This window comes from Urocitellus parryii, chromosome 5 (assembly GCF_045843805.1).
Source record: "Urocitellus parryii isolate mUroPar1 chromosome 5, mUroPar1.hap1, whole genome shotgun sequence".
In the NCBI taxonomy this organism is placed as follows: Eukaryota; Metazoa; Chordata; class Mammalia; order Rodentia; family Sciuridae; genus Urocitellus; species Urocitellus parryii.
In genome coordinates this window covers 140609070-141185785 of record NC_135535.1, presented here as the reverse complement: position 1 = coordinate 141185785, position 576716 = coordinate 140609070, and the positions used below count along the sequence as shown (strand labels likewise).

Here is a 576716-nt window from a genome sequence, read left to right as displayed (position 1 = left end):
GCTACAGTAGTGAAGTACTAGAAATAGTATCTGGGTGACTGTTTGGGCTCTTGGAACTTAATTATCTCTCAGAGCCCATAAAAAATGCAAAGAAAGAACTATATAAAAATAAACTTGGATAGCCAAAATTAAGAAGGTTATAAGGAGGGTGGATTCAACCAAAGCATGTTATATGCATGTATGGAAATATCACAATGAAACCCATTAATTTGTACAATAAGTATACACTCAAAACTAATTTGTTTAAAACAAAAATATTCTTTGGTTTTAAGGAAGAGATCAAGATTGCACAGTAATAAGTTGTCCCTGTCAAGGGAATATTTCATTTGCTTTCATCTGTTCATTTAATACAGGTATTTTATGTGCATCTTGTGTACAACAGGCTCTGTGCTATACTCTGGTATAATGACTGGTCTCTGGTCTCTATAGTCACTGATCTCATATAACTTACAATTTGGTGATGCACACAGATATGTAGAGATGATGTTAACACATTGTAATGAGTGCCGTTATAGAGACAATTATAAAAATGGACACTAAAGGGGTGTTCAATGCACATTTGAACAAACCAGGAAGGCTTCTAGAGAAAGGTGATTCCTCAGCTTGAGAATAAAGAACATGGAGGAGTTAGCAATGAATGTTTTTAAAGGGTTGAAAAAGATGAATGTTTTCAATAAAAGGATACAGAAAGTGCTTTGAGAAAAATGTAGGGTGTTCAGTAAACTCCCTTGTAGTAGAATTCACCTTCTATATTCATAAGTTCCAAATCCTTGAATTCAATCAACCACAAATAAACAATCATTTTAAAGAGAGAGTGTCAGTTCTGAACATATAGACTTCCAATTTTATTCCCTGAACAATACAGAGTTACAACTTCTTGCATAGCATTTACATTTCATTGAAAATTATAAGTAATCTAGTGATGATATAATGTATATGGGAAATGTGCATACATTTTATGCAAATACTATATAATTTTATATGAAAGTCTTGTGCTTATGTACATTTTGCTATCTGCTGGGTCCTGGAACCAGCCCTTTATTACATGAGGGTTTCTTTATTTAAGTATAATGTGTGAGAGATGAGGCTGCAGAGATAAGTGAGAATTGAGCCAAGAAGAGCCTAACTTCATTATAAAAGGATAAGGTCCTCAAAAGAGTTTATAAAATGTACAAAATGATTTTATTTGTGAATTATAGGGCTCACTTAACATTAAAGAGATTCAACAAGATAGACTGGAGGCAAGGAAGCAAGTCAGCCTACCACAGAAGCTAGAAAAGCAAGGGAAAGAGAACTGTTATCTGATTTAAAATAATGACAGTTAAAGGGTAAAAAGGAGTAGGCAAACTCAATATGTATATAGTCATTTATAGTAAAGTGAAGATGGTAGACACCAAGACTGTCAGTCATGGTTACAGTTTTGGCACCATTATGGATCTGCAGGCTTGTTCATTCATAGATGACCACAGAACTACAGACAAGTGTACAGAACTGTGGAATTAATACAGAGTGCACAAAATCTTTGAAGTCTAACCAGGAAAGAAATATATGTTCTCTTGATCCCTTAGACAATTTGTTGATTTCAAAATACAGAGAAAAAAGAACAAGAGACACAGTCCATCTCCATGGTTTCTATTTACCTGTTTCCTTTCTATGTCAGCTGCAGGAGGCAGCATGAGGGGCAGTCAAGTGAATATACTATTGAGTCAGAATGCCAGTGCCTGAAATATGCTATGGATTATTTTGAACCAGGTACTTAACTTCTTTACTTATAAAGTAGGTAAAATAGCTTTCTTCCTAGTGTTATAAAAGAAGCCATATAATACGTATGAGTGAAAGTGTTAAAGCATTTAGCACAAGTTCTAGAAGTGTGTTATAAATGCTATCACCATGTTATAAATGTTAGCACCATATATACTGTGCTAAAGCCTGGCCTTGAGGGAATTTGTTGAAAGTTTACATGCACACAGATCCATGCAAGTTTATTACCACTTTGGAAATGATTCCCATGGCATTCTTTGATGATAACACATTACAGTCTTTACCTGTAGCTCGACATACGAATATTTCAGAAACCAGTTGTTTATGAGAAGACTCTTCTCCTCTGAGGCAAAGAAGGAATTATAATAAATTATACTAATTTTTGTCCTTGCTAATTGACTTTCATTTTGCCTATCTGAGAAAGTATTTATAAATAAGATACATTTCAGAATAAATATTTTATAATTATAATTGGTATGATTTATAAATACCACCATAGGGACAGCATAATGAAAGGCAAGTAAAACAAGATTTTGAGTGCTAACCACCTTGCTTGTGCTGCACATGCATCATCTGTATTACATGTCAGGAGATTGTAAGATAAGACAGTTATCAGAATTTTATAAATAAATATATTGAGGCTTAAAATGTTATGTTAGTTGTCCAAACATATACAGTTAAAACAATGATGAAATTCATAACCCACTTGAATCAAAAAGTGTAATATGATGTATTAAGAACTATGTAATGTTTTGAACAACCAATAATAAAATTTAAAAAAAAGAAATAAATAAAAAAAAAGAAAAGGTGTTTTTGTACTTTACCACTAATATAGGAATTGTAGAAAACCTGTATTTAATCATCAATTCATAAATCTGGCCTACTTCTTAGAATCCTAACATCAATAAATGAACTTTAGAAAAGTTAAAAAAAAAAAACAATGATAAAATTAGATGATCTGTCATGCTTCTAAATGAAGTTTAGGTTAGAATTATAATTAATTTTTTCAACTTTTGTGCAGAATTGTAATTGTTGGCATTAAATGTTAATGAAATATTAATTAAATAAGTAGCATAAATAGTTCAATGATGACTTAATTGCTACAAAACAGCTTGAATTCTGCATAATAAACTTACTCTTATACCAAATAATTGAAAAACAAGTATCATAAGACATTCTGTTCTTTTAGTAGCCCAATCCCAAATGTGCCTAATATTTTTAAAAAACTTTTCCAAGATAATAATTTGTAGATTTTTTTAAAGTTACGGAAACATTAGAATAAGTTAATTTTTTATTGTTTTACATATGACAAGGTTAGACATATTGTATAAACCATTCAAAGAAATTCAGCTGCATTTTCAATTTTTTTAAGAATTTGTTTCATTAACAAAAAGCTAGAAACTGTCAACATTCAATATTTAGTTGACAGTTCTGTGATCTATAGAATATTACAGGACTTAGTATTCTGATATTTGTATCTTTAGAAATATTTATATATTGTTTTCTGGTTTGCTTATAAATGATATATTTCCAAGGTATCAAAGAAATACCTATAGATTATATTTGGTTCATCAATATCTAAATGTACAATGTTCTTTTTATATGCTTCAAGGTCTTACCGTGTTCATCATGACCTGTCTGGAGAATCTGCAGTGTGCTCACTGCTGCCTTGGGGATTTTTATTAGTTGGTTAGATTTTAAATGTGTGGTCATCACATGAACAACCGGGCAAAATACCTTCATATAGGTGATTCAATGATCTGAAAGACACTGAATTGGTGGTATTAGCACAGGATTTCACACAGGAATCACCAGTTTTTGTTCTGACCCTGATATTCCTGAGTCTCCTCAGGCAAATCACTCAATCTTTTTGGAGCCAATTTTTCCTTTCTGTGAAAAAGGGATTGATTTCAGTCTACTATTTTCTTCACTTCTAAGAATACAAGCTTTGGTGCCTGTTTAGACCTTTATTTCTAAGATTTCTTCTATTTGAAAAATCAGGATATCATTGTAAAGAGATATGTTTAGTAGGTATTTTTTACCATACTATTCCATGAGCAGTACAAATAGCATATTTGTTATTGCCAATTTTTTTTCAATCTGAATAAATTTCCATTTCTTTGTATTTCTGATAACAATATGTTTTCTTTGTCAAAAATCTCTGTTCAGATTAGTTGTTTGAAAGCAGTTTATAATTAAGTATATTTTCTTGCTAGCTTTCAAATTATCATAACTGCTTAATTATTTGATCAAAGCAACTCTACAGTTACATTTAAAATAGCTAAATACATAATACCTTATAAAATCAATTGTGACATCTGATAATCATATATATATATATATATATATATATATATATATATATACAAATTTATTACTTAGAATTTCTGTTTGTAGATTTCCTGTAAATTTATAGTCATATTTTCATATATGACAATATTTATGTGTTCCTTGTTTACTTGGAGATAATAAAATGATAATATAATGACAAACTATTTAAAGATATCCTTTCAATAACTTGTGATATTATTTTCTATATTATCTTGAGAATTTGAGAGACTTCTAATGAACTGAAGACAGGATGGTAGTCTAATATTAAATGTGCAGGCAAATAATTAAAACACTTATTTTACAAAGTACATTAGGTAGAACTGAAGTGTTAACAATAAAAGAAAGTAAAATTTTGAAATTTAGTTGGAGAACTTGTATCTAATTGTTATTGTTTTGAGAGAGAGAGAGAGAGAACAAATGAACAAATGCAAAAGAACAGAAAAAGAATCCCAGGAATCTTTCCATTTTCTCTCTAATTCTTTCTTCATTGTTTAACCAAATGTTTTTCAGTCCTAACACAGTTTTTGAAGCTTTTCTCTTCTCAGGCATAGGGTGTTTGGTTTGTTTTTGTCTGGCAATATTTTGTTTGATATGGTTCTAAATATCCCCTTAAAACGAAATTTCCACTATTATGATTTTATTTTCTTAGCACTCTCCAGTTAAAGGTATGTTTGACATCTGTCTGAGCACATCTCAAAAAGCATTTTCCTTTGCACTCACTTTATGTCAGTCCTTTCTTTACTTATCATTTGCTGGCTTTTAATCACTTCACGACCATTACCTAAAACTCATGCATACAAATTCTGCATAATGCAAAGAAAGCCACTTCACTCGGTCTACCTGTCCCCAGCATTCCAGTGAAACTCAGTTCTACACAATTATGCAGTAGTCTTATTTCCCCATATCTCTTAATCAATAATTTTATTCATTCTAAAACAGTTCAAGAGAAGGTTATGCAGTTTATTTTAGAACTTAGTCTTTAAAGTGTACAAAGAATTTATGAACTTATTTATACTACGATGAATTTACCATCTGGCCATTCTTCTCCTCCTCTGCCTCTGCCTATGTGCTCCTCTGCATGAACACCTGTCCACTGCTCTCCAGCCTCCCACTCATCCTCTGAAATTGTGTCTAGGTCTCCCCTCTTCCTGGAAGATTCTCTTGAACTGTGTCTTCCTGATTATAACACACTGTGATTATTGCTATCACTGATATGTATGTTTTGTTTTTTATTTTTCTGGGTTTGTGTAGATCTTATTTATTATGAACTTCTTGAGAGTTTGTATTCCTATGGCACTGGCTGATACATATTACAATTACTTTCTGTTTCTTGCACAGACTTTTTTTTTTAACATAGTGGCTTTTTTGGCTAGTGCTTGAGGGTACATGAGTTGAAAGAATATATAACCTTTGATATCTTGGCAAATTTTCTTCACAGCTAAAATTACAACTATTAAACATAATAAAAATTAAGTGAAAAATTTTAATAGACCTAACATCAGGTAACTGAAGTAACCGATTTCCCTGAAGTAACCGATTTCCTAAATTGATTTTTTGGCATGATTTTTTTTTTTATAACAGCAACCAAATGCCATTTTTTTTTAGTTTCATGTTATATAGCTCAGGAAACACATGTTAGTGTAAAACATTTTATAGAATCTGACCTAAATATATTCTGGGTTTTTAAAAAAATAGTTCACATTTTTTTTAATTCCTTTTGGTATCAATGCTTAAGCACGGAACAACATCTCCAGCGCTTTTTGTTTTATATTTTGGGACAAGATCTCACCAAGTTGCAGAGTCTGGCTTTGAACTGGCAATCCTCCTGCTTCAGCCTCCAGAATCATTGTAATTACAGGGGTGTGCCTTCATGCCTGAGAATTTTATGACATTTTTCAAGAGATAAGTATAACTTCATACTTTTGTGAGTGATTCTTCTTTTTCTCTCTGTCATTAAATTTGGAAAGTTGTGTGCATGATTTCACTGGCTTAATACTGAAAAATAATTTGGTATATTATGAATTTGGTTGTTTTGTAAAAATCGTGTTTTATTTTCTGTGCTGCAGTTGAATGATTTTTTTTTAAGTAAGAAACAAAATGAGTGTCTCTTTGGAAACAAATGTTTAGTAATACATGCCATCTTACTTAAAAAGAAATATTTTGCAAATTTTCCATAACACATCTTATTGTTTTATAAAATTAAATATTTTAAATTTATGAATCTAGGAAATCTTCAATCGCATTCGATTTATTGTTTCCAACACGAATTATAAATATAACTGTCCATTATTTTATTGTACCTTATTTTTTCTCATTAACATGTGGCATACATATTTTATAGCCAACAAATTTATTTCTAAAAGAAAAATAAACTTTAAAATAATAGTTTTAGCTCTTACTTTAATAAATCAGCCACTTGTTAAATGCCTACTGTGTGCCAAAAGTATAAAATCTTTCATCAAATGTTTCAAATTTTTAAAAAAGTAGATTTGAATAGCTGCTCACATAAAGAAAAATGTCATATGGCATTGCATAATTGTTCAATAAATATATGGGAAATGATTGCCATATTAGTTGAACAAAAGAACTAGTTAAATTGGAATACACTGGGGGTTCTTTGTAGGATAAATGTAATATATGATAAATAAATAAAGAGGTAAACAAAGAATATTATGGAAAAATACAGTTTCATCAGCTCTAGGGGTACAGAGGCAAGAAAAGAAAAAGTAGGCTTTTGTGGCCTAAATCAGAGCATATTAACCCGTAAACCTTGTATGGTAATCTCAGTAGCCCCCCTCCAAAATAAATGTAGGGCCACCTCTCTCACTTAAAATAGTAAAACATTTCTTTTAACCATTTTTGTCTGTCTTTTTGTGACAAATATAATCCTGTCTAAGCAAAAGTGAATTAGGTTACTTCCATTTAAAATAGATAGATAGATAGATAGATAGATAGATAGATAGATACATAGATATTTAACTTTGAAAATAAGGTCAAGCTAGAAGGATGACATGATTTTTTAATATACTGGGGCATGACTTAAGAGGCTTGTAAAAGGATTATTGAACATATGGGATAATGTACCTATGTGTAGCCACTTAGTATTTGATTACAGTCCAGGTACTAAATGTATATGTAAATTAATGTTTACTTATAGGTTTCTGTCCAATTGAGACAATAATCCAATAGGTTGTTGTAATTACTATTCATAAAATTTTATATGAAATTGTGTTTCATTCAGATATCTTGATATGTTTACTTAAAAAGTTCACATTAAGATCCAGTTCTTCTAAATGCTTTTCAAGTAAAATAACCAGATACATCATCTTACTACTTAATTTTATTAATTAGTTAACAAATCAGTGTTAAATCTCAAGGCTGAAACCCCCCATATACTGTTTTCTGATCCCAAAGAAAGAACTTGGAGAACTCACCAGAGAGGTTTAGATATTTTATTCCTCACTGCACAATGGAGGGAAACAAAGGGAATAGATAGGAAAAGTTGCATTCCCATTATGCAAGTGGACGTCTTCAGGTATTTTAAGACTACATTCTTTTACTTTAAAACCATCCTCATTCTGGTTTGAGTCTCACCTAAAGATAGAGATAAAGGAGTGGCCAGCTCCCCCCACACCCTCCATTTCCTCTCTTATCACATTGTTTTGATTCTCCTTTTCTTATTAGGTATAACTACAGGTTTCCCAGGCACTGAACCCAACAATCAGTCACATAGATTCATTTTATATTTACATAAGCACCTGTTTGGAACTCCTTGAAAATGTAATTTGGCACTCTTCACTGTTAAAATCTCCCTTTTATGGCAGTCATTTCCATCTCCACCCAGCTGTGCCTTTATTGCACTTCATTCAGTTTGCAAGTAAGAAAGAGAGTAAATTTCAGTAATATTCAGATGCAACTGAGATAGACTTCTGGTTGTACTCAGATCTCAGAGAACTTTGCAAAAGCTTCCACAGACTTGCTGTACTCTGAACCCAGTGTGATCAGTTCCTGTGGATACTAGACAGGGCACATGGGGCTATCACCTGGCAAAAGGCTACGTTTTCTACTCTGTCACCATTCCTTGCCCAGAATCTCCTCCCACACTGTCTATAGTTTCCCTTACATCCAAAAACCCATTACCTAGGTATGTCAAGGGCTTTCTTGACACATTCTGGTATCACTTACCATTATTTTCTGCCTTAAATATTCTTCACCCAGAATCTGGTCCTTCCATAACTGCAAGACAGAGTTTGAATGTCTCTTCATTTATAAAGCCTTCCTTCTCCAGTTCAGTGTTTTCTCAGCACTTTGCCATAAAACAGCAAAGCCCATTAGGTAAGCGATAGTTTGGGAGGTGCTTGGAATAAAAAGTCAAATAAGATATAGTCCTTGACCTTGACATTCTCCCAGTATGGCCAAAAGCTTATTGTCTGGTGGAAGTGTTTATGCCTCCCTTACAATTGTCAGTTTTATTGAAAGACTGTGTTTACTTGGTTCTCCACTAGAAGATATCGAGACTTTCCTGGCAAGAATTTGGCATGTAGTTTGTAAACAAATTCAGAGGCTTTTTAAAGCAAAGATTCTGTGGTCAGACCAGCCCAATTCAACTCCAGACTTTCTAACCTACCTATCATCCCTGTGTCTTAGGTTTCTCACTAATAGGTAGTAGCTATTCTTTTCCTGTCTTACTATTAAAATTGGTACAAGGTGAATATTATTAATATGAGTTTGAATTGTAAACAACATTTAGTGTTAGATTATAGGGATTAAAATTTGCCCTAGTAGTAAATGGAAGTCATTATAAAATGTAAAATGAAATTAGTAAGATCAAATCAATATTTCAATACATTTCTGCATGAACATTTATGATTTATATTCAATGTAGTAAACTTTCATCTGTAAATCCTTTCTTTGCAATATGTTTTTGTAATTCTCTTTAGTGGATGAATAGAGTTGAACATGTGTCTCTTCCTGTTTATTGAACATACACCCAATAAGCATTTGATGTGCAGTTTCAGCTTCGATAAAATAGGATCTCATTCTATGTATGTTCTGATATGGCTAGCTGATCTTTTAACAATTTTAGTTTATTTTCTATTAATACTCAATACATTTGGAAGATATTTAGGATTATTTTATGTTTGATATGAGTTTTAAAATGCTCTAAAATCATTTTAATGCTTTATGAGAAAGATAAAAATTCAACATGCACTGAAGTATAAGAAGATGAAGAGCATGAGTTAATATAAGCATCCAATATATAGCACTACCAGGATTTACAAATAGGAGCTGAGTAACATAGGTGCAAAGAGGTTTCTAAAAGACATGTATTCAGATGGAGGGAAAATGGGCATTACCAAAGCTCAATAAACATATACCTAATATGCAGCCAATGTGCAGTTTCAATTTGGATTAGATAGGATCTCATTATATATGTTTATGTTTTCTTCCAGAAAGTAGGATGTAAATTCTAACTGCAGTAGTTTAGCTCATTAAAAACCAACTTCATAGAAAGTTCTGACACTTGCCAACTTTGCTATGAAATGTTATACATACTGAGATTTCTAAGATTCTGAAAATCAACTACTAGATATATATGACAAAATCTAACTGCAGTAGTTTAGCTCGTTAAAAACCAATTTATATTGAGTTGTCTCTTATATTAAGAGACATCTAGATAAGATTATTCTACTCAATTTATGTTCCATGTTTATCTATTAAGCAATCTACTGTGTAACAGAATAGTTACCATTTTTCTGAGGCGGGGAGGAGTTCCAGGAATTGAACTCAGGTTCACTCAACCTCTGAGCCATATCCTCAACACTATTTTGTATTTTATTTAGAGACAGGGTCTCACTGAATTGCTTAGAACCTCGCTTTTGCTGAAACTGGCTTTGAACTTGCAATCCTCCTGCCCCAGCCTCCCGAGCAACTGGGATTACATGTGTGTGCCACCACACAAGACTGCTGCCATTTTTTAAAGTTATTATACATCAGTCAGTAGACTATGAATTTTACATTGGCTAAATTGATTAATTCTTACCATAGTCCTCTGAGGAAGGTTCTGAGTTTTTATTGGTTTTATTTTACCATGAAGACATAAATTCACAGAGTTTAAAAATCTTGCTCAACTCTTAACCAGTATCTAACATTGCATAAGGGTAGGATAATCACACAGTCCCCCATCTATTCAATATGTTTCTTTGACTTTTGTTCCTATGTATGTTTATAAAGCCATCAGACGGTTTGAATAGTCTAGATTTAAGGTCATAAACCCAAGAGATGGTCTGATCACAATTTGAATTAATACCTGGAACTTAAACCTCACATGGAGAAAGCCATATGGATGTGATTAGTAGTGGTGCTATGAACTTCCACTCCCTTTTTTGCTAATGTGCAAAAATCCTCAAAAAGATAGAGAAAAAACAGATGTGATCTGGTATCCCCAAAATATAGGCTATCACATACAAATTCTTTCCCGAGTTAATTAGGTAGCATTTAGTGTTAAAGTACCCTAAATATGTACTAATTCTCTGTAGAAGAATAATTGCTAGAAGATACTGCCAGGCATTACATTTTATCTTTTTATTTATTCATTTCGCAGTTTATGAATAGAATTGAAAATGTTTTTTCAATATTGCTTCTGAAATGCATAGCTGAGCATGAATGCCACTGGCTATTATTTTGTCATTCTTACAACAGGTGATGTTAAGTAGCAATTTCATGTTATAACATCATGTAAGTAATGAAATAATAATTTATAAAAGAAGTCATTTAGGCATTTTGTATCTGTTATTCAGGTACTGCTATACCTGGTATTGATTCAAAATATGTTCCTCTATGATTTAAGTATACATTTTCTCTTAGAAATGTGTTTTCCAGTAAATGTTGATGATTATATTTGGCTAGAAATGTGTGTGAAACCTATTTAGTAGGCCCCCCTTGGCTTTCTCAAGTGCACTTAAAGCTCAGTTGTTCAAAATTCACATCATTTTTCAACCTATTCCCTAAGTAAAAAATTGATTTTCCTCTGGTTTCCTTATTTCATTAAATGTCACTATCATCTATCTAGTTCCTCAAGTCAGACAGATGGCAGTCATTTCTGATATCTCCCATTTCCTCATTCCCTACATTAAAAGCATAACGACATATTGTTTATTATTATCACTATGTGTATCCCTGTGCTTCTTTGTTAATCCTCTGCCACAACAAGGATTCAAGCACTATGCTTTCGTTTGCTTCTTTCTGGCACTTTTGTATTCTCCTGTATTAGCATCTTCATCTGTCTCCTTGCATATATATAAGGAGTGCTGTTATTTTAACTGTTGGCTCTACATCTGCAGATTCAACCAATCACAGGTTGAAAATATGTACAACTTGCATTCACACTAAAGAAGTACAGACTTTTTCTTATCATTGTTCTCTAACCAGTACATTAAAACAATTAGTTAGGGGCTATAAGGGTGAAGTGCTGGCGAGTGATATTGCCCAAATTATATTATTATATTGTTTGCATGCATGAATATGTAACAACCAATCCCATCATTATGTACAACTAAAATGCACCAATTTAAAATGTGCAAAGAAAAACTAAAACAATTATTTACATAACATATCTTATTAGGTATTTTAAGAACCTAGAGAAGATTTAAAGTATACAAGAGAATGTGTATAAGTTTTCTTAAAATATTACACTATTTTGAATGAAAGACTTCAGCATTGCAGGGCATGATGTAACGTGGGGCATGTTGCATCAGAAAAGAGGAAACTTAACTTGATGGCTGCTACCTGCTTCCCAGTCCTGGGGCCACAGTGGCTAAGAGAGCACCTAGCGATTAGCCAGAAGGCATTGCCATGGGTTGTGATGAAGAATTGGACCACCTCTAGGATAGGCTCAGAACCCTTCTGCCCTCATAGACAGCTGGACAGCTTGTGTCTCCCATTACTGTAAATTCTCCCCATCCTGCTGACCTTTACCCTGATTGGTTCCTGTACATTATATTAGCTGTGTGTGTTTTCTCATTAAACAAGATCCTGCTTTGACTGTTCTCCCTGGCGATCTGATTGTCCTCCTGCTGGGTGTGGGCTGCAACTTTTACCTTTCTTGCTTCGTCCTGGTCGGGGCCTGTTCCTCCAATATCTCCCACAGGTCAGGAGGGAACCAGGGCCAAAAACCTGGACACAGCATCAGTGATATCTAAGAGTAGTCTTGGGACCAATATCCATGAATACCAAGGAAAGATAGTATTCTACTTTCCTCCTAACTCTCCTAAAACTGTTTCTAGAGTGATGTTTAAAACCTGAAATATAATATTTTAATTACTTTTCAAGTACTTCAATGGTCCATTGCCCCAATTCAAAGTTTTTTTTAAATATTTTTAACAATTATTATTTGAACTCTCTAACAAACTATTAAGCTCATTAGTATGAGAACCACATCTTATTTACAACCCAACAATTGAAACCAGGTATACAGGAATTGTTCAGCAAACATCTCTTGAAGACATGAATGAATGAATCTAGTCTAAAAAAATCACAATTCCCTAACAATTCACTGTGGAATTATGAATATCTTACTGGGCTACTTCATATCCCTATTTATTTCTCTGTTTTAGTTTAACTGCCTCAATATTGAGATTGGACTACATTATTTCTTCTTTGTTTTTAATGCTTATAATACACAAAGTAAAAGTAAATGAAGATAGCTAAACCCATAGTCAATAATGGTCATAAAATGTCTAAAAGTATTAACAGTATTTTATCTACATAAAATATATTGTAGCTATCAATTAGGGATAATTCAAAACTTTCTGTATGAGAATATCACTGAAGAAAGAATTTAGTCCTAAATCTGCTTTTGTAGTGCTTATGTAACATTATAGAATCTCAGTTTTTTCATCTAATATTGGAGTAGATTTAATGATTTCCATCTAATACTAAAATCATGATTTTTTTAATATTTAATTTTTAGTTGTACACAATACCTTTATTTTGTTTATTTATGATTAAATATAAAAATTATTCTTAGGAAATTTTTTTTATATTTCTATGACTTCTATACTATTGAACAACATTATTACTAGGGATGTGGTGGGGGACAGGATAGAAATTAGGGAATGAATTATAGCAAAAGTACTTCCTATGAGAAAATAATATTTTTAAGAGCAGGAAATTTTGCTTCAGAAATTGTTTTTGCTGGGAACTGTGAGATACCCCTGTAATCTCATTAACTCTGAAGGCTGAGACAGGAGAATCATAAATTCAAAGCCAGCCTCAGCAACTTAATGTGGCCCTAAGCAACTCAGAAAGATGCTGTTTAAAAATAATAATAAAATAAAATAAAGGGTTGGAAATGTGGCTCAATTTTGAGGGCACCTTGTTTTAATCCCTAGTACTAAAAAGGAAAAAAAAAGAAAAAAAAAAGTATTCTTAATCTTTTGATCACACTATTTATTGAGTTCAAGTACTAAACTAAGTTTTGAAGAGGGGCATGTATGGTGCATATCTGCCATCCTAGAGTAAGGTCATGCCTATAATTTTAAGCAATTAAAAGCATGAGATATTCTCTTACAGGTGTTTTTCTTCTATGTAATTAGTATATACTTTATTTTTTTAAATTTTTTTATTAGTTGCTCAAAACATTACAAGGATCGCATTACTTCCATGTGATTCCCCTTCTCTCTTCCATTCCCACGAACCCCTTGTCCCTATTTAATGGTAATCTTCTTCTCATGCTCTTCCTCCCTGCTCTGTTTTGAGTAGCCCCCCTTATAACAAAGAAGACATTCGGCATTTGTTTTTTAGGGACTGGCTAGCTTCACTCAGCATAATCTGCTCTAATACCACCCATTTCCCTGCAAATGTCATGATTTTTGTTATTTTTTAGTGCTGAGTAATATTCCATTGTGTATAAATGCCACATTTTTAAATCCATTCATCTATTGAAAGACATCTGGATTGGTTCCATAGTCTAGCTATTGTGAATTGTGCTGCTATGAACATTGATGTAGCTGTGTCCCTGTAGTATGCTCTTTTAAGGTCTTTTGGGTATAGTCCGAAAAGGGGAATAGCTGGGTCAAATGGTGATTCCATTCCCAGCTTTCCAAGAAGTAGAGAAGATTCACTCTGTAAACATTAGAGAGGATGTTATAAAAAAGATGCCATTTGAACAAACTGTCTGAAGCTAAATAGAAGTTAGAGAGCCTAACAGGTGGAGGAAAAGACAAAAAGAGCCATAAATGGATATTGAATGGATCTTAAGTATTAGGTTTTGAGACTGAGTGAACTATATATGAAGAAGAGAACTTGTGTTAGGTTAGATTGTGAATGGCTCTTTATATCAAGCCAGATATTTAATGTTAATGCTAAAGGCAGAATGGTATTATTTAAGTTTTCTAAGCACTACATTTGCATGTTTGGAATTTTTAAAGAAGATAATTCTTATGGTAGCATGGAAGGAAGGAATTCTCCATGAACTAAGCACTGCTGTTGGACCTAACTTCATGTCTGTCATTAATTACAAGGAAACAAATGGAGAGTCTAGAGAGTAAACATCAAGATTAGGTATCTAAAAGTAAAAAGGAACAGAGTCTGCAACTCCAATAAAAGAAAAACATATGGGAAGACACATCCTTTAAATAACAGAAGTACATATAAACACATATAAGAAGTGCACATGGTATTCTCAAACTAAAGTGTCATTTGGCAGTAACTACCATATGCATGCTTTCATGAAAGCAGAATGTGAGTTTCATTGTTATTCAGTGGCCATTGATATATGGTAACAACATCCTGTATACAGCCCAGACTATGTGCATTGGGACAGGAATATTGTATTATGTTTGTGCATAAAACAGTGCTGAATGCATTGTAGAAACACGATACATAGGTTTTATAGACATTGTTGGGTATTTGAGAACTTTTGTATTGCTTTTTTCCCTGTAGCATATACTTTCATGTTTATAATTATCATTTTGATACTACTTCATTTTATGTGCTTACAACTATGATTTATCATTAAAGTTTAAGTATATTTTTTAAATGCTGTTTAGCATTCTTAGATTCGGTTATATAATTTCCATGCCTAGAATTTTTCCATGGAAACACATTGCAAATTAGTTTTCATTTAGCAGATGAAAAAATAAAATTTTAGATAAACCATTTTTCTTTAAACAGAAGCTGCTAGCAATAGCAGGTGGTCCAAACACTGGGGAATATCTGATAACATTCTAACTGTGAGACAGGAAATTCTGAAATGGTGCAGCAGGAAGAATGGTACTTGAAGGATTAGGAGAACTATGATTTTCAACTTTCAAGTTCATCTGTTTCTGAAAAGAAAAAAAAGACACAAAGTTAGCTGAAGAATAAAATATCCAAAGGTATGAGAAAGAACAGGACAGCATTAAGTCCTCGGCCAACACCCATTACACTATATTATGGGTTTCAATCTTCCTAATATTACTGATTGTTTAGTTGTTACTGTTTGTCAGTAAAATAGCGCATGTATTTGTGAGGAAGGCTGACTTTGATAGCTTGTTTTCTTGTCACTTTGACAGCTGGAGTTGAAATTAGTCATCTGCAATAGATTGTTTTGTACTGTGCACAATGTCATGGTCTGAATTACCTGCTAGATTCATGATTTATATAAGTCTTTGCCAGGCTGATTTATACTTTATTATTCTTACCTTGACTTGAATTGCATCACTATGAAATAAAAGCTGAAAAAGATATGAACAAAAATTGTCAAAGCATACTGAAATGTTTCAAAATAATGAAATGCAGCCTAGATATCCTTGCAAAGTATTACTTGAAAGGGTCAGAAGACAAAAGAAAAGCAAATGGATTGTAAATGGCTCGCTGTTCAGTTAGAATTATGCTTGAGTGCTTTCTGTGTAAAAAGCAAGAAGGTATAGTTTTGACATAAATATGTATTTTTTTTACTGTGAAAGGATAGGCTAGTAATAAAACACAACATTTAACCATATATGTCCAAGTATGTCTATGAATGTACACACTTAAAAAGTTACTTCAAGCAATCATTCATAGGAATATCTTAACCTTAGTGAATAAGATTCTGAATATATTAAATAAGAAAGACTGCTTTTAAACAGTTTAAAATATGATTATGTGCTGTTGTCTTTTCTGTGTTTCATGCTTTATAATTTGAGATTCTATATCTCTAATATGAATTTTTATTTTTTCACATACAGATGAAAATATCTATTTAAATAAAAAGCTAGATTTACATAATGAAGAGTAGAGAGACTAAATGTTGAGCGTATTGAAGTGTTACAATAAAATCCTACATTTTATATAAATTATAAGATGAATACATTCAAACAAGAAATATCACATATTAATATATTTGATGTTATACATGTAGTACATGCCATTTAAAAAATATGTTTAATTACCCACAGATCCTCTTTATAAGATATAAATGAAAATCAATGATATTATTTCACAATACTAAAAAATAAGTATTGTTTTGTTTGGTTGATGTTTGCTTATTTTTTATCTATTTTTAATTATATATGACAGCAGAATGCATTATAATTCTTATTACACATATAGAGCACAATTTTTTATAGATCTAGTTGTATACAAAGTATATCCACACCAATTTGTGTCTTCATACCTGTACTTTGGATAATAATGATCCTCACATTCCACCATCATTAATAACCCCATTCCCCCTCTCTTTCCCTCCCACCCCTCTGCCCTATCTAGAGTTTATCTATTCCTTCCATGTTCCCTCTCCCTCTCCCACTATGAGTCAGCCTTCTTATATCTAAGAAAACATTCAGCATTTGTTTTTATGGCATTGGCTAACTTCACTTAGCATTATCTTCTCTAACTCCATCCATTTACTTGCAAATGCCATGATTTAATTCTCTTTTATTGCTGAGTAATATTCCATTGTGTATATATACCACATTTTTTTTTTGTATCCATTCATCCATTGAAGAACATCTAGGCTGGTTCCACAGTATAGCTATTGTGTATTTATTGTGAATTGTGTTGCTATTAATGTTGATGTGGCTGTGTTCTTGTAGTATGCTGTTTTTAAGTCTTTTGGGTATAAACTGAGGAGAGGGATAGCTGGGTCAAATTCCCAATTTTACATTCCCAATTTTCCAATAAATCTCTATACAGCTTTCCATATTGGCTCCACCAATTTGCTGTTCCACCACCAGTGTATGAGTATACCTTTTCCCCCACATCCTTGCCAGTACTTATTGTTGTTTGTATGCATAATAGCTGCCACTCTGACTGGAGTGATATGAAATCTTAAAAGTGGTTTTGATTTGCATTTCTCTAATTGCTAGTGATGATCAACATTTTTTTATATATTTGTTAACTGATTTTACATCATCTTCTGAGTAATGTCTGTTCAGGTCCTTGGCCCATTTATTGGTTGGGTTATTTGTTTTGTTTTTTCTTTTTCTTTTTCTTTTCATTTCTTTTCTTTTCTTTTTCTTTCTTTCTTTTTCTTTCTTTTTTTTTTTTTTTTTTGGTGCTTAGCTTTTTGAGTTCTTTATGTGCCCTAGAGTTTAGTGCTCTATCTGATGTGTGAGGAGTAAAGATTTGCTCCCAAGATGTAGGCTCTGTATTCACCTCACAGATTGTTTCTTTTGCTGAAAAGAATGTATTTAGTTTGAGTCCATTCCATTTATTGATTCTTGATTTTAATTTTTGCACCACAGGAATCTTATTAAGGAAGTTGGGGCCTAATCCCACATGATAGAAATTAGGGCCTATTTTTTCTTCTATTAGACACAGAGTCTCTGGTCCTATTCCTAATTCCTTGGTCCATTATAAGTTGAGTTTTGTGCATGGTGAAATATAGGGGTTTAATCTCCTTTTGTTGCATATGGATTTCCAGTTTTCCCAGCACCATATGTTGAAGAGGCTATCTTTATTTTACTTTGTCTAATATAAGATAATTGTAATTTTGTTTGTTAGTCTCTGTGTCCTCTATTCTGCATCATTGGTCTACCTGTCTGTTTTGGTGCCAATACCATGCTGATTTTGTTACTATTGCTCTGTAGTATAGTTTAACTTCTGATATAGTGATGCCACCTGCTTCACTCTTCCTGCTAAGGATTGCTTTAGCTATTCTGGGTCACTTATTTTTCCAGATGAATTTCATGATTGCTTTTTCTTTTTCTATGAGAAATGTCATTGGAATTTTGATTGGAATTGCATTAAATCTGTATAGTGCTTTTAGTAATATGGTCATTTTGGTAATAATAATTCTGCCTATCCAAGAGCAAGGTAGATCTTTCCATCTTCTAAGGTCTTCTTTGATTTCTTTCTTTAGGGTTCTGTAATTTTCATTATATAGATCTTTCAACTCTTTCATTAAGTTGATTCCCACATATTTTTGAGGCTATTAAAAATTGTGCAGTTTTCCTCATTTTCCTTTCTGAGGGTTTGTCACTGATATACATAAATGCCTTTGACATATAGGTGTTGATTTTATATCCTGCAACGTTGATGAATTCATTTACTAATTCTAGAACTTTTTCTGGTGGAACATTTAGAGTCTTCTAGGTATACAATCATATCATCAGCAAATAGTGCCAATTTGAGTTCTTCTATTCCTATGTATATCCTTTTAATTTCTTTTGTTTATCTAATTGCTCTGGCCAGTGTTTCAAGAACTATGTTAAATATGCCTTTAATTTTTCTCCATTTAAAATGATGTTGGCCTGGGGCTTAGCATAGATAGTCTTTATGATATTGAGGTATGTTCTTGTTATCCCTAGTTTTTAGAGTTTTGAACATAAAGGGGTACTGTATTTTGTCAAATGCTTTTTCTGCATCTATTGAGATGATCATATGATTCTTATCTTTAAGTGTTTTGATTTTATGAATTACACTTATTGATTTTCATATATCGAACAAATCTTGCATCCCTGGGATGAATCCCACTTGATTATGGTGCACAATCTTTTTGATATGTTTTCATATTTGATTTGCCAGAATTTATTGAGAATTTTTGCATCTATATTCATTAGAGATATTGGTGTGAAGTTTTCCTTTTCTTTTTCTTTTTCTTTTCTTTTCTTTTCTTTTTTTTTTTTTTTTGATGTTTCTTTGCCTGGTTTTGGAATAAGAGTGATATTGGCCTCATAGAATGAGTTTGGAAGTGCTTCCTCTTTTTCTATTCCCTGAAATAAATTGAAGCGTATTGGTATTAGTTCTTTAAAGGTCTTGTAGAACTCAGCTGTTTATGTGCTTGCTCCTGGGATTTTCTTGGTTTGTAGACTTTTGATGGTGTCTGCTATATCATCACTTGACATAGATCTGTTTAAATTTTGTATATCATCCTGATTCAAATTGGGCAAATTATATGACTCTAGAAATTTATAGATGCCTTCAATATTTTCTATTTTATTGGAGTACATTTTTTTCAAAATAATTTTTAGTTACGTTTTATATTTCTATGGTGTCTGCTGTGATACTTCCTTTTTCATCATGTATGTTGGTGATTTAATTTTCTCTCTTCTTCTCCTTGTTAGCAAGGCTAAGGGTCTGTCAATTTTATTTATTTTTTTCAAAGAACCAAATTTTTGTTTTGTCAATTTTTTCAATTATTTTTTTTTGTTTCAATTTCATTGATTTCAGCTCTGATTTTAATTATTTTCTGTCTTCTGCTGCTTTTGATGTTGATTTGTTCTTCCTTTTCTAGGGCTTTGAGATGTAATGTTAAGTCATTGATTTGTTGACATTTTCTTCTTTAAGGAATGAACTCCATGCAATGAACTTTCCTCTTAGAACAACTTTCATAGTTTCTCAGAGATTTCAGTATGTTGTATCTGTGTTCTCACTCACCTCTAAAACTTTTTTTAATCTTCTCCTTGATGTCTTTTGTAACCCATTGTTTACTCAGTAGCATATTATTTAGTCTCCATGTGTTGGAGTGGAGTTTATTTCTTATTTTATCATTGATTTCTAATTTCACTCCATTATGATCTGATAGAATGCAGGGTAGTATCTCTACTTTTTTATATTTTCTAAGAGTTGCTTTGTGCATAGTATATGGTTTATTTTAGAGAAGGATCCATGTGCTGATGAAAAGAAAGTGTATTCTCTCATTGAAGGATGAAATATTCTATATATTATCAGTCAAGTCTAAGTTATTGATTGCATTATTGAGTTCAATTGTTTCTTAACCTTTTGTTTGGAAGATCTATCAAGTGATGAAAAAGGTGTGTTAAAGTCACCCCAAATTATTGTGTTGTGGTCTATTTGACTCTTGAACTTGAGAAGAGTTTGTTTGATGAACATAAATGCTCCATTGTTTGAGCATATATATTTATAATTGTTAAGTCTTGTTGGTGTACAGTTCCCTTGAGCAGCATGTAGTGTCCTTCTTTATCCTTTTTGATTGACTTTGGTTTGAAGTCTGATTTATTTGCTATGAGGATGGAAACTCTGCTTGCTTCCCCAGTCCATTTGAGTGGTATGGTTTTTTCCAAGGCTTCACCTTCAATTTGTGGATGTCTTTTCCTATAAGATGAGTGAGTCTCTTGGAGGGAGCATATTGTTGGGTCTTTTTCTTTCTTCTTCTTCTTTTTTTTTTTTTTTGATCCAATCTGCTAGTCTATGTCTTTTGATTGGTGAGTTTAGGCCACTAACATTCAGGGTTATTATGGAGACACTATTTTTATTCCCAGACATTTTTTTGTTTATTTTTAATATTTAACGTGACTTGGTTTCTTCTCTGATTAGATTTTTCTTTAGTGTAATTCCTCCCTCTCCTGATTTTCATCATTGTTTTTTTATTTCCTCTTCTTGGAATATTTTGCTGAGGATATTCTGTAGTGCAGGATTTCTAGTTGTAAATACTTTAACTTTTGTTTATCATGGGAGGTTTTTATTTCATCATCAAATCTAAAGCTAGTTTTACTGGATATAAGATTTTTGGTTGGCATCCATTTTCTTTCAGAGTTTGGTATATGTTGTTTCATGATCTCCTCGCTTTGAGGGTATGGGTTGAAAAATCTGGTGAGATCCAAATTGGACTCCCCTTACAAGTGAACTGATTTTTCTCTCTTGTGGCTTTTAAGATTCTATCTTTATTCTGTATGCTAAAAATTTTCATTATAATGTGCCTTGGTGTAGATGTGTTGTCATTTTGTACATTTGGCGTCTTGTAAGCCTCTTGTATTTGGTTTTCTAATTCGTTTTTCATACTTGGGAAATTTTCTGATATTATCTCATTGAAAAGATTGTGCATTCCTTTGGTTTGAAATTCTGTGCCTTCCTCTATCCTAGTAACTCTTAGACTTGGTCTTTTGATGTTGTTACATAATTCTTAGATGTTCTGTTCATGTTTTCTATCTAACTATCTTCACTGGGTGATCAACTTTATTTTCCATATTGTATACTTTGTCTTCATTATCTGCCATTCTTTCTTCCAAGTGATCTAGTCTGTTGATTATGCTTTGTATTGAGTTTTTCATTTGATTTATTTTATCCTTCATATCAAGGATTTCTGACTGTTTTTTCAGAGTCTTTATCTCTCTCTTGAAGTAATCTATTGCTACCTGTATTTGTTCTCTTATCTCATTGTTGGAGTGATCAGTTTTTGCCATTATTTGCTCATTTATGTCATTATTTAGTGCACAGATCATTTTACTTATTAACCTTCTGAATTCCTTCTCTGACATTTTATCAACTTCACTGTTGGTGGGTTCTGTCATTATAGTGTCCTGGTTTGCTCAGGGCATTTTCCTTCCTTGTTTTTTTTTTTTTTATGTTGTCTATGTATCTCCTTTCTTGCAGTGTGGATCTGAGATATTACAGTTTCTTCCCTATATTCTTACAATACCCTTGCAGATTGTTTGTACTTCACCTTGATGTTGAGCTTCCAGACCCTGCCGGTGTCCCTCAGTGAATGCTCTTGCATCCTGGATCTGGGTCCTGCACAAGTTGGTGCAAGTGGATGTGGGCCTTTGGGCTTGACCTCCCTAGGTGGTCTGCTGGCTGGAAGGGGTGGTCCTTCACCAGAGGCTAGGCTCTGTGGTGTCTTCCCTATCTGGGGAACAGTGGACCAAGCCTGCTGTGCATCTGGGACCCGCACAGGCTGGTGAGGGTGGATCTGGTCTACAGGGCTTGACCTCCTGCTGTAGTCTGCTGGTTGGAAGGGGCAGTCCTGCACCAAGAGGGTAGGCTCTGGTAGGTGTCTGCCCTGCCTGGGAGGGGTGGGCTGAGCCTGCTGTGCCCCTGGGACCCATGCAGATTTGTGTGGATGGATCTGGGCTGTTGTTTGCTCATTAATTGCAAATCTATCTGAAACCTTTAGGTAATTTAAAAATTAAAGGTGTTTGTACAGTCATGTACTGCATAAGAACATTTTGGAAGGACCACGTATACAGTGGGTCCCCTAAGATTATAACACACTGTGATGTTGTAACCTTCTTAGTTTAAGTACATGCTGTGATGTTTGCACAACAGTGAAATTCCCTAATGCATTTCTGAGAATGTAATCCTGTTGTTATGTGGTGTATGACTACATATATTTATACTTATAAAACATATTTTATAGGTCTATTACTCTCTAATTTTACATATTATACATCATATAAGTGTGTATACTACACAGACACACACACACACACACACACACACACACACACACATGCAAATACATCTCCTTAACATAAAATCTTTGAAAAGTACAGAATAATTATGAATAGTTTCCTAGGGCTGCTATTATAACATATTACCAAATACTTATTGGCTTAAAATAATAGAAACAATATCTCAAAGTTTTTATTATTACTCTTATTATTAACTCTTTAGACAGGAAGTCTGAAAGTCTAAGTGTTTTCAGGGATTTAGGGGTAGGAATCTTCTTACCTCTTCTAAGCTTCTTCTTATGACTCTTAGAAATCCTTGGCATTCCTTATCTTGTGACTACATCACTCCATTCTCACTTTATAAAATGCCTATTTCTGAACAAGATCACAAGGTATATTTGAATTTGGGGAAGACAATATTTTACCAATGGCACCGTCTGAAAGTATTCATGTGGTCCAAATCATTACTCAATCATGACTCAAAATTGAACCTAGTCATTTTATTTCTTCAACATTCTCTGGACATATAAGTTGCAGAATCAGTGTTCAGCTGAGAATGGGCATATGCTTATTACAGTCACTTCCGAAACATATTGAAGAGTTTTATGCAGCATAAAGATAACATCTAAATGATGTATTTGTATCACAGAGCTTTAGAGTTGGAATAGCTTTATAATTTCTATTAAAATTAGTTCATAACTTTTAAGCATTTGTAAGGACAGGTTAAAAGTCAACCTGTAGGAAAAAACTATCCAATCTTATTTTGAATATAATTAGTATCCTAAACAGTTCTATTGGAAGTCAATTGAATATAGTTACCTTCTTCTTGAGCTATTGGGAGGGGGAATGGCAAAATAATTTCTCCTTTAGCTTTCCAAAACACATATGCTAATTGTATAAATAAGACTCTATCCAAATAATTTTACCAGAATCCATAAAACAGAAACATCTATTGTTCAGACTCATCCAAGCTATACCTTATTCTACATTCCATTTTTATAAACCACAAAAGATAATGCTCACTGGCTGATGAAGTCTATAGACTTTCATGCATTATTTATAAAGTCACTAAAATTTTCAAGTATTTGCATAATAATTGATGTTAGCAATAAGAATATGAGGTTATAAATAGTTTCAAAGTGCCAATAAATGCCAATGGTGGAGATAAACAGAAAAAAGTGATCTTTATCACACCTGATTTAATGCTGTTTTTCTTTTATATATCAACAAAAGCAGTGGGGTATTGGCAATGAAAAAGATAGATGGGAACAAATTTTACATCATTAAAAATAAAATTTAAATTATGTGTTTGTATGTGAACATATGCAGATAAGGAATGTAAGAATTCTAGGTTTTCTAGTTACTAGATGACTTTAGGTGTCTTTGGCATATGAATTTGAGAAGCCTTTATGTACTTGCTGAAGGCAAGCATCATGTTTGATTGCTTATCTTTCAATATTCATCAGAAAATCCAGGTGATATGTTTGGAATATACCTTTTGGCAGACCTGAATTCCTATTGTTTAATGGTATAATATTGAACATAATATCTGAAAACTATTTTGCTCACAGAGAATTATTAAATGAAAACATCTGATTAAATATGTGGATGATTTGAATTTATTTTGTTTTCTTTTTTATATGGAGGAGAATTTTTTCATTGAAGCTAGTAAGATTCCTTCATTTATGAATATCGGTATCTATCTGAGCAAAGTTTTTATTTATAACTTCCTAAATTAGTTGTGATTACCCATGTGTGTCTTAGCAACTATGATTCTTAAAGAGGCATGATTAGTTCAAGAATGCCTAAGATCAGTCTGCTTCTGAGATTTCATTATTTTCTTAAATTCAGGAAGCCATAGAATGATATGTTGGGCTACAAACAAAGTTTATCTTAATGACAAACTTACAGTGGAAGACATCTCATGTAAGTTAAAAACAAAACAAAAAAGGGAAAAAAAAAGCAAGAACCCATAAATAAATTTACAAATAATAGTCTTATTTTATGGTGCTATATCACTATTTCATCTACTCTTTAGTTCCTCCCATCAACTCACATTACCTGACAGGAAGCCAAGAAAATATTTTGAGTAGAGAAAAGAATAGTCATCTATCACTTCCAACTTGCTTCTAAAAATAAGGTTTTATCTCTAGACATTTCCTACTATTTTTATTGGAGTTCTTGCATCTTTTTATTTTTTTAAATTTTTTATAGTTGTAGATAGTCACAATACCTTTATTTTATTTTATTTTTTTATTATATTTTTTATTTGCATTTTTAATGTGGTGCTGAGAATAGAACCCTGTGCCTCACAAATGCTAAGCAAGTGCTCTACCACTGAGCTACAAAAGCAGCCCCCAAGCTATCTATTTTTAACACCTATTCAGACTTCGGAAAGACCACAGTTTTCAAGACTCTCCATACCAAGTTTATAGTGTATAATCTTCCTTAAGTCAAATAATTGTTTAAGCAAGTAATATACTTTTCTAGACTCCACACATTTACCATGAGAAAGCAAGAAAAAGCATGTGGCAATAGGGGAATATTTATCTAAGTTTTTCTTTCAACATTTGTGTGCTATATTCACTTTATTTGCTAGATATTGGACAACACCATCCTATGCTATGCCTAGGAATTCATGGATAGCATAAAACAATTAAGTGAAATGAAGTTATTACTTACACAGCACTATTATATAGCAAGCAGCAAAAGGATTTCCAATGACAAAGGGCTCAGGTTCAATAAGAAGTAGATGTAAAGGAAAATTGTATAGTTCTTGGTTTTGGTCATCTGTTACTTCCAACTTGCTTCTAAAAAGTGTGGAAAAGGACTGGTTCTAGGTGAGTCTCCATAACCATCCTCAAAGAAAAAAAGCTAGGATTTGCATGGATTGATCTCTTTCACCTCAACCAAGGGAAGGAAATCCTGAGTTTTCTTTCTGCTTGCTTAGGTGTGTGTGGGGGCTGAAGTTGTCAGCAGTTAGCATCAATGATGAGGGAAGAATATTACAATTTGAGAAAAAAATCCAAAAGGTAGAAATAAGAGGTATAAGAGGTATAGTCTAGACCTTAAGAATTTCACATGGAGCCAGAAAGACTAAGCATTCATTCATTGAGAACTTAAAGAAAAATGGAAATTGGATTTGGTTAAATGATAATATCAATGCCACACATAAGACATTTTATAGTGATTCAGAACAGAAATTTGGAGTGCATTAAAAAAAAAAAAGATTGTTACTATCCCTCTTTGCCTTTGTAGATTACAGAGGATTACAGTCAGCATGCAGAGATAATGTTGTTGTAATTTCCAGTTTTAAGCAATGAATTCTGTTACTAAAGTTTACTTTTTTTTTCAGGTAAGAGAGTTTCTAAGATTCTTATTATTTTTTCCTTCTAAAACCTTAAAATTGGATGTTTTCCACTAAGTTATTATTTATAGACATTAGGGGCAGATGGGGCTGTTTCCATTAATCTATTCTAAAACATGTCTCTCCCCACCCCCAAATTTAAAAATTAAATGTTTGAATACTGGCATGTTAATCACCTTTTAATATTGGCAACCCTCAATTTGCTTAAGAAAAAAAAATGATGAAGCTTTAAAGTATGATTAATAGATGCTTCAGAATTTGGCTTCTTCTATTCCCTCTTCTCATTACCTTATTCTGAGCATGTCGTAGTTTATGCTCAACAGAGATTATAGGTAAGACCATTAATTATAATAATGTTTTGAAATATTTTATTATTTCCATCCATAGGCTAATGTTAATTTATCTAGGCATATGCCATTCTTTGGAAAAATAATAAATGTTATATTTCAATTATTCATGCTTTGCATGTGGCCCAATTATCATGAAAAATGGACAAGACAATGCTCTTTGAAGGTTAGATAAATTCTGTCTGTATTGGAAAAGAGGTGCTTTAACTTTGCAAAACTGAATAAAACTCTGTATTTCCAAGGAGATTTGGTAATCAAGTTAATGTGATAATTAGTTATATATGGGATATCTACAGGAAAAATTAATAATGCATGTTTTCAAGATTTTATTAGAAAATATGTCTTTCCACACCATGTGGTTCACAGATACTGGTGGTTTTGTCTTTACAATGCTGGTAAATAAAATTTCATTTCAATAGTCATGTAAAATATTTATTTACTAAATTTACTTGATGAAATCCAAATAACCAAGGGGTTAAGCCTGAGTGACTGGGCAATATCATCTGTATCCTTAATGCTAAGACATATTTAATTTTTATGTTCCAAATATGATTTCTAGCTATTATATACTACATTTGACCCTTTATGCCATGTCCTGTTTAATTTATTCAAACAGTGTATACTTTGTTCAATGAGTTTGGACTCAGTAACAGATCTCTAAAAGTTGATAGGTCATTTAAATGAAGAAAATCTAGTCATTTACAAAATATAGATGAACCTGGAGGATATTATGTCAAGTGGTGTAAAATAGGCACAAAAAGACAGATATCACATGATCTCACTTATATGTGGAGCATAAGAAGTCAAACTCATGGGAACAGAGAGTAAAATGGTAGTTAACCAGGGCTGAGGAGGAGGCATGAGATTAGGCAGATATTGATCAAATGGTATATTTTGGTTAGGAGGAATATCAGGCTATCTATTGAACATCATATTGATTATAACTAATAATATATTATTTTTTGAAAATTTCCATAAGGTAGATTCTACCACAAAATAATGATATGTGAGGAAATACTTATGTAAAAAGCTTGGTTTAGTCATTCCATACTATAAGTAATTTATATACTTATAAACATTGTGATATACACAAAGTTTTTACTTAACAATTTAATAAATAGTTTTAAAATATAATAAAGGTGAATGGGGAGAATTTCAAAAATATAAGAAATAGTGAAAAAAAGAAAAACGTCAATGTGGTTTCAAATAATTAAACATAATAATTGAATAAACAATGAAACCTTTTTGATAGAATCTTAAAAGTAGGCATAGAAAAATTATGAAAACAAATGAATAATTCAGCTTTTCAAATATTAATTTGGAGATGAAACAGAAAACTTTTCAGGATATATTTGAACCTAAATATCAGTTTAGAAACTTGACTTGGAACGTATTAACTTGTAGTAAATAATTAAACCTGTAACAATTGACAAGTTTTCAAAAAAATAGTAAATAAAATTTGTATTTGAACCTTGTGAAGTATCACCATGATACTTTGTGAACTAGTTTATGTATTGAAATTCTGGGACTAAGAGAGTCAGAGAAGAAATAAATAAAGGCTGTTTGGCTAAACCAGTTAAAAGATATGGTCTTTGGCTTCCGTGGGGGTCCCAAGGAAGCAGAATTCCAGAAAATGAGAGATATATGATTACCTCCTTATTTAAAACGTGAAGGAATAAGTAGTAGGTGATATTATCTAGTAAAACACTGAAGAAACTGCAATAAAACCTGCTATTTAAGGTAGAAAACAGGGAAGAGTTGAAGAAGTTATGAGTGTTTTAACAAAAAGTATAAGAAAACAAATAAAGTAAGATAAAATCAACCCAGAATTTAAATAATGGACACTAGCTTCATGGGTTTTAAGACTTGGGTGAAAGAAAAGCATAAGGAAATAATTAAGAATGAGATCCTAGAAAGATAAAAAATATACATGTAGATAACCCAAAATATTTTATGGTTATATTTCACAGGAAAAATATTAGGGCTTTCATTTGTGAGTGTTTTATTAGAAAAACCATAGAATGGAAAGAAGCCTTCTCCTGACCAACTTTAATAACTAAGGCACATTAGATTTCAAATGGGATGCTGTGGTGGCAGAGTGATGACAATATATTTCTATAAGTCATCTAGTGCACCAGCCACCACTGCCTTTAGGTCCCTGTGTTGTAACAGCAAGTTTATAAATAGAAGAAACTTGGAGCTTACCTTCAACACTTTGGACATTCAGGAGCAAACTGGTGATATTGACTCTAATTTGATTCACTTTTCCTATTTTCATTCTAAACAAAAGTTTCCTATTAAGTGAAACTGGGTTTTATTCATTTTCTGGTTTAGTATCTGAATAAAGCATGAAAGTAAATATGAAATAATAGGTGGCCTGTTTTCTCTTAGACTCTCAAAACTTGTATGAGGTACGAAAAATAAAGAAAAGGAAAAAAACCCACAAAAAAAAAAACAAAAACAGAAAACCTATAAACAAAATAATTGGTAAGGAAAAGGCCAAGGCTTGAGTCAGAAAAGGCCAATGCTGGAATGAGAATCCTCCTGAAGTATGAAAAGATGGAACCCAGGGCACAGAGTAGATAAATGATGGTTGGAAAAAGAAAAAAAAAAACATTTCTATGGAAACGAAAGAGGAAGATTTTTTCCTTGACCTCACAGAAAGCTATTTACATTTTGACAGACCAAGTATAAATATCTATGGTCATATGAAGACGTATAATGTTGTATGAGAGAGGATTTCATTTTTAATGTTGCTCAACATGGAAGTTTTACCTATTAAAAATATGTCAGAAGCTAACCTGGCTGTTTACATTTAAGAAAGCAAATGGTCACATGATATGCTATGCAGAAGTCCAACCAGGGTCTCAGGCTGTCACCAGCACTTAGTAAGCTCAGTCATCTCAAATAAATATGGGATTAAGAGATGTTCATGGAAACAACAGATATATGATTTGGAGAAGTAGCTGACAACTTTATAAGATTCTGTGTTTGTTTTACAGTACTTTAGCCTAGAGAGATATCATTCTGTCAGAGGCTTTCAAAGATGATATTGTATGAAATTAAAATAAACAGATATCACAAAAATATGTATAGTATAAACTCAGTTATAAAATTAAAATCCTTTTATCTGAAATAATACACAGTGAAAATATCTAGAAAATGGCCTGGGGAAAAGATATTAACTTAATACTATTTATTTATTTGGCTACTCTTGGTAAGGGGGCAGGGACCATTGGTGCATATGTCCACAGAAAGGAAGGCTAAGAGGACCAAGGGAACTCGCATATGTTGTGCACACATACCACAGTCTATGTGAATGATGCTCACAGGAATAATGCCCTGTCCAACAACCCTTTCAGCAGTGTGATGGATAATGGTTATGAAGTTGAGGCAAATTTTTTCTTTGCATTCTCTCTATTTTTTCTTTTTGTTTCTACAGTAAGTATTTATTCAGGTATAGCTTTTAGCATGAGGGAGAATAATATTGAGAGAATTATTCAAATAGATGCTACCCTACTTCCAGCTTTTTTGCAAGTTGTAATGAACTTTTTAGACAGACTGAACATATGAAATTTGTTTTTCCTTTTTTCCCCCTCAGAATGCTATTATTTCAGGAAGGAAGACACAGAAAGACTTTGTGCATAGGCTCAATGAGAAGGTTTTAACATGAGCATGTTCTTGGCAGATATGAGTCACTCTTATGTAAAGAGGCTATAACAGAGCCTAGTGCTCTGGAAAAGAAAACTCTGAGCTGGGGACAGAGACATGATGAGCTAATGGAAAACAGAGGAACCAGGATAATTGGAACTCTTTAAAATACACTTGAATCAAAATAAATAAGAAGGTAATACAAGGAATTATTAAAACAGAAGCCATAGAACCAATAACATTAGAGGAAAAATTTTGATCAAAAAATAAAAGCAGGAAAGAAATTAGCCTCTTATTGAAAGAGCTTTGTAGTCAAACAGATGGAGGTTCCATTCTTGGGTCCACTATTTACAAGGGCTATTTCATCCTCTTCTCTGAATCTATTTCCTCTTCCATAAAAGGGTATGATAATTATTTCATTGGATTTTGCTGTGTTGTTGAGATGCATTTGTGTGGATTATATGAATAATGTATGCCAATACCTAGTATATTTCCCAGCACACAGATGTACATTAAATATAGTTCTGTATCTGATCCAAAGTTAAATCTGAATTTTTTTTAAAAAAAGCCATTTCCCAAAGGACTTTGGAAGATGAGTATGAACTCACACTTGGATAATATATCATCCAGAAAGAGGTCAGAAAAACAACCCCATCTATGGATTTCAATTAAAACAGTATTTAACATAGGACTAGGACATACATCAGATAATAATGTATGTGGGTAAAGAAGAAAAAATGCTACTATTTCCACAAAACCAGAAAATTCAAGAATTGTGAGGAAGTTGCTATCAATATCTTCATGTGCCTGCCAAAACTAAACAAGAGATTACTGGAAAAATTTTCTATATCTTTTCTCTAATCTGTACTCATGTCACTTAGGGGCCCCTCTTTAGTATAGATTCACCTGGAATTCTGTTATCAAGGAATCCTAGAAAAAGTAGTACACAGGTTTATCCTTTGTAATTTAAGGAATATTTCAGAAGTTTAAAGAGAGAGGTATATAATAGGAAACTCCATGCAGGATGAAACTTTATTAACTTAACCATAATCAAAAATAGTATTTCTTTACCAGAATTTTTTTAACCACAGTAAATCAAGAAAATGTACTTCTAGGTATCTACAACAGCTACAATTAAGTCATTAATTGTTTATTTTTTTGCTCAACACCCAAATCTCTTACCACACATTAAAACTCTTAAAGACAGAGACCAAGTCTATATTTTTCATCAGTTTTAGGCATTTGACACTTAATTAGGGGGAAAAAAAAGAACAAGATTTTGTTTTCCTAAAAACTTTAATCTGCAGATTGAAAGAATCTGAAGGAATACAACTATTTACATAATTATGTAAAAATTTTATGATTCCACAATTAGAATTTACTTTTTGTAATTCTCTTCCACATAGAAAATATCATTGAAGTATTTTTATATTTAAAAAAAATTACAGAAGACCATCCCTGTAAACCCATGTTTTGGCTTCTACCTATTGTACAATCAAGCTTTTCTAAAGTGTAGAGTATATTGTTTCCCCAAGATTTCTAAGATTCCAAGTCAATATGGTCAAGGCCCAGACCAAAGTACTTGCACTTTCTTTTACTCCTTTCTTTTCCTACCACATCCTACCAAAAACCATGCCCTAGATGCTTCTATCAGAAGAATAATCACCTGAGTATGCAGTCATGAAATGGGATTCCTCCTAAAGAGACATGCAGAAAAATGTAATGCCAAAACTTATGGAAAAACCTCCTACTTGTTTTTATTTTGAATAATTTTGATGTCCCCTGTGAAAGAGTTAATTTAATAGATTTTCAAATGATAGACTTTTTTTTTTCCCTCAGAAATTCATCATAGAACATGCTATCAGTTCCCTTGATGGTCAGAACAGAAGGAGAAGAATGTGTTTCTCTCTGTTGAATATCTTATGTGTACTCTTTTAATCTTTATTCCTTCTTTGCCTTATGTTTATTTTACCAGTTTATCTCTTCACCAGTTAATCTGCTGCTGTTTCTGTGTTTCTAGGTCTCCTTGCCTTTCCCTGCCTCTTAGTAACTATTACTTTTCTTATCACTATAATACTGGAAGCCTGCACTGATGTTTCCTCACTAAAATTTAACCTAGAATTTCTTAATAAATGTATCATGAGGAAAGAATTTTTTTTTCATTTTTTAGATATTAGAATTGTTTAATAATTCCAATTTAGCAAACATATATTGATACAAGGCCTTTTTTAATCTAAGAGTTTTAGTCCATCTCCTATTACTATAACAAAATGACCCAGGTTTGGGAATTTTGTAAAGAAAAGAGGTTTTATTGGCTCACAGTTTGGGCTGATCTGGGACATCATGCTATCATAAACTCAGCTCTAGTGAGGATACCCTTGGTTATGTCATATTGGTGATGGCATCATGGTAGGAATGCATGCAAGAGGAAAATAATTTCACAAGACAGGAAGTCAGAAAAAATAGGAGGGAACACTGATGTTCTTTTCTCTCTAGAAAACTATCTGGGCTGCCCCTAGGGCTACATGAATCTCTATTCCTAAAACACAGCACCCCAAAGACCTCCCACTAGACTCTACTTCTCCAAGGTTTCACTACCTCTCAACATCCCAACACTGGCAACCAAGCTTCTGAACCCCCAAGAGACACACTACATCCAAACCTGAAGACTTAGTTTCTCTTACTGAATTATGTGGCCACAATTCTCTGTGTTAATAACATGTTGTCAGTGTCATAGCTAGTGAATCATAATCATGCTGGCAAGACTTAAACTGTACTCCAGTGGTTCATCCCAGCTGGAGTCCATCAGAAAGTATGGAATCAGAGACTCCAGGAGAGTGGACAAGGAGTGACAAGAGCTGACTCATATATATTCTCCTTGTAGATTCTTCCTTGATTTTAACAATAGGTCTTCTGTGTTTACTTAACTAAAATACATTAGTGCTGGTATTGTCACAATTTAGATGGTTTTATTGTTAATTGAGTAGTGTTGTGATTTATATATGAGATATCCCCCCCCCCATCAAAGCTCGTGTGTGAGACAGTGTATGAAAGTTTGGAAGTGGAATGATTAGGTTATGAGAAATCCAACCCAATCAGTGAATGAATCCACTTGAACTGATTAACTGAGTGGTAACTGAGCAGGTAGGATGTGGCTGAAGGAGGAAGGTCGCTCAGGGTATGTCTTTGGGGTTTGTATTTTGTCCCTCGTGAGCAAGAGTTCTCTGCTTCCTGATTGCAAATTCCTGAGCTACTTTCCTCTGCCACAAGCTTCCACCATGCTGTTCTGCCTCACCTCAGGCCAGAGCTGTCTATTGACTGAGACTTCTGAAACTGTGAGAGCCGAATAAACATTCCCTCTAAAATTGTTCTTGTTTGATATTTTAGAAACAGTGATGAGAAACGTAGAATGGAAGAATTTATTACCATGCAATTCCCATTTTGTTGTAGTGTCCTTTGCCTTGCTGATGTGATTAATAAAAAAGCAAACCTGAAAAACTATACATTAATATCCTTTGCTTATCCCCTCGCCTCTGTGAGTCTTGGAAAAGACAGATAAGTGATTGCAGATGAAGAATGCAGCACTCTCAGCAAAAGATTAGACGGTCATATATTGCTAAAAGATTAATTCATGTTTCACTGTTTCCAGTCAAACTGAAACACATTTCCTGAATCATACACTTATAGTGACTAGAGCTAGAAGTCTCCTTAGTAACAAATTGTTTTTACAGGTAATGAAAGAGTTTAAATCAAAGCAGTAAGATACCTAGGGCGACAATGGAGGATAAATGTCATAGCTGGAAATTCAATGATGGTTTTGTGATTCTTGTCATTGTGTGTTTTGTTTCTTTTTTAAAATATAGACATCTCTTAATTCATTTGTTTGATCCTTACATAGAAGAATATTAGACTAGGTAATTTTTACCCTCAAAGTGTATTCTTTTATTGTTTTTTAATAGGCTAATCAAAAAATGTATGGGCTCAAAATGATCTTAACTAATCTTGACTCCCAATTATAAAAATGTGAGGATTTAAAAAAAAATAGACAAGGTAGATAAAAGAAATTTCAGCAAAACAAAGCATGGTTCAAGAAAGGTATTTTCAATGGACTATTCAGTGTCATTTTATTATTTGATTCTCTAAGTAAATAAAGGAATGTACATAAATTTGAGATAACATTAAATAAATAGATGCTAAAGAAATATATCTAGAATCCTACAGAATGTGCTAAATTATTGATCCAGCAATAAAAGGAAGAATTTTCATATGAAATTGAACTATAAAAGGATGTGACTTGCTATTCAATTTTCTTTGGAAATAGCATAATAAACTTTAAGGAGTTTTTTTTTTGAAGCTGCTAAATTTAAGCATAAAAAACCTGACCCAGATTTTTAATGATATTTTACCTCCTGTCTAAAAGCCACCTGCAAATATCTTATTTGCATGTGGATAAAGCACAAGGGCCTTCATCTCCCTTTTACTTATACTGATATAACAAACCTCTGTTCATGAAGCACAGCATCCTTCTTGTTGTAAGTGTAGAATCAGCCAACTTTTTGCTACATCTGGCTGTTGATCTATAAGCTTTGAATAAACAGTAGACATTCAATTGCCAACATCCATTATTTTTAAAAAATGAGGAAAATTTCCCCCAATCAAATTTCCATTTACTATAATTGCATTTCATCTTTCAGAACAAAGAATTTAAAAACAGATCAGGTTTTATAGTGCAGAATGGAAAACATTTATTAGATACTCTAAAGATAAATCTATTGGTAGTTTGTATACTAAATCTTCTCACAATATCTAATTATACACTAAAGTTTCAAATAGTTACTACAGCCATAGAAATTTTACAATATCATAAAGTAACACATATAATGAGAAGCAATTTCTATTACATTTTCAGAAACATACTGCAAAATTATTAGTTTTATAAAGAATCTAAAATCTACCTGAGGAGAAATCTTAATACTTTTTTTGCTGGACAATAAGAATGAAGGCAGTTTCAACACAATAGATACATATTATGGCATTTTAAAAGTTTATTTAATTGAAAAGTGAATAACAGCTACAGCATTCATAAAATTTAAAAGCTAACACCACCTTCCACTTTTTTCCCCCTACTTTTAGGTGGAACTCATTCTCCTTATCCTAAATCTTTAAAGCATTTTTCTATAGTCACAGACTTTTGGAACTCCCACCATAACTATGTTATCTGACAATTCACTAGAGCACACACTTGTTTTGTAATGGAACATATAGCCACACCTCCTTGAAATAACCTCACCAACTGGGCACAACTGTAAACTATAACAAGCCTAATTCTTATTGGGTTTTAATAGCCTTTATCAATAATGCCACACAACATCATGGACACTTTTTTATTATTAGCAGCCACATCAAACTGCTGATCACCTGTGCACTTATAACCTAACAGAAAACATGTAAGAATTATACCAAACTTTCTTTTTGTTCTTCACTTATCATTCTTAAACTTTAAGTTTATTAATACCTTTGTTTTGAGTTGAGATTACATCAAATTCTTAGACACATTACATTTATTGTCTCTCATTCCCAGCTCAGTGTTATCTCAAAATTGATATTAACAGAAAAACTGTCAGATGACCTGTCCACATTTTGAATTAGCAAGTAAAGACCAAGTAGATGTGTTAGAGTATGGCTAGAGCATCCAAAACATTCAAAACCTGACATACAATTTTCCTCATTGTTTCCAAATGGCCCTCTTTTAACCCTAGATCTTCAAAATAGCAGTAGTCACAGATTTTTATAACTCCCACCATATTATGGTATATGAAAATTCAGAAGAGCACACAAAAGCAAACACATTTATAATAGAACACATACCCTGCCTCATTGAAATACCTCACCAACTGGGTGAAACCTGTAAAATATAACAAGCTTGATTGTTCTTGCAGTGTGATTACCTTTATTAATTATCCTCATGATATTATTCCCTCCCTAATTTTTTTCTTTGCAGTTGCATCAAACTGGTTCTGGCTTCTTGAAACTCAGGAAACTTCAAGCAGTTAGGAGGAGAATAAATTACCCAGTTCAGAGAATTTGTAAGGGAAGAGTTACAAGAACTTGCAAATCCATTTTGTGATTAGAACAAGCCTATGAGTGCCTGTCTCTCCAGAGAAAGTTCATATTATACAATTTTTTTCCTGCTTCTATTTAAGAAAATTATTTTCCTCCTATAATTTTTCTGCTTTCTCTGTTATAATTCTGATGGATCTATAAACAACAATGGATAGATAGATAAGCAAGAAAAACTGGTAAAACTGAACACAGTTCTTTCCGTTACCTGTTTTGAACTACAGATGAGGAGCAGACAGCGAGATTATTTGAATTTGGTTGCAAGATTATAATTTTGATTAATATTTAACTGGAATTTTTAAAATATGAAAATAAATCAGAGCTACAAAAATTAAATTTATGGCATAATATTCAATTTTGTTGAGAATCTGAGAGCAAGTTTGAAGGTTTTGCTGCTATGGTAGTATTATAGTTATAGAACTAACTTGTGCTTTGGGAATTAAGTCCCCCTAAAGATATGTATAAAATTTAGTTATTCTATTGAATAAAGGAGATAAATAAAGAAACTGCTGATTATTGTTTTAAATTAATTATAGAGAAGACAGTAATTAAAAAAATAAATTAAACTTGCTTCTGTGTTAGATGTGGAAATATGTTAATTACAAGTAGGTCCCAATTATATTAATGAAGGTCAAGCTGTAAATCTCTATAACTTTATTAATCTTTCTTTCCTCTGTTGCCTCTTCATTGACTAACTATCCTAGGATTTGCCACAAAAGGATTATAAAATAGATATATAGAATCATAATGAAACTTGAGGGATGTAGAGCAGAAGGCTAATTGATGGGAAAATGAAAATTGTCACTGAAGAGCAGCAGTTGGGTTTTTAAGGCAAGAGAAAAAACAAGTCAGAGTAGACTTTTTAATTTTCAGTAGGACAAAATTAATACAGCCCCCCACACCCAATAAGGACAATAAAGTTATATCTTTTGGTTGCTCATTAGTTGTTCCCAGAAGTTGACAAAGAAAAAAGAACAAACACTAATCTATAAAATAGTATTTCTCACTCCATCTTCTACACTCAGTGACTTAAAGGTAATCTACTTGTTTTATCTAAAAAAAAAAATGATTTCTTGGAGTTCCAAAATCATTGAAAAATTTAATTGACATAATGAATGTATGATTTTGCGATTTTAAAATTCTTCTAAAATGTAATTTGTTTTCCCCTTCACTTTTCACTCATACCGCAGCCTCTCCCTGTCAAGTTCCTCTCTTTATAATCTTTATTGAAGACCCATTTTAGGATGTCTATTAGAGGCAAAACCGTGTAGGTAATATACACAGAAACCAGAGCAGTAAATTATAATTGAAAAGGCATGCTGGGGCAGATCACTTGAGAAATCAAGAAGAAAGAAAGAAAGAAAGAAAGAAAGAAAGAAAGAAAGAAAGAAAGAAAGGAAGGAAGGAAGGAAGGAAGGAAGGAAGGAAGGAAGGAAGGAAGGAAGGAAGGAAGGAAAGAAGAGAAAGAAAGATATTTACATAATGCTTTTCACAACCACAGTAACTTAGACAATGAAAGAAGAAATAGTAAAATTTGCTTTATATTAGATCTTAGAATTTATGTTATGATTCAGTTCTGAATAGCTGTGTGATCTTTATTTTTCCTTGAATGGGTTGTTTTATAGAACAAGCAGACAATTTTAACTGTCTTGTAATCTATTAGCTACTAATATCTCTATGGTCCACAAAGCTGAGATGACCCCCATCACCACACAATAGAAGATGAGAGTCAGTCCTTCAGTCAGTGTATTTCCAGATAATAAATTCTTAAGTACTTTTGAAAAGGGAATATTTTTGTTTCATTTACCAGTCAATGAATTCATTTTGGGGATTGCTTTCATAGTGAAATGGCAAATTTACTGCTTGAAGTTATTATCGAACAAATTGTTAAAGAATGCATTATAATCATCTTTTGTATCCATGGGAGATTGATTCACGGACACCCCCAACCCCTTCACACACAAAGAGACCAAACTTTGCATTCCCAAGTCTCTTATATACAAAATGCCACAATATTTTCATATAATCCAATCCATCCCCTCATATATTTTTAAAATTTTATTATGGCCCCTCTTTATTAAGCACCCTGACAGTTTTACCACTGGTATTTGTATTTACACTATAGAGATATTTCTTCATTTGTAATTGGAGCCAACATGATATTTCCTGGAAGAGGGGCAAAAAAATAAGTGGACCCACATACATTCTTCAATCAAGAGCTTGGCATTTCACATTGCCTTCGTGTGACTAATATCATAATTTCTCACACTGTATTTTGTTAAGTGTTACCAGTAAATTATTTCTTCATGTTCTCAGTAAAAAAATCATTAAAACATGTTGAAGTTTTAATCTTTAAGTTAAGATACATAGTATGAAGAACCTCTCCCTTTTCAACATCTGCCCTCAACACTTATCATTCTTCTTTAGAAAATGTGCATTCTCCCTAAAGCATTAAGCAGCTTCTCTGTAGGCTGTAGTAAAAACTTTCAAATAGTTTCAGTTTCAGTCTATGATTGGCTGGTTCCATTGCTCTAGGACCCTGGTTAGGGGAAAAAAAAAGACATGACAGAAGGATATGGAGGAGGAACGTTGCTCAGCAGGATATATGTAATAATGTTCAGTGTCCTGCTGTAAGAGTAGGAATGTTTTGAAATGAAGATTGTGCGTGTTTGTGATTGCTGGTAAAGGACATCGATTTATACAGTTGAAACAAAATTTCTTTTTAGGACTTCCCACTTCAGTTTGGGATCCCTGCTGTCTAACTGGGAAAACAAATGTAGTCTCTTTCAAATTTCTCCTAACACAAATCAAGACTTCATTGAGTTGTGTCATAATTGTTTGGGGGGTACATTTGTAATAACCATTCCTTGTGGTTCAATTAGTGCCAATCAGGTTTTGGGATAGGTAAGGCAGAGATTGAAGGGTACATTTCCTTTTTTATCTTAAGTGATTAGACTATTATACGTTCTAAAACATGATGAAATATATTTAATTAGGCTTGAAAAGGGTTATCTATTTAATCATAATGACATGTGTCAAGTGCCACAAATGCAAATGGCCTTGATAGTATGGCACTTAATAAATACATTTTTGGTGTATTTAAGGAGGGCAATGCATGCACTTGCCCATCTTTATTGTAGCATGTTTGGTGTGAAAGTTAAGAAAAGTCAGAACTAGCCTAAAAGATGAAAATCATTCATAAAAATCAATTAATTGAGTAACTTTATGTGCTTGAAATCTTAATCAATCTTTTAAGAATTTCCAAATTTATAATGGCCCTTGGAGTAAAACTTTTCAATCACTTTATATTGTCTTATCTTTCTTAACTTATGAATATTTCAGAGAACTATGCTGTTAAGCTATAAGCTTTTCTATATGCTCCTTTACATTTAGATTTCTATTTTGTTCATTAATAAAATATTTTATCTGACTAGTAAACCAAAACACATTGCACATAAAGGTGACTGCCTTGGCTTTATTTGTAATAGTTTTATGATAATTCACAGTGACTTTACTTTCTTCAATTAAATTTAATTTTTTAAAGAAGAAAACAAAATCGTCATTAAATCAGGATGTTTGCTCTTTTTGAGATTGCATTCTAATTCATTTTTATGACTTACTTTCTTTTCCATCACTGGACCTAATTCCCATAGTCCCTTTCTATTTTGTGTCTATTTGTTGCTTCTTATTTGCCTCGGGTTGAAGAATCAAATTAATAAACCTAAAAAAATTGTGTGTAACTCAGGGTTAGTGAGACACACAGCAGAGCTCCACAATAAAGAGTCCTTTATTCCTTCAGCATATATTTGTTGGAAAGTTACATTTGGAAACTTGTGGACAAGGCAGTTCAGGAAACTGACCAGAGACTCATGGTCAGTCACAATGCTGAGAGATCACAGAGGTGTTGGAGACCCAGCTAGTGTAGATCACAGAGTGCAGCTACCTTCAAGAAGGGATACTATACTGAAATATAAAAAAGAAAAGCATCAGTGGGTGAAAATAAAAGAAACATGGGGAGAGCACATTCTAGGAGATCATAAGCCTAGGAGTCATGACTTTGTGATGGATAAGATCCCTAAGAAAAGCTGGTGTGGGACTTAACATGCTGTTGAGATGAACTGAAGAGGTGGTAAGAGAGAAACTACATAAATTAATCAATGATTTGTGATCCATGGTCAAGAGTTTATACTTAATCCTGAAGTCACTGAGAAATCTTATTTTGACTTTCACAAAGAGAGAAATAAACTCATGCATACTTTTAAGAGTAGAAGGAAAGCAAATCAATACACATGCTCTATTTCCTGAATCCCTATCCCATTTCCAATGCTTTTGCTGCAAGTATTTTCAATTATTCTCCTCAATTTTTCCATGAAACAGAGAGACATCCAGACTCTTGGCTTTGTACATCAAGTAATACCAATTCATTGTTGTGGTCAATGAGAAAAACATGTGTTCTCTACATGTGAAAAGAAGTTGTGATGTGCTTTTTGTGTTGTCTTTTCACCCTCTGACTTTGTTCTAGAGGGTGAAATTGTCAGAGAACTGACCTTGAGTAAGTAAGGTGGTCTGATATATTTGTGTTAGGGGTAGGTGTGTTGCAACCAAATTCAGCATTGTTTTTATTAGTCTATTCTTACTCCACTTTTAAGAAGACATACAATATGATAAGTAAACCTGGGACATTCACATTTGTGCTACAGTTTAATATTATTTTAATGTGTAATGATGTTATTTAAATGTAAGCATAAGAACTGATGTTAGCTCAATGAAAATAAATATATAAAATTGTCTTCACGGAAGATGTACTGGAAAACATTCCTGTCTTCTATTGTGTCCCCTTGAAATAGATTCTGGGATGGAACTGAGGAAGGACAGATCGGGGCAGAAAGAGATGTTTACGTTTGATGTAGTTTTAATCAAGATAATGTCAGCTTTAGCAAATAAAAATACAGAATGTCTAGTTGAATTAAAAATTTTAATTAATGAATGACTTTAAATGCATTAGTATGTAGTTCACGGAACATACATAAACTAAGAGAACCAGCTAGGAATGTTATGTATTACTGAGACTTCAGAATATTCCACTGGGAAGCCTTCAGGGTTATCTCAAATTGTTGCCAAGGGATGTATCTTTGTAAGTCCACATGAGTCAGCCAGTGGCTTCCATATGAAGGGTTTAACTACCTTGTTGGAATAGTTCCTTTTAGTTTCCTTTAGGGTAAGTTTAAACAAAGCACGCAGATGTTGATGTTCTCCATGATTGTGTGGTGGATGTATTCTCATTCATGAAGGGGCAATGTGTAGTGAACCAAAGTGTCTTCTCTTGTACATTTCTCTCATGTATGTTTCCAAAGGAGTATTTAGTTGAATGTATACTTTTATACAATTTGTTGAGTTTGTTGTGTGTGTGTGTGTGTGTGTGTGTGTGAAAGTTAAAGGAGTTTTAGCTATCACCTTTCTTCTGTGAAAGAGAAGATAAATAAAATTCAATATTTCTATGCATAGAAATATTTGTTATAAAATAATTACATAAGTGATCTTACTGTATTTGCATTAAAGGATTAATTGCACATACCCCTGCAAATGACAGAACTTGAAGAAATAAAGGAATGAGGGTTAGCTCACTTGAGAGAGAAAAAAGAATACTAGGTAGCTATGGGATGTTCTAAACAATACAGAATGTGAGGCCTCAGTTTTGATAAGATTATCTATAACAACAAAAGCTTATTTTCATAAAAATTCTAATTTGATATAAAATCCAAATATGTCTTTACATGATTATTAACTGTAAAGAGTGGAACTTTTAAAAATATATCTTTTATTTTATTAAACATTTGTTTAAGCAAAAAGCATATTTCTCAGTGCCTAGTGCTTTTAAAGATTTCAGTAAGTTGTTTTTAAATTATTTCAGTAAGTTTTAAGTATTTCAGTAAATTGTTTTTGTTGTTCTAATATTTTTATTATACTCATATGGAAAAACTGCTGATTCAAATATTCTCTAATTGCTTACTGTTGTATCAGGTTACCTAAAAGTAAAAAGGTTTTGATAAATGAAAATGAAACTATTGTTTTAACCTAGGAGGAGTGAATACTAAGTCAATATTCTCCAGAGCTAGACAGATACAACAGAAGACAATAGGGATAACCATGAAGTAAAAGCTATATGCTTCACAAAAAGATATTCCAATTCATTTTTTTTAAAACAATTAATAATCTCCTTCTCAAATAGCTATACTTGGAAGCAAAGCAATAGGTCTGAAAGCCAATATCATGACCAGTGTGGAAATGTTATAATGTAATATTACAGTTAGAGCCATATTGAGAGACGATGATATCTGAGATGACATCTTCATGTAAGAGATGGAAATTATTTAAAATTGCTTTAGTAAAACAGAGCTTAAACTGGGAAGATGAAATAATTCCTTATATGCCTAGGAAATGGAAAAATCATTAGATAGCTGTTTGCTTTATTGCTATTTCTTGGTCTACATGGTTTCTAGTCTCCATTTATCTTTTCTATCATCCTTTGAGACCAGATTCATGGGCAAGGCTTCGTATTTGCTCATCTTATGTTTACTCCTGCCTTAGGGTTGCTGTGGCAACACTCGTGGCCTGATGTTGCTGGACCATCCAGTTGAAATGCCAATAACACACTAAAAAAAATCAATCCAGTCTTCTAAATCAAAATTTTGAGAAAAGCTCTTGTCTACCATTTTCTCCTCCTTGAATCAGGCATCATTTCCTATTTTAGTGAGCTGTAACCAGAAAGTATGATCACGTGGCATGAATAGGACTTTAAACTCTTAGAACTCTGCCTTATCACAATGACAGATTAAGACATTTAGACATTACACAAGCTGAAAAATTCATTATAAAATTCAAAACAAAATCATTTTAAAACAATGTACATATGTGCTATGGCTAAATGGATAAACATAGTTAACAAAGAATATAAATTTGGAACTTTCATCTTTTTTAAAATTTGATATCCTGAGTGCTATTGGATATTTTCAACCTGTCTGAGGATAAACCAGCTCATCACTCACTCAAGCCTTCTCATTCTGTCTCTCAACTTGCATCAACACTACCAAACCTGAATCATCTAAGGAAATAAAGGTTTGATTGAGAATGTTTGCTTTGGGCAAAAATCAATGTATAAACTGATGGAGTACTGTATTGCATTTACTTCTGATTGGGGTTCCAATAACTTCAGATTCACTGTGTCCAAGTCATTATGAATGATTAATTTCTATAGTATGTTTGCACACCTACCTACCCTAATGCAACTCCTCTTCTGCCTCTTCTCCACACAGTTCCTTACATCATTCCAAATATATTCATGTCCAATACATAGTTCATGAAACGGGTAAAGAATAAGGGAATTATATTAGGTATATAATAAGATATTCTATCCTGATCTCTTCTCTACCTGAGAATCCTTGTTTACTTAGTAACCAAGAAAAATGAAGGACACATCTCTTATTGGTCTGGTTATACCTGGTATGGGTGAATCAAACTTTAAATTTGTAAATATCACCTGGTAAGTAAGACAACATCAATAAAGGTCAACCTTCTGTTGGTTGAGAAAGCTTTAGAGAAATGTGAAAGCCACCATAAATTTGAGAAGAAACCTTGGGCTTAGAGGGAAAAATGACTAACTAGCTGTAAAGTCAAAGACAGAAGACAGTGCAATAAGACTGCAAAATAAAAAAAAAAATAGGCAATGTGATCTGTACTAAAATCTCTGGCTATTCTTCCATGTTGCTGCTTAATAAATTTTTCAGTATTTTAGAAGTATGATACACATAAGCATACTGTTGACTGTCAGTACATGTGCAGGACTACAGAATTTAGAATCCACATCCCTAAATGGAAGTGCAAAATCAGGTGCAGAAGCTTAAGCTTATGCTTATTTAATAGTGCTAGCTAAATTCAAAGAAAATGTTTGATGTAATATTTGAATGGTTTGTCTATATCTTTGGCAATTTTACCTTGTAGGAGATATTTGGCAATGTTCCTACTCATTTTTGATTGCCACAAGTTGATGACAAGGGGTAAACTACTGGCCTCTAGTGGGTAAGAGACCAGAGGTGCTATTAAATATCCTGCAATAAATAAGACAGTTCCTCCTGCATTGAAGAAATCTGACTTCAAAATATCAGCAGTGGTCATCTTGAGAAGCTGTGCTTTAAACTCTTCTTACTTCTTTAATTATTCATTATTATTTGTGAAATGCTATCACACCACTAATAGTAAACCATACTTTATGGAGTATTGTGTCAAATCCTATTCTAAGAGTTTTACATGCATGTGTTGATTCAGTTCATCCTCACTATACTATAAAAACAGCCTTGCTGTAATTCCCATTTTGCAGATAAGGAAATTGAATTACAGAATAGGTAATTGGCCCATAGTCATATAGTTCATATATGATGGTCCCAGAATTCCCAGTCATGCAATGTAGCTTCAGAATCCCAGCACTATGGGAAAGGAAATTTTCCCTTCATTTCCTCCCATGGTCTTACAACTCTGAGAAAAGCACCTCTGAAATTTTCAAACTGTAGAATATTTCCTGCTTTGAGAGTTCCTCAGAAAAAAAAAGATTTTATACTTTATGCAATGTTCCACCATACGTATAGTAATTTTTCTGCAAAATTAATACTTAATTTAACCTAAAAAGAAGTAATTTCTTCCCCCATTCCAATTCTGGATCAACACAGATTTATAAAGAATAAAATTAAAAGAGAAAATAAAATTCATAGCCCAAGTCATTAAAATTCAAAGTTCAACAGTCAAAATTTTAGGCTGGTGTGTTTGTTGACATTTTACATTAATAATCTTATATATTTATCTCTTATTTTTTGTAAAGTTTTCTTACCTTTTTTTAAATATCATAATATAAAATCAGATACTAAATTGTATTTTATTTTTATAATAATATATATATATATATATTACATTATATATATATATATGTATATATATAATAGTGCAGTATTTAGTGTACATTAATGAGTTTCTTTGTTTTTATAATTTTTAGCTGCAAACTCCAGCCAGGATCATAATATTGATTTCACATTGCAATAATGGAAAACTACAAAGTCAGAAATTTTTTTTTCTAAATATATTGCATTTTTTTCATACAATTTAAATCATTTAATTATAGTTTTAGCTATTTTTTATAATAGTGATTTCATTTTTTAAAGGACAAAAAGCAAGCAAGAATTTTGTTTGCATGTAAAATTAACATTCAAAACATCAATAATATTTGCTTCAAATATTTTGCATTCTCTGAAATAAAGCAATATGGGAATCATATTAGGGTAATAAAATACAAAGGAAAAACTACACATCTCAATTTTACTCCTTTCTATAATTATTTTCTATGTACCTACCAACTGTTGTCTTCTGAAAGCTCCTTAAGATTTCCATTTAACCAATATACATATTAAATGAGTCTATTTCTCTGTAATGAATTGTATTTAATACCTTTTGTACTCCTAAGTGGTTGACCTGTGCCTCTTTCTCTTAAGGTTCTAGAGAAATAATGGCAAAGAGTCAGGCATGTAGCAGAATCTAAGGGCACCTCTTCTTCCTCTCTCTAAATTGGCCCAGAAGGGCTTTTCTACATTTATTCTACCCAAGATCCTCTTTTTCTTCTAAACTTTGTGGGGAAAAAAAAATCTGCACTCCTGTTCTGCCATCTGCTTTCAGATTGTTTTTATTTTTATTTATTTTTTATTAATTCTCATACTGCCACTTTTGCTGATAATTCCCAGCAGAATGGAACTCTTTTGAGTAAAATTCTGCTTAAGGATTTGATGGTTCATTTCTTAATACTTCTTAATATGTTGTCTCACTCTAATCTGTAAAATAACTTTATTATTCAATTCTTTTTTTCTCATCATGAGAAATAGTAAGCATTGCTAAATTTCATTGTATCATATAAAAAAAGGAATTATTATTTGGTGACAACAGAATCTATAATTAGCATGTATGACAAAGTGAAAGATCCAGGTAATTATTTCTTTTAAATATATGTACACACACACACACACACACACACACACACACACACACACACACATATATATATATATATATATATATATATATATATATATACATATACACATTCATATATATATGTATGTGTTTGTATATATATTTCCTATTCTATCATTATCTTTTCCCTTTCTGTTGTATGATTAATATTTTTATATTTTTTCTACTGATTTTAATCTCTAATAAGGATAATAACCTTTGTCAGTAACTAGAGTGACCAAATAATTTATTTTTGTACAGATTAGGACATTTTTGTGAACAAATTAAATTATATTTATAATTATGCAGGTGTAATCACAAAGCATTATTATACCTCATAAAAAAGTAAAATTCATTTTTGTTTTACTTTAGAATTTTTCATAGATATTTTGTTATGTATAACTTTTAAAATTTCTATCTAGAAAATATTTTCTTTTTCTCTATAGTTTTTTTATATCATTCTTCATGGTTTTCTACCTCAAGTAATGTACATATTTATTCTTTTTTGGGGGGTGGGTATCAGAGATTGGGATTGAACTCAGGGGCACTCAACCACTGAGCCAAATCCTCAGCCCTATTTTTTTGTATTTTGTTTAGAGACAAGGTCTCACTGAGTTGTTTAGTGCCTCGCTATTTTGCTGAGGCTGGCTTTAAACTCGTAGTTTTCCTGACTCAGCCTCCCAAGCTGCTGGGATTACAGGCATATACCACACCTGGCCTACATATTTATTCTTTTTCCTAATATTTTTATTAGTGAAATGAAATTCCATTTGAAATCTACTTTTTGAATAAATGTTCTAGTGATATTTTGATTATTTTTTCTTAGTTGGCTAGATGAAATCCTATACAGAGTAATGAAGAACACAGATAACCTGCCACATTACCTACTATTGAAGTTTATATACCTGTGTGTTTCAGTTTTCTGCTTTCTATACAATGTTATCTAGCAGGATTGATAAAGAGTTTGAAGTAAGTCAATATTTTTATATAGCCTGGGATGTGTTAACACATTGCCAAAATGTTTTAAATAAAGAAGTATCAAGTATCTTGTGATTTAAAATGTTAACTGTACCAAAATATAATTTCAAATTATAATGTAAACTATATGTCAAGATTCCTTATTTGTTTCCATACGAAATATCTACTTCGGTTCTATAGCTCACTCTTATAATATGTTCATAATTCATTACAGGAAAATCTATCTTAATACTTCTTATTTTACAGAATTGCTTGGTTTCTTTACACATTTATTCTGATATATGAACATAAGAAATGCTTTATCAATTCCAAAATGTCCTAAAAGTGTTTTGATCTGAATCATGTTAAATTTGTAGATTACAGTTAAGTTTATTGATTAAACTTACCTCTGACAATATTCAATCTAATTGAAAATTATCATGTGTCTCAGTGTATTCAAGCCATCTTTTATAATGGATAATTTTATGCATAGGTTTGGGTGAGATTTGTTATTGTTGCTATTATGAGTGGGTTCTTTTCCAATTTTATTTTCTAATTAAAATTTTTTGAGATATTAGAAAGTGCACATTTTTCAGGGTTTGCTTTTCAACTGGCTACATAACATACTAATTCTAAAAATACTTTTCAAAATAAAAACAAAACACATTGATTACTTCAATATCTCAAAGAGAAAATATTGGCATGTGTAAATATGATCAATTGTTCCCTTCTTTTTTGATCATATTTATACCACTTAAGTGCACAGATTAGCACAAGGATATTATAGTTGTCATTTGCAATTCTATCAATTTCTAATTATGTGCTTATAAAGTGTCGCTACATATTTTGGAAACCAGTGTTTAAAACCTGAACACATAAAATGGGTTCTCTATATAACCAGAAGAGAAGCATGCAGATAGTCAAATATTTTATCTTTAATGGCCCCCTACTCCCACAAACAGCATGCCTCAAATTATAATGCACTTCGTGATAAGACCAGGTGCTTTTCCTTTGAACTTTCCATAATTCCTGTACATGCGTGCATGTGCTCGGTGTGCGCGCACACGTGCCCTCACTATATAACATTTCTTTGCAAGTTTTACCATAATTTTGTAGAGCAATACTGTCCCAGCTTTCCTATAATTGAAGCCTGCCGAGTCAACTGGTGAGCAGCAAATCAGAGCCCTGTTTCAACAATGTCAGCTCAGTCAGTCTCATTATCTTCTCTCCATTGCTCACAGTGTATCTGTCATTTTTGAAAGTGACTGTTGCCTTTGCATTTCAAATAGGACTCTTTTGATAAAATTTACATTTTAGCCTAACTTCAGGAGCCTGCCTTCAAGGTTGAAAGTAAAAGTAATCACTTTATTGTATCTTCAGGGAGCTTCCTGTTTTCATTTCCCTCAAAACTTGTATATTGCAAGTTTCATCAAAAAAGTGAAAGAGATTATTTGGAAATAGATTAAAAAAGAATTATGAGTAATTTATTTCAAAAGAAGGGCATTTCTTTCCAATTATTTACATAAATGCTAACACTTCAAAAGCTTTTGTAGGTACAATAATTATTAAGCCCATTGGTTTCTGAGAAATATTCCCAGCTAAGAGTTTTCTTTGAACACATGATTGCTTTTGAACTCTGGCTTCCAGAACTTCACAGTCAAGCAAAGGCTAAAAAAAAAATTGAAAAGTTATGACTTAATTCAAAACCATAATCATTCTGCATCCTGAGTTATTTTGTTAAGTAATATATGTCAGAGGGATGTGCTATGTTTTTAAATACTTTTAAAAAGCAGAAGAACCCAAGTTTTTCTCCTCAAGTTTCTGTGTAAATGAACAATATCTAGACAGGCAAACAAACAAAAAACATTTCCAAACCCACTCCTTTCCATCCTCTCAGAGGCAGCAAAGATCATGGCCTTATTATGAATACAGTTCTGTTCTCATGACTGGAATGGCTAAAATTTTGTCTAGATTTTATTTTAGTAGATGGGTTGTGCAGAAGGATTACCATTGTGAGATTCTCACAAAGTATATATAAAATTATTTGTGCAATGGGAAGATAACTTACCTAAGTCTATAAAAAATTGTTGCATATATTTTAAGTGGTTACAGAAATAAATACTGCTATGATATTTTGGGTAAATAGTTGATAATGAATTCAGTTTGGCAGACTACTCTTGGACATCAAATTATTTACAAAATTGCTGACTTTATTTCAGTTATATGTAAATGGCAGAAATTTACTTCTACTTCTAGGTATTTCTTCAGTAGAATGTTTTTATGTGGCTTATTCAATGTAATATAATATACCAGGAATGTTAGTTACAAAAAAACAAAATCCAATCTAACTTCTTTAAGCAAAAAGGGTTTATTAAGTGGTACAAACATCTCATATATTGTTAAAAGGACTGAAGAGATGGATTCTATTTTGACCTCTTAAGTTGCAAAGCTGCGGCATAAGATACCTGTCATATGTCACAGGAAATGCTGTCTTGGTCATAATCCAGAAGTCAGAAGTTAGGTAACTCCTGCCAAAGGCCCCAGCTCCAGAATCACATCACTTTTAACCATGATTCATGCTTGCAAGAAATGAATATCACTGGCTTTTACCCTTGCAGTGCATTCTGAACAATGTCTCATGTAAAAGATTCCTGTTTATAGTAATCTAAATCACACATAGAAACTGAGCTGCACTCAAAATTTTTAAATATAGTTTTAGCTTCCCTGGTTATGCAGTTTAGGAACCTATGCAAAGTAGGTAGTTGAAATAAATATTCTCTGAACTGATCCACAGCATCTGCTATGCCTGTCACATGTTGACATGTTGTGATCTGACTCATCTATGGTGACTGAAATAGAGTCTCAGTGATACCCAGTGGAGTGCTAAAATTCATGGTAACAAACAGATTTCCTTTTCTACATCATTGTAGCCTGTGAAATATAGGAAATTATTGACATTTACTTTAAAATATTTGTTTTTACAAAAATTGAAAACTGTTTTTTTAGGGAAACAAAAGAAACACTCTTATTATTTGTAGTGAGATATGCATTTATCACTATATATTTACATATTATTGGATGATCATCTTTGTGATAGTACTTTTAATAGAGGAAAGGGTATGATAAAGTATATTATAATATCATCATCTTGTAAAATTTATTAAAACTTGTACCTGATGCACTTCCATATGTAAAGGGAAAAAGCATGTGTGAGTTATTTTTAAACAGAGCTAGTTTTGTTCCTAAATACATTGAAGGAATAATAGAAAATTAAAGTACAGAAAACAATAGTGAGAGTTACCGTACAGAAAACAATAGTGAGAGTTAACCTCCAAAAAGTCAGTTTTCTATTTTCTTTGTCTCTTTTCTCCTCCTCCTTCTTAGCAACAGAATGTAGAAGCTATTGTAGTCAGGCTTTCTATCTTAAGAAAGGTAGACACCAGTACTACCTAAAACAGTGATTGGAACGTAATAAAACTCCAAATTGTTCTACAAAAATAATGGATTTTAGGGGGTTAGTTTCAATTTGCTACATATGGATTTCCAGTTTTCTTAGCACGATCTCTTTAAGAAGCTATCTTTTTCCAATGTTAAGTTTGTGGCAACTTTGTCTAGTATGCCATAACTGTATTTATGTAGATGTGACTCTGTGTCTTCTAATATGTTCCATTGGTCTCCATGACTGTTTTTGAGCCAATACCATGCCATATTTGTTACTATAGCTCTGTAGTATAACTTAAGGTCTGGTATTTCGATGCCTTCTATGTCACTTTTCTTGTTATGTATTGCTTTGGCTATTTGGGGCCTCTTATTTTTGCAAATGAATTTCATGACTGCTTTTTCTATTCTTATGAAGACCACCGTTGGAATTTTAAAAAGAATTGAATTAAATCTGTATACCACTTTTAGTAATATGGCTATGTTGACAATTTTAATTCTGTATATACAAGAACCTGGGAGATCCTTCCATCTTCTAAGGTCTTCTTCAATTTCTTTCTTTAGTGTTCTTTAATTTTTAATTTTAATTGTAGACATTTTTCAATTCGTTTGTTAGATTGATTCCCAAATATTTTTTGAGGCTATTATGAATGGGATAGTTTACCTAATTTCTCTTTCAGTTGATTCATCACTGATGTACTGGAGTGCAAATGATTGATGGGTGTTAATTTTATATCCTGCAAATTTCCTGAATTCATTAATGAATTCTAGAAGCTTTCTGGTAGGTTTTATGGGAGAGTCTTCTAAAAATAGGGAGAGTTTGAACTCTTTTTCCCCTATTCATATCCCTTTAATTTCTTTCTTTTTCTTAGTGGCTCTGGCTAGCTTTTAAAGACTATGTTTAATATAAGTAGTTAAAGAGGGCATCCTTGTCTTGTTCCAGTTTTTAGGGGGAATGCTTTCAATTTTCCTTCATTCAGAATGATGTTGGCCTTTGGTTTAGCATATATAACTTTCACAATGTTCCTACTATCCCTAGTTTTCCTAATGTTTTGAATATGGATGGATGCTGAATTTTGTCAATGACTTTTTCTGTATCTTCTTAGATAATCATGTGGCTCTTGTGTTTAAGTTTATTGATTTAAGAATTATATTTATTGATTTATATATGTTGAACTAACCTTGAATCCCTGGGATAAACCCATTTGATCCTGGTGTACTATCTTTTTAACATCTTTTTGTATGCCATTTGGCAATATTTTATTGAGAACATTTGTATCTATGTTCATCAAGGATACTGGTCTGAATTTTTATTTCCTTGATGTGTATTTGTCTGGTTTTGTTGTAAGGTTGATACTAGCATCATAGAATGAATTTAGAAAGGTTCTCTCCTTTTTTATTTCAAGAAATAATTTGAGGAGTGCTAGTGTTAGTTTTTCTTTGAAGGTCTGGTAGAACTTAGCTGAGAGTATGCCTTGTCCTGGGCTTTTCTTTCTTAGGAGGTTTTTGATGGTGTCTTCAATTTTATCATTTGAAATTCAACTGTTTAAATTTTCTATGTTCTTCTGATTCAATTTGGGTAGGGCATCTGTCTCTAGAAATTTGTCAATGTCATTAAGATTTTCTATTTTATTAGAGTATTAACTTTCAAAATAATTTCTGATTATCATCTGTATCCATCATATTTCCTTTTTTTATCACAAATTTTAGTAAATTGAGCTTTCTCTCTTTTTCTCCTTGTTAGCTTGGCTAAGTGTTTATCAGTTTTATTTATTTTTTCAGAGAACCAACTTTTTGTTTCACTGATTTTTGAATAGTTTGCTTTTGGTATTGTTTCAATTAAACTGATTTCAGCTCTATTTTAAGGATTTTCTGTCTTTAACTTTTGGTGCTAATTTGTTCTCCTTTTTCTTGGGCTTTGAGATGTAATATTAGATTATCTTCAATTTAATGAATGAGCTCAATGTAATGAACTTTCCTCATAAGACTGCCTTCATAGTGTCCCAGAGAATTTCATGTGTTGTGTCACTATCCTCATTTACTTCTACATATTTTTTTTATTTTATCCCTGATTTCTTCCACTATCTATTCATCATTCAATAGTATATTATTTAGTCTCGGGTTGTGAAAGTAGCTTCTATGTTTTATTTTATCATTGATTTCTAACTTCATTCCATTATGATCTAATAGAATGCAAGGAATTATCTCTCTCTTTTTTTAATTTGCTAAGAGTTGCTTTGTGGCATAATATATAGTCTATTTTATAGAAGGATCATGTGCTGTGGAGAGAAAAGGTATATTCAAACATATTTTTAGTAAGCTTTTTTTACTGCTGTGAGTAAAAGAGCCAAACAGAACATGTTTATTTGATGGCTCACAGTTTCAAAGGTCCCAGTCTATTGACAGCTGGCTTTATTCCTCAAGTCTCCAGGTAAGACAGAAAAACATGGTGGAAGAATGTGACAGGGGAAACAGCTCACATGATGTTAAGAAAGCAGAGAGAGAGAGAGGCTACACTCAACAGATACAAATATATACTCCAAAACCACATCCCTAATGCCCCATCTCCTCCATTTACCCCTCAGCTGATCCCCTTAGGGGATTATTTCAATTATTGGGTTAAAGCTCTCAAAACCCAATCATTTCTTCTCTGAAACTTCCTGCATTGTCTCACATGTGAGCTTTTGGGCAACAACTCACATCCAAACTTAATGGATAAAATACTCTATGTATGTCTGTTATGTCTAAATTATTAATTGTGTTATATAGTTTTATAGTTTCTTTGTTTAGTTTTTGTTTGGAGGATCTATCCCACAGTGAGAAAGGTGTAATAAAGTCACCCAGTGTTATTTTGGTGTGTTCCATTTGATTCCTGAAATTGAGAAGGGTTTGTTTGATATATGTAGATGCTCAATTTTGGGGGGACATAAATATTTATGATTATTATGTCTTGTTGATGTATAATTCCCTTAAGCAGTATGAAATCTCCTTCTTTGTCCCTTCTGATTAACTTTGGCTTGAGGTCCACTTTATGTGATATGAGGATAGAAACCCCTACTTATTTACAACATCCATGTGAATGATATATTTTTCCGATCCTTTTACTTTCAGTCTGTAGAATGTCTTTGCCTAAAAGGTGAGTCTATTGAAGATGGCATATTGTTGGGTCTTTTTTTAAATCCAATCTGCCAGTCTATGAATTTAGATTGGTTAGTTTAGGCCATTTACATTCAATGTTATTATTGAGAAATCATTTTTATTCCCTTTTTATTTATTTCTGTTTTTTAATTTTAATTACTTTCTTCTTTGATTGTCTATTCTTCTAGTACAGTTTCATCCCTTGCTAGTTTTCAATTTTATTTTTCATTTCTTCTTTACAAAATATTTTGTTGAGTATGTTCTGTGGTGCAGGCTTTCTACTTTTGAATTCTTTTAACTTTTATCATGGAAGGTTTTTATTTCATCATCAATTCTGAAATTTAATTTTGCTGAATATTATATAACATTCTTGGCTGGCATCCATTTTTTTCAGAGCTTGATATGTATTATTTCAGGACCTCCTAGCTTTGAAGTTCTAGGTTGAAAAAATAGCTGCAATTCAGATTGATTTCCCTCTAAATGTGACCTGTTTTTTTATTTTTTTCTGGGAGCCTTTAAAATTCTATCCTTATTTTGTAAGTTAAGCATTTTCATAATAATGTGACTTGGTATGGGTATTTTGTATACTTGGGGTTCTGTAAGTTTCCAGTATTTGATTTTTTTCTTTTCAATTTTTTTTTTTAGGTTTCAGAAATTTTCTAATATTATTTCATTGAAAAGATTGTGCATGCCTTTGGTTTGTATCTCTGAGCCTTTATCTATCCCAATATATCTTCAATTTTGTCTTTTCAGATTATGCCATATTTTTTGGAAGCTCTATTCTTGGTCAACTTTATTTTCAAGATTATATATTTTGTTCTCATTGTCTGAAACTCTTCCTTCCAAGTGGTCTAGTCTGTTGCTGATACTTTCTATTGAATTTTCAATTTGGTTTATTGATTCCTTCATTTTGAGGATTTCTGCTTGATTTTTTTCAGAATATCTATCATCTTCTGGATGTGATCTTTCACTTCCTATGTTGTCTCTCTGATATACCTTCTTATATTATCCTTTACATTGCAAATGAGTTTAACTATGTACATTCTAAACTTCTTCTCTGACATTTCTTTCACTGTGGTGGCAATGAATTCTGTTATTGAAGTATGTTGGTTTATTTGGGCTGATAGTTGTCCTTAACTTTTCATGTTGTTTGTGGGTCTACCAATATAACAGTATGGATCTGAAACAGCAGAGTTTCTACCTTATAGATATATAATATCCCTGAAGGTTTGCAGTATCTCACCATTTAGGGGGAGACAAATAATAATAATAACTGAAGCAAACAATATAAACCATTAAACTAAATAACACCTGCTATGATATCTACATTGTTAATTGTCACAATATACAGAAATAATATGTTCAATTATTGTCTACAATAAAAACTATAAGTTTGCAAAAGGGTTTATAATTTCAAATGGTGGACAGGGGGAGCACAAATGTGACAGGTTGTGTTATGCAGAGTGGGATGGTTTCTTCACTCTCAGGGTGGGATGTTTGCTTCACTCTCAGGGTGAGTGTGTTAGAGTAAGAGAGCTAATCATGTAGGCAGTTACCCTGGAGTTGAGATTTAGCATTAGGTATGCTCCAGGTTCTTTGCTGAATGCCAATTGGTTTGCACTTCCAGGGCACAGAAATTGACAGTCTATGTTGAAAAACTCTGCCCCAGGGATTTCCACTGGTATCCACTTGCATGGTCAATGAGACAATTCTTAGTCTACTCTGTCATCTGCAGACCCCATGTTTCTTGGTCTCAGGTTCAGTCTCCAAACTCAATTTCTCTGGACCTCAAACTTTTGAATTTGCAGCCAGGCATGTGTCTTCCAGCCAGTTGTTTAAGTAGTCAAATTGGAAGGGAAAGGGAGATCTGGGTAGGTTTCCATGACCAGTAGTCCCCTGGGTAAATTTCTCTATCTGTTTGAATTTCTCCTGGTCACTTAAGAGAAATGTCTTTCAGTGTGGATATGCCAGGAATCAGTTTCCCTAGTTGCTAGCCTCCATACTATGGCTACAAAATAGTTCCTTATTCTGTCCTCCCTATGTAGCATATTGTGTGCCATGCCTTTCAGTTTAGTTGGTCTCCAAACTCTCTGTACCAAAACATACCTCAGGCCTCCTAAAAGTGTCAGTTCCTTTAATTCCCTTATCCTTTCACTTTTCTTCTTAAAGGAATGCTCTGGCTAGTGCCTCTGGCCACTGAAGCAACTGTGATCTGGGGAATTTCTTTGTTATTTTATTATATTCATCTGCCTGAGTCTCTGATCTGCTTTGACTGTCCAGTGTTAAGTTCCAGTAAAATGTCCCCCTTTTTATTTTTTTCACACACCTTGCTAAGAAGCTGCCTCTCTTCTTTCTCCATTTTATGTCAGGAGGCAACCAAAAAAGTGACCCTTTCTATTCCACCATCTTGAAAATCACTTTTGTACTCTTTTAATAAAAGTCTACCATGTATCTGAGCATTTTTAAAAAGCTATTTTAAAGTTTAGTAATTTACATATATATGCACTTATGTATAAATTGCATATATTAATCTGTATATATGTATAATATATGTATATATTTATATAAATCTCTGTGTGTATATATATGATATATTCAGATTCTCCTGGATTACTTGTTTCTTATACTTTCATAGCAAAGCAGAGTAGTCATGTTTTTCTTGGAGAAACAATAATCACTTTTACAAGTGTTTTTTTTTTTTTTTTTTTTTTTAATTAAGTAAGAAGATTACAGGAGCTGGGGTTGTAGCTTGGTGGCAGAATGCTTGCCTCATATATGTGAGGCCTTGGGTTAGATTCTCAGCATCACATAAAAATAAATAACTAAAAATAAAGATATTGTGTCCATCTATAATATATATATATATATATATATATATATATATATATATATATTTAAAGAAGATTACAAAGAATCAATATTTCAGCAAAATTATGGAAAAATTCAGTTTTGGTTGAGTAGTCTTAGTTTTAAATATGTATTATATAAATTAATAAAAATAAATCACCATCTTATATATTACCAGATTAAAAATTATCAATTTTCTTCTATTTTTTAACTAAACTTTCACTTATTGGGAACAAGATGATTCTGATTTTAATTAGTATTTCAGAATAACTTCACTTTGAAACACCAACATCAACTATGTAATTTTTACAAATGAACACATACATGGAACTACTACCTTAATGAAGATGTAAAACATTTAATCTATTCTAAAGAATTTCTATGTATCCTTTTTCAGTCAGTCTTTTCCCCCAAGTAACTTGTTTTTATCATCATAGATTAACTTTGCCTCTTTAAAAATTTTATAACATGGCTGAAATTGTAGCTCAGTTGTAGAGCACTTGCCTAGCATGTGATTCCCTGGGTTCAAGCTTCAGTACTGAAAAAAAAAACATTTGGTTTTTGATGAATGTTGAGATGTTGAGCACTTCATGTGGCTCTTCATGATTTATACATCTTTCTTCATGAAGTTTCTTTCTAATCTTTTGCCCATTTTAACAGTTTTATCACAGTACTGAGTTTCAGGATAGTTCAATGTTGTCTAGACTCACATTTGTTTTTAGATCTATTTGTAAGTATTTCTCTCATGATTCTTAAAGAGGTGTCTTTTGAAGAACAAAAATTTAAAATTTTGATGAAAGTCCAATTTATCACATACATTTCCCTTTATTGTTTTTTCTTATTGTGCCTGGACAGAAAATTGTTATCTCTTGTCAATCTACCAAGTTTCTTTTCTGTTTTCCTCTAAATTCTTTGGAGTTTTGGCATTTAAAACATATGCCTCCTTGAATGCTTTTGGATTTAATTTTTGTGTTCATTATGTGGTAGGGGTTTAAATTAAATTTTATATTTTTTATGGACACCCAGTAATACAAGCATCATTTGTTGAAAATATTTCCATTAATTCATTGAATTCCTTTGATATTTTTTGAAAGAGACATTCCTACTTCTTTAGTGTCTTCTAGAAAATGCCAAATTATGATTTATGGTTTGTTTTGTATGGCCTACAAATTAATAATATTTTTTAAAGCAGTACTTGGAACTGAACCCAGAGGCACTCTACCACTGACCTATATCCCCAGAATTTTCTTTCTTTTTTTTTCTTTTTTTCAATTTTGAGACCATGTCTCTATAAATTTCCCTGGCTGGCCTCAAACTTGCTTTAAAATCTTCCTGACTCAGGCTCCCAATTTGTTGGAATTACAAGCATGTGCCATTGTGACTGGCATAATAATTATTTTTGTATGTTTAAAGTATTATCAGAAATAAGAGCAAGAAGAGGGAAAATATCAGACACTTATATGTGGCCCATAAATCATAAAATAATCAATATCTGCTTCTTTACAGATAAAGTTGCCCAATCCATAATCTATTTTATTTCATTGATTAGTCGTTTCCTTTGCCAATATTTCCTTCTTTCTTTTTTACATAGACCAGGAATATAATCATCTATTATTATTATGAAGCATTATCTATGTACATGATTGTGTGTGATTTTTATACTATAGATATCAAAATATATTTTCACCAGCATCACTAAAAAATGTGAGTCACGAGTTAAGCAATGACATTAAGACAGTTATGGTGTCATCAGGAGATATGAATTTTCCAGTTTTATTATAAGCATTGTTTTTAAAACAAAAGCAGCAAGTATTTTTTCTTAGCACAGTTTTACTTTACTTTTATGTGAAATTAACTTATATTTTGTATTTTGAAACTGATACATAAAAGTCTTCATATTAATGGATGGTATTCTACCTTCAATACATCTATATGTTGTTCACTGTTTAAATCAAGTTAAATGCATTTATCTTCTCAAGTACTTATGATTTAAGGTAAAATCTTCAAAAACCTTTCTTCTAGCTTTTGAGTGTGCAGTACATTACTGTTAATCTATATTTATGTTTGTAGTTTTATGTTACATTTTAAAATCAGTGTAAGTCCTTCTACTTTCCCTCTATTTTTTTTCAAGAATATTTTGTGTATTCTAGGTCATTTGCATACTCATATAAATTTTGCATTAGTTTACTTACTGCGCATTAGTTTACTTACTGCCATAAATATCTTAGGATTATAATTGATATTCTATTGAATGTCAAAATGAATAGGTAAAATTGTCCTCTTAACAGTATGGAATTTCCTAATCCATAAACATGAGATGTTGCTCTACATGTTTTTTACTTTATACTAACAGTATTTTATAGTTTTTAGTGTTCTAGTTCTGCACAACCTTTGTTAAACACATTTCTAACTATTATGTATTTTGGTGCTATTATTAACAAAAATTTTTAAGTATTTTATATTTCAATGTTTTCCACTTATAACCTGTTGCTCATTTTTAAAATATATTTACCTTTGTGTTTTTGGCATTGGTAAATTTACTGATTCATCTACTTATCACTTTGGTAGTTATTTAACATTTTATAAACCATCATGATTTCTATAAATAAGAGCATTTCCTTCTTTGTTGTTAATGTATATGTCTTTTATATCTTCCCTTGGAATGACTAGGATTTTTAGTAACCATGCTGAATAGAAATTATAAATCTGATACTCTTACCTTTTACTAAATGCTAGCTTTGGGGTTTTGTTTTGTTTAATTTCATATATTTAATATAGAGTTGTTGCTTAAGAGATGGAGAAATTTATATTCTATTACTATCATGCTGAAAGTTTTGATCATAAATGGGTATTTAATTTTGGCGAACAAATTTTTATGATAATGAAGTTATGTTTTTCTTCATTTTGTTAATAGAGTTTGTTAAAGCTTGCTTCTTAATGTTCGATAGATTATCCAGTCACCAAAGTAGACTTGGAGTTTTCTTTGTGGAATAGTTTTAGCTTAAAAAAATAATTATTATAGATATAGAACCATTCAGATTTTCTATTTTACCTTTGTCTCTTTTAATAATATTTTTGTCTAAGTTAAATGTATTGGAGGATGTTGTTCATGAGAGTGTTTTATTATTTTATTATTTCTTCAAATATTCCCATCATCTCTATAAAATTTCCTCTTTCTTTTAGGATGTTGGTAATTTGGATTTTCTTTACGTTATTTCTTAGTTGCCTTACCAGGGGCTTGTCAAAAGTATCATTCTTTTAATGATAATATAGTATTATGTTTTGTCTCTTGTTCATTTTCTATATTACTGATTTCCATTTTTAGGCAAAGATATTTCCTAGTCCTCTAATGTATTTCTTCTCTTCAAACTCATCTTAAATGTACCTAGGATTTTGAATTCTATGTATTTTTTACAATCCACTCCCAAATGTCTTCAAAATTGCTAATACTTTCATTAGTATTGGTTGGACAAATTGATCAATTTATGATGATTTTAACGTTTTAATGATATTGAGTCTCAGAGCCACAAAAAGCAAGAAAGAAAGAAAGAAAAAGAGAGAGAAAGAAAGAAGAGAAAGAAAATGAGAAATAAGAAAAATAAAAATGATAGTTTTCCAATCCATAAATAAGATTATTGAACCATTTTTTAGATTATGTTAATTTCTCTTATTCATGTTTTATTCATATTTTTCCTCTTTGTTCAGAGTTATTGAAGGTAAACTTTAGACTTATATCTGGCACTAGTGACTTTGATACTATTATGAAATGTATAAGTTTCAGTATTACCTTTTTTCCTGTTTGCTATTAGTATGTGGAGTTAATTTGATTAGGCTTATTTTATCTTTATTTGTGATTATGTGATTTTTATGAATTTTTAAAATCTACAACATCTTACTTTGTTTTCCATAAATCTCTCATATCCCCCAAAAGTTCATATGTAGTGCTTCCAACTACAGATATAACAAAGATTTAGCATGGTATAGATTTGAAAGGAATCTATAAAAGCCAGGCAGTATCTGTGAGAATTAAAGGCACTCTAGTATTTGCTGTTCATTTTTCACAAACGTGAACAAAATATTTTTAATCTCTGATTATTGTTTAAGGAGTACATGTCCTGCATTGAAAGTAATTGAATACTTTTAATCACCAAATTCTAATTAATAGCAGCTCCCTATGTATAGCCATGTTCCTTTCACTACAAATTAAATAAATAAGACACAATTGCTATAAAATAAACTAAAGAATTCAGCTCTCCTTTAGGGTTGTAGAATATTCACTCTCATTTATTTATTTATTTATTTAGTTGATTAGTTGTGATCTTTCTGATGACAAATACCTGGAAGAAATGAACTCAGAGACAATTTGTTTTCCTCTATTCTTTGTCATGGAAATAATAATTTAATGATGAATAAATAATTTTGATTAAATTTTGCTATGTAAAAATAGGAATTTATTCCAGACTCCTACTTCAGACTTATTGAGGGAACTGGAAGAGTACATATTAATCCAAAATTAATATCTGATGCATATTTATAGCCTAATACAATTGTATATTAAAAATTTTCATAAAAATTTTTATAATTATCTTTTGCAATACATATGATGCACATGTTGGAAATTTATGCATTTTATAAGTAGTAATTGATGGTGAATTTAGAATGAAATGATTAGAGATAGTGTACCAAAAAAATAAACTAAATGAAAAACACAGAAAAAAAGGCCTTTCCCATGTACTTGTTATTGAAAAATAATGTATTTGTCCATGGTGAGAATTAATGTTCGTTTTATCTGATGGATTGGAGAATTAATTACAGGCTTTTGTTGGTCATTGCATATGGATTCTTCCCTCTAGATTTACTTCTTAATACTTTGATTCAATAAATAATTTATCTCTTACATTGAAATACATTAAACATGTGCACTTTGCAAGGTTTGATGGAAATCAATTTTATTTTCCCCCATGAATGTCAATCCTCATGTGCATTCTTCTTTGATTGCCTTGGATTTTGTGGGGGTGATATCTTTCTTTTCTCACTGCCTTATTCTTTTCTGCTCCTTCCACTTGCTGAGTACAATTTTCCAGACTTTCCAAATTTGATACTGGGACAGGCAAGAGAGGCAAAAAGGAGAAAAGGTCTATCTGCCATCCTGTTTTGGGCTGGTTTGGGCAACTAAGTTGGTGGACAACTTGGGACATTCCTTGGAGACTGCCAACTTTGGGTAGCTTTTACATGACTTTTTCTGGACTGGCAGAGCACTCTCCATCTAAACAAGTATTTTTACTATTGCTGTGGATGTGACTGTACAGCTTAACATCTCACTGCTGAGATCTCCTAACTCTTCGAGTGATTCTCTTAATCTAAATTCTCATTCTTTCTTTCTTGCTTACTTTCTCATATGGACCACATCTGGTGCCATAAAATATTTACTGCAGACCTGTCTCTAGTTGGAAGAGCATCACGTACTGACTACAGTTTTTTTTATCTCTTGCAAAAGTCCTTTATCTAGACTTTCATCTTTTAATATTGTTATGTACCAGACACCAGTTAACTAATATCGCTAAACTTTCATAAACCTCGTTTTTTATTTTTTTTCAGATAACCTTGAAGTTTTTCTCATTAAGCTTATGGAGAAATGCAAATAATCTGATGCCTCTTTCATGGCAGGCTGCTCTCATCACACTTTAATATCCCTTTCCTCTCAAATCCTCAGTTTCTGAGCTCTTTGCATCTTCCCTTATTAATCTTTTTATCCTGTTAACTAGTTGAGGGCTTTAATATTACACACTGAATTCCAGTCACTTTTTTTCTTGGTGTCCTACAAAAATTGGCACTCCTTCACTGTGAAAGTAAATAACACAGTTTCAATTTAAACAGTTTTTTTCCTTTTCTTTTACTTTTTTTCCTCTTATTTATATGTTGAGAAAATAGATGTGATTATGCAAACATAATGTCTATTTTAAAGAAAATGCTTTCCTTCTAAGAGAATTGCTAAAAAATTCAGAAAGAAAAGAATATGTGTGTATACCAAATACATATGAGAAAATAATTTGTAGTCTAAAATAAATCACTAGCAATATTTTAGAAAGGTAGAAACATAATACCATATCCAAATACACTGGTATAAAATTCTGCAGTTTAAGAAATGTTTTCAAGGTATGTAATTTAAAATACTTTAATTATAGGCTTTGTATAACAACATTTTAAAATTGTCCATTTATTCTAGCAGAATCAGTTTAATTCTATCTTCTGTTCAGTTCATACTGTAACACTGATTCTTGATTCATTACAAATCTAGGCTATAAGAAGACTTGTTGTTTTCTAATTTAAAACAATCAAATTAATCACCAGCAAATAAAGTAAGGCCATTTCCAGCATCAGGTTTCTTGTGCATGTGCACGTGTGTGTGTGTGTGTGTGTGTGTGTGTGTGTGTGTGTGTGTTCAGGCTACATAGGAAGGATAAGTTTCTATGGAGAAAAAAAACAAAAAACTTTTTGGAGGCTAAACTTTCACATGTACCTTTTTCTTGGTTTAGAATTAAAACTACTATCACCTAAGTGTTCCCTTTTCTCAAACTTACCTGTACAATAGATTTTATTATATTTTTATTTTGCATCTTAAACCATAATATATTGGCTATCCCTATTGACTAATTTGTTGGTTGTGTGCACAATTCCCAGAGACCAATACCCATTGTTCTTTGCATTATTGGTTGTATATTTTGATCCCTGTAAGTTTTTAATAGAGAGTAATGGTACTGTTTTTCTCTAATTTTGGGTTAATTTACGTGTCTTAACTTCATCAAGATAATAAAAAAATACCTTGAAGACTTATTCTCATTAATAGTGTTTCTTTGTTGAGATTGTAATAAAAATAATTTTTATAAATTATGAGCAGCCTTTTTTCCTATCTTGGGAACAAATAAAGCCTAGATTTGATTACTTTCTGTATAAAATCTAGTTAAATAGTGTTCAAAATAAAGGAAAGGCATACAGTATGATATTTATGCAATTATTTTTAAACCTTAACTATTTGATTTCTTCCTGGGATATTTCTAGTAAAGATTGAGTAAGATATTTACAATAATATCAAAACTCATATTTACAACCAACTGGTTTATTAAACCAAATACACTGACACCTGACTCAGCTGAGGGGTTAAATAGAAGGAGCAACAGACCACAGTCACATGAAAAACCAGCCCCTGAATAACTTATACATTAGCATTCAAACTGAGCATATTAATTTTGAAAAATCTACAATCTTTCTAATAATGATCAAAACTTATCTCTTGCAGATATAGCTTCAGGACAATCTATAATTTTTTTCAATTTTATAGATTTCATAATTTTCACAACACTTCCAGTAAAAACTCTCCAAATGCAAAAAAAAAAAATGTTATTGTTCTTGTTAGTATATCTTTGATATTAAGTTTCTGGTTTGATTATTTAATTTTGGTAATAATATTTATTTTGAATGTAAGTGTATTTTTTGTGCAATAATTCAGCTAATTTTATAAAATGGAAACAGGTTCCAAAGTGAATCCCAATTCCAAAACTAGTCTTGACTAAACAAGTTTCTTTCAAAGAACAATTTCTAGGGATGATTAAATAGTCAAGGAAGATTTTATTCAAAGTTATTGCAATAGTGGAAAGAAACTGAACTCTACTCTTTGGAACTAAAAGGCAAGGGGGCATTTAGAAGCTGGAGTGAAGAAGTCAAAAGTTCCTGAGGATGTTAGGGCCAGATGGTCCTTATGATTACAGACCATCTATGTTTGCTAGTTGTTTCTTTTGGAAGTTAGGTTCTTATCCTTCCATACCAACTGGGAAACAGAGGAACTATCCATCATTATCATTATGTTTCAAAGTGATGGTGCCGATATCCCTAAGACAGACATTCCTGAGTTTTAAACCTGGCAAGAAGCTGAGAAAATATTTATATCTAAAATATCAGAGAAAAAATTACAATATATAAAAGCATTTCTAAAGTAAATGCTCTAAGAAAAGGGAAATTAGAGGTCTTCAGTAAGGATGTAACCTGTCTGAAGTTTAGTCCAGCTGAGAGAGTATTAAAGCATCTTGCTCTGCATGACTTTTCTCTGTAATTCACAAGCATTTACTGAGAAAGGCAAAGATAACCCAATATTACAGAGTAAACATTAAACTACATAAGAAAAGTAATGAGACAAAATATAATAAGGTATAAGTTCTCCTTTAACTTTTATCTGGGTATTTTCTATTATGAGAATATTTGAAAAGAACACACTGGAATAGAGGCTTATTATATCATACTGTATTTCACATTCTCTTCTATTTAAAAGCATACTTTGAATTCTGCATACTATTATTATGCCAGTTAATGATTCCTTCATGCTTATGTTTTATTCAGTTATGTCTATATTCAACATGAAATTAATTCAATGTGTATCCTTTCTTTTTCCTAATTTCCATTAGCTCATTTAATTCAAAATTAAAGAAAGAATCTTTTCCTATATATGTCATAACACCTTGTAACAGGAATACTTATTCTTAAGACCTATAATTAAAATATATATAAAAACATGTGAAACCAGGTGAGGTGGTACATGCCTATAATCCCAGTGACTCAGGAGGCTGAGGTAGGAAGAGCACAAGTTCCAAGCCAGCCTCAGCAAAAGCAAGGTGCTAAGCAATTCAGGGAGACCCTGTCTTTAAATAAAATACAAAATAGGGCTGGGGATGTGACTCAGTGATCAAGCGCCCCTGAATTCAATCCCTGGTACCACCAACCCCCCCACCACCAAAAAAAAAAAAAAAAGAAAGAAAAGAAAAGAAAAAGAAGTGCAGGAAAATACTAAACAGACATGCTGGGGAGGGATTTTTTTGTCTTTCACAATCTTTATAAGTTCTTAGTTGGAATGGACTCATGTAACAAAAGACAGGAAAGTAGATGATTAGAAATCTATTAACCACAGTATTTTATTTAGAAGAGAAGAGAAAGATGGCAGAAGACCAGATCTCCTCACAACACAGAAAGGAGACAGCAAAGAAAAAGCAGAATTGAGAAGCAGCTGACAAAATAAATGCTCTAAGTCTCATAGTACATTGTTTGAGACTTGGAGAGACTAGAAGATAGGTTGCCAGAGTAGGAAGCAAACTCAGAGTGCCTTAACCCTATACCTGACCCTGTGGATGAGAAGAAATAAAGGAAACAAAGAGATAAAGGGAGGGGCAGACATTTTTGTGAGATGAAGCACATAAAACTGTTGGAAAGACAGATAAAATTTAAAGTGCTACAGTAACAAAAGAGATTTTTTTAATAAAAAAATTGTTCTAATTAGTTATACATGACAGTAGAAGACATTTTGACACATCATACATAAATGGATTATACATTTTCATTCTTAAGGTTGTACATAATGTAGAATCACAGGAGTCATGTAGTCATATGTGCACATAGGGTAATAATGTCTGATTCATTCTACTGTCCTTCCTATTCCCATACCACCTCCCTTCCTTTTACTCCCCTCCACTCAATCTGAAGTACCTGTACCTTCTCTAGCTGCCTCCATTATAAATTAGCATCCACATCTCAGAGAAAACATTTGGCCTTTGGTTCTTTAGGGTTGGATAATTTCTCTTAGCATGATATTCTCCAGCCCCAACAATTTAAAAGCAAATGCAATAATTTTATTCTTCTTTAAAGCTCGGTGATATTTCATAGTGTACATAGAACACATTTCCTTTATTCATTCATCTGTTGAAGAGCACTTGGGTTGGTTCCAAAATTTAACTATTGTGAGTTTAGTTGCTGTAAACATTGATGTGACTGTGTCACTGTAGGATGCTGATTTTAAGCCTTTTGGGTGCAAACCAAGGAGTGTGGGATAGCTGGATCAAATGGTAGTTCCATTCCAAGTTTTCTGAGGAATATTCATACTGCTTTCCATAATGGTTGCACCAATTGCAGTCCCACAAGGAATGTGTACATTTTTTACCAACATTTATTGTTGCTTATATTCTTAATAAGTTTTGATTTACATATCTCTAATTGCTAGTGATGTTGAGCATTTTTTCATATATATTTTTTGACTGATTGTAGTTCTTCTTCTGTGAAAGGTCTGTTCAGTTCCTTAGCCCATTTATTAAATGTGTTATTTGTGCATTTTTTTTTTTTTTTTTGGTGTAAAGTTTTTTGAGTTCTTTATAAATTCTGGCGATTAATGCTCTATTTGAGTCCTGTGTGGTAAAGATTTTCTCCCATTTTGTAGCACTCTCTTTATATTATTATTTCCTTTACTGAAAGGAATCTTTTTAGTTTGAATCCATCCCCTTTATTGATTCTTGATTTTTCTTGTGTTTTAGGAATCTTGTTGAGGAAGTCAGTTCCTAAGCTGACATGGTAAACATTTGAGTCTAATTTTCCTTCTAGTAGATGCAGGGTTTCTGTTCTAGGGTATAAGTCCTTGATCCACTTTGAGTTGAATTTAATGCAGGGTGAGAGATATATGCTTCATTTCAATTCTCTACGTATGGATTCCCAGTTTTCTCAGCACCCTTTGTTAAAGAGGGTATCTTTTCTCCAGTGTCTGTTTTTGGTGCCTTTGTATAGCATGAGATGACTCCTGGATTGTGGACAGTTGATAAAGTCTACTGGAGAGGTATTTTATTGTTGGTATGTTTTGTGTTTTATATCCAATTAATGAATCAGGCTGTCTGTGGTATAGCTAGGGCAGACTACCCCACCAGTCTCTCAGGATTTTTCACTCTAAGCCTCAAGGAGACATGGTATTCCAGTTGTTTGAGTTCTGTGTAGCTGAGCAAAGAGAAATGCTACCTCACACTATTCTGCTTTTTTTTTTTTGCCTGTGTTAATTCAATCCACATGTTCCCATATCTTTAGTACTACTGATGAAAGCTCAGAACATCTTAAAGGTCTGGAGGGTAAAGCTATCATGAAGATCACCAAGCTGCTAACAACTTGCTAGCCTCCTTAGGAAGATCATAAAAGAGACTTTAAAACAGTGCAAAATCTTAAAACTGAATTTTAATAAGAAAACTTTATGGAGGTCTGCAGCCATCTTGGAGAACCCTCATGGATTAGTTAACCCCTTAAATTAGCAATGTGTCTCCCCATACCAGACAGTTGAAATTTATATCAAATAGAAGTCCCCTGCAATGAGACTTCTTATGAATCCAGCCAGAAAGGACTTCTAGAAGAACAACTTGTAGCCACAAATCACCAAAATCTCTTCTCCCTCCCCTTCACCATGAACAAAGTGAATGAATGGGATGGTGGGAACCTGTGCCAGGATGTAAACCTAGCTCTGTGACTCAGGAAAGGGCATGAAGCTCTGTGCAGAATCTGTTTGCTTGACTCATAGACACCAAAGCCATTTTGTCCCCCATCAAAAGAAAATGGATTCACTATGCTGAAACCACCATTGCTGACACTAGGAGGACTCACCTTGGGAAGCCTAGGGTCAGTCTCTAAGATTGCAGGGCCCTATGTGAGAAAAAATTGAAATTCCAGTATAGGAGCATATAGGACTCCAAATATACAAAATCATGACAGATCCAACCCAAGACATATTATTATAAAAATGCCTAACATATAAAATAAACATTAAATTTTAATTTTTATCAGAACAAGTGACTAAACACATTTAGAAGCAAACCAATCTGTATTTCAATTTATTTATCAACCCAGACCCTAAAAGTTGGTAGGTCTTGGAATAATATTTTCCAAGCTCTAAAAGGAAATAAATGCCAACAAAGAATACTATACACAGAAAAATTAAATATCAGACTTGAAGATGAAATGAGTAATCAACAAAGCTAAGAGAATTCATAACTAGAAACCATACATTATAAAACATACTCAATAAAATATTTCATGAAGGAAAACAAAAAATTAAATTTAAAATCAGCATAGAAAGGAATTACAGTAGAACAGTCAATCAAAGGAGAATAAAATCCAATTTAAACAATAGATATAAATCAAAATAGCAGGTATTAAAAAAATCATCACTCAATAATAACATTGAATATAAATGGTCTCTAAACTCTTCATTCAAAAGACATAGGTTGGTAGATTGGATTAAAAAACATGGTCCAACAATACTCTCTGCAAGAGATACACCTTACAGGCAAAGCCATTCACAGACTGAAGATAAAAGGATGGGGAAAAGTAGACTTTCAACAGATCTTGTAAACAAGCAGGAGTTTTTAATCTTCCATCAGAAAAAGTGGATTTCAAGACAAAATCAATCAGAAGAGACAAAGAATGTCATTTCATACTGCTTAGGGGAATCATACATCAACAAGATATAATGATCATAATGATCACAAATAAGTATTCCCCAAACAATGGAGCATCTATGTACATCAACAAAACCTACTCAATATTAAGAATCAAATAGACTACAATACCATAGTACTGGGTGACTTTAACTTGTCACTTTTACCATTGGATACATAATCCAAACCAAAACTAAGTAAAGATTCTACAGAATGAAAAAAATATAATTAACAATATGGACCTAAGAGACAATAATAGAATATTTCACTTATCAATGACTGAATTCACTTTCTTCTCAGCAACACATGGAGAATTTCCTAAAATAGACAATATTTTAGGTCACAAAGCAACTCTTAGCAAATACATGAAAAACAAAAATAATACCTTGTATTCTATCAGTTCATAATGAAATGTAATGAGAAATCAACAATAAATAAAAAAACAGAAACCAATCTAACACTATAGATTAAATACTATACATTTGAATGATGAATGGATAGTAGAAGAAATCAGGGGAGAAACTTAAAAAATCTTACAAGTTAATGAGAATACTTATACAACATATCAAAATCTCTCAGACAGTATGAAGAAAATTCTAAATGGAAAGTTCACAGCACTGAGCTCATACATTAAAAGAAGGGAAAGATACCAAGTAAATCACCTAATATTATTATATCTCAAGACTCTAAGAAAAGAAGAAACCAACACCAAAATCAGAATACAGAAATAATTAAAATGAGAGCTAAGAAACAATAAGTTTAGATTAGAAAAACAAAAGATCAATAAGACAAAGAGTTTTTTAAAAGAATAATAATAAAAAACTATGATTAAACCCTTAGCCAAATTAACTTAAAAAAGGAAAAAAAACCCTTTCAATTATCAAAATCCAAGATGAAAAATAAAAGAGCACCAGACACAGTATTGAAAATCAGAGGATCATCAGAATTTATTTTGAAAATGTATACCCCATAAACTAGAAAGTCTTGAAGATATAGGAAAATTCCTAAAGACATATGACCTACCCAAATTTAATCAGGAGTATATAAGAAACTTAAACAAATCAATTTCCAGTAATAAAATTGAAGCAACCATCAAAAACTTACAACAAAGAAAATTCTAAGACCAGGTGGATTCTCAGCTGAGTTTTAGCAGGACTTTAATGAATAATAATAATTAAATTAATAAATAATTTAGCAGGACTTTAATGAATAATAATAATTAATCTTAATAATCCTCAAATTATTCCATGAAAAAGAAAATGAGGGAACTCTGCTAAACTCATTGTATGATGACAGTATCACCCTGACACCAAAACCAGACAAAGACACATCAAGGAAAGAAAACTTGAGACTAATATCCTTGATGAACATAGATGCAAACATTCTTAACATAATATTTGCAAATAACACATGAAACTAATTAAAAAGATAATGCACCATGATCAAATGGATTTCATCCCAGGTAAGCAAACTTGGTACAATATATAGAAATCAATAAATATAATCCACCACTAAAAGACTTAAAGAAAAGAATCACATAATTATCTCAATAGATGGAGAAAAAGCATTTGACAAAGTACAGCACCAATTCATGTTTAAAATAAAAGAAAACCCAGGAATAGAAGTAATTCACTTCAAAAATTGTAAAGTCTTTATATTATAAACCCAAGACCAACATTATTCTCAATGGTGAAAAACTGAAAGTTTTACCACTTTTTTTTTAACCACTCCTATTCAACATAGCCCTTGAAACTCTAGCCAAAACAATCAAACAAGAGAAGAAAATTAAAGGAATATAAATGTGAAAAGAATCTCTGTTGGCTGATGGCATGATGTTATATGTAGAAGACCCAAAAATACTCTACCAGAAGATTTCTGAAGGTCATAAATGAATTCAGTAAAGTAGCAGGATACAAAAATCAATACCCATAAATTAATTGCATTTCTATACTTCAATAATTCATCTGCTGAAAAAGAAATTAGGAAAAGTATCCCATTCATAATAGCCTCAAAAAGTTAAAATTCTTGGGTATAAATCTAACAAAAAAGCTAAAAGACCTCTACAATGAAAACTGAAGAAATAAATTGAAGAAGACCTTAGATGATGGAAAGATCTTCTATATTCTTGGATAGACAGAATTAATATTGCCAAAATGGCCATAGTACAAAAAAATGCTATATAGATTCAATGAAATTCTTGTTGAATTTCCAATGGCATTCTTTACAAAAACAGAAAAAGCTGTCATGAAATTTATTTGGAAAAATAATATGCCCAGAATGGCCAAAACAGTCCTTAGTGAGAAAATCAAAGTAGGAGATATCACAATACCAGACCTTAAATTATACTATGGAGTGATAATAACAAAAACAGCATGGTAGTAGCACCAAAACAGGTAGGAAGACCAATAGAATAGAATAGAAGACACAGAGACAATCCCACATAAATATAATTATCTCATATAAGATAAAGGTGCCAAACACATACATTGGAGAAAAGATAGCCTTTTAATAAATAGTGCAGGGAAAGTTGGAAATCCATATGCAGGAGAATGACCTTTAACCCTCATCTCTCATTCTGCACAAAACTCTGATCCACAAAAGTGGATCAAAGACCTAGGAATTAGACCACATACCCTACTAGAGGAAAATGCATTGGAAAATATACTTGTGTTTGATGATTTTAAAATCATTTGGATTTAATAATGATAGCTAAGGTATGCAGCCAATCTAGGTACCCCTTAACAGATGAATGAATAAAGAAAATGTAGTACATATGCACAATGGAATAGTACTCAGCCATAAAAAATAATAAAAGAATGGCATTTGCTAATAAATTAATGGAACTTGAGAATATAATCTAGTCTCAAAAATTTGAAAGTAGAATGTTTTCTATGATATGTGGATGCCATTCCAAATAAGTGTGTGTTGGGGGGCGGTGGTTAAAAAAAATAAAAGGTCAGTAGAGCAGACAAAGGGAACTAAGGGGAAAGGAAGAGAGGGGTGGGATAGGGAAAGAGAGTAAAATGAATCTGATCTAGCTTTCCTATGCATATATGGATATAACCCAGTGAATCTCACCATCATGTACATTCCAAAGATACTAACTTAAAAAATAAAAATAAAAAAATAAGAAAACAATAAATAAATAGCAGAAAGATCAGTAGAGTCAAAGAAAGGGAAGGAAATGAGGGGAAGTGGAAGTATTAGGATCTGAATTAGAGCAAATTATATTCTGTACTTTTATACTGATGTCAAAATGAATTCTATTGTCATTAATAACCGAAAAAAAACTAATTAAAAAGAATATTTTGGTTATATATGGGAGACACCAAGGGAATGAGTTTTTCTCTAAGAGGAACTTTTGAAATCTAGCGTAATTAGCGTCTTCAACAAGAATGGGACAATTTTAGAGAAGTTACCAAAAAAAAAAAAAAAAGGAGGGGTCAGCAATTAGAGGAAAAACAAACGGCAGGTGATGACTCATTAATGTATCTTTTTTTTAATTTTTATTGTTTGTTGTTCAAAACATTACATAGTTCTTGATATATCATATTTCACACTTTGATTCAAGTGGGTTATGAACTCCCATTTTTACCCCGTAAACAGATTGCAGAATCACATCAGTTACACTTCCATTGATTTACATATTGCCATACTAGTATCTGTTGTATTCTGCTGCCTTTCCTATCCTCTACTATCCCCCCTCCACTCCCCTCCCCTCTCCTCCTTTCTCTCTAGCCCCTCTACTATAATTCATTTCTCCCCCTTGTATTATTTTTCCCTTTCCCCTCACTTCCTCTTGTATGTAATTTTGTATAACCCTGAGGGTCTCCTTCCATTTCCATGCAATTTCCCTTCTCTGTCCCTTTTCCTCCCACCTCTCATCCCTGTTTAATGTTAATCTTCTTCTCATGCTCTTCATCCCTACTCTGTTCTTAGTTACTCTGCTTATATCAAAGAAGACATTTGGCATTTGTTTTTTAGGGATTGGCTAGCTTCACTTAGCATAATCTGCTCTAATGCCATCCATTTCCCTGCGAATTCCATGATTTTGTCATTTTTTAATGCAGAATAATACTCCATTGTGTATAGATGCCACATTTTTTTTTTTTTATCCATTCGTCTATTGAAGGGCATCTAGGTTGGTTCCACAGTCTTGCTATTGTGAATTGTGCTGCTATGAACATCCATGTAGCAGTGTCCCTGTAGCATGTTCTTTTTAGGTCTTTAGGGAATAGACCTAGAAGGGGAATAGCTGGGTCAAATGGTGGTTCCATTCCCAGCTTTTCAAGAAATCTCCATACTGCTTTCCAAATTGGCTGCACCAATTTGCAGTCCCACCAGCAATGTACAAGTGTACCATTTTCCCCACATCCTCACCAGCACTTCTTGTGGTTTGACTTCATAATGGCTGCCAATCTTACTGGAGTGAGATGATATCTTAGGGTGGTTTTGATTTGCATTTCTCTGACTGCTAGAGATGGTGAGCATTTTTTCATGTATTATTGATTGATTGTATGTCCTCCTCTGAGAAGTGTCTGTTCAGGTCCTTGGCCCATTTGTTGATTGGGTTATTTGTTATCTTATTGTCTAATTTTTTGAGTTCTTTGTATACTCTGGATATTAGGGCTCTATCTGAAGTGTGAGGAGTAAAGATTTGTTCCCATGATGTAGGCTCCCTATTTACCTCTCTTATTGTTTCTTTTGCTGAGAAAAAAACTTTTTAGTTTGAGTAAGTCCCATTTGTTGATTCTAGTTATTAACTCTTGTGCTATGGGTGTCCTATTGAGGAATTTGGAGCCCGACCCCACAGTATGTAGATCATAGCCAAGTTTTTCTTCTATCAGACGCCATGTCTCTGATTTGATATCAAGCTCCTTGATCCATTTTGAGTTAACTTTTGTGCAAGGTGAGAGAAAGGGATTCAGTTTCATTTTGTTGCATATGGGTTTCCAGTTTTCCCAGCACCATTTGTTGAAGATGCTATCCTTCCTCCATTGCATGCTTTTAGCCCCTTTATCAAATATAAGATAGTTGTAGTTTTGTGGATTGGTTTCTGTGTCCTCTATTCTGTACCATTGGTCCACCCGCCTGTTTTGGTACCAGTACCATGCTTTTTTTGTTACTATTGCTCTGTAGTATAGTTTGAAGTCTGGTATTGCTATACCGCCTGATTCATACTTCCTGCTTAGAATTGTTTTTGCTATTCTGGGTCTTTTATTTTTCCATATGAATTTCATGATTGCTTTCTCTATTTGTACAAGAAATGCCATGGGGATTTTGATTGGCATTGCATTAAACCTATAGAGAACTTTTGGTAATATCGCCATTTTGATGATGTTAGTTCTGCCTATCCATGAACAGGGTATATTTTTCCATCTTCTAAGATCTTCTTCGATTTCTCTCTTTAGGGTTCTATAGTTTTCATTGTATAAGTCTTTCACCTCTTTTGTTAGGTTGATACCCAAGTATTTTTTTTTTTTTTTGAGGATATTGTGAATGGAGTGGTTTTCCTCATTTCCATTTCAGAGGATTTGTTGCTGATATACGGGAATGCCTTTGATTTATGCATGTTGATTTTATATCCTGCCACTTTGCTGAATTCATTTATTAGCTCTAATAGTTCCTTTGTAGACCCTTTTGGGTCTGCTAGGTATAGAATCATGTCATCTGCAAATAGTGATAATTTAAGTTCTTCTTTTCCTATTTTTATGCCTTTAATTTCTTTTGTCTGTCTAATTGCTCTGGCCAGTGTTTCGAGAACTATGTTGAACAGAAGTGGTGAGAGAGGGCATCCCTGTCTTGTTCCAGATTTTAGAGGGAATGCCTTCAATTTTTCTCCATTCAGAATGATGCTAGCCTGAGGCTTCGCATAGATGCATAGATTGCTTTTACAATGTTGAGGTATGTTCCTGTTATCCTTAGTTTTTCTAGAGTTTTGAACATAAAAGGATGCTGTACTTTGTCAAATGCTTTTTCCCCATCTATCGAGATGATCATATGGTTCTTATTTTTAAGTCTATTGATGTGGTGAATAACATTTATTGATTTCTGTATATTGAACCTGCCTTGCATCCCAGGGATGAATCCTACTTGATCATGGTGCACAATTTTTTTGATATGTTCTTGAATCCAATTCGCCAGAATTTTATTGAGGATTTTTGCACCTAGGTTCATTAGACATATTGGTCTGTAGTTTTCTTTCTTTGAAGTGTCTTTGTCTGGTTTAGGAATCAGGGTGATGTTGGCCTCGTAGAATGAATTTGGAAGTTCTCCCTCTTTTTCTATTTCCTGAAATAGCTTGAAAAGTATTGGTATTATTTCCTCTTTAAAGGTTTTGTAAAACTCTGCTGTATATGCATCCGGTCCTGGGCTTTTCTTAGTTGGTAGTCTTTTGATGGTTTCTTCTATTTCCTCAATTGATATTGGTCTGTTTAGGTTGTCTATATCCTCCTGACTCAATCTGGGCAGATCATATGACTTAAGAAATTTATTGATGCCTTCAATATCTTCTATTTTATTGGAGTATAAGGATTCAAAATAATTTCTGATTATCTTCTGTATTTCTGAAGTGTCTGTTGTGATATTGCCTTTTTCATCCCGTATGCTAGAAATTTGAGTTCTCTCTCTTCTTCTGTTCATTAGCATGGCTAAGGTCTGTCGATTTTATTTATTTTTTCAAAGAACCAACTTTTAGTTTTGTCAATTTTTTCAATTGTTTCTTTTGTTTCAATTTCATTAATTTCAGCTCTGATTTTAATTATTTCTTGCCTTCTACTTCTTTTGCTGTTGTTTTGCTCTTCTTTTTCTAGGATTTTGAGATGAAGTATGAGATCATTTATTTGTTGTTTTTTTTCTTTTTTTAAGGAATTAACTCCAAGCAATGAATTTTCCTCTTAGAACTGCTTTCAATGTGTCCCATAGATTCCAATATGTTGTGTCTGTGTTTTCATTTATCTCTAAGAATTTTTTAATTTCCCCCTTGATGTCTTCTATAACCCATTGATCATTCAGTAACCTATTGTTCATTCTCCAAGTGATGCATGATTTTTCCTTCCTTCTTTTATTGTTGATTTTTAGTTTCATTCCATTATGATCAGATAAGATGCATGGTATTATCTCTACTCCTTTATATTGTCTAAGAGTTGCCCTGTGACATAATATATGATCTATTTTTGAGAAGGATCCATGTGATGCTGAGAAGAAAGTGTAACTGCTTGATGTTGGGTGGTATATTCTATATATGTCAATTAAGTCTAGGTTATTAATTGTGTTAGTGAGTTCTATGGTTTCCTTCTTCAAGTTTTGTTTGGAAGATCTGTCCAGTGGTGAGAGAGGTGTGTTGAAGTCTCCCATGATTATTGTATGGTGGTCTATTAGACTCTTGAACTTGAGAAGAGTTTTATGAACATAGCTGCACCATTGTTTGGGGCATATATATTTATGATTGTTATGTCTTGTTGGTGTATGGTTCCCTTGAGCAGTATGTAGTGTTCCTCTTTATCCCTTTTGATTAACTTTGGCTTGAAATCTATTTTATTTGATATGAGTATGGACACTTCTGCTTGTTTCCGAAGTCCATATGAGTGATATGATTTTTCCCAACCTTTCACCTTCAGTCTATGTATGTCTTTTCCTATCAAATGTGTCTCCTGTAGGCAGCATATTGTTGGGTCTTGTTTTGTGATCCATTCTACTAGCCTGTGTCTCTTAATTGGTGAGTTTAAGCCATTAACATTTAGGGTTATTATTGAGATATGGGTTGTTCTTCCAGCCATACTTGTTTATTGATGTTACTAAACATGGTTTGTTTTCCTCTTTGATTATTTCCCCCCTTTACTGTTGTACCTCCCACTGTTGGTTTTCATTGTTATTTTCCATTTTCTCTTCCTGTAATGTTTTGCCGAGGATGTTTTGAAGAGATGGTTTTCTAGCTGCAAATTCTTTTTAACTTTTGTTTATCTTGGAAGGTTTTAATTTCATCTTCCATCCTGAAGCTTAATTTCACTGGATACACGATTCTTGGTTGGAACCCATTTTCTTTTAGTGTTTGAAATATGTTATTCCAGGATCTCCTAGCTTTCAGAGTCTATGTTGAAAGATTAGCTGTTATCCTGATTGGTTTACCCCTAAATGTAATCTGCTTCCTTTCTCTTGTAGCTTTTAAAATTCTCTCCTTATTCTGTATGTTGGGCATCTTCATTATAATGTGTCTAGGTATGGATCTCTTATGATTTTGCACATTCGGCGTCCTGTAGGCTTCTAGGATTTGGGATTCTGTCTCATTCTTCAAGTCTGGGAAGTTTTCTCGTATTATTTCAGTGAATAGATTGCTCATTCCTTTGGTTTGGACCTCTATAACTTCCTGTATCCCAATGACTCTTAAGTTTGGTCTCTTTATGTTATCCCATTTTTCTGCTCATGGTTTCTTAACAGTCTTGCTGAGCTGTCTATCTTCTTTTCAAGTTGAAATACTTTGTCTTCATTGTCTGATGTTCTATCTTCTAAGTGTTCTACTCTGCTGGTAGTATTCTCAATTGAGTTTTTAAGTTGGTTTATTACTTCATGCATTTCTTGGATTTCTGCTTGTTTGTTTTTTATAACCTCTATCTCCCTGTATAGTTAATCTTTTGCTTCTTGGATTTGTTTATGTAATTTATTGTCGAAGTGATCTTTCATTGTCTGATTTTGCTGTCTAATATCTTCCTTGAGACTCCAGATCATCTGAAGCATGTATATCCTGAATTCTTTATCTGACATAGCTGCAGCTATTACCTCTTCTAAAGTTGAGTTGACCTGCATTGCTTGTGGTCCTTTCTTTCCTTTTCTTTTCATACTGGCCGCATTTCTTTCTGCTTGGTGAAACTGTTGTGTTTTTGAAATTTTCCCCCTATATATTTATATTGCTCTTGTATAGTTGAAAAGTCTCCCTTACAGGGGCGGGCAGCTGTGCTCCTCCTCCAATTGGGGTGATCTGTCTACCACGCTGATGGGCCACTGGGCCTGTTCTGCTGGTCGGTCGCAGGTCTGCCTACCTTGCGGGTGTGGGCGGCGGCTCTGCTCAGCCCCTAATCTAATTGGGGTGACGTGACTACCATGCCTGCAGTTCGCTGGGCCTTTTCCGGGCGTGGGCGGTGGCTCTGCTCTGCCCCTCTGGCTTGGTGACAAAGTGAGAGAGTCATTAATATATCTTGATAATGAGGAACCTGTCAGTGCTTTCTCCAGGCCCATAAAAGTCAGTTGTTTTTAGTGGAAAGCTCATGACCAAGCATGTGAATACACCGTATCAGGTGATGATCAACAACCTGATTTGGACAGGAGTGAGCATGATCTCATAGTGTCTCAGTCTGATTGGATGTAGAAAACTTCTACCTAAAAGTCATTAGCAAACAGCTTTAAAGGTCATCTCCAGCAATACCATATCAATCCTAGACAGAACCAGCTCTTTGGCAACCCACTCAGGATACCTGCCTTGTGGGAGTTTTGCTTCCTTGTTGTTTCAAAAAAATAAAACCTGTTACTTTACCCTCCGTCAATTGTGCGTCTCTATCAACCTATACCTTGCTGCATCTTAAAGGGAGATCTAGAGCTGTTTTTGTTTTTGTAAATTTACATATCTTTTTTGCGGGCAAACCAACGGAAGGCAGAGAGTTGTCCTGCATTGGTTTCTTATTAATTGTTTCCAGCTCCTCAATGCTTATGTCAAAAACACATAATTTCTCATGAAACATTCCGGTCTCCAACAAATACTGGTTCAGTAGAAAACTTATCTTAAAAGATCACTTACCTCCTGTCTCCCACAGTTTTATATACTTTATGCATAATCATATATTGAGCACTCATTTATAAGGTGTTATATATATTTGGGGCTTAATAAATCACATTCTAAGGCACAGAATAATTAATTGATTTTAAAAAGATATTATAAAGACAGTATATTTTGTATGACCTTGCCTTACTCTGTGTGTGTGTTATATACATTCTGAGAGAAAAGAATGATATTCCCCAACAACTTAGAAACAGTTTTCCCTCTTATTTATGATATTATATAATATATTGTCTTAAATTGTATTATCATATTAAAATAAGAATATAAAAATACATATATATATATATATATATATATATATATATATATATATAATTTGTGTAATTTTTGGCAAAAATTCTGTCTCAATAGGAGACCTGTGAGTTTTTATACAGGCTAAATTTAAGACAAAACTTTTAGATATTTTTAAGCTTTTTAATGTTTATTATTACTCTGCTTTCAACTGAGGGCCACTGTAGAACTTCATTATATCTAAATTCTAAATGTACTTGTATTTTCATTTTCTTTTGTCTTCCCTCTCTCCTTTCTTTCCTATACCTAGTATTTTATTTTTCTCCTCTTTGCCATCTTTTCTTCCTCCATTCCTACCTTTTCTTCTCTCCTAGAACATACATTAAACATTTTACAAATATGGTAAGGGGTGATATGAAGGTGTATTTTAGAACAAACTTCCTTACACATGACAATGGGGACTCTCAGAAATGAAAGCCACGTGTGCATTAATTAACACAGATTTTATGTAACAAAAGCAGTAAGAATCACGTTGAAGTGTTACTTGTGTTCTCTCCTAAGAAATGAGATAAATTTCTTTATAATGAAAATAGGAGGTAAAACTTACAAAAAAGGGACCCTTGTGTGGATCACAAACAATGGGTAGAGTAATGTTCTTGTGATAAGAAAATAGAGATACCATGAAAAATATCATGGGGGACCTTCCAGTTTTGTTTAATAAGGTTGGTAGTCGAAACTTTTATGAACAAAATAAAGTTTAAAAAAACGAGTTCATATTGTTCCACATATTTCTTCCTCCTAGTTTTCACATACAAATGTTTTATTCATGTTCTATGTCCATTTAGTTATTACTGTTTCACCAATTTTCATGGTGATCTTTAAATGTTTAGTTTCTCATCTTCTAAGTATTTCAGGAAGTCCTGAGAACTTAGTGATACCTTCTGGTCATTTATCTGTGTATTACCAGAAGCATTTGAGAGAGAGAACTTTACCACTCAAAAAAAGTAGTTCAAATGACAGACATTTCAGTGTGTTTAACAGATGGAGAGAAAATTAGATTGCCCCATTCAACAAGTATATAAGTTGACTATCTTTATCAGGAAAATGTCCTGAGTTCAAAGTTCTAGTATGATTATAGCAGAGTTTGCTGAAAGCTTGTGTGTATTAAGACTGGTTATATACAGATATTAAATACAGAGTAAAAAACAAGCTTGTAAAGTGCATGAATCTAAATTCAGGTACAAATTAACCAGTCATCTTCAATTATCAGTTAAAATGCTTTCAAAACTTGAAGAAAATTAAGAATTTCAGTCACATATTGAAGATTAAAAATTATTATGTGCTTGCCTTAACCATACTCCTATAAGGGTTACTAGCTTTTCCATTTTGCAGCACTATAATTTTTTTATGAGAATCTCTTTATATTTCATAAAGACCCAGGAACAAGATAATTGTCTTCACATGTTGTGTGCCATCTTTTTTCTGGGGGCCTTAGGGAGTTAAAAAGTGTCAATTTGGTGAACATGTGAGATTATAGAACTAGAGAAGAGTAAGATTTTTGTTGAGTGGTTAACTCTTGCAGACTATTTCCCCCCTGCGGCTGTTCTGCTTACTCAAAACTTTGGGGGTAATGGTGAGGTTGGTAAAATATCCATGAATATCCACTATTATTTTAAGAAAATGAGAATTCCAATCATGTCTTTTCATGGACTTAGCCACATTGCCATCCACACTGACACTTACATCTCATAATATTTCTTTGCTATGAAAAGAGGGGTTTTCCCTCCATTTGTCAGCATGCTCCTTCTCCCTGTCTTGAAATATGTATTTATGCATTTGTCTGGATGTCAAGTGTAGCACCCAAGTCCTGTTAATGTGGTACACTTAAAACATTCAATACATAAATTTATAGCTTAGATTGAAGGACCTTAATGTTTTTGACATTGCCTTTTTATGTTATTGGATAAGTTTTTTAACTTAAAAGTAAAAGAATTGAGGTGAAAGAATGGAATGGAATGAAAGAATCAGGGTGCAGAGATCTAGTGATGAACTCTAAATTGCAAGAGTACCACGGTGTTCATGTAAGCCTCAAATGTTAAGACAGGAGGTAAGGGAAATATGTAAAATTCAGTAATAATATGGGTATGATTATCATTGACTAGAACCAAAGTTAATGAGAGAATAGCAGTTATCATGTAGAAGTAATTCTCAACATCTGCTCTACAGTTTTCTAGTCTTCTGTTATATTGAAATTACTGTTCAAGCATGACCTTCATAGTCTGAGGGTAAGGAACATAATCTAGGTATAGTGTGAATAGCATTTAGTAGAAGCTTTGCCTTTCTTCTTTTTGAATCATTTCTAATCCTCCTATAAATAAAGCTAATAAAGAAAAGTCACTTAGATGAATGTCCTTCTCTCAGTCACGTTAGTGACTTTTCTCCCTTGTCTAATCATTACTGGACATACTGCATTATATAAATGAACTTGCAAAGAGATTTACCAAGCATGCTTACAAATAGACAATCACCACCTTAATACACATTATAAAAGTAGTACTTTTGTAATCATTTCATAATTCTTAAAACACTTTCTTTGGAATATACAAACACAGATATACCTAAGTTAAAATAAGACTCTTCATGGACAGATACAGAGATATCAGATGGATATGCCCAGGTCAAAAGAACTACAAAACTTATAATCTGAAACCTCCTCTCTCCTTATTATCTTCACTACCTACTGCTATCACATCTCTACACTTACAAATTGCTGTGATTGTTGGATTTGTCTCCTTTCTTTGAGGATAAGTTTCTTCAAGAGAAGGAAATATGAACTTTATATTTAAACTGCAGACATATGGAAAGGAACTAGCCCTTCTGGGGCTCAAGTTCACAATTTTATGATAGAACTCTACTACATGCTGGGCTATGTGCCCAGATGATTCCACAATTATTGAAACAGGCTGGATAAAATGGCAGCTACTGGACAACTGTGAAAATGTGGGATACAACCATTACTCATTAGTAAACTTAGACCATTGTGAATTTTGCAGTTTATACAAGAAAAACTATTTGGGCATTGTAGTAGTCATTTTTGCATCTCTGTGACCAAATAACTGAGGGAAACTACTAAAAAGAGGGAAATTTTGTTGTGGCTTAGTTTCAGAGGCTTTAACCTATGGTCATCAAGATTCATTGCTTTGGAATTGAGATGAGACAGAACATAATGGCAGAAGGGCAGTACATAGGAAAGCTACACAGCTAAGGAAGCTGGGAAGCTGAGAGAGAAGGAAGGACAGGGAGGGAGGAAGAAAGAGACAGAGAGAGAGAGAGAGAGAGAGAGAGAGAGAGAGAAATGCAAGTGATGGGTTAAAATGTAAAATTCCCTGAGGAACCATTACCTTCAGCTAGGCTTGTTCTCCCATTCAGCTGTCTGAATCAATATACTGATGAGGACAGAGACTTTATGATCCAGTCACTTCCCAAAAGCCCATTTCTGAATACTGCTGTATCAGATATAGAGCTCTCAAGAATGAGCCTTCAGAGACAATTCAGATCCAAAACATAACATGCATATGAATGTGTTTCTAATAATATGTGCATATAGAATATGTATCTGCACATTAATTTTTTTCAAAACTCAGAATGGTTTCCCCATATATGTGTGCACAGATACACACACACACACACATACACACTCATACTTATGACTTCTGATATACAAGTTCAAGAATTTTTCTTCAGTCTGAACCTAGATATTAGATTGTGTCAGTCTGAACCTAGATATTAGATTGTGTCAGCTGGTTGGGAAAAATTGTTGAACAGCTCTTTTCATTTTTGAGTAGTTCTGCTTCTTTTTTTTTCCCTTGGTACTTGGGCTTCAATCCGGGGCTTCACACATTCTAGTAGGTGCTCTACTGCTAATCTGTATTACTAGGCTCATGATTTTGATTTTCTGTCAAGTCTACTTACATATCTAATGTCAAAATCACAAGAACAACAACAAAACAACAGCAAGAAATGCATGTCTAATTGTACTTGTGTATTCATATCATACCTAATCTTCTCGACAATATTTTTATGTATAAAATGTTTTATAATAGAATACATAAAAGCTGTGATATAAAAAAAAACTAAATATGGGCTCACATGGGTAGTACCTGAGGTTTACATTCATGCTATGGTAACTGTTCTCTCAGTAGCAATGAGATATGTTCTAAAATCTGTTTTATATTAGCCAGTAAAAAGAAAAAGACATTTTCAGCCAAAAATTTCAAAATGTTTATGAATTCAAAATAAATCTCTCACTTAAGAGAACTATAGTTTTTTTCATGGATCTTATGGTTTGGATGTGGGAAGCCCCCATAAAGGCTCATGTGTTTAAGGCTTGGTTCACCCATGCAACAGTGTTCAAAGGTGGGGCTCTAATGAAGGGTTTGAATCATGTGGATTCTGACCTCATCAGTGGATTAACCCACTTTTAGCTAAATGGAACACTGGAAGGTGTCAGAAGTTGTAGAAATTGGGACCTGGTGAAAATGATTGTGTCCCTGAGGCATGCCTTTGGGAAATATATCTTGTTGATAGCTCCTTTCCCTTCCTCTCTCTCTACCCATTTCTCTAAGTATGTATGTGTGTATCCTGGCAGCCATATGGTAAGTTTTCCTCTGCCATATGTTTCTATCATGATGTTTCTGCCTTGGAACCAACTGACCATGGACTGAAACCTCTGAAGCTGTGAACCAAAATAAATCTTTATTCCTCTAAATTGTAAGGTATTTTAGTATTTGGTTACAGCAATTAAAAAAAAATAACCTAACACAATGGATCATAAAGGAATTTATCACAGGTATTTATTTTGGAGGTGGCTTACCTGTTGGAGTAAGTGAAAAAAAATCAAGATGTTGTATATAGTGTGGTAGATAATTAAATTATGGTTAGAGAAGTCTTCATCAAGAAAATCATATTAGGGTACAAACCAGAAGGCGCTAAGGGGAGCAAAGTTTTATCATATAAGACACAAGATATAGGGGCAAAATAGGGAAAGTGGTTCATGTGTTCAAGTCATAACTGTTGGCTAGTGACTACAAGAGTCAAATCAAAATGCTAGGCAAATTGAAACAAACACTAGGCATTTTGAAACAATATAAGGATTTGTCATTTTTTTTTTTTTAAGATTGGGAGGCATTCGAGAATTTTGAGCTGATTTCTATTTCAGTAGAATAATAAACTGTTGTGTTGAAAATGGACCAGGTCAGAGTAAGTTCTTAAACAGGAAGACCATTTAGAAATTTATTGAAATAGAGCAGGCAAAATATAATGTTTGCAAAGACCAACTTGTTAACAATAAAAATAGTGGGAAAAATATAATTCAGAATACATCCTGTATATGATTATCTCTCAGTTTATATATGACTTTAGAGAAAGTGAGTCAATTATGAATAAAAATATTTCTACCTGTGAAATTGGAAACATGGAGATTCATTTAATTGCTATGAGGATAAAACAAAAGGAAGAGATATAGAAATATACAGAGAAATCTAAAAATTCAGGTAATTTTAATCAAATCTCAATTTAATTTGTTTACTAGATAAATGAGTGGAGATGTGGAGGAGACAGGATGTGAGGTTTCTGTCCAAGATAAGTACTGGATGGGAGATTTAAATTTGGGAATTATAACTCAAGAGCATAGATGAGACTGAATAAGAAAATCAAAAGGAAAGATAATATACAAAAAAAGTAAATTATGGAAGCATAAAGGAAGCATATTATAAAGTAGAAGTAAGGCCAAAGTGTATGGTTTTTTGCAAAGTGAGCAGAGATTTATGAAGAAGAGAGTGATTAATGAAATGTGGCTGATGGATCAAGTTGTAAATGAAAAACTAGTTGCAGAGTTTCTCAACACAGAGATCATTTGTAACCCAGACAAAAGATTTTTTGGTGGGCTGTTGATGTGAAAGCCTCACCAGGATGTGTTCAATAGCACATATTGGACAGGAAGGTGACGAAGTGGAGAACAATATGAACAATTATTTTGATGAGTTTTCTCTGTGAAGGGAGTTTTGTCCCAATGACTAATATAGTCATGGCATCTAATGAACATTCTGTTTTGAATGTGTTTTCATTTGATTCATGTCCTTCCTCATCACCTCTATAGAGCAAGAGACCTTTACACACAAAGATGTGCCACACAAAGATGTGTAGGGATTTAAGAGCTGAGAGAAAAGTTTTCCTAAGTTGAGGAGCATCCTACAAGTAATAGGCCAATCTAATTTGGTCCAAAGTAGGCTATAATTAACTTATTCTTTAAAAAGATCAGTTTATAGACTTCTGAGGCCATTGTCATCTGGAATAGTTCTTATTGTTAGTCAGTTTAAGATGCTCAATGTCATTCACAGGGGAACAAACAGGTTATTTTAACAGTAGCCCATGAGTAATTTGTGAATATTTAAATATTGAACAGCAGTGCAATTTGATGCACTGTTGTATATTTTTATGAAATAATCTGAGGTATATAATGTTTAAGGCATGTTAGAATATAAGATTTCATTTTTCAAATACTTTCAATAACCCAGACATGTAAGTCTAGCCTTTTGTAGCTCAGTGTGTTGAATTATTATTTATAGAAACTAATTATTTTTCTTAAGCTAGGTTTAAATATGTTTGCAGATATGATAAAGAGGATAAAGAGAGATTGAAATCAAGTACCTACATTATATTGCAAATTAGATAATAATCTTACTTTACACAGACCAAAGAACAACTAAATGATATCAAATACCACATTACCATGCCTCATCCTCTATGACTCTTATTGTCCTAAGCCAATCACTCATTTTTTTCCCTAAATTTCTCCTCCTTCACATCTGAACTCATGTTCCATAATTTATTACCAAGACCAAGTCACTATGTCGATATGAGGTAGATCAGTGTGTAGATGCAGTCTGTTTGTCTGAGTATCATATCTCTATCTGCCCTGTGTTGTATTAGTAAGCTCTTGACATTTCTGTCTTTTTGTTGACTTCCACCAAAGGGCAAAGTAAGAATAAGATGAAGAGAGAAAGGAGAGTTTGGACTAGATCTGTAGGGCCTTGGCCCTTCTCCATAGGTTCTCTTCAAGATGGCCACCTTGTTCTATAAACGTGGCTGTTATTATGTGATGTCCTTTAGTATTCTGTTTTGTTTTTCCCAAAGACCATTTTCTTATGTATTCCTTGTTTTTTTCATTGTGGTTACATTACTACACATCATTTTTCTATACCCTACCCACATCTCTGTTAAGCATTGATTTGCTGAAACTATATAAGATTACCCTAATTTGAGGTTGACACTTTTTTGCTCACACAACATTACTACTATAATTAGTGCTTGACTTGTCTCCAAAAGTGGGGAAAAAAGAAAGAAAAATTCACAATGAGATTCTTGGATTGTATTGTGAATATATTTGAGAAACCAGAGACATCCTTCTTTCCTGAGGGTAGGTAATCCAAATGGCATACAGCTAATCTGTGCCAAGCAGAGCTCACAATTACTCAAATTAGTGCCTGTGGTAACATGAGATGAAGTGCAGGTGTAGAGTATTGGACGATCAAATGGGTGAAGTATTTAATCACTATGACAACTGTAGTAATTATGATTATATTTGGTTTCCCCTGACAACCCTAGAAAATGTACATAAGGAAATTCTGAAATTAGCAGCTGCAAAATACAATAAGAATGCACATGGAGAGTCCAAAGTTTCCATGGTAGCATTGAAGGAATCCTGCATCTTTCTGTAATTGAAGTTTCAGAGATGCAGGGCCATGTGAATTCTCAACATTTTCAGGTCTCTTAAGCCAAATAAATGGCATTGAAAAATAGTATTGGGAAAGAGAGAGACATTGAGATAGGAGATAGAAAAAGAACATTGTGAACCTCTCTGGCCACTAAAGGTAGACTTCCCTCTTTCTCTAGGCTCTAAATAATACACCTCTGCTTAAGAATCTTAAACTAACTGAACTCAGACAATTTGCTCACAAGCTTATGGTGCCTCCTCTTTACCATCCCTTATTGCCATATAGTCCCATAACAAATGTTAGCTCCCAGCCCAGGTGGAAATATAAGCTGTTTCAAAACATGATAGCCTATATACCAATATAAATATAAGATGTTAAACTCTGTTGGAACTGAGCTTGAGAATAGGTACAGGAATGAATTATAGTAGAAAATGAAATACAAAACTTGCTTAGGCTGAATTTCTCTTCATGAGTACATTCACCCTGGATTCAGAGTGTAATATGTTGATAACACACTGAACAATGGTATTCATAGCCTTCTAGATTACCTAATTGAGCCTAGGTCTTCATAGTAGTGTATGGTTAATGAGGTCAAGACTGCCTGAGCTTTCCCAGCATGTTACAAATTAAGGTTCTCAAACTTTAGCAAGCATCAGAATCACATAGATGACTTGTTAAACCAGGTTTCTGGACCCCACCCTATGAGTTTCTAATTCAGTATTATAAGGTAAACAAAACCAAAAAAAATATGAATTTCTAACAAGCTCCCAAATGAAGCTGTTTCTTCTGTCTAGGGACCGCATTTATTAGAGATATTGCTATAAAGCCTAATTGCATAAAGTATGCAGAGAAGCAGTGTCAACTAGAAGCAATGTCAATGTCATCAACAAGAAGGCTCCATCTATATTTACTAAAGCAGAATTTGTAATTCTAAAAAGACCCCTAGGTGATTCATATGTTAAAGTGTAGAAGCACTGCTTCACAGAAGTTTGAAGGCTCAGGGTGATGGAAATGTGGAATGGGTTTCTTTTTATGTATAATCTGATAAACCATTTCCTATCATACCTTCAAGGGTGGCCAGAGGACACATACTGCAACAAGATTTAGCAAGTATTTTGGTAACGGAAGCATCCTATTTTCATGCAGAGTTCTTCAAATTTATGCTGTTCTCTGTAGATTAGGCATGGTAGTGAGGGATACTATAGTGGAATGGCTATCCTGATCCCAATAGGAATAAGGAAATGACATTATATATAAAGTGATTGTAGTGACAGGGATGGGCATAATTTTTAGGCTGAACAAGAATGCCTTACTAACATTGACCTTACTACCTGTTTCTGACTACTCACTATGTCAGCAACAGAGACCAAATTTGAATCACTAAGATTGTATTGTTCCCATGGGAACCAGCTGGCTGCCCAGTGGCTTTAGACTGTCCTTTATCATGGAGGAAAAGTACATTGTCCTCATAGGGATAGATATGTTTCTGTATGGAAGCTATCTTCACAGCTTCTATCTTATTCAACATTCATGTGCTGAGAGTGTCTTTTCTGGTGCTTCTTAGCATTATATGGATGACAACATTATTTCCAATGCAAGGATTTATTTTAAGGCAAAACAATGATAAAATATACATAGCATATAGTTTATTATCATAAATATTGTGGGTGTGACATTCAGAGCCTTCATGTATATTCATATTGTTGAGCAACCATTACCACTATCTATATCCATAACTCTCTCCACCTTGAAAAACAGTCTTTACCTGTTAAACAGTAATTTTCCATTATTCCTTTGCTGAGACATTGGAAACCACTGTTTTACTTTGTTTCTCTCTGATTCTGACTACAGTATGTACCTCACATAAGAGGAACAGTACAGTATTTTGTGTGTGTGTGTGTGTGTGTGTGTGTGTGTGTGTGTGTGTTTGACAAGATTATTTAACTCAGCATAACTTCACCCATGTTGTACCATAGGTCAGGGGTTCGTTACTTCTATATATGTATATATTACATTTTGCTTATCCACTTATCCTTGAGAGGATGCTTCAGTTGTTTCTGCATTTTAGCTATTGTGAATGATGCTTCTACAAAGATGAGTGTATAAATACCTCTTTAAGATTCTGATCTCAAGTATTTTGTGTGTGTGTTTATGTGTGTGTGTGTATATTTGTACAGAAATGAAATTGTATGTAATTCTATTTTTAATTGTTAAAGGAAATGGCATACAATTTTCCACAGTGATTCACACTTTTACTGAATTTTAGTTTTTATTTTTAAATGCCACTTGATAAAAATCATGTAATTCATGGTGTACAACATGATTTTTTATTGAATATAAATGGTAATAGCTAAATCAAGCTAATTAACAATTGAATTACATTGAATACTTTTTGTGTGTGGTAAAAACACTTAAAATCCATTCTCTTGGTAAGTTTCAAGTGTGTCATATGTAATTGTTGCTGTTATTGTAATACTAAGGATGGAACCCAGTGCCTCAAAAAAACCAGACAAGCGCTCTACCACTGAGCTGCAGCCCCAGCCCCTCATATATTGTTATTAACAATATTCACCATATTGTGCAACAGATCTCTTGATTTTATACTTCACATCTAACTATAATTTTAGGTCACATCATTTTGTGTTCCCACTGACAGTATAAAAATTTCCAACTTTTCCACATCCTCATCCACACTTGCCATTTTCTATTTTATTTTCTCTTGTAATATTCATTCTAATGGGTGTGAGATGGTATCTAATTGCAATTTTTATTGATTTTTTCTAATGAGTAGTAACATTCAATATCTTTTCTTGTGTTTATTGGCCATTTGTGTATCTCTTTTGGAGAATGTCTATTCAAGTGCTTTATTCATTTTTGAATCAGATTATGTTCCTTATTATTGAGTTTTAGGAATTCTCTGTATGTTTTAGAAACCAATGTCAAAATCATAGTGGTAATAACCCATATGTAGAAAGTAGACAATTATTTTCTGGTAGTTTTCTAATATTGAATTAATATTCTATAAAGTTGATAAGAATACTCACTAAATTATCTATCAATATTGGATAAAGTTGAATAACCTCTCTCTCCCTTAAATGCAATATATTTAGAAAACCATAAAGATTCTGCACACACACACACACACACACACACACACACAAAATCTCTTAGAACTAATAACTGAGTTCAGCACAGTGAAAGCATACAAAGCCAACTCTTATGGTTTAGATATGAGGTATCCCCCAAAATCTCATGTGTGAAACAATACAAGAAAGTAGAGAGGTGACATCATTAGGTTATGAGAGTTTTAACTTAATCAGTGTATTAATCCCCTGATAAGAATTAACTAGTTGGTAATTGTAGACAGGTAGGAGGTGGCTGGAGGAGGTGGGTCCCTGGAGCATGCCTTTGAGATATATCTGTTTTGTTGTGTGCAGCTTTTCTTTGCTTCCTGGTTCAAAGTTCCCAGGTGTTTTCCTCTGCCACAACTTTCTAACATGATGTTCTGCCTCACCTCAGGCTCTGGGGAATGGAGTGAGCTATCTATAGACTGAGATCCCTGAAACCAAAATCTTTTCTTCATCTAATTGTTCTTGTCAAGTCTTTTGGTCTCAGAGACAAAAAAAGCAGATTATAGCACCAAAATATAAAAATAAGGTGAAGTTCTATACACTAATAATGAACAATTAAAAAAAATATGTAAACAACTCAATTTGCAAAAACATCAAAACAAATAAAATACTTACCAATTAATTTAACCAGGGAAATGAAGACTTGCACAGTGAAGATAATAAAACATTTCTGAAAAAGTGCTCTGTGTTAGGTCCTTAAATTAGGTTCTTCAATGTATAAAAACTTTTCACTTTCATCACTTTAGAAATCAAGTGAATAAAATAATTTCTAAAAATATCTTGAATTATTATTTATTTAATTTGATTTTTTTAAAAAAGAATTACCTGTACTATGAAAAGGAATAAGATTTAGAAAGTTTATTTCATTTGTAAACTTCAATTAGTGAAATTCAGTTAGGTGTTTCAACTTCTATGATGAGCCTATTAGAAAACTTATCATTTGTTTTTATTATGGTTCTTAATGATCACATTTAAGCCTATCTATTTTTCTATTACAGACACTGTGAGAGAAAAATGACAAAATTTGCTGTCTTAATACTTATCCATTTTATATAAAGAAGCAAACACTGTTTAAGCACAAAATAGTTACTCAGAATGTCCTTCAGTTAATTATTTCCAGAGGCAAATTAGCTATTGCAATAAAATATTTTTTACGATGTATTTCCAGATGACATTTATGATAATCACAAGTCTCTCATACTTTACCATTGACCTAATTTTTTTTTTATTAAAGAACATTGTCTTATTGCTTAGAGTATTTGTTTCTTTGACTAATTTTAGAGGTGAGAAATTAGATTTAATTTTAGATTTATGACCAATAAGATTCTAAAGGTACTGAAAAAGTACATTGCTTCAGTATACTGTAGAGAATAAAATGTTTTAAGAACTTTATATACAAATTAAACATGAAATTAAAGAAAAATTGATAGGACTTCATTATGTCCTATCCTGCTTCCTAGAATATAAACTTAGTGTTAGTTCAAGAAGAAACTCAAAAATCTTGAGTGTTGCAAGATATGCTCATAGATCTAATGCTAAAAGATAAATCCATCCCAATTTTTATGAAGTTAGTAAATAGTATATGATTTACTTACTTTCCCAACATTCGAGAGTCCACTATGAATCAGGGATTTCCAAGGCCCCTAGAGATAGAGCAATATGGAGGAAGATTATTTCCTGCCATGAATCACATCTTGTAGCTGTAGGTTCTATGAAGGCAACAGTGAAGGAGCATCTGAGTTGTGGACTATGAGAGATGCAACTTTATCTCAGTGGCAGACAAAGTACAGGATGAAATAGAAGGATCAGGCTCCCTGGGCTAGAGAAGTGTGCAGCTCCAGCAGAGATAACCTGGGGATAGATGAGTGACAGCAACCAATCCCTGAAACTCTCTTCCCTCTGAGTAGATAACTTACCAGTACCCTAACACCCTGAAACTAATGGAGATTTCTTGGACTCTTTCATAGGTGTAAAATAAATAAATAAATAAATAAATAAATAAATAAATAAATGTCTTCTACTGTTACATACTGGAAAATACAGTGTGATAAACAATACTGTGAGAACTCACATTTTGTTTTTTCTTTTCCTTTTCAAGCTCAAATGCTCACCCATGCCATATAGTATCATACAGCACATACTTCAAGAAGTACCAAGTATTTTCTCCAAACATAAAACAACAGGGTCTGGGGATATAGCTCAGTTGATAGAGTGCTTGTCTCACATGCATAAGGCACTGGGTTCAATCCCCAGAACACATTAAAAAAAAAAAAAAAACAAACACCATTACCAACAGAAAGCTCTGACATGACATGTAAAAGTTGCTTATAGTTACTTTATAGGAACCACCATTTTTAATTCCAGATTTGGATTTGCTTTTTAATCATCAGAAAATGATTTCAGAAAACAAAATATTTAGATAATGTTTTTAAATTTCAGAATACAAAAGCTGAATTGTCAGTTTCACTACTTAACAATCTAACTTTGGTAGAATTAAACAGGTTGAAAATACACTTTTATGTTTTATAATGTTAACCAACAAGATAAAGACTAAGTTATCAGAGAGGTTTTTAGAATATAAAGTTTCAAATCAGTCATTTAATCAAATATTTTTTAGTCTTTTTTTTCTTTCTCCTCTCTTTTTAATCCTTCTAACTTTTTAAAATATATAGTACATTATTTTTAGGTATCTCTAGTTACTCTACTGTGAAATAGCACACCAAAAAATTCTTGCTTCTATCTAACCATAAATTAGTACTCATTGATCAGCTTTTCTGCATCTTTCTATCTATCTCCACACCCTCACACCTCTCCCCAGCCTCTGGTTACTTCCATTCTGCTCTCAATTTCTATAAGATCAACTCCTTTAGATTTCACATATGAATGAGATCATAGATACTCGCCATTCTGCACCTGGCTTATTCTCTTAACATAGTGATCTCAAGTTTCATGAATGTTGTTGCAAGTGACAGAACTCTATTCGGTTTTTATGGCTGAGTAGTATCCCCTGGTGAATAAATAACATCTCCTCCTGAACCACTCATCATATGATGAGAACTTAGTTTGTTTCTGTTTCTTTGTTATTGTGACTCGGACTGAAATAACACAGGATGCAGATGTCTCTTCAACTGCTTGATTTTTACATTCCTTCTCTGATTTCATTCTTTAGTGATCCTAAAGTAAAGTGAGGTGTTTTTATTTATTTTCTTAACATGTGGATGTCTGTGCTTGGAATGTTGCTTGTGTTTTAACTAATATTAAAAATATTTAAGTAATACAATTAAAATCAAAATTATGATTGACAGGAAGTTCAAGTTATAAATCTTGTCATTCTTGTTGTAAATGTAGGAAATTTGAAAAATAAAGAAAAGGTCCTTGAGACTCCTAAAGCTCAAGAAGTAAAATCAAGAATTAATAAATGGGATGAATTCAAATTAAAAAGCTTTTTCTGAGCCAAGGAAACAATAAAGTGAGGAGAGAGCCTACAGATTAGGAGAAAATCTTTATCACATGCACTTCTGATAAAGCATTAATCTCTAGGATATGTAAAGAACTCAAAAAACTTAACACCAAAAAAGAAAATGACCCAATCAATAAATGGGCTAAAGAGCTGAACAGACACTTCGCAGAAGAAGAAATGCAATTGATCCACAAATATATGAAAAACTGTTCAACATCTCTAGCAATTAGAGAAAAGCAAATCAAAACTACTCTAAAATTTCATCTCACTCCTGTCAGAATGGCAATCATCTTGTTCGAATTCAGGCAACAATAAATGTTGGTGAGGATGTGGTGAAAAAGATACACTCATACATTGCTGGTGGGACTGCAAGTTGGTGCAACCAGTACAGAAAGTGGTATGTAGATTCCTCAGAAAATTGGGAATGGAACCACCATTTGACCCAGCTATCCCACTTCTTGGTTTATACCCCAAAGGACTTAAAATCAGTGTACTATACAACAATGTTTATAGCAGCTCAATTCACAATAGTTAGACTATGGAACCAACCTAGATATTCCTCAATAGATGAATGGATAAAGAAAATGTGGTGTATATACTCAGTGAAATACTACTCAGCTTTAAAGAAAAGTGAAATTATGGCATTTTCCATAATTGTTTGGAGTTTAAGAATATCATGCTAAGCGAAATAAGCCAATCCCACAAAATCAAAGCCTGGATGTTTTCTCTAATATTCAGATGCTAATTCACAATAAGGCAGCAGGCAAGGGGGGGGTGCTAGGGATGGATAGCACTACCATAGATTAGGAAGCCGGAAGTGATGGGAGGGGAGGAGATGGGATGTGGGAATAGGAAAGGCAGTAGAATGAAACAGACATTATTACTGTATGTATATATGAGACTGCATGACCAATATGATCCTGCAACATGTATACTCAGAAAAATGAGAAATTATATCCCATCTATGTATATCAATGTGCATAAATGCATTCTATTGTCATGTCTAGCTAATTAAAACAAATAAAAAAATTTAAAATAAGAAAAAACACTTATATTTGTTCTGTGATTAATGTTCTATTAACTCATAAATTAAACAAATTTAATTCTTCTACTCTGTTTACTCTATGTACAATTTTTAATAATTAGACTCCTGTAAACAGTTTAAATTACAATCTCTTCAAAATTCTGAAAAGGTAAACTAACATACTTAACAGACTTATTTCACTATCCTTTTTTTTTTTTGGTTAAATTTATATGGAAAAGAAATTTATTTTGGCTTAGCTCTGATCCAAAGTTTGTAATATTTGACCACCACTTTCAATTTAATCAATCACATTTATCAACTTGCTAAATTAAATTTTTTAAAACTTTGAAATAGTCTGTTGTTTGTTTGTCAGTTTACTTTTTTTTTCATTATTGCAATATTAGGGATTAAACCTAGGGCTTTGTGCATTCTAGGTAGCATAATAGGCATGTGTTCTACCTCTGAGCTACCCAGTCCTTTTTAGTTTGAGACAAGTGTCTCACTGTGTTGCCCATGTTGGCTTCAAATTTATGATCCTCCTTCTACAAGTTCCCAAAAAGCTGGGAATATAGGCTAGCCATTACCATGCCCAAATGAAATACTGTCTAGAAGTTAAATCAAATCTTGTATTTTAAATCACATTTCTAACAACAACAACAACTTCCTTCAGGCGATTTTTCACTAAAGAATGTGAATTCACACTTACAAGTGAAGTTTTTCAGTGAACAGATTTTCAGTGAAAAAAAGTTGGGATCTTGCTAGAGATTTTAGTTTATTGATTCCAGAACTAAAGTAGCCAGCATTTGAAGTTTCTAATTAATTCTAATGGAGACAAAGATTAAGAGGTTGAGCCTCTTCATCCAGTAGGGTTTTTGACTTCCATATTTTGGAATCATTCAATATCATATACACATCTTAAAATAGTTCCTTCAACAATGTTTTCTTTTATTTCATCCTGAGATTTGTTTTTTGTTTTTTCGTTTGTTTTGTTTTGTTACATAACTGGCCTATTTCCAATGATGGAGGAGAATTGAGGGTCATAAACCTTCTTAAACCACCTTTCTATAGCCATCAAGTAGGAAAAAAATGGTGAGGTCATTTTAAAATTTTTCCTGAATATATATGAATGGTTATGGTTTTAAAATGATTACCTGAACGTGGTGATTCATATATATATATTTTTTCTCTCTTTGTTTCATGAATGAAGAAATTTAAAAGAATTTAAAAATATAAAAATGACTGTGACCTTTTCCACTTATGAAAAATAAACTAAAATTTCCCCCAACACATTCCTAAGCACTTTGGCATCTCTAAACTCTGATTGACTTAGGAGAACTGTACTTGCTGTATTTATGATCTTCTTATACAGCAGAATAGAATCTATTCCAATGTAAAATTACACTGTGCTCTATATTAGCCACAGGGAATTCTTGACTGCAGTATAATCCTTTGTGGCTAGTATTTATTGCCTGCTATGTTCCATCTATGCTACTAAGAGTTGCACAGGGAGCTAAAGTTGAGAGTGTCAACAACTCTAGGTGACCTAGTTATGTCTAATTTATAGGTACTTAGCATGACTAAGGGGGACTCAGTGAATTCTGCAGTTGATCCAGTTTGAAAAGACTGTGACCTTTCTGTCCCAGTGCAACCACTCAATGTAGAATTAGAAGTAGAGATGGAATGGTTTTATATATCTCTCTTGAAATGTTTAGAAGAACATAATTCACTTGATTGTTTCCAAGAGTTGTGCTAGGGGCTAACATCACAAATATTTATTCTGTTTTACTTTACAATTAAAATATATAGAACCTTTTAAAAAACATGTTAGTGCAAATGTTTTTAAACTATTAGTAAAGATAGAGATCATTTAATTCAAATTATTTCCCAAAATCTTTTAAGATCTAGTCTTTTTAAATGGTCTTTTATCCTCTAGGTTGCATATTTTCAGTGATGAAGCTTGCTTGATAGGCTAGTTCATTCTATTCTGTGCTACGTTGGATTAAGAGAAAACCTCTAATCGTATTGAAAGCATATGCTTTGAATGCATTATATTCATTGTTCTTATTTCTGTTCCCTGAAACTATAATAAAGAAACTATTAGTTTTTTTTAATAATACCATCTAGTTATCTGGAATTTTTTTCATCATTCTCAAATTTTATAATATATGCTCAGTGTTCAAACTTCACTTCCTCTAGTGAGCCACCATATTTGCACCTATATTTGTGTTAGGATTCAGCAGCCAGTTAAGGTGCTGATATATAAAATCAGCTTTTAAACATCAAAATTTTATTACATGTTTATATTAATATTCATAGTCATTTATTATATTTGAGAGATTACATTACTTCTATAACAAATTAGAGGATTTATGTTTACTAATATAAAAAATTATCATTTTAACCTAATACTTTTAATTACTAAGATAACTTTGAGCCTTGCCTTTTGTTATTGATGTTTACATATATGTACACATATGTATTCTTTTAAGCTTTGTGATTTTCACAGATTTTATACATAACATTATATTTAATTTTTAAAACTGAAATGAGGTAGATATCAGAACAGAACTCTGTGGTATCTAGAGATAGTCCTCTATATATTAATTATGCCTCAATTTATTATTTCTAAATATAGTAATTCAGGCATGTACAAATAAACTATCTTTTTAGTGAACATAAAATATCTTGAAATTAAACAATGCATTTCTTAAATTTAGGTGCAGTTTCTACAGTATTCTAATTTGCAAATGTTGCACGTGATATTTTTAATGAACATATCCCAGTGGTCACTGGTGTATTTTTAATTTGGTTTAATTCAAATATCTAATAATTTATCTTATATTCCAAAATTATTAGCTCCTATTTTATACATTTTGTTTTTTGTGTTTTTGGAGATTTAATTTTTTAAATTTTTTTGACAAACACATAATGTTTTTTCATATTTGTGAAGTACAATCTGATATTTGGATTCATGTATATGTTTTGTAGTTATCAGTTCATAAAAATTATCCTAGACTTTGAGGACTAGTGGAAAATAAAGAAATAGAATGATTGATCAATAGGTACAATGTTATTGTTTAATAGGAGGAATGAGTTTTGGTATTCCACAGCACAGAAGGGTAAATTTATTGAACAATAATGCATTGTATATCTCAACATAGTTACAAGGGATTTGAATGTACTCACCTAAAGAAATGATAATATAAAGATAATGAAAATTTATTTTTTTAGATATAAAAATGTAGTTTGTATTCATCATAGGCTTTTATGTGCTCAGTTGGTATAATGCCATGTAATTTTTACAGTTCCATCATATTAGTGTAATTAATATCCCTATTTTTAGAGTTCAACAAACTCATCACAGATTGGTTTTTCAATTTTCCATGGATCATACAGTTAGTAGTTTCTGGAATTGGAATGAGAAGCCAACTCAAATGATTTTGATAACATCCACTCATCTGTCCTAGGAACAATGCTAGTTACTGGACATAGTGACAGCTATTGGTAGAACAAAGCCTAAGGTTTTATGAGACAAAGGACACAAACTGAACTAAATATATAAAGTATATAATACTCCAACTTGTGGATGAGAAATGCAATGTGGAAAAGTAAATAATGGCAGAGGTAGTTGAAAGGAAAAGGCAGGCTGGAGACACAGTATTTAAGATGGTACAGTCCAGATATATTATTGCTGTTTTTGTTGTTGTTGTTGTTATTATTATTATTATTATTATTATTATTATTATTATTTTTGTATGAGGGATAGAACCCAGGGGTGATAATGCTATCCTGATAAAACTGAATTATTTAGAGACAGTTTTTTTTTAAGCTTAAAAGACATTTGCAATCACAAAGAAAGAAATATTTTATAATGTTCTGTCTCTGACTCTGGATTCAAACATGGCAGGTGTTCATCCCAGCCCCACAGGGACCTGAATCAACAAGTTCCATTTTAATGACACTTTCTTCCTTCAAAAAATTTATCATAAAAAGTAATTAGGCAAGTGAGCATATATTTATATGTAGTATGTATTGAAATGTTGTAATATTATTTATAATGACAAAATGGGTAGTTTTAAATCTCTCATTCTATTATTTTAAATAACATAAATTAAGCCACAAACTTATAATGAAGTACTGTTAAATTGTATAACATAACTTTATAGTAGCATTACATAAAACTGCTTTAGTAAATCTCTATTAACAAAGGAGATATTTGTGTGTGTGTGTGTGTGTGTGTGTGTGTGTGTGTGTGTGTGAGTGATAGGTATATATTTGGAAAAGGAAAAGATGAATAAAATGAGCGTGTAACTGCGTTGAGTGGGAAAGTTTGGTTGGGTTGTGAGTGATGTTTCTTCTTTTGACTGTATTTTAATATTTATCAGTAAAGAGCATATATTATAATAAAAATTTACATGAACACTAATATTCACACAAACTCTTTTGTTGAAGGCTTTATTTATTAGTGCATTTTTTATTAAAATTAGTTTATTTCATTGCTTCTTTAACTTTTCTAGGGGAAAAAATTGTTTTATCACATCTCAGCATTAGTTTTATGGTTTTAAGCACCAGTAAAACTTGAAGTGTAGCACTACTTGAAGCCCTATATCTGAGATACAAAAGTAAGCAATGATGTTATTTCAATTGTCCTCTCCAGTCTTTTGAATAATAGAAAGCCTGTCACGTTTTTAGATTATTCTAATTTGAAAATTATCAAGTATAAAAATTGTATTGAATGAACATGTTTTGATAATGACGAGAAGTTTTGATTTCAGTTGGTTTTCACAAACTGTACCATCTACATTACAGCCACCAATGAACATCCACTCCATTGTGGTGCAAGTCCAATGCATCAACAAAAAAGTGGGCACCGTCATCTACCATGAAGTGAGAATTGTGGTGAGGGATAGGAATGACAACTCACCCACCTTCAAACATGAAAGCTACTATGCCACTGTGAATGAGGTCAGTTCCTGCCTGCTCTTTGTATCATTTTTTGTTGATAGGTCAAACTAACTATATACTGTAAGTTTTGTTTTTAATAAGCTATTTCTTCATAATAATAGGCCTGTTTAGAAATACTAAGAAAACATTTTTAGGAATGGTATTTAGAAGAAATGTATTATGGGTGACTTCTGATGTGATTCACATTGCTATAGGAAAAGTTCAACTGACCCCCAAATTTTTCATTTTTGATCATCTTAGAAAATTTGGTGACTGAATCTACTATATACTTACTGAAGCAAAATAGGATTTATTTATTCTCATTGTATGGCAGTGGTCTAATTATTTAGAGAGACAATTTTTTAAGCTTAAAAGAAAGAAATGTTTTGTAGTGTTCTGCCTCTGACTCTGGATTCAAGGTGGCTGAGGTGGCTAAACTGGAAGGAAATATCTGAGATTCTGTTAATTTGAAGGTACTAATATAAATCACTACTGAATTCTTCTACAAAAAACCTGACCAAATTAGCAAACACCTTAAAAGCAATCTTCTTGCTTTTATTAGAGAGGACTTTTATTATTGTTATGTGTTGTTTGGGTTGTCTGTTTGTTTTCCCCTTTGACTAAAATCCATGAGCCAAGATGTGTCTTAACTTTAAAACAAACAAACAAAAAACTGTTATTAATCTATTAAGTTTTGTTTAGTTCAATAAACCAGAAAATATTTTTAAAGTACTTCTAATGTCATTTATTATTTTTACTTTAGACACGTAGAAAAATAAATGGAATTAATATGATAATCCATATTTTAGCAGGTCACTTTTATCTCTGGTTTTTTTTTATTTAAAAAAATACATGCCTACTTTATAGGAGAAAAATCAGTATAATTCGGTCATTAAACATACTATAAAGCCTTTAATCTTTTCATTCCCTTTGAAATTAATTAAATATATTTTAGTTCAATATTTTTCAAATTATATTACTTAACAAACTAAAAACTCCTATTTTAAGTGGCTTGACCAGGACAAACTTCAGGTTAGTAAATACTGAATATATTAAAGACACTTTGAACAGATTTCTATGGTAATGACAGTTGCTAATTGATTACCCTGTAATTGGTTTTAGATACTTGTAAATGGTTCCTTTTAGCATTTGAATTGCAGCCTTTGAATTAGATTTGGCTTTGTCTGCTTGAGGGTTAACTTCATTTGAATATAAATTGACAGGTGAAGTATGTTAGGCAACTCATTGGAAAAGCTGTTCTTACATCACTTTGATTGCTTCTGGATCTTTGACTATAGTTCATTTTTTCTTACAGAAACTTATAATGCTTAATTTAAATTTTAAAGCATCATATGTTATTAGATTATTCTCACTCCCCTCTTCAACCTTTTCAGTACCTTGTTGAAAAATAACTTTCTCAAATACCATTCTAATCATGGCACTGTACTCTTCAGTAATTGTGTACTTTCTCAGGAAAAATACCACTTTTTTGGCATACCTTCAAGTTCTTGAATAATATCACCATTATCAATATGTTCTTAATTTCACATTCTCTCTGATAATGCTCTATGCATCTCAGAAAGACTTCCTCATATCCCAAGTTTCCATTTCTTGGGCTTTGCTCACACTGTTCATTGAGATCTTCCCTACCTTTCAATTCTCCCATTCATCTTTTATAATTTAACTTAGGACCTATTTTCCAGAAATTATCCCTCCCTGACTTTTCATAATTATCACTCTTCAATGCCTCCAAATTTCTACCATATCTGGATAAATGACAGAACGGTAAAATTCATGAACAAGTTAAGCATTATCTTAGTATTTTGAAAAGCCCAGTTTCCTTTCCAAAGCTGTTTCTATGTGGTTGAACCCATATGTTCCTTGCAATGCATTTCCCTATAGCCATCTGAAGCAATTTTATCCCATGCATACCACAATTACAACTTCTAAGATTTTGCCCATATTGTCTCATATCTATTTTTGAAAAAAAATCAAAACTGTATTTAAACCTGAAAACAATCACAAGAAAAAATAAAATTCAATTTCTCTCATATTTAGTTGAGTTGTTCTTGTAAGACTGGAAAACGCCACACCACAGGACACAGATTACCAAAGAGTTTTTCCACTTTATTACAAAAGGCTGTGTGTTTATATAGGTCTAAGGAGAGGTCGCAGGGCTGAGGTAGATAACAAGTCGCCCGTTTATTGGCAAGCTCTTCCATATGTCAGTTCCGGAGCCCAAGAAGTTAATTCTAATTGGGGCCAAGGCTTCCCACCAGCAGTTCTTCCATAGTGATAGTTGTTAGTTTAATTAACTTCAGTTTTTACAATCTGCCAATAATATTGTCTGTAAAATAAAATTAAATGAATTGGATTTACATTTTGCAAAATTGCAAGATTTTTTTTATATTTTCTCATTTAGTTCAAGCTATGTAGTTAATTCAGTTAAGACTAGAAAGTTCAAAATTAAAGGGAAGGGAAAAAAAAAAAAAACACTTCCCAGTTTGATAGATTGTTGGTGTCAAAATATTTCACACTTTATTAAAATACAAAAGAAGACAGGTATAAAGTCATTATCACAGATTTATCAAAGAAGCTTCCAAACTTAAATTCCTGATTAGTCATTTCACTTCAGTCTGTAGGAGAAAATTGTGGAGTACTAGCATCAATTGACTGTTAGTAAATTGGTCAGAAAATTGGGGATAATGCAAATCCTTTGTTCAGTCATCCCTTCGCTATTCATTAATAAGCATCTCAGTAGGCTAGCATAGCTACTTTTATGTACCTGATATTAAAAATAAATATCAGAGTTGGCATTTATGGTATTATATGGTATTATAGCATATCAAAATTACAATCAGTACTTTTATAAGCACATTAAATTCTACCCTCTTACACTGTTTGTAAACATATTATTTTATTAGTATGTCAAGAATTCACCAAAACATTATTAATTCCTTTATCTAAATGTCAAGTAAGGATTATAACAAGGTTCATAATTCCTTATTTATGAGAAAGATGTAAGACATTATAAGTATTTTTATCTCTCTGGGTAATTGAAGACTCTCAATTAATTTTGGACTATTGTATCATTAAGTAATTAGACTGACTGTTTTGAAGAACAAATTACACAGTAAAATTCTGATCATTCTTAAGCCATTTGTGGAAGATAAATCTTTCCTGACAGTGATGCCTTTAATAATGCATACAACCCACCCCCCAAAAAATTATTTTTACATAATAATAAATATAAACAAGTAAAAATTCAAGCACCAGTTCAGTAAATAATTTATAGTAAACATCAGATTTTATTAAATTAAGAAGTATACTGAAAATGAAGAGATAGAGATAGTCAATATTAGCTGCCTTTCAAGATGTTTAACTAAAAGGAGAAGGAGAAATTGAGTGGTAGCCAGGAGATGAAATGAGGCTCAAGTAAGAATTTAAAGGAAGAAGAGAATAGAGGATATTTTAATACAGGCCAAGTAACACATAAAAATGAACATTTCTTCCAGGTGCAATGGTGCAAGCCTGTAATCCCAGCACCTCAGGAGGCTGAGGCAGGAGGATTTCATGTCCAAAGCCAGCCTCAGCACAAGGAAGGTGCTAAGCAACTCAGTGAGAACCTATCTGAGTAAAATACAAAAAAGGACTAGGGAAGTGGCTCACTAGTTAAGTGTCCCTAAATTCAATTCCTGGTACCCTTCTCAACCAAAAATTAACATTCCTAAAAATCAAATGTTGACTTGTTTAACATTATTTCATATGAAATTATATATGTAAGGAAAGTACTTCAATGCAATAGAGACTATAAATGACAAAGATACAGCTAGCCTCATAATCAATGGGAATCAACTGAAATAATTTTCTAAGACTACAAACAAAACAAGATTATCCACTTTTACCACTCTTAAATTTAACATAGAATTGGAAATTTTAGCCAGAAAAATAATGCAAGAGAAAGGAATAAAGGGCCTCTGAATAAGAAAGGAAGAGATAATATTATTTCTGTTTTCAGATGACATGATTTTATACATAGAAAAACCTAATGATACTACCAAAAAACCCTGTTAGAACTGACCAACAAATCCAGTAGGTTTGAAAGGTAAAAAATGAAAATACAAAATCCTATAGCATTTTTATACAACATGATAAACTTGTTGAGGAAGAAATTAATATCATTTAAAATAGACACAAAAGTAATACAATATCTAGACATAAATTCAAGGAAATTAAAATTTTAACACCTCAATGAAAATAATTAAAGAGAACACAAAGAGAATGGAAGAACCTTATATTCTCATTGATTAGAGGTATTAATATTTTCAAAATGTCCATAATACTCAAGCAATACAAAGATTCAATACAATTATAAAATATGAATAATCTCCCTCACAGTATTCTTTATATTTTGTAAATAATATGAAACCATAAACAAATCTGAGTACCATGAGCAATCTTGACCAAAGAGAACAACGATGCAGATGTCATAATATAGGGCCTTAAAAATACTACAAACCAAAAAACATTGTATTGGCATTAAAACTGACATGTAGCATAAGGATAGAGAATAGAGAACCTGGAATAAATCCAAAATATACCTTGAAGAAAGTATGATCTCTTTAATAGATGGTGCTGGGGGAAACAGAAATCCATACATAGAAGAATTAAACTAGACCTCGTCTCTTATTATAAAAAAAAATTCAACTACAAATGGGCAAAGGCCTAAAGGTAACACACAATATCAAATTACAAGAAGAAAACATAAGGGAAACAATTCAAGATGTCAGTATAAGCAATGATTTTTTTTTATAATATCCCCAAATCACAGGCAATAAAAGCAAAAATTGATATATGAGACTATATCAAACTAAGAATCTTCTACACAGCAAAATAAAAAACACAGTTAAGAGACAACTAACATGATGTGGTAAAATATTTGAAAACTATCTGTCAAGGTATTATTTGTAGAATATACAAGAACTGCAAAACACTCAAAATCAAAAGAAAAAAGAACACATTAATTCAAAATTTGGGAAATAACAGGAACAGCCATTTCTCAAAATAATGTATAAGAAAAATATTCAACACCACTAATCATCAGGGAACAATTCAAACATTAATGAGAATATTTTTTTTCTACTTAGAATAGCTATAGTATAAAAGAAAATAATAATAATAATGACAACAACAACAAGGATGTGGAGAAATGAAAAATCCACACACTGCTAGTGGAAATGTGGATTAGTATAGTCACTTTGGATAAATTATAAACAAAACTACTTTATGATCTAGCTGTCTCACTACTGGGTATAGATCCAACAGAAATAAAATCAATATACCAAATATTTGCCTATGCTGCCATGTTTGTTGCAGCACTATTCACTATAGCCAGCAGACTATATGGAATAGACTAATGTGTCTATACATGGATGAATTGATAAAGAAAATATGGTATAATACACTCTCTCATTATTATTGACTCTTACAATAATGGAATTCTATAATTCATAGCAAATGGACAGAACTAGAAGACATTATGTTAAGTGAAACAAACCTGGCACAGAGAGACAAATACCATGTGTTCTCACTCATATGTAGAAGATTACAAAGCTGATTTTATAATAATTGCAAGTAGGATGCTGGTAGTTAAATTCTGGAAGGATAGTGGGGAGAAGAGAGAGATAAGTTGGAAAACAGGTACCAAAATCCAGCTACTGTGTTCTACAGTTCACAAGAATGTAGTGTCTGTTTTATGAGTAATTAGAAGAGAGGACTTTTAAAAGTTCCCGCCACAAGGAAGTGATAAGTGTTTAAGGAGATGAAAGGGCTAATTACCCTGATTTGACTTTCCACACTGTGTGCATGTATTAGATTATCACATTGTACCTCATGAACAGGTACAGTTATATGTCAATCAAAACCAAGGAAGTAAGTTTCTCTGGTTAGGGTCAGAGAGAGACAAGGTAAAAACTGAGGCAGAAGGAGAAATTAAAAAGAACTGAAGAATGAGAAAGACAGCCATGGTTGTGGGCTTTGAAGATGAATGGAGCTATAAGCTTGGGAGTGCAACCAACAAAACAGTCTGAGAAGAAACTTCACTGGGGCCCTATCCAAGGCTCAGTTCTCTTAGTCATTAATGGCTAATTAATTAATTATTTCAAGCCATAATTGCAGTGAGCTTGGAAACAGAACAGTACACTCCTTGATTTCAGTTTGTTGAGAGCTACCAATGATTTCTGACTGAAATGTATGACAGCAAATTAAGTCACTTAAATTGTATTATTTTCTAATGGCAGTAACAGAAATGAATGTAAATGTTCTCTCAGTAACAGATAAAACAGCAAAAAAATAACTGTAAGAAAATGAAAGATTGGAACAATGAAATTAGTAAAATTGATTTGTACCCAAGAACTAAAGAGTTCATTCTTTTTAAGTACATGGACTATTTACAACAATTCATTCAAAAAGACCTCTTGAGAAACGTATCCTGAAGGGTTGAAATTATACCAAAGATATTTTATAAACACCATATAGCTAAGTTTAAAATAAAAAAAGAAAACACATAAAACTTCCCATATATTTAGGAAAGGATATATAGAATACATTATTTACAAATGGTGTCACTGTATCTGTAGAAACCCACAGTATTTAGAGAAAAGGTATTACAATTTAAAGTGAGTTCACCAAGTATGCTGTAAACAAAGACAATATATTTTAAGGGATTTAAAAAAAATTAATAAACCAGCAACCAACAGAACATGAATTTTCAAAGTGAACCACTGATCATAGTTTTTATCAAAATGGTGTTTTAATTATATCTATTTATTTTAAATTTAGTTGAAAGAAAAATAATACTTTCATATTTTGGTCAATATGTGGAGTTCCCACAACATTGATACATTGTAGTAGTTGAGTAAATTAGCCCAATTACTTTGTAAACATACGTTTATAGTATCTACAATAAAATGATCAAGTACAGATCCTATGACTCACAAATTCTACTCTTCTGTACCTACTATAAATGTATAGAAAGATGCATTGAGGATATAACGTGGTAGCCACAAACTGGACACAATCTATTATGGTTTAGATATGAGGTATCCCCCAAATCTCACATATTATACAATACAAGAGGATTTGGAGGAGAAATTATTGGGTTATAGCCTTAACCTAATCAGTGAATTAATCCCTGATGGGAATAACTAGAGGGAGGTTGGGTGTAGCTGGAGGAAGTGGTTCATTGGGGGAGTAGCTATGGGGCCTATATTTTGCATCTAGAGAGTGGAGTCTCTCTGCTTCCTGAACCTCATGTGAGCTACTTGCTTCTGCCATGGTCTTCTGCCATGATATTCTACCTCACTTGAGCCCTGAGGAATAGAGCTGGACTTCTATAGATTAAGACCTCTGAAACTATGAGCCCTCCAATAAACTTTTCTTCCTCTATGATTGTTCTTATCAGATCTTTTAGTCACAGTGGTGAAAAAGCTGACTAAAACACAATCCAAATGTCCAATGATACTCAAGTCAGTTTACCATTTGTTAGTTGCATTTATCTTAAAAAAAAAAAAAAAAAAAAAACATTTTATTTTGTCTTCTCTGTGCTCAATTTCTCATGTGATAATGAGACTATTAAAATACTTACCTCATAGGTTTTATTGACTATATCTATTAAATAAAAAGTAAAATAATCCCATAGTTTTCTAGTGTAGAAGACTTGCATGTCTTGTAATTATTTCAATGGACATCTGAAGATGTTTTTCTTTACACCACATATCTACATCTGATATAATATATGTATTTGCTTCCTTCATAATGTCTATCTCTTTAGAATCAAATCTACAGTAAAGCTTGCAATGTTTTCATTGAGTAAAAGAGTATGTGACACATTGTAGAAGTTCTATAATATAATTACCAGAGAATTACGAATGGCACAATCTTGAAACAGAAAAGTATTACTTAACATTCTTATTTAGTCTGATGGTGTCTGAGAAAGAGTGAGAGAGAAAACAAGTTTGTTTTAAGTTAAATTCTGAATGAAGTTCATATGTGGTAAAATTTTTAAATAAATAAATGCCTTTTGGATCATTGTAATACACAGTTCAAAACAACTGTGGTGACAAACAAAAAGAAAGTTTTTCAATATTTGGTAAATATGAACTATATGAATTATGGCCCTTTTACATAACTCCTGGGGGGAAATTATATATTTATTTATGATAGAACTATTATACCACTTGAGAATTTTTACCCTACTTTTCATGTCCCAGAAAAACTAAGATAATATTGATTAAGCAACATTAATATGAATCCCCTTTGACCAAATGTCCCTTTTGTTTTCTTTATGAAATTTTTCTACACAAACAGCTTTATGAGACTCAATACAAATGGTCCTGCAAGCTTCACAGTGAGTTTAGTAAATCTGCGTTTCATCAAGTTCTATTTCTTTTAGTTCTTAACAACATGAAACGTTAAAGGATGCCTCATAAATCTAAATTTAAAATGCCATTTACAATTTAGAATGGTGATTGTTAGCAGATGAAGTAGCCTTGGGTTTCAGAATAATAAAATTGGGTTAGTAGATATTGACATTACAATTATGTTGCAAACTTTTTTTATGTATAATAATTTTAGTATTTATTTTCATACTCCTTAGGGATTAGAAATAATCATAAGGCCTGAACTTCATACCAGACCAATTTTTTCACTTTTTTTGTCCAAAATCTGTTTATTGTAAGATTGTTGTATAAATGTTCTTGTCAAATTTAGTGGCATCATCTGTCCTAATATTAGAAGAAATAAAGGAGACTATCATGATCATTTAATTTTAGTTATTATCACTACTTAAGGGCATTGTGTGGCAAGCAAAGTCAAATTGTATTTTTTTCTGAAATAGCTCATTTAAAACTTACACAAATTATAAATACACTTAAACTGTGTGTGTTTATTGTTTTCATATTACAGATGAGTAAGTGTAGGTATAGTGAAGACTTGATTAATTTACTTAAGATTTCATTGTTAATAAGGAACAAATCTAAGCCAGAAATCAAGGGAGACTCATTTTAAAACCAGGAGCCTTATCACCACATTGTATAAACATATTAGGCAAGAGAATGATAGAAATAAGATACATGGAGAAAATTCCATGAAATTTTAAAAATTTATGTTTCTGCCCCCATGTCTTAAAATAATGTTTTCTGAAAGAGTAAATAATTAAGGTCATTTATATGAGTACATATTAATGCTAAATTCAAAAACAAGTTGAAGTTGTTCACTTGGTCTAAATTTCACCTTGATTCACAGTTTACTAAACTAGCCAAGCACTGGGTAGAGTGTTTATAAGAAAAGAGAACAGTCTTTAAATCCTTGTGACCTAGGTTCTGATATTAGAATGATTGTTTCTTATCTATATAATCATGAAAAAATCATTAATTTATACTAGCCTTAATTTCCCCTAAAAAAATTAATAATCTTGTTTGTAGGATAATTGAAAATTAAAACATATAGAGAAGGCAAAGTAATATACCTTGGCTGGTATTAAATGGTAACAAAAATTTCATCTTCTATTGAGCAATTTCCACTTTCACCCAACTATGCTTCCCAGCATATTAATTCTCAAATTAAATGTACCTGAATATTTTTACTCATGAAGCATTTATTTCTGATGAAATTATTTATTCAATTTTATTTTTATTTCTTCTACCTTCTTTTTTATGATAACTGTATGGCACAAGATCATTAAACTATCACTGCTAGCAATTCAATTTTTAAAAGCATTTTTAAAATGATAAGCATATGATAAAATGAAAAAGTTAAATCCTACACACACACACACACACACACACACACACAACATATGGGCACCTAAAAACTTTAATAAATCAACAAATGTTCTGTTTTTCATTCTCTTTAGACTTTGTGAGATTAATAACCAGAAAACTCTCTTTGATGCTCAGGAGGGAATACTATAAAATGATTTTTATATATGACATAATGACTATGGAATACAGAGTAGATTATAGGATGCTCATAGCATCAAATCTGGATGGATAATAAAACAAGATTTTAAAAATATAAGAAGTTGTTATATATGTTTTAAATACATATAAAACCTTTAATAACTTCTGTATAAAATTTTCAAAAGTTCATAAAGATATCTATAATGTAATGAAATGATGCGCATCTCAAGATGGCATTCCATAGGGGGTATTTTATATTTGTAGGAATCATGTGCTGATGTAATTAGGAATTTTATTTTACTCTTCTTTAAGTGCTATTATGCTTATTTCTCCTGACATGTTCTAAACATGTCCTGCAAAAGTATCTTATTATACTGTGCTTAATTCAAAAAACTACTGGGCTCTAAAATCTTTTAGATTTATTTTTAAATTTTAAAATAATGGTTAAAATATTTTAATGATCTTATCAATCTGTAGGAACTAAAAGTTGAATTTCAGTCAAATTAAAACACAAAACTGCATAAGAATCTTTCTCTTTTGCTTTCTCTATTTAAGATACCTTAATTTTCCCCCCATTTTTATTGCTGCATTATAGATGTATGTATTGATGGTATTTTTTTTGTTACATATTTACAAGCACACAATATAACAACACACTTTGGCCAACATCACTCCCCAGCATTTACTCCTCTCTTCCTGCCTCCTACCCCTTAGTCCTTTTCCCTCTAGAGATCTCCCTTTGATTTTTAGGAGTTCCACCACCACCTTTGTTTTTCTTTTTCTTCCATAGCTTAACATATGAGACAAAACACAGAACCCAACTTTATGGCTGAATAAAGCTCCATTGTGTATATTTACCACAGTTTCTTTATCCATTCATCCACTGATGGCCATCTAGGATGGCCATTGTGAATTGTGTTCCTATAAATATGAGTATTCATGTATCCTATAGTACGATGACTTTAATTCTTAAGAGTACATACCAAGAATGCTATAGTTGAGTTATATGGTGGATGAAGGCTTAATCTTTTGAGGAGATTCCATACTGATTTTCATAGTAGTTGTAGTAATATACAGTCCTACCATCAGTGTACAAAAAGTGTTGCTTTTTCTTCACATCCTCTCCAGCATTTATTATTATTTGTTTTCTTTATGACTGCCATTTTGACTAGTATGAGATGAAATCTTGGTGTAGTTTTTATTTCATTTTCCTAATTGCTAATGATGTTGAATATTTTTTTCTGGTATTTGTTGGCCATTTGTATTTGTTCTTTTGAGAGTTGTCTGCTTATTTTCCCATTAATATTGGGTCATTTGATTTTTGGTTTAAAGTTTTTTTTAGCTCTGTATATATTCTAGATATTAACCCTCCATCCAAAGAGTAGCAAGCAACAATTTTCTCTTATTCTGTAGGTTCTCTCTTCACATTCCTACTTGTTTCCTTTGCTGTGCCATTTATGAACTCTTGGCATTATTTCCTGAGCTTTAGGTGTTCTGTTTAGAAAATTATTGCCTGCGCCTAAAAGGTGAAATATTGACCCTCTGTTTTCTTATAGGAGTTGCATAGTTTCTGGTCTTTGATTTTGAGTTAATTTTTGTGCAGGTTGAGAGATGAGGATCTAGTTTCATTTTTCTCCATATGGATAATCAGTTGTCCTAATACCAATATTTTAAAAGGCCATCTTTTCTACAATGTATGTTTTTGTTACATTTGCCAAGGTCAGATGACTGTATCTGTGTGGGTTTGTCTCTGTGTTTTCTATTCTATGCCACTTATTTATGTATGTGTTTTTATGCCAGTACCATGCATTATTTGTTACTATAGCTCTTTAGTATAGTTTGAAGTCAGGTATTGTGTTGCTTCTAGCATTGCTTTTTGGACTTAAAATTGTTTGCTACATTTTGGGTATATTAGTCCAAATACATTTTAGAGGACTATTTTTTCTAGTTCTGTGAAAAATGTCATTGGTATTTTGTTGGGGTTAGCATTGAATCTGTATATCGTTTTTGGTAGTATGTCCACTTTAAAAATATTAAATCTGCCTATTCATTAACATGGAAATTCTTTCCATCTTCTGAGGTCATCTTTAATTGCATTCTTCAGTATTCTTTTTTAAATATTTATTTTTTAGCTTTAGTTGGACACAGTATCTTTACTTTTTGTTTTTATGTGGTGCTGAGAATCGAACCCAGTGCCTCATGCATGCTAGGCAAGCGTGCTACCACTTGAGCCACATCCCCAGCCCCTCATTTTTCAGATTTCTATAGTTTTTACTATTGAGGGATTTCACTTTCTTGGTTAGGTTTATTCCTAGGGTTGGTTGGTTGGTTGGGTTTTTGAGGCTATTATGAATGGGATTGTTTTCCTGATTTATTTTTCAACAGGTTTATTGTTAAGATACTTTAATTTTGTTAATGAAGAGTTGGTTCACTGAACATTAGGTTCATAGAAATAAAATATTCATAAAATAAAAGCTTTTTGATCATTAAAAATATTATATACATTTTTATAAAGGATATGTTAAAGCCCTGAACTTTGTAATAATAAAAATTTTAATGACAATGGTTTCTTTACTATTATATTTTCAATAATATATTTGAATAATATCAGAAGTATTTATAGCTAAGTAATATTTTTAAAGAATGATAGCGTTATCCTCTATTCCCCATCAAGTTTCCCCATTGTTAACATATTTGTGTGGTTAGTTTTTAAATAAAGCAAAATTTATACATTCTGATTAACTTAAATCCATAGTTCATTCAGATTTCCTTAATTTTTAACTTACATACTTTTATTTTTCTAGGATCCCATCTGGAATGCCATATTACATTTAATCACCATGTTTGTTTGTTTGTTTCTTTCTTTCTTTCTTTCTTTCTTTTAATGTTCTAGATCATAATAGTCTTTATTTTGCTTGTTTTTAATGATTTTGACAGTTTTGAGGCATACTGGTCAGATAAGCTTTCCTTCTAATATACATGTAAATGTGTATATATATATTAAATATATAACATATACATATTTTGTACTTTTTATTGCCTAAGTGTATGAACATTTATAATAAATATTTAGTATAAATACATAATTACTTATTCTTTTACCAATGAGCTGTGAATTGAATAATTGAAACCCCTTGTAGTCTTAGCACTTTAGTATGTATTTACTAAAAATGAGAGCACTCTTCTACATATCCATTGTATGCAATCAGTAAATTACATTAATTAATACAATATTACTACCTACAGATGCCATTCAAATGTGCTGAATTTTCAGATAATATCATATGTAGGTCAAAGATTCAATTTGGGATCACAGGTTGCAGTTAGTTGTCATGACTTTCTAAATTCAATTTTAGTAGTTCTAGTATCAATCTTAGCTGTTCCTCAGTATTTTCTTGGCTTTCATGACCTTAATTTTTTTTAGGGAAAGGAAAGATTATGGACTATATCTAACTGTGGGTTCACCTGTTGCTACAAAAAGTGATGCCATGACCAATCTTCACTATATGTAACACACAAGACACAATGCCAATTTGTTCCATTGTTAGTGTTTTAGTCAGCTTGTGACACTGTGACTAAAAGATCCAACCAGAACAAATGTAGTGGAAGAAAAGATTTCTTTAGGAGCTCACAGTCTCACAGTTTCAGATGTGATGTCTTAATCCAGAGAAGGCTGACTCCATTCATCAGGTTGCAGCAGGACATCATGGCAGAAGACTAAGGCAGAGGAAAACGGTTCACATGAAGATCAGAAAGATGATGTGAAATGTATATCCCACAGCCACCCACCCAGTGAACCACAATCCTCTAGTCACACCCCACCTATGTCCAGTTACCACTCAATTAATCCCATCAGGAATTAATCACCTAATCATTTCTCCTCGGAATCTTCTTGCATTGTCTCACATGAGAGCTTTTGAAGGACACCTCACATCCAAAGCATAACAGTTAGTAAAATAGCCTTTATCATTTTGATAGGATGGTGTTCTCCAAATTGATCCACCACTAACATTACTAAAAATTGTACTTAATAATTAATGAGTGTTGAAGCTATTCTGTGGGAAAACATTTTAAGGATCTATAAATATTTTGTTTCTCATCAAACTCATGACTATTATTTTTATTAAGGATTTACAAAATATTAATTTATTAAAAAGTAACTGAAGAAAATATAAATCATAGTGATTGTACATGTGTTCTTTATCTTTGCTTCTGTTGTATTTATTGATTTAATACATTTTCAGGCTTTATGCAATGTTCTACCAGTAAATATGTGACTATTAATAGAAATATTAAAATAATGAAATCAGAGTGAGTTTAGAATTTATGAAATAATTTACTTTTTGAGAAACAAGTTGTTTTCAGTAGTGATAATTATTTCAAATGATATTTCTAAAGTGTTGATAGTAGTTGAGGTTCTCTTTCTCTAAACTATCTCAAAAGTATTAATCCCTTAGGCCAATAAATTTGTTTATTTATTTATTTACTTACTTATGATGCTGGGTATTAAATCCAGAGGCACTTAACCACTAAGCCACATCCCCAGTCCCCTTTTTAAATTTCTTTTTAATTTTGAGACAGATTCTTGATATGTTACTTAGGACCTCACTAAGTTGCCAAGGCTGCCCTCAAACTTGTAAGCTTTCTACTTCAGTTTCCTAAACCCTGTGGTTAAAAGCATGCACCATTCTTTCTGGATAATAGTTTATCTTTGATAGAATATATTCCAAATTGCATCAATTCAGATTAGCTGTAAAACATATGCTGTTATATGCAAATTTTGTTTCTTCTTTCCTTCCCCTTATCTTAAAAATTTTATTAATTAATTTGGCCCATAAATTATCATAGATTAAGAGATGCTATAATTTAATTATTGTGAGTTTTCAATAATATATTTCACAGTGTTTAAGAAGGAATCCTTTGATATCAGATAATCTGTGCCATAGACCTACTCACTAATCATTAGACTTATGAGATTAGGCCTAAGCTGTCATAGCTCATTATTTCTTAACTAAAGTTAATATAATAATAACAAATGATATAAACTTATATTAAGGATTATAAGAGATAATGCTTTTAAGGTACTTAGTATAGGAACTGACCAACTTTTCTTGCAGGTTACCCCAGCCTTGGAAATATTCTTTAAAAACAGTTATGTATCTGAAAAACAAATAGTCCCCACATAGCAAATTCAAGATTGAGAGTCCAGCTTTTTCTCACAATGATGAAATTTTATTCTCTCTTATGTATCTTTTTTTTTTTTTTTTACTTTTCCTACCTAGTTCTCTCAGTTTGGTGTCTTTGTTTCACATTTCATCAATATTGTGTCATCTTCCATTTATTATGTATTTTTGAACATTTGTTCTTATCAAAGTCATTCTGGCAGAAAAGGGAGCATAACAATGTGATTTCAGACAAGATTTTAAGTATTTTTATATGTTTTGCAAATGTTTTCATTAAATATCCAGTATTTATAATTCTTAGACATTTATAAATTAAGGGTAGAATTAGTAATTTTTCACATAAATTATATACACTTTTTAGAAACATAGCCCATGGAATTTACTGGAACTTAAGGGCATTTCCCATTCACAGAATTTCCTTGAATGGACAGTTTTGGTATTTAATTTACAGCTTAGAAAAGCATCTCAAGGAAGAAGAAATAGGACATATCTGCTATTAGAACTGATGAATTCAGTTGAGTTGCTAAAAAATCAACATACAAAAATTAGCAGTATTTTATATACCAATAATGATTGACCTTGTTGTAAAGGAAATTAAAAAACAGGAAAGAAATTGAAACTGCAAATAAACCAGAAATGAAAAGTAAAATAGAATTTTCTTACTCAAAATTTTCACAAATTAAAAAGGGGTCCTCACACAGGAGAGATTTGGAAAGGCAGAGGGAGGGGTGATGGATAAAAGTTAAATAACAGGCTCCAAAAAAAAAAAACTGCTGGAAATGAGTCCATTCTGGTCTCTAAGTACAGTAGGGTAACCAGGGTAAGTATTGCTTTTATTAATATATGATATATTTCAAAATAAGTAGAAGAATATTAAAGCTCCCAACACATAGAAATGATTAACTTTTGAGGAAATGAAAGTACTATTATACTGACTCAATCATTTTGCATTGTATCAAATTATCATACTCTACATAATAGATATATACAAATATTATCTGAATAAAAATAGATAATATGTTGATATTTTCAATAAATAATTGCAAATGAAAATTTAAAAATATAAACAAAGCAAGAAAATAAAGCTAGATACAAAATAGTACAAATTATGGCAGACCAAGTACAGGAAAAAATAGATACATTGGAAAAAAAAAGTGGTTGTATCTAGGATGATTGTCTCTGAAAGACAGAGGGAACTTTATGGAGTGAGAGAAATATTATTCATTTTGTTTAAGGTGGTTTTTACATGGGTGTGTGTAATGTAAAGACCACCTTAAACAATCTGAATATATAAAATATGTTTCATTTTACGTAAATTTTATTTCAATGACTTAGTATTACCTTGACTAAAGTACCACTCTTTTTTTGTTTTCATTTTGATTTCATTAAATTACTACAAGATAACTTCTACTGAATGTGAATTCAATGGTGAATATTATTAATGATCAATTCTAGAAGATTTAAAACCAAATTCAATTGGAGTTAATTTGTACAAAGGCTTGAGTAAAACAAACATTGTATTGAAGAGTTAATGTGAAACCAACATTATGATCATAAAAACATTGATTTGGCCTATAAATTATCATAGAATCAGAGATGATATAATTTAATTATTGTGAGAAAAATTAAAGTTCAGTCATTTCCTACTAATTACTGCCCGTTTAAAAATTCAATTCTGAATTTCACTGGTAGAAATTCCCTGGATTTCAAATTTGTCAATGTTTCTGATGCATATTTTTAAGTCAGGGATGATTTGTAAGTAAGAATTCATAAAGTTATTTTATTGGAGGGTGAAGTCAAGGTGTGAAGTATAGTTGAGGATGAGTCTTTTCAGACTTGAAAAGATAATTATTATGGTAATGATCATCATATCATGCAATGTAATTGAGAAGACCCTAAAGGTATGTGTAGAGGAGAAAAGAAAACAATGTCTAATCATTTGAAAAATGGGTCAATTTTCTGGAAGTACATATCATCATCTGTTGGATTTTCTTGAGAGATTGGCATGAAATGGCTATGTAATACTATAAATTGTATAAATAATATTGAAAATTTAAAAACTAATGAGCATTTGACAAATAATCCTGATTCACTTAAGGTATCACTCTCATTTGATAATGTCTATCAGTAAAAATATAGTACCTGCTGTCTTGATAACAATCTGTCATTAAATCATTATTATATGATAAACATCATGTAATGCTTAGTTCTATTTCAGTTTATTTAAATACCCATGACCCTTCAGATGTTCTCTCTCTTTTTGTGTGGAAGGGAAGAGGACCAGAACACTTGGATTCTTAAAGAAACATATTAGTAACTAGCATCTCATCAATTGCATTTTAAATAATCCTTTCAGGATAGCTTTTTCTTAAGTAAGTTTCCAAAACTAGATAATGTTATTTTTTATGAATTTTTTTCTAGTTGAAATGATATTATTTAAATTACCTTATTACATAAAAACACTCTTCAAATATTATAGCAAGCATATGTAAGATGATCAACTTTGCAGATTTACTATCAGAAATTATACAACAGATAGAAATGTCAGAAGATCATTACTACCCACCTATACAGTGGTCTTGATGACACAGACATTATTGAATCAGCACGTATATACTTTTAACACAGTATGATGATTTTTAAAGTGTTTTCTATCATTTATTCTTCTCAATATTTTATTTAAACTGAGCAATATAACATTTATTTGCTAAACACAAAGTTGTTCTATTTGAATGTGCTTGCTACTATATCCTCTTATATTTTATTTACTAAAATTCTACACATTTTCTTCAAAGAAAAGTAGCAAGAACACAGGAAAAACTATCTTCATAGTGGGCTCTGCAGGATTTTCTCCATGGAAACAGGGAAATAAGCATAAATTTTGTTGGAACTGAGCTGCCAGACCCCAGCTCAGCCTATTGCAGACTAAAACTTAATGAATGGGTAGGAGTTTCTTTTAAAAAGAGGTTTCTCAAGGTGCTGGGAAAAGCCAAACAGGGGATATGAAACAATGTTCTGATATCATGACCTTATGATGGGTTTATTGTATTAAAATGTGAAGAAATGATGATAATTTTCAGTCTCAAAAATGAAATACGACATACAAGTGTGAAAAAAAATTGAGTTTCTATTGTTAAGCCAGTTTCTATGTTAATTGCTAAGAGAGATAAAAGAAAAAATAAAATATTGTCTAAAGTTAAAGAGTTGTGGTGTACAGATAGCAGTCTCTGTGGACAGATTCTTTTTATTTTTCTTTATTTAATACTTTGTTAGTTATGTAAAAATTGTCCTGGTGTATGTCCATTTAGCTATGTGCTTTCTGTCACTTCTTTTAATGTATTTTTTTTTTTTTTGCTGTCATGTTAGTTAGCAGTTTTGAGATATAGCACTTAGGAGATGTTACCTATTAGACATGGGGTAGGTCTTGTTGTGCAGTTTTCTTACAGTAGAAAGTAGATCTGAAAGATATGAATAACACATTGATAGAGAGAACTCCTTTCAATTATTGCTAGTCAATTGCCTTCTTTCAGAAGTTTAGTGTGAAGAAACACGGCAAAGAAAAATACTTAATATGACTTTATTAGTAAGAACATTCCATATTTAACTACTAGTCTATACCATCTCACCTAATTTCATTTTTCTTTACTAGTTGCTGTAATGAAAACTCTTTGTGTTAAAGGGAATGCTCTTATAAACAATGCCCTACTGTGATACCAATTTCATGTTTATTTTATACTGGCATACTATTCCTTGGAATTTTTTCTACATTTTGTGGTTTTCAAAGAAATTCATAAGGAGATATATATATATATATATATATATATATATATATATATATATAATGTTCTTGGTTTTTATTTTTATTTTTTGCATTTGTTTCATAATAAGTGGGAAGTTCAGGGATGTTGTACCTTCGTGATTAAATAACATATTTGTCATTTCAAAAATATTTTCTATATTTCTTGCTATGTCTGGTTGAATCAAATGCATTTTTTAAAGTTCCTTAAAAATCACTATTTTTATGTCCAAAATTTTGCTTAAAAATTTAAAACGGACTAGAAAAAAATTCATTTTGATAGATAAGAGGAATAGAAATTTCAACACTAACACTATATCAGGTAAACAACATATTTAGAATGCACTATGGCACATATTGTGCTAGATCATTTACCTATATTTTATTTTTAATTTTCCCACATGGACATTAGAAAATCGAGAACAAAATTGGGTCGTACAAACAAAGGAAGAGGAAACATGTACTAGAAAAACAAACAAAAAAAATGTTGACTACAGTATTTTGTTGTTTGCTTAACTTTTTGTTAAAGAAAATTTTAAGCATATACAAAGGTTAATGCTCATTATTCAGCTTCAAGAATTATCAGCTCTGGACAAACTTGTTTTATTCATATCCCCTACCCAGTAAGATTTTGAAGCAAACCTTAGACATATCATTTCATGTAAAAACATTTCAGTATTTATATTCAAATTATAAGTACTCATATTAAGTCTTTCAATTAAGGACTAGTGGAAATATAACATAGTAGCAAAAATTAAAGACATCATAATTATTTACCTCAGTGAATTCTCCAAAGTAAACTCCTAAGTATTACCACAAATCTACTCACAAATGTAGCTACTGTCAGATCTTAGGAAGGATACCTTCTACAGTCACTGAACCCTTACAAAGGACAGCCTCATGTCTCACCCTATTATTAGTTTTGCTAGTTGTGAACACTAGTATAAATGCAATCATGCAGCATGAATTCTTTTTATGTCAGTATTATTTTTCATCATTATGTTCATGACTATACACTGATACTGTAGCAATATAATGATCAATAGTATAAATAATCTTCACCTTGTATAGAGCTACTCAATTGTTGATAAACATTTCAGTTATTTGTATATTTGGGATATTAAGAACATATGTCTAGGTATAATCTTCTATAGAACTTTTCAGTTTACATGTACATATTCTTGTTTGATGAATACAAAAATAATTTTTAAGAGAAAATTTTAATTCAAAAGATATGTGTCCTTTTAGAATAGTAGATATCACCAAAGACTTTTCTAAAGTAGCTAGGTAAATTGATTCATGCTTGTAGTATAACAGAGTTACATTTGTTCTACCATAGGGTTTTCCTTATAATTAGTTTTTAGTTAGTCTAATGGAGACATAGAAATATTCTATTGGATTTTAATTAGAATTTTCTAATGTTTATTAAAAAGTAGCATTTCTTGGCTGGGTGCCATGGTCCATTCTTGAAATTCCAGTGGCTCAGGAGGCTGAGGCAGGAGGATTGCAAGTTCAAAGCCAGTCTCGACAACTTAGTGAGACCCTGTCTATAAATAAAATACAAAAAAGGACTTGGAATGTGACTCAGTGGTTAAGCACCCTTGGGTTCAATCCCCATTATCAAAAAAAGGAAAGAGGAAAAAGGAGAAAAGGTGCATTTCTTACATGTTCATTGACCATTAAGCTATATGGTTTTCAACAAATTTATTTTTCAAGGATCTGGTATTTTACTAATTGCATTATAGGAATTCTTTATATATTCTGGACAAAATTTATTGGCGAACATATGTTCTCTAACTATCTCTACTGATTTTGTATCTAGCATTTTTGCAATATTTTATTTTTAATGTAGTCCATCTCATTTTCATGGCTTATGCTCTGTATGTCCTATTGAATGAATCTCCCAGCTGATTATAATGTTTGTAATGTTGTAAAGATATTATCTAATGACTCTTTTTGAAAAAATATTTTGTAATTTCCATTTTTATCTACATTCTACTGAAATTTAGTTTTATTTATGCTGTAAAGTAGAAATCAACAATGAGGTTGTTTTTTTTTTTTTAATTCCCTTAAGGATATGTAATTAGCCCAGCATCATTTAGTCAAATAACCATTAGATTCCTATTACACTGAATTGTTGTTTTCTGAATCAGGTGATTCTATCTGTGGGAATTGTTTCTGGGCAAGATCTATTGTACTGTGAGTATATTTATTTACTCCAAAGTCAGTATCACAGTGTCTGCTTTCCTGTAGTTTAATAATAAAGTCTTAAAATCTGGAAGAGTAAGCCTTGTAATTTAATTCTTCATTAAGATAGTCTTCTCTAATGTTGGACCTATGTGTTTTTACATAAATTTTAAAATCAACCTAGAAAGTGCCTTATCTAAAGATAAATTTGGGGAAAATTGACATCATAACCTTAACGAATCAGAAAAATCTATTTATAGACTGTCCCTCCATTTATGTAATTCTTTAATAAGCTCTCCAAATATCGATCTAAACTGTCCCTCAAAAGTACTTCAATCCATTTTTAACATTCACAGGAAAGAAATTGAAGTTCAAAAGAGCTATGTGAAAATCAGGCATTACAGTAGTTTTATAATTTATGATCTTATATTCAATCAATTTTGGCTTGATTTTGTACATGGCAAGAAGTGTATAATCTTATTCTTCTGTCTTAGTTTTCCACAAACACCATTTATTGAATTAACTTTCTTCTCTCTGTGTGCTCTTGGTACCTTTGTAAAATATCAGTTGATAGTAGTGCTAGAGTTTATTTCTGGGCTCTCTATTCTGTTCCATTGATCTGTGTTGTTGTTTTTTTTTTTTTTTTTTTTTTTTTTTTTTATGCCAGCACAATTTATTTGAGTTACTATAACTTTGCAGTATATTTTAAAGTAAGGTCTTGTGATTGATTCTACCTTCTTTTTTTTTTTTTCAAAATTGCTTTGTTTATTGGTATTTTATGGTTCTATATAACTTTTAGGATTTTTTTTCTATTTATGTGAAGAATGTCATTGATTTTTTTTATTTTCTTTTTTTAAATTTGTTTTAATTAGTTATACCTGATAGTATAATGACTTTGATATATCATACATTTGAATCAGTTGGGATATAATTTCTCATTTTTCTGAGTGTACAGGTTACAGAATCATATTGGTCATGCAGTCACATATATACACACAGTAATAATAATGTCTGTTTCATTCTACTATCTTTCCTCGAGGATTGCATTAAATCTGTATATTTTGGGAGTAGTATGGACATTTTAACAAAATTAATTATTTCAATTCATGAACACAGATATTGTTCCATTTGTGTTTTCTTCAGTTTCTTTCATCAATGCTTTGTAGTTTTCTATAGATCTTTCACCTTTAGGATGAATTTATTTTGAAGTATTTTACATTTTTATAGCTATTGTAAATTAAATTGTTCTTTCAATTTCTTTTTCAGATAGTTTACTGTTAGATTATAGAAAGACTACTAAGTTAATGTACAATAGATCTCACAGTTATTCTTCCTATTTAATTATAATTGCATGGGTTTTTGAATAAGAGTTCCTTAAATCTGCTGCTCCTAACCACAACAATCTCTGTTGACTTTCATTCTATTTTCTGCTTCTATGAAATCAGTTTTTTAGATTCGATAAATGAGTAAAGATCATGTGGTATTTGTCTTTTTTGTGCCTGGCTTTTTTTCACTCAACACAGTGACATCCAGCTTCAGCTGTACTCTTGCAAATGACAGGATTTTCTATCCATTTATGACTGAATTTATAACAATTTAAAAAAATCTATTCACTAGTTGATGGAGACGTATTGGTCTCATAGTGTGACTATTACGAATAGTATCCCAGCCAACATGAGAAACATTTGCTTTCTTTCTACTGAGTTGTAGCTTCCTTACATATTTTGGATATTAATTGCTTATCAGATGTATAATTTGAAAAGATCATTCCCCATTTTGTAACTTGTTTCATTACTCAGTTTTTTTATTGTACAGAAACATTTTAGTATATTCTAATCCCATCTGTATATTTTCCTTTAGTTGCTAACACTCATGGATCATATCCAAAAACTCATTGCCAAGACTGATTTCTTAGAGATTCCCCCTGTATTTACATTTAGATGGGAGGAATATGTTTAAGGGATCCATCTATTATAAAGTTTGGAACCATAGTTAGTGAGAGTATGTTGTGTTGTTGAAAAATTCAAAGAATATAGTTATTTAATGTTTTGCTACAAAATTATAAGCATGTAAGTTAATACATTTGTTATTAGATAGATTTAATCCTTGCAAAATGTTGAACTGCCCCAAAATATTATATTTTACATGATAAATACATAAAATTTTATCTATCAATGTAAAAAAATTGAAAACAGGCGTTATAGCTAAGCACAGACAGGACAAAAGTCAAACTTAAGTCTGATAATTTCTAGTTAATTGCATTTTTTAGCCAGAATTCAAATAAAAACCTAGTTTTGTCTGTTACATATAGCCAATTCTCATTGTTCAGACTCCTTATATGCAAATTGTCCTACTAACAAAAATTTATTTGTAACTACAAAATCAATTCTTGCCAAACTTTTGCAGTCATTTACAGATATGCACAGACTGGTGAGAATTTTCTCAACAATTGCACACATTTCTACTTAAAGTGAAATAAATCTATGTTCTGCCATCTCTTCAAATTTCATGCTTCATGAAGTTATACTATTTGTAATTTAGTAGTGCCATCTTTCTACATTTTTGTGGTCTTTATTGTTGTTGCTGTTGGTGGTAGTGGTCATGATCGTGTTGTTTGAAATGGCCCCTTAAAGTACTGCTGATGGGTTGTCAAGTGTTCCTAATACAAGACTGTAATAGGCTTCAAGCAGAAAATACATGGGTTAGATAAGCTTCATTCAGGCATGAATTATAGTGCTGATAGCTCGGAGATGGAAGTTAATGAATCCAAAATATGTATTGAATGTCTTTTTAAAAAACAAGGTTATGCATTGATCAGTTGACAAAAATTTTCAAACTAGACATTTACAGAATCTATTTCTATATTTCTCAAGGATCCTAGGTTTAGTACTCACTAATTCAATGTTTGTGTTGATGTTATGGAACTTAACCACTACATCTAATAAGATAACAAATAACCTGGATTCATATCAAACAATGAATACAATAATTCTGTGAGGATTTTTTATGTGTAAGATTGAAGTACTCTCTTTTGGAATATTCTCATAATTTTTGAGTTGTATTAAGGAACTGTTCTTCACAAAATACCTGAAAAGTAAACTCAGAAATTGTCACCATCTTGCATGTTTGCATTCTAACTTCTCTTACTTTTTTATAAAAAAGAGAAATTGTTTAATTTTGAGACAAAATATATCAATTCAGTATTGTAAATCAAAACTAAATCTCTCATCAAATCTAGAAATATAAACAATTTTTAAAAATTAAACATTTTAAAATAATATATAAAACATAAAATTGTACATATTTATGGAAAATTATGTGATGTTTAGATATATGTTTACATGGCATAATATTTAAGTAAGGCTAAACATCTCCTCAAATATTTATCATTTCTTCATGGTAAAAAATCTTATTACTGGCTTCTTCTTAAAGGACATAATTTTTCATTTTGATTTTTTAAAATTTTTGTTTTTGAATTCATCAGTGAAGTTTATGTACTTCCAATAGCTGTATAGCTGTATACAATTATTTGTGGCAAAACACATCAACTAAATAAGTAACAGAATCAGGCAAGCTGATCATCATTCCTCACAGAGAAGGCATTTCAGAAAATATAATTTAAACCTGAGACTTACCAAAACATTAAGGAACAGAGAAACTGGTCATCTGCCTGGCAGAGATGCCCTGAAAGCTTTCCACTGAAATCTTTTTTTTTTTCCTAATCATAAATATTGTTTAAAGTAAGAAAAACAGGAAAAAAAGTGATTTTAGTAATAGTGAGTAGATATAAAAAATATCAATCTTATAGCAAATTGTCATTTAAGGTAATACTAAACAGGCTAGCAGAATTTATTAAATTGGGAAAATGACCTCTGTTGACTTTGGAACCCTTTTGCTCACTTTTTGTTGAAAAGCAGTTGCTTCCCTGACTCCAGTCCCCCTGTGGACCCAGGACCTTTAATATTCTTGAATGTGACTTGAGTTCCTCCAGGATCTCCTGTTCCTTCCCTATGATACCCACTGTATCACTGAGTGTTTGACTCCAGAATCTGGCTCTAATGTGAAAGTGGTCTAATGGTACCTGAAGGCTCAGTAAGTAGATTGAAGGATACAGGCACACTTGTTTTCAGAATTTCCAGACACAATATTGTTCAATTTTTTGGTTTCTTATTTTATTTGTTCTTTGATTTAGCATTTTTTGATTTGTTTTTATTTAGTTCAACCTCATGATGTTGTTTTTTTGCTTTGGCAACAAAATCTTTGATTAAATATTTTATTAAACATCTGGTAGCAATCATTTTAATTTTCATAATTTTAAAAATCTGGATGAACCTGGGAGATATTATGTGATGTGAAATAATTCAGGCATGGAAAGAGAAATAGCACTCATGTGTGGAATCTAAAAAATTGAATTCATAGACATTGAGTATAATGATGACTATGATACAAAATTCCAGTTAAGTAAGGAGAAGAAATAAGTTTAAGAGGTCTGCTGTACAACATAGTGACTGACTACAGTTTAATAGATTTTTAAAAATTGCTGATCAACAGGTTTTAATTGTTGTCACCACAAAATGATGAAAAGTATTTGAAGTATAGATATGTTAATTAGCGTTGTTTAAACAATACACAATGCATACACATTTAAAAATATGTTGTACATAAGTACATATATATGCATATATATGTGTGTATGTGTGTGTGTATACATACTCACAGAATTTTCATTTGTTAAATAAATAGAAGCAAAAAATCCTAAAAGCATAGCTACATAAGAATGAGTATTTTTTTATAAAAGAGAATGGTATCTTTTCTGACATTTTATGCATTTGAAAATAAATAAAAATGACAATTTGGAAGCCATTTAGTTAACTTAGAATAACATTATAAATATCCTATTTCCTTATAGTTATGGTTTAGTTCTTTAATCATAGTTATGTTGTTTTTGTAAATAAAAATTTACAAACTAGTGTAGTTATTAGACCAATAAAAATGTGTTTGGTCCATTCATAGTTTAATTTTATAAAATCTAGCGCCAACTTGAGAATCAATAATTTTCCTATAAAATTAGAATTTTAGATGACCTAGTAATTTTAGCTCCATATTCCATTATGGTAAGAATTTTGTAGGGCTGAGTAGCAGCTATCAAATTAGACAGGGAATTTGTTCACTTTTCCCATCAGACTTTCTTTCCACATTTTCATCCCCTGATTGATCTCTGTAGACATTTGAATTTATAACCCCCCAAAAATGTTAGTAAATTAGATGATCTCTTTTTTCCTTCTTAAAGTATTTTTCCATGAGGGAATCCCATTCAATAATTAACACAACAAACCTAAAAAAATTAGGTCTCTGCGCTGTAGAAGTACAGAGCTTATGTTTATTGCTAAAATGTGTTCATCAACTGGGACAGCATAATGTATACAGAAGTGTAAAATGCATAAACAAACAAACAAAAAAAGGTCACTATAATTTTACTCAGTGGCAAAGGCTATATTAGGAATGGTATTGTAGTAAGTGATATCAAACTAAGTTAAAACATACTTAACGAGTAATTAATGAGCTAAAACATGAGGAATGGGAAAGGAGAATTGACAAAAATATATTGTACAAAGACAATTTGTATAAAGACAATTTGTAAGATAAAATAACAGTGATGTTCTGTGGAGAGTCTAGGATCTCCGCATTAATAGGCCAAATGCCTTACATGGTTTTACATGCCAAAATACATTATTTTACTGTTATTCTTTTAATTAAAAAAATAGATAAAAAGATGTGACTGTCTCCAACTCCTGTCATAAAATTGTTTCTTATACAACCAATATTAGAAGCCCAGAAGAAATTCATAGCTTCTTCTTCTAAAAGGGCAGTCATTATTACAATTTATCTTCCCCAAACTTGCCATGTGCATATACTTAACCTGGATTTTGGGCTGTCTCTGAAAAGGCCTTTGAAACTAAAATAAAGAAACTCACTTGTACGATTGAAATTCTATCATGTAGATAACTTAATGCTTCAAGGTTTTTCAAGAAAAAACAGATGCATTTTCTCCACAGGTATTAAGATGCTAACGGGTATAAATTGGGCCAAATGTGCTTTATTCTGAATCCTTCTATTTCTTTACCTGAAGGAAGGATCAGGAATTTGGAAATTTCGGACATTGTAAGAACTCCTATGTTAGGTATGCAAGTGTGTTTTTTAAAAATATTTTATTTCTGTGGTTGTAGGCAGATGTCTATTCTCTTCCTTTGTGTAACTAAAGGCTGGTTTTTGTGCTATATACTAGATGTTCAACTGGCGAAATGAGAATTGAGTTTTTCCTTTCTTTTCCTTTCAGCTCACTCCAGTTGGCACCATGGTATTTACAGGATTTTCAGGAGACAATGGAGCTACTGACATAGATGATGGCCCAAATGGACAGATAGAATATGTTATTCAATACAATCCAGAAGATCCGGTATGTAAACAGCCATGCATGATGAGATTTCACTATAAGGAATAAAATTAACTTTTATCCCAGTTGATATTTGTTCTATTTTTCTATTAGTTAATAGAACCACTTAAATTAACTATTATTAATATAAAAATTGACTTAGTTCCAATATTTTTGTTGTATTTTATCTTTGGCAGTAACTGAACATAAGAGCAAAATGCATTCATAGGCATAATATGCCACCATCTTTACTAAATTTATTTTATATTTGTAGACTCATGATCAGTCTAAGCATTCTAAACAAACCATTGCATATGGTATAACCAATGTGATGCATAGGCTTTATGCAATTTGAAAATTAATGACAATAGATAAAAACTCCTATGTTAGGTTTGCAAGTGTTTGTGGTTTGCCACCACAAACCACAAACACACACCAGATACATTCTCAGTTTTGAGAAGACCTTAAAATCCTAGTCCAGCCAACAGTGAAATCTCAGAGCAGAAAACAAAGTCTCTAGCTATAGATCTTTCTTGTTTTGGGATTTATATTGTTTTTTAGGTCATGGAATCACTTACTCAAATGACATATTAAGCAAAACTAGACAAAATGTAAAATCTTCAAATGAGACTATAGCTGGAAGTCTTGCCTGCCCTCTGTCTTTCCTCTTCCTATGGCATCTTCTCAGATTATCACGAATTCCCCAAAGCAGAGTTAAAACCACTTCCTAAGTGGTTTGCTATTTCATGTTTCTTTCTTTTGTTTACTACTAGGAATATAAAAAGTTCTGAGGTTAACATTATTTTTTTACCCTTTATGTTTTTTCATAAGGTTTAACTAAACACACACAGCACACATCAATGAACAAAAACACTGTTGAGCAGGTAGAGTTTAATAACTCACCAAATATGTCTACCTCACAAATTTACTGTCAGAATAAGGTAAAACACAAATGCATCTTCTTGTATTCTCAAAAGCAAGTTGTAGTAGCAACTTTTCTCCATTGCTTTGGAGAAACAACCAGGCTCACAGGGTGAAGTGATTTGCCTGGTATTACACCGCCATTTCTAAGTCTCAAAGCCCAATTTTAGAGGAGAATGCACTCCACTCTTCCTCTACTGAATTGAAATAGATGTAGTATTGTTGTTAAAAATTCTCAAAACATTTGAAAATAAGAATGAAATAAAAGGGGTGTGGGATGGGCATAGTAAGGCAAAGGGCAGGTTTCGGAGATTTTGTTTCCCTTAAAGGGAACTTCTCAGCATGTTTGAAAGGAAACCAAGATCTGGGGATGTGATGAGAATGCGACAGAGAAACTTAAGTATGAAGGGTTATACAAGAAATGGAGTGGAAAGGGCTGCAGAAACAGCAGAGGAGCAGAGGGCAAGAGAAACACTTTTCCATTAACAGTACAAAAGACAGTGATTGCACCTTCTGTCTGAACCATTCATCTTGTTTGCTCTTCAGATTTTCTTCTTTAATAATTAATAGTGCCCATGTGTGCCATTTTTTCCAGCTTACATTATATGATGGTCATTCCTTAATTTTTATTCCTTAAGCTATATGAAAATGAAGCCAGAAAATATAGAATGGTCATAGAATGGTCATTCCATGTATTGGAGAGAAATGTTTTTTTGCATTGAAAAAAAAAATATTTAAAGCTTAAGTTATAGTTTAAACTAAAAAAAAAAAATACTTAGAAACTGTCTTCTAGTTTTGTGAAGCTGAAATTCCTTTTTAGTTGTGCAGTAGTTTCTTCTGAATGCTTCCCCCTTTCAGGAATCTCCGGGATTGAAATCAAACAAAATTATGTATCTTTTACTACCCACAGAATAGATAACCAATCAGCCTCATGCAGTTTTAAAATCACAAGAAAGAAAAAATAAATTTTAGCAAGCTACCAGTACCGTTGAATAAATAAAGTTCTCTGGGCATGGTCTTACTTCCATGCGACAAAAGAGTAAGACATCATGGAAACATTTCACGTGGGTTCTATTGGAGGAGAAAGCATTAATCAAGGCACATTTTTAGACAACCTTCAGCTGTCCTAGATATTTACTGTAAATTCAGTACCAGACTTTTTTCTTCTAATATCTGCAAGAGAAACACTTATTATTTTTATATTTCATATTCTCATAAATCTATAGTAATTTTCTTTATATTAAAAGTTGCATAATGGCTGGGGGTGGTGGTACTAGCCTGTAATCTCAGCAGCTCAGGAGGCTGAGGCAGGGGGATTGGGAGTTCAAAGCCAGCCTCTGCAAAATCAAGATGCTAAGCAATTCAGTGAGACCCTGTCTCTAAATAAAACACAAAACAGGGCTGAGGATTTGGTTCAGTGGTTGAGTTTCCCTGAGTTCAATCCCTATACTCCGTCCTTGAAAAAAAACTAGAATAATGCTCTCCTAATTTCTTAATATAAAAAGCAAAAGTGCATGTATAATGAACAAACTATTTAACCTGAATGTGATCATCTCTGGCTTTGGTAAGCACTGATATAATTTCTTTTAAAGTAGTGTCATACTGTATGATAAATGGTAGAAAGTGTAGATCAGTCTGTCTTATTTAAAATTCTGGTCATTTTCTTTCATCTGATGCTTTGTTGTTCATTACTTAAAGTCACATATTACCTACCCTCTGTTTCATTCATCTCACAATTGTTTTGTTTGGCCACAAAATACTGTAAACTATTCTTGAAGTCAATATCTAAACATCATGAAATTTACATTCAAGGGTGGCTTGTTTCCTTCCTTTGAGAAACACAAACATGTTGACACTGCCCTTGATTTCCAATAACAGAGTAAGCTGCCATTGTTGAACTTCCATCACTCCTATCTGCTGAGGGCCATTACCAAGTAGGTATGACGCATCGTAATCCTTGCCAGTGTACCCCATGTTAAATGGACTTGCCTTGGAAATTTGCTGCGACCTTGCTTGTGTGTTTGAGAAAGGTGACCCTGCTCAATCACCAGGGTGGATCCAGGATTAGGGTGTATTCCTGCAGGAAGTATCTCCATCCTTGGGTTTAGGGCGTGACAATAGCAGTTTTAGGGAAGTTGAGGTTGAAGATTTTTGCTGCTGGGATTAGGGTGTTCTTGTTGCTTGTTCTCGTTGAGTTCTCGTGAGATTAAAATGGGATTTGGAAAAAGCCTCGTGGAGTAGGATTTGGGATCGGACATATTGGAATTGCCCCTGAACGTGTGTGGAGGCTGGTGTGAGATCGGGAATAAAGAATTGCTGTTTGAACATACAAAGCTGTGTGGTGCCTCCTGATTCTGGTGCCCCCCAAGACATCGGCAACTTGGTGCTGATAACGCCAAGGTCGCGGGTTCGTTCCCCGTACGGGCCACCAAATGCCGAAAGCCAAGTGCCAAGCCGAGACATTGGCACTTGGCTTTCGGCACCTATCACTGAGCCAATATATATGTATACACCCATACCCCAGTTGCTTCCCTCATATTATCTGCTTCATCCTTGTAGATAGTCGCAAATGCGCCTCCTGTCACATAACAATGCAAAACATTAATTAAATTTTACCATCATTTTAATCAGTGCTTCTAATGAGAGTTCAGTGGAAATTTAATATTTCCTGTACATAATGCATCATTTTTTTCTACTTTTAATTTTTTCATTTAATTGTGTGTGCTTAGCAACTTGACTTTTGCATGCTAAGGTGTACTTTTTTAATAATTATTTTTTGGAAGAGGGTTTCAGACTTACTTAAGTTTTTAATCTCTATTTTTTATAAATTAATTATCAATCATTTTTGTGTAATATTTTTATGCCCTTTTCCCTCTTTCTCCCTTCCCCCTGACTGCTTTACCTCTAAGACTCTAATTACAGGAAAGGTAGATATTTTGATATTGTTTCACAGCTTCCCAGGGCTCTGTTTAATTATTTTCAATATATTTTTAATCTTTTTTCTACAAACTGGATGTTTTCTATTGATCTGTTTTCAAAGTCACACCTTGTCTGCCATCTCCATCCTGTTGTCAAATATATGCAATGGTCTTTTTATTTTTTTGTTTTTAAATTTAAGATATTGTGTTCTTTTGTTCTAAATTTTCCACATTCTTAGAATCTTCATTTCTTCACAAGCTATAAGATTTTCTTTTTTTTAAATTTATAGTGTATATCATTTTTGCATATTTTTTTACACAGGTAGAGTTATAATAATTGCTTGAATACCCTTGTCTGGGTTTTGTAGTATTGTCTTGTCTCCCTCTTGAAAATGGAATACATTTTCTTCTTCATCACACTGACTTGTTTGGGGACTCTGTCATGGATATTGTGAATGTTATGCAGTGGAGAAATAGTTGAATCTATTTAGTTTCTCTGAGGATTGTGATTATTTCAATGTTGTTTGTTTATTTTTGTATTTCATTTGTGTTCATTAAGGGACAACTTGGTTGAACTCAAACTGGAAGCTCTTTTACTTGAGTGCAGCTCAAATCTTCATTCAGCAAGTATTATGTTTTTTATAGTTGATCTGCTTGTAATCTGCCCTTCAAAGCTATAGTTTAGAGAACAGCTAGAGATTGTGACATAGCTTATCAATGGAATTTTATTCTATCCTTTGCTAGCTTTCTCCTTTCCAGTATTTCCCTACTCAATTATAGTCAACCTTGGTGCATCACCTGATGCTTCAGTCCATAAGACTTCAGGCTTCCTATCAGACTTTTATGTGTCTCAACATGGTTCTGAACTTGGCCTTCTCTCTGGGTAACTGCCATAAAACAGGAAACTTAACTCATGTCATCTCTTTTTTCAAGTATCTACTTCCTTCAAAAAATATCTGCTTTGGTTTTCTCTCTGAAGATACTAGCTTTTTGTTCTGTTTTGTTTTGTTTTGAGTGGTTGATTGATTTTTATATTCTGTATACTTGTGCTTTTTGTTGAATTATTTGGTCAAGTAGGAGTTAGTTATATAGGAGTAGAATGATTAATTCCCAATGAGTTTCTCTCTTCAACATATTTTTAGAAAACCTAGTGTTTTTACTCATTTTTGCCTTTGAACTATTTTGGCTTTCCTAAATAGCACAATAGCAACAATGATAGTAGCATTTCCAAATCTGAATAACAAAAGGGAACATGCATCCATTCCACCTATAACTGGATCTGCAGTGATATGCTGTGAGCTGATTTAGCATACCTACTACTGCATAACCACAAACACTGAAATTTCAAGTCTATTTTAGTCTGTATTCTCTATAGTAAAGGCAAAATTAAAGAAAGTATTAGATCCCAACATGTCTATTAATCTTTTTATTAAAAAAAAAAAGACTAATGTAGGAGATAATGCTTTTCAATACAAGTGTAACAGGGCTGGGGCCTTTTGGGACATTGAGACAGTGTGAAGATGTCCCTCGTCCTGCTTTAAAGCTCAATTTTACAGTCAAGTCAGGAAGATTTCAGACATGTTGCTCAAAGTAGCGGCATGAGTTTACTGAAGGGATAAGAAAAGGGAAAGGGGACACTCTCAGAGAAGGAAAAGGACAGTGTGCCTCTCCTGCTCTCCAGTTTTATCTGGAGTCCTAGAGAAGTTTCCAGAGAGTCCCGCCCAGGTTCATCTCTTAACTTTTGACTGATAACAGAATGACATCAGATTTTCAAGTCCCCACTGCCATGACAGCTCTGGGTCACTTTGGCCCATGCTGACTGGTTCTAATTGGATTCTTAACAATAAATTCTTAAAATTTTTATGGTTAAGAGGAATTGTTCTTATCTCCCTGAGTTTCAGGATCTGGTCTGTGAAGTCACAAAAGTCTCTCCCTTTAGGTTAACGGGGATTTTTCTTGTTGACATTAGTTTGGGCCTGCATTGCTTCTGCAGATAATAGGCAGTTTGCTGAGGAATGTCATATAGCCTGTCCACTTAAGCCAGCCATGGTTGCAGGTATATTGCTTCTTGGAAAAGAAAGCATGTGGTGTAAGCACAGTGGGCCTCTTGTATAGAATTATTCCCTAACTTTGTGTTCCCACAGCTCACTTCTGTCTGTCCCCTATCACAAGAATATGGGAGGGTACACTCATGCCAATGTGTTCATTGTATAAAGTATCAGAGAAGGGAAAATACAGTATCACTACAGAATTGTTAAGTTGGAGATTCATCAAAGGTTATAGCTATCAATAATGAGTACTGTGTGTCACCATGAATCCTTCAGATGAGTCCTAGGGAACAGTATGATGTATTGGTTTGCTATATAACAAATTATCAAAAATTCAATAATTTAAAACAACATATTTATTTCCTTATAGTTTCTGTGGTTCAATAGCTTAGCTGTGCCTTCTTCTTAGGCTCTCATAAGATTATAATCAAGGTGCTGGTAAGATTAATACTCATAGTGAGGCTCAACTAGAGAAAAATCCATTTCCAAGGAAACTCAGTTTGCTGTCAGAATTTATTCATGGCTGTACAACACAGGTCCTCACCTTCTTGCTCCTCTTTACTGAAGGCTGGTATGGACTATTACAGGCTTGCCATAGGGTCTGTGCCTGCATAACTGCTAGTGCTTCAAGTCTGCAAGGAAAGTATCTAGAGCAAGTCTAATTACAAGACAGAACTTCATCTAACACAATGTAATCATGAGACTGACAAGTCATCTCCTATGCTATATTCTAAAGACTAGAAGCAAGTCAGAGATCTTGCCCACACTTAAGAGGAAGATATCATGCAAAGGTGTGAATTGCTTATCAGGAGTCAGATATGATTGTCACATATAGTATAATGCAAATGTTATTTTCATTTTTTTGCATAACATGTAAACAGAATCTACTTTGAAAAAACATTTTTGACTTTTTTATTTTTAAACTACAAACTAGAAAGCATGAAGGTTCTATTCTGGTATTAGAAAAAGGTAATTATTAGGGTCTTTCTTATCCTACCTATTTTTTTCTTTATGACAGGATAGACAATTTAGTAGAAAATGTGATGTAAGGAAAGAGGAGGCATTTTTATTATTCAAAATCATAAAATTTCAAATCTAGCCAAATGTTGCAAATTCTTCACCACAACAAAGTTCTTTTATTTAATCCCTGAATAAAATAAGAATAGCTAAACTTGAGCTTTTCTTTTTTTTTTGTCTTTCTTTTTATTGAAATTCAAATGATTTCTTAAAATAAAGAAAGAACAAATTTGGGTATAAAGTGCTGCTGAACTGACTGACCCAATTTGAAGCAAAAGCACTTGTGCTATTTACCAAAAACTCCTGATTTTTCTTTCTTTGGAGATATGCCAAGAATGTACTTTTCTTGCTTGGAGGAAATTACTTGCCTTGACTAATAAAATGTGAGCTCAGACAACCAAAGTACAAGTCATATCTCCTCCCACTACTATAGGAATTAGAGAAAAACAAATTAAGGTTGTAACTGAAAGCTCTGTCCTTGTCCCCAATGCCAATTAATGCCAATTTAATAATGAGGACAGAATTTTGAGAAAAAAGGAAAATGTTGTTTTATTGCTTTACTAGCAAAGGAGAAAAAACAGGGGACTCCTGTCCCAAAGGCTGTGATTCTCCCCATCAGGAGGAACAGGGGCATTTTAAAGGAGCTCTTCAAAGGCTACCTTCCACCTGTGCCCTGACAGGGGGTCCCAGGGTCCCCTGATAGTGTGTTAGCATTCACTTGTTAATTTGGGAGATATTCACTTTCTAGATCCCCTGGCAGACATCTCCTTTCTGTGGAGCACAGATAACTCAAAGTAATACTGTTCCCAGCCCAAGGATTAGGAAGCTGGAGAAGGAGACAGGGAAAAGAACACATCTTTAAAAAAAGCCTCAGAGCATATATTCAGAGCTCATATTCAAAAGGTGAAGTGGACCACTGTTACAAGTTAAGCCATCTATTAGCCTGAATTCTGAATGTCAAGAAACAAAGTCTATCTGCTGAAGTGCTAGATGTGTAAATATGTGGATTAGGTAAGAAATGAAAATAAGGACCTTTGTTTCTGTAGCATAACCTATTCTTTCTTAGCTGATTTATTTAGAAAAAAAATGTTAGTAACTGTCTCATTATAAAATCCTTTAAACATTTGTTAAAGAAAACAATTACTCAATGTCCTGTTAAAGCATGATGAAAAAAACTTAATTTAGGAAAATTGCAATAGATATAGAATCACTGCAACCAGATCTTACAGTGGAGAGAGATTGAACTCAACTCCAAATAAGACATGAGCAAGTGGGAATTTGTAGGCAAGGAACAGAGTGGTGATCCATGTAATAACTTTTTCTGGGAGAGATTATCAGGGGAAGGGGGGAAAGTTAGACACACTTACCAGGATTTTTGCTAAAGCCAGGCAGAAGTGATCACACATCACGTGGAGGATGATGGAAAATTGGGTACCTGATCAAATATCAGATATGGAGGGTGATCAGATATCTAGACTGAGGGGATTCTTGCCCAACTGAGTTAGCAAGGTTATTTGCTAACATTGGATTTTATAAGGAAGTATATGGATGGGCTTGAAAAAAAATTTAAAAACCTGAATAAAGTTTGGCAGAACAAAAAAATTATAGTTCTTTCTTATCCAAGGGAAGAAGAGACATTATTCTTTATAAGTGCATTTTCTCATTCTGTCACCCATTGTTCATTAAGGAACATTTGGATTATTTGTTAGAACATGGTACTACAGGATATTTGCTGGGCGAAGAGAGCTACCAACATTTAAATTAGGGGCCTTTAATGTCTTTGACATTTATACTATACTCATCACAATTGTTGTAAAATATTGTTTTTGATGCCTTCACCATAATGAATACATTGACTAATTTAATTGTTTACAAAAAAAGAAAGAAAAGAAAAAAATACTCTTTTGAATTTATCATATGCTCCACAAAATCTTGCATTTTTATGTCTATATTATATATTAAATGAGAAAATGCAAATATATAAGAGGTATCATTCTGATATTTTAAATTCCATTGTTAGCAAGATTGAAAAAACTTTCTATAAGTATTATTGTATTAGTTCTCTTAATCTTTTTTTTTAAAGAGAGACTGAGAGAGGAGAGAGAGAGAGAGAGAGAGAGAGAGAGAGAGAGAGAGAATTTTTTTTTAATATTTATTTTTTAGTTCTCGGCAGACACAACATCTTTGTGGTGCTGAGGATTGAACCCGGGCCGCACGCATGCCAGGCGAGAGCGCTACCGCTTGAGCCACATCCCCAGCCCTCTCTTAATCTTTTTAAATATAAAACTGGAATTATTTTTATTCTCCACTTTAAGTATTTTGATCTAAAGTGATAAGAGGAAAGGGATGACAGATCCTGTGTCACAGACTCCAGTAAACTAAGGCTACAACATACCTTTTCTATTATGAACCACTGCTATCAGAAAAGCACCAAGGTAATAGTGCGCATACACAGCTTCTGTTTTGGAGGTAGTAGAACAGTGTTTCAGAGAGTGATAATATCTTTTATCAATGCCTCCTGAGTAGATTGCCCTCTTGTATAGTACACTTGACTCCCTATAGCTTTGAAGGAATTGAGAAAAAATAAACCACAATTTATTTTTTAACATGTAAGCATGTAATACATTTGAATTTCCTGAGTCAGGAAGCTAAAAGCACAGTTCAAGTGTAAAAGGTTTTTAACAAATTACCATCCTTTAGTAGTTTCTGTATTTAAGTCAATGTCGAATTTCAGATCTTATTAAAATATTCCAAGCTAAGCAAAAATAGTCTCTAGGCAGCTAAATAGGAGAAATATGTTATACTTCAAGAATATCATACCTGGTATATTATATCATGACTGTCTCAAATCCCTATCATGTTTAATATTCTCTTTTTTTTTTCTTGTTTAAGTCATCTAAAAGTCATATATTTGTAAAACGTGGAAACTAGGTCTTTTCAGTACATATCTGTAACCTTTTAACTTTGCAATATAAATACTTGTACACTCAATTAAGCACTTCTAAATACAGTTTGATGGGAAATAGGTTAGAACAAGGTAAAATGCAAATATATTTGTTTGGGATAACTTTGTATTAAACAGTAAAATATTATCAGACTGGTAGTATGGGCAGAGTCTATGCTTCCTGTACAAATCACAGTCTGTTTGGGAAATAAGGATAATGTATTCTTGCTTAGTCATCTGTTTTTTTCTGTCAGTAATTAGATTAGGGGAAATGGCCTATCAATGACAACCAGCCTATAGACTGATCATTAACTGATGCCATGGGGGCCTGGCTTAATAAGACACAAGCTAAGGGTCGAATAGAGAATGTTAGGAAAAAATTGATGCTATTTATCCTAAGTTAAGGGAAAATCAGTCTTACTCAAAGTGAACATATCTCCAAGGGCATAATAACATATCTCTAAGGGCATAATAACTGCTAGCAGGACCCTCAGAGAAACAACTTTTTATCTAAACTATTACTAACTCGCCTTCACACATATTAATAAAGAAGGTTATGGGAGATTTAAATCATCTTGCGGGAAACAGTGTCAATATTCCCTCTACCTCCGTCCTTTGTGGGTGCATAAGTGTGTGGTGTGGGAGTTACACCTGCCTTCTACCTTAGTTTCCGTCCTTTGGATAGTCATAAAACTGTTCAACCTGTCTCATACCCTCACTTTACTAAATGGAGGATTGCCCCTTCTCTGACAGTTGTCAGGTCACTGAACCACTTGGAAATTGTGAGTGGACCTTTCTTAATGGAGGCCAGGTGTTTAGAGCCAGTGGATGTCAAAAGATTGAGCCATAATTGGATTTCTTTTGTTAAGATGGTGTAGGTAGAGGTCAACATTTAACACTTGATCTTAGCCAAAAGGCCGAGAAGCGATGAGGTCAACATTTAAATTTCCATCACCTAAAGAAAAGGGTGCCAAGTTTGTGTCTTACAGAATGTCCAAAACTATCAGAAAGAGGGCAATGGCTTTGCTTCACAAATCATTGAAGCAAATGGATATGGCTATTCTCATACTCTTCTTCATTGTGGATCAAAGCTCTAATTATGAAAGGAAAGAGCCATAAATAGCAGAAAGGCAAAATGCAGACACATTCCTACTCCACTTTTTCAAAGTAAAATCTTAACTGCCTGCATCAGAATCATGCAGTAAGTCTGATAGAAATATAGACTACTGTGAATCTCTGAATAAGGGGGAACAGAGATGTATCTGAACAATACATATATGTTATATATTATAAATTTTGAGTGAACTGTCCCATTTCCCCATGGCCCTATACTATAATAATTAAAAATAAAGCAAACAAACAATGATTTTTCTATAAAATCTTGCTTTCTTTTTACTTCTTATGTTAAGCTTTGGAATTCCACTAAAATAGGGCATTTAATTAGAGTTGATCTTAACCAATGTTCATTTTACTAGAGAAAGTTTTCTAAATCTTTTTTTTTTTTTTTTTCAGTACCCGGGATTGACCTCAGGGACACTTGACCACTAAGTAACATCCCCAGCCCTTTTTTGTGTTTTATTTAAAAATAGGGTCTCACTAAGTTGCTTAGTGCCTCACTTTTGCTGAGGCTGACTTTGAACTTCAGATCCCCCTGCCTCAGCATCCTGAGCTTCTGGGATCATATGCGTGTGCCACCATACCCAGCTCCTAAATCTTTATCTACATTATGCTTGCCCAACTCCTAAACTTTTATCTACATTATGCTTCTCTTTTTTGTACATTTTCTTCTATTGATTTATTTAATTATTAATCTATAAGTTTTAGAGAAAGAATGGAAACTCCAAAATACTTGTTTAATCAAGAAATTATTTAATTTTAGTACATAGGCTTGCCAACATTTAAAAAGTAGTGCTGATGATGAAGCACATATTGTCCCTTTATTTTTCAAAGTATTTATGAAACAATTAAAACATGAAAATATAAGATTTATGTAAAATATAGCTTTAGCTAATAAGAAATAAGATTAAAAATTCTCAGAAGAGCAATAACATTATTTGTTATTATCAATAAAGTTACTTGTTATTATCATTAACATAGTTGTTTGTAATAGTTCTTCATATTTTTAATGAAAATTGTTAAGAACAACAACAAAATTTTGAAAATATCCCTCAAGTTGTTTTGATAGAGATAGAAAGGTAAGTATCTCTGTGTCATGGACTGAGGCTCCTGAAGAATCTGTGAAGGGAAATAGAAAATACACAAAAAATATATATGAAAAAAAATCAACATCATATCAAAGACTTAATTGAAATTGGAAGACAGAAGATTTCAGAATAGAATTTGCAAACATTATTTTATCATTTTTCACAATTACAATAAAGTACAGGAGTCATTTAAGGTCTATGGGAAAACACTAATCTTGTAAATTGTCCTCTTAAGGAGTGAATACACTTAAACTGAGGGCTACTTGTAAGAGGAGACACTTCAAAGATTGTCCTTATGACCTGCATGTTATCTGGAAGGCACTTTAAAGATTGTCCTTATGACTTGCATGTTACCAGGAAGCAATGAGGTTAGCGAGCTTAACTAATGTGTTAAATTATGAGCCTTGAAAAAAAATAACCTTTAAATTATACATTTCATGATCATATTGTATTTAATGTCAGAAAATTCTTGGAAAATGACATTTTCACAAATGTAAAAACAGTGAAATTAAATAGAAATAACAAATTGCAAAATCTGAACTCTTTGATGTTAAAACAACAGGTCAAAAGATAACAGGGAAGATTTTCAGGTTTCTGGACTTTGACTCAGGACTATTCCAGAGCCATGGATGAATAACCTTAATAATATATGAAAAACTATGACAAGTGTACTGCATTACAGTTATCATTATCTCTGGTGAAACCTTTTGATCAAAATAAAATATTTTGAGAAATTATAAGAATATTCAGTATAAGGTTTATACTCACATTGAATTCTCAGATAATAAGCAAACCATCTACCTTTCAAGAGGACTAATCCACAATATAAACTATCTTGTTTCATCATATATTCAACTGATCTGAACCCTGTGTGCTTAATATTTGCAGACATCCAATGACACCTTTGAAATTCCCCTTATGTTGACTGGAAATGTAGTGTTAAGGAAGAGACTCAATTATGAAGACAAGACTTGATACTTCGTCATCATCCAAGCTAATGTGAGTATTTAATTTCTTATCTTTTTTTCTATGAACTTATGAAGTAAACAATGCATTCAATGTTCTTAGAGTGCTTGGCATGATAAACTTTCTCAACAGGGCAACACTGCCCTTGGTGGAATTTATATTATTCAACTTGGGGAAAGTGATGGAATAGAATTGGAGGTGTTGCTTCCACTGACTATTCTTTTTCATCTAAATCTCCCTCTAATGTATGAGCTGCATGCCAATAATTTGCTTTTTAGCCCAAACTGAAATATTTCCCAAAGTATGATTTACCAAACAACCACATCAATATCAACGTGGAGCCATATTCAGTATGTAGATTCCTGGATTCTACCTCAGAAGCTCCACTAAAAATTTCAGGGGATGGAAGTCAGAAGTATATGTGTATGTAAAAATATCTACATTTTTACTGGATACACACACACACAAAATTAATACTTTCAGATTTCAACCTATGTAAAAATCTTTTCAAAATACTCTCACCCTGACCTTCCCTCACTTCTGCTCTCTATCAATTTGTGGAATAAGTATTAATTTTAAACCATTATTTTTTAACTCTACCAGCTTTTTTCTAAAGTATGGAAGTAAAATGGGTGGAATGTGATTTATGGCTTAAGGAACAAATATTCATAGATTATTAGAATAATAAAGATACATGAGCACATGAGTCTATAAAACATACTATTCCATGTACTGGCATGCAAACAATTGAAGAAAAATCAGGTAAACACTTCAAACAAACAAGCAAAAAAACCTTCAATAAAAAAAGGCCCACTTCTAAAATTAAGTAGACTAAGATAATTTGGTTGCTATTATTCTTTTTTAAAATAAAGAAACAGAATGAAGTTACCAGGATTAATTTTTAAATTTTCAGTCAGTAATATTGCATCTATCACCGGTGAGCAGAAGCAAGACAAATAGCTCTGTGGTCTTAGGTAACAGACTTAGGGTCAAAATACTCAAGGCAACTCTAATTATGTTGAATATTTTTTTCTTTCTCTACTGCAAATACCTGATAAGGTAATGAAATAGTATTTAATATATGTATCTATGAATGAGTCTGTTAGGTGCTGCTAGCCATTTGTTAAACTACAAACTAATACTGCATATTTAAATTCTAGAAATCTCTTCCAAGGATTCTGTGACATTTCCTCAAAAATAAACCAAAAAAAGCATGTCTGTCCCAAAGTCATTTTAAAACCAGGCTTCAGATTTCATATGATTTTACATGTTGTTAGAGTCTAAATCTTTCTTGGCCCCATTTACCACAACCAAATTTAACTTAATGTAAATATAGAACAGGCAAAAACCAAACACACAAACATTATAAACTGACATTTGTCCCAAGTTTGATCAAGGAATAGTAGAAATTAAACTATTTTATAAGAAACACTTTCATTTGGGAAGGAGGACTTAAAGTCTCACCATCTAAAATTAAACGTGTTTCTTTGCTTTAATATTATTACAATTTAAATATTTGTAATTTTATAAAATTATGTTTTAAAAAGAGAGTGTTAGAACAATAAATTAGGTATATCTGAGCCATTTATAAAAGTAGTGACTTTTATTTAAGTGTTACTAGGCATGAACCTTGTTTTATGAAACACTAGTTCTTCCATGTAATGTATTGATGAAAATTTCAACCTATTCAGTAAACAATTTATTCAAAATCAATGTGGTATCTTTGATATGTGAGTCCTTATGTTGCAGTATGCTTTTGAAAAGTTGTGCATTGTATTGCCATCGTATGGAGCTAGAATATTGAAAGACTTGCATGAAGATGCTAAGCATTCAGTACAACATTCCTCTCTGTAAGACAATGACAGAATGCTCCAGTTCTGTCAAATCCTACACTCCACTGAACAGTCCTCATTGTTTTCTTGATTCTGTATTGAAGATATGGTTATACTTTTAAAATCCCATATGTCAGCTTTCCTGCTGGATTATTATTTGTATAACCTCCAATTCCTTATATTTATCTAAAGTAATAACTTTAAAAGAAATAGTGACTCATTCTTAAGGAAGGTAATTAAGGCTTTTGTGTTACTAAATGTTCAGTGTTAGGAAATATATAAATGATATAGGAAATAACAGCACATTTTCAGAAAATCTACATTAAGTAGTTATATTAGTCTGCTTGTTTTGCCATAACAAAATACCATAGACTGGTTGTCTTATTCAACAGAAATCTTCTCACCAGTTTGGAGTCCAGAAACCACAGACAAAGTCTGGTAGGATTTGTTTCTGGGGAGAACTGTCTTCTTGGCTGGTAGATGTCCATCTTCTCTCAGTGTGCCTCATTCCTTTTCCTGTGCTTCCATGGTGCAGGCTGGTAGAGCTCTTATTATCATACTACTCCTATAATATAAGGGACCCATCCTTATGATAGCACTTAACCTTAAATAATCTACTTATATAACTGCACTGGGGATTAAAGCTACATTATATGAATTTGGGCGGAACATAATTTATTTCATACAGCAGTTGAACTATGAAAAAAGTTATAAAGAGATATCCTTGCTGACCAATTACAAACACTTTTCTAAGTTAATAAAATATTATCTTATTTTAAGAGATTTTTTTAACAAAGGAAAGAGAATGAGAAATGAAAAGGGAACATGAAAAAATGGACAGAAGGAAATTTCTTGGTAGCTTTTACATACATTGCATCGATACATTGCAATGAGTAAAAACACACGCAATAAACATCATATCAGATGTTTATGCCAAAAATTATATTTTATTTATACCATTCCCAATTTAGAATAGTATTTACTTCGTTATAGCTGTTTTTGCTATACTTTCAACAGACCAGTTGCTGATAGCAAACAAATGAAATGGCTCTTCAAAACAGCTAATAAAGCAGAGTTATGTATGTAGCATAATGGATTGGGAATAACAGGTGGGATTCTAGGGAAACATACAAATGAAAAAAATCATTGTGATATTAGTTTATGTAGGTAGGAATTATCTTCTCTGTATTTTTCTTTATGACCATAGGAACCCAGGGAGAGGGGATTCATGGCACTATTGCTCTCCAAGATAAAGAAAGCTCAGAGGAATTTTTCTGTTAAATTTCAAAATGACTTGTTTTTAAAACAATCATTTTATCAACCCTGTGGTTTGAATGCATCTAAATATTTTGAAAACGTAAACATTTATTTTTGCTGTGATTTGATCATAATCCATCTTATAATTGATCAAAACATAAAAGAAGGCTGGGACTGTAGCTCAGTGGTAGAGCACTTGCCTAGCATGCATGAGGCACTAGGTTCAATCCTCAGCACCACATAAAAATAAACAAATAATGTAAAGGCATTCTGTCCATCTACAACTACAAAAAATAAAAAAATAAAAACATAAAAGAATACTAGAATCAGAAGGTTACTACTTTCCAGTATGATAGCACTTGTAAAATTCCTCCAACAGAGATTTTTGCTTTCTCTGATTTGCCTTCAATCACTTCTCTAAAACTCTTCTGGATCAACCGTGTTGAGAAAAATGACTGGAATGTAGTATTTCTAAAGTTAAGAAAGTAGGCTTATATTAATATCTGGTAACTGTCACACAGAAAGATGATTTTGAAGCAAAGTAAAATAAGTCAGTCTAATCAACTTTTGAAACTTAATTGAGGTAAATTAACATAAGATACATTAACCAATTGAAGTGAACAATTCAGTGGCATTTGATACATTTGATACCACCACTGCCTCTATGTACTTCCCATAATAACATAATCAAAATTGTTAAAAAATAAGAAGTCTGAGAAATTGTCAATGCCAAAAGGAACCTAAAGAGACATTATGACTAAATGTAAAAGTCATCCTAGTTGGAATATTGGAGCAGAAAGAATTAATAGACACTAAAAAAAATCACATGTCAGTTATTAACAATGTATGATCAAAGAAAAATTGCACTGGACAAATTAAATGGGTAAGGGATACTCTGTTCTGGGCTATCTTGATAAGAAAGAGCAACCAGAGGAAGGGCTTGTGAGTAATTAGGAGCAAAATTGAGTTTGTGTGTGAGAGGATGGGAGAGAAGGTAGAGAACCACAGTTCATCAATATTTACTACTTGGCCTTTTCAAAGGAAAAGTAAACTCTCTTATATTTATGACAGGGCATAAGTTTTGGAACTTGGAGCAAGCCTCCTTTAAAGTGAGGCACCCACCTTCCCACAGAGACTCAATAGGAAGGAGTCCTATCTTTTTTTTTTTTTCATATTAGAGAATTTATTGAGATTTTCTTTAGGAGGTATAATATTGATAACTTAATACATTTTTCATATGCTTTTATTTTTTATTGTTTAGATATATATGAAAGTGTTCTGTGTGCCTTTAAAAGTTGCTTCATTGATTTTTATATATGTATATGACATCCAAATTAATATTTATGTTACTTAACTTTTTTCTATATTGGTACATAGTTTTAGTCTATATCATCTTTCAGAGACTGTGTATATGTTTTCTGTTACTATTCATTTATGTCTGTTTCATTTTGCATTTTTTTCCAGTTTTGCTTTATGTATTTTTTTTCTTTTTTTTTTAAATTGGTTGTTCACAACATTACAAAGCTTTTGACATATCATATTTCATACATTAGATTGAAGTGGGTTATGAACTCCCAATTTTTACCCCAAATGCAGATTGCAGAATCACGTCAGTTACACATCCACATTTTTACATAATGCCCTATTAGTAACTGTTGTATTCTGCTACCTTTCCTATCTTTCTTGACTATTACATTCCCAAGGCATGACTCCCAGGTCATTGAAAAAGCCAGGTCTGGGTTATAAAACTGACAAGAAGTTTATAAAAGTTTTTTTTTTTTAATCTCAAAGGAGCAAAGAAATTTACAATCATAAGCTATCTAAGGTGAATACTCTAAGAAGAGGGAGAAAGGAGCCCAAGGCTATGTAGATTCTGTCTGGACTTGGGTGGGTGGAGATAAGGGGCCCAGAGGAAGGAAGAAGTCCTTATGAAGTTTGGCCTGCTTGAGGGAAACTCTCAGGTTATTTTGGTCAGTATCACTATTGTCTCTTTGATTGTAACAAATGTACCATATTAATGCAAAGTATTAAGAATAGGGAAAACTGGGCTTGCGGTACATGGGAACTCTTTGTGTGTGTGTGTGTGTGTGTGTGTGTGTGTGTGTGTGTGTTTTGGTTCCAGGGATTGAACTCAGGGGCACTTAACCACTCACTGAGCAACATCTCCAGATCTATTTTGTATTTTATATGGATACAGGTTCTCACTGAGTTGCTTAGCACCTTGCAATTGCTGAGGCTGCCTTTGAACTCCTGCCTCAGCCTCCCAAATTGCTGAGTTGCTGAGATTACAGACATGCGCCAGCTTGCACATCGTGGGAACTCTTTATACTATCTTATCAATATTTTCCTAAATCTAAAACTGCTTCAAAATTATTTAAAGTATTTAAAAGTAACCACACTCCACACCTATGGATTTTGATGATCACCTCCTTCCTTCTTCCTTCTTATTCAACTTGGATAATGGAAAGTTTCCTTTCATTTCCAGATCAGCTTTCCCAATGAATTATACAACTCTAAATGAGATTTCTTTTTATTTTCAAAAGGGTCTCAATGAAGCAAATTCCCAAGGACACAAATGAACTCATCACAATATTATATTATTACCCTCCTAATGCTGTGAAAAGACTGGACCTATGAAAGTTTAGCTACTATAGCAAGCTTTTGGAGACAGTTGATTTGAAGATAACTGGATTTCAGTTTACATCTCAACTTCACCACTTCAAACTGTTGGTTTAAACAAGTTGCTTATCAATCCTTTAAGCAAAAGGAAAAGGAAATTTAACAAGTCACATTATTCCCAATACTTTTAAGATACTCATTTGTTTATTTTCCCTCTCACAGGACCGTGCACAAAATCTGAATGAAAGGCGGACCACCACCACCACACTCACCGTGGATATCCTGGATGGAGATGATTTAGGTCCCATGTTTCTTCCTTGTGTCCTTGTGCCAAACACTCGAGATTGCCGACCACTCACCTATCAAGCTGCCATACCTGAGCTGAGAACTCCGGTAAACCAACTCTTACTCATTTCCCTTCATTTGCATCTCTCTAAATGCAGTGGAATGCTATTGAAGCATTTTTCACATATATTGATTGATAATAGCAAAATAGACAAGTATTTAAAAATATTTATGTCTAAAACTATTTTCAGATAATATGGGTAAATTTTTGTCACAATGCATAATTACACCATTTACAAGGTAGAAAGTATATCATGGAGCAGCAAGCCCTCTGACATTGATAGTTTTATTTTTTTCTGTGCATAAATCACAGCAGAGCTCATTGCCAACATATTCTGGGAAATTCCAAGAAGCAACTCCAGCATTTCCTTAAATTCACATTTAAATGTGCAGTCCTAAATCACAGGACACAGGCCAACAGGATGCCCTTCTAGCTTATAAGAGTTCAGAAATGTTGTTGGAGATTATGCTTGAGCATTTAAAGTAAGAGATGAGAAATTCTGAATACAAGTATCTACCACTTAAAGACATAATTTAAGAAAGCAAAAAAGTAAATCCTGAATGCATATTTTCTGCACTCAATTCTGAATTTAAAAAAATGCTAAGAGAGCTATGAATCACAGTCAATTTGGAATTCAGACCACAGTTGATAAATGTACATATATGAGAAAAAAATGAATTATAAGACAAACAGATACCATGTTGAGACTAAAATAGCAATTCTGCTCTAAAGTTGGAATATATCAGTATATATATTATGTGTATGTATATTCTTATTCTGTTTCAGAAAAGTCAAATTCCTGGCAATCAACTACTTGACTAATGCTTTTTCTACTGCACTGGGAAATATTCAGCTCTGTGGCTTTGCAACATAATTCCCAATGTGAAAATTTACATCGGGAATTTTTTTCTCAACATATAAGAAAGCTGAAGTTTTTGGTATCCTCTTTACATTTGAGATTTTGAAGAATAGAACAGGAGAATGTACAATAAACATTATAGCACTTTATTCAATTCACAAGTCCTTGTCCCATGTTATATCTGTAGGCTTGATTCATAGATCTTAAATGTCTAAAAATCATTTTGTACCTAATAGCATAAGTGATCACTGGTGAAATTGACTTGACAAAAATTTAAAAACTTGGAGAAAACATCATCACAATGTAAGGCAAAATTTTCAGCTAGCTGAAATAATTTTGATGACAAAGCTGCTAATCAGAACTTGTCTGAACAAATGCATGCATATTACCTAAATTTATACATTGTGATTTATTTTGTTGAATCTAAGTAAGAAAACAATTATTAAGGATAGTAAATGTTAAATTTTGTGTGGCATAATGGAAAGGGTAAAAAATATATTTTAGTATTAATTTATGTTTCTGAGGTAATTTATGTAGCTAGTGTACCAGTGAGACCCCAAGAAAGAGGATGTAGTATAATCACAGTAATTAAATTCAGTGAATCGATCAGATGACTGCTTAACAGTACTTAGTGCACTGAAGAAAGTAAAGAAGGATTGATGTTGCTGCATGAGAAATGGAATATACTGAATTAATTTTATAAAGTGTCACGGAGCTTTCTTTCCTCTCTATTCCAGATTACTGACAGAGCATTTTCTCATTCTTATGGGATTTGGGATAGTAATATAAATGATAATAATGAATAAAAGTGATACCGATATTGAGTTTGACATTAAATGTGCTAAACTCTGCACAAATACTAACTGGTTGAATATATACTAGGATCTTTTGCAGATTTGCCCACCATTAAGTTCATTTTAAAGATGAGTTCTTGAAAGTAGAGTTTATGTAACTTCCCATGATCATATAGCTAATAACTAAATATATACATATATACTGTATATATGTCCAACATACATTATATGTCCAATATACATATATGGTATATGTATATTGGACATATATACAGTATATATGCATATACATATAATATATAATTTAAATCAGATTTAAAAAGACTAAATAAAATTAATATACATTTGACTCCTATCTCTAAACTAGATAATAGCCTTATTCTGATTCTTGCAGCTGAGCTATGTGGGAGCTTCCTTCTGTAGATTGGACACTAAATGCCTTTGATTTATCCTCTCTATTGTTGCACTTTACTATTCATATTGTGTATCAGTACCCAAGGAAGAGCTAGCCAATAATAAATATTACTCAGTCTTCAGTTGACAAATAATAGTCAATGACAAAAACTATTAAGTCTTTAGTTGACAAAGCCATTTCAATAGCAAGAATTAACATTTCTAACATCAAAGTAATGATGGTGCCCAGTCAAGAAATACCTTATGGGGCTGGGATTGTAATTCAGTAGTAGAATGCTTGCCTCACACGTGTGAGGCCCTGGGTTCAATATTAACACCACAGAAAAATAAAGATATTGTGACAATCTACAACTAAAAGAAGAAGAAAAAGAAATACCTTATGCCCTGAATCTCTTGGAAAATGGTGTTTAAACTAGAAGTATAAAGGATCCTGGACATGGTGAACTTATGTGGATTAGAAAAAGAGGTTTCCATGGGCATGGTGGTGCATACCTTTAATTCCAGCATCTCGGGAGGCTGAGGCAGGAAAATCATGAGTTCCAAGCCAGACTCAGCAACAGGGAAGCTCTAAGCAACTCATTGAGACCCTGTCTCTAAATAAAATACAAAATAGGGCTGGAGATGTGGCTCAGTGTTTGAGTGTTCCTGAGTTCAATCCCTGGTACACCCCTCCCCTGAAAAAGAGGTTTTCAAGCCATGATTAATAAATGGTTTCACAAACAAGTATCCTGATTAGCCTTTTAAATCATGTTTTTTGAAATCAATGTCATCCTGAATTCCAGAATGATCAATTTTCATACTTTGTCATCATTTTTAACAGAGTAAGTCTTTCCTTAACATCCGGTGAAACAAAAAGAATTTGAATTTTACAAAGAAAATTTTAGCTTTACACATTTACATAGATATGGTGAAGATTTATGCGTTAAGGAGTATTTTTTTATTGCCATATAGGAAGAAACAGTGTGTTTACTTGTTAAACTAGACACATAACTGTGATTATCAATTGCAGCATAGTTATCGACCAGACCTTAATGCTTCAAAATATAATCATTTAATGTTTTCATAAAGCTGCAAGTTAGGGCAGGAGTTGAAGGAATATCTTTGCTCCATCAGAGCCCCCCTAACTGAGAGGTGGGCACCACTTTCAGGATGCTGACAAGTATTTTGGAGACTTGATAACCTCTTATCATGGTTAAGGAGCTGATTCTGGCTACTTGGGCCCAGTGAGGTCTGTGGCACGAGCCTCTTAGAGGTTGTTTGTGTGGCTTGCTAACACAGTGAGATAGTTGGTTCAGAAAACAAGCTCCCTAATACAAATAGGTAGAACTTCTTACAAACTAGCTTTGGAATTTGCAGTGTCACTTCTGCTAGAGTCAAACCTCTGCCAGGTTCAAGGGGTAGAAACATTCCTTTTCCCTATGGAGGGAGCATCCAGGTTACGTAACACTAAGTACATATGAGAAGGAAATTTTATTGTGGCAATCTTTGAAAAATGAAATCAGCCCTAGTGCTGCCATCATGTTGTCATGGATTCCTCTAGATCTTTGTTTTGAATCCATTATGAATCAGTAAAGGTACAAACTGAACTTAGTTTTTGAATTTCACATTCAGATTGCTGTGTTAGTAGTATACTTTCAGTATTTTTTTTATTTTCTTCTTTTCTATTTGCCTTTATGTGGGCTGATTAAATTTAAGGATATTTCAGTAAGTAAGATCTTGCTATTCAAAGTGAGAAAACTAACCATTTACGTCAGCTAAACAGGACATGTTGACTCTAATTACATACTTGCTGATCTTTTCTCGAACTAATTCTTCAAATTTTGAAAGCTTTGACACCTGCTCACCTTCTATGTTGATGTGAAAATTTCCACCAATTACCTCAGTGGTATTCTTAATCCCACTATAATACATGTAGAATTCATCAGCTTAGAAAAACACCTTTAAAAATATAGTCTAGTTTAGTGTTTAATTCATGAACTAGGATATAATGAAAGCAAAATATCTGTTTTATATTATAATTTTATAAACATGTTCAATGATAAACTTATTTTATAAATATAGATTACATTTTTTTTCTACTACAGAAAACTGCCTCCAGTGAAAAGTAATGTCTTCAGAGACACGTAGGTTAATAATTTACTAAGAATATCAATATATAAATCTGGTATCCCAAAGGTACTAAAAAATGGGTAGTTCCCTTCTGGTTATTTATTGTTAGTTTGATAAATATCTACTGGGCCCCAACATTTGCTAAACTCTGTGCTAATTTAGTAGCCTATTTAGAATTGGTAACACAGAGATTCTTATTGCCCAATAAGAATAAAATACAATCTTGCCAAAAAATATTATTATGTAATTTATTCTAATTTCTGACTCTTTTAAATTTGTTTATATGCCTATAAAATTTAAGTTTTACTAGAATGAATAAATAAATAAATAAATAAGCTGTAGAATGTAGAGTACAGAATTCATGGCTCCATTTTCTGTTTTTTCTAAGGAAGCAAAAACAAGACATGGTAAATACTTACAAACTTCTTTGGAATTGAATGGTAGTATAAATTTGCGTGTTTGTTGGTTGGCTGCTTTTTGTTTGTTTGGTTTTTGCTGCATAATTTATCCCTATAATGCAGCAAAAACCAAACAAAACACCACTGAAACACCATTGAAGCTGGGCAGGGTGGTATATGCCAGTAATCGCAAAAACTCAGGAGACTGAGGCAGGAGGATTGCAATTCCAAAGCTAGCCTCAGAAACTGAGCAAAGGCCTAAGCAACTTAGTGAGACCTCTCTCAAAATTTAAAAAGGAGCACATTGCTGGGAATGTGGCTCATCCCTGAGTTCAATCCCCACTACCAAGAAATAAATAGATGAATGAATGAATGAACACACACGATGACATATTGGCTTATTAGTTGTTTACTGTTTATGTGAATTATTACACATTGTATTTTTCACCATTTAAATATTAGTTGCCTACCAGACATAGACATCTTTTTCCCTTCCTCTGTTTAAAGCCTTGGATCCCAATAATTTCTAGGCACAAATACCTCCAGTAGAGTCATAAAGAGGTCTAATTTTCATATCTCTGTCAAAGATGGTTCTTCTGCTTTATTTATGGTGCTTTGTCCCTCCAGGAAAGTTGTCTCAGTTATTAGAAGAGTGGTGACAACTGCAGTGACCTACAGCATTTAAAAGTTCATCTTGGCTTATATGCTAATTAAATGTGTTACTATCTGGAAACTCCCCTCTCTTGGTTTTTATGTTACTTGATTTTTATTTTTCTTCTTCTCCCAATGACCCTGAGTTTATTTGAGTTTACTTTTTTTTTTAACTGAATCTTCCTGCTTGCTTTTTTCCCCTTTTATTCTTAAATTTTAGGGATTTTCCAAACTTCCCTCTTATGTAATTCCCCACCCCCAGTATGAGTTTACTAAGATTGAATTGAGCAAACCTACATTAATGAATCATTTTTCCTCAAATAAGAATGATTATTCATAGGTTGTAGGAATGTTGTCTGACTTGAAATATCTCCTAAGTCCCACAATTACATTTCTTACATTTTCTGGACATTTTTTTCCTGATTTTTCACAGAGATTACTTTTTATCATTTCTAACTAATTCCAATATACACAGTGACATGTTACCCACCTATAGGCCAATGTTGATTTGAATGGAGAATTTAATAACCCCCATTTTTATCTAAGTAAATGTTCAGAGACAATCTCTGCATTATGTTTTCAATGTTACTCAAATATGCTTGAAACTCTTCTACTTCCAATGCCAAAATGCCCATTTAAAGACACATTCTCAACTACCAGCCTCCAGTCTCACTCTGCTGACCACTCTCACAAAGCAAGTTAATGTTTATGAGCTACAGTTCTGGTCTGATATTTTGCTGTTTAAAATTTAAAAAAAAAACTTTGATATTTTCTATTTTGTATTGAATAAATCCCCAAAATTGTAGCATTTCATTCAAAGTAACATTGTGTCTGTCTTTTTCCAGTTTTATCTCATCTAACTTATATGGTGTGACTTATCTAGTCAGAATAATTTGCATATGACCCTGAACTTCTGAGAATTACCTGTCTTTCTCTCTACATTGTTTCATGTGTTAAAACAATATGTATTCTTCAGGATTCCTTTGGATTAACCTAAATTGATAGGTCCTCAAAATTAAGAGTTTTTTTTTTCCATGCAACCCACATATTCCTATGACAAATGTTGAAGTCTTCAATGTATCAGTCATTTACCTGTTTCTCTTTCACTAGAATAAATTTCTATTTCACTAACTTATTTAAGTTCCTATTTGCTCTATGTCTAGATGTTCATTAAATTTTAAAATGAATAAATTCAATTAAATTATAACAAATACATATTGTATACCAAAACAGTGAACATAACTATATATACCCATCTCTCTTGTCTTTTCACTTGAAATAAGAGGATATTTTTCATAAACAGGAATTTTCAAAGAGTATGTATATACTTATACATGCAATTATTTTAAGTGTTTTCAACTCAGAATATGATAGCACTAACTACCACACCTGGTCATTGTCTAATCGAGGGTCTAACAGGTAGTCTTATGTAGGAAGTATATTTCCCTGTTTCCATAGATAGTTAGTTCATCATTGTTGTCCTGGAACAGTGTTCATAATGTCTGCTTTTCTTTTCAACAATATTCCAAATGTTAAATTCTCAGTCTTTTGGTCAGTTATTTTCAAAATGTTTCCTGTGGAGCTCTATTGGGGTCAGTGAAGTCATAAGTGAAGAAGGATAAAATTAAGAAAGATAAAATTGGCAGCTCCCCAAACACCCACAGCCTTCTTTTAATAAAAGGATTGTTTGCTAAAATACATGGAAGGGACAAATGATAAATAATAACATCTACAATCAACATATGGCATGGCCGTAATTTTTTCTTTGCCCCAGCAGTCACAAATACACATTAGTCAGAAACAAATGATCAAAGAAACTTCAGATTCAAGTTGGGGAAACAATAGCTAAACAGTTGCAGCAACAACAAAAAAGAACTAGAGTTCAGCATGTATTGTCTGGAGTGTCAAACTGCATTGTAATTCTGACAGTGGTGTTCATGAAATTATATGAGAGCAGAGAATCTTTTGTTCTTTTCATCATTTGTCAAAATATATTTGAACAATTCAACTATATCCCATCTCCATTTTTAAATACTGTGAAGATATTTGCAACTTTCATGCATAGTTAAGGCATGATAAACAATAGGAAAAATTCAGTTTTTTTAAGATCAGTTGAAGAAACAAAGTAACCACTCTCCTGAATAGCAAAATCGGTCTACTTTTTTTTTCCCTTGAAGTGTAGCTCAAAGTATTATTTTACGTGAACATTTGGACTGTGCTTTTCTATGAAACACACATAATGGGGAAAGATAAGTCAATTAAATCATGATAATGTTTTAATTTTTTTCTTAACCTTATATCCTAAAACTTTCTGATGACTTATCAAACTATGTGAAAATATTTTACAAAGGCATTTTCTATCAAAATATAGGATAATTTGTAAGAACTCGGTCTTATTTGAAATTATGTGTGTCCTTGGGAATATTGATCAATGCTCTGAATATATACACTTTCCATAAGTACTATAAAAGGTTTTTGTAATGTAACTACTTCCTAGCAAGCACTGAGAGTTCAATAGTACTAGTTGTTATTGTTGTTGATGTACAAGTATCATCATCATCTTGTTGGGTGTTTATTGTGACATATGAGAAGGTGTACTTAATTCAAATTTACTTTCAAAGTATCTAGGATACTTAATTGAAATTACCGTTTCAAAACTGAGTGTGTGTGTGTGTGTGTGTGTGTGTGTGTGTGTGTGTGTGTTGATGCTGAAACAGACTGAATTGCCCCTGCCCTGAGGTGGGAACAACTACTTCAAGCTGAGAGTAAGCAAGGGGCTGCCTCCGTGGCATGTCAGAGGGATGCCAAGAAACCAGAGAGCAAGAATGAACACTGCCCAGGCCTGTCTAGCAAGGATGACTGAGTTTGTTCTTGTCTCACTTCTCTGCCTCACCTCTTCTGCCCTGCCTCTTCTTTACAAGTTCTGCTCACCTTCAGGGATTTCAAAGATGGAACATTTGAAACAAAAGATTTCTTCAACCCTCCCTCATAGCTAGGTTTGGGTATAAGCTATTTTCTTACCAATTTGGCTCTGAATGATTTGGAAACAGTGGGCATTATAGCCTAACCTCTTCCTCCCTGGGACAGTATTGAAACCACTCAATACTAATACTGGTTGTTTTTTTCTGGCTGTATTATTCCTTATTCGTTCAGCATGATTTTGGCCTTTTCAAAGAATGCAATACCTTTTTACAGAAGAACAGTATTAATATTTTTAAACAAACTGATTTGGCACTGCTTGTGCTGAATTAACTATGCACTGTGTTATCATTTTGAAGATAGGCAGCATTTGATAGAAAATGACACAAGATAATATTGTGAGCCAAAAATATCAATGAATCACATTTTAAATGTTGTCTGGAAAGCATGATAAATATCCTTTATTCTTTTAAAAATAAGTATAAAAGTGTTTTTGGTTTAGTTTTGCAAATTGTCCCACAGAGAGCCCCATATTGCAGAATTGTCTCAGGGCTTCTGCTGCAGGTAGAAGTAGGACTTCCACTCCCTATAACATTGAAATTCTGCTATATTCCCCACCTATAATCCTCAAAAGTTTTTTATGATTTACTTGAATTTTGAAAGGACTGGGTACTAATTGTATATTATACGAATATATTTTTTTTAAATTGTACATATTAAAATTGGAAACGCTTAATCCTTAAAGCCCAGTCTGCTGGATAACCATTATTAATTTGATACATGTCTTTTGAAATATCTGAAGCATGCCTGAAATAGTGACATTTTTTAAAATTTTATTTTTAAATTTTTAAATAAAACAAATGACTCGGGCTTATGTAAAAATGAAGTATTAGGAGTTCACTGTAGTGTCATAAAATTTACTACTGACAACTTTAAAGAGATTGGGAGGTTAAGATTGGAAAGTACAAGCCACAACTATGTTCTTTTGGGTACTGGAGGAAGATCATGGGATCTGTATGTAACCAAGGGGATGTATCTTTTTGTCTTTGGATAGAAATGTGAATTGGGGAAGAGAGCATCTGATTGACCTATTTTGAATCACATGCTCACTCTTTGACTAGAGGAGATGGAATCAGTGTTGATTATACATTAATATGATTAGAACAAAATACCTGGGTGTTTGGTCAACTACTTGTGAATGGTGCTGTGAACATATTTTTAGATGAGATTAACACTGAAATTGGTGAAATCTGAGTATAGCAGGTTACACTCTCTAAAGTGAGTGGACCCCATCAAATCAGGTGAGGATTTCAAGAGAAAAGCCTGACCTTTGTCCAAAGAGAGGGTGTTCTGCCAGAAGATCACCTGAGGACTTCAACTGTGACATCAGTTCTTCTCTAGGTCCCCCTATTTGGACTTGCTAGACCCTACAATCACATGAATTAATTTCTTAATACAAATTCTCCCCCTGTCCTTTTCTGGGAAAAGGTAGTTTTCTAAAAATGTGAGATACTGTTAATAGGAAATGAATGATGAGCAACTGAAAACTCAAACATCTAAGGCAAATATTTAATCAAACATCACAAATTCTTCAGTCCTGCTCTAGCTGTCTAACAGATCTGCCTGAAATGGAGTCAGAATGGTGTTGCACCATAGATATCAGATCATGTCACTTCCTGGTCCAACATTATTGTCATGTTTTATTTAATAACCATATTTAAGTATCTACCTTTATCAGAATCAATAAGGTCCAACACAGTCCTGTATTACTACCCTCATCCCTTTCCCCTCCCCTACCTACTCCCTGGCCTTCTTTCTGTCCTTTAATATGCAACAACATTTTAACTGAAGATGTGAGTCCTTGGATGCTTTTATTCTGGAGTATTCACTTTGGTTATTTTCCTCTTCCTGGACCCTTCAAGTGCTTATGTTTCAATTAAAATGTCACCTTCTTATAGAGGACTTCCCTGTGGTCCTACAATCAATAGTTGCCAGCTTTTCCTGGTAATTAGGTAATATATGAGTTAGTTTTATTTTCTGCATGTTACTTGGCTGTGTGGAAGTTTCTTGCACATTCATTTTGTTAATTGATTAATGCCTGTCTACCTACTCAGGAATATAAACACCACAAACAGGAAATTTGCCTGTGTCATTTGTTGTTTTATCACAATATCTTAGAACAATGCTTCAGATATAGGATGCTCAAAAAGGATGTATTCATTTTAAATAGTGAAAATTTTCCTTCTCAATGCATATATATCTTACATTTTAGACTAGCTGCATACTATGACTTTTATGAATGCATCTTAATTTATTTTCCTATTTTATATTTTGTGATTCTGTGTAAAGTGTTACTTGAAAAAAAAGCATCCCACTGTGTAAAAAATCTATATGAAATTTAATCTTTGATAGCAGATATATATTTTAACTGATATTTCTTGTTAGCAAAATCAAACTTAAGTTACATATATGCCTTTGCTTAGTTCTTGATTAAAACGAATAATGAAGGACATATAATTCATTTAAATAGTTTTAACTATGTTGATGCTTTTGTGTGGCCAGAAGATGGTTTTGAACACAGAGGTATAATCAGAAAAGCAATTACAGAAATAATACTAGAGAAAGTGATAAGTAGAGCTTGCAAGATTATTTAATGTACAGCCTCATCTTTTAGAAACCATAATATCTAGACTTGGTTTGCTGGTAAAGCTTTATTTTTTAAATTATTTTATTTCTCTTCTATGATAGTTCTAAATTTGATTTGCAGTCAGCCTAGTAATCCTTCTGCTTTGCACTTTGTTTACTAATATATTCTCAAAAATATCTCAGGAAGATGGGAAACAAATAGAAAATGGATGAAGCAACTTGACTTGTTTACTTTCAATTATGGAAGTTCGTGATGCCTTTAAAATCTTTAGAGGGAATATTATGTAGAAGCCACTGGCACCTCTTGTTCTGTATTCTACTTTTCCTTTTCATAGCCCATTTTTCACACAGCAGACAGAGTGATAGTTTAAAAGCATAAATCAGTTCAAGTTACTCTTCCTGGTTAAAATACTCCAGTAGTTTCCAATTATGTTAAGAATAAAGTCCCAACACCTAAATATGGCTTGCCATGATACACATGATTTAATTCTTGTACATCTGGTGCTTTTATGCTTTAACTTTTACCCTTTTTTAAAGGACCTTCCAAGTTTGCTCATCATCAAAGCCTTTCCTGTTCATTCTACTGTAAAACTCTTCTGAGTCCTTCTAATGGTTGGTTTATTCTCAACAATCAAATCTGGGGTTCAGAATATAATATCACGTTCTCATTTTCCTAACAACCCTTCCTAACCTTCTTTAAAAAATAATGAAAAAAAATCATATAGAATAATTGAAATGTTTTATTAGTTTTTAAAGGTGAATAAAAATTAAATCAGCCCTGTTGTCATTTCATTGAGATTTCCTCGAGCTTGCAGTGAGTTTGTGGTAAGTTGATTATTTAAGATGAAACAATGATATAGGGCAATAGATAATATGCAAGACAGCTATTTTCATCCTAATGAAATTGAGAAAATCTGCCATGTCAAGATAATCAAAGAATAATTACTATAGGTACTATAAATATTTATATGAATAACATCAAAGTTGTAATAAACACCCAAGGAACTTTAAATTCCCAATCATTAAACCCTTGGCAGAGAATTTATCTGAAGACATATGAAATGAAAAAAACACTTATTCCTAAAAATATTACTCTTAAGGTGACATTTTCATACAAGAGGAAAAAGAGAAAATGTAAATGATTTAGGTATATCTCTGCCAGGAAGTGTCTCCTTAACGTGATTTGAGGGTCCTATAAAAGACTTTGCATTTATCAACATGGCATGTATGCACTGGGTTCAAGAGTTATTTAAAACACTACAATCTACTCAGAAGGCTCGTTTCTCAGTCTGTTTGCTTTGATAAAAAGTGTCACAAATAAAGAACTGATTGAATCATATGTACTTAGGTTATAAATATTTTCTATGTTCAGAAGCACTTTTATGCTACACAATATTTAAGGACAGTACATACCACATTGGTAACTCACATTTGGCTATAAAAATATGCTTTCTTTTATACATTTCAAAATATCTCACCTATGAAGCATGTGTGATATGACCTTGAGTTGTGTTTCTCTAGGTTGAGTTCTAATTATTGCCACTGTAAAACGGCTATATATTTCCATGTATTGAAATCTGCAGAGCAATTTAGGTATGTATGCATATGGAAGACAAAAGAAGAAAGACCATCACCTACTTTCAAAATAATTGTGCTCCAAAAGTTGTCCATTAATTAGTTGTTTGGCATATGGAACAGATTTTCTTGGAAATGATGTTAATTAAGGAAATTCCCTCAAAACATATAAACATCTGTTTTACATGTTTTTTTTCATTATTTAGAAATATAAAGGCATTTTTCTTTGAGAAAATAATATACAAAGAGATCCAGCCTGGAATGATGACAGTAATCTTACCTTCTCAGTAGTTCTCTGGTACTAGCATTGTACTATGCTCCTCTATCTACTGTATGGTGGGAGCCACTTTGAGTCAAGGAATGTTCCAATTCTTAAAGCTTAAAGATAACAATGGAAGAAGCTAGCTTTAAGTACATAGAAATAACACATTATTGAATAAACCTTTTTTTTTTCTTATTCCCAGATTGAATTGAGCTAAAAAAGTAAGCAGGGAATACTTCTGGATTTTCTTTCTCTTCCACCTCCTTTCTTTCTTTCTTTCCTCTTCATTTTAACTTTTAAAAGTGAGGAGAAAGCATTGTGAAGGAAAGTTGTAAAATTCTGCAAAAGAGACCTGAGATCAAAGGAAGAGTCAACTACTAGCACACATGTGCATATTAAAGGGTCATCAGCATCAGAATACAGTACAGTTGGAATTCAGAATCTATAGTAACAAAAGGGAAGTGTCTCATACATGCTTTATATATGCGCATTTTCTCTGTATGTTGACTCATATCTCAGGATCTAGCATAAGTTATCAACCTGGTTTTATTATCTATAAGTAAAGGGACCAAACACGTTTCTAGGAAGTGGATGAGTAGGGATTTCTTTTCATGTGTTAAAAACTTGAAATTAAAAAAGAGTGAAATCTTTGAAAATTCATTTTTATTATCATTATCCGAACAGCTAAAAATATGAATACAGGAACGCTGTGTTGATTTTACAGGAAATTTTAAAAAAAAGTTTTATATTTTACTACAAAGAGTAATAGTATTTAATTCATTTAGTTTTGAAAAAGTAAAAAAACACAATGTGACCATTTTAAATATCATTCCAACAGTTCTGTGAAAATTTGAAAGGTGCATATAAGGAAAAAGTACCAGAAAGAAAGTCTAGTGAAAGTCTATCAGTTCTGTTAGAGAAAGTGATAATATAATGTATCACCTGAGTAAATCTCTTCAGGACTGAGGCAACCCATTTTCCCAAATAACTCTGTCCCTCTGTGCCTAGGGTGTAACTGGGTGATGGAGGTTACTCAGGTCCCTCTGAAAAATTGATATCTTCTTAGGGAAACTCTTCTAATCTTGCAACCTATTTCTGCGATTCTCAAATGGGCTGGGAGAGTATAGAAAGGCCTGGTCATCTTGCCTTCAAATATGCACATTCTGCAAGTTACCCTTTCATATCTTTTGTGGTTTGGCTTGTCTGTCTGAACTGTATCTTTTCAATTCCTTCCTCTGTCCAGTCCTACTTCCTTTGCTTCTGTATGAATTTATTCCCCCTATAAGCTTCCTATAGGCAAATCTGAGTCTGTTTTCCAGGAAACCAACCTAATAGAGAAAATTATTTTACATATATCCCAAAGGAAGCCCTAAAGAGTTATTGTGTTTTATGTAGAAGAATGATAGAAGACTTGTATTCTGGATATGATTGATAATCACTTTACAAGAAATGTAAGAATTATGTAATAAGCATGTTGAAGCATCTGAGCCTTCTTCAAACTCTCTAATTCCTTGTTTTGGATATGACCTGGGAATTGAGTTTCAACCCCTGGGGATTGCGACTCAGTATGTCTAAGATATGGCCTACAGAATTTATATTTTGAAAAAAATTAATATAGGAATGCTTAAGTATCTACAAATACAGAGACAAGAGTATCATGAACACCTACAAACTCATTACTCAGGCTCAGCAGTTTTCAATTTATGGGCAACATGACTCAACTCTATCTCTTCTTATCCTTCTCTCCATAACAATTTGAAGCTTGTCTCAGATATCATCTCATTTCATCTAAATGTGTTTTAGTGAGTATCTTGAAACTGTGTCATTCCAAAATGCCACTAACACAGATAGGATTTTGTATTTTAAATCTGTCAAAATAATTTCATCTAGAGGTATTGAGACATAATTTTGATGAGTTATAGTCTTGCTATACAAAAAATTTTGGTGGAGGATTTGTGTGTGTGTGTGTGTATGTGTGTGTGTGTGTGTTATCTCTTTTAGGTAATCATCTTTGAATTAGGACAAGTATGTACTTTGTCATGTACTAAAATCATCAATTGCATACTAATATTTGGTACCTTTAATCTATTGGATTTATGAATTTTGCTATTTTGATTATTTCTTCTTAATAAATTATAAATAAAAAGATATTTTGAGAAAGTGTAATAGCCTCTAAACCAGAAAATATTAGGATAGGCCAATTTCATCTGCTTCATTTGTTATCAGTGCTGTCAATACCTTTACATTATAATGACAGTAAACCTTACCTTCTATGAACTGGTACAAGGATATCCATCTATCTTTTCCTCTCTTCTCTTTTCCTTTCCTCCTCTTTCTCTATTCTTTCTTTCTCTTTTCTGTCTCTCCTTCCTCCCTCTTTTTTTCTTCTCCCATCATTATCACAAACTACTCAAAAATAGTGATCCTGAGTATATGGTTCCCTACATAATTTGGAGAAGTATATATAACGATATTGAGTCCTACAGACTTTTAAAATCCTAGATATTTTATCTATTGTCCAGAATCCATTTCTAACCAGAGTAGATGGTATATATGTCACTACAACTATGAATACAGAGAGAAGTTCAATTATCTTAAAGAGAACTGAATCTCAAATTTCTATTAATTTAACACTTATATTCAGATAGAGTTAATATCTCTTAATTAAACCAATGACAGAAATTAGTATATGAAACTTGTCAGAATCACATGAATAGATCAACAGAGGGAATACCTATACAACTCTCTTGCACCCTTTAAGTAGCCATGTCTTGACTAGCTCCAGAGCAAGAAAAGTAGGCAAAAATGAATTTTATTGAAAAAGTTTATGCAGAGGCTATATTGAATTCCTGAAATTATCAATAATTCTTGAGAAGAAAAAAAAACATTAATACTCACCTAGGCTGAAATCAGAAATTAACAACCATAAAAATTAGGTTCTGAAATTCAGGTATGCAGAAAAAAATGACATTTTAATATGTCTTTTTCAAGAAATATGCTACTCCATGCAGAACTTTAATATTTATAATATAATATCTTTACTACAAATGAAGCAAATAAAAAAACAGTAAAATTGATGTATGTCATAAAATCCCTGATTAATGGTCAGTGGGAAAACTGATTGTTGTTTTTGAATGCAAAACTCATGTTTTGGTGACAATTTTCTAAACTGTTTTCCTCCATTATACATTGGTGGATGTATAATTCATAAAACTTGACAATAACAGTTTAAGATGTCAGCAAATTGAAAGAAAAGTATAATATAATTTTGAAAATGTACAATGAATAAAGGTTTAGCAAGTATTAGAGGTCTTGTGAATAAATTAAGTAAAATATTTAATGTTTAACATATTGATCTATGTCATACCTTACCCTATTATTTGTGTTTACTCTTCTCATCTACCATCTACATGATGATGCAAAGACAACTGTTATCTAAGTGTAGCAAAAGGAATTTGAACATATGATGATAATCAGAAGTTCACATCTAAAATATCAAGAAAACTCACATTTTTCAGATAGAAGTGCAAATTTCTCGTATAAAATATTTACACTGCTCATGTTTTTATCGTGTTCATCCTATCAGTTTACAGATGCTATTGAAATGTGGAATTTTGAAAGATGGCAACTAAATTTGCTTTGTTTAGTGTTTAGAACCTGACTATTGCTAAAGCATTAAAAACAAACAAAAAAAAAGTATGGATCTAGGAACCAAAAGATACTTTAATTATAGATAATTTACTGTCAAATGAAGTCCAAACAGGCATGACCAATAGGTTCTTAGCAAGTATTTATTAAATAAAATTAGCTGAAAAATATTAACCTTTAAAATTGTATTAAATAAAATGTATTGGGAACACTTTCTTTCATACAATACTGTCATAATCAACATATTCATATTCTGTTGATGAATATGATGAATCAATCCTTTTGTTTGGTTTTTGAGCCTGTTGAGTAGACTATAGTGTAGAGATGGTAAAGAGGCCATCTTACCCCTGAAGCAGGGAACTGGGTCTGCTAGAAGCTCTCCTCTAGATTAATTACATACTCTCTCTTTCATGGCAGAAAGATATAATAGAATGAAATGTCTAGGGTGGAATGAGGAAACCTGCTATTAGAGGTGTAACTGTGTACCAGGAATTTATTGCGGCCAATTTGACCAAAGTGGGAAACTCTATAAGGACAGAAAATCCAGCCCACCCAGAGGAGTCTACACTACATCTGAAAAATCATTATTACTTTTCCCGTGAAGACTTCAACCTTTATAAAAAATGAATGACTTGTGTATCAAAGAAGTATCTCTGAGATAAGCTAATTAATTCCTCATATTTTTTTCATTCCTGCTAGGATTTTTAAAATAGCACTTTATTAATATATTTATGATATGCTGTAGAAAACCCATATTATGTGCCACAGGACTTTTGTCACCAGAATAATGCCTTGAGTGTAAATACATGTTTTTTAAAAAATTAAACAACTAGACTCTGCTATTTGTAAATGTAATTACACTTAAGTGGTAGCTACTTTGAAATAATATTTTAAAATTTTCTTCCCTGATTAAGAAGGAAAACTAATGATTTAACAAATATCCCATTCCTGGAAGCTTTGGGGTTACTGGTCTTACTTTCTTGTTGACTTTAATCCATCTTATTAAAAATCACCTAAAATCTTTATTGTAATTTAAATGTTGGCATTTCTTCACTTAATCCATATATCCTCCCAGCCCTCCTCAGGTCTAAAACATCAAGTGAGGCAAGTCATTTCATCTATTTTATTTCATCCAAAATGCTAGATTCCTAGTTTTATTTTAACATACTCCAGGAAGTAGAGTACATATGATTTTTTTGATTGTTACTATTTTTCCTTTCTTTATTTTTCGCTAGTCAACATTTTGACATGAGAATGACTATTAAAAACAAAATAAATGTTTGCATTTATTGTTATGGAGAAATATCAACACATATAGCCATTTCCCAGAAAATAGACTGGAAATTCTTGTGCTCTGGTAAGACTTGCCTCTTACTGATACTGAGTTCATTTTTATAATAGTACCAGTACCTGTAATTTTTATACATTGTGACAGGTGATGGCATTATTTAAATAGAAAGTATGACTAAATTCTCCTTGTTAATGACTGTAAGTTCGGTTTAGTTATTTTCTAAGGATCATAAAAGAAGAATGGATGAGAAAATTGAAGGTGAAATAGGGGTAAGAAATGCTCTTTCTCTTATTCCTTTTTAAATAAAATGAGAATACTGTAGAATCCAAATTTGCTGAAATATCATCGTGTAATAATGGAATAGACTTGCAGTCTTCTAAAATACTAGATAAATATTATCCTATTTCTCTTCCTTCAGTTTCTGCAGGAAGAGACTGAAACATGTATATTACCTTTAGAATTCTGATATTGCTAGCTTTTTGCGCTGATTCAGGTGATGACTTTATTTCGTGCCTTTTAGTGTTGGCTACCTCTTCTAACTTTATCCAGTGGATTTTTCCTCTTATCCATTTTGAAATTATCATAAAATTTTTCTTTCTAATTTTATTTGTAAACCTTTTTCACATTATCTTCCCAAAGGCATTGACTACTGGTAATTTACAAAAATTATGAGCTCAAGCATGGTACAACTTGATAAAATTCCCAAATATTTGGGACTACCTATGGTCAACAGTGATTTAAACTTTCGAAATCATTTTAGTAGGATCCCATACTCTATAATTTAACACAAAAGTCTAACGAATTATTTATTTTGACTTCAAATATAAACTCATCACCTGAATTGTAAATTGAGCCATGTCTAGGTTAGTTTAAATCCCATGAACATGCAAGACTAAAGAAGAGGTGCTGGGGTTGTTACTCAGTGGTAGAGCGCTTGCCTGGCACATGTGAGGCATGGGGGTTTCATCCTCAGCACCACATAAAAATAATAAATAAAATAAAGTCATGTGTCTTTCTACAACTAAAAAAATTAAAACGACCAAAGAATGCATTTTGAAATTTGTTTAGCTTTACTTGGTATTAGAAAAGGATTACAAGATTAAATGTACCTTTTGAATAATATATAAGTGAAAGTAAAAAGACACTTTTTAATATTTTGTGTTCCTTTTCTTTATGTGCATATCTTGGATATTATTAATCTTTAAATTTCTAAGCCTACTTTAAAGTTCTAGCTATTTCTGCTCCAGTGTATGGTATGATAAAGAAGTTATCAGTGTCTCTCTGTCTCTCTGTCTCTCTGTCTCTCTGTCTCTCTCTCTCTTTCTCTCTCTCTCTCTTCTCCTCCCCTACCCCTCCTCCTCCTCTGCCACCTCCTCTTCCTCCTTATTCCCCCACCACCCTCTCTCAATATTTCTCTCTTTCAGGGATTTAAAAACTTTTATATGCATCAGAATTACACAAACTTGTTAAAACTTCAGTAATGGGGTTAAAGAATTTCTGATTCCTTTGATCTGGGTATACCCTGAAAATGTGCAAATTTACAAGTGATGCTGAAATCAAACTGAGAATGACTGCTGTAGTCCTAGAAAACTACATAGGTCATTTCCACCATTGATAGATTAAGTAAATGAAAGAGTTTTTGTTTTCCTTTTTGGTACTGGAGATTGAATCCCAGGTACTCAACTATTGAGACACATCCCAGCCATTCTTATTTTTTATTGGAGACAGGGTCTCACTAATTTGCTTCATAAGTTGGTGAGTCAGAATTGGAACTTGCAGTCCTCTTGCCTCAGCTGTGCATCATTATGCCTGGCTATGCAAGAATTTTATTAAAATTTTATTAACAGAGATTTTTCAGTATCAAATGTTAGAAAGCACTCTGCATGTACACAAAATCAATTGCTACATAGGCTCCAGTAATTAAACTTCAATTTAAGATTGTGTTCCCAACATCTTTAAAGAACTGAATTAAGATCTCTTGGTACTGACGTATGCAAGTGTTATTTCTTTTATTACCTTGGTGGAAGATATATATTTAATGAGTTATTGGATGTCTTGTTTCTTTAATACCTGTAATAGACTTTAAATTAAGGACCTCATTTTTATATGCAATTACATAATATTTATGTTATGCTGGCATAGCAAGAATTACAGTTTAGTATAAAGTACTTCATTTCCAAATTTATTAGTCTCATTTATAGATGATATTACCAAAATTATCCATCCTGGTATATAGTTATCTTGACAACTTTAAATACGACTTAAAAATACTAAACAGAAGAAATTGGGAAATCAATTACAAAATTAAAAATTCCATTTTTCCTAACAGTAGAATCTATCTGCATGGTGTACCCTGAACACATTTACTTAGGAATTCTACCACTATTGATCATGCAAAGTTCATTTTGGAGAAGATTCCAAAGATAATTTTACTCTAAAATAGCACGTAAGATTTTTAAGACTGCTAATAATATTAATGATGATGTTTTCATTTAATGAACTTTGCCCAAAATGGGAAGTAAGTAGAATTGTTGACTTATCCATAAAACCTTTTCTATGTTTCTCGTAAAACATATGGAGCAAAGAGTCGGTATGTAATTTGTTAACTGTGGGCTTTTCAAAAATTTTTATTTTCTAACTTTTTATATCATGGTAAACACAAGTAGATGTTATAGCCAATTTCCTTAAAGGTTACAAACCTGGTGCAAGTGCAGGAAATTTAAAACCCCTTTCTCAAATTGGGAATAGTTCATTTAAGCAGGTTGAACATTACTCTGCCTAATTAAAAATAACACTGTGTTCCTTCATCTCATCGATTTCAAGTCAAATTTCAGGGCATATTAATAAAGTAAAAATTTGCATAATGTTTTTTAGAGCTAGAAAATCAATAGCTCTTGTTGTAAGCAAAGGTACAATTTTAATAGTTTTTTTAAGTTTTATGCAAATTTTTGGGTTGTATTAACATTCAGTTAGGCAAACACTATGGTTTTATAGACACAGAATTTCCTTTACCTGCCGTGGTTAATTTTGTGTTTGTTGTATCTATAGACCAGCCGAGTTGAGAGACAGGACAATTATGTGATTTAAAATGCTGGTATGCAAGATCAGCAGGAACATCTACAATCATAGAGCTGAGGACTAGAAAATACAAATATATAGGAATTCACAAGGAAGGAGGGAAAAGAACAAGGACTTCTTAGAGAGGCAGGACATATATATGGCTAGTGAGATTAAAATTTCAAAGCAAGACAGTATATTATGAGCTAAAAGCCAAAAGTGGAGTAGAAAATGGCATTATCATAGACCCCAAAGTAATAATCATTCCAAAAATTAACAATGAAAGAAGTTTAAGGATCAAAGTGAAGAACTGAGGTCACTGTCAGATATCAGAGCCTGGTGGGGGTTCTAAAAATGGTGTAGAGGACGTCTTTTAAGGTAGAGGTACCCATTTGTGGTTAGAGGCCTGACTTAAAAAGGGCCTTTTCTTCCACTGAGCTGCTGTAAGAGGAAAGAAAGCTGGAATGTTTGCTGATCAATTTCCAAACCAAACCAAAACCAAAACTAATAACAACAAAGCAACAACAACAACAAAAACAATATCACCATAAGTGGGCAGTCTTCATTCATTTCAAAAATGCAATGATATTTAGAAGGAAATAGGTAGCAGGTTTATAATAGATCCGGTGACCTTGATTTCCTTATTTTGAGTTAGCTGACTCTAATGTGTAAAGTTCCTTATGATAATTAAAAGGTAAGGGAATGAGAAATTTGAACACATTTTCAGAGTAAATATGAAATATCTAATGTGATGGCTTAATGACAACATTGATCTTATATTTGCATCATTTTAATGGGACATGCCTTTTACCAACATCAAAACAAGTTTTGATGGGTTAATCACTTCCTAGAAAGTCTCAGAGTACTCTAGAAAGCAAAATGTCCAATATTTATTTTTCTTCCCCCCTTTCCTGATAAATCAAATATCTACTATATGCAGTCATCTGATAAGTGTTTTAAATAAATGTCACTGTAAACAACTGAGGCATAAAAAGGTTAAAATTATAAAGAAGTTCCAGGTAATTAATTTTTATATATCTAAGACTGCTCTAAGAAGGGCAGAGATAATTAAAAGAAACTGCTGCTAATTGTAATGGCAAAGTGAATGAGATTTGAGAGGGCAGTCAGTACCACATTCCGTTTTTAAAAATGTGGTATCTGGAAAGAGTTATGAGGAATGAGACCTATCTTCTCTCATATTTGGATGTCAAATTAATAGACTGTTGACACAAAGTAAAGTAGTTTTCTTATTATATTAAACTGATACCCTTCCCATACCCTTTTCCACCGTAGAGCCTTCTCAAAACTAGCACCATTTTTTTTGAAAAGTGAGAATTTCCACTTTTTAAATTATTTATACATAACACAACTGTGTATTTTGTGTTTTATTGGGAGATATGAGAAATGCTTTCATTATATTTGAACATTTTTAGACTTTGGAGCCATATGAATATCAATATATTTATTTATTTTTTATTTTTTTTTAGAAGAAAAAAATATCCTTTTATATTTGTAACCACAGTGCAGTTTTGTGACTTAGTTCTTACCACCTGAATGACCAAAAACCTAATTTGAGAATTCAATTTAAAGTATTCATAGATGCCTGAATGGAGCAAAGAGAAATTATTTCTGAAATAACACCTTCAAACCAGACATCAGCACATATTCTGTAAAATTCCAAAATATAAGGGAAGTTTATAATTTGTTTTTTTTTTTTTAATTTTTTTTTATTGTTGGTCGTTCAAAACATTACACAGTTCTTAATACATCATATTTCACAGTTTGATTCAAGTGGGTTATGAACTCCCAATTTTACCCCGTATAAAGATTGCTGTATCACATCAGTTACCCTTCCATTGATTGACATATTGCCTTTCTAGTGTCTGATGTATTCTGCAGTCTGTCTTATTCTCTACTATCCCCCCTCCCCTCCCCTCCCCTCCCCTCCACTTTTCTCTCTCTACCCCTTCTACTGTAAATCATTTCTTCCATTTGTATTATCTTGTCTTACCCCTCCTTTCCTCTTATATGTCATTTTGTATAACCCTGAGGATCGCCTTCCATTTCCATGCGATTTCCCTTCTCACTTCCTTTCCCTCCCACCTCTCACCCCTGTTAATGTAAACCTTCTTCTCAAGCTCTTCGTCCCTACCCTGTCCTTGTTTCCTCCCCTTATATCAAAGGGGTCATTTGCTATTTGTTTTTTAAAGATTGACTAGCTTCACTTAGCATTATCTGCTCTAATGCCATCCATTTCCCTCCAAATTCTATGATTTTGTCATTTTTTAATGCAGAGTAATACTCCATTGTGTATAAATGCCACATTTTTTTTTATCCATTCATCTATTGAAGGGCATCTAGGCTGATTCCACAATCTTGCTATCGTGAATTGTGCTGCTATGAACATCGATGTAGCAGTGTCCCTGTAGCATGCTCTTATTAGGTCTTTAGGGAATAGACCGAGAATGGGAATAGCTGGGTCAAATGGTGGTTCCATTCCCAGCTTTCCAAGAAATCTCCATACTGCTTTCCAAATTGGCTGCACCAATTTGCAGTCCCACCAGCAATGAACAAGAGTGCCCTTTTCCCCGCATCCTCTCCAGCACTTATTGTTGTTTGACTTCCTAATGGCTGCCAGTCTTACTGGAGTGAGATGGTATCTTAGGGTAGTTTTGATTTGCATTTCTCTGACTGCTAGAGATGGTGAGCATTTTTTCATGTACTTATTGATTGATTGCATGTCCTCCTCTGAGAAGGGTCTGTTCAGGTCCTTGGCCCATTTATTGATTGGGTTATTTGTAATCTTATTGTCTAATTTTTTGAGTTCTTTGTATATTCTGGTTATTAGGGCTCTATCTGAAGTGTGTGGAGTAAAGATTTGTTCCCAGGATGTAGGCTCCCTGTTTATCTCTCTTATTGTTTCTTTTGCTGAGAAGAAACTTTTTAGTTTGAGTAAGTCCCATTTGTTGATTCTAGTTGTTAACTCTTGCGCTATGGGTGTCCTATTGAGGAATTTGGGGCCCGATCCCACAGCATGTAGATCATAACCAACTTTTTTTTCTATCAGATGCCGTGTCTCTGATTTAATATCAAGCTCCTTGATCCATTTTGAGTTAACTTTTGTGCATAGCGAGAGATAGGGATTCAGCTTCTTTTTGATGCAAATGGATTTCCAGTTTTCCCAGCACCATTTGTTGAAGATGCTATCCTTCCTCCATTGCATGCTTTTAGCCCCTTTATCAAATATAAGATAGTTGTAGTTTTGTGGATTGGTTACTGTGTCCTCTATTCTGTGCCATTGGTCCACCCGCCTGTTTTGGTACCAGTACCATGCTGTTTTTGTTACTATTGCTCTGTAGTATAGTTTGAAGTCTGGAATCGCTATACCGCCTGATTCACACTTCCTGCTTAGTATTGTTTTTGCTATTCTGGGTCTTTTATTATTCCATATGAATTTCATGATTCTTTTATCTATTTCTACAAGAAGTGCTGTTGGGATTTTGATTGGCATTGCATTGAACTTATAGAGAACTTTTGGTAATATCGCCATTTTGATGATGTTAGTTCTGCGTATCCATGAGCAGGGTATATTTTTCCATCTTCTAAGGTCTTCTTCTATATCTTTCTTTAGGGATCTGTAATTTTTATTGTATAAATCTTTCACCTCTTTTGTTAGGTTGATTCCCAAGTATTTTATTTTTTGGGGGGATATTGTGAATGGAGTACTTGTCCTCATTTCCGTTTCAGAGTGTTTGTCGCTGATATACAGGAATGCCTTTGATTTATGCGTGTTGATCTTATATCCTGCCACTTTGCTGAATTCATTTATTAGCTCTAATAGCTTCTTTGTGGACCCTTTTGGGTCTGCTAGGTATAGAATCATATCATCTGCAAATAGTGATAATTTAAGTTCTTCTTTTCCTATTTTTATGCCTTTAATTTCTTTCGTCTGTCTAATTGCTCTGGCCAGTGTTTCGAGGACTATGTTGAACAGAAGTGGTGAGAGAGGGCATCCCTGTCTTGTACCAGATCTTAGAGGGAATGCCTTCAATTTTTCTCCATTCAGAATGATGCTGGCCTGTGGCTTATCATAGATTGCTTTTACAATGTTGAGGTATGATCCTGTTATCCCTAATTTTTCTAGAGTTTTGAACATAAAGGGTTGCTGTACTTTGTCGAATGCTTTTTTCTGCATCTATTGAGATGATCATATGGTTTTTATTTTTAAGTCTATTGATGTGGTGAATAACATTTATTGATTTCCGTATATTGAACCAGCCTTGCATCCCAGGGATGAATCCTATTGATCATGGTGTATAATTTTTTTGATATGTATTTGAATCCGATTCGCCAGAATTTTATTGAGGATTTTTGCGTCAAGGTTCATTAGAGATATTGGTCTTTAGTTTTCTTTCTTTGAAGTGTCTTTTTCTGGTTTCGGAATCAGGGTGATGTTGGCCTCGTAGAATGGATTTGGAAGTTCTCCCTCTTTTTCTATTTCCTGAAATAGCTTGAAAAGTATTGGTGTTAGTTCCTCTTTAAAGGTTTTGTAAAACTCTGCTGTATACCCATCCGGTCCTGGGCTTTTCTTAGTTGGTAGTCTTTTGATGGTTTCTTCTATTTCCTCTATTGTTATTCGTCTGTTTAGGTTGTCAATATCCTCCTGACTCAATCTGGGCAGATCATAAGACTTAAGGAATTTATCTATGCCTTCACTATCTTCTATTTTATTGGAGTATAAGGATTCAAAATAATTTCTGATTATCTTCTGTATTTCTGAAGTGTCTGTTGTGATATTGCCTTTTTCATCCCGTATGCTAGTAATTTGGGTTCTCTCTCTTCTTCTCTTGTTGGTTTTTTTTTTTTTTTGAGGAATGAACTCCAAGCCATGAATTTTCCTCTTAGAACTGCTTTCAATGTGTCCCCTAGATTCCGATATGTTGTGTCTGTGTTTTCATTTAACTCCAGGAAGTTTTTAATTTCCTCCTTGATGTCTTCTAAAACCCATTGATCATTCAGCAACCTATTGTTCATTCTCCAAGTGATGCTTGATTTTTCCTTCCTTCTTTTATCATTGATTTTCATTTTCATTCCATTATGATCAGATAAGATGCATGGTATTATCTCTACCCCTTTATATTGTCTAAGAGTTGCCCTGTGACATCATATATGGTCTATTTTTGAGAACGTTCCATGTGCTGCTGAGAAAAAAAGTGTAACTACTTGATGTTGGGTGGTATAGTCTATATATGTCAATTAAGTCTAGGTTGTTAATTGTGTTGTTGAGTTCTATAGTTTCCTTATTTAACTTTTGTTTGGTAGATCTGTCGAGTGGTGAGAGTGGTGAGTTGAAGTCTCCCATGATTATTGTATGGTGGTCTATTAGACTCTTGAACTTGAGAAGAGTTTGCTTGATGAACACAGCTGCACCATTATTTGGGACATATATATTTATGATTGTTATGTCTTGTTGGTGTATGGTTCCCTTGAGCAGTATGAAGTGTCCTTCTTTGTCCCTTTTGATTAACTTTGGCTTGAAATCTATTTTATTAGATATGAGTATGGACACTCCTGCTTGTTTCCGCAGTCCATATGAGTGGTATGATTTTTCCCAACCTTTCACCTTCAGTCTATGAATATCTTTTCCTATCAGATGCGTCTCCTGTAGACAGCATATTGTTGGGTCTTGTTTTGTGATCCATTCTACTAGCCTGTGTCTCTTAATTGGTGAGTTTAAGCCATTAACATTTAGGGTTATTATTGAGATATGGTTTGTTCTTCTAGCCATATTTGTTTACTAATGTTACTAAACCTGATTTGTTATCCTCTTTGACTACTTTCCCCCCTTTACTGTCCTACCTCCCATAGTTGGTTTTCAATGTTATTTTCCATTTCCTCTTCCTGTAATGTTTTGCCAAGGATTTTTTGAAGAGATGGTTTTATAGCTGCGAATTCTTTTAATTTTTGTTTATCGTGGAAGGTTTTAATTTCATCTTCTATCCTGAAGCTTAATTTCGCCGGATACACCATTCTTGGTTGGAACCCATTTTCTTTCAGTGTTTGAAATATGTTATTCCAGGATCTTCTAGCTTTCAGAGTCTGTGTTGAGAGATCAGCTGTTATCTTGATTGGTTTACCCCTAAATGTAATCTGCTTCCTTTCCCTTGTAGCTTTTAAAATTCTCTCCTTATTCTGTATGTTGGACATTTTCATTATAATGTGTCTAGGTGTGGATCTCTTATGATTTTGCACATTCGGCGTCCTGTAGGCTTCTAGGATTTGGGATTCTGTCTCATTCTTCAAGTCTGGGAAGTTTTCTCGTATTATTTCACTGAATAGACTTTTTATTCCTTTGGTTTGGAGCTCTGTGCCTTCCTGTATCCCAATGACTCTTAAATTTGGTCTTTTGATATTGTCCCATAACTCTTGGATGTTCTGCTCATGATTTCTTAGCAGACTTGCTGAGCTGTCTATGTTCTTTTCCAGTTGAAATACTTTGTCTTCATTGTCTGATGTTCTCTCTTCTAAGTGATCTACTCTGCTGGTAGTATTCTCAATTGAGTTTTTGAGTTGGTTTATTGTTTCCTGCATTTCTAGGATTTCTATTTGTTTGTTTTTTATTACCTCTATCTCCCTGTGAAATTGATCTTTTACTTCCTGGATTTGTTTGTCAATGTGATCTTTCATTATCTGATTTTGCTGTCTCATGTCTTCCTTGAGACTCCAGATCATCTGAAGCATGTATATCCTGACCTCTCTATCTGACATTCCATCTGTTGCACCTATTACCTCTTCTAAAGTTGAGTTGACCTGCATTGCCTGTGATCCTTTCTTTCCTTGTCTTTTCATACTGCTGGTGTTTCTTTCTGCTTGGTGAAACTGTTGTGTTTTGAAATTTTCTCTCTATTTATTTATATTGCTCTTGTATACTTGAAAAATCACCCTTGCAGGGCAGGTAGTGGCTGTGATCCTCCTCCAATTGGTGTGATCCGTCTACCACGCTGGGAGGCCCTAGGTCTGCTCTGCTGGTCGGTCAAAGGTCCGCCTACCCAGCAGGCACGAGGGGCACCTCTGTCACTCCGCAGTTTGCTGGGCCTAACCTCCCGATGGGTCGAAGGTTCGTCTAGCTTGCAGGCACTGGGGGAGGGGTCGGTTCCGCCCCTCAGCAAGCCACCGGCCCTGTCCTACTTGTGGGTCCTGTCCGCGTTCCCTGCAGACACGTGTAGCTATTCTGTCACTCTGCAGGTTGCTGGACCTGACCTGCCCGTGGGTTGCAGGTTTGCCTAGCTTGCAGTCACTGGGGAGGAGAGATATTAGAAGGGGAGGGAAGAAGTCACTAAAGAGAATGAGTGTAGGCAGGTAGAGTTCAAGGGAGGGGGAATAGGAAAATTGAAAAGAAGTGAGAAGACAAAAGAAAAAAAAAGTGAAAAGAAAGAAAGAAGAAACGAAAAAAATAAAAATTTAAAACCAAAAAAAAAAGAAAAAAATTTATAATGATAGTAAAAAAATGGAAATTAAAGTTTAAAAAATAATGGTAATACTAATAAGATAGAAAGAATTTAAAAAAATTGAAACCATTAATAAGAACGTTAAAGAACAACAACTACATCAACAACAAAAAGTGAAATTAAAATAAAAAATAAACAATAAAAAAATACTAATAATAATAATTAAAAAAAAATAATAATAATACATGCAGTCATATAGCTCGATTAACTTCTCTTCCAGTTGGTGGAGCTATGCCCACTGGGCCAGGCTTGTCTTCTTGATAGGTGGGAACCAATCACTGTGCCTCAGCTCTTCTTCCCAGACTGTGTGGGTCTCCAATCCTGAGTGCCTAGGGCCTTCTCTTGTGGTTCCTCAAGCCAGGTCCCTCTCACCTGTGACACTCACCACAATACTGACTACACGCCAGGTCTGCTGCTCCTGGGAGCCCTGTTTTCATGGGTGCCTGGGCACACCCTTTCTGTTTGCCTCCCTCAGACCCTAAGTTTGTAAGGCTTGGGGCTGAGGGCCCCCAGCGAATTTGTTTGCCCTCAGGTAGCAGCAACTCCCCTGATAGCTGGTACAAGGGACCTGTTGTCAGCACTGGTGATAGCGATAGCTGGGAGTCCTGCGCCACTAGTCCTGCGTCACTCCTGATTCCCTGGATCTGGCTGTGGTGCTCAGTTGGCTTTTACCTCTTTGAGTTCAGGTGGGCCGACTAGTTATTTCAGTGGGATCATTAGTGCTGAGTCACATAAAGCAGGCGAACTGGAGCTAGAATGCAGCCAATTCGGGCTCGGTGCGTTCTGAGAAGGCTAGACTGTTCGCCCAGGGTCCACTTCAGCTCAACCGTGCCTAGTGGTCCTGAGCGAACAGTATTTTGACAGTTTACTTCTCCCTATGCCCGCGCAGCTGAAGGGGTTAGAGACTTGATCTCTCCGCATCCGCCGCCATGTTGGATCATTTAGATTTTAAATTGTCACTCATCTTATCAGCTGTTCCATTTCACTCGGCAGCTCACTCTTGCGGTTAAGAGTCTGTTCTAAGGTGCTCCGCGGAAAGCGGTGTTGGCAGCGGCGGTGGCTGCAGCGGCGGCAGCAGCGGCCAAGCTGTGGCCTTCGGGACCCCCGTGGAGGGGGTGCAGGCTGGGGGAGGGGAGGCAGCGCCTCGGGGCCCGCGCGGCCCGGGTACTGGGCACGCGAGAGAGCGGGTGGGGTGGGGGAAAGAGATTGAGATCTAGATTTAGGGAGTGAGCGTGGGAGGAGAGATGGCGGGGGAGAAGCGAAGCTGAGAGGCGGAGAGGGGAATGAGAAGGGGCCCAGGGAGCCGGGCAGCTCGGGGGCTGCAGCCTTACTGCTCACGCTGAAGTCGTGGCGGATTCACTCCATCTAGGCCCTTTTCTTGACACGGTGCTGAATCCTTGTTGACAGATCTCCTTTAATGGTCTTTACTTCTTCTTTTAAGAAGCAGCAACATACGCTGCGGTGGCGGTGGCACGGAGCACAGAGCGGCTCCCAATATATTTATTTTTATCATGTAATTAGGAAACCATTTTACCAGCAGAAGATATTGTACAATTTAAAGATGCAATTGTGATTTTACCCAAAGAACATATTTTTCACCTAGAATGCCCAAATGTATCAATATTTATCTACTTATGTTATTTATATTTATTCTTTCTACTTAATGTTAATATTTCTAATACTCATTTTTTGTTCACTTTGTCATGCACTATATAGTCATTAGCAATGAGATGATAGCAAGTATATAAATGAGAAAGCTTAGAAGCAGGTACAAAATCATACACTATGTATATAATACATAAATGGAGAATTCTGGAGGTATAACAAATAAGTGCAGAAAATGAAGGATGAGGTAGGTTGAAGGACGTCTCAAATTAGGAAGAATTAAAGTACAGATTTTGCAGAAATAGGAAACAGATCTTGGCGTGTGCCGACCAAATAGAATGATATTAGGAAAGACACATTCATGGAATTTAATTAGTTCTAAAATGTATACACTGCATGTCATGAGACTCCATAGGCTATATAGAGAGAAGAAAGTACTTGAATATTCATTCCCAAAATATAGTGCTGTAATTGACAAAATAATCTCAACTTCCCTTCATCCAAATACCTCTTCAGAGGTGCCGAGGATGAAGATGTCTCTAGTATCTCTCTAATAATCAAGTTATGTCACTCCATTTTTTTCCCTAGACTTTTAAGGACCACAGATTCTCAGGCTGCTAATTCACCCTTGTGTTAATAATGATATAGGAGAGAGAATAGCTAATTTTCCCCTTCCCATATGTTAAACTGTGATAAGGTTGTTTTAATATTTATCACACTATAGGTGCTAAGTCTGAAATGCTTTAATATTATTAAAGTCCATGGATAAAATAAAATAAAGTTATACTTCTAGGGATGATGGCAGGGTTCACTGACTAGAAAATTACCAAAAATTATTTTGAAATCAGGCCAGTTACTACATGTTTAAGAGGTGTAGAGTTTGTTAAACCTCTCCTTTTAAAATTGTATTTTGAATAGTGTAATAATAATGGAGACAAGTCTACACTGTTGTAGGACATAAAATATTTACACCATGGACTTACTCTTGAGAAGCTAACATTATCTTTTGTTATTATTTTATCTTTATATCATCTTCATTTCATATCTATATGCTGAGAAATATTAATATTTATCTTTTATTGAAACTCTCCCCTGACCCAAAGACCTACATATCCAATTCTGCATATTCCCAGTTGAATGTCTAATGAGCATCTCCAATTAACTGTGTCCACTGTTTTCTCCACTGATGTTTGAAGTTTTTTTAAAAATATGTTTTGTCTAATAACTCCTATTCTGATATGTAATTTTAAATAGTTTCTTCCCTCTGCTAGGTTGTATCTTCACTCTGTTATTTCCTTTGCTATAGAAGCTATTTAGTTTCATACAATTTGTTTATTTTTTATTTGTTGCCTATACTTTTGAAGTCATTATCCCAAGATGCTTCACTGAGACTACTGTGATAGAGATTTTACCCTGTGTTTTCTTCTACTAGTTTCATAGCTTTAGGTATTATATTTTAGTCTTTAATCCTTCCTGGGTTGACCTTATTATATAGAATGAACTAAGGACCTATTTTCATTCTTCTGCATGTGGATTTTCAGTTTGCACAACACCATTTACTGAAGAAACTATTCTTTTCCTATTTGGTACTCCTTACTCCTTTGCCAAAAATCAGTTGGCTGTAAACTTGTAAATGTGTGCATTCATCTCTGGGTTTTCTATCCCACTTCATTGCTCTAACTGTATTTATGCCAGTACCAGAGTGCTTTATTTACAGAAATTTTGTAGTATACTTTGAAGCCAGGTAGTGTGATGCCTCTAATTTTGCTTTTCCTGCTCAAGATTGCTTTTACTGTTTAGGGACATTTCTGGTTCCAAAGGAATTTTAGAGATGCTTATTTATTTTCTACTATTTCTGTGAAGAATGTCATTGAATTTGTAGATCACTTTGGGTAAGATGACATCTTAACACTATTAATATTTCCAACCTATGAAAGGGGCTATCTTTTATTTATTTATGTGTTATTCAATTCATTTTGTCAATATTTTATAGTTTTGAGTATAGAGATCTTTCACCTCCCAAGTTAAATTTACTAAACTATTTCATTTTATTGTAGGCATTATTGATGGTATTTTCTGTGTCTTTTTCAGAAAGTTGACTGGTAGTGCATAGATAGCCTATGGATGTTTGCATATTGATTTTGAATCCTGCAACTTTCCCAGATTCATTCATGAGTTCTGACATTTTTGTTGGAGGCTTTAGCTTATTCTATATATGAGATCATATCACCTGCAAACATGAATAGTTTTATTTTTCCTTTCTAACTTGTATAGTTTCTATTTCTTTCTTTTGCCAAGTTTTCCCAGGTGGGACATTTAACCTTCATACTAAATATATAAATACTTTACACACCAACATTACATTGTTAGAGCCTGTGTTTAACTGTGTTCTGTCATTTACCAGTTGAGTTTTCTACATTCCAATGTTTTCATGTTACTCATCGGCATTTTTCCTTCACAGAGGAGACCTCCCTTTAGTATTTCCTATTAAACAGGTCTATTGGTGATGAATCCTTCAACTTTTATTTGTCTGGGAAAGTCTGTCTCTATTTTTGAAGGACAGCTTTACTAGGCACAATAATCTTGCTTGGACGGAATGTATTGGTTTATATTTTTCCTGTTAGCACTTGAATATAACATTTCATTCTGTTCTTGCCTGTAAGGTTTCTGCTGAGAAATCTGATGCTAGTGGCACTCCCTTCTAACTAATTATTTATTTGCTACTTTTCTCTTATTGCTTTCAAGAGCCTCTATTTGTCTTTGATTTTTGAAAGTATAGTTACAATATGTCTAAAAGTAATTTTGTTGTATGGAATATGATTAGAGATCCATGGCCTTTATGTTTTTGGATATTTGCATTGTTCTCCAGGTTTGGGAAGTGTCTATTTTTTAAAAATATAACTTCTACCCCATTGTCTTTAGTTTCCTCTTCGTTTATTCCTACCACTTGAAAATTTGCTCTTCTTCTGCTGTCACATAACTCAGTAAATTTTCTTCATTTATTTATATTCTTTTTGTATTATTTCTATTCTGACAATATATTTTCAATAACCTGTCTTCAGGTTGACAGACTCTTTACATTGCATAGTCGATTCTGCTGTTCATGCTCTCTCTGTTTTAAAATTGCGTTCATTATATTTATTTCAGCACCAGAATTTCTGATTAAAATAATTTTCTGTTATTTTATTAAATCTTAGATACTCCAATAGTTTTGACCCTCATCATCATCATATTGTGTCCAAATGTATTTGTCTTTGCTTTATGTTTTCTTGATCATCAATCTGGCTAAAAGTTTGTCTATTGAACAAAAGTTCTTAGAGAATTCTCTCCTTTTTTTAACCATATTATCTTTTCTTTCAACTATTTCTTCCTCTAAATTATTATGTCCACTTACTTTATGTGTTTATATTTCTTACATAATTTCAATTTTTGCTATATTCAACTTTTCTAAATATTATTTTCACTGTAATTAAATTATAAGAATAGTATGGTTTCCGATGAACTGTTTGAACTGTAAAGTGAATGTGAATATCTATTTAAATTCACAAACATTATCTAGTTTTCTCTTATTGGCTTCTGTCTTACATTTGGGACGGAAAACATGGTCAGTATAAAAAGATATTTTTAGTCTGCAAGTGTATTGCTAAATTTACTAATTTAACAAACTTTAATAAATAATTTACTTGTCAAGATTTTTTCCTCATGTAGTACAATTTATTTTTTTCTGGCTAATATTCTCAAAAAGTAATTTTCATGAATACTTTTGTTAATGCTTTTTTAAAAATTAAAAGTGCTCAGTGACTTTACATCTGACTGTATGTACTGCTTTATTAAGTATGATATCATGAATAGCATATAAATTGAAATTGACAGGTACTCTCCTGGAGTGCAGAAATTCCCGTCATGGTAAGGCAGTCAAGGGAAGAGCTTAGTATGGTTTAGACAGCAAAACAATAAGAATTAGCTATGTGTACTGTTTTAGAAAACATCACACTTTTAAAAACTGGCTTTATCTACTCCATTATTATATTTTAATTTTAGATTCCACTTTCTCTATAGATCTACAGATTTTACTTGATAATATCCCTTTGAATGATAATTAATTATCAAAACCTAATCACTCTTCACAAAATATTCTCTCACTTCCTTCCTCTTCTGTTGATGTTGATTTGCCATATCTGATAGAGATTATTGTAATTTCAGTATCAATTGCCATAATATTAATTTAGAACACAAAGTGCTGCATATAAACATGGATGAAATAATATTTTCACTGTTGTTGTTGAAACAGTGTGAGTCCTGAATTATTTGATAGCTTTATAATTAATCAAATTACAGGCTACCAAATTGAATCTAAGTGCACTAAAAATAGAGTGTATATCTGTGGATAGCTGTAAACAAAATTAAAATTGTATCCTTGGTGTCTCTGGTTCTTTAAATGCCATGAACAACAGCAGGCATGATTTTAAATGTTGATGCATATTTCTTTGCTACTGTGTAGGAGGTCCACTAGCATGTTTTCTTTATTATATAGAAATAAGAATGGTACAATCTGGATGTAAGGATGATAAGCAGATTATATGATGGTAACTTACCAGAGCAAAAGATTGTTATTTCTAGTGGTCTGTGGCCCCAGAATAGTCTAAAATATAGTTTAAAATATAGTTGTATGTTATATATATATATATATATATATATATATATATATATATACATACATACATACATACATACACATACATATATCTCAACATAATCTCCTTCAGCTGCTCCTTATAATTAAGCTCTGGGGATGTAAACACTATAGATGTTTGAACTCTTACATCATATATGAACAAATAGTATGGAAATCAATTCATTTTACTCAATAATATCTTGTATACACCCTCTATTGGTTAAGTGTGCAAATTTAATTAACTACTAAATAACATTTGCTAAGTCCAACACTGTTTCAGTAAGCTTTTTCTCTGCTATGACTAAAAGAGCTGACAAGGACAACTTTAGAGGAGGAAAAGTTTATGTGAGGGTTCAAGGTTTCAGAGGTCTGAGTCCACAGACAGCAGACTCCATTACTTGGAGCTTGAGATGAGGCTGAACATCTTGGTAGAAGAATGTGGTGAAGGGAAGTGTCTCACATGATGATCAGGCAGAGAGACTCCACTCGCCAGATACAAAATATATACCCCAAAGTCAAGCCCTCAGTGATCCACCTTCTTTAGCCACACCCTACCCACCTTTACTTACCACTCAGTTAATCTTGTCAGGGGATTAATTCAATGATTGTGCTAAGGCTCTCATTACCCAATCATTGTCCTTTAAACATTCTTGCACTGTATCACACATGAATTTTTTGGGGACACCTCATATCCAAACCTTAAAAAGTACTTACATGAAACAAAATCTTATTTCTATGGAAAGGCACAAAATATGTTTGTGGTAAGGAGATGGTAATATTATCAATGTCTCATATTTTGTTATACAAGCATTGCTTATTAACGTGAATGAAGTATAAACTATTCTAATTTTTATATTAAATACAGATTATGCCTGCAGTTATAATAGAAGATCAAATTAAAATCAGTTATCTGTCAATGAACTAAATGCCTGAGTTTCTTGAAAAAATAAAAATTTATTTCATGGAATTTACTGATAAATATTACTAATTCTTATTTACTTCTGTAATGTACTGAAACACATAGTACTATATGTTAAAGCTGTTCACAATAAGAACTTCCAAAATAAAATGTGCAATGATTCACTTCAGGTGGCATATTGTAGCATCACTGGCATATTTTTAGCATAATAATAATCATTAGTATTTACCATGTGCATCATTTAAAAATGTCTGTAAAATGTTTTGAATGTTTAAAATATTTATGGATGAAGAGTTTCTCTAGAAACAGTTTATCATCCTTAATGAAGAGAAATTCAAATCCATAGGTGACATCATAGTGAAGAGGAACAAAGAGCAAATTGCTATAGTTTACTTTTGTGAAGGAAAAATGAAATGTCAAAGAGAAAATTTTTATGGTTCTTTAATCACAATCATCAAGTTGTAACAAATGGAACATTCAAATTGAATTCCTAACTTTTGCCTGAATTGCACATAAGATTATACCTGCATACTAAGTGAAGAATCATATTTCATAATGCATTTCATTTGGCTCTCAACCCAGTTATTCTGTTGGAGACATTTCAGTAAATCTTGTCAGATATAGCAAAAGCCATTTAGTAAACACCATGATCAAATACCTATCTCATTTCTTCTTGGTATGCTTTTAAACTTTCAATGCCTAGGATTTTATTGCTATAATATCTTGTGTTATTCTCTCTTCACACTGATTCATTAAATTGTATTCATTGTTCTTTACAATGTTGTTTGATATACCTCACTACCTATCAATTTGAGGAAAAGTTTGGTTGCTTTAGTACATTTGAAAACACGTGTTCTTTAATAATATTGCTTCTTAACTTTTACTGGTTTGTTTTCTTTCAGTTTCTCATTAATCCTCATTTTTGTCACCTTCACTGAAAGCTGAACATATGCTACTTAACAACAATTTGTAGTAATTGAATATGTTTCCTACATATTCTACAAATTAAATTTCCAGTTGCTCACTTTTTCATGATTATGATATTGAGAGGATGTGGCAACAGTTGCTGGTAGAAGAAAAATTACTGAGAGACAGTAAAACTTTATGCAGGATATCTTAAGGATCTTTGGAAATAAAGAAAATATGAGGTGTTATATTATTTCCAAGGCAGAGAAGAGATGAAAGTATCAGATTTGCAAGTTACATGAGGAAATGCTTTTTCAAATTAGTCATAGACATTCTTCCTCTGATAGACTTTGAAAAATTCTATCCATCAAAGAATATCTTAAATTAATAAAGTGTTTCTCAACACTGGACAAAATTGTCTTATTTTCTCTTTTGTGTTTTCTTGAAATATTATTCATGTTTACACTTATAATTAGTAGATTTCTTAATCCTTTCACTCAAAAAGACATTATGGATAAGTATCTGACATGTTTTAAATGATTTTTCACGTGTCCCAATATGTAGCTTGGTGATTAGTATGCTAGATTTCAACAAATGATTATTCAATGAGTAAGTTTGGAACCAAGTTACTAGGAACTAAGTTCTCTGTCTCATGATCAATCTCCTATAAAATATTGTACTATGCTTGGGATAGCCATGGAGGTCATGCATGGAAAATGGGAAAGATTCCATTAGCCTGGAATACTAAGTGAGATATTGACCTTTGAATGAGAAATAAGCATCTATTATAAAGAACAAAAAATATTTGAATGTTGACCTCTTTGGGCAGTAAACATTAACAAATACAGGGTTGTTTTCTGGTGCAATGAAAAGAGAAGACAGGAAAACCATAAATTCCCTAGTAGCATTAATCTTCTTTGATTTTTAGCAATTGGCAACAGTGACAGAAATGGCTCAGTAGGTCTTACCTAGCTTGTGCCTCAGTTGAGTACGTCTTGCTCTGAGTTCAACATCCAAAATCCTAACAGGACGAATGTAGAAATTGTTCTCAGATAAGTATCCAACAGCCTGACAGGTTGAATGGCATTCTATATACATTCTAATCAGCATAAAAAAGTCTCACTCTGTTTCTAATGCCCGAATTATTCAAAGTATCTACCTTTCTCTCTTGTCTATAAAACAAGAGAAGACCTTTTCTTCAGCTCCTGTTTCACCCAAAGGTTTTTGGTAATGGAAAGGGTAAGAGATATTTGGTTATCTTTGGCATATGGATTCCTAAGCCCCATAAAGAGGTGAGTAGGTAAATGACTTTGATCCATTTGTTAAATGACTTTAACTTAGACAACTTAAATAATTGATCTTGTATGCAAAGTATTTCAATGTCATGATATTTCTTGCTGTTAATTGTATGTTTTACCATAAATAAAATTCTTGAAATCCTAATACTTATCAATATTTTTAATTTCTGTACTTCTGAAAAATATTACTAGGTCATTTCCCATGTAATAAGCATTAGCAAATTTCTCACATAATCTTACCTGCTGCTTTATTCATGAAAAACTTTTAAGTACATATTTTTCCTTTTGTTTTCTGCTTCCCCATTTCTTCCTGAAACATTGTTTGATACAAACTCTGACATTCAGTTCTTAATATTATTTGAGTGTCCCCTATTTAAAATATTTGGAACCAGAAATATTTCGTATTTTGGGTTTTTTTTTTTTTTGTATTTTAGAATGAAATCTAAAATCCAAAATTCTCCGAAATCTGAAGCTTTCTGAGGATTGATATGATGCCATAGTGGAAAATTCCATACCTGAGCTCATCTGATGACCTGCAGTCAAAATTTAGATGCACTTAAATATATTATATATATTAAATTAAATATACATATATGTGTGTGTGTGTGTGTGTGTGTGTGTATATATATATATATATATATATATATATATATATATATATATATCTACCCTCAGGTTATGTGTATTATTCATATATTACATATAAATGAATGATTTATTTAGATTTGGATCACATCATCAAGATAATACACTATGAATATGCAAACATTCCCAAATAAAACAAATCTCAAATCTGAAATACTTCTTGTTCCCAGCATTTCAGATAAGGGGCACTCAACATGTGTGCATATGATAAAAAATAAACAATTTAATGAATGTATCTGTGTTTTTTAATGATAGAATAGTTGTATTAATATTCATAAGATGAATCTTATTTTTCTTTTAAAAAAATTACTCAGCAATTCCAACAATTCTATTGGTATAAAGCCAATACACTTACTTTAAATTCATTCATTATAACCAAAAGTCCAATAAGCCTGAAAAATTTTTTTTCCATATCATATGCCATATGTATTTACTTAACTTTGATTTGTCTATTTATATATGTTTCTATTTTAACGATGAATTATTTACTTTTTTCTTATGTATTTGAAAATTTATTATTAATTTATATTATTATAAGTATCTGCTTTTATTCTGATAAATGAAAAAATATTTTTCCATGTTCTTTTGTTTATTTTTTTATTCCATTAATAATTTTTTCCCAATGTTTAAATTTTTATGTAATTTAAAATCTTTTAAATATATAGTAATTATCCTTCCAAGAACATCTCACAGACTTTACATTTCTTATGCAGTCATTTATATTTCCTTCTAAAATTTTATATTTTATGTTTCTCTCTAATTTAAATAGCTTCTAAATGTTTTATAATATTTTCATCTCTATGTGCCTAAGACCACAATAATTTCAGTACTCAAGAAAAAATTATGTTCATGAATAAAATAAGTTCTGAAGCAATACAAAAGCTAACTGTAAAAACCTCTAGAGAGGGCTAGGGATATGACTAAATTGGTAAAGTGCTTGCCTTGCAAGCACAAGGCCCTGGGTTCAAACCCCAGCCCCACAAAAAGAAAAGAAAAAGAAAAAAGCAGAGGTGTTTGCCATCCTCTTGGTTCACAGAAGGGTGCCTTTTTCTCTTATGTCCTTACAGAGCCTTCATGACCTAATCATTTCCCAAAAGCGCCACCTCCTAACATTATTGCCTTGAGGATTAGTATTTCAACATATGAATTTGGGAAGGATACAAACATTCAGGTGATAGAACACAATAAATTTCACTGCATAATCATTGCCACTGCATTAATGTATATTTGTGAGTATTCCATGCATCCTATTCTTGCACCAATGACAGTTTGGTAAAAAATAGTTTTTAAGTGATACTGGCACATTTTTAAAAAAGAGCTTCACATAATGGTCATATCCCATTTGGGGGCAAAAAAGGCATAAAATCTGTGATAATTATGCAGTAAAATACAGCATTCCACAGCTATCACAATGTTCAATAATTTCAGAAAATCTGTTGTTCAGAATAAGGGAAGTGTGAATATGTCACCATACAGATGGAAAATAGATCACCTAAGATATTGAAATATCCCCAAAGAATCAGAGGGTGAACTAGGATCCATATAGCCATCAGTGCTTAAATAGGCTCTGGCTGACTGAAATACCTGCCCTAAGTATTGTCCTAAAACCCCATAAAGAAAACTGATTATGCCCAATCATTGTACTCTACTAAAAATGACATACAAATATATGAGAAAGTAGATGCAGCAGCAGAAGTCTCTTTTAAAGTCTGGATCATAAATATATCACCAGTCGATGTATTGGTAGGAAGTTCAATTGGAGTGGAAAAAGCAACGGTTGAGGGATCCTCTAGTAGACTGTCAGCAGCTTTGGAGCAAGAATCATGCCATATGCATATTCTGTCACACTGACCCAGAACAGTGTCCGGCACATATCAAGTGTGCATTAATTTTAGATAGATTTTCAGAGGGCTATGGGATTTTTGCCTGGGAATATACAGATTGTTTGGATTCCTGCTTCAGAGGCACTGCTGGTTTTCACATCATTATTTACTTTTGCCTTTAATATCTACTTGGTTCTTGTGAGGAACCAATTGTCATTTATAAAATGAAGACTTAATTAAGCCTCAGTATTTATGTATAATACTAATATATGTATATACTATAATATATGGTGATTTTTCCCAAAATTTAAATAAACACAAGAGAAAAAATAAATCATGCAAGAACAAAATGTCACTAAGCAACAATGTGTTTAATGATACAAAATAGCTCATATTGATTTAAACAAAACAAAATAAAACAAAAAACCCAACAAACATCATCCTAAACAGAGAAACCCAAATCTGTATGTAAAACAAGGAATCATTATGGACATGCTCAGTAAGAACATTGGTAAGAATATTTTCATGTGAATTTGCTAAGTTGATAAAATGAAAATAATATTTTAAAATATCAAGCAAAAGAGAAAGTTTTGACAATGATATGATATTTATAAGTCCAAAAGTATTAATGAGTGCAATGAGTGTAATTTGGTAATTCTTGAGTATATCCCACTTAAACACTATTTAAAAAAATTTTATAGACTTTTCTCTACTGTCTTTCCTAAAAATGAACATGTGCATAAATTTCCTAGTCAGAATAGTGAAAAATCTAATAATTTTCAACATGTCAAGTTATGTCAATCTCATGTTGATTGTATTTTATAAAATTATTTTACTTTTCAAAAAAAATTTAAATGATTACAATTTTATTTTGCCCTTGACAAAAAATCTCTAATGTCATTAGATTAGTAATTATTCCCACAAATATATCAAAATTGGTGGCTTTGTCTTTCCTGTATGTAAACTTCCTTGCTTCTATTGATTTGAATGTAGTAGCAACACTCCTGAAAATACTAAGAAAATCTATCTAGATTCTTACAATTTTTAGGAAAATTTTTATTTTAGTTTACATTAAAGTCATTTATCTTTCAACTTGAAATAATCACTTCCATTTTTGTTTTTGGATCACTCTTATGAAATTGCCTAAGGCTAATTTGTCATGAATTCAACTGCCTCAGACCAGGAATTCTAGAAAGTGGTAGAATTTACAAAACTGGAACAGAATAAAATTAGTTTATTAGTCAAAATTGAGTCTGTGCCTTACAGATTTCTGTAAGTTATAGGAAACACAGAGAGAGAGAGAGAGAGAGAGAGAGAGAGAGAGAGAGAGAGAGAGATCCATAGCAATGCCCCTTGGTCTGTTTCACTTTGGTATGTGTTGGCACATCACATTAATGAAAATAATCAGAAGAATTATAATAATGTGTGGATGAATTTTACTCAATGACTGTTCTGTGTTACTTTCCTTCAGCTTGGCTCCTGTTTTTTTAATCTCCTCTTTATCTTCCTCTCATGTACTGGGGATGTACTTCAATGGTTAAGCACCCAGAGGTTCAATCTGTGGCACACACAAAAAAAGGAGCTCATTTGACTTTACTTAATACCTTTGGGATTGTTGATCTAGTTACATTCATTGCACCTTATGTTGATTTTTTACTTTCTTGTATTTTCAATTATGATAATGTATTCTCATCTCTCCCACCACAAACATGCATTCTGATTGTGAATCCACTTAGAGCTCTCAGGATACAGTTCCAGCTAGACCTAAGGCAACTTATGACAGGGGCAAGTTGGTGTTTGCTAATAATGGAATTCAATATATTGGCAAGAGGACCAGTGTTGAAAGCAATTTTCTTTCCAAGTCTGTTACCTATTTAGTCTAGGCCTGTTAAATGTCATGCAATCTGTTATTTTCTAAAAGTGAAACTTTGAGGTCTCCTGTAATATTCCATTATGGTGAACATTACTTTTAAAGTGATTCTAGGTCACTGTCTCCTCAAATGCAAAAGTTCTATAATTTTTCCTGAAGCTTTTCTATAATGCATACATTTTATAAGATTGAAAGTGACTAAAATGTTTTAAAGGATAGATGATAAAGGGATAAATGTAATTTTAATTTTTTCATATAGGAGAGCACAGATTTCTTATTTCTTAATGAGATAAGAAAACTACTAAATGGAAAATGAAGAGGTATATTATGTTTTATGTCAAGATTTTATATTTTCAGCTATATCATAAAAATTTTTGTCCATTAGTATTTTTGTTAAATAAGATTTTTTGAGAAATAGGGTTACATTATTATAAAATATTTTTCCTTTGAGTGTTAGGACGTTAGTCATGCTGGTTATTGCATTGCATTTATGTATTTTTATCACAATATCTTATTTGTTTATTTGTTAGAAAACAGGTAAGCACTGAAATTAATGTTTCAATTGAAAGAGATATTTGTGCTTTTCATCTTATACCAAATGTTTGTTTTTATATAGACAGCTCAGGGAGGACTTAGCTTCAGGTACGGTAGGATCTGCCCTTAAACCAGTGTCATAATTAATTTTTCTTGCCCTCTATCAAGAAATTTATATTAAGATAAGGTTGGAATTTTCCTCTAGTTGAAACAAGCATGTGATCCTTTCCAGTAGAAAGATTCAGCAAATATTTGGGTTCATAGTTTAATTGGGTTATTTCTAAAATAATCTTCACTGTGCAGTTCCTTGTTCTTATACATTTATCTCTTCATGAAGCTGTTCTATAGAAAAATAACGTCCTCCTTTCCTTACCTGTCCATATTTTTCTATTCTGTCAGCAAAATAAATACTTTCTGTTTGTAAAGAACAACCAGACATCAATATAATTCACTCTTTGACCTTCGACTTACCCTTGACTCTACAGTATTTGCTGTATCTCCAGTTTTTCATCACCAGCAGAAATGACTCTGGAACACTGGGTAAAAATCAGTGCATAGAGAATGTTCCAAAAAGGGAGGAGAATCACTGAGAGACTAAATTTACTAATTTATCATCTTCCCTTTACTTATGAGGTATTTGAGATAATTTTAATTTCTAGGCTGTCAATAATGAACATGTATTACTTTATGAGTCAGTTTAAAGTGTACAGGGCCAGTCCTCACTCAGAGGATTATGCACGTAACAGTTGTATCCTGCATTATTTTAAATTACCAGCACATATAAAATGTGTTTATAAGCGTTTATTCCCACATGGAGTCAGTTGGGCAAGTATATTGTTTAAAAATAACTGTTTACATCATATGATTTTATTTTTAAATCAGGGCTAAATGCATTTGTCTGACAGCTTTTCTTTAGTGCCATTGAATTGCTAGAATATTCTGGAATTATATACATGCACTTTCCACCTGACATAAATTCATACAATTTTATTATTTTAACAAGTTTATCTATGATGCTTTTAGTAAGATAAATATTATAACAGTATTCACTGTTGCAGATTTTTTAATCTTTTCACTTGGCCTATTTTTCCAAATTAAATTGTTTCATATTTCTACAATAAAAACTTCAAAAGAGAGTAGCATTTTTCACAAATCCTTTTTCCTTTAGGAAGCCTTCTCCTAGTATTGAAATTGTGCATTGAGATATAATTTAACCTATTTAAAAAAAGAGGGAGGTCGTTACTTTACACTGTTCCTTAAGTGTCAAATGAAATAAAATACATGAGAGAAAAACCCTGTAGAAATCTCTAATATATGTATATTACTCTGGTCTCCCTGATCACTCAACCCTCTGACTCTGAATAATTCTGTAGAAAGTTAGTTCCACATATTATGCATTATTATAAATTATAAGTTCTATTATACATTCAATAATCTTGTTTTATAATTATATATTTTAAGCCCAACTAGGAAAATAACCTTAAAAGGAATCAAACCATTTGTTATAGATACATGCATACTATACTTCTATTTCCAATTCAGCATCAATATATCTAGAATGTGTGTGTGTGTGTGTGTGTGAGAGAGAGAGAGACAGAGAGAGAGAGAGAGAGAGAGAGAGAGAGAGATTTTTAATTGCAAAACAGAACAGTGTTTAAATGCTAGATTGTGATTCTCTGCCTTAAGAGAAATTACATTGCAGTATGAGGAGACGTAAAATGAAAATTTCAATAAATAAGAACATCAGACACTGATAACAGCCATGAAGAGGACAACGTATAGGAAGTACTATAAGTGAAGGGGTTGTGTGGGTTACACTGGCCAGGGAAATCATCTCTGAGGAACAGGCATTTGTGTTGAGATCTTTCTTAGGAGAAGGAAGGATTAGAAAAATAGCAAATGCAAAATCCTTTAGAAATAAATTGGCAGACAAATTAAAAAACAGCAACAACAACAACCAAACCAAACCAAACAAACAAAAAATTAGAGATGCCAGAATGCAGGAAATGAGAAACAGCATGGGAGGTGCATTCAGGTAGGACAGGAAACTGAAGCCTCACCCACACAGATGGAAAGACAGAGGACCCAAAAAGTGCAAGGTTGAAAGTCAGATTCTGATTTAAAACTTACTACTTGCTATTCAAGGCTTTGGGCAGGTTTCATAACAATGGTCTGTGAAGATTAAACCTATAGAACAGATATAAGTAGAATATCCAATGTTATTCTACTTGCTATCTTTTCACTTCCTTTCAATAAGTGGTTGTTGATTAATTGATTAAGAAACCCTGTCTCAAATATTTTCTAAATAAATAAAGCTGAAAATCCTATTGTTCTTTTTCTTTTTTAGGTTACTCTGAGAAAGCTTAAACTCTTCCATTTGAAACTCCACTTTCTCCCATATTTAATTACTAATCCAATTGTTGCTGTGACTGTTCACCATTAACTGAATTCATATGAAATATAATGTATCCATTCATTGAAATTTTGGGGTCCATGAATGTCGTATGTTTGATAACTTTCTACTAGTTTAACTGATTTGCTATCATTTGATTTTTCTTGATATAAACTTTGCAATAGAAGTCTATAAGTGGGGTGCCTAGTTATTCAATTTTTTTTGTATTTTAGAAATAGTTCATAAAAAGCACAATATTGTTTTTTAAATAATAAGAATTCAAAGAACAAATGAAGAAATTCTAAAGTTGAGAGAGTTACCCAATATAGTGTAAATTCAAATACAATATATAATGCTGTCTCAACAAGTTTACAAGAAAAGTGTTATACACAGACTATACCCTTCCTAACACTGTCATCTCCTCTCTTTTCAACAAGTTCGGAAAAATAAATAAACTTGAGAAATAAAAGTCAGAAAGTTCCAGAGACTATCAGAAAGGGTTAAAGTGTATAAAATAATTTGTATAAATCTTTATTGTATATAAAATTTTCTCAAGGTTTTTGTACAAAATACAAATTACCTAAAGCTGTCTTCAGGTAATATGATTGTTTTTGTTTCAGGAGTCAAGCCTAAAAGTTAGGAAGTTTCTCATGCAAACATAATGGCACCTATACTTGAAAAATGTCAATATAGTGAGAAATAAGTACATTTAATGTGGAAGGCATAATTGGTACCAATGCAGGCAGGAGAAAAGAAAAACTATTATCATGAAATTCTAAAGAAAAATTGAGAAGTTTAGTGCATGCATCCAGAGACCCTGTCGGCAAATATCGAGAATGTGATTTGGAAAAGATTTAAGAAGCATCTATCAGTGCCCTGAAGGCATCAGCATCGAAAGTTACCAACAGCTCCCCTGTTGTGGTTTAAAGTAGTAGCCTCTGTTGCAAGGACAAACTGGAAGTCTGAAAACAAAATAATTCTTTCAAACATCAAACCAAGTGTTTCAGTTTGCCCTTCTCCAGAAAAAAGTCAGATCTCCTAGGATTCTTCAGTAATCTGGGGAATTTAAATGTTGCAAACAGTTTAGTTTGAGGGAAGTTGCTATTATGCTTGTGAGTCCAAAGCCAGCTATGGGAGTTGGGTAGGAGTGCATGGGGAGCCATGCTATCTGAAGTTATTTCATATGCTTTTCCAAATATTTTATTCTGTTCAGTGAGGCAGACATAATCCCACCAAGTTTTTCTATCAAGAAATGGCCTTTATTTTTGCTACCCTTGTATCCTCTGGAAATTCAGGTTATGTGAGATCTGCAAAGCTTTCAAACTTTATCTTGCCAGGGTATCCTGGTGTGCATTTTCATTTTAGTGTTGTTTTATAAATGTTCTACTTGTCAAAGGGAGGCTTACATGATCTCCTCAAATTCTTATTCTTGCTTTTTAAATGTAGAGAAACCTTAGGGTGAAACAGTAGGTCTGTTGGGTAACAAGGGGATACTTCTCCTTCATCACCCAGCTTTCAATAACAAGAGACACATAAAAAGTTTAAGTTACTTTATGTACCAAATCATCATCCAATATGATAGGTTGAGTCTTTTTATTGTCTGGGATATAATACAAATAATGAAACTAGAAATGCAAAAGGCTTATTTGTACCTCAAATTTTGTTAATTTCAGGAATCTTTCTGCAAAGGATATTATCACTGTTATTATATTATTCATAGTGATGATGCACAAATGGTTGCTATGTTCAAATTTCAATACATCAGACTAAATGTAACTAGAAAGTGACATTAACATTTCTTCCTCTGTTATTGAATATCTATTTGGTTTATTAATTTAAAATATGGAATTTGATATTGAAAATCCAAGTTAAAGAACACTAAATAATGTGCTTCAAACCAGTTATTAAAGAGAAAATTAATTTATATAATTAAAGTTATAGCATACACTAATGCATGCACATTTTAATAATAGAAAAATGATAATGATTTAAAAAAATATTAAAGTTTAAATTTTATGTGTAAAAACAAACCACTAATCACTAATGTCTCTTCTTCATTTGTCCATATTTGGAAGATAAGAAAAACAAACTAATTACTATTTATGTTTGTATTAATAAAACATTTTTTAAAGTTCTTTAGAAAGTTTAATTTGGTCCTGGCTTATATCAAGAAATATATCCAAATGTATAAATAATACTCCAATTTATTACTCAGTATTTAAAAGCACATAAGAAAAAATCTGCAAACATATTCATCCACTTAGAATCATGCAATTTTGAATATTTTTTGATTGATATTGAATTTCCTATAGAACTCCAAATTCACGATTACCATCTTTAGCAGAATTTGAAGATGGGGGAAGAAATTTAAAAAATTAAAGGCTGCCATATAACATAGTTTGTATTTGTCCCTAAGTTCAGAAGATGCCACTGTGAGAAGTCATTACTTCATACAATAAGAGTGTATTTGGTGAAATGATTATTATAAAACAAAAGAAGTCTATAAAAATATGGTTAGTACTGCCACAGAATTATCAATAATCTCATTCTTATGAAACAACAACAATATCATCAGGCAGTGGATTTTAGAGCCAATTTTGTTTTTATTACTATTTGTAGTGATGTTTAGTATCTTTATAGTAAAGTATACTATGTATTTGGTATTATAATATATATTCAAAAATTATAAGAAAAATGCAGTAACTTTGATATTCTCAGACACAGTGAGTGTCTAATTAATATCAAAAGTTAATATTAAACACAAGATTAGATTAACTTATTTTCTATTATTTATTCATTATAATTTTCTCCCTTTCTGAGGTATGAATCTAAAATTCATTTTTTTCACAGTAAACCCAATCTCCAACAAAACGTATTTTTTAGATACCCCATTCTTTTGGATTTTCTTATCTTCTAGTTGTATCATGCTGTGATTATTTTATGCTCAGAATTTATTCAATAGCCCAATACTTGGTTTTCTAATTTGTTTAATGGTGATCATGTGTCTACAATATGTAAAACAGCAAGTAAATCACTATCCTTGAAGGAAATAATAATGCTCATACTCTTTCGTGTAGTTATGTTCCAGAACAAAATTAAATTTACCGATTAATAAAATTATAAGAAATTTATAAACTAATATTTGTTGGATGGCACAGCAAGACCCTCTAAACAGTTACATTTAATCTTGAGAAAAGCTCTGTGATTTAATTGACGTGAATTATTCTTCAATGTGGCAAAATTAGAGGTGAAGACTTTCCCACAATGTGCTAATCTTGTTCATAAGTGAAAACATAGCTATATCTAGTCACTCTTTTGTCACGTTTCTGCTCATATATATATACATATATACATATATATATATGTGTATGTATATATATATACATACATATATATATGTGTATGTGTATATATATATATATAATATATATATATAAATGGTAGGTGGCATTTTGATAATATTTGATAATATTTTTATCATATTTTGAAAATCGAAGGCCATTTTGATAATATTAATTCTGCTTATCCAAGAATATAAGAGGTCTTTCCATTTTGTAAGGTCTTCCTCAATTTCTTTCATTCATGTTCTGCAGTTTTCATTGAAGTGGCCCTTCACTTCTTTTTGTGAGATTGATTCCAAAATATTGATTTCTTTGATGCTATTATGAATGGAATTGGTTTCTTAATTTCTCTTTCAGCTGATTCATATTTGCAGTGTAAGAATTAAATTGATTTATTGGTGTTAGTTTTGTGTCCTGCTACTGGCTGAATTTATGAATTTTAGAAGTTTTATGGTGGAATATTTTGGGTCTTCTAAATATAGGATCATATCATTGGCAAACAGAATGTTTGAGCTCTTCTTTTTCTCTTCATATCTCTTTAATTTCTTTCTTTTGCCAAATTGCTCTGGTTAGGACTATTAAATAAAAGTTATAGGCATCCTTGTCTTGTCCCTGTTTTTAGAGGGAATGCTTTCATTTTTTTCTCCCTTTGGAATGCTGTGGGCCTTCGGTTTTTCATAAGTAGCTTTTACAATGTTGAGGTATGGTCCTTCTATCCCTATTTTTCTAGTGTTTTAATTATAAATTAATGCTGAATTTCTGTGTCTATTGAGATAACCATGGGGTTTGTGTCATTCAGTCTATTTACGTGATTAATTGCATTTATTGATTTCTGTATGTTGAACCTAGCTTGCATTCTGGGGTGACACCCACTTGATCATGGTGCAATATCTTTTTAATGTGTTTATGTATGGAATTTGCCATAATTTTTTTAAGAACTTTTGCACCTAGCAAAAGTGTTATACAGATTTAATGCAATTTGCATTAAAATTCTAACTACATTTTTCATAGAAATAGTAAAGACAATCATGAAATTTATTTGAAAAAATAAGAGATTCAGCATAACCAAAACAATTATTATTGAGAAAAGCAAAGTAGGAGGCATCACAATACCAAAGCTAAAATTATACTGCAGAGACATAGAAACAAAAACAGTATGGTATTGGTACCAGAACAGTTATGAGGACTAATTGAAGAGGATATAAGACAAAGAGAGAAAACCACATAAATACAGTTATCTCATACTAGGCAAAGGCACCCAAAATATACATTGGAGAAAAGATAGCCTCTTCTACAAATGGTGCTAAAAAAATTGGAAATCCATTATGCAGTAAAATGAAATTTAACCTCTAGCTCTCACCCTGCACAAAACTCAAAGTGTATCAAAGACTTAGGAATTAGACCAGAAACCTTGCACACACTAGAAGAAAATATAAGCCCAACACTCCAACATATTAACTCAGAAACTGATTTCTGACAAGACTCCTATAGCACAAGAAGCAAAATCAAGAATTAATGATTGGAATGGCATCAAACTGAAAAGTTTCTTCATAGCAAAGGCATCCATCAAAAGCATAAAGAGAGAGTCTACAGAATGGAAAAAAAAATCTTTGCCACTTGCATTGTAGATAGGGCATTCATTTCCAGAATAAACAAATAACTCAAAAAACTTATATCAAAAGAAAGATAAATAGGCAAAGAACTAAACAAACACTTCTCAAAAGAAGTAATACGAATCATCAACAAATATTTGAAGAAATGTTTAGCATCTCTAGCAATTACAGAAATTCCAGTTTCAACTACAGTGAGATTTCACCTCAGAATGGCAACTATCAAGAATATAACTAACAATAAATATCTACACAGGGGACAAGGTACACTCATATACTTTTGGTGAAAATGCAAATTGCTGCAATCACTCTGGAAAGCGTGTAGAGATTCCTTTAAAACTTAGGAATGAAATCACCATTTGACTCAGTTATCCCTCTCTTCAGTATATACCCAAAGGACTTAAAATCAGCATACTATAATGACAGAGCCACATCAATGTTTATAGCAGCTCAATTCACACTAACTAAGCTAGGGAGCCAATCTATGTGCACTTCAACAGCTTAATGGATAAAGAAAATATGGTACATACATAACTGAGTATTGCTCAGTCATTAAAAAAAATGACTTTATGCATTTTGCCAATAAATGGGTGGCTTTGGTGACTATCATACTAAATGAAATAAACCAATCCCTAAAAAACCAAAGGTTGAATATTCTCTCTGATATCTGGATGCCAACACAAAAGAGGGGGGACTAGAATAGAAATTCAGTGGATTAGACAAAGGGGAATGAAGGGAAGAAGGGAGATAGGTTTAGGAAAGACAGTGGAATGTACCTAACATGTTCCTGTGTACATATATGAATATAGCACAGTGAATCTCACCATTGTGTACACCCACAATTCTGGGATCCTAATTAGAATAATTCATACTTCATGTTTGTATAATATGTCAAAATGTACTCTACTGTCATGTATATCTAAAATGAACAAATAAAATAAGTTTTAAAAAAAGATGGCATAGAAAAAATGAGATTTATAAATAACATGCAATTGCAAATGGAAGGTGTGCAAAGTATGAGATAAACTAAAGTCAAAGAGATCACAACTTACAATGCCTGGTACACTGTGTTTATTTGAAGACAAAAACAAATTTAAACTGGATAGTTGGACTAAAATCAACAAAATCAAATATTACATAGAAATTTTAGTGATTCCAAAGAAAAATTTATGCTTCGAGAACCCAAAATTTGGTCAAAATTATACTTAAGACTGAAATAATTAAAATTTGCATAGATAGAACTTATTTTATTACTCATTTTATTATATTTTATTACATTATTCAAGGTAATATACTAGTTGACTGTTGAAGACAAATAAATAATTCAAGTATTGTAACAACTGTATGGGAGCATTAAAACCAATGGAAAAAATATAAATACAAACCAATGCATTAATCTAAATGTATTGTCATTGAATATGGGAATCTGAAACAATGCTTACAGTAAAGATACAGTATAAAAATTATAATCTGGTTTCCAATTCTCAAATGTTATTAATAATGGAAGCATTTGTGGTATATCCATGTATGTGTGTGTGTGAGTGTGTGTGTGTGTGTATGTGTGTGTGTATGTGTGTGTGTGTGTGTCTGTATATACATCCTTGGGGATCAGATGTATAACAAATTAGAGATATTAATAAGTGCAATTAGATGATCATTTCTGCTTGACATTCCATTGTCCTTATGTCCATTAATTTTATGTTTAGATTTCCAATTCCACATTGTAAGTCAAAATTCCAATACTTCGTTTTCCTAAACACACACACACACACACACACACACACACACACACACACAAACACACACATACAGAGTCCTAAACTTTATTGCTCTCATATGACAGAAAAAAAAATCTTTTTATTTTAAGGGATTATAATCAAGCTAAGATTTTTAAAATGATACAATGGAATAGAAGCAAGCCATCATTAAATTTTTAAAGAATGAAGTTTAGTAGATTTCCATTTAAGACAAAGGGAGAAAGCAGAGATTTTCAAACTGGTTTTACTTCTTTAGAAAAAGTAAATTGAAAATATAAATTGATGGAAAATAAATCTTTACTATTCAATTTTCCTTATACACTCTAATAATAAATTTAAAATATTACATAAATATAAAATTCAGAGGTGAAAACTAGGTAAACAAATCTAAAAGAAGGTACATTTGCATACATAAAAGTGAAAATAACACCAAAAGGCAAACAATAAACAATGTATTTACAAGTCTAGAAATATTTGCCATGGAAATAAAATTTTTAGATGTCAGAATTAAAAAGAATATAAACTAAGTAAATAAACAGAAGAAACAGAAATAAATCTATCAAATAAATCATGCTAGGAAGAAAATTTAAAATTAAGCTTTATACTTATTTAGCAATACTCTAGATATATATCATTGTCAATATTGATAAGTAGATGCAATTATAACCACTCATACAATACTGAGAAAGAAATAAATCACTGAAATCTATTTGGAAAGCCATCTGGCAATTTGTGCTGAGGAGTTCAACACATTCTTATTCCTCAATAAGAAACTCCACATCTAAGATTATAACTAATGACATTGAACAGTAATGAGTATATCATTTATGTTGCCAAAGTAATATAAGAAACAAATATCTAACTCTGAAAACTAATTATTGATAACATTTGTGAATGTTGTACATTATTGGAAATTGTGGTTTCAAATCATATTTATTTGCTTGGAATCATGATGTTACATATAAGACAAAAATAATCAACCACAATGTAATGTAGTGAAATATCATATTGGTAAATAGGTAGATAAAGACAAATGAAAAACACAGGGAGACACTACCTCATAGCTGGCATGGTGGTACAGGAGGCTGAGACAAGGGAATCATAAGTTCAAGGCCAGCCTCAGCAATTTAGCAAGGTCCTGAGCAACTTAGAGAGTCCATGTCTCAATATACAAAAAATAAAAAGGGCTGGGATGTGGCTCAGTGGTAAAGTGAAACTGAGTTCAATTTCTGAATACTAAATTGCTGAGCTGTTGAACAATATGTGTGTGTGTGTGCGCCCGAGCATGTGGGCCTACATGCCTACTTACTACTCCTTCTTACAAGATAATCTAGATAATGCTTTCTTTATTCAGAAAGAAAATAATTTTTTTTTCCTATTTGCCTATAGATGTTTTCCATTGGCTAGTATATGAAAAGCTGTACTGTTTTAAGGCATTTTAACAACTCCCCTCAAAATAGCCTTATAGGACTATTAATTAATCTATTGACCTATCTGCCTATTTCTCTTTTACTCCCCTATCCAGCCCTTATCAGAAACAAACACATAAAAAATCTATACCAATATTTAATCTATACCAATATTGCCTTTAACACCTGGATAAAAATTTATTTTATTCAATCTGTTCATGCTTAAATATCTCTGATATTTGGTATTTTGCACAATTTCACCCATGATATTTAAACTTGTAAATTTTCTAATGGAGTTTCTATGACTGTTTATTGATAAATATCATTACAAAACATTTTGTAATTTGACTTCTGGTACATAACTTTAAGATGCCATACTTCTTACCATTAGCTCCTTCATATAAAACTCATATCGAATTTATTTTATCCTGCTTGAACAATTTATAGATATTTTTGCAAACAACATTTTCTTAATACATTTATGTAGCTTATCTAGATATCAATAATTAAGAAATGTCACTGAAACATTTATAATGAAAATATGGGGAATAAATTGATTCTAAAAGTGCAATGCATCTGAGTCTACAGAAAATGTGACTGAAGCTTCCTTTTAATAAAAGGAAATGTAGACTTTATATAAATATTTAATTCTCTGGCACATTATCTTAAATTATATTTATGTGTAATCACTAAATAATTTATTTTGTAGGTTTTATATCTAACACTTGGCTTAAAATTTAATAGCAGTAATAGATATGTTTGTAAGACTACTTACACTACCTGAGAAGTCCTTCTCAGGGAAGCTTGTAAGTTCTTATCTCTTTTAATCCACATTCCTGGCCTCATTATTTTTGCCTCTTGTTAAGTGTAGCAACTTGATAGCTTAAATATCTCAACATTATAAGGAGAGTCTCAAAAGCCATCAATATTTGTACATGGATGTCCTGCAGAAGCCCCGTGAGCCAGGCTAGGGTCATAAACCTTAAGAATTCTCTAAATAAATCGAAAACTGGCAATCCCTTTATTCACAGTTTTGAATTCCTATGTGCTACATGTGTTATCCAATGCCATAGATACAAAAACAAATAGGACTTAACCCTGCCCTCAAGAAAGTTATATTCAAAGCAACTAAAACAGGAAAAACAAGAATATGTGAAAAATTCTGAAGTGGATGAGAAAATTATTTTATTAAAATAAATAGTTTAGAAAATTTATGAGCTATATACCTCAGAGGGTATTATATATATATATATATATATATATATATATATATATATAGCGAGAGAGAGAGAGAGAGAGAGAGAGAGAGAGAGAGAGAGGATATAGCCAAGTATAAATGAAAAGAAAAGAGAAAAAGAAAGATAGGACTTTATTAAAATAAGGTAAATTAGGAATTTTCTTCTATATGACAATACTAATAGGGGTCAAACATAAGCCATAAGGGATATGATACTTATAAATTCTTAAGTTGACAAAAGCCTTACATTCCATCAAACAGAGAACTATTATGAAACATGGAGAAAAAGATACATAATTCAATGAAAAATACCCCAAACACATAAATCAATGCTTCAGAAATGTCCAATATCATAAATAGTTGTTTAACTTCATTTGTCATCAAGAACATACAAATTGAGATAAAAATTCACACCTACCGGAATTGCTAACATTTTAAAAGAGAATAAAATTACAAACTGTGGCAAATGTTTGAAGTAATTCAAATTCTCCCACCCTATACTAATATTTTAACCTATGAAACCACTTTAAAAAATTGGCAGCAATCCAGCACATTCTCCAACTTTATTCTTAATGTTTACAGAAGCATGTGAATATGTATAAGACAGTCACAAATGCTTATATCAGCATTATTCATATCAGCATGTAGTAGAAATAATTTAAAATCTATCATTTCTTTTAAAAAATAATTTTAAAACGTTGGGATATTAGTTGTATAGTCTACAATCATTAAAACAAGTGTACTCTACTTAACAATGTGCATGGATCTCAGATGCAAGCATATCTTGCGAGAAATAAGAATAAAAAAGCCCTAGAAGATATACTCTATACTTCAATTTACATAAAATTCAAAACAAGTATGACATCTGTGATATGAGAAGTCATGTCATCTCTAAGATGGAAGGAAGAGTAGTATTTGGTATAGAATATTTTAAAATGGGCTACTGAGACTATATTCTATTTTTTAATCTCAGTAGTGATTACATGAATGAAATAGAAATGTAAAAACAGAATGGAAACTAATAATTTATTAAGGTATCATATTATTGAACTTTCATAAAAAGTTTGCTTATAAAGTAAATTGTATATTATACAATAGATTTGCTTGTGAATATTTCTCTTAGCAACATTTCTGAATATTTATGTAAGATAAACAACTCAGAGTACAATCATTAAGTACTTTCAAAGCTACAAGTACTTTCTAACCTCTTAACAGATATCATTATTTTTCCCCCAGAATTTAACCTACTTATTTTCTATTATAAATTTTTCATACCATTTTTCTCCTAGGCCTTTAAATGTTCTAATTACCAGATTTGTTTGTGATCACTGATGATTTATTTGATATGAAAATGCTTGCATTTTTTAATAAACCATTTCCTCATTTTCACTTATGTTATTGTCTAACCCATTTGTGATTTTCTCTTATTTTTATTTTTGATCCACTAAGATTTATTTTACATAAAGTATGGAGTCAATATCTAATATAATTTTATCATAAAAGTTGTTAATTAGCCAAGTGTGGTTGGCTAATTACATGCCTGTAATCCCAGCGGCTGTGGGAGGCTGAGACAGAAAAATTGCGAGTTCAAAGCCAGCCTCAGCAAGAGCAACGATCTAAGCAACTCAGTGAGACCCTGTCTTTAAATTAACTACAAAATAGGGTTGGGGATAAGGCTCAGTGGTTGTGTGCCCCTGAGTTCAATCCCTCACCAAACAAAAGAAGTTGTTAAGCAATATTTAATCAGTCTTTATGAAAAAAAATTCAGTATTTCTCCTACTGACTTGCACATTCATGTTTATCACATATATACTCAGTGGGAACATAAACTAATAAAATCACTTGGGAAAATAGTGTGCACATTACTCGGCTTCACTGATGCTTCTTCTCCCACTAAGTCATACTGCATCTGATAACTTTAGACTTTGTTTTCTCCAAAATGAAATCAATAAAAAAGACTGCTTTGTTATAAATTTGTTATACATTGAGAATATATACATATATTATGCTATATGATATTAAATATCATTATATCTTATAATAAAATGTACATTATATACTACATATTGTATAATATAATATTTATTAATTATATATTATATTATATTGTATGTACATACCTCTAAACTAGAGAGACTGAGAGAGAAGTTCTGAATTTTAATTATGATTTGATGATGAATTGAAGTCATCATGATGACACATGGAGGTACAGAGTGGGCATCATATCATTTTTGTAATTGAAATACTCATGCAAGTGTGATGAGACTAAAATTGTAAACAAAGTTCTCCCAAGATTGTCTCTTCCTCTTCATAATAGAGCCATTCTACCCACTTAGTTTCTTATTTACTACTGACTTACAGTGTCCTGACTTGAAGATTTCCAGTAAGCAATGTGTTAATGAATGGAAGGCAAAGAACAAGAATATCTCAGGTTTGAGGCAATGTGAGGACTAGAACAGAAGAACCTCTTAAAGAAATGGTTAAGAATACCAAAAAAGGGCTATAAGGAATATTTTTATGCTCTATATACCCTCTTTGCAAATATCTATCAAATAGACGCAAGCCCTTAAATTTGAGGGTTTTTGAAAGTAATTTTTGTAGCTGAATCCAGTGTCTCTGATTGCAATATTGCTTTGAGTCTATGTTGCTTGGATAGTGTAAAACAAGTCCATAGGCTTGCAGTTTTTCCTGTAGGTTTTTATTCCTAGGATAAATCCTAAGAAGTAACAAGGGGGTTAAATCATAGCTAAGTATTTTCTTACCCTTCTGGGATTTATTTGAAGATCCAAGATATAGGAGAAACTTACTCCAGAGTTTTCTGATTTAAGAAGCAAAGAGAGATTCAAATAAGCAGTTTGAAAACGTGGGCAGTATCAGCAAAAGTGTTCAAATACTCAGTTGAAAGGATATTCAAATACATATTTTGAAAATATATTCAGTCACAGTATAGAAAGCTTAATATATATCTAAAAACTGTGCATGCACAATGGAATAAAAAAGAGTATAATATTGAAGGGTCATAAAGTTAGCTATGAAAATAATAAAATGATGGTGCTTTTTGTTAACTTATTGAGTTTTCTCTTTAATATATAACATTCAAATTAGTAGATAGGATCTAATGGTATTTTCATGAATCATTGCTATGTGAGTATTCCACCTGTGGACTTTTCCATCCTTTATAGGAATGGTAAATAGCAAGACTGTTTTGAAGACTTTAATATGACCCAGACATCATTTTTATGTGCCATATAAACTTTAAAGTTCCCATACCACTCACCTTAATTAGTTACCCTTTTGAAATATTCACAGTTTGGAGAAGGTCTGAAATTTCTGAGAACTTTTCCAGCTAATATGATATTTCTGCAACTTAAAAAGGCAAAACTAAGCAAATAAAAGCAGAAATGATTGGCCTCTTAAGGAAATATTTTAAGTGTATTTGAATGATTAAGAATATATTTGATTTGTTATTCTTTTCTATTGTTTGTTAATACATAGAAACAAGCAAGAATCTGAGTGAGTGCTTTCAAAAACTTCTAGAAAACAGTATACTTGTAAAATAATGTTAGATGAGAATAATACTATCCACTGATATTTCTTACAAGCACTTTAAATCTTTTGTTAATGGGACTCTATAACAATTTAAAATATAAATTAAATATTAAGTTTGAGTGGATATTTAAAGAGAAATGTCTACATAAATATAAAGAACATAAAATCAATAAAATCAATTTAATAATAAATAATATTTTCAATCATTTTGATATTAAACTATAAAATTTACTGAAATTTTAAATTATTTTTGTCAGTGTTAGAAAACTTATGGCCTGGCATTTTTTATATTTTGCATATATCCTCTTTTCACATACTAAATACAGAGCGAACATCAAGATAATAATAAAATTATATGCCTAATATTACAAAAATAGGCTTGATATTTCAAACACATAATACTAAAAATTCTAATAATTGGAAATAATAGTCAAGTAAGATTATTATGCAATAGAAATGTGTGATAATAGGAGTTTAGCTTCATTTTCAGAGATGTATCCAAATATATTCTTCCTTAGGGATTTGAATAATGTTTTGGGGATTAGATTGTTATTATTTTGTCATTGATTTTAACATATTTTGGCAAGTTCAGTATACTCTTAGGTATATTTTACTCAAAAGAATTTTTTTCAATGTAAAGATGAAAGACATTTTTAGCATTTATACAGGGTTTCTTTTATCGGTATCTCAACCAGTACCAAAGGCTTTAATAATGAGTCTTATATCAAATATGGGTTCTTATTTTCAAAATATATAGACCTATAGACTTGTACAGTGATAGATATTAATTAACATAAGTAAAATGGAAAAAATATTTAATACATAAAGATTGCCTAAATAAAAAAGGTTGGCATAAAACAGAATTAAAAATCAAATGAGTTATGTGGCCTTTTAACATAGAAATGATATGATATGAGTGATATGGCAGAGTTCTGTGGATCATTACTTCTGTCTACCTGATACAAGTTAAAATGGTCCAAGTATTCAATCTGGAATCTCCATGTTACCTTTAAATATACGTTTTATAAAAGGGAATAGCTTGAACACCTATGAGTAAAGAGAGTAGAAATTTTCTTAAACCTGCAGAAAAGTTTTCAGAATACTTCTTTTGTGATTACTTGCTAAGATTATTTTCTCTATTGTTTATATGATAGAATTTGGACTGAATTTTTTTTCAATCTGGTAATGAGGTTGTGTGAGAAGCAGTGAAACCACATTCACCTCAAAACTTTGTCTTCTCAGTAGAATACAATAATTGTTCATGAGCACATTGTTTTAGACCAATTCAAAAACAAGATCTCTCTCTCTCCAGACAGACTCATGAACATGAAATATGTACTACCAATGGGATAATATTGATCTTTTTTTATTTTTGGTACCCGGGATTAAACTCAGGGGCACGTAACCAGGTAACCACTGAGATGCATCCCCAGCCCATTCTTGTATTTTATTTAGAGATGGCGTTTCACTGAGTTGCTTAGCACCTCTCTAAATTGCTGAGACTGCCTTTGAACTTGTGGACCTTCTGCCTGTCCCCTGAGCTGCTGATATTACAAGCATGTGCCACCATGCCCAGCTAATAATATTGAGCTCTATAATCATTGAATTATACAGTAATTTTACAGGTGATAATCATTTCATTGCTATTAGTTTCTATTCTTACATTCACATTATGAATCTCTTTATGTGGACCTAATCCATGTAAAGATAAGATCAGGGAATGTAATTCTGAATGGTTTAAACAGTGAAATACAAATCTGCTCTCCTATGTACTCCCAACAACCTATCAGCCCACATAGAATTCAAGAGACAGGACTGCTCAAAGACAAATGAGGCTATAAAGCAGCTTCACTTCTGAGGCAAAGTACGACAGAGGCTTCCAGGGTTTGAGTGGCCTTTTTAGGTATTTTCTGGAATTCAACCTGATTATGAAAATTTGTTGAAATCTGTGAGGCACTAGTGTGATGTTTATAAAACTAAATATACTTTCTGCTAACAAGGGTTTGGTAAAGTAGTGGTTATAGCTATTATATCATAATAGAGGAACATTTTGATCCTCTCCGTAAATTATACTGAAGTGCATTCAATCTATGGGTGGATTTTTTAACCTCTTTAACATATACTTCCTCTATAATCTAGACAGTAAAATCAGAAGCTGAAATAAATGAGGAGGACAGGAGAAGAATAAACAACAGTAATTACTATCTATTTGCAAAGAATCTGTTCTTCAGAGGAAACAAATCTCTGAAACGATTGCCTTTACCCAAGAGCTCTGAAAATTTTTCTGGCAGTAGTAGTAACACTCTTCTTGGTAGTGGGTACTCTGAAACTTATTAGAGAATGGTGATCTCTTACCACCTTGAATAATTCATTAGAATATAAATTGACACAAATGCATTCAATCAACTATTGGCCAAATTCTCTGATTGCATGAATTGCATTTGCCAGCAAGAAGAATTCTGTTCACTTCACAGGACAGAATTTAGAAAATAAAAGGGAAGCAAGTAAAGTATTTCTAAGTGTTTTACATAATTGAACTTATTTAACCCATGCACTAGTCTAATGAAAGAGACCCAATGATTATATTTCCAATTTTATAGATGAGAGAAATTAAGAGAGGTTAACATGCTCATATTTTACAGCTAGTAAAGTAAGGGAACTAGAATTTGAAATCAGAGGTGGCTGGTTCCAAAATCTGACAACATTCTGCCTCTCTCTGAACCAAAGGTGAAAGGAATATGAAAAAAGAATACCTAAAGGATATCAATTGATAATTATAAAATAAATTCAAAATTATTTTCTCTATTGTTTAAAAAATATGTCTCTTTCTGCTTTTTTTTTCTTCCAGAGGGTTATAATGATCTAAATTTCAGTTATTCAAGCTGAAGTTTTCCTATAGGACAGGCAGATCTCTTTCTGAATCCGACTATCACCCTGTGACACCTCTTTCTCCCTGCTCCCTCTCCCAAGAACTGCAAGGATATGCAATTGTGCACCTATGTGTACAGAAGCTGGGGTTCTCCTACGCTAAACCAGAGGTTCTAAATTTTAGCTTGTATCAAAACATCTGGTACAATTGTTAAAACTCAACACCTAAAGTTTCTGATTTAGCAGACTGGAAAAGAAGCAGAGAATTTGTATTATTTCTAAGCAAGCCAATATACCACTATCTACACTCTATTCTTGACCCAATGATATAGATTGATATTCTAAGCTCAGTGTCCAAGAGATTCTGCCTCAAAAGTAACTTGGAGAAAAGGTATTTTTTATTATAAGGATATTATAGTTTTAGGAAATTGAAGACATTTCTGAATATTCTGTTTTCCTCTCAATTTTATCATTTTTTCACTCTATTTTTTTCTCAATTCTTTTAGGGGGCAGGGTTTACATTGTTCTTCTTAAAAATACTTAAGCTGAATAATTTGCTCATTTACTGTCAATTCTTCAGCTTCATCTTAAACAATACACAATTTTCAGTATATCTTAATGTATATATTAGTAATTGTAAAAAATTCTCAGGATTCAATGATCACCACTCATTTGGGAGGTAATCTTGGACATTATTTATGTTTGAGAATGCATTTTTTTCATCTTTAAACCTCATTTTTTTAACAAACTTATTAATGGTAACAGAGGAAAAAAATCTATTAGGGTAAGTTGCTAGTTCCTGTAAGTTAAGGCAAACTATGAATCATAATAACTTATTTTAAAACATTATTTCTCCCAAATTTCCAGAAATATAGAAAAATTTACCTAGAAAATTTCTTTATTTTCCTTACTGTAAATTTATTCATTTATTTATAAAATTAAAAATAGTGCAGCCATGTTAATAACATAATCAAACAATACTTAATGATTTTAGGTAAAATATCTTCCTCCCATCTACTCTCACTTCCAGACCCAGTATCCAAATATATTCATACTTTGCTATTTCCAATTTTTACTTCTGATGATTATTAATATAATTAGACATGTTGTAATTTTTTCTTTTTCTTTCTTCACTTCTTACCATATGACATTTATTAACAAGAAACAATATAGTTGAGAAATGTAATTAACACTTCTCCTTTCCTTCCCTCTTGACTTTGCTGTTATTTTTGGTTTTCCTTTTGTTTATTTAACTTTAAGTAAGACAATTAAAGCTCCACTGCTTATTTCATCAACTGTAGATGTTATTTGGAGAGGATTTTAATTTACATGGCTAATTATCAAAACTAAAACTTTCATGGATTAGTAACTTGGCAGCTCTACAGAAACAAGGAGAGCAAAGATGGTCAGATGGGACACCTCAATATTGTAGGTTTTTTTTTTTCACACTTACCACTCTATAGAAAACCTCACATTTTACTTTTTAAAATTGCAAATAGGAAACTTAGGTATTTCAAATAGTCAGAAACTATTTGGGATTTCTGGGTATATTTCTCTGACCATAGGAAGCAGATTAGGACTACAGAAAATACTCAGAATTGAAATCCTTTCTCAGGGTCTGAGTAGTGCCACACTTTTGAAAAGATGCCATATATTTCATTAGCTGAACCGGGAATAAAGGAGTTTAACTATAAATTGACTTTGGCTGATAAAAATACATTCACTTGAAAAGAAATACTATGAAATATCATTGAAGTATTTCCTCAGAATGTGAAGTTGTCAGATACTAAGAGAGATTTTTATTTCCCTTTAGAATTACCACTTACATATTGGGGCCCAGGGTTGCAAAAATTTAAAGTGGTGTTTCCCAAAATATGTTCTAAAGATATTAGTTCAAAGAGATGTTAATAAATGTTTCTAGCAATTGTACACATAATGCCATGTCTTTAGGGAGTCATTACACAAATTAGCATACTTAAGTCTCTGAGAAGCTCTTCCTTGCTGTAGATCAACTTTTTAACACTTTATTTATTACCATGATTCCCAAATTGATCTGTATAAAAATATTTTCATTTATCCAACATATATATTATTGCTTTTTCATTCTTCATTTTTTTCCAGCATACAGATTATTCATATAGGAGTTAGTAAATTATGTGTCACTTCCTTTTTAAAATAAAGTTTTATTGAAACGTTTATGTCTACTTGTGGCTCTTATGCCATAATGGAGGAGATGAGAGACTGCAACATAAACTTATGGCTGACAAAGTATATATATATTGCTTATCTGCTTCTTTTCCAATAGGAAAAACTTTTTACAAGTGTTGATAGCAAAATAAAATACCACTGGACATCAAATTGGGAAACACCAGCTTAAAATATCTATTATAAATTTTGAAGACCATTATAGATTAAGCACTTATAACTACATAATATATAACTATTTTTTCATTGTTTTTTATTTATTTTTAAATTTGTTCTAATTATACATGATAGCAGAATGCATTTCAATTCGTTGTCCACAAATGGAGCACAACTTTTCATTGCTCTTGTTGTACATGATGTAAAGTCGCACCACATGTGCAGTCATATACATATGTAGGTAATGATATTTATCTTATTCCACCATCTTCCTACCCCCATATCCCCTCCCCTTCCCTCCCTCCCCTTTGCCCTATGAAAGATTCTCCATTCTCCCCATGCCACTGCCCACTCCGTCATAATGTGTCAACATCCACTTTTCAGAGAGAATATCCAGGCTTTGGTTTTTTGGGATTGGCTTACATTGCTTAGCATGATATTTTCCAACTCCATCTGCAAATGCCATAATTTTATTCTATTTTAATGTTGAGTAATATTCCATTGTGTATATGTACTACAGTTTCTTTATCCATTCATCTATTGAAGTGCATCTAGATTGCTTCCACAGTTTAGCAATAGTGAATTTTTAAGTCCTTAGGGTATAGACAGAGGAGTGGGATAGCTGGGTCAAATATTGGTTCCATTCCCAGCAGGACTCTCCATACTGATTTCCATACTGGTTGCACCAATTTGCAGTCCTACCACCAATGTATAAGTTACTTTTTCTCTACATACTCACCAACACTTATTGTTGCTTATATTGATAACTGCCATTCTGACCAGAATGAGATGAAATCTTAGAGTAGTTTTGCATTTCTCTAATTACTAGAGATGTTGAACATTTTTTCATATATTTTTATGTTTGTTGATTGGTTTTATATCTTTTTCTGAGAAGTGTCTGCTCAGCTCCTTAGTACATTTATTGATTTTTTTTTGTGTGTGTGTATGTGTGTCTGTTAAGTTTTTTGAGTTCTTTATATATCCTGAAGATTACTGTCTATCTGATGTGCGTGTGGCAAAAATTTCCTCCCAAAACGTAGGCTCTCTCTTTTGCTGAGAACAAGCTTTTTAGTTTGAATCCATTCCACTCATTGATCCTTGATTTTATTTCTTGCACTTTATGAGTCTTATTAAGGAAGTTGAGGGCCTGATCCAACATGATGAAGATTTGGGCCTACTTTTTCTTCTAGTAGATGTAGGCTCTCTTGTCTAATTTCTAGGTCCTTGATACACTTTGAGTTGAGTTTTGTGCATGGTGAGAGATAGGGAATTAGTTTTATTTTGCTGCATATGGATTTCCAGTTTTCCCAGCACCATTTGTTGAAGAGGAAATCTTTTCTCCAATATATATTTTTGGTACCTTTGTCTAGAATGAGGTAAATGTTTCTATGTGGGTATATCTTTGTGTAATCTATTCTGTACCATTGGTCTAAAATCTACTTTTATGTCTATACCTGCTATTAACTAATTTTAATAATATAAAACTCAAAAAATGTGACTTTGATACCTATCAATGTCAGTCTTTTGAAACTATTAGAATGCAGCTGAACTAATTAATGCATATTTTTGAAGTTTATCAAATTAATGTAATTTATATAAAAATGTAAAGAAATATTTAGGATGGAGACAATATAAACATTTCAAGTATTTTCTAAAGCAGAAAGAAAAACTTCATATCAGAACATTTTATAGCCTTCATCTTAAAAAACACAACCTCTAGAAAATTTAAGGATGTATTATAATCATCTTTCCTCATTTTCCCCATATCAAATTCTATGTACAGATTACTATGTCTTTTCATTTTTAATTTTCAGGCACCTTGCTTCCTCTTCACATTCAAAGTTAAGTATTATAAGGTCTAAAACCATGAGTCCTAACATTTATTTTAACTACTAGATCAGATGCTCTATAGGTGGGCAGACTAAGATATATCAATGTCAATTCTTTTGAAAGTATTAGAATGCAGCTGAACTAATTTCTGAATTTTTTTCTAGGAAGAACTGAACCCCATTGTTGTTACTCCACCAATCCAAGCCATTGATCAGGACCAGAATATTCAGCCACCATCAGATAGGCCCGGCATCCTCTATTCCATCCTTGTTGGTGCGTATTTCTAATGTTTTATATTATCAGTAATCACTGTAGAGTTATGATGAAATACTTTCAAACCAAAGAAAATCCTTTTAATGATAAAGTTTCTTATATTGAAATTGACTGTTGCATTTATATATAAAAATTTAGATGTAATACTATAAAGTCTTTCTTCTTCATAGTTTTAGCAAAATATATAAAACAATTTAAAATACTTTTACAAATAGAGCAAAATAAGTAATTAACACATTTGTAGTTTTATCCATCACATCTCATAAAGCGTTCTTTAGGAAAATTTTTTAAAAATCAAAGGAAAACATTTTTTGTTCTACTTATATCTTGCCATTGGTTGGACACTATACAGGATTCTGACAAAATATAACTGAATTAAATAATGTCAATTTTGGAGACATATGGGAGAAGGAAAAAGATCATGAGTAGCCTAAGGGTTCACAATGCATTATATGCTTGACAATTTTTCTTGGAAAGATTCCACAAAAGGTGTCCTAATTCAATATATATATATATATATATATATATATATATATATATATATAGAGAGAGAGAGAGAGAGAGAGAGAATGATAATTTGATTATGCTATTCTTAAACTGCTTTTGATAAACTATGCATGTTGCTGATTTACATGGTTTTTAGGTTTTAGAGGGAAAGATGCATTAAAGATGAACCACACATCTCTTAAGAAGGCCTGCTTTTAAATTGTGCTTGGAAAATAACTCCAGTGGAGTTCAATACTCCCTTTAAATTTTATTGTCCCCTGGACTCACAGCATGTGTGCTTATGTTCATGCACAACGACCAGTAGAATTTAGACAGATTCTATACTATTGTACCATGTTGTGCTTAAAAATTCTATTTGTAAATAAATTCAAGTAATTCTGTTAAAAGCTTTTAGTATTTATTTCTTATGAATGTAAAACTCTTTTAAGTTTATAGAGGTTTTTATATAGATAACAGGAAATAATGTTTATTTCATTAATTGAAGGCTTGGTAATATAGTGATCAATATGCTAAATGCAGTACACTCAGAGATGAGAGATAAAATGTTCTAGGTTAGGAAGAGGAGGAATTTGAGGATAGGAAGATGTCAAAAAGTAAATTAAAACACATTGCCTCATGGTAATATAAATATAATTTGAACCACATATCCTGTGGTTTCATGAGAAGGTAGCATTGAACATTTCTAAAAGGATTGTTTTGGAAAAGTCATTTCAGCAGGAAAATTTTGGTTTCCAGTTGAAAATGGAAAAAAAATATATCTAGGTAAATTATTTAGCATATGCAAAAGACAAAGGACAAATTTTAAAAATAGACTAAGAGAACAATTCTATTTAAAGTGGACTATCATTGAATGGCATTCAAAGATTTTTTTCAGTTTAAAAAATTACATTTGTTTTGTGTTTCAGAAAATCAGCATCCAGTCTATGAAGTAAGGCAGTTCGATATACAAAACACATAGAAATACACAATAGAGCACAATACACAATAGAGAAAAAAGTTAATGCTCAATTTGTATTAGTTGGTGGTGTTATTATCATCAGAAAGAAAAGTAAAGCATATTGCCTAAATCACATCAAACTCATGAATAGAAGCACACAAACAAAAAACACTTACATGATCAAAGAGTATTTCCTTAGGTCTACTTTCATTTAGTATGTCAAAACCCTTGATTTTTCTTAAGTCCTTTCAAATTATTGTGAGCATATATCTTCCTCATGGCAAGACCTTATAGATAGTTTCTGTATACTAGATGTGAAGATACAGATGTTGACATCTGATAAGGTCATGTAAGAATGATTGCTGGCCTTACTACCATTAAAATCAATGGTGGAATTATTACTACTGAAATTGATCACTGCAATCTAAGTCAACTTTGCCACCCTGATTTGTTATTTCCTATGGTGTGTTTAATGACATTTTGTGCAAAATAAACAATGCAGGGATGTGATTCGTAGGGCTAATCAAAGTGACAGATATTAGAATAATAATTTATAATTACTCCTTGCTTTAAAAATTGGGTCTTAAAAATTTTTTCTCCTAATAAGGTGAATTTATAAAGGGGTAAGTGAAACTCTGATTGACACCCAATCAATGGCCTTATCCAGCCTAACTATTAGGATGATTGGAATATATACTGCAGGAAGAAATTTTACAAAAAACAAAACAAAACAAACTCTAATGATAAATACACCTTTTCTGAATGAACTATAAATTTCCATAAAGCAATCATAAATTTAGATGGGCTGGACTGGTTTTCTTTGGGTACTTATGATTTCAAAAACATCAAATTATAAATTTAAGAAAATTCCTCACTATTGTTTTACTCAGTACTATACATTAAAGTCACTATGGTTATGATATTGGATGATAATTTTTAGTCATTTAAGGATATATTTCATATATATTCAGCATAAATAGTCAAGTAAAGATCTCTGAAAATTTACTGCTCACTACCATTTGAATGAATGTTCTACAAACATCCCTACGTATAGACTTGGTCCCTTGTGTTGTAGTTTTGGAGGTTCTGTGGACTCCTAAAAACTTCATAGGGTTGTTCCTAGGCCATTAGCATGTCCTTCAAAGTTACTGTTGCCACCAATTTCTTCCTCTTTCTGCTTCCTGGATCAAGATCTGAGCACTAGCTCTGACTTGGACAGGCAACACTATCATCTACTATCCTCATTAGGGGCCTAAACCTGGGGTCATCCAACCTTGGACTTAAACCTCTGAAATTGTAAGCTAAAGTTATTTCCTTTCCGAGACTCAACTTGGCGGCAGGCGGGGAGGCAGTGCTTTCAGTACCTCCTCAGCCATGCAGACAGAGACACATCTGAACGATCAGATTCTACCTGCTGAGAAACTCCCAGCAAAATTCCGCTGAAGTGAGACCTAGCTAGGGAATTTGGGATTATTTGAGGTGACAGCTTTCCCCGGACGGGTGAATCTCGGCCACCCTGCTCGGAGGTCCGGGCCACTGCTGCCTGGCGACCAGCGCAGAAGGAGGCATTTCAGCAGGAGAGGACAACCACCCCATTCACAATATCCTCAAAAAAAAAAAAATAAAATACTTGGAAATCAACCTAACAAAAGAGGTGAAAGATTTATACAATGAAAATTATCTGTTGGTTCCCTGGAAGCTTGTTTTAGATCACCCAGGGAAAAATGCCTTCTCCCAGAGGGGTATTTACCAAAAACAATTACAGAAAAGTGTTTTATTTTTGTGGCTGCCTAAAATGATAGATCGTAGTTAAGGGAAACAATAGACCAATCAAAAAGCTTTGTACATTATTATTACTGTGTGTATATATGTGAATGCATGACCAATGTGATTCTGCAACCTGTATACTCAGAAAAATGAGATATTATATCCCATCTGATTCAAATGTATGATATGTCAAGGTCATTGTACTGTCATGTGTAACTAATTAAAACAAAACAAAAAAAAAACTTTGTAGGAAAAGGTAAAGAATTGTGTCCATAGGGGATTTTTAAAGGATTCAGCACATTTCTGGGAATTCAGAAAAATAATAACAAGAATCACACTCTTGAAAAGGCTCTACATTCTATCATTTCTGGCCAACCTCGAGACTCCACAAAAAGTAATATGTAAATGTTAAAATGGGGTTTCATATGGAAAACTTGAGGAAAAATAAACATGTGATCCAACATGCATAAAGAGCTCCTGAGCAAAAATTAAGAAATTCATTTGCTCCATTTGTGTAAAAGATATTATTTTTAACAATTAAAATAATAATTACTGTACCAATAATATTTTTAAAGTAATAATTATTGTCTAACTTCAATAGTCATATATCCCAAAGAATATAGACTTTAGAATGTTAATATGAAAATATCAGAATTAAAATAAGCACAACTATAGTAAACTTAAATTAGTAAACTCTGTGGAGTATTAATATGATTTCTAGAGTTGTTACAGAATACTATTTGTAAAGTCTAAGTATAAACAAAATTATAAAACCAGAAAAAAAATAATACAATGGCCAATACAGAAAAAGAAATATCAATGGAATATGTTCTTGATGAAGCCAGACTCTGAACTCATTAGACAAAAATTTCAATCTCTGATTTTAAATGCAAGAAGAGAGCTAAATAACTTTACTTTTAGCTAAATATGCTTTACTTTTCTTTCTGATGATAATAACACCACCAACTACTACACATTGTGCAAATAACTAAATAAAAGCATGAGAACAATGTCTTGTCAAAGAGGAAATGGCAAAAATAAATTTAATTATTAAAAGGAACTAAATAAAATAAAAATTATTTCTGAAATAAATGTTTCACTAGAGATACTAAGTAGCAAACTTAAGTAGTAAGAAGAAACAACCAGGAAATGTGAGGAAAGATCAACTGACATTATGAAATCTAAGAAGCAGAAAGAAAAAAGAATGAAGAAAACTGAAAGTAACCTCAGAAGCTTGTGGGACAGCATTTGTTATAACAAATATGGAAAGTAAGAGTTTTGTAAAGAGTAGAGAGAAAGAATGTATGGATAAATAATGGCCCAAAATTTCATGGATTTGGGAATAATGTTTATCTACACATCCTAGAAGCTGTATAAACTTAAATTAGGGTATATTGAAAGGGATTGTAACCAAATGCATAGGTACATCCTAATGAAAATATCAAGTCACACAAGGAGAAATCTTTATTTTTCAATTATTTATTTATTTTTTTATTTGTAGCACTGGGAATCAAAGGCAGGACCTTGCATATGCTAGGCAAGGGCTCTACCACTGAGCTATGACCCCAACCCTCAAAACAATCTTGAAAGCCATTAAAAAAAAGAACAATTTTTCATAACAATTCATCCTCAATAAGATCAGCAGGGTTTCTCATTAGCATGGATGCCAGACTGCAATAAGGTAGTACATTCAAAGTGCTGAAAGAAAAAAAATATGTCAGCCAATAATTCTATATAGGGCAAATCCATTATTCAAAATTATTTTATTGGACTGGGGTTGTAGTTCAGTGGTAGAGCCCTTGCCTAGCATGTGTGAGGCACTGGGTTCTATCCTCAGCACCACATAAAAATGAATAAATAAAATATTTTTTTTATCCTCAAGATGTTTTATAAACCTTCATGAAGTATTTTCAGTTTTAATTATCATGATTATGGTCTAATGTACAGAATACTAATATTGGAAAAGTCAGAAGGAAGATATGGATTTCAATGCTTATATCAAATTGATCAAAGGAAAAAAATGTTCGAAGACACTAAACTTTTCCTACTGTATCTTTCAGATACTACAATTAGCAGAGAAAACTCAGAGTGTTTTCTGCTTGTTATAACTTATTACATTTGTGTGTTGGTGTGTGTGTGTGGTGTGCGTGTGTGTGTATTTGTGTGAGTGTGTGTGTGTGTGTGTGTGTGTGTGTTTTCCCCTGGTATTACAAAGTACACAAGGGACTTCTCTATGTGCGGTCATTCAAATGCTGCATCACCTTGCACATAGTTCCTGAGTTACATTTCCCTCATGCATTTCCATTCTCTAGAATGTTGACTAATGAATAGATTAGCAAGACATTAGAGGTTATGTTGGGCATATGGACTTGCACATATCAATAAGTTAATACAAAAAGAACTGTGATTTTAAAGCCTGGAGAAAAATAATATTAAAATTATCAATATAGTTTTAGTTATCTGAAAGAAGTGGCATATGCATTGAATATCAGAGAAATGACATATTCTCACTATGACTCCAAGATTAAGTAATGAAGGTTCATGTGGAGAAAACACAGAATTGTGGAGATATTTGGGGATAATAACATTTTTGATAAATTAAGTTTTGCCTCATTTTTCCAAATGACATAAATTAAGTGAATATAATGAGAATTTGAAGTTAGACTTTTGTTTTTGGAACATGATTTTATATACTAATACCTTAGCTTCTGCCAGATACTCAGCATTCAGGAATCACTAATATGTTTTCATAAAAGATAATATGGAGATAAGTTACATATTATGATTGCTTTTATTCCAGCAAAGGAAATCGTGGGTGTATTCATTAGTGACATTTGACTAATTATTATTCCCTACATATGAACATATTTAAAATTTAGAGAATAATCACATATTTCCATATGTCTCCATGGCAACTGGTAGATGGATTCTTAGATTTATATGTGCATCACATTGCTAGTTAAGTGCTATATATGAAAATTGATATTCTTAGAGGAGAAAGAGAAACATTTCACACAGTATTGCTTAAGTGCCCCTCTGCAATAGTTTCATGCTCATGTTCCCATACATCAAATATTAAAATCTATGCTCTCTTGGATATGACTTTGTTAATTAGACAAGTGAACTTGATTTTGTCTTGACAGTAAAGTGAATTTTTTAAAATAGCTTTAGTTTCTGCCAGAATCCAAGGCAATCTTTTAACATATCGCAGAAGGATGAATTTCAACAAGAGGAATTAAAGGACTTTACTACAGGTGTTTGCTATTATAGTGGTTCAGCTGCCATGTCTGTCTTATGATTTTTTTTCTAAGTGAAAATTGTTGAAACAGGAACAAATAATTACTATTTTAGGTTATTAACCTCCACTTTAATAAGCTGTGCCTATAGGGTCAGATGTACTATGCCCATAAAGGATGCATATATAAACATCTTAGAAAATAATAAGAGAAGATTTGAAAAATAATAAAAGACACAAAAATAATTCAATAGAGGAAAAATTAATATTTGCAACCAATGATGCTGGAACAATTGAATAATCATATATAGCCCAATTAACCTTAAACTATACTTCAAACAATGTGTAAAAAGTAACTTGAAAGCCTTTCTATTCTTAAATATAAGAGCTAAACTATAAACCTTCTCAGAATTTAAGTGACCTTAGGACTGGCAACAATTTCTTAAATATTGCAAAAGTAGACAAATAAAAAAATTTAAAAATTTGATGTTATCAAAATATAAATTCATTTGTTCTTCAAAAGACATGGATGACTAATTGAAAAGACAAGTGACAGAAAAGAGCGTATATTTACAAACCATGAGCCTAATGAAGGACTTCTACTGGGAATATGTAAAAACAATTTAATAAGAATGAGGTAATTTAATTATAAATTGGACAAAAGTTTTAGCAAATGCTTTATCATAGAAAATAGTAAATCACAAATACGTGTGTGTAAAGTTACTCTACCTCTTTTGCCTTTAAGAAAAGCTAACTAAAGGTAAAGTGAATATCAATATATAACCTGGAATGGCTAACACTTAAAAGTCTGAACATTTCAAGTATAGATGGAGGAACTAGAACTCTCTTCCACTGCTGATCCCGGAAAATAAAATATTTGAACACAAAGGAAATCAGAGAAAATTTATGTATTGTTGTTGTGTTGTGTTGTGGAAATATATATGTAAATTTATAGGACTGTAACCCCCAGAAAAGTTAATAAAATGCTTAGACACACACCTATCATATGACTTAGCCATTCCACTCCTAGATATTTATCTTGAGACAAATAAATTAATATACCCAATTTGTAATTAGACACAAAGTTCAAATACACATCAACATATAAATAGATAAATTTTGTATAACAAAATGATAAAATAATACTAAGATAAAAAATAAACTATTGATATACAAGAAAACATGGATCACAAAATCATCAGGGCAAGTAAAGGATGCCAGCCCTTACCTCTCAAAAGTATACTAAATACTTACAAATTATTCAATAGATTTCTAGAAGTACAAATTCATCTGTACTGGCAGAAAATGATCAGTATTTGCAAGAGGGTGGTGCATTTGGATATGGAGATGAGAAAGAGTAGAGTCAGGAAAAATCTTGGGCAATGTTAGATAGGTACATTATCTTAATTGCGGTGATGATTCTTGACCAACACAAAATTATACTTTTTATATATGTGAATTTTATTGTTTAACAATTACATCTCAAACCCATAGATAATATAAAATATCCCAAATTGTAAATTTTTCACTAAGAGCTTTAGATTGCTATTTTTATCCATTTATCTTTGATTTAAAATATAAGATTTTCTTAGAATACATAACAATAAGGGTTTTGAAACCCAGTAATTCTGTTGACTATATGAGTTACAATCCTGAAATTTGCTATACTACGTATAATTTTGAGGGTGGAAGATACAATTCTCAATTTTACACCTAAATTTGTGCTATCAAAGTCAATTCTATGGAACAGCTTGTTTTCATTTTTTAAAGTATGATATTTTGAAGGAATATAGGAAATTAAACTGTATTAGCCCTTAGTTGTGCCCTAGGAGATGTATTTTTTCAATTACTATTTATACTTTTGCTAAGTTAATATTCTATAATGATGTCTTAATATCAACGTTCTACACACACAGGGCCAGTGTGAAATTCATTGGACCTAGACTATATAGCATAATAGCAAACAGTTTGGACTCCAGAATAGATACCTTAAAATTGAATCCTGGCTCAGTCATTTACTAGCTATGACAATTCATAACATTTTGCCTAAATTAAGTGTTAGTTTCTTCATAGATCAAATAATATCTTCCCCATAGGGCTGTTTTGACTTTTATATGAAGAAGAACATTAATAAATAAAGAGATTACAATGTTTTCTCTACAGTAACTTCGGAGTTACCTGCTAGTAAGTATCACTCCCTTGAAGTTAAACACCTTTTTTTCCCCAGAGCAGCTGCTGTTATTCATTTAGGTGTAGTGTGTTGGTCTCATCTTTTTCTATGCAATGCTACATTCTGCTGTGATAAGAGCTGTGATAAGATACAACCAAAGCCAACTCTAAGATTTATTGCCTTAAAAAAAAACTTTGATTAGAAATAAGTAAAAAAAAAATAAAAAGAGAGAGAAAGAGTTAGAGAAAATATTAAAATAAAATAACCATTTATACCTCTTAGTTCAAGAAATAGTAAATTTCACATGGTGAAATTTTTGTTCTATATTATAAGAATATATATCTATATTATATATAAGAATATATATCTATATTCTTATTCACCTGTCCCCTCATGTCAGTTTGAAAATCTCAATGTAATATTCCAACCCCAAAATATTTACTATATGTGTCTATAAAATAAAACCACTTAAAACAGTGTTGCAAAATCATATTATATCTAAAATATTGAACAACCTTTTAAAAATATCATATAATATCCTTTTGTTTGTTACTGTGCTTTTCTCACAAATGTTATAATTTTAACAGTTCCTTTTTTTTCTTTTAGAATGGGGGTTGGCAGGGAATTTGTATAATGTTCACATATAGTGATTGATATTTTTCTTAAGCCACTTTAAAATCTGTGCTGGTTCTCTTTCCATTATTTTTTTTTTCCTTATGTTGTATTTATTAGAAAAATCAAGTTATTTATTTTATGGAATTTTTCAGCAGTGTGCATTGTGCTCTCCTTGGTATAATTTTACATATTGCCCCATCCTTTGTATTTCCTATAAATCACTACTAAAGATTTCTTTTTTGTGTGTTTGTGTGTGTGTCCCTCAAAACTATTCCACATTTGGTGTGCAAGTCTTTTTGGTTGGCATTACAAAGCAGCACAGACTACATACCTCAAACAATGCAAACTTTTCTCACAGTTTTGGAGGCTTAGAAGCTCAAGGTCATGGTGTCTCCATGATTGGTTTCTGTTGAGGGTTATTCTCCTGACTTGTAAATGGCCATTTTCTTGCCATGTCCTCAGTAGGCCGGTTTTTCTTTGTACTCTTACACACACAGAGAGAGAGAGAGAGTGTGTGTGTGTGTGTGTGTGTGTGTGTGTGAGATCAAGCACCTGTGCACACTCCAATGTGTCTTTGTCTTCACCTTCTCATAAGCCAGTTGATTAAGGACTCACTCATATGACCTCATGTCTTCCCCTTCTCATAAGCCAATGGATTTAGGACTCATTCATATGACCTCTTTTAACCTGAATCACCTCAAAGGTTACTTCTTTACATACAGTTAAGTGATTCAAGTTTCACATATAATTTTGGAGGATAAGCAAAATCCAATCCCAAACAAATAATATTGAATTAACTTTCCTATCAGCAGTCAAAAATATCTGGTTGTCACTGTTTTGTAGCAACAGCTAATGTTCAATTATTTAATCCATCTATTTCTGAGAATCTATAAAATCTTTATGCTAATTTTATCATTTCTTTCATTACTAGCTGGAATAATTTCATAAATAACAAGTTCATCAATTATTTGTTTACAAAGACAGTCAATGATTTGCTGGAAAAAGCAGAAAATGAATATTGTTTCTTATTTTGTAGGTTTCAAAATGTTTTCTAAGTGTCATCCATCGATGATCAACAAAGTGTTTTTCTTTTCAAAATTATGAACTTACAAAGTTAAATATTTCTTTCAAATCATTATGGACATTACCCATATTGTTGCTCAATTTGTCCCATCCTTAGCCAGAGAAAACCCTTACTTATTGACTCTTGACATCTTTTGACATAAACCCAGTTTTCTTTGATATCTTTCTTGCTACCTGGTACAAGAAGGTGCTTCACATTGATCTTGATTTCCTCCCTTGGATATGGAATCAATGATCTTTTACAAAAACTTTAATTATTTTTGGTGGTATTTCAAAATACTGTTTCAAAACCATAAAGCACTGGGAAGTTCATGGTTTCTAAGTTGGCCATTGTTTTTAGTTCTTCGTTTTGGGTTCCATGCTATGGAATATGTGTTATATTCCTTAAGAACTAAAATGTGAGTTTAAACTTACTGTCAATCCAGTATGTAACTGTAGGCATTTTAAAAAATAATTTAATTGTAGATGGACAATTTATTTATTTATTTATTTGTTTTGTTTTTTATGTTATTTATGTTATTTATTTGTTTATTATATGGTGCTGAGGATCGAACCTAGTGCCTCACATGTGTGAGACTAGTACTCTACCACTGAGCTACAACCCCATCCCCTAGGCATTTTTATTTACTTTCTTTAATTGTGTATTTAGATCTCACTGTTAACACTAGTTTTCAAAGCTGAGAATGCTAGAATTAAAATTCCACATAATTACTCATTTAATTTATTATAAAATACTCTCACAATAATCTTAGCATAAGAATATCAACACTACCACCTACAAAATTATTACGGTAGACAGTGTAATTTTTTTTTGTAATTTCTCATACTCTTAAACTATTTTACAGTGATGATGCCAGTAAGTTAGTATCTTTTAAAGTTATTTGGGTAGTTCTTTTCTATTTGTACTTATGCCACCAACTGAAAACACAGATTGATTTTTTATTTTATATTTTAAAGTTTGAGATGTTTTAAAATTTAATTTGTTTCATAATAATATGTAATATTTACATGGATCCAAGTTTTTTAAAAAATGGTTAATATAGTTAATGAAGTCTAGTTTCAATATCTATGCCTTATTCTCTCCCTCCCTCTCTCCTATATGTTAACAAGTTATAGTGTTATGATTTATCTTTGAATTTTATATATACTATATATTTTTTAAGTGTGTGTTCTTTCTTTAAAAAAATCAGAAAAATACAAGTTATTTTTTCCCAAATGCCCTTTTCACTTAATATATTGGTAATACAGTAGTAGGTAAAGATATTCACTATTCATTTTTACATTTGAATTCTCATCCATTAAAAGATGTATCACCATTTATTCATTCAGAGCACTACTGATGTAAGTTTAGTTGGGTATTTATCTTTTATTATAATCCAAAAATGTAGAGAAGTAGGATGTGTGAGTGAGAAAATAAACATTGAGCTGGGGACTCATGACTCAGTTGTAGAGCCTTTATCAAATGTGAGGTCCTGGGTTCTATCTCCAGCACTGCCAAATTAAAAAAATAAAAGAAAGAAAGTAAACAATATGATTTTATACATTATTTCTAGTTCTCCTTCTTAGGTGTGGCAGCACATTTGTGATAACACCACAGCTCTCTAAAACTACCTATTTTCTTGCAGGCTCACCAGTCGAGTATAATATTCAAGTAGGACTATTGCTAATGTGACAAGTGAGAAATGGAACCTTAGTGTAGTTTTAATTTGTATTTATCTTTTTAAGTATAGAGAAAAGTATCTTTAAATATAACCAAAAATCATTTGTTTTTCTCCTTTGAATTTTTGTGCATACTTAAATGCCAATTATTTTTAATGCATTGTTAGTTTCTGTTCTTGTCTAAGTGATAAATTTGTATATATCAGGGATATAAACGTTAGTCTCTGATGTAAACTGGAATCTTTTTCCCAGTTTGTCACATGACTTTATATTGGTTAGTTTTCTTGCCATGAAATTTTGTAGTATAATTTAATTTCTCTTTTCTCTTATTGCTTCCTGACTTTGAACCATAGTAGCAAAGATTTGCCTACTCTTAAATTAGAGTAAAATGTATCCATATTTTTTTACCTATTATTAGTGCTTATATTATGTGTTATTTTATTATTGATTATACATGAATATTTTCTCCATTTTGGATTTATTCTAATAAATTCTGTGAATAATTGAGTACATCCTATCATTTTTTGTATGACTCTCCTACTAGGAGAGGTAATCCTGTATCATACAGTAAATTTCTTCTATACTTTTACTATTTCTGGACTTTCAAGTCAGTTTTAGTGATTTTTTTTTCTATTTTCTCATATAATGTCCAGGAAATTTTTTCTTTTCTTTCTTTCTTTCCTTCCTTCTTTCTTTCTTTCTTTCTTTCTTTCTTTCTTTCTTTCTTTCTTTCTTTCTTTCTTTGTCTAAACAGAGGAGTAGTTTAATAATCATACATTTGGATATGAATACAGAAATATAAGTGTAACTCTTTAATGTGGACAATTTATTATACTCTCAATTTCCCCATATCCTTGTCTATAAAATAGAAATTACAGAGTTATTGATGATTACTTACATAAATTCTTATCAGTAAAATGGAAATGGTTTATGGGGTGATTATGATTGGCTGTTTAAGTAATCATCAGTATAATTTGATTTGACTTCTACATTTGACATCCAAGATTTGACTTTAACATTTTCTTTACTTTAGAACAAAAAAATGTTGTATTTACACAGCGTAAGATATACAGTTGAAGGGAATTTCTGCAAGAAGGGTATTTCAACTCTACTAAAATATCAATGTTTAAGAAATATTCACCCTAGTCATTAAAAGTATCATCAAAACCTACATTCTAAATTATGTGGTTCACATAATAAACTAAATACTTATTTGTAAAAAAAAATACTGAGATGAAACAGAGCATGTTCATATTAGTTTCCAGGCATTATGATATTTGGTTTAAATTACTAGTCATTATTTATTACCAGATATGTAGAGAGACCAGGCAGGCTATAATTAAGATTTATGCACCATTAAAATGTAATCTTATAATCCAAAATTTGCTTTTCTTCTACTTAATATCTCTTTTCATGTGATGAGGTTCCAAATTAATTAAAGAGCTCTCTTAATAAAAAAATTTGGAAAATCATTCAAACAAATATTTTCCATTTTCTTACTCATAAACTAATTAATTATATACCACATTTGTGTCTGCTTTCCCTAGACTGCATAATTTTGAAACTTAATTTACTAATGAAATTGTAATTCTGTTGCTCATTTAATGAAGGAAAATAGACAAAGCAGATACACATATTACTTTTTGTTCTCAGTTATGTGCTGAAATGTCAATGTTTTCCAGGGACTCCTGAGGATTACCCACGGTTTTTCCATATGCATCCTAGGACTGCAGAACTTAGTCTGCTGGAGCCTGTAAACAGAGACTTTCATCAGAAATTTGATTTGGTTATTAAGGTAAATTAAACTAATGTCTAATTTCCTTGTATTTATGAAATGCTAATCAAAGAAAAGCAGAGGCTAATGTAGGCACTTTTATGTTTTAAATATTAAAATGAATGTGAATAGCAACTAACCAACTTTTTGATTAAAAAAGAACGTTAGGTACATTTTTAATATACTATACTGCTTTTCTCTAAAGCAACTTTATAATCTATATAATAAAATACTTAATATTTTAATATATAATAAAATTTTTAGTTAAATATATACATATTTCTACATAATATAATTTATTATGTCTTGCAACATTTTTTTACTAAAAGGAATTAACTTTGGACTACAAAAGAATAATCAATGAGTATACCTAAAATGTACTTGATTTGTATTTTTATTTTAATAATATTTTAATGTTGCATTTTAATCCTTATATAAGAATGAAATGTCTTGCTCAACAACAGATTCTTTTAATAGATGCTCCATTTTACTCTTTATGTTGAAAGCTCATCCTAGATTGAAATATGTTTGAAAGCTAGGGTAATTTGCACTACAATTTTGATTTAATAATATGTAACATGAAATCAGAAAAGAGGTACTGTAGAAACCTGGATGATTTTCCAATTGATTTCCATGGACTTCATTGAGACGGTGAGATTTAAATTGAGCATTGAAGGAAGAGTAGGGATTTGCCAAACAGAGATGGGGACTGAGAGAAGGGAACTGTAGTGAATGAATGGCTAGCAGCAAAGACACAGAGTAACTCTAGTTTATATCGTGTGAATTTGTATATTTATGCATACAAAATAGTTAGCTACCAAAAGGCTCCCCTTTACTTTTTGCTCCTAAGAAAGTAAATATTTTTCTTCTTTATTTAAATTTAAAATAATTAAAGAAAAAGGAAGTAAAATATAGAAATTTATGGAGCATACATGTTATACATACTTATCTCTGTACACTTTTCATTGGATTGTTGCCATAGTTTTAATTGTATGTTCATTTATACAAACTGTGGAAACTAAAGCTCAGGTAGGGAAACTAAAGCTCAGGATTACATGACTGATCAGGTAAAAATGAGATTCAAATTTAGTTTTACCTAAGTTACAAGAATTTTCTTTTCATAGTACAGAATTATTGTTTCTTAGAAATGGCTATATGGTTTAACTATCCATACATCTAACTGCAAAATATTTTGTATACGGACATTTAATTTTAATTCAAATTAGGTGATATATCCTTTGCACCCATTTTAGTATACGAGCTGGAAACTGTTTATTAAGTAATTCCTTGCCTGGAAGAACTTACATTCCAGACACAGGTAAATCAAAAATAAAATGTCTAGTGCTAATAAGAAGTCACATAAATAAAAATAACAGAGCACAGAAAAAAATACATTTAAGTTAATCTGTGGACCCAGAAAAAAAATTTCTGAATATTACCCCATGCTAAATATTGCTAGATTGAAAAAGTTTGGCCAATGAGTGAAAGTGGGAAATGTGTCTGAACCTAAGGAAAACAAAAGTAAAAGCTTGGAGGCAAACATAGCTGGCTACAAGCAGTTAACATAGAAATGAGCTGTAGTTTCAGACCATGGAGAGAATCTTATGGATGGATACAGTTTCCTTGGATTTCACTCAGTAAGGCAGTAGGAGTCATTCAACCAAGAAACACTACTTTTACCACTTATATAAATTGGCTACACATGTGATTAAACTTTCATTGATGATTTTAATTATCATGGAACTATATAAAACTAAGAAACATGTACCCATGATCTACTGTCATCTACCTGGAGTATTGTGGTGCTGCTCTCTGTGGAAGTTAAGAAACTTGACAAAACAAACTGGTGCATTTGAAATCAGAAATCATTTTTTTCCCTTTTATTATCAAAGTCAGCTGTCCTGAGTACTGTATAACTTAGTCCATCAATTATAGGAAAAAAAATCAATTAGAACTGGTCATAGATAATTCCTTTATGTTTTAATACCATTTTATATTTTAATAGAAGTTTTTACAGACGTTATTAGACTCAAATTGCTGTGTTTTGTGTGCAATCAAGGGGATAATAAGCAAAGGTATCAATCTGTAAGAATAATAATGTGCCTCTTGCTTGAATAATAGCTGAGTTTTGTGGCATTGTTCAGGAATCCATTGAAACTCTACAGTCTGGCACTTCCCTGTAGTATGCCTTTGAACATTTCCCCTTTTTTATTTTAATAATGCCTCATTTTTCTTGGCTGTGAAAGATTTTGTTGGACTAGATCCCAATTTCTGTTTTGGAAGCTAAGAAAAATAAAAGAAATGAAGTATCATCTCTTAGACTTTGAACAATTGTGCTTTAAAAAAACATGTGAGCATTTAACAGCTGGTGAGGGACACAAATTAGAGATTTATCATCCTCATTTTTTTCTATTTCTGCCACTGATTTAATCAGTATACTGACAAGTAAAAATGTAAAGGTGAAGCTGGAAAGAGAAAATGGAGTAGTTCACAAACTTGAGCACATTAAAGCATTGAAACATGTCCAACTGAAAGAGAGAAGGATATTCTATTTCAAAATTCTATCTTAAACTTCAAATAATTACATTTGTTTAAGGATATTTAGAAAAGGAATACATTCTGTGAAGCATGCATTGGGTTGCCCAGAATAGTTCATGTTTGTGCCTTTTGTCCTTGAATTAATGTCTGTAGCACGTGTTTCATTCAAAGAGTTGTTCCAATTTGGGTGATAAGATATATGATCACTATATTCACAGAGTTTAAAAAATCCTATAAAGTAGAATATGAAAGCATATTTTATATACTAGGTGAATTTAGTTCGTGTGTGGAGCTAAAACAAATCACAAAAATACACTTTCATTTTTAAAAGTGCGGTATCTTAAAGGCATTATTGTCAATATATTAGTACTCTAGACATCCCTTCACTGTAATATACTGATTTTAAGTCCTTTTGGGTATAAACCAAGGAGTGGGATAGCTGGGTCAATTGGTGGTTCTATTCCAAGTTTTATGAGGAATCTCCATAATGTTTTCCATAATGGTTGCACCAATTTGCAGTCCCACCAGCAATGTATGAGTGTGCCTCTTCCTTTACATCCTTGCCAACACTTATTGTTGTTTGTATGCATAATAGCTGCCATTCTGACTGGTGTGAGATAAAATCTTAGGGTACTTTTGATTTACATTTCTCTAATTACTAGACATGTTGAATATTTTTTCATATATTTGTTGATCGATGATATATCTTCTTCTGAGAAGTATCTGTTCAGCTCCTTATCCCATTTATTAATTAGTTGTTTGTTTCTTTGGTGTTTTGGGGGTTCTTTATATATCCTGGGGGTTAGTGCACTATCTGATGTGCTTTTGGCAATAATTCGCTCCCAAAATGTAGGTAGGCTCTCTATTCACTTCATTGATTGTTTATTTTGCTGAGAAGAAGGTTTTTAGTTTGAATCCATCCCATTATTAATTCTTGATTTTATTTCTTGCACTTTAAGAATCGTGTTAAGGAAATTGGGGCCTAATCCAATATGATGAAGATTTGGGCCTACTATTCCCTTTATTAGATGTGTGGTCTCTGTTTTTATGGTCTTTAGTTTTTCCTCCCACACAAATCATCTCTCAAGCCTTAGCTTCTTTTCCTAGTATGTGAACCATGTTCCCACATCACCAATAGAGTATCAATGAACCAATAATAATGAAAATATATCAGGCTGTTGCATATTGCCTTCATGTCACTTTACATTTTGCCACCTGCATGAATCTCCACCAGAGATTTTTGTCATGTTAAAAGATCACAGGTGTCAGATTCAGACAGAATGTGGAGTCACAGATTATCAGGCATCACTTCTTCAAATAAAAATGATGAAATCTCCTTTGGAAATGAAGGAACTACCAAAACTCATTGAATGTGAAATACAAGTTACTGTGTTTTGTTTTCCTCTATGATGTGTGCATTATAAGTTTATTTACATAAACACAAAAGAGGAGAACAGAAGACCACAAATTCTCCCTTTGGGAGAGATGGAATAGAAGCCATCAGTGACCTAGGGTTCAGGCCCCCTCACCCCCAACACACACACAATCAGGGCTGCTTTTGACCAGCCACAGGAAGCAAGGCAAATTCTATGAATGACACACCTTCAGATCTCTGGATATATTCTGGCCATGTACTCTTAGTCGTATAGATTCTTGAAAGAATGAAATACACATACAACATGTTCTCATCTGTCAGTCAGTGTGAACAACTATAACAAAATGGTGTACACTGATTTATACTCAGCAGAAACTTGTTTCACACTGTTCTGGTGGTAGGAAAAATGAGATCAGGTGATTTGTGATCAGCAAGATTGGGTTGTGGTGAGGTGCCTCTTCTGGGTTGCAGGTGCCAAACTCTTGTATCCTTATATAGAAGAAAAAGTGCAAGGGAGCCATCTAAAGAGGTTTTTATAAGGCCATTAATCCCATTCATAAATCTTTGACCCTCAACCTAATCAACCTCACAAAGCCACCATCTCTTAATAACATTTTATCAGGGATGAGGTTTCAAGACATGAATTCTGGGGACACATTTATTCTATTGCATACCTAATCTTAGTTAAGCAGGTTAGTAAAGAATAATTTCATATTGTTTTTCCAATAGCAAGGTCCCCAAGGTGAGCAAAAGTGAAGATCCTTTTTACATTTTAGAGAAAATCATCCCATACAAATTTCAGGCAATATTGCTATTAGTAATAAAATAGCAGTCTTTTCATGGATAAGTAATGCATGTTCTAAAACTTCTTGACCAATTTCATACAGTGGTAAATATTCAAATTTTAAAATTTTTGTTTTACTTTTTTTTATTGTAGTAGATTACCACATAAAACCTTATTTTTGTTTCTTCAGCAATAGTACTGCGTCATTTTATTTCCTCCTGAAAAATTTCTAAAAATTATAAATATTAAGGCAAAGTTAATTATTGTTATGCCAATTATGGGAATTAATAACAAGAAAAAAACTGTATGGAGACCTCATGTCTCATACAATTATCTATTCTGCAGGGTTAGTTAGAACAGAAGTCGAATATAGTAGATGAATACACTGGCTTTCCAAGTGTGCAAGCTGACAAGACACAGAGGTGATATTTTACTTGGCTTCTTTGCAGGTAAACTCCAACTACTTGGAAGAAAAAAAGGCAATTTTTCCAGTTGCAGTACCTAGATTTTGGCAAGGTCCTCTTGTCTGCAAAGGTCATTACAGGAGTACCACAGCAAGATCACATATTGTAAAATGTTCAAATAAAGCTGCTTCCTGAGCAATCCTTGCTGTATCTCAACACTCCACACCTGCTCCCACATATAAATTCCCTCAGCCATCCTACACAATTTTTCCCAAGAAAACTTTTTTTTTCACCAACTTCTGGGTTATTGCATAGAAATATAAAAATAATATTGGGAAATCTGTGGACTAAATAGGACTGTTGGTTATTTTATTTCTCGAGAACAGTCTGGTACATATAGGAAAAATATTAACCTTCTCCTCAGTGCCTTATGGGCTCTGAAAAACAATCCATTTGGAGATCTTAAATTTTTTACGTTGATGACTATTTTTTTAAATTCAGATAATATATAATGGATAATTTCAGTTGCTCAATTCACAGAAAGCATTTTGGTGAGATTTTTTTTGGTTGAGAGAAAACTGTGGAAATAGTATCAAAACGCAAAATAGGACGGGGCTGCTTTGCTGGATGGGGAGGAAAAGGGCAGAGAGAAATAAAGGGAACATAGCTTAGTTAGAAGAGAATAGCATTATATCATTATTATCATAATTTTGTCTCTGGTTTGGATGACTAGGTATAACTAAGATAATTCTCATTTTTAAAAAACTAGCCAAACAGGATGATATACATACCTGTGATTAATGGAAGTTTTTTGAAGCTGTGGTCTTCCCCAGAGAGACAGTTTTTCTTCTGTGAATCATTGGACATGGCTATACTCACTCTAGTTTCAGTTTATATCTCCATCTTTAAACAAAGAGAGATTTTTATTATTCAAAGGTATACAAGAGCTTTGAAGATTTCTTTTTTCATTATATAACATTATAAACCAAATGGGCATATTCTAATTTAAGTGAAGACAAAATATATTTCATTTTATTAAAAATATTCCCTAACTGGGAAATGTCTTAGTTTTATTTTGTTGTCATTTAATAAGGCCTCCCCTAATCTGTCTAGTATACATATCTTTTCCTTTTGATCAAACAGAAAATGTACTATTTTCTATTAGGAAAGTGGTCTTCTACTGCATTTATGATCTTGCAAACAAACAAATTGTATTACATACAGAATAATTCTTTGTATTTTATTTGACAAATTATCATATGGCTTTGTAAGTTTTAAAGTATTTTTCATAAGATACTGTCAAACTCTTTATGTAAACTTCAATTTTTAGAGTATTAAAGTTTAAATAGAGGATGATATAGAGCTTTTAAGTCGGTATAATTTACAAGGAGGCAAGAAACAATGGAATATATTTAAAATTATCCATTAGTAACGCATATTAATGTGAACTTTGATCAAGGAAGTACAAGCCATCTCTCCCTAAGCATGAATTTAGAAAAAAGAAAGTGTAACCTTTGGCCAGTATTAGAGCTTTGGCTCCAAAGCCACTGTTGAACTTTAGGGAGCAAGATAGAACTCTATAGATAATTTCATTACATAAATGGAGGTCTTCCACTCTACTTCGAACCTTCAAGTCCAAATTGAAATTTAAGGCTTAGAGTAAAAAGTGATAACCACTTGCATAAGAAATGCAAGAATAATTAGCTCACTCTGGGGAACTTTTTAGTGTAACAGCAACCTTCATTCCAGGTAAGATAAGCTAAATTGCCAGATCCAACTGAAACATCCAAGACTGATGAGTGGATGATGTGATGTGCTTGTTTTTGAAAGGCAGAATTAAGGGTTCCATGCAGCACATCAATCCTCATCATTATACAAAATACATGTATGATGATGTGAGGGAAAAAAAAGAAATATGTCACATTAGATTGGGTAGAGAGAGGTGATGGGAGGGGAGGGGAGAGTAAGGGGGGATAGGAAGGGCAGCAGAATAAAATAGACACTAGTATTGCTGTATGCATATACGTGGCTGTATAACCAATATGATTCTGCAACCTGTACACTTGGAAAAGTGAGAAATATACCCCATATGATTCAAATGTATGATATGTCAAGATCATTGTATGGTTATGAGCAACTAATAAAAAAAGATTTCCATGTGTTTTCAGGATATAATATATAGTTTGAGAGTAAACTACATATTGAATTTGGGGAGTTGGGAAGACAAAATATAATTAAAATAATAATTAAACAAGTAAGCAACAAGACATATCAGGTATATGGATTGAGGTTACAAGAATATTCTTTAATAATTACTGCAAATGGTTTTAAAGCTGGATTTTGGACATGATAGTGTGGAAAAAAAAGAGGAAAAATGCCAAAAAAAACTGAGTTATTTAGGGAATCTGATTATAATCAATACACATGTAAAAGATAAGCCTCTCTAATGCTAAGAATTTTGTTGTTGTTGTCATTGTATTTGTGGTACTGCAGATTGTACCTTGGAGCACTCTACCACTTTGCTACATCTAGAGGCAGCCCTTTTTATTTTATTTTTTAAAAATTTGAGCAGGATCTCACTAAATTGCTGAGACTCTTCTGAACTTATGATCCTCCTACCTTAGCCTCCTAAGTCACTCGGGATTACAAATGTGCACCACTGAGCCTAGCAATGCTAAATTTAAATAATATTTTTCAAGTCATATCCTATAGCAGATTTTATTTAACTACACCATACCATTCAGACTTGTATTACCATAGACTAATCTACTATGGTGAAAGAGGGATGGATGGACTATATGCCCTTTTTGTGAAAAGAATTTTATTGCAACATTTTTTAATTTAAATCCTACTGAACGTAGAAAAAAATATACATGTTGATGAGTTTTCACAAAGTAAAATTATCATGTAATCAGGATCCAGATTTTAAAAAATGAAAACACCCTACAAACATCCCATATGCTTGTTCTACCCACTCCTGTTCACCCAACAAATCAAGAACTCCTACTACAGGATTCTAACAGCAGAAAATTGTCCTTTCCTTTGAAGGGGACATTTTATAATTGGATTAAAGTTTCATGTTTTTAATCTTAAATTTAAAGTCCTCTACATATCCTCTTTTTTATTACTATGGTCAACATAGGAGTTATCATACACTTTCTACTTGTGTAACAACTCAACAAAAATGTATTATATTTGTACATGGAAATTTGGGAGGATGATTATAAACATTTTATTTCAAAGTAAAAGTAGCAGTAATCCATATTTGAACCTCAAGGCAAACTTTTCTAAATGTCTGCCTATTTTAAAGTTATTCAGTTAATAAATAAGTTGGTTATACAGTTAATAAATAAGTTGGTTGAAAATTTAAGTACATTTTAACAATCTATTCTGATAAATTAAAATGTTCAACAAATGTAATTTACTTCTAATAAGAACGAAAGAGTTAAAGTATAATTCAACAATCCAGTTAAATTCATGAAAGCAAACACTCTGTTGTTTGAGAGTTGAATTTTAAGTTGGAAATAAAAAAGATGAAGAGATATGCATAAACCATTGATAGCTTGATGAACTTGCCAGTTTTTTAGTCAGCTTTCTATGATTGGAAACATGCAGCCTATACTGTGTTAGGAGAAGAAGGTTTGAAACATTGAATTCTTTGTAAATTGAAAGCTTTACTGCATGAGATTTAAGCAAGGGGGTGTGGTGTCCAGGAAGGGAACACAGGAGAAAAAAAGAATTTCAATCACACAGTAGCTTTATAGCTTATGTTGAAGGACAGCAGCAACACCAATGTACGATGACTCAGAACTTTTTTAACATCTACTATTAGTGAACATTCTATAAATAACTTTTTTTTTCTTCCAGTACATGTTAGTATTCTTGTGAAGATTAAATAATTATTTCTGTATCTCTCTCAATCTGCTGTTTTATTAATATAATACTTATTTTCATTTTAAATTCAATGACATGAAGTATTTCTTGGCATGTGAAATCCATCAATTATGTGTAATTAAAGATAATGTAGATCCAGGTGTGTGGCACATGCCTTGGGAGGCTGAAGCAGGAGGATCTGGAGATCAAAAGTAGCCTCAGTAATAGTGAGGTGCTAAGCAACTCAGTGGGACACTGTCTCTTAAGAAAAATAATACCATATAGGATGGGAATGTAGCTCAGTGGTCGAGTGCCCCTGAGTTCAATCCCTGGTATACCCCTCCCACCCAAAAAAGGTGGAAACTAAAATTGTTAACTTAAAAATTGCTGTTCAGTTTTTTCATATGTATCAACTGAAGAATTTTTTTCTAAACTATATTTAAATAGCAGTAATAATACTAACAGTATTTAAGTAGGAGATTTTCTTGCAAGATGTGTTTATAAATATCTTGAATACATTATGTTATATAGTAGTCACATATTTAACAATATGTCTTATAAGTTGTTGCTTATTGTGACTTAATGTGTGGCTCAAGAATATTAGAGATCTAACTGAAGTCATGAAATTCATTGGATATAGCCTGAAGGACAAACACCACTCCGTGTAATCCACTTTACCATTACAGCATTGTTTTTACTGAAGTAATGTTATTTCCGTATGCAAAGTGAATTTTTCACTCAGTATTCAATACTCAGGTCTACTCTATATAGGTACTGTTATAAGCTCAGCAAACTAACGTTAGCAAATAGTAGCACATTTCTTATTTCTTGAAGGTTTTATTCTAGTGTAAGGACTAACAATAAGTGACAAATATAATAAAAATATTTGTGATGTTTTAGAAGTTCCTAAGTGATATAAAATAGCAAAGTGCATTAGGAATTCCAGTTGGAAGATGTGTTAAAAATAAGGTAATCAGAGATTCAAGAGGGCAGTTTATAGAAAGTCAACATTTCTAGTTGCTTTGTGGATTCAAGTCTCTTACAGACTCAGAAATCTGGTGCACCAAACAAAGGACAGGAAACTACAGTGGAGCCAAGGCTCTATGGTAGTGTCAGTAGTAGTGGCAACAGCACTAGTTCAATGCAGCTGTGAGGGATAACATAAATAGAGAAACAACAGAATGTGTGTCATGTAAAAACCCATAGATCAGAAAAACATCCTAAACTTAAATCGATCCAGAGGTTGCACAGCAAGCTGGTGTTTGAAAAGTGCCCTGAATTTTCCAATTGGTAAGCAGAGAATTGAGGCAGGGAGCCTTTTTTGAGGAGGCTGCAATTCAGCTTGCTGCTATGGGAACCCAGGGGATCATAACAAACATTGCCATAAGGTCCTGGCAAGTGCCTACTATGTGGCTTAGGGTGAACCTAGTTTTAGAAAATGAGTAAAACAGGAACAGAGAAGATCATATCCATTCGCGTTCAAGTCAGGAAAATGGAGGGGAATGCAACTCAGTTTCCTTTGAGTCTAGTGGCTTACTTGACCAGCTGAAGAAAGTTGGGAAAGTGAAAAGGCAGATGTGAATACACTCAGGAACTAAGCCTGGGATGGCCACATTCACAGGCAGCAGAGCGTGTGAGACCCTTGGAGGGTTGACTGTTCTGCTTATAAGTAGAATTCTTGAGGGGCTTCTGAGATCCAAGCTCCCAGCAGAGATTGACAGCTGCCTGGCCCTAAAGGTATTTTGATTGTGTTAATCTAACCTTTCCAGGGCTCCTATCACCCAACAGAATTTCCAAGGCCTAATTAGACCTAAGCCTCAGTATCTGAAGCTCCCTTCTTAGAACTCTGCTGTAGCCCCACCATGGGACTTTATCATTTTAGTCTGTCTCAACAAAATTTCAATGGACAAAATTTCCCATTCCATTCCACCAGGTACTGATGAGAAGGGAAGCTGAGAGCTATTTCATCCACCTTTAGTTTTAGGCCACTCCAGTTAGCAATTAGGCAAGCAACAGAAAAAGAGGAAGGGAATAACAAACCCCACTCCTTGTGTGACCCTCTCCCTGCATCTGTAGCTCAAGAAGAAATGGAAAGAAGGACATTCAGGCATAGGCAGTTCCCGTCCATCCTTGTCCACAGTTTTGACCACTTCATTGGAGACAATTCTTTCATTTTTCATTGACGATTCAAATCCCATTTTTGGTGTTCTTGCTGTGCTGACTGGTTCATATATATTTCTGTTTTTCTCATTTTTAGCACTTTTTATAATTATTTTTCCTTATCTTTTAAGGGTTAAAGCTGTTTATTTTTTTCCTTTCATCTATTTGTTTCATTTTTTCTCCCTTGTTCTCCTGTGAGCATCCAAATTCTATTCTTTTTATCTTCCTTTACTTTGTTTTTTTTTTTTTCTATTTTTTTCTTCCCTTTCTTCATGGCCATCATATCACACCTCTTCTGCTTTCTTTCTTTTCACATTTTGAACATTCTAAACGTTCTTTTACTCTTCTATCTCATTTTATTTTATTTTAATTAAGTACATTTTTGCCATCTTTTACAACTATCTGGTTTACATAACTCTTGCCCACACTTTTCCTATTGTTGCAGTTAGTAGTGTAGATGCCGTATTTGACATCTGCTGTTTCTTTTAATGCTAAATCTAGTTCACAGCTATTTATCGTTTTTCCTGTTAGTAGTTGTTGAATTCAAAATTCCTGTTTTTTTTTTTGGTATATAGTGTTTATATATATATATATATATATATATATATATATATATATATATATATATATATATATATATATATATTATAGTAAGCACTGTGTATTTATTTTAATGCTCTACATAGTTTGCTTCAGCTATCATTATTGTTTCATTCCAAATTTTTTGTAAGGTGCTGGGAAGCTACAGGAACACCACAAATTTGCAGTGCAGAGACTCTTCTGCTGAAATAAACTCACCCAAAAGACATTGTCCCTTGCTTCAAAGAAACAACAACATTAACATTCAGCTATACATTAATATGGAGACTAGAAGAGACAGAATCCCAAACCAACAATGAGGACCCAAGTAGAAATGGTTAGGTCTTACTCATAGACATTCATTGTTACAGGAAAAACAGAATTAGCACAAAGGCTTTCAATGTCCTACACTTATGGGGGAGGGTGAGTCTCAACCCAGATCACTCAGGGACACCTCAGCAAGTGAATACTGTACCCTAAACAGACCACACCTAAAATGGAAGAGAAATATATTTCAAAAGGTGCATAAAACCCACGACAGGAATACAAAAATAGGAAGAAAAAAAAAGGTAACACAACACTTTCTAAAGTTCATGATTCACCATCAATTGACCCCCTCCCAAATATTATAGTAGATGAAATATCAGAAAAAGAATTTCAAAATAATTATAAAAATGATCAATGAATTACAAGAGAATACAGAAAAACAACTGAATAAATTAAGGAAGTTAGGATGATATGAACAAGAAATTCAACAAAAACAGAGATATTGAAAAAACGAAACAAATCTTAGAAATTGATGATAATCAATCAAATATAACGTTTAGTTGGAAGTCTTTTTATTTGTTCTTTTTAATTATTTATGACAGTAGAGTTTATTTTGCATGTTTATAAAAACATAAAGTATATCTTATTCAAATTAGGATTCCAGTCTTGTGGATGTATATGATGTAGAGTTTCACGGTGGGGTATTCATATATGTACATAGGAAATTTATGTCAGATTCATTCCACTGTCTTTCCTATTCCTATTCCCACATCTTTCCCTTTATTCCCTTTGTCTACTACACTGTACTTCTCTCCTGTCATTGTTTTGTGTTTGCATACATATATTAGAAAGATCATTCAACTTTTTTTGGGGGGAGGGAGGCTGAGATTGACTTTTTGCTTTTAGCATGATGGTCTCCAGATCCATCCATTTACATGCAAATGTCATAATATCCTTCTTCTTTATGACTGAGGAATAATCCATTGTGTATATATAACACATTTTCTCTATATATTCAACTGTTGAAGGACACCAAGGGTGGCCCCATAGTTCTGGAATTGTGAATTGAGCTGCTGTAAACATTGATCTGGCAGTGTCATAATAGTAGTTTGATTTTAACTCCTTTGGATATATGCTGAGAAGTGGTATAACCAGGCCAAATGATGGCTCAATTCCTAGTTTTTAAGGAATCTCTATACTGCTTTCCAGAATGTTTGCGCCAATTTGTAGTCCCATCAGCAATGTATGAGTGTATGAGTGTACTCATTTCCCCACATTCTCACTAACATTTATTGTTACTTGTATTTTTTTTTTCATTTTTTTTTGTGCTGGGGATTGAACCTAGGGTCTTGTGCATGCTAAGCAAGAACTCTACCAATAGCCATACCCCAACCCCGTTAATTGTATTATCGATAGTAGCCATTCTAACTGGAGTGAAATGAAATATTAATGTAGTTTTAATTCACATTTCTCTAATTGCAAGAGATGTTGAACATTTTTTTCATCTATTTTTAACCATTCATATATCTTTCTTTTAAAAATTATTTTTATCTATTCTAATTAGTTAAACATGAAAGTAGAATAGACTTTGATATATTATACCTAGATAGAGTATAATTTCTCATTCTTCTGGTTGTACATGATATAGAATCCCACTGGTCGTAGGATAATATGTCTGATTCATTCAATATCCTTCTTATCCCCATAACTCCTCCCATTCCTTCATTACCCTCTACCTACTCTAAAGTAATTATTCTTCCCTATGGCCCCCCTCTTATTGTGAATTTGCATCTGCATATCAGCTAAAACATTCAGTCATTTGTTTTCTGGGATCTTCTTATTTTTTAGCATGTTTGAGAAGTATTCATTTAGTTCCTTTGCCCATTTATTGATTGGATTATTCATTTTGTTTTGTTTTGGTTTCTTTGGTTTTTTTGGTGTTAAGTTTTTGACTTCTTGTATATTCTAGAAATAAATGCTTTGAGATGTGAATGTCTAATAGTCTTAACAAAATACCAGCAAATCACATAGAAAAATTAGTTGAAAAAATAGCACATCATGATCAAGAGTGTTTTCCAAGGATACAAGGTTATTTCAACATACGGAAATCAATAAATGTAATTCACCACATAAATAGATTTAAATACAAGAATCACATGATTATCTCAATAAATGCAGAAAAGACATTTAACAAAATAGAGCATTCATTCATGTTCAAAACACTGGGAAAGCTAGGGATAGTCGGAAATAACCTCAGCATTGTAAAAGCTATATACATTAAATGTAAGGCCAAATTCATTCTAAATGGAGACAAACTGAAAACATTCCCTCTGAAAACTGGATTAAGACAAATGACTTCTTACCACTTTTTTCAATATAGTTCTTGAAACTCTAGCCAGAGCAATTAGGCAAATGAAAGAAATCAAAAGAATACAAATAGGAAAAGAGGAGTTCAAACTATTCCCATTTGCTGATGGCCCAAAAAACTCTACCTGAAAACTTCTAGAACTCATAAATGAATTTGGCAAAGTAGCAGGATACAAAATTAACACACATAAATCAATTGCATTTCTATACAACAATGAAGAATCAATTGAAAGAGAAATTAGGAAAACTATGCTATTCATAATAGCCTCAAAAACAAACAAACAGCAAGAGCAACAACAAAAAATATTTAGGAGTCAATCTACCAAATTAGAAGAAAGACCTCTACAATGAAAACTATAGAATACTAAAGATAGAAATTGAAGAAGACCTTAGAAAATGGAAATGTCTTCCATGTTCTTTAATAGAAAGAATTAATATGGTCAAGATGACCATTCTATTAAAAGAGCTATATAGATTCAATGCAATTCCAATCAAATTTCCAATGATGTTCTTAATACAAGTAGAAAAAGTTATTATGAAATTCATTTGGAAAAACAAGAGGCACACAATTACTAAGCAATCCTTACTGAGAGAAGTGAAGAAGGAGTCATTGCAATACCAGAGCTATAGTCATATTACAGAGCTATAGTAACAAAAATGGATTAGTATTGACACCAAAACAGACAAGAAGACCAGTGGGATAGAATTGAATACACAGAGACAAACTCAGAAAAAAATGTAGTTATCTCAGATAAAGGCACTGAACACATACTTGAAGAAAATATAACCTCTTCAACAAATGGTGCTAGGAAAACTGGAAATTCATATGCAGTAAAATTAAATGTTTTGCTAACTACTCTTCTGAAGACAATTTTACTGCATATGAGTAGTTAGCAAAGACTTTCTCCTACTCTTTATGCTGGAGAGGCTATGGTGGGAAAGGAACACTTTTACACTGTTGGTGGGATAGTAAATTAATACAACCACTATGGACATTAACAAGAAGGTTCTTCAAAACCTAGGAATGATCTAGCTATACCACTCTTTGGAGTTTATTCTAAAGAATTAAAGTCAGCATACTATAATGAAACATGCATAGTCATGTTTATAGAAGCATAATTTGCAATACCAAAACTATGGAAGCAGTCTAAGTGTCCATCAATGGATGAATGGTTAAAGAAAATGTGGTATATATTCACAATGGAGTTTTATTCAGCCATAATAATAAAAATATGTCATTTACAGGAAAGTGGATAGAACTAGAGAACATTATATTCAGTGAAATAAGCGAAACTCAGAAAGTCAAGGATCATTTTATCTCCCGTGTGGAAGCTAGAGAAGAGAAAGAAAAAGAAAGGTGGGGAGATCTTACAAAAATTGAAGGGATATTAGTATAATAGAGGAAAGGGACCAGAGAGAGGGTAAAAGGGATATACAGAATAAGTATTAGGGAAAGAGATTATTAAATTGTTATATTATGTACATATGTGAATATGCACATATCCTACTATTATGTACAACTATAATTCACCAATTTAAAAACAATGGGAAAGGGGGGAGGTGCAAATGTGAAATAAAGAGGTGATCAAAGTGATCAAAGTGAGCCAAGTGGAAAAAAAAACTGTTTAATCTATGTGACTATCTATGGGAACCACTTTTCAAATAGTGGAAACAGCCAATACAAAGTTCTAAGGTGATAATGCAACTGGCTTCAGTAGAGCGGCACCAAGACAATATAGTCAGAGTACATTAAGAGAGAAGAAAATTAGTATAATAAAAGCAATCTGATAGCAGATCTTGTAGGGCCTGGGAAGTTTGGAAATCAGTTGTGGGTGTTAGGGAGAGAAGTGACATTATCTGGCTATTATTTAACAAAGTCATTGGGCTGCAATGTAAGAATGAACAGTGATCAAGGATAGGAACTGACTGAGAAAATACAATAATCTAGGTAACAGGTGATAGTAGGTTGGATGAAGGTGATGGTATTAGGAGGATGAGAGAAGTACTTAGGTCCTGTAGATATCTTGTAATCAATAGTTTCCTCATAAATTAGATGTGAGGTGTGAAAAGAAGCAAGAAGTAAAGATGACTCTATGGTTGGTGGCCTGAGTCACCGTATGTAACTATCATGAAAATGGAAAAGATGGGTTGGGTCAGGTTTGTGAAGGGAAATCCAAACTTAATTTTTGGAGTGCTTACAAATTGTTTATTAGATATCCAATCTGATTTACTAAGTATACAGGTCCAAGCTAGATATGTAAGTTAGGAGATAACATAATACTAACATTTTTACAGCTTATGATTAAATGAAAAAAATTAAGTGTAAACAAAGGTGAACACATAAAAAGTCAATTCTTTAAGTAGAAAATAAATAATTCCTGACTTCATAAGAAAAAAGGATTTATTGTATCTTTTCTAGAATTTACTTACATGTCTTAATAGTCTTCCCATTTTCTCTTTAAAAATTATTGTATCTAGTCAAAACATTTCATATTTCAAATCATAGAATTTGTTAAATTGCTTTCCACTAACCAGCAAGAAAATAGTTATTCTGTATTCTGAGTCATCTGCTGCAAGGAACTCAGAAAATGTCAACACTTGCTTGTCTTAATACTAAAAATGGAATTGTCTCTTTCAATGTTTTGCCCTCCAAAAAACCTAAATGATGTTCTTGTTATATGTCTGCAGTTTTGGCTTCAGTTTTATTTTGGTCCCATTACTAAAAATTGGATCCATGCCTAGAATTTCTCCAAAATAATAATAATAATAAATCCTGGTTTTTAAATACAATGTTCAAATGGAAATCACAGACTTTGAGAAAGAAATAAAGTTACTAGCTTAAATTTTAAAAATACCACTGTGTTTCACTTGTCCTTCTTTTTATATACTCCTCCTGTCATTCACTAATGATTGCAATGGAACAGAATAAGTGAGATATTTAGAACTCTCCTAATTCAAAAGAAAAGGGGATTGGATAAGAATTTTGATAGAAGGGCCCTCTCAGGAGTGTAGTAAAATAGTATTAATTTGTTTTAAGTTCTACATTTTACTTCTATTTCAAGTAGAGGTATTTATGTTACTCTTATTTCCGACACTAATTTTTCCCATTAATCTTACTTTTGGATATTCATTTGCATTTTATACATATGAGAAACTTGTAGTTCATTTCCCTCTGTAGCCGCTTATACCTCATGAGACCTGGACCTCAGCCCAAGGTCTTTGTGTTTCTTACATGTTGCCCAGCATAGAACATAAAGCTAATCTTTCTAGTGTTCTACCAGTATAGAAGTATGTGTTTTACCTCTAGAAAGACAAAACGCAATAGAGATTAAGAATGTGGGCGTTGTTTTCTATCATATGTGGAACCTAGAGAGAAATAAAGAATAAAAAATAAAAGGGATGGATGACAAGAGGGAATCCCATGAAAGTAGAGGGAATAACAGTGGAGTAGACGAAAGGAATGAAGGGTGAGGGAGGAGGGATGGGAAAGGGAGGAAGTGTGGAAAGAAATTGACCACACTGTTCTGTGCATGTATGAATGTACAGTGAACTCCACTTTCATGTATAATTACAGTGTAACAATTAAAAAGTAATAAATAAATAGAAGAAAGATCAATTAGGGAGAGAAATTAGTGAGGAAGAAGAGGAATAAAATGGCAAATACTGGGGTTTGAAATGGAGAAAATGTGTTATCTATGTATTAATAATACAAGACGAACCACACTAGTATGTCTAACTACAATGCACTAATAAAAACCAATTTAAAACAAAGAACATAGTATTTGGAGAGGGATATCTAGTTGTCACTCTGGGACACTTCAAATAAACCAAAAACATGGAGTAAGAATTAAAAACTATTAGGCATTATTGCAATGAACTATTTTTAGGGTAATAAAAGCTGGACTATTATATGATTTTTAAAAAGATGGACGAAATAAGAATTAGATTATTCTAAAGAATCTAATTTGAGTTTTATTTTTTGCTTTCATTGAATCACTTTGTTTTCATCATGAGAATATTATGTTTTTCCTGGCTTCACAGCTGGTAGTAAAAATTAATGGCATATGATCTGAATGTATAATATAAGCTTCTTTTGTTATTATACAACTGTGGCTTTTTTCCTCCTCACCTTACCTATAACTTGTTGATTTGTGTTCGTTTATTGGGGTAAACAGACAAATATTAAATTTGTGACTCTTCATATCATTGTAAGAATATCCTGGACATGATATGATGGCTATTAAAATAATTAGACATGAAATAGAGACCGAAAAAAAAAACCCACTATTCATAGTGACTTTCATGTGTGAGATGCTAAAAATCTGTAAGAATCAGGCAAAGTGTTCAGCTTTCAGCAGTTCAAGTTGGAACTGCACATTGGAACAATTAGTTTTACTTCATCAAAAAAAAACCATATTTTCTTGTCCCAAACTGTATTTCTTGTCCTGCTCAGCTGTATGAAAATTTCTGATGTTGCAGAGGAAGTCCCTAGAGGAATATCTATGATTCAACACGTATTAATCACAACTGCTGGATGCAAAAAGGTCCCCTACAAAATGATGTATCAGTAGCACACATGATCATGTGTGAAAATTTCAGAGAAAGCCACACATTTTTCTATTACTATTATTAAGGTTCAGCAGGAGCTCATAAACTTTTGGTTCCATGGAAGACTTTGTCATTCTTCCAGAAACTAATTTAAATTTACAAACTATGTAATATTCAACATCAAAACAGAAATATAAGATACTTAAATATATACGTAAATTTTGTTGATGAATTATGTCATAGTATTTCACTATAGTGATGATATGGAATGAAAAATAAAACTCAGATTCTTTAGAACAATCTAATTCCTATTTCATTCCTATTTTTAAAGTAGTAATTACTATCCAATATTTCAACTCTAGTGTTTAATATTAGAAAAATTGACCTTCACTTTGTGCTTATTTCAAATGGACTATTTTAGAAGTAGGAAAACCGTATTGATATAAATTAATGACAGAAAGGTTGAATGCATTTCAATAAATCTATACACTATTAAATTGTAGTGCTATTTTCTCCTAACCATTAAAGGAGAATTTTTAGAAACCAGTGGTGATAAAATCTTCTCTTATACTAAATCTTTAGATTCCTATGTAGTAAAACACACCTTTTCAGAAAAGCAGAGTCTAGGTTTGATGATTCCTCATTCAAAGAATGGTCATATAGAGACTTCCTAAGAAAAATTATTAGAAATGAAATTTTTGTCAATTTCTTAAATTTAAAAAGAAAGCAAACTTATACATACACATTAATATAATTTTCTTAGGTATAATTGAATGACTTAATTCTGGTAATAATATTTGAAATTTTATAGCTATTAAAATATTATGATGAAATTATCTCTTTATAGGATGCTTTTAAGAACTTTCAGTTGGTAATAAATATATCTTTAATCTATTAATTTCACATAAAATTATAAATTGGGGCTCATCTTAGTCTGTTGTGGCTGGTATAACAAAATTATATAACCTGTGAGGCTTGTAAAAGATGGACAGTTATTTCTCACAGTTCTGGAGGCTGCAAAGATCAAGGCACTGGCAGATTTGATGTTTGGTGACTTCCCATTCTTCACAAAGGGCCTTCTTGCTGTGTCTCACATGGTAGGAGAAAAGAGGAGTTTTCTGGCACCTCTTTATTGAGGGCAACAATTTCATTAATGAAGATTCTGCTATTATCACTTCCTAAAACCTCCAACTATTGATGTTTTTACCTTGGGTGTTAAGGTTTCAATAGCTGAATTTTGAGGTTACAGAAACATTCTGACTAGAGTGTGAAACAAGAAGACTTGGAAAAGACAAAAATAGGTGTGGTATTTTGTTAAGGTTATAGTCTTTTTTCCCTTTTATTTAAATATTTCATCAGCAAGTCACTCAAATGCCTTCTTCTTATGTTCTGTGAACCTGTGTTTAAACAGTCATCACTCTTTATGTGATAATAATTATAATAATTAATTGCAGTATTTTTTAAATATATATATATTTATTCCGGATTTGAAAATAGAGGATCTATAATGGATCTTTAATGTATTTTTTTTTGTAATGATACTAGTTTAAAAAAATCCATATGCACAGCAAGAAAAGCGTCACACAGGAAGGGTATCCTAACACAATTTTTTAAATGTTTTGGTTTTTACTTAAGGCTGAGCAAGACAATGGCCATCCCCTCCCTGCCTTTGCCAGTTTACACATTGAAATACTGGACGTGAACAACCAGAGCCCCTATTTCACAATGCCAAGCTATCAAGGCTACATCCTTGAATCTGCCCCAGTGGGAGCAACCATTTCTGACAATATAGATTTAACCACTCCTCTAAGAATTGTAGCTCTGGACAAAGACATAGAAGATGTAAGTGAAATATGCATTTTTTCCTTTTGTTTTGTTAATACTTATTCTTATATTTATGTTGTTTTAATAAAAATGTTACAAAGATATGGCTACATAAACTATAGAATACAGGATATTTAAAATCATTATAATGATTTAATTCCATACTAAAGATGTTTTTTAAAAATGTGTTTGAATTCATTAACTGTTTTTTTTCAGTTTGCAGCATTTCAGTATACAATAGAACAGGAAATGTTTCACTTGGGGTTTGCTAAGTCACCAGGGCAATCTTTTGTATTAATATAAATTAAAAACTGTTTTACATAATTACTGATAGGGAAAAAAATAATGCTGTTACAGAGTGAAAATGAAAATCATGACAGTGGACCAAGAGTGTGATTAGGGGGAGTTTATACCATCTGTTGGTACTCTCTTAAAGAAAACACATTTGGGGACAACTGATGGACTCAAGTCTGGTAGTGGCTATTGACATGACCACTCCTCCATCGTTGTCTTCTGGTTTTGTGGAACTGACCCTATCTGCATGAGTGGAAAGTGGTCCAGGTTGGACAAATCAGAGTACTTTACTGCCTTAGTGAGAGTCATTTTATGTGTGGACTTGACAGAAAATCTATACCAGAGTTTTCCTCAAATATACCTTCATGACACATATTTCCTTACAGAAAAAGCTTCTAGTTCAGGTACAAAACATTCTATATTTGCTATCCTGAACATTTCTTCATCCTCAATTTCTGACATTTCTGCTTTACTCACTACATTTATCAATTACTTGTAGTTCCCTGCATTCACCAAGCTATGTTTTACCTAATTGTGTTACATATTTTTATGTTTTGAAAACTTTCATCTTCTTTTATCCAGAGCAGCATGGATAGCTTATATTTAATGTATGATTTTATAATTCAGCTTAGGCATTTCCTTACACAAAAATCTTTCAGGGCATTCATTGCCCAAGTTGCATTGCAAACACTCTCACAGTGCATCTCTCTATGACTCATCCAACTTTGTAATGTGGGTCTTTCTCCCTCATGGAGTTTAAATTTCTTGGGAAAATGTCCTATATGTTAATAACATATGTATCCTGAACACTACCAATTCTCAGCACTTGATAGATTTTAATAGTTCTTCAATTTAATGATAAATTCAGACATGATTGAAGAAATGATAATATCTAATATATGATTCAAAAATTATAATGATATTAAGTTAGTTAATTCCATAATTTGGAATATGGCCCATTCCATGGTTAGCCAATTCAATTCTGAGACAGTTCTTCCTTATATTGCTATGAAACCAACCTACTTGGAACTCACTTATTTTCTTTAAAATTTCAATTTACCAGAGCATAGAATAAATCTGTGAAATAGTCACTAATGTGTTTGAAGATGAATTTACATTCTTCTGCATCATCTCTTTTTGCTGACCAAACATTCATTATTTTTATGACATATATTAGTTCATTGCTAGGATCTTTAAAAATCTGCATTAACAAGAATATTTCAAGGTGGTTTTTCTTTACAATAAAAAATTTGCTTCATGGTGAAATCTTGACATTAATGAAAGCTAGAATTAGTGAAAATAGTCAGCACAGGGATAAACTGTTTAAGAATAAAGAGACATGTCACCTTAGACCAGTATCACCAATAAAATTGTAAATTAAGCTCAAATGTAAAAACAGAATTGGTCACTGCAGGGCTAGGCTCCCATGAATTGTTTTAAGAATAGCTCTAACAGGGCAGATACTAAGGAGTGACAAATTTGAATTAATAGGTCCAAAAATCAAGTTGGACTTCTTTCTTCAATTAATTAGAAAATGAGCACAAAGGTTTAAGAAATGTTGTTAGGGATTGAAGAGTTATGATGTTCTTCACAGTGGAGATTTTGTCTTAGAAAGAATCCTAAGAGTCATAGTAAAACTGAAAAGAGCAAAGTACAGAAAAAAAATACTTATGCCAGTGTTTTTTTTTTGTATAAATGCATATAGACATATACAGATTTATATTTATTTGCACAATATTTATGAATCACTTACATTTATGATTTTTAAAGGACTCTGACCACATTATAGTTTCAAACTAGTACTAGGTAATGTACAAGGTGTGTAAAAAGGAGATCTGAGACTGCCATGTTTATAATGTCAGAACAACTAAAAACTGATTATTGAATTCCATTTAGAAAATAATAGTGTAGAGATCACCCATTTGACTGGTAAAAAGAGAATTGTTTACTTACCATTCATCCATTTATGTAAGTTAATTTCCATAAAGTGTTATTGTTTCAAGACACAGATATCTTACTTAGAAATAAACTCAATATATTCTTAAAGATATTAGGTACTTTAAATAAATACTTATAATAAATATCATTGATACATAATATGTATGTCACAATAATAAGAAAAATGTTACATGTATTTTGAGAAAAGTTGTTAGAGATTGGAAAAATTGATTTTTCTCTCTTACTAGTGTACATTTTATGTATCATGTTGTAATTGTAATTATTTACATTTACATTTTTTTCATGTCTAATTTGTATATAGGTTCCACCTGGTGGAGTTCCTGTAGGTATTAGGCGCTGATTTTGTGACTGTTCATTGCTGTGGTTCATTTCTTTGTGTTTTTTTCTTTTTTCTAGTACAACTTCACTATCATTTATAAAGATATCTAAAAAAAGCTTTATGAAAGTTTAAGTACATTTACATCATATTATTGATTATTGATTATTATACCATGAAAATTTGTAGTTCACAATGAAATTTTGTAGTTTGTAATTTCATTGTGAATTTTGATAAAGATTATTTATTTATTTATTTATTTTGTCTATTACAGACATTAATAATTCATTACAGCATTCTTTCTAAAAGACTAAATTTTAAATTGAACTTTTCAGAACTAGGTACCTCAGCAACTACTTGTTAATTAATTAAAATTTCATATTAGATGAAATTTTTTATCATTTCCTGTTATGCTTTGTCATACCTATATATGCATGTACCTAGGTAAGTATACATACATATGCACATATGTACATATGTGAAGAAGTTTTATGTGCACCTGTAAAAACATGCATATATTCTTGTGTGTGTGATGAAGTGTCTTGATACCCTTATGTACCCTAAATTGGTTTAAAATTCACTAATGTCATATTTGAATTCTAAATAATGGGATACCTTTGCTTATTTTACATTCATGTATTTGTTTACTATGGTTTTATACATGTATTTAAATTTATATTCATTTTTATGTCATTTTGAGTGTGTGTCAGAATTTATTTTACTCTCAAATAATAATATATAAGTCAATGTAGTAATAAGTCATGCTTTTAGTATATACCAAATGCATATTCTATAGTAAATATTTCCTTATGTCACAGAAGAAAATGATTTTAATCAATTATCTGTTTATATATTGATTTAGAATACTACCATTCATTTTAAATAATCCAACAGACACAACTACTACAAAGTATGTATTCTCTATCATTATTTTTCTACTTGTATCCTAGTTTATGAAACTTAAAACTATGAATTGAAATGTGTTATATAAATAGAAATGTTGACTGAACTTAGCACATTTATTATAGGAATATAAAGTTCTAATATGTTAATGAAATACAAACTGAATATTATGATGCAGTTTGTCAAAGAAAGATTTAAAGTTATAAAGGGTTTGAAAGAAGGATATTTGACTTCATATATACATTGTTCCTTACTAAATTTTTTACATTACTGAACTTGTCAAGATCAGCAAAACCGCTGTAAATACTGTCAATCAAAACAATAGTTTTGTTGATGTCAATGCATGAACACTGAAGATTGATATTAATATTACATAAAATTTTCACAAAATGCATAAAAACATAATATACTTTCTTAAACACTCATATCACTCTTGAAAGTGGTATTATTTTAAAAAATCAAGCTAAAATATTAAACTTTGAATTATATTTTGCTGAAAATTTCCAAATATGTCTTAAGTTTTTGTACTTAAACATCAAGATACTCACCAATAGCATCTGTGTATGATATATACATCTATGTGTGTATGTATGTACACATACATACATACATATAAAATCTACTATTTTAAGTAAATATAAATATCAAAGAGTTCTATTTCAATCATAGATTAACTGTGTAAAATAAATTAAAATGATTTATGAAAGGTCATGTATACTTCTAATTTTATATATTACATTATCTCTTTTTTAAGAAATAACAATCTGTAATCTTAGAGGATGTATTTATTGGTGTCTTGCTAGTTACTATAAGAGAAGTCAAGAAGTTGAGAAATAAATTATCAAAAGATTTAATATCTTTGTTATGCAATATGAGACACTTTATAGATTATCAAATTTGTGTATCATTTTAAATAGAAACATTTGACAATGAAATCTTAGGATTTTCAGATAATTGATAAAACAAAATGATTCCCTTTGTGACATACTGCAATAGACTATAGCCACACACATACACACAGTTGCTTACAACTCAGTGAAGTATTATAATATTATAACACCTGACACATTAAAATGTTTAAAAAGCTCATGAGTATAGGAAGGAATATATCTAGCTAATTTGGTAGGGGCTACAGTTGAATGGAAGAAAAGAAATTAACAGATAACTAAACTATTAAGTAAATAAAGAAATATTAAAGGATTTGTACAAAAAGAAAAAAAAGAAATAGTAAACAAGCCACATAGCAAAACTTGCTACTACATATTACTGTACCTTAAAGTTATTAGTAATATGAAGTGTATTAGATGCATTGTTGTGACGTTAAGAAAATTGAGAAAAAATACATGCTATTTATTTTGATATTGATGAATGCTAATATTTTTGATCATCTTTGAAGTAATAATTGAATTTCATCCTGACAGTAAAGTGTAACAAAATAATGAGAATCTTCTAGAATGTGGTTCAAAATGTTACTTTTATAAATAAATAATTCTATTTTAAAAATTGAGTATCATATTTGATTATTCAAAATAACCCACTTTCTATCCATATGTTAAATTGATCTCATGACATTAAAATGCAAATTTTAATGTTTGAAAATATCAGATTGTAAGATCACTTGCCCATTGTATTTTAATGTATGTGACTACTTTGTAATATGCAGACCAATGGAAGCTATTACCTTTAGCATTAATTTTTGCATTATTTGGAGATAAATCTTAAATCAAAATCATGAACACAGAAATTACCACAAAATGAGATATTATGAATGCATAACTTCATGTTCAAATGAAATTATTCATTTTAAATTTTTTAAAGAAATACAGATTTCAGTTTTGAAATTTTTTACAAGTTAAAGTATACTGTGGTTTAAAGTGTGCCCACTTTTAATTGTATTAATGGGTTTTACAACTTTCTTTTTTCACATAGAAAATTTAAAAATGTGAATCCTGGTTTTATTTCCAAACGAACATTTTTTTAACAATCCGTTACTTTCTGCTCTGTCCTCTGTCCTTGATACTAGACTTAGAAAAAAAGTTCTTTCTTATGAAACTGTGTTTCACATCATACTATTCATAGTATTTTAAAAGGTATCATATCCATAAAGATACCTTAGCTCCCTGTATTATATATTTTTATTTTTCATAGTCTTCCTCATATTCCACTCTCTCAATATTCACCTTTTGTTTGCCCCAACTGCTTTCCCTTCCCACTACACATATACCAATCCAAGTGTCCTTGTTTTATATCTGTTTTTTTCTCTGAATTGCAGAGAATAATTATCATTCAGTGTTGGCAATAAAATTGTGAAGAATTTTCTGTGTCAAGTTAATTATCTCTTATTCTTGAACCTTTGAATATGCTTGAACATCAATATGCATTATCAATTTTTCCAGGCTCTCTTAATAGATACCTGTGTTAAATTCATATTTTTTAAAAAAATAATCTGAAATATTTTAATTAAAATAAGTGTTATGTTTCCATTTGAAAAACCTTTGCAATAGTAAAATGAGGAGAAAGCATGATATTTATGGATAATGAATAATACATAACTGATTTTATTGCTATTTTAAATTAAACCTTGAACAAGATATGAGCAGTTTATTACTACAAATGAAGTAACTGTAAAATCTTATAACTAAACTTCTGGGCTCCAATTTCCTTTTCTTACATTTATTTCTTATTTCTTGGATCCAATATAGTTATGGAAAATATTGATATTAAGTAGTAAGTAAGAATATATTCAATTGGATTGCTTTCTATTCTTTTTATTCTTTTCCTTGTTTTTTTGATATTAATTACAGCAATATTTTTCTTTTAAAAAATAGTTTTTCAATACGAGGGCTTGAACTTTTGTTCCTGTGCGCAACCTCTGTACCTCTCCGCTACGTCTCCAGTCTTCTAGTACATATTTTAAAATATTCTGCATTTCACACTACAGGTCACCATTTTTTTGACCACCTTAGATTATTCATGAGTAAATATCTACTAACATCTCTTTTTTTCTTAGTAAATCTTAATACATTTGTACATATATTTTTGTAACAAACATTAAAAATTAATTTTTAGGTAATTAAACTAATAGCCACATTATGTAATCAACTTTTCAACAATGAACTTTTTTTTTTTAAGACAAAAGACCCAGAGCTTCACCTTTTTCTGAATGATTACACATCAGTCTTCACTGTCACGCAGACTGGTGTCACTCGCTACCTCACCCTGCTGCAACCAGTGGACAGGGAAGAACAGCAAACTTACACATTTTCGGTAAAAAATTTCATATATATGCATGTAAATGTCTTCTGTCAGTTTGAAATGGAAAGAGATGTCTGGTTAAAATTGACAGGGTCTATGATTTGAAGAGAAAACCTCAATATTTCAGGTAATGTTGAAGAAAATATCAATTGCAAAAAATTCTTCATATGTATCTCACCTTTTTCAGTATGTAAATTTGTGTAGCTACATTAATATTTTCCCCACAAAAGGAAAACACTTCTTCAGTCTTCACCATACACTAAAAATTAATAATATAAACTAGAATTCACCAAATAATCCTGTCATAAACTTTTTGTTGTATTTTCAATTTTGTCATAGGGTTAGGCTAGTAATTCTCAACTGAGGATATTTTTTTTACATTCAGAGAATGTTTTGTAACATATGGAGGCATTTCTGGTTGTCACAACGGAAGGGAGTGCTACTGGCCTCTAATGGGTAGATACAAAAATATGGCTCTGAAAATCTTATGACACACCGAACACCCCTTACCAAAAACTATCCAGCCCAAATGTCAATAGCATGGAGAAAACATGGGTTGGGGTTGATTAATCAAGGTTTGGGAGTGAATATTATTAAAGTTGTGATTGCACATATTTATTATGAAGTAGAAACACAGACACACACACACACACACGGACTAGTATAATAAGGTTAAGAGATAAATACAGATCTAAAAACTATGTCAGATCCTTCAAAAAAGTGTAAGAAAAGTTGAACAGATAACAGATGCAAGTTATTGAACTTGGGATTTCTTTCTGGACAGGCCTACACATCAAAAGACTGGAACTTCTAGAAAATCTTATTTAACAATTAGTTATGTGTCTAAACCTTATTAGACACATAGTTGATTCCAGAAGCCATTCTCACAAGAATGGATGTCTGATACTTATAGAATTGATTTTGATTGTCACGCACTCTCAATTATTTTAAGTGGAGAAAAATCAAGGAGAACCCCTTTTATTACACATTTATAGAACACTAATATATATATACTATAGTTATTAACAATGGATCAATTTTTAAAATTTTTGGTATATTATATTTTGAATTCCTTTTTCCATCATGCTTACAGTCTTTCCAAACTTGTTTTCTGTTACCAAAGTGTTCTGCAACCACTACCCCACCACAGTACAAATGAAAGAAATAAATATACAATAGGTCCTTGAAAATGACACTATCAGAGAAACTAAATTAATCCAATAACACATTAACAATTATTGAGTTTTCAAATTTTTAATAATGTAATTATCACTAGTAACAAATGTTAATGAGCCTTTTAAAATTATCATTTTGTGAATCTCTAGAATATAATGTAACATATCTAATGTACCAAATTTTCTTGTCTGATAAAAACAGGTTAACTAAGAAAGTAACTATTGTATCTAACGGGAAAAAAAGACAATATGAAAATAGTAGAGACTATTAGATAAGAGGGAAGGGTGGAGGAGTAAGAGGGAGAGCAAGGAGGAAGAATGGGGGCAGGGATATGAGCCAACTATGTTATTTTCATGTACAGATATGCTGCAGAGAAACTAATTGTTCTGTATAATTAAAATGTTCCAGTAAAAAAGTAGGTATTATATTGTAATATTACACAATATTATATTTAAAATACCTAAACATGAAGAATATTTCCAATTAGTTTTTAAGGATTATTTTCTATTTAGCTCTAAGGAATCAGTAATGTTATTGGTTCACTTTAAGGCTCCAAGATATTATGCATATCCCCTTATTTAAAATGTGCTTGCAGTGGAATGTGTTAAAAGTAGAACAGGATCCTTAATAATTTCTTTTTAGTACATTAAAACACTTGAATATATGCGTATATATTTTTATTACTTCCTTTCATCAACAAAACATCTTAGCACCCTTTTAAAATTGTAAATCACTTATTAAAAACTCATTAAGTTGTAAGAGTGGATTCTGTACTATTTATACTTGCATGAGTTCTCCATTAAGTGTATTTTTCTTCCTCTAAAGATAACAGCATTTGATGGAGTACAAGAAAGCGAGCCAGTTATTGTCAATATTCGAGTGATGGATGCAAATGACAATACTCCAACCTTCCCAGAAATATCCTATGATGTCTATGTATACACAGACATGAGAGCGGGAGACAGTGTCATACAGGTAAGTACCCATATGATGTAAGGATATGCACAAAGCAGTTATTTCCACGATCATTGCCCACTGTATTAAGAAATCACTTAAGAAATAAAAATGAGGGCTGGGGCTGTAGCTTAGTGGCAGAGCACTTGCCTAGTATGCATTGAGGTGCTGGGTTCAATCCTCAGCACCACATTAAAAAATAATAATAATAAAATAAAATAAGGGCATTCTGTCCATCTAAAACAAAAAAAAAATTTAGAAAGAAATAAAAATGAATTTCAGACTTATGTGGCTTAATTTAGCTAAAATGACTTTAAATTGATGCTCACTTTTTAAGTAAATATACATATATATGTCTACATGGACTCTAAAGTAGAATGAAGTCATTATTATAAACAGCTATTTGACTTGTTTGTATTTGATTTGAAATAATTTAACTGTTTTACACATTTATTTTAAGGGCAGGATTGTAATTAATTCATTTTTATGTCAATAGAAACTATATCCATAATCCTCTCACATATCAAATGATTTATATAATGAATGATTAATAAATCTTTATTTGAAAATGAAAGAAAGGAAGGCCAACATACAATCAAGAAATAAGTGAAAGAAAATATGAATGAGTGAGAATTTATAAATGCACTGGGCTTTATTTGTAGTTAATTGATGGACTAAGAGAATTACATTTTTCTTTATGAGATAATCTACCTTAGGTAGCCAAATTATAGTCTATACAAATAAAGGAATGACAATTATTTTCGTGTTCTTGTTTAATTAAACCTGATACTCTTCTCTATAATGATATAATTGGAAATAAAACTAAGTTTATATAGAAAAACAGCCAGCAGGGAACTAGAAAATGTAACTAAGAAAACGATCATAATTATGTGGTGGAACTGTATCTCAAAAACGTTTGCCTTAAGGGATCAAAAGCTTTTTTCTGATATTTGAAGGCTACAAAAGTTAATTTCCCTTATGGATTACTTTATAAAACAGATCTTGCTTTGCATTTAAAGATTTACATTTTATACATTTTCCTGAATTATGCAGATATAAATTGTTGTTTGTTTCTGTCTGCCTGCATTTTAAAAAAAATATTTAAAAGTCAAGAAATTAAACTTTATAATTAGTATTTTTAATGTTATTCCTGGTATGAGGTAAATGAATGTTTGGCTATCAATCATCCTGCAGGAGCCCAGAAATAAAATGAAATGGATTTCCCATTGAGAGAAAAAATTAAAACAAAGCACAATGGTTTAGAACTGTGATTGGCAAAAGCCCTTTTAGGGTCATGACATTGGTTGCTATGCTACACTCCCTTCTGCTCATTAACCTCACTGACCCCAAAGAAGATCAATTAGTTTTCTTTTTGGTTAGTAATCTTAAAATCAAAAAGAGTGAAAATATTAGAAACGAGGGTGATAATGAGCACTCTACAGAAAACAGAGGGTTGGATAACATGTTTTAATTATTGTAATGTCATTCTCAACATATGCATGAGATTATTTTGGCCTGATGTGAGTGCACACTAAATTCCTGTAGTCCACTATTTTCTTACTACAAAAAAACTGTTATTGTCCATAGGAAGTGGATAGATTTGTCACAAACATGTTACCAGGTCCTTGTTGAAAACTATAAGCTATAAATTATACCACTGAGTTTTTGTATATCTCTTATGCTCGATTATTGTGAAAAGGACCAAAGTGATTCTGATTTTTATATGTGAGGAATTGAAACTAAGATAAACATTATCTTAAAGCAGCACCTTTACTCCCATATCTGAAACTGTAACTGGATTATTAGCCTTTGTATAAACATTTCTCACAGATGAAGCTCTGGAATGCAACTATCACTGATTCTTCACCTCAATAACAAAATTATCTAAATTTGTCAATCAATCCCAGTGCCAACATATCTGTAGTTGTCTCTTTGTTGTCTGTCTCTTCTGTCTGTGTCTATCTATCTAATCTGGATTTGACTCATATCACACCACTAACGTCATATAAAATCATATATAATGTTTGTCTATTCTGTATGTATCAAACTCAAAAGCATTTCTCATTCATTAATCTATTTGAAACTTATGTGGATTCTCAAATTTATCGAAAACTCCCTTAGTTCTCAAGCTACATCTCTGCAGGCTGAGCCATGTTATTGTTGTTGTTCAATTCTCATGCTTTGAATGTTAATATTCCTCTAAAATCTGCTTCTAGCTCTCTCTTTCCTCTACTCCAAAATTTTCATGTAGTACCTCTATATATACCCATGTCACTCAAAGTGACATTCCCTCTGGTAACCCTGTCCTGAGCATTGAGCTGACATCACAGAAGTCTGTTGAACTTGACCATGCAGAGTTTTGACAAGCACTTCACACTGTATATACCCAAGAGAAGTTAACTAATCCATTAGCTTTCTGGCCTTCTTTGGAGGTGATTATATTATGAAGCACCCCTCTAGTCCTTAGGAGATGTAGTTGTATTTGCATCCTTCACCTACTGCATACCTTCTTATTATTTTTCAGATTATGAAATTTCTATCTTCTTATAACCCTAAGGCAGTATTACACTAGTTATAGTACTCATGTTGTGCATTAAATCTTAGACTCCCATTCTACCTGTCTGCTACTATATATATAGAGAGAGAGAGAAATACCTTTTCTTCCCACCTGATCCATCGTGCGATTCTACTTCAAAATATATCTGTCATCATTGTCTTTTATTTTATTTATAAAGGACTTTATTTTTAGAGAAACTTTGAGTTCACAACAAAAGTTATGGAAGGTACAGAGTTTTCTGATACATTCCCTGCCTCCCCTGTTATCCACACCCTCTACCAGAGTGGTTCATTTGACACAACTGATGAGCTTACACTGATATTTTTTAATCTTTCGAATTCTGCAGTTTAGATTAGTATTTACTCTGGGTATTTTGCAGTTTCTATGTTTTTACTAATGCATCCTAATGTGCATATAATATTATAGTATCATACAAAGTAGTTGCACTGCCCTAAAAATCCTGTGCTTTCCCTTTTCAGTCCTCCCCCACCACTTCTTGACAACAACTGATTTTTTTTTACTGTCTGTATGGTTTTGCCTTTTTCAGAACAAGATACAGCAGGTACCCTTTCCAGATTGACTTCTTTCACTTTATAATATGCATTAAAGCTTTCTCCATGTCTTTTCATGGCTTGATAACCTATTTATTTTAATGGTGAATGAAATACATTATCTCAATAATATCACAGAATGTCTATTCCTTCTCTTACTGAAGAATATCTTTGTAACTTTCACTTTTTTATCAATTATCAATAAACCTACTATAAATGTTTTATGCAGTTTTTAAGCAGTAATATTATCAATTCCCTTCTGTAAATAACATGGAGTAGGATTTCTGAAATGTATGCTAAGACCATGTTTAGTGTTTATTTCTAATTTTTTATTGGTTCTTTTTGGTTTTACATGATAATAAAATTTATTTTGATATAATTATAAAAGCATGGATTATAATTTGTTCTAATTCAGTCTCCAGGGTCTCTCTTTCCCTCCTTTCCTCTCACATTCTATTCCCTTCCATCTACTCTACTCATCTTTCTATTTAATTATACTTTTTAAAAAATTAATGTTAGGCTGAGGTTGTGGCTCAAGTGGTAGCACGCTTGCCTATAATGCATGAGGCACTGGGTTGGGTTCTCAGCACCACATAAAAATAAAATAAAGATATTGTGTCCACCTAAAATTAAAAAAATAACTATTAAAAAATTAATGTCTTGTGGTTGTACATAATGGTGAGATTCACTGTGCTATATGCATTTACATATATACAGGAATGTTAGGTCCAATTCATTCTACTATTGTTCCCTATCCCATTCCTTCTCCCTTCCCTTCATTCCCCTTTGTCTTATCCAAAAAACTTCTCTTATCTCCCCCCACTTTATTGTGGGTTAGCCTCCACATATCAGAGAAAATATTTGACCATTGTTTTGGGGGGGGATTGACTTATTTCATTTAGCATGATAGTCTCCAATCCATTCATTTACTGGCAAATGTCCTAAAGTCATTCTTCCTGAGAGCTGAGTAATAATCCATTGTGCATATGTACCACAATTTCTTTGTCCATTCATCTGTTGAAGGACACCTATATTTTCTCCATAGAATAGCTATTGTGAATTGAGCTATTATAAACATTGATGTATCACTGTTGTATGCTGATTTCAAATTCTTTGGATATATACCAGGTCATATGGTGGGTTTAGTCCTAGTTTTTTTGAGGACACTTCATACTGTTTTCCAGAGTAGTTGCACCAATTTGCAGTCCCACAAACAATGTATCAGTGTACCCTTCCTCCCACATTCTCACCAATATCTATTTTTACTGATATTCTTGATAATTGTCATTCTGACTGGAGTGAGATGAAATCTCAATGTAGTTATAATTTGCATTTTTTTAATTGCTAGATATGTTGAACACTTTTCATATATTTGTTGATCCTTTGCATTTCTTCTTTTGAGAATTGTTTATTTCCTTTGCTCATTTATTAGTTGAATCATTTTTTTGATGTTAAGTTGTTTGAGTCCTTTATATATCCTAGATATTAACATCCAATCTGAGAGACAGGTGTAAAGATTTTTCTTCCATTCTTTAGGCTCCTTCTTCATGCTCCTAATTGTTTCCTTTGCTGTGAAGAAGTTTTTTATTTTGGTGCCATTCATTTATTTATTTCTAATTTTATGTCTTATACTTTAGAGTCTTGTAAGAAAGGCAGTTCCTGAGCTAATATGTTGGAGTGTTGGGCCTACAATTTCTTCTAGTAGTTGCAGGGTTTCTGATCTAATTCCTAGGTCTTTGGTCTACTGTGAGTTGAGTTTTCTGCAGGGTGAGTCATGGAGTTAAATTTCAATCTATTACATATGGATTTTGAGTTTTCCCAGCACCATTTGTTAAAAGGCAATTTTTCTCCAACATTTTTGGCAACTTTGTCTAGTTTCAGATAACTTGTATCTATGTGGGTTTGTATCTGCTTCTTCTATTCTGTTCCAATGGTCTTCATGCTTATTTTGATGCCAGTACCATTCTGTTTTGTTATCACAGCCCTATAGTATAATTTGAGGTCTAGTAGTGTGATGTTTTCTACTTTGCTTTCTCATTAAAGATTGCTTTAACTATTTTGGGTCTCTTACTTTTCCAAATGAATTTCATAACTGATTTTTCTATTTCTGTGAAAAAAGTCATTGGAAATTTAATAGAAATTTTCATTGAACAGTATAGCACTTTTGGTAGTTTGGCCATTTAATTTGGTAACAAGCTGCAAACTATATTCAAAAGTGTTTGTATCAGGGCTAGGGATTTAGCTCAGTTGGTAGAGTGCTTACCTCATATGCATAAGGCCCTGGGTTCAATCCCCAGCACCAGGAAAATAAAAGTATTTGTGCCATTTTGCATATATATCATAATTTTTTTCTAAGTCCATGACTGTCATAAATTTCAATGGTACTCTGATAGACAGTAAGTTTATTTCACAGTATTCTACATTGCATTACTCCAAATGATTATTCTGAAACTAAACCAGAGCAGATCCCCATCCTTCTGGAAACTCTGATAAATGTATGGTTCAAATTCCACACATAACATCCAAGAACATCAGCCAAGAATAGTCAAACATTTTTTCCAACTCCTTCTGTACTTCTCCATGTTATTGACTTTAAGAGCATATAGAGTTTTGTTTTGTTTTATAATGGAATATCTTTCATTTTGTATAACTATTGACATCTTGCTCATGTTTTAATGTATTATTAAAGTTTTACTGTTATTTCTTCCAACTATATCTCTCATATGTTTTATTAAATTGTTAACTTTCACATACCCATTTACCTTATAGTACAATAAATCTTTTTTTTTTAATTTGTGCAATACAGTTTTACATAATTTTGGAAAATTCATTTTGACCTAACTTTGCAGGCACAGAATATAATTCGTTCCAATCAGTCCCCATTACTTCCCTTTTCTGTCCTCCCTTCCCTACATCCTTTCTCCTTTCTCTACTGTTTTTTTCTTCTCTTTATATGTAGTTTTTTTAAAATTAGTTTACTATAGATATACATAAAGTCTTCTTATTTTCCTGGTGCTGGGGATTGAACCCAGGGCCTTATGCATATGACCTAAGCATTCTACCAACTGAGCTAAATCCCTAGCCCTGATACAAACACTTTTGAATATAGTTTGGCAGCTTGTTACCAAATTAAATGGCCAAACTACTTGAATGTATATGATGATAATTGATTCAGATTTCCAGAGTTTATACATGTTGTGGTATATTCATATATGGACATGGGGTAATTTGATCAGTTTCATTGTGCAATTCTTCCATTTTTTGTCTCTTCTCCCTCTTCCTCAATTCCTTTCTTCTACTCCAATAATCTCTTTTCTATTTTCATGGGATTCCACCCCACCCTCTTCTCTTTCCTCCTCATTTTAATCTAGCTTGTGTAAATGAAAGAAAACATTTGACCTTTGATTTTCTGAGTTTGGCTTATATCATTTACCATGATGTTCTCTACCGACCTATAAGTTCTTTAGGACAGGAATTCTTAAAGGCTTCTAATTGCCAGTAGTTTGCAAAATAGTATATAATATATAAAATGGTATATAGTATATAAAATTGCAAAATTGTATATAGTAGGGATCTGCCTAATATCAATTTAATTTAATTCCCTCAAAGCAGCTTCAGTTTAGAAAGAACCTCATTCTAGATATGTGTTCTCTTTTATTTCAGACAGAATTTGCTCTGTCATAAAGTATTGTCTCACATGGCTCTTTATTACAATGATCTCTAATTTCACATCTTCAGGCAAGGTACATCTTCCTGCTTTTATTATGGATAAATATTTTAAATTATAGATATTTGATATATGTCCTTAATTATGATTTATCATGGATCATGGATTATTAGAGCTAGAAATACTTTGAAATTTTTTTTTCACAATCTAGTTTTTTAGAAAAACTTGAATGTATATGATGATAATTGATTCAGATTTCCAGAGTTTATAAATGTTGAAACTTATGTTGAATTTAATCTAAGAAAATAGAATTAGGAACCAGACTTGCTCATTGTGTCCCCCGCTGTCCTTTGCACTCTTACATTGTTATAGGGCTGGGGCCTTCTAGAAAACTGAGGCAAGGGAGGGGCTTCCCTTTCAATCCTACTTCTTATGATCATTTTAGAAAGATTTCAGACACGTCACTCAGAGTAACAGACCTGAATTTATTAGAAGTGATGGTGTCCCATTCCCTGTGACAAAAACACTTAGGGTTACTTCAGGGGAACTGGGCTGAGCAAAATAACCACATAAGAGACAAAGATACCTTTTTCTTTGGGGGGTCCTGTGACGGCTCTTCTGACCTTAAGGGTCTGCAGAAAGAGGGAGCAAGCAAGGGAGCAAGTGCTGACCCCTTTTATTGAGGAGAAGCCATTCCAATAAGGCAAGGGGTCAGGTTTTAAGGGGCTGAGTCTAGCTTCCTGATGTCTGCTGTCTGCAAGTTGACTGACATCTAGGAAGGCCACACCCAAGGGCAGAGCAAGAGAAGGGAACACACAAAGGGCATTTCCATGGAACATTCTATCCCAAACAGGGCAAGGGGTTACATCACAAAGGAACAAAGGAACAGGTGAGCATAGCTGGACCCATGGGGCTGAAAGGATATGCCTACACATGAAGACACATTTTGTGACATTTTGCGACTTCCAAGATCGGGGCAGCCATCTAGGACCACTTTGATGTGGCCAGAGCACTAGAAGTGACTGACAGAACCTGACCAATCAAGAAAGGAAAATGCTGGTCACATAGCATGATGGCCTCCCACAGGATGGGATGAAGAAAAGGGGACAGTCTTAAGTGGGGGGGGGGGAGCGGGGCTCTCAGACAGGAGAGAGATAGCATGCCTCTTTTGTCTTTCAGTTTTACTGAGATTCTCACCCAGGTCAACCTCTTGACTTTTCACTGACAGCAGGATGATATTAGACTTTCAAGTTCTTATTGCCATGATCACTTTAGGTGACTCTGGCCCATGGTAACCAATTCTAATTGGAATCTGTACAAACTTTGCATTCAAGAGGGAATTATCCTTATTTCCCTGAGCTGCTAAGTGGTCTGTGAAAGGGTCTCAAAATTTCCATTTCATGGTAACTTGTATACTTATTGGAATTATTTCATGCATGCATTTCTCCTGCAGATAACAGGTGACTTACTAAGGAATATAAAAAATCATGTCAACTGAAGCCAGGCCACAGATAAATTACTGTTTTTTTTTTTGTTTTGTTTTGTTTTTTTAATTTATTTTTTAATGTTGGTTGTTCAAAACATTACATAGTTCTTGATATATCATATTTCACATTTTGATTCAAGCTGGTTATGAGCTCCCATTTTACCCCGTATACAGCTTGCAGAATCACATCAGTTACACTTCATTGCTTTACATATTGATAAACTCATGTCTGTTGTATTCTGCTGCCTTTCCTATCCTCTACTATCCCCCCTCCCCTCCCCTCCCCTCCCCTCTTCTCTCTCTACCCCCACTACTGTAATTCATTCCTCCCCCTTGTACTGTTTTTCCCTTTCCCCTCACTTCCTCTTGTATGTAATTTTGTATAACCCTTAGGGTCTCCTTCCATTTCCATGCAATTTCCCTTCTCTCTCCCTTTCCCTCCCACCTCTCATCCTTGTTTAATGTTGGTCTTCTTCTCGTGCTCTTCTTCCCTAGTCTGTTCTTAGTCACTCTCCTTATATCAAAGGAGACATTTGGCATTTGTTTTTTAGGGCTTGGCTAGCTTCACTTAGCATAATCTGCTCTAATGCCATCCATTTCCCACCAAATTCTATGATTTTGTCATTTTTTACTGCAGAGTAATACTCCATTGTGTATAAATGCCACATTTTTTTTATCCATTCGTCTATTGAAGGGCATCTAGGTTGATTCCACAGTCTTGCTATTGTGAATTGTGCTGCTATGAACATCGATGTAGCAGTGTCCCTGTAGCATGCTCTTTTTAGGTCTTTAGGGAATAGACTGAGAAGGGGAATGGCTGGGTCAAATGGTGGTTCCATTCCCAGCTTTCCAAGAAATCTCCATACTGCTTTCCAAATTGGCTGCACCAATTTGCAGTCCCACCAACAATGTACAAGTGTACCCTTTTCCCCACAACCTCGCCAGCACTTATTGTTGTTCGACTTCATAATGGCTGCCAATCTTACTGGAGTGAGATGGTATCTTAGGGTGGTTTTGATTTGCATTTCTCTGACTGCTAGAGATGGTGAGCATTTTTTCATGTACTTATTGATTGATTGTATGTCCTCCTCTGAGAAGTGTCTATTTAAGTCCTTGGCCCATTTGTTGATTGGGTTATTTGTTATCTTATTGTCTAATTTTCTGAGTTCTTTATATATTCTGGATATTAGGGCTCTATCTGAAGTGTGAGGAGTAAAGATTTGTTCCCATGATGTAGGCTCCCTATTTACCTCTCTTATTGTTTCTTTTGCTGAGAAAAAAAAACTTTTTAGTTTAAGTAAGTCCCATTTGTTGATTCTAGATGTTAACTCTTGTGCTATGGGTGTCCTATTGAGGAATTTGGAGCCCGACCCCACAGCATGTAGGTCGTAGCCAACTTTTTCTTCTATCAGATGCCGTAAAAAAGAAAGCATGTTGGAATCATCACAGTGGGCCCATTTCATAGAATTAGTCCCTTCAGTTCATTTTCTCACCACTCATTCCTGCCAGTTCTCTGTTAACATGACTTTGGACAGTTTAATCTTCTCTTCATTTAAAATTTAAATGTATTATTTACCTTAGGCATACAACCCAATATTGTATATATTTATGGGTTACCATGTCTTTTCTGAATCTCACAAGAGTGTTGTAAATATTAAATTACTATGTTATAAAAACTACTATACATGTTCACATTGCATACGACATCTTTTATATGTCATCTCATTATTATTATACCATTCTCATTAACTATGTGGAATATTCATGATTGCCAATATTCCTTGCTACCATATCTGTGAAATCTCCTTGTGTCACATATTTTATTTAGTTTTTTTGTGGAGAAGACATGATCATAGCATTTTTTTTTGCAATTTTTTTTTATTGGTTGTTCACAACATTACAAAGCTCATGACATATCATATTTCATACATTAGATTGAAGTGGGTTATGAACTCCCAATTTTATCCCAAATGCAGATTGCAGAATCACGTCGGTTACACATCCACAAGTTTACATAATGCCCAATTAGTAATTGTTGTATTCTGCTACTTTTCCTATCCCCTACTATCCCCCCTCCCCTCCCCTCCCATCTTCTCTCTCTACCCCATCTATTGTAATTCATTTCTCTCCTTGTTAATTTTCCCATTCCCCTCACAACCTCTTATATGTCATATTGTATAGCAATGAGGGTCTCCCTTCATTTCCATGCAATTTCCCTTTTCTCTCCCTTTCCCTCCCATCTCATGTCTCTGTTTAATGTTAATCTTTTCTTCCTGCTCTTCCTCCCTGCTCTGTTCATAGTTGCTCTCATTATATCAAAGAAGACATTTGGTATTTGTTTTTTAGGGATTGACTAGCTTCACTAAGCATAATCTGCTCTAGTGCCATCCATTTCCCTGCAAATTCTATGATTTTGTCATTTTTTATTGCTGCATAGTACTCCATTGTGTATAGATGCCACATTTTTTTTATCCATTCATCTATTGAAGGGCATCTGGGTTGGTTCCACAGTCTAGCTATTGTGAATTCTGCTGCTATGAACATAGATGTGGCAGCATCCCTGTAGCATGCTCTTTTAAGGTCTTCAGGGAATAGTCCGAGAAGGGCAATAGCAGGGTCAAATGGTGGTTCCATTCCCACTTTTCCCAGGAATCTCCAAAATGCTTTCCAAATTGGCCGCACCAATTTGCAGTCCCACCAGCAATGTACAAGAATACCCTTTTCTCCACATCCTCGCCAGCACTTGTTGTTGTTTGACTTCATAGTGGCTGCCAATCTTACTGGAGTGAGATGGTATCTTAGGGTGGTTTTGATTTGCATTTCTCTGACTGCTAGAGATGGTGAGCATTTTTTCATGTACTTGTTGATTGATTGTATATCCTCCTCTGAGAAGTGTCTGTTCAGGTCCTTGGCCCATTTGTTGATTGGGTTATTTGCTATCTTATTGTCTAATTTTTTGAGTTCTTTGTATACTCTGGATATTAGGGCTCTATCTGAAGTGTGAGGAGTAAAAATTTGTTCCCAGGATGTAGGCTCCCTATTTACCTCTCTTATTCTTTCTCTTGCTGAGAAAAAACTTTTTAGTTTAAGTAAGTCCCATTTATTGATTCTTGTTATTAACTCTTGTGCTATGGGTGTCCTATTAAGGAATTTGGAGCCCGACCCCACAATATGTAAATCATAGCCAACTTTTTCTTCTATCAGGCAAAGAGTCTCTGATTTGATATCAAGGTCCTTGATCCATTTTGAGTTAACTTTTGTGCATGGCGAGAGAAAGGGATTCAGTTTCATTTTGTTGCATATGGATTTCCAGTTTTCCCAACACCATTTGTTGAAGATGCTATCCTTCCTCCATTGCATGCTTTTAGCCCCTTTATCAAATATAAGATAGTTGTAACTTTGTGGATTAGTCTCTGTGTCCTCTATTCTATACCATTGGTCCACCCGCCTGTTTTGGTACCAGTACCATGCTGTTTTGGTCACTATTGCTCTGTAATATAGTTTGAAATCTGGTATCGCTATACCGCCTGATTCACACTTCCTGCTTAGAATTGCTTTTGCTATTCTGGGTCTTTTATTTTTCCATATGAATTTCATGATTGCCTTATCTATTTCTTCAAGAAATGCCTTTGGGATTTTGATTGGCATTGCATTGAACTTATAGAGAACTTTTGGTAATATCGCCATTTTGATGATGTTAGTTCTGCCTATCCATGAGCAGGGTATGTTTTTCCATCTTCTAAGGTCTTCTTCTATGTCTTTCTTTAGGGTTCTGTAATTTTCATTGTATAAATCTTTCACCTCTTTTGTTAGGTTGATTCCCAAGTATTTTATTTTTTGGGGGGATATTGTGAATGGAGTAGTTGTCCTCATTTCCGTTTCAGAGGATTTGTCGCTGATATACAGGAATGCCTTTGATTTATGCGTGTTGATCTTATATCCGGCCACTTTGCTGAATTCATTTATTAGCTCTAATAGCTTCTTTGTAGACCCTTTTGGGTCTGCTAGGTATAGAATCATATCATCTGCAAATAGTGATAATTTAAGTTCTTCTTTTCCTATTTTCATGCCTTTAATTTCTTTTGACTGTCTAATTGCTCTGGCCAGTGTTTCGAGGACTATGTTGAACAGAAGTGGTGAGAGAGGGCATCCCTGTCTTGTACCAGATCTTAGAGGGAATGCCTTCAATTTTTCTCCATTCAGAATGATGCTGGCCTGTGGCTTATCATAGATTGCTTTTACAATGTTGAGGTATGATCCTGTTATCCCTAATTTTTCTAGCGTTTTGAACATAAAGGGATGCTGTACTTTGTCGAATGCTTTTTCTGCATCTATTGAGATGATCATATGGTTCTTATTTTTAAGTCTATTGATGTGGTGAATAACATTTATTGATTTCCGTATATTAAACCAGCCTTGCATCCCAGGGATGAATCCTACTTGATCATGATGTATAATTTTTTTGATATGTATTTGAATCCGATTCGCCAGAATTTTATTGAGGATTTTTGCATCAAGGTTCATTAGAGATATTGGTCTGTAGTTTTCCTTCTTTGATGTGTCTTTGTCTGGTTTCGGAATCAGGGTGATGTTGGCCTCGTAGAATGAATTTGGAAGTTCTCCCTCTTTTCCTATTTCCTGAAATAGCTTGAAAAGTATTGGTGTTAGTTCCTCTTTAAAGGTTTTGTAAAACTCTGCTGTATACCCATCCGGTCCTGGGCTTTTCTTAGTTGGTAGTCTTTTGATGGTTTCTTCTATTTCCTCTATTGTTATTGGTCTGTTTAGGTTGTCTATATCCTCCTGGCTCAATCTGGGCAGATCATAGGACTCAAGGAATTTATCTATGCCTTCACTATCTTCTATTTTATTGGAGTATAAGGATTCAAAGTAATTTCTGATTATCTTCTGTATTTCTGAAGTGTCTGTTGTGATATTGCCTTTTTCATCCCGTATGCTAGTAATTTGGGTTCTCTCTCTTCTTCTCTTCGTTAGCATGGCTAAGGGTCTGTCAATTTTATTTATTTTTTCAAAGAACCAGCTTTTAGTTTTGTCAATTTTTTCAATTGTTTCTTTTGTTTCAATTTCATTAATTTCAGCTCTGATTTTAATTATTTCTTGCCTTCTACTTCTTTTGCTGTTGTTTTGCTCTTCTTTTTCTAGGATTTTGAGATGAAGTATGAGATCATTTATTTGTTGGTTTTTTCTTTTTTTGAGGAATGAACTCCAAGCAATGAATTTTCCTCTTAGAACTGCTTTCAATGTGTCCCATAGATTCCGATATGTTGTGTCTGTGTTTTCATTTAACTCTAGGAATTTTTTAATTTCCTCCTTGATGTCTTCTAAAACCCATTGATCACTCAGCAACCTATTGTTCATTCTCCAGGTGATGCTTGATTTTTCCTTTCTTCTTTTATCATTGATTTTCAGTTTCATTCCATTATGATCAGATAAGATGCATGGTATTATCTCTACCCCTTTGTATTGTCTAAGAGTTGCCCTGTGACATAGTATATGGTCTATTTTTGAGAAGGTTCCATGTGCTGCTGAGAAAAAAGTGTAGCTACTTGATGTTGGGTGGTATAGTCTATGTATGTCAATTAAGTCTAGGTTGTTAATTGTGTTATTGAGTTCTATAGTTTCCTTATTTAACTTTTGTTTGGAAGATCTGTCCAGTGGTGAGAGAGGTGTGTTGAAGTCTCCCATGATTATTGTATGTTGGTCTATTAGACTCTTGAACTTGAGAAGAGTTTGCTTGATGAATACAGCTGCACCATTATTTGGGGCATATATATTTATGATTGTTATGTCTTGTTGGTGTATGGTTCCCTTGAGCAGTATGAAGTGTCCTTCTATATCCCTTTTGATTAGCTTTGGCTTGAAATCTATTTTATTAGATATGAGTATGGACACTCCTGCTTGTTTCCACGGTCCATATGAGTGATATGATTTTTCCCAACCTTTCACCTTCAGTCTATGTATATCTTTTCCTATCAAATGCGTCTCCTGTAGACAGCATATTGTTGGGTCTTGTTTTTTGATCCATTCTACTAGCCTGTGTCTCTTAATTGGTGAGTTTAAGCCATTAACATTTAGGGTTATTATTGAGATATGGTTTGTTCTTCTATCCATATATGTTTATTGATGTTACTAAACCTGATTTGTTATCCTCTTTGACTACTTTCCCCCCTTTACTGTCCTACCTCCCATTGTTGGTTTTCAATGTTGTTTTCCGTTTCCTCTTCCTGTAATGTTTTGCCAAGGATTTTTTGAAGAGATGGTTTTCTAGCTGCGAATTCTTTTAACTTTTGTTTATTGTGGAAGGTTTTAATTTCATCTTCTAACCTGAAGCTTAATTTCGCCGGATACACGATTCTTGGTTGGAGCCCATTGTCTTTCAGTGTTTGAAATATGTTATTCCAGGATCTTCTAGCTTTCAGAGTCTGTGTTGAGAGATCAGCTGTTATCCTGATTGGTTTACCCCTAAATGTAATCTGCTTTCTTTCTCTTGCAGCTTTTAAAATTCTCTCCTTATTCTGTATGTTGGACATCTTCATTATAATGTGTCTAGGTGTGGATCTCTTATGATTTTGCACATTCGGCGTCCTGTAGGCTTCTAGGATTTGGGATTCTGTCTCAATCTTCAATTCTGGGAAGTTTTCTCGTATTATTTCACTGAATAGACTGTTTATTCCTTTGGAATGGAGCTCTGTGCCTTCCTGTATCCCAATGACTCTTAAATTTGGTCTTTTGATATTGTCCCATAATTCTTGGATGTTCTGCTCATGGTTTCTTAGCAGACTTGCTGAGCTGTCTATGTTCTTTTCCAGTTGAAATACTTTGTCTTCATTGTCTGATGTTCTCTCTTCTAAGTGATCTACTCTGCTGGTAGTATTCTCAATTGAGTTTTTAAGTTGGTTTATTGTTTCCTGCATTTCTAGAATTTCAATTTGTTTGCTTTTTATTACCTCTATCTCCCTGTGAAATTGATCTTTTACTTCCTGGATTTGTTTGTCAATGTGATCTTTCATTGTCTGATTTTGCTGTCTCATGTCTTCCTTGAGACTCCAGATCATCTGAAGCATATATATCCTGAACTCTTTATCTGATATTCCATCTGTTGCAGCTATTACCTCTTCTAAAGTTGAGTTGACCTGCATTGCTTGTGGTCCTTTCTTTCCTTGTCTGTTCATACTGCTCGCGTTTCTTTCTGCTTGGTGCAACTGTTGTGTTTTGAAATTCACCCCCTATTTATTTATGTTGCTCTTGTATAGTTGAAAAGTCTCCCTTGCAGGTGCGGGCGGCGGCTGTGCCCCTACTCCAATTGGGGTGACGTGTCTACCACGCTGGCGGCTCTCTGGGCCTGTTCTGGGAGTGGAAGGCGGCTCTGCTCTGTCCCTATTCCAATAGGGGTGTCGTGACTACAATGCTGGCAGGTCGCTGGGCCTGTTCTGGGTGTGGGCGGTGGGCTTGGCTGGCGGGATTCCACCTAATGGCAGTCCCTAACCTCCCTGCTTGCTAATTAATGGCTTCTCTGAGGCGCCACGCCTTCTGTAGCTGCGGGGCAGGCCGCGCGAATCAGTTGGCCTGGATCTCCGGGGTCCTGCTGCTGTCTGTTTTGATGTTGCACTCTGAAGGAGAGTGGCGGTGTATCCTTCAGCTTTCCCGGATGGTGGCCGCTGACTGCCTCGGTGGAGTGTCCGCTGTGGGGGATGGGACTGTACCGCTTCCTTCCCCTTCTGAGATCCCGTGCTCGGCCCAAGGGTCCATGTGGGCTTGGCTGGTGGGATTCCACCTAATGGCCTTCCCTAACCTCCCTGCTTGCCAATTAATGGCTTCACTGAGGCGCCACGCCTTCTGTAGCCGCAGGGCAGGCCACGCGAATCAGTTGGCCTGGATCTCCGGGGCCCTGCTGCAGGCTGCTGGGATCCCTGGCCCTCTATCACTTTGATTTTTTCTGCTTGCCCCTCCCCCAGCGCTGGCTAGCCCACATCGATGTTTATAAGAGAACAATTCATATGAGAGATGTTGTGGAATCATCCCAGATGCCCGTCAACATTTGAATGAATGAAGAAAAAAAGTGATATATACACAATGAAGTTTTACTAAATCATGAAGAATATTGAAATTATGGCATTTGCTGGTACGCAGATGGAACTGGAGAACATCATACTGAATGAAAAAAAGCTTGACACAGAAAGTAAAAAGTCAAATGTTTTCTCTCATATGTGGAAACTATACAAAAATAAGAAAAAAAGGTGATGAGGTGGATCTCATGAAAATAGATGAGAGATCATTGAAGTAGAAGAATTTGATTGAGGGGAAGGAAGAAGGGACAGGAAAAGGCAAGAATGGTGAAATGAAACTGACCAAACTGTTCTATGTATCTATATAAATATCATACAGTAATCTCACTTTTATAAATGTCTATAACACATTAATTTTAAAAAATATATAAATAAAGAGAAGAAAGCCCAGGAGAGTGGAGGAAAGGTAATAGGGAAGAGAACAGGGGAGTGAAAGAGGAAAAAATAAGGACTGAATTGGAGCAAATTATATTCCATATACGTATGATTATGTCAAAATGAATCCCAATATTATGTTTATAATGCACTAATAAAAATATTTCAAAAAATATCTGATTATTCATCAAAAATAAGGATTATGTTTTATAGAATATATCAAATTCCTTATGTGATAGGACTATATTTTATTCAACCCATGTATTTTTCAGAACACTTAGTTTAGTACAAATTACATTAAAATCCATTTACATTAAATTATAATTTGGCTGAAAATTCATCCATAATATCTCTTGGTAATATGCATTTATATTTGAACATGGTGGTAGTTTTTTTTTTGTCCTTTGTGAAACTGAATGAGCAAGTATATTTTGCATCTAAAATTGCCCACTGCTTTATTGGAATGCTACTGTTTTTTTTTTCCTCTAAAATCCTTTCTATTTGAAATATATCCATATCCAACTACTTTTCTTTTGCACAAGTGACTGTAATTTGACATTGGAGCAGAAATTACTACAAAAGGAAATGAAAGGAAAAGATAGCTTGTTTCTTATTTTTTAAATAACAGCCAAAAAATGATAAGTTTGGTGAGATGTTTTAGTTTTGTTATTATAGGATGTAAAGGAAAAAAGTCAACATAGTGTTTTTTTAATTTCTTCTAGAGTAGTACCAAATTTCAATTCAATTATCTAGTAAAGCAATAATATCTAGAACTGTAATAATGAGAATACTGTTGAAATTTTAAAATGTCCAAGTTAATATGATTGAAAAAAATGTGTACAAACAAACAAAAACTTCATGAAAATTCAAGCAATTAGGCATTAATGTTTGAAATTTGGCCATGGAAAACTACTATGACAACCTAAAAGTATGCTAGATGATATAAAGGTAGATATTTTTAATTGCATTTATAAATACATTTTCTTTGAAAATAGGTATTTCTAAATATATAAGGGGGATGATATATGAAAATAATATAAAAGACAAATAGTCTCTTTTCCCTCTCTTTCAGTAGTATAGATTCATAATGCAGGTGTTTGTAATCACTATATTGATTTTCATAAATATTTTCACCAATTTTAACAAATGGGAAAGTTCAGTCTGTTAAGGTCTTAGGAGATCCATAGATTTTAAATATTTTATGTTATGAGTAATATTTATTATTTATGGAAAAACTAAAATATTATATATTATATATCTTATTTTTATTATTGCTATTATTATCATGTTACCTTTCTTTGATAATACTCTGGACCTAATACTCTAGAACAGAAATTAAATTTTAGTAGTTTTCTTACACTCTATGATTTGACACACCTCCCATTATTTTAGATCCCACATACAATAAAGTACTGTAGAATAAACATGTTAATTATTAAAATTTACCTCTATAAAAGCATAGCTGATAGACTTCTCATGAAATTTTTTCACATTGTTTAGTTTCTAAAGTTTCCAAATGGGAAAGGTCTACTGGATAATCAATTTAGGAAGTACAATGTTCTAGAGATCTATATATCTGAAGTTTGATTAAGTTTTTAAAATGCCTTAATCTGAAATGTATGCAATTTCCCATTACTCAAATAGAAATCCCAAACTGGAGAACATCCCTAACTGGAGAACATTTATTTTACCTATATCCTTGAATTCCTTCATCCTTTGGTTCATTGAAAAGATATTCATTAAAAACATCTTTGTTCCCAGCATTGTGCAAGATGTTGTGTGTACAATAGTGATGAAAAAAGACAGAAAGTAAAGAAAGAAATTGTCCTAGTGTTTACTTCAACAGAGCCTATAATTTGATGGAGTAAGGATTTTAAAAGTATAATTTAAAAGTTTATAATATGCTATGAAGGAAAAATTAGAATATTCTGAGATGATAAGAGGGTATAAGTTAGAAAGAGAAGTTATGGAAGACTTCCTTGAGGAAGTGACATTTAAACTGAAGCTATAGAGGAAAAGCAGATCAATAGTCATAGTGGGAGCATGAGAATGAGCAAGAAGAAACAAATGATAGAATTTAAATGTGGATACTATCCAGAGAACTGGCCATGCAGGACACAGACAACAGGCTTAATTCCAATAGCAGTCACAGGAGAGTGCATGAGAATTATTTTATGTAATCTTAAATTTAAAATAGCCCTCTTAGTACTAAATGAAGAAGGGAGACAAAAATAAGATGTAAAGAAAGATATTGCAGAGGTATATGTAAAAGTTGGTGGTAACAATAGGAACAGAAAACAGGTAAAAGAGGAAAAATTGGGAGGATTCCAAAGTTTATTAAATGACTATATAGGCTTGTCTAATCTTCTTTAGAATTATGGAAATCAAAAAAAATAATAACCTTAATATATGCTTTAAAATGCTATGATCAGAAGGCGTGGCGCCTCAGTGAAGCCATTAATTGGCAAGCAGGGAGGTTAGGGAAGGCCATTAGGTGGAATCCCACCAGCCAAGCCCACACGGACCCTTGGGCCGAGCACGGGTTCTCAGAAGGGGAAGGAAGCGGTACAGTCCCATCCCCAACAGCGAACACTCCGCCGAGGCAGTCAGCGGCCACCATCCGGGAAAGCTGAAGGATACACCGCCACTCTCCTTCAGAGTGCGACATCAAAACAGGTCGGTGTCATTCAGCTCACCCCCCAGACAGCGGGAATTCGCATAAAATCTCTCCTAGGCTTGCCGGGAGAGGGAGTATCAAGCTGAGCCTCCATACAGACTAGGGGGAAACCAGAGACACCTGACCTCCAACCCCTCCTCCCAGTAGCAGCCAAAAGGAAACCTGGCTAGCCAGCGCTGGGGGAGGGGCAAGCAGAAAAAATCAAAGTGATAGAGTGCCAGGGATCCCAGCAGCCTGCAGCAGGGCCTGGAGATCCAGGCCAACTGATTCGCGTGGCCTGCCCTGCGGCTACAGAAGGCGTGGCGCCTCAGTGAAGCCATTAATTGGCAAGCAGGGAGGTTAGGGAAGGCCATTAGGTGGAATCCCACCAGCCAAGCCCACACGGACCCTTGGGCCGAGCACGGGTTCTCAGAAGGGGAAGGAAGCGGTACAGTCCCATCCCCCACAGCGGACACTCTGCCGAGGCAGTCAGCGGCCACCACCCGGGAAAGCTGAAGGATACACCGCCACTCTCCTTCAGAGTGCGACATCAAAACAGGTCGGTGTCATTCAGCTCACCCCCCAGACAGCGGGAATTCGCATAAAATCTCTCCTAGGCTTGCCGGGAGAGGGAGTATCAAGCTGAGCCTCCATACAGACTAGGGGGAAACCAGAGTCACCTGACCTCCAACCCCTCCTCCCAGTAGCAGCCAAAAGGAAACCTGGCTAGCCAGCGCTAGGGGAGGGGCAAGCAGAAAAAATCAAAGTGATAGAGTGCCAGGGATCCCAGCAGCCTGCAGCAGGGCCCCGGAGATCCAGGCCAACTGATTCGCGTGGCCTGCCCTGCGGCTACAGAAGGCGTGGCGCCTCAGTGAAGCCATTAATTGGCAAGCAGGGAGGTTAGGGAAGGCCATTAGGTGGAATCCCACCAGCCAAGCCCATACGGACACTTGGGCCGAGCACGGGATCTCAGAAGGGGAAGGAAGCGGTACAGTCCCATCCCCCACAGCGGACACTCCACCGAGGCAGTCAGTGGCCACCATCCGGGAAAGCTGAAGGATACACCGCCACTCTCCTTCAGAGTGCAACATCAAAACAGCGGACACTCCATCCAGGCAGTCAGCGGCCACCATCCGGGAAAGCTGAAGAATACACCACCACTCTCCAACAGCTTGCAACATCAAAACAGCCAGCAGCAGGACCCCGGAGATCCAGGCCAACTGATTCGCGCGGCCTGCCCTGCAGCTACAGAAGGCGTGGCGCCTCAGAGAAGCCATTAATTAGCAAGCAGGGAGGTTAGGGACTGCCATTAGGTGGAATCCCGCCAGCCAAGCCCACCGCCCACGCCCGGAACAGGCCCAGCGACCTGCCAGCATTGTAGTCACGACACCCCAATCGGAATAGGGACAGAGCAGAGCCGCCTTCCACTCCCAGAACAGGCCCAGAGAGCCGCCAGCGTGGTAGACACGTCACCCCAATTGGAGTAGGGGCACAGCCGCCGCCCGCACCTGCAAGGGAGACTTTTCAACTATACAAGAGCAACATAAATAAATAGGGGGTGAATTTCAAAACACAACAGTTGCACCAAGCAGAAAGAAACGCGAGCAGTATGAACAGACAAGGAAAGAAAGGACCACAAGCAATGCAGGTCAACTCAACTTTAGAAGAGGTAATAGCTGCAACAGATGGAATATCAGATAAAGAGTTCAGGATATATATGCTTCAGATGATCTGGAGTCTCAAGGAAGACATGAGACAGCAAAATCAGACAATGAAAGATCACATTGACAAACAAATCCAGGAAGTAAAAGATCAATTTCACAGGGAGATAGAGGTAATAAAAAACAAACAAATTGAAATTCTAGAAATGCAGGAAACAATAAACCAACTTAAAAACTCAATTGAGAATACTACCAGCAGAGTAGATCACTTAGAAGAGAGAACATCAGACAATGAAGACAAAGTATTTCAACTGGAAAAGAACATAGACAGCTCAGCAAGTCTGCTAAGAAACCATGAGCAGAACATCCAAGAAATATGGGACAATATCAAAAGACCAAATTTAAGAGTCATTGGGATACAGGAAGGCACAGAGCTCCATTCCAAAGGAATAAACAGTCTATTCAGTGAAATAATACGAGAAAACTTCCCAGAATTGAAGATTGAGACAGAATCCCAAATCCTAGAAGCCTACAGGACGCCGAATGTGCAAAATCATAAGAGATCCACACCTAGACACATTATAATGAAGATGTCCAACATACAGAAAAAGGAGAGAATTTTAAAAGCTGCAAGAGAAAGAAAGCAGATTACATTTAGGGGTAAACCAATCAGGATAACAGCTGATCTCTCAACACAGACTCTGAAAGTTAGAAGATCCTGGAATAACATATTTCAAACACTGAAAGACAATGGGCTCCAACCAAGAATCGTGTATCCGGCGAAATTAAGCTTCAGGTTAGAAGATGAATTTAAAACCTTCCACAATAAACAAAAGTTAAAAGAATTCGCAGCTAGAAAACCATCTCTTCAAAAAATCCTTGGCAAAACATTACAGGAAGAGGAAACGGAAAACAACATTGAAAACCAACAATGGGAGGTAGGACAGTAAAGGGGGGAAAGTAGTCAAAGAGGATAACAAATCAGGTTTAGTAACATCAATAAACATATATGGATAGAAGAACAAACCATATCTCAATAATAACCCTAAATGTTAATGGCTTAAACTCACCAATTAAGAGACACAGGCTAGTAGAATGGATCAAAAAACAAGACCCAACAATATGCTGTCTACAGGAGACGCATTTGATAGGAAAAGATATACATAGACTGAAGGTGAAAGGTTGGGAAAAATCATATCACTCATATGGACCGTGGAAACAAGCAGGAGTGTCCATACTCATATCTAATAAAATAGATTTCAAGCCAAAGCTAATCAAAAGGGATATAGAAGGACACTTCATACTGCTCAAGGGAACCATACACCAACAAGACATAACAATCATAAATATATATGCCCCAAATAATGGTGCAGCTGTATTCATCAAGCAAACTCTTCTCAAGTTCAAGAGTCTAATAGACCAACATACAATAATCATGGGAGACTTCAACACACCTCTCTCACCACTGGACAGATCTTCCAAACAAAAGTTAAATAAGGAAACTATAGAACTCAATAACACAATTAACAACCTAGACTTAATTGACATACATAGACTATACCACCCAACATCAAGTAGCTACACTTTTTTCTCAGCAGCACATGGAACCTTCTCAAAAATAGACCATATACTATGTCACAGGGCAACTCTTAGACAATACAAAGGGGTAGAGATAATACCATGCATCTTATCTGATCATAATGGAATGAAACTGAAAATCAATGATAAAAGAAGAAAGGAAAAATCAAGCATCACCTGGAGAATGAACAATAGGTTGCTGAGTGATCAATGGGTTTTAGAAGACATCAAGGAGGAAATTAAAAAATTCCTAGAGTTAAATGAAAACACAGACACAACATATCGGAATCTATGGGACACATTGAAAGCAGTTCTAAGAGGAAAATTCATTGCTTGGAGTTCATTCCTCAAAAAAAGAAAAAACCAACAAATAAATGATCTCATACTTCATCTCAAAATCCTAGAAAAAGAAGAGCAAAACAACAGCAAAAGAAGTAGAAGGCAAGAAATAATTAAAATCAGAGCTGAAATTAATGAAATTGAAACAAAAGAAACAATTGAAAAAATTGACAAAACTAAAAGCTGGTTCTTTGAAAAAATAAATAAAATTGACAGACCCTTAGCCATGCTAACGAAGAGAAGAAGAGAGAGAACCCAAATTACTAGCATACGGGATGAAAAAGGCAATATCACAACAGACACTTCAGAAATACAGAAGATAATCAGAAATTACTTTGAATCCTTATACTCCAATAAAATAGAAGATAGTGAAGGCATAGATAAATTCCTTGAGTCCTATGATCTGCCCAGATTGAGCCAGGAGGATATAGACAACCTAAACAGACCAATAACAATAGAGGAAATAGAAGAAACCATCAAAAGACTACCAACTAAGAAAAGCCCAGGACCGGATGGGTATACAGCAGAGTTTTACAAAACCTTTAAAGAGGAACTAACACCAATACTTTTCAAGCTATTTCAGGAAATAGGAAAAGAGGGAGAACTTCCAAATTCATTCTACGAGGCCAACATCACCCTGATTCCGAAACCAGACAAAGACACATCAAAGAAGGAAAACTACAGACCAATATCTCTAATGAACCTTGATGCAAAAATCCTCAATAAAATTCTGGCGAATCGGATTCAAATACATATCAAAAAAATTATACATCATGATCAAGTAGGATTCATCCCTGGGATGCAAGGCTGGTTTAATATACGGAAATCAATAAATGTTATTCACCACATCAATAGACTTAAAAATAAGAACCATATGATCATCTCAATAGATGCAGAAAAAGCATTCGACAAAGTACAGCATCCCTTTATGTTCAAAACGCTAGAAAAATTAGGGATAACAGGATCATACCTCAACATTGTAAAAGCAATCTATGATAAGCCACAGGCCAGCATCATTCTGAATGGAGAAAAATTGAAAGCATTCCCTCTAAGATCTGGTACAAGACAGGGATGCCCTCTCTCACCACTTCTGTTCAACATAGTCCTCGAAACACTGGCCAGAGCAATTAGACAGTCAAAAGAAATTAAAGGCATGAAAATAGGAAAAGAAGAACTTAAATTATCACTATTTGCAGATGATATGATTCTATACCTAGCAGACCCAAAAGGGTCTACAAAGAAGCTATTAGAGCTAATAAATGAATTCAGCAAAGTGGCCGGATATAAGATCAACACGCATAAATCAAAGGCATTCCTGTATATCAGCGACAAATCCTCTGAAACGGAAATGAGGACAACTACTCCATTCACAATATCCCCCCAAAAAATAAAATACTTGGGAATCAACCTAACAAAAGAGGTGAAAGATTTATACAATGAAAATTACAGAACCCTAAAGAAAGACATAGAAGAAGACCTTAGAAGATGGAAAAACATACCCTGCTCATGGATAGGCAGAACTAACATCATCAAAATGGCGATATTACCAAAAGTTCTCTATAAGTTCAATGCAATGCCAATCAAAATCCCAACAGCATATCTTGTAGAAATCGATAAAAGAATCATGAAATTCATATGGAATAATAAAAGACCCAGAATAGCAAAAACAATACTAAGCAGGAAGTGTGAATCAGGCGGTATAGCGATACCAGACTTCAAACTATACTACAGAGCAATAGTAACAAAAACAGCATGGTACTGGTACCAAAACAGGCGGGTGGACCAATGGTACAGAATAGAGGACACAGTAACCAATCCACAAAACTACAACTATCTTATATTTGATAAAGGGGCTAAAAGCATGCAATGGAGGAAGGATAGCATCTTCAACAAATGGTGCTGGGAAAAGTGGAAATCCATTTGCACCAAAATGAATCTGAATCCCTATCTCTCGCCGTGCACAAAAGTTAACTCAAAATGGATCAAGGAGCTTGATATTAAATCAGAGACATGGCATCTGATAGAAGAAAAAGTTGGTTATGATCTACACGCTGTGGGATCGGGCTCCAAATTCCTCAATAGGACACCCATAGCGCTAGAGTTAACAAATAGAATCAACAAATGGGACTTACTCAAACTAAAAAGTTTTTTCTCAGCAAAAGAAACAATAAGAGAGATAAACAGGGAGCCTACATCCTGGGAACAAATCTTTACTCCACACACTTCAGATAGAGCCCTAATAACCAGAATATACAAAGAACTCAAAAAATTAGACAATAAGATAACAAATAACCCAATCAATAAATGGGCCAAGGACCTGAACAGACACTTCTCAGAGGAGGACATACAATCAATCAACAAGTACATGAAACAATGCTCACCATCGCTAGCAGTCAGAGAAATGCAAATCAAAACTACCCTAAGATACCATCTCACTCCAGTAAGACTGGCAGCCATTAGGAAGTCAAACAACAATAAGTGCTGGAGAGGATGCGGGGAAAAGGGCACTCTTGTTCATTGCTGGTGGGACTGCAAATTGGTGCAGCCAATTTGGAAAGCAGTATGGAGATTTCTTGGAAAGCTGGGAATGGAACCACCATTTGACCCAGCTATTCCCCTTCTCGGTCTATTCCCTAAAGCCCTAACAAGAGCATGCTACAGGGACACTGCTACATCGATGTTCATAGCAGCTCAATTCATGATAGCAAGACTGTGGAACCAGCCTAGATGCCCTTCAATTGATGAATGGATAAAAAAAATGTGGCAGTTATACACTATGGAGTATTACTCTGCATTAAAAAATGACAAAATTATAGAATTTGGAGGGAAATGGATGGCATTAGAGCAGATTATGCTAAGTGAAGCTAGTCAATCTTTAAAAAACAAATACCAAATGACTCCTTTGATATAAGGGGTGTAAACAAGGACAGGGTAGGGAGGAAGAGCTTGAGAAGAATATTTACAGTAAACAGGGATGAGAGGTGGGAGGGAAAGGGAGTGAGAAGGGAAATTGCATGGAAATGGAAGGCGATCCTCAGGGTTATACAAAATTTCATATAAGAGGAAAGGAGGGGTAAGTCAAGAGAATACAAATGGAAGAAATGATTTAGAGTAGAAGGGGTAGAGAGAGAAAAGGGGAGGGGAGGGGAGGGGAGGGGAGGGGGGATAGTAGACAATAGGACAGACAGCAGAATACATCAGACACTAGAAAGGCAATATGTCAATCAATGGAAGGGTAACTGATGTGATACAGCAATTTGTATACGGGGTAAAAGCGGGAGTTCATAATCCACTTGAATCAAACCGTGTAATATGATGTATTAAGAACTATGTAATGTTATGAACGACCAATAAAAAAAAAAAGAAAAAAAAATAAACATCGATGTGGCTATGTCAGTATAGTACGCTGATATTAGATCTTATGGATATATACAGAGGAGTGAGATAGCTGGATCTTATGTTGGTTCCATTCCTGGCTTTTTGAGACATATCCATAATACTTTCTAGAATGGTTACACCAATTTGCAGTCCAACCAACAATATATAACATTTCCCCACATCCTCACCAGCATTTATTATTATTTGTATTCTTGATAATTGTTATTCTGAATGGGGTGAAATTAAATCTCATTGTAGTTTTAATATGCATTTTGCTGATTGCTGGAGAGATTTAATATTTTTTTCATTTATTTTTTGGACACTTGTATTTCTTTTTTTTTTTTTAAGAAATGCCCATTTAGTGCTTTTCCCCATTTATTTAGTAGGTTGGTTATTTATTTATTTATTTATTCATTTATTTATTGTTAAGTTTCTTGAGTTCTTTATGTATTCTGGATATTGATCCCCTCTCTGAGAAGCAGGTGACAAAAATCTTTCATTCTGTAGGCTCTCTCTTCATGCTCTTGTTTCTTTTGCTATGTAGAAGCTTTTTAATTTGATGCTGTCCACATTTTGATTCTTGATTTTATTTCTTGTGTTTTGGAAATCTTGTTAAGGAAATAGGTGCCTGTACAAACATGCTAAGGTGTTGGGCCTACATTTTCTTCTAGTTGTTGCAGAATTTCTAGTCTAATACCTAAATTATTTGTCTACTTTAAATCACCTTTTGTGCAGAGTGAGAGAAAGGGATCAAGTTTAATTCTTCTACATGTGAATATCTAGTTTGACCAACATTATTTGTTTAAGGCTGTCTTCACTCCAATGTATATTTGTGGCCTCTTTGTTAACTATCAGATGACTGTATCTAGGTGGATTTTTTCTATTCTATTCCATTGGTCTTCATGTTGGTTTTGGTGCCAATACCATGTTTTGTTTGTTTGCTTATTTGTTTTTTGCTTTGTTACTATAGCTCTGTAGTATAATTTCAAATCCAGTATTGTTTTGCCTACAACATTGTACTTCTTGCTCAGTGTTCTTTGGCTTATTTTTCCAAATTAATTGTAGAACAGTTTTTTTTTTTCTCCAGTTTTGTGAGGAATGCCATTGGTATTTAGATGAAGACTGCATTAAACCTTTCTAATGCTTTCTAATGCTTTGGTAGTATGGTCATTTTGAAATATTCATACCTATCCAAGTACATGGCAGGTAGTTCTTCTAAGGGGTTCACAATTTCTTTCTTCAGTGTTTCATAGTTTGTTTTTGTTGTTGTTGTTTATTTGGTTTTGTATACATCTTTTACCTGCTTTGTTAGATTTATTTCCAAGTATTTTTTGAGGTTATTGTAAATAGGTTAGTTTTCCTAATTTATTTTTCAGCAGATGCATCCTTGGAGTATAAGAATGCAATTGATTTATTATTATTGACCTGTATCCTGTATTTTACTGAATTAATCTATGAGCTCTAGAAACCTTTTGTGGAGTTTTTTGTTCTTCTAAATATAGGATCAGGTTGTTAGCAAGCAAAGATAATATGAGCTCTACTTTCCCATTTTGTATTCCTTTTTCTCCTCTTGCCTTATTGCTCTGGCTAGAGTTTCAAGGACTATATGGAATAGGAATGGTGAAAATAAGCATCTCTTTTGTTTCCTGTTTTTAGAGAAAATGATTTCTCCCCCAATTCAGAATGATGTTGGTATTGGGTTTGTTTAATATAACTTTACAATGTTGAGGTAACTGCCTTCTATCCCTTGTTTCTCTAGTGTTGTAAACATGAGTGGATAGTGAAGTTTTTCAAATAGTTTTCTGCATTATTTTCAGATAATCATTTGAGTATTGTTGTTAACTATGTTTTATGTGGTAAATTGCATTTGTTGATTCATGATACATTACTTTTTTAAAAAATATTTACTTTTTAGTTATAAGTGGACATAATATCTTTATTATTTTATTTTTATGTGGTGCTGAGGATCAAACTCAGTGCCTCACGCATGGTAGGGGAGCTCTCTACCTCTGAGCCACAACCCCAGCCCCATGGTACATTGCTTTCTTAATGTGTTTTTGAATGTGATTTATCAATATTTTATGTCCTTGAAATCATATGAAATAAGAATGTGTTACCCCTTTCCTATGTATTTTTTCTCTCCAGTACATTATCTTTAGGGATATTTGCCTGAGGTTTTCTTTCCTAGGTTTGTCTTTGGACAAACCATTATTAATTGTAAAACTTGATAGAAAAAACTAAGACTATTATTTGAGTTCATTTAAAAGTGATTGGGAAAAGATTGTCTGTTAGGACTTGAGTTCTTGACAGGGCATTTAGTACTCAGGAGGGTGAAGCATATATGCTTTCATTAGGTTGGAATAATAAGGACAAAAGAATGGTGATTTCATGAGATATTAAGGATATGCATTTGATTGCCATTGGAGAGAGGGGGATCTGAGTCATGTAAGATTTACTTCCTTTTACTAAGTCAAATACATGTTGATTTATCCTTGAAATCCCTCATTTTGAAGTTTCCCTATATGTGTATAATACCTCCTTGCTCCTGTATAATAGCCATTATGTTACAGATTCTTTTCTTTCCTGTCACCTTTCCCAGAGCACCTGTTTGACAGAAATTATTCTATTTGTATCTTTCCTTCTGCATTTTTCAGAGTTCAAAATCTGGAACAAATTAAAGTCTTTATTCATAAATCAGCTTGTTTATCGGTTAATTTAAGGAATATCCCTCATTACAAAGTAGTATAGCTTTGGCTGTTGTAATTAACATGAGATTTCTTGAGAAATATTTAGAACCAGGTCCTAAAATTGATGGATTAAAGCTCATAAGGTAGGGACTGATGAAAGCTAATTTTGAGGAAATCATAAACTGACATAATGAGAGTGGAAGTTGAACATCACAGAGTGCAATAGCATTGGAGTACTTAAGTCCCCATTTCCAATTTCAGAGTGTAAGTAATGAGAATGAATGTATTTCTACAAAATGATTCTGAAGTTGCCAAAGATGTCCTCCAAAATTCTCACAGAATATTAGGAAATATTTAAAGATTTCTTGTTTCATTCTTGGCTTTCTTTGAGGAAGAGGAACATCTAGTTTACAGATCCATCTTCAGTGAAAACATTTCTGATGGTTCATAAGAAATTTATTATGATGTTATTGTTACTAGTATCTGTAACTCTTTCTTATTTATACATTTGAGAAAAAATTTGACAACTACCAACTCTACAAAGGCACCCATCATCCTGAGTTATTCTATGATATGCTGAACAGAAGAGAATTAATCAATAGTCTATTATACATTTTAAAGAATCAGTTGTTTACATTAACTCCAGAGAAAATAAATATTGAAATAAATAAATCTCCAATGTTCAATTTGCTTAACCAGCAAGACTTGTATTTGGTTCAGCATGACTATCACCCTTGAGGTCCTTGAAAGGGCTTATCCAGCTTCAAGTTTATTCATCCATAAGCAAGGATACAGTACAAGCAATGAATAATTTTATAGCAATAACATAGTGAAAATCTTGTGACCTCTGAATATCTCTTTTTATGTCCTTTAAACAATATGAATTCAGAATGTCTCACCTCTTTGCTATATATTTTTTCTATCTAGTACATATAATAGAGTTACTAAAACACTGACAATCCCCAGAATATATTTCATCCAGTAGGAAATTAAATTCCCTAAACAAATCAGATTAATCATAATTTGTCCTAAATTTTCTTTTATTATTCCTTTAGCATTTGAAAATTGTTTATTTCCTTTGTCTTATTTTACTTATTTTTCAAAAATTTTAATTTGTTATATATGACAGAAGAATGCATTACAATTCATGTTACACATATAGAGCACAATTTTCATTTCTCTGGTTGTACAGAAAGTAGAGTCACACAATTGGTATCTTCATACATGTACTTAGAGTAATGATGTCCATCTTATTCCACCATCTTTCCTACCCACATGCTCCCTTTCTTCCCCTCTCTCCCCTTTGCCCTATCTAGATTTCAAAGGGTTCTCTCACTGGCATAGTTTTATTAATTAGAAAACAAAATTATTTGTCTGAGCATGTAGCGTAGTGGTCAGATGCTTGCCTAAGCTGTGTGAGGTTCTGAGTTCAATCTCCAGTATTACACAAGCAAAGCAAGTAAAAGAAAACAAACTTATCTTCTCCATAGTACCTCTGGTAAGGTTTGGACAGATTAAAGATGCTCAATGAGTTTCCTCATAAGAGACAAATGGTTGAGAAAAACAACATGGTAATATTAAGTGAAATATTTATATTAAAATATAACTAAAGTACTTACTTTAACTTTTTAATAAGCATTGATAGAGACATTCAACTGTGTATATAAGTATTTTGAATGTAAATTAAATTATTTTGCTGGTAAGTCTGTCTCCAGAGATATGATCTTGTTTAAGAGCTTTAGGTTGCCTTCCCAAATAACTTTTCTCTCTTAGAGATCAATCTACTCAAATTTTATTTTGATCTAAATGCATAAGTAAATTTGAAAATTCTTCATTACCACATAGAGTTGAGGCAGAGAATTGGATTACCACCAAATACTTCACTTAATATTACCATGTTGTTTTCTCAACTTTCCCAGTAAATCTGCTTTTTCACATGTACTGTACATTTTCCATTACCAGAGTAGTTATTAGCAACTGTTTATCAGGTAAAAATGTTTACTAGCAAAAACTTTGGAGTATTATTCCATTATACCAACCAGTTGTTTCTTATGAGGAAACTCATTGAGCATCTTTAATCTGTCCAAACCTTACCAGAGGTACCATGGAGAAGATAAGTTTGTTTTCTTTTACTTGCTTTTCTTGTGTATTACTAGAGATTGAACTCAGAACCTCACACAGCCTATGCAAGCATTCTACCACTGAGCTATATGCTCAGACAAATAATTTTGTTTTCTAATTAATAAAACTATGCCTGTGAGAGAACACTGATAGCAACCATACTTAAAAATTATATCCTGCTATAATTTAGACTGGCCTGTTTCCACACTATTCCTCCCTGACTTGATTCTCCAGTAGAACAAACTGTAAACTTTTAAATGCATCAGATTACATCAGTCATTCCTGAGTAATGCCAGCTTACTGAAGAAGATTACTCCCTACATTGTTTATTTGGGTTAACAAGTGGGTCGAGCAAACCAACTCCAGTTCACAAGCCTCCAGATTCCTCTCAGCTCTTAATTTCCAGAGTTGATGTGCAGGCCACATACATCACCAAGTACACATGGTATGAAAGTACTTTAAGTAGGCTTTGTGTACACAGAACTATTGTGTCTCTTAGAAACTTGTAGTTTGGGTGTATTCAAATTCTGGGTGAAGTTCATCCTGAATGTTCCAAGAGCTTCCCATAAATGTCCCTGGTGAATTTTCAGGAGCAAATCATCTGAGATATGGGATCATGATGTACTTCCTTATGCACATTCTTGGGCCTGGTTTCAATTTTCTTAATATTTGTTTCTATTCAATCCCACCCTCCACCACATCTGGTGAATTAAAAGAGCTATAGTGCCGGGACACCAGTGACAATGTTTAAGTGATGTCATTCTGAAACATATTATGCATATTTAAGCTATAGCTGCTGCCACAGAATATATCTGCTTAGGTCAAGCTAGGATTTCTCTTAAGGCTTCAAATGCAATAATAAACAAAACAAGCAAAAAAGATCCATGTGGTACATGTAAACCTAGTATTCTGGCACTCATCAAGGGACATATTGGTAATAAATGATCTCAATATAACTCTCAGGTATATCTTGTACCTTCATTTATAGAAAAGTCAAATCTGGGCACTTTTCCAGCATTGACCATGACTCGGTGCTACATCTGAAAAGAGCATCTAGGAGAGTTATACTTTGGTCTACAACATTTTCTCACAGGAAAATATCAGCATATTTTCTTGAAGTCCTTGTTTATGTGTTATCTATTCCATAGTCTACATTTTCCACACTGCTTATTTACTTATCACTATTCTTAACACTGATTCAGTCTTTAAAGTTATGATTGTTGATTCTAATCTCTTTTCCACCTATGGTACTGCTGTTTCTTTTTTGCCAGGCTTTTCCCTTTTCCATTCCCAGGAAAAAGATCTAGGTTTCAAAATTTGGTAAGAAGTGCTGTGAAGTTGATTGTCAATTCCTAGAATCGAGAGAGTAGAGGAAACTATAAAAGTTTAAAAGACAAAGACTTAAACAAATATTCCTTGAACTAAAGTTTGGAAAGTGCCTACAAAAGGAGGAATAAAGGAGAAAAATGAATCAAATAATGAAAAAACATGAACAATTAGCCCGAAGGACATCCTATTAATGCCAAAAAAAGGGCATAATGACACAGATGAATAAAAGTAATCATATGTGTGGATAAAATTATCTTTGTAATTTTTGAGAGCCTTTCTGAGTTAATAATTTTTATGTGCTAATATACATGTATTCTTCTATGAATTATTTTACTAAATTTAGGCAGTTGTACAACAATTACAGCATAGGTCTGTACATTTCATTTCATCATTGCAAATGTTTGTTCATGCCCACTTGCATTCAATACTCTCTCTACAGTTCTAGGCAGTCATTTCACTGATAAAACTTTTTCTTGTCTACAAATTTAAAAATATGAAATCATATTATATTACTCAGCTTTCTGCCTTGTGCCAAATTTCTAAGAAAAATAAACTTTAAAAAGTAGAAAGATTTATTTTGGTCCCAAGTTTCAGAGGTTTCAGTCTATGTTCACTTGGCTTTGTTGCCTTTGGGCTTGAGATGAGGCATAACATCATAGTGGACAGCATGTGACAGAGAGCTCTCTGCTCACCTTGTGGCAAACAAGAAGCAAAAATAGAGAGGCAGTGGGATAAGACACCAATAGCCCCCATAAGGGCACACCCCAGTGACTTTCCTTTCTTTCACTAGACACTACCTAGTGAAGGTTCACCCATTTCCCAACAGCACCATAGCTGGTGGCCAAGTATTTAGCATATGTGCCTTTGGGGAATATCTAAGATAAAAATCATCATACATATTACATGTAGTTTTCTTTTTTTCTCTCATTTTTTTTTACATAGCATAATGTTTATATGGCTAATCTACATACTGCACCATCATGAATCAATCCTACATTTCTGTTTCTTTGAATTATGAAATAATATTCCACTATATAAAAATACACATTTGGTTATCTGTTCATCAATTGATAGATATTTAGTTGTTTCTAGTTTGGGAGAGTATGAATAATATGGCTAAGAATATTCTGTTCAAATCTCTTTATAGACAAATTTTAAAAAAAATATTGTTTTAATTATATTTACAAGAAACTGTGTGATAATTTGACATGTATACATCATGTAATGATCATATATTTTTTTCCTATGGGTATATATAAATACCTAGAAGGAGACTTACTAGGTTTTATTGTAAGCATATTTGCTTAAGGGTGTTCTTCTCTCTCTCTCTCTCTCTCTCTCTCTCTCTCTCTCTCTCTTCAAGTGCTAAGCATCAAACCCAGGTCTTGTGTGTGTCAGGCGAGTGCTCTACCACTGAATTTCAACCCTGTCATATGCTTAAGTTTTTTTAAAGAAACTACCAGATTACTTTTTATTGCCATTAAGCCATTTTAATTTTTAATAATAGACTCATTGGCACTTAGTATTTTCACTTTCCATATTAAATCTACCATAGCTGGTGCTTAGTAGTATCTCATGTTTTTAATGTGCATTTTCCTAATGACTAATGACATTAAAACATTTTCATGAGCTTATTAGTCATCTAGTAAATATCTGTTCAAATCCTTTGCCTATTTTAAACAAGTTGTATTGTTTTCTTAGTATTGACTTTAAAGGGTTTTTTATAGATTATAAACACAAATCCTTTATCCGAGATAAAATTTTCTCAATTTTAACAGCCAGTGATTTTAACTAATTTTTATGTGATATACCCAATCATCATTGCCAAAGTTCTGTCTCCAATATGCTTCTCTTTGCCACTGTAAAAAATGGATGTTAGTGAGGTTGTAGTGGTGGGTCCAGATATGTAGTATAAAAGAAGGAACAGAATTATGAATTTTGAAATTAGACTATCCTATTTTGAAGTAGATGAAAACAAAAAAGCAAAAAATAAATATACTATATTAATTGGAGCAAAAATACTGTTTGTTTTTTCTCATTCTAACTTAGTCCTTTTGTGTTTCATTTATAAGTTATAGAGTTTTTGCATAACTACTATGTTAATGTTTTCATTTTATGACTAAATTTTATATTAAGTAATAAAATATACATCTAATAAAATCATAATAAATAGCATGTTGGTATACTAATTCTTTGTTGAATTAAAATAAAGTAACTACTGTTTAAGAAAATTTAAATGTCACAATTTTTTTAATGTAAAGGCAATTCTGCAACCTGTTACACGAAACTTGAAGAATTCTTTTTTTCTTATACTTTTACAAATAGACCAGACAAATAAATAAATAAATAAATATCCAGAAAAAATCTGCCTTAGTAAATGTAAAATACAAAATAATAGGAATCACCATGACATACTTGGAAGCAGATAGAAGTGAATTGTGCAAACAGTGCAATCTTTTTTTTCCCCCTTCTGTGGTAGAAAATCAAATCAAAAAAATCCAGACAAGATCTGAGATTCTGAGAAGAACAAACAGTGCCTCCTCAATGACTATGCCTTCAGAAAACCCCTACTCCAGCTCTCTATCACTCCCCTTAAATTCTCTAGGTGAAATGCACTTGAAGTTAGAACACAAATAAATTCCTTTGACTGTCTTATGCTTAGATTCTAACAGACTACCCAACTTAGTCAACAAATATTTAGAGTATGAGGTTTCTATAACCAAAGAGGTTTTGTCATTAAAAGTTCAAAATGTGTTTCTATATAAATCAGAAAATCTCATACCAGCAGAAACCTGTGATGTGAAAGTAGCCTATTTTTACCACAGAAAACAATATGGCTTCTATTCTTTAATGTTTGATTTTATTATTTATGCTGTTGACGAAAAATTTTCTGTCTCCACATCCAGTTTGTCATCTAAATCAGGTATGAAATGTTGTGGTTCATATTTTGGATACCAGCAGAATTTAACCATAATTTTCATCATATATAAGAACCATTAAAAATAACTGACCCAGCTGGGTGCAGTGATGCATGCCTGTAATCCTAGTGGTTCAGGAGGCTGAGTCAGGAGAATTGAAAGTTCAAAGCTAGCTTCAGCAATTTACTGAGGCCCTAAGCAACTTAGTGAGACCCTATCTCAAAATAAATAAATATATAAGTAGATAGATAGATAAATACAATAAAATGATAATAGATCTCTACTTTTAATTTTTTCTCTTACATCCTTTTTTTCTAAAATTTTACTAACCTCCCCAGGTTTCCCTGCCCTCCATAAATATACACACAACACAGACTCACACACATGCACACACAGAAAAAAAAAACACAAAAGGAAACAACACAGACAACCATACATAGTAAGTATCAAATATAAGTTAATTCTTTCTTTTTTTTTTTTTAGCTCTGCTGTAGTGTTCTAAACTCTCTTAGCACAACCAGCAAAAACTCTTAATCAGCTTGTCTCAACTGAGCTCAGCAACTTCATTGCGTGCTCGTCTTTTTCTAGTTCATCGTGTTTGGCATCCCTGAGAATGTTTTAGCAGAACCTTGTGTTGCTTAACATCAGGGATATGTTTTTTTGAGAAATGCTTCATTTGATGATTTCATCACTGTGCAAACACATACATACATATGCAAACTGAGATATAAAGGTCCATTACTCAATGTGGCATTCAGAGACAACATAAACAAGTCATTTGAAGCTACTGCTGCTGGCATATCATGACGAACTGTTTTATAGTAAATGTTTTTATAAGTAGATGAAGTATACTCTAAAACAATGATGACAAGTGTAGCATGTAAAATAAACATAATCCAGTAACAGTTACTCATTACTATTTTCAAGTGTTAGGAACTGAGCACAATCATGTATGCTATACTTTTATACTGCGGGCAGTGCAGAGTGTTGTTTACACAAGCACTGCCCCCAACATATGAGTAATGCATTGCATTTTAAAGTTACAATGACTACAACTTCACTAGGTGATGGGAATTTCTCAGCTCCATTATAATCTCATGAAGGCACTGCTGTCTGTGCAATCTGTTGTTGTTCAAGACGCCGTTATATAGCACAGGGCTGTATTTCATTCACATATGCCCTTCCTTTTCCCATAAAATGCTCTTAATCTATTTTCTTCAGTCATATTCTCATTTTCCAAATTCTATCTTAACTGTAACCTATGCCAGAAAGGCTTTCATGCTTATCCTATCACCCACTCAATGTTCCTTGGGCTCATTTTTTAATTGCACTTGTCATAACATGTCAATATGGATTTCTTTGTTTATTATTGAAAAATCTCTCTCATCTGGCAGTAAGTTGCAAAAAACCACAGAGCCCAGTATAATTTACCAATTTTAGCTTACACTTCACTCCTACTGTGTTGCCTGGGAACACTGTACATGATCATTAATTATTTTTAAACAAATGTTTTCTTACATATTTTTCCAAGAATTATGTTATCTGGCATTAATAACAAGTGGTCTCAGTAGTTTACTTCTATAACACTTTTCTTTGGAAAGATTGCAATATTTTTCAGGCTTTTTACAACTGAGATTTACAAGTTATAGCATAACATCAATTCAAAGTGCATCTTGCACATTTAACATCTTTGTGAAAAGAATCAAACTTGAGCATTCATGGTCCTATCTTATTCTAAATATGTCAAATACTACTCAAGTGGCGCTGTTTTTCCCCCTGTCTTTTTGATTCAAATATTCAACCTGAATAATTAGAGATTTTTAAAAAATGCTTTAAAAATGTATTTTTAAAAGTGCTCGATTTTAAAATATAGATAATTCTTTAATTCAGAAGTCAAACAGAGAAAATGGTATAGAGAAATGTTTAATTACTTTATTATCACTCATTTAATGATTCATTATAATTTGGGGGGCTACCAGGGATTGAATTTAGAGGCATTCGACCACTGAGGCACATCCCCAGCCCTATTTTGCCTTTTATATGGAGACAGAGTCTCACTGAGTTGCTTAGCCTCTCACTTTTGCTGAGACTGGCTTTGAACTTGCAATCCTCCTGCACCAGCCTCCCAAACTACTGGGACAACAGGCATCAATATGATTTTTACACAAAAGCCACACCACTATCTTCATATTAAGATCTTTGCCCATTGTATGAATAATCATACATTAATCAAAGAGGGCATGTTAGTCAGCTTTGATAATACCCCACAAGAACAACTTAGAGGAAGAAAAGTTTTCTTTGACTCAAAGTTTTAGAGGATTCTGTCCATGGCAGATTGTCTCCGAGGCAGAAACATCATGGTGGAAGAACATGGCTCAGGAGAGCTCTCCTCAGCTCATGGCTTCCAGGAAGGAGAGAGAGAGAAAGAGAGAGAGAGAGAGAGAGAGAGAGAGAGAGAGAGGTGTAAGGGGGAAGATATACCTTTTCAAGACATACCTGAATTGACCTACTTACTCAAACTAGGTCCCACATCCTAGTAGTCCATTCTGCTATCAGTGGATTAATTCATCAGTGAGATCAAAGCCCTCATCATCCTATCATTGCTGAAAGCGCCTCCTGTGAACCTTGCTGCACTGGGGACCAAGCTTTTGGACCATGGGTTTTTTGCGTGGGATCCCAAATCAAAATTATAACAGATGGTTTGACATATAAGTGATCACATGGCACCGAATACCAAGATCTCAAATCATAATGTTCCCTACAGAAACAGTCATAAAGCAAAATAAGAAGAATAAACAATCTTTAAATTCTTTTTCTACAATTGTATTTTTGTGGTTGAAGTGACATAATTTCAAGTTAAATTAGCATTTGAAATTAAATTTTGATTCATATATATATATATATATATATATATATATCAAGAAACTTCAGTAGTAAACTTAGCTTCTGGAATAAATGAAAACCATGTCATCAATTATATTCTTCCTGTTTGCTGGCACTGTTTTATTTCATGAGAACCTTTGATTTAGTTACATGAAGACAAGAGGAGCAGTGGAAACTGGCATTGGTCAGCTATTGAGTTGCAGCTGAATTAAACCCTCACCATAGTTTAGCTGCAAAACTAGCATCTAAAGCTCTATCTACCAACATACGATAGAATACAGAAGGAAAAGTCTACTGCTTAGTAATATTGAGGACTAAAGAAGTGCCTTGGCTTGCATGAAATACATTATTATTAGTCAGGTGTTCAGAGTCAGAGTCTCAGCTCTCTTTTCCAACCTTGGACTATCATTGATTTCTTCAAAAGTATGTTGATTCTTAACCCATATTTTATTATTTAGCAGTAAGAGACTGAAAATAGTATAAAGCTATTTAACTAACCTAAAAATAGAATTCATTGGTTTTTTTCCTAATCTTTCCACATGCTAATAGTTTCTGAGGAGCTAGTCGTTTTCCCTGAATATGATACCTTATCTGTGGTTGACTGGCTCTGCAATTTTAGGGGTATTTCTCTTGCCTGTGCTTCACAGCTTTGTGCAGTATTTACAGCACCTCCCAGATGGGTGTCTTTCTCAATTTAATTATCATCCAGCTTATCTTCCCTTCCAACCTCATTTATGAGAATATTAAATAAGATCAGCCATGATACCCATGTCCCTGAAGCACACTCCTCAACACCTCTCCTTAACTTGATGTGTTGCCATTTATCATTAAATTCCTTTAGCCAATTTAAGTCCCAGGAAGAATGTTAATATTGAATCCAATTTGAGCTAAATTTTAATTAAGATTTCCTGAGACATTTTGCTTAAGTGATTTACTATAATCAAAATTGATATCTCCTCTCCTACCCCCACCCTCTAATTATCTAACTTTATCCACACACAAAAGAGAACGAATTTATCTGACTTGAACAGTGCTTCATAAATATACATCATTCATTTTGGCTGTTTCTCTGAATAGTTTCCTTCTTTTTTGCCTTAAGGTCTATGTCTGTCATTCTCATGTACATCACAGAATCATTTAATGAAATGTCTTTCCTTCTGGCAGCCACATCTGTCTACCCTAAAGTATCCAGCCACACGATTTAGCTGTATTAATGCCAGTTTCTCAAATTTCCTTTTATCTTCCAAGTATTTTTGTTATTGATATTTCTGTGTACAATATCAGGCTAAATGCAACTGCAGTAAATTCAGAAATAGATCATATCCCACCTATCCATGTAATCCTCATGGGGTGTTGTATAAGAAAAACTTTGTTTACATTTATGGGGAATATTAAAACTGAACCTTCAAATGGGCCATTCATTACTATGAAGTGAAATAGAAGTGAAGTTTCAAGGTACATGTGGACATTCACAGGGTATCAAGAAAGCAGTGTGCCCCAGAGTACTAGTCAGATTCCCAATGGAGTCTGTGAGCTATAAAAAGCTCCTGACATTATAGAAGTAAAACATGGGATTAGAGTCACATGAGAAAATGTAATTAAATAAGGAAAAGGTTTCTACTATGTATTAAAGTTGTGTATGTTTTCCTTATAGAAAACAGAAATAGAAATAGAAACATTTTGTCTTCTTCCATGTTTAAATCTCATCTATTTTCCTCCTCATGCAAATTTTGGTATGAAGAAAACATAAAGTTCTGTGAATGTTTGTACAATGCATATTATAATACTTCCCACTAGAATCCATTTCTATTCTTTTTCTTTCTTTAGTTTGTATATATGTATCAGGAAATCAAGGATCCTTGTCTATAATAATCATTATTCTTTAACGTTGTTTTATAGGATTAATAAAAGTTATTTTCTTTTCATATAGTAACCCAAATATACTGTTTTATTAGATACTCTTTGCCTCAAAATGACTTTAAATAGGTGGATATTAGCTCTACCTGTGTTTAGATGCTTATACAATATCAATTCAGGGGGTCTGAATATTTTTATTTACTCAAAAATTATATCTGGAGTTGCATTAACTTTTATTTTCTGCAATTAAAGAAACACTAGTTTATTTTCTATACTGCAATTCCGGTAACCTTATCAGTCTTTCACACATCAGTGTCAGCAAGATTATAGGGCAGGAATACATTATGATGGAAAAAAGTGAGAGCAAAAGGAAAGATGCAGTAATAAAGAGCACTTTGCCTATTTTTTCCCCTGATCTCAGAATTCAGAAATATGTATTTATGTATCAACAACAGGAAGTGAGAAAAAATATTAAATTTTCTACAGGATATTGGATTTTATGTTAGGAATTTCCTTTGTTTTATTTATTTAACATAAAAATAGTCTTCAAGATTCAAAGGTTTTCTCTCATCACTCTTAAAAAAGAAGAAAACCTTTTTGCAACTGGTTTTTTCAGTATTTTTGCAATTTTTTTCAGTATCCTAATAGAACACAGGAGCCTCAAATCAACAAAACAAGAGCATATATGCCAAGAAAAGTTTCTTCACTTATATTTTGTCTTTGAAAACAAGCTCCTTGTGGTTTGGGGGAGGAAAAAAATAACACAATGGTGAAAAGTTGAATCCCAAGAGGATTTATGTTGTGATTTTCAATTCCAGCTCACTGCAGTCGACGCAGATGAAGGGTCAAATGGGGAGATCACATATGAGATCCTGGTTGGGGCTCAGGGAGACTTCATCATCAATAAAACAACAGGGCTTATCACCATCGCTCCAGGGGTGGAATTGATAGTCGGGAGGACTTATGCGCTCACGGTCCAAGCATCGGATAATGCTCCTCCTGCAGAGAGAAGGTAATTTATATTAGAGCCAATGCGGTCTTTTTGCTGCTCCTGTTTAACCCTATAATTAAATTTAAGAGGCTCGGCAAATATTCTTTTATCCTGTAAACATCTAAATTAGAACAGAAAATATCAGAGCATTCTCAGGAACTGCGTATTCTTATTGGTTAAATTTTGGGAAGAGGACATTAAAATTAATATTAAACCACAGAATTATTAACTATGATCTCACAGATGAAGGAGGAAGGTCTCTGCTCTAAAGAAGAACTGGAAGATATCAGAGGCATGTTTCCAATTTATTACTCAAAAACAAGGTTGCTGACAGTGAAAGACTCTTTTCTTCAAAGAGCTTCACAGATAGTCAGAAGCATATTATTGTCATGATTTTGAAACCACCTCTCAGTGAGTGATTATTAAAATTTATACGTAAAATATAAATGTAAATATATATATATATTACATATATATTACATACTACAGACATGCACACACACACACACACACACACAGAAGTTTAAAATTTTACTACTACAACTATATTCTTTTAGTTCCCCACTTGAGATACCTCTTAATAATGAATTATTTCCAAATTTTCAATAGACATTTCAAAAAATATTAATGAATATGAATATAATCTTACACTTTGCTGGATTATTAATCTTTCACAATTTGTCAGTTTTTGGTTTGTGTTTTCATATGAATTCTGGATAAATTCCTCAAATTTTTTCACAGCTATTTATATTTTTTCAGATGTATGTGATTCTGTTTAAGAAGGCAACTTTCCATGGATTTTTTGTTTCATTCTTTTATACTGATAATAGAGAAGTAAATAAATTGAACATATATCACTTTAATGAATATGTACAAGTATATAAATAAATTCCCAGTGGAAATTTTAAATTTTCTTGATAACTGCCATGTTGCCAGCTATAAAACTTATAGTCTAAAATTTTAACAACAAAGTCTAAAAATGATATTCTATACAATTTCTCTAGTCGTTATTAAGCATTTATTTTTAAACATTTGTTATTCATATTGTCCCTATTCAATAGGTAATATATAGTATCTATTTTTATCTATGTGAGTATATTTCCAATGTTTAACTGCCAACTCTATTACATTTGCTATGAATTCTGGATTCATAAAATTTTGTTTGTTTTTCTATTGGTATGTTAAGCCCAGCTTACAATTAATCTATATTTTCTAATATTGCTTTTGGGGGTTACAGTTGTTACTGTAGGTATAATTGCTTTCAAGCCTTTGTTGCATTTGGGAATTATTCTAGTTTTCAGTAGATGTATTGATGCTGCCAAATTTTTCAGTCAATTATCCTGTTGTCCCAACACAATATATCGAATAGTTCATTTCTTCACTAACTTGTAGTTTCATTGATTATATCATAATTGTAACATATATTCCTTATGTATTTGGATTCGGGTCTATTCTATTTCATTATTCATTTATTTTTCATGAGCTATCATCATATAAGACTTCACTTCTGTCCTGATGGACAGTTTTGAAGGGGACTGTAGGCATAGAATTTATATACAAAACCACCATTGGAAGATTTTAGAAAAAAAGTTTCTGATACTTACCCCAAACATCTAGCAAGAACGGAGATGAAATTGTCATAAATATAAATAAGCCTCAGGTGTTTGATTAAGGTGACTTGGCAATGGTATTGTCAAAATAGCACACATGATTTAAGGACATGAGTTCAATTTTGGGCACACTCATTTTGGATGTAGCCATTGTTAATATACCAGAAAAGCAAATAGGTATAGATGCCTAAAATGATAAAATGATTAAATGCTATTTCTTAAAAGAAAAAGTGTAATATTTTTATATATTGAATAGTTATGGAATTTAAAATAAGTGTAAAATGAAATTTGAATCAATTTCAAATAATAGCTTAATTGAAGATAAGTTATTCTAAGAGGAATTAAAGATTATTAATAACACTGAGCATGCAGTAAGGCTAAACATGCTATCATTTTACATACATAATTTCTAATTTTAATAACATTGTGAATGTTTGTATAATTATATTTATTTTTGAATCTAGAAATCTGAGATTGAAATAGGATAATTTACTTTACTAAACACTCCATCTAGCAACCTCTAGCTCTGTAATAAGCAAGTAATAGAACTAGAACTTGAACTGAGATATGTTGGATTAAAAAACTTTCTCCTCCCCCTCTCTTCTATATCCATAAACTCTGTGGTTATTATTTTAGAGAAAAGATACTACAATTGGTTATTAGCAACAAAGTAATTCTAATAAAAAGAACAAGTTTACCTTTATTTTACTTGAAGCTTCAATAAAGTCCTTTCATATTCATCAATTTATTTTAAATTCTAATTTTTTCTCCATCAAACACAGTGCTATGTCAAATGTTTCTGATCTGAGCTGTATATTCCAATATGTTATGATTACTATGACTGATTACTATGTTTTTGTTTGTTTTGTAATTGGGAGTTGAACTCAGCGGTGCTTTACCACTGAGCTACATCCCCAGTACCTTTTATTTTATTTATTTTGGAATAATAATAATATAATAATAATTCAGGTGTCTTACTGTGATGCAGAAGTCTTGGGAAGTTGCTTAAGCTGGCCTCAAACTTGAGATCCTTCTTCTTCAGCCTCTTGCATCACTGGGACATACACCACTGCATGTGGCTAAATGAAAAGTTTTAAATTAATATTTTTTTGAATAGAGTAGGTGGCCTCTTTTGTGAAGATTATGTTTCAAAACTCCCTAGTGACTTCCTGAAACCTCAGGTTGTGCCAAATCCTATATATGCTATGTTTTCCTTCCACTATATGCATAATTACATATTTTTATAATACAAAATGTATTATAAGAAAATTTAATTAGTAATTTAAACACATAAAATATCAACAATAATATGAATAATAATAAATAATAAAATAGAAAAATATCACACTGAAATAAAATTTTCAGCATCAGTACTCTTACACTTTGGGGCCATTATCAATCAAAATAGGGGTTATTTTGGGCTGGGGTTGTGGCTCAGCAGTAGAGGGCTGGTCTCGCATGTGTATGGCACTGGGTTCAATCCTCAGAACCACTTAAAAGTAAATAAACAAAATAAAGATATTTTTTAAAAATACAGGTTATTTCAACACGATCATTGCAGTTCCAAATGTCCATGTGATAACTGAGATGGCAACTAAACAACTGATGGGTAGGGAGCATATACTCTGTGGATATGCTGGACAAAGGCATGACTAATGTCACACAAACAATGGAAAGGGATGATATAAGAGTTCATCATGCTATTTGGAATGGCTTGCGATTTAAATCTTAGGAATTGTTTATGTCTAGAATTACCATGTAAAATTTTTGGACTGTGGTTGTCTGTGAGCAACTGAAAAAAACAGAAAGCAAAAAACCACAGATAAGGGGGACAACTGTATTTAATGAATGAGATTTCATAGTCCTCAGCTTGCTCAGTTCCTATTTGCAAGTTGTGATCACCTCTTTGCCTGAATAAGCTGTTACCTGCATTGATCAGTACAAGAGTAGATTGTACCTGAGCAAAATTGTATTCCTCTCTGGGAAACAAAGGGCTTCCTTCAGAATCTAATTGCTATGTCTTTTCATTGATACCAGGCATAGTTGACCTAACCTCTCTTTTTCTTTTTTAAGAAAATGGGTTGGATACTAAAGAATCACCATATAGCATGTGGTCAAATGTCAGGTGGGAGCTGCAGAGAGTAAAATCCATATACCTTCATTTCACTTGCTGGGATAATGTCCTGTGCACTGCAGGATAATGACACTTGCAGTTTCTCTGGAGGGAAATGAATCCTTCAAATTGAGTTGATGAATGAACTGTGTTGTGAGGTTTTGCTTTTTGTTTGCTTTATGAAGAAGATGCTATTTTTAAATTTTTAAATTATGAACATAAAAATATAGGTTATGATATACTTCATAGATTGACCCAGACAGCCACAGTATTAGCTAAATGTAATTAAATAAAAGCATCAAAAACAATAGTAGCAGTGTTCAAAATTTGAGGAAATTTCCATATTAGTTTTCTTTCAGATTGGTAACTTCAATTTAGAAATTTAAATAACATTGAGTCTCAAAATATCCAAGATGAATTTACTGTTTATGTGTCTGTTATTTCAGTTTGGTAAAGGATCTAAAGATTCAAAATGAGAAAAGAAATAGTCTATAATTGACTTTTTTGGTGCTCATTTGTTTTAGGCTTTGATGAGAAGATGAGTAGAGACAAAAGGTAAAAGCTAACAGAAGTCATAAAACATTCTGGGGTATTGTTAACACTAATCGTGTCTCTAACTCACCTTCTTAGTATATAATCCAGTTAAATTGAATAAATATTTATTAAGTTCTGGTATTAAGTTCATGACTGCTAGGTATTTATGAATATGTAAGAAAAAATAAAAGGCCCTGCTCCTAAACAGCTTCTAATATTTATTGTAAAATGATTGTTTGATAGAGAATGAATCATTTTCCCCACTTAATTCTTGGAGTCCAAGGCTATATATAAATAACTATATATAAATAATCTATTCTCCAATTGAATAATTTTCCATTGTGAATATATAGTCTTTAAATAACTTTATGTGTTATATTTAACATTAATAAAGACATGATACATAAATACTGATTTATTTTAACAAAAATTTACTTGGTTTGCACAAGTCCTAGTCTCTTGGGTAGGCACTGGAAATAGAGGTAACATGAGACCTCTGCCCTCCTGGCACTCAGAAGATGGCAGAAGAGAATGTCAGACTCACACGTAAAGGGGTAGTAATAGAATATCCATCTAGGGGAAAAAAAGAGCAAGATATTGGAGACACAGGAAAGCAATGCTGTGGGAACAGGAATGGTTTGACACATTTGATCATATCATTGACCTTCTTAAAATTTGTCAACCATTCCCCATTGCCAAGATGAAGTTTGATTTAACAGTATTTGCAATCTCCAATCATAACTGCAACTGCTGTTCCATGTATAACCATATTTTTAGTTTTATAAAACTTATAGTTTTCTAGTTTATTTCTCTGTGAATTTGCACATATTTTTCCTGTCTGTAATGCCCTACTGTTTTTACAGGTAAATACATTTTACATTTTAAAATTCTGCCCCTTAATTTTCCTTAAGAGTTTATCTTTGACCTCTTATGTTGGTTTTAAATCTGAGATCTACTGTGGATTGCTATTTGTACTTTCAAAATAGTAGAACAGAATCAATGAGCACTGAACTATAAGTATAGCTTTTCTAGGACCATGTTTGTGAGAAAGGAAAAACTACAGTAATTTCTTTAAGTCTATTGAGGAACGCAATATAAACACCTGTAAACTTTGTCATAGAAACAACATGGTTGAAATGTAGAGTTACAAATAGACATAACACATGTTGACATATTTAATAGAAAATTGTATAGAAAATAGCATATATCGTACAATCCTCTAAATGCCAGCAACATTCTCTCATTACTGATTATTATTGTAATATGGCAAAAGTTTGACTTTAATTTGTACCATTTCCAAAGTTAAAGCAACGTAGTTCCATCCTTATACCTCCCCTTTATTCATGTTTTATTTTATTTATTTTATTCTTAAAAGAGTTATGTTTGGGGCTGGAGTTGTGCTCAATGGTGGAGCTCTTGCCTGGCATGTGTGAGGCCATGGGGTCAATCCTCAGCACCACATATAAATAAATAAATAAATAAATTAATTAAAAGATCTATTGACAATTAAAATATTTTTTGAAAATAGTTGCTTTTGATGATGTTTCATGCCTGGTATAAATAAGTAAAAATTGTGATTTCATAGTCTGAACCCAAGACTTGAAATAATTTATGTCATCATGTGACATAAACATGATGGTTTATTAAAAACCAAGAATGTCTTATATTCACACACATCAGATGAGTAAAAATTCTCCAGTGTATTTCCTAAATTTGTTCTTCTGAGACGAAAGGAAAAAGGGCAAGCAAAGTCTGAATGTTAAAATCTTGCTTTTTTGGTTTATCTGTTTTTGCTAATTAACTTTATAAACTTAATTCAGTGACTTATTATTTCTGATTTTTAAATGACCTTTATAAAACTATCTGCCCAAATTTGATGATGTAAAGTCTTTAAAATCATAGGATTATTTGAGAAATGCATTACCTCTTTTGTTCTTCTTTGACCTTTAATACCAAACGTGAAAGAATAGAGTATAATGGTTTTCGGTTTTGGAAACAGAGATTTATATACATCAAACCAGCTTTATACAAAATAAAATTTGGTTATATAAATGTTCAGTTTTATGTATTTAGAACTGGAAATAAAATGTAAACATGAAATACATAAAATATTATTTACTTAGTGTATCATTTATGTGTTTAAATGATGCTGTTGAAATACTACTATTTATTACAACATGAATGTTATCATTTCCTTGTAAATACTGTTGGTTTTCAATTTAGAAAAGCTAACTCTGACACTCTGTTGACATCAGTAATAAAAAGAAGATATCATTTTAAAAAGCAATAACTCTCAAGATAGTGTTTATTTAAACATGTGGAAGGGAAGTGACAGGATGTTCAAGATGATAGTAACCTTGAAATGAAATTTTTCCAAAACTCTAAGATCAAAGTCCAAGAAGGAAAATAACATAATTAGTAAATATAGCATAAATTATTTTAGAAAGTGGAAGGTGAAGCAAACAACTAAGTGTAGATGAAGGTAACAGTAACATTGGACAAAAGCTGGTCTGTGTTCTGCCCAAGATCACACAGTGGCAGCATCAAAAGTGTAATCTGAAAATGTCTGAGCACAAATCCTGGCCTCAATATCACTTGCCTAAAGTTATCAACACTAGTTATGTAAAACATAGTATGCATAGAGAATAATAAGTCCAATGTTACAGAACATATGTATAGAGAAGACACAGTCAGGAAAAAGGAAGAGACATAAAATTACTAAATGACTTGATAAATAGTACACTAAAACAAGCCAAGATTCTCAAGGGTAAAAATATCCAGGAGAATGTACCTCTTGGTGTGGCTGTTGGGTTCCATTCACCATCTAGAAGGATATGAATTCTACCTCCAAATTAAATCCCATTGTTCTCACAATATGAGAATTGGGAGTTTCTGTAAAGTATAATAGATTTTGTAAATTTCTATTATTTTATTTTCATATGAATTAAAGTTTATAAGCAACATTTCATTTATTTTAACCTATTTTAAACACTCTGAACCTAAAGGCTAATCTTATTATTAACAATTTTAATTATTTTATATATTAGTACATATAAATAAATTATTTTTATTATCTCATACATTCATATATGAAAAAAGTAAAATTTTATTAGGAAATTTTAATAGAAAAGTGTTAACTCAGATGCAATAATGAATAGAGGTATCATAATTGAATACAAGAGTCTAAAATTTGAAATAAACTTCCTTTGCAACAATAAATGCAAGAATGAAATTCTCTAAAGTCATGTAGCTTTTCAGTGATGCCTAATATCCTATGGCTATGTGTCTACTGAGGATCTGCTCAGAAACAACTTAGATTCCAGGATATTACAAAGTGACAAGATATAAAACTAAATCTCAGTGCTCATGATCTGTGTTTCAGTGAAAAGCTTTTCAAAAAGTAGGATGGCATACTTAATCTGAGAAAAATGTGTTTGGTGATCATGTCTTTCAATTGAAACACTTATTAAAGACTTTAAGAAAACAAGAACATTTTAGCCACAAACAGAAACTATAATTAATATGTTTTAAACTAAAAATCATGATTTTGTTAAAATAATGTTTAAAGCATACATTTCAGGCCATGTTTGTATGTTTACATAAGATGCATATGTATTTCAAGATGGAGGACGACCTTTTTGTAATTTATAAAATTTTATAAATTATATATTTTTGCCAGTGTTTCTTTATAAACTTTGCTTCTTCAGTTTTTATTATGGAAAAAAAAGAGTTTAAGATGTCAAAAACATTTCTGTCAGTGTTATTTCTTTTATGTTTGTAATAACAAAGTATTTTCTTATTCTTCAAGAAAATTATGGGTCAAGAAAGGCATTAATTAAATCTCATCTTTTAGTTTTTTCATATTATACTCTTTAAACAAAGACACTAAAACCCATTTAGTTTTGTTTTCAACTGATTTATGTAAGAATTAATTTATGTTCTTGACTCTACATATACTTACATTAAGTCACTCGTGTCAGCTACAGAACTAACAAAACAGTCCATAATTTGCTTTTGTGTGGTATTTTAATCAATACTTCCTCTGCTGGTTTAATAGGAAGAGAGCTCAAAGGACAGCTCCTATTACCAGATGTTTATAGAATATTTTTTGCTATTAAAAAAGCATTAAAAAATAAAGTCAAAAGTCATCCATGTTAATTTATTAGCTTTGTTGTATAGCTATTACTTTTTAATTTGTACTTTTACCTAAGTTAAAAATATACAGAAATAATTCCTTTCCTTTTTAGTAAGATAATTTTGTAGAAGTGTTAATGTTCCAGAGGAAGCTTTTATTTTTCTATCCTTTCAAGCTGATTTTACTATTTTCTATAAAGTTTGAAAAGCTTTTGGCCTATAAAACCCCAAAAATGATAAAAGGTTCAGTTTATCTTTAAATGCTATGTAGCTTTTTAAACATCTTGTTCACTTCTCATTTTCTGCAGGCACTCCATCTGCACAGTGTACATTGAAGTGCTTCCTCCAAATAATCAAAGCCCTCCCCGCTTTCCACAGCTGATGTACAGCCTTGAAATCAGTGAAGCCATGAGGATTGGTGCTGTTTTATTAAATCTACAGGTATGTTTGACATCACACACACACACACACACACACACACACACACACACACATATACACACACACTTTCTAAAGTGACAAGCTGGAGACTAATGAGTTTATATTTGTTCTTTAGGGGTTGAGAGGGTGGGTTGCATGCCTGCTTGTATTCTAGAGAATGAAAATTCCATCTGGAAAGGAAAGCAAGCATAATATGGATGTAGGGTTTGCACAGCTAATCTATTCTATTGATTGCCACAATGAAGAACTAACGTTTGGCTGGCAGGGATTAGCTGTAATCATTACAGGAGAAAATGAAGGGACTGGAAACATGCACTTGAATATTTTATACTTTGCAACTAAAGAGTTTGCAGCTGACTATTATTTTCTGTCTTGGGTGCCCTTGCCCAGCTGGATTTATTTTTGCTACTGTGTTGTATAGGGAAATAACCTTAGACTCAAAGGTTGATGATAGGCATTCTGACTCTAAAGCAAATTCTATTCTATGGTTGCAGGCTAGTCTTATAATTATGTGCCTTGGTGTATTCATTTAGATAAGAAGTATATATTTAGCTGATGTTTCTATTTCCAGTTCAGAATCATGGGCATATGAGTTACGTGCAAGATGATATCTTGGTTTTTACTATTTATATATTCCTGACCAAAGCACATTTGACCAGTTAAGGGTGTATCATTGACTGAATATGCAGCTCCAGTTTGTGCTACATATGGTGTCAATAACTATCACTTGCTACAACAATCATAGAACCATAGCATGACTATTGTTTTACCTATGGGTATTCAGAGGACAGAGTTTATCTTTTCCTTGAGTTACATGGAAATAGAAGAATTTTTAAATATGAAAATTTAGGGAGCTGGCCCTTAAGATTAGGAGAGATTTTAATACGAATAGAAGCAGAAAAGTTCTAGCATCAGTCTAGGAAGTCACATAAGTACAGTTACATCATGCACAAATCCATTTGAATACTGATATGTTCTTACTCCAATCCTGATTAATTAATAATTTTATAGAATTATTCCATAGTATTGAAAATAATGTGAAAATTAAAAAAAAAACAAAACACCAGCCTATATTCCAGATGTGGAAAGTGAACTTTATAAAAAATAATTGATGCTTAAGATCAGTGAACTGAATTTGCCACACTTCTAAAACAGGTCTCTTTCCATTATATCTTTCTGGTTACCCATGGCTGTCACAATTTGGTTGGCTTTTCCAGGTACTTCTCTGTAGCTCTCCTCAAAATTTATTTTGTTTTTATTCTGCAGGTGATTAGAAAGAGTTTGATTTTATTGTCTACTTACTATTAGAACATAAGGGAAATGAAATTGCATAAAGGAAAAAAAATACCACTTCTTCAGGATAGAAAAAGCAGCTAGTCAAATTATTACAATGATATAGAATTGGAAAACCTAATATTAAGAAACATGAATGTAATAAAATAATGAAAATTTGTTTCTTTATATTCATGAGGATTCATTTATTGAAACAAAAAGGAAAATAAAATAAATCTTCGATTTGTAAGCTTCTTGTCAGAAATTACATGTTTTATCTTTAAATCCTCTATAACAATGTTCCTTTATATAATTTAACTTTCTATGAGGTAAGCCATAATTTTTCTCATAAGGTGGCCTAGGTTTTATTCAATAAATCCCAGAAAGATCTAGGAAGCATATTATAGGAGAATAATGCTAGCTGTGAGTTAAAGATGAAAAGGAATTGGCCTTTTCATATCTCAGATTTCTTAGGCACAAAGGCTGAAAAAATACTTACAATGACATTTCAATTCACACTTTGTGCTGCTGGTGGAAGCAAAAAAAAGGGTGCCAATTGCCCTGGCAGTCACTTTAGAAAGAATGAGGGTGACACCATCAAGGTATTTTTCATAGGCCACCAACCACCCACCTTTGTTCCTGATCAACTGAGACTGAATTTAAACGAGTGACCTAAAATTTGAAAAGCTTCCATCAAATTACTCTTCCAAAGACTTCCAATAAGGGGATGTGTTAGAGGTTCTCTGACTGCCTTTCCCCCATCTACCCTCATCAGCTTCTCACATGTGGTACCACATTTGCTGACTCATTGCTCAGTTCAGAAAGACAGCAGTGGACTGGCTCCCAAATAATCTTGTTTTGACTGAGATCAAAGTGATTTATTTTCAGATAACGGTCTCTGTTTCTCTCCCCACCTGATTTTTAAGAACCTTCCTTTTCTTCTGTCCAAAAGTTGTTTGGCAGGCTGCAGTGTTAATATTGTGTTGGTGATTACTGAACTGATGGCATTCAATACAGGAAAATACTAAACAAACCTCTGGCCTCTCAGACCTCTCATACTGACTGAAAGGAAAGTGAGGAACCGGGAGAGGGGTGAGCAAGAAATGAAAGATGGAGACTAGGCAGAGATACACAGGAGAGTTTATTTGTTAAAGCTGACAAATAAAGGCCATCTCTCCATAGGCGGAGAGAGTTAAAACAGGCTTGGGGTTTGGGACTTTTATGGGGCAGGCTCAAGGATTAGAGCTAGGCAATCCTAATGTGGGCAGTGAAGGGTTGGGTTGGTATGAGGGAGTGGTGAGCCTTTCTCAGAAACACTCTTGGCCTGGAAAGCAAAATTTTTCTTAAAATGGCAGCTGTCACTTAAGATGGCTATCTATATGCTAAGCAAGGACTTTACTTTCCCCCCGTTTTGTTTGTTATTGAGCCCCTTAAGGGACAGGGTGTAGATTAATCTTCCGTAGCTTCTTCCTTCTACAAAGGAATGGCGTCTGGACCCTTGTTAGGGATTCAGGGTGTCACTGAGGCAATGGTGGTGGCCAGGAGGTGCTAGTGATGCTGGCTCTGGATGACCCAATTTTGGTGAGGGGTTGGAAGTCCTGAAACAGAAGCTGGTTCACTGTTTGATTAGAGAGCCTTTGAATCTGGTCATGAATAAAACTAGTGACATGGGGGCAAGCATTAGCAAAATGCCTAGAACAAAGAGAGAGGACAGGAAAGGAAGTGCCAACTAGAGAAGGGGGTTACTTAGCTGTCATCCTTCAGTTCCAATGACAGTGGAACGCTCTGAGGACTGAAGGAGATCAGAGATAAAGAGGGCATTAGTAATTGAAGTTCCCTTGGTGGTAAGGAATCTGTACTCCTTCCAAATATTAGAGTGGGAGAGAAGTAGGTGGAAAGTATATTTAGAGACAGTGTAGACATTGAGGGAGACTCCCTTTGCCAAAGTCAAGGCTCTGATGAGGGCAACAAGTTCAGCCTGATGATTGAAAGTATTATTGGGAAGGGGAGCTGCTTCCACAACCAAGGTTAGAGAGACTGTAGCATACTCTGCCTGACCAACTCTCTCCTGAAGGAAGGAGGAGTCATCTGTGAACTATGTGTATGTTGCCTGGAGCCAGGGGCCTTCCTGTATGTGGGAGGGATGTGGAAGAAGCTCCTCCAGAGTTTCAATGCATGAATGGGTAAGAAGAGAAGAGGTGGAAGGGTCCTAAGGAGCAGGAAGAGAAAAGCAGGATTTAAAGGTGAGCATGTGTGGAAACTAAGACTGGGGTCTTCTACCAGGGAAACCTGTAGATATAAAAGGTGACAGTGGGGTAAAGAATGTAAGCTCTTGTAGGTGAGGAATTCCTTTAGGTGCTGGGGAGCCAGGATGGTGAGTTGGGCCCAAAGGTGAGTTTCCTTGACTTGTTAATGAAAGGCTGCTGCGAATATTCTTAGGAAAAGGGCTTATCCCCAACTTATTCCCAAACAGTAGGGTCAAGACCCACCAATAGATAAGCCTCAGGGGCAAAGGTCGGCCCCAGCATGTGTCTGAGGATCCCTAGAGCAAATTCCTGCTTTTCAGATACATAAAAGGTAAAATGGGCTTGTGAGATCATGGATACATAGAGAAAAAGTTTGGCAGTCATTCTTCTGTGTTGGAGCCAAGGGAAAAGTTAAATTGCTATATTTTTTTTTTCCTTTTCTTCCTTAGACCTCTTATGAAGCCTGCTGAATCTATCCTTTGTATTTCAATGTTTGCTTCAGTGTGGCCTTGGCCAGTGCTTTGCAATGTAAGGGAGTTCTGGGTCCCTTGTTTGTGTAGAACTAGGGTCTCTGGAGGAATCCAGAACTTGAGTGGCATGTAGAAGCTGGGCAGGGGAGCAAGAAGAGCAAAGAGAAGGCTTAGAATGAAGAAAAGAGAAAGCCTGAACATAAGGGATTTTCTTCCATTTTCCTGAGTGCTCACAAAAGTTAGAAATATTGGAATATTCAATTGGTCAATGGGCCTTTAGACCAGGAGCCAAACCGAGTGGGACTAAGTGGATGAGGAGGCAGCTGAGAGGTGAGTCAGATGGAATTTGGGAGCTCCCTGTGGTGAGCTAGAGTCTGGGACCCAGAGAAGGGAGTCACCTGCTACTTCCCTATTCCCGGGCTTTTCCTGTAGAGAGCCTTGGTTGCCTGGCCAGAGCCTTTGTGAGCTCTGCTGATGAGCTGAGAACCAACCCTAGAGTGAACTTTCCAAGGGGAAGAAATGGTAAAGTCAAGCAAAACTCTTGGTGCTGGCCCAAGATCTAAGTTAACTTTCACTGCTGCCTCTAGGGAGTAAACTTATGAGGAGGAGTTGAGGGGATGGGCAAAGTCACTTACGCAAATGAGACCAGAGTGTGAATGAGGAAGAAGATCACTTGGTGAAAGGAAGAAGGTGTGTGGTAATTGTCCTGGGCCCTCACACCAGGATGCCAAAGCTGAGCTAATCCCAGAGTGAAGAGCAAAGCTAATGGGAAAATGTGAACCAGTCACTGACATCCCTGAAAGAAAAGTGGCGCGGGACTAATCACACACACAGGTGGATAAGAAGCAGGTTTACCGTCAGGAGCCTGACCAGGCTTCCTGCCAAAAGAGAGGGACAGCAGCAGCAAGGAGGGAGAGCAGTCTTGTGATTGGGCCAGAAAATGGAGGGAGGTTTTGAGACGAATATGAATGGGCTCCTGGTGTGAGGTGATAGAAGGACTAGAAACATCCCAGACAGTAGGGTCCACCTTGGAAGGGGGTAATGGGAAGGTGCTGGCAGATGGAATAGGGGATGGTCCTCAGGTAAGGGTGAAGATCATGGGAGTAGCAGGAGAATCTGGGTGGAAGCATCAATGAGGGGAGAAGGAAAACATGGCTCCCAACTTGGTGAGGATGTTCCTTCCCATAAAGGGAACAAGGCGCTGAGGAATGACCAGAAAGGAGTGGGTGAAAACTAGAGAGCCAAAAGTGCGAACAAGGCTAGGTGTCTGTAAGGGTTGGTAGTAGGCCCCCAGAACTCCTTGAGGACTGAATATATAGCCTTGGTATCTAGGAGGAAGGAGACAGGCCTACCTAAATGATGCAGAGTTACCCTGGGTTCTGGCAGTGTGATGGTAGTGGCCAGGTCATGGGGATTTGGGCTTCCTCAGTCCTCTGCAGCCAGTCCTGAGAGTTGGAAAGGGGAACCAGAAGGAATGGATTGCCGGGAGCCGCTATGGGCTCAGGATCAGTCCATGGTCCAGTGTGCTTCCTAATGGCATTTAGGACAAGGGCCCGGAGGCTTTTGAGGCTTGGGACATGTATGAGCCCATGTGACCACATTTAAAACAGGGTCCAGGTGGTTCTGAGGGATCCTTCCATGGGCCAGTGGAACCAGAGACAGATGTGGAGGCCAAAAAGATGGATTCAGCGAGCATCTGATATTTCTGCTTATGGGCCTTCTCGTCTCTCCCATTATACAACCTTAACGACCACTCCCAGAACCTCAGCTTGGGGAATTAGGGTCCCCCTCTCAAGGCACCTTAGTTTGGCCTTAATATCAGGAAACTCTGGGAGAAAAAGTAGGTCTTTAGTAGTTGTCTCCCATCTGGAATCTCAGGGTCCAGATAAGTATATTGCAATAAAGCCTTGGTGAGGTAATCTAAAAATGCTGAAGGGTTTTCATTTTTAACTTGAAATGACTTCCTGGAGCTTTTCATAATTGATAGCCTTATGGGCTGCCTTTTTAAGTCCTGCCATGAGGCAAGCAATGAATTGGTTTCTACTAGTGACTCCTCCAGGCGATTTATAATCCCAGTTGGGATTCTGATCAGGAACTGCTTCAGTGCCAATCGGATGGGCAGGGAGTTCTGATGTATCTCATAAGCATAATTTCTAGCTTGTTCCCACACTCGGCTGTACTCCTTGGGCAGGAGGGTGTTAGACAGGATCACATGGACATCATGGAAGGTCAAACCATATGATTGTGTCAGATATTAAAACTCTTTGATATTTATGGTGGGGCTTGAAGTATAGGACCCAAGCCACTTTTCTATCTGTGAAAGATCTCATAAAGAGAAAGACACATGAACCCAGATTACACCATCTACCCCAGCCATCTTGCTTAGAGGACACAGAGATGTGGGTTGGGCAGTAGCAGCTCATGAGCGTGTAGCAGGAGGAGAGAAGGATAGAGGGGCATAGGCAACAGTTGCTGTGGTGCCTTCATCAAAAAGAGAATTGTGGTATGGTGGGGACTCATCAGTTGGGTTGAAGGAGGAGGAGTCCTGGGTAGGATCTTATGTCCCTTTCTAAGCAGGCCTAGAAGAGGTGAGATCTAAAAGGACTTGTGCAGGAGAGCAAGAGTTGTAGAGAGAGGGCTTAGAATGTAGAGAGGAGAAAGCCTGAACATAATATATCTCTTTCCATTTTCCACAATGCTCACAATAGTTGAAAACATCCCTGATAATATTGGAATATAGAATGCCATGAAGTGGCCATTTAGAGTTCAAAGGATATTGAGGGCAGAGTCTGATTGCACAAATGAATAAGTTTTGGGGGGTTTAGGTCTGGGGTGAGAGAGAGAGACCCTAGGTTAATGAGGAGGCAGCCTAGAGGACTGTGGGAGGGCATGGATGAGGAGCCACCCATGATGAGATGCAGGAGGTGAGTTTAGAGGTGGGGCATCCTCCAGTCTCCAATATCATCCAGTCAGGAGATGGTTATGCTTAGGGGGTCATCACCACTGCTGGGTAAGTGTCAGGGGCAGGGCCCATAGAGGCACTTGGGCACCTGGCCAGGTCTACCTAGGGGCAAAAGCTGTGGTGATTAACCCAAGGCCAAGAGGTCTCACCTGGAACAACTCCCAACCATCCTCTGTGATTTTTTTCAAAACCTAGACCCAAATAAAAGATCACCTATCGACCCAGTTGACAGTAGGGGTCAGCCATAGCAGTGAAAGCTGTGTCTGGGGGTGCCTTTGTCCACACAATAACCCTGGGAGTGCTAGACATTCAATGGTCACTTCCCAGGACTTATAGGTCATTTAGCTCCACCAGAGACAGGGGTCTTACCTAGAATATCCAGTGGTGGGTACAGAAAGGGCATTTGGCAGAATGAAGGGCTGGTCCCATGATAGAATTCAGATCAGGGCCCATGGATGTTCAGTGACTCTCAAAGAGGGGAACAGGAACTCCAAGGAACCCGATTCTGGGCTTTGGCACCCATGAAAGGAAAGCCAGGAACTGGGGAGACAGGTGAGTAAGAAATGAAAGACAGAGATCAGGCAGAGATACACACCAGAGTTTATTTATCAGAGATGACAAATAAAGGCCATCTTTCCATAGACAGAGAGAGGCAAAACAGGCTTGGGGTTTGGAACTTTTATGGGGCAGGCTCAGGGATTAGATCCAGGTGGGTCCTAATGCATGGTTAAGGGTGAGATTGGTATGAGGGAATGGTGATACGCCCTTGGGCATGTCCTAATGTGGGCAGTGAAGGGTTGGGTTTTTACAAGGGAATGATGAGCCTTTCTCAGAAAGCCATTGGCCAAGAAAGCAAAATTATTATTTTTTTAAATGGCAGCTGTCACTTAAAGATGACACTTAAGATGGCTGTCCTGATGCTAAGCAAGGACCTTACACTGACCATGGCTAGTGCTAGATAAGATTTTTTTTTTCTTCCAGAGATTTTCAAATATTGCTCATAAGCACAAGTATATATAATTTGGAACAGACAGTGTAACCTGATACATTGTTGTGCCAGAGCCCCAAAGCCATGGAAGATAGTTTTGTTCATCTCTTTTCAACTCTTAGCTTGACTTTTGCCATGGTGGGCATTTTTTTATGTCACAGGAATTGGCCAATGCAACAAATCCATTCTTGAGTTGCTTAAGGAATTTTCCAGATATGGACCTAATTTATTAAAATATTAAATCAATAAAATGTGTTAATGATACCAGATTCCTTCCTCTTCTGGATTTTTTTATCTATTTTAATCACAATAAAGATAAGGCAATTCTACCAAGGAATATTTTGTGTTATATTCAAATACATGTCACTTACATTCCTAACAAGAACAATTGTTTCCCTCCCAATTACTTCTACATATAGTTTTCATTTTCTTCCCTCCATCCAAGCATCATTAGCATAATCCTCTTTTCTTAACATAAAATTCTCCATGTTGTCATTATCCTCCTCAAAATATAAATAGCTAGCCCCTTATTGTGGTACTTAACACTGAATCAGACACTAAGTTCCTTACCTTAAATTCTTTACTTATTATTTCCTAAGGAGACCTAGGTTTTATTATTGACATACACCCAAACTCAAAATCTCAGTGATTTATAACTGAAATGTTTATTTATTACAGTGCATATCTATCATATATTCATTCCAGTTGTTTTTTTTAAATTATTTTCATTTTCCTTCAGTATGATGGAGCTTCTTCTATCTAGGAAAATATTCTAATAACAAACAAAATTATAAATTTAGAAAATTCAATTGATTTAGTAGAATTTGATCAGTCAGAGTTTTCAACAAGTTTTCTTAGTTCAAATGCTTTATTTTCTCTATCATACTTATGTCTTGAGCATATTTATTTTATTCTATTTCCAAGTTTTCACTTATAAGATGTGATATATTACCGAAAGCCGGCCACATTAGCATGCTAACAAACAAAGTTATGACCTTTAATATATGTATAATACATTGTTTCATTTTGTCATAACTCTGACTTTAATAAGCAGACAGATTTTATCTTTATTATCTAGAACATGAAGAAACTAAGAAACACCAAAGTTTGTTACCTAGTTTTGTTTTTTCATTGACTCCAAAATCATGAATCTGCCCACTACATGCTATTATTTATGGTTAGAATGTAGAAAAATAATAAATCTTATTCTTCAGCCCATTTTTGGAAAGTATTTTCTATTGCATTTTATCTGTTTCCAGCAGCTAATTTTATGATTTTAAATAACGGTAAAATATACTAAAGAAATAATATGATTTATATCAGTTATCTCAAAAACAAGCACTTAACACAAACAAAAATTGACTCTTTTCCTTTATTACAGGTTGTAAAATAGGATAAAGATTATAACCTAGATAAAGCACAGTTGATGGAAATATTAAATTCTCAGCTCTTTCCTCAAGAAATTCCCTTTTCTCAATACAATACTCCCTAAAAAACCAGGTAGGAGTGAGCTCAAGTGGTCTCAGAGAGTAAAAGTAGCGTACTCTATGTACCCAATATGTTCCTTCAGGATTGGGAGTAGAAGGAAAATAAGAGCTGGCAATTATTCCTTGATGTATAATGTTCTTCTTGTGGCTTTTACTTTTTTTTTTTTTTTGCTGCTACTTCTCTATTTACATTTACTGATAGGTTTATTTCTGAATCTAAGAGGCCATTAAAACAATATATTACTTATATTAGGGTTGATGTAAAATTAAAACAAAGAACAGATGAAATATAGCACAGAATGACAACCTCTGTTCACAGGCAAAGTAGTTGAAAAGCTAAGCATTTTATTTATTTTTTATATATTAGAAGTTTAATAAAAACATTTACATAAACAAAATATGAAATGAAACAATAAAAACTAAAGAATACTATGTAGACTCCGTGTATATAGCTCAAAGCCCAAAATGTTTACCTCAAATGTTTTATAGAAAAAAATTAATGACCTCTTCACTGTACCATTGTGCAGTACTTAAAATTAATAACAAAAATGTCTATTATGTTTATATAAAATACAAGGTCATCTCTAACAGAAGAAAATATAAAAGCTTGTAATGCTTGAAACTTGGCATTAATGTATTATATTAAATTGAATGAAGATATCATTAAACTGTGTTGAATATGGGTCTCACATCAGCTATCTAAAAACAAAAGCAAAATTAGTTACCAAGGTTACATATTTAGCAAATTTTTATTAAAAAATTGTAGGAGCCAACATCCCTTGATATGTAAGAGAAGTCTGAATTTTAAAAGCATAGGAAATACAGGCAGGTTATTGTCTTTGGTTCAGGGGAGATATTATATAAGATAATATGTAAACTTTATAGGGATTAAAATGAAAAGTGAAAAAAGAGATTTATTAATGGAAAATATTGTTTTTTTTATTTTCAAAGAGGAAAATGTAACCTTTTTTGTTGTTATCATACAAGGTTGAGATTTTAAAAGTGGGGCCAAAAATGCTAGGTACTTTGAATAATGGGTATGCTATTTAAATGTTAAAGAATATGAGTGAATACATATATTCCAAAGAGTAGTTCATTTCCTTTATGATTTCTAAGTCCTCCACTGAAAAGGAATGATCACTTGTAATTAGAGAACAAAATGACACTTTGGAAGCTAAAGATGCACATGGCTAGAAATCAATGACAATATCAAAATCTAATTTTGTTTGACAACTACTATTACCTAGAAACTACACTGAGCATTTAGTTGGTACTTAACTTTATTTTAATTGGTTCTTTTCAGTTATATATGACAGTAGAATCTATTTTGACATAATTATAAAAGCATGGGATATATCTTGGTCTAGTTCAATCCCAAATATCCTCTTTCCCCTCCCCTTTCCCCACCCTCTATTCTCTTCCCTCTATTAATCTTTTTGCTATTTGCCCATACTGTTTTTTAAATCAGTTTCTTGTGGATGAACATGATGGTAAGGTTCACTAAAGTATATTCATACATGAACATAGGAAAGTTATGTCAGATTCATTCCACTGTCTTTCCTTTCCACATTCCCCTTTGTCTAATCTGATGAACTTCTATACTTCCCCTCTCGCAATCCCTTATTGTGGGTTAGCTTCCATATACCAGAGAAAACATTTGACCTTGGCTTTGGGGATTAGCTTATTTCAATTATCATACAGTCTCCAGATTCATCCATTTACCAACAAATGTCATAAAGTCATTCTTTATCACTAATAATCAGCTGTGTGCATATAACACATTTTCTTTATCCATTCATCTGTTCAAAGGCACCTAGGTTGGCTCCATAGCTTAGCTATTGGAAATTGTGCTGCTACAGACATTGATGTGGCTCTGTCACTGTTGTATGATGATTTTAAATCCTTTGGATATGCATCAAAGAGTGGATTAATACTCCAGGAAAGGCATGAAGCAGCATTTCCAATGTCAAAGAGAAGCCAGTTGCAGAGGTTGGATTTTAAAGCAAGCTGTCTGATCCTACTGTCTCTGTGCTAACTGCCTTTCCTAATGACTGAGGTTTGCCTAGTCCCTTAAGCTTTACTTGGACTAGCTGACAATCCCTTCAATATTAGAGTAGATCTTTTGAGACAGCTAGTCATTATTTTTCTTTCTAGCATCTGCTTAATCATCCTTGATTTTAGTGTCTTCTGTTTGATTCATGATTCTTTACCACAGTGAAGAAAAATATTATACAGATGATGTCCAGTTGACAGAAGAAAAATTAGTTTAGCCACTGCTTTACGGTTGTGGTTCCATCTATGTGTAAGCTGACTGACTCTGACAGTTTGATCCTTTTTCCTTTTTCTGGTTTCTCCTTGTTAGAAACAGCAATTGCAGGTAAAATGGCTCAGAGACAAATAGCAGGAGAAAATAGAAAACAGTGAGAAACAGACCAAGAAGTTGAATGTTGTCACCCTTTGTTACCAGAGGGAATAAGCATGCATTGCCTTGGTATAAGTGTAAAATATTTTGTTAGTTTGCAGTATGCATTTTCTTTTCATCTTAATTTATTTATCTCATGTTTTAAATATTTTCAAAAAGTTGTAATTTAACCTATATGCCTCAAGGAATTATTATTTTTTGGTTCTGAAGAAAAATTTCTGCTGCCTTGATCTCACTACAAAATTGATCCCTTTCCAAAAAGTTTGAATTAAATGCAAACTGTCTTATAGTGTGCCCCTTTGTATTCACAGGTCCTGTCCTAGGTGCTAATTTGTTTTTCTAACATCTTTGAAGTGTTATAGAAGTTTTAGGGTTTCTTTCAACTCTTTATTTTTCTTCACTTTTTTATGAATATTTGTTATAAAATAGGATGAATTTTTGCCCTGAAGATGATACAGGAGTTTATGATTCATGAGTGTTTTGCAGCTGGTGCAGGCACAGTGCACATGAATCACAGCCCTCGCACTACAGAATTTACAATGTCATTTATATTACGAGGATCACTTTGGATACTTTATTTGGGGATTTGCTCTTCTCTAATCAAAAAAGTTTTCCTTTGAGCATTCTGTTTTTCTTAATGTATTGTATAGCTGAATATTGCAGGTTGTACTAAAAAATGGCCATTTTCCTTTTAATTACATTATGTAGGATTTATCCTGTTTAGTAGATTACCCTCCTGATTATGATAAGTGAGAGAAATAGAATAGAAGTTTCATGCATTTTACTCTATTTTTCAAGCTTACATGTGGGAAAGTTCATTTTTTCATCTTTCTTTGCAATAGATTTCAAATGGTACTTTTATCATGAATGTTGTCTTTTTTAAAGGATAATGTCATGTGTGTACATGACACAGCCAAATACATTGAACAGTGACATTGGTTACCTAACTGTAAACAATTTATATTTTGTATGTGAGCTGAATTGGTGGATAGATAGATATGAGGAAGATGATGAGGGCTAGAGAGAGCAACTCAAAATAAGAAGCATGCACTTCTTGCAAAAAATTTACCACATTCATAATGATCTGTATTTCACCTTTAAAGCATATATTAAGGTAAATTCAAGTTTCCAAAAATTTTGATCCCCTTGACACTATGGCATGTGTATTATCTAAGGATACTTTTTCATCTCTGGGCATATAAAGCCATCAACAGTGAGGAAACCTATTTTGGTATATTTTCTATTCATATATGTATCTTCCTCTTCCCAAAGAATAATTTAGTGCTACCTAAATCTTCCATAGACAACAATGTGCTTATAGGCATGAGGTGTCAGGGAGATTAGGAAAGGAAAAGCAAATCCTAGGTTTGGTCCATTTAAATAATTATGTCCAGGGGCTGGGGTTATAGCTCAGTGATACAGCGCTTGCCTCACATGTGTGAGGCATTGGGTTCAATCCTCAGCACCACATAAAAAATGAATATAGTAAACAAAGTAAAGATATTGTATCCAACTTTAAAAAAATTAAAAAATAATAATTATGTCCAAATAATTTGTTCTTGATCCTTCTTTCTATGAGTAAAACATAAAGATGTTAAACAATATTTAAACTTTGCACAAAAGGGATTCTGGCTATGACTTATATGATTGCTTTTAATTGAGTTAGGCTTCATTTCTGTTTCTGATTTATACTTTAAGAAGAAGTAGGTGAGGCACACAGGAAGTAGGTGAAGATCATTTTATTTTTCACCCAGAAAGGACTGGTGGCTTAGAAAATTAGGTATAGAAGCAAGCCAAGTTCTCACATTCATTTTGAAAATTTTCAAAATGGGGGAAAAAGATAAAACCTGTATTTAGCATTTCTCCTTCTGTGTATTTTCTTCCCACACTTAAGTAAATACTTTTACATGCTCACACCACTACATTTCTCAATTTCTGCACCTGTTTTGTATGTGTTTTGCTTTTACTTCTGTAATTAAAAATCAGCATTGTTTTCCAATTTAAATTGTCCCCTTCATTTGCATACTAGATCAGTGCTTCTCAAAGCCTCTCTGATAAAGGATACATTTATTTGAATTGCTAGGAAAATGGGTAAAAAGATATAAAAATGAAGCACCTCTTTTTTTGCTATCAGAGTCAGCAGATAATAAATCACTATCAAATCACTGTTTCTAAACATGACTGTAATTTCTTATCTCATCATGATCTATAATACCCAATTTGTGGAATGACACTGGACAACATTAACACTCAGACTGGCAACCTAATTTGTGAGGACCAGGGTAAATTGGAAAATGTGGCATCGGGTAATTCTGGGTTCTTAGGGCTGACCCTGATCACACTCTGCTGGATTCTATCCATGTCTACAGTTGTCTATTCAAGCCTACTTCTCAAGAAGTGTCATTTTCCTTTTGCTTCACAAGAATTTCTTTTTTATTTACATATGCATTTAAATATGCTATGATAGCTTGCAATTAATGCAGACCAATGGCAAAATCTTCCTTGATCTCATGAACCCACCCAGCCACTTACACAATTTCGTGCTTCTTTTCGATGTGGTATCTTCTTAAATTTATTCTTCATAGTATTTTAGAGAAGTGTTGGTGATTCTCCCTCCTAATATTATCTCTTGACCCTAATGTAACCAGGTTCTCAGATACATTTATTTACCAGAATTATTCCCTTTGTGATCTGAATGCCCATTCATTATTGCTAAGGTAATTCTTCTTCTTACTCTTTCCATAAGCAAGATGTGAGAAAATTTTATTTAGTTAACTTTCAGAACATCATAATTTCTTTGGGATTTTCTCACATTCTCTCTTGATTCCCTAGAACAGTCTTTTTTTGATAGTTCTTTTGACTTTTACAAGTTGACAAGCCCCTACTCTCAATTTTGTAACCTCTTCTTTCTCACTTAAGTTCACTCCTAAATTTATTTACCCTTATTTAATGGGTTCAAATTGTTATATATCCATGACTTACAATCTGTATTTCCAGTTTAGTTCTCATCCTAAAACGTTAGATTCATGTCCAATTGTAAGCTTAGTAATTCCCTGTGGATGTTAAGAAACCACAGGTTTTGGGTTGGGTTAAGGAAAGCAGGCCTTAAGATAAGGTTCATTTGAAGGATGTTTATTAGGGGTGTGTTTTGGTTTCCATATGAGGTGTCCCCCTAAAGCCCCTGTGTCAATGTAGGAATGCTTGGAGGTGAAATAATTAAATTGTGAGAGCTGTAATTTAGTGAGCTTATCCTAGTTCAAATGGACTAATAGGGTAGCAACTCTCGTCAGGTGAGGTGTATTAAAGGAGGTGAATCACAGTATGTGTGCCTTGATAGGGTTAATCTTCCTGTGACTCCTTTGCCCTCACTCTCACTGCTTCCTGGCTTCTGTGAGTGGGGCAGTGATCCTCCACCATGCCCTTCCACCATAAAATTCTCTCTCACCTCGAACCCAGAGCAATTATGTTGGTCATCTATGGATTGACACCTCTGAAACTGGGAGCCCTAAATATATTGTTTCTCCTCTCTTTTGTTCTTATTGTTTTTTTTTTTTTTTGGTCAAAAAAACTACAAAGCCATGACAGAGTAGTTTTGGAATCATTTTCTATGGAAGGGAGAAGGAAGGAAGGTCTGATTTAGGGAGAAGTTGAACTTCAGTGTATTCCCAGTTAATTCCTTAACTGAACCCAGTAAAACTCTATGGTTGAGATTACTCTTCAGAGTTATAAGGTTAGGACAAGGAGGCAGGTCCTTTATATATCTTGCATCATTGATTCATTAGTTGCAGGTTGATTCACAAAGTGCTTTGACCTTGGGCAAGATGATTTTCTTCCAATGAGACAGTCTCTGGATACAAATGACAGTTGAAGTCTCTCAGTATGCAACATTTTCAATATATAAAGAAATCATTCCTCATTTCTTGAAAAAGGATAATAGAATGAGCCTCATAATATTATCTTGGCATCTCAAAATTAACCTAGCCTATATTTACCACTGATGCTCACTTTCCCTCTCCCAAGAAAATAAGTGGTCCTCAGGCATTTCCTCCTATTCAGTAAATGGAAAATTCCCCTTTCCAGATTCTCTGACTGGAGCCTTTCAAGTCATTTATGAGTTTTTCTTTCCCATGGCTCTCTCTCATTTCTAATTGATCAACAAATCTGTTTGTTCCCAGGATATTTCCACAATTTCAATATTTTGCAACACTCCTTTTACTTTTATCTGTTTTTCCTGTTTTCTGTCTCCAATCAGAGTCTCTATTTCATTTGCTAGTGCATCTTTAGTAACTAGAGCAATTCTGGAACCATGTACTATGTACTCAGTAAAGATCTGTTGACTGTCAGGTTGATCTGATTTCAAGGAAAACTGAAACTAACTTTCAAACATGCCATCAGTCTCTGGCTTTTTTTTCCCTACTCTTATGCTTAGCTCTATGTAGACTCTGAAAAAGACTTGAAAGTAAGGACCTAAAGATGATAGCAACCATCTTGTTCCTGATTACCTCTGAAATGAGCTATTTGGGCTTGAGCAGCTTCAAGGTGAAATAAAGAAAATGAGAGAACACAGAGTTTTCTGAAAGATATATACTTAAGTAATGAAATATAATAAATACTCCCTGGAAAGTCCAAATCAATAATTAAAAAATTCTTGAGTCTAATTAGAAGTTAAAGAACAATTTTAAGATTTAAGATTTTTCTCTAGAGACGTTTTTGATGTTCCAGTAATTGCATGCCTTTACAATGTATTGCTGTCCTTTGGTGAACTAATATGTGAGAATATTGATGGGAAACTAGGACTCTCCCTCTGACAAAGTGTGCCTCTGAATGCATGTGAATCATGTAAGAGTCTCTGGCAGCCTTTCTCCACAGCACATAGAGATTCCTCAAAGCACATGTATACTTTCTAAGATGCAGAGACTATCAAAGTGGGGCCAATGGGCATGCACGTTTGCGGCCTCAGAAAAGAATGAGGTGGTTGAAAAGTGAGAAGACTCGAAATGAATGCTTAAGCCTGCTGAATTTATTATTGTTTGATCTGGAGCAAGCAAAACATCCTTAGCAGTTCAGTTTCTGACTCTACACAAGAAATATAATAAAATGTATCTCCCCAACTGTAAAGTTCACTCTATCTGTACATTCTTATACAAACATATTATGATTACTAAAATGTTTGAATTTGAATTTGGAGAAATCCCAGAGCATGACCAGCTCTTAGCTATTACAAGAACCTAATTTCCCTGAAATTATTTCTCTCCCTGGCAAGTGGCAAACCCTAAATCTGCTTCGAGCAGCACAAAATATGCTAAAATCACGAGTAAAACCTGTGACATCAGGGTTTGGAGTGTGAGGAAAGATTTTCAGTTTTGTTCTGCTTCCCAGCAAGCTTAAATTATTTTTAAATTGTGAAACACAAACTTTTCTCCAGGGATTAAAGAAAAATTCAGCCTGGTACTTAATAAGTACAGGTGCCCTCCTTCTACAGGTTCTAGACTTACAAGAGACTTCCTGAACTGTGCTGAACTGTAACCCTAGGTTTTATATTCTTCCTTATCCTGAGTTTAGATTAACTGTAAATACTCATTTCATTTTAAATGAAAGTTTTTTTTTTCACCTAAAGTATTCTGCAATGTAAGGATTTGTGGCCTGTAATGGGAATATTTTGAAAGTCTTGGGAAATGATGCATTAGATATTAAAGAGAATTTTTGTCTCTATTGACTTAGAAAACCAATTCAACAGAGCAGGGAGAGCTATAGAAAGCAGTGAATGTATTTTTAAATAAGTATAAAATAGTTGGTTACAATAACTCCGACTACAGAGAATATATAGCTCAGAGGCAAGAGTCAATTTCAAGAACTTTGTGTATTTTATATACATATATATAATAACAATGTATATCTACATATAATAATTATATATTATATATAACTATATATCTATATCTATCTATCTATATCTATCTATCTATATAGATAGATAGATAGATATAGATAGATAGATATAGTTGTTGTTGTTTTTAAAAGGATTAGGTGCCAGATAATGAATTTTGAAATTGATTTAAAGCAATGGATTTTAGCCAGGGGCAATTCTGGCCCCCTGGAAACATCTAGCAAAATCTATTGTAATTTTTGTTTGTCACAAAAAGGGAATAAAGCCTACTGAAAACCAGTGAGAAAGGCCACAGATGCACTAAACATCCTACACAGGACATTTCCCACAGCAAGGAACTGCTCCAGTTCAACATTGATAAATCTGGGATAAAGGAGTGTGATCACTAGAGCAATAAGATGGATTACAACATCTTCATCTTTAATAAAATTTTATAGGAAACTCATGGTGGGTTGCAAATAGCAATAAAGCCATATTCTGGAGTATGGACATGAGACACTTCAAATAGACTTTTATTCCCTATTTATTGCTGTTTAAAAATTTTTGTCCATATTAAAAGATGTGATTCTTTTCAGTTTTCTAGATGGTATTCAACAGATTTTTCCTTTTTACTTGGGTTGGGAGTGGGTACTAGAAATTGAACACAGGGCAATTAAGTCACATCCCAAACTTTTTAATTTTTTTTTTTTTTGAGACAGTCTCATTAAGTCACTTAGGGCCTTGCTAAGTTTTTGAGGCTGGCCTCAAACTTGTGATCCTTTTGGCTCAGCATCCTAAGCTTCTGGGTTTACAGGCATGCACCACCATATCCACCAGATTTTTCTTGATCTCTTTGAATCCATCTTTAAGGAAACGTTTTATTCATTCCTTCCTGTGAATTGTGGTAGAACAAAATGGAAACTTTAGTTGTTTAAGAGCTGACAGGCTATGGTTTTGCATGCTGACATATAGCAGCTCTGCTTACTGACATTTAACCATGGAAGCTTGCAGCAGCTAACAGGTACCTATAACAGAAAACTGCAGTAGCAGAAGCAGGAGACAATATAACAGAACAGAACTATCCCCCTAAAGGTTTAGTGCAATAAAAGTCCCTAAGCTATATAAGCTAATAGACCCCAGGCTGTTGACAAGCTTATATCCATATAAAGAATGTAGAATGGACCCTCCAATAGAATTTCACAAACTCCCTTCCCTTGCTGTTCTCCAAATTTTCTTATGTTAACTAAAAGCCCTGAGGTGCTTGGGGCTCAGACTATGGAAATTATCCCTCTGGGCTGAGGTGCCACTGTTACTTCCAGATCTGTGTCCTGATCCTTATTTCCCTGCTACAAAATGATTTTTTTTTTACATGAGTCTAGTAGGTTAGAAGAGGGGGTTAGGAGAAAGGAGTAAGAAAGGATGAAGGAGGAATTGGGAGTGAAATTGATCAGATTATGTGTTTATGTATGCACAAATATGCCAAAATGAACCCCACCTTTCTGTTTAATTAATATGTATCAATAAAAAGACTTAAATGATCTTCAAACAATTTATGACTACAAGTGAAAGTAAGAGCTTTCATTTGCTTCCTGCCAGAAGAGTATTGTATAATTTAAAGAAAAGCTTACAATCTGTAAACCTGCTTGACTTCTGAAGTTGTGGTGTGTCTTGTTTGTTGGCTTCCTCTTTATTGAGCAGAATTAGAAGATTGTGTTCTTTCTAAAGTAAAATGAAAAAAAGGACTAATTTGAATTGTGAATTGAATATGAAATGTTTGTTCAGGCAACTGTCTGATAGCTGCTGATATGTCCATAGCAGTCATCAATACTACCTTTAGTAACTTGGCAATAAAAGATTCTCACTGTGTTGGTTTTTTAAAATAAACCTCAAGTTGATTTCATGTCTTAAAGCTGTGTATTGCTTCCCATACTGCCACTTCTTGTTCATTAAAGGTAAATTATGCAAATGCCATTGTTTCCCTGAGATTTTGATAAATAGAAAAGAACAAAACTGTGTTACTGAGGTACACTCAACCAACAGCTAATCTGTGTCCATTTTCTAGCAAAAACAACAGGAGACCCAATTGATCTTGAGGAGCGCCTATGGTGTTTCACTGCTGACTGGCAGGAATTGGTTGATTTGCAGCTGAGAAAACAATTTATTTTAGATTAAAAAAAAATAAACAGGGGATATTTGCATTAGAAGAGTTACTTAAGAAAACTGAAGAATTCAATGATATGTTTTTTGTTCTCATTTTGAATTCTTTATTAAAATGGAGAGTCACAAAATTCAATAGTAGTTTAAAAGAAAATAGGGAAAAAAGATATCTTTTTCATCTCTTTTTTTTTTCTACCTTCTACTCACACGGTGCCTTACACAAAAGAGCAAAGATTATTTCTTTAAAGCTTCCGATTCAGGAACCTTAAATTTTAGAGATGGAAGAAAATTCCTATAGCAATAAAGGTTTGACTCCACTGTATAACATAATTATCTATAAAAGATAGTTCATTCTGACTTGTAAACAAATAGTTAAAAAGGGCAGCAAAACTTGATTGTCCTAATTTAACCATTGTGTGTTAAGTGATTTGGAATTACAAGCTGCCTTTGTGAATCAAGATAGAAAATTCAAAGATTAATGCCAAAAGTATCAGGCTAAAAAGACTGAGATGTTGTGCTCTTTTTTCCTTGTTTAGTTATATTATTAAAATGAATATTCATACATTAATAAATATAATCGTGCAGATTATTTCTTTAGTATGCAGGTTCCTTCCCCCCCCCCCTCTTTCTCCCTTTCTCTTGTGCTGAGGATTAAACCCAGGTATTCATACATGATTAGCAAGCTCCCAATCTCCAAGCCACATCCTAGCCCTACAGTTTTATTTTTTATTTTCCATTTTTGTTTCACTCCCTGTCTCCTTGTCTGCTTACCCTAGATAATTCCCCAGCTTTACTTCTCAAGATAACCCATATTTACTTCCTGGTAAATGTCTTTCCATGTTTTTTCTTTCAGGGCCACATAAAATCAATATGAGATACATATGTATTGATGTATATCTTTATATATTTATGTGTAATCTACACATACACACAATTTATATATAAGAGGTTTTACCATTGTCATAAGTATGCATGATATTTTTCTATGTTAATTTTTCCTGTGTAACACCATAAAACTTCCAGAAAAGATATCAGAATTATTTAAAATCTTTGAGAATAAGTTACCATGACCACCAAATCCTTCAATTTATAATTCTTTTAAAAAGCAGTCTCCCATTGAAGTACAACTTAGCCATTAAAATCAGGAAATAACTTTGATACATTACTTCAATCTAACCTTCTGATTGCATTGAACTTTCACCAGTTTCTCTCATAGTATCTTTGACAGCCAGATGATCGAAGCCAGGATTGCATGCTACATTTACTTGCTATATTTCTTCAGTCTCCTCAGTCTGAAACAATGCTACCTTTACTCTCGTGACCCTGTTACTTATGAAGATTTAAGTCCAATTTCCATTCTTACTGAAAACTCACAATTAGTCATTCAGTAAGAATGACTATGAACTGATGATAAGCTATATTTCACTTATTGCATCTTATGTGGCAGTAGAGAAATTTAGTTTATTCCATTACAATTAATGCTATTATTGACACCTTAATCAAAGTTAATTTTCAAAGTACTATCATGACATACTTTGAAACTGCAAATATTCTTTTCTTAATGATTTTGCCCATTAATTTTTAACATCTATTAATGTTTCTTGACTGATTTAATATGAGCATCGCCAAATGATGATTTTCTAACACCATGATTTCTTCTACATTTATTGGTAGGTATTTTACTGTAGAGGGAAAAAAAAAAAAGAAACATTTGTTTCTCCCTCATGTATTTATTCATTGTTTTTACTGATATCAATCTGAAGGCACAGATTTCAGTTTTCTTCAAAGAATTACAAGTCATTTATCTCAATCAGCTCAGGGTGCTACAAAAAAAAATACTGTAACATTCAACAAAATATCTAAACAAAATGCTATTTCAAATGTAGACATGTGGTTTAAACAACAAATGTTATTTCTCAGAGTACTTAAGTCTGAGGTATCTGAGATCCAATTTCCAGAGTGGTCAGTTCCAGCAAGGGCTCACCTTGCTGCATGCTCAGGCAAGAAAGGAAGCCATCTGGTTTGGTCCCCTTCCTTTAAGGTCACTAATGCCACAGCAGGGCTCCACTCTAATGCCCTTATCTAAGGCAACTTTCAAAGACTTTGCCTTCTAAAACCATCCCATTGCTAAGATTTACAGGTCTAATTTTTTAGTAAATGTGTTCAATGATGTACTATTAACATCATTAATTTTTTTGGTGTTTAAATTGTCCCAGAATTGTTCTGGATGGGTCCATTTGAGTATTTTTCTTTATCTTCTAAACACATTCCCTGCATTCTTTGAGCTCTCTGCTGTTCTCTGGTTTAACAAGATTTTTCAGATTCATTTTGTTTTATGTTTATTTTTTCTTATCGCAGCCTTGGATTTAACCATTTATCTAAAAAAGTTCTGATTCCTTCAACTGTAGAAGAGAATTTATATGCACACACAATCTCTTCTGCTTCAAATTTGAAAGTAATACCCAAATGGAATGGATATGATACAAAACAAAGCACTTTTTTAAGTGTAAATACAGTTGATTAAAATGCAAACAAATCTGCATCTGCGATATTTTACTTCATTCAGTGCATTAAGTTTGCCCTTCCCATCTCAAGAAGTGCCAAGATAGGTCTTTCATAACCTGCAGAAGTGAGAAAGACTGAGAATTTTACATTTATTCTGTGAATCTTGAAATTCAGGGGGGAAATCCATATGTCCTGTACCTTTCTTTCATGGAATGTGAATACTGCTGTTTTTAAATGAAAAGTAAAAGTTCTTATATTCCCCAAATACATTTCTTTTTCATTTTTCAAATTTTTCTAATTTATTTCCCAATTATAACATAATTATTGTGATTTATTACTTTGCAAGAACCAAATTACAAATATGTATTATGTTTCTTTCATGGCAAAATTATCTTTGGTATTTTTCTCTTTAATTGGCATGTAATAATTGTACATATTTATGGGGTAGTTTCTGGTAATTCAATACATGTGTAAAATGTATATTGCTCAAAGCAGAGCAAGTAGCATTTACACTGCTTATTGTGACTTTTTTGGAAACTTTAAACTCTTCTAATTCTTCATAAATACATAGTAGGCTTTTGTGATGTGTAGTCACCTAACTGTGCTGGGGAACACTAGTACTTATTCGTCCTATTTAACTGTGTTTGGTACTTATTATCCAACCTCCCTCTATCCCCCCGCCCTCTAATAATTATTACTCCACTTTCTCCTACTTTGAGACCAAAATTTTAACTTTCATATCTAAGAGAGAACATATGAAGTTGCCTTCTATGTAAAAATTATTTTACTTAGCATAATGTCCTCAAGTTCTGTCCATTTTACCACAAAGATTTTTAAGACTTAATAATGTTCTATTGTGTGTATGGATCATGGTTTCTATATCTATTCATCCACAGATGAGTACTGAGTTTTTTTCATATCTTGACTATTGTGAATGGTACTATAATAAACATGGGAATGCAGGTATTGATTTGATATGATGATATATTTTTTCTTTGAATTTATACTAAGAGCTGGAATAGCTGGAACATATTTTGACCTATATTTAATTTTCTAAACAACTTCCATAGTGTTCTCCAAAATAGCTGTACTAATTTACATTTTGACAAGTAATATATGAGTAACCTTTTCTCCAAATCTTTGCCAGCATTTGCTATTTTTACTCCTGCAATAATAGACATTCTGACTGTAGTGAGTTGCTATCTACTGGAGATTGGTTTTTCATTTCCTTGATGACTAGTGATGTTCACCATTTTTTCATATATTTATTGTACATATGCTTGCTATTTTGAAAACTATCTATTCAGATTATTTGCACATTTTAAATTTTGTTAGGGTTTGGATGTGAAGTATCTCCCAAAAGCTCATGTGTGAGAAAATGCAAGAAGGTTCAGAGGAGAAATAATTGGGTTATAAGAGTCATAACCCAATCAGTGAATTAATGCCCTGATAGGGATTGACTGGTAACTGAAGTGGTAGGGTGTGGCTGGAGGAGATGGGAATTGGGGCGTAGCTTTAGGGTATATATTTGTATATGGCAAGTGGAGATCTATCTCTTTCTGCTTTCTGGTCATCATATGAGCTGCATCCCTCCACCATACTCTTCTCCACTGATATTCTACCTCACCTTGAGCCTCTATGAACAGAGCCAGCCTTCTATGGACTAAGACCTCTGAAACTGTGAGCCTTTAAATAAATATTTCCTCCTTTACAGTTGTTCTGGTCAGTCCTTTAGTCACTGGCACAAAAAAGCTCACTAAAGCAATTGGATTGTGAAGGAGCTATTTTTGAGTTTTTTGAGATCCTGTACATTCTGGAAATGAATATTTTATCAAATGAATAGTTCTTGAAATATTTTCTTCTATTCCGTAGATCATCTTCTACTCTGCTGATTATTTCTTTTGCTGTGAAAAGCTTTTTGGTTTGATATAATCACAATTGTCTATTTTTACTTTTGTTGTGTATTCTTTTGAGGTTTTATGGGGGGGAGAAACAAAAAAATTGTTTCCCCTTCCAGTGTTATAAAATATTTACCCTGTAATTTTCACTAGTATTTTCATAGTTTCCAATCTTATATTTTGGTTTTGGATCCACTTTGAGTGGACTGGAAATTTGGTTTTTCCAGTAACAATTTTTGAAGAGGCTTCTTCATGTTTTTTCTATGTTTCTTCAGTATTTTCGATGCTGTTACTGAGGAACAGTTGACTAGAGAACTATGTGTTTATTTCTAACCTCTCTATGCTGTTCCACTGGTCACTGTGTTGTTTTTCATGCCAATATTAGGCTGTTTTAGTTACTATGTCCCTCTAAAATGTCTCAAATCAGGTATTATATTGCCTCCAGCTTTGTTCTTTTTGTTTCACTTTACTTTGACTCTTTGGATTCTTTTGTGCTTCCACATCAATTTTAGGATTATCATTTCTATTTCTGAGTAAAATGTCTAACTATTTTGATGGCAATCGCATTGATCTGTAAATCACTTTGGGCAGCAAGGACATATAATCATTTTCACTTTGCAATCTGCAAAGAGAGGTCTTTCATTTTATTTGTCTTCTCAATATCATCAGTTTTTTTTTTTAAATTTTCATTATAAAGGTCCTCTGTCTGCTGAGTGAATTTATTTCTAGGTTTTTGTTGTCATTGTTGTTTGGGGTTTTTGTTTTGTTTTGTTACCATTATGAATGGGACTACTTTTTTCATTTCTTTCTTGCTAGTCCATTGCTAGAATGTAAAATGCTACTGATATGTGTATGTAGACTTTGTGTACTACAACTTTATTTAGTTTTTAATCAGCTGTAATAATTTTTGTTGTAATCTTTAGTTTTCTCTATATAAAATCATATTATATTGAAGCTAGAATAATTTGACTTCCTACTTTCCTATTTGTATCCCTTTTATTTCTGTATCTTGCAAATTGCTCTGGTTAAGTCTTCTAGTTATATGTTTAAAAGAGTGATAAAAGTGTACACAACTGTCTTGTTCCAGATCTTATAAGAAATGCTTTCAGTTTACCACATATGGTATGATATTGGTTGTAGGTTTGTGTCATATGTAGCCTTGGTTATGTTGAGGTACTTTCCTTTGGTACCTAATTTGTTAAGGAATTTTACCATAAAGGATGCTGAATTTCATCAAATAGTTTCTGTGCATTTTTTAGATGATGATATAATTTTGTCATGTATTCTATTGCTGTGATATATTATATTTATTAATTTGTGAATGTTGAACCATCTTTGCCTCCCTGAAATCTCTGTGATAAATTCTGCTTGTTCATGCCAAATGAACTTTTGCAGGTGCTCTTGGATTCCAATTTCCTTAAGACTTAAAAGAATTATAGCAGACCTATGTTTTCATGAAGAGCTTGGTTTTTATTAAACAAAATAATAATTGACAGGAGTTTAGGATATAGGGGTCTTTGCTAAAGACAGAAAATGAGCCCCAGAGAACATAGCATTTGGACTATGCTTCTATATTTAGTAGTTTGCAAACTTTGGTAACTCCTTTAACTTTTAAGATTTTATAATCTATAAAGGCAAGATTGTAATTCTTGATGGATAAAATTATTTTGAGGATGGAGATGAGATATGTAATGTTTGTGATATATTATGAGATAAATATTTGAACGATTAGCATTCAAATAGGTTATTTTAAATATTTCTAGTACTTTTACATTTTATTTTGTTGAAACTTACTGGAGTCATATACAAAATTAGAATTGCAGGTCCATTTTAGAGTTTGTTAAATTCCTTTGTGTTCCTATATTACCAATTTTGTACAACAAAAATTTTTGAGACTTAACCTTTCATGGATTCTGCCAAATCTGGTCAAAATCTAGATTCTTTTCCTTTTAAAATTTCCTAATTTATAGAACTCTCCCTGGATGGAACAAGTAAATGTATATTCACTTTTAACCAGCATTCATTTCTAACTAAACATATACTTATTTTTAAAACTTCATTTCATATACAGTGAGCAGAAACTCTGCTATGTTCTCCTAGCTTAAAGCATTTGATTTGACCTCCTAAGCAAAAGATCATAAATCAATACAAATATGAAAGGAAAAGAGGTGTTTGAGAGTAATGGCCTTTCTCAGTGCTGAACATTCTGATATTTTGAAGCATTCTTACGTTTTATCCATCTATTTAGCTGCATTTCCAAGTCTCATATTTTCACATTACATATCTTATTATTTACTATTTTTGAATATTAAATAAACTGTTTTACTTAACCTTATTGGGAAAAGAAATTTTGATTGAACTATAAATGAAAAATAATACTTTACATAAATTGAAAATATATATTAATTCATACTGATATGTATTCATAAATACTATTATTTTATTAAAGAGCCAACAGTTTAGCACCAGGTGGGCATCCACATGATTTTGGAAACACTGTCCTGAATTGAAAGCCTCAGTTCTTGATTGTTAGTAATTTATTGACATAAAACAGAACTTGTTTGCCTAAGTGAGAAAAGAAAAATAATCTGAATCTGTTTGTTTCATCTATTTTGGAATCCCTGAGGGCTAGTACTTTCTCTTAATATCCTATGAAATGTTTAGGATCATTCTGTGTGCATACAGTCCACTCTACCAGATGGCATTTGATGATTGTGTTTGTCTTTAACATGGACAGAAAATTAGTTTAGGGATTTGCTCCCTTTGAAAATTTCTTTAAGTATCTAAGAAATTTGCTTATTTAAATAAAGACTTTTGTGTCCCTATTGATTCCTCTGATAAATTGGTGACTCAAATTCAGATACATTCGTTACATGATCTTATGGAGTTGACTAGAAAGAGAAGGTGCTTTGCTTTTTAAAGTTATTTTTCAACCTTCAAGCAATAATGAAAGAAAGATCTAACTTATCCTAATCATGTTCTTAAACATATATCAGTAAACCAAAGGCCAAATTCCAGTACTCTTTTTTAATGTAATTTCTTAATTTATATATGACAACAGAATGCATTACACTTCTTATTACATATAAAGAGCAAAATTTTTAAATCTCTGGTTGTGTATATAGTATACTCACACCAATTCTTGTCTTCATACATGTACATTGGATAGTAATGATCATCACATTCCACCATCATTAGTTACCCAATGCCCCCTCCCTTCCCCTCTAACCCCTCTGCCCTATCTAGAGTTCCTCTATTCCTCCCATGTTCCTGCTCTCTATCAGTACTTTCTAAGGATTCACAATAAACATTTCTCCTTCTTTAACCTGAGGCTAATGGACTAATAAAATCAAGTAGGTGTATTCTGCAGCCATCCCAGCTGTGCAATTCCTCAGACTCACAGGTAGTTTTCCCCGATGCATGGCCTTTGCCCTTGCTAGGTCCTCTGCCTATTCTTTTCCTTATCACTTTCTCTCTCAGCTACTTCAAAGATCAACAAAAGTTCACATTTTCAATAGACCTGCTCTGATCACTTTTATATAAAAGAGAAATCATCGCCCTGCCCTCCATTATATGTTCTTCCTAATCATTGTATATTTTAACAGCACATAAGGATCTATATTTTTCATTTGTTAATTCAATGTTCTCCACCACTACAGTGTGAGCTGCACTAGGGTAGACTTTTCATATGTGCCCTTCATTGCTGAAGTCCCAGTGTTTTACACAGGATTATACTCACAAATATTTGTTGAAGTAATGACTGCATACTGTTTGGTATTACTGTTATTTTACTCATTTGTATTTAGGCACTTGGCCTAAAAATAGGTGGTATAACCAGGTCTGGAACCTGGGTAGCTGGCTCCAGAGCCTCCAGTAAATTCCCTGATAAGCCCAAAGAACACAAGTGCTTTTATTCTCTTTTCAGTTCTTGAAGAAGGGGCTCAGATTTGACTTCACTCAGCAAAGTAGAGATAGGAAATGCGTTTACACTAAGGAAGATAAAACAGTTACTACTATTTGTAGTTTTAACAAAAGATGTATTATCCAAATAAATAAATTACAGAAACTATAAAGAAATGGTGGCAGAAATCATGAGGTAATTGAAGACTTCTGCATTTTCTATTTACCAATGAAGTTACCATGAGGCTCAAATGAGATAAGGCATGTAAAATTTTAATACAGTTTGATATATAGTATGCATTTATTCTGAGATGGCTGGTTAACTTGAATAAAATATTTTGAAATATTTGGAAAAATATATTTGGGGTACGTATGTGCAAATAATCAAATTTTAGTACTTTAAGCATCATTGCTTCTGTGGCCTCTTCCAATTATTCCTTTTAAGAATTTTTTATCCCCTTCAGATATTAGCAAATACTGATATATGTTGTTTACACAACACCTAATGTACATAATAGATTTCAAACTCGGATGTATATCCTACCACTCCTTTTCAGGTTTTTGACAGAGGAATTATGTATTCTTCTTAATTACTTTATCATTTGTTTCAGACCCTGAAATAAAAATAAAGGACTTTCTGACAGAGTCAAAGGAAGAAAATCATCAAATAAGAATCTTATTCTAAATCCTGGGTTTTTAAATGTTTTTTAGGGGCCCAACTTTATTTAAGAATGAAGCATGCATAAACAATAAATAAATAGTAGGAAGATCAGTAAAGGAAAAGAAAAGGAACAAGTGGAACAAGGAGAGAAGGAAAAGTAGAAGTGTTGGAAATTAGAATGGAACAAATTATATTCCATGCATGCATGAATATGCCAAAGTGAACTTCACTAGTATGTAAAAATTATAATGCACTGACAAAAACATTAAGATGATTAAAAAATAGATGGGTGTAGTTCTGCATGCCTGTAATCCCAAATACTTGGGAGACTGAAGCAGGAAGATAACAAGTTCAAAGCTATCTCTGTAATTTAATGAGACCCTCATAAACTTAATGAGAACCTGTCTCAAAATAAAAAATAAAAGAAATGAGGATGTAACTTAGTATTAAAGTGTTCTAGATTCAATCCCCTGTTCAAATAATAATAATAATAATAATAATAATAATAATAATAATAATAGTACTGGGCTGCTAGTAGAGTGGCTGTTACTACAGCCCACAAGGAGGATGGCATTAGGGAAGAATTTCAGATACAACCATATTCACATATTTTAGACAGAGCCAAGGGAATTTGCTGATGAGTTCAACTGGACGATAAGAGGGAGCATTCAGGTTGAGAATAGGAAACCTGAGAAAATAGGCGGATGGAGTTGCAGCTCTTTACCAAGATGATGAAGCAAGGAAAGCAACAATTCTTGTTTATCTGTTATTCTGCTTTGCATTTTCAAGCTGGTTAGGGGCAGAAACGAAACGATTTGAAAGAATTCCCCACAGCAACCTGTCTAATTTCCTGCCAACTTCAGGGAAATGTCTTTCAGGGGAGAGGTGATATCTCCACCTGGTCAATAACATATATGTAAAATTCATCTAGAATTTATTGAATATTTCTCCTCCCCCTAGGGACATGCTCAGACAAATCCCTTCCATATCCCTCATATATCATCCAGATTACCTTCATCCATGACTGCATAAGGTGACTTCAATGGCTTATTTGAAAAAGAAATTATTGAATGCTTTAGAAGGCCAAACCCTAAACTCTATTGCTACAGAATTGGATGTTTGTTTATATTTTGGCTGTGGAAATACAAAATTCAACATCAAGATAAAAGCTATAGGTTTTATCTTCTTTAACTTAAGTAAGGAAAAGAAGAAAATAAAAGCCAATGTTTATTGAAAGTTTACAAGGTGCCAGATGTTAGTCTGTAGGCCTTGATATTTGTATGTTTGTGTGTGTATGTATATATATATATATATTTATTATTTTTTTTCAATTAAACCCCTCAAAAATCTATTAACATTATTATTGTTATAGACCTCCTATTACAGTTGCAATTGGGAGACAATCCTAAAATTCCTAAGTGGAACTTAATTTTGAAATCAGACTCTCTGATTTCTGATTCAGGATTCTTAACCCAAGTTTTACCAGTTTAAATATTTTCTTGATATACTTTGAGCAGAAAAAAAATTGCTTAAATATTTTAACACTATAATCTTCACATGTCATTTAATACACTTGTTTAAATTGTAGAGATAGGGCTGGGGATGTGGCTCAAGCAGTAGCACACTCACCTGGCATGCATGCGGCCCGGGTTCAATCCTCAGCACCACATACAAACAAAGATTTTTTTTTTTTCAGATGTCTGCTGAAAACTAAAAAAATAAGTATTAAAATTCTCTCTCTGTCTCTCTCTCTGTCTCTCTCTGTCTCTCTCTATCTCTCTCTCTCTTCTCTAAACAAAAATTGTAGAGATAGACTATAAAATAAAATAAATTAGTTAAATTGAATTACATACATAAACTTTAAGAAAATCATTACTGCATTTTCCTGAATGATAATACTGTGTACTTTTAGAAATACTGGGATCAAATATAAAATTCTTTATTCTACATCTTGCTATTAGTCTATGCTTTAATCTTTATTTTTAAAATTACTAATGGATATTTTGTGCAGTTAGCTTCAATCTTCTATAAATAAGTTGATAATTGAATTTTTTTTTTTCTGAAGGCAACTGATCGAGAGGGAGACTCAATAACATATGCTATTGAGAATGGCGATCCTCAGCGAGTTTTTAATCTTTCAGAAACGTGAGTTCAAAATGAAATGATTTATAACTTGAATCTTTTTTTGTTTAGTGTTAAATATTGTACTGTAACCAAAAAAACAGACTTCTAATCAAATGCTTTCAGCTGTTTGTAGTATTATTTTACTTTTTTTATTCTATGAATGTTAATGAGAGCTGGGAGGATATTTCTGAACTCAGATATCTTGCTCAGGAGACTATTTATTTATTTTAAAAATTTTTACTAAGTAAAATCCACTGAGGTGGAAATTTCCATTTACAGGCATAACCTGGGATTAATTAGATGCCTTTAAAGCCATCAACTAGTCATAATGACAAGGACATTTCTACAAAGAGTAACTTAGCACTAAACTGATCATTCAAAGGGAATCTCATAAGTTGTGTCACACACACTTAAATTGAAACATGAGTTCATTCTTTAATTTCTGATTAATGTAGATAAGGTTTAGATAAGCATCATTTTATTTAACACTTTGAAAACATCAGAGATATTTATCATCATAACTATTGGGAAAACTGGGAGCAATGTGACATTGAAAGAAAGAAGCTATTTTGAGTTCCAGAGAGATCATTTGCTTCCCTTCTGCAATATCAAGGTGGTGCTCTGACTTCTTATATGTTTGTTAAAGAACTGAGCTTGATTACACCCCTTATATCAAAGGAGTCATTTGGTACAGGGTAGGGACGAAGAGCTTGAGAAGAATATTTACAGTAAACAGGGATGAGAGGTGGGAGGGAAAGGGAGTGAGAAGGGAAATTGCATGGAAATGGAAGGCGATCCTCAGGGTTATACAAAATGTCATATAAGAGGTAAGGAGGGGTAAGTCAAGAGAATACAAATGGAAGACATGATTTACAGTAGAAGGGGTAGAGAGAGAAAAGGGGAGGGGAGGGGAGGGGAGGGGAGGGGGGATAGTAGACAATAGGACAGACAGCAGAATACATCAGACACTAGAAAGGCAATATGTCAATCAATGGAAGGGTAACTGATGTGATACAGCAATTTGTATACGGGGTAAAAGCAGGAGTTCATAATCCACTTGAATCAAACCATGTAATATGATGTATTAAGAACTATGTAATGTTATGAACGACCAATAAAAAAAAAAAAAAAGAACTGAGCTTGATACCTCTCTGGCATTTTGTTTGTGAGTGTGTTTTACTTACTGGAAGACTGAAACTGCAAACTTAACCCATGATTTTAAGAAGAAAAACTTGAAAAATTATCTAGCCACTACTTCGGTGTCTAGAACACTCAGTACATAAGGCCAAATCAAAAAAGCCATGTGTGAATTCCTAGGTCTTTTGAGGAACAACTGCAGTCTTACATGGAATAAGATTTTATGACCAAAAAGTAGTAATGCTGTGGAAACTGAAGACAATAACAGTATTTTTTAGACTTTAGATTCCAAAGATGAATAAGTTTCTATTTTAAAAATGTAAAGTCCTAACCATTTGAAGTTTCCCCACAGGGACATCAAAATCATAAATTAGCTACATTTTATGATTAATATTAAATAAAGAAAACTATTTCAAAGGGAATCATAAAGGAAACATGAAAACAGACATATAGATAGCTGGGATAGACTTAAGGATTCATATAGCATCCTTAACATTTAGGTCCACTTGGTTGACAAAACAGGACCAAAGTTGATCCAATCAGAAAAGAATTATCTTCAACTAATGAAGCTGGGACAACACGCCAAGGAATGAAGTTAGATCTCTGCCTCACATCATCCACAATAATTAACTGAAAGTGAATTTCAGGCCTAAATATAAGAGAAAAAACACTAGCTCCTACAAGAAGATACAGAAAGAAATCTTCATTATATGAATTAGCCATAATTTTTAGGTATTAGACAATATAAATAAATGATTTCTGAGATGACATATTGCATTTCATCAATTTAATTTTTTTTTCAAGTGGCAACATCATGAAGTCAAAGACAACCCAAACACATCACAAACTTTAAATAAAATAATGTATATGATAAGAATCATATACATTACTTTATGATGATAAGTATCATGAACACATAAAGAACTATTATAACTCAAAAATAAAAAGAGTAAAAATTCAATTAAAAATGGGAGACAATTTGGTTACACTTTTCTGCAAAATATATATGTAGGGGTAATAAGCAAATAGAAATATGCTCATAGTTGCTAGTCATTATGGATATTAAAATTAAAAATTTGTAAGATAACCCACTTTGCACATACTTTAGAATGAAAAGCAAAGATAGTATCAGAATGGGTAAAAATGTGGAGACACTGGAATCCTCATATATTTCTGATGGGACTATAAAATGTGCACTTTGGAAAAGTTCAGCATTTCCTCCAAATGTTAAAAATGGGAGGTACCACATGACCCAGTAGTTCTACTCACATGTACTCAAGATAAGTCATACAGTTAAATTAAACTACGAATCAAAATGTTCATAACAATTATTTATATTGACAAAAGTACCCGAAACTCAGATGTCCATCTACAGATAAACAGATTAACAAAATGTCATATATCCACACAATGGAATATTATTCATTGATAAAAGAAAATCGATTAGTAAAATATGCTATAACATGGATGAACCATGAAAACATAATGCTAAGTAAAATAAGTTAATTACAAAACAGAATGTGTTATATGATTTCTTTCATATGGAATGTCCAGGATAGGCAAAAGTGTGTAGGCAAAATGTAAACTATGGCTTGTCTGAGAATGGGGCTGGAAACGGAGGAGTGGTAGAATGGAATAATTGAATTTGTGACCAAACCTGTTAGCCCCTTTCACTTCATCTAATGTTTCCAAGATTCTTTGATTTAACAGAGTGCCTCAGTTCTTAACTGCTTTTCCTTTTTGCCTAATATTCCATTGTATGTATAAATAACAGTTTATTCATTTGTAAATTAATGCATATTTGGGCTATTTTGATATGTTTGGGTTATTGTGAATGCTGCTGTTATGAACATATATACATGTGTTTAAGTACATGGTTTTAGGGTTTGGGGAGTATATACTCAGGAGTAGAACCACCAGTATTGTTAATATATGAACTTGCAAAAATTGTTATTTCCCTAAAAGCAACCTGATGTATCCTGGCCCACCTCCATCCAGTTCTTAGTAAAACTCCCCCTTGCCAGGTATTTCTGAAATTTCCAAAAAGGATGCTCCTTTGTACCCATAAACTAGTCTTGAAGAAATGAATACCAAAAAAAACACTACCTATATTTTCTTTTTCTCCATCTCCCAAATGTCCCATTCACCCCTTCAACTCCATGTAATTATGGGTCAGAAGGAGGCAGACATCATCTTAAGAAATAACTATCTCTATTGTAATCACCAGACCACGAAGAATTAGCTATTTAGTAAAAACAGAGAGTCCTAAATAGGAACACTATATAAATGTCTAATTGTTTTCTAATTTAATAGAAGGAGAATTATAGGGATATAAAGACCTTAAAACAATAACCTAGTTTTCTTTCTTTCATTACACTATTGCATGTTTTTCAGATTTCCTCTTTCTTAAGTTATATGTGACTAAGTCTCAAAAGCAATAATTGTCTTTGTTTTCTCTTTGAATGCCATTGTGGAATGAGATTATCTCAACTATCTGCAGTGTAGAACTTCATACAAACCTCATTTTTATGAATATACTCTGGGAATTGGTTTTCAATTATTTTGACAAAGTATTTTTTAAATGTACAAGAAGCAAAGTCAGTTTTTCATAGTCATATGTTGAGAATTATTTTAAGTCCATTTCAAGAACAACAAAGTAAGTGGAGTTACTAAAGCTCTGATTTTGACTCATTATCTGTAACTCACTTACCACATGTGATATGAATTGTTGAAATTTTACTAGTACATTAATATCACTCATGCTAAAATGAATCATTTTTATCAATCAGGAACAAACTATGCTTTTATACTTTATAAATATTTTAGTGTTTTATTACATTAAAATAAACTTCTTCAGTAGATGCTTGTTAGGGATTCATGAAAATGTCATGCGCAGTATCAGATTGTAAAATCTAGGAAACTCATGCTGAACTTGTTACAGAAAGCAATGCAAGTGACCAAACTCTTTTAAGAAATTACATTAAAAACAGCATTAAATATTTGACAGCATTTATTCTGCACAGAGAAAAAGTAAGAAGTGGTATTAAATTTTTTAAAAACATAAGTATTTACTAAATGCTGCACATATTTCATTATTTATAAGTTAAGAATCCTAATTTTAAAAAGTAAAAGTAATAAAATTGTGACATCAACAGAAGAGTTTTATCTATATTATAAAATGAGACAATGATTTACTAATTACATTCTACTAGAAAGAATGTAAAATATACAGCCTGATTCTGTTTTTGGAAATAATTATGTATTTAAATGTGGTCAAGCAAGAAAATGATAGAAATATTTAAAAAAATAACAATAACATCTAAATTTTTAATTCTTTATTCTGATTTCCTACAAAGAGCTTGCATTATTTTTAACTTAGGAAGGAGAAAATGTACTTTTATCCATAGAATTTGTCAAGATAAATTCAAGTATTTTGTGATTCCACAATGAGCATATATCTGTGACAATGAATGAAAGGTTATATAGATTATTTATAAGAGAGCATTTCTTGACTCAAAGAATTGTGAGACTGCTAAGGAATAATGGAGTGTTTTACTTTTGAAATAATCACAAGTAAGATATATATCTTTCTTCCAGGAATGAATTAAGCATAGTTTAGCTTTATTTGATATTTTCTCCCTAGGAGCTAGAGAATCAGCTCATTTATCTTATTCATTTTCCAATTTATCATTGTTTCTAAGAAACTTGACAACCTTAAAAACCTTTTTTCAATTTTCAACATGAATCCTAGTATTATACATCTTAAATACTCAAACCATGATTACCAAGAGGGGGGAGAAATGGTGAAAAGTGGTTCATTGTAGTAAGAAGACACAATGTGACATAATATTTTTCTGTGTCTTTCTGTTTTCTCTGCCACTAGCACAGGGATTCTCACCTTAGGGAAAGCACTGGACAGGGAAAGCACCGATCGCTACATTCTGATTGTCACAGCTTCAGATGGCAGGCCAGATGGGGTAAGTATGCTAGGTGGGAAAGGTCTTTCAAAATAGTTTTAAAGGATAGAGTGCCAGGGATCCCAGCAGCCTGCAGCAGGGCCCCGGAGATCCAGGCCAACTGATTCGCGTGGCCTGCCCTGCGGCTACAGAAGGCGTGGCGCCTCAGTGAAGCCATTAATTAGCAAGCAGGGAGGTTAGGGAAGGCCATTAGGTGGAATCCCACCAGCCAAGCCCACACGGACCCTTGGGCTGAGCACGGGATCTCAGAAGGGGAAGGAAGCGGTACAGTCCCATCCCCCACAGCGGACACTCCACCGAGGCAGTCAGCGGCCACCATCCGGGAAAGCTGAAGGATACACCGCCACTCTCCTTCAGAGTGCAACATCAAAACAGCGGACACTCCATCCAGGCAGTCAGCGGCCACCATCCGGGAAAGCTGAAGAATACACCACCACTCTCCAACAGCTTGCAACATCAAAACAGCCAGCAGCAGGACCCCGGAGATCCAGGCCAACTGATTCGCGCGGCCTGCCCCGCAGCTACAGAAGGCGTGGCGCCTCAGAGAAGCCATAAATTAGCAAGCAGGGAGGTTAGGGACTGCCATTAGGTGGAATCCCGCCAGCCAAGCCCACCGCCCACGCCCAGAACAGGCCCAGCGACCTGCCAGCATTGTAGTCACGACACCCCTATTGGAATAGGGACAGAGCAGAGCCGCCTTCCACTCCCGGAACAGGCCCAGAGAGCCACCAGCGTGGTAGACACGTCACCCCAATTGGAGTAGGGGCACAGCCGCCGCCCGCACCTGCAAGGGAGACTTTTCAACTATACAAGAGCAACATAAATAAATAGGGGGTAAATTTCAAAACACAACAGTTGCACCAAGCAGAAAGAAACGCGAGCAGTATGAAAAGACAAGGAAAGAAAGGACCACAAGCAATGCAGGTCAACTCAACTTTAGAAGAGATAATAGCTGCAACAGATGGAATATCAGATAAAGAGTTCAGGATATATATGCTTCAGATGATCTGGAGTCTCAAGGAAGACATGAGACAGCAAAATCAGACAATGAAAGATCACATTGACAAACAAATCCAGGAAGTAAAAGATCAATTTCACAGGGAGATAGAGGTAATAAAAAGCAAACAAATTGAAATTCTAGAAATGCAGGAAACAATAAACCAACTTAAAAACTCAATTGAGAATACTACCAGCAGAGTAGATCACTTAGAAGAGAGAACATCAGACAATGAAGACAAAGTATTTCAACTGGAAAAGAACATAGACAGCTCAGCAAGTCTGCTAAGAAACCATGAGCAGAACATCCAAGAATTATGGGACAATATCAAAAGACCAAATTTAAGAGTCATTGGGATACAGGAAGGCACAGAGCTCCATTCCAAAGGAATAAACAGTCTATTCAGTGAAATAATACGAGAAAACTTCCCAGAATTGAAGATTGAGACAGAATCCCAAATCCTAGAAGCCTACAGGACGCCGAATGTGCAAAATCATAAGAGATCCACACCTAGACACATTATAATGAAGATGTCCAACATACAGAATAAGGAGAGAATTTTAAAAGCTGCAAGAGAAAGAAAGCAGATTACATTTAGGGGTAAACCAATCAGGATAACAGCTGATCTCTCAACACAGACTCTGAAAGCTAGAAGATCCTGGAATAACATATTTCAAACACTGAAAGACAATGGGCTCCAACCAAGAATCGTGTATCCGGCGAAATTAAGCTTCAGGTTAGAAGATGAAATTAAAACCTTCCACAATAAACAAAAGTTAAAAGAATTCGCAGCTAGAAAACCATCTCTTCAAAAAATCCTTGGCAAAACATTACAGGAAGAGGAAATGGAAAATAACATTGAAAACCAACAATGGGAGGTAGGACAGTAAAGGGGGGAAAGTAGTCAAAGAGGATAACAAATCAGGTTTAGTAACATCAATAAACAAATATGGATAGAAGAACAAACCATATCTCAATAATAACCCTAAATGTTAATGGCTTAAACTCACCAATTAAGAGACACAGGCTAGTAGAATGGATCAAAAAACAAGACCCAACAATATGCTGTCTACAGGAGACGCATTTGATAGGAAAAGATATACATAGACTGAAGGTGAAAGGTTGGGAAAAATCATATCACTCATATGGACCTCAGAAACAAGCAGGAGTGTCCATACTCATATCTAATAAAATAGATTTCAAGCCAAAGCTAATCAAAAGGGATATAGAAGGACACTTCATACTGCTCAAGGGAACCATACACCAACAAGACATAACAATCATAAATATATATGCCCCAAATAATGGTGCAGCTGTGTTCATCAAGCAAACTCTTCTCAAGTTCAAGAGTCTAATAGACCAACATACAATAATCATGGGAGACTTCAACACACCTCTCTCACCACTGGACAGATCTTCCAAACAAAAGTTAAATAAGGAAACTATAGATCTCAATAACACAATTAACAATCTAGACTTAATTGACATATATAGACTATACCACCCAACATCAAGTAGTTACACTTTTTTCTCAGCAGCACATGGAACCTTCTCAAAAATAGACCATATACTATGTCACAGGGCAACTCTTAGACAATACAAAGGGGTAGAGATAATACCATGCATCTTATCTGATCATAATGGAATGAAACTGAAAATCAATGATAAAAGAAGAAAGGAAAAAGCAAGCATCACCTGGAGAATGAACAATAGGTTGCTGAGTGATCAATGGGTTTTAGAAGACATCAAGGAGGAAATTAAAAAATTCCTAGAGTTAAATGAAAACACAGACACAACATATCGGAATCTATGGGACACATTGAAAGCAGTTCTAAGAGGAAAATTCATTGCTTGGAGTTCATTCCTCAAAAAAAGAAAAAACCAACAAATAAATGATCTCATACTTCATCTCAAAATCCTAGAAAAAGAAGAGCAAAACAACAGCAAAAGAAGTAGAAGGCAAGAAATAATTAAAATCAGAGCTGAAATTAATGAAATTGAAACAAAAGAAACAATTGAAAAAATTGACAAAACTAAAAGCTGGTTCTTTGAAAAAATAAATAAAATTGACAGACCCTTAGCCATGCTAACGAAGAGAAGAAGAGAGAGAACCCAAATTACTAGCATACGGGATGAAAAAGGCAATATCACAACAGACACTTCAGAAATACAAAAGATAATCAGAAATTACTTTGAATCCTTATACTCCAATAAAATAGAAGATAGTGAAGGCATAGATAAATTCCTTGAGTCCTATGATCTGCCCAGATTGAGCCAGGAGGATATAGACAACCTAAACAGACCAATAACAATAGAGGAAATAGAAGAAACCATCAAAAGACTACCAACTAAGAAAAGCCCAGGACCGGATGGGTATACAGCAGAGTTTTACAAAACCTTTAAAGAGGAACTAACACCAATACTTTTCAAGCTATTTCAAGAAATAGAAAAAGAGGGAGAACTTCCAAATTCATTCTACGAGGCCAACATTACCCTGATTCCGAAACCAGACAAAGACACATCAAAGAAGGAAAACTACAGACCAATATCTCTAATGAACCTTGATGCAAAAATCCTCAATAAAATTCTGGCGAATCGGATTCAAATACATATCAAAAAAATTATACATCATGATCAATTAGGATTCATCCCTGGGATGCAAGGCTGGTTTAATATACGGAAATCAATAAATGTTATTCACCACATCAATAGACTTAAAAATAAGAACCATATGATCATCTCAATAGATGCAGAAAAAGCATTCGACAAAGTACAGCATCCCTTTATGTTCAAAACGGTAGAAAAATTAGGGATAACAGGATCATACCTCAACATTGTAAAAGCAATCTATGATAAGCCACAGGCCAGCATCATTCTGAATGGAGAAAAATTGAAGGCATTCCCTCTAAGATCTGGTACAAGACAGGGATGCCCTCTCTCACCACTTCTGTTCAACATAGTCCTCGAAACACTGGCCAGAGCAATTAGACAGTCAAAAGAAATTAAAGGCATAAAAATAGGAAAAGAAGAACTTAAATTATCACTATTTGCAGATGACATGATTCTATACCTAGCAGACCCAAAAGGGTCTACAAAGAAGCTATTAGAGCTAATAAATGAATTCAGCAAAGTGGCAGGATATAAGATCAACACGCATAAATCAAAGGCATTCCTGTATATCAGCGACAAATCCTCTGAAACGGAAATGAGGACAACTACTCCATTCACAATATCCCCCCAAAAAATAAAATACTTGGGAATCAACCTAACAAAAGAGGTGAAAGATTTATACAATGAAAATTACAGAACCCTAAAGAAAGACATAGAAGAAGACCTTAGAAGATGGAAAAACATACCCTGCTCATGGATAGGCAGAACTAACATCATCAAAATGGCGATATTACCAAAAGTTCTCTATAAGTTCAATGCAATGCCAATCAAAATCCCAACAGCATATCTTGTAGAAATCGATAAAAGAATCATGAAATTCATATGGAATAATAAAAGACCCAGAATAGCAAAAACAATACTAAGCAGGAAGTGTGAATCAGGCGGTATAGCGATACCAGACTTCAAACTATACTACAGAGCAATAGTAACAAAAACAGCATGGTACTGGTACCAAAACAGGCGGGTGGACCAATGGTACAGAATAGAGGACACAGTAACCAATCCACAAAACTACAACTATCTTATATTTGATAAAGGGGCTAAAAGCATGCAATGGAGGAAGGATAGCATCTTCAACAAATGGTGCTGGGAAAAGTGGAAATCCATTTGCACCAAAATGAATCTGAATCCCTATCTCTCGCTATGCACAAAAGTTAACTCAAAATGGATCAAGGAGCTTGATATTAAATCAGAGACATGGCATCTGATAGAAGAAAAAGTTGGTTATGATCTACATGCTGTGGGATCGGGCTCCAATTTCCTCAATAGGACACCCATTGCGCTAGAGTTAACAAATAGAATCAACAAATGGGACTTACTCAAACTAAAAAGTTTTTTCTCAGCAAAAGAAACAATAAGAGAGATAAACAGGGAGCCTACATCATGGGAACAAATCTTTACTCCACACACTTCAGATAGAGCCCTAATAACCAGAATATACAAAGAACTCAAAAAATTAGACAATAAGATAACAAATAACCCAATCAATAAATGGGCCAAGGACCTGAACAGACACTTCTCAGAGGAGGACATACAATCAATCAACAAGTACATGAAACAATGCTCACCATCGCTAGCAGTCAGAGAAATGCAAATCAAAACTACCCTAAGATACCATCTCAATCCAGTAAGACTGGCAGCCATTAGGAAGTCAAACAACAATAAGTGCTGGAGAGGATGCGGGGAAAAGGGCACTCTTGTTCATTGCTGGTGGGACTGCAAATTGGTGCAGCCAATTTGGAAAGCAGTATGGAGATTTCTTGGAAAGCTGGGAATGGAACCACCATTTGACCCAGCTATTCCCCTTCTCGGTCTATTCCCTAAAGCCCTAACAAGAGCATGCTACAGGGACACTGCTACATCGATGTTCATAGCAGCTCAATTCACGATAGCAAGACTGTGGAACCAGCCTAGATGCCCTTCAATAGATGAATGGATAAAAAAAATGTGGCATTTATACACTATGGAGTATTACTCTGCATTAAAAAATGACAAAATCATAGAATTTGGAGGGAAATGGATGGCATTAGAGCAGATTATGCTAAGTGAAGCTAGTCAATCTTTAAAAAACAAATACCAAATGACTCCTTTGATATAAGGGGTGTAAACAAGGACAGGGTAGGGAGGAAGAGCTTGAGAAGAATATTTACAGTAAACAGGGATGAGAGGTGGGAGGGAAAGGGAGTGAGAAGGGAAATTGCATGGAAATGGAAGGCGATCCTCAGGGTTATACAAAATGTCATATAAGAGGAAAGGAGGGGTAAGTCAAGAGAATACAAATGGAAGACATGATTTACAGTAGAAGGGGTAGAGAGAGAAAAGGGGAGGGGAGGGGAGGGGAGGGGAGGGGAGGGGAGGGGAGGGGAGGGGGGATAGTAGACAATAGGACAGACAGCAGAATACATCAGACACTAGAAAGGCAATATGTCAATCAATGGAAGGGAAACTGATGTGATACAGCAATTTGTATACGGGGTAAAAGCGGGAGTTCATAATCCACTTGAATCAAACCAATAAAAAAAAATTAAAAAAAAAATAGTTTTAAAGAAATTTAGAGTCTTGCCATATTTCAATAAAAAAATATGTGTGACCTTCATGAATTAATACTCTTTTTTTTTTTAACCTAAAGTATCTTAAAATTAACAGAAGTGCATGTATACTCTAAACGTGTTCTGGTATTGCAACCTTTGACCTGGAAGAACAGATACTTGTGATCATTATTTTTCCCCCAACTTACATGAAAAATGAAATCTCCTTTATACTAACAAATATTGTGTCTATCACTGGAACAGCACTGTAAGATGTGTTCTCATAGTTCTTCCATGTTGAAACCTTTGTCCCTTAACATCAGTTCTGCAGAGAGAATTGGGAGATGGATTTTTTGAAAAAATATGGTTAAGCTCTAAGAAAATTGATTTGATTGATTTCATAGGCATTTGTTAATATCAGTCTGAATCCTAAGTAATTCATTTTTTTTTAAAGAGAGAGTGAGAGAGGAGAGAGAGAGAGAGAGAGAGAGAATTTTCAATATTTATTTTTTAGTTCTCAGCGGACACAACATCTTTGTTGGTATGTGGTGCTGAGGATCGAACCCGGGTCGCAAGCATGCCAGGCGAGCGCTCTACCGCTTGAGCCACATCCCCAGCCCACGATCCTAAGTAATACATGAAGGTCACAGTGGCTTAATGGGCCCCATAAATTCTTTCCTCTGGATATAAAAATCTGTTTTGGTTTTTGCTGGTGATTGAATCAAGGAACTTGCTCATGCTGGGAATGTGCTCTACCACTGGGATGCATCCCCAGTCCACTGGAATGTTTTAAAATCACTTATCTATGTTCTTTGAAGGTCCTGTTCCCAAATACCATATACTGATTTCTAAGCATTGTACTATTCCCATCATTGTAATTGCTCTTCACCACCATATTTATACCATGAGCTTGTTTTTTTTTTTTTCTTTAGCCAAGTAATTATAAGCCAAGTCATTACGGATGCCTGGAAATAATTCAAAACCAATATAAATGAATAAGCAAGGCTCACACAACTGAAATAGCAGCATATCTCCAGTTTACTTGAAATGATTTCTTGGATTTGTATGATTCCCTGGCTGGGGCATAATAGAATGCACTTCTTACATTTACTTGAGTATTTGTAAGAAATATTACCATGATAAAAACATACAAATTTGATACTTGGATAGTTTTATAATCTTAATTAAAAGTGAGAAAAATAGGAATTATTTATTGAGTTTGGAAATTACAATCTCTAATAACAAACTAATTGACATTTTCAGAGGTTAAATACAATATTTTTCAGAAAATAGAAAATACAGACCAGTTTTAGGAAATAGTGGGAATAATAGAACTGCTGTAGATAATAGAAAATTGGAAGAAAATAAAAACCTAAGATTAATTTCTATAAATGCCATGTCCTTGATTTTTATAGAGTGTCTGTATTATATGCAGGTAGAAAACTCAGTGAGAGTCTCTGGAAGGGAAGAACTTGACTTATAATGAAAGTTTAAGGGAAAACTTGGCTGATCTCTAGCAGAGAGGGATAATTCTAAGAAAAAGGATAAGGAGTATTTTATGTAATTTTTTTGAGGCTATTGTAAATGGGGTAGTTTTCCTGGTTTCCCTTTCTGAGGATTTGTCACTGATATACAGAAATGCCTTTGATTTATGGGTGTTGATTTTTATATCCTGCCATTTTGCTGAATTCATTTACTAGTTCTAGAAGTTTTCTGGTGGAACTTTTAGGGTCTTCTAGGTTTAGAATCATATCATCAGCAAATAGTGCCAATTTGAGTTCTTTATTTTCCCTATGTATATCCCTTTAATTTCTTTCGCCTAATGACTATAGCCAGTGTTTTAAGAAGTATGTTAAATAGAAGTTGTGAAAGAGGGCATCCTTGTCTAGCCCAGTTTTTAGAGGGAATGCCATCAATTTTTCTCCATTTAGAATGATGTTGGCCTGGGGCTTAACACAGGTAGCCTTTATGATGTTGAGATATGTTTCTGTTATACCTATTTTTTCTAGTGTTTTGAACATAAAGGGTGTTGTATTTTGTCAAGTGCTTTTTCAGCATCTATTGAGATGATCATATGATTCTTATCTTTAAGTCTATCGCTGTGATGAATTATGTTTATTGATTTCCATATGTTGAAGCAACCTTGCATCCTTGGGATGAATCCCACTTGATCATGGTACACAATCTTTTTGATATGTTTTTGTATTCTATTTGCCAGAATTTTATTGAGAATTTTTTGTATCTATGTTTATTAGAGATATTGAGAAAAACTAGTCATAAAATTTATCTGGAAAAATAAGAGACCCAGAAGAGCTAATGCAATCCTTAGCAGGAAGAGTGAAGCAGGTGACATCACTATAACAGACCTTAAACTATACTACAGAGCAATAGTTAAAAAGAAAAGCAGCATGGTATTGGCACCAAAACAGACTGGTATACCAGTGGTACAGAATGCAGGACACAGAGACTAACAAAGGTGTCAAAAGCCTGCATTGGAGAAAAAATAACCTCTTCAACAAATGGTGATGGGAAAACTGGAAATCCATATGCTACAACATGAAATTAAACCCCTATCTCTCACCATACAGAAAACTCAACTCAAAATGGAACAAGGACTTAGGAATACAACCAGAGACCCTGTGTCTAATAGAAGAAAAAGTAGGCCCTAATTTCATCATGTGGGATTAGGCCCCAACTTCCTTAATAAGACTCCTTTGGCAAAAGAATTAAAACCAAGAATCAATAAATGGGATGGACTCAAACTAAAATATTTCTTCTCAGCAAAAGAAACAGTTTGTGAGGTGAATAGAGAGCCTACATCTTGGGAGCAAATCTTTACCCTTCACACATCAGATAGGGCACTAATCTCTAGGGTATATAAAGAACTCAAAAAGGTAAACACCAAAAAAATAAATAACCCAATGAATAAATGGGCCCAGGACCTTTAACAGACACTTCTCAGAAGATGATATACAATCAATCAACAAATATATGAAAAAGTGTTCATCATCACTAGCAATTAGAGAAATGCAAATCAAAACCACTCTAAGATTTCAACTCAGTCCTGTCAGAATGGCAGCCATTATGAAGAAAAAAACAACAATAAATGTTGGAGAGGATGTGGGGAAAAAGGTACACTCATACATTGCTGGTGGGACTGCAAATTGATGTAGCCAATATGAAAAAGCAGTATGGAGATTTCTTGGAAAACTAGGAATGGAACCACCATTTGACCCAGCTATTCCTCTCCTTGGTCTATACCCAAAGGACATAAAAATAGCATACTACAGGGACACAGCCACATCAATGTTTACAGCCTCACAATTCACAATAGCTAAACTGTGGAACCAACCTAGATACTCTTCAGTAGATGAATCGATAAAAAAATGTGACATATATACACAATGGAATATTACTCAGCAATAAAAGAATAAAATCATGGCATTTGCAGGTAAACGGATGGAGTTAGAGAAGATAATGCTAAGTGAAGTTAGGCAATCCCAAAAAAACAAATGCTGAATGTTTTCTCTAATATAAGAAGATGATTCATAGTAGGATAGAAAGAGGGAGCATGGGAGGAATAGACAAACTCTAGATAGGGCAGAAGGGTGAGAGGAGAAGGTAGCGAGCATGGGGTTAGAAATGATGATGGAATGTGATGATCATTATTATTCAAAGTACATGTATGAAGACACGGATTGGTGTGAATATTCTTATATACAATCAGAGATATAAAAAATTGTGCTCTATGTGTATAATAAGAATTATAAGGCATTCTGCTGTCATATATAAATAATTAATTAATAAAAGAAAAAAAATGGCAAGGCATTATTTAGTACTGAATAGGGAATAGAGTATACTTAGAGGAAGTGAAGTAAAGAAAGAACATTCAGGTCAACCATTACATGAAAAAATGAAGGATAAAACAAAGTTTTAAGATATGTCACATAGTAAATGAGAAATTAGTGGCAATATGTTATCTAGGACACTTTAAGTCTTGTCTTAGTAATAAAATTTAGACAAGAAGAAACATAGGAATTAGAATATATATATATATATATATATATATATATATATATATATATATATATATCAATGTCTGGTATAGTCACAATCTGCTAATTATGAAATTGCTCACTCAAAAACAAAATAAATTCTGGTTTAAAATTAATGATTTCATTCTCTTTAGGGAATTTTAAATTGATTTATTTGTATATTTCAATTCTTCTTGGCCAAATATTCTACCATTTCTAGGCCTCCAATCTCTCAATCTTATGACCATTACAATTTCTCAATATTGATAACAATTATGATCATAAAGCAAAGAATTTTAGCTTTGAAACTTTATTCTTTTTGAAAAATATTTGTTTACTTAAAACAATTATTGAGAATATTTCAGAGAAGGAAATGTAGATTTCAAAGAAAAAAGTTTCTTCAGGTGATTTAATCACTTATATAAAATTTTAGGGTCATATTATTAAGTGAACATGTTTAATAGGTTCCTGAAGTAGAAGTAATTATAAAATAATATTCTCATGATAGCATTTTTAAACTAAGAATTTAAACTGTATGCTTCATAGAGTTATAGCAAAATAATCCTTCTAACCTTTATAATCATGAATTTTAAGATAAGGTTTTAATGAACACAGACCATAAATTATTGGATTTTAAACAAAATGATACCAGAGATTTGCATGAACAAATATTTCAGGGTAAATTTGGAAGTTTTGTTTGTTTCTTTTTTTCATAAAAAGTCACCTCTCCCCACTCACCCTAGAATGGAGAAGAAAACACACTGTATTTTAGGTCCTTATGAATTTTTTTTTTCAAAATTTGATTTGACATTCTCACATTTTCCCCTTTAATAAATTTACTTTGTTAAAAATAGTTGAAAAAAAAACTATTAGTTAAATATAATTTTATAATTTAATATTATAAATATTTAAACATCTTTAAATAAGTACAGATAAAATCATGTTTTTTACATTTTTATAAACACTTTTATTTATTTGAAATTATTGCAAATTTTTGAAGTTGTCAAATTCCTTATGGGAACTTCACAGTTCTTCTTAAAATATTTTCAGTTTTGCTGAAACAGATTTACTTGAACATTTATTTATGTATGTTAGTTTTTTAAATTATTACATGTTACTTAATCTATTTAGAGTAATATCTTGTAGGAAAGTTCCCACATGAATATACCTTTCTTAAAAATAAATATTTACTTTATCTTTTTAAAATCATCATGTAATATTCTTTAATTCTAAACTAAACAATGTCCAACTAACCTAAGCTAAAAAAGCATTTTATGAAAATTTGCATAAATGTTGCTATGTGTTTATGAATATACTTTACCAATAAGTATTAGAATTAACTTTTAGGAATGTGCCCATGAATAACAAGAAATTCAGGCAATGATACCATAATCAATTCAGCATTTTTTTAAATAAACAGAAATTGTAGAGCCTCACACTGTGGTGCATGCCTGTAATCCTAATGGCCCAGGAGGTTGAGGCAGGAGGATCACAAGTTCAAAGTCAGCCTCAGCAATTTAGCAAGCCTCTAAGTAATTCACAAGACCCTGCCTCAAAATAAAATATTAAAAAAAAAGAGGGCTGGGGATGTTGCTCAGAGGTTAAATGCCCCTGGGTTCAATTCCTGTACCAAAAGAAAAAAGAAATTGAAGAGAGGATTCTGGGACAATAATGGAGAGTAGAAAGAACAAGAAATCTTTCTCCTCATCTAGACAATAACTGCACTGAGAGAACCTATTAAACATAACCATTTGAAACTGTGAGATCTACTGATGGCTTGCATATTCCAGGTGAGTTGCACTTAATTCTCGTCAATTCCAGCTCTTAGCACAGTAGCAGCCACCCATTCCGGACCCTCAGCCCCATGGTAGATAGCTATCCACATGCTTCAGAAACAGTCTTCACACTGTTTGAAGAGTCAGAGTGAATAAGAAAAGCTCTGTCTCACAAATACTGGAGATATGTGCTCTGATCATAGAGGTACAACAGGGAGATCTGGCCATTATGGTTATACCTCTCTGTATGATTACAAGACCCTCCTCTACCTGAAGTGACTTCCAGGTAATTTAAAATGCTCCTGCCTCTCTCCTTTTATTTTTCTTTTTCCCCTTTTGGGAGCCAACTATTGCATACTAGAAAGGCAACCATGTGTATGGGAGAAATTAAAAAGATACCACACATACCCAGGTTCCAGAAAGAGTAGGTTCAGAAAATAACTGAGATAATTAATCCCAGCTACTTGGGAGACTGAAGTGGGAGGATTCCAAGTTTGGGGACATCCTGTGAAACCGCTAAATACCATAAGAAAATAAATAAGTACATAGATAAGTAGATTAATTCTGAGAAGAGCTGAAGTCATAATACTTTACAGACTGAACCTCAGTGAAGAAATAATCTACAACAATAAAAAGAAACAAACAAAACCAAAAGACTACAAGAAACCCTGGGGAAGGAAAATAATCTGATTTTAGAATTTTCATATAATGATATTCCAACATCCAATTTTCAACAAGAAAATTGTGAAACATACCAAAATAGAAAAGCATGGCCTATACAAAGGGAAAAAAAAATTGAACAGAATCCCAACCAAAACTGTTCCTGAAAAAAGACCTGATGGATCTACTACATAATGTGATGTGAAAAGAAAGAGGGATGTGAAAAGAAAGGAGGATGTGGAGAAAGTTAAAAAAAATTTGAATAAAATGGAAATATAAATAGAAAACCTAAAAAGATAACAAAAAAGAATTTTAAAACAAATTTAAAAAAGAATTTTCAGAACAAATTCTAAAGGCTGAAATGAAAAAAAATCTCTGCAGAAATTCACAGGCAAATTTGAAGAGGCAAAGAATGAATCAGCAAATATAAAGGAGGCAAAAGAAATTATTAAGTCTGAAGTACAGGAAGAAAAGAAAAATATTTAAGATAAGTGAACAGAATGCAAGGAATATGTAGGTCAACCTCAAGCTGATAACCATATGCACTGTGGAAGTTCCAGAAGTATAAGAAAAATTAGAAAGGACAGAGAATATTAAAAAAATGGCTGGAAATTTTTTAATTTTTAATGAAAACATGAATATAATCACTGAAGAAACTCAGGAGTCTCTAAGTAGATGAACTCAAAGACACCGATCCAAGATAGATTATAATCAAATTATGTATGGAAAGCCACAGACAAAAGGGGACTTTGAATGCACCAAGATAGAGTTAACTGATTATATACAAGAGTTTCTCAATTAAAGTATAAACAGATATCTCTCATCAGAGACTCTGGAAGCCTGAAAGCAATGGATGTTCGAGCTGGGCAGGATGGGACAGAGTTTAAATTCTGTATCTGGTAAAACTGTCCTCCAAAAGTGACAGAAAAATTAAGATAATCTAATATAAAATATGAAAAAGTTTGTTACCAATGGACTTTCCCTTTAAGAAATGCCAAAAGGATTATCTCAGACTGGAGATAAAATACACTACACAGTAACTTGAAACCATATACCTAAATAAAACAGGTCAATGAAGTTAAATACATGGGAAATTATATCAGCTAATATTGTTGTAACAGCATAAACTCTTACTTTTTATTATATAATTTAAAAGAGTAACAATTATAATGTTCATCTGAAATACAGAATTATGGTAACTAGTTTTAGCCCACATTTTACCTATTGCATAATTTAAGAGATTAATGAGTAAAAAATTATTAATTTATGTTTTTGGAGATGGTGTGCAACTATGACATTTTTTATGATACCAATGAATGATGGGTGAGTGTGAAATTGTTAAAGGAGAATAATTTTTGTATGTTATAGAAGAGGATGCAAATTCATATTAGCATATTTTAACTTTATGATGTTAAATATAATCCCAGTGGCTATCACAAATAAAATAATTGTAATAATAGGCAAAAAAATAATTTAAAACTTTCACTATAAAATATCAATAAAAACACAAACAGAAGATAGTAAGAGAGTGATAAACCAAAAGCCTATTATGAGGCAAACAAATAAAAAAATGAGAGAAGTTTACCTTATCAGTATTCCTTTAAATATAAATGGATAATATTTAATTAAGAGACAAAAATGGATAAAAATATATAATCTAACTACAAGCTTTCTAATAGAGATTCATTTTAGATCCAAAGACAAATAGCTTGAAATTGGAGAGAAGAAAAAAGGAGTGTCCATAGAAATAGAAGCCACAAGAAAGGAGCATTAGTTATACTAATATTAGACAAAATATACTTTAAGTCCAAAACTTTTATAAAGGACAAAGGACATCAAACATCACATATTATTAATAAAAAATTATGATACAGCAAAATGATATAACAATTATAAGCCTAAGTACTGACCATTAAAATATATGAATTACTAGAGTACAGAATTTAAGAAAAACACGTTTATAACAATAGTTGGGGAGACTTCTACAAATAATGTGCTTATCTGTCTTTGGAATTTGTGGGATACCATCAAACAAGCAATTGCACCTTTGAAATGAGAAACTACATGTTTCTTTTTTAAGACAGAGATGAATTGTAAATGCCTCATAGGCAAAGTGTTGCCATTTCTCTAATACTGTTCTCTACTTTCTTCAAAAATGAATGGAAATACTTCTGGTTTGATTCCCAGAGATCATATGTCTCCGCTCAGATAATTTCTGAGAATACATACATTTAAACAATTGAATTTAAGTCATCTAATGTAAACTGGACAAAATAAATGATTATGCTTTCAGTTGCTCATGAAATGTGGAGAAAGCATTTTCTGCCCATGAGATATTTAACAAATATTAACAGATAGATATAAAAATCAAAAAGCTAAAATATAAAATGAAAAAGATCTTTTTGTGATGACATATGAAAACACCTTCTCTTTTCCTTTCTGTCATAAACTGCAAAATTGTTTTTGTATTTGTAATATTACACTCTATCCTTAAATGACCATTAAGCTAAAAGGAAAGAGTGTTAAAAATAGTTCACTAAATTATTGAAAATAAACAGTTCTTATTTTCTTACAGAGTTAAACATTTACTATTTATAAAATTAGTGATTCCACTTCAAACTGTTTACTCAGGGACATGAAAATTTTATTGTTTTCATTGCTACAGAATAGCATAACACTGTACCTATTTGCAAGCTAGAATTCACAGGACTTGGTGACTAATCAACTGAAGGAATGAGAAATAATAACTTAGAAAACTAAGTTGTTTTTTTTTCTTGCATATCATTTCCTGAGAAGTTAAATACCAGAAAACATGCCATCTTCAAGCTTTGCTCCTTTTCATCTTCCATATCATGCCATATTAACACCATTCTGTGCTATAGATCACTGAACCTTATTTCCTCCGGTCTAACTGAAACATTGTAGTGTTAAATCATCATATACCTTTTCCTCATTCACAACCTCCTCTAGCTCCTGCAAACACAATTGTATTCTTGTTCTCTAAGTTGGACTCTTTTAGCATCATGATGCAAAAGAAAATGTTCATTCTGCATTACATATCACCAGGGAAAACACTATAATACTACCTTACACTTATTAGAATGACTGTTATCCAAAAGATGAGTAATAATGAGTGTTGGTGAGAATGTGAAGAAAAAGAAACACTGGTGCATTGTTGGTGGGAATGTAAATTAGTACAACTAAATGGAAAACAGTATGGTAGTTCCTCATAAGCCTAAAATTAGAATGACATTATAATTCAGCAATTCTGTTTCTGGGTAGCTATCTAAAGGGTCTGAAATCAATCTGTCAAAGAGACATCTGCCCTCTTGTGTTCATTCATTGTAGCATTATTCACAATAGCTGACAATGTAAGTGTCCATCTGCTGATAAATAGATAAAGAAAATGTGGCACATGTATTTAATGTAGGTATGTATGTATATATAATAATGTAATACTACTGACATTAAAAGAGTAAGAAATTCTGTTTGTAACAATAGGGATGGACCTAGAAAACATAATACTAAATAAAATAAATCAGAATATACTTTTAAAATGTATGATGATTTTTTTTCAGTCATGAACTCAACTTAAATAGCAGCAAAATGTATCTTTCATTCATAAATGTATAAATAACTTTCAGAGACAAATAAACCTACTGCTAAAATTGATTACCTTAAAATTTCTGATTAATACATAGATGAAGAAAACACTAAGAATTTCTGTACAACTTTATAAATAAAATGAAGGAGTATGATTTTTTTATATATATACATTTATTATGACCTTTTTGATAGAAGCTGGTTTATTTATTTTATATTTATTTGTTTACACAGATGAAAAATTATCTGAGGCATAACTTTCATTTTAGGATGACATCATTTGTATGAAGAAACAAAATTTATATATACTTTTTTGAAAAAAGAATGTGCTCTATTGCTTTGAAAGGAACTTTTTGCCAAAATGATCAATTACTAATGATGTCTTCACCTCTTTAATTATCTCTATGGGTTAGATGTCATACTTTTGTGTATATTTGTTAAATTTGGACTAAACAACATTATTATTTTTTTAATTTTATAATTGTGAAATGTTAGGAATGGAAGAGATCCTAAAAACAAAGTTCAAACTCTGTGTTTTATAGAAAGGGTAGAAGTTAAGAAAGACAATGTTCCTAGAGAAGGGCTAGCCCCATCCTAGCACTTTAAACTTCCCACAGATCAGCATTTCTCCAGTGTGCAGTCTTTTCAGTGGATTCACCTGGTCCTTGGAGCAGCTTTTTCTGTTCCATATAGGAACAGGCTAACCACTGAGATTCCTAAATAAAGTAATTGAGATAGAGAAATTTTCATTTTGGGTGCATATAATAAATTCACTTAAATAAGTGGCCCGGTCATTGCTTTATTGGACTTGAAATATTATATAAATTACATTACTCAAAATAGAATTATTTTATCAACATTTGGTAATGCTAACATGGGTGACATTGGCTAAATTAAATATGAATTCTTTTATATCAGTAATTTTACATTGGCAACATTATGTTTTTGGCTTTGGTATTCAGATATGCACATACATTTCTGTGTTTTTGTGTGTTCGCTCTGTGTGAAAATGTATACACCATAATTATTTTATAAAACTCTCCAAAGAGCTCTAAAATTTATTCATAAAAAGAATAACTATATATTATGGAATCTAAAGGCTTCTCTAGTCAATTAATATAATCATACACAATTTATAATCTAATTGATGTGATCTTTTGAATTTTGAATATTACTGATTTATACAAAAATAAAAAAAGCATTTGTATAAATGTGTCTCTGGATACACTTCAACACTGACAAAAAAATAAATAAAATAAAAGGCAGGTACATCATTTAGTTCTCTATTGTGAACTTACAAGTATTTCTATTCATTATATTATCATTTAGATCCATATGAATAGAAAAGTATCATAATTTCTCTTAGGAATCAGAATGAATACATTTTAAACATCTTAAGTATCTTGTACTTTTAAACTAGTTTCTAATAATTTAAAAAATTAACTTGTAGGTTACATTAAGTATATGGTATAAAAGATAGGACAATTATAAAATATTTTTAATTAAAATAAATTTTTATGATTTGAAAAGATACTTTAATGTAGATGAATATACATTGTTTTCTTTTATTATGACTTTATGTAAGACATGCTATTCTAAACCAATAATGCTAATCTGTGTCTTTATTTTATAACCATACTAGTTTATGAAGATAAATGTATATTCAAATTTTCTGCTACCACAGAAATATCTAAATGACTTGGTTGAGCACAGAATGTATATTCTGAGGATACGTCTATGATTTAAAACACAAAAGTTGCCGCAAGCTGCCCGGCCCCGGGCCGGCTGAGTCCCGCTCCTGCTGCCGAGCACTGCCTGCGGCACCCCTGCTGAGCGATCCCCTGCTGAGCTATCAGTGCACGCTGGCTTGCAATCTTACAGCCCGGTTGGGCACAAAAACACAAGCCAGTCAAACTGAGACAAAGTTTTATTTAGAGAGAGGCCGTGTGCGTCCCCTAACAGGTGGGTCCGCCACGTGTGTGTCTACCTGAGCCGGGGGGGGGGGGGGGGGGGGGGGGGGGGGGGGGGGGGTTTCCACTTCCCCCGGAACACCCTCCTACCATCCTTTTCCAACCAATGGGAACTCTCCCATTACAAGAGTGACATGAGTAACCTGAGTCCTGAAATTGGGCCCAGCTAGACAGCATGAGTCCAATTACCATATGAATGTGAATTGCTGGCTGGCAGTCAAATAAAATCCAAAGGTGCCTGTATCAATATTTTTGCTGTGGCTCCTAACAAAAAGTGATCAATTTTGGTGTTTAATACTAAATTACATATATTTTCAGCTAGTAGAATTATAAGTTCACAAAACATTTGAGAAAATGATCAGTAAGGATATTCTCTTGGTAGAATTAATTATTAATTAATTATTAATTTGGTTTATCAGCTTGGTATTTTTAAAATTTAATTAGCATAATATAAATTGATTTTAAAAATTGTGAAAATGAGTTAACTGACATTATCTTTAAATCATTAATTTAAATGGTCTATGTTAATTTACTAATATCTTATTTTAAAAATCTAAAAAATCTATCCTTAAAAAAGGGCCTTAATATGCTATACCACTTGGAACCATATTGAAGCACATTGTTACCGTCTTTAGGACCCAATCTACAAAAATTCATATCCCATGTTTTACAGTTAACCAATCTATAATAATTTTTATAGATTCAAAAAATAGAGTCAAGGGGCTGGAGATGTGGCTCAGCGGTAGCGCGCTCGCCTGGCATGCTTGCGGCCCGGGTTCGATCCTCAGCACCACATACCAACAAAGATGTTGTGTCCGCCGAGAACTAAAAAAAAAATAAATATTAAAAAAATTCTCTCTTCTCTCTCTCTCTCTCTCCTCTCACTCTCTCTTTAAAAAAAAAAAATAGAGTCAATAGTTCTAAAGAACAGCCAAGAAATAGTATTTGGTTTAAATTGATTACCCAAGTAAATCTAATGCAAGTGCTATCTTCAGACTTTTCAATAAATATATAAGCTGTAAGTATACTTATGTTTATGATTTTACATTTCTAGAATGCATACATTTATTTTTTTACATTTTCAGTAAAATTCTTAACTCATGGAGAGATGTGCCAAAATGTCCATAAATATCAGACCCTATTGGCCCCAAATTTCATGATGTTGTTACTTAATTCTTCAGTTTTCTTAGTGATCTAGTCCTCTTGTACATTACCCAACGACAGGACACAGTCTTTGAAGGAGGATAGAGAACAATCTGAAAACATACAGCTTTTTAGTATCAAGAATGAGACTCTAAAAGAATAGGATGAGAACAGGGTAGATTAGATTGATTGGGAAGTACAGATAGTCTGCCCTATAGGAAGATCAGGTAGTTTGAAAAAAAGCCAGCAAACTGCTAAGGTGATTCTCAGAATTTTAATGTCTTGTTCACCTCCCTGCAAACTGGAAACCACTTCAACTGTACAACACACATTTCTTACCCTGGTTTCAACTCTAACCTAACTTTTAAAGAAATAATATTTGTTAAAATATGTTTTGTTATAAAAGTCATGTAGCTTTCTTGGGAAAAATATAAATGTTAGAGGGGGGACAATAAAATATCTGCAATTCATCTAGTCATAAACATTTGAACTTGTTTACACATATATTCACAACACATGTGTATGTTTGTATGTGTGCGTGTCTTAAATGAAGAACCTGCAAATGATAATTGTACAGATTTATACATTCACATATTGAGCACACCTATGTATCTACTAATTATTCTAATAAACAGAAATTAATCAGAACTCCAGAAGCCCAGACTTTTGATTATACTAGTCCTTATTCTATCTTCTTCCCCGAAGACCCCTGTCTTGACTTCTTTCACCATGTAGAGATTATACCTGGTTTTGAAATTTATATAAATGGAATTATATAATTTAAATGGAGAATATAGTTTATATTCAGTCTTCTCTGACTTTTTTCATTTCACTTTATTTTCATAAAATTTATCCAAATGATTACTCGAAGTAGTTCATTCATTCTTACTACCGTGGATTATGACATTGCTTGAATAAAACTTACTATATAAACATTTATTATTGATGGAATTTTGGGTGGTTTCCAGATTTTGTATTTATGATGCTGTTCTGACCATCTTTATATGTGTCTTTAAATAAAATTTTTATTGAATTTTAAATATGTATAAATCATAAAGAGTAGCTATATGAATTTTTAATGGACATGCCCATGGACATACAAGATAAAGAAATAATCCATTACTAATACCCAATACTTCCCTGCTATGCCCGGTGATTTTTTAATAACTGCTGAACATTTTATATGTTATAAATATAGAGGTTTAGAATAAACCATGTTGCTAAAAAGAGGTCTTTCTTAGGTTTCTGTTAAAATAGAGACAGCTCAGCTTAGTCTATTCAGAGAGGTATAAGTCTCACTGAAGCCTGATATAATCATCATATAATCATCATGCATCAGAACTTCATCAAATATTTATCATTACCACCCTTCTTGGCAGCAAGAAAATCCAGTTTTTGACCCCTCAGCCCATGGATACTACAAATCCTCTTCAAATTCATTCACCTTTAGTTGTTTTATCTATACTCAGCTTTTTAGTCTAGCTTTAGATCAGTTACAGATTGGTAGAAATTGTGTCTGTAGTTTTTAAACAAAAGATGAACAAATCTCTGATGACTGTTTTACCTGCTTTTTCTCCCTACATTTTGTTTATATGTTATTAAATATTTTATACTGCAGCATAATGGACTTTTGACTTTTTAATTTAGACTTTGTCCTTAGCCTTCTGTGAACTACCCCACACTGTGGTAGAGATAGGTAGAGGCCAAGTGCTGAACTCAGGATTTGATTAGACAGCAGTTTCCAGCTCAAGCCACACATGACAAAGTAAACTTGATTGTGCCCAAGTCATTGACCAACATAATATTTTGTGGTTGTAAGGTGAAACATTTACCTTTAAACTAGGTAGCACATACTAATCCTCACCTTCCCATAGGCTATATGATTATAGAGGAATAATTCCACAACAGTACATGGTACTCAAATTCTTGATTTAGATATAAATCATGACAATAACTAAGGTGATATATAGTGATAGTATTAGCATGCTTGAGAACATCTCCTTGTATATCACTTTATTTTGTAATGTCTTAGGTTTTATTTTTAAACAGTGAAAATTATGTGATTAAAACCATAGGAATGGTACTTTCAGGGATAAAGAGCTACATATGTGTATATATACTTGCCACTCATAAAATGTGAACAAGATAAAGGTAAAATCATTTCCTGAAAAGTAAGCCTCCAGGAAATACTTGACATTTTCAAGATGTTTGCCCTTTAATATCATCATTTGCTTTTTCCATCAGGTTTTGAGATGTCTGAAAACTTCAGGCTGAGGCTGCTGCTTCCTGACTAGGAATAGGAATCAGACGCTTTTCAAATAGAGAAATGCCGGGATGGCAACTTAGCTCAATGTAAAATAAAAATAGCTCCTCTCACTTTCAATCATCTTTTTTTTTTCCCTTAAGACCTCAACTGCCACAGTAAACGTGGTAGTGACAGATGTCAATGACAATGCTCCAGTGTTTGATCCATATCTGCCTAGAAACTTATCTGTGGTGGAGGAGGAAGTCAATGCCTTTGTGGGTCAAGTAAGGGTAAGTGGAATAATTATGTATATATCTTAAATGTGTTTCTAAAAAAATGCATGGTTTCTTACACTTTAATTTTGGAAAAGAGATGAAGCTAATGTAATCTGTTACATGACTTTGCTGGATACTCTACAAGTTTTTTTTTTTTTTTTAAATCTTATCCTATTCATCTAGATTTAACTTATTAAGCATGTAGATTGCATTTTATGATTGTTGTGTAATTTAACATTGACTAATGTAAGATTATTCTTAATATATTTCTATTTTTTGGACATAAGATATTTTTAGAGAACTGTATAATTAGGTTCAGATAGAAATATTCAAAGCATAAAATACATAAATTTACATGTGAATTGACTTGAGCATGTAAACAAATATTTAGTATTGATTAAAGGTCCTGTATTTCATACATGTTCTTTGGCCAGCACTCTCAAGACTCACTTCTAGGCTGTTCTCCAGGAAATATAATTTAGATATGAAGGGCCCCTGAGAACTTTGTGTTGGAAATGTGATGTCCAATGTAGCAATGGTTAGAGATGACAATCATTAGACTATGAGATTTGTAACCTCAAGTGTGTATTGATCCATTGGATGAATTAATTTGAATGGACCACTAGGTGGTAACTATAGGTGGTGGGGTGTGACTAAAGGAAGAAAATCACTAAGGGTGTGATTTATGCACCTTGGATTATATTGTCCATGGAGCCTTTTGCTTTCTGTCTGTTTCCTGGACAGCCTAAGCTGATCAGATTTCTTCCTCCATGGCCTTCCACCATGATATTTTGCCTTACCTCCATCTCAGAGCAATGGAATCAGCTGACTATGGACTAAGCCTCTAAGTCATGATTCCAAAATAAAATTTTCATGAAGAGCATATTATGAAGAGATTTTTTAGTGGAGCAAACTATGTGCATCTTGTGCCAGGAATAGAGAGAGAGGAAGAGGCTGAGTTCCTACATTAAGTGTAGTTTTTTCCTATTAGAGCCTCTTTAAAGTTTTACCACCTCTCAATAGTGCCACGCTCAGGACCAATCCTTTACCACATGAACCTTTGGAGGGCATTCATCTAAACCAAACCATTATTGGAGAAAAGAATCCTCCTGTAAGAAAATGTGAGCCACCTGGTTGTCTAAATTCCAGCTTTCAGGGTCCTGCTTATTCCCTGTTCATGCCCTGACTTTTGAACAGGATTATTGGTGCTTTGAAGCAAGCCATTTCTATAATTCAGACCTGGTTTTATATCCAGTCTTCTGCAATAGCAAAGGAGAAATTTTTCTTTAGACTTTGTTGTGTTCTGGGATTTTGTCTAGTTTGATCCTATCCCTTATCATATAAAAACTAGGAACTCCACAGACATTATCATTATCTTTGTCATTATCAAAGCCTGTAGAGATTGTATAAAACATACATCCTCTTCATTTGTATGCCACCCTAATTCACAGCAGGGGAGAATCTGGGTCATTGTGACATTACAATCTCCTGGTGGTTCTTTTGGTTTCCTGGCCCTGGAAGGATTTAACTCCACAAACCCAACAGAAGGATCCACTTCCCTTGCCATATCTCTGATGTCAAATGTCTTACCACAAGGAAAAAAAAATAGAGACAAAAGATTCAGGTGTATATAATCTTATTTAGAAATTCAGGTAGCGCTAAAGGAGAGATAAGGGATATATGCAATAAAAGGAAAAGGAGCAGCATCCAATAAAGGGATTACCTTTAAATCAGTTATTACTAGAAGAACTAGAGTTTGGTATCAAAGGGTATATAAGAAAAGGTATAAACTTGTACATAAGAATTATTTATCCTGACTAGTGATGGAAATGGAAAGTTCATACACTAAATCATGAGAGTGCATGGCTGCAGATGCTTGGGGTGAAGTGGCAATGTTTTGGCCTTTCTTCATCACCAGTAAGTAGGCAAATACTGACATAATACTGATAGAAGGAGGCAAATTCTGAGGTATGTTAGGCTACAGATGCTAGCAGGTGAAAGTTGGCTAGAGTATTCAAATGTTCTGAGGATAGCATTGGACACTGAAAATTTCTCCCATACCAAACTAAGAAGGTGACACATTCTTTACTTTTTTTTTTCTTTCTTATTTTTGGTGCTGGGTATTGAACTCAGGGATGCTTAATACTGAGCCACATCCCCAGCCCTTTTATTATATTTTGTTTAGAGATAGGGTCTTGTTAAATTGCTTAGGGCCTCACTAAATTGCATGGCTAGCTTTGAACTCACAATCCTCCTGCCTCAGCCTCCCTAGCTGCAGGAATTAGGCCTGTGTCAGGAAGCCTGGCTCTAAAGTGATAAATTCTTCATTTGGTACATATGCAGAAATCATAGAAAGTGATAAATGCTGAAATTTGTTCATAAAGGATGAATACTGGTAAGAGTGAAGTTGGGAGGGATTGGTTACTATCAAGGCAAAGGTAATTCTGTAAGAAAAGGCAATTGTGTAAGTAAAGGCAAGAGCAATGAAAGCAAACCATATCATAAGACATGCCTTATCATAAATATTTCCCTAAGCCACATTACAGAAGATGCTGGGGTTCCCATGAAGAATCTGAGGTATGACAACATAGTTTTCTGAATAGCTTATAGTGGAAGATCCTAAATTTCGAAAGGGTAAAAGTACAAGCATATGAGTCCTGAACTAATCATACTGGTGATTAAATTACATTGTGGTTTTTATTTTACAATATCATATTTTGAGAACAAATTCTTTTAATTGTATATATCAACTACAGGTATTGAAATAATTTGTGAAAATTGACTTTCTTATTTTCTTAATACTTGGAATTGAGGTAAAACCATATGAAGTATACAATTAAAATGCATGAGTAGACATCAATACAATTATTATTTCTAGTTTAATTTTCATTTTTCTTGTTTCTGCCACTTTTCCTGATGATTCTTTGTTCCTGAAAATTTCTCCTTCTTGCCTTGTTTTTCAATTTGATGAGAAATAGCTTCTGTAATTTATTTTAGTTTTAAAACTTGAAATATGAATGTAAACACTCATAATTTAATACAGTATAGTTGTCCTGTTCTTTAGGCAAAAATGTGTTTTCATAAAACTAAAATGATTTCAAAAGTTCAAAGGAAGAGAAAAATATGCAAAGGAGCCTACATCCAACTGATTCTGCAGTTTTGGAGAAGTCGTAATGCTCTTGGAATGGAATTTTGATGCATCATAATGGTCTCCTGTTGCTATCTAATGATAATTATATAATACATTAATTTTGCTAAATGACTCATGCTACACTTATAAAATTTAATTTTAATTGTCAACAAAAACTATTAAGACCCACTTAAAGCCAAGTTACGTATGGTTAATTACTCTACTGAATTTGAGTTATTGGTTTGTGTTTATGTTCTAATGATATGTTAATATGAATAATCTAATATTTGTATTCCAAAGCTGAAGGAACTTTTTATCTACTTTTTTAAAGGTAGTGTCATAGTTATTACTACAACCATATTAACAAGAAGTACTTCTGAAGCAATATTTATAGATTATATGTAGCAAAAAAAGTGTTGTTCAGCATAGGTAAAAATAGAATCCAAACCAACAAATATAGATCTTACTACTCACAAGGTATAATATAACACCTTCAGAATCGAAAATCTTATTAATATTGTCAAAGTACTTGTGGTAGCAGGAGAGTAAGTGGGAAATGATGTGAGCAGAATCAACCTAATAAACACAGTAATAATATATTGTTTTAAGTGTCAAATGGGTAATATAAATCATTTCCTAGAAGAACTCAGAGCTGTTACATTGAACTGAGGTGGCCAGGTCAAGATTGATGGGAAAATCATCCCATCATCCCAATTCCTTTTGACCTATTAGTAATATTTTAGGTTTGGAAAAAAGTAAAAGAAAATTAAGATATCAGGCAAAATGAGAAGATATAAGATACAATGAAAATGAAGAGGCATTTAGAAGATACTCAGTCAACAGCCAACAATAATGGAAGATTTAAAACAATTTGCATCAATGGGTCCTAGTGAAATAGTGATAGATAACAGAATCTGTCATTTTGCTATTTTGTTTTGGATCCTTCACAGAATCTCACAGGAGATAGGGTATGCATGTCCTGACTGGATCACAAGCAAGCCCATGGTTTATATTCAGAAATGGTCCCAGATAAAAGATGATACTAGATACTAGCTACTGTAGCACTTTGATGACCCCACATCCCTCAGTCAACAGATAGCAGCAAAAGACCCTAAATATTTCTGTGAAGTCATAGGCTGTTAAATCTACAACCTGGACCTTAGGTTCCTTGGAGCTCTGCTAAAAGGACCCAATATTTTCTGCTCTGTGAAATGTACAGCAGAGTATGGTGAAACCTCTGTGATGGGCCATTGAGCCTTCAGATGGATAGACTCTAAAGAAAGCACTCTTCCCCTGTTAGATTCACCAGATTTCTCATTTTACCTCCTGCCCCTTATTATTCCTTATACTTTTGATGAAAATACTGTTGTTTTGATTCATCCTTGCACTAAATCATGTTGTTTTGTGACTCCAGATCCAGCCCTATAATACATAGACCTTGATCAACAGGTTAAATCTCAAGCTCTGGAATCATACTGAGTTAGATTAAGTTATCAAAATGATTATTGTTTTTGTGAATAAGTAATGCAGCCTCTCTGGGACTGGACTTCTTTATCAACAAATTGAGGTAGAATAGAATTTTGAATTTAGATAACAGAATTTCCTGTAGTGACTGGAAGGATTAATACACACATGTCATGTAGGTAACATTGAACATAAAGGAGAATGAGATTGCCTTTGCTTGAGTACATGTTCCACTCTAGGAGCTTCAGGTGCATTTCTTTGTGTGGATAGGCACAGTGGAGGATTGGGGAGGGGAGTGGAAGGAGGAAGGTTTGAGCTCATACAAAATGTGTCTAGGCTTCATAGTAGCATTTCATGGAGAAATTTCTTAAGTGCCGGAATTCTTCAGAATAAGTACTAACTTCATCTCTGTTTTTCAAAATAATCTTGGGCATAAGTGCATGCACAAATGCATCAGAGAAGGCCTACTTGGGAACAAGTATGTTTAAATAAGGTTCTTAGCATGGTATGAAGTATAGAGTAAGGCACTTCCCAACAAACTTCCCATTAAAGACTTGTAGCAATTCTCATGTTAAATTGACTTTTTTTAGCCATAGGTTACAAACAGTGAGCCCTGAATCAACAAAATATTTTCCCAGTTCTCAAATAAAAGACGCTGAATTTTATTTAACCTGAAAAGCAAATGCATTCCCAGTGTGAGATCTGCACGCTAAATCTTAGCTGTGATGTAGTAGTAGTGATCCAATTCTAAACCCTTAAGGCAATTTTAAAATCATTAGTAATCTGCAGTGTTTAGAAGGGCAGTGATGGTGTCATTTAAAAAAGAAATTGATGTTTCCTTCAGCTATACAATTCAGTATTAAACAAAATAAATCTAAACCTCAACAGTCTGTCTCTGATTAATATAATTGTTGTCTCCCTGTGTGGGGTTCTAAAAATGAAATGAAGGTGGACAGCTTTACGGCATTTTCTTTATTTTTTGTAGCTCAGCATGACATGCAACAGTGCCTAAAACTATAATACTTCTTTTTTAAGTGGGCCACAAGTGGGGAATTTTATGGGCTCTCTTGTCAAGTCAAACAATATAATGCAAACACAGAAACTCAGCTGGGTAAAGAAAAAAACCCACACAATTTGAAAAATTGGTGGTGTCTGTTTTAATACTGCTGCCTGAAAATATTTTTAAATGGACATTGATAATTTGTGAAGTTTGATCTTTTATATATTATCAGTTTATAAATAGGTTTAAAAATTTTGTTAGTGTATTTTTGTAATAATTATTTATAGCCTCCCTGTCACCAATTTTAGCAATAATACCAACTATTTGTGTATGTGTGTATGTATGTATAGTCATAGATGTATAGTTCTAGATATACAATGAATAACACCCATCCCTAAACTCAAGATCACTAATGGCCTCTTTATTGTGAAACATTATTTTCATCTAAATAGTTTCATTGCTCTATTTGAAATGGATCACTCTCCTTCTTGTGATCCATTTCAAATAGAGTGATCCATTTCAAATCTGTGCTTAATTCTGGTTTTTATGTTTAAACGTGTCTGATAGTTTCTGCCTTCATTTATCTATTTGCTCCATAAATTTTGGCTTTTGGAAGTATCTTCTGGATTGCCCTTGTGACTCTGTGCATTCCTCTGGGAAGTCCTACTCATGTTAAATCCCACAGATATGATTACATTGAGATGCTGATATTTCCCATATCTGTACCTTAAGCCCCTCTGCTTCTTTAAGCTACAATCTCACATAGACATTTACCTGTAAAATAAATCCACTTGAATACCCTACAGGCATCTCTATTTCAACAGGTTTAAGATTGAACTCTTATTTTCACCCTCCCCAGGAAGGCTTCCTCCTCCTCAATTCTGCATCTCAATTAATCATGCCCCAAGCCAGGTGCACTGGAACTATCTGAGTTTCCTCTTTCTTCCTTTACCTCCATAAATAGTCAGTCACCAATATTGATCACTTTACGTGTTACCAATCATTCTCCCCTTCTCCCCTTTTTTCTCATAATACCCTCCATCAGGCTCTTATTATTTTTCTTGAACAGTTGCTATGGCTCTTGGGTGGTTATCATGAAACAAGTCTTGATTCCTCGTGAGTATCTTCAATATAAGTGCTGGCATGATGTCTTTAACAAACTGTTTATCTCCAGAAGACGGCCCTTTTCCTCATTCAGTACACAAGACACATCTTTCACCACCCACTATTGCTTCGAGAACATTATCTCCAGTCATCCAAACTTGTATCTTAACAGATTTACCACTCAAGTAATATTGGTCCTCAAAGCTCTCCCCAGGTCTTTGTTCATGCCCCTGCTTTAATTTCTTCTTTCTGCCTATTTTTTTAGATAACTTATCCTTGAAAATCCTAGTCATACATAATCTCTTCCATAAAACTTTCCCTTACCCATAGTACCACATTTCATGCTATGCACATTTTTTGATGGTACTAAGTTATATTCATGTTATCTATTTGTTTCAAACTTCTTAAAGGCAGAAACTCTTCTATATGGATCATAGAAACCTCATTATGTATCCTAGTGTTTCACTCTTGAAAGGAAGCTAACTTAAATTATCTTTAATGGACTAAACTAATCTAAAAGCAAAGTTTCATAGTGACAATTCATAAACTTTGTGGAAGTAGTGTGTTAACATCTAAATGCACATAACTGACATACTGCACAAGTGCACCCATAAGTAAATAAGTTCCATGACAAATACAGTAGAAGTTTTAATATTGGATATATATCTACTTCTAGAACTTAGCATGTATAATATATATATGTATATATATAGCATTGATTTAAAGAAAGTGTTAATGCAAAGAAAAAAATAAAATTTAGAGTTGGTAGAGAACAAAATAATATATCTATTTGTTCATCCTTGGACAGGGCCATAATAATGATTTTCCCAGGTATAAAGATTATGTAGAAGAAAAGTGTAAAACACCTACTAACAATCTGTTTGCTCATGTATTTGAAATCATATTTTCTATTTTAAATACATACTCTACTTAAATTATTTAACATTTGTTGAAGAAGAAATATCAACCTGTTTTTACCTCACATTGTCCTCTTCCATTCGCGTTGCTGTATATTTTTATACAACATTACATATTTATGAGATCACACTTTATACAAATTGCACTTCTGTTTTATAGACTTATGAAAATTTATGGCCTATTCACTTTAGTTGTATTCACTTTCCTTCTCTACAAATGCAGTAGCTCACCACAATTACTTGCATTGACTTTACTGCCTAACTGGGGAAAATCATTGGGAAGCAATCTTTGGTTTAATAAGAAGGAGTTCAATTATTTCTGAAGGCTTCTATTAAGACCAGCTCCTATCTTGTAAGTGTTAAGAACAATATGTAATCCACAGAAGGTGATATAAGCATAAATCACAGCATTACAATTATTAAAATACAAACATGAATGTGAATAGAATATGTATGGGTACATGATGCTTCTTCAGGAGAACTAGCCTGCTTCTCAGACACACTCACTCTGCTCCACTGTAGTTAATTGTTATGCTACTTCCTTGTTTTCTTTCATGGATTTACAACCCAAATAAGCATCAATAAACAATATAGTTTAGTTGTGTCTGTTTTGTGAAATGTATATAAAAATAATGAAAACTTATATGTGTTTTAGTATCTGACATCTTTCATTCATCTTTATCTTGTTATGATTTATCCAAATATCTGCCTGTTTATTAATTCATGCTATTATTGTACATGACTATGCCATAGTTCATTTTTATACTCCACTGATAAGTATTTGAGTGGTCTGCAGTTTGAGAATGCTACCTGCAAGGCAGTTATGAATACTTATGGGTTATTTCTTTTCACATGCATGTGACTGAGTTTCTATGTTATGAATATGTGTAGATCTAATTTTATTTGTATTGCCAAATTGTTTTTCATATGAACTGTGTCAAGAACTGCATGCAAGAGCAAGTAGTGACCCACATTTACATTAATTACACAGCCCATCTAAATGTGGAAGAATTGTTTGTGTTCTCCATCTGTTTTATTGAATTACTACTCTATTTAGCATACTATTTTAATTACACTGATTTTACATTAAGACTTGTTATGCGATAGAATATGTTCTCACCCTTTCTACAAGTTATTTTTAGTTTGTATCAACACTTTTCTGTATCCTTTCTGAACCTATGGCTCCTTTCTGGGACTATGATTGATTGACCTGAATATCCAACAATCAACCATAAATGTAGATTTAGTGGGATTCTTACTTTGTCCCCTTAGTGAAAGCATCACTCCTGCCTGAACTTCTGTTTGCAGCAGAGTCCAAATTTGAAAGGACAGGAAGTATCTCTTCCCCAAAGAGTCCATCAGGATAATGTTAAGAGCAGAGTTGCTTTTCTTGAGGCCATAATTATCGTTTATATCTGTTTTCCTTATGGAGAGCATATCACTATGTAATGGCCACTGCTTCCTGTAATAAGTCAATGTAGATTTTTATTCTCTCCAAGTCTTAGGCTACCTGCAGTTTTCATTCAGGCAATAAAATTATAGATATATGAATTTCTCTCAAATACATATCCTATTAATCAGAAGATGGTATAGTTAAATAATCCAGAATTTTAGAAAGTTATCATTGTCTTGTGATATATTTTATTTATTTTGCTTCTGATATTGAGTACTTCCACCTGGATTCCAATTCCAGAAACCAATGCTCTATGATTAACATGGACAGAACATTGAAAAAACAGCATGCATAATACTCCTTCCTGCCCTAGAGAGTATAGACATGACTGAACTTCTTGATGTTGCCAGTGCACCTCTTGTTCCATCATTCTGTATTGTTTCAAAGAAGGGCCTGTTTCCTGATGCTTCTGGGGAACAGTTAGCTGATGGTTTCTCAAGTCTTGTATTATAAAGTCACATTAACATGTTCACTTTGCTGAACTGTTGATCCCTTCAGTTCTGTCAAGACATTTCCAATGCCTGCTCCCTGCTTGTTACATGTCACTGTTTTTCATAAGCTTTCCAGATAATGACCCAGCAGAGCCCTAGGATAAGCTCTAGCTGTCATTGCCACAATCATGAGAAAGTACTTCTATATCAATAAACTCTCTTACATTAAGACCTGAATTTGATTCCTTCTAATTTCTTCCAGCATAATCAAGATCCACTTTCAGGTATGTTCTTTAGGTTCTGCCAGAATTTGTTAGCCATATCCCATTGTGGGTTAGTAATTCCTTTCTTCCCATAGCAAGGACAGTTAGACCATGCTGCAGCTTGACCTATGTTATTTATCCAGAGACAATGGAAAGGAGTATGCATGGAAGGTGTGCATCATTTCACATAGCATCTATTTTAAGTAAAGTTATTGCAAAATCTCCAGCTGTGATGCTATTCTCCTCTAGAAATAAATAGAAGGTGAATTTTCCAGTCTATAAGATTTTAAGGTGCTTTGAATCAGATGTGCCCTTCCCAGCTCTCTTTCTCTGTCAGCACTCAGTTGACATGGGAGATGTGTCAGGACTATGAATGAATTTCCAGAAGTTCTTTAACCAATATTTGAATCTGTCTCAGAACTTCCTTGCTACTATTGCTAGTTAACTTCTAAACTTACTTTGTGACATTAGGTGATCTCTATTATTGGTGGGCCAGTGACTTTATCAGTCTCTTTCTTTATCTCTCTCTCAACAAGAAGTTAAGCCTTCAGGAAAACTTTCAGAGGTCCTTACTGAAGAAGTTAGTATCTTTTTCAGGGCCTCTGTGACATTCCAATTTACCTAGATTATTTGTAATTGAAGAGATTCATAATACCTTTCTTTCATTCGTTCTATTAAACTTTTATTCTCTGCATTACAAAAATTATCCATTGAATTTTTTGCTAGGGAAGTTTCTGGTTCACTATGTTAATCTATTAAAAAAAAAAAAAAACGCCACTTTGACAATTCTGGATTTACCCTGAGAAAAGACAAAGCACAAATTTGCTTCCTTTTCTTTTTTTTTTTAAACAAATGGTTTATTTTCCACAGATAATGTTCTATATAAATATACTTTTTTAAAAAATATAATTGTTCAACTTTTGGCATTCTAGGATTTCTTGATATATAAAAATGATTGATTGGGACCCAAAATTTCTGCTTTCATTTGGTCTGTTGGGTGAATTTATTTTTTATCTCTAAGTTCCTCCTTAGAGATCCTGATCACTGATTAATCCCTATAGTAATCACTAGATGCTGCAATACCACTGTGACACCACAACATTCAAACTTAGTAGCACATAATAATCAATATTCTTTTTTCTCACTCTTGAGTTTCTGGATAGAATAAGGGGTCATTGATGTTTGGCTCATTCCAATTCCACTCAGATATGTGTGACTCAAGGATGTGGCTTTGCTTCAGGACTGCTCGAAAAGTCTCATTCCTTTTGCACCAGCGATTATTGCAAAGCTTGGTTTCTTTCACCTATTGTAAATTATTTATTATTTTAATTATAAATACAGTATGATAATTTAATATGTGTATACAGCATGTAGTGTTCAAATCAGTGTAATTTGTGTTTGGTGCCAGAACGTGTTTTCTTTATGAAGGACAGGAAGACAAAAGTCCACACCTAATATGCATGTATGTATAAAGTCTCTATTTCCATTCCTTGCCTTCTGATTTCTTTTTCTAAGCAAGTGCGTGGTAAAACCCAGCATTAATGTTGGAGGGAAATATATACATATACTGTCTTCTCTCATAGAAACTACTTCAAAGTCACTCGAAAACGGAAGAGATGAATTTTCAACGACAGAGATAAAGTGGAGAATTAGACACAGTGATGCAACCTCAACCATTCCTTTTTGATTTCCACTACCATTATTTATATAAACAGTTCATGAATGTGTCCACAATATTAGTCGAAGGAGAAGAAGATGGGGACCGACAGGGTACACAGCTTCCCACTGTTCCACTGTCCTCTTCAAATTCTGTTGTGCATCCTACCACTAAAGATTTTTCATTCTCCTCTCAATTATATCACAAAACCTTTTCTAAACCCATCTTTTTGACTCTTCTCTGTCACTTACCTCTTTTTCTTGCCTCAAAAGAGGAAAAAGTAGCTTTTCTTTAAACTGGATGATAGTTTAGTATTTTTTTCATGAAAATATGTTTTTGAATGTTGGGTATAATTTTACATCCCTTCCATTAGTTATATAAACTAAGAATTCTACATATTTTAAGGTATACTTTTGCAAATTAATTAATATTTGTACTGTAAAAATACGTATATTTCTACTACACCCATCATCTATTTGCACCATGCATAATGATCGGCAAAAATCTTTAAAATATTAATGCAGATTAATAAGTGAATATTAGTTCATTTTTCTTACAGTATAGCAGGAGAAGTAACACCAATATTATTGTCCTGTTTTACATAAGGGATTGGGAAAAGTTTATATGATTTTCCCAGTATTACACATCTATTTTTTGATTAAGCTAATACTTGAACTTGGTTTTAAGCTATTACTTGAACTTGGTTGTTGCTACTCTTAAAGCCAATTATATTATATTACAGTGTACTGCCTTTATTGAAAACCTTCTAATCTCATTCTTGGGAAATAAAGAAAAAATACTAAAGGTCAAAACTTTCATCTTTAAGAAATATAAATGGCTACGCCTATAAGTCAAATAAGTATGTATAAGATCACTAAATTTAATTTACTTTTATTTCTGTTTTTTATGATACATTTTTTAACCATATTTTACTGTGATTACTTCAGAGAAAAATCCTTTAATGATTTTCCTAGGTAATTAAGACATATTTTAGTAATTCCATTCATAATAGCATATTTTATATGCATATACACTATATTATATGTAATAATATATAAATATGATTATATAAAATTTTTAGAAATTTTAGCTCTACAATTGATTTCTATGTATATTTCATACATAAAATCTCCTATCAGGACTCCATCATCATTAGGTTAGAATAATATAAATACAGAAACTAAAATAAATCATAAAATTATAAAATCTTAAAGATGTAATATGCCATACAAATAATTTCTCATAAATAATCATTTAATTTCAATAATTAGGAGCCTAAGAACGAAAACTCAGCATATTTAAGAAGTACTCAAACTTACTTCCAAATTTAGTGGCCTTTTAACTTACACCATATACAGGAATATATCCAGTATTCCATTTCTCAGTAAGAATTTTTTAATGATTTATCATATTATGCTGTTTTCTATATATCTGACTATGTCCTTTCCAGATTATATGAAATTATATTTCAATAATACTATTTTTGTACCTAAGAATCATAATAAGGTATTGCATTGATCATATTCATACATAAAAATGAATACCTAATTTTGCTTATATATATTTTCCCACCAATTTAGTATGTTTGGAAAGAAAAAAAATTATAATCATTTACATGGGATCTCCAACCTGGTTTTGATATCTAATAAAGTTTATTTTTTAAGAAGCTTAACATGTTTAAGCATGTATAAACAAATTGACCAAATAATTACCAGGGTTCATTTAAATGATGGTACTGTAAGGTGAACCAAAGGAGCTAGGTAAGAAAAAAAAAGTTTGAATATTGCTGATATAATAATTTAAAAATAGATTAAAGCAATTAAGCTGATTAAATTTGTTTAAAAATAATTGAAGTCCTATAGCAACCTTGAATTAGCCATCAGTCCCAAAATATTAAAGAAACATTGCTATATTTTGTACTCCACTGTGCCTCAAATTTATGTTCCTTCAATGCTGAATTTAGCCTTTCTTTGTGAAAGTTCAGAATCTGTGGTGATTGTTTACCACCTGGTCATTACTTTTGTAGCTAGAACTACGCATGAGGGTATCATACATTTTTCTTTCTTTGACTTTCTTTATTATTTAGTTACACAGTCAACATTGCATGGGATATAAAAGAAACATAATCAATAGGAAAAAAATGATGAAATAAAGGGAAATCTGCAGAACCATGGAATTACTAAAAAGATGTTTGGAGAAATCTATCAACACCAGGTACTTCTGACCATTTCATTGTAGATATAAAAATTAAACATTGAACAGTAAAGTAAAATTACCACAAATGTGGTTATTTGTATATTGCTTCACTTTCAGTTAATGGAGCCCTTCATCAAACTCCATTGTACTCACTGCTGCCTTACAAGACTTTTAAGTAGTAAAACATTTAATGCTGATTGAATAAGAGAAGACACAGAGGTGAGAGGAAGGTTGAGAGTGAAGGAAGAAAGGAAAAACAGATATAATAAGAGGGCAGTAAGATTAAAAAGTGGAGACTGTCCTTTGTCATTTTAAAATAAATTCCTAAACAAGACAAAGCTAACTTTCTCTCTGAAATTCTGGATTATTTGACTGTACCATCCTGTGATGGATAGGACATGTATCAGACAGAAATACACATAACTAGAAATTTTACAATAAGTTTTATGGCCTCATTGAAAATTGCAGGTAGTCTAAGTCCTGGAGAAAGTAAACATCAATACTAGTGTATTGAAATAACATTATTCATAGAAAAAACATTTAATGAACTAACATAGCTCAACAAAATCTCTCTCTCTTACATAAATTTAGCTGACTTTCCAAGCAGCTTTGCTTATATAATTTTCTCTTTGATTGCCCCACAATTAAAATTCATAGACCCCATGAGCTCAAGGGATATTCAGAATTGTATAAAATCTTCCACAAACAGTGTGGATCATTGGGTACTTTCAATTTTTATTTTAAAGCAATGTTGTAGATAACAATATTAGAGAAAATATTTTGGAGTCTTGGCTTCAAGCCTTTCATAATTTGATTTTTCCCTATGTTTGAATTATTGTCACCTTTGAAATAAGAGTGGATGAGTATAGAAGAATATCAGGACCCTGTTATGAACTGTTAAAAATGAATAAATGACAATGAATGACTGAGACCTAAATTTTTAGGAATTATCTAGATCCACACAAGTCTGTGGACATTTAGTCCTGGCTATCAATGTAGGAAGATATTTATTATAAAAATCTAAAAGTGCTGTTAGTAATATTAACTAATATATGTTGGTCATTACTGTATCCTGTTCCAAGTGCTTTCTATATGCCAGTCTTCTTAATACTCACAAAATCTGATATACTTAATAATAATATTATCTCTACAATAGCAGGCTCTAAAACGTGAATTACTTCCTCATGACCACATATCTGGCAAGTGACAGAATTAGTTGCATGAAGCTGCTAAATCTTAAAGGATTGTATTTGCCTTAATCAGAAGTAACTCAAAATTCTGGATAAGAGCACTGAGTTAGCATGAGATCATCTTCATTCAAATTTCAGGTATAAAACTTAGTAAATCTGTTTTTGGGCAAATTATCTGATCCACATAAAATTCAGTCTCCTCATCTATGAAATGGCAACAGTAGTTTAATTCATAGAGTTCCCTAAGGCTTAAATGGAATTCATAATCCTCCAAGCATAATAAGATGTCCAGTAGCCAGTGTGATAGTGGTGGCAGTAGTAGCATTTTATATACTTGAATTTTATATACTGAAGAGTTGTGTTAAGACTTATTTATATCTCAGTTTCATCATAATATGAACCATTTTTTTAACCTTCATTTTTTTTATATTTTGAAATCATATCCTTCAAACTATAATAAAAATATCTGACTAATCCCTTTAAGAGTCTGTCCTAGCTATCCACATCTCCAAGCCTGCCACTCAACTTGAGGATGATTCTTCAGTCAGTGTTGACTCTAAATCATTATCCAGGAAACACTTTTTCTATTGTAACCACTAAAATTTAGTGAAAACTTATCTCAGTAATTTTCCTGAAATCAAGATACACTATATATATTGTGACTTCTCAGATTTATAAATGTTATAGCTTAAACAAAAAGTACAGAATTCCTAATGACTTGTACTTAGTATAAGTAACAGAAGTCAACATGGGGATTCCAAACTTCCTGACCTCACTAATTGCTACCATTTAATGATAGATGGATGCCAGTAGAATACTATCTCTTCTGGGCCTCACAATACTGCACAAAACATATCTATTTATATACTAGCACATTTCACTAACTTATTTTTTTCCACAATACTCACTAAAACTCAGGTTTGTTTGTGTGACTTCTTTGGTTTTTAATAGTTGTCTTCCTCATTAGAAGATAACTTCAGGAAGGGCAGGTTAGAAGCCCTCTTGTATGCCCTTATTGTGCAATGCATGTTTACCTGATTACTTGAGGTTATTGCTGTAGTAATTTTTTAAAAGCAACCACTGTGTAATATCTACTTTTCCCACTATATTTCAAATGGTATGAGACTTAAGAGTACATTGCTCTTGGTTTTCATTGCATCTCTAGCTTTAAATGCTGTCCAGATCAAAATCAACACAAAGAAAATAAGTAAATGAATGAATGAAACCTTGTGGAACTGAAGCAGATCAAGTTCATCACATATGTACTTTGTATTTTTGTGCATTGGCACATCCTTTCTAATTTGAGAGTGGGAAAATAACACTATTCAAAAAATTAAGTTGATATTTGTGGAGAGACAAACCTAGTTCTATATAAGCCACATTTTCTGCCCTTTGGAACTTTCAATAGATACCAGAGGTATAAATGTCAATTATTACACAAATACTGATATGCTGTCATGTGCAATGTGTTGTGGGATTGGATAAGGACAGAAATTAATTCATTTTAACTCTCAACCTTTAAATGATATGTAGATATATTTATATATCTGTATTAAGTTTAATTTTATTTATTTAGTTTCATTTGGTGATATTCTCACAACCAGGTTTTATGCAAGCGCTCCATTGAGAAAATGTTGTTTTTTATAACATACTTTGTGGAAAGGCAAAAAGAATAAAGAAATAGGGTAATCCTTTCAGTGCTTGTTCCTTCACAAATATATTTAAGTACAGGATTTCTTTTTTTTTTTTTAACTTGGTGTGTTAGGCACAGATTTTCTGATTTCAACCATATTTAATATTAAGTGTGTACCTCTACTTCAAGGCTTCTTTAAATAGATTTCCTTCCTGTTTCAATATATATGAGATTCAAAAGCCTATTCAAAATTTATCTGCATTGATGGAACCCAGATTTTTCCACCATAAAGATTACTTGTTCTGATTGTAGTTGTAGTTCTGCTAGTTACTAACTATACAGACTGATCAATTTATTTAAATTCTTATAATACCAATTTTCTCATCAGTAAAATGAAAGTGATCATAATAACTTTCTTACAGTTTTGATGTGATAATTAAATGAGATAATGTACATAAAAGCAGCTTTTAAACTAGATGGCACTAAGAAATATCAGTTACTATGTATATATACACATACACATAATTATGTCTAATTGGCATGTAGCACTACATGAGCATCTGCACTCTACATTCAACTTTATTTACAGAAGTCATTTAGCAACCAAATTTAGCAAAGATTGACACCATTTGTCATATTTAGTTTCCTTTTTTTAAGTAAATAATTATGACATTTTAGAACAATTAGGTGAATATTTGAGGGAATTATTTTATGCTTCTAATTCCTAGTACTCATCATGGCACCTGGAAAATATTCCATGCTTAAGACATGCTGGCAAAATCAATGACTGAAATTACAGTTCATATATTGAGAATAAAGAGCACTGTGACAATTTTTATTGCTCATGACTTAGGCAATATAGTTCTAGGAGTATTACCTGTGGATGGTAAGAGAATGGAATTCTTTGATAAAAGTTCCATACAATTTCAGTAGCTGGAGAATGGAGATGATAGGTACAGATGTTGGATGGTTCATAAATTTATTTTGAAATGATTACCTCCATGTTTCATAGTGAACAGTGAAATTCAGAGGCCTGGGTACATTACACACTGTATTTCCCATCATTTCATGGCATGACTTCCACTGAATTTTCTGAATCATTTATTTTTCTTTCTACTACCACATCATTTTAGACTAGCTTACCACAGAATAAGAGCAAACATGAGGGAAACACTGTTAATTTTCTATAATTTAGCTTTTTACTTTTCAAACAAATGCATGTAAATTCTGAGTTGCTATGTAATAATAATCTTCAAAGTGTTTATTTCTGTGATTTGACCCCTAATTTCCATAATTAAGCAAAGTAAACCATTTCAGAGTGAATTTTAAATCATTTCTATTCATTTTTTTTTGTTTGTTTATCTTTGGGCTTTCACCTATCATGCAGCCAGAATATGTCACAACACTCTTCCAGTTAAACAGCCTCCCTCCCTACACAAAGGTCACATATAGATAGCATATTAGTGTCCTAACTCTGAATCGATGTTCTCTTATTTGATATTTCTAGGGATCTGTATGTGCTTCTTAGCTTTTCTATAATATCACTGACTGCAAAATTTAGAAAATAATAGCTATCTTGCTGGGGGTTTATAAGAGCTGAAAGACAAAAATATGTAAAGCTCTCCTTATCTAGGATTGTATTCTCAAATGGGGAAAAAAATCCTCAAGAAAATATGAGGCATTGTTCTGGATAGAAAGAAGGAAACAGATCAATATTAATATGACTAAAATAATTCAAGTCCTAGACGTTTGTAACTTTGGGGCTCCTAAGAAGCCTGGTCATTTCATTGGAAAACAATGAATAATTGATATTTTAATGATTCTGTGTGCATTTGCATGTATAGAATTTGCTATCTTTTGTTAAATAAGTAGTATACAATCTAATGAAAAGGAACTGCAGATGCAGACCTATGATGAAGACTGAGATGATATGCACCACCCAGGTTCCACTTGGAGAGCTCAGCTCAGTATCTCAGCTTGAGGGAGTGATATAGGCAGATGTCCTTCAGCTGCCAGCCATTTTAAGGTTACCTCAGGTCACCAGGCTTCCTTGCTCAGGCTCATACCCTTATTTGTGTAGTCCACATTCTAACAGACACTCAAAATTACATGTCTGACAATTTTGGTCCCATTTGAACAATTCTGTCCTGCAATTTAAATTCTAGAACTCCTTTGGTGGAAGTCTGTATTTGGTCCTGTGTAGCAGTCAGACATTTTCCTCTCCCATCAAGCTCTCTTGGCCTTCCATAGGTATTGATTTCAAATCACATGCCAATGAAGCACTTGCAATTAATTTCTGTCTCACTGCTTCTCAGAGTTCCCAGCCTGAAAACAAAAATACAGCCTTTTCTACAAGTTATACAAGAACAAAAATGGGAGGCTTTTTTTTTTTAAATCTAAGTGCAGTCTGCAAAATAAATAAATGAAACAGGCAATATTTCTTTGACCTGTTTTCTCACTATTTAGTTTATGATATCTCAGAAAGATTACTTCATTGGGATTTCTGAAACCCAGGACCGGAAATATTCCCTATGTGTGTCATAATTCACAATGTGGATATGTAGCAAATATATCCTCTTTTTCACTGTCTTCTTCCTTCTATCTGAACATTTTTATGAGCAGCTCCTCTGAGCCCACATTCTTTTCTAATGGTTTTATGACTCCTCGGGATCATACTCATCTAAGTCTGCACAGACAGATTTCTGTCAAAAGCAGTCAGTCTTTATGAAAGTAGCAGGAGGAATGTCTCCTCTGGGCAGTCCAAATCAAAGTGGCTCACACTTGTCATGTTGGGTGGTGGCTTGGATCTCCATTTAGATTCTTCAGACTTTAATAAGTCAATAACTTTCTTCTTTATTATCTGCAAAGATTCTTGGTAGACAGATTATAGAGTTTCAGTTTCTCAGAGTAATGCACTTTAAACAATCTCACCATTTCTATCTTTTGCTTTTATTCCAGACTTCAGCTCTTCTATATCATTCAATCCTACTGACTAGACTCTTCCATTGGAGCAATAATGTTCCATAAACATACCATTTCATAGACTGAATCTCATTATGCTCAGGGAAGATTTTTATTTGCCCAGTGGACATTAAAATGTTCTTCTTATTGACTAGATGCTGAAAATAAAACAAAATGTATTTCCAGTTGAATTTTTCCTCCATTTTTTAAAATTTTTAGCATGGTTTATTTCTCAGTTAACAGAAAAGCTTCAGGATGTTGATCAAATATCTGAGTCTGTATAATCCTACAACTTAAAAAATTATATATATATATATATATATATATATATATATATATGTTAGTAACACATATATTAGTATACACATATTAGTATATATATGTATATATAATATATATATCATAAATCAGTTATGATTTTTGCACAATAAAGTCGCTTAGAGGAAGATATGTTGGAAGGAAGGTGACTAGAAAAGGAGGAGCATAACAGAACTGAATTGTGATTTCTGATTCAAAAAGTACATTTAAATTTCATACATCCTAGCTCTTTTCCTCTACCCTTGAATGCAGTACTGGGGAATAATAAGGGAAGATTAATCATTTCTTCCAATTATTTGTTTCCCTAATGCCAATGGATAGGTTAAAGAAGATAGTAGAAAATGTGATCCTTCTTTACCTCAGTCAATTGTTGGCAAAGTTGTGAATGTAGAACACACAGTTTTAAATAAGCCCATTGTTTCAGTCAGCTTTTTCGCCTCTGTGACCGAGTGAAAGACCTGAAAAGAACAAGGTAGAGAAAGAAAAGTTTATTTGGGAGCTCATGATTTCAGAAGTCTCAGTCTATAAATGGTGAACTACATTCCTGGGGAAGTTAAGTGACGCAGAACATCATGGCAGAAAGGTATGTTTGAGGAAAGCAGCGAAGGACATTACCAGGAGTCAGAAAACAACTCCCTTCACCATGGATAAATTATGTACCCAAAGTCATGCCCCCAATGACTTCCCTCCTCCAGCCACATGCTGCCTGCCTATAGTTACCACCCAGTTAATCCCTACCAGGGGATTAACCCACTGATTAGGCTATGGCTTTAATAAGCTTTCTGGGACACCTCCTATCTAAACCATAACACCTGTTTGGCAACATCCCAGATGAAGGTATTGGAACACAGCTGAAGATTACCATAGTTTAGGCTTTGCTCAAGGAATGAGTGATGGTAACATAAAACTAAGGGATCCTAATCTATATCCTGCTCTGGCTCAGAAGTTTTATCCAGGTAGGTGAAGATAAGTTTATGTATAAAATTTATCAAGCCATTTTAATTTTATGGTTGTCATTTGGGAAAGAATGTGAGCATATATCTAATAAAAGGATTATTGATAGTATTCAGGAATTATGAAACTTTTTTCTCTCACTAATTAAATGGCTAATGATATTTATATCTCATGTCTTAAACACATATTTATTAATCTAATACATAAATATTCTTAAGGAAATTAAGTTATGGAGAATTTCACAAAGAATCCAGCCTGGCTGTCACATTATTTCAAGTTTCCAGTTATGATTTTTTTCTAAAACAGACACAAACTATTATTTTTCTTATTAGTATTTTTAAAGCAATGTGATATTTTAAAAAGCAGAGAAACAAAAAAACCTCTGTGAGAAACAGGAGACAAGAAGTGGGACATAGATGATTGTTGGCTCTCTAGGAAATTCATGGACATGTTTATATTTTATACCAAAGAACACTGCGCAAAAATAAAATTAAAACCTAAACAGTATATAGGATCTCAGAGACATCTAATAAGGACAATATTATATCAGATGTAAGTATAGAGTAAACTATTTAAAATATTTGCTTTAAAGTGAAACATCTGTGTCAAACTTATTTGTGTCAGAAAAAGCAATATAAATAAATAGAAATGCCTAGGCCAAGTGTGCTAGCACATAAAATGCAATCCATAGTGACAGTATTTTCCTCTTACATCATTATGAAAGAGTGGTGAGTATTGAACATAATTCTGGATATGTTCTGAGTTACGTTGTCTAGCGATATGGTCAATATTTCATAAAGTGATGCCACTATAAGGAGTACTGAAGGAACAATGTTTATGTGATGATGTTTATGAACAGTGTGTTAGGAACCTCTCTTAATTAGTGCTTGCATTCTCCTCAGTAACATATCATTTACCAAATGGTAAAAGTTATTTCTGCATAGCTGAAAAACTCTTACTCCTCTTATGTACAAAAGGCAGATATGTATATGTCCATACAGAGAAGTACAATATACCTGTGTTAATGAAATTTCTTGGGAGTTTGTTTACAAATTTAAAAACTTTAAAAATACTCATTAATACTTTAAAAATACTTGTTTGTGGTGTGAATATGAATAGATTAATAATGGTCTTGGGGCAGTGTCTCAGTGGTATGTGCTTGCTAGGATGTTTGAGGCCCTGAGTTCAAGCCCTAGCACTGCCGAGAGAGAGAGAGAGAGAGAGAGAGAGAGAGAGAGAGAGAGATATTAATAATGAAAAAGATTAATAATGAACTCCTTTCTAGAGTTCAACCTTATTAATAAAGTTCAACATTATTATTGTTAATAAGGTAGAACTCTAGAAAGGAGTTTTAAAAAATTAAACTACAGTTTTGTTAATTCCATAAGAAGTAGGCATATGTGCTATATTTATTGTAAAACAAACAAGAAATAGATCATCTTAAAGGATTCTAGTTGACGAATGAAATATAATAAAATAATTGAATAATAACAGATACAAAATTGAAGAAAATATAACTGTTGATGTTTTTTTCACTTAATTTTCATCTAAAATGGAAATGTATATAATCATTTTAATTTTTTTCTGATACATGGAAATAAATAACAAGTTTTAAGAAAAAACAGCCAATAGTAAATGACATTCTTCATTTCTGCATGTGATTGGGTGGTTGAGAGAAAATGGAAACAGTTTTAGAAGAAATTTTTACAGAAAATATTGTGTAATTACTATATATCAATGCAAACAAAAGAAAAGATACATAAATAAGCCACCTGGCCATTAAAAATTCAATGTCCTGGAGGTTGTAAAAAATTACAGATGATAGTATTAAGGCATTTGGTAAAGAAATGGACAGTAAGCTTCAGGAACACAGAGATAATACTTTTTCCTTACTCTGAGGCTTCTTAGATAACACTTGGGCTAAAGAATACACATCTTATGAAGTGATACAAGAACTTTATGGTAGAACAAAGCAAACACAAGACAGCCTGGTTAGTTTGGCAAAATGTACTTAGATTTAGAGATTACAGCATGTTTGCCCATAAGAAAAAGATGAGACTCAAGTTGAAGAAATAGAAGTAAAAAAAAGTGTGAAGACAAATTAAAATTTCAACCTCTGAGTTTCCACCATCATACAAAATGGAAAACACACATTAAACTAACAGTGCAGAATGATCAAATGCCAAGAAACAGAAAATACAAAAATCACAGAAAAAAGTCTTCATTTCTTCTACCAGCATTGTTAAAAATAATTGAGAGAAAAAGGAACTACTGCAGAACAATGTAAAGATATTTAATTAACATTTTTTTGCTTGTTTGTGGCGTGAATATGAACCAGATTGCCCTTTCTCTGAAACATCAAAGTAATAATCTCAGAATGTTTGTCATTGTATGACACAAGAACAGGTAAGGACTTTTACTACAATATTTCATGGCTTTTTTGTAATGCTTACTTTTTAATTATTGGAGGTTAACCTACATTCTATTATTATGAGATATACAGGTTATCTTGTAACAATTTAAAAGTGCTTGTTTATTATGACATCCTCAGTTTATATGTGTTAAATATCACCCACTTTTGAGAAGACAGTTTATTTCCATTTTCTTACTGTGTCTTTTACTTATTTTTCATATTTTCATTCTTGCTCCAACTTCCCACTTTCCAAACCAAACTAAACTACTTACAGATTCTTTTCTCTAATGGTACTTCCCATTATGTAATAGATGGATAAGCAGTGGCTTTTTAGAGCTAATATTTAGTTGTCTATTTTTGTTTGGATATGAGATGTCCCCCACAAGCTCCTGGGTTAATGCAAGAATGTTCAGAGGTGAAGTGATTACACTTCCGCCTTATGAGAGTTGTTACCTCGTCAGTGGATTAATCCATTTGATGGGTTAGTAAATTGACTAGACTTACTGGGTAATAACTGGAGGTGGGTGGGACAAGAATGGAGGAATGCCTTGGAAATTATAATTCTTTAGTCTCTGGATCCTCTCACTCTCTGCTTCCTTCCTCTCATGAGATGAAGTTTTCTTTTACCATGCCCTTCCGCCATGAAGTTCGGCATCACCTTAGGCTCCAGCAATAAAGTTGGCTGTTCATGGACTAAACATCTAAAATCATGACCCAATATAAACTTTTTCTTCTCTAAAGTAGTTTGTGTCAGGTATTTTGATCACAGTGACAAAAACCTTATACATTGTCCAACATATATAAATAGCAGTAAAAGGTTGTTTGTGATAAGTACAAAAAGGATCAGAGGTTGAATAAAAAGAAAAGACTTCCCAGATTCGCCGAACTGGAGCCAGTTTTGAAAGATTCAGTCTAGGTTACAAAGAAGCCTATTAAGGGAAGATGGGAAAGGACATGGTGAATATCAAGGGAAGTGAGTATGGTAGCTTATACTGTTGTTTCTGACTTGTTAGGATAAAGTGCAATTTATTACATAATAAATACTAAGTAATTTTTTGGATACTGGTAAAATCTGCAAATTTGAATAAAGCGAAAATAAATCATTCGTTAAACATTTATTAAACAAAAATTCATTGAACATCTCTGAAGATTTGGTATTAGAAAGTCAATGTTAAAAAGTGCAGTTTTCTTGTCCTCAAGTTGCTTGAAGTATAGTGTAGGAGACAAGCAGATAACCAGGCAATTACACCATGTCATAGAGTCAAATAAATACAGGATGACAGTGAACCTGGGTGGAAGGATAGTATCTCAGAGAGGTGGAACCAGGAACATAATCCAGAGAAATATCTAAGCGCTTAGAGACAGTTTAATTGCAGTTTCTCCATGGTAGAATAGAAAGAATTTAAGAACACTAAAAAGACATAGCTTTGGAGAAAAATATGGGCAGCTGACAAAACTTTTATGTGTGGAAATACTATTTACTGATTTCTGTAGGCAGAATTTATTTTTTCAGATTTGGAAAGACAGCTTGCAGTAGTGACAACAAGCAAGGGAATGTTTGCTGTTAAATAACACTAATGCTTTATTCAGTTATTATTGTAATGATTTTAAGAACCTCACAATTTATGACAATACCATAAATACTCACCCACTGACAGGTACATTTGTTTCCCAAACCTTGATGAAATTACTTTAAAATGCAACTTAAAGTTATCTCTTTTCTTCTACTTTCAAATGGAATGCATTTTTCAGGTCTTGTTTTTTCTCAGAGCAGATAGCAAATATTCCTCAGTATGGCGATATCTATAAAATCATCAAATAAACTTTTTTGTTGAAATGTCTCTATCATGTATCTGATCTAATAATACATGAATTTTTAATATTTATCTTTCTTGTAATAACTAAAGTCATTTTCTGTTTTTATTCTTTATAATTAAATCATGAGTTTTCTTATGTTTTTGTTTTTTACACTAAAAATACTGTGTAGACACAGAACTTTCACATATGAGTTTTTTAAATTGACATACACCAATATTCTCAGAAAATCTTGACAATAATAATATCAATAGAATTAAAGAAATTTTCTATACAAGATTAAAAATGACTCAGAGGAAACAAAAATGTCTAAATAAACTAATAAAAACAGGCTAATTTGTTCCACCAAAAATATTCTTTCAGAAATGAATTTATAGAATAGAATTTATCTTTTTAAAATACATTCCAAGTAGATATTGAAAACCACAATAACATAAAGATGGGTAGTTTTTTTTTTTTTCTTTTTTTTGTTGTTGTTTGTTTGTTTGCTGTACTGGGGATTGAATCCAAGGATGTTGGGCTACATTCCAAGTCTTTTTTTATTTTTTGTTTTGAGACAGCTCTCACTCATTTGCTGAGTGTCTTACTAAGTTGCTGAGGCTGGCCTTGAACTTGTAATTCTCCTGAATCAGCCTTTCAAATCATTGGGATTACATGCATGAACCACCATGCCTGGCAAACATGGATACCATTTTTTATGGGTAGCTTAATATGACACAAGTATGTTGTTAATATGTAGTCCTCTTAGAAGATACATAAGTACTCATTACCACCATATTTTTTTCAGATGAAGGATGAAAGTTTACAGAGATTGACTCTCTCAAGGCCATTGAGTCAGTATGGGAAGGACATGTGCTTCAAAATCAGAACTTAAACCCTTAAGAAATCACTATTTTGTACATCTATATTCTGGTGTCCTAGGGAATAACTATTGGAGCACTCAAATGTTTGAGGAAACCTATTTACTCCCTTATGTTTTGGTGATTTGAACTCAAGTAAACTTGTTACCTTTTGGTCTATAAGTCTACTTGCCATTCTTCAATATTAAATATGAAACATTTGTGTGGACAGAGGAAAACCTTACCCTCATTTTGTGTCATTTAGTTGCTACTCTCCTTTTATACCATGCTTGAATAAATTCACTTCTTTAAAGAACTAGAGTCAACAACTATTTCATATTTTTTGATGTTGGCAGATAATAAATTTAAGAAATATGTTTCCCTTAATAATGTCAAAAATCACTACCAAACTTCACCTGACCTTTCCACTCAATGTCTTTTATGGTTCCCACTTGGAGGTAAGAAGGGAATGGGAGTTCATGGCCTCTTAATTTACTTACTGTCAAGGAGAAGCACAAAGAAGAGGAAGCTCCTGCTCAAACTCACCTTGGATTCATTAAGAGGTGCAGAAGAGTTCACAACTTTTTAATAGTTTAATATTTTCCTTTTGTCTACATAAGTCTTTTAGTTAAATTGTGTTAAAATAAAGAGAAATATTTTTCTTTAATAATCTGAATAATGCAAAAATATTTATATGTTTTAGTTGTAAAAGGACACAATACCTTTATTTTATGTATTTATTTTTATCTGGTGCTGAGGAACAAACCCAGTGCCTCACATATGCTAGGCAAGTGCTCTACCACTGAGTTACAACTGCAGCCCCAGTACAAATGTATTTTAAAGTGAAACTAAACATTGACAAACAGAACACATTATCTACCCAGGTACCTCTTAATAGAAGAGGAACAAGCATCTGGCTCTCCTTTGGGGTTTTATCCCAATTCATCTCACTAATATAGACATGCTACTAGATTTCTACAGGATTTGGAATCCACAGTATGGGAATTCCAGAGTTGAGGTTCCATTTCCTCCTCCTCCTCCTCCTCCTCCTCCTCCTCCTTCTTCTTGGAACAATTGTATAGTAGATCACTATAAAGTAATAATGAGCAAGAAAGGGGATGAATTCAATGCTTAATCAATAGCATATCGTGTTCCATTTCAAACAGCAAGAGAACAAATTGGTGCACATAAGTTGTTCAGAAAACCTTTGCTTAATAAATGGTCTCATATAATCACTTCATTTTATTTCATTCTTAAATAATTGGTTGTTTTTGATATATCTAACTTTTTAACCTTACTGTTTAAGATCTGACAATTTTTTTTTCCTGGAAAATATTCAAAGTTTTGTCTAGTGAGGTCTTTATTTTTTAATGTCTGTATTTGTCAACAGACTATCAGCCAATTTACCAGAAATATGCATTTACAAATAAGTAGCCACAAATCAAGCCTCATAGTAAGGTAGGTATTACAAAAATCTGTTAACCGTGGACAGACAATTATAAAGTTGCAGCTATCGTGTTTATTCCTTTGATGTAGTACAAGGGGAGAAGACATGTGTGATTTTTCTTATTAACAATTTTAATTAACTTTTAATTGATTTCTAAGAAGATAAATGGTTTCATTATAGCATCACATGCCGAGCTGCTTGGCTAGATATTAAACATGGATGCAAAGTTCTTGACAGTGCTGCTGATAATAAGGGATTCTGTGTTTGTTATCTCATCTAACATCTATATACTCATATATAATAGCAAGTAAGTGAAAAAAACTTGCTTAGGTAGCCCATGCCACTTTACTTATACTTTTTTTTTACTCTTCAATTAATCAAGAGATTAAAAAAAAACGACAGGGGAATAACTTTGCATTTTGCGAACATTTTAGACCATTTGTCTTCATTAGTTGTATAGTTGAGTAATCTTACAATTTTTACAGTAAATTCCTGCAGAATATATAGTCTTTTGTTCTATAAGAATCATATATACTTCCTTTCATGAAGACCAGATGTCCAGTAAATTCAGTGGTAGTAGATCTGCTCAGTCTTCCTGTGTGTGTGTGTGTGTGTGTACTTGACATATTACTTACACTTGAGCTAATTTAAGAGATTTAAAAAAGATTTTTAAAAGCCTGTTGTGAGGATGACCCATCTAACATTTATTTGCAGTCTTCCTACCAATTATCTGTTTGAATATTTTCTCTCAACAAATCATCTTATCAGAAAGTATAGATTGCTATATATTTGCAACTAGTGTGATTAAAACTAAGGACTTTGAGATGATAACATTACCCTGGATTGTCAAGGTAAGCCTACTGAATCATGTAAGCCCAGTAAGTGCAATAGGGTGACTGAAGAACGAGTCAGAGATGAGATGGAAGAAGAGCAATTCAAAAAATTCCAGAGGAATTGGCCACCACTGCTGCTCTTATAGATGAGGCAGTGTGCCAGGAGTCACAGGATGTGAATGGCAGCTAGAAGGATGGGATTGGTCCTCACATGTCAACCACTAAAACAGTGGGGATTTCAGTCCTACAACCTCAAGCAATTGAGTTCTGTCCACAACTTGAGTAAGAAAATTAGTTTTCCCTTAGAGACTCCATAGAACATAGTCTTTCTTATACTTTGATTTTAACCAGGTGAGACCCATATTTAACTTACCTGCAGACCTTTAAAATAATGAACTTGTTTTGCAGAAGCTGATAAGCTGGTAATTTGTTACAGTACCTGATACAGACTAGAAAACCAATACAGGGAAAAAAAAAAAAGAAAAGAAAACCAATATAGGCAGTCCCTTGATGTATAATGGTTCAATTTGTCTTTTTTTTTTTTTTTCCAATTTGGCCATAGTGCAAAAGCAATTCATATTCTTCGATTAAAAACTGTCCATCAAAATTTTAATTTTGATCTCTTCCAAGGCTACCAATATGTTGTATAATACTCTTTCAAGATGCTGGGCAGCATCAAGAGAGGAACAGCTCTCACTTAGGCATGCTTTCTTGAGTGTAAATAATCAATGCTCTACTGTGTACTGTGTTGCTAAGCTATGAAGTTCAGTAGGTTAGATGTATTAAATGAATTTTTACTTACAACATTTTCAATATACAATAGGTTGATCAGGATGTAATGCTATAGTAAGTCAAGTAAAACGTGTATAGTTATATTTGGGAGTCCTAATGGAGATATCAGCTGGATATTTATAGAGGAACACATACACAACACTCTCCCCTCCAAATATACACCCACTCACACAGTCACACACACATACACACACATCAGCCATAGTAGTTAAATTGAAATATTTTATCAATAAACCTTCAATTATGTGGATGAATAAAAATAACTCGAGCAAGTGTCATTTTAAATTACTGATTGCATAAATGACTGATTTTGTGACCTAAAGTGTCTCAGAGACAGAAAAATTACTGAAAATTGCAAGATTGTTAGAGTAATGAAGTAAAACCTACTTATATTACTAAAGCATTTATTTATCTTCAGTTAATTTGAAAAATAAAATAAAATTCACAGTTTTATTTTGGGAGTGGTACACACTGTTTTTTTGTTTTTTCTGCAAAGATGGTCAACTTGACTAATTTGTCAATAATTTTTGTGACAAAGTTTAGACAAAATGTACAAATTGAAGAAAATGTCAGGCTGGGGATGTGGCTCAAGCAGTAGCGCACTCTCCTGGCATGAGTGCAGCCCGGGTTCGATCCTCAGCACCACATACAAACAAAGACGTTGTGTCTGCCGAAAACTAAAATAAACATTGAAATTCTCTCTCTCTCTCTCTCTCTCTCTCTCTCTCTCTCTCTCTCTCTCTCTTTAAAAAAAAAGAAGAAAATGCATCTATAGACACTCTTCTTTCATAGTATTTCTTTCCTCCTCAGGCAGTACTATGATTCTTCTGCTGTCTTTTTTTCAGGATTAAGCCTCAAGAGAGGGTGACCTCCCAAGGGCACTTTTGTTTTGATGAGTCTAAGGGACAAACACTGTTGAAATGTCTGGTATTGTGACCTGTAGAAGAAGCACAGTTAAAAACATGTTTCACATATTGGACTTATCAATTCAAACCAGACTCAAGATTTGACAAAACTATGCATCCCTCTCCATTGTTTATAAAGCTTAAAGTGGAACTGCATGTGTACTGCTAAAAAATTGGACACTACTATCTTATGTGCATATATGATTTACTCAGCCAATGTAATTCTATATCATGTTCAACCAGAAAAATAAGAAGTTATACTTCATATATATATGTCAAAATACATTCTACTTATTAATTATGTATAACTAATAATAAAAAAATTTAGAAAACATTTTAAAGTGAATTGTACCATATCCCAGGATCTGCGTTCATCACCTGACTATTGTGTCCTTGATGTAGAAAGCACTCAAGCATCTTGTTTTCCCTCCTTTCCTTGCTGATAGCTTTGAGTACAACTGTAACATTTCACCTCTTCCTAGATGTATCAAGTGTTTTTTGAAGAACAATAGCAAAGAATTGTTTAAAACAAAATGTTAAGTATTTGATAGTGCAAAGTCATTGTTTAGAAAACAATTTATTGAATTAGACTAATTTTCATAATATTAATTAGACTAATTTTCATAATATTCCTTTAGAATATTTACCTAAAATTTACTCATTGTTTTGATACAACGTACCTTTCAGGACTTAAATATTTTCACCAGGTTTATCATAGTTCCAACTGTTCTCTATGATTATGGATATTTATATTCTAATATTAAAGTAGCCCCTTGCATTTATACTTTACAATTACTGGATTTTTATTCTCACTTGGGTTTTGAATGCATTTAGTTTCAAATCTCAGTTCCATACATTCATTTAACATAAATTCATTAATTTCACAAGTATTTATTAAGTAGTTTTATATATGAGACATTGTACTAAGAACTGGGTCACTGAAGTATTTATTTCTTGTGTTACCCTAGGCAATACAATTAAATTCCATAAGCCACATTTTTCCATTTACAAAATGGGACAAAAATTTACTCACTAAAAACATCAGGAGAATTAAATGAGGTAAAAACACATAGTGCTAAAACATATTTAAATACGAAAATGAATATAAAAAGAATTTGAATGCAAACACATAGACACTTAAGTTATTACTCAGGAAATTGTTTTAATTAAAAAATATATTTTTGTCTTACTTTGGCATTCAAAATCTATTAAAAATAATACCTGAAACATTCATTATTTTTATAATATGTATTTTCTGTCATAATATCTTATTGTAATGCTAATGATGTTATCAATGTGTAAGTTATGTTCATTTTGAATGAGTATGCTAACTAAATTATGTATATTCCTTTTCATGTTTTGGACTGTGCATTTCATCTTCATTATCTTTTAAATTTTCTCATTTGAGATAAAAAGAATATCTGATTAGGAAAATGTCATAATATGTCAGTAACACACCAGAAGCTACTGTGTGAATTCTTTGTTTTTGATTTCTTTTAGGCAACAGACCCTGATGCTGGAATAAATGGCCAAGTGCACTACAGTTTGGGTAACTTCAATAATCTTTTCCGCATCACATCCAATGGGAGCATTTACACCGCAGTGAAGCTTAACAGAGAAGTCAGGGACTACTATGAACTTGTCGTGGTGGCAACTGATGGAGCAGTACACCCTCGTCATTCGACTCTAACACTGGCCATCAAGGTTTTGGATATTGATGACAATAGTCCAGTGTTCACCAATTCAACATACACTGTTGTTGTGGAAGAGAATCTGCCAGCTGGGACCACCTTTCTTAAAATAGAGGTATATGGAAAAAGCATTAGTTTGATTAATTCTGAATTCTTAGATTTGCAATTAGGATGATGTATCCAAAATCAGCAGCAGCAAAAATACAATTAACCCACTTACATTTTAGTTTCACATAAAAATGAAGGAATTATATTACAAGTATATATCAAATATTGTATTTTGCATTTTCTGTGACAACCTCTCATTGGGAGATCATGCAGAATTAATGGGAAAAAAGGCAAATTTGTAAGAAAAAATATACTTTCTAACAGATTTTTTTTTTAATTTACAAAGTTAAGCTGTATATTTGTGTAACACTGGAAAACATAAAGAAAAAAATATTATTACTTAAATATTCAATATTCAATTGTTGTGTGAATTTTTCACAGTAATCTTTGTCCTAGGACAAATATGCATGTATGCAGGTATGTACATATATGTATACACAGATATACCTGTGTGCTTCTCCTGTATTTTGCAGATATTGTTACATCCATCATACTGTACGTTCTTTTTCACTTTACGTGTTCAACAAGCATCTTCTAAAGCTCTAACTTACTTTTTAAAAATTTCATCTCTATATCCAAATCTCGTTTAAGACCTTCACTGTAACATTCCCAGAAACTGAACATTTTGGTTCAGTAGGTCAGATTGACCCATTAATATGCATTTTTAGCAACCAGTTAATTTATATAGGAGATCTATGTAGTGCATTTTGAAATACTGTAATCATTCATTCCTCCTGCTAAGAATAACTTGAATTTTGATAGAATGCTTTTCAAGAATCTGTATTTCTTCCATAATTCAACTCAACAAAGATTTCACTATTCAATAAACATTAAGGAATCTAATTAAGGCACATACTGACCAGATAGAAAACCATTATCTCTCTATTTTATCCTCCATGCATCTATTCAACCATCCTTTCATTCAACAAGCACATATCTTCAGTGTCTAATTGTATGCCAATTTCTCTTGAAGACATCAAGAATACAAGAATAAGTTAACAAGACAGAGTTGCTGCTTTTCTGATATTTTCAGTCTGGTTTACTAAAAAGACAAGTAGATTGGTAATTAAAATAGTGATTCTTAAGACCAGTGGCTGACAAAATCAGAGGTGGAAATCCGAAACTATGCTTGAGCATCAAAAGAACATTTTCTCATGAAAGTTATTTCTAAATTGTTAACTCAGGAGCAAGTCAGAGTCTCTAAACAAAGAGAGAAAAAAAGATTATTTAAGGTGATGGGAAAAAATCTTCTCAAAATCCTGGAGGACAGGGTGAAGTTTGAGGGGCCAAAGAACTAGAAAATGTGGTGGTCTATCTCATCATGTTAAGGGGATTGGCGCTCCCATAACTTGGATGTTGAATGCCCTCATAAGGCCCATATATCTTGAGTTTGGTCCTTAACTTATAGCACTGTTGGGAAAATGTGGAATCTTTAGGAGGTGAAGCCTAGGGGGAGAAAGTGAGGTTACTGAGGATGTGCCCTTAAAGGGGATATTGAGAAACCATACCCTCTCTGTCTCACTTTGCTTCCTGGCTGCCATGAGGCAAATAGGCCTCTTCTGTCAGGAGTTACCACCATAATGTACTGTGCTGCCATAGGCCCAAAGTAATAGAAATGTGACCCAGGACAGAAACCATATGAGTAAAAATAACTTTTCCCCCTTTATAAATTGATTTTCTCAGGTACTTTGTCACAGTAATCTAACTTTAAATAACAAAGTGGTTAATGCAAACTGAAATGAATATTGAGAATTGTAGGCAGGAATATGACACGGAAATATCTGTGCTTTGACAATAACTTTATAGTTGTGATGCCAGTAATTAGAGGAAAACAAGACTGAAACTTAAAAGAAGGTGCTTTCATTAACGAATGTACATTCAACAAACTCGAACTATCCCAATTTTTGTTCTTGCTGTTTTATTTCCTCTAACTTAGGTGCTTTTCCCAGTCTATTCTACTGAATGAAATAGCTGTCCCACTTCAACAAAAATCCTATCTTTTCATCTAAATTCCAATTCTGTGTGCTTTTCAGATAACATGGTTTTTTTTTCCTTCTATTTGTGTACTTGTATAATTATTTCTTCTTTGAGGCCATAACCTAGAGTGCAGGGTTTTTGGGTTGATTCATCTTGGCTTTTTCCATAGTACATTGTACCTAATAACTATCCACTAGAGACTGGTTAGAGGAAAGAAGTTATAAAGGAATGATCTTCAGGAATGTATTATAAGATTTCAGTGAGAACAAATTTCTCCTTTTATGTCCTTCATTTTCTTACAGTGAGTGTTCTATTATGTTTATGAAAGTTACCCAATAATTACTTTTATTTATAATAGTTTCATGATTATTAAACAAGCAGAAAACAATGATTTATGACATGATTTATTTCTTTACTTTGCTATGATTCATTTAACAAGTGGTCTTCCAAATAAAGTAGATATAGTCTTAAAATCAACAGTAAAATCCCATAGATAGCGCTCTCTCTCTCTCTCTCTCTCTCTCTCTCTCTCTCTCTCTCTCTCTCTTTCCCAACTCTAACTCTTCTTTTCCCTCTCTCTCTTTGTCCCAACTCTACCTCTTCCTTTCCCTGATAAATGATAAATTACTTAACAAATTACCTGCCTTTGCAGACATGTCTTTTGGTCATCATTAAACTCTTGCTGTCCCAGACACTGACACATGACTATCATCAATTCTGCTTGCCTCTATTTTGGCAATACCACTGATTAAACAAAACAAAACATTCTTTTACTTAACTTGTTACAGGCCAAAGATGTTGACCTTGGAGCAAATGTGTCATATCGGATAAGAAGCCCTGAAGTGAAGCACTTTTTTGCACTACATCCATTTACAGGAGAGCTGTCCCTTTTGAGGAGTTTGGATTATGAGGCATTTCGAGACCAGGAAGCAAGTATCACTTTTCTGGTGGAGGCCTTTGATATTTATGGAACAATGCCTCCTGGTATTGCTACTGTCACAGTGATTATAAAGGTAAGGATTGTGGAGACTTCTAGTGGCCTACTTTCTCTCTACATGTAACTACTAATTCTTATATGATACCTATTATATTTTGGTCAGTAAACCATAGTAACCATAATGTTGCCAACCAAGCATATAGGCTATATTTTTTATGTAAAGTATTTATGAAGACTTGATAAATTGCCATGTTTTTTTTAACCTTTGAAAGATAAATTTGAAAGAGGTACTCAATATGCATTAAAAGACTAGTTTCTGAGTCTGTATTAGTAGTATCACTTTAGTCGAATTCTAATCTAACTAGAAAACAGTTCAGTTCAAATTCCACAGCACCATGGATATTAACTTACTTCAGATTTTTTTCATTAAAAAATAAAGTAAAAAGTGAAAAAAATAGAGTCTGGATATTTAAGTGTTCTTAGGTCCCAGAACTAATTACACTATTATTCAGAAATTCAAGAGTCTGGGATAAAGAAAGCTTCAGAGTCAGATGGAATTGAGGTTTTAATTTGTTCTATTTTGGTATCTACAGTTACAGTCCATAAAGTTTTTAAGGTGATCTGTTTAGTAGGGTTTAATTATGATTCATTACTAGGGATTTTGTATTCATTACTTCTTACTAGCTCTAGAAATGTGCAAATACATTTTTTCCTACAATAAGAGAAAGTTAGTTTCTCAGGATGACTACAGTTCTTGAAGGGCAATTCCAGTAGAAGAGCATATGTATCTTGGTTCTAAGGTAAGCAGTCAATGGCAACTTTTCTATAATTCTCATTTTTTAGGGCACTATAAATTTATATATGATGAAAGAAGAAGTCATTGCCTTCTTGGGCTTTTTAGAATTGATTTTTAAAAAAGAAGACATGCAATGAGTTCACTTAAAGAATAAAATATCCATATGAAAGTATAGAAGGTTTTATCAATACTGAATTATAACAAGTGCATCACTCCTGTGGGTTAATGTCCTTGACCATAACATCTGCATGTTTGAACTTCTTTTTCTTTTTCTTTTTTTTAGATGATTTCAGGATTATTCTGAAATAATAGAGTGGGATACAAGGATTAGCTCTTTCCTCTTTTCACTTTACCTAGGTTCATCTGCTGGCATGTGCACTGACAACATTTCTTCCTAGAATTATTGCTGCCACTTCTAAAATAATCTAGAAAGGACACCATAAGCCACCTCCATTCTTACATACCCTTAAGCTGTCTGGAGAGTTTCCTTAGGATCTGGATTTCCTTTTTCTCAGGAGTTCACAGTATTATACTTATTTCTTCCTCTTTGTATCTACTTACACTGTATCTATTTAAGGAGTAGGAAACATCAATTTCAGAGAGTTAAAATTTTACTTAGAACCAAGTTTTCTTTGGAGAAAGGGAATTCAAAATATCAAAATCTTTCCTTGGACTGTCTGCTTTTCTTTTTGCACCTTTTTGCTATATGATGATTTTTCCCCGCTCTAGGAACATTCAAAAGAACCAAGGAACACCAAAAATCATAGGGAACCTAGAGTGGGGAGGGGATCATTTTGTATTTTGAAATGCTATTTTGTCACACTGTTGTGTGATAGAATCTAGAAATCTGCTTACAAAAAAAAAAATCTAGGGAAATGATGCTAACCATGGTGATGAATTCATCACGATAGGCAAACAGATGGGAAAACAAAACAAAACAAACAAACAAACAAAAAAACTAAGAGTGATGTAAACAGATCAGTGATACCAAAACAACTTCTGAATCGGGTGAAAAAAACAAAGGCTCTCTCACTCTAAATCATCCTTGTCTACCAAAATGGTTTGGTAGAATTGGACAATTAAAAAATCAAGAGTAGACAAAATATTTACTTATTAATGGTATGGAGCAAAGAAAAGAAAAGTTAGTGTTTACTGCCCTTTGGTTTCTCCCTAGAAGGAAATTCAAATGGCCTTGTCTTCTGTCTCAGAACAATGTTTGATAATGGCTAATTGTAAACATTCCTGGATTCTGAGTTGGCTACTCTGAATTCAGTTTGCAATCATTTGTTTGGATTATTATTATTAGTTTTTGATGGAAAAAAATCAATGGAAACAACTGGATCCAAATTTATCACCTACAAAGATAAGATATTCATTATATAAGCCTTGTTCTCTCTGGAATTCAAGCCTCTTAATTTCTTCACGTTTCCAGGCACTCGACTCCTCCCTCACTTTATTTTAACATAAGGCTATCACTTGAGGCTTACTTCAGCCTCTGTGAAGGAGTGACTCACAGGGGGCTCATGTCTTCAGGGTAGAATGCTAGTCTGATTTTTATAGTGTCAGTTGTTTCATCTTAGAGAAATTGAACTATTCCCATCATCAGGATGCTTAATTCATGTAAAGATAATTTTTATTTATTGTACTTTTAAACAAAACAATCTATTTAATTCTATGCATGTTTAAGATAATATTTTTGTTTCTTTTCAAATGACTTAAGCAAAATAAAGTTTTCAGAAAGTTTTCCCAATAGCAGATTGAAACTTGCTTACCTTTTCTCTGATAACTAAAGGTCAGGTATAACAAACAGAAATTTAAAATTCTGTTATATACCAATGAATCCCATAAAAATGTTATCATTATTTGTTTTTAAGATAAAAATGAAGCACAGACTCATTTTTCCACAAATGCAGATTTTCCCCAAGCTTGTAAGTTTTCTGCTCTTGGTCTGTACTGTCACCATTGTAAAAGGCTGTTTTGCTGATAACATAATTGGCATGGTATTTTCTAAAGAGATATTTTTACCCAAAATAGTCACCATGGGGAAAGCATCCTGAAGATCTCTCTTTGAGCAGAGACATGATTTCTTTTGTAAAGAAGAGGAAGAAAAGAAAAAGAAAAAGAAAAGATCAGGTGTTTAACGTGTAGCTCATCAAATATTTAAAATTGGAGAGAGATATTTGGGAGAAAATTGAAGAGATATGGGGGGAATATTTGCACGGTAAAAATAAAATAAGTTTGTCACAAAAATCTACAAAAAGTTTTCTTAGTGTCTAGTTTCAAGGATATAAAAGAAAATCAGTGTTGATCATATAAATAATACATATTTTGTTGCTAAGTTTTTGTAGAACATTATTAGGCCTTTCTTTTTGTATGTTTTTATTGAATGTCAATACCAACAGAATTGGGGATGATTACAAATTAGATAATACAGGAATATTTCTGGAATATAAAAGCACAATTCTAAAAAATTTAAAAAGTAACATCCAATATGAAATCTGGCCTTATAGAAGAAGTTGTCACATAAATCAGTTCTCACCATCTGAGGTGTAACATAATATAAAAATACAAAGGTTTTTTCTATGGCAAACTGAGAACTAAACACAAATCAGAACAATGTAATATGTAAATATGTGTATATATTATATACATATATGTGTATATTTGACACTAGAGAGTATTAAAAGGGAAGTAAAGGACTTGTGGAAGAAAAATAAATTACCTAGATGAATAGAATGGTTGCATAGGAGTAGGACAGAGAAAGAGAATGGAGGTTGTGTGAAAGCAGATTGCATTCACCTTGGTTGAGTTTGTCTGTCTCACAGTATGCAGGTGTGATTGTAGGCAGGGATGAGTAAAAGGTTCAGAAATGAAATACCATACATGTGTTGGTGTGAATGTGAGATTCTTCCCAAAATTCACTTTGAGACAATGAAAGAATGCTTAGAAGTGAGATTATTGGCTTATGAGAGCTTAAAACATCAGTGCATTAATCCCCTGGTAGGGATTAACTGATTGGTAACTGAAGGCAAGTAGGGTGTGGCTGGCAGAGGTGGGTTATTGGAGGTGTGTCTTTGGGGTATATATTTTTTATCTGGCAAGTGGAGATCTCCTTCTCTGTTTTCTGATCATCATGTGAACTGCCTTCCTTTGCCACACTTTTCCACCTTGATGTTATACCTGACCTTCAGCCCCAAGGAATAGAGCCCTGTCTATGGGCCAAGAACTGTGAAACTGTGAGCCCCTGAATGAATGTTTTCCCCCTAAACTTGTTCTTGTCATGTCTTTTAGTCATAGCAGCAAAAAAGCTGACTAAAATGATATACAAGGCCTGAGGTTGTCAAATGCAGTGGATCTTGGAAGATAAAGTTAGCATTTTCATCTTTCAAAGGGATTTCTTCCTCCAGAAAGAAGAGTAATGTTTGTAGCCTGTAGCATATAAGAATGTGGGTAGCTTTTCCAGGGAGAAACTGGATGTCATTACCAAGGTGGAATTTACTAACCCATGAAATCCCAAGAGACAGTCAGAGTGCCACTGATCCTCCATTTGCCACAGCGCTGGTACAGTCCTGGATTGGATGTGGTCCAAACAGCACAGCTTGGGAGAAGAGGAAGTAATACATAACTCAGATACTACAAAACATCTAAACATTTCAAGATTTACAGCATCCATACTTCCCTTCTCTATAAGGAAGAATTTGAATAAAAGATGATTACAATGTACTAACTGGTAGAATATGGTCCAGTACATTGGTCATTATTATTAAAAACTTATTCATTGTTCTCTTAGGTTGTTTGACATGATTACAATATTTTTTTAGACTATGGCCTTCAGATATATCTTCTGTTTTATTCTACATGATCAGGTTCTTAGCCATGTGTTCTTTGTAATATATTCACCAACAAGTTTAAGGAATGTCTTGGGGCTGAATTGGTTTTTTTAAGACATCTTCCTGCTCTACCATTCTAGAATTTTAGTTCTAAGATGTAACATATTGCCTTTAAGGAAATAAACTAGAGAAAACAAATAAAAATGTGCATGACCAGAGTTCAAAAAAATAGCATCTCATAAACCTTAACAATTCTTGTATCTATGGGTCTCTTTTATGGCTTCCTAAATGTCACCTGCTGGCTTCTGGGAGTCTTAAGAAAGTGCCTTCCTCCTATACATGACAAAGTTCTTTTAACTTTCACTGATTATCACATTCTCTACAGATGTCAAGGCTCATGAATCCAAATTTGCTATTACCACAAGTCTCCAGAGTTTTACTGCCTTCCCAGGGACCAGGGGCAATGGATGCTGATAAGACTCATTGATAGCAGTTGCTGCCAGACACTGTCACCATTTCCCAGTAGGCTCTGTTGTCATGGCCAAGTCTCATCAATGCTGCAGCTAGATGCTCCCTCTGCCCCTGTGAACTGACTGCTGCACACCAGGCTATATTCTTAATGTGCTGGAATCTTCAATATGTTATCTGAAAACTTTGATTTACTAGTCATACCATATTCTAAATAATGATGAATTATGCCCTAAATGTATTAGATCCATGACTCTCAGGATATATTTAGAGAGCAGTAGTCCTACAAAATGGTAATGAATGTGTCATATAAAAAATAGACAAATAACTTTAGGAAATATTAGGCTTTCTGAAGGTAAAAAAAAAAACTTCTACACTGTAGGCCTCCATATTAGTATCTTCAAAATGGTAAATATGCTGGTGTGTATTATGGATCCCAAGAAAAGAAAATGTGATTTTCTATACCACTAACAATTATAATTCCATTATAAAATGGAATTCCATGGAAAAATGATTGTTTCATGCAAAGCAGTTTGTCAAGATAAAAGTATAGTAACTAGTTGGAGGAATGCTTTAAAACTTTTTAAAGACACCTTTGGAAATAGATATTATATGAGTTATATGTGTGTTTTTAAATTAAAATCCTATTCAAGTTATCTTACATACATTTTTCTGGTAATTTTTCCATTACATCTTTTCCTCACTTCCAGATACCAGAATTATGCCCTACTAACCAGAATTCAACCAGGTCCCTATCCCTTGTAGGTTGGATAAGCATAAGCAACCTGTGGTCTCTAGTCTTCAATTTCTATATATTTAAAGCGGGAATAATAATAGTAATAATAATAATAGCAGCAACAACAACAATAATAAAAACAATACAAACAGGCCTGGGTGCCAGCATAGGCCAATAATACCAGACATTTGGTAGGAGGATCACAAGTTTGTGACTAACCTGAATGACTCAGCAAGACCCTGTCTCAAAATAAAATAAAAAAGGCCTGAGAGTTTAACTCAGTGGTAGATTGCTTGCTTTGCATGTGGAAAACCCTGAGTTCAATCCCCAGTACTGAAAACAAAAATTGCCAATATGTATTTTGAACAAACTTTTAGACGCATTTATCGATATGATACAATTGAAAAGCCTAGAAAATTCCTGGCATAAAATAAAAACAAACTACACACAGAAACACACATTCACAACTATTATGCCCATTTGAGAAGGTCTGAAATAGTCTCATATTTTTACATAGAAATTGCTTGAAGGTAATGCTCAAAATAAGCACATATTTTCCCAACTGGCAATCATATCATTACTTGGAAAAAAATGTACAAAATTTTATCAAATCCTGTTCCCCGTGTCCTGGTTCCAAACAGGAGGACTGCAAGTGGAATGAAGGTCTATTTTAAATCAATGCAGTGTTGTTTGGCTATCCATCTTGAAGGATTATTCTGCCTAATCAGAGTACATGAGCAACTTGCACCATTGCTCAAGTGTCTTGGGATGCATCTTATGCTAAATTTAGTTGAATTATTTGCTATATATTCCCTTCATATCCTTGTACTACCTATTTCATAATGTTCATCACACTCATTTGTTTAGGTTTTGCTTACCACACTAAACTGAAAGGTAAATACCAGGAGGCACCTTGTGTTTCTTGATTGCAACTATATCTCAAACTTTTACACACTGCCTAATACACAGTGGAAACTTCCTCAGTATTTGTGTTAAAGAAAGATTGTATATTCTTTTCTGCTTTTAGCAACATGTAACTTCAATTACATCTACATTTCAGATATACTACCCCCAAGAATCCATAACTCTAAACTCAATAATTAGAAAGTGCACTTAAAAACGAATTTAGTCAAGTAAGAAAGAAGCTTCCAATGTAAAGTTTTATTTAAAAAAAAGTAAAATGTGAGAGAAGGTGTTGATTTATATCCAAGCCCTATGCAAAGCAGAAAAAGACTTTTCTATCTAGAGGTGCAACTTTTTCTAAGAGTATGTGTGAGAACACAAAGAAAGAGATAGAAGTGAAAAAAGATAAGAAGACAAATGAAGAAACCAAAAGAGTAAAAGCAAGAGCAGAAGTTGGATTATACATGAGACAGCAAATAGCTAATATGTGGTAGCGGACAACAATACTGGTCACAGAGGAATCAGTTGCATAGCCTGCCTAAGAAGAATACATATCAACTTCATTAGCTGCTCAGGGTTTTGAAAGACAGACAGCCAACAGTCCAGCACAGGTAATGCTGACACTGAACAGCAGTTCAAAAGCAAGAGAAACTTTTATAGCTTTGTGTCTCCCCTAAATATGTATCACAGTTCAGAAAATGAGGCTGGCATTTGCTGCAATTTTGATCTCTTCTCAGTGTGTTTTGAAGTATAAGTAGCAGGGCTGAGTATTCTGTGTTGAGGTCCCTGTTTGCCCATAGCTATATGCTAGGGTTCTTAACTAGCTCTCTCGCCCACTGTGATAACACAGAGCCCTTCTCCCCTGTTCTCTCCCCAACACCACAGCTGTCTTTAGTGCATACTGAAAGAAAACTAAACATTCAAGAGAATTTTTGTCAGGAACATTTTCTGTTCTATTAAGGGATAACACATAGGAGAGAACACCATACAGCTGTGGACATTATTTAGGATGACATAGTCTATAACCTGCTAACACAGCAGGATTTGATGAACACAGCAAAGGTCCAAATGCAAGAACCAGGTACTCAGTAAAAATGCTGAGAAGAGCAAAACCATTACACAAAGTTTAGTTTTTTTTTTTAATGCACCCAATATTATCCCAGGTTTTTCTACTAAAATACTGCTTAGTTCAACAACACCAATATCTCTGACTCACAGTAACAAAGACTGATATTTTTATTTATGGGTTGTAAAGCACCTAGGGGTTCGCTAAACCTGGTATCAGGATGCAGGTTGGGTTCACATCTATCCCCTTTATCTTCTCTTTTAGGGACTCATTTCTAGCCAGGCCTGCTCTTCACATGGCAAAGTACAGAATCATAAGAAATCTTGTCTGACCACATGATCCCATGTAAATCCTCTGGTCCTGTCCTTCATTCTCCATGGACCTGAACAAGCCACATGCCTAGTTCTAAATCAATGGAACATAAAGTGGGAGAAAGGGGAGTGGACACTGGCTGAACTTTAATACAATTCATCAAAAGCCTATATAAAAGATACACTTTAATTGCATCACAGTGATTCCCTTTCGTGGAAAAGGGAGATAGGTCAGAGGTATGAGAATAAGAGGAGATATGGAAATTGGTAAATAAAGTCATCTTATAGATCCTTCAATAAGAGAGAAAACCTATAGATTACATTTAACTCAAACAGCTGTACCTTATGTCTGAAGAAAAAGGAAAATCCTCAATATTTAATACATGGGAGTACATCAATATTATTTGAAGAATATTTATTCCTTAACAGATACTGGGCTAAATTAAAACCATTATGAATCTTAGCTTCAGAATTTCAAACTAAAAACTTTGCAAGTTAATAAGAAGTGTGTCAAGTTTAATATGACAACCCTAAGAAGTTATAATAAAAAAATGTTTGGGGTGCCATATAACCAGATAAAAGAGAGCCTGATTTTGTCTTGAGTCTCAAGGAAGTTTCTTCAGGAAATGAGTCTGAGTTACAGTTCAGAGATGTGCAAACTCAAAGTGGCAAGATGGAGAATTAGGTCCTAAAATTGAAGGGACACCAGTAAATTGCAATAAACAAAATAACCCCATTTTTTCAGGTTGTAAGAGTTGTAAACTTGGGTTGGATCCTGTGGAGTCTTGTGGATCACGATAGTGTTTAGAATTCTTGTCCTCCTATTCTGAGAAAAAAAAAAATGGGAGGATTTTAAAGCAGCAGGCACATGATCACTGATTCCTAACTCTGGGCAAGTTCACCCTATTTTAAAATTCCTTTTATTATGTGAGTTGGTTTGTAAGAGAAGGTCGAATGTGTGCCCCTGTTATCTTTGTGAAGTAAGAAACATATCTAAATGAGGTTTTAGAGGATTATGTTATTTGATGTCTTGCGCATTTAAGTTTATCTTTTAAAGATGCATTTCCTCATAAATTTATAGGCAAATAATCCTAAAACAAATGTTTCTTGGTTTCTTTAACAGCTATGTTGCTACCATGTCTATAGACACTGACCTAGTGCACATATTTAGTGACATTTGGCACACAGAACTCATAAATAGGAGTTCTGACTCACAAGTTACCAAAATATTATATCCTCCAGTGTCATACAGGGGGAGGAGAAGGGGTGGACAGAAAAGCACAGTTCTTCTCAATGGCTACTGGTCACTATTGTTGCTCCTTGTGTTTAACTAGGAAACAGGGTACCATACAGCAGATCTTCTCAATGGCTACTTGGAGAGTTAGACAGTACAGTTCTTCCTGGTCTCTTTGAAGGATTCATTAGCCTCCTGCTAGAGCCAATAGAAAATGACAAAGTCATTATGAATGTCAAAACAATACAAACCACTTTAAAGTAATTTCTGGTGCCAAATCAGACTTGGAAGAGTTCGTGCGAATGACACAGTTACAAAATAAATCAAAGTTACTTTCAAAGATGTGGGAAGAAAGAAATTTAGAAACCATGTCAGGGAGAAGAATCTTTGTGTACTTGAGAAGAAATTACTTAATGTTTGTGTTTTAATGATAATAACACGTTTTAATATTCCCTGCTGTAATAAGATTACCATTAATATGAAGAAAATTATGTGGGTCTGAGTAAATAATTTTTTGATAATTATGTATTTAAGAAAACTGGTTAAGTCAAGATACGGGTGATATTAAGAACTTAACTATTTTGGTGCATTTGACTCTAAATGAATTTCCTATGTTTGCTAGTTTGCAACATCTTTCAAATAGGTCTGAAATTACCTTCTATAGTAATTAATGATATTCTCACCATCATTAAGTCAAAACACACCATGTTTAACACAATATAAGTGGAAATGGAAAGTAAAAAACATGCTAAATAACAAAACAATTAAATTTTAAGTTTGTATTCTCTTGATACAAATTTATAATTTTCTCTTACATTTATTATTCCTGTGAACTATGTCACTTTTTGATTTTGTAAACCTAATATTAGCACCATCATCATACATTTTTATCACATCCCCAATATCCTGGTTTACCATACCACATATCACTCTGCATATACTAAATAAAAGGCCATTCTAGAAGTATGTTTGCACTAGTACATATTAAGTCAAACGCGTCAAGTTTAGCTGATGAAAGGAAATAACAAAGATATCATAATCTCTTTCACATTTTAGTATACAAATAAATCACATAATATCTCAAATCATACTCAGAAGTAAAATCACGATACATAAACAAACACAGTTATTGCTTTATCAAGAGGCATATAAATCATATCCTTCCTGAGAATCATTATGCCTTGTCAGACACCTCCAAAGTCCCTCCCACCTATTGAGGAATGTCACTGTTGCCCCTTGTGTTTAACTAGGAAACAGGGTACCATACAGCAGTTACTTGTCCTCTTCAAACTTCATTTCCATATACGATTTATAAGACTGATTTTGCTGGGTTGTTCCTGTGCTTACTGAAAAATCAAAGTGTTTAGCTAGTCTGCAGTACAAAGATGTTGTACTTCTTTCTCATTTCTAAGGTAATGACAAACATGCTTAACTTGGCCTCTGATTTAGTGGAATGCCTATAGTATTCTTAATTTTAAACTTTACAATATCAGTCATTGGACTCATGAATGAATTCTGGTGTCATCCATAGAACTATAATACTGAGAATAGATTTTTTCATGAAAATATGCTAGTAAGACTTTGAAATTCCACAAATAAAAAACATGCACACATTTTAACAAAGTTCATGTCAAAAAATTAGTAAGTTTTTGTTTAAATTAATATAATGATTATAAAATTATATTTTAATTTATGCCACTTCATACTATTACATGTATGTTTTCATCACCACTGAATTTAAGAAAAAATATCCAAAATTCTTGACATGAGAATGATTTTAATAGCGAAATAATTAATCAGATCAAACTCCATGTATACTCTATTGAATACATTATTACTTCACTATTGTTGAAATCTCTATGAATCAAAAAGAAGTCAATACCTTTCAGGACGTGTGAGTGTCTGCACAGGGTTATGTAGGGTCTAATTGACTATAAATCCTAAGATGTGAACTCAACCTCTATGAACTTCATTAGCACCACATGCTTATTCCTCATGACTTGCATCAGAAATGTTGTTGCTAATTGTGTTTCTCTCTGTAACATGACCAGATGTGATGCCTATAAGAGCCTGTCTGTCACAACTGCTTTCTTGAGAGATGAATGTGAATTTACAAGGATAAATTATCTATGGACAGATATAATGAAATGAAAAACCATGAACAAGTAAATCTATAACATGAATTCATATGAGGATATGTAGTATAAAGAAAATATAAAAGGTATTAACTCAGAGTGGATTATGGATGGGTATATGCAGAACAGGTGTCAACTAAGAACTGAATGTTAGATGGTACTAATCATTCAGGAGTATTGAATACAGAGACAAAAGCAAATGGAAAAGATCTGAGGCAAGAAAGAGCTTGATATTTTATAATAACCACATGGGTAAATTATTGCTAAAAAAATCAGGAAGGAGGGGATATGAGATTAATTTTGTCTCTCATTTAGCTATGAGTTTTTTTATTTCCACATTTTCATTGGTGCATTATTATTATACATAATGGTGGGATTTGTTGTTACACAGTAGTACATGGACATAATATAGCAATATAATTTGGCGAACATTATTCCGGAGCACTTCTCTACTAGCTTTTTCATTTCTGTACTCCCACATCACAGCCATTTTTTTGTCAGTAAACGGGTTAAATTGATTAACAAATTAATTAGTTAATTAATTTTTTATATATGATGAATATACAAGCTGCATGATAAGTGGTAGAAAGTAAATAATTTATAAATTCAGTTACTAATGTTTTATACAGTTCTAGCTTTCTATCTTAAAAGTATACTCCATATGAAATAGATAATATTATTTAGGTTTTTTTTACTAATTTTAAACTATAATTATGTTTTATATAATGGTAAACAACAATTGTTGTATCTATAGTGCCTTTCTTGAATGATTAAGCTTCCACTAATACCATGGTTCTATTTTGAAAATTTTATTTAGGAAAATATATTGTTCCAAAGACAGTGTATCATTTATTTGAAAATTCCAGGAAAATGTCAAAGAATGGTTTGGTAAATGGAAGTTGACACTAAGAAAGATTGCTGTACCAACATTCCATCAGTCTTTTAAAAACATGACTATTTGAGGGAACATTTACTCCATTAGATAGGTTTATTTAGAGTTATAGAAATAGCTGTCACGTAAGCTTCAAAAACCTGTTCTGCTACTCTTCTCACATTTCTTCACCTTCCATAGAAATTAAAGAAGTAATTTACTGCAAGTACCCTTCAAAAGAATCCACGCTGCAGAATCATAAGGAACTCCATTTTAGTCAACATGGTGTTCTGAAAAGAGAATCCTTGCACACAATTTTAACCACTTTCCTATTAAATTAATGTTTATATTTTGGTTAATTCTTTCTGTGTTTTTTTAATTTTGATAATTGTTCTTCATGATTGATATGCCAATAAAATAAAATTCCCTTGTGGCTTCAATGATACTCACCTTTTTATATGATGATATATAGAGATTATGAGATTGCCTATTAACTTTCCATAAATAAAGTTGAATCAAACTATATTTTTTAGTCTTCATTTGAAGTTTTGCATTCTCTGAAATGGCTACCTAAATTGTATCTCATGATATTAAAATACCATGGCAAGAAAGAGGTGTTATAATTAGGCCAATTAATTAAAGAAAAAAATGTAAATGGATTCCATAACGTAAAGAATAAAATTGATATCTAATTGCTTGTTTCATTGATGGGGACATAGAATAATTAAATACTCTGTTTTATTTTCTTGAATCCAGATTTTGAATGTATTTTTCAAAACAACTGTAAGTTAAAAGGGTATGAAGAAAAGATACAAAGACTAGAAAAGTATGCCTTGGGTAGTACAGAAATAGATGGAAATAGCTATTCTAATACAGCAGGACTCAGAGGCAAAGACTGGTGTTCATAGCTATGCAAAGTTGCAGTGCTCTGAAGAAATGACAACTGTTTTCTGTGTCTGCTTAGGGAGAGATCTGGTTACAAGCAAGTAAAGTGTTCAGATACCAAGAAGAGTCTCCTTAGTGCCAAAGTCCTTAAATGGCACAGTGGGCTTCTTAAATGATCATGAGTTTTACTTTTGTTAAATCTTTAAAAATTTAACCTGAATGCTATAGTCTACCTCAAGATTGCTTCTGGACCTAAATAAAAACTAATAAATTTGGTTCATCAGCAAAAAGCAGTAGAAGTCATTTACTTGTCACTTATAAATTAAACCATGGTCTTATTTCAGTTAGTAATAACTTTATCAAAGTGCCTTTGGGCTACCAGGCGAGGTAGTGCATGATTATAATCCCAGCAGCTCAGGAGGCTGAGGCAGGAGGATCTCAAGTTCAAATCCACCCTGAGCAAAACCCAGGCACTAAGCAACTCAGTGAGACCCTGTCTCTAAATTAAAAAAAAAAAAAATGCAAAATAGTGCTAGGGATGTGGCTCAGTGTTTTAGTGCCCCTGATTTTAATCCCCAGTACTCCCCAAGAAATAAATTCCTATGGGCTGATCTTAGTGTTAGGAGTAGAATAATTTTATCACAGTTTCAAAATGCTATAGAGGAAGAGTCTATTGCCATATTAACAAGATTTAATTTTTTTTAAATACATTGATAACTTTTTCTTTTGGTAGAAAATCTCTATTGAGATTGATATATATATATATATATATATATATATATATATATATATATATATATAACTATACACAAAGAGAGATCTATGTAACATACTAACTCTAGTATCATAAGAGAAGTAGAAAATCGTAATTATGTATTTTATCTCAATTTAAGTATTTTTATATTTTAGTTCATTTTAAAAAACAAACATCATTAACTATTACATGTATTCAACTAGAAGACATATAAATTATAGGAAATATATAGAAATAAATATGGGTGCCTCTGTTCTTAGTACAGTTTAAAATTAAAACAACTATTTGTTAAATTAACATTTATCTAAATGATAATTTGACCACTTATATCACATATATCATAAATATTAAAATATGTAATAGATAAACTCAGTGGACCATTTTATTTTAGCTTTGAAGATATAATTATTGAGGGTTTTGTACATTATAATGCTTAGATCATGTCTATTACAATTTTAATTGCAATTAAGTATTAGAAGAAGTTTAAAAAATGCTAATGTTAATTTTACATGATCAAGTTTATAATGATCTTGTTTGTTAAGTGTGCTTGGAATTCTAGGTTTCAAAATGACATGAAAAAAAATAAAATCATAATATTTTTGACTTTCAAAAAACAAAGTTTTGACCTGATTCATGTTGTACATGTCCCAGAGACAATGTTAGGAATGTTAATTAAAACTATTTCCCAAAGATAATTACCTTTACCTATTATATAGCCTAGTTATATAACTATTAAGGTGACTTTTTTGAAAAAAAAAGGCTATGACCAGAATAAAAGGAAGGAAGGAAGTGAGGGAAGAAAAATACAAAGGAAAGAATGAGAAAGCAGATAGCAGTAAGGGAGGGAGAGTAAAAAGAAAAAAATAAACTTTTGAATATGCTTGAAGCAATCGTTTTAGATGCTGAGTTTTGTATCATAGTGTGTGATATAAAATGAAGTGTGGTGATTTGATGAGTTATAGAGGATGTTGTTAAAATGTGTCTTATAAGCTAAAAATATTCTGAAAGAGCCATACCTTGATAATGTGCCGATAATCTACAAAATAACTAAAATCAGGGAATAAAAATTTGTTGATAGAGCTAACATGTGACTTAACGTTCAGGTATGTATACATGCAATTTTATCGTAATTTCAAAATGCTATAGAGGTTGGTTCTAGGATTTTCTTAACAGCAAATACTTTAGGCATTAGAGAAAGAATATTCCATAATTCTAGCACATTTTCTTCTTTTATTTTATCAATTAAAGCATAATTCCAAATGTTTCACAAATACCTTGGCTTTATTAAATACAACATACTAAATATAAATAACATTTTAAATATCTTGATGGTCAATTTGTGATTGTTAAAAGTAATATTAGTGACTGCAGTCTGAATAAGTACTGATAACAGAAGCTCTGAAAAATTGTTCTTAACACAATTTATGCCATAATTTTTCTCTTTCAACTTTGCCTCCTCATCTAAAGGTGAGATGGAGTATGTGCTGTATAACATCTTGGACAATGTACTAAGGCGAGGTTTACTAGGGCATTAAATTCTAAAGCATCTTTCCCAAATAAATTTTCTCAATCATATTGCCTTTTTGTTCTCACTTAAGAACTATTGCATAGATAAATAGTAAGCTGATTTAACACATAAGGACCTGTATTTTAGTATGAAGGAAGCCTGATTATGTAATAACTTTCTCATTTTCTAGCTAGGGAAATTTCAGGAAATGAATTAATTCTTAAAACTTTGATTTCTTTTTTTTTTTTTTTTGTAAAATGTAGGTGTTCATGAGAACTCCTGGATTTCTTTTTAAGTATAAATATGGGAATGCATGTAATGCACATACTCTGGTATGTAGCAAAGCATTTCAATTGATAGCTTACAAATCTAGTCTATATTGTTATTAAAATACAAGCAAAGTTTCCTTCCTATGATTGGCATCTGAATGATTATTACAGAAACATTGTTGTACCTAGGGAATTTTTTTTAATAAATGTTTCTTTTTCTATGTTTCCTCAGTGGCTGAACTCTCCACCTACCACTAAGTAAAATTTGGGGTCCGTATACAAATATTATCTCAGAGCTGACAGTTCCTTAAAAATATATCAAGAATTTCCCAACATTCTTCATTTTCAAAATCTTAAAATATGTAAATACTTTATTAAGAGTTTCTGGGCATACTTGATACATGGGAATTCATTCAGTAATTCATGTGTTCAGTCAAATGCTCCTTGGGTGTCTACAGGGTTCAAGTACCATTCAAGATCATCGAATAGAGCTCCTAACCTTATGAAGCTTGTCTAATTACATAGGAGACAAAGAATAAAGTAAACAGATGACATGCATACTAGAATTTCAAGTAGTGTTGCAGGAGAAAAATAGCTTAGAAGCAGGTGCTATGGAGTACCTGAAGAAGAGAAGAATAATTTGAGTCGCTGAAAATCTTGGAAATGTGCAGCAGGAAAAGATGAGGAAGCAGGAACAATGTATGAACAAGAAATGAGCAAGCAAGTAAAGTTAAATAGATAAGCAGAAACAAGATGTTCTGAGAATTTGATAGTGCATAATAAGAAGTTAAGCCATTTTTTGTATGAGTGATTAAAGAGCTTTGGAGGGCTTTAAGCAGAACTCATGAGATGATTCATGTTATTGAAAGATATAGGGCTCAATTCTGTCTTCCCCACCATCAACACTATTCACTTTTCTGTTCAGAAGGGTTTTTTTTAAGTTTACATATCTTATATTAGTAGAATTCTACAGTATTTGTCTTTTTGTTAGTGACTTATTTCAGTTAACATAATGTCTAAGATTTGTCATTATACATTTTGCAAAATGTCTTAACTTTTATTACTTTAAAAAATTCTAGTTTCTGTATTCCAAATTGCTCCATCCACTCATCACAATGGACATTTTGTTTGCTTCCATGATGGTTCTGTTGAATAATATCATAACAAACATTGGTGTGCAAATATTTCTTAATTTGCCACATATGTGAGAGCTTATTACCACACTCATTCAGAATTCCATATGGCTCTTTGTCTAACTTGATGTCAGTATTAATAACTGAATACTATGGCTTCTAATAGTCAGGAAACAGTATTCTTTCAATTTTGTTTGTATTTTGAATATTTTGAGGTATTCATACAATGTTGAGATTCCATATAATTTATAGAATAAGATTATTATAATTCTGAGAAAAATAAGATTGGAAGTTTGAAAGATATTACAAGGAGCCTCCAGATAGCTTCAAGGTATACAAACACCTTTTAATTTTATCTTTAAATTCTTGAACAAGACCATGTTTAAGAGTATTCAATCAAGCACCACATGTTGATGGATTTTTGAACATTCCCTTCCACTCTGACTTCAAATTTTATTCTATGTTTACAAAATAATTTAAATATTTTAATGTTCATTAACCTTTGTTTTATTCCTTCAGCCAATACTATTCAGTATTGCTATTGAGAAAATTGAGTATATAAGTCTAATTGGCTTCAAATATTTTTCAAAGTTTTCTGTTTTGGGATTACCATTTTGTTTGAACTTATTTTTCTTTAGAATAAGGGGGGATTGGTGTCTCCTAGTATTACAGTGTTGCTTTCTATTTCTTCATTTAATTCTCTTAATCTTTTCTTTCTATATTTGGGAAGTATGATGTGAGTTGCAAGTATATCTACTCTTATTGCCATATCCTAAGGAAATGTCCCTTTTATTTTTATATAATATTCCACTTTTTCCCCTTTTCAAAGTTGTTTTTTATTTAAAATCTATTTTATTCCATATAACTTTTTGCTCTAATCTACGTTCTGCATACAAAAATTTTGCCATTTTGGTATATAACACTCTTATCCTTTTACTTTTAGTCTGTTTGTGTCCTTAGATTTAGAGTCCCCTGTAGATTACACACAGTTGTATTTTTTTAAGATTTAATTCTGTTAGTCAAGATTTTTGTATTGATTGTTTTTTATAATAATGCATTTTTAATCAAATATATTGTAAAAGTGAAGAACTCACTACTCCTACTTTATTTCGTATAGCTGTTTTTCCCACTTAATGGTTTAATTTGTTATTCATTGATTTTGATAGTGACTTGCTTTGATTCCTCTCCTACTTCCCTTAATGTAGTCTATGGATATTTATTTTGTCATTTATATTGAGACTTTATAAAGATCACTTAAAGTGTACACTATATTTTACACTGACAACAACAAATTGGCTTCAATTTTATTATAAAAATTTGGCATGTTTATATATCTTTTCAGAATTAGGTTACTAATGTTATTTTTATATCACATACCCATTAATAGGTTTATGTTGATTTTTTGCATTTGGCTTACAAGTTCTCTTGCAAAATTAAGTGTTTTATAACCCATCATTACAGTGAAATAGAATGGTGTATATGTGAATTTTCTTTGCAAGAAAACATTAAAGTTTAAAAAAATGAAAGATAATATCAGTGCAGTGGAAGCAGAGAGCCAATGAACAGACTACTATAGGGAACAGGTAACTAGAGAAGATGGGAATACATGCATCTGAAAAAGACATGGCAATGCTTTGGTCATGGAGGATGAGAGGGATCAGAGATCATTTCTAAGCTTTAAGATGATACAATTTGGTTAAAGGTAGGACTGTTTCCCTACAGTATAGGAGGAACAAATTTGGAAAAGGAAATGAGGTTTCTGGTTTGGTTATGTCACACTTAAACATGGACCATATAGTTGACAATTCTATGCACTAGTATGTCTTTTAAAGGTTGAAAATTTATCCAGAAAAATAAAATTTGGGAACTGTTAGTAAACAGAAAATATTTAAAGTCATGGGACTGAGAGACATTCTAGAGGCTTAGGGTAGAAGTAGAAAATAGAAATGATAGCGACAGAACCTTGGAAAAGAAAATGTGGTATATATACCCAATGGAATATTACTCAGTCTTAAAGAAGAATGAAATTATGACATTTCCAGGTAAATGGACAGAGCTGGATAATGTGCTGAGAGAAATAAGCCAATCCCCAAAAAACCAAAGGCCTAATGTTTTCTTAGATATGTGGATGCTAATTTTTGCTAATTCACAATGGGTGGAGTGGGGCGGGTGGCTAGGGAAGAATAGAGGTACTTTGATTAAGGGAGAGGGGAATGAAGGGAGCAGAGAGGGTATGAAGGTAGGAAGAATAGTAGAATGAATGGAACATTAATATCTTATGTACATATATGACTACATGACCAGTGTGATCTTAGATCATGTACAACCAGAAGAAAGAGAAGTTATACTCCATTTATGTATGATGTTGTCAAAATGCATTCTACTTTCATATATAACTAATTAGAAAAACTTAAAAAATGGAGAAAATAAAAGGTTTGAAACAGAACACTCCGATAGAATGCAGAAGAATTAAAAAACTAAAGTATGTGTCCAAGGAGATTGTGAACCATTGCGCTGTATAGTATGTGAATGAACAAGTAATAATTGGACAATTATATAAGTCCTTAAGCTAAAATATGTATCCTATATGTATCCTATTCTTTAGGCCATAAATTACTAACAATTTCGATTTTAAATATAGCCACAAAGAAGATCAGTAATATAAATAATAATATTCTCAAAAGCATCTTTACACTAAAGTGCCATTAAGTCCAATTGGCCTGTGAGCGTAATATACTATTTCTTCTATATGAGCATAATGCCAAGTCCACTTTTTCAGGTTTTTTTTTGTGTGTGTGGGGGGGGTGGATGGGTACCAGGGATTGAACTCAGGGGCCAGTGAGGCACATCTCCAGCCTTATTTTGTATTTTATTTAGAGACAGGGTCTCACTGAGTTGCTTAGTGCCTCGCTGTTGCTGAGGCTGAATTTGAACTCACAGTTCTCCTGCCTCAGCCTCCTGAGCTACTGCCATTACAAGCATGTACTGCCATACCCAGCCCCCAATTTTTTTTATTGTCTATCTTCCTAAGGAACTTAATGGTTCCCTTCTGTCTGAGTCTGAAGTCAAACTCTACCACATGCTCATTTGGTGCCTGAGTTGTTTACTTCACTTCTAGTATTTAAGAGATTTCCAAGCCATAAGCACTGGAAAGATGATAATGTTCAACCCATTATCAACCTATATAATTCAAAATTTAAAAAAAGATCTAAGCCCTAATTGAAGTAAGGACATCAAACACAATATTGAGTGTTCCCTATTATGACTATTTTTATACCATTTTAAAATTGATCAAATGTTACTCTCTTTCATTAAAAAATGTTTTATTTTGTTTTGGTTTGGCATGGTTTGGTCTTTAGTTTATCTTGGCTCTTCTCAGGGGCAAAGTTGTGATCTTTATCAACTCCGAAGCCTCAAGTTCATTGGCTATAGAATGGGTGGTAGAGGACATCTTTACTATGGGCTTTGCACATCTAAAACTCAACAAATGTTAGCTGTCATTTATTTTTCTATTATTACTGTCATATTCCTTATTAATGTTATCTTAAAGGACTGTTGCAAGATTTAGTCTGACTTATGTAAATATTTATCAGGAAAAATAGCAGAGTAGATGGTAAATCAGTTTGGTTTCTTTCCCTGCAATGCGTATTCCTCCACTTCAACACAGTTCTCCACACTTCACCTTTCTCTGAGTATCACAAATTTCCAATACCTATAATTGAAAACATAACATGATTGTCTCAGAAGTTAAAATATTAGGAAAACACTGGGTATTTGGGGAGAGAAATGTGATTCTTACAATAAATGTGGGAGAAAAGATGCTGGAGGCAGCCATTAATGTTTTTCTGTGCTATAAATCCTTCTGAAGAAGCCTATAGTAATGACACTTCATGGATTCAGATTGAGTTATCCTAAAGAAATAATGATTCTGCTACATTTTATCCCTGAAAGTATGAAATCATAAAATATAATTCTTCATTTCTACAAGGCCATTCATTTTGGAAATCAGTTTAACTTTATCACTATCCTGTGTTTTCATTTAACACAATAAATGAATAATATGTAATTTCATTTCAGGGGTTACCTGCAAGTCGTGTGAGATACAGAGTAGATGATTTGCAGTTTCCTTACCCTGCCAGTATTTTTGATGTAGAGGAAGATTCTGGAAGAGTAATAACTCGAGTCAATCTTAATTAAGAACCAACAACAATTTTTAAGGTCAGTGTGTCATATTCTTCACGTTGTGTATGTGACATTTAACTTTTGATTAAGAGTCTGGCTTAGCAGATATCAATATTTTTCCGAAAAAAAAATTTTATTTGGTATTTTTTTTTCAATCAAAAACAATTTTTTTTTTCTCATAGAAACTTAGCGGGGGCGGGGAGAACAAATAAAAATAAAAAGGATCACTTGATATTTTACTTTTGGGAGGTAAGCAGATATTATCATTTTGATCTCTGTCCTTACAATGATTTTCTATACAAATGCAAATACACAGCTATGTTTTAAAATAATAATTATATTGTTCATGCTGCTTTTTAGCTCAATGACATTATGTTTTTTTTTTTAATCTAATACTGTGTTGTTGGATAATTAGGCTGCTATGAATAATTTTCTAACAATAAAATCTGCTGTTTAGAAACTACTTATGTGACAATCATTCGCCACTTGCTAACTTTTTTCTTTAAGATAAGTACCCATAAACAGAAGTGTTAAATCAAATTCATGTATTGTTGATAACTTATGCATCTGGAAAATTTGAAAAGAAAACTACCTTCACTTTACATTCTCCATCATTTAGAAGAACACCCATTTTCATAGGATCACTCCACTCTTTATATTATTGTTTTTAATCTTTGCATGTCTGCTAGAGCTCTTTGGGTTTTGTTCTCTTTTATGCTTCTTGAAATACTCATGAAATAGAACATATAATTACCTCTTTTCTTTTTCACATTTTTATAACATAGTCAACAAATAATGCCTGTTTCTACATGTCAAGAAAATATTGAGCAATATATTTTCTATTATCATAAGTAATGAATTCCTTAAATGTTTGGGAATTTCAATTTTTAATAGTTACTGAGGATAATAACACTTAGAATATAGTCTTTAAAGCTATACTAATAAAAGACTTTTTCAGTTACTCTTCTGAGTATCTATGAGCACCCTGTCTCATATCATTTAATCATTGTTTGAAATAATTGCTCTGTTTTTAAACTAGTATTGACTCAGAAAGCAAATTGTGGTTCTCATGATAATCCTTGGTTATGGTCTTCTGTGACCTAGGTAGAATTACTTTAGTAACTTGCAGCTTCCAGGGAGATATGTATTCCAGGGAAACATAAGTAAGAAAGTGTTTAAGATGTCTTAAGATAAGCATTAAAGTTCTTCTTGGTGCAGTATAGGTTATTGAAGTAAATACTCAATTATAAAAGTATTGCATTAATAAATAACATATAGTTATCACATTCACAAAACTAATGATTTCATCTAATTCATATTATTTGAACAATTTCTGCAATACTGTATAAACTTGGTTTTATAGATTTTATTTATTGTATTGTATAGCAAGTGAGTTAAACTATAAAGATTTCCAATTTTATTCTCTGGAGTAAAATATTTTTGCCCTGTAAACTTGCAGACAACTAATTCACTGGAAAAATTAATTTCTTTTTATAAGCAAGCTAATTAGCTTTTTGCCATTGATGTGACTGAATTTAACACTTTTTAAATGGTTGTGGTGGTGCTATAAAATCACATGCTTTTACCATACACAGCAGAGGAATGGAAAAAAAGATTTTATAATTAAAGAGATAGAGTATTGTATGCCTGTTTTCCTGTTAGCTACTTTTTTTTTTTTACCTATAGAGTTAGTAATTTCTTTGTGATTGTTTTCTCAGACAAATAAAAATAACATCTACCTGGACATATTATTGTGAAAAATCAAAATGAAAATGTAGCATATTCCATGTAGTACCTAGTATCTCATGGCCATAAGATAATGGTCAGTTTTCTCTCCTAGAAGCAGGCAGCCCAATCACTAAAATCATATGTGTATCATTGTATGTTTATAATTTTTAACATGAATTTTATTTTTTTTAAGTTGGTGGTTGTTGCTTTTGATGATGGTGAGCCCGTGATGTCCAGCAGTGCCACAGTGAAAATTCTTGTCTTACATCCTGGAGAAATCCCACGATTCACACAAGAGGAATATAGGTACTTATTTCTATAAAACTTTTAATTATATAATGTCTTCAGGGTTTCATAGCTTAGAAACATCTTCATTCCAGTATTGATGTTTAAATTCCTTAGAAAAAAATATTTTTATATTTATTATCTTAGAATTTTGAGCTGAATTCTTGATACATACCTCCCACAATGACCCTGTGGTCTTATTTATATTGGAAGAGCCAATCAAATCATTGTATTTCAGGATAATCAAATTATCCTCATTTAGTTAGGGTAGGTGTGTTACTAGGTTTTTGTCACTGTAACCAAAATACCTGATGAGAACAATTCAGAGGAGGAAAAGTTTATGTTGGCTCACTGTTTCAAAAGTTCAGTCCATTGTCACCTGACTTCATTGCTTTTGGGCTAAAATCAGGCAGAACTTCGTCAGAGAAGGTCATGTTGGAAGAGCACTGCTCCACTCAAGGTGGACAGGAAGCAGAGAGAGGTAGAAGAAGGTGCCACAGGCAAGGTACACTCTTCTAGGGCACACCCCAGGTGACCTAGCAACTCCAGCCATGCCCCACCTGCCTACAGTTACATTCCTGATAGTCCATTCAAAATAGATTGGTCTGATTTGCTTATAGTTCTCATATAATCAAATCATTTTACCTCTGAATACTTCTGTATTCCTGTACACAGGAGCTTTTGGGGGATAACTAATATCCAAACTGTAACATTAGGTTAGACCACTGTAAAAGGAAACTTGTAAATTCTAGTGGCTAGATTCTCTAAATCAAAAGCATGCATTTTTTTTTTCCCAGTAAAGTGCAAGGTTAACACAGGGTATTGGCAGCAGTTGAAATATGCAGTCCTCCATGCAGTCATGCAACACCAACTCAGGGATTATCATCTCTTACATTCTTTAAAAAATAATGTCAATCATTGCGATTTTAGTCAGCAGAAAGATGGGGACAGGCAGATGCTCACATCCAGAAATTTCTTCAACAAAGTTGGGAATTGTACATTGTATTTGTGCTCACATTTCTTTTGAAATTTCAGACACAGGTCCACACTTAAGTATAATAGGCCAGAGAAATGTTGTTCTATGCTACATAATTAAACTAATTCTTCTTCCATCATTAAGGAAAAGGGAAAGTGATTAAACATTTATTTTCAAGAGCATTTAGCACTTATTCATGATAAAAGCTTTCAAAACCATTTTTTGGCTTTGTGAAATGTACAGTAAAATATTGCTACCTATTGTACACACCACTGGTATTAATAGTCAATCTGCTGGACAATAGCGCACCAGGACTTCTTATCCTATCTGTTACTTATTTCCTATTCATCAATTTATCTCTTCATTCTGCCTAATCTTCCCAACTTCTGGTAACTATCATTCTACCCTCCCCCCACCAAAGCTCATGTGTGAGACAATGCAAGACAATGTAACCTAATCAGTGCATTAATATGCTGATAGAGATTAACTGGGTGATAACTGTTGGCAGGTAGGAAGGTAGGTTGTGGTGGGAGCGGATGGGTCATTGGGAAAATGCTTTTGGAGTATATATTTTGTTCCTGGAGAGCAGAGTTAGCTCTCTCTGCTTCCTGGTGCCACATCCCAAACTGCTTTCCTCCTCTGTTGTGCCCTTCTTCCTTAACCCTCTGCCTTATCCCACAGAGCAGTGGAATTGGCCATCTATGGCCTGGGACTTCTGAAACTGTGAGCCCCAAACAAACTTTTCCTCCTCTGAAATTGTTCTGCTTAGGGTTTTGGGCACAGCAATGAAAAAAAAACACCTGATTAAAAGCAGCATCTATGAAATCAGCTTTTAAGATTCCACATATAAGTGAGGTACCTGGAACTTGTCTTTCTGTGCCTGGTTATATCACTCAACATAATGATCTCCAGTTCATCCAAACTTAGGAAATAGAAATGGTGTGTTGAAGATCTCTACCCTCTCATGTTCACTGTGGCACAATAGCCAAGGAATGGAAATAACCTTAATGCCCCTCAACTGATGAGTAAAGAAAGTACGATACATATGCACAATGGAATAACTCTCACCTATAAACCAAAACAAAATCCTGTCATTTGTGATATCCATATTTTAAACTATGCTTCTTTAATATCTTATCTTTTTTATGTGTGTGTGTGTGTGTGTGTGTGTGTGTGTGTGTGTTGGGGGGAATACCAGGGATTGAATTCGAGGGCACTTAACCACTGAGCCACAGCCTATTTAGAGACAAGGTCTCACTGAGTTGCTTAGTCCCTTCCTTTTGCTGAGGCTGGCTTTGAACTCAAGAACCTCCTTCCACAGTCTCCTAAACCGCTGGGATTACAGGCATGTGACACTTCACTCAGCTCAGTATCTCATTTGGGCAAACAAGGATATGTCAATAATATTATTGTCTTCAAGTTTTTATATCTTATGTCATCACTCTTCATTTTTCCTCTCCTACTCTTGCCTGAAACAAATGTCTTAAAGAGTTAATGGCATTTTATATTCTGTGTTGTTCAAACATCTCTGTCTTTGTCCTTCTCAACATCACCTCCAGCTTAAATCTTTCTTCCTCTTTCTTTCTTTTTTCGATGTTTTCAGTAATTAAGTTCAAGCAATAACTCCTATGTCAAGAGGTATGAGTTAACATTAAAATAATGAAGAAGTTTTTAAAATATTTACCCTTGTATCTTTTTTTGTTGTTGTTGTTTGTGGTGCTGGAAAATGAACCCATGGCCTTGTGCATGTAAGGCAAACACTCTACCAACTGAACTAAATCCCCAGCCCTACCCTTATATCTTTGTTTAAACCATTTTTCACAATTTGGCTTTCCTTTAAAATTGAGAAAAATAGATTAATCTTATTCTGTTTTCAAACTCATATCACATAATGGATGGAACAGATCATGTAGATTTTTTGGTGGACCTAATAATTTACTATTTGATTTAGAAAATAGTCTTGACACAAAGTTGACTGGGCTCCTTTTTTGTTGTTGTTGTTTTTGTTTATCTTACAGTTGTGAGGAGCTAATTCCTTTCAATCTTCTAATGAATGTGGATGCTGAGAAATTGTTCCCTACATTGATATTACTATTACTACATTTATTATTTTGAAATATTCTTTATGCATCTTCTCTGAGCTTCCAACATTTTAGCATTCACTTCTTCTTTCAAGTATTTGACTGAAACTAAGTAAAACCCTTAAGAGAGTGTGGAAAATAATACTCTCCAATCATTTATTAGCAATTATCTTGACAAGGACTGGGCTTAAGAAAGAGAACTTTGTAAACCTTGTCATCTCTGTCATTATTCTATAACATATACATGAATAAATATGCATTATTTATCAATTTATTCATGTTTATTTTAACATATAAATATATAAAGATATTATAATATATGTTAAATTTCTACATTAATGTTCATTAAATTTCTTTCTCATTTTAGAATGTATATTATTTTACAGAAAAATAAATAATTCTTGTATTAATTTCCTTAATGTCCTATGTTATTTTAATATGAGATTTGACAAGTAGTACTTTCTTTAGGGAAATACTCCATTTGAGAAAATTGAGAAAGAAGGAAGATAAGACCAGGAAAACCTTAAGACCAGGATATACTGTGAACCCAAGAAGGAGGAAATACTAGGCACAAACACCCTTGACTACTGTGTAATTGAAGTGACTACTGTGTCATTTAAGTGTGGTTTCACAAGACAGTAAGGTGATCTTCAAGCAATAGACAAATATCAGATAATTACTTCACTTCTAGGAAGGAACCTGTCTTACCATCTATATTTTCTATTATTAATTGCTAGTGTCCCATAGCAAATATGTGTTTCATCCAAACACAGCAACACATTTCAAAGCACAGCAACTAAGATATTGGTCAACTGTGCTCCCTGCAGATGAACATCTACAAGGCATATATACTCATTGCCAACAAATGTCTGTATTTGATGAGAGACTCCAATCTTTTATCCCTTGGGATCTTCTGGGAAATAGTTATATCATTAAGAGTAAATTATTTAATAAATCTCTCCTTTAATGTATACAGATACATAAAATTTTAATAATAGTAAAACAAATAATATTACCTCAGAATAGATTGACTCCTGTAGGTCAAATGTGTTAGCATTCTGAAGAACGGCATTTGACCTTCATCTTGGGATGATAGACTAAGTCTTATACACACTGGAATTTACTTGTCATCAGCTTCAGAAGCAAATATCATGGAAAGGTCAACATGTCTGAAATACATCATGCAGTCTAGATGTGAATATTGATTTGGGGTAGGAAATGCAATATCCTACCCCCAATTACACAATTTATCCAAAAATTAATCAAAGATATCATTTAAAATATTCCAAAAAAAAGAAAAAAAAATGCCACCTATATAGTCATATCTTTGACATCCACTCAAAATGAGAATGTAGCAACCTTTATCATTAATCGTTTCTTACATTTAAGGTCATATTTATATTCATTTTTCAAGATTCGTGTATCTAAAAATATAATTTCCATAAATACAAAAGTTCAAAAGTTTTATTGTACATATAAATAGGAGAAAGGCCAAATATTCCTGAGGCATTCTGGATAACTTATTGAACAAGTTGATATTTTGCTAACCCTAGAGAAAATACTGGGTTGTTTTTCAATTTCTAGTATTCAAATTTAATACATCAAATCCAAAGCAAGAATATGATACATATGTACATCTTGACATTTTCCAAAATCAAAAACCCTTTAAAAATATTTCAATTTCCCTACTGCAGTTAAAACAAAATTTGTATATTGTTGATTAATATGAATTAATTTTGTAATAATATGAATTAATTTTGTAATGACAATTCAATATGGTATGCAATTTATATTTAAAATTAGACTTTAGAACCCTTATACCAAAAAATAAAATTAGAATAGATTTTTAAAAGAATTAATAGTATACCTCCCTCTGTGGCATTCCAGAGGAAAGTATAATTTGTAATCCAGAGGTATAATATAGTATGGTAAATTTTTACATAATATAGTATGAAAAATAAAAACAGTGTAATCACAATCACCAAGAAAATATAATCAAGCAGTTCTAGTTATCATCTCATTATTCAAAAGAATTAAAACTACCTTACATTGAGAAACATTGTAACATTTATATTTTTATAAAATTTATATTAATTTTTATTAAATGACAAATTTGGACATAGGAATTTTAAAATTTTTAACCAACTAAGACAATATGTACATAGAATCATTGATCGTGATTGCAAAGACTGTAAAAGAGAAAAGAAAGCTACCTGCAAATTATTAATATAAAATAAAATAAGTTTATTTACAGAGACCATCACTTGATTACTAAAGTTGTTCTCTATTTTAATTCAGATTCATTGTCCAATATGAGAGCTGACTTTACCTGAAGATGATCTTTCCTGTCTTTTCATGGCATTGTTGAATTCTTTCTACAAACATAATAGATGTTGCCTCTTTATTCAAAAAATGACTGTACAATCCTCATTGCAGCTTTCATTAGGCTTTCTCAGTATTCACAAGGAATTGAATTTTCCATCACAAATTCAAGGTTGTGCATGGTTTCACATTTGCTCATGTTTCAGAATAAAGTAAGTCTTCCAGCAACAAAGGAGGCAAATTTTCAACAATTCATTTTAAATCCATTTTAAAATTAGGACTGGTGTTTTAATATAAATAGTTGTAAGGATTTCATTCTTCTGTCATTACGTTATATCTATGGATAGTTTGTTTCAAGTGAAACACATTATAAGGTACATTGATTTTATTTTATTGCTAATTAATGCAGACATATTTTTGAGGCAAAATAGCACATTAGTTAGAGTCCTAAGGCAATGAGTTTAGAGGAGTAGTTAAAGCCAGATTGTAGAAGGTACTTATGAGCCATTCAGAGGACTTTGTTCACTGACACAGAGAAATTTGGAAACACTGAATGGTGTGAACACTTAAAATGCATATGCAGAGGCTCTTTAAGGAAGGTCACTCTGCATTTCCATGGTTTGTATAAAAAGCAGATTTTCATATATATTAAATGTTGATTCACAATCATGATTTTTTTGGAGGAGTGGGGGTACTAGGGATTGAACTCAGGGGCACTCAAGCACTCAGCCACATTCCCAGGCCTTTTGTGTTTTATTTAGAGATAGGGTCTCACTGACTTGCTTAGCACCTATATTTTGCTTAGGCTGGTTTTGAACTCCTGATCTTTCTGACTCAGCCTCCTGAGCTGCTGGGATTACAGGTGTGCACCACCATGCCCAGCTCATGACATTTTATCATCAGTTTACAATGGTGAAGTTCTTCATCTCCGATCTCCTCAATTTTAAACTGCAATGCCATTTAAATAATCTTCTAATACTGCATTTTATATCTTTTAAACTTTTCTTTCTATATCATTAGACAATACATTGAAACAAAAATCACATGCATTGAAAGAATGATAGGAGAAGACATGCAAGCAATTGCAGAGAAAGCAGAAATTACTATGCTAATGTCAAACAATGAATGATTAAAAACAGAATTCTGATTATGTATATGCTTTCTCTCACCTAATGGATTGTATATTTCTTAAGGGAGAGCACTAGTATTCTTACTATATCCATATGGTCTAGGATAGTTAACATTCTTTGATTTATCAGCCAAAGCAAGGCATTTGGAGAGTAAACACTCTGTCTAGAGTGATGGGCAAGGACTAGCATTGATAAACAGAACCATACGGTCATTGGTGTCTCTAAATACAGTACTGGACTCATGACAGGTAACTTGTAACTGCTTGGTGACCTAGTGACTTGATGTTTGGGAATTGTGTCTTATTCAATGGAGATTTCTTTTTCTGTATGTGTATCAGTTACTTATTGCCGTATAAATTACCTTCTAAACCCAATGATGTAAAACAGTAAATTTCTATTTTTTAGAATTTCATGAGATGGCTGAGTATTCCTGGTGCGGATTTAAACCTCAAGGAAGAATTTACTAAAGGTCATTCCAATTAGAGAGAGAGAGACCAAAGCTATTCTGAACTTAACTCAGCTGAAACAAATGACTAGGGAGTATTAACAGCAGAAAGGAGGCCATCCACCTTTGCTAATTTTCTTACCCCAAAGGAAAGGCAAATGACCTCCTATCTTCATAACTGGAGGTGATTTTTCTACTTAGAGCAATGAATCCATCAGAGTTATTTCCCTACACTTCCAGAGAAACCAAAGGGATGACCTACAGCTTACTGACAAAGCCATCGCTCAATTATAAACCTGGAAAGAACTTTTTTTTAAATGTTTACCTCTCAAAGGGGCTGAAGAAACCTACTTAAATTGTAATGGAGCTGAGAAAACATTAAAAATTATCTTGGTCCCTATATACTTAGCTTGTGGATGGGATGGTGGTTCCGATTTGAGAAAGTGACTGGGTTTCTCTCTGTACCCTTAATCTTCCATGCATAAGAAAGGTAGACTGGGTGATTTTACCTGCTACTCAGGACTGAGTGGAAGCCTTGGGGCTCAGAGTTTAAGGCTGAAAGTCACACAATCTTCCCCCAGTCTAAAACTCCCACCACACACATACCCCAAATTATTTTGATCAAAGCAACACACAGGACCACCCTAAATTCAAATAGAAGCAAAGTAAATTCTCCTTCCTGATAGGATGAACAGAAATATTTGTAACAATGTTTTTAACTGGCATAAAAAATTAAACATACTTACAGGATACTGTGTGATCTTTTGATGCATGTGTATATTGTATAATGGGTTCAAAATATTCACCACAGTCTATCTTCTGTCCTCAGTTATTTACATTTCTGCCATATGCAAAGCAACAGCTGGGCTTCTTGGCACATGCCTGTAATCCTAGCTACTAGGGAAACATTTGCAAGAGTATTGTGAGTTCAAAGCCAGCCTCATCATGTTACCAAGGCGCTGAGAAACTTAGCAAGACACTGTCTCTAGATTTTTTTTTAACAAGGGCAAGGGATGTGGTTCATTGGAAAAGCACCCCTTGGTTCAATCCCAGGTACCAAAAAAATAAACAAACAAATAAATATATAGAAAAACAAACATTTGGGCCTTTAGGATCTCCAATAGTTTTATTCCATTTAAAAAATCAGTCTTGAATTCAGAATCATATCACATTTAAGTCAAGACCAAATGTGGGCAAGGTTCTTTGGGTGCTATTCCTCTTGATTCAAATATCTGTGAACTACACAAGATATTTACATAAACCACAATGATGAAACAGCAGAACCATAACATACTGTTCTTGTCTCCCCTCTCCTTTTTAATATATATCATCAAAAGTCACTATAAGGTTCAGGCGCAGTGGTGCACTCCTGTAATTCCAGTGGCTAGGGAGGCTGGGGCAGGAGGATCACAAGTTCAAAGCCAACCTCAGCAACTTATTGAGGCCCTAAGAGACTAAGGGAGATCTCATCTCAAAATAAAACATAAATAGGGGAAGGGAGTGTTGCTGAGTGGTTAAGTACCCCTAGGCTCAATTTCTGGTACCAAAGAAAAAAAATTCACTAGAAGGAATCGGTAGACCCTTTTAGAAACTCCCTTAAGAACATCCCCAAATTCACTAGTTCATAAGGCAATCTCCTCCAAGTTACTGTGACAATTTTGCCAGTTGGTTCACAACTACTAAGCAAGAATTGTCATTTTCTAGCCCTGATCAACTATTTTCTCATCAACTTTACAGCTTCCTCTAACAGATGGTTCTCCCGTTCTCCAGCCTCACTGCTCATTTCCAGCCACTGCCTGCCAGCCAGTTCACAACTAGGGCCATATATTTTCATATTTTGCTATGGAAATAGTCCACTCTCAGGAAACAATTTCTGTTATCTATATCAAAACTTAGTGACTCAAGACAAAAACAATTTATGTATTTTGATACTCCTGTGTGTTGCAAGGTCTAATCTCAGCTGGGCACTCTCCTTAGGCTAGGTCAACTAGAGGAGTTGAGCTTTCCCCAACGTGTTTTTGTTTTTTTTTATAATAAAAAAAAGACTGTTCTCATATTCTTCACATGCAATCTCAGAGCACCTATACAACATGCAAAAGAAAGTTACAAGGTCTTATTTTCATGAGAGCAACAATGTCACTATCATCTTGTTTTGTTGGACAAGTTCATGGCAGGGATTAGATACAAGGAAAGGAAAAACAAACTGCAGTTCTGAACGGGAGAAACAGCAAAGAAAACTTTGTATTTTTAATTCACATACCATGCCAATACCTTCTAACCTGAATAAATATATCAGGAAATTAAAATGTGTTAAATTTCTGTGGAAGTAAATGGTATACTAAGAATGATGACATAAAAATGATGGGACTTAAAAAATCTATTCAAGTTTTGGTACATATTTCTAATTTTATAATATCTGTATTTGCAATTAAAATGAATTTCCGGGATGAGGAAGTTTTAGATTATTAACTTATTTCTTTATTTTAATTTCTCAGTACACTAAGTAGTTGGCAGGAAAAGAAAAAAAAACGAGTTATTAATCAGACATACTAAGAATAATGAATCTGTTTTTTAGTAAATGGACACTTGGAACCTAAAAATTTCAAAATTACAAATTAGCATATTTGTTGGGAAGATTTCTTGTTTGTTAAAGCGAATTCCTCAGGATTTTTGAATATGTTTTTTAAATTTAACAAATATGAACACAGTGTGGATGAAAGAACAAAGTGAGATGATATAGATGTATTATTTAGTAGCAAAATTTCAAAAACAAAAATCTGTGCACAGGTATGTATTAGAGCATATTCTTTATTTTAATTAAGCTTGAAGTTATTTTATTATTTTAATAATTTAAAGAAATGTTGAAAATTATTACTTTCATGGCATAATTGTTATTGGCTTAAAAAGCAAGTGATTATAAAAGGGAAGAAATTTGTTTATGGTTACCTTAATTATAATAAAATTTACATCTAAGCATCATATGTTAATTGTAACTTCATTAATAACAATATAGAAGAAAATTTAGTACCTCAACTTCCTCAAGTAGTGATGAATTTGTCTACTTTAAGGTACTGAGTACTGATTATATTATATATATTATATTATATAATATATACTGATTATATTATATATATTTTTTTTCCTAAATGGCATAATTGTAAACATTCACAATCTTCCTAGGCTGTGAACAATTTAGGAAATAACGTTTTTTTCTAATTTTTCAAAAATTCTCATGACTCTTAAATGACTATTGTGTTTTTGTTTTTTTTTAAAGAGAGAGAGAGAGAGAACCTTTTAATATTTATTTTTTAGTTTTCGGTGGACACAACATCTTTATTTTATTTTTATGTGGTGCTGAGGATCAAACCCAACGCCCCACACATGCCAGGCGAGCACGCTACCACTTGAGCCACATCCCCAGCCCAACTATTGTGTTTTTTGAGGAAGTACATTCAGTAATTTATGCAGAATGAATAGAAATATCAGATGCTAAATCTAGATTTATTTTTATATTGTAATATTATTTGTATGATTACACTAATATACTTTAAGATCCCATAGTGATTGATGATTTTTATGTTTCTTATCTAGAAGCATAAACTTTATTAAATTAATAAATAAAAACATTAAGTGACTGGTTTGAAAATGTATTAACTGTCTTTAGAAAAGACCAACTATACAAATTCATCCTTAAAAGAGAAAAGAGCTCCCACTATATAATTAAATTAACTAAAGTACAAAATTGTTTTCTCAGAGTTCACCACTAGGTATATAGAGACCCACAACATAGCCTGTTTAAGTAGGTAGTTCAGTCATTCAGTTATGAACATCCTTGGCCTACTTATTCCCTCAAAAGTTGTAGCCCCCTAATTCTATTTACAGCTAGATTTGTAGATCCTTAGGAACTTACCATATAATCTTTCTCATTAGGAGTCTGATATTAATGCACTTACTAAATTTTACCCTGAGAGTTTTTGTAACTGGTTTGTTGGCAAGGCTCTAACCTCCCTGCACCTAGGGCCCACTTCCTCTCTCAGGTCTTTGTATCTGCATTGTCTCATCCATCATAGGGACACAGCATGTGTTCAGTAAAGAATTTATGAATGAAAGTGTAAGCTTATGTGAGTAAAACTATTGGATTTTGGTGATTTATTTTTATTGTTTTTAACTTTCAATGCCCACTATAGTTATCAGAATCATCCCATGGTAGTTGTATATGAATGAAGCCAAAAATTATCTATGGATTTAAAACTATAAAAATAGAAAAGGAAAATATTATCTTTGTCTTGTATGTACAATTGATGTATGCTGAGATCTATAAAGGGAAAATCACAGTGCATAAGACATATTTTACAGTATTAGCTCATTAAAATAGTCACTTCATCTTTTGTATGTTCCTACTGTTTAGAAGAAAAAAGTACACATATAATTTTATCTTCAAGCTACTCTTCCAGAAGCAGAAATTATAAAATAATGATGTTAATAGCCATAATTTGTGATCAGCATAAGGAAAAGTTTTCTTTTTGTACATATAATGTCCTTTAGTACAGTCAGCAAACTTCTGAAATAAGTATTGTCTCCACTTAACAGAAAAAGAAGTAAAATAAGAGAAGCCAAGCAATTAGGTCATAAAGCTAATCAATGGCAGAACTGCAATCTATGAGAATCAGAAGCAGCACTATCTGGTTAGCTCTAGGTTTTGGAAGATCATCCATGGCTGTAAGCTTAAAGACTAAAGCAAGCCACTCAGAGAGTTGGAAGTTAGTGAGGACATAGGGAGGAGGAAAAGATGGAGAAAGGAAGCCCATTTTTCTTTACCAGTGTGATTTCAAACCCCCTACTCTCTTTACCATCTAGCCAATTGTTGCAGATCATATTCCTGAGCCTGACCTAATGGGCCTCTGAAATCAGATCATTTTTAGTGTTACATTTTGAAAATTTCAAGATATTTTTTCAGCACATTCTGACAGTTTGAGAGACATTGACTATGATGGATTCAAATAACTCAAGAAATGAGAATAGTAATAAAGTAAAACATAGATACAGACCCCCACAGATAAGAGTTTTACTTTTAGAATGGCTTAAGAAATTATTTAGATTTCTGATGTCATGTCTTTAAAAAGAGGATGCTTTATGGATCTGAATAAAAGTAAAACTCTTAATAGTGAACACACTTAGGGGAAAAATGTAAAAAACAGCATATAAACAATTGGTTTTTATTAATTTTCTAATCTACAATTCATCCTAGAAATTCTGATAAAGCTGGTCTCAGCCTCCCAATTTATCACTTTTTAAAACTTTTTTTTAGTTAGATATATTGAATTTAGATCACCCTGATGCAAGTACTCCAAGGTTACAAATAATAAGAGTTCCAGTGGGTGTTTATTTTTTTCTCATTTTCATTAAATTCCCTCATAGTAGATATAAAAACAGTTTCTTAATTGGTACTGATTTGCAAATATATTGAATTTAAACATGTCAAAATAAATTAGATTTGTCTCTCTGTAGAAAGAAAGCAATAGAGCCAGATTGAATCCCAGTGAAATTTTATAGTATCTATTTACAAACACTTTTATATCTTAAACTGCATGGCATTTAATATAATTAGGAACTTTATGAAACGTGTATAACATTTACTTTTATTTTTACTCCTTGAGCACAATAATAAAAGTAGGCTCTAAATTGTATAATAATTGTTTTATCTATGTTTATACTGTAAATCTGGGTCTAACATTTGGACAATGTAAATTGTGTTACTTTAGTATAGTCATTAGATGACAGATATAGTTAAGTGTATTTAATTGAAAGAGATTTTTTTAAATCTGTGTTTTCAGTAATAATTTAAAATGTTAAACAAGTGTGAGCGATTTATGTCTTCAAAAGAAAATTGAAATATTTTGCTTAAAAATTATAAAGCAGTTTTTCTGGTTCATGCATTTAGTGACAAAGATGTATTTTAAAACAAGAGGTTTTGATTAATTTTGGTCAATTTTCTTACTAAAATCTAGCTCTTTGTGATGTATACATACAACATAATATTATTCAGCAATACAGCAAAATGAGATATCATGTCATAAAAACATGGAGAAAATTTATGTAAACATTGATAAGGAAAGAAGTTAGTCTGAAGAGACTGTGTGATTCCAACTGCATGGCATCCTGGAATATGCAAGAATATAGTGACAGTGAACAGACATTGCAAGAGGTTCAGAAAAAGAGAAGGAGTAGTCTGAAAAATAGTAGATTTTCCATATTGGCTACACCAATTTGCAGTTCCCACCAGCAATGTATGAGTGTGCCTTTCCCCCCACATCCTCACCAACATTTATTATTGTTTGTCTTCATAATAGCTGCCATTCTTACTGGAGTGAGATGATATCTTAGAGTAGTTTTGATTTGCATTTCTCTAATTGCAAGAGATGATGAACATTTTTTCATATATTTGTTAATTGATTGTATATCCGCTTCTAAGAATTGTCTGTTAATGTCCTTGGCCCATTTATTCATTGGGATATTTGTTTTTTTGGTGCTTAGCTTTTTGAGTTCTTTATATACCCTAGAGATTAGTACTCTGATGTGTGAGGGGTAAAAATTTGCTCCCAAGATGTAGGCTCTCTATTCACCTCACAGATTGTTTCTTTTGCTGAGAAGAAACTTTTTAGTTTGTCTCCATTCCATTTATTGATTCTTTGTTTTAATTCTTGTGCTATAGGAGTCTTATTAAGGAAGTTGGGGCCTAATCCCACTTGATGAATATTAGGGCCTACTTTTTGTTCTATTAGATGCAGAGTCTCTGGTTTAATTCCTAGGTCCTTGATCCACTTTGAGTTGAGTTTAGTGCATGATGAGAAATAGGGGTTTAATTTTATTTTGTTGCATATGGATTTCCAGTTTTCTCAGCACCATTTGTTGAAGAGGCTATCTTTTCTCCAATGAATGTTTATGTCGCCTTTGTCTAATATAAAGTATTACAAACAATATGGAAAGCAGTATGGAGATTTCTTGGACTGGGAATGGAACCACCATTTGACCCAGCTGTCCCTGTCCTCAGTCTATACCCAAAGGACTTAAAAACAGCATACTACAGGGACACAGCCACATCAATGTTTATAGCAACACAATTCACAATAGCTAAACTATAGGACCAACCTAGATTCCCCTCAGTAGATGAATGGATATATGTGGTATATACACAATGGAATATTACTCAGCAATAAGAGAATAAAAAGCCATCCATTTGCAGGTAAGTGGATGGCTTTGGAGAAAATAATGCTAAGTGAAGTTACCAATCCCCAAAAAACAAATGCTGATTGTTTTCTCTTATATAAGGTGACTGAAGCATAATGGCATAGGAAGTGGGAGCATGGGAGGAATAGAAGAACTCTAGATAGGGCAGACAGGTGAGAGGGGAAAGGAGGGGGCTGGGGGTTGTCAATGATAGTGGAATGTGATAGACATCATTATCCAAACTACATGTATAAAGACATGAATTGATGTGAACATACTTTATATACAGAGATATGAAAAATTGTGCTCTATATATGTAATAAGAATTGTAACCCATTCCACTATCATGTATTTAAAAAATAAAGTCAACACACACACACACACACAAAAAAAAAAAAACAGAGAAAAAATAGTAGATTTTTAGGTTAGTCTGTGGCAGGTTCATTAATAACTAATCCCAAGGGAGGACTTCCATTGCGTGGAGGACAGCAAAGAGCATCACTATGCCACCCTAGTTGTCCCTTGACTTCTCTCCATTGCATCCTGGGCTGAATGACCCTGGTAAGACAGAACACATCCATGTGGAACAACTTATATGAAGCATTGTTTGTTAATAGCTATGCTAATGGGTAGGAGGTGGTGGTTCATTGCTGTTTTAATTTGCGAGTCTTTGCCAAGTTCATGTTAGTAAGTACTTTTTTCTACAATTACTTATTGTATATTTGTCACATACCATTTATATTTTGTCTTAGAATATTTATTCAAGTCCTTTGTCCATTTTATACTTGGACTGTTAGTTGAGGGATATCTTCACACCCTTTTCATTGGAGCATAATTCACAGTAGCCAAGAAATGAATCAACCTAAGTTCCCATTAATGGATGAATGGAGAAATCAAACTTGGCATGTACAGTGGAATGTTGTTCAGCCCTAAAATATACAGAAACCCTGCCATTTGCAACAAAGATAAACCTGGAATATGTTATATTAGATGAAATAGTACAGACATGGAAAGAAATAAGACATAATTTCATTTATAAGTGGAACCTAAAAAATGTTGAACTCATAAGATCCTAAAGGAATGGTTGTTATCAAGGACTGGATGGTGAGGGAGGATTCAGTGATTTTAGTCAAGAGATACAACATTTTACTTAGGAGAAGTAAGATAAAGAGATCCTTTGTACAATATGGTGACTTATAGTTTATGATAAGGCATTATATGCTTGAAAATTACTTAGAGTAGATTTTAAGTATTCTCACCAGAAGTAAATATGTGAAATTATCCCTATATTAACTAATTTAATTTGGTCACTACACAATGTATAAAAATTTCAAATGCTGTACAATATAAATACCTGTGCTTTTAATTGTCATTTAAAATATAAATGATAATAAGAAGGAAATAAAAAATAATTCAGTAGTAATCAAGGTTTTCTGGAAGGATCTATAAATAGTTAAATGCTAGGCATTATGAAACTATCATTATCTAATATTTTTCTCAATAACAAAAACAAAAATAATGCCTATTAATTAAAAAAAATATATGGCTGTTTTACATAGAAATTTAGGGAGTCTGATACAATGCAAATAGAATTATGAACAAGATAACCAAATTTAAAATTAGTTTCTATCATAGTTTGTTTTATAATAAAAATATTATTTAAGCTTGTCTGTAAGAATTAATTAAGATGATTTCAGAATTTTTGTGAAAAAATGTCAACTTGGTTTAAAATAGCCAATAAAATTCAGAGTTGCCATTAGGGAGTTAGAAATGTTTCTCTTCGAGATATTCCAGGGCACATGGCCATCACACCCAATTTAGAGCATGTTTTTATGAAAGACCTTATAATGAAGGTCTTTCCTGAAGGCCTGAAACCATTGGTCTTTCTAGTATTGGATGTCCATATCTGTTAAAGACATACAGTTTACTTTGGTATACCATTTACTTGATATATTGAATCTTTGGCTGTATAGTTCTCTTATTTTTCACAATTAAAAATTATTTTTTAGGATTTTTTATTTTTTTATTTTATTTTTTGTGATGTTTTAATCTTATATAAATAAAAGACAAAACATTCCCTAAACTAAATCTTATTCCAATTCAGTGAGTACATATGAACCCTGTTTCGAGTGCTTCTTTAATTTTGTGTACTTTTTGTGAGTCTTACCAACAATAAATTTAGTTTTGAAAATTGGTATTCTTGAATTTCAGAGACCCAGTAACTTTTCATTTTGAGTCAAGCATTAAAAAGTTAAATTAGAATTCATCTAATCCTCCCAGAGGGAGGGGAAAAGAGAGGATATGGGGGCAGGAAAAGACAGTGGAATGAGATGGACATCACTTTAAGTACATATATGCAGAGATGAATGGTGTGACTCTACTTTGTGTACAACCAAAGATATGAAAAATTGTGTTCTATATGTGTAATATGAATTGTAATGCATTTTGCTTTCATATATAATGAATTAAAATTAAAAAAACAGTTAAATTAGAAGAGGGCTGCTGATACATCACATGCTATAAATGAATGTATTGCAGGGATATGAATTAATAGTGAAATATTTGTTTTTTAAGTCTTCTGAGAAACTCCTTATTTGGCCATAATTATTTCTTCTGAAATTAAACAATAGATTTTGATCATACTCACTGGAAAGAAAAGAAAGAATGATAAATCACATTCTATCAGTCAAAAAAATGGAAGAACTGAAAACGTGTTAGTAGATACATTTATTTAAAAAAAAAACCTACCAGCCTATAAAACAAATTTTGTTCCATGATGCTTTAAAAAGTAAATGTCCATTAATTGCCAAAATTTGATAGTTCATAAAATTCATATAAAATACTTAAATATCCTTTGTCAGTTGGAAAGATCACACTGGGCTTCAATTATTGCATAGTACTTATGCAGTGTCCCATTCCTTAGTTTCATTCTCCCTATTCATTTATACCCAGCCCACATTATTTCATTTGATTTTGATTCTACCTTCTCTGTTCATCTGACCTTATAGCCCTGATTTACACCAACTCCTTCGTTTTACATTCAAATTATATGTGACTCCAAGTAGAGTATGTAATTTGCCCAATAATGTAAGTGATACTTTCCAGGGCATAAAACAATAATAAAATAGGTCTTCCTGGCAATAAATAGAAAATAATTGAGATGTTGCAATCTAATGTTCATTATCAGAGAGGTTCATTTAATTCTAGCTAGGAGAAAATTGCGTTTTTATAGTATGTTTTTATTCTAATAAAAAGAAGTGTGCTGCAACAATTAAGACAAAGGTTAATGAGAAGATATTTTGTCTAGAAGTAAATCTGTTTTAAACATTCACTAACAAATAGAAATTTAAATGCTCTTAGTGGTATGCAGAGGATTTAAATGCCTTCTAAATTATGCCAGTTTCTTTACCCCATGATAATATTTGCATCCTCATTTTGAAGTTAGGATAAAAAAAATGAACACAAAATATTATTTTTAATATTTGAAAATGAGATGGAAATTTTATGTTAAAGATAAAAGATTATTAGCAGTCATCTTATATATATATATAAATATTTGTATATATATTATTAAGACTAAAAAAGAGGTTAACTATAGAATGTATCAAACTTAGCTCATCTCACTAACAAAATAGGCAAGTAATATCTACTTCCTCAAGAAAGAAATTCAGTTTTTCAAAAATTTTCCAATCTATGACTATAACCCATCTGATTTCAAAAAGTTTTCTTACATCCAATTTCTTTATTTATATAAAAAAATTTAATATATATATGACAGCATAATGCATTACAATTCTTATTACATATATAGAGCACAATTTTTAATATCTATGGTTGTATGCATAGTATATTCACAACAATTTGTGTCTTCATACATGTACTTTAGATAGTAATTATCATCACATTCCACCATCTTTAATAACCCCATACCCCCTCCCTCCCCCTCCAACCCCTCTGCCTATCTATGAGTTCCTCTATTCCTCCCATGCTCCCATTCCTTATCCCACTATTAGTCAATGTTTATAGCAGCACAATTCACAATAGCTAAACTGTGGAACCAACCTAGATGCCCTTCAAAAGATAAATGGATAGAAAAAAAAATGTTGTATATATACACAATGGAATATTACTCAGCAATAAAACAGAATAAAATCATAGCATTTGCAGTTAAATGGATGCAGTTAGAGAGATAATGCTAAGTGAAGTTAGCCAATCCCCCAAAAAAACAATGTCTAATGTTTTCTTTGACATAAGGAGGCTGATTCATAGTGGGATAGGGAGAAATGGGAGAAATAGAGGAACTCTACATAGGGCAGATGGGTTGGAAGGGAAGGGAGGGGCATGGGGTTATTAATGATGGTGGAATATGATGATCATTATTTTCCAAAGTAGAGGTATAAAGACATGAATTGGTGTGAATATACTGTATACAACCAGAGATATGAAAAATTGTGCTTTATATGTGTAATAAGAATTGTAATGCATTCCAATGTCATATTAAAAAAAGATTGAGGCCAGAGGTTAATCTTACAGAAATCAGATTGGTTATAGTAACTGGAATAGAAAAAAGATGAAGAAATGTTGCTTAGATCCTATACGTAATCCTTTTTTAAATCTATCAAAAATGGATGACATTAAATTATTGTGAATTATAGAGAATGATTGCTTGGTATAAATTTATGAAGATAGTTATGATAGCCTACTTATGATAACCAATTTATAAAATCATATTTTGAAAATTAAATAAGGTATTAATGAATATTTTTGAAGTCATATAGATACCAAATTACTAGAGAAATAATATGTCTACAGTTAAGCAAAATAAGTGAATTAAAAGGAAATGTGAATTTTGTTATGCTATCCATTCAAATACTTTGATATAGTTAAAAAATATAGTAGATCAGGATTAGGATAAGAAAAAAAAATATATGAAGCCCATCTGCTCAAATATGAACACAAGAGCAACATTTTATTTCAAAAATTTGAGTTAGCAAATGCATGTAACTATTGGTTTCAGTCCAGAAGTTACTTTGGAAATTGAAAATAATTTTGTATGTAATATGGCAGATAATAGAATAATATTATGTTTTATTTTAATTAAAATAATATATATTATAAGGCATTCTAACCAGGATCATTTGCATAATTTTGAACATCATTTTTAGATTTGAAGTTTTAATATGGTATTTTCTCTGAAGCACCAGATAGTGGTATTACTCAAATAAACTTGCACATGTATAATATTACACACACTCTATTATTAAAATCAAAACTCTTATCATTCCAAATAGATACTCCTACACATCTCTTAGAATGGCCATAATCTTGAACACTGACAACAACAAATGTTGGTAAGAATAAGGAGCAACAGGAACTCTCATTAATGAAAAGAACAAAAATCTGTATATCTACTTGGTCAGTTTCTTTAAAACTAAACCAAATCTTACCATATGATCCAGAAGTCATACTCTTCTGTGTTTACCCAAAGAGGTTGAAAATTTATGGCCATACAAACCCTGTAAACTGATATTTATAGCACCTTTATTCTCAATTGTCAAAACATGTAAGCAACAAAGGCTTCTTCATATATGGAAATAAACTTCAGTGCTTCTAGTTCATATAATATTATTCAGCTGTAAAATAAATGAGGTAGCAAGCCATGAAAAGATGAAGAAGAAGGCTAAGTGCATATTATGAATCTGAATAGTGGCTGTATAGTATGATTTCAATTGTAAAGTCTCTATACATTGATTCCATTTCTCTATAACATTTCTGGAGAAGGTAAAACTGGACCTACAAAAAAAGATAAGTGTTTGTTAGGGACTGAACAAATAGGTGAAGTGCCAAGAGTATTTAGGGCAGTAAAAATTCTTTGTATGATACTATAATGGTGAATATTGTTCATTAAACACTTGTCCAAACCACAGAATATGTAACACCAAAATTAAAACATAAAGTAAACTATTGATTTGAGGTGGATATGACATGTAATCCAGTTTCATCAACTGTCTCAAAAGTAGCACTGTAACATGGGATGAGGTTAATGGAGGAGGCTATGTACATGTAGGAGCAGAAGGTATATGGGGGGGAATCTTTTAAGTTCCCCTCAATTTTTCTGTGAACCTAAAGTGACTTTAAAAAATAATCTTAAAATAAATAAATTGCTATCTCTAAATTTACAGACCTCCTCCAGTAAGTGAACTTGCAGCCAGGGGGACCACAGTTGGTGTAATTTCTGCTGCAGCCATCAATCAAAGTATTGTGTACTCCATTGTTTCAGGAAATGCAGAAGGTGAGTTGATTTTTAGCTTGTGTTTTCACAAGAAACCAATGAAATTGCCAGTGACTCACTATTACTAGACACTGTTGCCCCTACAGCCAGTGCTCAACATCTTACTTTCCTCATTGCATTTCTTTTTTTTTTTTGCTAATATGATGCCATTATGCCTCCCGCCTAGATAAAAAATGAGCTTCCTGTTTATTTATTTTTACATTTATTTATTGGACATCCAGCATCTAACTAAAGCTGTAGTCCTTCAATTGGTTACAACACTTTTCCTCTCTACTTCCATCTGGTTTTTTTCCCTTGAAGATAGCAATATGATTCTATTTATTATCATCTATCCCTCGAAGTTACTGTTTTACATTTAATTCATTTGTTATTTCATTCAACAAATATTTATTATACATCTATTATGGACTAATTTTCTTTCAGCCTCTAGGGATAGAACAGTAAACAGAATAGATCCCTACACTCATAGGATTTGACAGTCCAATGAGAGGTGATGGATAATAAAAATTATCAAATGTATAAATATGTAATATTTTAGACGGTCATAAATGATACGGAGAAAAGTGAGGAAAGGATGTGGAGAATCCAAACGGTGCAGCATTATAAACTGAAAAATGTTCTGTGTTTTTCACTTTAAAAATATATATTTATATATTTGCATATATACAAATTTCTAAAATATAGAAATCAGATGAAAATATTTAAGATAATTAGAATCATAAGTAATTTGAAAGTATAACCTACATATTAAATAACCCATTTGTTCTTTAAGAGGTTCTTAGCAGACCACTAATCCATAGAGTAAGATCCATTAAATTATTGAAAGTATAGTTATTAGGAAAACCAGAAAATATTTGGTGAAGCAAAATTAAATGGTTTTTTTAAAAGATGTATCTAAAATGTTTTACTATTGTAGAAGACCATCTGAACCTGTGGTGGTGAGTAGCGTATTATATACCACTTTTCAAGCATAAAGACCACAGAAGCATTGATATCCAGAAGAATCTCAAAACAACACACATGATTAATTATAATTTCAAGGTATCATTTGGGGAAATACTGATGTCTATTATTTCCAGGGCTGGAATATAGTTTCCAAAGCTGGTGCCTTATCACTTTCATACTTTACACTTTATAATTGCTACAATTAAGTGTTTTTGAAACCAGACTAACTTTTAAAGAGAATTATTCCCTTGCAAATGTGAAGGAAATGACTAGTAACTGTATTTTAAATTCTAGGTAAGTTTGGAATCAATAACATCACAGGTGTCATCTATGTGAATGCACCCCTGGATTACGAAACAAGAACAAGTTATGTGCTTAGAGTCCAAGCCGATTCCCTGGAAGTGGTCCTCGCCAATATCCGAGTTCCTTCAAAAAGTGAGTTATATTACTTAAGAGCTTGTCAAGAATTTTATAGTGTTTCTGCTGATATTCTAGTTAAATATATATGTAAATAAATTTCTCAGTGGAGAACAAAGGAGTATCATTAATACCTGGAAATGATTATCATTCATTTTAATAGCTGGTATATGGCAGTTCTGTGAGAGGTTTCATACTCTTGAAATGTCAAGGCAGTAAAATACTGTTGTCAAACTATGTATGTGATATTGTTAAAATACCATTATTATCAATATATATTAAATAATAAACCTTTTTTCTTAATTTATTGGAGAGACCCTGGATAAGTATATAAAACATAAACTATAATGAATGTGTATTTACTAGACATTGCCTGAACCATATGGCTTCTTTTTTTAATATTTTTTAGTTGTCAATGAACCTTTCTTTTATTTACTTACATGTGGTGCTAAGAATAGAATCGAACCCAGTGCCTCACACATACTAGGGAAGAGCTCCATGACTGAGCCACAACCCCAGCCCCACCAGGTGGCTTCTTGTACTTACTTATTTCCTTAAAGCAAAGGGAAAAACATTTTTCAATTGGTGACTAACAATAATCACAAATTACATGTAACATCATATTTAATCCACACCCATCTCTATAAAATGAAAAAATTATAACCCCATCTTGCAAACACAAGAAAGTTTCAGTGGAACTTAAAAAAAATGACAGTAAATGAAGAGTTGGAGTTTAACACTGCTTTGTGAAGCTAAAATCTTTTCTCAACATTTCAGTGAAATATAGTTGACCCACACAGTAAACCAAGTGAAAGTCCATTTGTGAAAGGCACTGACAAAAAATTTAAAAGATGTTGTAAATAATTGGATAAAGGTAATTCTTCTTATTTATTATAAACCTTATTTATTGAACAAGTGGAGGGAACTGTATAGTTGCTTGTGAAAGTACTATCTGATCATTTGAAAAAAAAACAGCTTATATACAATGTGTCTTTGAAATTAAAGGATTCAAACTGTTTTCAGTCAGAATGCATACTGGCAGAATTAAATTCCTTCAAAATAACAGACCACATTTTTTAAGCTTTAAAATCATTAAACTGCAGTATTTTTTAATATAAATACAGAGGATGCTTCAGCTTGTAAATTGAATTGTTTAAACAAGTTGACAAAATGATAGGGTAGCTCTAAATTATATAATATTGCACATACAAATAAATGGAAAAGATTAGTTGAAAATTTTGTAATGTTTCTTTGAAATAGTTGAAAAGCTTTAGAAAAAATTTTGTTGAATATTTAGGTTGTAGAATGTGGCATTTCTTGAGAAAAACCTGTGATTTTTAGGAATAGAGATATAGGAAGTTCTTATAGTTAAATATAACAAAACTAGCTCCCATTACTGTAATTTAAATATAATTGTAAGGCTAATGAAAGTTTACCTAACATACACATGTATATTTGTATGTGCCTCTGTATGCATAGAGGTGAGATCAATTAGCACATTCAGAATTATCCTTTCAGAAATGCATGAAGTCTATAAAGCTAAATGTTAGTTTGTTTAATGCCTGATGCTCTGAATTTTGCTAACATCTCATAACTGACTTTTGCCCCTAAAACTTGAAATACGAACTCATATTTTTCAAACATAGTTTCATTTACTAATAACTGTTAATGGCTTGCAATCAATCCCTAGCCCATTAGCTATGCAAATACTAAGAGTATTATGTAAATTGAGGTTAATTAATTAGTTGTCTGAAGGTTCTTCTTTGCTTCAGAATTAGCTACCCTGTGGTCTTTAGCTCTACCATATATCACATGAACAAAGGCAATAAAAGTAAGAAGTTTTATTCATTAAAAAAGTATTATAGTGTAAATTCTTTATCATAACAACATAATTTTCAAAGTAAATTTTACAACTGTACTCTAACTGAATTTAATATTTAAATAAAAATTAATAATTTAAATAGAAAAATTTAAAGCTCCTTTAATAAATTCAAGGCTAGGAATATTTAAAACATCTTAACCTTTCAGTATGAAATGTGTGTTTTCAGTGCAGGGGATCAAAGTATGAAACATTTCAAGCATATATATACATATTACAGAGACAATTACAATGAATCTTCATGTATCAATTACCCATCTCAAGGTTAACATATGCTGAGAAATAGTTCTACATCCATTCCAAACTTCTCCCTACTGCATTATTCTGAAACTGCTCAGAGATACAACATTACACTCTAAATATTTTTGATATATGTCTTTCAAAGATGAGAACTGTTAAAACTTAATTTTAATAATTTTATGATAACTTCATCAAAATTAGCAAAAAATTTCCAATGCCAACATGTATGTAGTCAGTATTCATATTAATAATTTATTTTCAACAAAATTCAAAAATGGTCTACTCATTATGACCTATCAATAGATCTCTTATGTCTCATTTAATCTGTAGGCTTCATCACTGCTACTGATTTTTTATTTTCCTTGATTTTTCTTTAGGATACAGTTTTAAAATATTTTATTTGTATATTATAATTATACATAATGGTGGGACTTGTTATTACATCTCATACATACACATGATATAATAATCTAATTTGACCAGTATCATTCTCTAGTATTTCCTTGCTTTCCCTCCCTGGCCTTCCCTTTTCCCCTTATTTCTCAACTAACCTCCATTTGATTTTGAGATTTCTCACCACCACCTCTTTTTTGCTTTTTTTCTGTCTTCCACATGAAGGAAAATAATCAACCCTGAAGTTTCTGAGGTTGGATTATTTTGGAGGTTTTAGGTTGATTGATTTTGCTAAACATAATTTTCTCAAGTTACATCTATTTTCTAACAAATGACATAATTTCATTCTGCTTTATGGCTGAAAAAACAATCTCCATTGTTTGTACATATCAGCAATTTCTTTTTTCATTCATCTGTTGATGAGTACCTATACTTATTTTATAATTTGACTATTGTAAATTGTGCTGCTATAAACATAGGTATGCATGTATTGTTCTGGTTGCAGAATTTCTGGTCTAATTCCCAGGTGTTTGATCTATTCTGAGTTGATGTTTTTGTAGGCAAGGATCTAGTCTTATCTTCTACATATGGGTAACCAGTTTTCCAAGCACTATTTGGAAAACAGACTGTCTTTTATCCAAAGTATGTTTTTGTTGCCTTTGTTAAGGAGAAGATCTGTAGGATAATTTAAAGTCAGGTATTGTGATGCCTCCACAATTGCTCTTTTGGCTTAAAATTTCTGTGGCTTTTCTGGATCTTTTATATTTCTAAATGAATTTTAGAACTATTTTTTCTAGGTCTGTGAAGATTATCATTGGCATTTTGATGGTAAATTACATTGAATTTGTATATTGCCTTTGATAATATGGATATTGTAGCAATATTATTTCTTCCTGACCATAAACATGGGAGGTTTTTCCATCTTCTTATGTCTTCTTCACTTTCTTTTTCAGTGTTCTATAGTTTTCATTGCAGAGGTATTCGTCTTCTTGGTTCTACTTATTCCTAGGCACTTTCTTTATTTTTAAGGCTATTTTTAATATGACTATTTTCCTGAATTTTTTTTTCTTGGAAGATTCACTATTATTGTACAGGAAAACTACTGATTTTTGTATGTTGATTTTTTTAACCTGCTACTTTGCTGAATTTATTTATTCATTCTAGCAGTCTTCTGGTGGAGGCTTTTAGATCTTCTTTTATTATCCCTTATATTTATTTGTTTAATAAAATAGATTTCTGGAACCTGGATTTTGATGACTACATTGTGAAGAAATTGTTTCATATTTTTCTCTGCCTTCTTTATTTCAGTAAATCTGTATTTAGACTTGGAGGCTGGACTGATCTAGGTACTTTTTCTTTTTTTAATAAATAAATCATAGTTTTTGCTTCTTAGACATTAAGTTTCTTTGGTTATCTTTTTGTGACTTATAGTCATTCCTAGACAATTGACTACTTCATTTCAGTTATTCAGTATACACTAGTCAAAATACTGCTTTAAAGAGAAATTTTTCTTTCTCAAATATTTGGTTAACTTAATGTCCAGTTCACATAGGAAAGACAGAATTTTTTTGCTTATTTACTGGTTTTCAAAATTTGGGTTGATTCTCTATCATGTTCCAAGTAGGACCCCTGAGATAACATATTTTTGGTTTATGACCATATCATCTCTTTGCAACTATAATACTCATTTCTGTTGTAGCTTAAAAATGGGGAGAAGCAACATGAAAATAGAGGGTGGGTCTGTGCTCCTGTAAAACCTCATTTACTGAAGGGGGCTTGGGCTAGTTTGCGAATCAAATTTTCCCTCACTTGCTTTAGGCTTTTCATCCAGGGCTTCTGTATATGTTACCTTTCTTTACTGCTAGCTTCATCATTATCATTAATCATGTTTGGAAGTAGTACATAATATAATAAAGATGTAAATGCACGAATGTATTGATGCATGATGAAAAATAGATAGACACTCTATTTGCCAGATATAAAATATATGCCTGAAAACCATGCCTCCAGTGCTTTGATCCTGTGTACATTGATTCTGTGCTGGGAATGGTGAATGAATCATTACTTTAAATTGCCCAAAGACAGAGGCAACACCTCCCCTTTTTCTCAGTGTGAAGCTGCCCATCAAAAACTGCCCAGTTGATGGTGATGCCCTGCTCATAGGAGATTCTGTGCTAGCTAGGAAATTTATAAGTTCAATAGCCTTGGATTCAAAAACTAGCTGCCCAGAGGTAAAGAGTTACGGCTGCAAGTTGATAAGCCCTAATGGGACTGTTTTACCCACAACTTTGGTTTTGTTTATCTTGAAGAAGCATTCTTATAATAAATCCTTTTGATGTTTAAACCTACATAATAAATGTGCTGAGCCTCCTCCTTGTCAGTATCTCAGTAAATGGAAATCCAGAAATTACCCTGTGACATATTTCTTTGGAGGGAAAATTATATTTAGATTATTTTTCTACAACACACTCATTCCCCCTAAAAGAAGAATTGTTATATGTTCAAGTTTAATGTTGGATATTACAGTAAAAACACTGTCTATGTTTGCAGGGCAACATGAATTCATGTTTGAGACCTACCAGGTAAACCTAGAGGGAAAAAGATGAAGCAATAATTTTATGATGACTGTTGTCAAGCGGAATTGCAGCCACATCTAGATAAGTTGTACTCCTAGAAATGTGTAGACAGACAACCTGTAAATATTATTCAAGGTCCGGATTTGGGACACATGTGAATGCTAGTTTTCTTAGATCCTGTTAAGTAGGATCACCTGAATGTGTGATAATAATGCTAGAGGCAAAAACTAGAGACCAAATCTGAATTCATCCTAAAATGTCAAGCTGGAATTAATTGAAATGCACTGCCAAAATTAAGTTGGTGCAGGAGCACGCTGATTCTGAAAGCACCCCCTTTGACAACATTGTTTTTAGACACAGGGCTGAACAGGAGTATTCAAACGTTTCATAACTGCAAAATTTAAGTAGAAACTTCTCTGTAAACCTTACTTACACTTCCTCCTCAATCTCAAGGTCAGATAATGGCTTGTCTGAGTGGTTGAAAAAAAAATCCAAGCTGCCAATGAACTCAGGAGGAGGGAGATTCAAAAAGAGGAAACAGGAAGATATGCCCAATTTATGAATAAGTCTGAAAAATTAAGCCTAGATTGTGAAGGGTTTTAGTATCAGACTAATGTTATGCAAATATGCAGCAACTGTATCATCATGCAATCCATATCATATCTGACTTTGCTAATTGAACATCAGCTCTGCCTACTCCACCTCATCAACCTGGATCTATAGCCTTTTTGTTACAGTTATTTAGGTAGTCATTTCTACAGATAGAGTCAGTCCACTGTTTCAAACAAGATAATGTGCTTCGAAGCTCACAGTCCTTGATATTGTAAGGACTACTCTGAAGTCCTTTGGGGATCTCTCTGCATCCAATAAAGCCTGAAATAAAGTGTTCATTCTTTTGTCTTCATTCATTATGAACTCTCTGGTCCTCCTTCCCAGTTTTAATCTTTCTTATTTCCTTTTTAGTCTCAATTGACAGGTATCCACATTTACTTTTTTGGCTGCCTTAATGACCACTAATTTCAATTAAATGATTATCTTCAGTTTACCAGGGAAAGATAGACATACATTCATTGTTCTTTCTAATACATTACTTCAAAATTATGTGATTCATTTTGTTTTTGTTCGCATGCTTTATCTCTCCAGACCACCTCAATGTCTGCTGAGTTCACAAAGTAAAATGTTATTTGTCCCAAAGAGGATCCTGAATTGAGGAGAATCTCTATAGAAACTTACATCAGTATTTTTTTTCTGCCACAAAGCTACCTCTATGCTTTTAATTTTTATGTACTAAAAATGCAATCAATGCAACTTTATGACTTAGATTGATTTATATAATTCCACAACTGAAGAAGCAATTTTTGTTTCATAGTAAAATTATAATTATCTTTAAATGTGAAAGAGAAAAGCAAAGCTTCTTATAAATATGTCATTGTGTTTTGATTCAATAAGTAGACTTTCAATTGAGAATAAATGACAGAACAATTAAGATAAAGCTTAAACTGGTGATAAAAAACAACTCAAATGCCATTGATTTCATTTTATGGTTTTAGCTTTAGGGTACAAGCTTGTAACACATTTCATTTACTTGACTTTTCTGTTTTCAAACAGAAGGCCTATGACAAAAAATGCTAATGACTCTTTACTTGTTATTGACTGACTTGCAAAAACATTTTTCATATAAGTTGACTAACAATATTGAAGTATGTCACATTATATATTTTTCATCCTAAATTCCCAGAAATGATGCATGCCTTATATTTGTGGTATAGTTGCATGGCCACAATTCTGGAAACTTCATTGATAATTTATTACTTTAAAACTTGGAAACCAGTTTATAAAGATTAATTTAATGTCATCGTATTTTTGTATCAAACATTCAATGCATCATATTTAACATACATTTGAAACAATTATATTTTAATGAAACAAAGATTTATTTCAGAATACTCATGGCAAAAAAATATTTACCCCAAAAGCACTACATTGTCAAGAATAAATTTTCTTAGAAATGTGATTTAAAAATGGTTAGGATTTTATTAATACATTTATAAAACCAAGTACATTGAGGCAATGCTATTTTGTTGACTCCCAAATTCGTCTGTAAAACAATAGCGATAATGTTTGATCAACCTTTTTAAACTGGATGATAAATTATGATTGTATATTTCTGCATATATGATATAAAGAAAATCATGTTTCATGAAAAAAGCATTTTATATTGCTTCTGTTAAAATTAAAGTATGTAAGAGGTTAGGAGTACATAAAACATTTCTCTTTAATTATGCCTTTAGTTATGCCCAGCTCTAAAATCAGAAGATGTAATTTGTTTCCTTCTAGAGAATATTTTTCTAATTAATAGAAGTAATGTATAGTTAAGAACTTAAATTTCACACTTTATTTTTTTTTCCATTTGCAGTGCTGGAGATGGAACCTGGGGTCTTGTGTCTGTTAGGCAAGCAAGTGCTCTAACACTGTCTATAACCCCAGGCCAATAATTTAAAATTTCTCCTAAGCTACTTTAGTCCAAATTTAAAATGAGTTTCAAAGTCAAGATCATGTATTGAATATGAAATATTTTTGCAAACTTATATGCTGCTTTTAAAGTAGCAATCATTTTATTCATCATGAGGCTCTAGAACCACACAATGGAAACTCTATATCTCTTGCTTCACAAAGAACTCCTACTTCAATAGAAACAAACTAAACCCTATTTAATGCACAAGAAACCAGCACAGGACTGAAATCTGTTAAATCACATATGTCATTTAAATATTGTCATTTATAGACACAGAAAGTTGAAGCAACTATGTGAACAACACATGCATAAAAGGCATTTTACCCATAGAAAATAACAGGAGAATTTAGCAGAATTTTATGCTAAATCACCTTAATTCTTTATTATTGTTTATGGGTTCTAGCACTGGACATTTTGTCTATTGTTACTTAATCATGATTTTGTCTCAACTGCAAAGTAAGCAGCACTCTTTTTTTTAATAATTTGCTAAATATTTCGTGTAGTTATTATATTTGTTTTTACTTATTTGACCCATTATGGAAAATGGATAGTCCAATCTTTCTCTTAATGTTTTATTTTGAGCAGTAGTAATAAGTAGCTGAACTCACTGATTCTTTGTTTCAAGGAAAAAGAAAAAAATTCCCATTATCTAAACAAAACTAAATTTCAGCATTATGTTTAAATAATGAGAACGAAGTACAAGAAAAGTTACTTTAAAAAGGAATGTAAATAGGAATGAATCTTCAGAAGATTCATTGTCTCAACTTTAGTGGGTCTTTCAATTCTGCTAGACATCTTCTAGGTCACTACTTTTCTCAATTTGCATATTGATTGAGTTATTTTCACTTAATTTCAAGGAATAACTATACCTTAATGTCTTTCCTTGCATTGTTCTTTCTTTTGAAAATGTCCTTTATTGTTTTCCTGATCCACTCCCAATTATTCTACAAGACTCAGTTTAACTCATCCAATTTTTGTAACTTGGGAAAAAAAATGCACGAGAAAAAATACATCTCACCTGTGATTTCTTCTCAAAGGCAAGGATGTGATATTATTCAATTTTATATTATCCCAGTTTGCATCATAGGATACCAGGTGCTCTATGGGTGATCAGAAAAGATAACATTTGAGATGAATCCTAAAAGAGAGGGTCATATAAATATCATTATGGAAGAGAAGTTACATTTCAGGGGACAGTTGACTGCACAATACAGAATTTGTCTAGTAAATGATATTAATTCCATGTGATAATATTTTCTGTCAAAAAATGCTCTCAATGATTTATTTCTCTCCTGAGCTTTACATTTTAGTTTTGGTTTTGCTGATGGAGATTAAACACAGGGCCTCACATATGTTAGGCATATAGTCTACTACTGAGCCATACCTGCAGATCTTCAAACTTACCTTTTTGACATTTATTATTTATATGAAAGCTCATATTACATCTGATCATATCTTGTTATGAAAAACTGGACAAAACTTATATAATTTTCCCCCTGGAATAATTAATAACATCATAATTTTATAGTTCCTCTTGTGAACTATGAATTGTATATGATTTACAGGCATTTAATGAGTGAAACATATGAAGTGATAATTAAATCCTAACTACAAAGTCAAATAACCAAATGTAGGGCATTGCAGGAAAAAAGTAGCAAATATATGTACACCAAGAGTGACTGAGACTCAGCATTTTTGATCCGAAAATGAGGTTTCCTGCCATTATCTTGGGTTATATTACATGGATTGGTAAAGGCTTTTGGGGTCATCTAATTGTTATTACTCTACTAAGACTAATGTCCTTAATTTCAATTATGTACAATCAGAATGATTTATACAAGAGACATGACTTTTATTTGGGGGACATATCTAATATGATTTTTGTTTCCCATCACGTGGCCCCTGAAGTATTGTTTTCATGTCATACAGGTCATGAAGAATGTTAAATTTACTAATAAATGTTCAGCTTTTGATACACATAGTACTATCTCAACTATCTACATAATGAGATCTTTGTCTTAAGGAGTCCATATTTTAGTGGAGATACTATGATACTTGAGTAGAAAAATATATAGCGTCATGAAGAAGCATGTGACCAACTAATATATGAGAGACACAGACATGGAGGATTTGAGACTGAAGAATTTCCATAGAATTTCCATGGTAGACTAAATAGTTTCTTGATTGAGATAGGAGAGGGAAACTTGAAATAATAACTGGTTTTGTATAAGTTGATTCATTCTGATTAGGATAGGTGGAAGCAGAAAGAAAGAATTTAGGGAGACTATTAGAAGTAAAACCTTGGGGGAGAGAATTTTTCTGATATCTAGAGAATAGTGAGTATCATAGATATAACAAAAAATTAGTAAAGAAGAGAAATTGGGAAGTAAATGAGTAAAAGACATCATAAAGTATATTCTTAAAATACGATCTTTAAACTACTTGATGATACTCAATATAGATGTTTGTTTAAAATAATAATTTTTGTGTTCTTTCCATAAACTGAATTAAGATATTTAGAGATAGAAAATGTAAGTCTAAATAGAATGTGCCCTCTGTTTTTATTCATTTGCTTTTTTGTTGCTTTACAAATATTTGAAATACTGGTACAGAGAATGAATGGATACATTCATTTTATATTTTAGTTTTATATTTTTTCTCAGTAACATGAAAAAAATTAGTGCAGCATGTGCTATATCTTGGAAAGAGAGAAAATGAATACTAAAAAGAATAGGTTAGATTTGAACTTTTTTATACTTTTAATCTTGGAAGATATGACCTAAAATCCACAGAGAGAATAATTGAGTTTCCACAGACCTACTGAACACACCATAAGAAGGACTAAAACCTCCGGGCTCGATGGAGCACACCTGTAATCCCAGCTCAGAAAGCTGAGGCAGGAGGATCACGAGTTTGAAGCCAGCCTCAAAATTTAGTGAATCCCCAACGAACTTAGTGAGATCCTGTACCAAAATAAAATATTAACAAAAGGGCTGGAGATGTGGCTCAGCACTTATGCACTTAAGTTCAATCCCTGGCTACCACCCCTTTTTCCCTAAAAGGGCTCAAAGCCAGGACACACACACACACAAAATACTCTTCTTTTACATATTTAGAAGGAATCTGGAAAAAAAGAATAAGAGGGAAACTGGCTGTGCTTGTAACAGTGGGATCTTTTTGGTCAAGTAAATGAATGATCTTAAAACAGAAGCCAATCATGAAGTGCTGTTTGCATTCATTAAGTTAACTCAGATCCAAAGACTTACTTATAGACTGTTGAAAAATATCAAGTTTCCAGAGCCATCTGGTTTTGTCTCACTAGATTGAATGACTAAATAGTCATTGAAGAGCTCAGTGGAGAAAAGTAAAATTTGTATAATGATGGCCTGTTAGCCACAGTAGAGGAGGGGATCAAAAAAGGCAGAGAGCCAAGCATGGTGGTACACTCCTATAATACCAAAGACAGGGGAGGCTGAGGCAGGAGGATCTTGAGTTTCAAGCCAGCCTCAGCAAAAGCAAGGCACTGAGAAAATCAATGAGACCCTGTCTCTAAATAAAATACAAAATAGGGCTGGGGATGTGGTTCAGTGGTCCAGTGCCCCTGAGTTCAATCCCCGGAGAATGGAAACCAGGCCATAGTGCTACACACGTGTAATCCTATTTACTCTGGAGGCTTTGCAGAGGATCAAAGTTCAAGGCTGCTCAGGAATTTTGCAAGACCCTCTTTCAGAATCAAATAAAGAATAAAAGGGACTGGGGATATAATTTAGTGGTAAATCACCTGCATGCAGGAGTCTCTGGGTTCAATCCCTAAATATTTATAAAATAAGAAAGTCAGAAAATGACTAGAACATCAGATATTCCAGATATTCAAAAATATTAGGACAAAGGAAAGTATTTTGGATGGTACTTAGTTGGGTCTCAGTGACAACAGTTAATGCCAATTATTATTATTTTTTTCTTTTTAAAGGCTGATAAGTTCAAGAAAACAGGGAAATGAATATGCCTAGATAAAGAATTTCCTGATTTTATCTTCATAAAAGACAAAAATTAAAATTTAATTTGATTTTTAAACCTTTTCTGATTTTATTAATGTTTACATTTTTATGAAACATGTATTTGAATTTAGTTCACAAATTATGTCAATACAAAGGCAGGAAATGAGAATTTTATGATTCAAAGATAAGAAACATAAATGTATCTTGTCATTCTTTTTAATCATTATTCAGAAAACAAATCTAGTAGTCAATCCTTTCAAATCTAACTTATTTTTCTATTCCTAGGAACTTTTATAAGCTCAATTAATCAATCTTGTTCATGTTTTTATCCCTTGTCGTATCTTGTACCTAATTAGTCCCCTATGTAATATCTTAAAAAAATAATTACAGACAAGCAGTTCAAAGACAATCATTATTTTAAATGCTGTCACTTTCCATTCTGTAAGCTGTGGTCAGTTATTTATTTACAGAATATTCTTACCATCAAGATTCCTAGGCAAAGATTGTTGTGTTTAAGTTTTATGCTTTATTAAAATGCATAAAAATGTTAGGAGCCTGAACCAGGCCAGGGACTCAATTTTGTTTATGTTAGATGATAGTGCATAAATACTAAATATAGATGGCAGTAAAGAGACTTTATCATTAAAAATCAGTTTTACCAAAACTTTTATAACTCAGATAACTTAACAAGTAAGTTGTTACTGTTCAAAATTACCTTAATACAGCAACTGAAAAAATGCAGATGCTGAAAAATTTGTATTCAACTAATTGTTTAACATTTCTGACTTTACTATTATATAAGCCTGAAATTTTCCTGATTTTTCCAGCTATTATCTTTCTCAATTTTTGTAAATTTTAGAATTTGTAACTTTTCTATTAGACTAAATATATCTATATATCATAAACTGAGAATTTTAAGTGTGATAATGTTTACAGAGTACTTATGGGAACACAGGAAGCGCTTAAAGAGCTATCATAATTGCTCTGAATTCTGTGAATACCCAATGGTTGTAGGTTGTGAAATGTTAGGAGACTAATCAAGTTATCTTTTGGGCTCTTTAGATTTGGGTTCCACTTTCTTGATTGATAATCAAATATTATGTATACAAAATTACAAATATTTTTCCCCAAATAGTGGTCAAGATAAATGCAATTATGCATGGTATTAATGAGAAATATACTAAAATTTAGTACTAGATTAAATGCTGCAACACAGAATGGAAAATTTCCTTCATCTAAGTTTTTCAGTAACTTGGGAGGGAAATTCCAACCCTTTTCTGTACATAGATATGAACTACTTTCCCAGGTATGGTCATTCCTGATGGCTCTTGGAGTGGATATTTAGTTGGAAACAACTTAACCCACTTTCATACCAAGAAGAATTTACCAGAACACTCCTTAGTTTGTGTTATCAAAACAAAACCTGAATAGGATCTAAGGCAGGACAAAGACCAGGAAAATTCAGCAATATTAGAATCCCAAATAGACATTTTTTTGAGGCAGTTCTACCAAGACAGCTGGAGTCAAAGACAAGCAATTGGCAGTCAGCTCAAGAATGGAAACTTTGAAGGGAAGGGAATCTTCATGACCAAGGTTGAATTATTTCCTCTTGGCTGGAGGTCAACTGGAGAGTACACTTGAACCAGGCCAGTGACTCAATTTTGTAATTTTTTTCCATACAGTAATTTACAGTCCCACTTATATCACATGAAGTGTGAAGATAATAGTAATGCTGGAGGGAAAATAGAAATCTACATCCAAAATAAAGCAGAAAGGGATGTTAATAGCCAGAAAAAAAAGAAAACAAACAAATAAATAAAAAGTACCCATACACATGAACACACACTCAACAACCACAAAACCACTCTACCATTTAAAAAAAAAATATTTAGGACTCAATTGTGTTTAACTAGAAAGCTTGGGTGCGTGATATGGAGAATTGTGTGAAGAGTGGGCTATTATTTAAAAGTTACAGTGCTAGATTTTTACTTTCTATCATAATGAAAGTTTTAATTTCTATTTTTACTGACTGGTCCCCCAAAATACAAGTAGCTGATTACCTGAGCTTTCAAAATTTACAAAGCTTTGTTGCTTCAAAAATTGTGTTCAGTGGATTCAGCAAAATATTTGGATGGAATGGCCTATTACAAGAAATATGAACACCTAGTTGATAAGTATTCATTAAATATTTTTCAAAAACTACATTAAGTGGGGATAATGGCATTAAATAGTTATAATTAAATTACTTCACTTTAAATTGCTTCTAAAATTTCTGCAAAAATACAATTATTTAATACTTTGTATGCCACATGACTAATGAACTAAGCAAAGATATACAGATAATTAGGTTATCTTTTGCACAATCACTTATCTATTTAGTCATTGTTTTGTGGTTAAATCTTCACAAATAAATAACATGTACCTTAGAAAATGTCTTCTTACAAATAAGCAAAGTAGAATGTAAATTCTTATTTATTTCAGGGGGGGGAATGTATGCTTTCAGCCAGGCTTCTTGATTCAGAAAAAGTAAAGATATATAGTAGGTATTCCCAGGCTATTCAGATAACAATGATGACATTTTAGAAAAATGTAGAAAGGGCCATTAGGTGGAATCCCGCCAGCCAAGCCCACACGGGCCCTTGGGCCGAGCACGGGATCTCAGAAGGGGAAGGAAGCGGTACAGTCCCATCCCCCACAGCGGACACTCCACCGAGGCAGTAAGTGGCCACCATCCGGTAAAGCTGAAGGATACACCGCCACTCTCCTTCAGAGTGCAACATCAAAACAGGTTGGTGTCATTCAGCTCACCCCCCAGACAGCGGGAATTTGCATAAAATCTCTCCTAGGCTTGCCGGGAGAGGGAGTATCAAGCTGAGCCTCCATAAAGACTAGGGGGAAACTAGAGACACCTGACCTCCAACCCCTCCTCCCAGTAGCAGCCAAAACGAAACATGGCTAGCCAGCACTGGGGGAGGGGCAAGCAGAAAAAATCAAAGTGATAGAGTGCCAGGGATCCCAACATCCAGCAGCAGGACCCGGGAGATCCAGGCCAACTGATTCGAGCGGCCAGCCCCGCGGCTACAGAAGACGTGGCACCTCAGAGAAGCCATTAATTAGAAAGCAGGGAGGTTAGGGAATGCCATTAGGTGGAATCCCGCCAGCCAAGCCCACACGGACCCTTGGGCCGAGTACGGGATTTCAGAAGGGGAAGGAAGCAGTACAGTCCCTTCCCATCCCCCACAGCGGACACTCCATCCAGGCAGTCAGCGGCCACCATCCGGGAAAGCTGAAGGATACACCACCACTCTCCAACAGCTTGCAACATCAAAACAGCCAGCAGCAGGACCCTGGAGATCCAGGCCAACTGATTCGCGCGGCCTGCCCCGCAGCTACAGAAGGCGTGGCGCCTCAGAGAAGCCATTAATTAGCAAGCAGGGAGGTTAGGGACTGCCATAGGTGGAATCCCGCCAGCCAAGCACACCGCCCACGCCCGGAACAGGCCCAGCGACCTGCCAGCATGGTAGTCACGACACCCCAATTGGAATAGGGACAGAGCAGAGCCGCATTCCACTCCCGGAACAGGCCCAGAGAGACGCCAGCGTGGTAGACACGTCACCCCAATTGGAGTAGGGGCACAGCCGCCGCCCGCACCTGCAAGGGAGACTTTTCAAGTATACAAGAGCAACATAAATAAATAGGGGGTAAATTTCAAAAACACAACAGTTGCACCAAGCAGAAAGAAACGCGAGCAGTATGAAAAGACAAGGAAAGAAAGGACCACAAGCAATGCAGGTCAACTCAACTTTAGAAGAGGTAATAGCTGCAACAGATGGAATATCAGATAAAGAGTTCAGAATATATATGCTTCAGATGATCTGGAGTCTCAAGGAAGACATGAGACAGCAAAATCAGACAATGAAAGATCACATTGACAAACAAATCCAGGAAGTAAAAGATCAATTTCACAGAGAGATAGAGGTAATAAAAAACAAACAAATAGAAATTCTAGAAATGCAGGAAACAATAAACCAACTTAAAAACTCAATTGAGAATACTACCAGCAGAGTAGATCACTTAGAAGAGAGAACATCAGACAATGAAGACAAAGTATTTCACCTGGAAAAGAACATAGACAGCTCAGCAAGTCTGCTAAGAAACCATGAGCAGAACATCCAAGAATTATGGGACAATATCAAAAGACCAAATTTAAGAGTCATTGGGATACAGGAAGGCACAGAGCTCCATTCCAAAGGAATAAACAGTCTATTCAGTGAAATAATACGAGAAAACTTCCCAGAATTGAAGAATGAGACAGAATCCCAAATCCTAGAAGCCTACAGGACGCCGAATGTGCAAAATCATAAGAGATCCACACCTAGACACATTATAATGAAGATGTCCAACATACAGAATAAGGAGAGAATTTTAAAAGCTGCAAGAGAAAGAAAGCAGATTACATTTAGGGGTAAACCAATCAGGATAACAGCTGATCTCTCAACACAGACTCTGAAAGCTAGAAGATCCTGGAATAACGTATTTCAAACACTGAAAGACAATGGGCTCCAACCAAGAATCGTGTATCCGGTGAAATTAAGCTTCAGGTTAGAAGATGAAATTAAAACCTTCCACGATAAACAAAAGTTAAAAGAATTCGCAGCTAGAAAACCATCTCTTCAAAAAATCCTTGGCAAAACATTACAGGAAGAGGAAATGGAAAATAACATTGAAAACCAACAATGGGAGGTAGGACAGTAAAGGGGGGAAAGTAGTCAAAGAGGATAACAAATCAGGTTTAGTAACATCAATAAACAAATATGGATAGAAGAACAAACCATATCTCAATAATAACCCTAAATGTTAATGGCTTAAACTCACCAATTAAGAGACACAGGCTAGTAGAATGGATCACAAAACAAGACCCAACAATATGCTGTCTACAGGAGACGCATTTGATAGGAAAAGATATACATAGACTGAAGGTGAAAGGTTGGGTTAAATCATACCACTCATATGGACTGCGGAAACAAGCAGGAGTGTCCATACTCATATCTAATAAAATAGATTTCAAGCCAAAGCTAATCAAAAGGGATATAGAGGGACACTACATACTGCTCAAGGGAACCATACACCAACAAGACATAACAATTAGAAATATATATGCCCCAAATAATGGTGCAGCTGTGTTCATCAAGCAAACTCTTCTCAAGTTCAAGAGTCTAATAGACCACCATACAATAATCATGGGAGACTTCAACACACCTCTCTCACCACTGGACAGATCTTCCAAACAAAAGTTAAATAAGGAAACTATAGAACTCAATAACACAATTAACAACCTAGACTTAATTGACATATATAGACTATACCACCCAACATCAAGTAGCTACACTTTTTTCTCAGCAGCACATGGAACCTTCTCAAAAATAGACCATATACTATGTCACAGGGCAACTCTTAGACAATACAAAGGGGTAGAGATAATACCATGCATCTTATCTGATCATAATGGAATGAAACTGAAAATCAATGATAAAAGAAGAAAGGAAAAATCAAGCATCACCTGGAGAATGAACAATAGGTTGCTGAGTGATCAATGGGTTTTAGAAGACATCAAGGAGGAAATTAAAAAATTCCTAGAGTTAAATGAAAACACAGACACAACATATCGGAATCTATGGGACACATTGACAGCAGTTCTAAGAGGAAAATTCATTGCTTGGAGTTCATTCCTCAAAAAAAGAAAAAACCAACAAATAAATGATCTCATACTTCATCTCAAAATCCTAGAAAAAGAAGAGCAAAACAACAGCAAAAGAAGTAGAAGGCAAGAAATAATTAAAATCAGAGCTGAAATTAATGAAATTGAAACAAAAGAAACAATTGAAAAAATTGACAAAACTAAAAGCTGGTTCTTTGAAAAAATAAATAAAATTGACAGACCCTTAGCCATGCTAACGAAGAGAAGAAGAGAGAGAACCCAAATTACTAGCATATGGGATGAAAAAGGCAATATCACAACAGACACTTCAGAAATACAGAAGATAATCAGAAATTACTTTGAATCCTTATACTCCAATAAAATAGAAGATAGTGAAGGCATAGATAAATTCCTTGAGTCCTATGATCTGCCCAGATTGAGCCAGGAGGATATAGACAACCTAAACAGACCAATAACAATAGAGGAAATAGAAGAAACCATCAAAAGACTACCAACTAAGAAAAGCCCAGGACCGGATGGGTATACAGCGGAGTTTTACAAAACCTTTAAAAAGGAACTAACACCAATACTTTTCAAGCTATTTCAGGAAATAGAAAAAGAGGGAGAACTTCCAAATTCATTCTACGAGGCCAACATCACCCTGATTCCGAAACCAGACAAAGACACTTCAAAGAAGGAAAACTACAGACCAATATCTCTAATGAACCTTGACGCAAAAATCCTCAATAAAATTTTGGCGAATCGGATTCAAATACATATCAAAAAAATTATACATCATGATCAAGTAGGATTCATCCATGGGATGCAAGGCTGGTTTAATATACGGAAATAAATTAATGTTATTCACCACATCAATAGACTTAAAAATAAGAACCATATGATCATCTCAATAGATGCAGAAAAAGCATTCGACAAAGTACAGCATCCCTTTATGTTCAAAACGCTAGAAAAACTAGGGATAACAGGATCATACCTCAACATTGTAAAAGCAATCTATGATAAGCCACAGGCCAGCATCATTCTGAATGGAGAAAAATTGAAGGCATTCCCTCTAAGATCTGGTACAAGACAGGGATGCCCTCTCTCACCACTTCTGTTCAACATAGTCCTCGAAGCACTGGCCAGAGCAATTAGACAGACAAAAGAAATTAAAGGCATAAAAATAGGAAAAGAAGAACTTAAATTATCACTATTTGCAGATGATATGATTCTATACCTAGCAGACGCAAAAGGGTCTACAAAGAAGCTATTAGAACTAATAAATGAATTCAGCAAAGTGGCAGGATATAAGATCAACACGCATAAATCAAAGGCATTCCTGTATATCAGCGACAAATCCTCTGAAACGGAAATGAGGACAACTACTCCATTCACAATATGCCCCCAAAAAATAAAATACTTGGGAATCAACCTAACAAAAGAGGTGAAAGATTTATACAATGAAAATTACAGAACCCTAAAGAAAGATATAGAAGAAGACCTTAGAAGATGGAAAAATATACCCTGCTCATGGATAGGCAGAACCAACATCATCAAGATGGCGATATTACCAAAAGTTCTCTATAAGTTTAATGCAATGCCAATCAAAATCCCAGCAGCATTTCTTGTAGAAATAGATAAAAGAATCATGAAATTCATATGGAATAATAAAAGACCCAGAATAGTAAAAACAATGCTAAGCAGGAAGTGTGAATCAGGCGGTATAGCGATACCAGACTTCAAACTATACTACAGAGCAATAGTAACTAAAACAGCATGGTACTGGTACCAAAACAGGCGGGTGGACCAATGGTACAGAATAGAGGACACAGTAACCAACCCACAAAACTACAACTATCTTATATTTGATAAAGGGTCTAAAAGCATGCAATGGTGGAAGGATAGCATCTTCAACAAATGGTGCTGGGAAAACTGGAAATCCATTTGCATCAAAATGAATCTGAATCCCTATCTCTCGCCATGCACAAAAGTTAACTCAAAATGGATCAAGGAGCTTGATATTAAATCAGAGACACGGCATCTGATAGAAGAAAAAGTAGGGTTTGATCTACATACTGTGGGATCGGGCTCCAAATTCCTCAATAGGACACCCATAGCGCAAAAGTTAACAACTAGAATCAACAAATGGGACTTACTCAAACTAAAACGTTTTTTCTCAGCAAAAGAAACAATAAGAGAGATAAACAGGGAGCCTACATCCTGGGAACAAATCTTTACTCCACACACTTCAGATAGAGCCCTAATAATCAGAATATATAAAGAACTCAAAAAATTAGACAATAAGATAACAAATAACCCAATCAATAAATGGGCCAAGGACCTGAACAGACACTTCTCAGAGGAGGACATACAATCAATCAATAAGTACATGAAAAAATGCTCACCATCGCTAGCAGTCAGAGAAATGCAAATCAAAACTACCCTAAGATACCATCTCACCCCAGTAAGATTGGCAGCCATTAGAAAGTCAAACAACAATAAGTGCTGGAGAGGATGCGGGGAAAAGGGCACTCTTGTTCATTGCTGGTGGGACTGCAAATTGGTGCAGCCAATTTGGAAAGCAGTATGGAGATTTCTTGGAAAGCTGGGAATGGAACCACCATTTGACCCAGCTATTCCCATTCTCGGTCTATTCCCCAAAGACCTAATAAGAGCATGCTCCAGGGACACTTCTACATCGATGTTCATAGCAGCACAATTCACGATAGCAAGATTGTGGAATCAGCCTAGATGCCCTTCAATAGATGAATGGATAAAAAAAATGTGGCATTTATACACAATGGTGTATTACTCTGCATTAAGAAATGACAAAATCATAGAATTTGGAGGGAAATGGATGGCATTAGAGCAGATTATGCTAAGTGAAGCTAGTCAATCTTTAAAAAATAAATACCAAATGACCCCTTTGATATAAGGGGAGTAAACAAGGACAGGGTAGGGACGAAAGTTTGAGAAGAAGATTTACATTAAACAGGGATGAGGGGTGGGAGGGAAAGGGAGGGAGAAGGGAAACCGCATGGAAATGGAAGGCGATCCTCAGGGTTATACAAAATGACATATAAGAGGAAAGGAGGGGTAAGACAAGATAATACAAATCGAAGAAATGATTTACAGTAGAAGGGGTAGAGAGAGAAAAGGGGAGGGGAGGGGAGGGGAGGGGGGGTAGTAGAGAATAGGACAGACAGCAGAATACATCAGACACTAGAAAGGCAATTTGTCAATCAATGGAAGGGTAACTGATGTGATACAGCAATCTTTATACGGGGTAAAATTGGGAGTTCATAACCCACTTGAATCAAACTGTGAAATATGATGTATTAAGAACTATGTAATGTTTTGAACGACCAACAATAAAAAAAATAAAAAAATAAATAAATAAAAATAAAAAGCCATGTGAAAATTAGAATAAATGCAGTAACAAAGCAAAAAAAAAAAGAAAAGAAAAATGTAGAAAGAACACAATGAAGTTTATTTCAATATATATATTTTTAATTTTTTGCATGCATTGTTTTATAACTTTTGTTTTCTTTACACTTCCAGTTTTCCAACTTTACATTAATTTTTCCTTATTTAGAAAAGTAATAAGAATAAAATTAGAGAAAATGTATAATGAAGAAAATTAAGATGATATATAATTGTACATTTTTACTATTTAAAAAATTCCATGTTTCCCAGTTATTGCTATGCATTCACACACATATGTACAAATTTTAATAATATGTGCTTTGTTTAAAATCATGGCCTTACTCTTTAAACTTGGTATTGTATCCAAAATATTTTTCTGTCATTGAATATTCTTCAAAAACATTATTTTAATGATTTTGTAATATTTCAACATGTGAATGAAACATAATTTAGATGTACTTAACATATATAATTCCAACATGTGAATCAGAGCACAGTCACCTCTTTCTGTGCTAGTAAAAATCTAGTTAGCTTTACAAGTATCAGAAGCATTCAATTATATGGAAATAAAATTTCTCAGATTGCATTCATACTATTTCTAAATATTTTATGCTTTTATGAGGTGAAGGTGAGGGATGTTTTCAACTATGGGCATATGAAAACACTTCCTTAGTCCATTTTTAAATGTGACTAATTTAATTTCAGTCAAATTACCCACTATTTTTATATGGTTTGGATGCAGATTTTCATTCCTTAGTCCCATTTTATCACTCTATATTTTTAACACCAAGTTTTGTAAATATTTAGAAAGTTTTGGAACTGTCTCAGTGAAATGTTAATCCTTGTGGTTTTAGATGGAAAAGCATACTCAAATACTTACTACCTTTCAAAAGACAAGCAAATTCTCCTTCTTTATTTTTCAATTTCTTTGGGAGAAGGCAGGGGAATATTGACATAAACTGTCCTGCTCCCTATTCCTTCAAACTCAGAAATTTCAGAGAGATTTCAAGACTCTATTGGATCTTAGAAATGGCTCACACTGTGGTTTGTGGAAGGTTTGTGGTGATCTTTACATAGGGGAAGAAGAAGGATGTGCATGTACATACACAGTCATATCCACAGCATTGCTCACATTATCTGTCAGTGGTAATAATGTTCAGAGGGTAATACAAATAGAACCAGATAACCATGTAAGAATTTTAAGAGCCTTCTGTTTCATGCTAACTTTTTGATATGGATTTTTTATGTTTTTAATTTTAAAAAATCATAACTTTTATTTCTTGTTCCACATAGTAATATCTAGAGTGGCTCATGCAAAAGATATATTGAATAAATAATCAATTAATAGAATGAAAAAATGAATGACTGTTATTTGTAATACTTTATTTGATTTAAAGAGTCATACTTGAATTTAGTAAAGTCACTGTGATGTCAGAATGCAGAACACATTGGAAAAAGATGACAAGGGAAGCAGGTGATGTATAATCACACACACAAAGCACCAAAAGACTTGCATACATGGGAATCTAAGGGGTTGGGATAAAAATGACACAAGAAATATTTATTAAGAGCATATTTAAGGGCTGGGGTTGTGGCTCAGAGGTAGAGCTCTTGCCTTGCACATGTGGGACCCTCGGTTCGATCCTCAGCACCCCATAAAAATAAATAAGTGAATAAAGGTATTGTGTCCAAATACAACTAAAAAACAAATATTAAAAAAAGAACATATTTACTTGTTTATGAGGCGGATATATAAAATTTGAGTTTGTAAACTTTTCCTTTTTTTTTTTCTAATTTTTTTTGGTACCAGGGCTTAAACACAGACAGAGTCTCGCTAAATTACTAGGGCCTCCCAAAATTGCCAAAGCTGGCTTTGAACTTGTGATCCTCCTGCCTCAGCCTCCCACACCTTGGGGATTACAATCATGTGGTACCATGCTGGTGATTTTTTGCATTTTAAATTACCCATCTAATGAAGAATAATGACATCCTTAATTAGTTTAGATTTTGAGACCTCTATCTTATGCAGAATTCCAAAAAAAAAAAAATCTGCACAGCAGATTTAATTTTATGTATTTGTGAATGACAGAGAAGAAATGTGTTATCAGAAATAAAATCCAATTTTATCTTAGCAACATACCATTTTTACTACTAGAATCAAAGAAGTTAACAGCTACAAATTTAATATTTAAAGAAAAGGAGGAATCCTAAACTATATCACTTTTCTGATAACACATTTCTTCTCTGTCATTCACAAATACATAAAATTAAATCTGCCAGGGGATAGAAGTCAGGAAGGGAGAAAATAAGGATCTACTGTCCAGTAGTTACAGGATCCCAGTTTGTAAAGAATAAAAAAGTTCTGTATTTGAATGGTAATGATATCTACAATATGAGGAGATGCTTAATGATACAGAACTGAACATCTAAATGGCTAAAGTGTAAATGTGTTATACATATTTTTCTACACTGAAAAGTATAACCTAAGGACAGGAGATATCACCTTTATTGATAGAATATGAAAACAATTCTTTTTAAAGCTATTATTCTTAATTAGAATCCATTCCCTTTTATTTGATATGAATGCAGAACTTACATTAAGATGCAGAAGTAAAAGTGTGTATTAGTCAACTTATTTCTCCTGATTCTGTAACTGTGTTTCTGAACATTTTGTACTGATGTACCCCCTCAGTAGTATCAGTACTAGATGCAATAGCTGCCAGTGATGCTCATTGTGGGAGTCTACTGCCCCTTCTGAGTTAGCAGAGAACACACCCAAGAATCTACAGGATCTTGTTTGTTCAAAAAGAGAGGGCTGGGAATGATTAAGTGCCCCTGAGTTCAATCCCCAGTACCAAAAAGAAAAAAAAATTAAAGAAGCAACATCTAGATATAGAAAAAATTTCAAAAATGCTACTGTACAGTCAATAATCAATCATATTTTCAAATATTGGTCATTATTTTCTGTGCAAAATAGGGATGATTAAGCTAGGGCTTTGACCATTAACTTTTATTTTGTGTATTAATGGATGACTATTCTGTATATAATAACAATAACTATTCTGTATATAATAATAACAATTTATTTGCCTTGATTATTTTTCTGATAGTTGTGAAAAGCTATTTACTTATTTTATTCATAAAATTCATTTTAATACATAAGTAAGAGAAAGCAAGCAATAAATAAAATGAACATTTATTTATTTATTTATTTATTTTAATTGTTGTATTTCAATAAATTTCATTTTCTTCAAAATGAAATGATGAGGTGAAATTATTCCTTATTGTATCATTTAGGGGAAAAAAGGAAGATAAGTAAAATTTAATAAATTTTCTAATATCCCTCAACCAATCTCCAGTTGTCAGAATTCAAAATTATATCAACCTTAGTTCAAGCTAGTTTCTTGTAACTTATACATTATATTGCTTCCCAGGAGAATTGAGAAGTAGAATCTTGGCACATAGTAACAGGTCGTGTTAATTTTCTTCAAAAAAATTAAAAGGTAATTAGCAAGCCTACTGATTGGTTTTTAAGTTAAGGTAAGCTTTATTAATTGTGACCTTCTATTAAGATAATATTTTGTCAGCTTTTTTACTATTATGACCAAAAGACCTGACGAAAACAATCTTAGAGGAATAAAAGTTGATTTGTGGCTCACAGTTTCAAAGTTCTCCATCCGTAGATGACCAAAAAGTTAGTGCCAAAGTTCTTCACTGTTTTGGACTGAAGGTGAGGCAGAATATCACAGCAAAAGAAGAAAATCAGATCAGGACATGGCAACAAGAAAGCAGAGAGAGCTCCACTCACCAGGGACAAAATGTATACCCCAAAGGCATGCCGCCAGTGACCTGTTGTCTCCTCCAGCTACAACCTACTTGCCTAGGGTTACCACCCAGTTAATCCAGTCAAGTGGATTAATGCACTGATTAGGTTAAGGTTCTCATAACCCAGTCATTTCAGAATCTTCATTGTCCTACACCTCATATCTAAACCACAACAGATAACAAGTAAGATCTGATTGTAAAAGTATCTTTTCAAATAAATAATTTTTCACTTGTTGCAGATTGTTTAAACTTTAGCAATATCTTCATATGACACAAATACAGAAAAAGATAAATAATCATGAAGATTAATTTAAAAAATCTCAATTATGAAGATATTTTCTAGAAGCTAAAGTAGTAAGAATCCCTTTGTCTATAAATCACAAATATGAAAAACTCAGTGTCAGAAAAGAATGAATTACAGTGTGGATTTCATGTCCATTCAAACCAAAAAGATCTTGAACAATGCATTTGTGAATTATTAAAGATGTCAGATTTAAGGAATTTATAGAGTAGAAGAAAGTATGTTGAAAAAGCAGTTTTCACATTCCAACTGTTTATTTTATTTTTTAAAAAAGCAGAAAATGGTGATGAGGGATTTTAGCAGAATGACACTGTTGATAGGGAAAAAAATCACATTGATGGTCAGAAGATGCAAATCTTCTCAGTGGCAAAGGGTATAGAGAAGTTAAAGGGTGGCAATGCAGACATTAGGTACACTCTATCTAGACAGAGGCTTCTGAGAGCTTGTGGTTTCCTGCTCTGTGCCTTTTCACCTGGGTCTGATGGAGAGCATTCCCTGTACCTTTGTAAGTGTTAGTGTGTGTTCCCCCAAGTAGCTTCTCTTCAACTTACAGATGTGAACACTGCATCACAGGAACAGTAAGTCACCTTCCTAAATTTTACAGCTGGTCAGTAGAGAAGACAGGATCTGCAGCCAATCACTTGAATTATGTTCTGTGTCTGCTCCTTTCTCTCTCTGAGGCGTTATATTCCACTCCACTAGACTGCAGATGTCTTCTCTCACTAACATTGCTTTAAGACCAGGTATCCATTAATGTCTTTAGTTCTTTCTGATTGTTTGCTTGTTTGTACACTATTTATCATTAAAATGCCAAGTGCCCTAAGACAACCATTACACTTAATTCTGAAATGTTCATCAGCATGGGTTTCTCAGTACTTGTGGATCATGTCACTGTAAGCTAGTGGGTTATTGGGTTATTTTAAAACGATTTCTAATTTTTTCCCTAGTTATGCACAAAATATATTATAAACAGTGCCAGTCTGAAATAAGGGTCTCACAAAATACTAATTGCAATTCACTTTTGTCATGTTTGAAGAAGCAAGAAAATATTCAAACCCCTCCCATTGTTTCAAGAGAGAGAGAGGTGTTTCCTAAAGAGATCTTAAGGTTGTATCTCTTCACATTTTGCCATAGCATCTGACTTTTCACGGTTGGTACTTTCAACAAAGTGAATGTGTATAGGTAACTAATGGTACCTTGCTTTCTTGACTATTACCTTGTGATTGAATTACTGTGTGTCTGTGGTGTAGCAGTTAAAAACACATTATTTTGTCATCACTTGTCTTTGTGCCTGTTTTCCCTACTAGAATTCAGATTTCATTTAGGTAGGTGTTATGCTTCTCCCTTCAAACTGACTTTTGTTTATGATTTTTTATTTGTTCATTCATTTTTACTTAAAGTCACTCCTTTTGATAAATTACTGGTTTTTGAGTTAGCAAAATATACTTTACATAAAATGTTTTGAAGCAAAATTACAGCACAAAGAGTAACATTGCCCTTGACCTTCCTGGTATTTCACTTCTTATTAAAAATGAGGAATTTAGATTTGCTAATATTTTTGTCTTTATGAAAGAAAGTCCCATCCCTTTTTTCTATCACCCTATTTTTGTGAATGGAAATGTTTACTCTCTTCCATTATATACTGGATATTTGTAAATAGGTTTTGATTTTTACAGGAGCTCAATATATGGGCTTGCCCTGAGTCTCAGAGGAGGCTGTATAGTTGAAATTTGGGCAATCCTCTAACTGTTGAGACTATGGGAATTTTTGGAAATGAACCAAATGTACTTTGCATTGTGAGATGGTCACAAGCTTCACAAGCTTTTGGGGACCAGGATGGAATGTTATGGTTTGGATATGAGATGTCCCCAAAAACTCATATGTGAGACAATCCAAGAAAGTTTAGAGGCAAAATAATTGAGTTATGAGAGCCTTAACCCAATCAGTGGAATAATCTCCCAATGGGATTAATTGAGTGGTAATTGAAGGCAGGTAAGGTGTGTATGGAAGAGGTGGAGAATTTGGGGTGTAGATTGGGGTGTGTATTTGTATTTGGCAAGTGGAGATCTCTCTCTTCTCTCTCTCTCTCTCTCTCTCTCTCTCTCTCTCTCTCTCTCTCTCTGCTTCCTGATCATCATGTGAGATGCTTCCCCTCACTGCACTCTTCAGTCATGATTTCTGCCTCAACTCAATCCCTGAGGAACAGAGCCTGCTGTCTATGGACTGTGACCTCTGAAATCTTGAGCCCCAAAATAAGCTTTTCCTCCTCTACAGTTGTTATGGTCGGGTCTTCAAATCACGGTAGTGAAAAAGCTGACTAAAACATGGCCATAGACCATATTGTAGTTGATAATATTTCTGTTGGTTTATGTACTAAATTCTCCAAAGAAAATACTTGGTACATTCACCAGTTTTAGAAGATGAGTGCAATGCCAGTGATAGCATACTGAATTTCTCTTTGCTTTCCTTTGAACATTCTTCCTTTATTTTCTATCATCATTCTCTCTATGTGGATCGTGGTGAACTTTATTTATTTTAGAAACAAAATAAATCTTACTTATTTCAGAATACTATGAGTTTACATGAACAGTTCATTTACTAAAATCTATTCTCTTTCTCCACTGTATTCTTTAAAAGAACATTGTTCTCATTAGTCATTATGTTGTACAACAGATCACTTTAACTTATTCCTGCTATATAACTTAAATATTGCATTGCTTTTGGTAGTTCAGGCATTCTAAGTCTGTATTTTGCCTATGTACAAGATAAGAACCATGAAAAACCATCACCACTTTCTCATGCACAGCATTTTTCCTTAATGGTCTGAACAAGTAAAACATTATAGCTATGTTGCTTTTAATACAAGAGGACAGAACCAAGTCTGTTAACATTGTGGACAGAAAAGGAGTCCACAATAAAATAATTCTGCATGTGTATTTTACTCTTTTTTATTTTTTGCTCTCTCACTCCTCTCTACACAAGTCAATCATCTTATTGTCCACAGAAGGGAAATCTAATATCATCATTCATTTCACAGAAACCTAATTTGTGCATGTTGGTTTGAAAGTAGTTTAACTCAGAATGGCCTTTGTTTTCATTCTCTCACATAGAAATGAAACTAATTTTCCCAGTCTATGCTTGTCTGAAAAATGAAGAAAGTTTGGATATTTGAAAATAGAGGAAAAGTAGCTCTTATAACTGGAAAATTTCTAAAAAGTAGAGAGTTTGAAAGCCTTTTATGACTCTTCAGCCACTGAACATGATATGTGAAAAGAAAGGAGTTCATCCAGTGAACGGCCAAGTCAATTAGCTTCCCCGCCTCATGGGCAGCTTGTCTGTTTGTGAGTGCACGTGGGTGAGATGAGAAATTTATTCAATGTCTGCATATTGTTCAGATGATTAAATGTGTCACAACCCAGGGGAAGGGGATGGGATGCTATTTTTTGAGTTAAACTTGGCTTTCTCTTAGGAGATTTTATGTTACAGTGCAATGATAATTGTGTGCTCTCCTAGCTTATGTTTCAAGAACCACATCCTCCATCATCTCACACAGATCCATCAGAAATTTCAACACTTTATTCTCCCCTTTTAAAATCTCAGATTTTTTCTGAACCTGAAGACTTCACTATAAGACACAATTCTATGTGTGATTCTGATGAAGTATTTCTTTTGTATGAAAATGTCTAATTATTTTTCAAACCTCCATTTAACTTTGTGTCATACTGACCCTGCACAGGTGACCTATAACACCAATCTTAGTAAACATTAGAAAATTGAGCTTTGACTATAAGTTTTCATTCATACTTCTCTAAATATGTCTTAATTTGAATCGCCTATTAATATCTCCAATAAAATGGGTAGAGTATAAAAGTTCCTTAAAATGTGTTTTGAAGAAAATTTAGTTCCAAATAAGTTCTAAGGAATAATGATTTTCCATAGCAGTTCTAATTAATTTATCTAGTGAAATTCAGCAGGCCTGGGGAGAGATTTTATACATAAGGATAATATAATTTGCATTCGTTAGTTCATTAGTCACTGTAGAGCTGAAACTTGCACGCCTTTTACAATTTTTTTAAATGGGCAAAAAAAGACTGGATTCACAAAATTGCAATCTTATGAAGAGTAATAATAAAATCTAAACTAGAATTGCCATCAAATAGATATTGAAATTTTATGTGGTGGCTACACTAGTTTTGGTAAACATATTTCTATATTTTGAGGTGTATCATTTTATTCCCAGATTTTTTTCCCCTTCTAGACATACATGGTCTTTCAGGATCCCAGTAATCTAAAAAAAAAAGCCAAAAGTTAATAAGGTTTATAAATTTGAAACCTTTACTACTATATAAAGTTCATAGACCCCAAAACATGCTGTAGGCCAATTTCAAAGAAAATATTTTGATATAAACTTTATATTAGTAAATAATATGCATATATAGATTTGCACAATAACTACATGTACAATTCAGTAAATCTTCATAGTAAACACCCCAGCATAACCAGTACTCAAAGAAGCAGCATAATCAGTTCCTGTGCTTAGTGTCTACCCCCACCCACAGATAACAATTATTCTGTCTCCTAGCACCTTAGATTATTTTTTTTCTGTTTGGACTTAGAAAATGTGTATTTTTTTCTGATTTTGTTTGATTGCCTTGTTTCTATGAGATTTTATTCATTTGCTTGTGAGATCCATCCATGTGATTACATGTAACAATATTAATTTATTTTCATTGCTCTCTAGGATGTCACTGTACAAATATTTATTACAGTTAATGTATCCTAGGTACTGCTGTCATTTAGGTTGTTTTATGAGTTTTGATATTATAAATATTGTTTCTATGAATCTATTGGTACATGTCTTTTTAATGTTTTTTTAATTGTTGATGGACTTTTTATTTATTTATATATGGTACTAAGAATTGAAATCAGTACCTCATGAATACTAGGTATGTGCTGTACCACTGAACCATATTGGTACATGTCTTTTAAGAAATACACACACACACACACACACACACACACACACACATATGCATGCACGTTAATTTATGTTGGGTAAATACTTAGAGTAAAAATTTTTGGTAAGAGGGTATGCATATGTTAAGACATAAGAGATAATGTCAAATAGTTTTCCAAAATCTTATACCAGTTTACACTCCCTTAGCAATATCTGAATGTTCCAGTTATTCAAAAATTTGGTATTTTATTTTTGGTTTTAACCATTCCAATGAACATTTAGTGGTTTCTTTTACCAACTCCTAGCAGCTAATAAGGTCTAATGCCTCTTCATATATTTTACCAGTATTTGTATCTTCTATATACAATGCTCATTTCGGTCTCATTCCAGATTTTTCTTGGAATGGCTGTTGTTTAGTTTTCTCATTACATTGTTAGACTTCTTTATAAACTCTGAATTGGAGATCTTTGCCTCATAGATGTATTGCATATATCTTCTCCCAGCATATGAGCTTGTATTTTCACTCTATTTTTTCATAAAGAAAAATGGATAAGAGTTTTTTTCTTCATGTTGGACAATATTGTGTCCTGTTTAAAAATGCTTTGACTAACAGACAAATATGAATATATTTCCCTGTGCTTATTTCTTAGCATTTTATTTCATCTTTTATCTTTAGATTTATAATCCATATGGAGATTCTTTGGGGGCTTGAAGGGAGGTAGGAGCATCAAGTGTTTAAACAAGTTTTCCATTTCAATATTGAATGGGCCCAGCTACATTTACTGCAGAGACCATCTTTTCTCCACTGTACTCATTGGTTCCCTGAGTTTTGAATCAGATGAGCATGGATGGAGGCTTGTTTGTGGACATTTTGTTCTGTTTCATTGATCGATTTGTCTATCCTTACCTTATATTATCTGGATGCTTTTAAAATATCTGATAGTATATGTCTCCTGCTTTTATTTTTGGCTATAGGATTGTGTTGGCTTATTTTGGTCCTATATGTTCATTATCATATAAAGCTAAAATCAACTGATCAATTTTCACAGGTTAAAATACATATGTTAGAATCTAACTGAATAAACAGATCCAATTGGAGAGAAAGATGCTGAACAATATTGAATAGTCAGATCAGTTTCTGTCTGAATTTATGTAATCCAGCTAAATGTTTTTGTTTCATAAGAAAAAACTACAAGGAGTGGGTTGAATGCAGTTTGAGGTAGAGAAAAGAATGGGTTTTTAATATTTATTCTTTTATTTTCTTCAACTCTTATATAGTAAATTCTGAATGCCTATTTCAGATTTCAGCATATCTGAAATTAGGAGTGTTGACTTTCTCTCTCTCTCTCTCTCTCTCTCTCTCTCTCTCTCTCTCTCTCTCTCTCGAATTTGATTTCTCTTTTGATTTTTGAAGATCCTTTGTTCTCTTTTTAACTTTCGTTTATAAATCCAAAGGAATTCTGAGAAGAAATCTGGGGTAGTCTGATAGGACAATAATACAGTATAGTGGGAACAAAGATGAGTCAGGCTCCAGAGACACAATTTGAAAATTTAAATAAAAATTTAAAATTGTGTAAAAAGTTTAAAATTCAGAAAAGACAAAAACAAGATTATTCAACTTTTTAGTGATTTAAAGTACAGCTTTATAGAAGATATAACAATAGAATTTTATAAAGCAGGAGACTTTTTTTAATTTGCATGGTTTACCCCATTTCCTTTTAATTATTGTCCTTTGTTTAGTTAATATTAAGGATATCCAATTTTAATTCTTGGAGAAATTAAGCCACAGTATCTTTTGTGATTTCTAGCAAGAAAGCAAGTGTTAGGACAATAAAGCACTATAATTTGTGGCAGTGGTTGATAGATGCCTATAATTAGAAAGTAGATTGGATCTAGAAGATGAGGGCTGCCAGGGGGAAGGAGAGTCAGTATGAAAAAAGATATAGCTTTACTCCAGTTCTTGGGTTCAGAATCCAGGATTGTAAACATATAGACTTGAAAATTATTTAATGATGTCCACAGGTCAGAAACAGACCCATAAATTATTGCAAGATGCATGAGCACAGACAGAGGCCTTACGATATTTTATGGTGTAGCATATTGATGAAGAATTCAAACTGGGTGGGAAGACCCAAGGAAAGGGAACTGTGAATCTGGGAATAGGTGAGTGGGAGGATTTATGCATTTAGCTGAGATCATGTGTTAGGGAAGGATAAACAGTGTGCTTTCCAGATCCAGGAAGCCCTGGCTGAGTTGGGAACACACCCACTAGAGGGATAAATAGCATGTGAAAAGGGCCAGACCAGGTTCTACTAAAACAATCTCTATAGAAGGAGGTGTCTTTGTGGGTTTAGAATTATGGCTTAGAGATAAGATCAGAGTATGGGATGACTGTGTCTTAGGTCAGAGATGACAGAATAAAGGCACACCAGTGGGCCTGCAATAAAAATTAGTTTTTACTCCAAGACATGAAGTCATGGTAGGGATTAATAAGGAAACTTTTTAAATTTATGTCAATTTTGATTAAAGTTTAATCAACTATTAAGAATATGCTAAACCACAAAATCATGAAAAACAAGGTAGATGAATTAAAAACATAAAGAACATAAAATAATGTTTTGATATTCAAGTCCATAACTTCCCTGCAAGCCTAAATAGGGAGACAATTTGGACTTTTATCCTTTTAACATGAATAGGTTTTATAAACTTTGAAAGTTTATTCATTTTTGTAAGCATCAGGTCTGCAAAGTGATCATGATGTTATCTAATGAAGTTCTTGTGAATATAAATGGAAAAAAATGTATATTCTGAGCATAGAGCCTGGCTGCCTGAAGCCTCTCAATTAATGTTCACAGTCATTAATAACTATTATATCAAAGCAGTTCTTTTTACCTATAATACTAATCTTATATTCTAAATTTAGCATGCACAGAGCATAAAAGTTATTAAAAACACAATTCTATTAAATGCTCAGGTACTTTATCATTGTCCTTGAAAACAAATAGTGGGCCTATCTTTCTAGAGTTCTCTGTAAGCATCCACATGGACTGTTAATTTTTTTTTATCTTAAAGGGATAACAATGAATAATTATAATCTGAAAATTAACATAAAAACATTTTTATCCAGTGTGTCATGATTAGGTGACTTTATCTTTGAGATGCACGTTAATGTACTATTTTCACTAAAATAACATTCATTAAGGGAGAATCAATACAACATTTCCAAATGTTTTATATTTTCTATAAATGTTTGCTCCTTTTATATGAACAGTGATGAAATTTGAATTTATAAGATTTACATGTTTCAAATGACTAGCATTATTATCTTAAGTATATGTTATAAAGTATTTATGTATAGATTTTTTAAATAGTTATCCATAGCCTAATAGTTTTCATTTAGGAAGCCATGGTAAATTTAAGTACAAAAATTATTTCCATATGAATTAGGTATAAAGTTCTAAAATAAAATTGAACACAATAGCTGGGAAAACTCTTCATCTTCAGGTAGATTTTTATTAATATAGCAAAGAAGAGTTTTTCTTTTATTAAATTTTTAAAATTTAAAAAAATTTTAATTTGTTATATATGACAACAGAATGCATTACAATTCACATTACACACATAGAGCACAATTTTTCATATCTCTGGTTGTACACCAAATAGAGTCACATCCTTCATGTCTTCATACATGTACTTAGGGTAATGATGACCATTGCATTAAATCGCCCTTCCTACTCCTATGCCCCTCTCTTCCTCTCCCTCCCCTTTTCCCCTTTGCCCTTTCTAGAGTTCATTTAATCCTCCCAACCCAATCCACCCCCCCAAGCATATATGAATTCGAATCCTTAAATCAGAGAAATCATTCAGCATTTGGTTTTTTGGGATTGGCTAATTTCACTTAGCATGACGCTCTCTAGCTCCATCCATTTACCTGCAAATGCCATGGTTTTATTCTCTTTTAATGCTGAATAATATTTCATTGTGTATATATACCACGTTTTTCATAGAAGAGTTTTAAAAAGAATGTTTAAAATAAGGGCACATTAGAGATTTTTGGCTCTGTTCACATCATACCATAGAATACCATAAAATTTAGGAAGATTATTTTATAGTAATTAATGTTTATCTGATAAGTGGAAAAATATGTTAAAGTTCTTTAAAGTAAAATTAAAAAATTAAAAAGACATTAAAATTTGTTAAATACTTTTTTAATGAGAAAAGAGCTAAATCCATATAAAAATAATCCTAGACTAGAAAAATCCACCAATTTAGGAATGTTTATCGAGATTTCTTCAATCTTCCCTCATATATAGATATGGTCCAAACTGCCCATTTTCAAAGTGAAAGTATTAATAGAAAGTTCTGAACATCAGAAAATAGACTTTCATGATTATAAAATGAATTATCTATTAAAAAATGAGAAATGAAATAGTCCTTTCTCTGGCATTAATGAATCATGGCATGACATAATCTTTTCTGGCACACCCTGAGCATATTAATGGTACGTAATGCTATTGATTATAACCATGAAAATGAGGTATATCTAATGAGAAAAGAAAAAAGAACACAATGAAAATCTGTATCTCATATTGATAGAAGCCTGATTAGCATTAAATGAAATTAAAACATTGAATTTTCTTTCCATATGCCATTCAATGTAAGCAGCATTACTCATAGGGATATAAGCAGGTCCATTTCCTGCCAGTGTTTGTGTTCTGTTTTGTGTTTAAAAAAAACATGTAGGGATGAATCTATTTTTTTGTCTTAATTCCTCCTGGACTCTGATAATATCTATGTGGTAATGGAAATTGAGCAATATTAGATTGCAGTTTTTAATGGAATCTATCAATTTAGTGCAGATGTCTTCTCTCTCTGAAACAAGAACTTGGTAATAATCTTTAGCCCACCCCACACTCCTGTCAATACAATTAGTTTATTAGCAAACCATGGATGAACCCTGGAGTCAGAATTATATATTCTGCTCATCAGCAGTATGGGTTCACTGAGTGGTTCAGAAATGGCATCATGAAGAATGGCTATGGAGTTAAAAAATTAAATGATGCCCTATTAAGAAGTATTTAGACCAGTAGAGGCCACTAAGTATACTCTCAGATTTCTTATGTTTTCCCAGATCTTCCTCACATAGAATCTTCTGTCCCTAACTGCTTTTCATCACTGATGTTCAACCTGCATTCGGTCACCTTAGTTGTTGTCAATGCCAGGCCCTGAAGATTGGACTAAAGAATTGTTTGAATTAGAGCAAATTGGTCAGACAATTAGGTTGAAAACAAGTTGACCAATGCTTCTTTTGACCCAAATCAAAACATTGAAACTTTTTTTAAAATGTACCCATTTTATTTTTAATGTAATGTAGAAATTATCTTCCAAACTATAATAATTTTCACATTCTCTAGGTTGGTTTTACAACTGTTTGTTTTTTTTGTGTGTCCATTGAAAAATATATCTCTTTTGGACTTCATGCAACATGTGTTTGCAGAGAACCTGGGGCAAAAAATTCACAGAGGCCCTGATTCTGCGTCAGGATTTCCTATATATCAGAGGGACTCCATCAATAAGATCTATTGAGTAGCAGCCCTCCCCACAAGTGTAACAACAATAACCAAAAGATTTAACAAAAATTCCAATAAGATGACAGAAAGTTATGCTTTTTAAAAATTATTTTTCTTGATTATAATATTTTTGTACTACTCTTTCTGTTGTGTGATGGTTGACTTAGAAAAGTGTTGAAGTGAAATTCTTAACAGTTTGTTAATGACCAAAAATAGTAGGCTGCAAAGTATTCAGGATGTCTGATTCTGGATTACAAAAAGAACACATGTACACATATGCATGCTATGTATATGTAGGTGCATCAAAGACGTATAAAAGCCCAAATATCATATGTTAACAATGTCTCTGCATTGACAAAATTGTAGAGTTTATAGTGTACCTTAGGTCATTGCATTTTATGGTATTACTCAGGAAATAATAAAAGGCTACGTGTTAGATACATTGTAAAATAGTGTTGTTTATTTAAAATTTTACAACATTTCATCTTCACAAGTAATGTAGAACAAAAAGAATTAGATGTACATGATTTAGGATTATTTAAAAAGGAAAGAAAACAGCTATTCATATAATTTTGCTATTAGTAGATAGTTACAATTCCATTGATGTTTCACATGAAGTGACCATATTTCTTACAAGCCACCAAGTGGGAATACAAATATTTAATTTTAACATTCATTACTCTGCTTTATACTAAGTTGCTTCTGATTTAATGCTTTTCAGATAAATCCCTGTAGCCCTTGATCATGGATGCTGCCATACTATTTTAAGCTCATTTTGATTATATCCCTGTAATTTTCCTCTTATATATTTTGTTTAGCTTCCAGTGTATTTTATGAATACAATTCACATAAAAATATTTTATACCTTAAAGAAATATAATATCTAGAAAAAGTGCTCTATTATCCACGTTTTAGAAATATTATGCTTACGAACATAAATATTTCATTAATTATTTTTCCAAAGATTAAAAAAAAAGTTATGGATGTCCAATAATTTGACAAAATAGAGTTAATAACATATGAACATCAAAAGATAAGCTGTCTAGCCCTGATCAGTGGTTCATGCCTGTAATCCCAGCAGTTGGGGAGGCTGAAGCAGGAGGATCGTGAGTTCAAACCCAGCCTTAGCAACTTAGAGAGCATCTAAGCAATTAAGCACAACTCTTGTCTCTAAATAAAATATGAAAAAGGGTTAGGAATGTGTTCAGTGGTTAAGTTCTCCTAGATTCACTCCCTAGTACAAAAAAAAATTAAAAGTAAAAAATCTGTCTTACTTATATTTTTTAAGTTTGCTTCATTTATTTGCATACATATATTTGGTCATACCCAATGATGTTCTGATGCCTAAGCTAAGAAACTTTTATCAGTGTATCTTATATGTTGCTAAGAATTTCTAGAATTTCAGGTAGTGTTTTCACACTGAACAAAATATTACTAACGATAATCATAAAATCACAATGTTTTACATGCTAAGAACATAGTGGTTGATCAGCAAATACTTATCCAGCAAAACTGAACTGAAAGAAGTATCAGGCATTGTGTACAAAATTTAAGTTGTTCTTAAATTTCAGAGATGTTATGTATTTCATTGTTTATGAAAAAAGGCTTCCATAAAGTTTTTGCCTAGGAAATTTGGGAACCAATATTTTAATTGTCACTGGACTATTTAATAGCACAGAGTATCTGTGTTAATAACATTTCACTGCTATAATAAAATACTCAAAGAAAACAAAAAAAGAAAAAAAAACAAAATACAATTTCACAGTGATTTTAGTTTATTATTATAGCTGCTTTTTCTTAGCAATCGTATTAATTTGTTTTCAAACATATAAGATGCATTATGTTATAAAACAGAAAAATAAATATATATGCACATATATGTATGTATATTTACACACACACACACACACACACATTTGTATACAGAAAACAAAAGCTCCAGAATACCACCAATTTAAGCAAAAGCTCTAAAATACCACCAATTCAAATGAAGTTTATTATGGACAGTCACTGTTTTTGATAAATGTGTGGCTTATATTAAAATAATGCAATCTATATAAATAAGGAGAGAGATTTTATTGTCCCCATATGTAAATAACTCCATTTGAGTTTGTAAATGCAGGCTTCATTATGATTAGTACCATTTTAACTGTACTAAAGACATTTCTTTGGTTATTGTTAGTTTTATTATAGTAATTTATACTCAGTAGTGTTTTGAAAGTTCGACACTGATTTTTCAAAGTAGATATTTGTCTTGACAAACTCTTTTTCTCTAATAGCTATAAATCTATAATAAAGATTTTTCTTATGTAATAAAACTTTTTGTTTGTGTTTGTTAATTTTTTATTAGAGAGGAAATAAAATATTTTCAGAAAATTTATAGAAGATTCAACATTCAAATTTAATATCAAATTCCCTACTGTCAATTCCCCTTGATTTTTCTCATATCTGTAGCTAAAGAATAAATGGATTTCTTATGCACTATTCATATTTCAAAACATTTCATAGTAATGAAAATTATGCTTCCTTATATTGTTAGCTGTGCTTTAAAATATAACTGATGTATTTGTACTATGTGTATTTAAAATAAAAAAAAACACTCAAATTCTGTGAAGCAATTGCAACAATTGCAAAATGTACTGTTACATAATCTAAAGACAGAAAGTGAAAATAAAACTAATCTTTAAAAAGAGTTAATGTTTAAAAGATATCTTTATTTTTGAAACATATCAGATAGTCTACTTTAAATTTAAATTTTAAATTTTAAATAGCTTTTCCTATCCGTCAAGAAAAATGGTGATAGAAAAAATGCAAAACGAAAAAATTACGAATAATTAAAATTAAAAAAAACTCAGTTTCAAACTTGCTTAACAAATTTTGTGTTCTTAAAATATTAAATAATTTTATCCTTAAGTCAAATGATTATATTGTTTAATATACTAAAGTAATCCTTGTGATTTCTGGGCTGTTGGGTTAAATCTATGATATCTATTTTAAAATGTGAACTGTGAAGTCTGTATTATATGTAACAGAAAAACATTTATTTGATTTGCATTTCTAAATATTGCAGTAGTTTCTTGATAAAACTTTTCAAAATTAGAAATTTGATGCCTGATAAATCAGCATCATATTGCAATTAATAGCACAGTAAAGTTTTCCTATGTAGGTACTTTTGCTTTACTGCTGCTAAATAATATGTCATTCATTAAGACTACATTGATAAATATATTTTCTTATTAGCTTATTTACTCATTCAATAATCATTTCCTAATTACCTTTTGTTTGAAATCTTTTAACCAGTGAGACTGATGAGATACAACAATGAAGCAGAAACTTGTACTGTCCAAAAATTTTCAGCCAACTGCACAAACTAAATAGTGGTCTGTGTTTTTCAATGTATACTAAGTGACCGGAAATAAAGTCTTCATGGAGATATCAATGCCACAGTAAACACAATAACGAATCTTAATTGAGATGACTTGTTTCAGCATTATAACATCTGAGTGCACACTGCCACCTGATTGATCCTGCTTGCAATACTTTCCCCATTTTACAGATGAGGAAATAAGCCCTGGAGAGTTATTTACCCAAATTTATATGACGAGTAATTCATAGAAATGAGCACACATCTGTCAAATTTCAATATTAATATTTAAAACACTTTGATTTTCATCTATAGACATTTAAGTCAATTAATATTTAACCATTTACTGGACAAAATACTAGAGACAAAAACATGAAAAGAAAAAAATCTGATGTATAATAAAGACATAATTATAAAATGTTATGGAAAATGTTGTAGTAAAAATTATGTACAAAAAATATACCACTTGAAACATGAAAATAGGAGCAGCCTTTAGTAAAACCTTCAAGTGGTTATTGGAGCTGAGGTTTGATTGCTTTATTCAACACTGTATATATTTTCTTTGTGTGTATGTGTGTGTGTATGTTTACTCCATATTATATCCAGGAGCAAACATCTTTTGGCCTAGTACACAAGGGATATTTCATTGTAAAGGTAGAAGAAACTATGTGTTCAAGGATTGGAAATTTAAAAGAAAATACATTGTTAGAAAAAGTATAATAAATCATGTAGTTTTGGAGAAATATGTATACAGTAAATGTAGGGCAAGAATTTGAAATAGTATACTGGCCTGAGATTGTCTTAGCATTAATTCTCTAGAAGGTTGGAGCTCTCAATTTTTTTAAGCTATTGCTAGTTAAACACAGGAAGAACTAGAATTGGGCAGTGTAAACTTGGCAGAAAGTTAACAGAAGTGAGAGATACTGTAGAGTTAGAAGGCTGAAAGTTTGCTGATGAGGTGGGATTAAACAAATGAAGAGAATGCTGAAATTTTTAGTTCAGTTCCATCCCGAGAGGGTGATCCTCTTCCCAGGTAAAGAAAATATAGAAAGAGGAGCAATTATGGTAGGCAGAAGAGGACATTGCAGGATAGGGGAGAAACTGAATTTGGTTTACAATGATTGAACTTAATGTAACTACGAAGCAGAAAATTGAAAATAATGAGTATATTATTTAACTTGCTTTGGATGCCGAAGATGGATGTATAACTATGAATTTATGGCAAATAGTACAGTTTGCCTACAGAGTTGAAAGACAAAGCTTTCAATAAAAATAGACATTTTGTAATTCAAAATTTACATTCAAACTAGTCTCCTGTCTCACAGAGGGCTCAATGTGTGATTTCTTTTGTTAATATATCCATTGAATGCAGCACAATTTATATTTTGATATGACTGAAAATTAGATTTAAAAGAGATTTTAGATTACATTGGAAAGCATCTTGGAGGAATTTACAATTAGTCTTCATATTAGCTATAATGAAGAAAACCAAAAACCATAATTAATTAGCTAATATTTATTCTCCAAAATACTATACAAGGAAGGAAAAGAAAACTTTAAAATGCAGGTCTTACCTATTTTAGACTACCACTGCCTATATAATATAGAGTACTGCAGTATGCATATATTTTAAAAGAACAAACATTTTGCTTTTCTTTAGCTCAGTTTTTTTAATCTTCAAACACATGTTGTCCTGTGATTTTTGGCATCACTGTTTAAATTTTGATAAACTCCATAAATAAATAGCCCTGTAAGAATCTGTAATTCAAATTGTACATCCCTTTGTTTCTACTCTGACTTGTATTTTACTTTTTAGAATACCTCAGAATTATACTATACTTTTACTTAACTCTACAAATTGTAAATGGATATACTGAAATTAAGAAGTATGAATATTGCATGGGGGGTAACCTTCCTGACATTCTTAAGCAAAATCAAACACTGGAGTTTTTTATTTGATTTCATCTCTTCTTTTGTTTTAGCAGAAATCTTGAGTAACCTTATAAATAGATAAATCTACTTGATATTTCCTTACTCATATTTTTTTCATAGACTAGGCATATTATCATTAAAGGCTTTAAAATGAAAGTATCTTTGTGATTTCAAAAAATGAGTGTAAAGCTAAAGTAGCTCTTAGAAGCCAAAGAGCTCTTTTCTTTTTGCTCCTTGCAAACGCAGCTTGATGTACAGACATTAGTTGGTGGAAGTCTGAGGTCTGAACACTTTTGCCCCTACATTCTAAAACATTTTCATTCTATCTGAAGAAAAGTGAAACTTCAGTGCTGTTAAAAATGGGTCTAATTGAGAAGCTAACATTAGCATTATTGGGTTTTAATGTATTTGGAAGTTCTTAGGACATCACTAATTATTTCACTAATATTTCTGCATCCTTAGTATTCATTTAGGCAACAGAGGAGAACAGTTACTTAGGCTGTTAAAAAATTAATGGTCTCACCTACTGCTCTATATTATAGAGGCAATTATTCGGTGATTTCCTCTTAATGTTGGGCACCTGTATGCATTAAAATTTCCAGATGAGTTCTTAGCAACTCATAAGTGGTTGCCTGTATATATGTTTTCATTTAAAAATATAATTACAGCACATATAATTATAATATTCACTTTTGGTTTTTATTCTTTTTAAACAACTGTAGACATAACTTTCCTGATTTTATTAACCAGGAGGAACTCATAAAAGTCAGTGAATCAAATATTCTGGGATCACCTCTCCCAGATATTAATGAGCCCAGTATTAATTATTTTATTATAAAGAAACTGATATAATAAATAAAATAGCATTGATTCTTTAGTACATTTGATTCATCTGGTTTTCCTGATGAGTCAGTTTTAATTTTTAAGCATGAATTTAGCCAAGCTTGTTAATTGCTCCTTTATCACTATATAAAAAAAATGATAGAAGAGATTTATTATATTTATTTATCTATGCTTTTACTAGACTATCTCTATAAATTTTCCCCAATTTTAATAAAGCAATGTGGTTATATTCATAATGGTCTATAACTTTTTTAAAAAATATGGCTGTTTGCTCTATTCATGCCTAAGTTTATTCACTGATGACATTTTAGGTAACATTTTTATTTTCTCTCTGAGAGAGAGGTGAAATTTTCCTGAAAATTAATTAATCCTAAATTAAAATATAAATGAATTTTGCTTTATATATCTAATATCTTTTCTTTTTTTAGGGATAGTATTTTACTGTAGAGTATAGACTATGAGGTATGATTATCCTGGTTGTTAACGGGAGGATTGATACATTTTTTGTAAATATAGACATAATAGGTAGATCTTATGCCTTATCATTTTATTTTGATTTTCTTTTATCATTTGTCCTATATCTCTTTTCTCTCTTCTTTAAAATATTATTTTGCATTTTTTTTACTCCATGTTTCCCTTGTATGTTTCAAGACTTTACACTCTATTCCCAGTAAATAAGGGGTACTTAGAAATATTAACATAAATGTTGTTCCTAATAATATTAAAGTCCCTGTTATCCTGAGTATCTTTATGAGTGTTAGAACATTTAACTCTAGTTACTCACTTTCCCATTTACCCATTATTGCATTTGAATATTTTATTTTTTGACCACACACAATAGCATAATTATTGTACTATAGTGTCCATGTTTACACAGATATACCACTTCCTTCGCTTTTACAATTTTTTTCTAAATCTTAACTCTTCCATCTGGAATCACATTCCTTCCATTTCAGATAAAAAATTTAGACCTTTCCATGTGATTCTTTTCATAGCAAACTCTTTAAATGTGTGAAAATGTGTTCATTTTACTCTTGTTCTTTAAAGTCATTTTCATTAGAATTCTAAATATATAGTTACTTTCCCTCTGAAGGTTGAAGATATTTTTTTTTTTCATATCATCTTCCTTAAATGTTGCTGTGGAAAAGTCAACATATCAATCTACTTCTAAGACCCTTGGAAACTTCACTTTGGGGCTAGGTTGTGGTATACGATGTTCTATACTTTCTATATGTTATATAGTTTCTAGGTGTGAGTTGTTTGTCCTACCTGAAGGTTATTACATTCTTAAATCTGTAGATAGCTGTTTTTAATCTAGTCCTGGAAAATTCTGTTTGTTTTCTTCTCTCTATTTTTGACATTATGATCAGATGTTTTGCCAAACTTTCTCACTTCAATTCCATATCTAAAAAACTTTAAATGAATTTTCATTTTGGGGGCTCTGGATAATTCCTTTGCTCTATGTTTCAGTTCACTAATTCCTTAGTCAGCTCTTCCTAATCTGCTAATAATCCCAATTTATGAATTTTTAACTCAAAATATATTATTTTTAATTTCTAAAAGACACTTCTAGCTTCTCAACTATTTTCTCTTTATTTATTCGTGTTTTTAAAATGTTTATTAAATTTACTGAAACATTAAATTTATTTACTTCATAATCTATGTCTACATGTTTATTTTAAAAGTACTTCTACTATCAGTGACTGGGCTATTGTCATTCAAAGATCATTTTTCTTAAATTCTGAGTATGGTTTGTTCATTCATTCAGATAGTGCTATCATTTAGATATGAGCCGTCCCCCAAAAGCTCATGTGTGAGACAGTACAAGAAAGTTTAGAGGTGAGATGATTGGGTTATGAGAGCCTTAACTTAATCAATGCATTAATCCTCTACTAGGTATTTACTGGGTCCCAACAAAAGGCACATAGGATATATCTAGAGGAGATAAGTTAATGGAGGTGTGCCTTCAGGGTATATATTTCATCCTTGGTGAGGGCAGTCTTTTTCTCTACTTATTGATAGCCTTGTCCTGATGCACTTTCTTCCACCACACTCTTCTGCCATGATGTTCTATCTCATCTCTGGCCCAGAGCAATGGAGTTGGCCATCTATGGACTAAAGGCTCTGAAATCATGAGCCCCAAATAAACTTTTCTTCCTCGAAAATAGTTATTCTCAGGTTTTTTTCTTCAGAGCAACAAAAAAGCTGACTAAAGCAGATAGTACACAGAAACTTTGTGTAAAGGATGATGGAAAAGTTCTGTAAACTCAACAAACCAGAACAACCATTTACCTCTCTGAGATTTTATTAGCAGGACCATAGAGGTCAGTTGCAGAAGAGAAGGAGGGGGGGGAGAGAGAGAGAGAGAGAGAGAGAGAGAGAGAGAGAGAGAGAGAAAGAGAGGGAGGGAGGGAGGGAGAGAGAGGGAGGAGGGGGAAGAGAGAGAGGAGAGGGGGAGAGAGAGAGAGGGAGAGCAAGAGAGTAAGAGAGCAAGAGTAAGAGAGGGAACATGAACAGGGTGTTGATATGTATGGGCTGAACAGAGGATGAGGAGGAGCAAGGCGAGGGGGCTGGGCTGTTACTTCCTCATTTGCCTAGAGTTGAGCCACTTCAGGGATTGGAGATGCGCCATTCAAAGTTAGCACCATTCACAGGGATTGGAGGTGAAGGTTCTCACGCCATTCAGTGCATCATGGACCTGAGCTCCCAGAAGAGAAGCAGTCTGGGCGCCATCTTTACCAACACTTTGGACTTTAAAACTCAGAATATTATGATTTTTTTTTCTTGGGTTAGGCAAATTCATCATTATGATTAAAGGCTTTAGACTCAAATAGTGAAATCTCAAGCAAATTTTGTTCGCACTGTACACAATGTAACGATTTCAGCCAGACCACTATCTTTGCAATTGTTTGGTGATGATAGCAGCAGTAGTTAGGAAAAGAGATGAATTTCTCTTTCACCCTTATATTGAGAATTTAGTTTTCTGGGTAGTGAATCTTATTTGATTCATTTCCACTATTACATCTTGGTCCTCCTCAAAACTAGTTCTAGTTCATCAACTTCTAGTTCATCCAATTCACAAAAAAAAAAAATCAAGTAAGTAAAAGCCACCATCAATATTAAGATTACTGTATTCCTTCATTCATAGGGTAGTCTTTCTGCTTTGTCATTGCATGGAAAAAGTAGGTAAGAAACTCTATGGGACCTAATTATAAGGCCACTAATACCATTCATGTGAGCTCTTCACTCATATCCTAAGCACCTCCAAAAGAGCCAACCACTAAACAACATTGTTGGTGAAAGCTCTATCCTTGTCCTAAATACCGATCTAATAACAAGGACACAGTTTTGAGAAGAAGGAAAAAGAAAGTTTATTGCTTGCTAGCAAAGGAGAAACACAGGGGCCTCCTTTCCCAGAAGCTGTGATTCTGCCCATTAGCAGGAACAGGAGGCTTTTAAAGAGGTGATTCAAAGGCTAAATTCCATGTGTTCTCTGTTGGCATTGTAGTTCAGTTGTTAATTTGAAGTCATTTTCGAGATCTTCTGGTACCATCCCCAAAGAGTGGATTACTTTGTTCCTTTGGTGAGTGTGTACTCAAGGACAGATAACTTGGTCTAGGATGGGGAAGAAAGGTAATTACATTTCCCCTGAGATTAGGGAGGGGAAAAGATTAGGAAGGAGTCAAGAGAGATGAAGAGAAAGAAACAAGTCCATTTTAAAAATAAATTGCAGTAGCAGAGCAGCAAGGGCTATATTCAAAGCACACAGTAGACCCCTTTTACATTATATTGGGATGAGAATCCAACATATGAATTTTGGGGGAACATAAGCATTCAATCTAAAGCACTTGGTTTTTGATCTGCATATTTACTGTTTTCTTATCATCTCCTTATTTAATCTAGGAAGAATTCTTAGAATAGTTTATTAAGCATTTGATACTATTTTCACTGAACTTTTATTCTTGGTATTTAGTCTGACAAATGTGGTAGTTTACAGTGAGACCTATCCAAGGACGCTATAAGCCATTTGGGTGATTATGAGCAATTTACTAATCTTAATGTGCTTCCGCCTGTAAAATAGTTACAATGGAACCTACTCAAAGGAAAGGATGCAATAGATAAGGATATAATGCATGTACAGTTTTTACATGATACTTGGCAAATTAAATTTTCAATAAATGTTAACAGAAACAGCAGCAGCAATGTTATACACATACTGTAAAACAGCACAAGACTGGTTGATCTGAGACTGGGCCAGATTCAAGGACTGCCTTCAGTAGTGGGAAGAGGCAGAGATCTGGCTGCTTTAAAAAAAAAAAAAAAAAAAAAAAAAAAGATCATTGAGTAAAGGAATTGGAGATAGTGATTGTAGAGAGATTTTCTGAGAAACTGAACAGTGAAAAATAGATATGAAAGTTGTAGGGATATCATCAGAAAAGGGTACAGAGTAGTTTCATTTTGTTTTAATGAGAAAAGGCATCATGTGTTTTTATAGTCTTCTGAGTAAAATGTTAAAAGGACAAAGATAAATAGAGCATCACATGTTAGGAGTGAGTCAGATCAAGGCCTAAGTGCCTTTAGCAGGAGAGGAGTGTCAGCTCTTTCTTTGGGATTTGAAGAAAGCAGTGGGAGTAAGTACAGATGTAGGGTTTTTTAGTTAAATGATAAGAATTCAAGAAATTTCACACTTAATATCCTCAATTTTTATGTAAATTAGAACTTCCTCATCTCCAGAGGAGACTGAAAGAAAAATTAAAGAAAAGGGCCAATTCTCCTGGTGCAACCCAGTAATCATAGTGACTACAGAGCCTGTGGCAGGAAGATTGCAAGTTTAAGGCCAGGCTCATCAACTCAGCAGGATCTTGTATTAAAAAAAATTAATAAAAGGAGCTGGGATGTGACTCAGTAAAGTGTCCCTGGGTTCAACCTCCAGTACCAAAAAAAGAAAAGAGTGAATTTTAGGATTGGGCAGGGGTGGAAGGGAGAGTTACCACATATAGATATAGCAAAGATTTTCTAAATAGAAGAAAGGCACAGTTGACTTCAGATTTTTTGGAGCTACAGCAACACTAGTAGTCAGCCTGATTATTTAATCTTTTCACTCTTCAGTCACCAAGAATAAATTGATATAAGATTGATCTAAGAGAATAAGGGTCCTGGTTTTGTGGAAGGATAAAATTATGATAACTGTTTAACCAGCTATAACTTCTAGGATGGAGCAGAAAGGAACTTCATGAACTCTCATGCAATGGATGCAAAGATGTGGGACTGAAAATGTAGTGACAATAAAGAAGGCTGAATTGAACATGATCCTGGAATTTGTGGGGTCTCAAGTTTATAACTTGGTGTTTAAGTGTCCAGAGATGGCATATTTCCCTACAAACAATTTCAGCATAAGGCACAAGATCACAATTACTATGAAATTGAAAGGATACCTCAGATTTGAAGATGATTTGCTAGATGTGTTATCTATATGAACACTGAGGTTATTAAAGAAATAAGAATTGAAAGTGGAAGGGAGAAACTGAGAGCTAGATACCAATACACTTATACAATAACAAGGTTGGAGAGTGTACATTTTACATAAATGTTTGGATTTTATTTGAGGAAGAGGTTTTTCAATTTTGATTCAAAAGTGATATAGAAACAATAAAGGAGAGCTGGAAAAGAAAAAAATAAGATTATAAAAAACTGTATCAACTTTAAGCTCTCTAAGTAAAAAATGATTAGTATGTTATGTGGTTAAGGGAGTTAAAAATCTTATGATTATATGTCTACATAAATAAATCTAAAATGGTTGAGGATTAAATTTCTTTATTCATGGGAAAACATCATAATGTGGAAAAATATTAAATCTTTTGGCTAATATGATCAAAATTTATATTATTAGTAATACTTTACTTGGACATAACTTCATATATACTATATATGTAGAGAGAGAAAGAGATAAATAGAGAACAAAGATACACACATATTAAAATGTTATTTCTTGAGCATTATTCTTTACATTTTATAGTTAAGGAAACTAGAAACTGTTCCAAAGTTACATATGACTTTGAAGCCCATGTCACTCCAAAACACAATACAAAAGTAAACAAACAAAATTAATTTAAACTTAATTGAAGTAGGAAATACATTGATATAATACATACTAAAACTCTCACTGAGGTTTTACATCCTAACCCAAATTTAAAATTGTGTTCTAAATTTTTTATTGATATTTTTGATGTGGATAATTGTATATTTAACATACATCTTGTCATTACTTCATGTAAAGAATATCTTGTTGTTAACTTTTTATAATTATAATCTATACATTCCTATCAGAGTAAGGTGTTGAGATCCTAAATCATGTATTTATTATAATTTGAGTTGACTCAAACTTTAAAATGCCCTCAAATGCTCATAAGAAGAGCATGCATTGAAATTTCCATGATTCATCTTCCTTACTGGTATTTAAATATGAAAACTTGAAAGAGAGAGGAGAAATGCTAATGATCCTGGAAGTTATTCTCAACAATTATCTTCAGGAAGTAAATAATGGATATTCCAGTATCATGCCCATTTAAAGAAATAGAACTTACAGTGAGGTTATTGCTGCACTATATAGTGCAGATATATATATATATATATATATATATATATATATATATTAAAAGGCTAATAAACATGATTTTGAAAATTTTGTCTCATTTTTTACTAATTGCTCCAAATATACTATGAAAAGTTATTTTAAAAATTCCTAGATATTTCTGAACTAAAATGACTAATTCTGCATATAAACTTTTACATTAAATGATTATTTTTTCAGAAAGGCATGTTATGAAAAGCACTTTAATCTTTTAAGATGAAATATGGCTATAGTATAGTTATCAAAATTTAATGAATTAGGGATATTATCAAAGCGAATCTGTTTATTAAAACTGGAAGTTAATCAGTAGGAACTGTATATAGTAGCCTAATGTGCCAAACAATCACCATGATTTTATGGTGACCATCTTTTCTTTTCTAAATGTGATTTCATTGTTATGCAGCATTTATTTTAAAATAAAATGTCTTAGAATCTCACAAAATTTAAAAAAAAGAATTTGAACATCAAACAGAGCATATTCTATGGTTCCATTAATATAAATTTTAAAAATATGCATAACTAGTCAATGACCCAAGGAAAGACTTGCAGTTTACCAAAGGGAGGTGGATAGGCCTGGAATGGTTCAGAGCACATACTGAACACTGGTGATGTTCAATCTCCTGATGCAGATGCTGGACAGGTGCATATTTTGTAAAACTCTATTGAGCTGTACACTCACAACTTGCAGAATTTTTGGTATGTTTTTATACCTCAGAATTTACATTATCAATAGTTTGCTCTAGGGATAATTCCTATGTTAATCAGAGGTTAAAAGGTTAATATTCCACTAAATTTTTAGCTGCTTTGGCATTAGTAATAAATTTGCTCATTAGTATAGGAAATGTCTTGGACAACTTGATTTAGAATCAGACTTTAATTTTAGTTGGGAATATGATTTTATTTCTTATTATATAGTTAAATTGAAAACAAAAACAACTTACAGGTCAAGGCATAAAAAGAAAAACTAGCAATTTTTTTTCTCTATGCTCTTTTTAGTTCCCTTTAAGTGAGAAGGTGAACTGATTGGAAATCTAATAACCATTACTCCAAGGCCAAAATAACTCTGCTATGATGCCAACCACACAGAACACAAAGAGATAAGCCAGTATTCTGAGCCCTCTTCTAAAGCTGAGAATATTAACTCTCTAGAAAATTCATAAGATATTTGATACGGAATGAAATATTTGAGTTGCTTAGTTTTTTATCTTGTCTAACAGGTAAATAGGATTATCCTGAAATATTTTAAATGATCCAAATATGTGTGTGTACAAAATTTGAAAGTTAAGTCAAACTCATGCTGTATTTTAAGGAACTTTTGCTATTATTTGCTATAATTATTTTTCATTATTCATATCCCAACATTACCACTTATTATATATTCCTTGGCTATTGAAATTTAATTAAAATTATATCAAATTAAATTTTCAGTTGCTTAGCCACTTAGGCTCATTTCAAGAATGCTGTAGTCATACATTGCTAGTATCTACTGTCATGGGGTAGATTTAGAACATTTCTATTTACCAGAGTTCATTTGGTCAATACTAATTTATATAATTAAAGCAGTACCTTCTTCAGATTATGATATTTAATAATAATAGAATTAATAAAAATAAGACTAGCTATAGAATAGAAGATAATGATGATTATAAGTGAAAACACACAACTTACATATCTAGTATCATGAGTATTTTATATATAGGCTTATGATGTAACTTTTTGAAGACTCTCCTAGCCACAATTTTTTCAAACATTTCACTTTTAAATAACTTTGAAAATGACATTCTGAAAAATTTTCATTAATTAGAAGCCACAGAACCAACCTTATATATTATGGTCACAGCTATATTTTTAAAGAAATAGAAAAAAATCTAAGCAAATGATTAAAATCCTTTTAAATTATAAATGATAAGAGATTTAAACAGATTTTTTTAAGTCACCTGCCACCAATAACAAAACCTGGTAAATCAGGATACAAAATGATTAAGAAAGAAATTAGATTAGTAGTACCTTCTGTATTTATGGTTATAGCATTAATTCAATGAGATCATTTTACACATTCCTAAATTTATTTGTTAAAAACTCTAACTTTGATTTACCTTTCTGTCATTTTAATATTTTGTGCAGTCTTTTAAGTTGATCCCCTTCTGGCTCTATGCTAGATTTTTAAAAACTCATATAGTATTCCCAATACATGAAGACAATCTTCAGGTAACCAGCCAGTCCCACCCTTCAACAAATTATGAATCACAACTCAGAGTTAAACTTATCAGGCATATCAGTTAAAAAATTAACTTATTTCTTCCTCCATTGTCTATGTACTTTGTATTCACATTTCAGTAATAATTCTCATAATAACCATTCAACACCATGGATGCAAAGTACATAAATACACATCATGATATTCAGAAAAAAAAAGAATTTTTGGACAACTTTATTGTATTATTACAACAACCTTAAAAACATAAATAGTCCCTTCAGTAAAGATTAGTTTTCTTGTCAATTTATAATCTTATTTTTTCCTCTCTCCTAGGCTACTGATAAAGATACTGGTAATTATAGTGCTATGTCATACAGACTCATAATACCACCAATTAAAGAGGGAAAAGAAGGGTTTGTGGTGGAAACATACACAGGACTCATCAAGACTGCTATGCTCTTCCATAATATGAGAAGATCTTACTTCAAATTTCAAGTTATTGCAACTGACAACTATGGGAAGGGATTGAGTGGAAAAGCTGATGTACTTGTAAGTAGAGAAAACTTCAGATATATAAATTACACACAGCTGGGCAAGTGGTGCATTCCTTTAATCCCATGAACTTAGGAGGGTGAGCCAGGATGATCTCAGCAACTTAGCAAGGCCCTAAGCAATGTGGACCTTATCTCAAAATAAGATATAAAAATGATTGGGAAAGGTGGCTCAGTGATTAAGTGCTCTGGGTTCAATCCTTGACACCAAAAAAGAAATAAAGAAATTGCATGCGATAGTAATCAGGGAATTGTATTTTCAGCTCAGAATATTTTTAGGAATAATTTAAAACAGGTTTCTAAAACATAAATATCATTAATTTTCATCCACATTTTTAACATCTAGCCTTTTGTAATTTAGAAAACAACAAAAAAATGTTTTGTAGCAATTTGTAATCAGTAATATTGTTCTTCTGACTTTCTTTTGATCTGTGCACAACTTCAGTGGTAGATCATTTCCAAAAATAGTTTTATACTAGTTTTTATTGAATATATTTAAAACTAATTTACATATCCTGTGCAATTGCTACTGAGTTGGAAGTGTGGGTTATTTGGACTTTTCTATGATAAATCTAATAAAAATTAGAATTATTCTTGAATATATTTGTCACATAAAGATGGAGTAAGGCATAGTTTGTATATTATTCTTCTTGTCATAATAAATCTCAATTTCTCACAGTTCTCTTCATTAAGCTATCTGGACAAACTTAACCATCATATGCATGCAGTCATAAATGATCAGGTTTGTCTTCTTAGATAATGGTGAGAACCAATTGCCATGATTCTGGTGGGTATGAAGGCCCCAATTGTCCCCCAGCTACACTCTCCTTTGTAACTGTAAAACTATAACTGGATGAAGAAAGGACAATCTCAACCAAGAAGTTTAGACATAGAAAATACTAAGGTTGATATAGAATTTTGATCAAATTAAGATCTATAAATGTTATAAAAGAATTCCATTTCTTATTCTGTTTTTTAAGTTATGCACAATGGGTACCTTAAAGACTAAATAATAAGATCACTACACAAAGTATAGTCAAAATATGATAAATACAAAAAAATCTATAAATAAATAGAATATATATAATTTGAACAGAGTATATATGGGATTTATATATAAATAATGTGAAATTTATGTTTTTTAAAAATTTATACTTTATAAATAATATATGAAAATTTTAGCATATGCTAAAATATATTTACAAGGAAAAATTCAAATAAATCATTATATATATCATATATTATTACATTCTGACACAAACTAAGAGCATCAGGAAAGCCATCTCAGCAAAATTACATAATCCTATAGTTCAAAAAAGTAAGATATAAAAGGAATGACTTCTATGCACAAGACACAATATGTGCCAAAACCAAGGGGAAAGAAAAGATGACAAGTTTGGAAAAGTCACAGAAATTTATTTACTCAGAAGAGAAGAATGTGAGAAGGAACAGGAATAATTAATAAGGCTAGAGATGAAAATAAGTGGTCCACAGAAAAGACTTAAGCCACATGAAAAATGTTGGTACTTTTCCCTAAATACAGTGGGCAGCCACTGGAAAGTTTTAGTAAGATTGGGATAAAAGAAGGTTATTAAACTTAGAAGAAGGCTTCTTGTTTAGTACAAATATAGTTCTCCCCTGAGATGGCACCATTTTTACTGCTGCTTTATTAGTGGTGGCTTTTGTTTGATTCTTTTTCATTTTTGTCTGTCACGGTCTTCATATTGCCCACTGGTAGAGTAGGATCTTCTGTGTACAATCTCATCACTTCTAAACCCTACCTTCCTCCTAAGAGTCCAGTCTTCATTCTCATCATCTGTCACTCACTACTCCCTGTGACCTCTCATATATATGATGGATCATTATCCATCATATATATAACTTTAGCTCCTGAATTACTGTTCACTATCTCCGCTAATTCTCTGGACTTAATTTTTTAACATCATTCATTATATGCAATGTTGATTTTTTCAGTGATCAAAATTCACATTCCTTGAATGCCTTCTTTCCCATGACTCCCCCCCATTTCAACCATTCAGAGCCATTATCTTTGCCACTACCTCCATTATTTCCATTTCAAACCTCTTACTCTTTGACTATAATGCTGAATGTGTCTAACTAAATTTATCACTCTTTGTCACCACTAGGACCTGCATTTCAGTTAGCTGACAATATATTTTCTGTCCATCATGTTTCTATTGAGACCTCCTAATGTTCTCCTTTCTTGCTTATCAGCTTTATGGCATATTTTCAATTATAATAAACATGTTAATATAAAAATTTAGCTTCCTTTTTTCCCTATATTATTTATGGTTCTCCAGAAAAACAGAACTAGTGAATTTACTAGACTGGTTCAGTTATAAGGCTGAAAAATTGCACAACATCCATCTGAAAACTGAAGAACCAGGGAATCTTGGTAGAATGGTTCAGTCTAAGAAGCCAGAAGCCTGACAACTGGGAAGCCTGATGACATAGCTAGCAATTTAAGACTGATGGCTTAGAGCTCCCAGAAGTCAGAGGCCCTGGAGTGTATATCCAAGGAGAAGAGAAAATATGACCACTTAGAAAGGAAAAGCCAAAAGGAAAGAGAGGATGTTTTCTTTCTTGGTTACATTGTTACCTATGGAGCAACCACCAACTGTGTGGTGCAGTCTTCAGTGAAAGCACAGCTCACCCACTCAGTTCACTACCCCACACTCCAGTCTTCTCCAGAAACATCCTCACAGAAGCTCTTAGAAGTAACACTTTACCAATTATCTAAACATCTGTTAATCCAGTGAAGTTGACAGCCAATCACACTACCTTTTCTGATATATGCATTTAGCAAAGTTGTGACTCTAGTTAATTCCAACTCTCTACTTTCTCCATACCTCTTCCCATGCTGATTTTATCTGCCAAAAAGAAACACAGTAGTATGATTAGTTTCATTTTAAATGAACTTTTATTTTCCAGCATTCATTCTGTATTTCTTGAAGTGTTCACTCTCAATATTCTAGAAAATCTGTTCCCAATAGTCCAGTATATTATCTGCATCCTCATTGTTATTTAATGGAGTAGGATTCTATTTCATAAAGCTAAAACTAGCACTCTACCACTAAATCGACTTACTGATTCAAAACACTTTGCTTCCTTTCATAGTTTTTTTTTTTATTCCCTATGCTTTATTCCCATGAATTCCTTAACTTAAAGACAAAATATGTCTATTTACACCTATTTGGTAGATATTTACACAAAAGTAAGTGCTGTAATCACGTCATTTTGAGAAAACAAATGATAGTATTTCCTGCTAATGAAAACATTGAAGATTTTCAGCACAAATTGGATATTGGAAAGGTTATATCTGCCACTAAGAAATGACAGCTTCTCTTTACTTAAAGATTAACTTATGAGATCAATGATCATAGTAAATAATATTTCTTTTCTTGATATTATATAACAAAGTGTGTCCCATTTGAAAACTCTGACAAAAATCTGAACTAAAATTTTCCACATGATTGAAAAAGACATTGAAAACTCATTCATGGGTAAAAGATAAATTCAAATTACAATAAAGATAAATGAATCTTCAGTGTTACTAAAAATGTTTCTAAATGTGGTTTTAGATTTTACATCAAACCTAACCTTGCAGAAATTATCACTTGAGTTTTAATGTAATATCAAAGAAGAAAATACATGATGATCTGAAAAGGCTTTAAAACCATTACTTTCATTTCATGAAAAGTGAGTGTATAGCAGAGTTCATTTAAAAGGAACAATGACCAGTTCAAGCAGGAAGTGATGCATGTATCTGTAAATGGATTGTCCAACACACTAGCTTTCAGTCAAATGTAGCTACTGATCACTGGAAATTCACCTGGTCACCATCGGATGTGCTGTAAGTATCTAATGCACACTGGATTGCAAAGACATAAGATGAAAAAAAATGTAAAATATTTCCTTAATAAGATGTTTTATATTGAATATATATTCGGATAACATTAAAGTTTAAAATATTGGGTTAAAAGCATTATTGAAATAATTTTGCCAATTTTTATCTGTCAATGTGGATGCCATAAAAATGAAAGTACTATATATATCAGTTGTTTATGAGTTGTGTTGTATTTGTATTAGATGGCAATCTCTAATTTTCATGGGATCAAGAAAGGGAAATAAAAAGATAGTATGTTCATGAGGAAGAAATAATAGGGCTTAGAAATAAAATATGTAAATTAGAAACCTCTGTTTTAGAACTCTGTGATTCAAAAATATAAATTTTCTTTTTTATTGTGCCTAGTCATTTTAACCTATTACAAAAGCAATACCTACAATGATATAAATCTATATTTTGAAAAGTTTCACTTATAACCAACCTATAGAGCTGAATTAAGGAAATTTGTAGGCTATTTTTACAATTATGGTATAGGGTTTTGTTATAGTTCAGAGGTGGAGCACATGCTTAGTATGAACAAGGTCCTAGGCTAAATCCCCAGCACCACACAAAAAAAGCATAAAAATATAAAATTATGGTGTAATTAAACCTTTTGAATTTCTGAAATATCTTCATATTGTTATTATGGGAAAGGAACAATTTTAGAGGTAATCTAAGACAATATATTTGTAGTTAAATGTAGCCTGACTTTTATTAATTTAACAGAAATAGACATATATACTTTTTCATTTCTTTCTTTCTTTTCTTTTTTTGGTTCTGGTGATAGAAGCCAGGGGTGCTTAACCACTAAGGCCCCAAGTGCTCTTTATTTATTTATTTTTTCAGATACAGTCTAAGTTTTTGAGGTTGGTCTTGAACTTGTGATCCTCTTGCCTCAGGCTCCCTGAATCTCTGGGATTATAGGAGTGTGCCACCACATTCATTATATTCCTCTTATGACCTAAGAATACAAATCATGTCAAAATTTGTCAAGATCTAAGAATATTTTTGAAAAATTATAAAAATCTGTACATATTTCTGAGGACCTAAAATATTACTTACTTTTTACATTGATTCAATCAGACTTTAGTTCCAAAGCTCACTAATAAATTTAAAATCTTTTTGAATAAGTTATTTCTCCTGAATGCAGCAAAAACATTGACAGTCCTTAAAAGGCCAATGATAGTTACTTATATCTGCAATGCCAAATTTTGCTTCCCTACTATATAAATTGATTGAATTCTAAATATTTATTTATAAATCTGCTGCTCAATAGCATAACACAAGCACTGAAAGTCTATAGCTTCTTTGCACCCACATATAACTAACAGTCTAATTTTTATTGCTCTAAAATTATTAAGATTCTACCAATAACTGTGGTAATAGAACTTAGATATTTGAGCTGATGGGGTAAATATATAATAAAAAGTCCAAAATTTTAGTACTTTAACAAAACAAATTTTCTTTTTCTTTCACATGACATAACAAGAGAGTGTACATGTTTGACTAGTGTCCTTTAGAGTTATTCAAAAAAGTTCAGAGACTTTTGTATTTCTCCCCTTCTTTATGGCTTCTTCATCCTGATGTAGATGGGGGTGGATTTCACAGATAAAAGAAGTCTAATGTGATTAATTCTTTCGCTTCCTGTCTTTACATTAGCAAGAACTTGATCATGTCTGTAATAACCAATCTGGGAGTCTGGGAAATCTATTTTTACAATGATCCCACTAGGAAAACAGAAATAGCTGAGTGAACAGTTAATCAGTGCTTATTACATATTATCAAATATGCATTTACCAAATATGCCTTGCATGCATTTTATGCAGGGCCCAAATGCTGATAGGAAAAAACATGTTTCTTGGATATAGGGACAGATATATAGAGACACATCCAACAGGACGGATACTGATGTTAACCTGTATTAAAGAAAATAAAGAATGATTATCCCTGTCATCCCTTCAATATACTGCTTATGCTCTTCATTGCTTTGCCTGTCAATAACTACCATGTTATCACTCCTGAACCTCCTCCCACTAAGTAGTTGGAAGTACTTCCGCTCAAATACACTGGGATAGCTCTTCATTCCTGAGGCCACTAGTTCAGAACTTCTGAGTCCAGGTGAGAGGACAGTTATAGGATATGATGGGAGGTTCAGGAGGTTCAGGAGGTTCTGGTGAAGATATTTCTTTTTTAAATAATGTCATATGATTGTTATTTTTCCAGGATATTTCTTTTTCACTAGATTTTTTTCTGACTTTTCATGGTCTGATATTAAGATTGAGAGAGAGAGAGGAGAGAGAGAGAGAGAGAGAGAGAGAGAGAGAGAGAGAGAGAGAGAGAAGGAAAGAAAGAATTTCATAAGTCTTATATATGTACAACTAGAGATTTTTCATGTGTTTTTCTGCTAATACTCAAAAGTAATTTGAAAAGGTTTCTACATAACTTTGTTCTTTTTATCCAGGACCAATAAGAAAAGAAAAAGTTACATAAAAACTGTGAAAATCAATTTTTCTAATGAAGTTACATGATTTTTGTAAATAAAGAATCAGGACTGATCTGTTTAAGTAAAACTTAGGTATTTGGGTCCAGATAGTTATATAATGAGTTAGAGGTACAGAGGTCACACTGCCCATGTTAACTGTTGTGCATAGGTGATAAGCCAACAGATCCCTGGCTTAGTATACAGTCTTCAGACCTGATGTATTAGAGTAAAAATGGTTAGAAATGTTTTTAATTGTTTGCAAACATTTTTTCATAACAGTTTGCATTTTTTCTCTTCATTGAAATATTCAGCAAATCTGAATTTTCTTTCTAAATAGTAATATTCAGTAGAATTAAATGGTAGCTGAGCTCTTCAAAGGAATTGTGTGTACTCTGATTTGCAACACTTGCACTTCTCCCAATAATCTTGTGGCTACTTCACATTCAATTTAATTAAGTGATTGTTGTAACTATATGACTCTGATTCCCTGATAAGGCATTTATGTGCAACATAGATGGTAAAGAAGTTGGAGCCTATATAAAAAGTAGATGGCAACATAAAATTATTCTCTCTATAGATTGTGTTGAATTTTTGAGTAAAAATAAATGAGTTATTTTTCTTCTGTTTTTCAGGTCTCTGTGGTCAATCAGCTGGATATGCAAGTCATTGTTTCCAATGTGCCACCTGCTTTAGTGGAAAAAAAGATAGAAGATCTTACAGAGTAATGGATTTTGTTTACTTATATATTTATTTTCATGTGACTAATTTTAATTTTATTAAGTCATTTTAATCATTATGATATTCAGATTAAAGCTATCTTTTAAAAGAGTTTCTTCATGATAAGTTAGATTACTATTTTCTCTATATAGCTTCATTGGAAATATGTAAATATTTTGATACTACCTTCAAGGATCAATAAAAGGTTTGAGAAGATTTTATTATTCTGAATGCTTTGATTGATACAGCAACAAAACTTCAAAAGACTGCAAATTGCTAATATTTTGGCAATTACGTCCATAGTTTAATGTATGCTTCATTTGCAGTCCTAGATTATATAAAAAATAAAATGTATTATGTTAGCAATCTAGCTAGTCCAGAAAATGTAGTTTTAAAAATAGTATGTCTCAGTTTATAGAGATTATTCTAAAAAAACATATTTAAACTAATTTTGAACAATATGTCTTCTTAGTTATATAAAACATGTAGTATGTTCTTATTCTTTGTTAACATTGGACATTACATGGTCAAATATGTTGTTGACTCGGTTATAGTTGCCATTATTTATTAGGCTGCTATTCTCTAATTTTATACTATCACACAGTATTAAAATATCTTCACTATTTCATTCTAAACTATCCTAACATATTTTGTAATTATCATATCTTGTATTTATCTGTGTGTTTGTGTGTGTGTTCTGCACTTTCATATGGTACCCTTTTTAAACTCTAACCCTTTATTCTGTTTTATTTCTCTTCAAAGCATTATCTAATATTTTGGCAAATATGTCATTTTACCACTAGAATATAATCTTTATGTAGGTAGGAAATTTATTTTTATTGCTCTAACTGTAGTTATATATTAGGAACTTGATACTTCTATTCAATGAGTGTCTTGTGCACAAAAAATCATGATGCCTTTTCTTTATATTTAATTAAACTGAAATAGAAAATCCGAAACAAAAGTACAGTTTTGTAGAGATTTGTAAGACATGATGAACTTATTGGATATGGTGGATGTGATCAAATGAAGAAGAAAAAAATTGTTTTACAACTTCAGATAAATGTATGATTGCAAAAGGAGCTTGAACTTCATATGACTGGTTTGTAACACAGACTATAACAACTGATTGTTTCAGACCTAAGTTTCACCTTTGGTCAATAAGAACTAATAAAGCCTATGAGATTGTTGAGAACTAAATTATATACCTTTACAATGAATATTATGAATATACAATGAATGTTAAACTTTTTACATAAAGAGGATTTTATATAAAGGACAGTTCAACTTTACATAGAATGATATCATGTTTTTGAACATTTTTAAAAAAGAACTTAACTCTATAATGAATAACAGTTTATGAATTCAAAAGTACATATGATATTCTATTGTAAATGGGCAAGATAAGTTAATACTTGTGGCTATACTTTCTTATCTTGAAAACTGGAATAAAGACATCTATCTTTTGATAATTTTTTTTTAATACTGGTGATGAAACCCAGGACTTTGCACACACTAAGCAAGTACTCTGCACTGAGGTACACCTACAGCTCTCTTTTAATAATCTTGAAAGTATTAAATATGTCTTTTCCAGTATAGTAAACAAAAAGACACATATTTGCTTCATTCCTTTTCTCATTGTGCTAAAATTTCACATAATAAATTTTATCATTTTAGCAATTTTTAAATTTATAACTTTTTATTGTTAAATTTCTATACATTGCTCTTAAACAGATTTCCAGAATGTTTTTATCTTGTGGAACTGAAATTCTATATACATTAAATAACATATCTCCCTCTCCTATTATCCCACCATTTTACTTTCTGAATATATAAATTTGATGACTTTAAATATATCATGTAAATAGAATAATACAATCGCTCCTTTTGTAATTGGCTTATTTCACTTAATGTAATAGCATCAGTATTCATCCATGGTGTATTATGTCACCAGTTCTAGTCCTATTTTAAGGCTAAATTTTATTCTATTGTATGTGCCTACTATATTTTGTTTATCCATTCATCCCTTGAAAATCATTTGGGTTCCTTCTACTTCATGGGTATTGTGAATACTGCTTCTATGAACATAGGTGTACAAATATCTTGTATAGACCTTGATTTCATGTTTCTGTATATATGCCCACAGGTGAAAGTTTTGGAATATATTGGAGTTCTACTTCATTAATATTTTTAAAGTACATAATACTGTTCTATAATATTTGTATCATTTTATACCAAAAGTACACAAAGCTTTGTACTACTTCACATTCCTATCAAAGATATCTCTTTTTCTCTTAATTTTGTTGATAGTAACCATCATAAAGGGTTCAAGGTCATACATTGTTGTGTTTGCATTTGAATTTTTCTGGTGAGTAATACAATTGAGCATAGTTTTGTATGCAATTAGCTGTTTGTATGTAATCTTTGAAGCAATGTCTGAGTTGTTTGACTATTTTCACAGGAGTTATTTGAATTTTTTGTAGTTAAGGTGGGGAAGGAAATTCTTCATATATTCTGATATAAACTCCTCACCAGACATCGGATTTGCAGCTTTTTGTGTGGTTCCATAGGTTACCTATTTGCTCTGTTGGTTGGGTCCTGTAATAAATACAAGATTTTAAATTTGATGTCATCCCATTTGTCTGTTGTTGCTTTTGTGGACTATGGTATTGGTATCCCATTCAACAAATCATTACCAAATGTAATAGTATGTAACTATACTTATATGTTCTTTACTGGGATTTTATAGCTTTAGGTCTTACTTGTAGGTCTTTAATCTATTTAAAGTTAGTTTTTATATATGGTATATTCTTTTATATGTAGATACTCAGTTTTTCTATCACCGATTGTTAAAGGGATGGTCCTTTCCATTCCTGATTCCTCTTTGTAGATTTCAAAAATATTTTTGTTGTTGTTTTTTAGTTGTAGTTGGACATAATACCTTTATTTATTTATTTATTTAATGTGGTGCTGAGGATCGAACCCAGTGTCCTGCATGTACTAGGTAAGCATTGTATCACTGAGCCACAACCCTAGTCCCAGATTTTAGATATTTCTCAAGAAGGAATATATTGACCACTTTTTTGAAAGTTACCTTAGTTGATGAAAACAGTAGAACTTTTAGACCTGATTAAGCAGTGTGAATCCCTACTTGTTCATCCTATCAGTACTAAAGAGTAATAAAATATAAACATAAACCATGTAGACCACAGAGTGCCAATTAGTTTAATTAAATATAAAATTTATTGTTCCAGTGACCAGACTAATTAACATGTTCATTCCCTGTGGACATTCATAGACGACAAGTCATTTCATCATCAAAGCCACTTTCTGTATTTCCCATGAGACATTCCTGTTATAAATGAAGTGGACATTTTGAATTCCATGAGATTATCACTTTTATTTTTTTTTCCTTTAGGTAGACCCATATTTAAGGCCAAAACATAATCCAAAGTTTCCTTGGAAAGTCTAAAATTATGATGAATCAGTAAACTTGATGAAAGGAAAACTTAATAACCTTATATCCACTTTGTGATGAAAAAGTTTTTGCAAACAAGACTACTATAGTTTGATAGCTAACAGCATAGCACCTGGAAACTAGAATGCTTAGAGTAAATCTTGGCTGCTATAATGGTGATAATGATTAGTTCCACATTGCCCCAAATGGGCTTAAATTGTTTCAATAAATTTTAAAATCATTTTTGTTATGTCATGCTTAAACAACTGGTCAAATCCCGTTGGTAATAAAACATCTTTTTTTTTTTTTTAGTTATTGTTTTTGTACTGGGGCTTGAACCCAGGAATTCTTTACCACTGAGCTATATCCTCAGCCTTTTTAAAATATATTTTTTTGATATTTATTTTTTGGTGTAGATGGACACAACACAATGCCTTTTTATTTTTATGTGGTGCTGAGGATCGAACCCGGGTCCGGTCCATGCTAGGGGAGCGCTCTACCACTGAGCCAGGATCCCAGCCCTCCTCAGCCTTTTTTATCTCTTATTTTGAGACAGGGTTTCACTAAATTGCTGAGATTGACATTGAATTTGCAATCCTCTTGCCTCAGCTTTTAAGTCACTGGGATTACAGGTGTGCACCACAATGCCTGGTGAAGCATCTATTTTTAATTAGATTAATGCATTCAACAAATTTCAGTGTAAGTATGTTATCCTAGTCTTCCTATAGATAGCCTTACACAATGCAGTGTCTCAGGTTGATCTTAGAATTTATCTGTTTGGAACTTTGTGTTTTTCTTACTTAAACGTTCTTGAGATTAAGGCATAGGGGCAACAGCTGGGAGGATAAGAGTAGGAACAATTTAACATCAACAAATACTTAAAAATAAGCATACAGAAAAGAAACTAAAATGTATTTTTATTTCTTGACTTCTTCATTTCTTCTTCTTCTTCACTATAAACCCCAAATTAATAAAATTAATAATAATTAATAATGATTGGGGTTCTAAAACTTAAATCACAAGATTATATAAAAAATATTTTGGAAATACTATACAAATTGGAAGCAGTAATTTAGGTCTCAGAGTTGCTCCAGTGCTTCTCTTACTTTCTAAATACAATATGAAAATTCAATTTTAGTAGGACTTTATTGAAGTAGTTATTGATTTAATGTGCAAGAGCCTCATTTCCATGAAATATTTATAGAGCACCTGAAATGTGTCTGTGTAATCAATTTATAGTTCCTGGAATTAAAGTTACAAAACATACTTTGGAAATCTAGCCAAAACACATATTTCTAGGATAAGAATTCAGATGTCTTTTGACAAGCAAATCCATGAAACAGTAAATAATAAATTTCATTACTTACATTTTCTTAAATCAGTATAATAAAGACTTGGTCTTGAAGAGAAAGGTTAAATTCTGTTTGAGTTAGAAGGAGTTATGCTTAAGCTACACCCCACTAATGATTAGCTAAGAAATCACGGATAATAATTGACCTCTTTAGGTGTGCTAATATCCATAACATAAAGCTAGTGATTTACTCATTAAAAAGTTAGTTACGAGTTGTAAGCCCTCAGATAAACCAGAAAACAAAGATTACATGGAGTTTATTTTCTCTTGCAAGGAAACAGTGAATAAAATAGCATTATTAATAAGCTAATATATAATATGATGTTAGGTACTTCAATTCCAACAAACACAAGTAAATATAACTTGCAAATATAAAATTGTGGCAGGTAGGTTATACTACTTTAAGGAGGGTAGTTAAGGAAAGCCTATTTGATAAGATTAAATCTGAACAGATAACTGAATAAACTAAGGAAGAAAGTCATATGACTATGCAATTAGATTCAAATAACCACAAAGAAAGAGGGAACTGCAGATATAAAAACCCAGGTAGAGTATGTTTAGCAAACCAAAATACAAATAATAAAGTAGAAAATAAGTTATATAGAACCTCATAGGTCACTTGGAAGACTTCAAATTCAGCTTAATATGGAGAGTCCTTGTATGTCCAATATGGTAACCACGGCACCTTAAGGGTTTCTTTAGTTGTATAACTTGTCTTATAAGCTGTGTTTTCTAAGTAAGTTACCAGCAACATGCAAATTTTCTCTAAGTTAACTTATCACAAAGATAATTGAAAGAAATGATCAGTAGAGAATTATAACAAATGGTCTAACTTTTTCTAGTATTCAGTCATATTTTTATTGAAGGATTTTAAGCATAATATATTGGAATGCTTATATTTTATTTTTTATAACAATTCTACCATTATTTTTCCTTTGCTCTTTTTCTGTACTATTTACTTTTTATTTATTTGCTTGTTATGTTTTATTGGTTCTTTTTATTTATACATAATATTAGGGCTCACTTTGATATAATTATACAAGCATGAAATATTTGCTCTAATTCAGTTTCCAGTATTTCATCTTTCTCTCCCCTCTTTCTTCCCCCTGTTCCCTTCCTTTTATTCTATTGATCTAGAAATGGCCTAATTTTTATCAAATAATGGAATATAGCCATTTTGATAGTACAATTTGTGAAAAAATAATATTTTCTGAAATAGTAATGAAATAGTTATAAATATGTTAAAGCCAATCATAAAAATAGAACACAAATTCTAATATATAATGAAATCCTGTATTTTAATATACAAGATAAAATTCTCTATTCTTTTTTTTAAAGATGAATGCAATTTGATTTTAGCTAAACCCTTGGTAATTCTTCAGCACAAAGGTAATTGATTTTTTTTATTTTTCTGAAATATTTAGCTTTTAGTTTTATTTTGGTAGAGAAGGAAAAGTAATCTCTTCTTGCAAGAAGAAAGACTTTTAATTCATTATCAGAAACACTAATTATTTTTAGACAAAAAGTCCACTATCCAATTATATTTTAAATATATGTTTTTATATAAATAATCATGCACATTGCAGTAGTATTTTTTTAGGGTGGTACTGGGAATTAAATCTAGCCCTCATATATGCTAATCAAGTACTCTACCACTGAGCTATATCCCCAGCCCTGCAGTAGTATCTTTAATGCTTAAATCTTTGAGATGTAAAAAATTGTACAGATTTAATGTCTACTGAGTATTCAGTATCATATGAAAGTATTCTTAATTATGCATGATCCTTTAGTATTGAACTAACAGCATCAATGAAAGAAGGCTTCAATAAGGATGTTCTGTACATTTCACTTCCAGTAGTTGTTTTTGAGAGTTGAGTTTTTAATTTAACATAAATAAATTATTTATATTAAAGATTAGTCATCTGTTAAAAATGGCTGAAAGTTATAATAATAATTAATAAATATTATATTTTACATACATTAAGACAAATTGTTTTTTATTTTGCGTCACTTGCATTTTCCAAGTTTGTCATATTTTCCTATAAGTGAAGTAACCACAGCAAATGACTCATTAAATAGTTTTCCAAAGATTCCTTTGTATGTTTATTTAGTAAAGAGTCTTGTAGGTTGTCCTATTTGTTTCAGATAGTTTCTTATTTTGATGTCCAAAACAGTCGTTGTCCATTAATTAACAAATTTTTGAGTGCTTATAATTAAAACCATACCGGTTTATGTTGGGAGAAACAAAGTATAGAAGAATAATAAATCAATTTTCTCAACTAATATTTCCTATCTGAAGATATGATAATGGAAAAGATTAAAATCATATTTGTGCTGTTTTCCCAAGCTTTTAAAATAACATAAAAATGTAATAGATTAAAATAAAGGATGAGGCTTCACTGGCATACATAGATGGTATATTCTGTCAGCATTACTATTATTTCTACTCTATATTTTTCATTTTTTATTCAAACTTTGGACACAGTAACAGGTAAAAAATTAAAAAAAAAATATTTCCTATAATTATATCAAGAACCATCTGTTTTTGCCCTTAATTCTAACAAAAATTAAAATCTTTGAACATTTGCTATTATTTTCAATAAAAGATAAGGAGAATTTTACTAGGTTGAATATATTTATATTATAAAATATAAATAATATTTTAATAGAAGATCCAATTAAAACATTATTTTTTTTAGTTTTAAGTAAAATGAAGATATTCTTGCATTATCCACATTTGCCCTGTAAAAATAGTTATTAGCATATAAAAATTAACAAATAGTAAAGAGAATATTTTAAGAAAACAGTAAGATTGAAGGCTAGATTGAGGTAGATTTAGAAAAATAAATAACATAAATAACACTTAAAGGTGTAAATATGTTGACTCTGATATTTTCAACTTAACTGTGGATTTGCAATTGATATTTTAAAAGAATTTAGAAATTATCTTACTAATTGACAAAAGAAATTATACAGAAATATTTTTTTCTGTGACTTGAGGGGAAGTGTTTATTAATATTCTGTAAGAAAAATTCAATCATAAAACAATGAAAAAAGACCTATTTTAGCTCTCTATTGTACTTGTCTTTAATAAAAAATCTGGAAATTATGGAGAGAAGCAGAAAGATATAGAGTGGGTAAACGTAACTAACATTTATCTGTTTATGGTCTTTATATATCACATCATTCAGTTCAGGTTAGTTTCCAGAGCTTTGTCTCTCACCAAATAGAAAATAATTGGAAATCATAATATGAAAATAGGGCATTCTTATATATTGTTTTATTACAACATATAAAATAACAGTTGTTTTATAGATTTCCAAAAACACAGTGGGGCCTTTAATTCTTTTGAAACTCTCTTTCTCTCTCTCTCTCATTTTCTCTCTTTCTCCATGTTTTAAATGAAATGAGTAATACAGCATTATATTGTTTTTATAATCCATAAGTTTGCCCAATAGAACATCTCATTAGTTTACAATTCAATCAAGATACAGTGTAGCATAAATAAATATATCTTTTACTAGGGTAGCCACTCCACTCAGCAAAATTCAATCATATCACCCCCTCCCTCTTTTTGAGGTGCTGGAAATTGAACCCAGGGCCTCACACATGCTGAGAGAGTGGTCTACCACTGAGCTGTTCCTCAAGGTGCTTATCCTCTATTTTCTTAATCATGCCTATCATTCTTCTCTTAACTTTCTCCAATTTATTTGCAATTTACCTCAGACACTGCTGCTGTTTTTTAATGTGAGAAATAAATTTAATCACATGTTTATATAAGAAAATTTTATTTGTATTGTTAATTTGATAAATGGATTTTAGTTGTTTTCATTTATGTCTCATGTATCTGAGGCTATATTTAATTCTACTTAATATTCTACCTTATTCTAAAGAGAATTAACTAATTAATTAATATTCTACCTTATTCTAAAGTAGCTTACAATGATTCAAGCAGTAAAACAAGATACAATACATTGAAAATGAGTTCACAAAAATAAAGCAAATACAAAAGAAGGAAATTAAAGCAAGCCGGCCTAATCAAATCAGTCACAAACTTGCCTTTCACCTTATCTAGACAAAAGTGAAAGACACAAGCAAACAAACACATGAAGAAAAGAATAGAATCATTTGCAAAGGTAACAAAACAATACCATTTTTGGTAGAAAATCAGAATTATTTCTGAGTCTGATTTCAAATTAAGAGAAAATATTGTTATCATATGGGTTAGGGTAGAGAGGTGACCCTAGAGTGTAATGAACCAAATGCTAAGGACTATGGGTAGTAGTAATTGGGTTATAATCTGAGGAAAGTCCCTATAGGTTTATAATAATGTAGCAAAGAAGTTAGGAATACAGTAAAACCTGTATTGTGTATTCCTCCAGCAGTCCCCAGTGACTTGATTCTTTTAGGAAGGCTTTTGAAAAATATTGACAAGTTCCTGGAGTGGAGATAGATAGTGCTACTAAAATATAAAACATTTACTTCAGCAAAAGTCTAAGCATTAGAGTTTACAATCATGGAACCTTAAAAATTCCTATAGCTAACACAAATGTAACATAGCACTCTATTTGTTGGGTTATGTGTATTTAGTAGGTGTTTTCTAATTAACTCCTTCTACACACTCTTTAAGTTATGTGTGGGTAGTGTTCCCATTCTGCAGAGGTATGCCCTAAAACTGAGAGATTATGTAATTTCTAGAAACATGCAGATAGATAAGAGTGGAAGTTAATTTGAATGTGTATCTATAGACCAGCAATAAACTGAGTTCTCTTTGCTGCATTACTTCTCAGGAGGTAAATCTGATTTAAAATTTAACCTATTTTTCTTTAGAGTGAGCTGACCATACAAGGTCATAAATTCTCATGAAAATGATACTTTCACTTTGTTTTTCATTAGTACTGATGGGTAATTTAGAATATGGATGTTATAATAATTTTAGGGTAAAAAATGAAAGTTAAATCAACCATAAGTAAATATCTGTCTCAGCTATGCAATTATTTCAATTAAGACCTTACACTTTAGTTTTGTATAATGCAATATATGGCTGAATCCAATTGAAGATGCATGTATATATGAAACTGATTAAGTTGATGCTGTAATTTAAATTCAGGGATAGGTACCTAAAATAACTTGGTTCAAGAACAAGAGAGGCAGTTTTTATTCAAAACCTTAGTTCTGATTTTAAATAAAGGAATTTTCTTAGGAAAAAAAGTTAACATGTTTTTCAAAGTTTATTCTAAAAAGCTGCTTAAACTTTTATATTTTATATAATTTAGAATATGGTAGCACACTAAATATGTTCCCATAACAAAGCTTATATTATCTATACTGACATAGTTCCTTATAAGTTTTCAGTTTTAAAATGCTTCTAAATAGTACATAATTATATAAATATTCTGGGTATGTTGTAGATCTTCTAAATCATAGTGTAATGATGAAACTCTAAATTAAAAGTTGATTTTTATTCAATAATTATTGCAATTATTCTAATTATTTTGCTAGTTTTTCACTTCTTAGGAGATCAAGTAAAGCCAGTTATTTTGTTCTGAGGAAGTTTGCCATACTTGGACACTATTCTGTAATATATTTGATTATAGTATTTGTGTTTTAAATAGATAAGTTGCTATCAACAATGTAAATTCAGGGCAATTATTTTGGTGATCAGCCACCTTTAATTTATTCTTTTAGAGTATATATAATGGTTATGTTGTCATTTATTTTGTTTCTACCTGAATCTACATAATACTTAAATAACCTAGAAGTAGTAGAATACACAGTCCACACTACTGTGTTTTTCTCTATACCTGCTGATGAAAAGGTAATATTGTTGATTTTTTACTATGTTGAGCAAATTCATATTTTTTAAAAGTATATATACCATAGTTTCTTCCTGTATGTGCATAAAATAAAAGCAGTAGAACTAAGAAAAAAAGTCCTGTGTACCCCGTACTGGATAATTAATGGTATCAAACAACTGGCAAATCTTACAAAATTTTTGAAGTCAAGATAATTTTGCCATTGTTCATTGCTACATTCCTACCACACAGACCAGTACCTTATAAACAGTGAGTATCATATTGTGTATATATATATATTTTATATAATTTATATATATATATAAATAATGAATAATGCTAAATGACATTGTTCCTGATTTTAACTTATTTATTTCTAGGGATTTTCCATACCCAACTGTTTTTCACATATCCAAATTTTTTTTTTTTTTTTTTTTTTTTGGTATTAGGGATTGAACCCATGGGTGCTTAACCATGAGGTACAAAGTCCTTTTTTTTTTTTTTTTTTTTTTTTTTTTTCAATTTTGAGACAGAGTCTCACCAAGTTGTCAAGTCTAGCCTTGAACTTGAAGTGCTCCTGCCTCAGCCTCCCAAGTCTCTGGGATTACAGGCATGCACAACTGTGCCTGGCTTTTCCAAACATATTTTTAAGAGTGATATTTCCAACGTGCTCTTTCTTTCACACAGAATTCATTTCATTAAATGTATTCTATACATTGTGCAATGGAAGACTTCATCTTCAAAAATTCTTTCGAATAATAAATGCTCTTTTCTTCCATTTCAAAGCTCCCATTGCCCAGAACATTTTATTACACACAATTTTCCAACTTATCTTGTTCAGACTTTGAATATCTCATGTTTTTGGTGCACTACTATTTTCTAATATCAGCAGGTTATTTTCACTGAATTTTTAAAGATTTTTTGTTGTTTTTAGAGTAATTTTTGGTTCATAGTAAAATTAATAGGAAAATACAGAGATTTCCCTTATGTCTCATGCCCCACACTGCATACCCTTCTTCATTATCAACATCTTCCCCTTACAGCAATACATTTGTGACCGTTGAACCTGTATAACACATAATCATCCAAGAGTCATAGTTCGATTAGGTTCTTTCTTGATACTCTATGTTATCTGGATTTATACAATGTATAATGACATATAACCCATTAAAATTCACACAGTATTTTCACTGCCTTAAAAATTCTCTGTTTTCCATCTGTTCATCCTTCTCCCACACAATCCCTAGCAAGTACTGAACTTTTAAATGTATTCTTAGTTTTGTCTTTTGTAAGATGCACATAATTTTCTCTTTGTATTGGTGGGTCCAACCAATAGCAGATCAAAACTAAAACCAAAATATTCTTTACTGGATAAGTATAGACTTTTTTCTTATTTACTCCCTAAACAATGTAGCAAAATAAATATTTACATGGGCTTTACCTTATATTATATATCATAAAAATCTAGATATATTTCAAAGTATATAGGAAGGTATTAATAAGCTGTGTGGAAAGAGTAGGTCATTTTCTACAGCAGTATAGAACATTCAGAGGTTTTGAAGTTCACAGGCATCCTGGAACCAATTCCCCATAGATACTGAGGGAAAATTATAGTTGGAAATATGCAGTATAGAGCCTTCTCAATTTTGCTTCTTTGACTTAGTAATAGTTTAGATTGCTCCACATTTTTAGTGATGGATTACTCATTCCTTTTAGCACTGAATAATATTCTATTGACTGGATGCTCCACAGTTTATTTGCCATTCACCTACTGAAGTATTATTTGTTGCTTCCAAGTTTGGGCAGTTTTGATGCAAGGCAAATCAAATAAACAATTTTCTATCAAATTATGGAGTAATCATTGCATCTTTAAGCATAAGGCAAAATGTGTGATCATTAGAATCACAAAGACAGATTGAACTAGAGACCAGGACAAACATACACATATTACTCCTATGAAACAATTAAAAAATAATTTGTGCTTTGGTATTGCTATATTTTAAAATGCATAATGTTAGTTCCAATGTACAATAAATTCAGACTCACTTTAACAAAATGACATGTATTGGAAGACTGTTGGTAGTTCAATTCACTAAGAGAATTGAAAGAAGTGGAAAATGTTTAATAACAAGTGCAACTCTAAAGGCTAGAGAAGCAAAAACTCTAAGAATAGTTTATAGGCAATGTCCACCTGGTGAAGACATATCTTACAAGGACAAATTTCAATTATATAAAACTCTTTCTCTTTGATTCTAGAACCAACTTTGAAAGAATGAGTGACATGGTTTGGGTCACATGTAGTCTGTTTTGACCTGGAACTAGGGGACTACAAGATTCCTGATTTATGTCTTGCAAGGTGTGACTGTTGGAGACAAGATTAATTTCTCAAATCAAAACCAGACTGTTTTCAGGGAAAGAAAATAAATGCCAGTCAGACAAGAAATAATGTCTTCTTTTTGGCTTTAATGAATATTATATGCAATTAATATGTCATAGATAGCACAGTCTTAAGCATATTTTTTGTGTATGATAGAAATAACTGATTCAAGCAGCCTGTGACTCTATCTTCCCATGAGTCCCAGTACACAGGATGGCATTTCATTAACAGGGAGCAAAAATCTTCAATTGGTTAGGGCTTGTTTGTTACTGCTATTTTTAGTGGCAGCAAAAGAAATGGTTTAGACATTACTTATTATTTTACAGTTTGCTTGAACAGTTTTTAATTATAATTAAGTAGTGTTGACCAGATTTCACACAAATTAACTGAAAGAAATTTGACAAATGCCATCAGAGATTTGGGGACCTCTTGGCTGGCTCACACTGCATCTTAGTCTGCTCAGACTGCCATGACAATGTTACAGACTAGGTGTCTTTAACAGCAGAGATTTATTTTCTCACAGTTCTAGAGATCTGTGGAAGTCCAATATCAAGGTGCAGTAAGGTGAATGCCTGGTGAGGGCTCTCCCTTTTGGTTGAGTACTCTCATTGAGTACTCCTTTGGAGGGAGAAGGGAGCTTCCTAGTGTCTCTTCTTCTAAAGACATTAGATCAAGGCTCCACCCTTAGGACCTCATTAACCTTATTGTTTCTCTGGAGAGCTCATATCCAAATACAGCCACAGTGGGAGATTAGGACCTTCACATGTAAAGTTTAGACGGATGCAAACATGAAGTCCAAAACACATTGGAACAGAAAAGGGAATAATAAATATTATTTTGCTTCACACTGAGTTTGCTAAAACTCCATTGCATTTCGCATGTCTTAGTTGTTGATACACAGACTTATATAGGAAGAATAAAGAGAAAATTGGAGTAATAATTTCTATAATTGAATTATATGTCAAATAAAGACAAATTTGGATTTAAGCAAGAAGAGATGGTACTCAAAAGGATTATTGTAGGAAAGGTGAAAGAATGTGCTAGTGGAAGGAGGACTGTTGTAATGGTGAATTCTCTGACCAAGAGGTCTGCAAATATCTCAAAGTTTAGGGAGAAAGGGATTTTCTTTTACAGGGAGGAGTAAATGAGGCTAGAAAGAATTGGGTGTGGGGAAAGTAAGATGACCATACAATAAAGTATATATTAGAGAATGTGTTACCCAGACATCAGCCTATTTTATCAGGGAACTAAAGAAGAGGTTGTATGAGGTGTTGGTGTAATGGGGGGATCGGGGTAAGTGGGGGTTGGGGGTCAGCCTAAGGGGATCAAGGAAAGAGAAAATTTAACCCATTAAGTCTACTGAGTCACCAAGTTTTTAAAAAGTTTGGCTAACAAAAAATTGATTTGGTTTTATCAATCATTAGTGATAAAACAATTCACCTAATCATTCATAAAATACAGAATTGAAATGTGTTTGGCTTTCTTATAAATAAACCAGGGACCACCCTGAGTCTTATATAAGTCATGGTAGGAAGGCTGAATTCTTTGCAGTCTCTGAACAAAGAAGGGTAGGAGGACTCCTAATTATCACTGTTTTCAAGGAACACAAGGCACAGGTAAAATTCACTAGTTAGCTCTAAGAGGAAATTTTGCCTGAATCCAAGTTTGGTATTTTACAGGGAATGTAATTAATAAGCATGCTATTTTTTAAATTATTTTTTTAATTTTATATATGACAGCAGAATGGATTACAATTCTTATTACATACATAGAGCACAAGAGATTTTTCATATCTCTGGTTGTATACAAAGTATATTCATACTAATTCATGTCTTCATATATGTATTGTGGATAATAATGTCCATCACATTCCACCATCATTTCTAACCCCATGACCACTCCCTTCCCCTCCCACCCCTCTGTCCTATCTAGATTTCATCTATTTGTCCCATGCTCCCTCTCCCTACCCCACTATGAATCAGCCTCCTTATATCAGAGAAAACATTCGGCATTTGGTTTTTTGGGACTGGCTAAGTTCATTTAACATTATCTTTGCTAACTCCATCCATTTACCTGAAAATGCCATGAGTAATTTATATTCCTTGCTTTGTGTCCAGGAAACACTATTCTTTTATAGATACCAAAATTATGTGTGTTTTTGAGTCAGATACTAAATTACTCAGTAATTATAAAATTATAAAATATAGGCCCTATCCCCAGTCCCAACCCCCCCAAATAGTCTAGGTTCCTTTGAATTAGCTTTATAAAACTAAGGGATACTTCCAAAAATAGTTATCATGCAAAATCAATGATAAGGGAGAGAAAAGATAGAGAAGAATTTTCTATGTATTTTGGAAATTGTCCCTTTTCAGATATTTGGATTGCAAATATTTTCTCTCACTGTGGTGGTGACCTTCTTGTTTTGCTGAGTTTTCTTTTGTGCTACATAAGTTTTGTAGCTTGTAGTATTCCCATTTAGATATTTGTGTTTCTGTTGCCTGTGACTTTGTTATCATACTAAAGAAAGCATCCCCAAAACCAAGGTCAAGACATTTACTTCTATGTGTTTTTCTATATTTTGTGGTTTCAGACCTTATATTCAATTATTTAAATTCATATTTAGTTACTTTTTGTATAGGGCAACATCCCCTCACCCCTGCCAAAAATGGCCATAGGACTTGACTAGACATTTCTCAAAAGAATACATGCAAATGGACAACAGGTATGTGAAAAGTGCTCAACATGTCTAATTATCATGAGAATACAAACCAAAACCACAATAAGATATCACCTTACAACTATTAGGATGGATGTTACCAAAAGAGAAAAAAGAAACTTTTTGGTAAGGTTGTGGAGAAAATGGACCAATTACACACTGAAATATCAGGCCATGTAAGCACAGTGGAAAACAGAATGGAGGTTCCCCCAAATTAGAAAATATAATTACCATATGATCTAGCACCTCACTTCTAGGTATATATCTAAAAGAGCTGAAATCAGGATGTTGAAAAAATATCTACATGCCCACGTTCATTGCAGTGTTTTTCACAACAACCTCATTATAGGATCAACAAATGCATCCACAGAAAGATGAGTGGGTAAAATAATGTGATATATACATACAATATATTTAATGAATGTATAAATGAATAAATAAAATCTTCCCACTTAACTCTTACCTGAGTTTTCCTGTAATTTTGTTATATAACTGTATACCCAGCCTAATTGTTTTACATTTTTTTATTTCTGAACATATAGACTTACATGTGGATATTTTTTCCTTAAGAAAATGAAGGAGAGGAGAGGGAGAATTAAAAGATTTTTTAAAAATTATGACTATATTGTTTTTATTATGTGTACTCTAAGTAATTCAAACTAAATAATAAGAAAAATCACAAAAATGTTTAAGTTATACCACCTGAACCTAAGCATTATTACCATTGTGTAAACATCTTCATAGACATCTCTTTTGATTTGTTTCTGAAGATATAAATATTATAGATTAGATAGAGACCATTTCACATTATCTCTCTTTAAATATGTTTACATATATTTATATATACATATCCACATAGATATGTATGTATATGTGAAATAAACACATGCATACATAATGAAATTATACATATGCAATATATGTAATGAAGATAGATGTAGAAAATGCTTAATAAATAAATATCAATAATAGGTTGAAGATAGGATTTTACAAAATGTGCTTTTATTAAAAAGTATTAAGTTGGACCTATGGCACACACATGTAATCCCAGCAGCTGGGGAGCCTGAATCAGGAGGATTGCAAATTCAAGGCCAGCCTCAACAATAGCAAGGCACTTAGCAACTCAGTGAGACCCTGTGTCTAAATAAAATACAAAATAGGGCTGGGGATGTGGCTCTTTGGTTGAGTGCCTCTGAGTTCAATCCCTGGTACAACAAAAAAAAAAGTATTAAATTCAGGTTTCCATAAGAAAAAAACTTTAGGAAGAATTTGAATTAGGATACATTCTTTTTTATCATAAGATATATTTCATCCCAAAAGTTCCAAGAAAATAATGTTCAGGAAGAAGGCATTATTGCATGTTTTAAATGTTATCATTTATTTTAGACTTATGATTCTCTGAAATCTTAAAGGAATTAGTACAGCAATTTTTCATTCTACATCTATTTTTTTCTTAATGTGATTCTGCAGTATTGCACTGAAACACAGTTGAAAATACAGACTTACCAGAAATGTTTCTTCATTGTAGTACAGCATACAGTTAATCCATACATACATGAGGAATTTCCTCCAATGATATCAAATAATACCAAAAGGATCTGCAGAAGATATAAATTGTTAAACTAAAAGAATGGGACAGCTAGCCCACATTCTACATTTTTTTTTTAAATCATGTACTCACATTTGTTTAATTTTTATTTGTGATTCAGTTGTACCAGTAATATGCTTTACTAATAGTTTTAAAAACTAATTAAATATTTTTAATTAGATTCAAGGAAGAAACCTGTTAATGCAAATACTAGAACCAAATTTCTAGCTACAATCATAATATCAATAATTATAATTTGTGAAACCCTTGCTATCTGGAAAAAATGTGTAAAGATTTGTGTAAAATCTTTAGTTCACTGAATGCACACAAAACTTTATATAAGGAATGATGTTTTCATTTTGTATTTAAGGAAACTGAGACTTTAAGAGCTTACAATTATTTGTCTAAGATGATGTCATTGATGTGTAAAAGGTGAAAACTGAATCCAAGCTTTGTGCTCTTCAGTGCTATGTTACTACTGTTTGCATCTTTATTCTTCACAAGAATCTCATCAGAAACAATTCTGTAAGATGAAGAAGCCATCAGTGTGGGATGATGAGAGAAAAGGAGAATGAACAACCTTCAACTGAACTCATCTATAAAATGTGAAAACAAATGGACAGAGCATTTCACTACCATTGGCAGCGTCCCCTGGCATACAATCCCATAGCCATTTCCTCCAAAGTTTAATATCCTGATTGTTCTTGTAATAAGGGCAAGCCAAGCACATGCCAAACTCTAAAGGCAATTTATTTTTAACAGAGCAGAAAGTAGGTCAATTTGATATCTTAAGCAAAAGTTATTTCCAGATGTGTTAGAGGATTTTAGAATATGTCATCTACCCAAGAAAATATTTGGACTCCACCAGGAGCATTGAATGTAAAGGCAATGTAAACATATTTGTCACATATAGTTAAACACTGAACATTGAAATGTTCATAAATAATTAATGTCATTCCAATATTAATCTACAAGAAATTGCCATATGTAGAAAAATAGAAAACAAATACTTATAGGGTAGTAAATTGTATTTTCAATTAAAATCAAGTTATACGATTGGAAGAATTGCAATTTTCAGAAAATTACCCATTAGTTAATATTATATCTGCTTTTTCTATTATTATTCTGATATGACATGGTATATTTCTTAGCTGATTGTGTTCACCTAAATAGTTTCTGATATTTGCATGAAATATTTTTATCTTAACCTTGTAAACTTACCACGCAAAATATGTCAACATTTTCTCATTGCTATAATGCCCTCAGGATCTTTGTACCCTTAAAAAAAATCAGGTATTCTAATCCTATACCTTAGCAGGTAGCTCTTCCAGGTATTTCAGACATAGGTGGGAGGTGTAATTTATGACATTGACTATGTGAGGTCAAGAGTCCAAAGACCCCCTTGGCTCCTTTAAAGCATAGACAGCTTTATTTGTACAACATATCGGCCTATCCCATGAGCCACATAAAAGCTTAAATGGTATCATAAATTCAAAAATCTAGACTTAAATAGGACATGGTTGATGACCTTTTTCTACCTTATTTGACTTCCAGCATCACTGGGAGTTAAATGCTGAAAAAAAAAGTCTTTTATTTTGTTGTTGTTCTTTCCTTCAAGGGTTCATGTTCAGTAAACATTAGCAAAAACCAGGCTGCCATCATTTTTTATTTCCTAAATGTCATTTCAAGTTGAGGGTGATTTTTTTCCCCTAGTAAACCCATCATAATGTCATGTTTTTACTTTGTTTGATTTATAGGATTTTGGATCGCTATGTTCAGGATCAAATTCCTGGTGCCAAGGTGGTGGTAGAACCCATTGGTGCTCGCCGGCATGGGGATGCCTTTTCTTTAGAAGATTACAGCAAATGTGACCTGTCTATGCAATTGATCCCCAAACCAACAGAGCCATTGACAGAAATGAACTTTTTAAGTAAGTATATTTTATTATCATTTTTCATCATCATTCTGGTTATGATAGCACCCTGGGTAATTGTAATTTAATTATAAGTACTTAAAGTTTAAAACACACCAAAATGTTGTTGCAAGTGAAGTGCAAGTAATAAATCACAAAGAAAATCTAGGTTCCTCACCACTAAGTTTTCAAGTCCAAGTATGAGCTACAGTGACTTCAGAATATATGGGTAACAAAGAATCTGTTATATGCAAGAAATAACTCTTTGAGGTCACTTTAGGACTGGGTACATAAACTCAATGGTAGAGTGCTTGCCTAGAGTGTTAGGTAATGGGGTTGATCCTCAAAATACAGAAAAGAAGAAAAAAAGAAGAAGAAAGAAAAAGAAAAGAGAGTCAGACAGACAGCGCACATTCCCTTCATGTAAGGGCCTCACTCTTACTCTAAGACCGTGCCTGTTTGAGAGGAAAATACAGATTCCTAAAGCAGCAGTTTCCCTGCAACAATTCAGTAGACTTGACTGTTAAGACGAAATCTAGCTTTCTAAGAAGTCTGTTGAGTCAACAACTCAAAAATCATGTCTATAGTACATATTTTTCCTCCCTTGATTTGGGAGTGGAGAACAGAGGTAAAAATCACACCCATTTAAGACTATACCTATGTGTATTTCATCCCAGTGTAACCTTAGAGTGAACTTGAATATTTGAGTTAAATATCCTTAAAAAATGGAGGTCAGAATCTAATAAAATGCTGCTGCATATTTTCCATTGGATGTTATTCTAGCAGTTGAATCTTTTAAAAAAAAAAAAAACTATCTTTTTTTGCTTTACTCTAGTGACATCTAGTGTCTAACAGATTCTTGGACTATAATTCAATGTAAACATTTTTAATTTAAAATATATGTTGACTATGAGATCATATGCATATATTCAAAATATTTATTTGTGTATTTATGCATACTTACAAAAAATTTATTCCCAAAGTCATAGTTTCAGAATTTAAATTTGTCTATACATACCAACCAGCTTAGAAACAGGTTCATGTTCAAATTTACACGTATCATATATGTCTACATATGTTTGTTTATTTAGAAAGTACCTACTTATTCATTTTTACTAAAATCCATAAACTCTCAAGTTAGTTTAGTTTTAAGTCTGTTCATCAACAACAATTCTTTGCTTCTATTTTAGCAAGAACATAATGATTTGATATCAATGTAATTTTAAAAAGCCATTGTTATTAAGTTTGTTATTTAACAATTTATTTTAAGAGATTTTAATGCAAGTCAGTACACTTATCACTGTGTGGAAATAGAGATGACTGAAGTGGTAACTCCCTCAGGCTATATAATCACTCTCCAAATGAAGTAACATTTAGACCTACAAAGCCAATTTTGTGCATTTTATTATTTTAAAAATTTATGTGGGGCTAAATTACAGAAAGTCTTTCTGTTGTAAATATTAGAATTTTTCTTCTTTTAAAAATGTTCATCTTTTTCCTGTGTTTTCTATGTAAACTTGTTTTATCTTAAAATTTGATAATAGATTGAGTTTAGAATGATTTTCCTAAGTGTAAAAAGTCTATTTTGGGGGACATATGCCTGGTTTTAAAAAGAAAAATAATAGGAATCATAATTTGAATTATACTGTCAAACATGTTAGGGATACAATATTTGGAAAAAAACAGTAGAGAATACTGATGAATTTTAAAAACATAGTTTATGCTGAGAAGAGGGTAGAGTTGCCATGGATTATTAAAATTTAGCCTTACCAGTTTTTATCTTGAACCACTATCTGAGAAATACTGGTCTCATTTAACATTTTAATTGTTCCTTGAAATACTTTACAATAAAATTTTATACACACACGATTTCCAAGGCTGCTAATGTACACGTATCATCATTAATAATGATTAATAATAAAAGTTACTGAAAATTTAGTTTTTAACACTGGACAAGTATTCCAGAATATTAAATTGTTATCTAATCTCCAGGGCAGTGGATATAGGGTTATTCTTTCAATTTTTCTTTATCCTTAAATCTAAGTAACTGAAGATGTTGGAATTCTCAGGTCATATGATTAGAAACAAATAATAATAAAATCAACAATAATAATTACTTTAGTAAGTTAACCTTAATATTATAAAATGGCTTTAAGTTAATCAAACACAAAAAATAAAACACTTTACAGACATGGAGATGACTGGAATGATTCTTAATGACATGTAAATGATTTTTATTGCTTGGCAAGTCTATTGGTATTTTGATTTTTTTGTATTTGTGGACATGTGAGTTGATTAATTCTCTGTAATAAATATATATCACTTTTATCTTGTTTTGAACTTATTTTTGTTTGTTTCTTTATTTTTGGTATTTTTATTGTTTTTCTTTCTAGAATATTCCTCAGAATTTTCTCTTCAAATACTTACCTTTTAAACCATTTTTGAGATGCAATTCCATGTAATTACGCACTTAACGTGGTGTTTAATCCAGTAGTTCTTAGTGTTCAACCATTACCATAATCAATTTGAGAACATTTTATCACATAAAAGGGAAATTTATTAAAATTATTTGTTATTTCTGATTTCTCCAAACTGGACTCAAATAACCATCATCTACTTTTTGTGTATTATATTTGCCCAGTCTAGAACCATTTTTGAAATACTTCTCTTAGATAAGAATGAGTATTGTGGAAATGGTTATAATACCCCAATCTGCGGATTGAGTACAATCCCTTTCAAAATAGTGATAGCCTTCTTCACAGAGATATGGGGGGAAAAAAGAGTCCAATTTCATATGGAAACAGAAAAGACCTGAATAGCCAAAGTAATGTTAAGCAAAATGAACAAACTCAGTACACTACCTGGCTTCAAAATATATTGTAAAACATGCTACTGCTATCAAAACACACATAGACCAATGAACAGAACACAGAGTCAGAAATAGGTCTACACCTTTACACCCACCTGCTTCTTGACAAAGATGACAATAATTTAGACTTGGGGAAAGAACAGTTTTCAATAAATGTTGCTAGTAATACTAAGGATCTTCACATAGTTGTTAAGCCCCATTTCCTCTTTATTCCCTTTCTGGGACTGCAATCAGAACCCAGTTTTCCTTATGGTGTTTGGATCTCTATTCTGGTGCTCCTCCCCTCCCACTGTTATCTTTGTGTTTTAGTTTGGATACTTTTTCTTGCCCTATTTTTAAGTTATGGATTCATCTATGTAAGCCTGTTGATGAGTTCATTAAAGAAATTCTTCATCTTAGTGTTGTTTTAAATAGAAATCTTTAGCATTCCCATTAGATTATTTTTTATAGTTTCCAACATTGTACAGAATCTCTCCATGTTCACGTATGCTTTCCACTTTCTCCTGAATTCTATTGTGTATTCTTCAGAGTAGTATCCAAGTTCCTTTCTGGTATTTCCAATATCTAGGTTATCTGTGTCTGGTTCTCTTATTTTCTTTCTTATTGTGCTTCTTTTCTTTTATAGTCTATTTGTGTTTTATTTGGTTGACTACCAGATATGTAAAACAGTAAGAACTAATGGGGAGTTTACGTCAGTACATGCACACATCCCCTTTTCTGTTGAGTAAATCTATTCAGGAGTTATATTTTGGAACAGTCATTACTTTCAGTGTGTTACAAAGTTCACATTTTCTCCTGGTGGAATGTGGTTGACACATTCTTAGAATAGAGACTAAAGTGCTGGGGTGTTCTCATACTCCTTCCTCAACCCTTCCCTGCTAATGGTCCCTGCAGTCCTCTGCCATGGAGAGAGTCCTCCTCTTCCTCTTTTCTCTCTAGCAGTATTATGCTGCTCTTCCATGTGGCTTGGTTCCAATCTTAATCCAAGGATGGGTGTGGGATGGGGGTTCCTTTGATTATCATCTATAAAAACCAGATAGGTTTCAGAAAAGACATCCCCATTGCCTTATGTTGCAGTATGAAAATTTAAGTTAAGAATATATGTACTTTCAAAACCAAAATTGAATTAGCTGGGCCATTATTTCTTATATTGTTGGAAGACTAATCTAGCTAATCCTTATGTAGCTGTGTTCAGACATTGGGCTGGTGTTTTTCAGATTTTGCCCTCTCCATCTTATGACAGCCACACATTGCATTGGATAAGTTTTTTTTTTTTTTTTTTTTTTTTTTTTGCCAAGTGTGAGTCCTTTGTATTTCCCCAACCAGCATGAAACCTCTACTTTGTACTGTTTCAAAGGATACTAGGCCCAGGGGACCTACTGTTCCTCTTTTAGGTATAGTCAATTTTGGTTTACACAGAAGTAAAACATACACCTTCACCTGAACTCTAGGAAAGGGGATAGTTTACGCGTGTGAGATCATTTCTGGGAAATGGCCTCCTGTTTCTGCCCATGCCACAGCTTTAACGGATTCTTTCTTTCCTGTTCTTGCACCATGAATGAAATTTTTCTCTTGTCTCTTATCTCGTTCCTAATCTCTCTTGTATACATCCATGGAAAAGAGTTTCAGAGGGAGTAAAAATGCCTCTTTATTTGTGGGTTTCTGTTGCTTTAATCTTACAACGAATATACACATACTAGTTTATCAAAATATTAGCTTATTTTTTCTCGTTTTCTTTTATGGCTTTATAAAATACATCTCATTTGCTGATAAAATTCCAAAGAGCAATAAAACAAAATTCACCATGTTGTAAGAAAAAAATGTTTTGACTCAAAAATATTTAACTAGTCAAGCTGCTCTAAATGTACAAAAAGTAGATCAGTAGTCTAGATAACAGTTCAAAGGGGAACACCTGTATGAATAAGAATTCTTCTTACATGGTTTGAACAAGAGTCCAATAAATTGAGATCTGTCAAATCAATTCCATTTGAAAGGGGCAGATTATCCCTGCAAGTAATGATCATCTTCTGGTTCTGATCTTTCCCAGTTTAAAAAAAATATATTTCTTGTGATTCAATTCTTAATCTATACTTCGTTGAGAATATATTTTTTATCTGATAAAAATATCAAACAAAATGATTAAAACTTTACTATATTGCTCTACATGTAAAAATCATCTAGGAAAATTGTTATAAAAGGTTTATTTTTCATCTATAACTACCAGATATGTTTTTAAAAGGCATCCTAATTGTATTATATTGCAGTATGAAAATTTAAGTTAAGAAAGTATGTAGCTTTAAAACCAAAATTGAATTATCTGGGCCATTAGGTTTCTTAAATTGGAAGACTAATAAGCTAGCTATCGTATACCAAGCATCTTGTTTTCATATATGAAAGTTCTGAACGGGGTTTTAAATAAATTTAAAATTTGCATGGTCATGCTGAAAATTAGAACAAATAGTTTCAAAAAGGCATAAATACACTGTAAAAGCACAAAAACATGACATTTGGCTATTTTTAAATTTGATACAAGAGAAAATTATGTGTGTTCTGGGGAATTGTGGATGTTTTCCTATAATGTACTGTACGTTGCTTAAATCAAGTTAAACGTACCTATCTTCTTAAACATATCATTTCCTTATAGTGAAAATATTCAGAATCCTTTCTTCAAGCTTTTTGAAATATAAAGTCCATAATATTTATGGTCATCCTACTATGCAAGAGATAATTAGAATATTTTACTTGTACCTGATGCCAGGGGGCACTCCTATAATCCCAGCCTCTTGGGAGGCGGAGGCAGGAGGATCAAGAGTTCACTGCCAGTCTGAGCAAAAGCAAGATGCTAAGCAACTCAGTGAGACTCTGTCTCTAAATATAAGACAAAATAAGGATAGGGGTATGGCTCAGTGGTCAACCTTTCCTCATTTTCTCACCTTTCTGCTCTCCCTAGCCTTTGGTAACTACCATTTTATATTTTGATGATAAAATTTAGAGCCATTTAAAGCTTTTTTTCACAAGTCTTTATGTTTTCAATTGTTTTCAACTTAAGGATGGTAATTTTGTATTAGTAAACACAATTTTAAAATATTTTTACTCTTTTATGCTTTATAATCAAAATGTTATAACAGCATTTTTAATTAAAAAATGATTTTTTAGTATACCTAGATCTTAGCAGTGAGTACAGTTGCTTTGCATCACAGAGCCATGTGTAATTTTCTTTTTCTTGAAATATTTCACTTTTTCCAATTTTGAATATTAAAACATTGGACTTTAAATAAAAAATCCTAAAGAATTAAGAATAACTTAAACATCTTGTGGTTCTGTAGTATTAAGAATATAAGTGTACTGATTTTAACATTTATAAAAGACTATAAAGAAGTTACCCAGGAATTTTGAAAAAATATACTGCCTACTAATCACAGTATAAAATATATAGCCGAATAACAAGATTAAGTGATAATTATTCCTTGATTCTCCTTGACAGTGTAATATCTATAGTTAACATAGTGTTATTTAGAGGAAAGATTTTCAAGAATAATTGGATTAACTTGGCCACTATTTCTTGTCTTCCTGACTACAATAATTTCTACCTGTATCATTGATTTAATCTTTTTTTCCCAGGCAGAAAAAATATTTGTTCATGTTCTTCCTATAAAACATTGTTTCACTTTGAGGTTTGAGAATGTTGGCATTTAAGATGATGTGGTAGAAAATGTTTATTGTGAATCTCAAGATTTAGGTTGGAGTCTCAGACTTATTTCCATAATGGTGTCAGAATCTGGGCTGTAGTCCATCAGTATTGTGTGTCTTCAAGATCATCTTGAAGACACAAGAGAAAATGAATGAATATAATTTTTTAAACAGTGCTGTCTACTTTGGAATATTATATTATACTCCATCTGAATACCTTAATGATGTCAATTATTTTGATGTTGGAGGTTTAGTGATATTGAAGTAAGGGACATTATCATTAACAGCATTGATTTATACAGATATATACTTAACTCTTCTTTATTGCTGATTCTTCTTATACATTAAGTGATAATTATTCCATTCCTTGATTCTCCTCCACAGTGTAATACCTTTATTATTCATAACACTCTCAGTTTGTTTTAAAATTAAAGATAATAAAATATTTTATAGTATTATTTCATTTTAAAATGGCCCTTTCTTTTCTAGTGTCATTAATTTTACTATTTATCTAATCATAAAGATTTTTGGATGGCAAGCTGCTTGATATCAATAAAGATTTTCAACCATATTATGGGGAAGGAGGACGCATTCTGCAGATACGGACTCCACAGGCAGTGACCAGCATTAAAAAGTGAGGAGAAAGTTTAGGATACACAGAAGGGGCTCTGTTGGCTCTGGCCTTCATCATCATCCTCTGCTGTATTCCTGCCATCTTGGTGGTCTTAGTCAGCTACAGACAGTAAGTATTCAAGGACACTAAACATGGATTGTTCTTTGAAGACCTATAGAAAATCATCTCTTGTAATGTGGCTTTGTAGTTGAAAAATATTGGTAATTCAACCATTCTGGGATTGCTTTATCTTTTTTGAACCAAATCACCTTCCTCAAAAGGAAAACATTACAAGCTTTCCACAAGCTTCTCATGTACAGCTCAAGGTCCCTGTGCTCCTAATATAATCTCATTCAGTAGGAGGATTAGCTTAGTTCCTGTGGTTTTATTCATTCTTTGGATTAAATCCCTCCTGAGAGAAGCTCATAAGTATCCTAGAGAATATAACAATATAATCTTATATCCATATACCCATTTTACAAAGTTCCAAACAAAGGTATGAAACCTCACATATTGCCATAATAGGTTTTCATCCATATGGCTAAATTTACCTCCATGCAGATGATGATAGTGTTAACAAAATCATAATAAAATCATAGCATATCACATGTAATTCTCCATGTGGTTTCTTCCTTCCTTGATCTAAGCTGTCTTATAATATCTGGTAACATGTTTTGACTGAGTAGAGCCTTAATTTTCCATTTCCTACAAGTGAAACTCTTCCATTTATAATATCTGTGCTTAAAATGTTATTTGACCCTTTAAAATAATCAAGTAATTATTACTATTTAAATGTATATAGTTAAGGCAAACTAGCAATATCCTTGATTTGATATTAGGTATCAGAAACTTTGTGACTGATGCATACACATTTTAAATATATCTCTACTGAAAAAAAATAGAAAGCTGGTCAAGAAGTTAGGTAACTCTGAGGGTGCTACAAAGAGAAAATAAATAACAGACATCATGAATTATATAAATTACTTGATGTAACAAGTAGTAAGAAATAGTAGTAGAGCTGTTATTAATTATGTAAAATGTTTACTGAAAAAGTAAACTCTCAAACACTGAAAACTTCCTTCTGAATTGAGTATGGTAAAGTGATTTCAACCTGAAGTTGGAAAATTATGATCTACATGAAGATGTTAAAGGAATATTTTCATCAAAAAAACAATGTGAAGTTGCCAACAAAATATTTAGGTTGATATATTGGAGCTTAATGTTTCCTTAGTATGTCAATCAATATACTAAATCTGAACAAATGATACTGGGAAAATTATTTTAGATTATTAATCCACTAATCCAATATTAATTTTCAAGTTTATTCTGTATTGTTAGTTGTCCTTTTTCATCCATCTTTTTCCCAAAGGAGCAATTTTATATCATGATAGGAAAGAAAATTAGTGAGAAAAGTTCTTATATTTGACATGCAATACAGTGATCAAAACTGAAGCATTCATGTGATATTATCAGCAGTCTGAAATTAAAAAAAAAATTAAGATGCTTATACTTAAATGTTTTATAGATGATTATTTAATTTTCTTTTTAGTACACATTTATTTCAGTTATTACTTTTTTTGGTAGATTAACAGAATCACACAAAATGAGTTTTGCTCTGCTCATATATCAAAGAAAAATTCTAACATGTAAAGACCTAATGTTTGTACCTTCAAATTTTGCCTATAAATAAGATTAAAATGGCTATCTATTCTTTTATATTATGATGTTTCTTTGAAATTTGCTAGGTATAAAAAAGTACAAAGCAAATATGATGAAAATTGTAATGAATTTGATACTCTGCAGTTCTACCTTCCAATTTCAGCTTCAAAGTAAGGCCAAGAGTGTAATCAGTGCTTACTGTAAGACTCGCTTCATTCCTTTAATTTTCTTCAAGCTGAGTGAACCAACAAGTCAATTAGAAAGACCAGATCATCTTCAATTTTTCATTTCTGTTAGAATTGAAATTCACGTCACTGTGTTTTAATCCAGTTTTTCCTATTCCATTTAGCTCATTTATTTATTTTCCTGTAATGAATGTTTTAGCCCCTTTTATAACTATAATGGTAATAATAGTTTCCCATTTTCACTTTTTGAATTGAAATCCTTAGTCTCCCTACTATATCGTAAACAGTCACTATGAGTTTAACCAGTAAATTATTCATGATTTAGAATAAGTATATGTTAAAATATTATGAGCATAATATCTCTAATGTAGTTTTCTCTTTTTTCTTATTCATTGCTTTCCTAAACAGGTTTAAAGTGTAAGTATAATTATGGATATTTTGCACATGATTTTATGTAATAGAAAAATAGAAACCATATATCATGTTGATCAAGTGGTCATCCTGTTCAAAACTATGTACTAATTATTTGACTGGCATTTATAATAGTTGTGCACTCTTTGGTTTGATATATATGGAATTGAGCTGATTTTAGAATTGGATATAACTGAAGTAAATATGAAATAAAGTGTTCTAGTCATTTGTACCCTTTAGCAATATGTGCCCATAATAATAAAAAAACAGTGATCCATCTCTAACATAAGAATCACAAGTATTCCTAAGAATAAAAAAAAAATACAACATCTAACCAAATCTCCCTTCTGTATGTGCACACCTCACAGCCTCTGTGAAGTAATATCAAAAGTATTTGAACAGTTTTTAAATAACTTTTCTCAAAATAGATGAAAAATAAAGAAAAAACTATCTTTTATATGCCCCATTTAATGAAGATATCTATTAAACTTTTAATTATGCAATACAGTTATAAAATTATTTTTAAAATTTTAATGGACATATAAAATTGTACATATTGACGGAGTTCCATTTATTGTTTTTATATATACATATATTGTGTAATATTGAATTCAGGGTAAGCTTATCTGTATCTTCAAATACATATAGTTTATTTGTGTAAAAACATTAAAAATCCTTTTTTTTTCTACTTTTTCAAAATATACACTGCATTAGTGTTATCTATAGTCACCCTACTATGCAATCATACAATACTACAACTTATTTCCTTTAGCTGTAACTTTAAAATTATTACTTAATTTATCTTGCAAGTACTCCTATTAATTTTCCCCCTTCTTCAAGGAGCAAATATTTTAAAGAACTGAAGGACAAGTATAAGTCAGTGATATTTATGAGGATGCTTCTGTCACAGTATCATTTTATGAGTTCAAATAATTATGTAAAATATTATAAGTGGGCTCCTCTGATAACTGAACATCATTATTAAGATAGCTTGCTAAAAAGCATATGATTTCTAAAAAGAATTTTACAAAACAATCTTACTTTACCCAAGACGGCAAGCTGAATGCACCAAGACAGCACGAATTCAGTCTGCACTACCTGCAGCAAAGCCAGCAGCACCAGCGCCCGCTCCAATGGCAGCGCCTCCTCCACCCCCACCACCTCCAGGGGCACATCTCTATGAAGAACTTGGAGACTGCGCAATGTAAGTAGCCTTTCAGAAACTTTGAGAAGTAAATGGGTTGGGTTTTGTTGGATACGGAGTGGTGTGTTTAATTCTAACCAGATGAAGAAATGCATTTTCAGTCTATTGGACCCTTTATTTCATTTTTATATATAAACAGAAAAAAAAAAAAGATCAGAACCAAAGTTTAAAAGTAATAGCAAAGGAAAAAAAAATCTAAGAGAAAAGTAGTACTTGAGAAAACAATTATAAATGTATTCCTAGGACATTAATATTATATGGACTCTCTCTGATGCCATGGTCATACAGCCATCATCCCCTAAAAAAATCTGGGGAAAAAGATTTTACACATGAGATGATAAATTAAACAATCCTAAAACAGTCATTCCTTATTTGGGATCAAATCCAAACCCCCAATTTGTAATTGAAACTAAATTCTATAGTTTAAAATCATAGCCTTTTATAGGACACTATTTGGTGCCATTATATAAGATCTTAAGATCTGCATAAAATGAATCCACGTATTAAATGTCCAACTACATACAGAAAATACTTTTCATTATATTATTCTTACTTCTATTTCATTGAGTAACTGTAGAATGGTCACCAGTCCACATTAACATAAATTCAAGAGTATTCTGGGCTTCCTAATCTTGCAACAAACATTGTTTAGTAATATTGATTTTATAAGTAATATTGGCACAATCTTTCTTAAAAGTTTTACATAATAGTCACATCTCACCTTTTTGCAAAACCTTTGGCAGAAAATCTGACAATGTGTGGTGAAATACAGATAGATTGCTATGGTTGCTTAATATTTCTCCTATACTACTTAGAATCTCCAAACAGTATTAAGTCATATCTTTAAAAAAGACAACTTAGTGTTAAAAGACTTAAAAGCTGTATCTGTCAAATTATTGTATTCATATAATCTGATTTTTTTGGTTATGTTTAACTTGTTTATATTTTTAAGATTCAAGAGTAATTCTTTGTAATGTTCTATAAAACTACCAAGCATATTTATAGATGTTTGCATACAGCTAAGTTAAATTCAGAAACCCTTTTATTAACTAGAATTTGGTTAAGTAGAGGGACTGAAACATATCTCTATATTTGTAGCATTTACTAGTAGGAGTAAAGCAAGCCTTAAAAATAATGAAATCCACCTGTTAATTAGAAAAATGGTTTAAGCAGAGGTATTATTATTTGTTTGCTATATTATAATTTTATACTAGATTCTGTCTAGTTTCAGTAATGTTAAAATTGTTATTAATGCTATTTTGACGAAAACTAAATTTAAAATTGTGTTTAATATGTGACATTCTATCTCTAAAATAATAATACACTATGGGATATTTGCTTCAAATACATGTTTTCACTGTTTTTCATAAGTTGAAAATGAGGGTCTTTTTTTGAACTACTGGTGAATGTAGGAATTGAGCCAAAATGATTTGATTCTCTTCAATCTCTTTAACCACCTCTGCCAGCAACAACTTTAGAAAGAAAAAAAAAAGCAGCATGTGTAAAGTTAAGTGTGTTTCTATATGATAAGAATGAATGGTATGTGAGAATTTTAACAAAGACAGGCATCTGAATTCAAAGTAGTTTCAAAATGGTGATTTCCAAGAAGCCACATTTGTGAACTATTTTTACTAGAAAAATTATAATAGATTTAGTAAAATATTTTGTAGTTATATGTGTTAAAATATTTTAAGATCTTTGTATTTAATTATCTTTAGGAAATGTTTAACTTATCTATTCAAAAACTTTAATAGGAATTCTAATGATAGGGTACTATAAAATAAACTGGCTCCAAGTGAATTATTTGAAATCATTTTAAAAAATAAAAAAATATCAACTCATTTTGTAAATGTCTTCAATAAGTAATCAATAACTTCACATAGTTTAAAATTTGTTCTATAATAGTCATCATGGTACTTCTATGGTACATCATGGTACTTCACTTTCTCCCAAACAAAATGTATCTTCTTTATAAATTAGTGTGCATTAATCTATTTGTTAGAGTTAAGGCATAGCAATTTGTAGTCTCATTTAAAATTTCTATTTTAGGATAATAATTATTCATGTTTCATACAGGCCAATTATATATATATATATATATATATATATTATATAATAGATACATTGCTGGATATATTTTTTGTGATAAAACATCCAAATATATACCATGTGATTTTATTTAGGACATTATTAAATATCATTCTTAATAAACACACAGAAAATCTTTACAAACTCATGAATTTTTTTCTTGAATATAAGTATTAAATGTTTAAAGAAATTCCTGTTAGTATTTTTAAAATCATCTCAAATTAACTATAGTTAAAACTTTCTTTTTTCTATCACATGTTTTCTCTTTCTCACCTGTGGATACATAGGCATAAGTAAGTAAATAATATCATTCTAATACAAGGGCATTATAAAATAGATGTGATAGAATAGATTAAATGGTATTTTACTATAACTACAGTGAGCTTCATCTTTTACCACAGAATCATTTTCTTTTAAAAGGAACACGTTATCTTCCACATCCAAATTACTTTTGGTGTCTTGAAATGCCTGAGCTTAAAACCAATATTCGCAGTGACAAGCCTGGCTTTCAAGTTATCTTTGTTTTTAATTGAATACAAAAATATTTATAGATTCCCTTAAATTATAAATTATGTGATATCATTATTTAGATCATTTTGTCCAAGAGAGAGCAAATCAAGACCAGTTGTCCACAAAAGCAATGACCAAGTAATGTGCAGTTAAATGAATTTTTACATACTTTAAAAATGTCTCTCCAATATCAGAAAACATAAAAGTGTTGGCTGCCAGATTATTCCAAATTGTCAGCACTTTCTGAATCACTCAGATGGGGCTGAAACTCTAGGTCCATCATGTAGCATTCTTTTTTAGAACTTGTGTATTTTTGCCACATGACATGTTAACAACTTTAGCTTTATACATCATTTTATTGCCTAAACTATTACCCTGATTTTTCAATGTGGCTATTTAGTTCTTATTCAAAATATCCCCCCTTTTATTTCCATTTTTAATGGAATGTAAATATTAAACAATTACTAAAATAAATTTGGTATTCTGTTTGTACTGGAGAGTAAACCTAATTAGAGACAAATTTAAACTCTAGTACCCAAACTTTCTGGAGGAAGGTCCCCAAGCTTTCAATAAAGGCACTTAATTTGTGTTCTTTGGCTTTTCCAAGTTTGTTTATATCTCAAAGCTACCTATGATTCACCATTTACAGAGGAGCAAATCTTCAATGACATTAAAGCCATATAATTTTAACGTAAATATTCTCAATAAGGGAAGTCTTTTCTAAAAATTAAATGAAGGAAATACCAGCAGCTCCTCAGCCAATTGGCATTATTTATAATGTTTTAAAATTAAGTTAAAATTTAAACAAGAAAATCATCTCTCTTCAGGATCATAGCATAAATTCAAATGTGATTTTGAATTTTGTGAGAAGTCTCCCTCTGTGTTTGTGGACTGTTAATTCTCATAATCTGAAAAATAAAATATCCCTTTCTGTATTCTTTGGCAAAATTTCTCACAGATCAGAGTACTTTTAGCTCTAGGCCAGAATTATCGAGATGAAGGATAGTGGAGATATACTGATTCAGATACAGCCAAGGATCTTTTATGCATAACTGTCAGCTCTGAGCATCCTCAAGCAAGGCCAAGGATACAGAATCAAAGGCCAAGTTGCTTGTCTTTAATTTGGAGCATTGTGATTTATACATGAGTGAACTGTTATGTGAAGAGTTGGATACTTTGCTGTATCAAACTAACTGGGTTGGGGGAAAAAAAGCAGTCTAGAGACTGACACATCTTTTTTTAATATTTTTTATGCTACTCCCAACTCTCAAGATTTTACTGCCTTATCTTTTTGAGAATAGGAATTTGAAAGTAATGTTTTGCTTCAGTAAATTAGTGTTGTTTGGCATTTTATATTTTGAAGTAGTAATGAGAACCATAAAAACATCTTTCTCATGAAAGCTGTCACAAATTGTTTCCTTACATTTCATTATCTTCTTTTCTTTCAAGTCTTTTCCTTCTCTACCATTTTCAACAAAGCAGGGGAAATAACTCACTCTCAGAAGACAGGACAAATCAGCAAGTTGTGATGCCCTTTTCTTCCAATACCATTGAGGCTCACAAGCCAGCTCATGTAGATGGATCACTTAAAAACAACCAACAGAAGTCTCCAAGAAAATTCACATTTTTATCCTATAAGGACGGCTTAAGTACTTACAACCCCCTTTATAAGGAAAAGATAGGTCCAATATCAACACATTCAGACATTTCCTTGAGAACAGATTTTGAAGACCCATTTTTAGTGGAAACACAAGTCAAGAGTCAGTCCCTGAGGGGCCCAAGAGAAAAGATTGAGAGGATGTGGAACCAGCCAGTCAGCTTACCTAGGAGACTGATGCGAAAGGTTCCAAACAGACCAGAAACCATAGATCTGATGCAATGGCAGAACACCTGGCAAAAAGCTGAAAATAAAAGCAATGGAACCTACTCCAACAAAAATGGTAGTAGTAATCCATTGTTTACAACCGAAGATACATATCTGACCAAGAGAGAAGAAATAAGGCAAGGTGAACCACTGGCTATGAAAGAAACAGAACAATTGAAATCTCTAGCTTCAGACTCTTCATTTTCTTCTTCTTGGTCTCACCTCTCTTTCTCCACTTTGCCAACTATTTCAAGAAGTGTGGAACTCAAATCAAAGTCTGATGTTATCACTTCTCCTACTGAATGCTCTTTGGAACTTTCTCCTGCAAGGTCTTGCGTTTCAAATTCTTCAGTCTTTAAGAGACAAACACCCCCATGTATGTTGGATATTGAAACCAAAAGGAACGTTTTTGAAAATCTTCCCCATCCATGTAACATCTCTGTCTTGTCTCCTTCCCCTCCTTCTCCTCCACCTCTTCCTCCTCCTCCTCCCCCTGCTCCTTCTCTTGTCCTAACTCCCTTTTCTTTTTCCTTTCCTCCTCCTCCTCCTCCTCCTTGTAGTCCTCCTCCTCTTCCACCTCTTCCTCGTTCTGTTCCTACTGTTTTTCCCCCTGCTTCTTTTTCTCTACCCCCCTTTCCTCCTCTACCTCCACCACCTCCTCCTCTTCCATGCCCACGGCCTCCTTCAGCTTCAGCTCTATCCACAGAGGGTGTTTGTATACCAGATATTAAATGCACTACATATATAACTCCTGCCAAGGAAATCAAAGCTGCTACAATGCACCAATCCACATCAAAATCAGTGTGTAAGACAGACCCTCAAAAAGAACCAAAAGGCATCCTCAAACATATTAAAAACTTAGCAGAACTTGAAAAATCAATAGCTAACATGTACAGTCAAATACAAAAGAACCGTCCACCCACAAACATCTCAAAACTTCAAACTTCTTGCACTTCAGAGATAACAAATATGGGAATCACATCTGAACAAAACCAGGAGAATTCAAACAATACCGTGGAGGAAATTGAAAAACAATCGCACAGTCAATCTACTGCACTGTAATGTTGATTTTCCTATTTTAACTGTGAATCTTTTGTTGATCATAACTTCAAGCTGAACATCAAATTTGAACATCAAAGAAGATTCTACTGTTTTACCCCAAACTCAATGCAATGCTGTTTTTTCCATAGTTTTAATTTAAAAGATTATTAACTTCATCACTACTAACTCATGTAGTAGATTTACCTTAATTTTCTTAACTACAAAGTAGCATTATTTGTCCTACATTTATTTGAAAAGTAAGTAATTTTAATCTGTTTTTGATGGGGAGATACGGGCATGAAAGTTAGATACCCAACCTCACAAAAAGGATTGTTTATTATGTTGATGCTTTCATTTTACTTTTTGATCATTGTTTCATATGAATGTTCCAGGAAAAGATAGCCTTTTAAAAATAAGCTAAAAGTCATACCATATATTCTGTTTTTCTTTTTTTGTTTTGTTCTCTTGAAGCCTATGTATTTGCTAGGAAGAAATACTTCCAAAGTAATATGCTATGTACTCATAACTGTAGGGGATAACAGGCTTAGTTGTTTCAAAATAAACCCCAGGTGCTATAATATGTAGTCATCTGTTTTCTTTTAACAACATTCTTTACTCTGGCTTGCTTTTGTCTTACTAGTATGCTCATAAATTTGATAAATCTTTTACTTTTTTCAATTGCTGTCTTATTTATTTCTCATTGTGCATTCCCTTCTTTTCTTTATAATGCAAATAAATCTTGAGATGTTGACTTTTGTAAGACATTTCATTGTTCCCACAAGTGTTTAAAGTGCTATTTAATTTTGCTCTGTCACATTATTATATCATCTCTTTAATTATAATTTTAAAGATTCTCCTTCAAAGAAAATATTTATGTCCAGTTTAATAAATGAAATAATATTAAATTTAAATACAAAATCAAGTGGTATTATATTTGGTGAACTATCACCAGTTTTATCTAGGCCTTTTGCTCCTTGTTTTCAGCAAGAAGATAAAAATTTATACTATGGAAATAAATTTCTTTAGTTCAAATAGTTGTTAATATCTTAGAGCTCTATTCTTGTTAAATTTCTAAATATTAGTTAAACTAAGGAAAATATTCCTAAATTCTTCACTGAGCATATTTTAGCCCAATTTCATATTTATACATGCATATACATATTATTATATACAATGATATATATGCATGTCTGTATATGTGTATATAATGTATAGGATGTGACCATCAAGTAATTGCTTTGTTTTGCCCATAAAACATGTGGAATGAATTTCATCTAGTGGAAATCCCTATTTTTGAATGGAAGTACAATTATTTTTTTATTTCTGGAATTTTAATATTTTAGAATATATGTCTGCCCAGAGAAAGGTACATTTGTAAATTAGCTCTATATGTATGTTCCAAGAAACAGCAGAAATATTTCAAATAATCTATGATTGTTATCATAGATTCTCTTATTTCTTTGAAATAACAGAAACTTCCATTCAAGTTAAGCTTGATAGTTAATTAAATATATTCACATAGTTTGAGGGGCCTACATTTTGCCATCTTAAAGATTTGTTCAGCCCTGATATTATCTGACATTTCTTTGAGAATTTGATCTGGCATTACTAATTAACAAGGTTATATTTTTTAAAAAAAATCTAAGTTTAATTATTTTCATTAGCTCATCTGCTTCAGATTCTTTTCATCGGAAACAAGAGTAATTTCTTGCTTGGGGTTCTTGAACCTGATTTTTTTCTCTCTTTCACTGAAAAACTTCAGTTGGAGTTTTTGTTGGCAGCTGGTCATATGCATGAGAACTTGTGCTAGTTGGCGGACTCTGACAAGGTATTTTTCACAATTATGTGAGCATTTAATGTGAGTGTGTGTATTTTTAAGCTAATTTATATAACTTTTTGTGAAACTTAGAATTCCTTGATATTGAAATTTCTAACTAGTGACCAACAAAATATTATAACAAATTCAAATAATATTTTTGTGTAAGGACCTAAGCATTATTAAATTGTTATATTGCCTTTTTCTATAATATTTTAATATTTGTGTAATCTAAATTCTTTAATATTTTATAGTTTTCAAATGAAACATTCATTCTGTTTTATACTTAATAGTATTTCATTGACACATTGCATTTGGAGTTCTCTGAGTTCCTCATAAACATCAGTTAAAATATCTTCTGTAATATGAGACCTATAAATATTATTTGAGTATACAAGCTCAATAACCTAATTTCTACAACCTGACAACCAGTCTCTAAAAAGGGAATATTTTTATGCTATATTTGTTGAGGTCCAATTATCATATAAGGAGCTATTAGATATCTTATTTAAAATACATATCATTGAATATATGCTAAAATTAAAATGCATCAATATTATATTACTGATTTTATAACTATCAATAGTCATGGTTTGAAAACATACAGGGAATTATAAACATTGACTCTATTTTGTAACACTTTTATTTCTTCCTTTGAGCTAAACCAAGCCATATAAATAACTACCTGAAAGGCAACAAAAAGATTAATGAAAACAGTATTTTTTTATGTCCATTATTCATGGAAAACATTGATAATGAATAGAAATTGAAATATGTAGAAAATAGAGTTTAGGTTTTTTTGTATTTTTGTGTGATTCACATGGCTCATTTATTATTATTAAAACCAGACTATGAGTTTTCTCTAATTTTTCTCTAAAAGAAATTGAAAGGAAGTTGAAAATGTCTAAATTTTTAAAAGCATTAGAAGGATGATCATTCCCACAAATATTAGCAGAAACATATAGGCACTCTATAAAATTTACTATAGAACTCTTTAAAAAAGTAGTATTTATAATATATTAACTTAACTTTATCACCAACAGTTTCAGCAAAGAGTGTGTTAAAAACTTAAGATGCTTTCAGATAAATAGACTTTAATCTGATGACGACCTTGGAGTTTTTAAAAAATATTTTACAAAGGTTGTGTGGTTGGAATTCCTAATAAATCTTCACTATAGTAGTATGTTAACTTCATATAGTATGTTCAACAGCATCAATTTAATACTTTAGGTTAATCATTCAATTTATAATAAATATAAATTTCTTATAATTACTTACATTCACATTGAATATGCTGTGCCCTTTTTTCTTTCTCAAGTATGGTCAAATACTACACCAATTTGTGGTCCATGAACTTTATTAAGATTTATGCACTAGTGAATATTTGGCTATTATATTTAACATTTTGACTTTATTGTAATGATATAATTGACCCTTAAAATGTAGTCAATATTTTGAATTCATTATTCTTACAACTAAGTTGACATATGCAAATATATATATATATATATATATATATATATATATATATATATATATATATACCTTGCCATCATTTGGAAGATGAAACTCTATTTATGGAGATAATTTTTCATCTTGTGCCCACTATATTCTTCATATATAAAAAACACATCTTTCTCCCACTGAATATTTTTTATATAGATCAAGGCTCATATAGAACAGAGATACATTGGATTATTATTATCCCAATTGATCACAACGGAGTCAAAAATGTGTGTTGCTATACACTATTTAGATAAAATAGTGTTTAGATAAAATAGTTGTTGTACCTACAAAATGAGGGCTTGGGGTGATAACTGCTTTTAGTAATTCAGGCATGAAACTTTGGTCTTCCTTTCTTGTTCATGCCACAAAATATATTTCCCACTTAGGCAGTGTTTAGTAAAAGTTATCTATTTTACTCAGATTCTTTTAAATGGCCCTTATCTATAATTTAATCTGAAAATCTGGGTGTTTAATTCTTCTTTCTTTATTTCTGCCTTTCAGGAGAGGTTATGCACCAGAGGTAAGGGATTTATGGTATTATATCAAGATTCCTGGGAGATTATTTGTGTAATAGGCAGGACTAAAATACATTGTTTTGAAGCAAGATTATTCTTCTTCAATTCAACCAAAGCATGCAAATAAACTTTTCTACTTCTTTTCTTTTATAAATGTTGCTTCTCTTCTTTGAGGTTTTAAGACTATGGTTCAATGGATAAACAAAGATCAATTGCTTACATTTTCAAGGATAAATTTATTTGTCCTGAATTACAATTGCTCAGTATTGTCATACTCCCTTAAATTCATCTTTCTAATATTATAATCTAATTTAGAAATTATGGGATTGCTTAATGTTTGGTCTTATACCAATCTAAAACTTTTTCTTATCACTATATTGGAATGGACTTTGACTTATTTATTTTAAATTCTGATTGTTACTACATTTAAGTTTTCTACTGCATTACTGTGACTCAGTCTACAGAGAACATACCTGGCACTTTCATCAATAGCATTTGGCTCCCTATATTATAATTAATGTTAACAATGAAGTTATTGAGAACCTAGTTAAATTTAACATATAGCTTCTTAGTCAAGAGAAATAAGTATATGACCTAAATGGCTTATACTTTAGGATGCATACATCCTATATTATATAGAAATCAAGTTGAATGCCTGTATGAATTTCAGGTGTCAGGCATGATTATAGCATCTCAAACTAAAACTTCCCTCACCTTTAAATGAGTACCATAACTAGACTAACTCACTAACAGTTGTATTATAAGATGTCCAATCTTCAATTAAATATTTACTTTATTGTGCATGTCCAACAGATGTTTCATTCATGGAATTATCTCCCAGAATCTTCTACTCACCTTTCCAGTGCTTTCTTTAAGATGTGTGATATAATTATTAAGCCCCTAAGAGTTGATAATCCTAAATTTAAACTTTATGTCTTGGTCTCATCCTGTTAAAGTCTAAATCATCATGAAACTAACCATTTGTGAATGATTTCCCTATTCACAAAAGACTTTGTATAAAAACACCATTGACTTTTGATAAAAAGTAGAAGGAATGGGTATCATGTCTTGAATATGATCTCAAATACACTACAACTGTATCATTCTATGTGTTCTACTGTTCTTCCCAATGAATCTGATTATATTTAATATGACTGGAGAGAAAAAAAAGAGGGACAATTTAAAACAAATATAAACTTGTTAAAAATAATTATATCATGCTTAAAGTGCTCTTAGAAGCATAAACAGTTCTTTGTGCTATGAAACTTAAAAAATCTTTCTAGATTTTTTTTGTTACGGTTATTAAATTTGGTATTAATTAAAACAATTATGAAATTAAACAAATGAATCCTTTATTACTTAGTGTTCCAATATAGAGAATTAGCCAAAATATTATTTAATGTTTTTGATAGCTGTCACATAAATAATGAGCCATAATCCCAAAGTAACCAGTTTTAAGCTGTAGCCTTTTTTTCCCCTCTCTTCTCAACCATAACCTACTTTTCCCATCTGAATTATTTTCTAAATCTTTTTCTTTTAATTTCCTTTGGCAGGAACAGCAACTGCTGAGGCCTTCTCTTCTTAAACCAGAGGTATCAATTTTCATTTTCTTTTCAACCTTATTAAACCTTCACAATATATGTATGTGACTTTAGTACTTTTATGTTCATCTTACATGTAGACAGAGTGGGTGGCTGCCAGTATGGTATAATTTTACAAGAGAAAGAAAAACTCATTTCCAGAGAAATGCTAAACATATTTGATAACTCAAATTCCATATGTGTAATATCATTCTCTAGAAATTAGGCAAATAATATTGTATTAAAAATAAGCCATCTGGCTGGGGCTGGGGCTCAGTGATAGTATACTTGCCTAGCATGAGTGAGGCACTGGGGTTGAGTGTCAGCAGCACATATAAATAAATAAAGGTTTATAAAAAAACTGAAAAAAAATTAAAAATAAGCCATCATTGAATGAAGCAATTCATGTATCTGATCAGTATTTACCTAAGTATATAGAGATTCAACAGATCCATGCTTGAAGTCAGACCTAAATTAGGCAAAACCTAAAGAAAGAATGCTAACATCTGTCCTGATTCAAAATACTGTCTTTGGGCACATGTGTATTGCACAGTGTCTGTGATATTTTTTTTTCTGAAATGTGAAAAAAATTTTCAAGTTTATATAATAAATTCATATTATTTATGTATAACAGCATGTCTATATATTGCCATAATTAAAAATAATGTAGTGCTATTTTAAAATACTTTTCTTTGTGATAAATTTAGTTTTTTATAAGCTACATTTATAAACATTTTAGTCCTTTTCCTTTAGAACAGAATCCTACCTTTTCTAAAGAGAGGCATTTCTTGCTTAGAATTTAGTCATCATAATCTGGAGATTGGGTGGCAGGGATATCCAGGTTTTAAAGATTTTTAACAAAAATTTACATGAAGAGAAGAATTTCCAGAATATAGAATTAGTAAACTCAAGGTTAAAGTCTAAACACCAATTATTAACTGTAAAAGCCCTGCAAGATATGCATCCTCCTGAACATCAATTTCATATTCTAAAAAATGTTGGTAGTAATGTCCAATATATTGATATCTAGTTAAGCAATTGGAATGTAGCAGGATGAAATTCAATAAATGATAGTTATAATAGTTGTTTTGGTTTACATAGATGTTTATAATAATAAGATCCAAATAAACTTTATATTCTCTGATCAGCAACAAATATTAATTTTTAAAATAAAATTAAATGTTTGATCTACCCATAAAATCATTTTTTAGTACATTATTTTGCATGATTTTCTAAAATTCAGTATTTCCCAACTAAAGAGATGCTAAAAGAGACTGCATGGTACATAAAGAGGAGGAACATTCCATTGAATTTTTAGGTCAATTCAGGGGTCTTACCAGTCACTAGGTCCTTCCCCAGTTTCTTAATTTCCTCTCTTTTCCTCTCTCTCTTTCCCTTCACTTCCCCTCCCCCTTCTTTTTGTTTTTGCAGTACTAGGGATTAAACCCAGTGGCATGATAATGCTATTACATCTACTACTTCTTTAGTATTTTGTAATTTTTATTTTAAGACAGGGTCTTGCTAAGTTACCCAGTCTATGCTTGTACTTGGGATCCTCCTACCTCAGCCTTCTGACTCACTGGTGTTAATAGAGTGCACCACAGCGCACAGCCCTCTGTTTCTTTTTTTGAAGTGATGTTTCTCTACTCTTCATTCATGAGCTGCATAAGCATTCAAAAGGCATAGTTCAAGTCACTCTTTTCTGTTAATTTCTATCCTCTTTTTCCAGCTAAGTCACTGCAGAGTGACTGACTGAGTCAAGACTCTCTTGCTGAGTTTCCTGGGCACCTATGCCAGTCCTGTCTCTGCTTTATTACACTTTCAAAGTAATTGATGCTGGATATATAATGTAGTTAGGGAGAGCTGAGCCTTACTCTCTCTCTAGGAAAAAAGAACATGTCCATATATTATTATCAGAATTTATTAAAATTCTACTTTAAAACCACTTGAAAGTCTTAATCTATGTATATTATATTAAAGACATATTGGTCAAGAAGTATAAATGTATTGATTCTGAGTCTTAGCGCATTTTAAAAGAATGAAAGTATTACATTGTTAGATGACTCAAAAATGTAAGTTTACCATTGTGTTATCATTATCTTTTTTCAATTTTTTAGTTTGAACAACTTAAATCTACACTATTACTTTGTTTTAATTTCTTACTGTTCTTTCTTAATCCAATCCCATTTCCTGCTTCTTATTTTTGTTGCTATTGTTGTTGAAATAAATCCTGTAGCTACAAAGAAGTGCAAATCCTTTCATATGGTTACATATAAAGAATGCCCAAACACATTTTACCAGATCTCCAGAAGCTCCTTTATGTTGACATCCAGATACTGATTTCCCTTCTCCTAATCACTCAACTGGCTTGTAGCACACACCTTAGTCTGTTTTTGAACATACAAGCTGAATAATACAGTGTTTTTTATGTGTATGTGACTTCTTTTGCTGATCATTCTGTTTGAGAGATTCACCTGTATTGTGGTGCATTTAGCTCATGGGCTTTTGCATTGGTTCTGATTTTTTTGCTGTCATGAATAATGCATTTTGGTGCACAAGTGTACATAATACTCTTGGGTATATAATTATAAATTGAATTTATTTGAAAGATGGATACATATATTTTACTATTATTGACATTTTCCTGAGGATTTTACCAATTTATCATCTCTCTAGAATTGTATAAAGGTCCCAGTTATCCCATGTTCCTCCCAACACATAGTATTGCTTATTATTATTATTTGTAATTTCTGTAATTTTGATGGGCAAACTGATCTAGTTTTAACATCATAATTGAATATCTCTGCATTTGGCTCAAAGTATTTGTAAACTGTAAAGTTGTTATGTAGATTATTAGTAGAGCAGAAGAGTCACAAACTTTAAATAACTATAGGAACCAGAGAATGCAGTTTATTAGATGCAAAACAAAGGCAGGTGGCAGATTTAAGATGATAATGAGTATAGTTGTAGCATAGTGTGGTTGAATAATATGGTTGGGCATGATGTAGTAACCAAGAGAGAATATGGTTACCATAATACCATCTAGATCTTTGACATGTAGAAACATGGTATTTGTGCTGCCCTCTTTCTGCTTTTCAAGAGAAAATAAAAACCCATATTTTTGGTGGCATTCTCTAAGGGTTGATGGCAAATAATTCAATATTTTTAAATCAGTTTGGCCAATCTTAGCAAAAATAAAAGTCATTATCTATACTTATCTTGCAGGCTATTAATTTCCACACTTCCTAAGTGATGTAATTGTGGTATCAGAGAAGGGCAATTTTTTTCCCATCTCATTAGTACACTTGGATTAAGGAAATTAATTCTTAGGAATAGCATATAATCTTAAGTAAATATCAACCCATTTTCCTGTAGATAGCTATGCTTTTTCATCCTCTTATTCTATTGCAAATTTAATTTGATTAGTCATTTCTTAACATGTCAAAACAGAATTAAAAAAGCAAATATAAGGAAATTACATTTAACATTTAATTGTTGTTGAAAATTATTCTAATATATATTCCTCAGGAAAAATATTTTTATAAGAACATAGTTGAAAAAAATCAGTATAATCTGGAGTTTAGAAGTAGAAATGTTGACAGGATCCCTTCATTTAAAGAAGGCCTTCGCCAGGTGTAATAATGCATACCTGCAATTCTAGCTTCCCATTCAGGAAGCTGAGACAAGAGGAGGTCAAAGTGAGGCCTACTTGGAAAACTTAGCAAGACCCTGTCTCAAAGTAAAACAATACTTTTTAAAAAGTCTTAAATCCAGAAGTAGCATTAAGTGCCTTAAAATGTAAACATCCTTGGGAGACATCACACAGTAACTCAGATTCTTATTAGTGTATAAATTATTATTATCAAAAAATTTTACATAAAGAGTTTAAATAAATGGGAGAATAGTAGAAAACCATTGGTGGAAAGATGAAAACATGCTACAGATAATGTTATAATTTTTGTCAATTCCAAAGGCTATTAATAATGTAATTGAAGATACAATTAAGTTTAACTGTCTTTTTGTAATTTTAAAAGTCATTCAGGAATAAGTGAATATACTCATTTGAAAATATTAAGAGATTTTTAATTAGGAAAAAGTTACTTCCTCTTCCTTTAAGTAAAATCTAATTATACAATCTTATTTTTTGTGAGTACTTGTGGCCAGAAAACAAACAAAAAAGGAATGTGTTTAAATAACACTTTTAATTATAGTTATTTTGGCAGGAATATTTTCAGAATCATCAAATTCTAGGTGTGGAAATCTTACTTCGAGCTGAACTGTGATAAGAATTTGTTTTCAAATGCAATTTCTCTTTTTGAACAATAGGAGTTATCCATGGAGTCTGGAATTGATCCTGGCCAGGAATATGGACAAGATTATTACAGTTAAGAGCATGGGTACATCTTCAGATTTTTTTATTCAGAATCTTATATAGTATTTATAAATAATAGGAAGCCATTTATTGATTTTTTTGCTAGCATTTATTATTTCAAAGTCATTTCATTAGTTTTATGTTTGAAAAATGAGTAATGTATTTACCTTTAATTTCAATCAAGTTTTAAGCATTTTTCTATTTGGCATATATTGTAATTTTAGAAATGTATTAAAATTATTTATATTTATTTAAATGTGAAATAAAAGTCAAACATATTTGCTCAATTCCTAAATTCACCTTTATCTTCATGTGATATGCTTAACATTTTTTAAACCAGTCTAGGTAAAGTTTTGATCAAAAATGATTAGAAGGTGGAAAACATACTTAAGAATCCAAGAACAAGTATTTCAAAGGTTATTTCTCCACATGTACACTTCACTGCTTAAAGGAATGCAACAGAAGAATGTATATCCATTGTCAACCATGTTTGAAAAAACCTTCAGTGTAAATATGTAGACTTTATGTTCTGAATCAGCTATTGTACTTTCAGAAGGAACATATTTTGTGTCTTACATTATTCACTTCATTAAGGAGCATTATGCCTTTTGTTCTCATTCTATTCTCTCAAAACTTATATCTAAAATAACTCAACTCTCTTTATTGTTATTCCAGGGTATCATTATGGCAAAAATCTTTGGTCATCAGGTAGTAGTTCTTACCCTATAGTTTTGTAGCTAATTTAAAAGGAGCCTAATAGATGCTATATAATATCTGTAGACTGAATGGTGAAGAAAAAGAAGAAAACAGAGATCATTCATGGTAGATTATACATATACCACAGGAAAAAAGTACTTAGGTTTTTAGTTTCTTTTACAGGTATGAAATGCCTCAATATGGAAGTCGACGTCGATTGTTACCACCTGCTGGACAGGAGGAATATGGTGAGGTGGTTGGTGAAGCTGAGGAGGAATATGAGGAGGAAGAGGTAAATTACCATAATTCCATTATGTGGGATAATATTGAAGAACAACATTTTAAATTCTATTTGTCTACCAGTATAGAGACTATTTCTACCTTTAAAAAATCCTATTCATTTACCAATTGTTTTCCACAGAAATTTAACATTGCTGGTCATTTTATTGCTTTATCTATGGAGGGAATTAATTTTAATAGTTTAATCTGTTTCCTTCTATAAAGTGTTAAATATCTGGAAAAAGCTACAATAATTTTGTTTCCTAAAATTGTAAATATTGCTCCATGAACTTAATATATAATCAAATATGTTTAAAAATATACAACACAATGGCTACTTTTGTACCTACACTGCCTAACATATCTAAAAATCATGAAAAATAGTCTCCATCTTTCAATCATTGGAAAAGGATAAATTATTTCTACCTACATATCTGAGGAAATTATGTAATCATGCATAAATTAGTATGAACCAATTTTATCAAATTCTTTGCCTACACTATTAATTTTGCAGATTTATCCTCTCCCCCTCAATAATAACAAATGAATGGCTCAGTAGGCCTAACCTGTTCAAAATTTAAGAAAATAGCCAATTTTTATGTAAACTTTTAGATAAACTAATGTATTTTCATGACTTTAAAAGACTCTTTATATCTTTAGCTAAAGGAAGACACAAGAAGCTACTGCCAAAATCTAGAGATAGAAAGGAAAGAGCTAGTGGCTATTTCTTTCTAGATCTAAATGCAAAAAAACTTTGAATTAAAAAAATGACATATCACTAGATTTTCCTAGATAGCCAAAAGTAAAACAGTTTATACTCACTTAATCTACCTCTATCTATACATGGTAGAGAATTTTGTGATGCTTTCTGAAATTTTGCTTGGGTGAAGTTATCTCCCTGCATATTCTTTCCTACTACTTTATACATGACATGGAACAAGATCATACCATAGCTATTCTCACACTGACATTTCAATTGCATTCTCACAATTTTCAGGAAAAGCCAAAGAAAATTACAAAACCAAAAGTTGAAATTAGAGAGCCTAGTGAGGAGGAGGAGGAAGTGGTAGTAACTATTGAAAAGCCACCTGCAGCGGAGCCCACATACACAACATGGAAGAGGGCCAGGATATTCCCCATGATCTTTAAGAAAGTTAGAGGACTAGCTGATAAAAGAGGCGTCGTTGACCTTGAGGGTGAAGAGTGGCCAAGACGCATGGAGGAAGAGGATAAAGATTATCTGAAACTAACTCTAGACCAAGATGAAGCAACAGAAAGCACCGTAGAATCAGAGGAGGAATCCTCCAGCGATTACACTGAGTACAGTGAAGAAGAATCTGAGTTCAGTGAATCCGAGACCACAGAAGAAGAATCTGAGTCTGAGACGCCCTCTGAGAAGGAGGAGAGTTCCACTGAAGAATCAGAAGAATCCGAATCCACAGAGTCAGAAGGAGAAAAAGCTAGAAGAAACATTGTGCTTGCAAGAAGGAAGCCTGTCGTGGAGGAAGTCAAGGAAGTCAAAGGTAGAAGAGAGGAGCAGCCCAAAGAGCAAGAAGAACCCACTGTAGAAGAGGAGGAGGAACACGTAGGAGGAGAAAGTGACCTGGCCCCTGTGGAAGAATCTGCAGACCTTGATGCTCAGGATGTCCCTGAGGAGGGCAGTGCAGAATCAGCTTCTGTGGAAGGAGGCATAGAGAGTGAAGAGGAGTCAGAATTAAGTGTTAGGAGCCACAGCAAAAATATTGATACAGGCACCTTTGGATTTTATTGACTGCCAGCCAGCAATTCACATTCATATGGTAATTGGACTCATGCTGTCTAGCTGGGCCCATTTTCAGGACTCAGGTTACTCATGTCACTCTTGTAATGGGAGAGTTCCCATTGGTTGGGAAAGGATGGTAGGAGGGTGTTCCGGGGGAAGGGGAAACCGCCCGGCTCAGGTAGAACACACACGTGGCGGACCCACCTGTTAGGGGACGCACACGGCCTCTCTCTAAATAAAACTTTGTCTCAGTTTGACTGGCTTGTGTTTTTGTGCCCAACCGGGTTGCAAGATTGCAAGCCCGTGTGCACTGACAACTCAGCAGGGGATCGCTCAGCAGGGGTGCCGCAGGCAGTGCTCGGCAGCAGGAGCGGGACTCAGTCGGCCCGGGGCCGGGCAGTTTGCAGCATTTTGGTGGCCCTGTACCGGGAACGCCCAAAATTTAAAGGTGAGTAATATCGCTCGCCCCTAAGGAAAGGCGACAGAATGGGTATTTCTGTTTTGATTTATTCTGCTCTTATTTCAGGCTCTCTAGCCTTACAATTTGTTCAGACGAGTTGGGATAAATGGTTAACTCAAGGTTTGAAGTTATTCGGCCCTGAGAGAGAGAAAATTGACATAATCATTTTCCTCCTCTCCGTTTCTGTTTCATTCTGTTTTGGCTTTCTTCTATCCTATCTTATTGGGTTACGTTACCTTTATAGTAGATTAGAATCTAGTAAAAAACAAACCGAAAAACTGTTAAGTAAATTGTTAGAGGTCCAGGCCATGGCAGAAAACATATTAGGTCAAGCAAAACAAAAGGTCTCTCAAGCTAGTCAGATAGAAGAAAATTTGAACAAGGCAAGCTCAGGGAAAAAACGGTCGTCAGATAGGGAGGCTGCTACTAACTCCGTTCCACCACCAGAGGGCATAGTTCAACCAACAGCTTTACCTGCCTCCATAGATGATGAACGGAATCCTGAGGCGGGACCCCAAAAACTAGCATGCCCTGTAGTTGAGCAGGGAGAAGAAAAAGAACGAGTTTACCGTGCCTTAGATTTCAAAATAAGAAAACAATTAAAGGAAGCTGTAGCAGCCTACGGCCCGGCCGCTCCCTTCACAGTCAGTATGGTCGAATCTATTACCGGCTGGAACTTAACACCAGCAGATTGGGCTAACGTGTGTAATTCTGTGCTAAATAGAGGACAGTATTTATTATGGAAAATTGCCAATGAGGAATTTTGCAAGGAGACAGCTAGGCGAAATGCAGAAGCAGGTTACCCTGAACGAGACCTGAAAATGTTACTGGGAAAAGAGGAGTTTCAAGAACAAATGCAACAGCTCAGATATGATCCTGGCGTATACGCTCAGATCGCTATAAATGCAATTAAGGCATGGAAAACTTTGAAGGGACAAGGGGATTTTCAAGGTCAACTATCTAAGATAATACAAGGAGTTAATGAGCCCTACGCTGACTTTGTAGCTAGACTTATTGAAGCAGCCTCTGAGACATTTGAAAATACAGAACAGGCAATGCCATTTATAAAACAGCTGGCTTACGATCAAGCAAATCGTTGCTGCAAAGAGGTCATTAGACCGTGGAAACAGGAAGATTTAAACACATATATTAAATTATGTAGAGACATTAATGAACAAGGACAAGTCATGGCAGCTGAAGTAAAACAGGCTTTAAGTACCAAGCCAAAAACATGCTATAATTGCAATCAAGAAGGGCATTTTAAAAGAAATTGCCCCATAGGAGGAGGGTTTAACAAAGCTAGGTATCAAAAGAGTAGAATCCCGGGTATTTGCCCACGATGCCATAGAGGGAGACATTGGGCTAATGAATGCCATTCTCAAACCACCATAGAGGGTATTCCGTTATCAAAAAATGGACAAAGACCAAGTGTCTACCCACGATATCGTGGAGAAAGGCATCAGGCCTTTATCCCAACTCGTCTGAACAAATTGTAAGGCTAGAGAGCCTGAAATAAGAGCAGAATAAATCAAAACAGAAATACCCATTCTGTCGCCTTTCCTTAGGGGCGAGCGATATTACTCACCTTTAAATTTTGGGCGTTCCCGGTACAGGGCCACCAAAATGCCGCAAACTGCCCGGCCCCGGGCCGACTGAGTCCCGCTCCTGCTGCCGAGCACTGCCTGCGGCACCCCTGCTGAGCGATCCCCTGCTGAGCTGTCAGTGCACACGGGCTTGCAATCTTGCAACCCGGTTGGGCACAAAAACACAAGCCAGTCAAACTGAGACAAAGTTTTATTTAGAGAGAGGCCGTGTGCGTCCCCTAACAGGTGGGTCCGCCACGTGTGTGTTCTACCTGAGCCGGGCGGTTTCCCCTTCCCCCGGAACACCCTCCTACCATCCTTTCCCAACCAATGGGAACTCTCCCATTACAAGAGTGACATGAGTAACCTGAGTCCTGAAAATGGGCCCAGCTAGACAGCATGAGTCCAATTACCATATGAATGTGAATTGCTGGCTGGCAGTCAATAAAATCCAAAGGTGCCTGTATCAATATTTTTGCTGTGGCTCCTAACATTAAGCAGTAGTAGTAGTAGTAGCAGTAGTAGTGAAAGTCAGTCCGGAGGTCCCTGGGGCTTTCAGGTGCCAGCCTATGACAGAAGCAAAAAGGCAAACCGAAGGAAGTCTCCAGGAGCAAACTCTGAAGGTTACAACACAGCCCTTTAGAAGAGAGAACAGTAGGTGGGACTTTTGCAGTGATGAGTGCTCTTGCGTGCAGTGCCTTCTGTGTGTTCTCTGAAACGACTCTTTAAGGGCAGTTAATTGACCAGGATTTTGATCTGACTTAAGATCAGAAGCTTGCCAGAAAAGCGATACATGATATCCAAAGAAATTGGTATATTAGACTATATTAGATTAAAACCCACTAAGATTTCCTATACTAGTAAATAGGAACACATGTAATTAGCTAGTCAATGCTTACTATTTTTTCAGCAGGATTTTTATTATGCAATATGACATTAGGTGTTATCAGTGACTCCTCTCTATTGGAATGAATTTTATATAGAGATAAGAATAGATTGATACATAATCTGTTGGAATGGATCAAATAGCTACATGGAGAGATGGTTTGTAGCTGCCACTTTCAAATGTTAGAAGTTAAATAAGATAACATATGAAAAATCGAATGTTAATATCATTATTCTGAACTGGGTTGTTTAAAACCATATTGTAGGAGTCATAATATTTTTTATCTGAGCAAGTAAACATAATAATTTTGAAATAGACTGACTCAGTGCCAAGTATTGAGAGTTCACCTAGTCCAAAAATGTAATAAGGCTTCTTTGAGAAAATGATATAGAACAGTTCAACCTTTGCCCTTTGCCCTTTCTAATGTTAATTGGAAAGAGACAAATAATTGGTGAAAATTTCGATTGTGTTTCCGTTGCTTGCCAAAGGAAAGTTTAGAATAATTGGCTTTCAGTTTTATGTACTATTGAATAACTTGTGTACTAATACTAAATAAATTATGCAATCTGGGAATATATTTTCTAAGTTAACAAAGATCTGAATGGAATGACCCAGAAAACCAGGACATTTCAAGTGAATGAATGCATTAAACATACAAAATTTTGGCTAACGGCATTAAATAAATTAGCAGGCATTGAATAAATTAGCAACTTTGGATTTAAAAACCATTTTTCAAATATGGGGAATAGAAACTTTAACATGAATGGAATAATCTACTGCTGTTCAATGCTTCCAATTTAACTTTCCTGAATAGTCAGGCAACTACAAAACAAGGGATTAGTTCCTAAGTTAAATATAAATAATACAGTTTTCTTTTCATGTAGAATAGTAATTTGATCTAAGAGCATGTGTTTCCTGGAATGTCTGCTTCCTAGCTCAGCAACACTTTATTCAAATATATCATGTTGTGAAGCCAATCAAGAATTTGTGAAACTAAACTGACGTGAATAAAGAGTTGCTTCCTTGTACCCCTCTTGACTTATTTACATTTGATAACTTTCTACATAAGACTTTTTAAAGTTTCACAGGCATTGTGTTCTTTGTCTCTTTCACTCCTTTGATAATGACTAACACTTTTTTTTTTCCTTTTATTTTGTCAGTGGGCAAGAAAGAGAATGATCAAGTTAGTTGTTGATCAAGAATATGAAACTAGTTCAACTGGAGAAGACAGTGCTCCGGAATGTCAGAGAAACCGGCTTCACAATGCTAAGATCCACAGTAATATCAATGGCAATATATATATTGCACAGAATGGTTCTGTGGTGAGAACCCGCGGTGCCTGCCTGGCTGATAACTTGAAAGTTACCTCCCCTGTCCGTCAGGGGAGGCACTTTAAGAAATTAGAGAAGTTGGCAGTGACACATGAGGAGAGTGTACCTTTGAACACATTGTCCAGAGGGCCATTTTCTACTGAGAAAATGAACAAAAGACCAACGCTGGTTACCTTTGCCCCTTGCCCTGTGGTAACTGACAGTACAGCAGCAAAGTCATTGGGGAACAGGCTGAAAAGCACAGTGGAACAGGAGTCCATGGTTGACAATAAAAACATCAAGGAGACTTTGGAATTCCATAGTGACCACACACAGTCAGATGATGAAGAGCTTTGGATGGGTCCCTGGAACAACCTCCATATACCAATGACAAAACTGTGACTGATTTTTTAAAAGTTATTTTAATTTTTACTTCAGTTTTTAATGAACTGTGCTTTTTATTGTCACTGAGAAAACAATGTATGGGATTTATATCATGCACACAAGCTAAAACTTTGAACAATATGCTTTAAAATTAAAGAAAAAAACAGATTTGCACTCACATTTGTATCAATTAATTGTTTTTCCCAGAAAATCTTTTTGGACAGAATCGATTCACTAAAAACACATCATTCAAACATTTAGCTATTTTGTTGGCTTTTGAATTATTTTTCATTTTAATAAACACATAATTTACTAAGTAATCATATTTTGTTAATTAACACAAATTGTGCTTCATTTCTAATTTCACAACACATTTTTCAGTACATATAATTTTATTTTCTATAGGCAAATGGGGAAAATATTAGAGGATTTTTATAGGTAACAGGTTTGTACAATTGTTGTCTATATTATCCCGTTTTTATTTTTTAAATGAAAGTAGTAAAGGTGAAAATCACCTGTAAATTATTCTGAATCATGGGTTTACTTTTCTTATTATCCATTTTAAAGTTTTACAGATTTTTACACACACACACACACACACACACACACACACATACACCTTTGAAGAAACATGGAACACTTCAGGTCATGTCTTTTTTTAAAAATTTAATTTACAATTTTACTTGGTTCCCCCTAAAAATACATTATCCATATTATACTTTGAGATCATTTGGTTTAGCTACTGGAAATTAAATAATTGGAGCAACAAAACAGTCTCTCACCCTCAGTAAAAGCTTACTGAGAAGTGGCAAAGGTCAAATAGGCAATATTGCATCTAGAACCACAATTTCAGTGTGGAAGTCATGGTAAGGCCAGAAAAGTCTCACATTAATGTCACTGGACATGAATATTTTATGAACCCAGCAGAAAAGAATTTGGCAGAGTTGCAAATTTATATAATATGTGAAATGCCTACAAAGGCTATAAATCCATAACTTCAAATGCATTATTATATTTAACTTCTCCCAGCTCTGGTTTATTTATAGACTATTTTGATGCACATATTTATGTGCCTGTAGTTCAGAGCCAGAAAATGATTGCCTGGGCATTTTTTTTAAAAATCAAAGAACAGTTGTTCATTTTTCACCACTGAACAAAGCACAGAGTTTTACCATTAATAGAAACTACAATAAATTATTCTTTTAGAAAAACTTGCCTTGTGTGTTGCATACCCTCCAGATGTAGAAAGATGAAATAATATAGTTTAAGAGAATTCAGAATTCTATTGACTATGACTTAGTATGATAGAGATATAGCTCACCTCAAATTTTGCACAGATTTCATTTACATTACTTCATGCATGCTTAGTATATGGTTGAAGGATTGAATAATACATTATTATTTATACCCCTCTTACATTTTTTCACACTTTAAAATACAATTTCCTTATTTCCAAAGTGTATTACATAAATGTGCCAACATATATTACTAGTATGCTTTCATTTCAGATTTTCAAAAGTATTTGAAGACAAATACAGTAATATTTATCTAATTTAATTGGAAATCAATGCATTTTTACACCCTTGTTAGAAAAAACTATAAACATTAATAGAAGCTTGTTAGAAATATAGAATCATGCCCCCACCCCAGGCCTCTCAAACAAGAATCCACATTTTCACAAGATCCTAAGGTGATTTGAATGCACATTGAATTTTGTGAACCAATGATCTGTACTATTGAACTCCAGGGCTTACTTGTTCAATCACCAAAACAATAGTTTTTACTATAAAATAGTTTATGTAGAAGTTAGATTAAGCATATCTTGTCTCCCTATGAGCCCAATCAGATCACTGAATATAACTTAGTATTTTTTGTTTTCTGTTCCAAGGTCATCTGAACCAGTATTCCAAATATTCTCTCCATATAGCTTTACATATTTTTCCCTTCAAATTTTGACTATAAAATTTAACCTGTTGCTATTCCTTTCTCAAAAATTTTCTTCTAGTTGCAATTTCTAATATACTGGTGGGAGATATTGTGCTTTATTCTTGTTTACTGTTATTTAAAAATTTATTAAGTCTGATATAGGGATAAGGTATGTAGATTTGGGCAAAAGCTGTGTGATTCTCAGAAGCATTCTTTGATCACTGTTGGAATCTGGACATTGTTCTAGAAATATGATGTTGGCAGAAGACTAATATCCTGACAAATGAGATGCCATTGTATTTTCTGGCATACTTTTTACAAGGAAATAGGCAAATATTATATGCTATTTAATCATAAATATTTCAGCAGTTTTGAAATGATCGTTTTAGTAAAATTGATCATGAAGTTAATCTATACCTTACTGGAGATAATGCAAAAATAAGCAGTATTTACACAGATCAACCAAATAAAATATTTGGTCAGTATATTTTGGGGAATGGATGGAGGGCAGCAAAATTAATACTAACTAAATAAATCTGGACCATTTGAATAGTTACTTTGATAAAACTCTCACTATTTTATAAATCCTTGACTCAGGATTAAAATTGTGGAACACAGGGGAAATTATCAAGTATGTTTAATCTTAAGAATAATTGATATAAATGACCTTTCTATGTAAATATTTATAAGGAAATTTATGGTTATTTTTCCTAGAAGGGCATAGGAATTCATTTTAGTTTTAATCAGCCCAGCTTTCAATAATGCAAAAGAAATAGCAGATCATCACTGATGAGAGTAGACTGATATAAGAACAATATTGCTAAAACCATTGATTTCAGGAGGTCTTATGGGCATTAAAGAATAGGTGAGGAAGAAGGAGTATATCTGATCAAGGTGACACAGTCATTTGTCACACAATGACCATCAAGTCATATTTGTTGACCTTGTTTCTAGACTTATCTTTTCTATTAATTAATATCCCTGACAGCTGTCATAGAATTGCAACTATAGGTTGGCCAAAAGCATCTTTGTTGAATACATGAAAAAAGTTTGCCTTGAATTTTATGTTATGTGTTGCTCATGTTATTAAACCAAATTGTAACAGGGATGTTAAAACATGTTACTTACCATAAGTAGGTTCTTCCAGATGGTCATGGTAGTTACTATTAAAGAACTGTTAATAATATTTATGTATTGTAGAGTCAGAAATAATTGAATATTGATTCTTGAAGGAAGATACTTTTTTCTGTTATTTCATAATTCTTGCTTTTTCTCTTGTTCTTCTTCATTCAATGTCTGCACTTTATACCATAAGTGGGTCTTATGTACCACTTCAATTAACTAGTAAAATAGGCAGAAAGTGCTAATAATCTATTCTCAGGGCAGATGCCTATAGGTGCCTGCAAATAACACAGCGATAAGGCTGAGGGATAGGTTCAAAATAGTATTGAGGACCTCTATTGTTATTGATAGTTTCTCCCTATTTTCAAATGATATGTGAATTTGTTTTACCTTTTAATTGTGTTTTTTCATTAATTGGCCTTGATCTTTATAATCACAATCTTTCGTTTTGGATTGGTACTTTTTTTCATTATAACCAATTTTAAGTTTATGGTAAGTTAAGCACATGTATGAAAGAATTGAACATTGTCTGTAGTTTGAAAAATTATTAGCCTACCCACTGCTTCCTCAATTTCTTTATCTAAACACCGGTTCTTCCTTAACAAATATTATGTTATTACATAAAGAATATGGATTAGAAAGTTTAAGTTAAAAATGCATTACACAAAATGTTTCAAAAATAAATTTGCATTTGAAAAAAATGATTCCTCATTATTGTGTCAGATGGATAAAATCAGTAACCATTGTTTTGTGTTTCAGTTTCACAATAAAAAGAAAACCCTTCTCTGGATATTCTTACCTTATGATGTTTAGAAGTATATTTTAAAGCTCCTAACTATTCTATTCTTTTTCCATTTCACTCATGTACTTAAGCCACCCAAGTTCTAGAAAGAGTGAGAATGTGCTTTCTAACACCCTATTTATTCATAGAAACATTTTATAATCAAGTAAACACTGCATACATTCAGTCAATTATGTTCACAGAAATGCCAAATGAGAGCATAACTGTATTAAGAAGCTGTGAAGATATATATATATATATATATATATATATATATATATATATATATATGTCTGAAATGTGAGCTCCTTTTCCTGGATACATGCAGCTCTATCTTCTATCTTCCCAATACTGCTAATGACACAACAATTTCAATTGTCTTTTAAAATAAATAATCTTAAACCATTTTAAACAAAGAGAATTTTTGCCATTTTACCCTTTTGTTCTACCTATTGTAGAACAGAATTTTATTTATCCATATATTTCCAATGCCAGCACACCTCCTTGAATAAATTTAACAAAAATATTTTATTAAGTAGAGTGAATGAGTTCTCACCCTACCATTGTATAATATGTCCTATTGTGTCAACCATTTTAACATTCATCTCATTGGAAAATGGCAATATAGACATCTCCAAGGCAAAGAAATAAAACAGATATTTAATCTAAGCATGTATTTGCTGGCTCTTTGATGGTATATTAAAAGAAAAGGTTATAAATTTACCGTGAATTGTCTTTCACAGATTTGCCCACATTTTTATATTTTACCTAAATGGCTAATGTAGATTTCATTAACCAATTCACATAGTAGATAATTTAAGTTATAAGAAAATATTATTTTTCTTCTATGAGACTAATAAAGGTATATGCCTTTAAAGAGAAATAAAAGGAACCTATAGTTTTTTTCCTCCTCCTCCCTCTCCTCCCTCTCTTCTACCTTCTCCCCTTCCCCATTCCCCTTCCCCTGCCCTCCTCCTCCTCCTCCTCCTCCTCCTCCTCCTCCTCCTCCTCCTCCTCCTCCTCCTTCATTATGCCTCTGATCAATTTAAAATAAGAAAAGCACTGCTAAAAAGCACTGTGAGAAGGTAGGCTACAAGGAGGACTGTTTGGGGACTTTGTATCTGTGATCCAGCAGAATGCTTTGACACCTGTCATCAGATATGACACATTTCAACTTAAACACCTTAAATATACCTTTAAAGTTGTGGTGGTATGTGCCTGTACTGCCAGCTGCTCAGGAGGATGGAGAAGGAGGATTGTAAGTTCAAATATACTCACAGCAACTTAGTAAAGCCCTATGCAAAGTAGTGATGCTGTATCTCTCAAAATAAAAATAAAAAGGGCTTGGATATGGCTCAGTGGTTTAGGCACCCCTGGGTTCGGTCCCTGGAACTGAAAAATAATGATGATGATGATGATGATGATGATGATGGTGATAATGTATCAAATTAACAAAGATTTTTTTGAGGTTTGGTATGAAAGAGACAAGATATTTATCAAACTCTAGCCGATGTTGAGCTGTTCTTTCTTCCTAATTGCAACAGCATTATTTGCATAAATGAGCCCATTCAGAAGTTTTAGAAATGTCAAATCTTCATGACTCTTTTTGACTTTAACCCATTTACTTTTTATTCCCTGTAAGATTTCTTTGCCTTGCCATATCCTACAAGGAATTCAGAATTCTCTAATCTTACAAAAATAGCAGTTATAGTATAATGAGGGTGGAAAAAAGGAGAATTTTGGCAGGCTTAAATGAATGATAAAAACCAAAGTCTACATACATTTATATTACTTTAGTAATATATTAAATTCATCAATATAATAGTGCATTAATCTCAAAATATTGTTTTTACATGTAATACATATTTTATTCATAATGTAAATACTAACATATTTTATTCATAATGTAAATACTAACATTTTATTCATACTATTCCCACATAAGATAGTGCATTGTTTTCAGAGGTATATATACATTTACATAAATAAATTAATATAAAATTAAGACAGGTTTTAATTTTTTGAGTTAGAAGAACCTAAAATTATATATTCCAGGTGCCATAAAAGTATGAGTTTTAAAAGTAAGATAAGCATACTAAGTGACTTTTTAAATTATTTTAAAGATTTACTTATACCAATACATGTAATGGGATATAATTCTCATAAGTTACCTGGTGAGTAATAAATGTAGACTAGAAATGAGTATCTAAATAGGATCATTCAGCTAATACCATATTCTTGCTAAGAATTTTGACGAGGGCTGAAATATTCAGGGCTGAAATAATTTGGGTTCTAAGTCATCACTAGGTCATTATTCATTCCTTTCCTAATGTTTGTAACTGTAGTGGAAACTTGAGAATAAATCTTAGCTTTATAATTCCTTTGTTTCTAGATTACACTGATGAGATTTCAAACACTGTTTCAATTTTCATAACTACAAAAATTAGTTTTAATATAAGTGTCCTAGAACTTTTCTTACCAGAAATTGAAATGATGAACATGGTATTCCTTTGAAACAATCAAGATTTCCATGTGCAACTGTATTAAAAAACCAAGTTGGTGCCATTTCCTGTCTGTGTTATTTATTTGTAACCCATTACAAAACAAAATGCTACTAAAATACATAGTCCACAGGAGGAGAAATCAGGTTAAAAGAGTGTGATGATAGAGAAATGAAGATGGGAGAAATGTAAACAGAGGGCTTAGATTAGCACCCAGACTTATGTGTACATCCTTCCATACATTAGTTATTTAGGACACAAATAAAGCTCTGATCTCTCTTCTGTCAGATCAAAAAATGAAATAGGATTGGGTCCAACATTCATAGAGTATATAAAGTTAAAAAAAGAAATTACTTAAGAGAATTTAACTTTGTATATTGCCAAGATCTGAGAGAATTTTTTCCTGAGTCACATTAAAAAAGCACAACATATGATACATTCTAGTCATTAAAATTATTCCTTTGCTTCTCAATTTATTCTTGCAGAGCTTGCAAACATCAGCCTTTCCTCCAGAAGATCTTCAAGTGTTGAAGTTGGTGACTGTCACTCTATTATTATCACCTTCTACAGTGACTGCTAGAAGGGTAGATTGCCAGAATATTTCCAACTTTCAGTAGCATTCTTTCTTGCCAATAGATTTATATTAATCCTACTTTAATTAAATCATTAATCAACAACCAAGTTGTAAAGGTCTGCAATTTTCACAGCTCTATACTGTGAGGTTTGTTGATGATGGAGTATATAAGCACAAACTTAATTCTTCAGAATGCAGATTTGATTGGGGTGTTTTCCCCCCTTGAAATTCTAGGTACTCGGAAACATTTTTCAGTCCAATAAAACAGTTTCCTATAAGATAGGTAAAAAGTTGAAAAACATGACATCATCTTAAATGCTTGCCTAATGCTTTACCTAGCATACTAGTGTTTTATATTCATGTCTGAATAACAATAGTTAGCTCTCCAAAAAAAAAAAAAAGGAAAAAGAAAAGAAAATGATGTGCTATGTTTGTATATTTGTATGATATAACATTGTGGTCAATTTCAAGTAAATGGCTTAACAACCAGCTTCCAAAACTTTAAAATTTAGTAACTGAATCTCACAAGCCAGTGTGAACTCACTGTTTGTGTGAAATTATTAATAGAACCTGCTTTTATTTCCCCAAAAAAGTGCAGCAGAAATTAATCTGTAAGTCAAGAAAGTCTTTATAAAGGACAGATTACTGAAGGATAATAGTCAGTGGTCAAAAAGACAAGATTTTTCGTATAATTAGGGAAGAGGAGAGGCCAAGAGGAGTCCCCAGGTGAAGATGCCAGTCAAGTAAAAAGATAACTTTGTGTAAAGGCCATAAATGTAAGAGAATTAAATTCTGTTCTAAAAATTACTCATATTGTAATTTCACATTTTCATAAAATGCAGTAAAGTCAGGAAATAGAAATATAGGTCTAATGTTAGGTAAGAACTCAATCATGAATCTATTTCTGTAGATTAGACCATGACTATATCATATATACAGCCTGGGCAATCACTTTAAAAATCTGAATAGGAGAGATCACTTAGGAGATTTTATGTGTAAAATGGAAGAGAGAATTCATAAGACAAAGGTTATAAGCAACACAGGGGAGAAAACATAAGAAGGCATAGATTCTAACTTTTCAAACTTCAGTGTTCTAATGAATATACTACTGGACCTTTCTTTTGTTAAAGTCAGAGACCACTTTTCAATGTTATTCACTGAATTTATTTATTTTTTCCTGTTTGAATCAGCAACCTTATCCTTGGTCTTTTTTCTCTATTTCATTTCTCATCATACTCTGGACTTATACAGTCTTCTCAGACCCTCTCATTCATTTTAATACCTTAATAACAAAGGATGTTAGGATGTTGAATAATATTTTTAACATATTAAAGTAATGAACCATTTATACATAATTCACATTTTTTTTTGTCATTCCACCTTACCAACTAACATAAATTGATAATGCAATGATCAAAGCACCCGTCACTTTCATCTTTGCATTTGACAAAATCTGAAATATCCACAGCTTCTGTGTACCCAGACAGCCACAAAGGGCACAGGGGCAGCAATGCAGACTGCAAAAGAGTTAGTCTTATATCTAGAGGAAGGGTTACAGAGGAGACTTCTGAGGTAGGACATTTGAAAGGGTTGGAACATCAGGGAAATGTTACACACCCAGGGACAAATCAAACTAAAAGACTCTCAAGCTCCTAGCCTCTTCTCAGGCTGCCCCCAACCCCGGTCCCCTAGTGCCTGCCCATATATATTTGCCGAACTAAGCCAGGGGAAAGCACAGTATCTCTGCAGCTAGTCTAGCTCCTTGTCACAAGTGTCACAAGTGTCCTCAGTTTGGGAAAAAAAATGTAAAATCCAACAGATGTGTAGATGGGAATCTCTCACCCAGCTCAATAGGTTATTGTGTAGGAATAAAGAATTGATATTAATGGTCTCTTACACAATTTTGCTGTAAATACCACAAAGAATCAGGAGATACTTTTGTTCAATAACTCAAGATCATTCTCACACATTTGGTCAATACTCCCCAAGGCAGGACTTGTTACATCTTTACTGACTCTTATGCAGGAAGACTATAGACTAGAAAAGGAAAGACATCCCTATGTAGGGCTACAAGTTATGAAAACAATTATATAATTAATCAGAATTTTAGTTCAATTTCCTTATAGAGTGGTAATCCCTGTTCTTTTTCATATGGTCTAAAAAAACAAGTGAGAATCCCAGGACAAAAAAAAAAGAAAAGAAAAGAATATCTTTAATGAAGCACTTGATGGCTGTACTGGTGGAATTTCCAGGCTAATTAACAGTAAAACAGTACCACTTGCCTGGCTCATGTTTCAACTGTATCTTCCCTTCCTTCTCTTCCCCCTTCCATTTCCCATTCCCTTCCCTTGCTCTTCCCCTTTTCCTTTGTCTCTCCTTTTATCCTCTCACTTCCTTCCTTTTTTTTTTCTTTTCTTTTTGTAACTGAATACCTCCCTGTGAAGGCTTGTGACTTCCTGGACTGATATTCCCACTCAGACCTAGGGACTGGCAAAGAAAGGGTCCTATAGTCCTTGCTAAACAAGTGAAAAAAATGGCACATTTGCCTGATATGATTTATTATCTTCTTGTTTTTACACAAAGGTATTGCAATTACCTCCTTGATAAAAACATTATCCTCCTCTCCCTCATCAAAAAACAAATTTCTTGGCTCAGTGAGGTCCTGAATTCACTGAGATTCCCCTAAATGTGTGGGCATGATCCACTGACATTCTGCTAAGTTCTGATAGTGTCTCTGGGGCTGCTGCAGCTGCTCAATATCAATGCAGGCTATGCAGAACTGCAAATTAATGTGGTTATGTAGTTCAATGGTTAGAACTCAAGATCATTCTCATACATTTGGTCAATATTCCCCAAGGCAGGACTTGTTACATTTTTACTGACTCTTGAGCAGGAAAATTATAGACTAGAAAATGAAAGACATCCATATGTAGGGCTACAAGTTATGGAAACAATTACAGAATTGGTCAGGTTTTTAGGCTGACTAATATAAAATACTGGAAGTGTAGTTTCATTTTCTGTTGAGATTGTATCCTGATAGAACCCATGGCTGGATGACTGAAGCTCAAAGTTGCTCTATTTCTCTTGCCATAAAGGGGGCATTCCATGACACTGACCTTGCGTACTCTCTACCAATTAACTAGTCATATTTGAGTCCTCTCTTGTGACTACAGATGGGGACTCTCTTGACAATTTCAGTATATAGTGTCACTGTTCCAGCCTGATTTAGTCTATTCCATAAGACATAAACTTTGTGCTTCTTGAAACCAATCCACTTCATGTTTGTTTGTTTTTCTAAATCATTCACAGTCTGAATATCTTTCACCTTTTCTGACAAAAGCTCTCTGACAATGGCCTAATAGTGGAGGACTCTGTTAGCAATCTTGCTTCATGTCACTCTCAGATGTCTGGAATTGATGAGCATTAGAATGGAATTCTCAAAAGCCAGTCTAAAAATATTTCTAGTTCTATTTCTTGTACCTTTGTCTGACTCACATACCTTAATTTTGATCACTAATTGTAGCTGTTCACTTTCTTTTTGCTACTTTCCTAGTAATGAACATAACAAACTTGGGAGGCTATTTTAAATCTATTTAAATTTTAGAATTTTTCTAGATAATTCTTGGAATTTTTAAATATTTTTTCTCATATTTTTACTGAGACATAATATCTGTACATCTTTATGGGATGCAGTTATGATAATTTGATAAATGTATACAATGTGTAGTAATCAAATCAAGGCAATAAGCATTTCTGTCCCTCCAAACATTAATCAATTTTATGTGCTGTGAATTTCATACTCTTCCTTTTTTTAGTGATTTTGAAATATATCAGAGATTGTTTTGACCCACAATCACCTTCTTATTCTACAGAAAACCCAGAACCAATTCCTCAACTCTACTTTTAGCTGGAGCCCTTATCATTGGGTGTCCCTTATTTACCTTTCCATATCCCTCCTGTTGCCTTTCCTATTCTCTAGAAACCACTATTACATTGGGTTCTTCTAAGAGATTGACTTAATGGTTCTGCAATAAGAACATGTAGTATTTGTCCTTCTGTGTCTATCTTATTTCACTTAATAAAAATGACCTCCAATTCCATCTATGTTCTTGCATATGATAGGATTCCATTCTTTTTTTTTTTTCTTTTTCCCCTCTAGGATGTCTCTTAATTCTGTCAGTTCCTGAATTTTGTGTTTCTGCTTTTTCTCTGAAAGTAAACTTGGGCCAGTTTGGTTTCATATATTTTGGGTGGGATCATGACTAAAAGAAGTGTGTTATTTATAATTCAACATATGGCTTAAAAATGCCTTTGTTGCTCTTATTCCTGATTTCTGTATGAAAAAGTCTGGGTGAAAATAGATTACTAGAAAAAATGTAAAAGTATTCATACTAAAATGAAACACACTGATTTCATGATGCCGAGGGAGAGTAACAACCCTAGTATTTGGGATCAGACCCCAAAAGTTAAATGGGGCTGATAGGGACAACATTGCCTAAATCAAACTGCAACTACATTGGGCAATATGGCCTGTTGCTGGATTTTTATCCTGTCCATTTGTCCTAAAAATAGAAAAAAATGCACATGAACATGGCTGGTCCTAAATTTTATTCTGCTATTCCTTAAATTATATATGAATCAATCCACCACTTCTTGATGATACTTTCTATCACCAAACAAATGTAATGGATATACAAATCAAATTTTACAACAAAACTGAGTTACTCATATCCTTTTAGGTTGTGAGTTTCTGCGGAAGAGTGTAGGACACCAAATACTTTTTTTTCTTTTGGGACAATTTTTCTTTTGGGACTACCTATTAACCCTTCAATTTTTGTTGTTATGGTTTAGGTGTGATGTTTCCTGCTATAAGTTTATGTGTAAGACAATGCAAGAAAGTTTAAAGTTAAAATGATTCGGTTAGGAGAGATTAAAAAAAATACATTAATCCACTTATAGGGATTAACTGGGTGGTAACTGTAGGCAGGTAGGGTGTAGCTAGATGAGGTAGGTCATTGGGAGCATAACTTTGGGGTATATATTTTGTTCTTGTAGAGAGAGTTCTGCTTTCTACTACCATGTTCCCAGCTGATTTCCTCTACTACAACCTGCTGCCATGATGTTCTACTTCCCCTCTAGCCCAGAGCAACTGTGTGGGCCATATGGACTGAGACCTCTGAAACCATGAGTTCCAACGATTTCCTTTTCTAAAATTCTCATCAGAAAATTATAGCACTGTAAAAGCTGACTAACACAATCGTTGACAATCCAAAGATCTGCAGGTCAGTCTGAATTCCTTTGTATATGCGATAATGGCTTGGCCTTATGATACCTGTTGGCTAACTAATTGGACCTCCTGACTTCATCTAGACTGGGTGAAGGATGACCTAAGTCTAATTTTACCCAAGATGACCTTGTGAAATGTCACTAAAGCAATCGCCTACTTTTGTTCCTATTTCCTATTATATTTGGGCATTTATACATCATTAGGAGACTTTTTAGATGTATCTTTTCACACATTGTTGGTAGATTACAGCAATCAGCATGTAATTCTTCAGTGAAGCAGTTTTACGAATTGCATTGAGGCAACTGGGATTCACAATGTTAGATTATGCATTCACATATAAACTGGCAGGAACAAATCCAGGAAAGGAAAAATAGTAGCTATTAGACCTTCTGACATGTTTGGAGCTTCTGTGTAGCCTATGGACTGAAAGGCAAGCTGAGCTCCATTCATTTACCGTCAAATGCCGTAAATGCCATAATTCCATTCCTCTTTATGACTAATATTCCATTGTGTATATAGACCACATTTTCTTTATTCATTTGTCTGTTAAAGGACACCTAAGTTGGTTGGTTCCTTAGCTTTGCTATTATGAATTATGCTATTATAAACATTGATGTGCTGCATTTCTAAAATATGCTTATTTTACATCTTTTGGTTATATACTGAGCAGGACAATAGCTAGGTCATATGGTGATTCCCTTCCTAGTTCTTTAAGGAAACTCCACACTGTTTTCCTGAGGGGTTGTACTAACTTGCACTCTCACCAACAATGTAGAAGTGTACCTTTTCCTCCATATCTTTGCCAACACTTATTATTATTCGTAGTCTTGGTAACTGTCATTCTGAGTAAAGGAAGATGAAATCCCAACAGAGTTTTGCTTTGCCATTTCCCTGATTTCTAGAGATGTTGAACATTTTTTCATATATTTGTTGTCCATTTGTATTTCTTCTTTGGAGAAGTGTCTGTTTAGCCTGTTTAAACATTTGTTCGTTAGGTTATTTGTTGTGTTTCTTTTCTTGGTGTTAAGATTTTTGAGCTCTTTATACATTCCGATATTAATGCCCTATCTGAGAAGCAGGTGGCAAAGACCTTCTCCCTTTGTATAGTCCTTGTCTTCACACTCTTAATCATTTTCTTTGCTATGCAGAAGCTTTTTAATTTGATGTAATCCCTTTTGTTAACTTTTGGGTTTATTTCTCATGATTTAAGAGTCTCATTTAAGAAAGCTGTTTCCTCCAACATGTTGGACATTTGGGCCTACATTTTTTTCTAGAAGTTCCAGAGTTGCTGATGTAATTCTTTGGTTTTTGATCCCCTGTGAAGTGACTTTTATGCAGAGAAGAAATAGGGATCAACTTCATTCTTTCACACATAGATATCCAGTTTTTCCAACACCATTTGTTAAAAATATCTTACCTAATGTATATTTTTGGCACTTTTGTCTAGTATCAGATAACTATATATTTATGTGAGTTTGTCTCTGTGCCTTTTATTCTATTCAGTTGGCTTTCAATTCTGTTCTACTATCAGTACCATTCTGTTTTTCTTATAATATCTCTCTAGTATAATTTGAGATCTGATATTGTGATACTTCCAGCATTGCCCCTTTTGCTTAGGGTTATTTTGACTATTCTGGGTCTCTCATTCTTAAATGTATTTGGGAACTGATATTCCTAATTCTGTGAAGAATGTCTTTGGTATTTTGATGGGGATTGCATTGAATCTTTCTAATGCTTTGGTAGTGTTGCCATTTTGACGATATTAATTCTGCCTATCCAAGAACATGGAATGTCCCAGTAAAATATTCATTCAGAATTGAAGATGAAAAAAAAAACTTTCATGATAAGAATAAAAGAATTCCTAACTACACAATCTGCACTATAAAATATGATCAGTGAAATTTCACGAAGAAAAATAAAAAAGAAAACCAGCATAGGGTTGAATTTCACGAGAAGAATGGCCAATTAAAGGAGAATTAAGTCTGAATTAAGCATTAAAATAAACCATAACAATAGAAACAATAATAATATATATAATATTGAATATTAATAGTCTAAACTCTTCAATGAAAAGACACAGATTGGCAAATTGGATTAAAAAACAAGACCTAACAACATGTCATTTGCAAAAGAATCACAAATACAGACATTCACAGACTGAAAAATGAAAGGAGGGTAAAAGATATACCATGCAAATAGTAAACAAAAACAAAGACAGCTATTCTTATATCAAACTAATTGGACTCCGAACCAAAATTAATCAGAAGAGATAAAAAAGGACACTGGTTAAAGAAATCATCCCACAGCAAGATATGGAAAAATATTTTACATTTTTATTCTATAAAAGGCATAAGAAAAAATTGGGACGTAATCTACTATTTAAAAGATTAAATAGTAGATTTCAATACCTATTGAAAAATTTAAAATTAGGTAGTTTTAACCAAGAAAATATAAAGAGAGAAGAAAAATTTAAAATACAACTAGATAGCTATATAGATGATAGATAGATAGATAGATATAGATAGATGAAAAATGACAGTTTCTATAGATAAAATTTTATTTACTTTCATGTGGCAAAAATTTATTTAACTTTTTTAAAAAGGAAAACAATTATTTAAGATTTAAAACATTAAATCTTAATATAGATGTTTTGTGAATCGAGTGCTAACTGGATGGGAAGGAGTGGGGATCATTTGGAGTTTCTTCATAAACATACTCAGAGTTTTGGCTGGGATCAGCAGAGCCTGTGGTCCAGCTGGTCAGCATGTTGCCTTTCTTTTTGTCTTGAGCTTGCTTACCTCAAAACAGCCTCTTGGTGGTCAATATCTCCTAGAGTGTTACATTGGGCAAGTTCATTAGTTTGGTTTTTTTCTTTGCTTTTATACCTACTTGCAGAAGTACAGTTAATCTTATTTGCATACTTTAAAATTATGATGTCAACTTACTGAGATTTTTTAATAGGAAAGAATCAAAGTGTTTCATAACATTTTTAAATTTTGTACTCCACCTTCTGCCTTTTGTCCACAAATTATCACTAGTCTTTCAACATGAAAACTGCATTCACTCCATCCAAAGATTCTTTAAAACAATCTCAACCCATTGTACTAATTTCAAGTCAGAGGTCCAGGATCTCTTTATTTAAATCAGAGCTAAGTTTAATTGAGTTTCCTCTGGCATTGTTTTTCTATGTTACTTTTTCAAGTTCAGTTTCTTTCTATCAAAAGATCTGTTAAATAAAGGACAAATTGTATGTCCTTCATACTCCCTGTGTAATGAGGAAGCAGAAATACCAGAGCTGCAGTAGAAGTCCCATGCAAAAAGGGTTGGACAAGAAGCAGCTTGTAATCACTGTCCACAGATAATCACAAATCCAGATAGATAATGTCCTTTCTTCATTAATTTTCCTTGATTAAAGAGCACTCTTATTGTCTGGGAGCTTGTTCTCCCATTCTTGATCTATCCTTTGACTCAAGTCCTCTTTTCCATAAGTGGCAATTTACATTCTTCAGCCTCTTTCTGCTCACAAAAGGTTTGAGGTCTGAAGGCTCTTATCATTTGGCATTCTTTATCTGTATTATTCCAGGTTCATGGTGTTTCCATCAATAAAATTATTTTTTTTAAATAACTTTATAGGTCTACTATGATTTGACTAGAGAAACACTGGGTTAGATAGATTTCCTTGAAATAGAGTATTTCTCTATTTTGGGTTCCCGTGAGTCCACTAAGGAACATTCACATTACAATCCTCAGTAGTCCTTACAACTCTATAGTTGGCCTAACATCTCATCAGGTTTCAGCTTCCATTGAGGAACCTATTATATATCTTCCACCTTGGATGTATCTGAGACCTTGGCAAAAGCCTCATCTTTAACTTGAGGCCATTCTACATTGGTAATACTCTCAAATTTATGTTTGCCCGAGTCATTTGCCATCTGGAAAGACACAGCATGAATAATAGTTTTGTCATTAAATACAGAAAGCCCTGTCACCTTTATATTCACTCTGCATTCTATTGGAAAGATGATTTATTATTTGGCTCATGGTTAATTTATATCCTATGTTACATAAGAAATAAGTTGGCATATTTTCCCCAGAAATCTCCTTGGTCAGATCCATCAGTTCATCCAGACCTACTTTCTCTCTTCCATGCAACTGCATGAAATTGTTGTAATAAACTTTCCAAGACAACAGTCAAAGGCATTCCTTTCTTCTACAGTCTAATAATATATTTTCACAATAAGTTCTCATTACCACTTTTGTTCAGGTTTGCTGGACTTCTGCTGACCATTCTTCAAGGCCATTTCATCTCCTGTCACTTGGAAGCAAAGAAATGACACATAGCAGTGTTTCTTATGACATTGCACATATCCTCAGAGATGACGTTAGGTTCTGATTATTTTTATTACATAACAAACTATTTTGTTTCTTCTAATTTGCAAATTTACTTACAGAAATTTTCATTATTTTCTTTGTTATTTTGATGTTTCAGAAACTCTAATATTCTTTTTATTGCTTATATCAATTGCTTCTTCAAGTGCACTGTCCTTTTTTTTTTTCCAATTGCACTTACCAGGTTTTAATTAAAGAATCAATTGATGACACTAGTTTATTTTTTTTCTATTTTAATAATTTATGCTTTCCATTCTTTTCATCATGCTCTTCCTTCCTGTTCTGTTCTTAGTGGCTCTCTTTATAACAAAGAAGACATTTGGCATTTGTTTTTTAGGGCTTGGCTAACTTCACTTAGCATAATCTGCTCTAATGCCATCCATTTCCCTGCAAATTCAATGATTTTGTCATTTCTTAGTGCTACATAATACTCCATTGTGTATAGATGCCACATTTTTTTTTATCCATTCATCTATTGAAGGGCATCTAGGTTGGTTCCACAGTCTAGCTATTGTGAATTGTGCCACTATAATCATTGCTGTGGCCGTATGGAAATCGTAGGAGACCTTCAATGATACACAAAATTATAAGAGATTATGAGGGGCAAGGGGGAGGGGGGAAAAAGGGAGAGAATTGAACAACAGCAGAGGAGGTAGAGAGGGAAGATGGGAGGGGAGGGGAGGGGAGTGGGGATAGTAGGGGATAGGAAAGGTAGCAGAATACAACAGTCACTAATATGCCATCATGTAAAAATGTGAGTATGTAACAGATGTGATTCTGCAATTTGTATTTGGGGTAAAAAAGGGAGTTCAAAACCCAATTGAGTCAAATGTATGAAAGATGATATATCATGAGCTCTGTAATGTTTTGAAAAATCAATAAAAAAAATTTAAAAAAATAATTTATGAACTTGTTTTTATTATTTCTTCATTCCAATTATTTCTATTTTAATGTGCTGTTGTTTTAGAAGTTTTTGAGATAGATGTGCATACCAGATGTTTTTAAGACTTATGTAAAAATATGCCAATTTCAACTATAAATTTCCTTCAAGGCACAGGAGTCTGTTCATAGTTTTGTTATTATTTTCCATTCAGTCCAAATCTAATCTAATTTTTTTTTGTACCAGGGATTGAATTCAGAGGCACTTGACCACTGAGTCACATCTCCAGTCCTATTTTGTATTTTATTTAGAGACAGAGTCTCACTGCATTGCTTAGCTCTTCACTGTTGCTGAGGCTGGCTTTGAACTCTGAGATCCTCCTGTCTCAGCCTCCTGAGCCATTGGGATTACAGGTGTACACCACCTTGCCCACCTCAAATCTAATCTAATTTTAGTACTATTTTTTTAATCCCTAAATTTTATGAAAATGAATTGGTTAATCTAAAAACACACTTAAGCTATGCTCTGATTCCTAAATTAGTCTTTTGCTCTGTCTTATAAGTAATATTATATTATATTACATTATGGAGTAACAAAAGCTATCTTTAATGATGTTCTAAGAAAAGAAAATGAAGCTTGAGGGAATTCTTTAATATTTAGACCAGACCCTCTTAGTTTAATTCCATCTTCTAGTTTAAAATGAACTCTTTGCAAGATTGTATTGCTTCCAAAGCAAATAAGATGTAGAAATTGTCCTTAAAGAAAGAGACAACCAACATCTTTGTTCATATATTAAAATCCATTTAGGAGACCCTAATCATTATACAAAATACATATATGAAGATGTGGATTTGGTGTCAACATACCTTATATATAATCAGAGATATGATAAATTATGGTATAATGGTGTATTAAGAATTGTAATGCAAAAATAAATAAATAAATAAATTTTTAAAAAGAAAAAAATCCTTTTAAGAAAATAGCAGTGTATGAGAGTAGAAGAGATACATGATCCAGTTTGACTTTAGAAATTTGCCTCTTCCTTTCTTTCACAGCATTTGCAACAAATCGTAATAATCATGAAGAATGAGTTAAACAGTGTCTAATGAAACTGCAGGTTCTGTTGATTAAATAGGCTTAATTATTTAGAGATTTATGGCCATGTTGAGAATAAATATGTTTAAATCACATTAGCATCATCATTGTAATGTAATTCAAATTTGTACAAATAAGTAAATACCTGCTAGTTCCTATTCCCATTACCAAATTCATCAGTTGAAATTCTATTCTGTAGGAAAAAAAGTCTTCATATTTGCATCCAAGAAATAATAATTATGCCTGTATTCAGAAGACAAATTCTTTTCACTAGAGGTAAAGAGCAGGTTTCATGCTGGCAAGTGATTTTCTTTATGATGCCTCACTATTAAATTTAAAATAAATTGTTAGATTAAAGTTCACATTTAAAGTGCCTGGGGGGAAAGCATCACAGTTCTTATTCAAGAACATCATCCTTTGTAGTCAGGTGTGTAATGATGCCAGATTTTGTTGAAACAAGCTGGCAGGTCATTCATTATATGAGGGTGCACATTTACTCTTTAAGAAACTCTTGAATGTGCCTGCATAGGATCCAACTAAGAAGAAGCCAAATCATGAGAAGAAGAACTATAAGAGCATTTCCCAATGAAATTAGTGATTATGATACTGAAACATGCTGTATTTGAAAAAAATGATTTTGTTATGTATAAACATATATATGTGTTTTACACATTTGTGCACATAAGGCATGTGACATACCTTTTCACTTGGCCATTTTTCAAATTTAAAGCAGTCTGCTTTCATTTTTGTCTTACAACCTAGCAAATTTTTGGCTATGTTCCCAGTTCTAGTATAAACCTCATTTCCTATGTCAGATTTTTTTCACAAATTCTATCAGGAGTATCTCTATAGCTGCACATTCATAGCACTTTATAATTATCATTTATTACTTCACTTATTATCAAATATATATTATTGAATATATACCATCTGTCAAGTAGATACAGCAATGGATACAGTAATGAATAAGACCTATTATCCTTTCTAAGAAAGATTAGATTTTTTTGAGAATATATCAAAGAAAATAGACATAGTTACAATAATGATATCACATATATTTTGTGTTCATCTATGTAGCTTCTTTAGATCATGAGCCACTTCAAAAATGGGTTTTATTAACTGCTGTGTTATCTCTATCCTTTCAACATCTAGAAAAATGTCAGATGAATAGTTATTGTTCACTAAATTTGCTGAATCTTATTGACAGAGATAGACTATAAATTTTAGATAGGCACATCCTAATATGACATAATCATAAATTCCAATTGGTAAGAGTGTCCACATAAGTGTGACTGATATTACTTATAGGTGGGTAATTGCCTACAAGGCATGATGTTGAACCTGGGAACCACCTTCATCTTTTAAACTTAGGACTGGGCACTAGACTTAGGACAATTAGAATTAGTTAGTAGGAAAAAACAAACATTTTCACCTCAAGTAAAATGAAAAATGCAAATTGTAATTAGAGTGTGACTTTGACATATAACTTGTAAAATGTGACATCAGATTTTTCATTAAGTAGTACCATGTAATAGAGGACCATAGAATAAAATGAACCAAACTAATATAGAGGCTTCCGATTTCCTTAAAGTCAGTCTTACATTTCAATTTAAAACAATCAAACATTATATAGCTGTTATATCAGTATGCCTACGGATAGTTATATATAGAATAAATGCTTTGAATTCATTTTTTTCAGTGTAGTGTTTTTGGGTTTGCATTGGTATGGTTAAGTATCAGAAGATTTATAATATGTAACCTCAGAAGTATAATCCTATCAAGGAAGTAAAGGAAGACATAGCCCATTGATAAACAATCAGTGCATCAATTGGTGTGCCTGTACCATGTGGAATAATATATAAAGTGTTTTTCACTATCATATTCTCTAATTCATGGACATTACACAGGAACCAGGGTATACAAAAGACTCAGGCTGTTTTGTTTACTTTTAGGTTCTTGAGTCTTGTAAGACTGGAAGACACCGCACCACAAGACACAGATCACCAAAGAGGTTTCCGCTTTATTACCAAAGGCTGTGTGTTTATATAGGTCTAAGAGAGGTTGCAGGGCTGAGATAGATAACAGGTTGCCCATTTATTGGCAAGCTCTTCCATATGTCAGTTCCGGAGCCCAAGAAGTTAATTCTAATTGGGGCTAAGGCTTCCCACCAGCAGGGTTTGAACATTGGTGCTGGCAGGAATGTTTCTCGCCAGTGAAAGAAACAAAGAGGAGAAAGAGGGTCCTTAGATGCCATGCTGGGGTTTTCCTCTGGGGTGCTGCTGCCGTTATATGTTTTCCCAACATTCTTCCCTTTTTGTTTTCTTAGGAATTGGGGCATCATTGGTCATATCTAGCTGCTTCCAGCTGTGCAGGGATGGCATAGGGCCTAGATGGGGAAGTGGAGGAATGTTCCGGGAGCAGGTCTGGGGATATCATGGCAACCAGAAATAAAACCCAGTGGCTATAGACAGCTACTTCCATAGGGGTGAAGTCTATGAAAGTTCCCTGAAACCACAAGTCCTCGATGGCATCGAACCAGTCCTGGATGGAGGAGATTGTTGGTATCAGCCACTGGTCCTGTAACAGAGACTCCAGGAAATACTGGAAGCGTTGCCTTGACATGGCATCACCAGCACCTGAAGAAGATCAGAGTGAACAAAAACAGGATGAAGATAAAAATTAAAGCAAATGTCAGTTTTTGGCAGAAGTTCCATGGGGGACTGACAGAGAAGAGGCCAAGGGCCATGAGGAGGCTTAAAAGGACATAAAGGCTCAAGAATCCAGGATGGCAGATTAAGAGGTTCTCCGGGCTCGTTGTCTCCCATTGCCCGATGTCCGTTGCATTCCAACGAGCCTGGTAGTGAGCTTCAGCAATGAGTGAGCTGTTCTCTTGAAGATGTTGGGGGTTCATTGGTCAGAGGCCGGTAGTACCTAAGCAGAGGCTTGTTGAAAATTTGGTTAGAGATCTTCCGTAACTGGCCCTGTAGGAAGCGAAGCAGACAGGGCAGGAACAGACACATCAGGAAAAGAAGACATAATGGGCCCTAAATTGGAAGTGGGCTAAAAAGAAGGTGGCAAATGGGTTTTGGTTTGGTGGATTTTTCAAAGAGGTAGCCAAGTCGGTGAGCTTGACTACATTAGTTTCCACAAGGCCTGATTCCTTGATGTAGTAACAGCATTCTTCCCTCAAGAAAAGACAGGGTCCACCTTTTTCGGCTGTGAGTAAGTCTATAGCTCGTGGATTTTGAATAGTAACTTGAGCCAAGGATGTGACCTGCTTTTGTAAAGATGCTAGAGATTCTGCCATAGAAGTGAGCACTTCTTCAAGTTTAGAACTTAAGTCCTGTACAGCCCACAAGGAGTGTCCTAGAGCTCCACCAGAAATTCCTTCTCCCGCCGCAGATACAGCCAGTGAGAGACCCACCAGTATTGGAAGGGAAGCAGCCCGCTTATTCTGCACTGGGGGAGACAAGAGGGCCTGCACTTCAGCTGGGATATAGAGAGTCAATAGTGGGACAAGCGTCACCAGTATACATGGGTAGAGGTGTTGGTGAATAAGATAGTGATGAGAGAAGCATTACACCAGAAGAATGAGCCAGGTGGTGCATAGAGAGTGAAGTTAAAGGTGATGTTAGAGTGGCAAAACTTTGACTGGGAGACACCCAAGCCCAGGAGGCAGCACCAGGGAATCACAGTATGGTTAGACTCCTCGGGCTCCCATAATGGAGCGTCGGGTGAAAGGGTTCGGAGAGAACGGCAGGCAGATGGAGTGGAGAAATTTGAGAGGTCAGAAGCAGAGAAATTCAAGGGAACCACTGCAAGCAAAGTCAAGTCAGAGAGGCGCATAAGTAGCAATCAGTTGGTGTGATGGCAGGGAGGGTTAGATTTAAGAAGTTTAAAGTTTCAGTAAGTAGTCGTAGCCATGAATTCTGTGGTGGACTCCCAACATTAGGCTCATATGAATCCTGTATGGAGTCTAACAACTGCTGTTCGGAATGCTTTATGTCATTAGAGATTATAGCTACTGAGGGCTGGGAGGGTTGAAGCTCTCGGGAGATGGAGATGGAGCCACAGGGGGTGGGAGAGGATATATCACAGTAGAAGGAAGCATTTACCCCAGAAGTCCAGCGTGGATGGTTAGGGTCAGTGATAGCACATTGATAGCCCCCCAAGATCAATCTGAAATTTCCAGCGCAGTAATTCCTGATGCATGCATGTGGGTTATGAACGTTACATGACCGGTAGGGGCATCCCCCATAGATTTCGGGCCACCATTTGCAGTAATCCTCCGTCTGATCATATAAGAAGCAAAGGTAAGGCCTAGTGGCTATTTTTAAAAGTTCAGAATTCTGGTAGGAGAGGGGAAGGAAGATAGATGCATTACATCCCGTAGGGGCAAAATCGACTGAAGATACTAGGCAAGTGTAACGAGGATATATGTCTCGTTACATATGCCTTGGACATATGTCTCTCTGACTTTGAATCTCCAAGTATCATGGTGGAGTATGGGCGGTTACACAAGACAGGCGAAGCTTTAGAGGATAGTTAGGATGTGGAGAGCAGGAGTAAAGGGGAGGTCTAGGAGGTGACTCTTAAGGCTCCTCTGGGGTAGTCTTGTCATCAGCAGGTGGGGCGGCCTCCTGGTGATATGACTTCAACAGGATTCCTCAGTTTGATCTGCTATGAAGCATAGCATTGCTGAACATAAGTGGGATGAGGTGGCCCAGTTGAATCCAGTAACATTAAGGGCCTGATTAGTCAGTGAAATGCCATTTACCTTGGCCCATAGACTGAGAGTGGATGGTGCCATCCTGTTGCCATGTGGCTTGGATATAGAGGCACCATCTGTGGGTTGGGAAAGAAGCTTGAGAGAGATTAATGATTAGTAATAGGAGAGGGTTGGTGAGAAACTTTGAGTTTGGTGGGTCCCAGCATGGTGGAAATTTGACTGTATGGGGTCCTGTTTGGTGAGGTTTTCAACGACTGAGAATGTAGCTCTCAAAGTAAGACTGCATCACCCGGTTGAAGAGGGTCCGATTTAATTCCCGATTGTGCTGGAACAGAAGTAACAGATGGTGCAGGAAGACACCAGTGTGCGTGTTCTCTTAGGAGTTTGTATAGAAGCATGAGATAGGGCAGGTGGGACACAAGGAGGAGTGACAGGAAAGTTTTAGTTGATTAAGAAAGGCGTCCATAGAACAGCTCAAAGGGGCTAAGGCCTGAGGGGGCTCTAGGGGTTGCCTGAATTTGGGTGAGGGCCAGTGCTAAAAGATTGGGCCAGGACAGTCTGAGTTCAAGCAAGTTTAGTGAGAAGATCCTTGAGAATGCCATTAGGCCTCTCAACCTTACCCAAGGATTGGGGTTAGTGGGGGATGTGGGGCCTCCAAGTGCTGTTAAGGCCTTTGGAAACTAGTTAAACAATCTGAGAAGTGAAGGCTGGACCATTGTCTGACTGGATGGAGGCAGGAAGTTTGAACCTAGGAATGATCTGCTCAGTGGGGATGGAGGCCACAGTGTCAGCAGTTTCCGATGGTGTCAGCAGTTTTCCTGGAGGTAGGGAAGGCTTCTATCCAATTGTAAGAGAGTGCTATCCCCAAATTACAAACAGTTAAATCCTGTGTCAAGGCCTGACCAAAGTGGTAGGGACTGTCCCTGAAGCCTTGGGGTAGGCCTGTCCATGTCAGCTGTTGAAACCTAAAGAATGTAAGGTCTTCCCAGGTGAAGGCAAAGAGGTAATAAGAGTCAGGATGCAGAGGCACTGTAAAGAAGCCAGCTTTAAGATCCAGGACAGTAAAGTGAATGGTCAAAGGGGGATATGAGAAAAAAAAGCATGAGGGTTGGAAACCGAGTGGATAGGAATAACTGCCCCATTAATTAGGCAGAGTTCCTGGACTAAGTGATAGGCTCCGGAGGGTTTTCGCACAGGCAGTATGGGGGTGTTGCAGGGGGAGTCATGTGGAATAAGGAGTCCCTGGGCCAGCAATCTGTGTATAATGGGCTTAAATCCCTCCCTATGGGTTTTGGAGATAGGAAATTGGGAACACAAGGAAGTTTAGTTTGGTGTTTCAGCTGGGTATGGACTGGCTTGTGGTGGGAGGCAATAACCAGCATGGAGATGTCTCAGACCTAGGGATCAGGGGGCAATGG

The 576716-nt window shown here is 32.9% G+C and overlaps 1 protein-coding gene across 1 annotated transcript; it reads left to right on the top strand.

Annotated features, from left to right (window-relative positions):
• Nucleotides 1-99077: 99077 nt before the first annotated feature.
• LOC144255071 (protocadherin-15-like) lies at nt 99078-552032 on the top strand. Its single transcript, XM_077799103.1, is given in 36 exon segments — nt 99078-99290; nt 126732-126851; nt 139768-139878; nt 145776-145946; nt 210824-210932; nt 224588-224700; nt 245210-245416; nt 252003-252137; nt 254127-254276; nt 295201-295394; nt 304073-304205; nt 335105-335184; nt 340184-340277; nt 362064-362192; nt 393393-393698; nt 396457-396681; nt 417581-417721; nt 419607-419719; nt 440062-440171; nt 441411-441551; nt 481254-481276; nt 485705-485719; nt 492212-492427; nt 499451-499539; nt 518577-518689; nt 518692-518749; nt 525814-526032; nt 529210-529362; nt 531738-531743; nt 533410-534270; nt 534385-534882; nt 538689-538707; nt 540256-540294; nt 544609-544679; nt 545534-545642; nt 551481-552032. Coding segments are annotated over 36 exon segments (6036 nt in total).
• Nucleotides 552033-576716: the final 24684 nt, after the last annotated feature.